General features: G+C 40.6%; 4 protein-coding genes across 5 annotated transcripts; 2 read left to right on the top strand and 2 right to left on the bottom strand.

Annotated features, from left to right (window-relative positions):
• The first annotated feature begins 16,226 nt into the window (after positions 1-16,226).
• TBC1D5 (TBC1 domain family member 5) lies at positions 16,227-290,383 on the top strand. Its single transcript, XM_073333539.1, has 22 exons — positions 16,227-16,317; positions 16,577-16,705; positions 59,631-59,697; positions 77,895-78,003; positions 79,665-79,754; positions 79,868-79,939; positions 84,042-84,109; positions 93,387-93,489; positions 99,694-99,782; positions 101,285-101,335; positions 101,429-101,498; positions 111,458-111,630; positions 157,754-157,896; positions 172,710-172,816; positions 189,978-190,063; positions 199,398-199,651; positions 213,271-213,336; positions 223,655-223,818; positions 250,312-250,411; positions 277,639-277,718; positions 278,072-278,248; positions 286,260-290,383. The coding sequence occupies exons 1-22, from the start codon at positions 16,293-16,295 to the stop codon at positions 286,554-286,556; spliced, it is 2,520 nt and encodes an 839-aa protein (XP_073189640.1). The 5' UTR covers positions 16,227-16,292; the 3' UTR covers positions 286,557-290,383.
• Positions 223,825-227,381, top strand: LOC140907474 (uncharacterized). The gene is made up of 2 exons (XM_073333538.1): positions 223,825-225,953; positions 226,675-227,381. Exons 1-2 carry the CDS (start codon positions 225,551-225,553, stop codon positions 227,358-227,360), a joined length of 1,089 nt encoding a protein of 362 aa, XP_073189639.1. The 5' UTR covers positions 223,825-225,550; the 3' UTR covers positions 227,361-227,381.
• A 62,418-nt stretch (positions 290,384-352,801) lies between the features above and the next one.
• Positions 352,802-542,145, bottom strand: PLCL2 (phospholipase C like 2). 2 transcript variants are annotated; one of them, XM_073333540.1, is made up of 7 exons: positions 541,909-542,145; positions 540,630-541,164; positions 439,308-441,791; positions 434,792-434,995; positions 395,862-395,937; positions 370,721-370,830; positions 352,802-353,772 (listed from the first exon to the last, which is right to left on the bottom strand). In XM_073333540.1, exons 2-7 carry the CDS (start codon positions 540,930-540,932, stop codon positions 353,593-353,595), a joined length of 3,357 nt encoding a protein of 1,118 aa, XP_073189641.1. In that variant the 5' UTR covers positions 540,933-541,164; positions 541,909-542,145; the 3' UTR covers positions 352,802-353,592. The 2 variants fall into 2 exon arrangements, with proteins under 2 accessions (XP_073189641.1, XP_073189642.1); XM_073333541.1 differs by lacking the exons at positions 352,802-353,772; positions 395,862-395,937 and having other exon boundaries at positions 370,726-370,830.
• LOC140906031 (uncharacterized) lies at positions 520,938-523,270 on the bottom strand. The gene is made up of 2 exons (XM_073329525.1): positions 522,480-523,270; positions 520,938-522,087 (listed from the first exon to the last, which is right to left on the bottom strand). Exons 1-2 carry the CDS (start codon positions 523,096-523,098, stop codon positions 522,002-522,004), a joined length of 705 nt encoding a protein of 234 aa, XP_073185626.1. The 5' UTR covers positions 523,099-523,270; the 3' UTR covers positions 520,938-522,001.
• Positions 542,146-576,716: the final 34,571 nt, after the last annotated feature.

The raw sequence follows: 576,716 nt of genomic DNA on the forward strand, positions 1-576,716 counted from the left end.
ACCCAACACTCTCACAAATCTTGGGAGACAGGCCAGTCCTTGCCTACAGACAGCCCCCCAACCTGAAGCAAATACTCACCAACAACCACATACCACACAACAGAACCACTAACCCAGGAACTTATCCTTGCAACAAAGCCCGTTGCCAACTGTGCCCACATATCTATTCAGGGGACACCATCACAGGGCCTAATAACATCAGCCACACTATCAGAGGCTCGTTCACCTGCACATCCACCAATGTGATATATGCCATCATGTGCCAGCAATGCCCCTCTGCCATGTACATTGGTCAAACTGGACAGTCTCTATGTAAAAGAATAAATGGACACAAATCAGATGTCAAGAATTATAACATTCATAAACCAGTCGGAGAACACTTCAATCTCTCTGGTCACGCAATCACAGACATGAAGGTCGCTATCTTACAACGAAAAAACTTCAAATCCAGACTCCAGCGAGAAACTGCTGAATTGGAATTCATTTGCAAATTGGATACTATTAATTTAGGCTTAAATAGAGACTGGGAGTGGCTAAGTCATTATGCAAGGTAGCCTATTTCCCCTTGTTTTTTTCTACCCCCCCCCCCCCGACGTTCTGGTTAAACTTGGATTTATGCTGGAAATGGCTCACCTTGATTATCATGCACATTGTAAGGAGAGTGGTCAGTTTGGATGAGCTACTACCAGCAGGAGAGTGAGTTTGTGTGTGTATGGGGGTGGGGGGGTGAGAAAACCTGGATTTGTGCTGGAAATGGCCCACCTTGATTATCATACACATTTTAAAGAGAGTGGTCACTTTGGATGGGCTATTACCAGCAGGAGAGTGAGTTTGGGGGGGGGGGGTGAGAAAACCTGGATTTGTGCTGGAAATGGCCCAACTTGATGATCACTTTAGATAAGCTATTACCAGCAGGAGAGTGGGATGGGAGGAGGTATTGTTTCATGGTCTCTGTGTATATAATGTCTTCTGCAGTTTCCACAGTATGCATCCGATGAAGTGAGCTGTAGCTCACGAAAGCTCATGGTCAAATAAATTGGTTAGTCTCTAAGGTGCCACAAGTATTCCTTTTTTTTTTTTGTGAATACAGACTAACACAGCTGTTACTCTGAAACCTGTCATGATCCAGTAACATTGAAGTAATGGGGTGAGAACAGACACTGCATGGTGGTTGAAATAAATGCTGTACCCAGCACAGAGTAAATTAGGAGACAGTGAACAGTTGGCTATGAGGGATAACGTTCATGGGAAACTTCAGAATATTTTGTCAGTGAGTGGCCCCCTTGGCTGCCCTGACTTTTCTCTAAATACAGCTTTTCAGTATACACAAGTAAGCTGTTACTCCGGTTGGCATTATAAGTAACTGAAAAGCCTAACAGTGATTGCTAAACACATCATATGTATTCACTGGATTCCACTTAGGCAAAAGTTCAGATTGCACCTTGTCTCCTTCACCCTTCCTCAATGGTACTTTTAACAACCTATGAAATTGAGTCCTTTTTTCACGGTGAATGAGGACCTATACTAGTGTTCTTTGTACCTCAGTATGAGAATATGCCCCTTAGCATGTGTGTATTGAATGCCCAGGAAAACTGGAACAGAAATATTTTATGTAAATGCCTCTGTGAGTGCATGAACACTCAGGGTGTTTCTATAAAAATATTGTCAAACCAGTAAAAGAATAAAGGCTGAATCTTAAATTAATTGCTTACTACTTTAAAACTGTGATATCCTGGAAACTTATTTCATTTTAATACACTTTTAGTGTCTAAGCTAGTTACTATCATTTTGGATAAAGCTGCAGGCTAAGCTGCCATTTTTTCCAGTTCACTGTTTAAATGATTTCTTTCAGTCTTGACATTCTTTGGCCCTTTGAGTTACATATATATATTACTAAAACATAAAGTGCATAGCATTACATGGTGCTTGTGTTCTTGAAAGGAAAACTCTTGAATACTTCAGAAGAGAATAGTTTCCATGCAGTAAACACTACTTTAATTACACTACTTTAATCTCTTAACTATATTTGGATACACCATATTTAATTTCCATTTTATTTAACAGTTTTGAAAACAGGTCGCTAGAATATATCTTAAAGTTTATTCAAAATATGGATGATCTTTAATGGTTGGACCTCAGTTTGTTACCGATCTTTAAGTGGTTCCCCAACTTGTATACATTGTTGGTTTTTTAAGTCATGGGGGGAGGGAAAACTTTATAGTATTTCTGAAATACTGGAAGAGAGAAATCAAGACGTGGATTTATATTTTCAGAGAAAAAGTTCTAAGGCCAATTCTGCATTTCATACTTTTTTGAAACACTTTGTAACTATTGACTTCTGCATCCAGAATATTTTAGACTTCGATTTTAGAATATTTTAGGCTGGTTTGTCCCTCTCCTCCAGGGAGGAATAGAGAGGACCAGGAAACTCCATCAGATTGATCCAGTGCAGTTTCCCAGATATAGCTCCATTTGGTGGAAAGGACTTTGGGAGGAGGATGCCAAGTGGGCTGGAGCCCACATCTTCCAAACATTGGAGCTCCATGCAGAAGACCTAGATCTGCAGATCCATGGCATCCATATGGATGCTACTATTACATCTAGGAGAGACAGACATGGAGAGTAGCAAATTGTCTGCTCTGCTTGATTCCACTTCCACAACTGAGGATTCTAAAATACTTCTGAGCACCCATCACAGCTATGCAAGCCCCTCGCCGGGAGCACTGTCTCAGGGAGGGGAGACTATGGAGGGAGTAATAGATCTCTAAGCCTAATGGTAACCGGGGCAGGAGAACAGTCCAATACTTTAATGTCCCCTAGCTTTTTATTAAAAAGACAAGTCAATAAATACATTTCCAAATAAAGAATACTTATATTACCAAATAGGAGTTCTCTATAGATATCTTAATAATTAGAGTTAGAGTTGAAAATACAAATTATAAAGAAATATAAAGCGTTGATTTCACACCTGCTGGTGGGCAGCTTGGTGCTCAGTGGAGTTCTGTTGTTGGCTTACTTTTTGTTGTGCTAGGCTCTGAGTTGCCCTAGCTGTGGAAGAGTTTGCATATGTGGGGACTTGAGTAGTTATTAATTGAGCTCATAGGTCTGTGTGACTTGTCAGTGATCAAGCATCTTCCTTTATTGCCCATTTGCTTGTTCTGAAATCTAGGTTAAGATTTTTCCGCAAAAGATATGCCCTCTCCCAATCTTATATTTGAATGTGGAAAAATGAAGATTTTTCATCAAAGTGAACCAGAGAAATCTGCACAGTCTATCCCAGCTTCACATGAACTTTTTGTTTTAGAAAGCCCTAATTACGTTATTGAAACTCTTAATATACTAGAACCTATTGCCTGCTGTTCCCCTACGTGCATTCTTATCCTCTGTTGGAAAATGGTTGTCCTGCTGGCACAGAGTACAAAGCATGTTGAACCCCACTTTCTTACAGTGGAAGTTCAACATGGTTGACACTATCTATATCTATCAGTGGGACTGTCTTTTTTCACACAGGCAGAAGAGAAGCCCTGTGTCAAATACAAACCTTTCTTAATGTGAGCAAGGCTATAGATAATATGGTTAGCAGGGACTCCATGGTTCATAATTATTTGGTCCAGTGGTCTATATGAGTTAAGAAATCCCTTCTCCCGGGGTCCTTATCCCATACACTGCTTAATAGTTTCCTCTATGAAACGACTGGAAGTATTTTGAAGAAGCATGGTAACCAAGAGTAAACTATCAGCCAAATAAACTTGTTCTGTGCTTTGACAGACTTCTGTTTTAGAATTTCATGTCCTCAAAATGAACAGGTGGTGTAAGCAAGGGCTGGGTTTTTTTAAATGCAGTGCTCTTTTCTCATTGTAAGTGAAAAGTTTTAATCCCTCATGTGAACTGCCAAAAACATATTTTGTCATGATTCCCGCTATTTCTATTGTATTTTGTCCCTGACATTTTAATTCACCTTTGAGTTTATATCTATATGTTTAAGTGCTAGTAAGACATGAAAGTTGTAGGGTTAAGTCTGCAGACAGTGCTTTAAAGCTCTTATGATAATTGTTCTTAGGTATGTAGCCCTTCACTGTGGCTCTAGAGACAACTATTTAATAGACAACATTTGAATAATATAAATGTGCGGTTGGTAAAAATGGATTAGGGTTTCAGGGTGGTAACAATGGATGATATTTAATATTGAATGACATGTATTAAGACAAATGCTTTTATATATAATTTATTTGGCATTGTAAATGCATTTATCTTGTGAGATTCAGACCCCCTGTTGCCATATGAAGTATTCTGGAAAGGTTTGCAGTAAATAAATAATAAAACCACTTTGATATACAATCTAACAATATTAAATATTAAGGCTTTCACATGACTGATTTTAATACTTAATTAACTTATTTAGAGTCCAATGTAACTCTGTTTTTATTAAAGATTAGATAGACAGAAGTTAAAATACAGGAATTTTTATTAAATGGGACAAAATTAATTGCATTTCACAATATCGGACTCACTGACTGTTAACATATTCTTCATCAGTGATATGATCTAATTTGTTGCATTCTGGACCTCAGGTGATGGTAATGTTAACTAACGTACTTCACAATGTCAGCTCATTTTCATGTTTGCATCATTCCATTTTAATGATATATAATCTGATGCATTTTATAAAACAAAAATGTCTTGTTTTGTGCTATCTAAAATTTGTCAAATTGTGCACTTTTCTTCATAGTGCACTTATTTACTATCTAAAGCAGATGCTTGTTCAAATGATGGCAATTGTACTGATCTGTAGAAGTAGTTCAGTAGGGGTCCTGCTGGTTTGTATCCTAGCTAGTTTAAAGCCTCTGTTTGTTATACCATGATAGTTCAGGCATTTTGCTATCAGCTCCTCCAGAGGTGGTGCTGAATGGTGGTTTCTGGCAGGGGACAAGAGGAAAGGTTTGCATTGTGGTGTAAATAGGCCCAAGTGGACCTTTTACTTCTACCATATAACAGCTGTTTGACTACTTTCTCCATATGTCTTGGACAAAAAGGCCAAAATGTTCTAAAATGCTTAATACTGACTACCTTAAAAGAGCTTGATTTTCAGAGGGTGGGTGCGGATCACTTTCACCTAATCCTTTCAAAGTGTCTCAAGTTAGGCATGCAAAAAATCTCTACTCTCTCTTGAGAATCTTGGCCTAAGTTACTCCATGCGGGGTCCTCATAGGTGCCGGGATCTGCCCAGGAGGATCATTTGGCAAGATTGGGGCCTAACTCAATCCAGATATATGGGGCACTACCTCATTTTATCTTGAATTACTCATTCCTCTTCAAGATGCTGATGGAGTTCCGCCTTAATGAGCCTATTAGTCTGCCAATGTTCTTTGCATGCCAATGTTAAAGGGTCAGCTCATTCCAGCTTTGTTGCAGTTCTGTTATAATTGGTTGAACTAAAGCCTTTAGAAAGTCCACCTTTAGAAAGTCCACCCAAGAGGACTGACATCTAATTGCATTTTACATTGCTATGACTTAACTGGACATAGCAGTTAGCTATATAACATGGAGAAAGTGCTATAGAGACTCGTTCAGTTAAAACCAAGACTACCACTGCTTTCAGTCGTAGAGATCTGCAAAGTAGCTATGTGGTCCTTTCCCTATTGACTAAGCAATATTGCTTAGATTCAGCAACCAGCAGTGAACCTGTTTAGAGCTATCCATGCTTCAGAACTCATTTCCAAGATTGCCATTGAGATAGTGAAGCTTAAAGTATTTTAAATATTGTGCTTGCACTTTGTTTTTTTTATTAGTGTGTTTTTCAGTTGAAAATAAGTAATGTTGATATTATGTGGTGATTTTTCACTATTGAGGTGGGAGCAAGATGACAGCCTTCACGTGGTGCTTCTGTTAAGTGTTGGTGTTTTGCGTGCTCTGTATTTTGTGCAAATTCACCAACACACCAGTGTTGTCAGTTAGCCACTGGACGTTGTATTGTTGACATCCAAGTGAATGTAGCCACAATTATACTTCCTCAAACTGCCCTTTTCAGGACCAAAAAAGAACAGTTGGGCCAGTTCTCCAGGTATACCAACTTATGTATAATGTAGAACAGATGTCCAGGGAAAAAGCAGATTACCTCTTGAGGACCCTCAAAGACTATCACATTCACAATTGTGACCCTCCAAGAAACACATGAGAGAAGATAAAGCTGCCAGATATAAAGTCTATGGCTATGCCAAAATCGTTGCTGTTAACATCCCAAAAATGGGCTAGCAGTGTACATGCAAAATGGATTAGAGGATGTGAAAGTTTTGTAAGAATCATCGACCGGTGGAAGAGGGATCAACTTAGTTAGAATCAGGGACATCATTATAGTAAACATATTCAGGCCACTTAACATCATGTGGCTTGATCCCATCTTCTCTTCCCTTCCTCATCCGGCCATTTACATAGGTGACTTTAACAGCCATCACAAAGACTGGAGATACTATTCAAATGACACGGCTGAGGAATAGATCACAGAATGGGCCTCTCTCGAAGACCTCCACCTGCTCTATGATCCGAAGCCATCCGGATCTGCAAGGTAGACAATGGATCACAACTCTGACCTGTGTTTTGTGACCCATAATAGCACAGGTATCCCACTGGCTACAACAAGAACCATCCTGAGTCACTTCCCCCATAGCCAACATTGCCCAATTATCCTCCAGATTGGCCTGGAATTGCCTCTTCTGCAATATTCTGAATTGCATATTCTAATTTCAGCAAGGCTGACTGGCCCCCCTACACTTCAGAAACCGAAGATCAGATCCCACGGCTTGAACTGATACCTAGAAACTTTGGCTGTTTTACAAACATCCTAAAATCAACCACTAAGAAGTGCATCCCAAGTGGTCACCACAAGGCTTTCACCCCCTGCTGGACAAAAGAATCCAAGTCCCTCCTGAGGGAATATGAAAAGTGGTGACCCAGATAAAGATGCTTGAGGCCTTGAACTTGGCATGCCTGGAAAGGTGGAAAGAGACTGTTCAAAGGCTTGATTTCACCCATTCGAGCTGTAAGGGATGGGCTCTTCTGCAGCACGTTCCAGCCTGTAACGTGACGCCCGGCAAAGGGGACCACAAATGCTGTCACCTCTCTTCTTCTTTTTAACAGCAAGGTGCCGACAGACAAGAATACACACCAGGAGGTCCAGCGGGAACTCCGCAGAAACCTCCAACAATGCCTGGAGAAATCCCCACTCTCCTCTCCATATTCAGTTAGAGATGAATGTTGTGTTGTTGGAAACCAAAAGTCGGAAAGCTGCAGGGGTTGATGGCATTCTTCAAATTTCTCAAGAACCTGGGGAGCCTGGGGCGGGAATGTCTGGTGGTGCTTTTTACTGCCATGCATAAAATCGGAGACGTGCCAACAAGCTGGCGACAGTGGTTGCCCTACTGAAGCCTGGGAAACCACAAGAGGATACAGCCAGCTACTGCCTCATCTTTCTCCTCTTAGTCACCAGCAAGCTTATGGAACAGGTGCTGCTCCACCATCTGTCTGATATTTTTGAAGACATCCTCCCAGCGGAGCAGGCAGGATTTTGCCCAAAGTGGAACTGCTGTGACCAAGTAGCTTCACTTCCCGGACACATTGAGCAGGACTCCAATTTAAATTGAAGACCAGGATCACCCTTGTTGATCTGTCCTTGGCATACGACACTGTCTGGAGATAGGGCCTCTTGCTTAAGATCTCCTGTGTCATTCACTGCCAATGAACAATCCGCCTCTTGACTGAAATGACTGGGAACCACCGCTTTAAGGTACACCTTAATGGCCGGATCAGTAGACCAAGAACTCTTAACTTGGGCATCCCTCCTGGCTGTCCTGGCCCCGATACTTTTTAAACTATACACCACGGATATACCAGCGATGGAGTCAAGGAAATTAATCTATGTGGATGACATTGCCCTCCCTGTTCAGCATACAAGCTTTCATACTATCAGTTGCACCCAAACCTGAGATCTTAGCACAATAGCTGATTATTTCAAATGCTGGAAACTTAGGCCTAATTCAAAAAACCCCATGGTAACCCCTTTCCATCTGAACAATAAAATGGCTAATACCAAACTTGATGTGCAGTTCTGTGGCGAGGGCATCAGCCATGAGGCTAACCCAAATTATCTTGGCATTGCACCGGACTGGAGTTTGACCTTTTGACAACACCTCGAGAACACTCGTGATATCGTCAGGTCTCGTGTGACACTTATCAGAAAATTGGCTGAAACATTATGGGGCTCCAGACCATGGACCTTATGAACCACAATAACTGCCGTGGTATATTCTGCAGCTGAATATTCTGCGCCCATGTGGTCTCTCAGCAGTCACGCTAAACTCCTTGACACTCAACTTAATAATGCCATGCGCACATTGTCAGGGATGCTCAAATCGACTGGCTCCGGTCCTACCGCACATCCAGCCTTCACAGATTAGAAGAGCTGCTTAGACATCTCACTTTCGTAACCATGTCAATGCAAACACCAGGATCCTGCTGCATGATGACCTGCAGAACCCGCCAAAGACCAGATTAAAATCCTGCAACCCTTTATGGAACCACATCAACACTCTTACACCCAACTTCAATGCTGAGGCTCAATGGAGAGCCACATGGAGCATTTTGACCACTCAAAACAAACAGCTCATTGTTGGCCCTGCTGAGGAACCACCAGGTTTTGATGTATGTCTGAAAGACTGGTGCAGATCGAATTGCATCAGGACATCTAATGGGAGATATGGACAAACCCTCTTTAAACAGAAAATGAGGCAAACACCTGTATGCGATTGTGGTCGCCAGGCACAAATGATGGAGCACATCATATCTGAGTGTCCCCTTCATTCTTTTGCCGGGGACCTGAAGGATATTCAGCAGCTCACTGCTGTGGCAATGTACTGGCTATCAAACTTAGATATGAATTTGTAGTCATTGTGACCTACCAAAGGCATATGAAAGAAGAAGACTATTGTGGACAATGGTATCATGTATATATTACCACCTCTAACAGTATTTTGTTGTGTGTTAATGGAAGTTTACTTTCAGATTGAGTTCTAAAGCAACAGAATATCTAGGCCTGCCTGGGAGAAGATGAATCAGAACTGTGCCATTGCTAATATTACCGTACCTGGGTGTCTCTAGAATAACACATTTCTGTAGGCTGTCTGAATGATAGTTAAGAAATATTCATCTACAAAGAACTGTATTTTTAATAAATTAGATGTCACTAAGTCCTGTATCAGAGCTAGAGCTAAGAAACCACCTGTGGCCAGAACCAGTTCATATAAAAGAAGCCTGAGGTTTGAACCATCAGAATTTTGAACCTTTTTGGAAGTATAAACAAGTTCTGACTATTTAGTCTAAATGTTTTTTAAAATCTTCTTGCTTCTGCATTTCTTGTGTTTGATCTGGATAAAATATGGGAATACTGCAAGAAATTTTCTCATCTCTGTACTTTCAATCTGATCAAAATTAGGGAACACTGGAAAATTTGAGGGAACCTGCCAACCCAATTTATAGATCAGACATGTTCATATGAACTTTGGTTCCTGCTCTCAGATGCTTCTCTGAATGTGGGCTCTGAACTTTTGAGGTTCACCCATCATTATATGGCAATATAAGCAATGAAAATACTAAATTTGTCATTCACTAAAAGTTGGAATGTGATATTAATAAGGGTTTTGCCTTTCTAAGGTGCAATAGTTTTGTTTTCCTCATTATACTGTATCTGTGGGAACTTTTTAACTATTTCAGACCATTTTTAACTTACTGTGTGTCCTTGTAAGATTGTTACCTGACTTCTCATCCCTCTCCTAGTAGTAAAACTTATTGCTAGGTAAAAGCCATGGGAGTAATTATTCTGTCAGATATTGTACAGCAGTGTATGTTCAGGTTATATTTTAACGGTGGTGTGGAGCCAAAATACTGCACAATTTCAATCATGTTCAGAAAGTGTCTTTTGTTTTGTTCCTGAATAGTCCTGTTTGTTTATTAACTTTTCATGAACACTCATAACTGTAGTATCTGAGCATTTGACATACATTAAAGAATTTATCCTCACAACATCACTGTGAGGTAGGATACATCACAGATAAGGAACTGATTTACAGAGAATGAGGGCCTGATCCCACATCACTTGTTTTAGTGACCTTTGCTATTAATTTCAGTGGAATCAGGATTGGAAACTAATTGACTTGGCCAAAGTCACAAGTCTGTGGAATAGCTGGAAACTGATTTCCAATCTCATAAACCTCACTCTCATGTCTTAACTGCAACGATCCTTCCCCACCTTTCTAATAGTTCATTTTAGAACAGATATAAATCTGCCTTGTACTTCATGGAGACTCTCTCCTTTCTGCACTAATTTCTTTGATTACGTTGTACAACTGTAAGTAACGGAAGCTGTGAGCCCTCAAAAACATGATGCTGTGTTACTTAAAACTTAAGACCATTACCACTTATGGCATTTGCTTTCATCCAGGACATTTTAATCAATCTGACTTCATGGGGTAGCAAGTAATTTACCATTTAGCTAACCATGAGTTTCCTCTACTCATCTTTGGCTTTGATAATTAAAAGGGGAAGGATGCATAGTATATTTGCTATCTGGTATATATATGAAGGACCAAGAACTTTTGGCGAAGGTGGATGAAGTACTCAAATATTAGTGCAAAGAGCTTTCAATACATATAGTTTACACACACTTAAGTGACCTGAAGAGATAAAGTACCAAATTTCAGTAACTATACCAGTACTAGTATGTGCTGAATGTCATTCCTAGCCTTGCCAAGAAGTAGCAATAACATCTTTTTTCTTGAAAATATGCTTTATTTTTCTTTCAGTAATTATGAGGATAATGTAATTTGCCTGTGTTTTGTGGGCCTTCAACACGTAGTGAAAGTTCACAGAACTTGATTAATTTTGTAGGTTATCTTTTAGATTGGTGTGGGTTGCCCTTTCCACCCAACCAAACAAACTTGCCCCAAGGATATGTCTGTGTGGTGGCACAGACCTTGGTGTGGGCTGTACAAGCCCACTTGGAAGTCTGTGTACATGCTCACATTACTAGCCTGTGCTGGGGTCTGTGCCACTGTATCTTTTAGCCATGCTAGGTAGATTAAAGCTAGCGTGGGTATGCCTATGTGAGTTTCAATCACATCTCCAGTTGCAGGGTAGATGTACCCGGAGTCATGCCAAGATGTACTGAAAATCATTTTATGTGCTATCTGATTGTCCTGTTCTGATCTGGTGTTGTCTTTGCTCTTTTCCTCCTTTTCTCTATCCTGTCCTTGTGCCCTCCCTCATGCCTGCAATTTGTCTGCTTCCCTCCCACCAACCCTCTTTTTTTAGGAAAACTCCATTTCCAACTTAACGGGCATTGTATAAGATAGATACACTGGGCTATACCTAATTCTGTTTTATATACCATGTACCTTACACTTCCTAGTATTCCTATCTCATTAAATATATTTCAGACTTACAAAAATAATTTGATTAAATTTTACTATTTTAAACATTCCTATTTGTGGTTTGAATAATAACTCACATGTTCAGATACTCATATTGCCTAAGAAGAGAAAATACTCCTGTCTTCGCTTTTTATCTCACATCTTGGTAAGAATAGATTGCTCCAATTTTTACTGCTGAAATTTTAAATTTTGGGGAATTGTTTTAAATCAAAAGGCAGTTAATAAGTGATTAATATGTATATATTATCCACAAACAGCTCCTTTTAATGTGTCGTCTTATCTATATAGTAAAATATGATTATTTATGCACATGGTGGAGTAAAGTGAATTAATGTCAATAATTTGGTATAAAACCATGCAATATTTTTTTATGCAATGCTGATTTTTAATTTGCAGAAGTTTTAAAAGTTAAGATATATTTGAGAATTGCTCTAGTTATGGTGGTGAATAGCCTCTCTCCTGATATAATTTTAATTTATTGTTTTTGATTGGCTGGTTGCTGTCAAGATTAACTCTGCCCCTTTATGTACATTTATGTTTTAGATTAAATGCAACATACTTTTAAAAAACGTTTACTCTTGTCATTTTTTGCCCAACCGTGGTCCTAACCCTGATTCACATGGCTTTTCAATGGGACTGTAACCAGTGCCAACAGTATTCCTCACTTTGGCCTCTGGTCTTTCAATAAATATCCGGAAAGATAATCCTGGGTGTAGTTAGTTATTGACTTACTAATAGTAAAAGCGAAGGTGCAGTTTTTCTTTTAAATAGTTGTACCTTTTTTGGGTCCAGAACTAATCTGTGTTTATTCAGTCAAGATAATATTCACCCATATGTGGCAGTCCCAAGCAAGATCTTCCATAGCTTTTAAGTCCTGCACTGCTGCGGATGCACGGGTGGAAAGGGCACGTGTAGAGTATCAGGCGTTGTTTACGCTATGGAGGGAGATCTGTCTAAGTTGCACAACTTCAGCTACGTGAATAACTCATCTTTGGCTTCGACGTACTTGGATCTACTTTCCGCAGGGTCCACACTACACTATGTTGACGGAAGACACTCTCCCGTCGACTCCCCTTGCGCTTCTCATTCAGGTGTCGACGGGAGAGTGATCTGTGGTTGATTTAGCGGGTCTTCACCCGCTAAATCAACCACCAATGCATCGATCGCTGCGCGTCGATTCCCCCGGTAAGTGTAGACAATCCCACAGTGTGAGGGATCTTGTGCATCTCCTACTTGTAGAGGGCCTTCTGCTGCTCCAAACCTAAAAAAGAGTAGTGGCCTCACAGGAGGCCTGTGTTCATGCCTTTTCCTTGGGTTGATGGGTGGACTTTGATATACCAAGCGCTGTGCACTTCAGCTGCATAAATGCCTATTAATCTGACTATGCGAGTGAATTAAATCTTCCATTGAGGTATACTGAAAATATAATGTGCCTTCTAAATTTCCATTTTAAGTTGAAGAATAAGAGGATACTAGCCCTGTAGAAACGCCGCTGAATCTGAAAGCCGTGTTCCTTTTAAGTTTTACAAATAACTTGAGGCAAGGAAATCCCAGACCCACTTTTAGTCCAAGCAGTGACAGTAGAATTAACTGGATAGAAAACCCTGAGACACGTGGTCCAGTAGCCTGTAAATTCTTTCCAATGATTTTTCTAAACCTTTTAATGTTTCACAATGAAAATGCTGTTAAATTACATCTTATTTAATTTGAACAATATGTTATGGGCCATTACAAATCAAAAACAAATCTGTAAAGAATTAATCTTTCTCAAAGCAAGATCCCATGGGTAATCTTAATGGTTTAATAGTTTTCTTTGCTTATTGTTGGAAGAAATGGAAAGAATTAAAGTATAAAACTATAAAGAAAATTGCTTGGAATATAAAGAATGGACAGACTAATCATAATATTTAGTGATTTTTTTTACAGCACTAATGCCACGTATCAGTAACAAAACACAAATAAAGAGTGCGATCAATTGTAAGTATAAGAGTCAAAAGTATGTCTCTTGAGCTATTTAAAAGTGCCCAAGTAGGCTGTGTGTAGTAAATTATGCCACCAAACATAGGTTACAGGTGCAAAGGCATGATTGTTGTGAAGTGCCTAAAGGAAGGGATAAGGGATATTGAGGGGAGGGGGGATTGGAATATAAAAAACAACAAATGCATTGGAGCAAAAGCCCTGTTTTGTAGGTAAAACTCCAGGCATGTTGCGTGTGCTAAACAAATAGCAAGTCTAGAAATCTGAAACAAATCCTATGAAATAGCTATGTGAATACTGTTAAAATTGTAAAGACCAGCAAAATGATTTTTGAATCTGATTCTCAATTTGAAAGGCATTCAGTATAATTGCACAAATTATGAAGCAATGTCAGAGGGGCCATAACAGCAAGAAGTTAAGTTCTGGCAATAAAATTCTAAATAAGCTTATAAATTTAGTAAAGAAGAAATCAGAAGGTCAATAGCATATCAGACTAAACCAAGGCAGAAGGTAAAATTCCAGCAAGTAGAAACAGTCATTAAAAAAAAAATCTCTATATGGATAGTTTCATAGTTTTAGTTCTTTCCAGCTTTTTATCCATTTATCTCTGTTTCCTCTCCCCCCGCCCCCCCTCCAGATCGCCCACCCTTTTCCAGCTCCTCCCAAACCACCTGGTCATAAATAACTCTCCATCTTTGTTTTGTTGTGATGCTATAAGTGTGCAGGTAAAGCTTGAATCATTTTTACTGTGGTTAAAAATTCTACAAATAGTTTACTGTTGATTAGCATAAAGTTATGTAGCAAAATTGCATTGGAAAAGCCTAAAGTGGCCTCTCATTCATGTATCAGTCTAATGTGCTTGTTTTAAGTTAGTACGTAAAAGTATAAATATATTGAGTGTCTCATGGTCTTCTGTTCATGGTTTTATCTATATCTCTCTATCCAGAGAGTCCCTTTGTTTCATACAACATAGGGAGAAGCAAGACAGAATATATAAAACTGGGGAAATCTCAAAAATCCAACGCCCATTTTGAATCAGGAGTTCTCACCCATTGCCAGCAAACTGTAGGTGTACACCATGTGATTAGCACTTTACTTCATATGAGCAGAAGGAAAAATGATTGTGAGGTGATTGAATTTTGTGCATATCTATGCTTTGGTATTGATAGTTCTCTATATACTTACTTTTTATTTATTGTAAAATATTCTTTCTGCTCCTCTCCTGGTATTTTAGATAGAAATTTTCCTGCTGGAGTTAAAAAGTCAATAAGCTTGGCAAAAATGGCAAAGAATGATGACCTTAGGTAATAGTAGTGAGCATTCTATAATCTCTGAATGGATATGGCACCCTTAGTTAACTAATTACTTTGCTTGGGAAAATCACACATTTCTGTTCTGTGATAAGCTACCTACATATCTTTCAAGATGTTAAGGTCGAAATGTTTAACAAAGACTCAAAATGTCATCTTGCTCTTCTCATTTCTCTTGAGAATGCTGCTGCGAAGATCATTTTCCCAGCCTGTTGCTGTGACCATGTAAACCCTCTCTTTGTACTCCTCCATTGGCTTCCCATTCTCTAGTACAGGGGTTCTCTCAACATATTTTTTGATAGCCTCAGAGTGCAGCCACCAACTCTTGCTGGTGGCCGTGCTGACAATTCTTCCTAAAATACTTAATTAACTTTAGGAAAAACAAATAATTATGCACATATACATGTCCGGATCATTGTCATTTTATTTATGTGGGGTTTTTTTGCAGACTCAAAAATAAAAATAATGGGCAGTTGTGTCTATTCGTTACTGGACCTAAACAGAATAGAAACAAAAATAAGCTACTTTGCATGTTTTGATTTTTTTTTTTTTTAGATTTTTAGTTAGAAAATCTGCTACTGTGAAAAGTGATAGATGTATATTTGTTAATAACACTTTTCACAGCAGACTTACTCAGCCCTGGCATGCTGGGGGACAAATTAAGCTCTGGATGAGGAAGGAGGTGGGAAGGAGGCGGGGGGCCAGGGGCAATGGGGATCTGGAGGATGCAGCGGCGGTGAATCCAGGGATGGAGCCCAAAACCCTGGCACTGCGGGACAGAGCTTTCCAGTGTATGGTCAGAGCCTGCCACCCATCGCCGCAGGGCAGAAGCCTGAAGCCCGAGCCATGCTGCCCCTGGGAAGGTGGGGAATTCTCACTGGTTGCCTGCTCCTACAGTGTTTCTGGCTCCAGAAGAGGGTAGGGACCAACTCCTGCAGGCAGCCCTGGTGGAGAAGCCACTGCTCTGCCACGCCCCCCGACCCCAATCATAGCCCAGGAGGCTATGGCTGCAAGAAACGCTTCTGGTGACTGCATTTGAAAAATGCTGCTCTAGTACCAGACATAAACTATTTGTCTTTGCTTTTATGGCTCTTTGTGGTGTATTCCCATCCTACCTGTCATCTCTCATTCACTAACAGTTTGTCAGCTCTCTCCTCCAGCCAGCCCATAATGCCTCCGTCACACACTTGTTAAATCTTCTAACAACCACCTTTGTGTTTTCTCCCATGCTACTCTTCACACTTGGGAGCAGTTCCCTGTTAACATTCGTAGACTACCTCATTAATGCTCCTTAAAGCTCTTTCCTTTTCTGTGATGCCAATGAGAAACTTGGCAATGATAAGGCTGCCGGTGTGCTGAGACTACTGCCTATTTTGCTGACCAATTCTGTGTCCTTGTTTCCTTGTACTCCCCCATTTGTCAGGTCCACCTGTTGCTGTTGTCTTATTCTTAGATGGTAATCTCTTTGGGGCAAAGACCAACTTACTGTTCTGATTGTACAGCACCTCGCACTTCGGGATCCTGGCCCATGACTAGGGCTTCTAGGTGCTACGGTAATACAAATAATAATAATTAATACAAATTAAGTACGTCTCAGAAACACTTGAGCAGAAGTTAAGTGATTTGGAATTAATTTTCTTTAACATAATTTTCTTTAATATGTTTACCAGATATGTAATGGTAACATTATGCTAGAAATCAGGAAAGCATTCTAAGCATTTACAGCATTAGGTTTTCTGCTGCCTTTTTGTTGTTGTAAAGCAATGAAAGAAACGCTTACATATTAGTTGTCTCTCTGTTTTCCCTTCCCAGATAATCGCTCTTTAGTGGAAATTGCCAATATGTATCATTCCATATCTGAAACTAGACACCCCTTGCAAACAGAAGAGCAAGAAATAGGCATTGATCCCTTGCAGGGTTACTTGAACAAGCCTGAAGAAGGTGAGTTTAATATTTCTACACTTTTTACTTTCTACTTAGAAACGTTACGTAAGAGTCTGATGATCACTATGCCTGGCATAATTTGTGTAATTCTCTCAATGAAGTTGAGCAGGGCAACGTTAAGAATATTTCAGTGTGTGTGTGTAGAGCACTCTGACACTAATGAAAACCATGAAAAGTCAACTTTCAATTACAGACAGAAACATTAGCCAAATGTTTAATGCGCTGTCATCCTTTTTAAATCATAAACCAAACAGTGACTTCACCATAAGAATATTGAAATGCAACATGGCCTTTGTTACAACTTTTTTCAAAGATGGGCTCTTTTGGTTGCTTTACACTGTTGATTTTTTCCTTTAATAAAATTTAGCATTTTATTTTGGGTGAGGTTATGCTGATGAAAAAAGACTGTTTTCCTCTTTTCTTCCTTTGAATCATAACACTTAGCTCTCCTGCTTTCCTTAAATAAAACCTTAAATAGAACAGGTGGAATTAAAGTGGAAATTACTGTGTAACTCAAGGTAAATTAACAGAAGGCAGTATTCAGACTACTCCAATGAACAGTGAGAAGAAACTGCTTGCATAATGCAAGTGCTTGTCTGTGTTACTTGTCCTTTCTACTTATTTGCTAGTAGTGACAATATGGTTGGTTAGAAGGAAATGAAAAGCTTAACAAGATGCTTGAATCCTCATCCTTGTCATGAAAACATTCCTCAAGTACTCAGTTATACACAATGACACCTTAACTACCTGTAATTTTCCAGTCATTGAACGCATGTACCAGAAGTGCAAGATAAAAAATTCATTTTAAATTAGAATTGAAACCGCTTAGTCACGTGTTTTCTGTGTACCTCTGTGTGTAAAACTACCATATAATAAAATGTATTAAAAAAAGCAACATTTCAATTTTTAATTCAGATTTCAATTATTTTGTAAAAAGCTAAAATCAGAGTTCATTTTTTTTTTACCGCTTTGTAAAGCTTTTTTTCAATGTGAGGAAAAGTAGAATGGACATCTTGGTGGAGCCATTCTAAAAAGGTAATAGTTTTTTAAGGTGAATGTCACTACGCTTTTACACTTCACACCTAAAAGGTTAATAGCCATATTAGTTTGATAAAGCAAATGCATTCTTAGTACACATTTTCAGAAGCCTAGGAATAAACATTTATAATATTATGAAGTATTACATGTTTTCCAAATGAAATATTTGTGATTTATTTAGATTAGTTTGTAGCCAACACTGATCAAAAATTGCAAGTTTCTTGTTTAGTTTAAAAAAAAAAAAAGTACACGTCTCTCTCAGCTCAGTTTCAAGACAAGTCAAGATTTTAACCCTGTTACAAAAACATTTTAAATTAATTTTACCCTTTATTGTGGCCAAGAGTGATTAGTTACCTTGAATGAGCAGGCTTTTAGTTTTTATCCCGACCTTAACATTTCTATGACATACAAAGTTATTAGTATTGAATTGATGTTTAAAAGTGCCATTAATTCATTTACCCCAAATGTTCATTAACAATGTAAATGTATGCTGATGTTCTATGAGACAAGGAAGTGACTAATGACTCTTCCCACTAACAACACTTAAAAATGAATAGAAACTTTAGATAGCTCATCTTGAAGTAATCAAGGCCCTCATTCAGCTTGGCATCTCTGTATGCTCTAAAACAGCTGTCAACTGTTAAAAATATATACACAACACACACATACACGCATGGGAAGATAAGGATATGTAAATACATGGTTCCCCCAAAGTCATAAAGGTTACCAACCGTAGTATAGTTTTTTCACATTCTGTATATGTAAATATTTTATATAATGCATCCATTTCATTTTCATCGCTTCTTTTTTTTAACTGTGAAACACATACTGCATTTTAATTTGGTTCCATATGTAACCAAGATCAATCTTCTGTGTTTTATCATTTAATTTTAAATAAAGTATATTTTTGGATTGCTGTGGAAGAGGGCTTGTATATCAAAGCATGTAATTTTCCCTGCCCATCCAGTCCGCTTCAGAAGTTCAGTGTAAAGAGGCAATCACTGATTCCTAAATGAGTACTGTAACCATTGGGATGAATCCATCTGTTGATCAGAGACTTCCCATGAACTGTTACTCTTCATTCCAGGTTGTCCTTTTTCTATTGTAATCTTGATGTACATAGTCTCAACTACAAATATAGGTTTACGGTAATACAAATGGGCAGCATACCTCTGTGAAATGTGAATATATTCTGGGTATTTCTGTTTCAGTGAAGGAAACTTGCAGGTTTCTCTTTAAAATACTAGAAAACACAACTGGTGCAACCTTTCCTATGTGGGGAGAACATATCTCATAATAAAAGGCTTTTTAATGTAGCAGCGAAAGACATAACAAGATCCAATGTCTGGAAGCTGAAGCTAGACAAATTCAGACTAAAATTAAAGCACAGATATTTTAAGGAGGTTAATTAAATACTGGAACAACTAATTTAGGAATGTGGTGGATTCTAAATTGCTTGAAGTTATTAAATCAAGACTGTATGTCTTCTAAAATATATGTTCTAATTCCATACAGAAGTTGCGGCCTTGATATAGGATTCACTTAGTGAAATTATATGGTAGGTGTAGGGCCCTACCAACTTCACGGTCCATTTTGGTCAATTTCACAGTCGTAGGATTTTAAAAATACTAAATTTCATGATTTCAGCTATTTAAATCTGAAACTTCATGGTGTTGTAATTTTAGGGTTCCTGACCCAAAAAGGAGGTGTGTGTATGTGAGTTAAAGGAAATAAGGCAGATCATTAGTAAGTATAAGCATTGTGAAAATAGATCTCGGTAATGACAGAAACTAGTCTGATTTGGTAAGCTACAGGAAATACTAAATTTGGGGAGCATGTATGTTTATTATAGATATAAAATATAGAGTTGTAGGGTTGCCACATTTGTCTTCGATTTTGCTGAATTTTTTTAAAGGCTTTGACTAAAATTAAAGGGGTGATTAGTTTGAGAAAAAAGTTACCCATTCAATTTTTGTGTGGTTTAGGATATTGGGATTTTGAATCAGAGTGAAATCTCATGAGAATATGCTTGTTTGCAATTATCCAAATCAAGATGGCCATATTCAGGCTACTAATTGACCAATAACAGGAAAGTCGTTTTGGTTTTAAAATGAGTTGTGAAATCTTTAATTATATTACTGATACTTAGGATCTGTAGAAATCTTCCAAGTAAAAATGCTGTTTATATATAGCTTTATATTTTAAAGGCACTACACAAACAATTCTTAAAACAGCGTTGAGATAAGTATCCCCATTTTACTGATAGGGAAATTGAAACAAAGTTAAATTTTCCTAAAGGCCTCTGCAAATGAGTTGCAGAATTGGAATCAGCTCCTTCTTATGGGTAACCTAGACACAGCCATAAGGCAAATAATTTCTTCTCAAAGAAGAAACATAGAATGCATCATTTCAAGAATCCAAGAACATTAATGCTTAAATCTGTCCTTCAAGAGGAAATCACACTTTCTACTTTAGCAGTTTTCAGTGACAAATAATAATTTCCTGTTAGCATGAAACTCTGCATACAATGTATATTTTAACTAAAAATGGAAACAAAATAAAATATATTTTATTTTTATTTTTCCCTTGTGCATTTAAATATAGATTCTTCCTCCATATATAGGATCATAGACCTATCCTGACAGTTGGATTTTGCTAATCTTTGAACTTCTCACTCTTATCCAGTGTCGGACCTCCATTGACCCCTATATTTCCTCTTCCCAAACATGCACAGCTGCCTTCTTTGCATCCTGCTTCTGGGATGCATTCTTGTTCCCATACCGTATTTTTTGGAATTGGATTATTTGTGAACCTGAGACGACTCATGGTTGTCAGTACTGAATTTTCTGGACAGAAGAACTTAAATGGGGAGCCACAATATGGATTCTGGACCTGCTCATTTATTAGTGTGGTTCCCCCTTTCAGCAGAATTTAAATGAATTGCCTATTTCAAGTCTTCAAACCCAAGGATCAGGTATCTAAATTACTTCCAAAGTCTGATCCTCTGTATGGAAGAAAAAATGAACTTTTTATCACAATGACTTCTCATTCATACTTTTTACATCAAATACCATTTCAACAACTTATTGTTTCATGTATGGGATATTTGAAATGTGGTTGCGCTTTGCTAGGGAAAATTCAGGTTTATGAACCTCTACCCTTTTTCAGAAAAGTCTTGAACCCTGGAGATGAGGAGAGACGGTTGGAGGCAGCATTTCAGAATCTGACTTTCTCCGTTTTCACTATGTACTATACCTAGCAAATTATTTTGTTCTTTTCCAAGTTCTTGATGATTAAATTGCAGTGAAGTAATAAAACTTGGAGTAGCTTTAACTGTTTCAGAGTTGCAGTAATTATCTGTAACACAGTTTATAGCATTATTTAATTTTTTAATGCACATTTTGAAGAATGCAGTAGGTGCTATTCCCCTTTCATGGGGAAATTTATCCTCTAAGGAGAGACTGGAACAAAGTATTTAATTCTTTTCAATTTAATTTGCTCAATATCACAATTAATACAATTAAGGTCACTTGAAATGAAACGATTAATGAATTGAGTAATTTACTTTAACAGTGTCTGTGTGTTCTCACAATTTCATTTGCTTTAATTAGTGTACAAGCTATTATTTAATAGCATACTTCACATAGGAAAAATGTAATATGTTCTTGGCTCCTATTAAAGGAAAGGAAAAACTTGTAATGAGTTACGAGTGATTTTTTTTTTAAAGTGGCTGTTAGATGGTGAGAGAGGAAAAGGGTGACATGGTTGGAAAGATAAAAATAGATATCATAGGATATGACTGAAATGAACACAATCAAAGATTGTTAAACTGCCCATCTCAGGGGCCAGGTCAATATTGTCTGTAGTATTTTTACAGTACTTTGACTACAGACATGCTATAGTCTATATTTATTTTTAAATATACTATGCTTTTATTTAAAAACAAATGTGGTGAAGTTTCTCTTGAATTCGTCTTTACCATCCTCTTCGGGGTGGTGAGCCTATGCTTGATCCACTGTGATATTATGGAAGTGCTCCTGCTTTGTTCCTATAGTTTGAGTAGATGGAAATGGGCAATGACAAGAGTTTCTAATCAAGTGAGCACAAGCATCTCAGCTAGGAATAACTACAAGAAGAACATAGTGCTTTTGCAACTTTCCCTCAGACAGATTGCTGCTGCTACTGGTGACCAGGCCTGTTAAAGCTGAAGGTTCAGAAATCTGGAGAATTTATGTAAATGACTGAATCCCCTAAAATGCATATTTGATGAATATGCATTGCCTTTCTTAAATGACAGAGAATATCCCGATTACCAATACTTAGGACTAACAAGGCTGCAGCCTGATATGAACATTTGGAGCGTACAAATTGCTATGTTCCTGGATGGCTCTGGTATCTTCTTGAGTTGATGTCCAGGTAACTCTGGAAAATTCCCAGGCTGCTGCTCCTTGTCCTGGGGATCTGGTTGAGTTGCTAGCTTTGCTATATACCGCTTTCCCTGGATGGATGAATGTTCTGGCTGTTTCTGGCAACCAGCTGGGGGAATGCCTTGGATGGGCTGCAGCCCTTGCCTTGGTGTCCAGCTCTGGCTGCTCATGCCTCCTGCTTCCTGGATAGGTTTGCTGTAAACTCACTATGGCTGCCATTCCCTGACTATTGCTTGCGGGCCCCTGTAGCCAGAGAGAGAGGGAGATGGCTAAAACCCTGCCCCGTGTTGTCCTAGTGCTAGTTCCAAGTCTGTGGTCCTGGGTGCTTTGGGAATCAATGGTGCAGGCTACATCTCTATAGTTAGAGTCTCTGTGGATAGTCCTGAAGGAGTCTATCTAGAGAGATGCAGCCTACAGTGTCCCCTCAGCTCCACAAATCAGGAGGTGTAAGCAGTTCAGAAAGCAGCTAAAACTAGGAGCCTGCTGGTCAGATCAGAAGATGGTCTAGATAATACTTACTCCTACCTCAGGGCAAAGGACTGGACCAGATGGCCTTTTGAGATCCCTTCTAGTCCCACCTTTCTCTGATGCTATTTAACAAATATGAGTGACACTGCAGCCACTTGCTGTATGACCAGTATGACCAGCCTTGAGAAATTAAAATCATAAAGGTTTAAAAAAAATGTGGTTTGTTGGTCTGTCTTTTGATTATTGAAATCCCTCTGCCCATCTTCAGTTTGTGTATGACAATTAGTGCTGCCCACTCCCCAAACTTGTTGAGTAAGGTCATTTTGGCCCGCTATTGAAGGAACTCTCACCTCCTTATCGTCCCATTCCTGCCTTGCATTTAATTCTGCCCCCACCCCCTTCAATTCAGCCCTCAACTTCCCAGTTCAACGCATCATCAGTTCAGCTTGCCCCCCCTGCTAGTTCAGGCCTTCCCTTAAATCTACCCCCACCCCATCACTTGAGTCCATCCAGCTCACAACCCCATCAATTCATCCCTTTACCCCCAAATCAGCTCATTCCCAGCCTCACCTCCACTCCTCCTGGGTTCTTCATCCCTTTTCCCAGACTTGCAGTGTTGCCAACACTTGCAAGTTTTTGGGGAGTGACATGATTTTGGCTGGAGTTGGAGCCAGTCTCGGGATGAAACGAGAACCTCTAGCCCAGGGGTCATCAGTAGGCAGACCACTGGCCAAATCTGGGCTGCCAGATGCATTTGAACAGACCCCAGTATTTTTAATTTACTTATTATTAACATTATTTTTTATTATTTTCTCTGGACTCTGGACCTTCAGTATACCTTCGCCAAGAAATTTGGACCTTGACAAAAAACTAATTAATGACTACCCTGGCTATAGCTGATCTGAGCCCTCTGATTGGCTGCCTGGCCCACTTGCCCACCTTGTGGGGCAGAACAGCTGATACAGGCAGAGCTCGCTTCCTCTCCACCCTCTGCAGCAGCCTGGAGCCATCCTCACAGGATGGGATGAGAGAAATAAAGAGCTCTGCTGCCTCCTCTCCTGTTACTTTCTGAGAGCAACAGGGATGGGACAGTGCCTCTGCCCTGCGACCCCCCCCCCCTCCCTGCAGTACCTAGCCTGGGTAGGGGCAGAGGGAGGTGAAGAGCCCCTGGAGCGTGCCCACAGCCTGGAAGTGGGAGAGGATGCCCCTCTGCATCCCCCCAGCACTGATGCCAAACAGCTTGGTGACAACAACTCCCCATTGCTCTTACTGAGACACATTATCTCCTGGTGTCTAACTTCTATGCCAAATCCAGAAAGCCCACTTTTAAAATAAATACATTACTCCTCAGCTATTACACATACAGCTCACAATCATTATGAATCTTAGCAAGTTACAAGCTTTCTGTGGATACCTTACATCCTGCTCTTTATGATAGTCTGTAAGATATAAGTTTAATATAGTGAGTTTGTCAGGTTTGAAGTGAGAGATGTCTACAAAAAACAGGGACCCTTTGCCAAGGGGTCTCTGCGTCACACACATCTTCTTTAACCTAAATATATTTTGCTTTGTTTTTTCAATATATCCTACCAACACCATCATGTTTAATCAAAAGCCATTCCTTGTTCATCACAGTTTTCTCTCTGTAAGACAGATTGAGAATTTCCTACATATCGTAGCACACACATTGAGCCCCTCTGCACTTTACTACTCCTCCACCATCTACAAGAGTCAGGCAGTACTGGCTACTTTCCGAGACAGGTCGCTGCACTAGAAGGAGCACGGGTCTGATTCAGTATGGCAATTCGACTGACACAATTCAAGGCACAATTGTTTAGCCTTTTGCAATACTGAGACTTTGATTGGAAAGCCATCAGATGCAATGACAAACAATCAAGACCTCTTAAAGTTAGAAACGAAACTTTACAACAAGATAGGGGTTTGGCCAAAAACAACAAGGTTTTCAGAATAACACAGAGGAGGGAGGAGCACTTTGTATCCATTCATTGAAGAACCCCTGGTGAACCCCTTTCATGAACATTTGGATCCTTGTTCTTGTGACATTGGCCAGCTTGGCAACAGTCTGAACTTTGGAGGGGGGTGTGTGTGTGTGTGTGGGGAGGGGGAGTGTTAACCTATTTTATTATATTGGAGAGGTAACTTGATAAATGTAGGCCCTAGTACACATTTTATGATTGTTTTGTATTGTAACCATTTCTTTCCACCACACTCTCTTGTTTCGAGTTAAATCTTTATTCTTTCTTAAATAAGCCTACTTTTGTTTTATTATAAGTGCTCACAAGTGCTGTGTGGTTTACAGGAGCAGTGGTTTAAGGTAAAAGCAGTAAACTGGCATACACTGTACTTTTGAATGCAGAGGGTCTGGAATTTCTGTGAGTACCTAGTGTTGGGTTGGATATCAGAGGAATGCTTCAAAGGGACTCGAGGATCGGGTTGCGCACCTATTGTTAACCTGCCAGGTGAAGTTAAGACTGACATAGCCCAGAGAAGTGGCTGAAAGGCTGGTGATGGTAGGGAGCTGACACTCAGCTATCACAAGAAAGACTCCCTCATGCTCTATTCCGGAGTTAACAAAAAGTGACTTGGGTACCCCAAGAACTGGCACAAAATGGAAAACTGGTTTTGAAATCTGTGAAGCTAGAGAGGATGTTTTTCATATAATAGTAAACTCCAGCCTGGAGCAGGATGCTGATGGTGACGCAGGGCTCAGAGGTCTTCTATACTGTACTAGAATCATAGAATCATAGTCTTTAAGGTCAGAAGGGACCATTATGATCATCTAGTCTGACCTCCTGCACAACGCAGGCCATGGAACCTGACCCACCAACTCGTGTAACAAACCCCTAAAGTATGTCTGAGCTATTGAAGTCCTCAAATTGTGGTTTAAAGACTTCAAGCTGCAGAGAATCCTCCAGCAAGTGACCCGAGCCCCATGCTGAAGAGGAAGGCAAAAAACCCCTAGGGCCTCTGCCAATCTAACCTGGGGGAAGATTCCTTCCTAACCCCAAATATGGCGATCAGCTAAATCCTGAGCATGTAGGCAAGACTCACCAGCCAAACACCCAGAAAAGAATTCTCTGTAGTAACTCAGATCCCACCCCATCTAACATCTCATCACAGGCCATTGGGCATATCTGCCACTAGTAGTTGAAGATCAATTAATTGCCAAAATTAGGCTATCCCATCATATCATCTCCTCCATAAACTTATCAAGCTTTGTCTTGAAGCCAGATATGTCTTTTGTCCCCATTGCTTCCCTTGGAAGGCTATTCCAGAATTTCACTCCTCTGATGGTTAGAAACTTTGTCTAATTTCAAGTATAAACTTCCTGATGGCCAGTTTATATCCATTTGTTCTTGTGTCCACATTGGTATTGAGCTTAAATAATTCTACTCCCTCCATGGTATTTATCCCTCTGATATATTTATAGATAGTAATCATATCTCCTCTCAGCCTTCTTTTAGTTAAGCTAAAAAAGCCAAGCTCATTGAGTCTCCTTTCATAAGACAGGTTTTCCATTCCTTGGATCATCCTAGTAGCCCTTCTCGGTACCTCTTCCAGTTTGAATTCATTCTTCTTAAACATGGGAGACCAGGCCTGCGCACAGTATTCCAGATGAGGTCTCACCAGTGCCTTGTATAACGGTACTAACACCTCTTTATCTCTACTGGAAATACCTCGCCTGATGCATCCCAAGACATTAGTTTTTTTCATGGCCATATCACATTGGTGGCTAATAGTCATCCTGTGATCAACCAATACTCCGAAGTCCTTCTCCTCCTCTGTTACTTCCAAGTAATGTGTCTCCAGTTTATAACAGAAATTCTTGTTGTTAATCCCTAAATGCATGACCTTGCACTTTTCACTATTAAATTTTTTCCTATTACCATTACTCCAGTTTACAAGGTCATCCAGATTTTCCTGTATGATATCCCGGTCCTTCTCTGTATTGGCAATACCTCCCAGCTTTGTGTCATCCACAAACTTTATTAGCACATTTCCGCTTTTTGTGCCAAGGTCAGTAATAAAAAGATTAAATAAGATTGGTCCCATAACCGATCCCTGAGGAACTCCACTAGTAACCTCCTTCCAGTCTGACAGTTCACTTTTCAGTGTGACCCCCTTTAACCAGTTCCTTATCAAACCTTTCAATTTTCATATTAACCCCCATCTTTTCCAATTTAGCTAATAATTCTCCATGTGGAACCATATCAGATACCGTACTGAAATTGAGGTAAATTAGATCCACAGCATTCCCTTTGTCTTAAAAATCTGTTACCTTCTCAAAGAAGCCGATCAGGTTGGTTTGACACAATCTACCTTTTGTAAAGCCATGTTGTATTTTGTCCCAATTACCATTGACCTCAATGTCCTTAACTACTTTCTCCTTCAAAATTTTTTCCAAGACCTTGCATACTACAGATGTCAAACTAACAGGCCTGTAGTTACCTGGGTCACTTTTTTTACTTTTCTTAAAAATAGGAATTATGTTAGCAATTCTCCAGTCATACGGTACAACCCCTGAGTTTACAGATTGGTTAAAAATTCTTGTTAAAAGGCTTGCAATTTCAGGTGCCAGTTCCTTTAATATTCTTGGATGAAGATTATCTGGGCCCCGCAATTTAGTCCCATTAAGCATTTTGAGTTTCGCTTCTACTTCAGATATGGTAATATCTGCTTCCATATCCTCATTCCCATTTGTCGTCCTACCGTTATCCCAAAGCTCCTCATTAGCCTCATTAAAGACTGAGGCAAAGTATTTGTTTAGATATTGGGCCATGCCTAGATTATCCTTAACCTCCACTCCATCCTCAGTGTTAAGTGGTCCCACTTCTTCTTTCTTTGTTTTCTTCTTATTTATATGGCTATAGAACCTTTTACTATTGCTTTTCATTCCCTTTGCAAGGTCCAACTCTACATGGCTTTTGGCCTTTCTCACTTTATCTCTACATGTTCTGACCTCAGTAAGGTCGCTTTCCTTGCTAATCCCTCCCATCATCCACTCCTTGTAGGCTTTCTGCTTTTTCTTAATCACCTCTCTGAGATGCTTGCTCATCCAGCTTGGTCTACAACTTCTGCCTACGAATTTTTTCCCCTTTCTTGGGATGCAGGCTTCTGATAGTTTCTGCAACTTTGACTTGAAGTAATTCCAGGCCTCCTCCTCCTTTAGATCCACACGTTTTTCAGCCCAATCCACTTCCCTAACTAATTTCCTTAATTTTTTAAAGTTAACCTTTTTGAAATCAAATCCCTAGTCACACATCTATTTTTGTTTATCCTTCCATTTAGTTTGAACTGAATTAGCTCATGATCACTCAAACCAAGGTTGTCCCCTACAATAATTTTTTCTATGAAGTCCTCACTGCTCACCAAAACCAAATCTAAAATGGCATCCTCTCTTGTCGGTTCAGCAACTACTTGGTGAAGGAATCCATCAGCTATTGTATCCAGGAAAATCTGAGCCCTATTATTATTATTACTAGCACTTGTCCTCCAGTCTATATCTGGGAAGTCAGTCTCCCATGATCACACAATTCCCATTAGTATTTACTTCTTTAAAAACATTAAAGAGGTCTCTATCCATATCCACATCGGATCCCGGCGGTCTATAGCACACCCCAAGCACTGTCCCAGGGCAGGCTCCAGTAGCTTTCTTCCCCAATGTGATTTTTGCCCAGACAGACTGTCTTATCCATTCCATCACTTCTTATTTCTTTACAGTCTACCTCATCATTGATTATACAATGCTATTCCACCACCTTTGCCTTTATTTCTGTCTTTCCTAAACAGCACATACCCTTCAATACCCATACTCCAGTCATGACGACTATTCCACCATGTTTCTGTTATCCCTAGAATATCTGGTTTCACTTCTGGCACCAATAGCTCAAGTTCCTCCATTTTGTTACCTAGGCTCCTCGCATTAGTGTACAAACATCTTAATTTTTGCCGTTTGGCTTCACTCACATTCTTTACCCGATTGGGCACAGACATTCTACTGCTAATATTACCTATTAGATTGGTATGTACACTGCCCCTCCACCTTATATCCAGTCTCCTACCCATGGCTGTATCCTTTCTTACTTTGTTTTCTTCCCTCTGAGAGAATAACTGGCCTGGAGATTACTTGGATATCTCCCAACCATCTCCCCGAAATTCCTAGTTTAAAGCTCTCTTGATCAGTTTTGCCAGCCTCCATCCTAGAAGTCTATTTCCCTCCTTACTCAGGTGAAGTCCATCCCGAGAGAACAGTCCTCTGTCCATGAATGCTTCCCAGTGGCCATACATCCCAAAGTCCTCCTTATAGCACCACTATAAGATGCCTGAGCCATTTGTTGATCATCATAATCTTGTCACACATTTCTTGTGCTTCTCCAGGAACAGGCAGAATCCCCCTGAAGATCACCTGAGCCTTGATTTCCTATAGCATCTTCCCCAGCCTGGCATAGTCTTCCTTGTTATGTTCCAGTGAGAATCTAGCCATATCATTTGTTCCCACATGAAGGATTATCAGTGGATTCTTTCCTGCTCCCATTAGGATATTCTTCAGCTTCAGGTCCACATCCCGTATCTTAGCACCCGGCAGACAGCACACCCTTCTGTTCTCTGGATCAGCTCTTGTTACAGGCCTGTCTATCCTTCTCAGCAAGGAGTCCCCAATCATGTAGACCTGCTTTTTCCTGGCGATGGTGCAATTCTCCAGTCTATCCCCTGTTCCATCTGGCCGCAAGTCCTCTCGATTCCTATTGTCCCTTGCAATCCTTTGCAACCCATCCCTTTTCCTCCTGGGGCTCATATTTGGTGGTGGTATCTCCATTGACTCTTGCCCTCTTCCAATAGGACTAACTGCTCTTCTCTTTTTCCTTGCCCTCTCACCTTCAGTGACCACCTTCTTCATTTTCCAACTCCACAAACCTGTTCCTGAGCTCTATTTCTCCTTCACTGCCCTGTCTTTTCCTCTGCCTGGTTCTCTTAGTCACATGCTTCCACTGTCCACTTTTCTCATCCAGCAGTATCCCCTCAGAGTTCTTTGGTCCTGCTTCCATCTGCAAGTCTGAGCTTTTCCCTTCAGCCTCTTCATGTCTTTGCTCCATCATCCACTCGAACCCCCTTCTAAACTCAACCAGAGTCTCCACCTGCATCTCCAATCCTAGGATCTTCTCTTCCATCAGCTCTATCAGGCGGCATTTCATGCAGATGAAATTCTTTTCAGGTACCCCCTCCAGGATAATGTACATGCCACAGCTTCTGCATCCAGTCCTCTTCATTGTGTCTTCCACTACTTGGGTCACTACTACTGCTGCCTCTGTGTCTATCATAGCCTTCTCATCTAAGTCCTGTTAGTCTGGGAAACACAAACCAAACCAAAACACTGTTCTGTACTATATAAATTCTTATATAATCCTTCTCACTGTAGTATCTGAACGTCTTAGTCGTGTATTAAGCAGTGTGACTAACATATGGCATGTGAGGTATGTTCTTTCTTTCAGTTTCTCCCCAGAGGAAAATTGTGTGTGCCATGTAGTTTTTTGTTTTAAAGGATTTTTTTAAAAATGCAAATGCTGCTGTGCATATATAAAGGTAGAAGAAGGGTGCCTTGCACTTGGAGAAGATAGTGATGAGGTTTGTGATGGCCCTTAATTCCTTTGGGAGTTCATTTCACAGTCCCATACTAGTGTCCAAGAAAGTGCTATCTTCTGCACCGACGAGCTTTCCCTTTATGGTAGAAAGTCTCATCCTGTCTGAGGAGCAGAGTTGCTGATCATGATCCTGGTCCCACAGCTTTAGGCGATCTTTTAGAAATGCTGGACCCAGGCTACTTGGCGCCTCGAAGATAAGGACAGAGCTGCAGGGATAGAATTTCACTACTGCATAGAAGAATGAGCTCTATTAAGTCTGCTTCACGTTGTGGTGGCTGAGCAGAAGCAAGGATATTTTCTGCATCTTCCAACACCAGATGCTAACATAACACTGTTTTTAATATTCATTTATTAATAATAGCTACTGTTTAGTCTGCTTTTAACGGTAACAGAATTGTGGTGACTACCAGGCCATGGGAACACTTCCTTTTCATTTACATCTTGCATTAACTGTACCTGTCACTTTCTCTCTCAATTGTACTTTCATTTCCTTTTCTAATTTCATTCTTGGAAAAACTTTCTGAACTGGATATCTGCAGGAGAAAAAAATGGTAATGCTTTAAAAATATTATATTAAATTATAAAGGCAGCTGGTAATGGAGAATACCCAACATTTTTATTTAAAAATAAATTATATTTATAGTATTTTTGGATTTCACTGTACTGTATAATTGGTGTTAATTAGTTGTAGACTATAGGCATGCCCAAATCACCTCATGCGCAACTTCAGAATAAAGGGGTGGGCTTCACACTGTGTCCCAAAGGTCATCAAGCTTGTGCTCTGTGAAACTGAGGAAGGAAAGGAGTTGCAGAGCTTGGACCCTCCTAAATGACCTGCCTTAATGTTCAAATCTATGAACAGTTAGAGCACAGACTTGTGAGTCTAATTTTTTGATCATTTCCTTTTATTTTTAAAGATCTGAAATTTCCTGTTTTAAAACTTAGGGAATTAAGCCTTGTGTTTCATTTAATTGTCAAAAGCTTACACTAGCAAAGGTCAGATTTTAGGCTTCCGATCAATAGGCCTAAAAGTGCCTTAATCTTTTGCCAGCTTGTATATCTTTGCAGTGTCGTCTTTATAGGTGTATAGTTTAAGTAAAGGTGCTCAGCGTGAGGGAAAATCAAAGTACCATCATACTTACTAGGTAATTTCTTACCACTCACAATAAGATGTGTATTATTTATCAACAATCTTGCCTCTTAACAAAGAAAAATAAGCCTACTTTTAGGTGCCACTACTACAAACAAAGCAGCTGATGCTTTAATGAATACCATACTGAGGGCCATGCAGGACATAAGGCGAATTAAGCAGGTTACAAACTGCACATCTTCTATTTAGATATAGGAGATTTCCCCAGCACTGACAATTAGTTGTACTGATCAGGCAAGCAGACAGACAGAAACAGAAGGAGACCATTTGTATCAATTTGAGTAGCACAACTAGTAATGAAGTAAAATAGCCACACAATGTAGTTTCACCTCCACTTTGGAATACACTGTTCCCAGCTCCACAAAATAAATAGATAAGTGCGGTGTTTAACAAAAGCTTATTTTCTGTTGACAAATTGAGCACAAAGGAATAACACCCTTCTAACCCAGAATATTTTTTTAAGAAGAAAACATTTTCTGGACATACAAACAAGTTTGAATCTCGGTAACCTGACAGCTTTGTTTAAAAGTTGAATGAGTTTCCTTTCATGAAAATCTTTTCGAAGTACAGCAATTCAGCTGTGAAAACCTGAATACATTAATGACGACAAAGAACCTCAAGAATAAGCCAACATTTACTTTTGTTCTTTTACAACATTTCCTGATGAATTGCATATACAAAAGTGTTACAGGTTATTTTAATTTTCCTATTTTACTCTGATAACAAATGTCTCTACTGTTTATCTTTTCAGTTACAGTATCTTATTATTACTAATCAACTTTAATTATTTTTAACAAAATGATTGAGACTTTTCCCCCTCTATTTCTATATAATGGACTGTCCTAATATCATTAAAATTAATGGCAAAGTTCCCATGCATTGCAGTGGTAGCAGGGTTGAAGGCAATATGTTTTAAATGAGGCAGTAATGTAGGCCAAGCTACTTAAAAGTCATTGGTCATTTTGGGTGCCATAAATTTGTGGGTGTCCATCCTCAGATGCGATAAAAGGACCTCATTTTCAGACGTTAGATGCTCAGCATTTCTGAAGATCAGGCCCCTGTTAAGGTATCTCAAATTGAGTATCCAAATCATGTTTTTTAAAAATCATGGCCTAAAGGTTTCACTTATAAGAAATACAAAAAATAAATTGCAGTAACATTCATGTTCTTGCCTAACATTAGACCTAAAAGTGCTCAAAGTTCAGTGAACCAGCAAAAGCAAGGGCACAGCCAGGTGGGATTAGAAACACCATCCTAACACGTACACATACTTGCATCTAGATCTAGTTTGGTACAAATTCCATGTAGTAGCTCCTTATTGATAAGCAAGGCCATTTTTGCTTTTGTTTAAATTTTCCCAGGAATTTATCTGTTTATTGCACAAAACAAATGGGTGAAAATTGGTGCAAAAATTAACGTCACGGTTGTCTGGGTAAATACTCAGGTTAATATTGGGGGACAGGAAGACAGAACAAATGCAACAAATAAAGAGAAAAATAAGAGTACTTACGATCCATCTTCCCGTTCTGGAAGGAGAGAGTGCAGGTCAGTTACCTGGGCCACACAGGTTACTGAACCACACACTCTTTTCAGAGTGGATCTGGGAAGTACCAGCACTGCTTTTTTTTAGGACTCATGCACTGACGTACACATGTACTTGCACGTGTGTATCTTTCACTGCATTGCCTTACTTTAACACGCAGCCTCACATTTTACTCCTGGGGGAATTCTGCGCCGCTGCATAATGTAGAATTTTTCAGAAATTAACGTGCATGTGGAATTTCCTTTCCCCCACAAAAATGGGCTGCAGTGCTGCTAGCTGTCACTAGGGGCTGCTGGACCGGGTAGAGCCCAGCTCTCATGTAGAAGACACTGCTGGAGGGAAGAGGAGGGAGCTAGAGGGTTCCTGGCATCTGCAATTCCTAGCATGCTCTGAGGGAAGGAGAAGGTGGTCCACAGGAAACACCATGTAAGCCTGGGACTGAGCATCAGGCTGTTTCTCCTCTGAATCTCTGGGCTCTGGGAGGCGAGAGTGGGAGGGGAGTGTCTGGACAAGGGAGGGCATGGCTGGGTTCCAGGGAGAGGTGGGGGTGTGGGTATCTGGGCCGGGGGGGGGACCAGTTTTACTGAGGTGATGTATATCAAGAAGTGGTACAGCTAGATAACTAAAATGGGCTAACAATAGATTTGGTTTGTGCCAATTGATGGGTAAACTTTTCAGGGTCAATATTGGGAGGAATCACAATAAAAAGTTTCCTCATAAATCCTAGCAAGTTCAACTAAAAACACTAGTGAAGTGTCATAAAGCAGTCATTTCTAGCAATTATTTGCAGGTGGGAAAGAGTTGGAAAGTATTTTCTTTAAGGATGTCTCTTCTAGTCCATGCACCACTACAGGCTGGGGACCAACTAGCTAAGCAGCAGTTCTGCAGAAAAGGACGTGGGAATTACAGTGGATGAGAAGTTGGATATGAGTCAGCAGTGTGCCCTTGTTGCCAAGAAGGCCAATGGCATATTGGGCTGTATTAGAAGGAGCATTGCCAGCAGATTGAGGGAAGTGATTATTCTCCTCTACTCAGCACTGGTGAGGCCACACCTGGAGTATTGTGTCAAGTTTTGGTCCCCTCCACTACAGAAGGGATGTGGACAATTTGGAGAGAGTCCAGTGGAGGGCAACGAAAATGATTAGGGAGCTCAGGCACATGACTTACGAGGAGAGGCTGAGGGAACTGGGGTTATTTAGTCTACAGAAGAGAAGAGTAAGGGGATATTTGATAGCAGCCTTCAACTACCTGCAGGGGGGTTCCAAAGAGGATGGAGCTCGGCTGTTCTCAGTGGTGGCAGATGACCGAACAAGGAGCAATGGTCTCAAGTTGCAGTGGGGGAGGTCTAGGTTGGATATTAGGAAACGCTATTTCACTAGGAGGGTGGTGAAGCACTGGAATGGGCTACCTAGGGAGGTGGTGGAATCTCCATCCTCAGAGGTTTTTAAGGCCCAGCTTGACAAAGCCCTGGCTGGGATGATTTAGTGGGTGTTGGTCCTGCTTTAAGCATGGGATTGGACTAGATGACGTCCTGAGGTCTCTTCCAACCCTAATATTCTATGATTCTATTATTCTACTATCATATTCAATACTGATATGCTACAATTTGAGATTTAGCAGCTTTGCATTTTGGACAGTTAAATGATTGAGTCACCTTTTGCTTTTTTGACAAATAATACATTTGAAATTTTTACTCAGTGTAGTATCTGTATATATTAGCTGTAGTCAAATTCTGAAGCAATAAAAAACAAGTGTAGTGTTTTGCAGTAGGCAAAGTATAAATAGGCTTGAAATAATGTTAACATCTTACAAGATGTTAGAGGTTCCTACATACAGCTATGCCAGATCCAACCTTCCTTTGAGTAAAGACAATTGTCATCTAATATGTGTATATAGGAACATTTAAACCATATCTAGGGTGTCTCTTCTTACAACAAATTTAAGAACAGGTTTTTAAAACTACTTTGCCTATATGCCTCCACATATAGTGAACAAATACAGCAATATGTATTTGTCACTGTCTATAACATAAAAGGCAAACAGCTGTCCTGTTTCATTGATTCTGATCAACCTGAAATATATCTGTGTTGGGCAAACTTATATACTGTTTTTCTTTCTGTTGGGTGTTCCACCAGTCTAACAAAAACTGAAATTCATAGGTATAGTGTTCTGGGTTACTGTACTGAGGGAGATATATTAGAGATCACGGAACTGGATCGTTGTCCCTTCTGGCAATGCCATAGTTAATAAAACAAAACCCAGAATTAAAAAGAACTAAAAAACCTTGGCTTTCCTTTAAAATGGTAAATATTTGGAAGACGGTATGATGTCCGAGTGGGTGCATGTGACATTACTAAGGCTTTTATGACTGATTTTTTTCCCACAATTCAGAAGGAGCTATTTATATACTATATATGTAATTTAAAAAAAAAAAAGCATAGTTAACTTTTTCTGACATTTAATTATTGTGTGCCTCAGTACTTCCAGGTTCCCACCTGAAGGATCAGAGGTCCGAAAATATTGCCGAATAGGATGTTCTTTCAAGGATTCTAAACCATTTCTATGCACCTAAAAGACTTAAGCAGTTCTTTGAATTACTAGGTGCTTAGTCTGTCACTACAACTGTAGGTGCTATTCAGGGCGGATATTCACTGAAACTCAATGCAATTCACAAATTATTTGGTATAATGATATGTTCATATTAAGTCTGTGGATAATTCAGATACGATTTGATGCAAATGGAGGACCTATATTTTTAATGTTATATGTCATGTAGGTAAAAAGATTAAAAATAGATGCTGCATAGGAGCATATATAAAATATAATAGCCATTTAAAAAAATAAATAAATCTTTTTTTCTTTTTAAATAGCTAATGCCCTTCCCAGTTTCTAAATAAGTCAGTTGTGGTCTGGCGTTTAAATCCATCCCATGTATCCTTCTCATCTGTCTGCATGTTCTAATCAAATTGGATTCAGAGGGAATCCAATCAAATCAAATAGAATCAGCAATTTACTGTTTAAAAATGTATAGTAAGCCATATACATTACATGAGGAAAGTATGGAAAAGTATGCTTTCTTTTAAGGCGAAAATGTCAGATTTTGGTTAGGGTTAGGCTACCTCGTCTATCTGCTTGCCACTTAATTATTTTTTAAGATACTGTAGTTGCTTTTGTTTACTTTTTAATTCAAAAATGTAAGCGCTTTGCTGAAGGAGGAAAAAAAACCATAAATCTGTCCATTAGTACGCCTTTTTACCTTGCACTCAAATGAATTCTCATCAAATTTGATTTGCTGACTGGTGGCCAGAACAGATGTTATCTTAATGGAATAGAGAAGAAAATTAAGCATGTTGAACCACAGAGCCACCTCCAAATTTCTGCGACCTGGTGTTATTTTTTTCTTATACAAGTATGGTTTAAAATGTTTTAAAACTTGTTCTTTGCAAATGCTTTACAAAGCTCAGCTCTGAATTCTCATTAGTCAGCTGACTGCAATATTTAATTTTTAAGATTGATTTTATTTTACTTCATGAAATAACATCTCATTAATGTAGCATGTTTAAAAATAATACACATACAAATCTGAGTCTCCTGTCCCAACCTGAAAGATACAAGAAATATGACAGATACTTATGAAAATTCCAGATTTTTTGTAAGTGTAAACTGTCTGTATTAATTGTGAGTTATTCTAACCATTTACTGTTGGTTAGTACTCAGTAAATGCCAGCTTTTTGCTTTAAATGATCTAGTGTTAACATAAAGACTTTTGTAAATTTGGGCCCCAAATAAAATTACATTAAGTTAATTAATAGTTTTGTATGATTAAATGGTGAGAATTCTTCCTAATCTGATAGCATGCAAGATGCCAGTGTGACAGCTTTAAATGTGTGGTCTGCGTGAGGTGAAATTGCATGCTAGTTATGGCATTAATTCAATGGTGGTTAGTTCAGTTGTTCAAACAAAGATTTTTAATGCTTCTGTGTTGTTGTATAGCTGCATCACAAGTAAGCTTCTCACTTGAAAGATGCCATGGAAAACCCACACTGATTGGGGTTGGGTTCTTCCTCATATTTATGCACTTTTGCATGCAAAAACTATTTTGTTTGCATAAACAGACTTAAATTAAAACAACAAATTATTTGTGGTTGTGAAAAATATGATATATTTTTTCACACATCTAAGCTGATAATATCTTGCTAAGATTCTATTGTAGAATGTGTTAGATGTGTTTGTACTTAACAGTTTGATTTTAAGATTCTTGTGGAAAATTTCCTTGAATGGTAGGATTGTGACATCAGGGTGAGTCAGCTAGTCAGAACAAAATTTTCATCTTTTGACTATTTCTTTCCTATTGGTTAAAGTTGTAGTTCACAATAGTGACACTGAGGCTTTTAAATGGACATTAGTATATATTTCTCAGAATAGTTGAAGTTAGTATTTTACTCTATTTGTAATATTATGTGAGAACTTTGAAAACAACTTATTACTATGTACTCCTTTTCCATTTGTCTTTTTTTTTTATTTCTGTGGAATTTAAGTCAACATGACAATAGATACTTGATTTGGGGTTGGTTTTGTTTCTAAAAAACACCGTTGATTGTCATCAGATTGGAGGTTAATAACATCAGAAACTTGTTCAGTACAGTTGATGTCCAAAATGCTAGTTCCAAACCAGTGTATGTTAATGAATGATGATCATTCTGTATGCAGGGATGCTGGAACGATATGTATTGTGGGGGTGCTGAGAGCCATTGAACCAAACTGTAAACCCTGGATATGATGGAAACCACTGCAAACCAGGGGGTGGGGCAGTATCACCAGCACCCCTCGTTCCAGCACCTGTATGTGACTCAACGTGGGGGTTGACAAAACCTACTCTGAAGAGCCTCCTGTGGCATGTGCGATGTCAGCACATTTTGGGTCTAGGATTTGTGAATTTGGGATCCATTCTGGTTATTTGCTATAAAAGAATAAATGTGTAGACTTCATATTTTTAATGGCACCAAAACGGGCATTAGAAATATAGGGAAGATAGTGGGGGAATTTAATTCACCAGATTGTTTAATGTAGGTCACATGTTGGGCCTAAATTATTTGAGTACCCCTTTGAATGTTAGCTTGAAGTTTTGTCATGACAATGAATTGATTTGTTGAAAAGTAATGGAATTTTGTATGAATTTATGTACACCATCTGTGATTAATAATTTAGTTTTATTTGTTTGAGTGCTTTAATATATTTATCAACAAGTAGTTTCCACTTATAAGTTTGCCACTGTTTTAAAGACGTTATTATAAAGCATTACAATTTGGGTTTCTTAATCACAGATCACTTCTTCTGGAGTTATACTGTGGCTGATTAAAATAAAATTACTTTTAAAAGTCATCACTTTGACAAAGAAGTGTTAATTTAAGGATGAGATTCTTCACTTTCTGATGTTTACAAATTATGATATTTAATCTTTGCCTAGAGGTGGGGCGGAGTGTCTGAAAGATAAGATGGTTAACTAAAATGACTAGAGAGGCAAGTAATCTTCCATTTTAGTGTATTTCTTCTTCTGAATAAGTTATGTTCTAATAAAAATTAAAGAGCAAGTTACATTTGGAAGATCAGGTCATCGTAATTCATTGACATTAGGCCACATAACTGAATAATGTCTTTCTTCAGTGAAATACATCAAATGAGATCAACAATTATGACTCATAAACATGCCTCACAGGCATAAAACAGCAGGGAATTAGCATGTGAGGCTGATAAATATGCATGTAAATAAGCTCCCAAAGGAATAACATGGGTTTGATTGATAGGTTTAGAATTGGAACATATGTAAACCCCTTTATTCCTCATTCTGGTGTAGCTAAGTAAAGATGCATTTTACTTGTTAAAAAGTTTCAATAACTTTGTAAATCTTAGTGCCACATCTGTGTGTGTGTGTGTGTCCTGTGAGATTAATTGAATTGTCTACAGGGTAAATAGCCCTCATACACAGTGTATATGGAATATCGTGGGGTGGATGTGGGGGTGGAGTAAGGTAAGGATCTTTGTTAAAGGTCTGATTCTACATTTAGAAATTATCAGCATTGGTAAAGGTGCCAGTGTATTTATTTCTGTAATTATATTTTGCCCTTAAAATTATTAATCTATTTACATTATACTGAGTGTCACAAGTGCTGCCACATTTGAGGCTGGCAGTGATTCCCAGAAGCCCCCATTTTGGGGGAGTTTTATACTTGATTGCTTGTAGGTAACTTCAAAATGTCTGTCAGAGGTATTGCTCACATTAAGAAAAGAGGAAGGTTCATTTAAGCCAACCAACACATAGAATTATGCTGTGCAGAAACTAGATTTGCCTCCTCATTGATTGGAGTAATATATACTCTGTGTGTGTGTGAATATTTATAAACACTTCGGCTTGCCAAATGCAGACCAATTGGTAAGGCATGGTCATGTGACCTAATATACTTTTGCTCCATTGCCATTCCTACCTAGTAGTTAGTGTTTAATGCCAAAACTTTTTTCTGGCTTTTGGCTGAGAGAGGGTTACATGACTCTGTAGCACATAATAGGGAAGCTAAAGTAGCCTTAGCAGAGCCACTGTAGCTATGTTCTTGCAGCACACTTAAGCAGCAGAGACGTTTTTAGATGGTACTAAAACATGTCCTGACTCAAGTTTTATAGATGTAGAAACTCCAGTGGGCGATAATGCCCTCAGTTCTCAGGTATTATAGGTATTCCATGATCAGCCACTTTCCTAACCCCAGGTGGGTAATAGATATTCATAATATCAGATCCAATCTGCTTATATTTATAGAGAATATAGCCCACCAGAAAATGACAAGTGCTGGAGTCACAAACCTACGATTAGTATTATAAATTGGAGGGGCAAATATTTTAACCAAGAAAAAGTTAAAACAGTTAACTATTTTTAAAACCTGTATTTAGTTTCCTGATACTGATGAATATATTTACTGTTTTTTCAATAAAAACTGTGTAGGAACAATTTGTTATGTTTCTACTGGATGATGCACACTGTAAATCAGATGTTTGAATTCATTCAAGGTGCCAAGGAACTGAGTTGCATCTTATAACACATCTTGTATTATTGCCTGCAGAGGTGTGTGTGTGCACATAGAATTAGAACAGATACCTGCCAGTGTCTGCTATAGTTAAGATCGCTAAACCATTCCCATGTTTTCTCACATACACTTTCTGATATATTTACCTTTTTAAGTACAGTTTCAATGCCTGGTTTCAGCTTTGAGAGAACTTCTTTGTGTGTGGGGGGGGGGGGCAGGATGGGAGAAACCTAAGCAAAACCACTTCTGTCATGTTGGATTTTTGAGAAGTGGAAAAATTAGTTTTCCTATTGGGTTAGATTTTGTAAACCTAGAGAGACACTCTTCAGCCCCAGACTCCCCAGCTCCTTTTGCTGCTGTTCTTGATTTGAATTATAGTAACCTCAGCCAGATGGGGATCCTATAAGCAATGTATACACGTACTATACAATCTCCCTAAACATAATAAAATGCCCCTGTTCCCAAAAGCATATGCTCTAGTTTAAGCCAAGACTAAGAGAGGGGTGACACCAACAAATGATGGGTATGAAGGTGGCTTGTTCCTTTCATAGAGTGTATGTACAGTTTGGTTTGGAGGTTTCTTGGAGGGACTTTTATTAATGGAGACATATAAGCAGATCAGTTTCAATAGTCTCAGTTCATTGCCTGCCTGTGCTGTATTACTCCTTTTCACAGAAAAGATACCTACATCTAGGATAACCTCTTGGGCCTCCAAAAATGAGCAGAGCCCAGAATCAGAAATGCAGCACTTGTTTTCCAAGAGTTTATCTATTTACAGCAATAGTTGTGGAAACATTTACAGCCTATTACCACTGACTGACCCCTGCCCTTTCTTAATGGCAAAAGAAAGTAGAAGACCCCTGGGATCCCTGCTAAGAGATTATCAACATATCCTTTGAAGGGAATCTACAACCCACTCTAAAACCTGCAATAATCCAACCATTACTAAAGAAATTATCACTTGTCACTGGAGACCTCACAAAGTATGGCCCAGAGTTTAATTTCCCTTTTCTAAGCAAACCAATTCAAAAACTAACAAAAAATTTCCAACATCTGCTTGTTAGCTGCTAGTATTCTGGATCCTTTCTGGTCAAGCTTCATGCCAGGGCATGTAGATGACCATCTTCTGTTCATAGGCAATGGAAGTGCATGCTTATCTTTCTGGAATTCTCTTGAGCATCTGATACAGTCGATCATCAAATAGTCTTTACCTAGCTCAAGAGACTGTATGGCTAATGGAAATGCCTGAAATGGCCCAGGTTCTCTGAGACAGAAAACCCGAAGGGTCATTATGGACTGTTCCTCCATCGCTAGAGTCCTCTCCACATACTATCCAATATGTCTGAAGCCATTGGAGAGCTGGTGAAATATAGTCTGAATTGACAGGAGTGTGCAGACAACATCTAGCTCTGCATCTTATGTCAAATATAAACAGTACCATCACCTAGCCAAAATCAGTCCTTGCATGAAGAGCAGCTAGCTAAAGCTGAACCTATGCGAGGCTCAGGTGATATTGGTTGGACAAGGGAAGCACTTTAAAAAAAATGTACTTCTGTTATATCCCTTACTACTTAGAGCATTGGTCTTCGGCAGTTGATGTCTTTTTGGATTCCTCGGTGCTATTGGATATCCAAAAAATATGGTTGCAAAAAACATCATCTTGCATCTGAGAGTGGCTATAAGATTGAGCCCCAATGTATTAGATTCAGACGTGACCACAATTATTTTCACTTTTGTTACCTTCAGGTTGGATTATTGGAATTTATTACATATAGGAATGAAGCCATATACTTAGGAAAAGTTCTAGGTGGTACAAAACGCAGCAACTTATCTGGCTCCCCATTTATCAGAGTCCAAATCAAAATTATCTTAATGTACAAAGCCATCCATGGTATTGGCCCTAGTTTCCCAGAAAGAGCATCTTTTCCTTCAGTTCACTGTACCAAAGATATTTATTTTACATTGAGGGTCAGTGGGAGCCTTAGTTTTACACCTCACAAAATTGTGAATGCTCTTGAAGGACAAAATGCACATCATCTTGCATCTGGATAACAAGTTTGTTGGAGAAATGCTGAATGCGAAACCCGTCAGTTGTCCACAAGCAATTGCCAAGTCAAGGACTGAACAGAAGTGCTATGAAATTTTCTAGGCATCCTCAACACGGCCTCTCAGTCTTTACATACATAATGTGTTTCCAGTTGAATGCCTTATAGCTGATTGTCTGCTGTGAGAATTTTAGATTTTTTTTTTTTGGGCTTAGTATCAGGAATTTAAATTCGTGTATGATTAACAAATAGATACCAAATTTTTGAGTATGGCATTTGCAATTTGTTCTTGTCTGTAACCAAACCACTTTTCTCGTGACCTCTTCCAAACAAAGTGGATGGATAGTAAAGAATTGTAAAAAGGACCATTGTCTGCATCAAACATAAAGACTACTTTTGATGTGTACAATAATCAGTCTTCAAATTCAGCAAAAATATTAGCCATGTGCAGGCAGCTCAATATTTGTAAATAACATTTGTTGATGTGTGTTCAGTTCACCTGTCCCATTTCACCAATATCAGTGTGTGGTACTGACACACCTGAACTAGGAATACATGAGCTAATGTGCATTTAACTCTGCCTAGTGAAGTCTTTGGTAGAGCGCTTCTAAGTTAAGCTGAAACCATCAACAACTGACCAGAGTATTCAGTTCCTCAGTATCATAGCTCATCTCTGTAGTGTGGGTGTGACTATTGGCTGTACAGGTCTCTGAGCATGCCCCATGCAAATTAGGTGTTTCTAGGCGGCTGACCAGTCAGACTGAAGTGAGTGCTCACATTGTGAAGTGCAGTGACTTTCTCCAAACAAACCTGATTTGAGTGCTTACTAAAACTTGCCGTCTTATTTCCTGATAAAAGCTTCAAAACAAAGGATGAAAATGATGTGCCCCAGAAGTGGGGTAAACCTAGGCACAGGAGGAAGTGTTTAAAAAGGTGGTGGTCAGCCTTAACTTTGAATTTCTTTCCTGTTAATGAGCTCATATTGTCACTTGGTTGCTTTATTTTGTTTGTGTAATAGATAACTGGATTCATAAGAATCTTGCATTTTTGTAAAATAGCCTTCATTCACCTTTTAGTGCTTGCTTGTTGCCTTACTTTATGCAACTCAAATCATATGTAATTTATCCCTCAAACAATTCCCACTTGGATTCCTCGTGCACTGAAAAGTCAGAATGCCTGACATTACTGTGTAAAGTTAAGTGCTTGGGGTTAATGAATGGCATTAAATTTTATGAGGTCATGTCCAGTAGATGTTAAAAGAAGCTTAAGGGAACTTTATCACTGATCGAAATTAACAGTTGGCATGAAAGAATGCCTCAGGGAGTTCAGTTCTAAGTAAAAATAAAATTAGTGGTATAAAAACTAAAATATAGAGTCATTATGATTAATGTAAACATTTTTCTTAGGTAATTGGTTACGTGTTGCTATAAAAGGAAAAGGACTTCACTCAGATATTGAAGTAAGCTACAGTTTGAAATGGAAGGATATTGTATTTTGAAAGCAATTAATGTTTCTACTCAAACAGAATATCTACATTTGGTGCAGCATTTACATTCTTTCAGTAAACCTATAACCTTCAGGGCTGTATTTATGAAGTAATCAGTCTCCACTTATTTACAGTAGGTTTTTTTGTGGGCCCAATGTATGTTCCCAAGTGGAGTACTTGATTTTTTTTCATTAAGCCTTTTTTTCTATCCCTGTGAACAACCTATCTTATGGACCAGCTAACAAATTCTGTGTTCTCCAGATAACTAAGGTTTGCATTTTAGGGGTAGCTATTGTATGAAAATTTTGTTGAAAAGGAAATGGCCAAATTTACTTACGGATAAATCTGTTTAGCTAATTATACGGGAAATTGTTTGTTTGTTACCTTACTATTCACGTGCTGTAAATTTCATGTTCTTCATTTATTGTCATTCCATTAAGAGCAGAAAGAGAACTTGTGCAAACACACAGGCTCTATATTACTCACTTTGTCCTATGACTTACAGTAGCTAATAGTATACACATTAGGATACATACCCATTCTTTGTCTGCTCCGTCACTTCCCAGATTACATTATGCTCTCATGTTTAAGTAGAAAAGTAGAGTACTGTTCTCATTATTCCTGTGTCATACATAATTCAAAGAGATTTATGGCTTACTGAGGATTTTGGAAAGGGGTCATATCAGCTACCCCATCAGATGTTCAATGGTATTTTCTTTCTGCCCCTTGGATGATTTCATTTTGGCAAAAGGGGTGTTACATATTCTCCTTACAGAGTTAGACAGACCAACCAGAAAAAACTGACTACTACTAAAAGTTTTTTGCTGTCTCCTATTGTGTAAAATAATCATGCTGCTTTTCAGATAACTTGAAATATAATTGTTTGCAAGAAAAATCTAGTCATACTTTTATAATTTACATTTTAAAACAGTCATATTTCTTACATCTCAAAATACTCTGTATGGGCATCATTATTTCCATTATAAAATATTAGTAAGGATTCACACAAGTCATTGTCCTCCAGTAGGTAGCAGTGGAGAACCGACGTCTACCACTTGGTGGGGTTTATACATCTATGTGTACTCTGTCTCCTTTCCCAAGTTGTGAGTAAATAAGGATACATTCCTTGTTGGTGCCCATGATTCCCCACATTCTGACTTCTTTGGTAAATGACTATTCACTGTTCTGCTAAATGCACACGTTGACAGATTCCATCTATGTTCCTATAGGCTTTCAACATATGTAATTCTAAATACTAATACATGTACACCTATTCTTCTCATTTGCCTAGATCATGTCCATTCAGAGAATGTATTTGCATTTGAGCTGGCAAAATGGATGATTTGATTTAGGGTTGCCAACTTTCTAATAGCACAAAAACGAACAAACAAGCCCCTCCCCTCCCCTGAGGCCATGCCCCCTGCCCCGACCCTTCCCTGAGGTCCTACCGCCCTGCTCACTACATTCCCCCACCCTCACTCACTGGCCATGCCCCCTGCCCCGACCCTTCCCTGAGGTCCTACTGCCCTGCTCACTACATTCCCCCACCCTCACTCACTTTCACTGGGCTGGAGCAGGAGGTTGAGGTGTGGGAGGAGGTGAGGTGCGGGAGGAGGTGAGGGCTCTAAAAGGAGCATAAACACTGCCAAATTAAATGTAAAAATGTAATTAAAAAAGCCAAAAAGGAGTCTGAAGAACAGCTATCCAAAAACTCAAAGTAATAAAATTTTTTTTAAGTACATCAGAAGCAGGAAGCCTGCTTAACAACCAGTGGAGCCCCTGGACGATCAAGATACAAAAGGAGCACTTAAAGACAATAAAGTCATCGCGGAGAAACTAAATGAATTCTTTGCTTCAGTCTTCATGGCTGAGGATGTTAGGGAGATTCCCAAACCTGAGCCGTCTTTTGTAGGTGACAAATCTGAGGAATTATAACAGATTGAAGTGTGACTAGTAGAGGTTTTGGAATTAACCGAGAAACTTAACAGTAACAAGTCACCGGGACCAGAAGGCATTCACCCAAGAGTTCTGAAAGAACTCAAATGTGAAATTGTGGAACTATTAACTATGGTTTGTAACCTGTCCTTTAAATCAGCTTCTGTACCCAATGACTGGAAGATAGCTAATCTAACACCAATATTTAAAAAGGTCTCTAGAGGTGATCCTGGCAATTACAGACTAAGAAGTCTAACGTCAGTACTGGGCAAATTAGTTGAAACAATAGTAAAGAATAAAATTGTCAGACACATAGAAGAACATAAATTGTTGGGCAAAAGTCAACACGGTTTCTGTAAAGGAAAATCATGTTTTACTAATCTATTAGAGTTCTTTGAAGGGGTCAACAAACATGTGGACAAGGGGGATCCAGTGGACTTAAATTAAGTATACTTAAATTTCCAGAAAGCCTTTGACAAGGTCCCTCACCAAAGGCTTTTATGTCAATTAAGTTGTCATGGGATAAGAGGGAAAATCCTTTCATGGATTGAGAATTGGTTAAAAGACAGGAAACAAAAGGTAGGAATAAATGGTAAATTTTCAGAATGGAGAGGGGTGTTCTCCAAGGGTCAGTCCTCGGACTAATTCTATTCAGCTTATTCATAAATGATCTGGAGAAGGGAGTAAACAGTGAGGTGGCAAAGTTTGCAGATGATACTAAACTGCTCAAGATAGTTAAGACCAAAGCAGACTGTAAAGAACTTCAAAAAGATCTCACAAAACTAAGTGACTGGGCAACAAAATGGCAAATGAAATTTAATGTGGATAAATGTAAGGTAATGCACATTGAAAAAGATAACCCCAACTATACATACAATATGAAGGGGGCTAATTTAGCTACAACTAATGAGGAGAAAGATCTTGAAGTCATCGTGGATAGTTCTCTGAAGACATCCACGCAGTGTGCAGCGGCAGTCAAAAAAGCAAACAGGATGTTAGGAATCATTATAAAAGGGATAGAGAATAAGACTGAGAATATTTTATTACCCTTATATAAATCCGTGGTACACCTACATCTTGAATACTGCGTACAGATGTGGTTCCCTCATCTCAAGAAAGATATACTGGCATTAGAAAAGGTTCAGAAAAGGGCAACTAAAATGATTAGGGGTTTGGAACAGATCCCATATGAGGAGAGATCAAAGAGGCTAGGACTTTTCAGCTTGGAAAAGAGGAGACTAAGGGGAGATATGATAGAGGTATATAAAATCATGAGTGGTGTGGAGAAAGTGAATAAGGAAAAGTTATTTACTTGTTCCCATTATATAAGAACTAGGGGCCACCAAATGAAATTAATGGGTAGCAGGTTTAAAACAAATAAAAGGAAATGCTTCTTCACACAGCGCACAGTCAACCTGTGGAACTCCTTGCCTGAGGAGGTTGTGAAGGCTAGGACTATAATAGGGTTTAAAAGAGAACTGGATAAATTCATGGAGGTTAAGTCCATTAATGGCTATTAACCAGGATGGGTAAGGAATGGTGTCCCTAGCCTCTGTTTGTCAGAGGGTGGAGATGGATGGCAGGAGAGAGATCACTTGATCATTACCTGTTAGGTTCTCTCCCTCTGGGGCACCTGGCAATGGCCACTGTCAGTAGACAGGATACTGGGCTGGATGGACCTTTGGTCTGACCTAACATGGCTGTTCTTATGTGACTGGGGGTGCGGGCTCCAGGCTGGGGGATGGGGCAGGGGGTTGGGGTGCAGGAGGGGGTGCAGGCTCTGGAGTGGGGCCAGGGATGAGGGGTTGGAGTGCAGGAGGGGGTTCTAGGCTGGGGAATGGGGCAGAGGGGTTCAGGGTGTGGGAGGGGGCTCTGGGCTGGGGCAGGGGGTTGGGGTTAGGGTGGGGCTGGGGATGAGGGGTTGGGGTGCAGAAGGGTGCTCCGAGTTTGGGGTTGGCTCAGGGCTGGGGCAGGGGATTGGGGCACGGGCTTACCTCCGGCAGGTGCCGGTCAGCTGAGCAGTGGGGGGAACTAAGGCAGGCTAGTCCCTCCCAGTCCTGGCTCCACGCTGCACCCTAAAAGCAGCAAGCAGGTTCGGCTCCTAGGCAGAGGCGCGGCAGGTGGTTCTGCACACTGCTCTCGCCTGCAGGCACCATCCCTGCAGCTCCCATTGCCTGCGGTTCCTGGCCAATGGGAGTACGGAGCCAGTGCTCGGGGCGGGGGCAGCGTGTGGAGCCCCGTGGCCCCTGCCACCTAGGAGCCGGACCTGCTGGCCACTTACAGGGCGCAGCATGGAGCCAGGATTGGTAGGGACTATCCTGCCTTAGCTCTGCAGCACCGCTGGCTGGACTTTTAACAGCCCGGTCAGCGGTGCTGACGGGAGCCACCAGGGTCCCTTTTCGACCAGGTGTTCTGGTCGAAAACCGGACACCTGATTATCCATCCTAGAAGCTTTATAAAAAATAAGTTCTACTCAAAAGAATGTTTTCCTTTTGGTTTATGGGAGATTTTTTTCCAGTGCAATGTTGGATACCTAATCCAACAGTTGCTTTTAATGTTCAGTTGACATTTTTTGCTCCACTTATATGGAAAGAGGTTAATTGTGTTCCAATACTGTTTTGTAATTTTACATTTAAAATGTAGTCTCCTGTACCATCTCTTGGTACTGGTCTAGCGATTGCATCGGGTGGTCACTCAGAGTCAGGTCTTCTGATGCTGAGTGCATCTGAAGAGGCCAGAATTTTCTTGCACCAGCTTGTAAGGGCATATGGGAGTTGGACAGGCAAGTGGTGTGGATCGCTGTATGCTTTTTCCAGAGTGGGCTTCCTCAGTATAGGCCAATTCAGTTGAGGCAAGGGGTACTGTAAAGGGCCTGGAAATCTCAGGTATATGAGACAGGTTGGGATTGGTGGCTCTATTCTTGGCCATTAATTTTAATGCATGGGGCTGGCTGCCAGATACTGGTATTAAATTAACATGATTTTGTTGTCTTAATAAAAGTTTCCATCAGTTTCCTTTTTAACCATGCACTTCGTTTATGCCTTACCCTCTTGAGTGTGGCAGTGACAATGCGTTCTTTAAATTCTGCCCAGATGCAATCAACCAGGTTGCTTTTAAAATCAATCACATAATAGATTTGTAATAGAATGCCAACATGGTTTTTTTTGTTTTATGCATGCTGCTCTTGATTTCACAAATATTTATCTTCTACCTCTTGTGCATTTGTATTTAATAGTGTTAAAATATACCAAATAGTCACCCTTGACCCCATTTGCCTCTCCAACCACCACCTTCTCCATCTCCCTTCTACCTTTCATCTCTAAGTTCATTGAAAGTGCTTTTTACAATTGCTGTCTGGATTTCCTCTCGTCCATATCTATCGTAGACCCTCACTAATTTCCCCCTTGCATTCAACTGAAACCACTCTCGCCACAGTCTGTAATGGCTGCTTCTTAGCAAAATCTAAGAACCAGTACTCTGTTTGTTCTCCGTGACCTGTTGGCTCCCTTTGACACAGTTGACCATGCAGTTCGTCTTGAAATCTTGGCCCCTTTGGCTTCTGTGACTCTGTCTTCTCGTGGTTCTTCTCCTACCTGTTTAACTGCTCCTTCAGATGTGTCCTTTGGATGATACCCAGACAATTTGGAAAGCAGAGTCTGTTGGTCTGCACATGTGCCCTGGCTCACCTCATTCTTCTGACTGAGGAAATATAGGGCAGGGCAGATTGACCACCTCTCCAGTTCCTACTCATAGCTGCATCGTGCAGGTCGGAACCTCCAGCTTCTAAAGCTTCACCTTTCTTCTTTATCGGTGAAAATATATTTAGATATCTGTAAATAGTTTTTATATTGTAGAGTTTTCAAGTTTGTATCTGTTACTTTTAGGGTTTTATAGTTAGTCTACCTGACCTAGTGAGCACACGCCATCCCACTCCCAGTACCCTGCTTGGGTACTAAACTATGCCCAGGACTCTGGGCTTCAAAATTTGTTCTTCCTGCCTGCAGTCCTTCCTGGTCAGCAACGACCACGAATGCTGGTTGTGCTGCCTTCGAGAAGCCCACATCATGGCAAGATGCAGTATCTGCTGTTCATTCCTAAGCCGTACCTGGAAAGAACGGGAACTTCACCTTAGAAAGCACCTAATGGAAAAGACTATGAGACCACAATCAGCCCCAGGCTGGGAAGTCCCTCTCCGTACATCAGTCTGACTCAGCAAGGAGTGCACCTCCTACCACTATGTCCAAATCAGGAGCTAAGCAGTCTACCACCAGAGATCCCTCAGTGGGGACTTGTCTGGAGAGAAGGGAGCATTCTCATAAATACAAGACTAAGTTTTCCTCCAAAACCACTTTGAAGAGGTCAAATCTAGCCCTGCCTAAACCAAGCACTAACTCTGCCCAAGAGAACTTAGGATGTACTAAGTCTCAGAGGCATGATAAAAAAGCACACAAGTCTAGGGCTCCATAGGCACCAGATTGTGATGCGATGGTACCATGCTTCTGGTGCCTCCCAAGCACAAATCCTGAGATCCACCAGTACTGATGAAGATTAACATCTGAGAGTATAAGTCACCTGCAGTTCTGTCTTTCTTCAACGGCTGTGGCACAGACTATCTCTTCTGTGGTTCCAATGGTTCAGGCAGACAGGACCCCTCTGAAGCTGGGAAGAGCTGAGATCTACACTCCGCCTGAGGACATCTTCACGTTTCCAAACCTCGAGGCTCCCACTTTTTCAGCTGCCTCTCTTTTGAGAGAGGTTGTGACTCCACCAGGGGTGCAGCCCTTTGGAAGGAGTTTGTGTCTGATTCCATCTTTGGGCTATAATATCCCTCCAAGGTCACCATCAGTATCACGGTTGGAAATGAATCAGTTTTCTCCCCATCAGAAATTCTGAACTGCCAGATGAACCATTATGCCCTCCTTCTCCTCCAAGACACACTGTCCTGGACAGAAGATCTGGGCCAGCTTGGGTCCATCCCCTACCTCATCATCTGCCTCAGAACTGTCGGTACCTCACACCTTAGGGACCACCACAACCCTCATTTGACTCATCTTGTTAGCCATACTGGGGACCATGGGACCAATAAAATCCTGCAGAATTGGTCTGTTCTGCTAAGGAGTCATGCCTTCCCTCCCCTTTGAGGGGACAACTTGAGTACTTCCAAATCCTTCTGAGGAGGAAGAATATGCACGAGATCTGACAAGATTGCAGTCTTCACATCCAGATTTGGTGGTGATTCGAATGTCTCCATCTGCTCCTGATGACTATAAACAATTGCAGGGGAGTTGCAGATTCCACTTGAGGGTCAGGGTCCTCAACACAAGCTCCTGGACATCCTGCAGTCCTCTAGCTCCAGTAGAATAACGTTCATAATTAACAAAGCCATACTGGAGCCAGCAACAGTGGTCTGGCAAACCACAGCTTACTGGCATACCTACCGCTAAGAGGGCAGAGAAGTGGTACTATGTCCCAACCAATGGAACAGAATTTCAGTTCTCCCACCCTGTTCCTACTTCTTAATGGTCCAAGTCACATCAGAGAGATATAGGCAGCCAATCCCTGACTGATAAACTATTCTGACTGATAAAGAGGGGAAGCTTCTTAACTTATTGGAAAAGGGAGGGTCTTCTTTTCTTCTAGCTTCTAGTTCAGGATAGTCAGTTACCAAGCACTACTGGATAAGCATGGGTTCCTGAACTATTGGAAATTCTCTGACTTTATTGACAGTCTCCCAGAGGACATATCACGTTTCCAGACTCCCATAGAGGTAGCTAAAATGTTGCCAGGATCACTATCCAATCAGCAGTAGATGTATCTGATACATCTTCGAGTGCAGTGGCTGCTGTCATCGTTATGGTCATGGTTCCATGGTTGGTTTTCCCAGAGAGATCCAGAACACCATTGAGAAGCTTGCTTCAGTGAGACTCTTCTGTTTAATCAGAAGACAGATGAGCCCTTACACACTTTAAAGGACTCCAGGGCTACCCTCCAGTCCCTAGAAATATATACACCAGCTCTGAAGAGAAAAAGCCTTGACTGATGGCTCAACAGTTCTTCTACCAGAGACTTTGAGCCACCTTGTAAGAAGCAGATAGCTCAAAAGATCCGCTTCTCCACACCTTCTGCAGCAGATTCCTCCTTCCAATTTCAGCCCTTGTCTAAGCATCATTTTTCACAGGAGCTTAAGAGCTGTAAACCATGAGTCCAACATTTGGGAGTTTTCTAGCACTTTTTCAACACCTGGAGTGCAACACAAACAGGCAAGTGAACGCTCAGCATCATCCATTCTGGTTATACAAGAGTTTGCATCCCTACCCCTTCCAAATCCCCTTTCCCCACCGCTCTTTTGGGGGCCACTCTCAAGAACATTCACAAACAAGAAGTGGAATCTCTCTTAGAGCGGGTTCCTCTTCAGTACTGAGGGAGGGGTTTTACTCAACATATTTCCTAGCACCTCAAAAGAAAGGCGGTTGGTGACCCATTCTCAACCCCTGCCATCTCAATGGCTTTATTTACAAACTTAGGTTTCACATGGTAATGTTGGCATCTAGAAAAATACGTGGTTTACAGCTTTTGTCATGAAGTATGCCTTCTTTCACAGCAGTCCTTCGTTTGGCTGTGCCATCTGTGACCTCTCACCTTTTGAGCATTGCTGTCACTCAGGAGTAATTCATAAAGTAAAAATGGCTGAGAACTTAAAAATTGGACAGTATAGATCACAAATCCCAGGGATGACTAAACCTGATGATATTCTAAACAAAAAGAGCACTCAACCATGCTTACAGCTGTTTCCTTGCTTCACACTGACAAAACATACATTCTAGGCTTCAGAATGACACATCGACAGATTGACAATTCTGGAATCTTATTATATAGGTAATCGGTGTATTGTGAGAACCATAGTTTTGGTATAGGCGTAGCATTCTATTTCTAATTAAATTTAGTGGGCCAGATTCTCCTTCAGCTGACTTTGGTGTAAATTCAAAGTAGCTCAGTTGTTACTCCAGATTTACAGAGATATACAACTTGATTCAAAATCTGGCCCATTAACTCCAAGCCAGTTTTAGTTGCCAGTGTGCTAGGTTTAGTTTCCTGTAGAAAGTGTTCAGTTATTTTAGCCAATTAGAGTTTTGTTCTTAGTATTTAATAGCAATTTCTAAGTCTGTCAAAGTATCAAGAAGGCAGAAAACTGCTTGTCCTATCCAATCACCAACCTTTTGGCTCCAACTTTATTCGAATCGTGGGGCATGAAGCAATTACTCCTGTTGGTCCATTTGACAATGAAAACTACATTTAACTATGATTTATTTTTCCAAAATAGAATGATTGCATATACTTGTATTTTACAGTTTGAAGTCTCAAATTGAGTGCAATTGAAGAAACATAGAGTACATTAAAGAACCACAGTAACCCTGAGATTTAAAAAGAAAGTGGTGGTATGTTTTTGCTATTATCAAAGTAAAAGGTCTCCAGAGACCACCTTTATACCCTGATTGTGCATGTCTAAAACTAAGCAAAGCTGTATGACCAGTGTTGTCTCAGGGGGATGCTGAGTCATTAACTCCTATTTATTACATCTCAGCTGGATTATTGCAGTTTACTGTTCACAGGCCTTTCAGGCTGTTTATATTTTAAATTAAAATTAGCTGCAACATTCTGGATGCAAGCACTAAGTCACTCAAGATTTTGTACATCATGTTATAGCAATTTATAGCAATAGTTCCAGACTGATTCTAAGATTTTTCTTTCTGTAAAAGTATGATTATTCATGGCATTGTCCATGGCTGTAATGGACTACTACAACCTCTTTATTTCACTAAACATTCATTTTATGATCTCTAAGGACTCTCTTGAGGTTTAGAGGTGGCCATTATTTATTGGTTGCAGACAGTCCACTTGATGCTGGTCTGAATGCAGCATGGAGTAAATGGAGCTAAATCTTACTGAAGTGTTTGTGTCAAATTAATTGGTGATCTAAACACTAGTTTAAGTTACATGTTGTAAATGATTGACAACAGCAAGTGTAACTGGCACCAATGTGATGTTCAATGCATGAAACAGAAGAGGAGCAGGAAAATCAGTGTGGCCAGAAGGAGTGAGATAAAGCATATTCACTATAATCTAATTTCATCTTCTGCTAACAGCAATCGCAGGACTCCTGGTACCACATTGAACCATGGCATAACCAGACTAAACTTTTACTGACTTCACTGGAAGAGGTACGCTTGTCTGCTGGCCAGTGCTGTGTGGCTCCCACAGAATGCTGAATTGGTGCACATTACATTACTTTCTGTTTACAGCCATACGTTGACCAGTTACACCACTGTTAACATCACCATTGAATTTGGCCCATATTTCCTGTAGTAAAAGGCTTACACTAAGCCACAACTGCGTGTGCATTAATATAGTATTGGTGCACACCTACCACCCGAGAATCCTTCCCAGGCACATGGAGGGCTTGTTTTCCATTAGAATATGCAAAAGAAAAGGAGGACTTGTGGCACCTTAGAGACTAACAAATTTGTTTGAGCATAAGCTTTCGTGAGCTACAGCTCTCTTCATCGGATGCTGTAGCTCACGAAAGCTTATGCTCAGATAAATTTGTTAGTCTCTAAGGTGCCACAAGTACTCCTTTTCTTTTGCGAATACAGACTAACACGGCTGCTACCCTGAAACCTGTCATTATGCAAGGCATTAGAATATGGTTCATTATTTTACATATTTTTTAAAAAACTTAAAATTCAGTTTTGGGAGCAGAGGATTATTCTTAGTAGATAAGTAAAAGGCAAGAGTAGCTAAAAGATTATAAATCTCACTCTTCTCTGAAGATATTTTTTCTTAAATTTAATTTAAATTTTAAACTTTTAAGTGGTCTATTTGAACACCATCTCCGTCCCACATAAATCTGACTGTGGTTGCCCCAGGAGTTTGTGGATGTGTAGCTGTTACTTTAAATCCTTTTTCTATTTACAAAAATAAAAGTCCAAACTTCTTTAAAATTGAAAGTGAGTTTAAAGTGGCCAGAGAGCCACAGTGTTGTGGAAACTACAAGAGAGGGGATAATTGAAAACTGCTTCTCCCCCCCCCCCTCCCTTGTTGGTTGATCTGTTATCTGCTACTCCTTCCTTCTGACTGTTTCTCCTTTCCTTGTCCTCTTCACCTCCTACCACAGCACAGTTTGATTGCAAAGCACCCTGAAAGTGGGGGCTGTTTCAAATAGAAGATGTAGTGTGGAAGATGTTACAAAGTCAAAAATAGGATAAAACTTTTTTATAATGTGGTGCGACTGAAATTCTTTGAGTAGAATGACAGGTTTCAGAGTAACAGCCGTGTTAGTCTGTATTCGCAAAAAGAAAAGGAGTACTTGTGGCACCTTAGAGACTAACCTGTAGCTCACAAAAGCCTATGCTCAAATAAATTGGTTAGTCTCTAAGGTGCCACAAGTACTCCTTTTCTTTTTGAGTAGAATGATTATGAACTTGGAGACATAAAGGATCAAATTTTCAAAAGATTCCACTTAAATTTTATCCCAATTTCATGCACCCCTATTTTATTTTGTGTACATTTCCTAGCCATGTTTTTGCCTTCACAAATGCATTTTGGGCATACAAATCTTTGTATTTTGCATATGAAAAGTTGTGCATGTAATTCTTGGTTAAACTATTTAAAACAGATTTATTTATTTTTTTGCTTAAAGAGAACATAGTAATCTATTATGCACCTACATTTGCCATGATTTTGAATGTATACATCATTGCAAAATGCCAGTTTAGTCTAGCAAAGTAGTAATCCAAAAGAGAGATCAGGATTATATTTACTTGGGATTTTTGCAATCCCAGTTATTCTTGCCCATACAAAATGTTTTCTTTTATAGCTGCAAAACAGTGGAGGCTTCTCAGGATAGAATTTCCTACCATATTGTTCACCAGATATGCTATCTTTCCCTACTGCTATAAACAGGCTCTCATTCTGCACCTTTATGTGTCAGTTTTGCCTACCCACTTTCAGATGTCACCATCCTCCACTGATGCAAAACTAGTCTATGCGTGGGTACTGTAGAATATCTTGCTCCAGTGTCCTCTTTGCTGAAAACTCAAATATATATAAGGAAAATCTCTCTCTCTAGGAATGTACAAAAGCTAGATCCATGTTCAGGGTAATTTCATTTTTGTTAATTTGCAAGATTAACAAATTACACATTTCATCTAGTGCAAGAGTTACCTTTAGTGAGCATGGTGTACAATTTTTAACTGTTCACATGCATCTCGTTACCAGAATATTATCTTTTTTCATTTGTGGCAAAATATAAAGATTGTTTTGGCACAATATTAATATTTAAAATGCTACCAAAATATCTTTACAAAGGAATGCATGCTTGCAAAGTATGCATCCGTCAATGATCCTAAATTACTTCAGAAGCAAGGGGGGAAAAGGTTTGAATTTAAAAGATTGCTCTGATATGCTCGTCAGAAAGTTGCATCATTTTTATGTCAGACAACTTCAGCTTTCTCAGAGTGAAATGTTCTTCAACTTTCTGGCCTAATAATTATTTTATAAATATCAGAAGTGCAGTGCACTTAATTCTTTAGCTGAAGGCATTATTTTCAGTTTCTGTACACTGCTTCAAGCTTGCTCTATTTAATCATTTTAAAAGCTTATTTGGTGTAAATTGAATTTAACACTGTAGTTGCAAGGGTGTTATGTAAAAAGTCCAAGAGAGCGTTCAGAGCCTAAGATCTTATACTAACAATTGAGTTTCAGAAGTGGAGCAGCTACTGAATCATCTTAAACTCTCTAGCATCCTCTGTTGACACAAATAGGTAATGTCAAGTGTACTCTGTTCTTACTCCTTTATTAAATGCATAAGATGGAAATCAATATACCTACTACATTTTACTTTGTATAGACTTAGGTTATGTAGTGCAGACTTAATTTGGTGTTCCTCAGGTCTGGTTTTACTTTTATTTTTTCACCTTCAGTCAAGTTAGACCAGTTGAAGATTTTTCTGATTTGTGTCTGTCTTAGCTAGTCTTTTTGTATTTTGTGGTGTTTTTCTTTGCCGCAGGGATCCTCAGGACATTGCAAACTATATATATCGTACTGTAGATAATCAGATTGCCTGTTCTTTTGTAAACCTTTCAATTTTTAGACTCTTCTTTCAAAATAATAGAGAAGCCTAGAATCGCCCATGCTAAAATTAAGAATTTATAACTGCATGGAACAGATGTTTTCATAAACATTTGCTATAATTAATTTCAACTAGGGGATTGAAGGAACAAAGCAGTTTTTCCCTCTTCAAAACTTTATTGCTTTTTCCCTATGCAGCGAACTCAGAAATCTTAGCTTTAATATTGTTAATGAAACAAATTTACTCTTCTGTTTAGTTTTCATTGTGAGAAAGAAAAGATTAATTTGTACAAGATAATGGCCTTTGGAAAAATGGAGGAATAAGTTGAATTTGAAGCATCATGTGGAAGGGATGAAAATACTGAGGATGAGTCAATGGGTTAATATTTTATGAGGCCAAAACCTCTATGCTGTCAGGTGTCAGGGTCCCTTAATTATTAGAATAATTTTATGTGACTCAATTTGATATTGAATATATACCTATGGAGTAAAATAATCTGATGGGGTTTGATGTTTGAAGAGTTGTGAACCTTAGTGTTACAAAGAAGCAAACGAGTCTTTTGTGGCATTATATATAGTTTTAATGCATAGTATAATGCTTATTGTATGCTGATTACCCCTTTATACTCAAGATCTGCAATCTGTTAAGTAATTTTTTTGTTTGCATTATACAGCAAACACATTTTGACTAAAATCAGTCTTCCATATTTGTGTTGTCGCTGGGTGTTCATTTTGTTAAACAAAACAGTCTTCTAATAAAATAGCTGATACTGCCTTGCAGATGTGTTCTGTTTTTTTCAGGGATATGGCTTGAAAAGAAAGTACATTGTAGAACCAGAATTTGCTGACATTAAACAGAAGAAAAATATCTGTTTATCACTATTTTCTCTCTCATCTCTGGGAACGGAATTTTTTTTTGTTTCTCTATATAGCAAAATAATCTGTAAGATACGTTTAAAAAAAAGTTTCAAAATAAGCACAGCTTAATTGTTCTATACCTGAAAGCTCAAGTACAGCTGCCAGGAATTTTGAGTAAACTAGTATTCTTGACTTATCTGTCATCTATAAAATGTACAACGAAAAATAGGTAGCTGTCACTAAAATTACATTTCAGCTTTCAATAACCATTTAATGAGTAGCGTAATTATATAAGTATGGTACCTCAAGTACTTCACTCAATAATTAAAAATAATCTCCTCTTTAAAGTGAAAGCTCTATAATTATTATTTGACTTAACCAGGACCACTGTTATGATCTCCAGTGGCACCTCAGATTGTTCAGAGTGGTTTGAAAGTACAAATTAAAATTGTATAAATCATTAAATTATTAAGCTTTAAATATGCTAAAACTGAATATAACGTGGTATTTGAAAGTCATGCTATAGGAATTTACAGACTTATAATGTAAGCGGATACTTGTCTGTTACATTCTCCTTGTCTCTAAGCATAAAACACTGCATTGTTAATAGTAATAAACAAGTGTTTTATATAAACTAAACTTAGAATTGTTTTACAGCTCAAAATAAAGATGTTTATTAACAAAAATTCATCTTCAATTAAAAATAAAATTTTAAGCAGAGTGCAAACTTGTCAGCAGGAAGATGTGTCTTCATTCTGGCATGGGTAAGCAGCTTTTGCAACTGGGGAATGCACGATCTGATTTCCTAAGTGAAATCACTTTTATCTCTGATTCTGAAACTGACAGCCTCAAAACCCTTCCCTACTTATTGCAAGGTTTAAGAAAATGGTTATGACTTTACAATATATATGTAGAGCAGTTTCTTTTGTATTAAATATACTTTCCAAAGACATGAGCACTAAAGAGTTCACAGGTCTTTCTTCGGTAGGTAGGAAAGTATCAAAGGGGCAGCAACTCTTTATTCCAGAATTCTGTACTGGAGTAGTAGTAGCTGTTTAGGATCAGATCCCATTTCTTTTCAACAACTAGCCTTGTACAGTACCACATTTTGACTCTTAAATAAAATGCCAGCATGTCGAGTGATGAGGGACTGGGTTGTTCAGAAAGACCATCTTTGATGCCTTGGTTATCGATTTTATTTTATCCTAGGGCAGGAGTTACTGAAAAATAGTTTTCATGTGAGTTGTCATTGGCTTATATGAAATGAGTTAGTAATAATAGTGCCTAGCTCTTGGATAGTGCTTTTCATTCCGAGCTCTCAGAGCGCTTTACAAAGCCAGCTGGTATCATTATGCCTCTGTTACAGATGAAAAAACTGAGGCAAAGGGAAGTGAAGTAACTTTCCTAAGGTCACACAGCAGCTAGGTGGCAGAGCAGGAATAGAATCCAAGTCCTCATGTGGAATTCTATTCACTGAGCCATATGGCCTTACCTCTTGGACATGTGTTTTATTTGAAGAAGCATCATAACTCAATCTTGATGGGAAAAGGCCAAGGATTCAGGGGTATTGATGGTGGACCACCCTCTCCCCTTTGTAAGTAGTCTGTCTTGCTTAGAGGCATGTTACTGAGCCAATGTGAGGGAAACTTGAACTGCCCTGGCTGCCTTCTGTGGAAAGAAGACTTCATTTTACTATTCATTTAGTTAAAACATTTCACAATATATAAATTGACTTCAGATAGGAAAACATATTTCTTTTTCATCCATTTTTATTAGACGTTATCTTTTAAAAACATCTTATTCACTTAGGCTTGTCTCTAGTTGTTAAACGAACTCAAAACCCCAGATACAAACACCTTTGAGGTTTGGGAAAATTCATATCCAGAACTGAAGCTTGAGACTTGAGGTCTTCTCTAGTTAATCAATAACATTCTTCAAGATGGAAGGATGAGACCTATCCAGGTAAGGCTGTCTATTTCTTAGCCATGAAACACATTGCCACATAGATTAAGATCACTTACATATGCCCTTGTGCCCTACATTGCTACGTTCAATATCAGTGTATCCTTGTCTTATGACTAAGGTCTGCTTCTTTCATTTTTGTTTTTTAGGAGGATCCCATGAGAATGGAAGACCACATTATACATTAGTCTCTGATGGAACATTTATTTCTTACAGGTAGGTATTTGTTTGCTATTTTAAAAATATTTTTGTTTGACTAGAATGGGAATCATCACCTACTTAAAGCCAAAGAGCAGTCTGAGATTATTTAAGAATATTATACAACTTAAACTGAAGTATGCTTTTTCAATAGATTGATTTGATATCTCTTTTCTGATGAATTAGTGTATGTTGTGAAAAACTAGGTTGATTTGTGAAGCATATCTTGTTGGAGGGAGCCAAGCTAGTTAAACATTTCAACAACAAAAGGCTCACATGTCCATGAAGTATGTTTTTCAAGTGGTGGTACCAAAGTCTTTCACCTCTAAGTGTGTCACTTAAGCTCAATTATGTGCTAATACAATATTTAATTCACCAGGATCATCTTTGTGATCTTCTGCGAAGTCACTGAACATACTGATCACATGGGAGCCTAATACAACTTAAATTGTAATTCACAAGAGAATTACAATTTGTTTGGTAATATCTAATTTTGATTTATCATCTGCAATCATGACACTATTACATCTCAATTAGTAATAAACACTAGAAATACCATTTAAGGTAAATGGAATACTAAGTTAACTTTTTTGTTAGCATTGTCATCAGAACTTTGAATCTTGTTTGAATAAATGTTTGAGGATGTTTGTACTTGAAATCAGAAAAAGCTAATAGGAAGAAAAATTCAAGTGCTGCTTCCTGTGTTAGTTGATAACTTAGATAATAGATAAAAGTGGTAGAAGTGTCATTTCAGACTTTATGTAAACAAAGAGCCAATTCCACTATTAAATTAACATTTGAGAACCATCCGTGATTGGGAAAAGCCATAGTTTTGGTACAAATACAGTTTAAATTATATGTCTGCATAACGAAATCTGATTCTTGAGCAGTAGGTTAAAGCCATGCTAATCATCAGAGTCTTTCAGATTTATTTATACAATGTGCTAATGAGATTCTCTGAACAAATACAAAATATCAAAATTAGTAACAAAAATAACTATTAACAAACTTAGCCAATGTTAACTAAAGCATTCAAAATCTCCACCCAAAAAAGATCTTTAAACCTCTCAGGCAAAATAAAAACAAAAACCTATGTAAATGGATAGACCTTGCAGCAATCCCTGTAGTTAATTCTCCTTAAATTTAGATAAGTGGGTGTTTTCTCCTAGCTCATTAAGCAGTGGAAACGGGAAGCATGTGTGACTGGGACATTTCTAAATATTCTGGGAAGTTATGGATATGTCCTGGTTAGGTAGCAGAGAATTTGTAAGTTGATCTTCAGCTTCTGATTCAGATTATTCTGTGTGTTGCTTGAAAAGAAGCTTTAGTAGAGTAAGATGTGTTTAAGTAGTCTATATTTTTAAGATATCATTGAAAGTTTGAAGTTCACCAATGGTAAAATTTAAACCATGTGGATTGTTTGTGGGTTTTTTAGTATTTGAGTGCTTTTATCATTAATAAAACCTGAATTTGATTAGTTTGGAAGAACTTGTTATTTCCATGAAATGTGTGTTTGATCTTCACACTGCTGTAGAGTTATACCATCACAATGGAAGTCTTTGCTAGGTGTGCAAATTGTTCACTTGGCCAATAAATCAAGCTGGACTCTAACCTCACTATCTGTAATACTGTGCCACTGGAAAGTAGAAATATTGTCTTTCTCTACTTCCCAAGGGCAGCTGACCCCCTCCTCGCCAAAGAGGTGAACCCCTTGCCAGCGCATGTGACTACAGACTATTACATTAATCTGTTTAGCCGCAGTACCAGCTGCTTGCATATTTTTAATTATCTTATAGATGGTATAACAGTGACCTATGAAATAAAATGAAGGTGAGTATTTTTTAACTTTTTATTTTACAGGCTATTTTTCTAAATTTATTTTAATGATCTAATTGTTACTTTTAGGGAGAGCTATAGATGCACATACTCATTTTGGCTGTATAGATTCTAACATCTCAAGGACACTTATTTTCTTCAAAGGTGTTTTCGTACATTAGTACTGCTAATAATAAAGCTGTGGACTGAAAAAACTCACTTTTCATACTTTTTCTGTTGATTAACTAATTTTATGATTCTGAGACTTACGACCAATATGCGTAAATAATTTCTGAATCGTACATGACTGTAATTTCTAGATTCCCAATATATCCCAACAAACCTTTTCTTCTAGTGGGGACTAATTTCCATGGCAACATTTGATCATTCAAAGTTCTGGGATGTGCAGACACTGTGTGCTCTTCTTTCTGCTATATGCAGTGTTTTTGTATCTGTGTCAGTCCCAGGATATTAGAGAGACAAGGTTGGTGAGGTAATATCTTTTATTGGAAGTTGGTTCAACGATATTACGTCCCCCACCATGTCTCTCTAATATCTTGGGACTGACACAGCTAAAACATCTAAAGCTTGTCTCTCTAACTAATAAAAGATATTACCTCACCCATCTTGTCCCTCTTTCTGATATTATTCAGGCAGAGAGATGATCTGGGTATGAAAAGATGTTGGCCCACATTCTTCCTCTTTTTGACAGGCTCTGCTTCTCAGTTGTTTCCTTTCTCCCTGCAGGTTGGTCCTGCTGGCTGAGTGTTTTTCCTGTGCTCCAGCCAGCTACTAGAATTCCTATGGAGTACACACCAAAGAAAGGAAGCAAGAGAGATAAGCTGTGTTTCCATTTCTCCAGCTGTCTGTCATAAGTCTAGTTTGCACAGTGCTTCCATCTTGTGTACCTCTTGTCTTTCCCTGCTAAGAAGCAGCTTTCTCCCATCCTCACAATCATCCTTGGTTGTCTTCACTGATTTTTTTAAAACCACCCGTAGGCAAGAATGTGGCTCCTTTTTCTCATGTGGCCAAAGATCTCCCAGAGAAGAGGAAAATGGAGGAAGATCTGGAGCCCTATGCCCCTACAGTTGCCCCTTTTCTCCTCCTGCCTTCTATGTCCTCCATAAAAAACACCAAGAGATTGTTCCTATGTTTTTTCACATAGCTCAGACACTAAAAATTAGAGCAGAAGGCCTACTGAACTCCTGTCTTTCTACAAGGAAGTTCCTTTCAGAGCTTGGCTTCCTTGTCTACCTTTCTGTTTCCAAGATCGAAGAGTCAGCCTATCCAACCCCACAAAGCTTTCACCTTACCAAGAAACCTGAAATAGATGACTTCTCAGTTTGGTTCCCTGCTGTCCACAAGGCCTCCCAATTAAGATTTGATTTTGTCTGTACAACTTCAATCTCTCCTTGCAGTCCTCTGTTCTGACCCTTTTGAACCATTACATTTGATAGTCTTTAACCTTCTCTTAGTGGAAGTGGCCTGTTTGGTTTCTGTCACTTCATCTCCATGTGTGGGCACTCCAGTTTTGATTTTCTGTGAGGGGAAGGTAATCCTCTGGACCCGTACTGATTCTCTCCTTATGGGATTTTTCTCTGAATACCAGGAGTCCCTAAAAGGGCCTCTGACATTTCCTGTCAATGCAGAGAGCTTTGAAGATTTGCATTCTTCTCTAAATCATTTCAGAAATTCCTTTCCTTTCTCGTTATGTTGAGTGCAGCTCTCTCCCATCCTCACAATCCTCCTTGGTTGTCTTCACTGATTTCTTTTAAACCATCTGAAGGCAAGAATATAGCTTCTTTTTCTCATGTGGATATGTCTTGTCACTTTTTAAAATCCAGATTCTTTATTCCACAGCTGATCTCCTCTGTACAAATCTCTTCCAGGCGACTCCACTAGAGCAATTTCCACCTTTTTGAACCAAGAAGGAAGAAGCCTCAACTGAGGCATCTTGTCTCAACACTACTGTGTGGTTCTAACTACTTTAGCATGCACTCGTGTCAGGTACTTTCTGTTCTTCCTAAGTAGTGGAGCTGGTCTTTATTTTCTGGGAAGCAGAGAAGGTAGTGCAGGCCTCCACTCTCGTTGCCCTTTTGTGTACAAGACATGGGTAAGTGGTTAGAAATAGGAGAGTGAGTGCAAACTAACATGCTTGAGAAGTTCTCAACTGGAGATCAGAGCCTATGAAAGAGTTGGGTGCCAAAATCATCTTTATCCACAAGGGCTTCTTGAGAGTTTGTTGGTAAAAGGAGAAAAACCAAGAACTGGCATTGCCTTCCTCACATCCCCAGAAAGCATTTTTAGCATTTTTATTTTTTCTTACAGGAAAAGTACAGGGTGTACAGGTGTCATAGTATTGTGAGACTGTGTTCTTCATAAATTATTCAGTTGTTCACTGTATGCGCCCAGTAAATGAGCCCCTAGTATCTGATCATATTGAATCAGGGTCTATCTTTGATTTTAGTTTTCTGGTCCAAAAAAGAGCTGATCAAAACATGGAAACTGTTGATTCCATAAGAAGAATGTAATGGTTGGCGTGTAAACATTGGGCAAAGGGAATTCCTTACCCTATCTTTCATTTCCCCATATTAATTAAATTATTACACTATTTTTTCCATTAAGGGTCGGTTTCCTCTCTCACTCTGATTTCAGACACTTCAGTGAAACAGATCTGTTCATGAAACACCAGTTCAGCACTTTTCAGGGACATTGGTTGAAACTATTTGTACACATAAGAAAGCCATCAATAAGGCATCCTTGGTGAAAAGTGTCTGGGTGAGATCTCTATTGCTATGTCTACAGTACAATTAAAAACCCACAGATGGCCTGTGCCAGCTGACTCAGATTTGTGGGGCTCGAGCTAAGGGGCTGTTTAATTGTGGTCTAGACGTTCAGGTTCAGGCTAGAGACTAGGCTCTAGGACTCTGCAAGGTGAGAGGGTCCCAGAGCTTGGGCTGCAGCCAACCCCCAAACATCTACACCTCAGACAGCCCCTTAGCCCCAGTTAGCTGGGCTGGGCCAGCTGCGGGTGTCTCATTGCAATGTAGACATACCCTAAGTGCTCATATAACATCGGTAAATAAGAAAGGTGCTCAGCTGTGGAAGTCTGACACAAGAATTCAAATGAATTCAGGTCTTCCTTTGTTTAGCAAGCACTTCAATTCCCATCTCTTTGCACCAGCCTCACCTTAGTAAGAGATGGTGATAAATACACAAACAACATCCAAGGCTGGAACAGATAACTTTGTCCTTACAAGGATCAAGCTGAAGCTAAATACTATGATGAATGTCTCAATATAGAAATAAAATGCAGTAGATATCAATACACCTTTTGCCTAAAATTGTAGCAGACAGTCCACTGAAAAGGGTGACCAAGGAAATAGCACCCAGTTTGACACACGCATACAGTGTAATGAATCTGGTATAAGATTGGTTGGAAACAATATAACTTACTAATGATTTTTAGATATAAATGGTACCGCTAGATATACAGGTATGATTTAGGTAAACCGTAGAACATACTGCAAAGAGGTCTTTTGGTAATCACAGATACAAATGACTTTTTCTTAATTAGCAAAATATATTCCAGTTGTTGATCTACTGTATGCACACAGTAACCACAGTGGTTAAATGTACTTTGTGAGTGAAAAACATTGCACTGGTTGGTAAAATGTTCCTAAACCCCAGCAAAATTGAAAACCACAATAATAGAATTACTGTTTGTTCTGAAATCTGAAGGAGGAGACACCTGTGGTAAGAGGAGGGAACAGAAAATGCATTTAACTGATAAACATCTTCCAAAACACAGTTTAATGAAAGGGTTTTGATGAAGAACAAAAACTGTAAATAAGCTGCATAGCATTTGGGGTTCAGTCTGGTCCTATTTGCAGGATTTTAAAAAAAATTATGTTCTAATTTATATTAAGCACCACCAGTCCTTTTAATAATCTTTAAATAAATAAATAAACAAACCCTGTGCATTAATGTCATTGTCTTGGGTGTTAAAAACTTTTTATAAATCCCCCATATCCTACCCAGTCTGACAACTGCTCATTACTAAAAAGAGCATGAATTAAAATATTTATTAAAAGTTCTTAAGCACAGGAGGTCTAAGTAGTGCAGTATCGGGATTCCTTTAAAACTCAAAGCTCAAATCATCTTTGTGCCAATGTGACTAAAATTGACAGATAAATGGCACTACATTCTTCTTGGTGTTGAGTTGCACATTTTCTTATCTTAATCATACTGGCTTTTGCTCCTTGGAGAGGAAAACTAGTCCATAAGGTTCTTAGTGACCTAAAAGCAAGAGCATCTGTTGCAGAACCATGAGTGAGTTGTTGGCTGACTTTAGCAGTAAGGGAGCCTGCAGATGATCAATTCCTTTCTCAGCACTAGATGTCATTGCAGCCAGTAGGATTTTAAATGGAGGAGTACTGTGTTACAAGTTGCAACAGAACTACTGTAGCTTACCCAAGATAACTTAGTTTTCATATAGACTCTTCTGAAAGTAAATATGATTAGTAATTTCATTTTGCTAAAGAAATGACAATGCTGAAGTTATATGTAAGGTATATAAAAGAGCTGAGGACTGATTAGTTTTAGTCCAAAAAGTTTGAACAGAAATTTTTCCAAAAATATTGTAAACCTGAAATAATTCTGAAGAGCAATGAGCATCATCTCTGCATCATAAGAGTGCCTCTAATTTAACCTGCTGAATAAAACCAATCTGAACTAATAGGGAAAAAATAGCAATTTCATGAAACAAATATTCTAAGTCATGTGGACATGATAATGATGTCAAAATGAATAGATTTGCAGAGAGAGAGGACATTTTTGATATGTCTTTCTAACCAATAAGACTGCAATATGCTCATGAACTAAAACAAGTTGTGATTGACTGAGTTACCCTGCATGTCATCATACAGTCATTTGCATAAATGTTTTGAAATTGTAAATGTGGGTAAACACTGCTTTAAAAACTCTTGTTATGAGATCTCTCTGATATCAGATAACTTTTTCCTGATGATTCTTCTGTGCCCTAGTTATACCAATGCAGACTATCTCTAGTGAGGTAGGTATCAACAAAGAGAAATACAGAAATGTTGGTACCCTCTATCAGGGCAGTTGCACCTCCACCCTTCCTGTGTGACTCTCTTTCTAGCTTGATGATTGTCAGAGCTGTAACTTTTAACTTTCATTATTAGCATCTACAAAACGCAACAATTTTAGACTGTCTTGAAAAGCAGGTGTTTGTATTGGTATAACAAGGGGACATAAGGGAATTACTCAGGGCCTGGCTAATAGTTTGTTAGTAGATGTAAATACAAGAAGTGGGAAACGACAAATGTAATGTTAGACCTATTTAACAGAATTATTCATTTTATCTAGTCCCTTTGTTGCCTGAATATTAACTTAGGAGAATTAGTACATGGTACCTGGAGGACTCACCAATTTAAAAAAAAAGTGACTCTGCAATACTAATAAAAAGTGTGCAAGGTCCTCCAGGTGGTGGCCTCACACAGGTTATTAAAATAACTTCTGTTCCAGAGAACTGGAGGGTAGCAAAGATGGTACCTTTATTTACAAAGGGCTCTAAGGGTGATCTGGGGAATTAGACAGGTAAGCCTTATATCTGTAAATTGCAAGTTGGTTGAAAAAAAAAATGTAATCCCCCGGAACAGCATACTATGATAATGTCTAGTCAGCACGTTTTATGTCAATCAAAATAGTCTCTCTCTAATCACTTGAAATTCTTTGTGTGTGTCAATAAATTAGTGGATAAAGGAGACCCAGTTGATATAACTTTTCCTTTCAAATGCATTTGACAGAATCCAATAACAGAGACTTCTTTAGTTAAGTAGTCATGAGGTTAGAGGCAAAGTATTGTCATGGATCAAAAACTGGCTGGAAGGCAGAAAACAGATTAGGAGTAAATTTTCTTCTTGACAAAACGTTTCTCAAGGTCCCTACTAGTTTCAATGCTGTCAGTTATATTAATGATCTGGAAAGGGGAGTGAGCAGTGAGACAGCAAAATTTACAGATATGACAAAGTTATTTAGGTTAATGAGGACCAGTAAGGACTGAGTAACTTTAGTGAGGACCAGTAAGGACTGAGTAACTTCAGAGGAACCTAACCAACCCAGGTTAATGGGCAACACAGTGAAGTTCAATGCTTATAAATACGAAGAGGAAAAAAATCAATCTACTTGTATACCTTACAAGGTTCTAAATAACTTTCCTGAGTGGATACTGCTATTTGAGCATCATTGTAGACAGTTCAATGAACACCTCTACTCAATGTGCAACTGCAGTAAAAAAAAAGAAAAGAAAAAACAATAAAAAAAAAAACCAAGATGTTAGGATGTACAAGGAATGGGATGAAGAGCAAAACAGAAAATATTATAATGCATTATAGAAATCAGTGGCATGGCCTCATCTGGAATATCAGCATAGTACTGTCACCCCAGTCTCAAAAAGGATATTGCCGGGAGTTCAGAGAAGGGCAACGTGATTTGATTGATATGGGGCAAGGAAAAACCCCTCATAACAGATCGGAAAAAGTTCTGATTATTTGCCTTAGAAAGGAGATGAATAAGAGGGGTCATGATAAAAGCATATTAAATAATGAATGATATAGAGAAAGTAGATCAGGAGCTTCTGTTCTCTTTGTCTAATAACACAAGAAGAAGGGGGCATTCAATTAAATCAAAAGGTGGCAAATTAAAAATTTATTTTTACACATTGTGTAATTAGGCTGTGCAACTCACTGCCACATCCCTATCTCATTGCCACATGTCACTGAGGCCAAGACCTTCAGAAGATTTAAAAGGAGATTGGACATATATATAGCTAACAAGACTTCCAAAGTTCTTATAGTTAATGCTAACACATTTTGGAAGGGATATTAAACCTCATGCTTCAGAGCTAAAGCCAACCTTTAACTATTAGAGATCAGAATGAGACCTGTTTGGGATGAGGGTAGCAAATTACCCACATCTGTCTGCTGCAGGTTCCTCTGAAGCATCTGGTGTTGGCCACTGTCATAGGATACTAGATAAACTACAGGTCTGATCCATTATGGCAGGTTGCTGGGCTTATCAGTTGATTTGTTTCCCTGTCCTGACTAGGTGATTGAAAAGGCTTTAGTAGAAGTGAGCTTATATCTTGACAGGAGAAGAGACAGCATCCTCCCTGGAGCTTATTTGGTCATTATTGCTTCTGTCTTCTTTTGTCATGTTATCTAAGATTTGCGGAACAGTTAAATATAGCTTGAAACATAGTACCACCCACAGACTTCCTGCCTGACCTTGGACAGATTGCTCTGTTTCCCTTTGCCACAGTTTTCCCATCTGTAAAAATGAGGACATTTCTGTACCATAAGCTTAATATACTGATGTTTATGAAGAGTTCTGGTACCACAATGATTTTTGTAGAAAAGCGTATACACAAAATAAAGCACTCAGCTGTATTCTGGCAGTTGACTTGTGGTTGTTACTTAAATGAGAACTGTCAATGCAATGTCATGATGGTGAAAAGTACAACTTTCTTACTAGTAATTGGAATTCTCAGAGTTATTGCCTCCAAGGTCCTCACTTGCTTTCTCTCCTACCCCAGTTATAAAGAGTATCTGTCTCTCTTCCAGGCAGGAACTAGGGCCCTATGTGCCATTCCCCTCTCTTCTCTCATGGTCTCTGCAGCTCTTTCTCAGAGCAATGGGATTTTCTGAGAGCTTAGCACTTTAAGTGCCTAAATGGGGATCATATAAGTACCTTAGGTAAATAAATGAGATCTGAATTCTTTGGAAAATCTGGCTTTGAATCTTGGATCTTGCAGCAATATTGCCATTATATGAGCAATAATGAGAGTTCATAGTGGACCCAAGATTTTCTCCGCATGCTATATCTGTATGGAAGTTCTGGACAGAGCAGGAAAGTAATTGTATTTTCCAAACAAAAACAGTCACTAGTCCAGATGGGGAAGGTGGTGCTTGGGGGTGAATAGACCCTCTTTGTTTCAGGTTTGTTTTGCTCTACATACTTGTTGAGTGGTCCTCAAAAATACCATTCTTTTTATTTTCCCATTTTTGTGCAGTAAACGCCTGTACTTTCATAACTTTGCTTTCTGCTACTTCCCCTTTTTAAAATGCCATTTTATGCTGTCATAAATAAAACAAATTCTGTGTGTTTCTTGGATGCATGCAGAAGCTGTATGTTTGACAAGAGCTGTTGCTTTCATTTAAATGTAAATATTACATTTAGATATTCAGATTTTCTCATCAATAATGACCTCAAATTGCAGAGCATAAGGCACAATAATTAGGGAAATCATTTAGTCTGACAGCATATAGCATCAATAACTTGTTGCTTCATTGGGTGCTTGTGGAGGTTGAGCTGGGGTCTCAACACATTTAAATAAAAACATTTTAAATAAGTAAACTGAATAAAAATGACAAATCAGGTTTACTGGGCCCTGGTACATTGTGCTACTTCACATATTTTTTCTGACAGTAACAGCATTGCTTAAATGTACTTTTAACCCATTTGTTTGGGGTCATTCTGCTGGGGATCCTTTTTTTTCTCTCCACTGGCCCAGAGCAGGGAACCAGCCTGGGATATAGACCATGATCTGGAATCTAAGTGTAAATACTTGAGCCCCAACAGCAGTGTTATAATATCCTCTCCTGGGCTACAATACTGTGTGTAGCGTTTGTTATCTGAATATTGTTTTAAGGATTAAACTGTTTTGCTTCATTATGAAAAGAAATCTTTAAATAAAAATAAGTTTAAAATATTTCCAGATACAGGAAGCAAAAGAGCCGTGTACAGTTCCTAATTGCCTTTTAGATAGTATGAGTTCCTTCATTACCTGTGATTTAAGCTAAAAATGAAGTAATTATAGATAACAGTGTTTATCTGGTTGATCTTGGCACCTGCAGTCCTAATGCTCAAGCTTTTCCCATATTGCTGATGTTACTAATTTCCATCTCCTATATTTCCACTGATTTTAATGCCTGTTGTCCAATATGAATTCCTACCTTGTTTGAATATTATACTGTATAAGGGCTTCTTGTAGCTAGTAGACTTCGTAGGACATGTATTCATGTAAATCAACGGGATCATAGAATGGTCCTATTCTTGGGTACAATGTTATGTTCCGTATCCTACGATAGGTATCTGATGTGAATTAGTAAGATTTCGACTCTCCCTTCCTCTTTCTCCTTTTGATCTATCTGAATAGAACTGTTATTTATTTCATAGTGTGTTTGGGTAGGCTCAACCACATTCTTTAGCATATTGATGTCCATATATTTTACTTCAGGTATTCCATTATGTTGTGGATTTGGAGTCAGCAGCAGACCTGGGAGCTGCTGGCATAGCAGCTAAGCTCTATTCGTTGAAGAGTCTCCCTTTCAGCTCCCCTTCCAGAACTACAACAGCCAGATCGCGTCCTCTTCAGAATAGTACTAAATTCTTATTCAATAAACGCCAGAATTACTTACCAGAACAAAATATTCTTACTCTTCTCTGTTTTGGCTCCTAATTACATCACTTGGACTGGATTTCAGGGAAATAATCCTCTCTGAGACGTTGCAGTTTCCTGCTATTCTGCAATCCCAGTGGTGCAGAAAAGGCAAAGAGGGTAACATTTTTTTCCCCAAAGCACCTAAGTGACACAGAAACACAGTCCCATTGACTTTTAATAAGTTTTGAGCTCCCAGATGCCAAGGCCACTTATGAAAATGGGGCTTAGGAGCCTAAGTCGCTTAGGCCAGCATGTTTGAAAATTTTAGCCAGAGTGCCTAGGTCAAAACTATAAACTCATAGACTTTAAGATCAGAAGGGACCATTGTGATCATTGTAGGCCACAGAACCTCACTCACTCCTGAAATAGAAGTAAAATTCTGCCCATTATTTTCCCTCCTTTCCTACAAGGTATAGTACTTTCTTTCCTTTAAGTGTTACAGAGCCACTCCAATTCACCCCAGCCGAGGAAAGGATCACACTGGATCCCTCCTCCAGTCCCGTATCTCAGCTAAGTGGCAGGGTATGGCAGGTTGTCCCTGTAGTCCAGCAGCCATGGATAAAAGGGAGCTGCTCCTACTATCTGAGTGGACTCCACCTTCTTGTGGTGTGAATTCCATCTCTTGGAGCAGCTTCATGAGAAAAGTAGTTTCAGCTGCTGGGACCTTTAGTTTCATCTTAGCAGCCACTGCTGCTGACCATAGTACTTACAATGCTTCTGCTCCCCTTCCAGCTGCACATAGGCAGTGGGAAGATGGTGCTGCTGCTGCTCAGGCTTCAGCAGAGCAAGCCAATGTCATAAGGATTTCTGATCCTTAAAAGGGTAAGGCAGCTGTTTATTCTTTATGGGGCCTAGTCATTGTTCCTTCAAGCTCAGCAACCAAGCAGTGGGACCACACAGAAAACAACATGCAACAATGGTTTTCACAGTGGACAGCAGCTTCTCCTGTGGGTCACAGCAGTCTTTAACAAAAGTCTTTCCTTTTGGGTCCAGGCACTTACACTCAGATTTCAGGTCATCTTGTGGATCCCATGTTAGTTCTCCTCCAAGGGGTAAGATCATCTTCAGCAGGTTAATAAATAGGTCTCAGAGAGATGGGCAGAGGAAACCCTTGAGCAGTGATATGAGAGCAGTCCCCCTGATGAATCCATTTTCGGTTCTTTCAGGCAGCCCAACATTTCACAGTCCCTGTCTGGCTCAGACCATCAGCAAATAAAAAGCACTTGGGAAGAGTTTGAAGGACGAAGCTCCCATTGCTTTCCAATTATTGGGTACTAAGGGAAAAATACAGGAATACACTTAACAATATTTAAAGGATCTGAACAGGAGTCAGGAAAAAGGAACACAATGAGGCAACAGAAGATTTTTTTTCTTCTGGACCCTTTTTTTGAGAATCTCCAGCTAAACCACAGTAATCACAAGCAAGGCACACCACCTTTTTTCCTGCAAAGATGCTAGGATCACTCTCTCAGTTACAGTGATTCCCACAGATGCGTGGGTGGAATTCCAAAAGAAACCACAATTTAAAAAAAGCAATGAGATTACATAGGTCCATGCAAGGTACACCTGTGGATTCATTGATTCTGGGATACCCCTCTAGAAGATAACCTGTTGCCATATCAAATTCCTCCCAGACAATAGTCACATGTGTTCATGATCATGGAAAGCTTATCCCCAGAAGAAAATGTCTTGTACCCTGAGCATTTTGCTTGATCAGTGGATAAGATCATTCAGGTCCTCCAGAAGAAGGGCATTTACCTTTCTTCATCCAAATAGAGTAGCTGAGAAAAATAGTGAAATAGAATATATGGGACAGGTGTAGAGGATGCAGGATCAGAGGAGTCCACTTAAGCATGGTACCTACTCCTTTCCACACATACCTTTTCCAAGTGGAGAAGCATGGGACAGACACTTCAGTTTTGTGAACAAGGCACCTCTCCTCACTTCACGGGATAGGTATTAGAAATAATTGCTAATTGATTCTTGCTACAACCCAGTATATCGGGTATCTAATTGTTTGATGCACTGACATCTGATATCTTCTGAAAAAAGCCTGGTTTAAAGAAGGCATTTGTCTCCTCTTGCAGATTCATAGAATTAGAGTCATGAAATGTAGGCCTAGAAGGGACTTCTAGAGATCATCATATCCAGAGCCCTGTGTTGTGGCAGAACCAAGTCAACCGAGATCATCCCTGGCAGATGTTTGTCCAACTTGTTCTTAAGCACCCCCAGTGATGGGGATTCCACAACCTCACTGAAAAGCCTATTCCAAAGCCTAACTGTCTTTATAGTTAGAAAGTTTCTCCTAGTATCTAACCTAAATCTCCCTTGCTGTAGACTAAGCACATTACTTCTTGTCCTACCCTTAGTGGGCATGGAGAACAATTGATCACTGTCGTCTTTATAACAGCCCTTCACATATTTAAAGACTGTTATTAGGTTTTCCCTCAGTCATCTTTTCTTAAGACTGAACATGCCCAGTTTTTTTTAACCTTTCCTCATAGGTCAGGTTTTCTAAACCTATCATTTTTGTTGCTCTTCCCTGAACTCTCTCCAATTTGTCCACATCTTTCTTGAAGTATGGTGCTCAGAATTGGACACAGAACTCCAGCTGAGGCCTCACCAGAACTGAGTAGGGTGGGATAATTCTTCTTGTGTCTTACATAGGACACTCCTGTTAATACATCCCAGAATATTAGCCTTTTTCACAGCTGCATCACATTGCTGGGGCATATTTACTTTGTGATCCACTTGTAATCCCCCCAGAACCTTTTCAGCTGTTATTCAGTCTAGCCAGTTATTCCCAAAATGGGAACTCAGTGTGTGGTTGTGTTTGGTTTTTCCTTCCTATGTGAAGTACTTTGCACTTGTCTTTATTGAATTTCATCGTGTTGATTTCAGGCTGATTCTCTAATTTGTCAAAGTTGCTTGGAGGACTGGATTCGAATTCAAAAGTGCTTGCAACCCCTCCCAGTCTAATGTCATCTTCGGATTTTAAAAGCATACTCTCCACTCCATTAGCTAAGTCATTAATGAAAATATTGAATAGTATTGGACCCAGGACTGACCCCTGCATGGCCCCTCTTATATGCACCCTCTGTTTGACAGCAAACCACTGATAACTATTATTTTAGTACAACCTTTCAACTAGCTGTGCGACCCACCTTACAGTAATTTAACCTAGATCACGTTTTTCTAGTGTGGTTATGAGAATGTTACATGGGACTATGTGAATAGCGTTATTAAAATGAAGATATACCACATCTACAGCTTCCCTTTATCCACTAGATCAGTAACCCCAGTCAAAGAAGATTTCAAAGAGCTCATTGTTGTTTGTGTAACTTAGAGAGTATGCATGAATGGCGCAAGCTGGAATCTAAAATTCCTTAGCATACATGTGAAAACACTTTATATTCAAGAGGGTAATACAGGTGTGAAAGAATAGAGAAGAGAATTGAGGTTCTAAGGAGGAAAAGCTGACTCCTTCAGCTACCTGCAGACTCAGCCTTCATTCCACAGATCTGCCTCTCTTCCCATTCATGAGCATAGGGTACTTTTTCACATGTAAGTAATGCAGCCATCCCAAATTCACTCCAATAAAACTTTTATGCCGCACCTTTGGCATTAAAGATGCAGTCAAAAGCAAGGTAAAAAATTCAGAAGTTGAGGTTCTATAAGTAACATTATTTCAGCTCCATGTTTTATAATGTAAACTTTAAAATATGACCACTAATATATTCGGCTACATTTAACCAGTTACACAGGAATATAAAATACAAAATACATACAAGACAGCCCAAATATTAGAATTTGCATTTTCCTTTATTTTATTTATGCAATCCAAATGTAGTATCAACTCATGCTTTTGCATTTAATTTTCTAGTTTGATATAAAACAGTTGCTTCTGCTTTATTAATGGTTTAAATGGTTCCAATTGGTTCTTGAAGTTCACACCTCAGTGAAGCAAATGGGGTGTGGTAGACCTGAGTTCCAATCTTCATTGCTCATTTCATTTTGACTTGCAAATTTTCTGCGAACCTGGGTTAACGGAGCACCTATGTGTGAGTTTACTTTGTGGAGGACACATCAGCTTGGAAGGCAATCTTTTAAAAAATCATTTTAAAAAATGAAAGCTAAATATTTGTTGAATGTTGTAGAATGCCACCAATATGGTAAATAGCCTCTAAAATTGTGGGATTTATTATTTTTTTTAAACACCTTATCTTCTTCTGTCTCTGATTTAAAGCTAGTTTTCCTGGCTTATTTTGTGTTAAATACCAAAAAAATGTTAAATTTCCATCATGTAATATGTCTGAGCAGCGACCCCTGTGCATGCCTGACTGGTCAAAGAGCAGTGTTGAGTGATGTCCGGCGGGGACAGAACTTCGTTAAACTCTGCTATTGAGTGCGCTCAGAGTAATATTTTCAGTTGCTTAGAACATTTTTTTTGTTTTGTTTGTTTTTCCACAAGTTCAAACAGGGTGTGGATTATGTACTTGCCAGATTTCAGCTTCAGCTGTTTTACTGTAGGCCTGTTGAAAACATGTCTTCAGATTTAGTTACATTTTTCTCAGTATATCATTTGCACTCTACTAACTCAAACTTTGACGTCATTTTGCTCAAATTTTGCAAAATAATTTAGGCAGAGAGCAAGCGTAGACCTCTTCAGCACAAAAGCAGAGGACTGTTTTGGAAGTTTTACTGGTATGTGAAACCCTAAGTTAGAGGGAGACCTTTTGTTAAAAAAGATGAGCTGCTGTAAAACCGTCACCACTGGCAGCTTCTGTAATAAACATATTGGGACAGATTCTGTTCTCAATTATACCCGCATTACATCTGCACTAACTCGGCTGTCATGGCCGTGTCAGTGCAGAGTAATTCAGTGACTATAATTCCCTTTTAAAACTGTAAATGACACCAGAATCTGACCCAGTGTGTATATAACAAGACCTGCTTGGCAGCTGTTATAATGGCATCGGTGATGCTACAAAACTGGACAGGAAATGAAGAATACTATATCCAGTAGAATACTGTATCCGGTAGAAACCATAGGGGAATTTAGGTAGGCAGAATACTGTAGTTATCCATGTTTAAATTTAAACGGGCCAGATTCTCCTTTAGACTGTGTCCGCTTTACACTACACATCCAGCACAAAGCAGCCATAAAGCCAGAATAGCCAGCATAGAAGCAAGATTCTCTGGTATAGAGCCAGTGCAGTGACTTCTATCATGTCATACCCCCTTCTGGCTGACATTGTAAGGGTCAGAGCTGGCACTCCCATCACAGAATCATAGAATATCAGGGTTGGAAGGGGCCTCAGGAGGTCATCTAGTCCAACCCCCTGCTCAAAGCAGGACCAATCCCCAACTAAATCATCCGTGCACCCTGGCAATCTGCTGCCATACGAGCCCCTTGCGGCTGTTGGCAGGTGGCACAAGTTAAAGCAACCTTTAGCCGAGACAGACCAAAATTGGCGGAGCCCAAAGATTTCTGAAAGCAGCCTTCACATACCACCCCAAATTTCACTCAGCTCTTCAGCTGCAGCCAAGGAACTGGGCTTAGAAGTAAATCCTTAATGTAGGAAACAATGCTATGAGAAATTCACCTCCTCTTAACTGAAAGATGACATCTCCACCCCAACAGTCTAGTCTGTTAGTGCCCCAACAGTCATTGAGGGTATTTGTTCAGAATGATCTCCGAGGAACTGGGTGGGAGGGGAGAAGTTCTTACAGCACCTGCCTGACCTATCTTAACCCTATTTAGGCAATGGGATCTGATATGATCACACCTTGAGATTAAAAGAGTGATTTCTCCATTTCAGGTTTAGTTTCTTCCTAGGAAACCAAGGAATTTCCTAAGAGAAGGACATAACTTTAACAACAATAACAACACGCTGCCAAGGCACATATGCCCCTGAATGTGTCCTTGATGATTTACAGTAAAATTACTATTTGAATTTGTGATAGACTTCAGGAAGACTTTCTGCAAAGGTCTGGGTTACTTTGGTTAGATCATCAAGTGGCTAGATCATTATTCTTGAGATTCAGTTCAGAGGAAGATGTAGGAAATATAGGTCTAATTCTTTTATTCAAACTCAGTAAATGGTTTGGGACAATTAATTTCCAATTGTTTCCCAGTAGAGCAGATTTACTTGTATATTAATGAGGCACAGGTGTTAGGCCCCTGGTGTCTGCATGCCTGGGAGGCATATTTAGGTTGTTTATCTAGTCAGCCATAGGTACTGCAAGGTACTCAAGCTTGCCTTTAACAGTGAGGCTTTTTAATTTTTTTGATGTTTTTAAAAATTTGCTAGCACCTGTTAAAATTTTAAAACTGATCATGTAGAAAGAAGTTGAAGTGATTTCAATAGTAAATAGCACTAAATGTTCCAGAAAGTCCTCTTCTGTTAACTGCCTAACTGCCCAGCTTGACTTTAAGAAGAAAAGAAGGTTCATTTATGCAAATATGTCATGCGAGGAACTAATACAGTCAACAGTATACTTTTCTGTTGCATATTTTTGGAACAGGTACCTCTTTGTCCATGGCTGAAACATGAATATGCTTATATTAATATTCATTTTTCTTGTCTATTCACTGAACTGCAGTACCAACATTTTAGAGAAAATGGAATAGCCTCCATAGACATTATGAATTTCAGTTGCTGGCATAATTATAGCGATCTACATATTCATTAAATCCAGAGAAGAAATGTGTCCAAAAAGACAGCCATGCATTTAGAAACAGTACACAACTAAATATATACATTAAAAAAGTTCCCTTCCTTCTGCTTATCCAAAATTACTTAGTGTGAGATAGCCCTTATGTCAGCTGAGGGTTTTTAATAATGTTCATTCCTTCTTTTCTTTCATGTAGTAAAGAATGGGAAGAACTATTTGTAAATAACAATTACTTGGCAACAATACGGCTGAAGGGGATTAATGGGCAGCTGAGAAGCAGCAGGTTCCGTAGTGTTTGTTGGAAGGTAAGAAGAAATATTTATTGTGGTTGCAATATATCAACACATTACCTGATGCGTTGGAAAATTACTGATGCAAAGAATTACTGAATTTTCCAAGAGACTTCATTCCAATGTTTTCCTTTCCATTTTATAATTCATAGGACATTTGCTAATCATATTGTGTTGCCTTAAAGCTGAATTACTGGTGATAGTGAAGGATTTATATGAAAAAACATCTTTGTGTTGTGTAGCATTTTATTTTTAGTGTACAATTTCGTGTGACACATCCATGTTTCCTGATACTGTTTTTACATTGGAAAACATGCATATTGAGTGAAAAGGGGGACTTCGGCCTATAATTTCATATTTTATGGACTAACTTTGATTTGTTTACAACCTACATTCTGCCTCTCCATAAGCAGCAACTGGAGAATCTTTCCCAATAAGAAAGAGAAAATTAAGAGATTCATGGCCTTTTTGTACTTTTTGGATAAAAGTAGGAACTTCCAGTCATGCAAAACAAGAAGAGCCATCAGAAACCTTATTTCCTCCTTGAGCAAAATAAATAATATTGAGATACACAGAATGGAGATATAAAGTAATGTGTAACAAAATGGTCAGGGCTTTCTCCCTCTGATAGAGGAGAACATCTTCCCCAATACACTTGCTGTATGTGATGGAAGTTTTTCAGCTTGATATCAACACAAGACTTACAAAAAGAAACTTAAAATATACTGAGTAAGTGACAGTAACCAAAGAAAGAGAAGTAAGAAATTGAATGTGTACAATATTAAACAGTTTTGCAATTTATAAAAAATATTTTTCTTCAGGAAGGGCAGGAAAATGTCTGCCCCAGAATTTTTACACACACATTGTTTTGCACAGCCTATTCCTTCTTGTGTCCTAGAATTAGTTGCCTAAATCTGTATTTAGCCACCTAAATGAAAATGGCCTGATTTCAGAGGTGCTGAGCACCCACAACTTCCATTTAAATTAAATGAAGAGGGGCTTATCACCTTTGAAAATCAGGCCATTTTAATTTGGAAAACTGTGTGTGTGTTGAAGTGCCTAATTTTAGGATATGTATTTGAAAATGTTGGCCAAAGTTTTCGTTAAGTTCTTAATATTGAATATTCTAAAAAGAATTGTTTGGAGGCATTTATGTTCTTGACTGTATTTCCTAAGTATTTTAAGAATAGTTTAGAATGTTTCAAAAAGAAAACTCTTACCTCTTTTAAAAATGACCAAAGAATGCTAATGTTTGTCCATATCTTACATCTAGTTCAAATAATCTTCCCCAGTTCAAAGGGGGAAATTTACATCTCTGTGTGTCTGATCCTCCAACACACACAAAAAGAACATTTATCCTATAAAATTTAGAGCTTAGATTACATATTTTCTGAACCCCATCTTGCAAAGTCAGGCCTGTAAACTACCTCGAAGTGTGGAGGATGTTCTTTTTTTGTCCACAGTTGTCCTTCCAGTTTATCTCAGATAGAATATATTTTTTGAATACCTAACTTCTTTTCTGTAATCTCATTGGTTGTAAATATGTTACATCATCTCCATTCATGCTATGCTTGCAGCTCCAATCTTGTATTTTTCTACTTTGATCTCTTCCTATATTTATCTGCTGATGAAAATTCTTCTCCTTCTAACAAATACATCTTTTCCTTTGTTGATAGCTGTTTCTAAATGTTCTACCACAAGACAGAAGTCAGTGGATAAATAAAACTTCAAAATTAAGAACATGGTATAACAAGATTAAAGAAATAGTAAGTAGAATATAAAAAGCATCTTCCACTCATATGCCTGGATATTGGAACAGTACTTCTGATATGAGAGAAGTCCGAAAGTAGAAACCATGTTCTATTTCACCCCCCCCCAGCATATTACAAACCCTCGGAAAGCTGGACAGCAGGATCTGGTCATCAACAATCCACTTTCACAGGATGAGGGGGTAAGCTGAGCCTCACTTGTATCATATATTGTGCATGCAACAAAATAAAAAATATATAACTACTACTCCTGGTGCTCATCATCAGATTGGCAATAAGAGAACTCCTGGCCGATGAAGACTTAATGGGAGTACTATCGTGCCACTCCTAAAATGAGCTGCTGTTGAGCAGTTGGTACTCCCTCTCTAGGAGCTAAGTATACTGCCTATTCAACTCTCCCAACTGCTGATGTGTTGCTGAGCAAGAGATCAATTTTGGGATTTGATTCTACTTTCACTGAATCTGGCCAACTGGTCAGCCATGTAATATGACTTGTATCATCCGCTCTTACTGAAATGTCTGCACTTTTAAAACCAAATGAATTATTGCTAAGTGAATATGCAATGGAACTAATAATGATTTGCTGCATATTTTGAAATATTGCCTGTTAAAATAATTATTATTCTTTAGTTTTTCAAAATAAATGTAAAATGCTGTACATGAATATCAGTTGAGTTGGTTGGATAGCGTGTCCAGAAAAATATTTGTAGGTTGATTGGTGATTTATCATGCATGAAGATTCTCAGTCAAATTGTGGGTTGAATTGCTTTCAGTACTGTATTATCAAAACATGTTTACTATTATGTTCTCTCTCTGCCACTTAATAGTTAAAAAAAATTGGTATAATGAGATAGAGCTGGGATGAAAAAGATAATCAACCCCCACTCTTTTGAGGTCATTTAAAGACTTGATTTTACACACAGGGTTGCATGAATTTATCTTTCTAGGGCGGGGGGGGGGTCGGTCTCAGCCTCAGTGCTGTGACTCCCAACAGGTGTCAAAGGCTAGCCACCACCCTGTGCCACTGGATGGAAGAGGTGTCTGGTAAAGAATAGATTGAGAACCACTGTTCTAGAGTCTTGAGTACTCTATGCTGGTAGGGGATTATTTTCTATAGGTCATAGCAAGCAAGGAGAAATTAAGTTATTGTCATTGAGGAACTCCTGCAAAATGAAAGACCTAGAATTTAAAGTAATACCGAAAACATGAAAAACACATTTGGCCTGATTTTCAAAAATACTGAGTAGCCAGCAACTCTTATTGAAGTTTGCAGGAAGTGTGGGAGTGCAGCACTTTTGAAATCAAGCCACTTAGGTGTGTACGTTTAGATTTAGGAGCCTAACTTTTTGCCACCCATTTTTGAAGATCTTAGCTGTTCTTCATAGAATATCAGGGTTGGAAGGGACCCCAGAAGGTCATCTAGTCCAACCCCCTGCTCGAAGCAGGACCAATTCCCAGTGAAATCATCCCAGCCAGGGCTTTGTCAAGCCTGACCTTAAAAACCTCTAAGGAAGGAGATTCTACCACCTCCCTAGGTAACGCATTCCAGTGTTTCACCACCCTCTTAGTGAAAAAGTTTTTCCTAATATCCAATCTAAACCTCCCCCACTGCAACTTGAGACCATTACTCCTCGTTCTGTCATCTGCTACCATTGAGAACAGTCTAGAGCCATCCTCTTTGAAACCCCCTTTCAGGTAGTTGAAAGCAGCTATCAAATCCCCCCTCATTCTTCTCTTCTGCAGGATAAACAATCCCAGCTCCCTCAGCCTCTCCTCATAACTCATGTGTTCCAGTCCCCTAATCATTTTTGTTGCCCTTCGCTGGACTCTCTCCAATTTATCCACATCCTTCTTGTAGTGTGGGGCCCAAAACTGGACACAGTACTCCAGATGAGGCCTCACCAATGTCGAATAGAGGGGAACGATCACGTCCCTCGATCTGCTCGCTATGCCCCTACTTATACATCCCAAAATGCCATTGGCCTTCTTGGCAACAAGGGCACACTGCTGACTCATATCCAGCTTCTCGTCCACTGTCACCCCTAGGTCCTTTTCCGCAGAACTGCTGCCTAGCCATTCGGTCCCTAGTCTGTAGCTGTGCATTGGGTTCTTTCGTCCTAAGTGCAGGACCCTGCACTTATCCTTATTGAACCTCATCAGATTTCTTTTGGCCCAATCCTCCAATTTGTCTAGGTCCTTCTGTATCCTATCCCTCCCCTCCTTCTTCTTAGTAGTGCTGTGTCTGTTGCACAGTAGTATATCATTAAGCTATTTTATTAATCTCAATTTTTCCAGCTTGTTACAGTTTTAGAAAATTTTGGTTTTAACATGTTCTAAATAAGAGAAATACAGTTATTTGGCTGGATTTATGGAATGTGCATCTGTTTTACAGATATTTGTGCTGGAACAGTGTTCTGTGCATTTCTGTTTTATTCTCAAATTAATAACCAATAACTGATGTGTTTTAATTTATTACTGTGTTCCTCTGTGTTTTATAGAGAGACATTTGAAAGGACAATTCAGTTATGAGACAGAACATCAAAAGCCAGATAATGAAAATAGGAAAATCTATAGCCTGAAAACGGGGAGGGACTTTACATGCCATAGACCCAAATGTAGGTCCAGTTATAAAGAAGCCTTGAAGTTGTTGCATTTCTGTTGTATTGGTGGTCTGTACAAAGGCACTCCAAACCTACTTTCTGCACTGTGGGTAAAAAAATGGCTAATGAAAGGTCAAAGTTATTATGGCAGGACAAATAGCAAGTGAGTTCATACGCACCACAAATTCACAGTACCAAATCAAAAGTAGGAATAAAGCAGCAGTCCACCTTTATGCATCTCTTTATACAGAGCCGCTAGAACAATTTGTATAGTGGGGGTGCTGAGAGCCATTGAACCAAACAGTAAACCGTGTATATAATGGAAACCACTTCAAGCCAGGGGGGTGCAACAGCATCCCTAGTTCCAGCACCTGTGCCCTTATTTCCAATGGGGTAGTCAGATGCACCACACCTTTGTACTGTCCTTTTTAGCCGTGGGGATTCTGTTTCCCTACACCCTCACAGTGTCTTATCAGCAAAGACTCTTTTCTAGAGCCTTACTCAAATTGTAATCGGAGTCTCATATAGGCAGGTATAACTAAGATTAAATTCGGTGAAGAAAGGGTATTAGTCTGGATGGGACAGTGTCAGATAAACATTTAAGTATTTGAATGCCTGTTTTGTTTTTCACTGTTTGTAGAAGCTAAAGAAAAAGTTATAGAAGCTAAATTAAAAAATCTTTCCATACTAGTTTTATCTTCCTGCAGTTAGCAAACATTGACTTACTTTCCCCTTTGTTTCTTGTGGGATATAAGCCACCATGGTAATGAATTGTTTACAGAAAATAAAATGTTTAAAGGCTGTAGATGTCCCTATTTTCATTTCCTTGCTTCTGATATTTTGTTTTACATGGTCTAACGTCTTTTCAAATCTCTCTCTATACAACACAGTAATACAGTAAAATAAATCAATTGCTTATCTGCTGTGAATTTTGCCCCTCTTATGCTCTGATCAGTACTGTCAAGCCACCATACTGCTACAGTGGGAGCTGCTTCTGCTTTACACTCCTTTTTCTTCAGCAGTACAATAACCTGATGGCATTGATTGGCGCATTGGAAGGGTAAAATGACAGGTTAGCTTTTGGGACGGGTTGGTGAACAGGGCCTGGATGGCAGAGGAAAAAGAGGAGCACACGTACAGGTACAGAAGTCACTTAAGTTAATTTAAACTATATTTCAATTTAGGATTTTTTACATTAATAATTAGTTATCTCCTTCTACTCCACATATGAGACTCTCCTTTGCATAGTGTGTTTGAGGGACTAGAGAGATGTCCTCTGTATGACAGGTATTTTATTGTCATGCATTCCCTACTTGATTTATTTCTGCCAGGGCTCAATAGCTCACTTGCAAATAATTGGCCAATGTGCAAGTTAAGCCAATTTGTAATTACTTCTGAATACTTGAAAATTATGTGGTCCAGTGCATTGCGCATGGAGCTAGGAAGGCCAGAAATTTATGAGATTTAATCCCTGCTCAACACTGACTTACTGTGAGGCCTTGGGCAAGTCACTAACCTAGCTGTCTGTTTCTTCATCTGTAAAATAGTGATAATACCTACCTCCCAGCGATGTTGAGGATTAATTGGTTACATTTTTACAGCACTTTGCAGATAGAACTTTCTATATAAGATTAAGATATTGTAGTATTTTTTTGTTTCATGCTATTATTTTGCCTTTTTTCAGTCCCTTTGGAACAAATTTTTCCAGGATAAAGAGCTTCGAGCAATGATTGAACAAGATGTGACAAGAACGTATGTAGACCTATGAGGAACTTTTTAAATAAAATTCTAACTTTCTTTTTTTATGCTGTGTACACTGCTTTGTGTTTCTTGACCTAAAATTTTATTACAATACAAGGATTGGTGTGTGCATGTATGGAGAAGTTTTCTTTGAGAGAAAAAGGAGAAAAAAGTATTGAGTTAAACTCTAGAGATTTGTTGATGGTATTGAAATGAAGCTCTCCTAAATTAAGATATTAGGAAATGTTATATTAAATATAAAATACATTTTTCTGTATGAAACAAAAATTGAGTAAGAGTAACTGACAGGTCTTTTGACTAAATTATGTTCATAATAAAAGATTGAACAGATGATTTTCTGTAATTCTTAACACTTATTCAATCAATAATAAAAGCAGTATATAATTAGTGAGAAATGTCATTCATCGAGAGAAGTTTAGCATTTCTATTTTTAAGTATCATTTTTCTAGTGTTGTTTGTCACAGATGCCTTTTAAAATTTGCCCTAACATCTCTGTGACTATTCTTTCATCTTTTTGGCCCTTAGGTCTTTCCTGTTTAGAAACTTTTCTGAGTTAGAATATTCAGTTCCTGAAAATATTTCATCAGGGTTTGATTACTGACTGCAATGTGTAAATCTAATTAAATTCAATTATAGTTTTTTAAATATGTGATATGTTACTACACTAGATGGCATACATTTTACTTATAACTTGAAATAAAATAATATTGGTCAGTCTTTTAAAAACCCTTGTCTTTAACCCATTTCATTTACTATATAAATGTATAAAAACAAAGCAATGAGGAAGAATCATTAATAATGGTTTCTGGAATATTTTGTATGTCCATCCCTAGGCCTGTTTGAATGCATTTTTGTCTGTAGTATAATTAAAGTATATTCAGATTTTAATGTAAGTTCTCACAGATGGTAATTTTTGTTTGTAAATGGAAATGGTTCAGGATGTTCTAAGATTAAAATATATACATATCTAAACTATAACTGGGGAATGTATATTAGTATAGTGATAGATATGGTAGTTAGAGGACCATTGTAAAAAAAAGAATATAAAGTCCAGACTGCTCTGGCATTAGCAATGGAGTACAATGAATGGATATCTTTGTTGTCCATTTATCTAAATAAATGTGAATAATGAACATTCTGCGTAGCCATTTATCCAAAATGTTGTCTACGTCCAAAAATAACAGTGCTTCATCACAAGTCATCAGTATCAAAAAAGTCATGAAGTGTGAAAGTTAAAATTCTCATAGTAACATTAATTTACCTACATTGCACATACGGTACATACTTATTTAATTGCCTAGCTAATCATAAAGCATGTTATATGTAAAGTGGGTGAGTTAATTTTTCTATGAAAATATTAGAGTTTACATTTCCTGGCTTTTGTGTTTAAAACAGTTTTTAATGTTGTATTCATAATTTTTCATTTAAATTCTTATTAAAAATGGGTGGGTGGAAGGTAGGTTAAATTGCCAGAGCTAGCATTTAATGCGACTCCATCAATTTTAAATATCATAAATAAATATAAAATTAAAAATGGTTTGGGGTGCCATTTTTATGACTTCCCATGTTTTAAAAAAGTTTTAATTTACCTTGTTATTGCATGAAATACCCTCACAATCCAACAGAGTAAATGGATTAGCTTGTTGTACATGTGAATCTGAGAAAGTAGCTGCATACACAAGCACAGAGTAACCACATTAGAAAAACTGCAAAAAATCATTTTCTTTAATCTTTCAATTACAGTAATTTTAAGTGTAACAATACTAAGCATTAATAAACTTGCACAGAAATGTGATACTTTTTTTTTTTTAGGTTGGAGTTTCTGTAATAGGCTCTAAATTTTAAATTTCAAAATTAATTTAGATAAATGGGACTTTGAGAGAGGTGAATTCATACATTTTCCACTGCTGAAAACATTTTTCTACAAGGCTGGGTTAACATGGCAGCTGCATACCTGAAAGAGCAACAGAAAGATACATCTGTAATTTGCATTTTTTGAGAATTATGGTGTGTTTTTCAATCAGACATTTACAATCCCCCACGAAGCCACGTTGGAACACTGCACTGGGAATGTCAGATTGTGGGCATGGCTTATTAGGCCCTGCTACAATTTTAGCATGTTGTTCAGCATATTCAGAACTGACTTTTAAAGCATTTAATGTTTGAATATTTTTCATCTTAAATCTGGGAAAAGGGCCTATTCCTTCGTAACTATTTACAAGCAAAGTATTAAAGGTTTTTGTTAAGCCATTTTTAAGTTATTAGTGATGAAAATCTCAATGATGAAGTTTCTTGTTTTGCTGTCCAAGAGCTGAGAGGTATCAGAATTGATTTTTCTTCAGCTCTACAGAAATATTTGTATCTGAGCTTTAACCAAGCATAGTTAGTTTCATCCTCAAATGTGAAGCTTTTCAGAAAGCTGTGAAAATAGGCGGTTATAACGAAAGTACTAACCTAACCTTAATTATGTATAGCAGCCACTACCAGGCTGCCACTATAATACTATATTATATTATTCCACTAAAAAAGAAATTCCTATCTGAGCATACACAATAGTTACTCGCAGTAGATGTAAGAAAGTCATGAATAATTACCATCATTCAGCAAATGCACTAAAGAACAATGCTGGTGTATTTTCTATTAATAAAATATGTAGAAGCTAAAGCATAGCTTTTAAAAGTTCTTCCCAGCTCTCTGTCTCAGAAACCAACTGTTTCACCTCAGATGCAAAAATTTATTTTAATGCTATATAATGTGTATACGTTATTTTGTTTTGTGAGGATACATCTGTGTACTCAAACTAAGATACCAGTCCACTCACTTTCATCACCTTCTTTTCTTTTAAGTTAGGATTCTGAATACCCAGTCTTGAACCTGTCTCTCAAACATTCCAAGTTAAAATAATTTGTAGGGATCCCCACTGGACCATCTCCTGTGTTTTCCATTTCACAATAGAACCTCTGCCTGCTGCTAAAATGAATTTGTACATCAAGATCTATATGTCTGAAGAGAAGTAGTGGTAGCTGCTATTGTTTCAAAGAAAAGCAACTTAGGTTGAGAGAGGTGAAGTAGAGCAGCTTTGTCCTTCTTTCCAAGCTTATGAGAGAGCTGGAAGGAAAGGAACATCTATGCAGTTGATGGGCCTATCTACCACACATTCATTGAATTCTCTTTTTGAACCCACTTACACTTTTGGCCTTCAACATCCCCTTACAATGAGTTCTACAGGTTGACGGTGTGTGGTGTGAAGAAGTACTTCCTTTTGTTTGTTTTGAACCTGCTGCCTGCTAATTTCATTGGGTGCCCCTTGGTTCTTGTGTTGTGTGAAGGTGTAAATAACATGTCCTTATTCACTTTCTCCACACCATTCATGATTTTATAGACCTCTATCACATCTTCCCTTACCTCTTTTCCAAGTTGAACAGTCCCAGTCTTTTTAACCTCATACAGAAGCTGTTCCATACCCTTAATCATTTTTGTTGACCTTCTCTGTACCTTAGTGAGGCATGATTTCCCTTTACAAAAGCAATTTTGACTCTTCCTCAACAAATTGTGTTAATCTGTATGTCTGATAATTCTGTTCTTTACTGTAGTTTCAACCTCGTATTTTGGGGAGAGGTATTTTTCTCTTCTCCCACTGTGCCTGCTGCTGTCTTTCCCCTATTTGGCCTATTTCTTTGGGTATGCCTAGAAACGCATTTCTTCACAGGCCTCCTGTTGTCTTTGGGTGGTCCGATATTCCTGGGGAAAGGGACAGTTTCTTTTCTTTCCTCCTCCAACCCCAAAGTGTTGAAATAGTAGCAATAGCTTCTGCTCTTCTGGCAGCTTATGCAGTCCTTGGTGGGGTTTCCCCACCCATGCTGATAAAGTTGAGCAGAGGGTAGGGGATCTGTCTGAGAAAAGAAAGAAAAATGTCCCCCTGGAGCCCCTAAATACCTTAAATTAACTTTTAGAAAAACAATTCACTCACCCTGACTTTCACTTGTATGAAGTGAGGGTATTTTTTTAAAGCAGACTTCAGTGCTAATTCATTTGCTCCCACTAGCTGCAATAAAACATGATGATAAAATGCCTGTTTTTAATGTAATCCTCACTCTGAGCTGTAATTAGACATAGTACCCTACTTTTTTTCTAAAATGTTTCCTACTTCTTTTGATCTGAAGGTACTGTACTTGTAAAACAGACTCTAATTGTACACTAACATTCTCTGTAAAATTCTTCCTGAGCTGATAGTTCTCTCTTAAGCATCATGGTCTCTTGTGTTCGCATTTACCATAATTAACACTTAGCCAGCTTATTCATGAATTCATTTTTATCCTTCCTTCCAGAATCTCTGATATTGTAGATACTCAGAGATATCTTTGCGTATTTTTGAGTTTTCTTTGTTTCTTTCTTTCCTAAACTCCTTAGGGCAGGACTGAATAACAGTCCTTCATAAATAATCTCTTCAAAATCCTAAATTACGTTGATTGCCATCTGCTGTACTGTACCTTTGAAGCCTCAGATGTGTCCTTCCTTTACAGTAATGTGATTATTACAAATGCAGACAAGTTTCCAACTGTTGGTCTAACGTTATTCCCATCAAATGCCAGGAAAATGTTATATTCTTCAGCCCAATACCAGGGCCGTAATCAGGACAGGGTGAACGTGGTAGCCATGTAGGGCACAAAGCTGATGGGGGAGGAGGCAAAAAAATGGGGTGGAGAAAAAAAATGGTAGGGGGTAGAGCCCTGCAGTGGCACTGGGATCCGCGAGTCCAGTTACCATCCCATGCCACCCTTCCTTCTGCGGTGCTGCTGCTGGCAGTGCTGCCTTCAGAGCTGGGCAGCCAGAGAGTGGCGGCTGCTGGCTGGGACGTTTCATGTTGTTTGCAGCGTGGGAGGACTGTTTTTCTTTAATCCCGCTCCCATCCCACCCTCCAGTACCTGCTCCCAGTGTTCCCACATTGCTTGTTGACTTCTTATCCCACTTCCGCTATTATGGCAGCGGGACCTGCGGGATCCCAGTCCCGCTGCCCTCCGGGATTGGGATCCTGCAGGACCTGCTGCCTTAATAGTGGGAGTGGGATAAAAATTCAACAAATAATGCAGGAGTGGATGGGAGTAGGTATTGTGGGGCAGGATGGGAGCAGGATTAAAAAAAATAGCCCTAGGCAGGACTCTAGTTGGGGGCACAAATATGCTTGCTCGCCTTGGGCACTAACATCCGTAGTAATGGCACTACATACTACCTTGCTTGTTCTCTTTAATGCCACCATTTTCAAGTCACTTAACTGTGCCTCAGTGCTTGGCATTTGTATAGTGGCTCACATCTGAGGATTCCAAAGCATTTTTAAGCATTAAATAATTAAGACTTTATTATTTTTGTGAGTACCCACAGTGTTGCTAACTATCACAGTTTTCTCTCAAGTCGCATTACAATTGGTGTTTTCCTTAATCTCAGCTACTGGAATCAAATGAATATATGAGAATCTGAGTTTTCATTTAAAAAAATGTTTCTAGCCCTCATGGTTGTGGCGAAAAGCATGAAAGTGTGATCCCACTGAATTCGAATGGCTCAAAACCCAGCAGCTAAATGAAAGAACTCCCAATTTGTCTTTAAAATGATTTCTGAATAATTCTCATTATTTTTTAACATTTGGGGTTGGCAGTATTGTATCCACTATGCAGCTGGCTAACCTAAGCCACGGAGTTAAGTAACTTACACAGCAAGGCACAACAAGACAGCGCAAAAGCCAGACATAGAAGGCAGAGGTACCTAACTGGAGTACCTTATGTCCTGTTCATATTCTACTTTACATGAAGCTTTTTTTTTTGGATAATTTGTAGTTTGGTAGCACCTAGAGGCCCCGTTATGCTTGGCACTGTATAGTTTTATCCACAATCACTCACTTGTCTTTCTCCAAGCAGATATTTCCTGTTACACTTCCTTTTGGGCTATAGTTTCTGACATAGGAACTGATGCTAAAGACCTAAGATAATTAAACTGTTCCAACTGTTGAGCACCATCTGAGCCTCTATCTAATCTATCTTTTCCATTGTATATTTGCAAATTCCTTTTGAATGGTTAATACAATAATAATAAATTATTCTCTTTACAAAATAAGTGTGAATAATGAACCCTATGCTGCAGTATTTCACTTTTTTTGTCTCCTCCCTCAACTGTTCTGCTATAGCATTCTCTCACTGTTATCATTATGATAGAGGAAAAGGTTAGAAGAGGCTGTCCCAATACACATTTAAAACATTGTTCAGTCTTATGATAAAAATGAATGTTTGCCCAAATTTTTGGATATTTTAAAGGAATAACTTCAACCCCTCACACCTCTCCCTCAGTATCACATTTTTAATCTAACTGAAGCAAAAACATTTCTATGAGTAATTGAATAGAATTGATTTTGGCATGTTAATCTTGATAATCTGCCCAGTGTTATAATGTTAAAGAAGAAAAACCTGCCATATTTGGGTGATCACACCAAAATAGCAGCTTGTGTTTACATTTTCACACTCTTAGAGGTGGACAGTAGAGACATATGAATGACTGTTCTACGTTCATTGTTCCTGTGTAATATACACAAAATACTTGCTCGTGCACACACAACCAGGTTTCACATATGCACCTATTCACAGCCTGGAATGTGAAAACTTAAACACAAGGCATTCTTTGGGAGTTGTGAGCCACTGCTGCGTGTTTATTTTAATTACTAGAAAAATTAAGCAGACTTTTGGGAATAAGTGTCAACAATCAGTCTGCTGCCCAATAGAAACTACAGTTCTGAGTTATCTTTTGAAGTGTTCTTCTATTCTTTTGTCTAGTTCTCTGCACCATACCTTCCTCTTTTGTTTGTTACTGTTTCAAACAGTCACTATTTCTCACAAGTGTGGAGCCTTCTCAAATACAGACAGCTTTTGTGTGAGCTTATTTTTTGAGGCACATCCTGTATAATTTTAACCCTTCAGTTTGCCTCTCCTTTGAATGTCCAAGGAGCAGATTGTACAGGAATACATTGCTTGCCAGTAGTTACACATTAATATTTGCATTGCCCCGGATTGTTGGGCAATAGGATTTTCCCCAGGCTTCTGACATCTTCTATTTCCTTCCTCTTAAGTTTTTTAACACTTGTTCATAGCTCATTCTCTCCTGTCATAAATTTTATTTCTGCAAAAGTATCAAGTGATTTCTTGAAATTAAGGTGATACGCGAGACTGCTGCTTCTGAAAATCTGATATAGGATGATTAGGCATTTATATAAAGTTTCAACAGGACTAGATAAATGGCAGTTTGCTAGACCTCAAGAGCTTCAGGAATCCTATTATTTCTTCAGTTGTGAATGCAACTCCCATTATCTATTGATCAGGTCCCAGAGTTTTATGAGCAATTTCCTAGACATCTTCATGACATAGTAAAACATTTATTACAGCATCCCTTTTTATAAAAATACCTTAAGAGTCCACAGAACTAAGCACAAATTATTGAACTTTGATATATATTTATCTCCACACTTGTACTCCCTGTATACCATTTTGACGATTTACAAATCAGCGAATGTATCAGTTGTATTATTTTTAATGGCTTCCTTTGTCCATTTTTTAATCTTGCAATTGGAGATAAGGACTGAGTACTGATCTTGAAATAGCAAGATAGTCCTGATATTTCAGTTGCAATTTCCAACCTCAATCACATTCAAAGCATTCAAGCAAGTATATTTTAATTATTTGAGGCCTTGTGTTTCTTCAGTGTTTCATTTTCTTGAAATCAAATGTTTTAATGACTAGTAGTCTCTTTTGCCATATCATGAGTACATCCTGAGCTATTTTTGAATCCTTTAGTGCAGAACTGATCAACAGGTGGGCACAAACTGGAAGTAGAAGCAATTGGAGATGTTGTGGTAGGTCACACACCACCTTCTGAGAGCAGCATAGTCCCCGGTTTGCTAGATCTTATAGCAGGAGTCTGGGTACAGGAGGGAAGAAGCCTTCCCCCCTTGCTTTGGCAGCTGCTTCCCCACTCCCCTGCCCACTCATTCCATCTTTTTACTCTCTACTTGAGCAAGGCATGGTTCTAAGGCAGAGCAAGGGTCTCTTCAAGGAAAAGCCATGGGACCTCCAAACTTTGGAACTCTGACAGCGGGCATCATGTTCTTATATGGCACACTGTCTTGTGGATTAGATTTTCCAGGTCAGTCACATTGTCCGGCTATCCCGAAAGAAGGATAGGAGACACTTGATATGGATTTAATCTGACTGAAACTTTATTATTAGATGACTGGGACTACCGGGCAGATAGAAGTGTACAGTGCAGGCAACTCCAGGTTCATTCAAATAACTACCCAGCCATCAGCCCCACTTAATTTTCCATCTAGGTCCTCCAGCCAACTCATGGCTTGGACCTTACCATCTCCTACCCCCAACCCCCGGTAGGAGGAGTAAGGTGGGCTATAAGAAAGGGGGGTTGGCTCCCTTCCATACCAATCATAGGAGCCCTGAACCACTCCTCGTTTCGTTCCTTTAACCAGCACCTCCTTTTCAAGTCCTTTACCAGGCCATTTATCTGGTTACTGGATGCTTTCCTATGGAGTACCTGCACTGGACATCTGCCACACACTTACAAAATAAGTTGTGACGTATAGCCTGAACCCCCTTTCCTCCTCACCATAATAGGTCCTTCCTGATACCCAATGTGGGGAAGGCAAAAAACCCGATTCCATCTATGCCAATATGGTGGTGAGGGAAAAATTCCTTCCCATCGCTCCTAAAAAGGAGTGACAATGCCCGTAGCAGGTCCTAGCTCAACCTGATATTTGCATCTTGTGGGGTGGGAGAGTGAGTGCTGCCTTGCTTGCTGCCTCTAAAGCACTGCTGCCTTTCTGCAGCAAGCCTGGACAACGTGTCCCTCACACCCTGGCTTCAGGAGCGGTTACTTACAAAACATTTGGTAATTAGAACAATCTGCCTGTCATTTAATTTTGTTCTTGTGTAACTCTAGTCTTTAATCATAGGGTATTATGCATTAAATGTGATATATACTTAGGCTTGACATATGCTAAATTATATGGTTCACAAAGTTTTGTTTGCAAAATAAATACCACAACTTTTTCCTTTAATTGTTATTCCAGCAGAACCACAATACGCAGAGAAAATGGGAAAACAGATATTATAGCATACCTAGGACTGTTTATAGATGCCCAGGTTTATATCTAAATCAAGTGTCTGAGGTAGTTTTTGTGAGCTATGTGGTTTACATTAATAGAATGTTTTTCTTTTTTCAGATTTCCTGAAATGCAGTATTTCCAGCAAGAATGTGTGAGAAAAATTCTTACAGATGTTCTGTTCTGTTATGCTAGAGAAAATGAGCAGTTGCTTTATAAACAGGTAATGAAAATATCATACAGGTGGCATCCATTGACTCAACATTTTCTATAGAGCTTGACAAATGATTGAACAATAATGTAGGTTTTATTGTATCCAAAGTTGTATCGTAATGCTTAAGTAATCAAAGAGCTACTTGTCAGCTTCATGGTAAGAAAAGTAAGCTCATTCAAGCACATATGCTTCCTCCTCATAAGACATTCCCTCAAATTGTCTTCTGTAAGCTGCTAAATCTTATCTTCCAACTTTTCTGAATATGTTTATTAACAACCTCTTTTAAACCAAAAGCTTTTCTGGGCTTAGATGGATAAATACTGGAATACATGCACCACCGTTAAAATGTATGATACTGAATAACAATATAAAGAAGTTGAAGGGTTGATGGGGATAATCAAGCAGTTTTACAACATACATAACATTTGAAATTCTTCTCTGGTTTCTACAACATGAAGCAGATATACTGTACGTTCGCTGTTTGGCCCTTGACCATATACTACAGCACCAAAATATGATGCAGTATAGTGGGTGCAGTTGAAAAGTTTTAAATCTTTTTATCAATATATATGTTAATGAGTTTCATTATATTACTAGATAGAATATCTACTCAAGCCAGTAGTCTCTTACTGTTAAAAGGTAAAAGATAGCATTTCAAATGCACCAATTGTGCATTCCTTTTAAGATGAAAGTTAAATTCAGCATTTGCTCTTAAGGTTTTAAAATGAGCATAATGTTTAAATGCTTTAACAAGCCTCATGTACAGTACTGAAAGAAACCTAGAAATCAGAATATTTTATGTTTACTTTAGGAGTAATTTAACATATTGTGCTGAGACTAAGAACTGAGTAACTATGAACAAGGACTAAACTGTCGAGAAACTTTTACGTAGACAGAAAATGATTTATGACAAAAATGCAGAGTTGCTGTAAGGTTACAGATCTTTATAACATAGTGTATCCTTTCACACATTCTGCAACCACTCCATCCCCAAGCTAGGAAATTATTTGTGTCTCATGAAAAGATCCGCATATTTGAGTTGAAGCAGCAACTTATCAAGAGCTGTCTTGTAGATGGTTTCGAAAATCAAATATACAGTTAACAAAAGCAGCAAATCTCTATCAGCTGGCAATTTTTTATTTTTGATGGACTGTAAGTAGAGAGCTACCTTGTGTCATGGAGAGAAAAAATTAGATCAGCAAGCTGTATTTTTCAGGGCACTGTTGAGGAAAACACTCCAACAGTACCCAGCCTTCCTCATTTCTAGTGAATATAACTCAAAGTATATGTGATGAGGAGGTGATGGGGGAGATGGAAGATCACATTCTAGCTAATTCAGAGTATCATTTATTAAACAAGAAATATAATTTCACTCTTTGATATGACTTAAAAGGACTTAATTACCCCCTGCTTGTGTTTAAAATCCTGTAGATTCCTTACAGAGAAATAATACCTTGCTACGTAAGGCTTGAATATTTAGCTAGATCAAATTAAAAAAAAAAACACACTGAGTTTCATCACAAGCTGTTAAAGCTATTATTTTGTACTAGGTGACACCCCGTTTAACATAGACCATATTGTTAATAGTTATGGGATTTTATTGAATTAATGAGACTGTTATCATGTAGTAGAGTGTCTTGCTGAGTTAATTGAAACTGCAGAGATTATATAAATGGTATTAATGAACTTTGACTGCCTGATGCCTCGGCTTTAATAAAGACTGCTTGGTGGGCTAAATGAACATAGGCAGATAAAAGAACAGGTTCAATTTTGCGAGCCTACAGGCTGTTGAGAAAGAAAACTTCTTTTTACCTCTGTTTTTGACTGGTGTCACTTCAACAGTGCAGTCATTTCAGAAGAAGGTTGCCATGAGAGTAAAGGGAGGGGTAAAGGGCAGAAAATAAAATTAATTGGAATGATGAAAAATTTCTAATATCTATGACAAGTGTTCAGTGCAGTAGCCAAGAATTGTGGTGCTGTGCCAAAGTCACAAAACAGCCAACTAATCTTTCTCTTCTTTGTCCCTTCTTTTTCCACTCCCATCACCACTACTTGTTTCCAGGATCTGCATTCTTGAATCAAGAATGCCTCCACAAAACTATCATCAATAATAACCATCTTTTCTTTGTATTCTTGGCCCTCTTGCCTGTAGATGACTTTCTCTTTGAAAGCCCCTGTCAATACTGTGTCAAGGACTAGCTGACAAGAAGTGATGCGTGTGTGGTGAGGTCAGCATATAGTTTTTGGTGTCTCTTAACCCTGTCAAATACCTGTCCATGATAATCCACTCATTCAGCCTTGCTTATTTCATTTTGTTTCTAGGAATGAAGCCACAAATCCTAAAATAGGTTCAGCTGATACAAAACATAGCGCTGGTCTGCTTAGCAGTTAGAGTTGCGCTAACACATCACTCAAGTGTTCCATGCTGGCTCCCAAGGGAACCACAAAGTCCAGTAGAATGTGTTTGCCCTGATAGTCAAAGCCCTTCATGGGACTGGCCCTAGCTACCTTTGAGATCCCCTCTGCCTTTGTGATTATGATCTCCCATGACAGCTACATTCCTTGGTACATTGCAACAGTTAACTGGTAGGAGAAGATTCATACATGCAGTAGATAACATTTTTACAGGAACTGGACCTAAATTATGGAAGTCAGTCCTTTAAGAAATTGGTGTAATATCAAGTTTGAGAACTAATTACAAGTGACGTACCTTTCTCTCAGTTTTTACACAACAAACACCTATTCATACACAAATGTAAACAAGCAAACAAAAACCTTTTATGTTAATGAAGCTATTTCTCCAAAAGGCTTGTGTGGAAGAACAAGAGATCTTGTTATTATTAGTTTTGGGTTTAAATGTTTGGGAGGCACCCTGGGTCTACAGTGACTTGGGTCCATATAAACCTAGCTAGATTGTAGATTTCCAAGATCTGGAACAGTGTTATACCTCATCAGTTATACAAGTGGTAAAGTTCAGAGCTTTTAATTGAAACTGTTACTGTACTTAAACATTTAATTCACAATATCAGCAAAGTTTTACAATGCTTTCTTACAAGGAACAATTTGTATGTTTGTTCAATATATGTGTGTGTATATATATAGAGAGAGAGAGAGAGAGAGAGAGAGAGAGAGTGTTTGTAGTAGGTTTCATTGTCTTTTTTTGACCAATATAAAGTAAGATTTTATTTGACTAGCAAAATATGCTACTCTCCCCAGTCATATAGAATAGAATGAATAGAATTTTGCAAAACAGTAATAGAGACTTTTAAGATTTAAACATCAGTGGATCTTTGATTTTCTAAAAAGCATTGGTATGTGTAGAAGTGTAAAGCGAGTATATTTATTTTTCATAAAAATATGTTAAAATGATCATTAACATTGTCTTCAAAAGGCCGTACAAATTTGGGTGCCAAAATTCTGGCTCTAGTTAATTAAAGAGAAATAAAATAATTAAGCTAAGCCATTAGGTCAACCATTGTTCACTCATAATTTTATTGTCTTTTTCAATATAATGTTGAAATGTATCAATTTGTATTTCATTTCTAGAAATGCTGTATTTCTGGTTTTCTTTTAAAACCAGGGACTGTATTATGAAATCAGCATTTTGCTGTTGTTGGCAAGTGTCATAAAATTATCTGAATTCTGTCAACCCTTTTATTAACACTAAAAAGTTCTAGTAAACTGTTGATGTACTGTAGAAAAATATGTGTATATAATACACTAGTGGCTTCTACTACCAAGCCAAAAATCTCTAAATGTTTAAAGTACTCCTTTAACTGAAGAACAGAGGTGTCTTTTTGAAATCCTGATATTTTATCATCCATTTGCTCTTTTACTGTTTCATGTGGATAGTCACTTAATGATTCTGCTTTATTCACAAGTTATTATGCTATAATATTGGGAAATTGTGTGCTATGCTGGGCTCTTATCTTCTATAACTAATCCTATCTTATGTCCTTTTATGTTCTTACTCTGTAGTTTGTATGTTTAATTTTTTGGTAGTCAGTTTGTGTTAGACAACCATTCTTGGCAGCCTCATTTCTCTTACACAATTTTCATATGTATGGGGTGATAGAAGATTTAGTCAATAGTAGATTTTATATTTATGCTTAACTTTTAGGGGGTGGGAAGTCAATAAAATTACAGCCTACGTAGCCTGCAATTTATCTCAGTATTTTTGGCAGTTTTGTCGATCTTCTTCTCTCTGGTCCTCCCAAACTCTCTTTTCTCTTCCTCACTCCCATGCTGCAGATCTATACCTCTCTCCCAAACCTGGTGGTGCTAACTAGTGATCTTATCACAAGTCTTGCCATATTTGATAATTTTCTGAAGGCACCCGTTCATGGAATAATCAAATGCTTTAATTAAAAAAAACCACCCAAACATAAATTTCTAATCCTCATTGTTACAGAGAAAAGCTTGAAAACATTACCCAAATGTTCCCTAAAAGCTCAGAAATCGGAAGCCAAAGAGAAAACCCTCCAAATTTATTGTTTAAAAATCCTATGATTGGGGAGGGAGGGCTGCTGACTCATGATTTTTGAATGTATGGGATTGGTAATACTATAACCTCTCTCATAAAACCTGTCCTCCAAATATCTCTGTCCTCTTCAAGGGCCACCCCTCTCCCTACAATATCCTGCTCCCTTGTGTTCTAGGAATAGGTATTGAAGAGGGAATTTCTTTTCAGCATACTACTGCTGTTCTATTCTGGCACCCCTACACTCTACAGATGAGCTTCTCCTCCCTCTGTGAGGCTGAAGGGACCTATCTGGTGGTTCTGGGCTCCATGTGGTTTAACTGGCTGTGGCACACCCATCCACATGAATTGCATCAACTTGAGGCAGGAGACTGGAAAGGCAGTTTAGTGAAGCGGTCAAGAAGGTGATTTGTGGTCCTATCTGTGTCAGATACTCTCCTGACAGGCATGCAAGAAATCTAAGTACACTCTAGGAATTTTAGGGAACTTAACACTGAATATCCAATTCTTAATATCCAATTGTCCCTGAAAAAGAATGGTGGATTAATTGTCTAAGTGAGCTGCAAGAGAAATACAGTAATAAACATATTTATGAAATTACACCTTTTAATATGTGTGCTAATGTGTCTGACTGAACCAGTACTGCATGGTATTTTCTCTCACGCTGCATCTGTTTCTGCAGAGGGTTGCTTTTTTATTCTTCTTTTTCTTCATTTTAAAAATTAAGGCTGGAATCATCAAAGGGGCCTAAGGGAGTTTAGGCTTCTTTGAAGAACCAGCTTGACACCCTAAGTGTCTCTGATTGTGGTCGGGGAGAAGGGGAAACCTTTCAGATGTAACCTCAATAGGTACAAATAGAGGCAGAAGCAATAATTTGGGAGAGGTTTGCTTTGTCTTTTTAATCTCTTTAATGGGGTGTAATCTTTTTCAGCTAAGTGATGACAATTTAAAATATCAACATAATGAGGTATTTCACTGCTGATCATTCTATCCAAAATATTCATCTGATCTGAGATTGTGGGAGGAGTTTGAATAGGGCACCATCACTGGCTTGACCCCTACACATTCTTGACTCAGGGTTTTTTGGTTTTGCAGTGTAGATACCAAACATCTGAAATAGAACAGCACTAAAGTTTTGCCATGTATTGGCTGGCAGAGGTTTTATACATCTTTCCGTACAAATCCTTCAATATAAACATAATGAAGATACTTTAAAAAAACCTTTTGTTTTGGTCTCCATAGGCATGGATATCTCATTTTCTAGTTCCCCAAATAGCTGCCTTTGTTTTTTCCAAAGGCTACTGAGATCCCCGTTTTGGAACATTATCAAATAAAAGTCAGTTTAGATTTCATAATTTATCCTTATTGCAGATCTTGATACTGTAGCTCATGATTGTAATTATCATAAATAAAATTCATATTTATGAACATAGATCTTGGAGTAACTGCCAGGTGCGGGTTTGTCTACCGTTGCCAAATTGTTGTCTGTTATGTTATGAAAAGGGAGAATAACTTGCTACCCATATTTTACAGGCGAATAAACACTTAGATTTAATCAGAATTTAAAACAAAACCCATTGATTATGAATCAATTCTAAGAATGTAAATTTTCTTGCTTTTCATTATGCTGCTGCTTCTGATACTATTGGCTGCTGGATGCTGAGGTGGAGCATTACTGCGCTGGTGCATGAATGAAACATCTTACTGTACTTCTGTTTCCTTTTAATGTTTAGGGTATGCACGAACTTTTAGCACCTATAATCTTTATCTTGCATTGTGACCACCAAGCTTTTTTACATGCGAGTGAAGCTGCACAGCCAAGGCAAGTGTTGTATATTTATCCATGTAATATAGAAATTGTCACATTTTTCCATATTATTATAGAGTTAAGAATGAACTGTATCTTCTGTAGAATTAACATATTGGCTTTAAGGTCTATCCAAATAAAACCGATAGTTAAGTTTTCTTTTATTAGTTTTTTGTTTTATCATGATTAACAGGTTAATCTTTGAGATGTATTAATTGCCCCGTACCTCCATGAAAATCAAAAGTAACTCATAAAGGGGCTTTCTGGAGAAGAAGTAATTCTTACATTTTAGTCAGTGAAAAAAGAAAGAGGGGACCAACCAGAGGAAAAGTATCAACTTAAAACCGGTACATATACTATTTTCACTGCATTGTACAAGACCCAGATGTGCTTTAATCTCTGTCATTGTGGAGAGGAGGCAAATCAAAGAAGTCCAGTCCAGGAATGGATAAGTTGTGTATCAACATTTTCTTGTCATACCTTTAAATAATCACTATAGAAAAAAATTGCAGTGATCAATAACTCTTTCATCCCATACAAGATTTTTAATAGCTATATTATGTGACTGTCATTTAACTTCAAAGTAATATTAAGTTTAGGCATTGTTTCTCCATTTCATTAAAATAGTGTACACATAAATGTTGCAACACACATTATTGTCCCTCAACTAAATTCAAATGCCTTTTATTCTCTTGCTCCATGAATAAGGTTTTACTTGTTTTTTAACAAGTTGCCTGCTTGAATCACTTAGTGTTGTGCAGCCATATTTTGCAGTTGTCTTGCTTTTGGAACCCAGCTGCATTAATATAATTTAATTACCCCTGTTATAACATAACCTCTCTTAGCAATACTTAACAAGATTGTTTAAGATCAGTGTTAGCATAGGGATGGAGTGTGCTTACATGTATTTGTTTTCATTCAGTGTCTATCTTTAGAAATCCTGAAGTTGCATTACAAGATGCTCTTCAGTGGAAAGTAAGCTTGCAGGATGCTCAGAATAACCACATAATATGCATAGCATCCCATTCCATCCCCACTGAAAAGGGAGCTAGGCAGCAAAGTAGATGGATAAGAATACTGTCACTGATTAATTGCTGTTAAAATACAATAAAAATAGAAGCTATTAAAACAAAATAAATTAATGTTTTGATATTGCATATTTGACCGGTAACCATATTTTTTTTGTTTTGGACAAACAGTGATAGATTGTGCAGTAATCAATTAGTCTAGATCAAGCATATTCAAATAATACATTGTGACATTCAGTAATTTGTTATTTGGAATAATTAGATGGTTACTTCATTGTAGCTCAGACAAGGCAGCTAATTTGTTTTTGATCTTTATAGAAAGGAAAGACTTCATTTGTTCAATGGAGTTACTCTTTTTAATTAAAAAAAAGGCTAGTTTTTCTCATTTGCACTTTATATAAAGTTGGCTTATAAGTACATAATAGTACATGGGGAACATTGACCAAAAATAAATATTCAAATTTTGATTGTTCCTCTTGGCTGTTTCAGTGAGGAAATGCAAGCGCTTTTGAACCCTGAATATCTGGAACATGACGCCTAGTAAGTTTTAACAACTTCCTGTTGTGTTTACATTTCCTTTACTTCTGCAGGCAATGTATTATTTAACATCAAATTTCCATTTTTTCCCCTCAGTGCAATGTTCACACATCTTATGAAAACTGCAGAACATTGGTTTTCGACATTTGAACATGACAGTCAGAAGGTAAATATTGTTTTAAAAATATATATTTATAGTACTTGCAAGTGAACATGCTTTAACACAGCAAAATGAAATAAGTTGAAAGTAACAGTCATCTTCTTAATTAAATAAAAAATAAATTCCTTGTAGGCTTCCTGAGTATCCTTGTAGGTAGTAATTGCTTGTAGGTTGCCTCACTTGTAGAAAGTTGTCTAGTTGACTGCTTGTGTTGTATATTGTAATTCAGTTTACAGTTTGATCTGCAATAATGGTGATCATTATGTAGAGTAAGCAGATGTTTGTCTTGAGTTTGTTCTGGGCAGAGTCTTCTGTCTTGCATACCGTTGTTGCCCTGACCTCCCTCTAGAATCATAGAATCATAGAATATCAGGGTTGGAAGGGACCTCAGGAGGTCATCTAGTCCAACCCCCTGCTCAAAGCAGGACCAATCCCCAATTAAATCATCCCAGCCAGGGCTTTGTCAAGCCTGACCTTAAAAACTTCTAAGGAAGGAGATTCTACCACCTCCCTAGGTAATGCATTCCAATGTTTCACCACGCTCCTAGTGAAGAAGTTTTTCCTAATATCCAACCTAAACCTCCCCCACTGCAACTTGAGACCATTACTCCTTGTCCTGTCCTCTTCTACCACTGAGAATAGTCTAGAACCATCCTCTCTGGAACCACCTCTCAGGTAGTTGAAAGCAGCTATCAAATCCCCTCTCATTCTTCTCTTCTGCAGACTAAACAATCCCAGTTCCTTCCGCCTCTCCTCATAAGTCATGTGTTCCAGACCCCTAATCATTTTTGTTGCCCTTCGCTGGACTCTCTCCAATTTATTCACATCCTTCTTGTAGTGCGGGGTCCAAAACTGGACACAGTACTCCAGATGAGGCCTCACCAATGTCGAATAGAGGGGAACGATCACGTCCCTTGATCTGCTCGCTATGCCCCTACTTATACATCCCAAAATGCCATTGGCCTTCTTGGCAACAAGGGCACACTGCTGACTCATATCCAGCTTCTCGTCCTCTGTCACCCCAGGTCCTTCTCCGCAGAACTGCTGCCTAGCCATTCGGTCCCTAGTCTGTAGCTGTGCATTGGGTTCTTCCGTCCTAAGTGCAGGACACTGCACTTATCCTTATTGAACCTCATCAGATTTCTTTTGGTCCAATCCTAGGTCCCTCTGTATCCTATCCCTCCCCTCCAGCATATCAAGCACTCCTCCCAGTTTAGTATCATCCGCTCTAATGATGATGGTGTGCTCACCTATTTAAGAAGGATAGAATGTGCAAAACGGGATGGGGAGTGGCACTCTGTGTGAGAAATGGCATTACCTGTTTTGAGTCACTGATAACTCAGAAGAAATTTGAATGCTTATTGATCAATGTCCTAACAGACCACTGAAAACATTGGGAACAGGATGATAGTTTTGTAAGGAGGCAATCTACAATGTGTCGGGGAAAAAAGCTGTGTGATCATAGGAGACTTCAGTTTGAGTGACATATGCTGGATGTCTCCTGCTGCCAATACTAAAATATTCTTGGAATTTGTAAACATTATATGTGACAGTTTCATAACTCAAAAAGTGTTGCAGCCAACATGAGGGAATTCTTTATTGTCCAGCTATAGTGAAAGAAGGACAGGATACACTAGATATGATTTTAATCAGGCAGCAACTTTATTATTAGATATCTAGTACATGGGGAACATTGACCAAACACGAGGGAGTTCTTTATTGTCCGGCTATAGTGAAAGGAGGACAGGATACACTCGATATGATTTTAATCAGGCAGCAACTTTATTATTAGATATCTAGGACTGCCTGACAGGTAAAAGTGCACAGTGCCAGTAATCCCAAGTTCATTCAATAACTACCTGGGGAGCTTCCACCAGCCCCCCCTGTCTTTTTCCAGGTCCCCTAGCCAACCCGTTGCTGGGACCTTCCTATCCTCCCTACCACATAGGAGGTTAAGTGGGCTATAAGAAAGGGGGGTGGGCTCCCTGCCATACCATTCATAGGAATCCCGCACACCATTACCCTGCCCTGTTCTGTTCCTTTAACCAACACCTTTTTAAGTCCTTTATCAAGCCATTTATCCAGTGACTGTGTGTACCTTCCTTGTGAAATACCTGCACTGGACATCCGCCCCACACTTACATAGTGAATTGCAACATATTAGCCTAACTCCCTTCATGCCTCACATCAACAAAGCCCTCCCTGAACACAATGTGGGAAAGACGAAAAAGCCTCTACTCCACCTAGGCCTATCTGGCGATGAGGGGAAAATTCCTTCCCAGCTCCCCTAAAAAGAGGTGGCTAGTGCAATCTCCGCAGCAGGTCCTGACTAAATTGGTATTTTGCCACCTAAAAGGCAGGGAGGGTGGATGCTGCCTTGCCTGCTTTGTGGAACAGGACACCTGGGCTTGCCCCCTTTTAATTCCTTTTGCCCTTCCGGTCTTAGAGGATGAATCAGTGTCACAACCCTGATCCATTCCTCGCTTTTGCATCAGCTTCCGATCTCTCCCCTCCCCACCCATTCACCCATAGCACACTGTTCCTCTTCCCTTAGCCAGCCGGATAATATTCCCCCTCCCCCACTTAAAGGTGCAGTGCGGTCATTAGACCTTGTCCTAACAGATAAAGAGGAATTGATCACAGAACTAAAAATTAATTGTAGTTTAAGTACAAGTGATCATGACTTGATCACATTTATAACGTGCAAGCAAAATAAAATCAAGACTAGTAACATATATACTGGTGCTTTAATAGCTCCAATTTCACAAAGCTGAAAACTATTAGGAGCCAAGTCAGTTGTGAGGAAGAATTTAATCAGAAAAATGTGAATGATCATTGGAAGTCATTTAAAAACACCTTACTAGATTCCCAAAAAGCCACAATTGAGGAAGAAGGTCATACTGATTAATAATTTTGTTTTGGTTTAGAAGGGAAGTGAAGGCAGCTGTAAAAATTAAAAAATAATATACAGGTATAACAAAAAGGGGAAGTTTACAGTAATGAATTTTAATCAGAAATTAGGAATTGTAAAAAATTGATAAGGGAAGTCAAGGGATACAAGGAGAAATATATGGGAGCAGAGTTAAGAACAATAAGAGAGGTTTTTAATATATTATGAACTAAAGAATCTTGATAATGATATTGGTCCATTACTAGATGAAAATGGTAGAATTATCAATAATAATGTAGAAAAGACAGAAATTTTCCATTAATATATCTGTTCTGTATTTGGGGGGAAACAGATGATAGTCTCATCAACTAATGATAACTCTTTCCATTCCACTAGTACCACTGGAGGGTGTTAAACAGCAGCTACTGTTAGAAATTAAAGGTTAAACATTTTAAAATCCACAGGTCCAGATAACTTGCATACAGGAATTTTAAAAGAGCTGGTTAAGGACCTCACTGAAACATTAATATAGAGTTTCAGTAAGTCTTAAAGCACTGGGGAAGCTCCAAAAGACTGGAAGAAAGTTAATGTTATGGCAGGTTTTAAAAAGGATAAACAGAATGACCCAGATAATTATTGGCCTGTCAGTCTGACATCAATCCCAGGCAAGATAGTGAAGTGACTGATACAGGACTCAATTACTAAAGAACTGAAGTAAGGTAATATAATTAATGCAAACCAACGTGGATTTATGGGAAATAGATTCTTCAGATTAACTTGATATCTTTTTTGATGGGATTACAAATTTGGTTGATCAAGGTAGTCGTGTTGATGTAATAAGACTTCTGTAAGACGCTTGGTTTGGTACCACACAATATTTTAATTAAAAAACTAAAACAATATAAAATTAACATGGCACACATTAAATGGGTTAAAAGCTGGCTAACTGATAGGTCTCAAAATGTAATTGTAAATGGAGAATCATCATTGAGCCAGTGTGTTTCCCGGGGCGTCCCACATGGATTGGTTCTTGGCTCTGTGCTATTTAACATTTTTAACAGTGACCTGGAAGAAAACATAAAGTCCTCACTGATTAATTTTTCAGGTCACACAAAAATTGGGAGAGTGGTAAATGATGAAGAGAACAGGTCACTGATTCAGAACATTCTGGATCACTTGGTAAACTGGGCACAAGCAAATAATATATGTTTTAATATGGCTAAATATATACAAGAATGTAGGCCATACTGACAGGATGGGGAACTATATACTGGGTAGCAGTGATTCTGAAAAAGGTTTGGAGATTGTGGTGAATAATCAGCTGCACATGAGCTCCCAATGTGATTATATGGCCAAAAAAGCTAATGCGATCCTGGGATGCATAAACATCTCGAGTAGAAGTGGAGAGGTTATTTTACCTCTGCATGTGTCACTGGATGACCACTGCTGGAATACTGTGTCCAGTTCTGGTGTCCACAGTTCAAGAAGATGTAGATAAATTGGAGAGGGTTCTGAGAAGAGCCACAAGAATGTTTGGAGGATTAGAAAACATTCCTTATATAATGATAGACTCCAGGAGCTCAATCTATTTGGCTTAACAAAGAGAAGGTTAAAGGGTAACTTGATTATAATCTGTAAGTACCTATGTAGGGAATAAATATTTAATAATGGCCTCTTCAGGCTAGCAGACAAGATATAATATGATTCAATGGCTGGAAATTGAAGCTAGCAAAATTCAGACTGGAAGTAAGGTGTAAATTTTGAATGGTGAAAATAATTAACCGTTAGAACAATTTTTAGCAAGAGTCATGGTAGATTCTTCATCAGTGATGACAAGACTGGATGTTTTCTGAAAGATTTGCTCTAGGAATTATTTTGGGGAAGCTGTGTGACCTGTGTCATACAGGACATCAGACTAGGTGAGCACAATGGTCTCTTCTGGCCTTGGAATCTATGAAAAACTTTGACCTCAGTGCATAGTCAGAAGTGTGAGACCTCCATAGCTAACCAGGTGTCTCTTGTTGTTTGCTGTTTCATTCCTGTCTAAATATTGTCTCCAGCGATGTTTCCTTTTGGGCAAAAGTTCCTCCTGTATTGATTTCTGTAGCATTAAGTTCTTGGCTCTTTGTTCTTTTCTGTTTTTCATCATCATCTTGCCACATGATATTAAATGATTCACAGTTTACAGCACCTTTAATAACTCCTACCTGTCCACCTTGACCAAGTGTCCTCATGGCTTCATGAAAATACCCTTTTGATAAATGTTTACGAAGTTGAAATATTACACTTGAACAAGAAGATCATGCTCAAGCAAAACTGTATCCTCTCCTTTTCCTGCCTCAACTCAGATTTCCAATTTGCCTTCACTCTTGGTAACTTGATAACACAGTACTCTCCTTCTCTTCTTCCCTCAACTCCCTCATCCACAATTACTTATCTCCACCTCCATGACACTGGAGTGTACCTTTGCTTAACTCCTGGTCTGTGCCTTCACCTCCTCTCTTCTTAACTACTGAATGTTTTGTTACCCCTCTTCTTCTCTGGTTTCTGCTCTTCAGACTTGGACTTTAGTTTTCTGCATATTTTTATCACATGTGTAAAGCTGGGCTATATATTACTTCATTAGTCAACTCCATTTAGTTGCTTATTCATTTCAAAATCTAATTAAAACAATGCCAGGCCCTTGATAGATTCTCTACAGTCTACCTGTTGTACCTTGTCTTTCTGTACTTTTACCCGAGCATCCTTTGCTCATGCAACACAGGCCTCCTTTCTCATCCTCATTCTGCAACAAAATTCCTGTATCTTCCTACCCCATGGACTCTCTTTTCAAATCTAAGGGGTTTTTTTCCCCCTTTGTATTTGACTCTTAATTTCTTTCTTACCTGATTATGTGTTTAACTCCCTGCAGTGTTTTGGGACAGTTTGTATGAAAGACACTATGTGAAATGTAGTCATGTTCTGTATGGGACCCAAACCCATTAATAAATCATTTTCTGAGAGACCTTCAGTTTTGGGTTCACTCACTGCACTTCAGTTTTCTCCAGACCTCAAAAAGAATATCAGAAGTTCTTGACCTGCTGCTCACAAACAGGGAAGAATTAGTAGGGGAAGCAAAAGTGGATGGGAACCTGGGAGACGGTGACCATGAGATGGTCGAGTTCAGGATCCTGACACAAGGAAGAAAGGAGAGCAGCAGAATACAAACTCTGGACTTCAGAAAAGGAGACTTTGACTCCCTCAGGGAGTGATGGGCAGGATCCCCTGGGAGAATGACATGAAGGGGAAAGGAGTCCAGGACAGCTGGCTGTTTTTTGAAGAATCCTGATTGGCAGCCTTGGGGGAGGGGAAAGGAACTGCTGAAGGAGTATAGAATGGAAGGAGGGGAGTGAGCTTTTTATGCTTTCATTATGAACCAGCTTGTTCTGTGGTTGGTGCAAAAAGGTGAGCTTCGGTTTGTGTGTCCAGGCACTCCTGCCTTCTGAAATGAGCTCTGATATTAAAAAAAATATGTATCAAATAAAACTGGATTATTGTTCATACAAGCAGAACTTGGTGAATTATTTGTAGCAAACAGTTCATATGATGTGTATATCCTTTCTTTCCTCTTTATCAGCTGACAGAGAACCAGTCATGATTTTTACAAATTGGTTCAAGTGCAAGTGCCTGGACACACAAACCATCCCGATGTGTAGAAAGAATAGTAAATATGGCAGACGACCAGTTTGGCTTAGCAGTGAAATCCTTGCTGATCTTAAACACAAATTTGTTTTTGTAGTTATTGGAATAATTTGTCTGAACTAATCAGTCTGTGGATTAATCTTTGTATTAGATTAGTCACCAAAATCATGGCCATTTCACAATCATGTTTCTCTCTATTTGTGGAATGTTGGATGTCTCCAAACAAGAGACTTTTTTAATTAAAGAGCAAATTCTAAGGAGTCTCAAGCTTGCAGCTAGTAGTGAACTTTCCAGTTTTCTTGTAATCCACGGATTATCTTCCCTTACCCTACTCCTGTACGTAATTTTTCGAGTGTATTATGCTGTTCTTAATTCAGATCCACCCAAACACATCCCTCTACTTAGCATTCTGTTCATTGCCTTCCTCATTCTGAAGGCTATTCATCAATAATACCTGAACAAGGGGACCGCTGCTAAGAGAATCTTCTGTGTGGGAGCTCTCCATCCTACAATCACCTATCCGCACTGGAAACAAACATCATAGTGCCATTCTGACCCTACACACCATTCTGGTATCTTTAAAGGGCAGCCACATACACTTATGTACTGTGAGGGCTAAACTTCCTACCAATCAAGCCTATTGGCCTACTTCAAGCCCTGATTCTCTGATTGACTAGTCATAACACTCCTTTCTGTAGTGCTGTATGGCCATCAGTCATAGGATCTCAATGTTTTAAAATAGTAATCAATTTGGCTTCAAAATACCCTATGACAAAGATGCATTTTATGGATGGGCAAATTTTGAGGCACATTTTTTAGAACCCTTACATCTTCCAGAATGGAGAAGTTGCCCATTAGATTAAAAAACAATACTGACTGTAGTCTGCCTAGAAGTTTTTCTGACAGAAAAGCGTGACTTCTGTGTCCTATGCTTCAAGGAGCACATTGATACACAAGATAGGCCCTTGCACTTTGACATCTTCAAAATTCCCAGACAGACCTAATGCATTAGTATCATCTGATTACACTAAACCTTTTGATTCCATTGGTGTTTCAAGATGCCAGCCTAGTGATACTGAACACTGGCAGCTCAAGCCATGTATTGCCTCCACTGAAGCCCCAAGCTCCACCTCTGGTGAGAAGAGACTACTCTACCTCTGACCTGCAACAGTCTGTGTCGCTATTTAGGCACAAAGGAGACCGAAAACTCTCCTGAGGCTACATACGTCTCCACTGGGGATGAAGAGAAGGGCAACGAATGTTAGAGATCTGGCATTCCCATTACTTAGCGAGAATGTGACTAAAGTAATCAATCTCTTATATACGGAAGACCATCCATGATAGGCAGTCCAAGTCGATGGTGGCTCCCTCTGTAGGTAGTTTGGCATTGTCACCCACCATTTCCTATACAGGTTGGTAGATGGGATATATCTCCTAAAATCTGAGAGCAGCCAGCTGGAGACTCCAGCCTGTAAGACCAGAAGGAGGCAAAGTGGAAGTCAAAACTGTAGAATGTTCTGACATTTTCTTCCCTGGGCTGATAGGTCATTTGCTCCAGATCTCCCCTTCTTGTCTCACAGACTCTTCACCTCAGATTCACACCACACCTGCCTCTCCTCCCCGCCCCTTCTTCCTCCTAACTAAAACCACACACACACCTTCAAAAAAAATCAGTGAACTAATGTGCTGTTTGCTGACATCACCTAGTTCACTCTGCTTGTGTGTTATGCCCCTTTTGTCTCTTGGTTTCCTTGTATTCCCCCAGCTGTCTGAATCTATCCATTGCCTCTTGTCTTATATTGGGGCTGCAAGTGCTTTGGGTCAGGGACTGTCTTTTTGTTCTGTGTCTGTACATCACCTAGTGCAATGGAGACCTGGTATATGACTGGAGCTCCTGGGTGCTGTGATGAAAGTAAATAATAATAAAGCGGGTGTCTGTTAAAAAAAAAAAAAAAAGTACCATATCAAAGATTCTACCATTTCTTGTAGAATTCCTCTAGAAATGGGTAGAACCTTTGAAACCAGCTGTAGTTAAGAGCATACTCTGCAGCTAGTTCCTGGCTATGAGATGAATAAGGGACTGCTACATTGTTATGGGGTAATACAGTGCTCCTAATCTGATGAATGGTTCCCTTTTAGTAACTCGATTCCTGGGAGTTCATATTTCACACAGTGAAAGCCATTTGCCTCACTTTGCAGAGTGACTGAGCGGCAAGCCTCTGTGACACACACCTTACCTTTCTCAGGAATAAGCTGATGGTGTCAATTACAGTTTAATCATCCTGCTATGGAAATCCCTTTGTAGGCTTGATGTCAAGAAAGGTTCCTATGCTTTTATCTGGGTCAGACTAAAGCTTTTACAATGTCTACTCAGGTTTTTGTTTCATTTTATGCTAACTTAATAGATTCCACAGTCTCCAAGAGCATCATGTCTTACTGCTCTCATTATAACAGTCTGGTGGGCCAGCAATTCAAAGAACATGTCAAAGCCCATTCTGGGCAAAACAAAGCCTGGATCCTGCAAATACTTAAGGGTATAAAAGACTTGCATTTGAGAGACTACTCACAATACTTAAAGTTAAGCATGTGTATGAGAGTTTTCAGGACCGGGGCCTCAGTTTTCTATGGCAGCGAGCTCTGGATTTATTTCCATTAAAGATATTTTAAAAGCAATTACGTGTTATTTTTCCTGCAAACTTTCATTAAAATCTAGGACTTTGATTTGTCCTGTGCTTTGCCAGAATCAAGATTTGGTATCAAGCTGTAACCCTTTTGGAGTCTTGTGATCATTTTCCCAATCCCTTATATTGTTTTTACAATATCTCTTATTTTTGTATTTTCCCACTTATTTTTTTTGGTGGTATTTTATTCACCGTATCTGCTAATTTTAAAAGTTTAACAGTTTCAGTAGGCAAGTTACTTCTCCTGACTTTTCTTTTTAAAAAAACATACCTTTAAATAAGACTGGTCCAAGCACATTTACTTCGTTTCTTTTAAAAAAAAACAAACATTTGTTAAGATCTGTTGCTTTATTACATTTTTTCATTTATTTGTTACTGGACTTTTTAGTGTCTGACACTAGGAAACCTGCACAGACTTGCGGTTCTGTCATTCTGATTACATTTTTACTCTTTATCAACATGGGAGCATATTGACCAATAGAATGAAGTTAACTTGAAGTGGGGGGCAGGTGCCTACAACAGGTTCCCCTGCAGTGGACTGTGAGGCACTCCTGCCAGAACCAGAACTCTGAGCTGGGTAAAGTGATTTGTTGAGATGTTTACTTCAGAAGTCCACGATTACAGGAAAATAATTCTCTCTCATGTACATCTATACTGATGTTTCATGCAAAGTGTTCTAATAATTCATTTTCTGTTTGTTTTTCTGTCTTTAGGAGAAAGATGCAATGATGACGCCTATACCATTTGCGAGGCCACAGGATTTAGGTCCATCTATTGCTATTGTAACTAAAGTAAACCAGATACAGGATCACCTGCTGAAGAAACATGATATTGAGCTGTACATGCATCTGAACAGGCTAGAAATTGCTCCACAGATTTATGGACTGTAAGTGTTTATAGTGCCTTGTTTATTTTAATTGCTTGCAATTTGTTTCTCTTAAATTAGGGAATATTTGCCCTACTTGTTTTAAAACATTAATGTCTTCAGGAATAAAGGAAAATGTAGTTAAGAAAAAGCACTACTTACCTTTGTGTTCATGTGCTTATTCTGCTAACCACACATCATATGAAAATGCTTTATTGTATGCCTGGAAGTATTTTTGTACTACAGTTTTCTGAAGAATTTACTTGAAATATTTTTGAGTGGGAATTTCTGGAAAAAGACTCTTCTAACGTCACCCAGCTTCAGTTTTCTAAAATGTAGAAGCTCAGTTCAGTTTGATTATTCTGTATACGTGGGACAGTTGGGAACCCATGTATATAGTTGCCATAAGCGAATATGTTGCTGTTTTACTTCAGGGTCAAAGTTTTTGTAAGCAATGCTGACTAACAATTTTACCTTAAGTTGGGCTCTGTCATGTTGTTTCCTTGGATATGAATATTGCAGATTTATCTAGGTTACTAGAATATGTCAAGGTTGTATTGTGATCTTTAAAGATGAAGTCTTAACTTGAATCTGTAGTAAAATAGAAGAAATCTTAAGAGACATAATCATTTAAGATCTAGAGGATAATGGAACTGAGAACAATAAGTAGCCTAGGTTTATAAAGAACAAATTTTATCACACCTGATTGCTTTTTATATAAAATTACCTTCATTTACTAATTTTATAACATGATATACATAGATTTAGACTTTTGTAAAGTCTTTGATACAATCTCTCGCGTAATCTTGCAAAGTTAAGCTAAGTGGGCTGTGATATGAACCCTGTCAGATAAACTGAAAATTGGCTGAAGGGGCTGCAAACAAGGAAAGATCAATGACAAGGTGTTAAAATTGGGGACAAGGCAGATTATCTAGTTGGGATACTGTATGGGTCTCATTTTATTTAATAATTTTACTTATGATCTGGAAGAAGAGGTAGACAGTTCTTTACTGAACTTCACAAATCATATTAAATTGGAAAGTGTATAAGTACCAATGAGGACAGAAAAATAATGCTCACATACCTTGAGAGTTTAGAAATATGGATAGAGAGAAAATAAGAAACAACTTGGAAGAATACAAACTGATATGTTGAGACAAAACTGATCTATAACACAGATATGCACTGGGAAGGCAAAACCTGAAACTCCATATTGGTGAGGAGTAATCATAGAAGGCAAAGTAGATGTGAGTTTGCGGTGCAATATGGCAACAATGAAAGGACAGTGTGTTCTCAGGTGACACACACACGGGTAGAAAGAGTGGAGACTTTATGCTTGTGGGATGAAATTTAAAAAAAGGAACTCTTCAGAGAGACTATCAAGAAAACTTTCTTGACAGGGAGGTATTAAGCTGTAAAATTATCGATAGCAGCAGTGAAAGCCCCATAAATTAGGACACTTTTAACCAAGGCTGGGCAAAGCTCTAAAAAATGTATCATAGAGAACAAACCAGCATTGTCAAGGGAGTGGACTAGATTTTCTAGCAGGTCATTTCCATTACAAATTTCTGATTCAGTGTGAAGTACTTGAAAAAAGTGAGGAAAAATAATGTGAGCATATTGTAATTATTCTTGCCTCTAGTGCTGTCAGATAGGCACTTTTCTGAATAATGGTTTACAGTTGTGCGCAAGTTGACTGCCTCAAATGCCAAATTTTGTGTAGTGGTTAATGTTTTTTGAGCTAGAGGAGACATTTCTAGTCATTTTAACTATTAGTTGTAGTTACGTTACATTTCCAGCTTAAGTAAGGTAACTACATCAAGAGCTCATGAGAGCACATTGATTAAATTAGTTGCAAAAAGTGTTTGCGAACAAAGGGGTTTGGGTTTGGTTTAGTATTTAACCATAATTTAAATCACTGTCTCACAATGCACAATCCTGGGAATATTCTACTAAAATGGTGCAGGAGCAAGAGGAAGGAGATAAGACGGATAGGCAGAGTGAAAGGTTTGTAATAAGTAATGGATTTGGGATAGCCAGTTGGACTGAGTTCGGCAGCTTCTAGGTCTCTTTACAAATACAACATGTCTTGAACTTTTCACAGTTTCAGTGATAGGTGAAGGACAAATATTTGTTTATAATTTATGTAACTTCATATATTTGTTTTTAACATTTTAAATTTAGCAGCAGTCATTCTTCTATTTGTAATGACAGAGAAACTTGTTGAAGTCACCGGGTCAGGATTTGTGTATGCTTTAATACTAATTTTCAGAAGCTTCTTCCTTGTGCGGCTAATATTCAGAAATTTGACTTGGTTACCTCCTTTTAAAAAAAACTGTTTACTTGAGCACTAGGTCAGTACAGTACTTGTGGTATGACTAACAATTTTGCTAGTTCAGATCAAGCATCTGAATGTTCTGCTTGATGATTTCTTTATTTAGTGCTTGTTTTATTTGAGACAGCCATCAACAATATCTATTTTTCCCCATACCATATGGCTTGCTGGAATGAGGGACCAGGGATATTTGACCTTGTGTTACAAGCTCCATGGTATCTTTAGGACAAATTACGTCACAGTGATGAAAATAATTTAAGGGAGGAAAGGTTTGTTAGTGGGTTGTGTGTGCTTGTGGTCTCATTCAAATTGAAGGGGTAAAAGTAGAAGGATGGAAACATTTACAACTCACTGTGTTCATCTTGTAGCCAGAATAGTGATATTTCTTTGGATTATATTAAATATACAGAGAATTTGGCCATTAGAGAAAAGTGACCCAGGAGACAGAGAGAGAGAGATTATTTATTTATTTTTTTATCCACGGCATTGGGACCTGTGTTCCTGTACCCTGCCATTGTGAGTCAATGCTGACCAAAAAGGGAATACCATTAGGTGTGATAAGCTAGTTTGCTTTTCATGTCCATGTAGTCTTTTGTCTCTCGGATGCCCAAAACATGTACCAAATGTGGTTGTTTTAATATGGACACCTGTCTACTATGTGAAATGTGACCACCAATCATACTAGGCCACTGCGCGCCTTCAGATAATTTTTCAGCAACTATCAACATGGGCTGGGTTTGAATGAGCAAAATAAAAGTGAAAGGCGGTTTAACTCCTTACGAACCCCATGAGTTATTTCCGGTGTCTTTGGGGTTTTGCAGTCCATGCATCTGAAGAAGTGAGGTTTTTACCCACGAAAGCTTATGCTCAAATAAATCTGTTAGTCTTTAAGGTGTCACCAGACTCCTTGTTGTTTTTGTGGGTACAGACTAACACAGCTACCCTCTGATATTTGGGGTTTTTAACGCTTTAAATAGTATGTGTCAGAATAAAGCCAATTAATGTTTATGGCGATTCTACGCATTGAGTATACAATACGAAATAAATGAATCTGTCTCAGTTACGTCTCATTTGACTATTTTGTTGTTGGAAAGTAAAATGTACAAAAATATATTTAAATGAAACTGTAAATTGATTATAGTGGTAGTTCAATGACAGGTTTTCAGACAATAAACGTCCCCTAAATTCAGAAAAAAAAATAGTTAAATCTGAATAAAAGGATTAGATACTTAGAGAGGTTGACAGATTGAATATTCAGTTTAATTGTAGAATTAGATGGGTTAACGATGATTAATGTCCTAGATTAAATGGTATTTAAATGTTAATTTCTCTGACCCTTACATCTAATTCATGTTAAAGTGCAAAATAATTATTGCAAAACCATTCTGTTGCTTCTTATACAGTGTTTTCTGTGTCAACTTAAAGCCAGGCTGTATTCTCAACTTGAGAAAGGAAATTTTTAAAAAGACATGTTTTTTAGGGCATTTTCTTCCATTTAAAGTTATTTGTAATGGATGATTATTTTACATTTAATTTAAAAGATGATGAATAAATTTAAAAAGATACTACCACATAATATTTTTACAACTAATTTGTTTTATGTAATAAGGGTTTAGAGTGAATTACATATATTAATATTGAACTGAGTGAAATTCTCAAGAAGCTGCATGCAGTAACCGCCACCAGATTATATCAATGTTTATCATATGGATATATAAAAAATAACACACACAAACACAGTGCCACATGTCCAGAGTGTAAAAGCTTTCTTTAAGAAAAAATTGAAACCATTAGTGCTTATATTTGGAAGCTTCTTCATCATAACCCTGAAGGCAGGTTATATACCAGTATTAGGTGGGTTAAACAAATTCTGTATAAGCACATCCATATAAAATAAAAAAGCTTGTGTACAGTTGGGTATAAATATTTCATGACAGTTTTGTCTAAGCCCAGAAAAAGCTCTCTTCAGAACAGTATTTGCCAATGTTCCCCCCCCCCCCCCCATGGTTCCACTTTATGAAGATCAGTCAGTTAGCTAGGATAGCTGCTTGTTTGTACTGAAGTGTGAGGTTCAGATTCAGGCACTGTAGGTTGATATTAGAATTATAGTCCAGTAAAAAAGCTATTTTGTGTATAGCCGCATGGTAGCAAAAAATATTTTTGATGGAGCGTAGTAGTAGCAAGTTGATAGGGTAACTTTTGACCGCAGTCATTAGAATAGATCAGTAGGTAGCATTAGAAAGGTTGTGTTTCAGAAAAGACAACAGCAGCTGTGCAGCCCCACTACTATTTTTATTAGCTGCTTTGCTATGAGCTCTGCTGTAGGGCATCCACCTGTTTCTCTCTCATGCCACCTCAATACAAGCCAGAATTCTTTCTCCTAACTGGGGAAGGAGAAATGAAATTAAAGAATTTCATTAATATAGTAAAGGAATATATGTATTACTTACTGCATCCAAGGAAAAAAAATTAGCAATGTGCAACATTGGAGGGGTTAGTCATCACATTAGGAGATAACTTTGGTGGTGTCCTGAAAAAGTAATCACAGGCATCAGTCCTCTTTAAGGAAAAGCCAGAACATCTCAATTTTTACCTATGCCCTTCATACTTCCCCTCCAAAAAGAAGAGAAATAGTCTATGGAATGGTCCAAACCAATTATGGTTGCTTTATAGTTTTAATTTACAGTGATCAATTAGCTGGACAGCAATTACAATAAAAACAAGTTTGATCCATTGTGCAGTTAATAGAGAAGCCACCTAATCTGCCTGTTGCTACTGAAACAAATTAACATATCAAAATCAATAATGGTATACTAAAAACTAAGCAAATGCAAACTTTTGTCCAGCAAAGGAAAAAGCACATCTCTAAGTATTTGAGACTAAACTCTGTCCTAGGCTAAGTGAGCACAACTTTCATTGACTTCCTGGGTTGAATTTGTCCTGTAATATTTTACTATTTGAATTAGGCAGAACATTGCATGTAAAAGGGAAGCTTTTAGAAAGCATATTCAGTGCTTTATAATCCCTAGTCTGTCCTACCTGTAGAATGAGTTTATGCTAAGTATGCCCACATGTCTTTCTAGGAAAATTTATAATCCTCTGCAAGTCCCACAAATTAAACCATGTGTAAGTGTAGTTCACAGGGATCTAAGATGGGTTTTTCAGGGCTGAATCATATATTAACTTTAATACCTAAGAGTTTATGGACTTGTTCTGTCAATCATCTTTTTAATAGCAAAACAGTAGTTGTAGTAAGAAGGTTACAAATGCAGAAGTAAATGGTAAGGTGAGAAGTACCTGTGAAGGTCATTTGGAAAGCTATGTTTTGTTTTGATGTGGGAGGGACTTTATCTTTACACTACTTGAAAAAGAGGTTGTTTATCTATTCTTAAAGTTGTGTTATATGGTTCCTCACAATCAGTGGATGTAACTAATATTTGTTTTGTGCAAATAAATGTGGGTAATTCCTGAAACATCACAGTTAAATACCTTATTGGGGCAACAAATAAATACCAGTTAGTTCTGTAAGATTCATTTCTTTGTTTTTAAACCAAAACTACCTGCCTTTAGTTTTCTTAAATGATTGATATCCTCACTGCTTCTTGGGCTTCTCCAAAAGTTTGCAATTCTTTTGATTGAAAGAGCACCTTCTGTTCTTTTACATTTTCTTGTGCTGTTATGTACTAGACTGGAAATGATAGTCTGATACATTTTACCTTATATCCTCTTTTCCCCACCTTCTGTATACATTTAGACTTAAGATTTCCTACTGTAGTGTCTGCAATGTTAGAAGCCTACATTATAAAGAGAATGAAAGATTGGGTGAGGAGTGGAAAGTGTTCATCTGTCTTTTATTCTCTTGCTACATAATTATGTGCTGAGATGATAATGAGTAGTACTGGGTGGCTGTGAGGATGGAATGCAGATTTGTCATTATATTGTTCCTTGATGCAGGTGGCGTGCTTCCCGTTTGAAGTACAGGGAAAAGTCTGTATTTGAGGAAGAAGAATAGAAGAAAGCTTCCATTTTGGCTTCTGTCATAATGTCTTTAAAAACGAACTTGGCAATATGAAACATATCTAAGCATTGTAATCCAGTAGATTTAAGGGGAATTAATAGCTTCTGACGCATGGGTTTGTAGGATGAATTTAATATTCAGAGAGATATGGAAGACTGCCATGGGTTTGATTTACTGTAATATGAAGATTTAAGCTAACCAACAGTTATAAAGGCGGAACAGTAAAGGGAGAGAATCCGTTACAGTGAATTCACAAAGCGTTGCTTACAATGTTTATCAGGGTGTCACGAGTCAGATATACATTTGTCCACCTTACTGTATATTTGTGCATTTCAACTGCTTATATCAACATTGCTGCTTGTTCTGACTCCTGTCACTTTCTTTCTTTCAAGAGGAGAGAGAATTATAATCTAGAAAATTTAGGATAAAAATGAGTAGTAAAAAAACCACTGGAAGGTGGCTTGAATGACTGTTGGGAAAATAATTCTCAGTGTGTATAGGGCTCCAAGTTAATGTCAGCACCGTGTATTCTACAGAGGAATGGACAATCACTTTTGTAGCCTGCTATCAATCATTAGATAAAGACCAATACCTAATACTTTTGAAGACTAAAAGATGCATCTCTGAGAATCCTTTATTCTTTCTAATAAAACATGGGTTTACATAAAAATAGGTAATGTAGATTTAGGGCTAGAACTGCACAAGGGAGAACCGGTATGGCAATATACTGCCAACACAATTTAGAGACTGAAGAATTTAAAATTATGTATTGTCATCATACAACTCTGCGCCCATGGAGCATGGACAAACAGCTTGGCTCAGATAAGATTGATTTTTATCTACAAGATTATTAGAAAAGTATGTGAAATACATAAATCTGTAACATAGTGGAGACATCCAGTTAACCAGGTTATTCACCACACTGAGCAGCTCCAATGACCAGGACTTTATGGATGTTACGATGGAAGCAAAGAAAATATTCTTTACTTCACGCATTTCCACAAGACAACATAGTGTTTAATGTTACAATAGGTGTGATTCAAATGAGACATCTGCCCCTGGCATGCTAAATTTTCCTTCGCAGTTCACTGCTGTCTATAAAGCTTGGAATTTAGAGAACCAACTGGAAACAGAATTTGACTGCCCACTTGTTATGCAGTGCTTCTTGCAGGGAGCATATTACTCCCTTGCCCTGAGGCAGAGGGCCTTAAGAGACAATTGTATTGATGATCAAGAACAGCAAAACATTATATCTTTCAAAGACTATTGACAGAATGTTCTATTAGATTAACAGTACTCATCATCAGAGCCATTTAAAATCAAGCTGTTCCCAAGAGGGTGGGCCAATGAAATTCACTCTCTTTTGTCCCAAATGAAGTTGGACCTCCTGACTTCATTATGTTCATGATGAGGTTCTCAATACCATACTCAGAAATACAGATCCAGAAGATAGCCTGCAGTGTGCAAAGCCAGAAGTCCCCTTAGGACGTTCCTGTATATGTCCCGGTGGCCATGAAATCAGGAAGTAGCCCAGAAGTGTTGTCGGTGTGGGAATTTAAATCACCCAGAATAATCAGTCTTAGTCATTGTTATGGAAACAAGTATCAAAAAGGAAAGGAGCAAGGTTAACTCAGATTGAGAAGCATCATGAAGGCCTATGCCCCAAGACCATCCCTGTCATAATTCTTTCCTGGGACACTCACACAAAGTGAGGCTCAAAGGAATCTTTTTCTACATGTGATACCTCGTTTAACTCCCGGGAATGATGGTCTCCATCAGATATTTCCATCAGCTATTAAGAATGATAATATCATGTATGGAAGTCCTCCAGTTGGATCTGACCAGAGGAACAAGAAATAGTCTTTCTATCCCCATTGGTCCTTTGCTCTCTGGAATAATGGAGTTCAGAAAGCCCCATAATGCAGTGAATCCCACTAACACGCCATTTGGAGAAATTATAACAGACAAGTGTCTGGAACTAACATGAGGGCACACTCAGCTCAAAGAATGTGGTCCAAACAGATATCAAAACATTGTATAACAACACCTAGACTAACTTTCATATGATGTTAATGTTGTTTAGCTTAGATACCGAAAACACTCTGTTGTTATGGTGGCTTTGGGGAAGCAATCGGAAGATATAGCCCTCTTGATTTCAGGTACATGTCCATCATTTATTATCACAGTATGAAGGTCTGCTTAGATACTCCACTGTTTTTAAATGATCAGATAACAGGTCTCATAGTCTCTGATTTTCCATTTGAGTCAGTCTGTCTCAAAGATAGCAATCTTTTATTTTTTGCTGGGGGGATTTGTGCCTGTCTTTAGTCCTAGGGCAGACTGACTGCAGTGCACAATATGTGGGCTGAGCTGTAAGTCCATTCAGAAGCTTAAGCTAATGCAGAATGTAATGGCCCATGTTAGTGATGTTTCTTGCTGTGAGGACATGACACCAGTGTTCTATGATCTTACTGTTAGCTTCCAGGGGAAGTTTAAGGTATTGGTTCTGACTTGTGTAATGGCCTTAGGGCCCGCTTATCAGAGAGATGGTTTTCTCCCTAGTGACTGCTACAGTTCTTCCTTGAGCAGAAATTATGTGGTTCCTTGTACTACAGTACAATACTTTAGAAAGGACATGTATGAATATTTTTTTGGTTATTAAACTTCCTATCAGTGAAGTAAGCTTTCCTAATAGACATTACTTCCTCAAGTATCTTTATATGAACTCTAGATGTCAGTGGGTAGCAAATCCGATGTGAGTTTGCTCTATGCGATGTTGTTGTAGCCGTGTTGGTACCAGGATATTAGAGAAACAAGGTAAGTGAGATAATAATTCCTCACCCACCTTGCGTCTCTAATGAATTTTCTCTGTAATAAGAACAAAAAAGGTCTAACCAGTTTCAGGCTGCATGCTTAGAATATCACAGCTTCAGAATCACATTTCTGGTGCAAACAGACCTGAAGTATTTCTTTCAGTTGCGAGCATTACATTACCAGAAAGGTTTCAGAGTAGCAGCCGTGTTAGTCTGTATCCGTAAAAAGAAAAGGAGTACTTGTGGCACCTTAGAGAGTAACAAATTTATTCGAGCATAAGCTTTCGTGAGCTACAGTTCACTTCATCGGATGCATACAGTGGAAAATATAGTGGGGAGATTTTATATACAGAGAGAACATGAAACAATGGGTGTTACCATATAGACTGTAACAACAGTGATCAGGAAAGGTGAGCTATTACCAGCGGGGGGGAGGGCATTTCTAGCAGTTGACAAGAATGTGTGAGGAACAGTTGGGGGGGGGGGAATAACATGGGGAAATGGCCCACCTTGATTACCATTACAAAAGGTCCTGTTCTCCCCCCCCGCCCCCGCCCCCCTGCTGGTAATAGCTCACCTTTCCTGATCACTCTTGTTACAGTCTGTATGGTAACACCCATTGTTTCATGTTCTCTGTGTATATAAAATCTCCCCACTATATTTTCCACTGTATGCATCTGATGAAGTGAGCTGTAGCTCACAAAAGCTTATGCTCTAATAAATTTGTTAGTCTCTAAAGTGCCACGAGTACTCCTTTTCTTATTACCAGAAAGTACATGCAGGAGAATGAAATTGCAGGAGAATGGATTTTACGTGGCAGACTCAACTTTAGTAACGTAACACTGGGGAGCGGAGGCGTATGCCCACTCATCTCAAATATCAGGCATTTAACTAGGTCCAGTGCCAGGTTACAGACCTTCATCCATGTAACCAATAACCCTGGATAGGCCCTTTGGCCTATCCTCCAGGCCTTAGCTCACTTTTGAGTCCTCATATTTTCCCATCCCTGTGAGGTTCGTAAGGAATATTAAGGGGGACTTTAGTCTATGAAGACTTCAGGTCTCTCCTTCTCCTTACAGTCACAGAGTCCTCCAGTGAAAAGGCTGAGTCTCATTTACCTGTTTAACTTGTATCCTCACTGGACACCAGCCATCAGCTGTGACAAACTACAGATTCCTGTATTAGCTCTTAGTATTAGACTTCCAAATCCTAGTCTCCTTTACCCCAATCATGTCTTCACAATACTGCAAGGAAGGTGAAAAACCCTCCATACCTCAGCCAATTTGGCCCATATGAAAAAATTCCTTCCTGATCTCCAAAACAGGAAATTGTTCACATCTACAGCATCCTGGAAATGCAATTCACTGGCTAGACTTACTGGAAGACAGGACAAGGCAGCTGAAGAAGAAAAGGGCTCCTGCCGTCTGAGGAAAAATTTAAATTGTTGGGACGGGGAGCATGGGGGGCCAGTCAGCGCCAACATTTTTGGGCATGCATTCTCCTTTCCCCGAGAAAAGTTCATCCCCTTGTCCAGTCCAAGGGTCCAGTCCAGTCATTGAGCTGTGAGGGGTTTCAGGCATGGGCTTCCCCCCAGTGCACATCTCCCTTTCATGGATAGTGCATTCTCTCTGTGCTTGAACCAAATGTGTGTATCTCCCCTTCTGAGATGGTGGGGAAGAACGGAAAAGTAGAGGGAGTTCTGCAAAGAAAATAAAAATGATTAGAAGCTCATGGAATTGACTTGACTGGAAAGAATAGTATGTGAATGCTAAGCAGTGACATAGCACAAATGTTTGAAAGGTGTAAACATCCAGGAAGGAGAGAAAGTCTTCAGGATGAGCCCAAAGCTGCATGGGTGCTGAGTGCCCTCAACCCTCCATTAACTAACTAGGAGTTGAAGATGCTCCGCACCTCAGAGGGGATTCACTCACTGCAGCATCAGGCACATAATCAGGAGTAATTGTATTAAATTAGAAAGTGAGGGAAAAGTTAGGTTCAACATTAGAAAAAACTTCCTCACTATAAGATCTTTTAGACTGTGGAATAGTCTCCGAAGGGAATTGATGAAAGTTCATCATATGAAATATTTAACAATAGACTGGAAAAAATACAGATAAAGGCAGAAGGAAACCTGCTGCCCTGGTTGATGAGTGCACTAGATCACTTAATAGGTCTGTTTCATTTCTAACTTGTATGACTCTAGGAAAATTCAAAAGTTGAAAAATAATAAAGAGCAGAGCTCTTGTAAATAATACTTTAGCCTTATTAAAAGAGTAAGCCAATAAATAGGATAAGTGAGTACTGTAATCTTAATATCCTAATAAACTGGCAAATTATTATTCCATAATATAGGGCCAAATAGGAAGAATGTTGTATGATTGCAGTCAGTCAATATTTTTTGCATTGCATATTGTTGAGTGGAATAATCACACAGCATTGTGAACACTGAGAGAGCAAGATGAAGAACCGTACTCTGAAAGCAGTATCATAAATTTGGTCTAACATTTAGAATGGGTGTGTTACATTAACTTTCACTGAACTTGTGAAAGATCCCTTTCTCAACATCTGCTAGAGCTGTACAAACTTCAGTGAAAAAGCTTTTGTTCTTTCAAAGCCGAGGCTCGAGCTTTCACCTTGAGTATCTTTTCTGTTGCTGATGTACTGATTTGTATGTATGACTATTCTTGCTGGATCAAGAATTTTCAAAAGCATCTTAGGAAATGTTAAAGTAGGGGAGCCATATTTGAAGAGCAAAAGCCATAAACATAGTTCAAAGAAACAGGTTAGTCTAGAGTAGGACAGGTAAGTGAAGTGGGCCAATATATAAATCTGGGAAGAAATTGTTGAATAGATTTTTCTAAAACATAATGGAAATTTGCTGAATAAATTATGCCAATATGACTTGGTTGGCTCTATTATGCAGCAAGGTACAACAAGTAACTAGCAAGTTATTACAATTCAGTACTAGCGCCTGATGTTTGGCAAGAAGGTAATATTTTCACACAACTCTGCAGAACAGAATTGTTTAGTCAAAATGAACAAAAGAGAGTATCAGATTAAACTGTTAATATGAGAACTAGAAATTACTCAAAGTGACTGGGCAGAGTAGTAGCTAGTTCCAAATACAACTGTATTTAGAGACCAACGGGAGAGTCATTTTGGTATCCTTACTGAAGTTCAAGAGTGTTGCTACATTGTTTTCTTTCCTGTACGAAAGTACCCTAAAAAGTGTGTGTCTTTGTAGCTAAATACTAATTGGCTGGTATTGGTGACAGAAATTCCAAAGATACGGTATCTGGGGAATAACTTAAAAACATCGCAACACCCTGGCTGTTTACAGTTCCTGTATAGTTAAATGGTCTGTTTTATAAATATCTGGAGGGACCTTAGATCCAGATATTTTCCTGACCTTTGAGGACTCATTCATTGTAACATTCACAATGACCCAATCAGACAGCAGAAAAGGTGGATGGTTACAACAGAAATTTTGCAGGCTTACAACACTCTTAATTTCTAGAAATGTCAACGACAATGTCACATCTAAGTAGGTGTGCAGTATACACTGAACACTCGAAAGGATAATAGGACCTTTGAAGACTTTTTCAATTTTAGATGTTATTCAGCATATTTAATCCATGGAGTCACTTCTTTAAAAATAAATTGTTTTAAAAGTAGTTTTAATTCTCCATTTTATTATTTCAGTTACATGAGTGAGGACAACTTTCATTTTGATGCAATGTCACATCCAGCATATGAAAGCATTTAGTTGTGCATCATGCTTCACTATTCATCTGAGGGGTGCTGCTGTCCCACTGAAACACATGCCCTAATGTCTTCTGTGTTTAAAATACACTGTTACATGATAGCTCTGTGCTGCAGTTTTCAGCATGCACTGTGATGTCACAAAGCAGCTGTGTTACATTACACTTAAACGGTATTAAACCTTTACATTTTAAATTAATATATTTCTTTTCCGTGATATAAATAGAATACATAATAAGCATCTGTGGGATATGCAATTAATGTCACTTGTGAGGAAAGACCTTCATGATGCACTTGGGCTTTGGCACTCTTAAATTACGAGCTCTTTACTACACTCATGGGATAAATTCCATATCCCCCAGATGCTTATTATGTATCTTCTATGTCCCTTAATTCCTATTAGCTGGATTAGCAGTTGTTGTGATGTTGAGGTTTATGGTAATTTAACTGGGGTTGTTCTCTGTGATCAATACATAAACTTTAAAAGTTTAGTGATTTTATTCTGTCAATTCCAATAAGTGCAATGTGTCACTAATTGTTACCTGTATGTACAGGAAACCTTTGGTCATATGTGAATATTTTTTCACTATGCTATGTTAAAAATAATAATAAGCAGCTCAACAATATGCAAATCTAAAAATATAATGTAAAAATGACTAGAGTGACAATAAATATACTGTCATTCTGATGAGAATTCTTTGAGAGGAAAAATTCATATGATAAAATAGTTAACATTTCTGTAAGTCCTATTGTTGACTCACATTGCCATAGTATGTTAATGCCTGTCCATTACATAATAGTTGTATATTTATTTTTTAAGAAAAAAGCGAAGTATTTAAATAGGAAAGAATGAGTTGGATTGCACAAATTTTACTTCTGAAAGCAAAGGGAGAAAGGGTATATTTATTGTGACAGGGTCGGGCCAGATGGCTATAGGAGAGTAATAGAAGGCAGATATATTAGTCCCAGGCTAAGTAGGTCCCTTTTCCCTGTGTAAGGTAACAGGGAAGGTTCCAGAACAATCAGGAATCTTCTGGAGACGATTAAGACAGGCTGATTAGAACACCTGCAGCCAATCAAGAAGCTGCTAGAATCAATTAAGGCAGGCTAATCAGGGCACCTGGGTTTTAAAAAGGAGCTCACTTCAGTTTGTGGTGTGCGTGTGAGGAGCTGGGAGCAAGAGGCACTAGGAGCTGAGAGTGAGAACGCAGACTGTTGGAGGACTGAGGTGTACAAGCATTATCAGACACCAGAAGGAAGGTCCTATGGTGAGGATAAAGAAGGTGTTGGGAGGAGGTCATGGCGAAGTAGCCCAGGGAGTTGTAGCTGTCACACAGCTGTTCCAGGAGGCACTCTAGACAGCTGCATTCCACAGGGCCCTGGGCTGGCACCCAGAGTTCCCCCCAAATCCTCCCAACTCCTGGTCAGACACAAGAGGAGTCCACCTGGACTGTGAATTCAGAAAAACGGCCAAACTGAGGGCTGCCATGAAGCTCCAAGGCAAGCAAATCTGCCAATAAATGCAAGACCCACCAAGGTAGAGCAGGAACTTTGTCACAGTATGATGATCGTAAGTCATCCGGAGAAGAATCATGGGTCTTTGTTCTTGAAGTTTATTACGCTTCTAGCCACAACCATTGTCAAAAGGGTTTGTCAAATTTGTACAAAATGGTATATATTAGTTACCAGCTCAAGAGCAAATAAGATTGTAACAGGACTCAATAAAGCCCTGTGATTAATTGTTATATATTCTAATTCATGCCTATTATATTTTATCTAATTTAATAAAAAGTCTAAAATGATAATTAATCCTTTCACAGGAGCAGTTGCTGGTTCATACATTACATGTCCAAACTGAATTCTACTCCCCAGGAGTTAACTACTATTTTGAACTTAGTGTGAAAAATATTATCAATTTTATTAACCTGATCATCAAATTTAGAAAAGTCAACTAATAAAATCCATTACCACCACATCACGCATCGAAAATTAAAAGCTGGTCCTTAGTGGCCAGGAATAGTCAGAATTAAATCCCTGCAACATATGTTTAAAATGCTCATGTGACGTTATTGTATCTGTAATTATCAGAACGTTATGTTTATTAACCCAGGGGAATTAAGATTCTTGTTTTGTGAAAAATGTAGCATGCATATTAAATTGATCATTAATTCAGAGTCTATCAATATATATGTGGCTGTTATACATAGATATTTGATTAGCATACTGATTGTGAGAAATTTTTTGCACTTAGGGTTGCATCTCTTTACTTGTCCTCCTTGGATAACATTGGAGAAATAAATGTCTATATATCAATGCCTCCGCTTGGCAGCCTTTGTATAAAGGAGACTCCAATGTGATCTAGACTTAAACATTGCAATCCTTCTGGAGGGAAGCTTGCATAGTGGATGCTTCCATTGTATCAATGCTATAACTAATAAAACTTCAGCTTCTTCGAGACATGTTTCCAGATATGTACTTTATTCCTCACTACTTGTTGGCCAATCCATAGTCAACAGCTTTACTGCTCTACAGTCTGAGTAGAGGAATGGTTGCAAAAGTGCACAACTGTTAAGAATTTTAAACTTGATTATCCTTTATCAAATTTTGGTTGTTCAAGTGTAGGGAAAGCAGTGACTGTTCAGTAAACTGACTAATGATTACCCCAGATAAAGAGTCGTCAAATTCAGAAGAAGCAAGACCTACACAGCAGTGAATATGGAAAAATATCTTAAAAGGACTTTGTCAATGTCAACTGAGGCCCAAAATTTTGGTTTTGTAAAAAATAAACTTCTGCAAAGTCCATTTCATCAACAGAAATTAGTTTATTTTCATTTAAATGGAAACAGTTCATTGTATTAAACCCATACTTTACAAAAAACTACTACAGTATGAGAACCAGAAAATGAAACTGACTATAAACAAAAGTGAAACTGGCAGGTCTAGTTTTAGTGTCAAGATGAATGAAATGCAAAAGTAAACTAACACCATAAGAGGGTTAAAATAAATGTTCAATAAATCTCTGTAGGTAGTATGTTATGGAAAATACAATAATTTAAAAACTTAACAATGTCTCTTTTATGCAAATACTTATTTGTTGATTTTAAACATTTGCAATACTAGGATGTATTTTCTGTGGCTTCTTCAATAACCTCTCACTACAATGTATAAATATAGTGTATTAATTTTACAGGTATTTTGGGTCTGTACAGTCTTGCCAGACTAGTGATTTTAAGTTGATAGTTGCTGATCCTTTTATCATAGATGTCTAGAAAGGGTTTTTGTTTATATTGTACTGTAGACTTTTACAAAGCATATTTGAACTTAGGCCATAGTGCCCCTGTAGCCATCCCCTGAAACTTTGCCCACAATTCTATCACTTTGAAAACTCATCCAATTAAATTGCTTCCAAGCAGTTTCCTAGGTAACCAACACACTGTCACAGTAAGAGGACTACCACACATTAGAAAAAACAAAAACAAATGGCACAATTTTTAGTTTTTCAATACATTTGAATTCTAAATTGTTACCAAAAGATAAATATTTTAAATTTAGTATATTTAATATACTATAAAAACAAATAGAAAATAGGTAATTGTGACATAATGCTTTTATCCTTACACGTTCAGTAGGAAGGAATTATATTATGGATTATTGCAAAATATAATCCCTTGCTTGACTCCAAAAATAGTGGTTAAAAGTAGCTTCCCATTCTGTGCCCTACAGTACTCTGTTAGGTTTACATCTGTAGAATCTCTATATAAACTTTTGGTATGAAGATATTGTCTCCTTATGACTTTTCCTTGCCAGTCAAAGTGTTGACTAGTGCCCATTGTCCTAACATGAACAATTCACAAAGGGGAACAAACTAATATGAAAATTCTAAGGTTTTTACAAACCACCCACTCATCATTATTTATTGTATATTGCCCAAAAATGTACTAAAGGTCTTGAAGCAAACATAAAAACGTGAGGACTTTCCCTGAAAGAGCTTCATCTTGCATGCTTCACTCAGGCCCCACACAGAATGGAAGCATGGCGGGCTTCTGGCAATGCTTCTGCCAGGGACTGGGCTGCCGGCTGTGTTTTGTACCTCCTCCTCCACCATACAGCTCAGAGCACTGGGCAGGAGGTTCTTAACACCCTGATGAGTACTGGGCTTTGTCGTGATTTTCATCCATAGTGCAGGTGTAACAGAATACTCTGCTCCTTCGTGTGGCTTCACCCTGGATCTTCTCCCATTTTCTTGTTTTACCCGCTTCATCCATGTGGCCCCTCTGTGAGCAGATGTTTTGTAGAGGTTGCTGATGCAGGTACGTAGGGTGGGAGGTTAGCCACATTTTTCCTTTCCCCTCCCTTCTGTCCTATCTAGGTTTTGTCCTCTCTGCTTCTTAGGAGCCCTGTATCATTTCTACTGGCAAAAGTGTCACTTACAGAAAAGATGTTTCAGGATAGAAGGTCAGATGACCCACCAAAGGTGAATTATCTGTTTGTAGTTTTTCAATATGAGATGCACTCGTTTGTGTTGAGAGAGATTGTTGATCTTCAGCTATTGGGAAAGCAGGGAATTAGGAGATTACTTAGCTCATAGGTGGACCAAAAATATAAAAAGTTGATGATTTAAAACTGTTTTTTTTTTAAACCCCACATCTTAGTCTACAAAATTCAGACAATTGTGAAATCTTGATCTTTTAACAGACATGTTGAGCACTCACAGTGCCCATTAAAGTTACATGTGCTGCCATTTTGGGTTTGGCTTGGTTCACTACCTGTGACACAATGCCCTTCTACCCTATTCTGAAGTAATTTTGGCATTTCCTGTAGAACAACTTGTAATGGGTTTCTTCAGGACTCAAATGTACCCTTGGGATCCCCTTTCCTAGCTACTGATTTTCTTCACAAGAAATGTCATTTGGACTAAAAAGGTTCCTGTGGTACTGCTTCAGCATCAGGCACACAATCTGCAAAACCATTGGTACATACCATTCACAGAAACAAACCAAATCATTGTCAGAAAAGAAGTTAGCACACTGAAAATGTCGATGGTGAGATGAGGTGAGGCTTGCAAAATGGCAGCACATTGGAAAAACTGAGCAGAATGATAGGAATGTGCCGTATAGGTGTGGGGAGGAAGGACAGTAAGACCCCACCTCTCTGGATTGCTAAACTTAGTCTGCTTGGCTGAAACCAGTTTTTTCCGCCTCATATTTCAGTCAATGAATAATGCAAGAGGGTTTATGTCATATGACCAATCACATCAATTGGAATGTCTGACAATCCAAGGATGAAATAAATATCTACTGCCTGTACCTGAATAGGGGGAGGGGTATGGGCGTGTGGGTGTAAGTATAATAAATACCGTGCACATTTTAAACACAATATAGGTTTCCATAGACTGTGTGTGTGTGTAGCTATGGATAAGTTCTCACATACACAGATTTTATTTTAAAAATAAATATTATACTGTCTAGCTAACTCCTAAGTAACAGAATGGCAAAAAATATCGAGTTAAACTGGTTTCTGTGGGGTTTTATTCTTTTTTCCCTGTTTCCTCCAGTTGTAAAAATTATAGTGATTACACATCATAAAGCCTATCTGTAATAAAACGCATCAGCTGGCCAAGGTTTTCATCGCTCACTCAATAATCCATTAATACAGCAACGCTGCCCAGGCATCTTTATAATACCAACTCGGAGGTAATTTTAATCAGCTAGACCAGCTGGTATTTAACAGCAGCTGCTGGAGACGCCACAAATATACTCAATAGCTGACATCTTTATTTGCAGTTTTTCAAGGGGAGAAGAGATTCTCCTGTGGTTACTTATATTAACCATTAACCAAAAAAAAAGTATTGGGTATTGGAGGATTATACCTGAATGGAGGGGGCAGGAGTGTGGGGGAAGGGTTAATACAAAAAATAAAAATGGTAGATTCTTGGAAACAGGGAGAGGTTTTTGCATGAAGTCTTCTCCCTAAGCAAAAATACATGCTGGCTTTGTTGGAGTTGAGAACCTTTTTCTGGTACATTTACACTAATCTCAGACATCACTTACAGCATAAAATATATTCTGCAGTGCTGCATCTTCCTGTTTTACTGAAGCTTTCCTGTCTTTTTGTAATATAAATGTGAGAGAGTGTTCTTGCTAGAAAAAGTGATGCTTGCTTCCATGTGTTCAGTTTTAGCCGATGCATACCATCTTTTTTGTTTTGCTTTAGTGAGTTGATATTACAGATGTACGTGTGTGTGTGTGTACTTGTACTTAAATGTGCGTGTGTATATAAATATATATAGTTTATGCATTTGTACTTCTCATCTTCTCTGTAAGGGTAGTGATAAATTTAACAATGCGCACTATGCAGTAGTAAATGTGGAATACCATTTCACATTGGGGGCGGATTGTGGGGGGACACAAGCAGAGGCAACATGAAGTTAACAGTCACAAACACATTATAAATAAAAATTTAATTACACTGGGGGGAGCTTGGCTTACAAAGCTCACAAATCCATAATGGAGCTTTCTGGTAATAAAGGCCTGATCTGTCTGTTAAACTCCAATATTCCTATTCCTGTTCCTCTTCTTTTATATAAAGCTTCAACTTCTGAGTACCATTTGCTAAAAGTGCTGATTTCGTTAGTAGTTTCTTCTGCCAGATACAGAACTTCGTATTTCTCTATTAAGAAAACAGTTATGACTCTTAAGTGGGGAAGGAGGGGATACAGTAAAAAAATGTAAGGAGAACTGTTTTCTTTGATTATTTATGTATGATGCAGTATAGATGATGAATTTAATGTTTAATATGAATTTTACTTGTTGGAAATAGTTTCCAGTTTCTATTTTGTGCATGTGTATGTGTGCAATATCTAAATATAACGTCCTCTTCATAATGAAGACCTAGAAGGGTACATGGAATAATTTAAATTGAGTTATGCATCTTGAAATACAGTAGTAGTAAACTTGTTAGAGGTGCCAGTTTAATACCAGGGACCCTTATAATGGGAAGTACTCCATATTTTCCTTGTGCTGATATTTTCCTTCTAAGCTGAATATTTCAGAGCCAAAAGAATTACGGGGAGAGAAGAAAAACTCAAATACATATTTATTAAAAATGAACCAAATTTCTGGTGAAACCAGTCATTTGCAGGTACTTTCATTTATTAGTTCCAGTGAGTCACTTCTTTATAGCCAAATAGGGATCTGTCCTGTTTGAGACTATGAATAAATACTTAAAATTAAAATCCAGTGACAGAATGGATTACTGAGCATATTTTCTCATATTTGCAATGTAAAGAGTTGTTTAAGTTTGTTTAGTGTGTTTGACAACAGACAGTTTGATATATTGCTGGGCACAGCGGTAGGTTGGACTTGAGTGGTATTAGCTCTCAGTGTTTTGATTAATGGTAATTGTTTTGATGAAAAGGCATGTTTTACGTACAACTCATAGTTCTGGAAAACAGAAGTCAACTTGCAACATCTGTAATTACTATTCTGAGCTAGCATATAAAGAGAGCCTGGAGAACATGCAAGTGAAGCACAGCAGGGTTTTTGTGTGTGTTTATTTTGCATTGTGTTGCATTTACACACTGTTCCTCGTGTCAGAAAATAAATCTTGGCGTATTGCTCTTTTGTTGAACATTATGATATGCTTTGTGACACCGTACTGAATCCCAAAGCCTGGTTTAAATCTTGTAGTGGTTAAATTTCACCTATCTGTTCAATCAACAAAAAAAGAACCTAGAGAACCTTCATATTACTCAGGCAAGAAATACGAATGTGTTCATCCTTTCTGAGTCTGGTTTCTTTTGTTAGAAAAACACTGCTTTACCCCATTGTCAGAATGTATATTCTAATTTTCTAAGGATACATTTTGTTTGGAAAATATTTCATATTCTTTGTGCATCATGAAAAATGAAATAGTTGATCATTTTTGTACTTTGGTAAATAAAAGATTGCAATGATAGCTTCAGATTCAAGCCAATATCAGCTTTGTAAGAGAATGTCAAACTATTATTGCTAATATCGTTCATTTATATAGTGCTTTTTATGCAGAAGAATGCTGATTTCTAGAAAATTTAGATTTTAAGCCAAAAATACAATTAAAAATGTATCTCCTTGTCCCTGCATGTTAGCTTCGAAGTGCTCTTCGTCAGCTTCACAGTCAACGCCAAAAAATCTCTCTCCCCTTTTTAGAATGCAAAAAGTATCACAAAATGAATACACTGGGAGTACTGTAAACCATCTTTAGAAGATGAGAACATTAGTTTTACAGGTTCCTTATTTTATTACAGGCTTTCTTCTCATATTTAATATTTTGCAACACATTCTAAAAGAAGAAATGAGCAGATAGTGCTTTTCTCTATCTGAAACATGTAGGGGCATCAAAACCTACCTGAATTGTCCCCTAGACAGTATTAAAAAGAAAGCAGTAATATCGACATTGTAGAGGGAGGCAACTAGATTTCTAAGTGTGGTGCCAATGTTTGTAGTCAACAATGAGACATAAAAAAAAATTTGTAGTCCATGTTGATAACAGCAGAGTTTGAGGTTTGTATTATTAGAGCTAGCCTAAAAATATTAGCATACAACTCATGTAGAGCCTTTATATAAGCTATGCTCTATTATATATTTTGGGGGGAAATAAAATCTGTAAAGCATGAAATTGTGGTGTTACAAAATGATTATTTCTAAAAGTGAATTATCTCGTTCTATAGTAGAACCAGCTTGGATTGTGCTGTTAGAAATCAGGTGGTTTATATCTGAGCAAAATACCAATTAATAAATGAATGCTTTAATACACACCTAAACCCCATTACATGAAAATAATACTATTTTTTTAATTTTCCTTTCAGTTAACAACCATGTGTCATTGTGGCATCTTTTATTGAAAGGAACTTTATTTAAGTAGCATAAACTTGTTGGATGGGCTTCAATTAAATGATGATTTGTTAATGCAAATGTGTAGCGAATGACTGGTAGTACATCTGTCTCTTCATCCATAGGCCATTACTGGGCAGCATTAGCACACGATTGTAAAAAACTGGAAATCATCATATGCAGGTAGTACATAGTCAATCAATTCTGACCTTATGTCTCCGACGAACTAAAAAAAAAATGTAATGTAAATAATATTTAATCTGAACCGACAAAAAAGGAGAATTTTTGAATATCTGTGGTTCAAGCTGTTAGATGATGTGAGGTAACTGCTGTTTGGGATTGATTGTTACTGGTGTCCCCAGTGGGGAACAGCCAGCACATTAATCCTCTGTTACTCCTCCCACATGCTCCTCCAATCCAAATAGGTTTTTCTGTTTGTTTATATTAGAAAATAAATATTCTGTTTATTTTCAAGTTTGGTATATATTTCCATAGGAGAGGTGGGGACGGAGGGGGGGGGGGGGGGAAGGGAGCTTTGCACTGATGACCAACGTTAGCCAGTTAAGCAGGCGGTGACAATTAATACAACAAAAAAATGTACAATTAGCTTCAGCTCCATAAGTGTCTAATGAGCCATTTGTCAGTCTTTTGGTGAAATAAACTACTCTATCTTAATTCTCCACTCCTGCAGCAAATAAATAGAAGTTATGAAACACCCGGGCACCAATAAAATATAATTTACTTCATAGGGCATGACAGAACTCTTTACGTATCTAAAATGAACATGTTATTTACAAACGACTTGTAATACTAATATAAAAAAGGATTCCAATGCTAACTGCTTTCATTATGCGGTAGATATGTTTTTTTCCCTGATTTGCTTAATCATTTAAATGTATAATTACTCCTAAAGGCATGTGAGCTAAAATGACTCCTCCTGATGTGATTAACTCATAAAGCCGAAAAGAACCTGTGAAATGCTAGGGACCCACATTCTTCAGCTGAAGACGTTGAGGATTTTCTGGAAAGGATAAAATAATCATATTTATTTGGGAACACTTCTCTTTCTGTCCTCTTTGGCCTTGTCAATATTAGCCTTCTTTTCTTAAAATTTACCACCACTGCCATTACTATTGCAGCTCCGCTATTAGTGGGAGGGGAACAAGTGTAGATAAGTTGCCAGCATTTTAACCATGGTCTCATCTAGACCTGCTCTGAACAGAGTTTGGTGACCAGCCACCAGAGCTTTAACCATCAGGGTGCCCCATGTAGTTACCAGCAGTGCAGCTGCACTAGTGATAGAAAAAGTGGCAAGTCTTTTTAAAAACATTGTGCCTACACATCATCTTCTGTGAAGAAGCATAGCTTTGCAGTTATCCTCCCTCACCCAACTGGGCCTTGTATAAGACTGACTGACCTCTATTGTTAGACATAAGTAATTGAGTTCTTCCTGTATTGTGTGCTGTGATTTTTAGCTAAAATTTACATACAGCACAATACAACTGAGAAATGCCACAGAGCAGCATTCTGCAGCTGAAGACAGATGATACCAACGTGGGAGGGGTTACAAACCCTTTGGAGGACAGGATTAGAATTCAAAACGCCCTTGACAAATTGAAGAATTGGTCTGAATTCAATTCAGTGAAATCCAATAGACATGTGCAAAGTACTTCATTTAGGAAGGAAAAATTCAAATGCACAGCTATAAACTGGGGGATAACAGGTTAGGTAGTAGTAGTATGGAAAAGGATCTGGTTATAGTGAATCACAAATTGAATATGAGTCAACAATGTGATGCCACTGCAAAAAAGACTAATATCAATCTGGGGTGTAGTAACAGGAGTGTTGTATGTAAGACACAGGAGGTAATTGTCCTGCTCTCCTCAGCACAGGTGAGGGCTCACCTGGAGTACTGTGCCCAGTTCTGGGAGCCATACTTCAAGATGATGTGGACAAATTGGACAGGGCCCAGAGGAAAGCAACAAAAATAATAAACAGGTTAGAAAACCTGACCTATGTGGGAAAGTTAAAAAAAACTGGGCATGTTAAGTCTTGAGAAGAAAAGGAGAGGGCAGATAATTCTTCAAAACTGCTAAGGCTGTTATAAAGAGGATGGTGAACTATTGTCCTTCATGTACATTGAAGGTAGGACAAGAAGTAATGGGCTTAATCGGCAGCAAGGGAAGTGTAGGTTAGGTATTCGAAGAACTTTATAACTGCAAGGGTAGTTAAGGTCTGACATAGGCTTCCAAGGTAGGCTGTGGAATCCCCGTCACTGGAGGTTTTTAAGAACAGGTTCAACATATGCCTGTCGGGGATGGTCTAGGTTTATTTGGTCCTGCCACAGTGCAGGGGGCTGGGTTTGATGGCTGCTTGAAGTCCCTTCCAGACCTACATTTCTATGAGTCTATGATTTTGTGTAATGTCTTGGATCCAAATTATATCCCCAAATATTTAGTTACCGGTAAATAATTTAAATAAAAAACCAACCAGATGTAGAGAGAAAGCAAGAGGTACAAAACAGGAAAAGAAAGGGGAATATATTGTCCAGACACATCAGAAGAAAGAGGATGGATGTGGTTTAATTAAGGCAATGGCAATGGATGTGAATTAATTAACCTGCAACTTTATTCACTTAAAATTTCTGGTGTGCTTGGCAATAAATTGTACAGTTCAAGCTATCCTTATTTTCTTAACCATTTCCACATAATCTCCAGCTTGCTCCCAGCCGTTCCGCTGCTGGGACCTGACCACCATCCCCTTATGTGAGGGTTAAGGGGCCTATAAAAGAAAGAGGGTTGGCTCACCACTGTACCACATGTAAGAGCCCTCTTACTCAGCTCTCTTAAGGGATTCTTTCCTTCAAATTCTTTTCCAATCCATTTTATCTGATACCAATATCCCTTCCATAATGAGTACTGGACATCTGCCACGATTTTACATACTAAGTTGGAACATTTATAACTTCACCCCTACTTCACCCCATTGGTTTCCAGACTTGCTGTGGAGAAGGCAAAAAAAAAAAACCCACTCCACTTTGCCAATCTGGCAGTGAGGGGGAAAAAATTTCTTCCCAGTCCCCAAGGAAAAAAGACGTCTATTATGGAGCTCACAGTAGATCATGAAGGGACCCTGTCCCAGCCCGGTCCATGTAAAAGAGGGCTTCTCTGGGATTGCATAGGATACAAATTCCACCTTCTCAACCTCTTCTGATCAGCTAGAAGGGCAATTCCCCTCTCCTTGACCTGGTCCAGCTACTTCCTGCTCCTACCCACTCCATCCAGGTAAAGTTTGTCCTCCTTCCCCTTCTGCCACCAGTTGCATAGGGAGCGCTTAATATGGCAATAACCTGTTTTCTGCCAACCAGCCAAACAAGGACCCACCCACATGCAGTTGTGGTGAGCACATTTTCAGATTACATTTGAAAAGAGGTGAATCATTAAGGCAAAGAGATACATGCTCCTCTGTATGACAGAAAATGCAGAGAAGAGTCTCAGACCAGTCACAAAAGGAACTGAAGATAGTGCTGGATGATAAGGGAAACTGCCGCAGGAAATAAAAAGAGGCAAGGTCACTGCATTAGTCTGAAGAAGTCCACAGATTTTTTTGGCAGTTTAAAATTAATATTTAAATGAGTAGTTAAGCCAGTTCAGTTGCTTGAAGGTGAAGTTGTGCTACTTGCTTTGGAGAAAATAGGCTGCAATATTCTGGAAAGCGGTGAGTTGGGGAGGCCATATAGTAGAGTGGCGGGAGTGAAGGGTAAATTGTTAAAGGCATGGTTGAGAAAATTGGCTGAAACAGGATGATTTAATAGATATCACACATGAGAGTAATTGGAGAGAGATTTCCAAAGGAAAACTAGAAGTAGCAGATGATGGATGTGATTTAATATTGAACTAATTCAAAATTGTGATTGGTATTGGTATTGGACTAATTCAAGATTGTGATTCTGTAAGTGGAGGAGTCTCGTGGTGCTAGGTACAATGTTACTGGGACGTAGGAGAAAAAACTTGCCAGACCACCACAAAGATTTCATGAGACATCCAGGGCTGAAATTGTGACTTTCCTAGAGATATCTTCTTCTGTGCCTAGGGCAGCAGTGTTTCCTCCCTTTCCTCCTATCAGTAAAGTCAGGTTTTTTAAAGTCCCTGAAGTGAATATCTAATTAACCAGTATCCTCCTCTAAGAACCTCCTTATGGGAGCAAGGCTAAGAGTCTTTTATTTCCAGTGGTCCCTTGTCACCTCAGACAGATGAGTCCTCCACATTCTGAAGTAGAGTTTTGCTCAGACAAGTTCTATCTACCACCTCATCATTTCTCAAGGATACATTGAAATTCACCAGTATCAGGAAAAGACATCACCGGAAGAGAATGGATTTTGTTGGTTCCTGAATTCCTTAGAGAGGTTGGCTAAGGAACACCATGGATCTCCGCAAGAAGGAGAAAAATTGAGTATTTTCTAGAGGTGGGCAAAAGCCTGTCTATTTGCGGACAAAAGGTTGTCTATTTTGCACCTTCCAGATGCTTTCTCGCCATGCACACTTCATACATCACAGCCACTGAATTTATTTGATGTCTGATAAGTGAAATGACACTTGCAGTTCAGCATGTTTCATTTAGACTAGTGTTAGTGCAAAGGGTATTTGCTTGATCACAGTAATGGTGTAATTATGATGTAATTAGCAATTACATAGTGCTTTTTAATGCATAGGTTTCCAAGAGCTTTACAGGGGTTGGAAATAATTATTAAACTCCATTAATAGGGAAACTGAGGCACAAAGAGTGGTAATTTGCCTTTAGACATGTTTCCTGATTCCTAATCTGTTGCCCTATCCACTGGGCTATTCTGCCTTCCCGGGTTGGCAATGCATGTTGTCTCATCTGAAAAATCGGCTAACAAGGACAGCACTTTGGAAAGGATTTACATGAACTTCCATGGCACCATCCTGCTCGTTTCTTTTGGCACTAGTACAATAGTTTCTGCTGTCTCTAAGAGGTTCGTTGCCTAAGGTTAATTCTGAATTAAACAAAATCTCAGTTTGTTCCCTAAGAGAAACAGAATACTTAGAAGCTCCTCCAGATCACAGCTCATTTCAAAGCCTTCCTGAACCAAGACAGGATCTGAGAAGTTGTGGATTTGGTGGAGAATGTTTGCTAGAGAGAACAGATTTCAGCAAGAACCATAATACGGATCTTGGTCCTGATGATTGCAACCATTTTTGTGGTACACATTGCATGCCTCCACTTGGTGCAACCTCAGTGGAGCCTGAGGTTTGGTCACAGATCACCAGATTTGAGTGTATATAGGGAAAAAGCCTGTAAAAATAACAGTCAACCTGCAAATGGGAAAGGATTTCCAGATTCTCCAATCTAAGTCATAGTAACCACTGGTTCAATTAGCTTGGAACCCAGAATCCACAGAAAGTGATTTCAAACCAAGCCCCTTGTCTCTCTAGAAAGTTCCTATCCACACACATTCTGGAGACAAAGTCAGTTCTGTATGCACATAGTACTCTTAAAGACTTGGAATCCTAGTCTCATGTGGGATTGGGCAGACTCACACAAGTTGGCAGGAAAGAAAAATTCAGGTCCAGCAGGAGGAGCTATCCTCCATCTCATCCCACTGCCATTTCCTTGCCTGTGAACTAGTTGTTTTTCCCAGTCATTGAAGATGCCAGATACGTAGGAGGTCACCTATGCTCTTCATACAGATTAAGGGGCATCCTACATTGACAAGGAGAAGCTGGGGGGAGGGACTCAGTAAATCATTCCCCTACCCCTCGTGCACCTGCCATAGTTTTGGAATGTAGTCATTTCAGAAAAATATCTGCTTCATTTTGGTGTTTCTCCCTAGATTTAAGTTCAAATACTTTTTCTTTTTGAATTTTGTTTGATTTCTTTAAAAAAGTGATAGAATTCAAATGAGTGTTATCTTGAAATGTGCATAATTTCAAGTGTGTGAACATGCTACAGTTTTCTTGCCAAAAGTGGCCCCTCAGCCAAAATTTCTGAAGTGTAAACATTTTTTCAATTTGTATTTCCTTTCTGAAGGAACTCTTCTTACTGGCCAGAATTCAGACAAATGAAAATGAGTGCTTTTCTGGTTTCTGAAACTGAGCAACTGTTTAGGCTACACAAAGGGCTTAACTTCCTGTCAAGGCAAAAAGGCTGACACAATCTTAATTATGGTGTTGCTAGTTGTATCTATAAAAAAAAAGTCTTAAAACAGTAAATTAACAGACAAAAGTCCACTCTTTTTATTTGTATTACAGTAGAGTCTGAAAGCCACAACCAAAATTGGGATCCCATTGTTCTCGGCATTGCACATACACATAAAAGAGACAGTCCCTGCCCAAAAGCATTTCCAATTTAAATAAAGCAGATTAAAGTGGGAGGGTAAATTGAGGCACAGAGAGGGGAAGTGACATGCCCAGGGTCACAAAGCAGGTCAGAAATAGAAGCTAGGTTTCTCGGGACTACCAATCTGGCCTCCTAACCATTAGACTACACTGTCTCCCGCTGTGATTCTTGTCCTCCATCTCAGTGCAGACAGCATTGTGTTCTTGAGAGGCCCTGCACAATGGAAAGCATATTGCTGTGACAGTGCCTGAGAGAAGACAGCCTTCAACTCCCTCATCTGCGTGAAAAAGACTGACTCAGAGAGTTCCCTCTCCATAGCTTTCTCCCCTCCTCAACAGGCAGAGTCCTGCAGTCCTCCTAAAATAGAACAGTCAGGTCCACTCTGAAGATGTGGGCTAATGGATGTTTACTGTTGACTGTTCTTCCTCACGGAGCATATGTTGCTCCCCCCCACCTACTGGCCAGAGACTGCACCCGCTGCAGATGAAGAGAAACCGTTTCCACTGTTAGGGACTGGAGCTTAGCCCAGTAGCCAGATTGCCCACGTATCATCATGTGCAGTTCAGCTCATCTGTCTCTTTCAGACCCTTTGCCCCTTAGGGCCTGTGAAAGGGACCAGTGTTCAATATGGAACCCAGTGTGGGTGCATATGTGCCTCGTGTGCAATATCACATGTATTTGAATAGCAGTGTCCCTCAGGGCCATGCTTCACCCTGTGCTGCCTTGTGCAGAGGACAAGATGGAGGGAGACTCCTCCCTGTACATCAGCATTAATGGGCTTCTTACCCACAATTAGTAATGTCAGGCTCTAAACCCACTGGGTTCAAACTCTGTCCTTCCTGCTATGATCTGATGCCATTAATCATTGGACACAGCAAATGCCTAAGGGAAGGACACATCCCAAACATGTGTTCCATCTGCCGCTCCTTCTCGTCCTGCACCCAAAAATTTCAAGACGCGAGGCTCAAACTGCACCTCGTGGAATAATCTATCAAGGTTGCATCCAACTCTGGAGAGGAGACAACGAGATTATCTACAGCCAGAGCCCCAGCTAGTAGGCACCGCACCACCACCACTTCCCTTCATCAAATGCAGACAGACATTATGGCAGGTAGATAGGTGCAGGGTGTTGTCACCCAGAGCTACCCCATCCAGTTCCTTTCCCTTCTCCACTCCACTTCCCCATTCCTCTTCAGGGACCCTTCTCACAACACCTGTTACAAAAAGAAGTGGTCTTCGTGCTTCATATAGAAGCCACAGAAGAGGTTCTGCAGGACTACAGGGGAACAGGCTTCTACTTGTAGTACCTCCCCTATACCAAAGAAGAAAGGAGATCTCCATCCTGTCCAAGATCTCAGAAGACTGAACAAATACATATACCACCTCAGATTCAGGATGGTAATGTTTGACTTTTGATGCATTCCATCACTTCTAGCTAAGGATTGGTTTGTGGCTTTTGGCTTACAGGATGCATGTTTCCACATTGCCAATCACAGAAAATACCTGAGATTTTCAGTGGGGCCCAAACGCTCACTGTCAGTACAAAGTACTGCCTTTCAGAATCTTCATGGCACTGAGTCTCTGTATGAAATGCCTCACTGTGGTCATGGCACACCTAAGGAAAAAGGAGTATCCACGTCTACCTGTATCTAGATGACTGGTTGACCAGAGGGAAATCATATCAGGAAACACTGAGAAGCCTCAGTTGTGTGTGCTTTCTCTCTTTAGCCACCTGGGCCTGTTAGTGAACTATGAGAACTCATCTCCCATCCCATCACAGCCAGTAGAGTTCTTAGGGGCCAGGATATATTCCACGACAGCAAGGGCATACTTACTTCAGGACAGATTCCTTGCACTTCAGTCATTACTGTACATGGTGATATCACACCTGGCTACATTAGTACAAACTTGCCTCACGTTATTATGCCATAGTCCGTGTGTACATACATAATGCCACTTGCCAGACTTAATAATTAAATATTAATCAGAGCAGGGACTGGAACCTGAGTCTTTCCCCACCCCCCCAACCAAGTGCCCTAACCAATCAGGGAGTCTCCCACCTTTCAGATGAGTGCTCTAACCATGGGGCTATAGGGTATAATCTAATGAATGACTACCCTACAGATAATTGTGGTTCTTTGAGATGTTGTAGTCTGTGTGGATCCCATGACCCACTCTCCATTCCCACTTTTTGGAGTCCTCAGCAGTCATGGGCTTTGAATTGCAAGGGAACTGAGTGAAAGTTGCAGCCACTCCACCTTTTATGCCCTCAAAAGGGAGAAGAAGGAGGCATAGGGCACATGCATAGCCCTGAAAGACAGTGCTATTAAAAATAAATTTCTCACACACGAGGCACAAGTGCACAGACACTAGGATCCACGCTGATTACAGCAATCTTGAAGAACCGCAGTGACTGTTCGGTAAGTGTTTCTTGTTTAGGCTTTAAACTAATTTCAGCCAATTTGGACCCAAAATTCATTTTCCACAAAAGTTTGTATGAAAAAAATTTTACTTGCTCAAATATGTTTGAAAAGTTAAGACTAAAGGGGTGTGAATGTGGTGAGTCAGAATTCAGTTTCTTATTCATCCACTATAATTTTTCCAACTCTTCACCCATCTCTACTTCAGATGTTATAGAACCTATTTCTGAGCTGACTGCCAAAATTCCTCATCTCCCCCCCCCACACTGCAGTAATTTTATTTTGCTGATATTTCTGAGTTACTAGTGAGTTATGCAAAGCACCATTCTCTTTGGATACTGCATATCATGCTAGTTTTCTTACTGAAAAAACTGCAGTTAGGATTACAGTATATATATATAAAGTGCTGTCAAATGCACAATGTAAATGAGCTGGGAAAATAGAGAAGTATTTTTTCCTTGATCTCAGTGAGTTACTGTAATCTTTGTAGGTACATTTCCATAATGTTCTACTGTCCCTTTAAAACACTTCATTGTGATCACCTAGAACTTCTTTTTACAACTCCCTTTCAAGGTCACCTTCCCCATCCCATGTCCCCAAACTGCATCAACTCCACTTCATCACTTGGCTATGCAGAATCTCTGCATAGCAAGATGTTCGTGTTCCCAACTCCTTTTAAAGGAACTAAATCAGTAACATACTGGATCCCAAATGTAGATGACCAGGCAAGTCAAGTTCAGGGTTCTCTTTGATTAGTTGCAAAAAATCTGTTTTGGTTTTGATTGACATACAACTGTAAGTACATTTGTGTCTTAACCCCAGTTACAAGAAGGGTTACAAAGGGTTATACGTTTTATAGCTTTTGCTGTATTTTTAAACAGTTGTAAAAAACTTCCAATGATTAACTGTGGAACTTGGTTAAAAAAGTTCTTTATTATGACAATTATATTGCATCTTTGGGATGATTTTTGTATGGATTTATTTTGACCAAAAAGGAAAAAAAGTCCAGTTTTTTTTTAAATTGTGTTGTGTTTAAAAGGGTGACTCTCACAAAAAGGTCAGTTTAGGTACCCATCATTTCTGCTAGCCAAAGCCAAAGCAACAGTGCTGCTGTCCCAGGGTCCCTGTGCTTGTAGATATACATTTCAAGTGCATTGTGATGCATACCTCAGAGGTGTATAAAATCATAATAGAACATTTTATCATAGCTACGTAAGGGGATGGTATATTCAGTCTGAATGGCTAACCATTGAAAACATTCTGTACAAGGCATTTGACACTAATTTTACTGGTCAAATCCTTCTTTGAAAAAAGTCGGCCTTGACAAGCAATTTACTAGATCCCTTCGCAGAGAGAGCCTGCCTTGATGGGTTGTCGCATAAGCTATTTGACATTTGTCCCCAGTCAGACCGGATGCCACATGAAAAATTTACTCCAGCAAGGAGCTCCCAGGAATAAACCGTTCTCTAGTGTTGCTCACAGGGGACTCAGCAAGGTGAGCGGAACTTCAACTTGTCACGGATGCTCTGTTCTGACAAACATAAGTAGATGCTAATGGCTAAATCGTGACAGAATAAAGTCCCACAACCATATGGCTAATTGCCACAACAATATCTTCAGTGTTATTAATCAAGTTTTCATAGTGTGCCATGATAATTGGAATAATTAGAAACAGCATAAGCATTGCTTGCCTCTGCTACATATACTACAGAAAGGGACCTGGAACAACCGCAGTTGCACTTTCAATATTGTGTTTTTTAAATGCTTTTCTTTCCAGCAAATACTGTGGTTAATTAATGAATTTGCTGTTTGCCACCAGTCTTTTGTTGTTAGCAGGGCTTCTGCGGGGGCGCCTAGGTAGCTAAATGACACCAGTAAGCCCCTTGTGTCCCTCTTTAAAGATGCAGTATTCCCATAAGGCAGGAACCACACAGCACAGAACTTGGCGACTCTGAGATACTGTAGATTATAAAACTTAAAAGTTCTTACTTTTTTACATTAATTTGTATAGCATATGTCTAAGTATGTACGAACAAACAAACCAGCCTCAGTGTATAATAATTCCTTTGGTGTATAACAAGTTTAACAAAAGCAACCCACTCCCCAGTGTGTAGTGACTAAATTAAAGTAGAGAGCAACAATATCTGAATAAATGTGATTAGATGTACAAAAAGAACACTTATTTTTGCTCACATTTTCCTGTTACAGAAACTAAAAAAAAATTTTAAGTTGTAACTATTTTGTGAGCTACCAGTACTGATCAATGTAAACAATAATTACCAAATATAACTTACCAAAACCTGTTCTTCCTTATGCTGTATGGTAGTGGAATAGATCTGAATTATAATACTCTACCTCTGGAACTAAGGATATAAATAAAACAGTGTTTGTAGCATTTTTATTTACACTAAATAGCTGAATTATCATCATGTCTTTCGTACTGGAATAGTTATTCACTGGACACCGATGTCTGGAACTGCAATATCAATGAGGAAACACCGGTGTTTCTTAGGTGTACATATAAACATTTAGTTGACTGGTCAGTAAAATTGGCAGATTGATGATAATGACTCTTCACTGGATGTATGAAGGCATTTAACCAAACTAATGGATTGAAATGGACTGCTGTGTGTATGGCCTCTAAACAGCTTCTTAATTCAGTTTTACGGTTTACAATAGATATAATATTGAATTCCGATACGATATAAATCTTCCCTCTCCCTGTTTAAAAAAAATACTTTCCTGATTTGAGAACTACCACACAAGGAGATTTTGAAATGTTATATATTTAATTACACGTAGGCCTGCAACAATCAAAACCTGATTTTGATCAAAGGTAGTAGGCATTCTGTTTGCTTTGGGCCCAATCTCTTTTTAATGATGACTCTTAAGGAGAAAACATTTGTATTGTAACAAGGTTGTTACACTAGGATGGAAACACATTTCTGCAATCAGGATTCTCTACTGTTCTGAGGGCTGTCCAGGATGATACTCTGCTGCAAAATAATGGCCTTATTTAACAACAGCTCTGAGCATAGAACTCCCATAAAAGTGCCTTGAATTGAATTGGTGCAGAACTGGGTGCTCCAAGTGCTTACAATAATTAGGAATCTTGGCTGCTGGATAGATGAAAAAGGGCCAGTGAATACAAAACTAATCTATTTCCAAAGATCTTGCATCAGATTCAGCCTCTTACCATCCCCCTAATTCTTTCTCCCTTCTCCCTGGCAAGTATGGGGTACCTGCAGCATGATGCCTGAAGTTAGCTTTGCATACATAACTACTTAAATTGAATTAGCAGGGTTTATCTGTCCAAATAATTAAATAATTGTGGTTCTAGAAAGGGTAGCCATCCATACAGATAGATTTCTGTTGGGTTAACAAGGCCTGAATCCCTCCCACTAGTGCTAGTAATATATTTTTGTATTCTGGACATGATTCCTACTGAGGTATTACTTAATGTATTGATAGGTTAACTTTATTTTGCAGCTGGGAAGCCTCACAAGTTTCAGCATTCTCTGTGCTTTAAATCTAACGATAAGCTTTTTCGATTAAATATATTGAAGATGTACTCTCACCACTTCTGTGTAGCTAAGCATTCAGTTTTACCATTTTCTTGTTAACGTGTAGTTTGTGTCACTGGTCATGCTGCCATAGTTAATTTTGCTGTGGAAAACTGTTGAATTTCCTTTTTGCTGAAATCTAAAATTGGCTCCACTATTAACTTGATTCTTGATAACATAGAAAAGGAATACATTACATAAACTGTAAGAAGTAAAGGCAAAATGATGATATTTTCAGGGTGTATTGTTTCAAATGATGACTGGACTTTATTTGTGTTTGAAGTAAGTTGCTTCTCTGGGGTTGAGAGGCATCTTGCTACCACCTGCTTTTAGCGTGAAGAAGCCTTGTACGGCACCTGCCATGGGTCACTTCCCCAACGCTACCGGCACCGGCAACACAAGCACTCCCCATAGGACTCACAGACCCTGCTGTCCAGTTAGCTATAGGCACACTGTAGCCCTCTGAGCATCTTCCTGGAGTGTGCCTCAGCCACTGGTCCCCTGGACATCCACAATATTCATTGAACCACTGCTTCCAAAGTAACAGCACATCCCAGGTTACTGGTTCCATCTCAGATCACCGCTCTGCTTAACTTGCAGCACTTAGATATGTTAATAGTGAAATCAAATAAGTTTCAGAGTAAAAGCCGTGTTAGTCTGTATTCGCAAAAAGAAAAGGAGTACTTGTGGCACCTTAGAGACTAACCAATTTATTTGAGCATAAGCTTTCGTGAGCTACAGCTCACTTTATCGGATGCACACTTTCCACAGCATCCATCCGATGAAGTGAGCTGTAGTTCACGAAAGCTTATGCTCAAATAAATTGGTTAGTCTCTAAGGTGCCTCAAATAAGTTTAACAAAGCATAGAGATTCAAGTAGTAGCAAGTAGAAATATTGGAAACAAATGTTTACCTACAAAATAAAAACATAACACACATTCTAGAACCTCAACTTAATTAACAATATACTCTCATGTCTAATAGAATATTGCTTGCCCAAAAATCTTGTAGCACTTTACAGCCAGGCTGACTGTGTGCCTTTGTTCGAGTCATGCGCACTGGCAGTTTGCCACCTAGGTGAAGGAATCAGTGTGTCTCTTTGCATTCCAAGATACACCAGACCAATCGCTTGTCTTTATTCATAAACAGGACAATCCACTGGTGTATATTTTCATCCTGTAAATTCTTCCTCTCATAAATTTTTCAATTTCTCACTTTGCTCCTGATTCAGTGTGCGAATAGGCATACAGTGTGAAGCATACAATACACAAACGGCCAGACATGGAGATAGATGACAGTTACCTCCTGCCTGAAAGGAACACCTCCGAGGTATGTTACCTCCTGGTGACCTGCCTGAACTCTAAGATCCATAATTTTTACTATGGATACATAACTCATTAAGTATTATCCATATGTACATTTTGCAATGATCATCATAACCAGCTGGCTCTCAATAGAGACCTCACATACCACCCTTTGGAGAACTATTATGCATATGCCCAACCCAGGGATACTTGTAAAACCTTATGCACCCTCTGTGCCTTCTGCCAGTGGGCACCTGGGTCACAGTTGATTCCTCTAGTTCAGTTATTCTGTTCATATATTGCATATTTATTTTACACTGGCTGTATAAAATGATTGCCCGGTTGTCTTGCAGAATGTCATCAGATTTTGACAGTTCTTATTCAGTCCTTTGGGACTACGTATAATCCATTTTAAGGGAAATATTAAGCGTCTAACCCACGAGGGACTCAAAGTTATCTGCTAGTCCTAATGTGTGGATGCCCTTCTGATGTGAAGATGCTATATAGCTGTTAGACCAGTCATTTTCAACCCGTGGTCCACGGACCCTGGGGATCCACAGACTATGTCTAAGACTATGTCTAAGATTTCTATTTGAAATTCCATTCGAAATTTTTAGGGGACTGCAAATGGAAAAAAAAGGTTGAAAACCACTGTGTTAGACCAATTCAATTCTCCTGTTAATAAGTGGCAACTTTTTGTAAAATACAGAATATTTTATATAAGCCTCACTCACAAAGTGCCCTCTTTTCAAGAATATCTATTTAGACTGAATGTTCTATAAAATATTTGGTAGATGAGGGTTTATTCACTGAGGGTTTGTTAACGGATATGCAGTCTTTTTGGAAGAGTTTGGGTAACTCAGTTGCCTTTTTGCCAAACTCTCCTTTTCTCACGAGCCTCAGTTTAATCTTAAATATGTACAAATACTTTGCACTTGTATAGCATTTTCATTCATTCATTTCAGTGTTTTACAAAGCTCTCCAGGAGTCTTTATCTACATTTTTTGCAGATGGAGAATCTTTGGCCAGAAAGATGACTTAACTGACTTACCCTGAGTCGCAAAGGAACTCCATGGTGGAGCTAGCATAGACCTCCTGACACCCAATCTTACACTCTGTCTCTTTGAGCATGCTGCCTCACTAGTGTGTTAAGATTAAGACAAGTTTTCCAATAACTCTTCCATTGCTTTATGCACACCTTTTTTCGGCCTTCAGTAGCTCAATCGTCTGAGCTCTTTACTGAAAAACGTCCTTCAGTGTAATGAAAGAAGTTTATGTAGTACACTGTAATGTGACAGTGTAAGAATAAAGTGGTGGTGTTCTGGCTGACATGTTTTAAAATGATGGATTACAAATTTACACCAGTAGTAAAGTCTGCTGCTTTAATGCTTATGATGGGAAAGTCTCCTACATGGAATATGAATGGTAAAAGCTTGATGAAACATTTCAGTACATATTTGGACATTTAAAAAACTGTCAATAAAATTATTTATTCCTTTTTATGGTAAAAAGATAATAAATGGCCTTTCAGATAAGGCTGACTGTCTTCACTGGCCTTGATTATTCTACATGGAAATGTAATAACTCTAGTAGAACTTAATGCCCAGGGTGACTAAAACTGTAGTGGGATTCCTACTTCAGAGATATATTGTACAAAAGAAGAATGCAGCATCACTGAACCCTACTGTATGCGCCAAAGCCTTAGGTGTAAAGACATTAGCTAATCTATTCTAATGCCTTTAAAATAGCCTTTATAAAACACTGACAAATAATTATTTTCTAATATAGTTTTCTACTTTAAAATTTATATAGGCTGTAACTGCCAAAGCAAACTTTAATCAATGCGTTCTCATTTTTGGAGAATAAAAAGCGGGAGGAAGGAGTTCATAATTGCTAATAGCTGAAAACACTAGAAATATCACTAATTTAGTAGTGGCTTTTTTGTTTCTGTAGTTTTATTACTATATACAGTATTTAAAATCATGTGGTCATATTATTTTTGTTAAAACAGAAAATGTTCCCATTACTGTGCAGTGTTTTTCAAAAAGCAAATGTATGGGGATCATCACTAGTTAAGACTGTAATTTTGGAATGAGTGTAAATAATGAACAGTTGAAATTCAATAGCCATACCCTGACATTCTTGCATTTTTCTCTCTTCTGAACATGGATTTTTGTCATTGAAATACATTATTTTATAGCTACAAGAGGTGAAATCCAGAACCCACTGAATTCAATGGGAGTTTTGACACTGGTGGGCCAGGATTTCACCAAAGGAATATAACAAAACTTTGTATATTTCTATTTTGTTTCCCACGCCATTCTGTGCTACACAGTTTACTTCTGTGCATCATTAAATGGACACCGTTGTCCCTGCTTTTTAAAGTTGGCTATTGTCCAAGCTCCTCCATCTCAATTATTTTGCAGAAATATAGCAGCCTTTCTCAGCCTCTACCCTTGGGAAAAAATACATTACAAGCCAGACTGCTTCTCAATGAATCATACTTCTAGCCAAGACAGCTAGAAACTTGACCACTTTTCCATATTTTTTGTTCCTCTGTACCATGTCTGGAACTGGGGCCGCAATTTACAAAAATGGGTGCCTTGAGTTAGACTCAGAAGTCCAGAGATAGAATTATCACCATCACAATATAAAAGTCCGTATGAGTCTCCAGTTTCCTCATTCCTTCCCGCTAAGGCAGCTGGGAGATTTTTTTCAGTGGCCCCTCCCACTTTTAAACTTCATGTTCTTTGTTGTTTTTTGTTGTGAACGTGGGAATTGAAAGCTGAAGAAGTAAGTTTTAGACTTCTCTTTGAAAGTGGTGAGATTGTGGTCCCTCCCACCTCTGCCAGAATTGAGTTCCATTGTATTGAGCCAGCTGATGAGAAAGCTTTGTCTTATACTTTCATGAGCTTTGTCGTCCAGGCTGACAATTTTATAATTTTTGAGAAACATAGTAACATCCGAAGATTATTGGCATGGGGAAGAGAGACAGAGAGGTCTTACAGATATCTTGTTCCAACACAGCAAACTAAAACTGCTTGAGGTCAGATGATGATGGTCCCTTCTGGCCTTCAATCTATGAATCTGTAACACTGCCAAGGAAAACTTTAGAGTTAAGTCTTCCCAAAATGAAATGTTCCTAATTTGATGTGGAAATGAGTGCCAAACCTAGAGAATAAAGCAACAAAAAACTGTAGTCACCTGTGTTTTAAACACGATGTGGAAGTATAGAAAAATTTAAGTCAGAGAAAAGAAATATAAAGAAAGTCAATCCATTAGAAAAAGAAAAGCTAGTCCAGAGGTAACATGCATGTTAAAAGTTTGTTTCTGTCATGTTTTGGGGTTTTACGTTACAGAAGGCCAATGAAATGATTGCAAAATCGGAATGGTATTTTGAAGATTTTTAAGGCCAGAAGGGACCATCTGGTCTGACTTCCTGCATAACACAGGCTGTAGAATCTTACCAAGTAATTTCTGCCTCAGACCCATACCTTCTGTCGGAACCATAAACATATATTTCAGAAAAACATCCACTCTTGATTTAAAGACTTCAAGTGATGGTGAATCCATGACATTCCAAAGTAAATTATTCCAATGGTTAATTACTAATTCATTATTAAAATTGTACACTTTATTTCTAGTCTGAGTTTGTCTAGCTTCAATGTTTTGTGCTCCTTCCCAGTCTATACAAGTAAACGTCCCCCTTCCTCTATCTCTGAAATTAGTTGGGGGTGGGGGAGCTCAAAGGGACGACAACCCTTTTTCTTCTAGCCAGGCTGGACAAGGACCCACAGCATACAGTTGCAATTAGCACAGTATCTTAGCATCTGCACAAGAAAATAATCTTGCTATGGAAGTTAAGGTACACCATACCTTTATATATCTAGATAAGAGTTCTTATAGCAATAAGTCATCATGGCCCAAAAGAAATATGATTGGATCCAGAAAATCCAGAAACAGTTTCAGTTCTTGATTTTCCTTTACAGCGTAAAGTTCTTTTGAAGTTTTATATGCACAATAGTTGTTAGTCACTCTTGTTTCACATCTTATTTCCAAGTAAGCATATCATACCTGAAAGGCTGTCTGCTGTTCATTCTAGCCTGTTTGACCACGCGTTTACACATTCAATTGTTCTAGCTGGAGGTGTAAACCTGAATGTAATTCACTGTTTGTACTAGATCTGAATTCAAAGAGAGGGCTTTCCACTTGAGTATAATTTTCTCAGTATCAATTCACCTGCAACATTAATTCTGGTGTTTCCTAATTTTTGAAAAAAGAAAAGGAGTACATGAAACAATGGGTGTTACCATACACACTGTAACAAGAGTGATCAGGTAAGGTGAGCTATTACCAGCAGGAGGACGGCGGGGGGAACCTTTGGTAGTGATGATCAGGGTGGGCCATTTCCAGCAGTTGACAAGAACATGTGAGGAACAGTGGGGTGGGGGGGGGAATAAACATTGGGAAATAGTTTTACTTTGTGTAATGACCCATCCACTCCCAGTCTTTATTCAAGCCTAAGTTAATTGTATCCAGTTTGCAAATTAATTCCAATTCAGCAGTTTCTCGTTGGAGTCTGTTTTTGAAGTTTTTTTTTTTGTTGAAGAATTGCCACTTTTAGGTCTGTAATCGAGTGACCAAAGAGATTGAAGTGTTCTCCAACTGTTTTTTGAATGTTATAATTCTTGACATCTGATTTGTGTCCATTTATTCTTTTACATAGAGACTGTCCAGTTTGACCAATGTACATGGCAGAGGGGCATTGCTGGCACATGATGGCATATATCACATTGGTAGATGTGCAGGTGAACGAGCCTCTGATAGTGTGGCTGATATGATGAGGCCCTATGATGGTGTCCCCTGAATAGATATGTGGACACAGTTGGCAACGGGCTTTGTTGCAAGGATAGGTTCCTGGGTTAGTGTTTTTGTTGTGTGGTGTTTGGTTGCTGATGAGTATTTGCTTCAGGTTGGGGGGCTGTCTGTAAGCAAGGACTGGCCTGTCTCCCAAGATCTGTGAGAGCGATGGGTCGTCCTTCAGGATAGGCTGTAGATCCTTGATGATGCGTTGGAGAGGTTTTAATTGGGGGCTGAAGGTGATGGCTGGTGGCGTTCTGTTATTTTCTTTTTTGGGCCTGTCCTGTACTAGGTGACTTCTGGGTATTCTTCTGGCTCTGTCAATCTGTTTCTTCACTTCAGCAGGTGGGTATTGTAGTTGTAAGAACGCTTGATAGAGATCTTGTAGGTGTTTGTCTCTGTCTGAGGGGTTGGAGCAAATGCGGTTGTATCGTAGAGCTCTACGTCAAGAATTATAACATTCAAAAATCAGTTGGAGAACACTTCAGTCTCTTTGGTCACTCGATTACAGACCTAAAAGTGGCAATTCTTCAACAACAAAAAAAACTTCAAAAACAGACTCCAATGAGAAACTGCTGAATTGGAATTAATTTGCAAGCTGGATACAATTAACTTAGACTTGAATAAAGACTGGGAGTGAATCTGTCATTACACAAAGTAAAACTATTTCCCCATGTTTATTTCCCCCCACACACACACCCATTGTTTCATGTTCTCTGTGTATATAAAATCTCTCCACTGTATTTTCCACTGCATGCATCCGATGAAGTGAGCTGTAGTTCACGAAAGCTTATGCTCAAATAAATTTGTTAGTCTCTGAGATGCCACAAGTACTCATTTTCTTTTTGCAGATACAGACTAACACAGCTACTACTCTGAAACCTAATTTTTGAGTGTTTGATTTTGCAACCTTAACATTCTTTTATGGTAGGTGTTCGGAGTGTAATTTCCAAAGTTTTTTTTTAGAAAGCTAAATTGAAAATACAAATTGCATCATGTGGAACCATAGTGACACCCTCCCTCCCTCAATCAGTCTCAGTGGATTTGGGATCTTCAGATCCACAGCACTGTCTTCTACCCCTTGAGCTAACAGAGTGATTGCAACAGCAGGCTTTTTATCTTCTCTGTGGACCTACCACTACAGAGAAATGACATGCACACTTTGCCAGTGGGTTTTACTGCTCTTTGTTAGTCAGCAATAGAATGTTCAGACTCAGGAAATCCTGAGTTCTGTTGCAAATTATTGGGAATTACAGACCCTTGTGCTGCTGTCCTCCCACCCATCCTTCTCCTTGGTTCTTGCCCTTTTCCCCACCTTACCACTGCTCTTAATCTCCCCCCATCTATGACTCATCTATTGCTTTTTTCTCCTCTTCCTTACTGGTTCCAGCTCATTACTACTCCTTCCCCAGATGCCCCATACCTGTTCCTCTCCGCCTCTGCATTTGAGTCAGAAAGCTTGCTCCTCCTGATCACTGCCTGGACACCAGCAAGGGGAGCATTGAGAGCACAGGTGTCTAAGTTCCTATGTCTGACACCATAACAGCCCTGGACAATTGTGAGGAGCAGTTGCTCTGTGGAGTCCAGCTGGCATGTAGGAATTATGAGAGGTTGGACCATGTTCATTCCAGATGGAATCTTCAGAGAAATTTAGCTGGCAAATTAACAAGTCTCTACTGAGCATGTGCAAACTAAGATTTTTTCAGAGCCTTTTAAATTACCAGATTTGAGCACATATCCATGGAGATGGTGAACAGAAAATCCCTGACACCAGTGTGACCCATTGCCAAATTTCATGTTTCTTCTCTGACGTATGGAAGACTACAGCTTGTAAAACAAAACAAAAAAATGTTAACATGGGCAAAACATTTTTTCCTAAGTTTGTTCTTGCAAACAGCTAAACCACTTTATCAAAAACATAGAAAAAAAGAAAAATCAGCCTGAGGCAGACACCCAATATGGAAAATTGCAGTCTGAGAATAAATTTGGAGAAGTTATAACTGGAAAACATGGTCTTATACTGAAAAGTATTGGGCAACGTTAGCCATAGGTGTTGCTCTTTGCACAGCATGTGATATATTGAAAGATTGATTAATCTTTAATATAAACACAAACCTTTACTAGCTCTGTTGCTCGTGTAAAGCAATATTAAGTCTCGTCAGTTCCCCCACTGAGATTATTTAGCAGCATGATCACTGCTTCAAACCTCCCTTCCAAAGAAGTCATAATTGTCTGAAATACATCCTGTCTTACTAGTGCAAGCCAGTGTAAGGGATCTCTTTCATATTTCTGTCTCATTCAGAAGGAGTCAGTCATCTTGTACATAGCCTGTACAGATGGGGCCAACATTTCACTCAGAAATCAGTGGCTTGGTTTAAGAAAATCACCTTTAGCTCTTAGTTTGGGGATTCAGTGTTCTCAAAACTTTCAGTGACTATCTGTGGACTCCTGATTTAGCCCCATCTAACTAATTTCAAGATGCCTGAAAAGTAGTCTGTGTTTGTGGTCAATCTTTGAAGTTAGGCTACACCCTTTCTGCAGACATGGCTTCCTATCTATCCGTGTTCATCCGTCTTGCTCCAGTGTCTTCCTTCGTGCTGCACTAGCTTTCCATCACAACTACTCCCATTCTGTCACTGTTACCTCTACTTTCCTATCCCAACTCCTAAGGCTTATGTAGTTCAGGTCAGCCATTTTTAAAGATTTCATTGCTCTTAATGAAGAAGGAAGATGTATATACAGATAAAACCTAAATGCCAAATCAATAGCTAAAATAAATTATATGGCTTCTAAATGATACTGCTTACAGAATTATCCAGTTAATCTTAATCAAAATGGTGGCAATCTTTATTTAAACCTGGTAAAGACTGGGTCATTCCCATAGTTAATAGATATACCAGAGGATTGATTTCTTTTTGTTTCTCTATTCTGTAAGGCCATTAATGAATCATTATCTCTTGCTAGTAATTACTGATCTCTTGAGAGTTGTGGTTTAATTATATAGGAATCATAAGTAGAAGCTAGAATTATGTATTCCAGAGGTATATAGTAGTACTCTTGGATGGTTTATTGGTGCTTTAAAAATTCTGGACTTTTTGTTTTTGTAGAACTTAATTGCTAAGTAGGTCTGGTAAAATATGAATTATTGTATTATTGCAGGTGATAAAAGGTATGCTGTTTTGACAGTTGCAGTCTGCAGGTGTAACAGATATAAAGCAAGATTAACAAGACAGACTAATAATTAAACCACAGCCAACCACCGAAAAGGAAAAGGGGTTATCTTGTCCAATGCTATCATTAAGTGCAACTTAAATGCTCTGTAAATATTTGTCAGATCCATAGAAGCCTGTTAATTTCGAAGAAAACACTCCAATGTAAAACTTGATTCATTAAACTAAGTGTGAATATATGCATGTAAAGGCTCATGGAAGTCATGCCATATGGATGATAGGATCCTTGGCTTATGGATGCTATGAGATAAATGTTACAGAAGAGGAGACAACAGTTAGAATGTCTGCATTTACAGTGGTGTGAATTGTTTGCTCCCATTGGGACAAAGAGGTTCACATAATTAATGGTAGTATCATGGTTGCTAAAGAAGTCCAGTTGTTCTTCTGCACTCTATAACTGTGAAACATGATATCTCTGGAGACTGAGATTTAACTTTCCCAGGAGAAAATGTAAAAGTGGAATAAAAGGAATGATTTCTGCTTGAGCAGAATAAACCTGCATCCACAAACAATTAACACTGCATAATGAAGTAGTAAAGAAGCAAAAGAGATTTCTAATAAAAGCCTAATAACAAATCCCATTAAACCATGGTGTATATTTTCCCTTGAAGTGTATTAGAGTTTTATCAAACCTCCCGAATTAGATTTCAGTAGGTTGTGAGCAAAGTCAGCTCAAATGATTCAAGCGTAGCTGAGCTTTCACTCCTAACAGCTTGTGCAACATGAAAGTTGTGGGTTTAAGGGTGGGAGGGTTTGTTACTGCAAGTAATAGGCTTCATGCAGAGTTTGGGTAATGTTTGTGTCACCGTAGGATAATAGTTTCCTGTAGAGTAGGCACTGTAGGGTAATGTGCCACTATATGGTAAAACACCTTATACAGAACATTAAATGTGCTAGATTAGCCTTGCTTTGAGTTGATACTGTTTTGTTGCAACACCCAGCCCTAAAGATAGGATTTACAGAAAGTGGTAGAAATAGGGGAGGCAGCGCGCATTTGATTTTAGTGGAGACAAGAACATTGAACATTATAAAGTAGAAAGTCATACTAATTTTTATATTAACAAATAACAGATTGACGGAAGAGCACAGATGTACGATAATTTTATATGCAAAGTTTAAATATTTTTGTTTTAAAACTAATGTTCCTTATGGAAAAAAAAATCTGCTTAGAGTTCTGCAAATTCTATGTCTGCAGCAAAGGTTCATTACTGTACAGTGGGTTAGCACTCATACATTCAGTTCCCCTAAAGGAAAACATTTGGAATGAAAGTTTTGAGAAGTGAATGAAATCTGATTCATAACATGAGCCTTTTATGAGCTTCTTTTACTAGGCACAGATTCATGCAGCTATTAAGTTGTTTTCCTAAATTTGTAATTGGTTAATGTTTGTTGGCTCACATTTGTGCAGAAATGAACTTCTGGTACAAGGGCCCCTCAAAAATTTGTTACTTTACAACTCCAATGAGATAAGGTACAAAGGTTGTCAAATGTCAACTCTTGGAAATCAGTTTAGTCTAGTTGTGAATTCTAGCTGCCTTTTAAATTCTATTTTTGTTACATAAGCTGCCAGCTTTAAAAAAGTGGCTTAATTTGCTTAGAGGAAAATTATAATAAATCTCCCTTTTCACTTCCCATCGACTAAAAGATTTTATGGTAAATAAAGTGTATATACCAGTTAAGAATGTAATTATTTCCTTATAAGCCCATTATGTAACCACTTTAAATGTAATACTGCTATTACATACCATTTGTGTAGCATTTTATATTTTTCAAACAGCTGTAAAATGATAATCCTTGCTACAGACCTGTGAGATAGGTCGCTAGAATTATTATTCCTATTTTATGATGTGAAAACTGAGACATACAGAGGCTGACTTGCCTGAAACCACTGAGTGATGAGTTCTTAGCTAACAGTACTATGCTCACTCTGCACTGTCAGTGTTGACCAAAGACGACAGGTAATCTAGATAGATCTCCACATTTTGGTAAATAGGAAAACACATATATAGACAGCATGGAAGGTGATTCTACTTGTAGAATTGTCTCTACGTTTGATTAAAATTGAAGTGTACATACATAATCAAAATGGTGTATATAACATTTTTTACATACTGCAAACAATGTAGTTACATAAAGGGAAGAGGTCCCTTTCTGGTAACTGCAATCCAATCCATAGTGATTCCTGCTTCATTTGCCTGGACTTTTTGGAGATTTAAATAAATCACTGGCTTTATCCTGCTGCTTAGCTCTTCCAGACCTACATGAATGATATTTTCTCACCCTCTTTTAAAATCAGTATTAATTTAAATGTACAAGATGATGATATGCAGAGTGGTATAAGATTTCTCCACTGTGTCCCGCATGCACAATAACATTTTAATCAGTTGAAACTTTTGAAGTCCTTAATGTATTTCCTCCTATAACTGTGTTAGGATATACAACAGCACTTCTCAAAATAAAAATTTTAATAAAAAGATTGTCAAATAAATTAATGCTTTTTAAAATTCCATAAATTGTTTCAGATCATGCCTGATCTTATGGTACATATGTTGACTTAGTAATATTTGTAATTATTTCTACTGAATATATATGGTGTGTTTTTTTTCTAGACGATGGGTAAGGCTCCTATTTGGACGAGAATTCCCACTTCAGGACCTTCTTGTTGTCTGGGATGCTTTATTTGCTGACAGCATCACCCTGGATTTAGTTGACTACATTTTTGTAGCCATGTTATTGTATATTAGAGATGCCTGTAAGTATCAGTTACCTTCTTATCTTTTTTTTTTAAGGTGCAATCCCAGTTTTTTAAAAGAAAAAGGGTGGAGAGTATCGAAATTTCTGAATTTCATTTTTGAAAGCGTTCTGTGTAATTGAAAATTATTTAAAATGCTAACTACAGTAGGAGTTTCTTGTTACCAAATGTGGTCTGATATATTTATGAAAGACATTGAATGTTGGAGTTAAAACCAAGGTTTGTTTTCTGAATAGTATTATCTTTTTTATACAGCGTTGTGAATTGCATATATAAAGTAGAGTTATACAGATATGTGCAGAGCTCCACCTTCTGACAAAGCTGACGTATTGAAAAGTCTCCCTTTGTGGAAATATCTTTATGCTGTTCTCATTCATATGAGGAATAGAGAATGTTAAAGGCAATGATAATTTAAGACAACTACTCATAATTTTCTAACATATATATTTAAGGAAATTTACATATGGAGATAAGTCACATATATGTTGTTTATTCTATGGGAGTATATTATTTAAATAATAAATGACTTAAAATTATTTTAACACACTTCTGAGATTTGCCCAATAGTGAAATCTTTATTGTGCTAATGATGTGCAGTAGATACATATGAATGTTAGGCTGGGACAAGTAAGAACATCAAAAATTAAAGTTAATACTCCATCCTTAACTTGTATCTTTGTGAATGGGGGGAAAAGACACTAAATGATTAGTTAAGGAGCTCTTATTTATAAACCAGAACGTATTTCTAGTCATTACAAATGTAAGATTCTGGTTTTTTTAAATGGACCACACAAATCATACCTCTCCATGATGAGAAGTATTTGTCATAAAATATGTATCACTTTTTATTATAGAGACAAGGTGGGTGAGGTAATATCTTCTATTGGACCAACTTCTGCTGGTAAGAGAGAAAGATACTTTCAAACTCTGTGTGGCTCAACAGCATGTCTCCCTCACCAACAGAAGTTAGTTCAGTAAAAGATATTACCTCACCCACCTTGTCTCTCTCAGATTCAAGGACTGACACAGCTACAACAACACTATATACATTTTTATAGCACACTCGTCAAAATTTTACACATACCCATTACCATTAGTTTATAACAGTGCTTTAGGTCCAACAAGATCTAGGACACATAGTTCCAAACACATCTGTGCCTGCTATTTTATGGTCCAGTCCTGCAGATTCTTAAGCATGTGCTTTACACATGCACTAGGTCTACTGACAATTGTGGGACTACTTGTGTACATAAAGTTAATCATGTATAAGCACTAGCAGAATAGGGACCTTAGATTCCTCGTGATGATGCTGCCACTGAACTCATTGTTGAGGTTTTAAAATGCCTGTTTCTGTTTGAGAATGACCTGATTCAGAACGACTGTGGTCTATAAAATAAATCTGATGGTTGTGAAGGCACATTAAGTGGAAGTAGTCTTGAAAATTTTGTTGGAAAAATTTAGGGTGAATGTATAGTAACAAAAAGAAAAGGAGTACTTATGGCACCTTAGAGACTAACAAATTTATTTGAGCATAAGCTTTCGTGAGCTACAGCTCACTTCATCAGATGTATCGGATGCATATAGGAACAGATTTTTTTTTAAAATCAATTTTTTTTATTATTATTGTTCCCCTCTAAAAAAGGATATTGTGGGAAAGTGGTCTGTGCACACACGAGCACTCCCTAAACTTTTGGTTTCTTGCAAACTTAGGCACAAGCACTGGTATGAAGTAGCTATGAACTGAAATAGTGTTCTGAGAATCCATGACTAGTACAGCCACTGTAAGTAGCTTTTACAAATGGAGCTAGTTTGCCAAAGCCAGATATACTGTATTTGTAATTGATGGCAGGGCACCTTTGCTGTTTAAGTAAACATAAATATAAAGATAAATAACTTACACTCGTGTGGACATTTTTAATTATTTTTAAGCTTACAAGGGTGGTACAGCAATGTAGCCAGACATAAGTACAGAATACACTGTCAAACCCAGACTCAAAATAAGTATGGAGGCTTTTCACATTTCTTGACTTTAGGGAGAAAGAGTGTCTGTGGATCAAAATCAGTATGCTTTTACAGTTTTCAGCAATTTTTTTTATCATTGCTAGTAGCTGAGCTTTGAGGAGAAAACAAAACATTTTAGGAGTCTTGTGATACCAAGTTCTGTTCTGAAATTTTTTAAAGCAAATATTTGTGGGGAAACTTCCATTTGTAGTATTCATTTGTTAGGTTTTGTTTTGTTTTAATTAAAAATACCCAATAATAATTACCCATCCTTTAAACTAATGGACTTGGAAAGTTTGAAATTTAAAACTCTGTACATTTTAAACAAAGAGAGTTAATATTAGAAGTTCTAAAACAAAATGAATTATTGCAAAGCCAACCACAACCTATGATAAAGCTGTAATAATGACAACATTTTCATGTATAAAATTTAGGTTAGCTCTTAAATACTGTGCATGTTAGATTTTTTTAAACTATTCCTTGTTTGTTTTTTGTTCTTGCTGCCATACATACAGTATTTTGTTATCTTGCTCTCAAGAGCATGGCTTCAAGAAAGTGTATTTCTGCTATAATTTTACCCTTTATTTTAAAAATAGACTAGATATGGAATAAAAAAAATTAGACTGTTACATATTGTACCTATGAAAAATGTGGTTGTAATGACAGGATCATTCAGAAGATTACAAATATTTAAGCATGTTCATGAATTCTGAAACCTGCTGTGCACAGATGCACCTCTGTACACATGCAAAACCCCATCAGTCAATGAGAGTCTGCACAGGCAGACAGAGCCCCCAGTTAACGTCCAATTTCAGGATCAAGGCCTAATGCATTTTTGTGGTTGTAAGAATTATCTGCCATTTTGTGGAAAAATTCATGCACAATATCAAAGTTATTTTCCTATCTGTTAAATCTTGGATCTGAAGTATGCACATACTCTTTTCTTATGTTAGAGCATGGAAATATATCTCCATTAGCAGAAGCTGATGAGTTCAGAAAGGAGGTTTGAGGACATTTATTTCATGGGGGGTTTTTTCACTGCACAAATATGCAACTGGAGTACAACTGAATATTTTTGTATTTCAGAAAAAAAATCAGAAAATACAGCAGTGAAATATCTTTTCTTTCAAGTCGAAAAACAAATAGAGAGGCTGCTAATGTTTTGCATATTTGTCTGATGTGAGGCCATTGTAAGTACATCAGCATTTGATGGTAGCTGAATAGACAAAATGACTGCTTTTCCATTTGTACGATTAGTTTCTGCTTTAAAACCAGATATGTCCATTATCATCATCATTATTATTGCATACCCAAAAGTGTGCTGGATACTTTGTGGAAGTAAATGAGCCACAGTCCCAGCTCTGAATAGTTTACTTAGTACTTTTGTGACATCTGTTATACAACAAGGTGTTCAGGAAGTTATATTTACTTCAACTAAATGGCTACTCTATAAGAAAAAATTGTTATGTAAAATAGAAGGGAGAATTAGTATCACCATTCCTGTATTGGGACTCCATGTGGATGCAGGAGGTCAGACTAGATGATCATGATGGTCCCTTCTGGCCTTAAAAGTCTGAGGACTGGGCAATGTCAAACAATACACTCCTAGGCATCTCTTGGCTGGCAAGAAATGAAAACTTGGTCACAGACAGGCACAGTTATCCACAGACCCCTGCCTCTGCTCATGAATGGTTACTGGGTCAGTGGTAAACTGGATCTTTCTTTAATGGAGGAGCACCCCGGAAAAATCTATTTCATATTTCTGTGAGCACAGAATGACAGTTCTCAAGACTGCAATAGATGCCTTGTCCATTCTCTCTTGGGGGAAGTTTATCTGCATCGCATCCCCATCATCAGCAATGGGAAAGATCCTGACCAAGTTTTAGAAAAACAAAGGTTTCATTTTCTTAATTAGCCATCTGCTGTCCCCGGCAAATATAGTGTCCATTCCATTTGCGGTTGGCGGTGATTATCATGAAAACCTTGTAACATCAGATGATTCTGAACCTGGACGTCCTTTATCCTGACATTGCCTAGTCCACAAGGCTTCACTAATATTGCATAACATTAACAGCCAGGGTATACCCAGCTATTCTTCCTTCTCTTTATATTATTTTATCTTCAAATTTTGTTACATTTTGTTCTTATTTTGGGGTGTGTTATTCGCCACATCTCATATTTTTACAAGTTTTGTAGTTCATCAATCCCTAATAGAGAAGAGTCACTCTTCTGTCAAATGCTTATTTATTTCTGACTATTCAGAACCTGATCTTTTAGATGTTACAAACACTGAACTGTTGGAAAATTAGTCCTTTTTGAGTGCACCCACATCAGTTTTTCCGCTCAGCGTTTATAACGATCTTCAGTATGTAATCATGTTACAGACTTATATGAGTACTTGTGGCACCTTAGAGACTAATCAATTTATTTGAGCATAAGCTTTCGTGAGCTACAGCTCACTTTTATGCATCCGATGAAGTGAGCTGTAGCTCACGAAAGCTTATGCTCAAATAAATTGGTTAGTCTCTAAGGTGCCACAAGTCCTCCTTTTCTTTTTGCAAACACAGACTAACACAGCTGTTACTCTGATACTTATGAGTTGAACATTCCATACAATTTAAATAACTAGATACAAAGGAAAACTCTTTAACTGACTTCTTGATATAATCAGTTGGATTGAGCTGGTTCATTAATTTAATCAAACAGGTGCTTTTTCTGAGACTGCCATTTTGTTCTCTAGTATGTTAAGATCTAGCCCTTTTGGTTGCTAAGAAAACCTTCGGAATGTTAGCTGAGTATAAATTGCCTGAGATTGGCTACAGATTGGGACAATGGCACTGAAAGATGTGAACTGCCCCTAATTCTATAACTTAACTATAGTTAAGATTGAGACTAGTTTACTGTTTAGCAGCTGATTTCATAGAATCATAGAATCATAGAATATCAGGGTTGGAAGGGACCCCAGAAGGTCATCTAGTCCAACCCCCTGCTCAAAGCAGGACCAATTCCCAGTTAAATCATCCCAGCCAGGGCTTTGTCAAGCCTGACCTTAAAAACCACTAAGGAAGGAGATTCTACCACCTCCCTAGGTAACGCATTCCAGTGTTTCACCACCCTCTTAGTGAAAAAGTTTTTCCGAATATCCAATCTAAACCTCCCCCACTGCAACTTGAGACCATTACTCCTCGTTCTGTCATCTGCTACCATTGAGAACAGTCTAGAGCCATCCTCTTTGAAACCCCCTTTCAGGTAGTTGAAAGCAGCTATCAAATCCCCCCTCATTCTTCTCTTCTGCAGGCTAAACAATCCCAGCTCCCTCAGCCTCTCCTCATAACTCATGTGTTCCAGTCCCCTAATCATTTTTGTTGCCCTTCGCTGGACTCTCTCCAATTTATCCACATCCTTCTTGAAGTGTGGGGCCCAAAACTGGACACAGTACTCCAGATGAGGCCTCACCAATGTCGAATAGAGGGGAACGATCACGTCCCTCGATCTGCTCGCTATGCCCCTACTTATACATCCCAAAATGCCATTGGCCTTCTTGGCAACAAGGGCACACTGCTGACTCATATCCAGCTTCTCGTCCACTGTCACCCCTAGGTCCTTTTCCGCAGAACTGCTGCCTAGCCATTCAGTCCCTAGTCTGTAGTTGTGCATTGGGTTCTTCCGTCCTAAGTGCAGGACCCTGCACTTATCCTTATTGAACCTCATCAGATTTCTTTTGGCCCAATCCTCCAATTTGTCTAGGTCCTTCTGTATCCTATCCCTCCCCTCCAGCGTATCTACCACTCCTCCCAGTTTAGTATCATCTGCAAATTTGCTGAGAGTGCAATCCACACCATCCTCCAGATCATTTATGAAGATATTGAACAAAACCGGCCCCAGGACTGACCCTTGGGGCACTCCACTTGATACCGGCTGCCAACTAGACATGGAGCCATTGATCACTACCCGTTGAGCCCGACAATCTAGCCAGCTTTCTATCCACCTTATAGTGCATTCATCCAGCCCATACTTCCTTAACTTGCTGACAAGAATACTGTGGGAGACCGTGTCAAAAGCTTTGCTAAAGTCAAGAAACAATACATCCACTGCTTTCCCTTCATCCACAGAACCAGTAATCTCATCATAAAAGGCGATTAGATTAGTCAGGCATGACCTTCCCTTGGTGAATCCATGCTGGCTGTTCCTGATCACTTTCCTCTCATTTGTCTAAGTGCTCTAAAATCAACATATTTACTTGGATTGTCTTGAAATTTGCTGTGCCTCATGGGAATCCAGGATAGTTGTCCAAATTTGAAATTGTGTAATCCAGCGGTTCGTTAGTTACAGCCCCCTCTTTTTTTTTAAAAAAAAAAATCATGTGTAATCAAAATTTTACAGTTCTTTTAACTTCTATTTGCACTCATCTGGGGACCAAACTATAGCTTGATTTTTACCCAGCAACTCAGGTTCCTTTTGAAGAAGCATTATTTTAAATGTTATTCAGGGTAAAATTTGGATCTACAATGTGGCTAGGGTCAAGACGCTTGCACATATCATAGAATATCAGGGTTGGAAGGGACCTCAGGAGGTCATCTAGTCCAACCCCCTGCTCAAAGCAGGACCAATCCCCAACTAAACCATCCCAGCCAGGGCTTTGTCAAGCCAGGCCTTAAAAAACTCTAAGGAAGGAGATTCCACCACCTCCCTAGGTAACCCATTCCAGTGCTTCACCACCCTCCTCGTGAAAAAGTTTTTCTTAATATCCAACCTAAACCTCCCCCACTGCAACTTGAGACCATTACTCCTCGTTCTGTCATCTGCTACGACTGAGAACAGTCTAGATCCATGCACTTTGGAACCCCCTTTCAGGTAGTTGAAAGCAGCTATCAAATCCCCCCTCATTCTTCTCTTCCGCAGACTAAACAATCCCAGTTCCCTCAGCCTCTCCTCATAAGACATGTTCCAGTCCCCTAATCATTTTTGTTGCCCTCCGCTGGACTTCTTCCAATTTTTCCACATCCTATGTAGCAGGACTGAGGCTCTGTTGAAAGCTTGAGTGTTTGCAGGTAGCTGACATGCTCAGTAAGATGACCATTGAACCTGAGTAGCACCATGTGCGACCTACCTTTGGCTGCTTTCTGAGAATGTGTTTTGTGCACATTAGTTGCTCTCTGGTTACCTTCTGCAGAACTTGCTTCTGGAAGTTTTGCCCTGAGAACAAAGTTTCTGGTTTAAGAGTCAATACATCAAAGTTCTCTAAAATCCAGATGCATACTCCGATTTTATTTTAGCAGTATCACCAAGGAAAACAGCATTAATTAAATAGAAGGAAGAGGAAAGACATTAGTCTACAGCAGCATTAAGGTAATATGCCACATGCTCCTTGCCCATTTTCTGAACCAATGGGATTGAATGTGACCAAACCAAAGCATGAAGCTGTACCTCTAATCCCGTTCAGCACGGTCAAAGTGGTTGCTGAGCATCAGAAAAGTATCCATAATGGAAAATTCTGTTCTAAGGACAGGTATTAGGTTGACATTGACTGTGATGCCAGGATACTGTGATCAATCCAAACAGTAATTTGTTTATCTTGAAAAATAAACACAGAAAACAAATTTCAGCATTCTAAAATAACAAACCCCAGATTGTATTTTCCCCACAAACTGCTATAAAATAATCAAGTAGTGCAGAAACTATGAGAACATTGAAAAACAGAGCTCTAACCCAAAAGACAGAATTTTTTACACCTTTTGTCACCTCTATTAAAATGGAAATGCTGGTGTCTCCTTAACTGTGCAGCTGCTACTGCCCTGCAACTTTAATCCTACCTTTTTGGAGTGATCTCCCAGCTTGCCCTGTCAGATGGTATGGCACTCTATCCTTCCAGATAGAGCATTGTGGGGATGCAGCATAAGGATATAGCAGGAGAAACAGTCAGACCTAGTCCTCACTAAGGCAAAAGTCACATTTAGGGAAGACTGAACAAGCTTCATCTAGCCTATTCTTGACTGCCCCAGAGTTCCCAGATGTCACTACCTATTGACCTTTGTCCTAAGGATTCTCTCTGGAACATTATTTCTCTCTGACCTGTAGAGCACTGATATCATGTATACTACCAGATTGCTCTGAATCCACACAGCAAGAATAGACTATTGTGTTTCTCTATTTATGCAACACACATAAATGACTACAGAAACGAGTGGTTCATGATGCCTTTGAGAGCAGATGCACTCTCCTTGTATCACAGTGACACTGTGGCAAACTGCTAGAAAGTAATCCCTGCACCATTCAATACAGCTGACCTTAGCATAGTGAAGGGCAGTTGGGGTGTATAAAAAAAATGAGAGAATACAGTTCTGTGGGACACAACATTCCCACATAAAATGGCACATATACTTAATCATGCCTCATGTTTGCTTATTATAGGACAAGCTGGGCTAAAACATACTTCTATATATCCCCAGTGGCCCTTGCCATATCCCTGGGGCAGAGTTAAGGTTACAGGGCAGGGCTGGTATGCAGTTTAACTCTGTATTATCTGGTTTTCAGAAGTTTAAGTATAGGTGCACTTGATGTTCTGGAAGGGTACAAGAAATGGACAGTCAACTGTAACTATTAAAGAAGTTTTGGAGCAGTGAATTTATTTCAATATTGTGGTATCTAGCAGGCCTAATGATGATTTAAATGTTAACATTAACTATTTCGCTACTGATCAAAGCATGTAAGAAAAGATAGATATGACTATACTATGAAGGTCTGCACAATCTAGTGTTTGACATTTCATTTTGAAACCAAGAGTGGGTGGTGTTTAGGAGATACCACCACTTACAGTTTTTCCCAAGCTGACCCATGGAGCCAGTAAGTCAGGGGGAAGAGGGAGATAAACCCAGGGTGATATCCTGCGAATAGGGAGCTTTCCCACATAGCCAGGCTAGTGTCTAAGCACCACCAAGGACCACAGCAGAACCTGACAGGGTATCTGAGCCCCACTGAGACTGATCTAAGGTCAGGAAAGCAGCAAGGGTGTCCGAGCCCCACTAAGAAGGCATCAAGCCCGTGTTGCTCAGCAGACAACCTGAGTCTTAAAATATGTTTAAAAGCTATTACATCTATCCTAACTTCAACAAGAACATTGACCATTTTTCACTAGGTAATGTTATCATCCTGTCTCAGACAATTGCAGTTTCTGTATTAGGGACAGTGGTATCCAGAGGTTCTGCAGCATCCAGTGTCACTCCTGTTGCTCTAATAGGAATATTGATGAAAAGCCCTGACGCACAACCAAAGGAAATTCACACACAAACATGCTTGTGAGTCAGATTTAACAGTCCTGGTGACCTCTTTCCTTCTGAGAAAAAGTTACATGCATCTGGCGTTACCTCTTTGTTAGGAAGGCTTGTGTGCTTCGAAACACAACTAACAGCGTGTCCAGACAACACAGAATTTGTTAATCTGTATTCATTCTGATGCAACTATTTACAGAAGATCTGCCAAGTTGAATTCATCAAGGCTCTCCTTCTTGAAGATGAGGTCTAATATGTCTTTCAGAAGGTTCCAGCTGGTTCTGTAAAAAGGCTGCTAAAGAGATACAGGACGTCACAGAAACCATCAAAATGTATAGAGGAGGGTGTGTCTACTTTCTTTTGGAGCCATTGAGACAGATCACTATGACTCAAATAAGCAGTTTTCATAAAGACAAGATGCTGCATTCCGTAGTGAACAGAATTTCCAGAAGCCATAAACCACACAACAAAAACCATCTCTGACAGTTTAATATTATCTATACTTTCTCATGCTGGACAAGGCTTAACATTTGGCAGTTTTTCTCTTTCTGCTTTTTTCAGGTACTGATCATCGGGAAACTTTCTTTCTCTCCTTGCTTAATATTTAGGATACCCGTCGCAATTCTTTCTACAGCTTATTTAATTGTTATCTAATTTTGCATTTTGCAGCTCCTATTCAGCATGCTTGGGAAGGCTGTACAATATGTAAACACAAGTAAATTTGCCCTTTCAGGAAAATTCAAACATATTTTGCAAGCAGTCATAAAAATGTAAAAATATTTCCAGTTTGTAGACTAGAGAATACTTGTCCTACTCTGAATAATGATGTTCTGCAGGAACTTTTGCTCTTTGTCCCAGAACCCTGCGTTCAAGTGAATGCTGTCCTTTAAGCTAAACTGAATAGGAAAACAGATTAAATTAAAACTTGCAGACCTTTTATTAAAGTCTTTTACTAGTCAAACCAATGCTGCTAGTTCAGACAAAATCCAGATAAGAAAAAGGTTTATAGCAAGAGTTTAACACTATTAATTTCAATGCACCGAGTTCTTATCTGCCTCCCGAAATCTTTTCAACAATGTTCAACTCTTCTCCAAAGGTGGTTTGTCCTTGCCTTTTTTATGCAAACTTCCCAGGTGATTATCTTTAAGTCAAGGGGAGTTCGACTGGACTGTAAAGTAGGAATCTTTTAAAAAATCTATTCCCAAGAAGTTCATTTGAATTGGACTGGAAATGGTAAAAGTAATAGCCACTTTTTATAACTTTAAGATTATGTACAGTTGCAGCTTTGTTTGACAAATTGTATCATATGATGAAAATCTGTTATTAAAACAATTCATTACAAGGACCAGCCATTATAGAAAGGCTAACAAATTGCCTGTGCTTGTTCCAAATACTAATACTGGATTTCCTAATGTCCAAAGATTGTGTGATGGGTTATTTTATGCATCAGAGGCATATTTACCATAAGGAAAAATCTTTCCTTTTTTTCCTATAGATGCCCTCTTAACTAGAGGGTTAGCTCCCTCCTAGGCAGAACAGCCAAAAAAGAGCCTGTGGCAAACATCTGCCGGATCATCTTTCTGGATGTCTTTCATCATATTTCAAAAGAATGTACAAGTGCCATAGTATGCTACTGTGCTTCGCTATCCCTAAGACTGTCCTTTCCGCCGCTTATCACAGACATTTCTAGATTTTCCCCTCATCTGGGATATGCCATCCTCTGATTTGTAGTAACATAGAGAATTAGAGGAACCCAGAAGCAAGATTATCTCTGAATTAGCTGTTTCTCCTTTCTGGAACAAAGCTTCTATATTATAATATACTATATACATTCCTCCATATTGGGGAGACCTCTTTTTGGTACTTATTTTTTTCCTTCTGAAAAGTTCGCTTTTCCACAACACACTAGGTTTATTTCTGTTACTTGCTGGTGGGCCTCAGAGGCATTCCAAAACTTTGCAAGTCTCTCTAGAAACTATTTCAACTTATTTTTCACAAAATAAAATAGGAAAAAAGTAAAAACAAGAATTGATCCTATCTACTGATTTTGAAATTTTTTTCCTGAAGAAAGTTTGCAGTCATCGTCAGGACAAAAGTATAGTGCATTTCTACTATTGTGTTTAGTTTTCAACCTGTTCCATATTTGGCAGTGTTTCACTTTGTACTTTTTTTCTTTGTATGTTTTTTACCTTTCTCACTTTTGCCTTTGAAATGTTATGTTACTTGACTACTACTTCACTTTCCCAAGAATCTCTTCATAGGAGGTACTGTTGTTTAGTGGGTAAATAAGAGGATTGTGAGCCAGAACTCATAAGTTTTATTCCCGGCTATCCCACTGGCTTGCTGTGTGGTCTAAGGGAAGTCATGTAATCCTTCTCTGTTTTCCCTTCTTTTAAACAGTTATTAAAATACTTTTTTACTGTGGCTCATTGGCATAACTTAGTTGATGTTACAGATGGTCTGAAGTCTGTTGATGATGTATATTTCATGGCAAAGGCAAATTGATAAGAGGGTTTTGAAAAAAAAGTAAATCCATGCTACCACAATGACCAGCTGAGATGGAAATTGGATAGTTCTTGTAATGGGGACGTGGACTTTGGCGTTTCCTCCAGATGTTACTCCTGATCAAACTCTCTTTTATGGAAATGTTACTTTCACCTACCCTGTTACGATAATGAACTCTAACAGCTTGGTCTGGATAAGCAGAGCAGGTGAGAAATATGGTGAGACTTCTCTGGACAGTAGGGAGAGGCTGTCAGGTTGACCAGGGAATTATCACAGAGGGACTAGATTTGTAGGTATGTAAGGGGTTCTTTTCTTCTGCTTGTAAATTAAGGGGAATATACCTCATTGGAATTTACCAAGTTTTCAGATGAGGTTTGCTAGGCAAACCATTTCTTTTGTTTCAATATCATTTTCTCTCTACTTTTAATAAATCTTTTTGAAGAAGACCACAGTTGTATAGGATAACTCACATACTTGGCCCCAAAGAGACATGAACCCGTCAGTCTCTTTAAGGAGAGGAGCTGAAGGGAATTTCAGCAGCCTAACTCTTTACTCAGTCTTGGTCAGACGGGCCCTGGGCAGAGATGTTCTCTCCCATTAAGATGTCTCGCAAAAGACTGGAGGCAGGTGAGTACAAGGGGAGAAGCCTAACGACCAAGGAGGAGATGAGAGTGATTGGGGGGTGGGGGTGAATGACAAAGGCACTTCCAGATCCATGTATGACAGGCCCTATACTATATAAATGAAAAGTATTTATACTGCTGAAGAGCCTATCCTTCTATTATTCTACATCAGTTTTTATATTGCTCTCATCATAGCAATGTCTAAGCACCTTCCAATAGTGCACATCTGTCATGTGTTGTTTGTTCTCTCATCCTTTTCCCAGAGGAAGAAACGTGTGCAGTGAAGTGTCTTTTGGTAGGGTTTTTGTGTTGAAGACCCAAACGTACCTATTGCTATGCACTTACATTGGAGAAGACAAGGTCAAAGAAGTGTGCCTTACGCTTGGCGTAGAAATAGGTGAAGTCTGTGATGGTCCTTAGTTCCTGGGCGATTTCATTCCACAGTCTCAGGTTGCCTTTGGAGAAAGTTTTGTCTCAGAGAGTGAGCTTTATTCTTCCCTTGAGATAAGGTTTGATTTTGGAATTTAGCTTTTTTTTGCCTTTTTTTGCCTTTTTTTGTAATGCTTCCAATGAAATTTAAAGCTTTACTGTAATTCTCTTATAGTTGAAATACTAGTTTTATCAATGTTTGAATCTTCATCATTGAAATAAATTTGTTCTTACTTATATTTACTCATTTTCTCCAGTATCTAAAAAAAAAAAAAAGGGCGGGGGGGGGGGGAGAAGAGGAGCAAAAAAATCACCCTCCAAGTCCCCAAGAGAAAGAAAGACAGAAGAAGCTATTTAATACCTTTTAAATTGCAAAATAGAAGACAGGCTGGCGTGTTCAAATGGAAATACTTTAGTTTAAATGTCTATACTTTATAGAAGCATTTAGAATTTACTATCCATTTTCAGCATTTTTATTTGCTCTAATAAAATAAAAAGGATCCTAATCATAACTACTGTACAGTGTGTTTAAATCTGGTTTAAAGATGAGAATTTGATTGGTTGTATAATATGTGGTAGTTGCATTATACTCAGCTGAAAGAACTCTGACTGAGACTATTGTACTTGTGTTCATTATGCTAGCTTTGTGACTTCAAGAAGAAAAAACAGGTATCTGAATATGAACAAGAAAAACAAAAGGACAGAAAAAGAACAGGCAGAACAGATAAAGAATGAGTAGGATAAGTGAGTGCTTTACAAATGAAAGCAGATGTATGAAATTACAAGCTGTCGGATCAGCAACGGAAATGAAGATGATAAAGTGGTTCCCTACGCAGATTATAATTATTCATTTTGCCCAGTCCTGCGTCTTTTCCCCATAATTCTCTTGGGGGAGGAGGGGTACAGGAGGAGATGAGGTTTACTCACATGAAAGAAAAAAAAATCAGACTGGTAAGTCTGTATGGTCACAAAACAATAATTTATTTTGGCTTTTTTATTGTATCAAAATAACTTTGTGCGTTCTGCAAGGATATTTTCTCACTTAAGATTCTGATTGGTAAATTTCTCAAAACAGTAAAGTTTCTTTACAATTTATTTACAATTAATGTTGTTGAAGGGAGTCTGTATAGTGCACAGTATAAGCATCATTATTAGGCACTGCTTTGACAGCTGGAGCAGATGGATTGCCTGAATTTAGATAGTGCAAAAGAAATGAAGTAGTTTACATAGACCTGCCTGAAAAGATGTGTTTAATAATTGCACTCATAATTAGATTGATTTGCCAAAAAAGAGAGAGAGCGAGCAAAGAACTATACTGTGTACTTAAGTTAGGATGGAAATGTACACATCTGTTTACAATGGGAGATGAACTTAAGGCAGAGAAAAGTCTCCTGTGCAAGTCACAAAATTCTAAGAGATATTTTTAAAGTATTTAAAAGTAAAAGCAAGAATTCAGAATCCTTAGTTGTTGCTCAGTATTTTCAGGTAATTCACTGGGATTCTCCAACAGATAAATGTAGGAACATGAATAGCAGAGACCCAAGTATTTCACAGACTAATGTTAAATGAGGTCTTATCAAAAATAGATTTTTAATGAATCTAAAGAGAACAAAAAGTGATAGATGTCTGTTTAATAATATATATTTGAAGAGGGTATTTTAGTAAAGAATGGTTGTGGGGGAAAGTGTTTCTTCATGAAAGAGAACATAACTAATTGCATAGTGAATCTCAGAGTGCCCCATTGAAATAAATGGGAACGTTCGCATTGACTTCCATGGGCACAGGATCAAGCCCACACAACATATAAGGCTTGATTCTGTAACCTCTTCCTTGTGTTGAGCAAAACTTGACTTCAGAGGGTCTGTTTGTACTTATCATGAGGAAGGGTTGCTAAATCTGCCCAAGAGGGTGTGTAGAAAAAAAATGTTTCCTTTAGAAATATACACGTGTGTATTCCCCCCTTTTTATTTTATTTTTTATTTTTTAGTGATCTCAAGTAATTATCAGACCTGTTTGGGACTTCTGATGCACTATCCACCTATAGGAGATGTACACTCACTCATCCTAAGAGCACTGTTTCTCAGAGATCCAAAGGTAAGATAACCATTGCTAAATATTACCAGTACAGGAGGTAAACCTCTCTAATAAAACATTCAAAGTGCTACAAAATGTTAATGAGACACAGTATCCTACATTTGGGGTGGGGTGAGGGGCTTTTTCAAGGAGCTACTTTTGGAAACTGTCTACTCATGGGGAGAATTGTCTGGTGAAATTAGATTATGGTTCCCCCAGGTTTTAAGTGGTAATCTTCTACCATCGTGCTAAGCAAACAGCTCCAGTAAGTCAAATAACTACTGTACCTAGTAAAGGTTTTCCCCACTTGTCAGTAGTTCATACTTAATATTCTTCACAGAGGACCACATGCCAGAAGACTTACAGGGCTACGGTAATATATATTTAAAGTCTATGGTAACGTAAACTGTCTAGAAGTCATAGCACAATTTCCTAGTAGACTTTTATACATGTGATTTATTAATTCTGCAAGCTAACCATAGCTGCACCTAGAGGGTCCGTAGCATCCTACTACGTTTTTAATTAAAAATGAGATCCACTCTTAGTCTTCAAAGTTTCACACAGATTTTATTTACTCTTGTTAAAGTGAGTTCTTGTTTTACTAATGTAATGTTTCTGACATAAGTAAATTTACTGAACACTCAGCAGCTTTAGAGCTACCCTTATATTTAAAATAAAGTATTTGAGATAATGCTGTGGATGACAGTATTCTCGGTATCTGGATCCTTCGCAGTTCTCCGAGGTTGTGCTGCCAGTGTTAGGATTGTCTGAGCATGTCACGTCACTAGGCTGCCAATGGACAGTCTAAGCTTCCTTCAAGTCACCTCTGAGTAGGAGAATTTCTGCACTTTTATCAGTTGGTGACTGTCTTCTGCAAAATGTCACTGGCTTCCGACATGTATTCTTTTATAGATTAAGAAAAATTGTCTCCTTGTTTCTGTGTCAGTTTTCTGCAGAAATCTGTGTCCTCACAGCTGCTTGCCTCATTCTTCTTGTGCATAGATTTCTTTCAAGATGAGAGGTAAAATCCGTCATCTCCCTGATGCTTAAGAAAGTTTATAGTATTAAGTTTGTTTTTTTAAGATTTAGGCAGCAGACTCTGAAATCAGACTATTCAGCATTTACATTCTTGCCTTCTCTTTTCAAAACAAAGCAGAAATATTTTTAAAGGGAAGATGTTGAGGAGAGGGGGATGAAACTATGCTAAGCCATCAAACTGACTCTAGCACATGTCGTTTAATTCAGGAAGAGAATATGTTGGTACATGAGACTAATTTAATAATGATTAAAAATTCTCAAGCTGCCCTCTGTGCCATCTCAGGCAATGTGTGTATAGATCTTCCTACTAGCAGATGGGGCCAACCTCCCACCTCCTGACTCCCTGACTTCCTGCTCAATTGTTTTCCTGTCTCCAACAGATGGAAGCTGACAAGCTAAAGACAAGTTCCACCCATTCTCAGCCTCATGAGACTTCAGTTTCATGCTAAACATCCTCATGTGTGCTTTTGAGGTGGCGGTGTGTAGGGTGCACGTAGCTATGTGTTGGAGTGAAAAGCAGTCTGTGTCCATCCTGCAGTGTTTAGCTCCACGTCACGGTGAAAGGATCTGGCAAGGGGAAGCAGCAGGGAAAGGCTCCAACAGTGAGGAGACGCCAGAGCCTTTCTCCTCTGCTGGAATCTTTCCTTGCTGTGTAGGAAGGCTCCAACAGTGGGGAAGCAACGTGACCCTAAACGGCTAAAACTAGTAGTGTAGACGTGGGAGGCACTATTTGAGTATGTAGAGAGCTGCGTAAGGTGTAGACCTTAAGATTCTGGCATTGTCTTTACTCACTGTCTAAACTAGCTAACTAACAGTGCCTAACTGCCTACACTGCTCTTTATACCCATGCTCGGGGCGGGGGGGGGGGCATGCAGTGTATGTACTCTCCATGCCACTGTAAGTGTAGACATACCCTAAGAGAGGTCTGAACATATTTCTTACCTTACCTTTCAAGTAGTCCTCTGTTCAGTGAGAATAGTCTACATGAAATTGAGCCTTTCTGATTCAGACCATTCCCCATTTTCTAAGTAAAATGATTCCCACCTGTCATGAAGTGATCCTCCTTTTCCTGTCTGTCCTCACAAACACAAATTAAAAGTGCCTTCGCACCCACTGTATGGCTGTGCTTGTCTACCTGAACAGAACTCTGGATGTTAGAAAGCCAGATCTTCCCAGAGAATTTTTTTTTAAATATATATACAATTCGATGAAGCCAAGCCACAGCGTTCTTATCAACAATGTTCAAGCCCCTAAGTCCTCCAGAAAGTTGAGTCATTTTGCAGTCCTCAACAATGTGTGAAAATGAAGAGCCCCAAGAAAGTCTAGTAGCTTCTCACATGACATTGGCTTGTTGATTTCAAGGCTGCATTAAAAAAAGCTATGCTTCCTGGGATAAAGAGGCCAAGCTTGTTCTCAATGACCTTTCCTTAAGAACAGTTACCTCTTGAGCTGAGAGGGGGATATATACTCCCTTTCCCTGTTCCTTATTTTCCCTAGACAAACTTTAAGGCTCATCTCTGTGTCCTTAAGCACATGTGAGTTAAACCCAGTTTCTAAATGAGTTGGGATTTGTTAGTAGTGGTTTGAATTCAGTGTTGTGGAAGACTTACATATTAAATGTTGTATAAGTCCATCATAATTGCCATGGAGTGAAAGAAAAGAACTAAAGGAAAGGAGTTCTGTGGTTGTTACGCAAGGATATATGCATCTATATCTGCAGCCTTTTGGGTCACAGAAACTCCAGAAGTCTGTGCGGGGCTGTGCACTAGTACACATGGGAGAATTAAAATGTCCTCTCTGCTGCAGGTGTAACAATAGTTCAATTCTTCCTTTCTCCCTGAGGGAAAAGGCAAAGAGAGGCTAGAAGGCTCTGCACAGTAGTGTAACCTGGAAGCTATGACTAGCTAATTCAGTACTTGCTGACTTCTCTACCCCTTAAGGCTTTCCTGTGCACTTCCCATTAGGAACAGTAGATGCAGAAGGCATATAAGGTTCAATGCAATTTGCCTCCCCTGAGCTAGGGCAGGTTCCCTAAAAAGTTTCTTCCGAGGCTTTCTATGGTTTTAATTGTGCCATCCCATGGAGCCTCTACTGCACTCTATGGGCAATTGTTCATTGTCCAGTATGATTTGTTTCACATAGCAAGTGCACTCACTGTCTTGTAAACGTGTAAGGGAGACCTGGTCTCTATCCGTCGGAGCTTGAAATCTCAACTGGACAAACAGCAAAGTTCAGAAGTTTAGTGGGAAGAGCAGGGGTTCAGCTTGAAAGCAGTGTAGGTACTTTACTAATATGTGTTTCTTTGGGAGGTTATCCTTGAAAGATAGCTAAATGCCAAATAATCTCACTCTTGGGGAGTTTTTCTTGCAATTTAGGCAAAACTGTCGAAAATATTCTGTGGGGAACAATCCTGCCATAGCCTCTGGGGAATGGAGTAGATGGACCTAACTAATGTGGCTTTTCTAGCTCTGGATCTATGATTCTGTAGTCAATCTGAACTGGCCTTTTCTTCATCGCATCCCATTCCTCCTCTTTGTACCCCGTGATATCGATAACACATCATGTCCCTGTTTTCTTCTTGAGGATTGATGTGGGGGGAAGGTTTTGGCCTGACGGCCCTCTCGCTTTTTATTGACTGAAATTTATAGCTGTCCTTAGTAGAAGAGCCCTTCTATGTCAACAGAAGTTATATATCAGTGTCCTGGAAATAGAGCACACAGCTCTGTAATAGCCAACAACAAGTTACTGCAACTGCTTCTGAGGGGAAGCACAGAAGACTTTACAGAGCCACACTTGGGCCTACATAGTGCCCAAAGTGCATTTGATTATCCTCAGTAGTTAAGAAAATCTGGAATTCAAACTTGAAATTTGAAATCTATGTTGTTGCCCCTACTCAGGGCTACATTGTGAGCTCACTTAGCAAGACGCTTATTCCAAATTTGCAATTCTTCAGTAAGCAGTAATTCTTCTCAATTATATCAGTCAATGGGATTTCTATCTATTTAGGCTTTTTTAGAATAGAAGGTTATGTGAAAACTGACTTGATGTGAAAGAAGGGGGAAGTAAAAGTGTGTGTGTTGAGTGAGAAACTGGAGCAATAGTAGGAATTGTTCTTGTAATATACCCAAAGGAATTGGTAGTAGGTGTGTCTCTGAATATAATACCCCAAAAGTACCTAATTTTTTCCATATATTTTTTTCACATCACCACTGTTGGGTAGTGCTGTGAATTTTCAAAGCAAATACTGTAGATGAAGAAGTAGAGATGTTGAGGGAGGGCAGTCAGAAGAATATAAAGTGATTAAAAAACATAGTTCTAACTAGAGTTGTTCAAATAAAAAAAAATTAAAAAACCCAATTAGAAATAAAAGTCATCGAAAATGTGAACATATTGTGTTCCTTAAATAACCAGATGTTCTCTCCCTCCTGAAGGCAGACAGGGCTCGGAATAAAAGGTTTAAAACTATTGTTTTAAGTTAACTGTGAATTTTGCAAATCTGTTTTTACCCTTTAGCAAATAAAATTCTAATACAGCAACATAAGCGAAGTAATTTTCATCTTTGGGTGTTCTTATTTGTATGTTGTTGTGTGTTGAAGTGTTAACCTTATCACAGTGACTTATTACAAAACTAAAGCACTACATAGAACATTACCATTTTAGATAACATACTATAAGAACCTGACAACCGTCCTTTGTTCGAGAGCTTACAGTATTTATCCAAAAGATTTCTGCAAAATAAAAGTTTGTCTGCAAACCTTTTAGCAGGAATGGTTGTACTACCTTGCGAGAAAGCTAGTTAGAAATAAGACAAGTTTTATTCAACTCTGAAGTGGTACTACTCAATACCAGTCTATTAAAATATCATTTAGAATGTTATATTTGGCTGTTTATTTTAAACTTTTTTCCCATCACACTGAAAATTCTGGTTTGTCTGATTTTTTTTCAGCATAGGATTTTAAGAAATTTAGTAACATTTTAAAATAATGGTTTAATATATTAATGGTAAATTACAACTGAATCCCTGCAGAAGTACACCTGGCATCTCAAAGATGCTCTATTCGTTAATCATAACTGATATTACTACGACTACCTTAGAAAGTAAGCAATAATATATGATTTTAAGGTCATGATCATACATATAACGACCAGCTAGAGGAATTCTCATTTCAGCCTTCAACACTCATCATGATCTGAGCAGTAAATGGCAGGAGAAAAAAAATTACATTACTGAGATTGTGAACTGAGCTGTTTGTACATTATTTTCAGTTGAATTTTCTTCTTAAGTAGCTGCTGCCACATCTCAGAGTTTTCTCTGAGCTGGTTTCATGTGCCTGAAAGGCTGTTTAGCTTCACTTTCTTCTCCTTCAGATAAATTCTTTTCTATACACTCATTAGCTGAGGTGCTTCTGAAAAGCTGGAACTATTCTTTGAAAGCTGCCTGTTATTTCAGAATTGTTTGTTTCAGTGTTTGTGAAAGGAGAGGAGCAGGTTTTAGTTTGTTTTGTTGGTTAGCACTGTGTGCAATCTGTCATTAATTACCACTCTTAATGACCAGATTGCAGCCAATCAGGAGTTAGTCTCCTTCAGCATTTGGACATTAGCAACTCATTAATTAATATTTACTCAAGAGGTGGAATTTTGATACCTAGTATATAATGGTTAGTTTATCACTTTAGAGTAATAGCAGCTACAGTTGTCTCCCTCCTCCCCATACAATTCTTTATAATGCTTCAAATTTATTTTTAAATAATGTATGCTGTTCAGCCATGAGTCAGTTGACTCATTTCCAGGAGGCTGACAACTGGGCATTGTCTAATTTTTTTAAGTGCTCTGTGCTGATGGGGAGGCAAGAAAGAAGGATTTTTAAGCACTTGACAAGCGGATTACCAGTTTTCAGTGGCTCCAGTCCCAGCCCAACGCAGCTTGCTTCTCTAGTCCTCCTGATAAGAGTTACCGCACTAGTAGCTAAGGCCAGAAATCAATATTGGGGAGGCGGAAGACCAGAAATGAGGTAGGCACCATGGGAAACTTGTAGGAAAGGCAATCAGATGGGACGTGTGAGGTCACCGTGCACTCGAAAGAGGGCAAGATGTTCTTGCCACTGAGTGATGGGTTTGAGGTAGGGTAAGAAGGCCTGTATGATTGTGACAGAAAGGGAGGAAGATAGTAGAAAGGTGAGGAAGAGGAAGTTAGGAGACACTAAAGACAAATGAATTGATCTTCATCTTTTCAATGGTAGAACAGGAAGAACCCTGATATTTGCCCTTAGTATATTTAACACAATATACATACATTTTAAGGACGAAAAGTATGAATGGTACTTCAGCCTCTATCTTTATACACACAGTAAATTCCTGGCACATTAAAACATTTAGATGGTTAACCACCTGATTTACATATGTAATAAGATAGCTGTAATCTAAATACTGTTGTTTGCCTTCCCCCCGTTATATGTGCTTGCAATTGACTGCCAGCCCCAAATAGGAGGACAGTTTTCAAAATTTGATCCTAAAATTATAAATATACGTTCATTTTAAAGCACAATGTTTTAAAATTAGTTTTCCTTAACTTATCTTCCAAACCCTGAGCCCCTAAGCGTTTGTTTTTCTATAATAATTTACACAACAAATATTTGATTTTAGTAATTATTGTCCTGAGTTTTCAGGTTCAGCTCTTGTGTTGTCTTTCACTATTAGAATAAAGGTGTTACAGGCAGCTACCAATTTAATGAAACAGTGTTTGGAATAGCCATATTGTCATAGGCCCGTATAAAAGTAATACATGCACAGTGAGTCAATAGTTACTATTCATTTACATATATTTAATTTAAAACCAACATATCCAAAGCACTTTTTCAATTATTTTGATGTATTACAAAACTAAAGGGTCAGTATTCATAATAAAAAGACTTACCCATCCTTGCCAAAACTGATCCCCATCTTCCCAAATATGCCTGTCATTTAATCAACCTATCATAACTTAGCCTTCCCTGCCATAGCATCTTATAGATCTCAACTAGTATTTTCAGGAAAAGCCTTGGAAAATAGAGTGCTCAGAAGCCAACTAATCAATACCATGGATCCTTCATAGCCGCCCTCCCTTTTAAGCCAGGGGCCTGTTACCTAGAGCACCTGCATCAATCATCATAACCCTGGTGGTACCACAGGAAGGGGAGGGGCAGTTTCTTAGCTAGCTGAATATATTTGTGATGGTATCATTTATATTGTCAGTTTCTTCATAACACTCGGTAGATGGGCATCTTAAGTAACTAACAGTATGCAAATATTATGACAATCCATCTTAATCAGCAAGTGTATTTAAATGGAAATGAAGATTTGGGGAAATTCAGAGTATCACAGAATAATTCCTGAAATTAGTTGAGAAATTGGGGTGGGTTCAGCAAAGAACCATAAGAATGATTTAAAAGGATTAAAAAACATTCTTTATTGTGGTAGACTCAGAACTCAATCTGTTTAGCTTAACAAAGCAAAGGTTAAGGGATGACTTGATTACAGTCTGTAAGTATCTTCATGGGGAACAAATATATAATCATGGAATCCTCAATCTAGCTAAGAAAGGTATAACGTGATCCAATGGCTGGGAGTTGAAGCTAGCCAAATTCAGACTCTAAATAAGATGAAAATTTTTAATAGTGAGAATAATTCACTACTTGAACAGTTTACCAGTGGTCATGGTGGATTCTCCATCCCTGACCATTTATAAATCAAATTGGATGTTTTTCTGAAAGACATGCTCTAGGAATTAGTTGGGGGAAGTTCTATGGCCTGTGTGGTACAGCAGGTCAGACTACATCAGGGGTCGGCAACCTTTCAGAAGTGGTGTGCAGAGTCTTCGTTTATTCACTCTAATTTAAAGTTTTGCGTGCCAGTAATACATTTTAATGTTTTTAGAAGGTCTCTTTCTATAAGTCTATAATAAAAACTAAACTATTGTTGTATGTAAAGTAAATAAGGTTTTTAAAATGTTTAAGAAGCTTCATTTAAAATTAAATTAAAATGCAGGGCCCCTCGGACCGGTGGCCAGGACCCGGGCAGTGTGAGTGCCACTGAAAATCAGCTGGCGTGCCGCCTTTGGCACGCGTGCCATAGGTTGCCTACCCCTGGACTAGATGATCACAATCATCCCTTCTGGCTTTGGAATCTATTATTTGAATGCTGCTGTACAAACCATGGTGTGCTTATAGTCAAGTGATATCAAAGCAAGAGTATGGTGGTGTTCCAATAGTAAGAAATTAAGCAACACAATTACTGTGCCCTAATTAATTTACTTGTCCTTTATATTTCTGTAAAGCAATATAATACAATTTCCACAAAAAAATCTTGGTGAGCTAATGGCTAGTCAAAAGAAACATTATACATGCTGATAACTTCGTGATCCCAAACATTTTTTAAAATGTCCTTGATTTTTCTGACTGCTGGGTACCCAGGCAACCTTAATTCTGCCCATATAGAGATATCCTGGCCAAAAAAAGCAGTAATGAGGGGGTATTAAATGTAGACGTGTTTGGGGACATGGGATTATTGGGAAAGAATTGGAGAGGACATAAATAGGTAGGGCAGAAGTTCTTTTACTGTACTCCTCTGGCATTGGTTAGGGATTCATTACCACAGTGAAGCCCCATCCTCTAATAAGTGAGGTTTCCCTATGGTGAAATAGAAGGACAGGGAAGAAAAAGACTGGACACGAAATTATTTTTGTGTATTTTAATGCCAAACAACAAACTGATTTTTAAAGACTGAATCTTTTTCTTCTTTGAGCAGAAGAAAATAACAGTGGTACAGGCAAGCGCAAACCTGATAATGTTTGATATATATATATTTTTTTTAAATAAGAGGAAGAGGAAAATGAAGCACCTTGTAGCTCTTAATTACCTGGTACCAGTAAAACCTACTGCACATGAATTTGTTTGGGCTGTTTCTTTCAAATGACTAGTTTACTTATATTTCAAAAGTCATCTAAAACTACTGACCCTGTCCTAAAGAATAACAATATTAGCTATACAATGATATAATAAACCATATTTAACAATGTTAGAATGACGTGATTATGGTTCTCCTTGTGTGCAATCTGACAATTCAGTTAATCACTTCTATTTTGTGAAGTAGTTTATCAAAAAGCACCACTTAGAACAGTTTCTCTCTAATGAAAACTTCTCCACATCGTAATTAATGTATTTGACTAAAATGTGCAAAACAGAAACTGAGAGTTGTATAAAATGGATTGTGAACATTTTAATATAAGCAAGAATGACTACTTCTATATCATGTCTAGTGTAGTGTGATAAAATTATTGTGTAGGCTATTTTGATATGAATTCAGATATACTATTGGTATGCTGACATTATTAAATTCAGCATAGTAAATATTAATGTATTAACCATGACAATCTGTACAACTCTTAACTTGACTATATTATAGAATATTTCTGTCATCCCATTTTTAACTGGCAGGAAACTTTAGGTGTCAAAAGAAATTTCAAGATACCTGTTAATCTTTTCAGTCAGTATTTTATGGATAGTTAGGTTTGGAGATTTGAGGTGGAGTTTTGTTCTTTTAATCTTTTTAAGGAGCAACATTTACCAAAATGTCTCTGCAGTTTCCTTTATTTTCAGGATCCCAGAATGAATGGATCTTCCTATCCCCTGACTCCAAAAACTTAACTTGTCTCCATTCTCCATATATGCATAAATATCATATTACTTTTATTGTAATGAGCAGATATGTAGATCTCAGAAAGTGCCTATTCGAGTCCTTAGGAACCTTTTTCAAATTTTTTACATACCACATTGTATACAGAACACAATAAAATCATCATCTTTGCTCTCCAGATAGCAAAAATAAGCCAACTAGCACCTTAAAAATATTTCACCTTCCCCATATATATGCAGGGGTGAAAATAACTTAAGGGACTTACTGGTACACAGGGCCAGAGTCCTGAGCGGGAGGGTTAGGGGAATCAACCGGAAGGGGCAGGGCCTCAACCAGAAGGGTGGGGCCTTTAAGTCCCCGTGCCCTTTAAATCATGATTTAAAGGGCCCAGGGCTGTGGTAGCAGCGGCAGGGAGCCCCAGGCCTTTTAAATCACCGCTGGAACCCTGGCTGCCACTGCTACCCCAGGTGTCCGGCAGCAGGGCAATTTAAAGGGTGTGGGCCTCCCAGCCGCCACTACCGCAGAGGAGTCCCTGGCCCTTTAAATCGCCGCCAGAGGCCCAGGGCTTGTGACCACTACCCCAGGGCTCCGGAGCCCAGGGCCCTTTTAAATTGCCTACCCAGAGAAGCTGCCCCGTGCTGGTACGGTCGGCTGTGTCCCAGCTCATGCTGGTACGCCATACCGGACCAGACCAGCTTACTTTCACCTTTGTATGTATGGCATATGTGTATGTATGCACATACACACAGAAAGAACAAATAATGTTGTTGTGTGGAATATGGTTTTATTGGTGTCAGCTTAGAATAGCTGCATTACTCAAAAAGCCATGAGTGAGCTATGCAGGTTGTCCAAATGAGTGCCAATAAAACCAAAATGTGGTGGCTTTTCTGTATATAAAAATGTTATATTTTAAATCTGATAACTTGGGACATTGACAGGGTTAGAAGCAAGTCTAGCTGTGTGTTCCATTTGTAAGCTTGGATCTCCCCTTTCTACTGCTGTAAAACTTCTATTTCCTAGCTGTGTAAGGTTTTGAGATACCAGGTAATAAATCTGTCATGGGTAAAGGGCTGAAGATTGCCTTATTTACATCTCACTGTTTAGTTACTTTACTTTTGAAAACAAGTGTTCAGGGGGAAAAAAATAGGTGACTAAATTGAAACGCAGATTGAAATTATGTGGTTAAGCAGTGTTGTTTATGAAAGATGTGGCATTTACACAGGTTACAAATTTGAACATTAGCAGGGTATTTTTTCTGTCTGGAATATTGATAAAGGTTTGGTATGCTTTGATCTACCTGTTAATAATATGATATATTGTAAAAACGTTAGTGAAAAAGAGTGTCAGCTAGTTAGGACAAGGAGCTAAAATATGTGTGACCAAAATTTTCTTTAATTCAAGTCAAAGATATTATTTATAAATCTGAATTAACATTTTTACCATTTCTTTCTTCTTCTCCAGAGAGAGAGAGCATAATGTACAATAGTATGTAATGTAGACCACAATGTAAAATACTTTTCTAGCATTTGAAACTCCCATTCGCCATAGGGATTCAGGGTTGACATGTAAGGAAATTGGAGTTGGTCATTATTTCTAGTTGGTATGAGTTTAGGGAGTTCTCCTTGTCTTTACCCAGTGAATTGAATTCTTAAATTTTTGGGGGGCATTTTATTTGCTTCAGGAAAAATATTTCCTTGATTTTTCCATTCAATCAATTGACATACAATAGTAATTCATTGTACTTCTATAGCATTGTCTGTAGGCGATTCTCAAAGGTATTTTTATTTTTGACAAGCATTAATTAATAGAAGCCCACAGCATCCCTCTGAGAATGGTAAGTAGGTAGTTTACAGATAAGAAAGCTATAACACAGAGAGGGTTACAGCATATCACTACAAAACACATTGATAGAGTTTGTCTCTCGACCCCCAGTGTCATGCTGTGGTCAGTACAATGTTGTACCTCTTCTTTTGATGCAATGTTATATCTTAATATAGATACACTAACAAAGTATATATTGGCTTATATTTTAATCCATTGGCACTGAACTCATTTACAGTGAGCAGTGGGGTATGGTGTCTGATAATACTGTGAAATAATAATGCCCCACTGTTTTATAAATATTTGTTAAAATCTGTTGCAGGCTGATGCAGTGCAGTTTGTGCCACAGTGGACAGTCATCACTGTACAACAGATACCTGCATTTCTTGTGATCAAATCTTTGAGATGTCTATGAAAAATTATTGAAAATGTTGAGCTGTTGTTTATACCTTATTTGTCAAACACATAGCAAATATATAGCTTCTTGAGTACATAACAAAGAAAAAGAGTGGCGAGGTTACATTTTCTGGGCACCTAAACTATTAGGTAGTCATTAATATGCACAGTCAAATTAATTATTGGTGCATAAAGGAAAGTGACAGCTGTGAACAGCTGTGTTCCTTATCTACATTTTAGTTGTACTTCACTTCTGTTCCCAATCCACATTTTAGCTATGTATGTATCAGTTTTTATTGAAGAGTTTCTTGTATTGCATTGGAGAAAGAAAAGGTAAAACCTTCACAGTGAATGTGGGATCAGATTCCCCAACTTTACTTATAGGCAAATGAAAAGGAAAAAATTAGCATTTTAATATAGAAATATCTTAGGCTTTAGGAGAATTATGATAAATCTAATGTTGCCTAGTGAACTAAATAAGGATATTACAACAAACTGTCTCCTTAGAAATATTTGTTTAAATAGAGGCTACAATACTTCATCTTTATCTTTTTTGGATAATTATTGCTATTTCAGGCTGTTTCTTGTTCCAGGTTTAAAATACCATTAGTTTTTCAAAAAATTATAATTGGCAGCATTTGTTTGCTATAAAACTACTGGATGGAAACAAAATTCCGGTTTGCTTGTGAGATAATTATTTTAGTGAGAGTTTTGTTCTATGTGAGATAATTACTTTGGTGAGAGTTTTGTTATGCGTATACAGTTCACTATCGCTGTTTCTTTCTCACTTGGTTGCATTTAGGTTATCTAGTTTCAGTTGCAATCTATTAAGCTAAGTCTTTTTCAGTGGTTGAGGTTTTCCCACCTGTCTAACCTAAAACACCTGCAACATATGTTTGCATAACCCTGCAATGCTTTGCGTTTTGGGCCTTGAGAAATTCCCCCAGAGCTTTTTGCTTACAAACAGCTGAGCAATTCATTTCTCTAATGACGAGTGTTTTTCCCCTGGCATTGAGGCAATAATATGTTCACTAAAATAAGTCTCATTTTTCATCAGAGAGGCACATTAGACATCTTTTTACAGTGCTGTTTCATCTTCTGAACCTTCATTATCTGGAATATTTAAAAACAAAAACAAAAGGAAGGAGAGGAAAAACTAAATCTTAAATTGTGTTCTATAGATTTCATCACCAGCACCTGCACACACATACTGGAAACCGCCACATGCTCACACAGTTAAAGCATTACATTATGGGAGTAAATTAGCTTCCTTGATGTATGACACAACCATCTTTCTATGACTTATATCACTCAAGCCTGCCCCACTATAAGATAGTTAGCTACATAAATAATTTTATATAATTTTCTTGTTTGACTTTTTTTTTATTACATGATTTGGATTTAGCAAAACATCTTTACTTTTTTCCCTACAAGTACCTCAGTAAAGTCCAACTCAGGGAACCAGCCAGGCATGTTAGAATTTCTGTGACCACTGATGGTCACTCTAAGCAATCAAATGTTTCACTCAGTTTTACTCGAAATGCTATCCAAAGTTATAACAAAGAGTTTAAAGACATGGCACAGACCCTCCACTGGTGTAATTCACACCATCTGAGCATCTGCCTGATTGGGTGAGATTCTCACTTCTGCTCCCTCTCCTTAACCAGCTAAAATGGTCAAAGGAAAGTAAAGGGTCTCTCATAGCTCTGGATCTGATCTGGAACTGAGAAAGACAGCACAGATTGTTCTTGAGGACTCCCTTGCAAGCCCTGATGTTAATATATGCATGGAGTGGACCTGGGGGCAGAAGAGGTGTGACTAGGGGGGGCAGGACCCAGCCCATGATGCTGTGGAGTTTTTGGACAGCACTGCTTTCCCATAGGCAGGTTGCTATAATTTAGACAGCCCCTCAGGACTGTCTAATTACGCAGAGGGCTGTTGCAGCCCTCAGAGTGGCTTAGAATCAAGATGGCCCAAGGGTGACTCAAAGCCACAATAGTCACCCACTCCCTCTGGGCTGTGAGCTCTATGCTGTGCTTCTAAGAGATGCAGCACAGAATCCTCCACATGTACAGCCCTACTTCACATGCTGGTTACTATAGCTCTGCATAATATTTGCCCCTTTTAAAATCTGTTAATTCAAAATTAAAGCTTTTGGTTGTCTAACATAGGCTATCCAGTTATAAAGGAGAGAATTGAAAAGTAATTGAAAAACCCACAGAAGATTGTTAAAAGAATGGTATTTACCATTCCCCTACAGGCAGACTATGGATTCCTAGACTCTTCTGGCTAATGTGACATCCCTAGAAGAAAAATCCATGGTAGTTCTGCATTTCACAGACCTATGTAGGAAGGAAGGGGAGGAATTAATTTGCTAATCCACTTAATGCCCTTTTTATACTCTTTATCAAGGGCAATCAGCACATAATACGAAGGTTGGGATATGGCAGATGTAAATTATTGATCAAAGTACTTACATTAGTTGAGAAATAAAGGTATGAAAACTTTACTAACAAGTAATTAAACATGTAAATATAACTATACTTACTTGGAATCTACTTGGGGAAAAAGGAAAAAAATGAATGCTCTGGTCAATAAATCAGATTAACTTATTCTGTGTGTCCTGAATGCACAATACATCTAGTACAGAGGATACACAAAGTTGGGTATGCCTACGAGAGAAATTAGTTTGAAATTGATAAAGAAAAAATTGCATTTTTCTAGGAGTATTTCTCATTATGAAACTTATGCAAGGGGTTTTTTTTAATATGAAAAATAGAGAAGGTACTATCAATAACATGCTATAAGTATCATAATCTTAATTTCTGTTACTGTCTGTTTGAAATGCAACTTTCAGAAATATTGACTATGTTTAGGATAGTAGTTTTCAGATATCTGCGTGTTAACATGTATGTCAGGTTTTTAAAAATAATGGGATTTTCTTAAAGGATATCTTACAATGCTAAAAACCATTTCCAACCATAATCCTCTTGGTTTTTATTGCCTTACATTTTAAATGCTGTTTTTTCAACATCATTTTTTCTGAGCTTTGGTTCCCCCTGCCCCCGCCCTTCCATGTAATAGTACTTTAAACTGCCTCTGCCTTTCATACCAGTAAGCCTCACAGGAATTTAAACAGGCCCCACTGAAAGCAATACTTGAGCCTCATTCATGTGTTCAAGTTAGATCATTATTCCTATTAATGGCTTTAAGTGCTTAGATAGTAGATCAGCATTTCATGTCTTGAATTGCTTGTCATTTCTGCATAAATATGTATTTTAAGAAATTGCTCCACATGATCTCGTCCCCCACTTTCTTCCAGAAAAGAAAGTAGCATAATCCTTTCTTGATTTCATGGAAGTTGGAAAAGAAAGCTTTTTTTTTTAGCAAAAATAAAGTGTATATCCAATTTCTGGAAACAAGTTGTAAAAACGTGTGATAGCCTTGTGAAAGTGAATTTTTCAATTGAATCTGGATCAACTGGAAATATGCCAGTAATTTTGTCATCCTCCTCTTCTTGTACATTTCTTCAAATGGTCATCAACTCTCATAAAGAAAAATAGAAGTCTATTAAATTTGTAAGAGAAAAGTTACACTATTTGATTACTAGCATAGTAGTTATAGAACCATCAGTTATCCTCCTCATGTCAGTTCAGATTTCATTATCGTAGAAATGCATTGAATTACCAAACCAGAGCAATAGTAACTAAAGCTGATTCATTGTTATTGCTATCAGTTGACGAGGACGGACTTACAAGCCATATAATGGGATAGAGTTATGCAAATGTTGTTATAACAAGAAAAGAAAAATGTACGGTGACCATTACCGTGCAGGTGACAGAATAAATGGGAATTTTTTTTAATGCTGTCTGTTAGCCTCAAGTTTTTTATAACACTGCAAACCAGTATATATTTAAACAATGTTTAATGTATTCCTATAAGAGGCAAAAAGTAATTTAATACAAAGGTAAGCCTGACAGCATGAAAAAGTTAGGAAATTCTCACTGAAGGTTTCCATCACCAACTTTAACTTTGACCCCAGCAATCCTTCTGACCCTTTGATACCTATTGACTCTTCAACTTTAACTCTTCTTCCTTTGTCATATGCATTGTACAATATTCTGTTACTTGAAATGTAAACCCCACCTACTCCTAAAAACATGAGAAGGCTGGTCAAAAAGGAAGTGTTTTCAGAAATTCACTGGAGAGTGGTGGAGCATGGGTTCCCCAGCCCATTACAACAGTGGGCAAGGAAAATGAATTTCCACATGTTGTATTTTTTCCTAATGCATTTTAACTTCCAATGAAATGGAAATGTATTACTTTAATTTATCCCTTTGATGAGTATTTATATAAAAGGGCTATGCTGTACTTCTGTTTAGTTGGATGCCTATTCAATTTATTTTTTTAATATGTATTTACATAGCACTTTATACCATCCCTTTGAGCTAAATTAGTGTAAGTGGACTCCTTGGTACATAATTCTGTGGTATAGGTTCTTCAGAATTCCATAGAATATTAAGTCCAAAAATAGGTAATTTCAGTGCTATTTAAGACAAAATATGTCAATAAATTAGTTTATCTGAGGTGAAAATAGGGACTAACAGACAAACTCTGTTTTCAGCATTAATTGTGTAGAGGATAGTACTACAGGATTCCAGGCCTAGATTCTGAATACTGTGAGGTTTCGGTGGGGGAAACGGTTCTGTGTGCCATCTAGTGGATATATTTGATTTGATCAGCAAAACATAATTCTAACATGAAACCAATCTTTTTTTTAACTAAAATGTTCTAACAAGTGGGTACTTTAATTTTAAATTAGAAATTATAGCTAGTCCTTACTATTAATGTTTTATTTAATATGATCCCTTTATAGGCAGATGTTTTAGTGATACACTTTATAGTCAGAACTTGAGAAGGGACAAAACTAGCTTGGAACAGAACTTCCCCAGAAAGTTCAGATCCAGACTCGAACATTGTAGCTCAGTCCCCTTTCTATATGGATGAATATATGCTTAGTTATGGTATTTGTGGAACAGTCTTAAAGTCATCAGATGATAACAATGGAATCTAAAATATTTCAAAGCTGGCTTTCCTTTTTTATATATTGTTCCTACCTTTATGAATTATGGTCCTAGGAAAAAAGAAATGAGTTTTTAATCTATAATCCTTATTGATTAACTTTTATATTAAGATACTGATGCCTAATTTTTATTAAATATTTTCTAATTTAAACATTGTAACACTCTTTTCTGTAGAAAAATCCAAGACCAGTGACTTACCAATTCCAGCAAAGTTTAGATTATTACAAAGCACGTGGAGCAGACTTGATGAATAAAACCCGGTAAGACACTTTCATATATGTTGCATTTTAATTAACACCTTACCCAAAAATAGTGAATATTTTATAGGTTGCTTTGATTCAAAACAGGAATTATACAAACAGTATATGGAACACAAATGACTATTATCATAGTATTTTAGAAATGTAGGGCTGGAAGTGACCTCGAGTTATCAACTGTTCCAGCACCCTGTGCTGAGGCAGGATGATGTATATCTAGATTATCCCTGATGGATATGTCGAACCTGTTCTAAAAAGTTTTCAATGACAGGGATTCCACAGCCCCCCAGGAAGCCTGTTCCAGTTTTAATATCTTTATAGTTATATATAGTTTTTCCTAATATCTAACCTAAATCTCCCTTACTGCAGATTAAGCACATTACTTCTTGTCGTACCAGCAATAGACATGGAGAACAATTGATCACTGTCTTCTTTATAACAGCCCTTAACATATTTGAAGACTGATATCAGGTCCCCCCATAGTCTTCTCTTCTCAAGACTCAAAGTCCCCAATTTTTTTAACTTCTCCTCCTAGGTCAGGTTTTCTAAACCTTTTATCATTTTTGTTGCTCTTCTCTACACTCTCTCCAATTTGTCCACATCTTTCTTAAAGTGCAGCTTCTGGAACTGCACACAGTACCTCATCTGAGGCCACAGCAGTGCCAAGTAGAGTAGAACAATGATCTCTCATGTCTTGCATACAACACTCCTGTTAATACACCCCAGAATGATGTTAGCCTTCCTTGCAACTGCTTCATGTTATTGACTCGTGCAATTTGTGATTCCGTATAACCCCTGGACTCTTTTCAGCAGTACTGCCTCCCCAGTTACTCCCCATTTTGTAGTTGTGCATTTGGGTTTTTTTTCTTTGTAAGTATAGTACTTTGCACTTGTCTTCATTAATTATGTGAAATTAATTTTTTCATCTTTGCACAATCAATAATATTACAAAGAGTGCTATATTCTAGCTTGCATGCTCTCTCTCTCAGGCTAGGGTCTTGTCTACACTTGCAATAGCTTAAAACTGATTTACTTGAACTGGTGCAAACCACTGTGTGGACAATCTTCGATCAGTCTACCACAGCTTCTATCAATTGATCTTATTCCTTTTAAACTGATTGAAGAATGCCCACACAGCAGTTTGCAACAGTTCAACTAAACCAGTTTTAAAACATATCCTTGGTGAAACCAGAGATCTAAATTCCATTACACTAGGCACTGTACAAGCACATAACATAAAGATGGTTTCTGCCTCAAAGCACTTAAAATCTAAGTATAGTGACCGAGTTTCAAAACAACCACGAGTCAAAGGATAGAGGGCCAAATCTGCTTACATTACTTATGCTTTTATCTCATTGAAGTCAATGGGTCTACTTTCCTGGTAAGGAAAAGCACAATTTGGTCCTTAAAATACAAAGATGCATTTGTAATATCCATGTTTTTAGTGCTATGTGACCAAAAAGCTCTGTTTTATTAGAATAATCACTGTATGAGAAAACTACTACAAGTATAAAAATTCCAGGATGGGTTTAATATTTGTATTTTTTATCAGGCTTAAAATGAATTGATGCTATCCCATAGGTTGCAAACTTTGGATATTGAAATGGTGGTTATGGAATGTGCTGCCATGCCAGTGCTAATCTTATCATTGTAAAATAAATAAAAGGGACACCCATCCCTTTTTTCACACACCTCTCCTATCTAATACAGTGCCAGCTTGCAATGTGCAAAGAATTTTAAATTTTGAGGGACGGGGAAAAAATGAAAAGTTTCTTTTTTTCTAGCTTCTCTCTGTGCCTTATGATGATATCAAGTGACAATGAGTGAAAAAGACAATGACATTACATCATAATGTGATTAGCAGCATTACGTTACTATGGCATAATGTTCTAGCTATTTGTCCTGTTAAGAAACTTAGAAAGATGGCTATCCAGAGGAGGATGTCCTGCCCCAGGAATCATGGTTTTCTTTTTGTATTGGCCCAGCCTCATTCCTTGATCTGTGGGGTCAATATTCTTGCTGCTCCTGCATCTTTGACTTGTAGCATGGGAACTTTGATTCTTTCTGGTGGACAGGGAAACTCCAAAATATAGTCTCCACCTGAGCTGTCCTATAGAAGATTCTACAACCTCTCTTCTGCTACCCTCCAAGTCTGCATTTTTCGTACAACTGTTTTAGGAGGCCCAACTGCAGCTTATTATATTCTCTCTCTCTCATTGTACTGCTCTCTCGTGGAACACCCAGGCACTCTTTTAACTCCTACTGCAAGACTTCTTGACCCAGTTTGCTTCTCAAGAGCTCCTTGGTCTCTTTTTCAAAATACAGGATCTGTAGGATTTCTGTGTCCCACACACAACTGTGGTGCGCTGCAACTGCTTTTTGTTGGGTCTCAGATGGGCCATGCTGCAGAAACATATTAAAGTATAATTGTGGAACTTATGAGCTAGTGTCTCTCCCTGCAGTTATCATGGAACTAGCAGTATTGCAGCTGCTGGCAAAGCTTTCTTCCCTACTTGAGGCTTCCTGGAAGGAGAGGATTCTAACTAGGGCTGTCAAGCGATTTAAAAAATTAATCATGATTAATCGCGCTGTTAAACAACAATAGAATACCATTTATTTTAAATATTTTTGGATGTTTACTACATTTTGAAATATATTAATTTCAATTTGCAATGCAGAATACAAAGTGTACAGTGCTCACTTTATATTTATTACAAATATTTGCACTGTAAAAAACAAAAAAAAATTTCAGTTCACCTTATACAAGTATTGTAGTGCAATCTCTTTATCATAAAAGTTGAACTTACAAATGTAGAATTATGTAAAAAAACCTGCTTTCAAAAATAAAACAATGTAAATCTTTAGAACCAACGAGTCCACTCAGTCCTACTTCTTGGTCAGCCAATGACTCAGACAAGGTTGGTTACAATTTGCAAGAGAAAATGCTGCCTGCTTCTTGTTTACAGTGTCACTTGAAAGTGAGAACAGACATTCACATGGCACTGCTATAGCTGGCGTTGCAAGATATTTACATGCCAGATGCGCTAAAGATTCATATGTCCCTTCATGCTTCAATCACCATTCCAGAGGACACGCTTCCATGCTGATAATGGATTCTGCTTGATAACATTCCAAAGCAGTGCGGACTGATGCATGTTCATTTTCATCATCTGAGTCAGATGCTACCAGCAGAAGGTTGATTTTCTTTTTGGTGGTTTGGATTCTGTAGTTTCCACATCAGTGTGTTGCTCTTTTAAGACTTCTAAAAGGATGTTCCACACCTCGTCCCTTCTTTGGAAGGCACGTCAGATTCTTAAACCTTGGGTCAAGTGCTGTAGTTATTTTTAGATATCTCACATTGATACATTTTGTCAAATCTGCTGTGAAAGTGTTCTTAAAACAAACACGTGCTGGGTCATTATCCGAGACTGCTATAACATGAAATATATGCAGAATGCAGGTAAAACAGAGCAGGAGACATACAATTCTCCCCCCAAGGAGTACAGTCACTAATTTAATTGATTCATTTTTTTTTAATGAGCATCATGAGTATGGAAGCATGTCCTCTGGAATGGTGGCCGAAGCATTAAGGAGCATATGAATGTTTAGCATATATGGCATGTAAATACTTTGCAACGCCGACTACAAAAGTGCCATGCAAACGCCTGTTTTCCATTTCAGGGGACATTGTAAATTAGAAGCAGGCAGCAGTATCTCCCGTCAATGTAAATAAACTTGTTTGTCTTAGCAATTGGCAGAATAAGAAGTAGGACTGAGTCGACTTGTAGGCTGTAAAGTTTTATACTGTTTTGTTTTTGCGTGCAGTTATGTATCAAAAAAAATCTACATTTGTAAGTGACACTTTCATGATAAAGAGATTGCACTTCAGTACTTGTATCAGGTGAACTGAAAAATACTATTTTTTTGTTTATCATTTTTACAGTGCATATCTTTGTAATCAAAAATAGTAATATAAAGTGAGCAGTGTACACTTTGTATTCTGTGTTGTAATTGAAATCAATATTGAAAATGTAGGAAAACATCCAAAAATATTTAATACATTTCAGTTGGTATACTATTGTTATAAGTACAATTAATTCATGATTAATTTTTTTAATCACAATTAATTTTTTTGAGTTAATCATGTGAGTTAACTGCGATTAATTGACAGCCCTAATCCTAACTATTACATGTGGCACTGGAGGATAGAGCGCTTTGATTCTGACACAGCGGCAAAATGAGGACAGACATATGGATGGATTTTAAATGGCAGGCCACAACATTTAATAAGTTTAAACATAGGGGAGAGTCAAAACCTGTCCATCACCTAGGGGTTACAGAGCTCCTACTATATAACCCGAAACTCTGAGTGGCTGTCCTCAGCCTAACCCCTAGGACTCTGCTCACCCCACAAGGGGGACAGAAGTTGCAGAAGGGTGGGGACCTTGGCTGGTGAGGGCCACAAGATCTCACCCTCTTCCATGACCCCAAAGCCCATCACCAAAATACCATGTCTTTTATCGTTTTAATGGCACTGGAAACTGGCCACAAGTTGCAACAAGTTAACTCAACCAGGTAGCTGAGTTGGGTACTAAGCACATTCTTCCTTAACCTACTGTGGCATGAAGGTGCTGCAAGGTCTGTGAAAAGCTCCCCAGACCTCTGCCAATTGTCCCTATTGGAGAAAAAATTCCTTCCTGACCCCCATACAGGAAATGGGCTAGACCTGCAGCATCTGCCAAACTGTTCTCCCATTTTAAGTTCAGGGGTTACTGGGTGGGACTGCTGGAATAGAGCTGAGAAAGAGCATGGCCCACGCTCCAGGTGAAATCCTGGCACCTGGGGAAAGCTGACCAATGAGCAGCACTCCCTGCCCCACATCTGGCCTGTGGGTTCCAGTGACTCGCCTAGGGGACAAGCTACCTGGTTTCCATCATTGAGTCACCCTCCCTCGCTGCTGGGGCTATCCCCCTTTGCTGCTGCCACAGTCAAGTTCCTCCATCTGTTGAGGTGGGTGGATGGCATATGGAACTGGTATGAGCTCTTCATTAGGCTCAGCTTCTGCTACATGTAGTTTAAATACTTTTTAATTATTTAGGAAATAGATGAAGGGTCCATCCAGTCCTCCCTACCTTTCTTGCCTGTAGGCAAAGTGATCAAAGGATACCTTGCTAATGGCAAATATTATAATTTATTTCATACAGTGAGGTACTCTCTTATAACTATATAGAAATGGTGGAATACTCCTAGAATACTGCATCAGACCCTAGTGCCTCAGTATATCACAAAGATGTCAATACAATGGAGAGAGTTCATTGATAAGAGCAAAAATAAATAAATACCAATGTGGTAGAGGAATTGTGAAGCATAGCTCAAGGAGGGAATAACTAGGAGGACTGGATTTCAACAAAGAAATATTTAGGCCGTATCATTTCAGTAGTATTGTACTTTGATATACTCTCCCAAAGGAAGTGGTGGCCTCATTAAAAAATATACTGAACAAAGCACTGGAAAATATATCATTAGGGATTGGCTCTGCAGTGAGCGAAGAATGGATTCGATAACTAAACGGGGTTTTTTTATCTTTAATTTCTGAGATTCTATGATACCTTTAAAAAATCTTTACAAATCTACACTATATTGCTTAATTTTTTGTTCTTTTAAAACTTTTAAATGTGTCATATTCATGTAGATTTTTCTCTTTTAATAGCTACATACTGATGAGATAAGGATTTCATAAAACAAAACATTTTTGTCTGAGCAGAAAATTGAAGAGATTGAATCATCTTGTTTAAAAATATACCATTCATAGTCAAGGTCAATGATGCTTATTGTGATGAAACAAAATTGTTTGCTTCATAGATTGGATTTACGTCTCCTTGACATTCATGTTTTTAAACCAATGTCTTACTTTTAAATGCATCTGCTGATAACTCTATAATATAATCAATCCTCATTTTTCTTGTAATTGTCGTGCGTGTTCGGTACATTTTGACGGCTCAAGTGCAGACATTGATCCATGTTTAGTGGCTTCAATCATCCTTTGCACTGGTATATAAGCTTAATATACTATTTTAGGTGGTAGGAAACAGATATAGTGCCCCTATTCTTCTGAACTTCAATCTGGTGTCAAAGCATCTCGTCCTGCATACCTAATGCCCTGTCATTGCTTGCATTTCCTGAAACTGCAACTTGAGGAAAACACCACATAACTCCACTTAGGGATCTAAGGAAAAAAAATAGCAACAGCTTTTCATGGCAAGCCACTAAAGTGTCAAAATTATTGTTTGGCTTGTTGTGTTCGTGTCCTGAGGTGATCATTGCCAATGCAAGATCAGTTCATAAGAGACCTGAATCCTGGCAAACGTTTAAAGCTGAATAACCAATCCTCATCGAATTCTCAGATGATATGTAACAGTCTTCTACAATTTTGATAAATTTGCTCTCATTCTGCCTACTCCAGCTAAGCACTACTTCAATTAAAGAATGTGGTATTAACGGCTTTGAGCTGCCCATAAAAGAATACTGTAGTAATGAAGCGGCGAGCTCTGTTTCCTCTCTTTCTGTGAGAGAAGGAATGTTGTCCCACAGTCCTTGTAAATGTGAACAAAGAGAGCTACAATATTGCCAGCCAGTTTTTCACACAGTTTTGAGAATTGCTGTTTTACCTATTTGAGGAAAACTTCACCCTAAGTATGAGTGGGAAATTGAAATGCTCCATTCAATGAAATCATTAGATTTTGGCAAATGCTGTGCAATTTGAACTTATTCAAAGTAGCTACAATTCATGGAAATTAAGGTATAGTATGTTATCCTTCGAAATCATATTGACAAATGACATTCATTTTTTTTCCTCCCACCCCAGATTAAACTCAATCACACAACTCGGTTACTTGAGGTGTATATTAGGCTAAGTATTTGCCAGAGTGGATCCTGTCTGAATAATGATTTCAGGATTGGATCTATATACCATAACGTAATCCTTATTACTGTTCCCTTTTGTTTTTAACTACAGTGGCTATTTTTAATGCACTTAAGTTGTTTGCATCATTAAGAACAAGAAAATTTGCTGAACAATTTCATCTCTTCAAAATAAAGGAGAAGAAAAACAGCTTCTAATTCCCAGTGAAAGTGTTAAGATAACCCAGAGATCAGCAAAGCCATTTCTATTTGATCAGACAATTGATATTCAAGCAATATATGATAAATGATTGGGATGGCCTTTGCAGGAATTTCACCATCACAAAAATCATCAAGATTTTGCTTTTAATGACCTTTTTTTCTTAACTATGATCTAAATGGCTGTGCTAAAGAATCAGAAAAAATATGTTAAAAGAAGATTATCCTTAATCATTGTACTGGGACAAAAGAAAGTTTTGCAATGTTTTGGTGAATTTTAAACAAACATGCAGGAAGAATGAATTAGTATGGATAGAGTAGGAACTTGAATGTGCATCAGAATTTCATCCAAAATTCCCAATATTTTTTTAGTTTGTTTTTTTAAAACCTTCTCCCTATTTACCTCCAGAATGAGTTTCTACAGAGACTTTCTACAGAGAAAGTCTAGGTGTAGAGTCAAACTGCTTAAAAAGTTGTTTGACTTCAAGTCAGAGTCAATAAGATTAAAATCCGAGAGAGCATGAGCACTAGAGAGAGAGCATCAATCCTACTTATGGGCCTTCATCCACATCTTGGTTTGGAGTTTGCCAAAGTCTGTAAGATGAGCCAATCATGCTCAGCGGGCATCAAGCCTTGTTTATGGCCAGCCTTGCCTCTGGCTATAGCTACGTCCATCACCAGACTCTTGTGCAGCCTGGAAGTAAGCTTAAGGAATGCTTGGGCAACACATACCCCTTGGTGACTTCCTGGATGGTATGTGGATATTGTCAAATGTCCTTCATCAGATAGCTCAGGACTAGATACGTGGGTACTGACATCCTATCTACAAGGAGACCCTTCTTCAGCAAAATATCTCCTCTGAAGTCCCAAATGATTTCCAGAGTAAATGGAACAGCCTTAGTCACTCTCTCACCGAATAAGGGGAAACGGTGGATGTGCCTCTGGCATTCTTATTATGGTAGCACACACTTAGTAGCCCTAGTCACAAATCAGGACCCCCACCATGCTAGGTGCTTTCTGAACACAGAACAAAAAGAAGATCCCTGTCCTGCGAAGCTTACAGTCTAACTAGACGTCCCATATACTTGGCATTGGAAGAGCCATTCACCCTATTCCCTCCTGCTCACTGTCCTTATCATCCCATACAGACAACTCAGATTGCTGTTTGGAAGATGAAGAGGGGACTATCAAATGCCGCCTGAGCAGATGCCAACCAGTCTTGTGCTGAACTCACCATCGTCAGCGGGTTCAGGGCACACACTGGTAGCTAAGGGCATTGAGGCTGGGGCATGAGTCTTGACTCTGATATGCTTGATACACTTTCTGACTTCAGTGCTCTGAGTGCATTTAGCACTGAGGTCAGGCTTTAGACTATACATCCTCATCAACTTGGAGCAATTACTTGTATTATCATCGTACCTAGGAGCCCTAGTCATGAACCAGGACCCCACAGTTTTACTGGCTACACAATGTCTTGGAGGGAGAATGACACGTTACAGTCCATCCTGGAATCATGGATATGACTTATCTGTGCTGACTACCAGGCCTGGAATGTCTGGAGATCTTGACTGATCATGTACAGTAATTGAATTGGCACAGACAATAAGTGCTAGCAGGGAAGTGAAGCCTTGACCTCTGGTAGGCTGTGAAAGCAGCAAGGCATCGATGTTTTGACACACTGCATAACACAAATGGAGGAGCTTTGGCACGCTGCATAACACAAATGGAGGAGCAGAAGAACAACACAATAATCAGAATAGTAATACACATGCCATACAGTAGTCTAACATTTTCAAAGCGCCATTCCAAAAAAACATTGTTTATATGTGGCCTGGTTTTACTAAGAGTCAGGGGATGCCATAAAAATGCACAAACTATCCTCGCTCCATAATGTAGCAGTAGTGCTTTTGTTAACATATTACAGCATTCAATATGGGTGGGAATACGACAGAGTATAAATACTCTTTTCAGTATAAAGCTTTCCATTATATTAAACTCCGTCATGATCGCCCACTTCACAACGTTCTCAGTATTTGCCCTCTTTTGACACTGTATTTGTATTTATGCACAAATTCACGTGTACATGTAAAATTCAATATGTGTAATGTCCTTGTTCCTTAGAAGATTTTTTCCACTCTTTGTAAAATGCTGCATATATTTGTAATGCTCTATAAATTACTAATGATCACGATATTTTCATTTCCATTTTATTTTTCAGTGCCAGTGCAAAGGTTGCTCCACTGAACATTAATAAAGTCTCCAATAGTTTGCTTAATTTTGGTCGAAAGCTGATTGCCCCAGCTATGGCTTCAGGTAGTCCTGCAGGCCCAGCTATTAGTGCTAGCAGCTTTCCTTCTGCTGTAATGCCCATCAGGAGCACTGTGGAGCCCCTCCAGCACCAACACCTGCAGGCACAGCAGCAACAGCAGAGAATGATGAAATCGGAAAGCATGCCAGTTCAGCTGAGCAAAGGTAAAAATGAGACATAAGAAAAGACTCCAGGTGTGGCATGGAATTCCACGAATCTCAAACGGAATCTTGCCGTCAAAAATTTGCCCGAGAGGGAGCAACTTGTTATATTGATTTGATCTGGTGTTTCTGTAGATTAACATTTCTGTAACTGAAATAGTCAACTTGCGGCTAAGCTTAGACTGTTTTGTGTACTGTGCTGTGTTTGCACCTCAGTATGATTCAGTTTAGAAATTGTGGCTGTAGAGAATAGACAAATAAGATTTTTCCATCCTTTTAAAAGAATTTTTTTTAAAAAAATGTTTATGGAGGAAATAGTGGATAAAACAACCTAACACTAAACCTTAGCTGTCCCTCTAGATGTTATTTTCTTCTCTCTCCTAAATGGCTAATATTACATTTTGGGCTGTATAACTTTCCTCATAGTTGACTCTGGGCTATCAGGCATAAAGCTCTTGTGTAACAGGACTAGCTGAGTACTAATGAAGGAACATAATAGTCACTGTAAAATGTTCTCTGATTGATCCATATCTCATTCCTTTCAGAATACTGGTGTCTCATTTTGATTACAATTAATAGCATAAAACATATTTGCTTTTGACAATTGGCATTACACCCAGAGGGAGCCCATACTCCTTTTAAGAAATACTGACTTTTTTCTTGAGGCTTAAAATGTTTCTATTTCCTTACACTTCTCAATTAAATTTTTTTTTACAGTCAACAAAATAAATAGTGGGTGATCTTAAACCTCAGCCACAGTGCAGTACACTGTACAGGAGACAGACTTCTGTTTCTTGGTCTAATGGCTGCCAAGAAGATAATGTTGTTTGTTATAAGGGAGGAGTATGTAGACTCTGTGTATTCATTTCTGTCTACCTCCAAGCATTTTCTAGTGGATAAGGAGCTTGAAGGCAGATGTTGTTTCTCCTGAGCCCCACAGTAAGCACACAGTAGGAAATCACTTTTTGAAATAAGCTGAAAATATATGGGGAGAAAAATAATAATAATATAAAAATAATACTTTGCACATCTATGACCCAAATGTCCTCCTCCTCCTTACTTGCCATATCAAGGGTCCTGGTGGGCCAATTCTAGCTTCTTATCAGGCATCATGTGGCCAGTGGCTATTGGTTGAGCAGAACTCAAAAGGACAGTCACAGTCGCCTTGCTTTTCCTGTATAGAGTAATTTGAAGCACTTTTCTAGGTGCCTGGCTGAAGTCCAGCTAAGTAATTCCTTAGCAATCCCAACTCAGACTTGGGGTACTGCAGAAACTGCCCCAGCAAGGCTCTACAATCTGTAAAAGTGAAAGTCCTTGCCTAGTGGCAGTTGTATGTGGGCTGAAGGAGAAACTGAAAACCAATGAATTCCTTAATGTCTCTCAGTTGAAGCAGGGCCCCACCTGACTCACATGTCAGATGTCCCAATCGTGCTCCTATTGAATTTTTGATAAAACTCCTATTCACTTCAGTGGAAGCAGATTGGGGCCTGGACGGAAACAATTCCAATGATTTTTCATCTTTTTAAAAATAATGTTCCCCTTTCAGCAATTTCACAGCCCCGTTTTCTTTGTCCCATTTTTTTGTGGGGAAGGGTGGTAATAAAGTGAGGTCCTTGTAAATTTTGGAGGTTGTCTGCTTCAGATAAAATGAGTGAACGAGCTGAGACAGCTTGAAAACACTGGGTATGTCTACACTAGGAAAAAGGTGAGTATCTATATCATGACAAGAAGAAAAGGAGGACTTGTGGCACCTTAGAGACTAACAAATTTATTTGAGCATAAGCTTTCGTGAGCTACAGCTCACTTCATCCACAAGTCCTCCTTTTCTTTTTGCGGATACAGACTAACAGGGCTACTACTCTGAAACCTACATCATGACAGCTGACACATTGTGAAATCCTAGCCTAGACAGAGCAAGTTGTAGTTCTATCTAGATTTAGGTGAACCCAAGGGTTGCCCTGTCTACATTAGGATTTTACAACATGCTACCTGTCACATGTTAGCCATCATGTTGTAAAAACACCCTCTAAATACAGTAATCAGTCAGAACAGAGATTTGCAGGGGTCAGTCAGAGCAGAGAGATTTGTAATCATGCTACAGTTATTATAAAAGTTACCATACAATGATTATTTACAACTTCCTGCACAAGTAGCAGAACAGGGATTTACATGCTGTACTGTTACTGACAAATAATAGTAGTGATGCAAGTTAGAGATCCAGAACCAGTCTGGGCACAAGGAACTTCATAGTTGGAAAAATCCTACAGTTATGCTTCAGTAATGTACAGCATCCATATATTCTGTTAAAGACTATTCCATTTCAGTAAAATGAAGGGTAATAAGCATCTTTGTGTATCTGTAATTGCTATTTTTCTTTAGTCCAGTATTCTGTCACTGGTTTACACTGATTTGAGACTTCTCATTATTGTTTAATATAGAACCATTAGATGTGATTTAAAGACCAAAAAGACTTGAAATCATTAACTATGTATAAACTTTTTGTATATGTAGTGAGAATGGTAATGATTGCTGTTTTCTATATTAGTTGACTGTACTGTTTGTTTTTCTAAATAGATATTATTTCAATTTTCCTTTGGTAAGCTACAGTTGATTGGTAATTCTAAATTATGGCAAATAAATTAGTCTAAAAGTGCTGTGATTTAGTTTTTTGAGAAACCAAGCCCAAATGGCTACAGAAATGTAAAGTCATGTCTCTAAGGTGGTGTCAAACGTTACTACCATGGTCAAAGAGAAAGTTAATTCATATATATATGGATCAGCTGATGAACGCAGATTCCTTATCTGCCTTGAGACATTGCTCTACCCAGACACATCACTGTCTTTTTGTGATGACCATTTTGCAGATATTAGCATCATGCATGAAAGGGGTGGTGGGGAACATTTGCCTTGGGTACCTTCCACCTTTTCACCTTAGATCTTTCTCCTCACATGTAAACAAAGCAAAGACTTTGAGATGTTGCTAATGTTTACAAAAATGTATAGTTTGAGACCATACTTATTTTTAAAAATAAAAATAGCTTATTTACAGTTTATCGTGGTATAAACTCAGGATACCATGGGGATTTTATATGGGATTACTGGAGGTCAGGGAGGTGTGCATAGATGGGTCTGGCAGCTAAGGTGTGGATGTGTCTTCTTCCCCTTGCTTCAACCATCTGCCTTTTTCCTCCTCAGTTCTCACCACTGTATCTGTCCTCAGTTTCCTTCTGCCACACACATTCTTTCTCTCTGTTGCATCTGCTCTTAGGCTCTCATTCAACAAACACTTGTGCACATGTTTAAGTACATGAGTGGGCCCCCTGAAGTCAGGTGGACTATTCAAGTGCATAAAGTTAAACCATGCATAAGCATTTGCAGGATTGGAGGTTGTCTCTGTTTTCACCCTCACCCACCTACACCTTTCTTCCTTTTATTCCCTAATGCTCTCAATACAATTCCACGATCTGGTGCTCTCTCATGATCCAGTTGAGATGACTAGAAACATGAATATCAGCTCAAAGTCCAATAGAAACCTGCACTTCCAACTAGTGCCTACAGTCTCATGCTGTACATGGTTCTGACTCTGTGTGTGAGGAGAGCTGGCTATAGATGGCTGCTAAGGGGGAGGCTTTAGGCAGACCATAATAACATATCCAGGAGTGGTCGTTCTGGCATATATGCACTCACCTATTCTGGTTTCACCAGCTCAGCTGGCTGACAGCTCCTTGAGGTGACAGTATGCTATTCTTTACAAAAACAAAGCAATGTATTCTGTAAACCTGATCAGTGCAGATCCTGTAAAAGAGGCATTCCTGGTTTTCAGAGTTCACAGTTATCCTAGTTTTTTTGAAAATCTGTAGTTTTGTTGTTCATTTACATTAACGTATAGTGGGTTGTAACCATGGTGGGCAAGACAGATTGCTTATTGTTTTCTTGGGCCAGGGGTGAGGGAGTGGTCGGTTGCAAAATGTATTGGACACCAGATAAAATAAAGCCAACGTCTGTCCTGGCGTAGCTCTTCTAGATTAGCACGCCTTGCTGAACAGTCACCAACTAGCTGTGGCAGCAGTTACAAAAGTGATGTTGTGTCTGTTGCTTCTTTTTCGAGTAGTGTCCCGATAAGGTTCCACTGTAGGCATTGTCTCTGTCCCTGTGCTGCTGATCGGAGAACTTCGGTAGCAGTGTCCGTTGGGACCACACATGCTCTGTCTCGCCTTGTGCTGCACCATGAGGCTAGGCAGCGCGTGTGGGCTAACCGTTCTTGCTTCCTTCTCAACTGCCCCTGGCTAGAGACAGAGCCTTTAGCTGTCCATTAGCAGATCGTTAACTCTCCTTTTCCGTTTCAGAGTAACAGCCCTGTTAGTCTGTATTCGCAAAAAGAAAAGGAGTACTTGTGGCACCTTAGAGACTAACCAATTTATTTGAGCATAAGCTTTCGTGAGCTACAGCTCACTTCATCGGATGCATACGGTGGAAACTGCAGAAGACATTATATACACAGAGACCATGAAACAATACCTCCTCCCACCCCACTCTCCTGCTGGTAATAGCTTATCTAAAGTGATCACTCTCCTTACAATGTGTATGAAAATCAAGGTGGGCCATTTCCAGCACAAATCCAGGTTTTCTCACACACCCTTCTCCCCCCCACAAAACACACACACACAAACTCACTCTCCTGCTGGTAATAGCTTATCCAAAGTGACCACTCTCCCTACAATGTGCATGATAATCAAGGTGGGCCATTTCCAGCACAAATCCAGGTTTTCTCTCACACACACACACACACACCCCACACACACACACAAACTCACTCTCCTGCTGGCAATAGCTCATCCAAACTGACCACTCTCCTTACAATGTGTATGATAATCAAGGTGGGTCATTTCCAGCATAAATCCAAGTTTAACCAGAATGTCTGGGGGTGGGGGGTAGGAAAAAACAAGGGGAAATAGGCTACCTTGCATAATGACTTAGCCACTCCCAGTATCTATTTAAGCCTAAATTAATAGTATCCAATTTGCAAATGAATTCCAATTCAGCAGTTTCTCGCTGGAGTCTGGATTTGAAGTTTTTTTGTTGTAAGATAGCGACCTTCATGTCTGTAATTGCGTGACCAGAGAGATTGAAGTGTTCTCCGACTGGTTTATGAATGTTATAATTCTTGACATCTGATTTGTGTCCATTTATTCTTTTGCGTAGAGACTGTCCAGTTTGACCAATGTACATGGCAGAGGGGCATTGCTGGCACATGATGGCATATATCACATTGGTGGATGTGCAGGTGAACGAGCCTCTTTTAGTGTGGCTGATGTTATTAGGCCCTGTGATGGTGTCCCCTGAATAGATATGTGGGCACAGTTGGCAACGGGCTTTGTTGCAAGGATAGGTTCCTGGGTTAGTGGTTCTGTTGTGTGGTATGTGGTTGTTGGTGAGTATTTGCTTCAGGTTGGGGGGCTGTCTGTAGGCAAGGACTGGCCTGTCTCCCAAGATTTGTGAGAGTGTTGGATCATCCTTCAGGATAGGTTGTAGATCCTTAATAATGCATTGGAGGGGTTTTAGTTGGGGGCTGAAGGTGACGGCTAGTGGCGTTCTGTTATTTTCTTTGTTAGGCCTGTCCTGTAGTAGGTGACTTCTGGGAACTCTTCTGGCTCTATCAATCTGTTTCTTCACTTCCGCAGGTGGGTATTGTAGTTGTAAGAATGCTTGATAGAGATCTTGTAGGTGTTTGTCTCTGTCTGAGGGGTTGGAGCAAATGTGGTTGTATCGCAGAGCTTGGCTGTAGACGATGGATCGTGTGGTGTGGTCGGGGTTAAAGCTGGAGGCATGTAGGTAGGAATAGCGATCAGTAGGTTTCCGGTATAGGGTGGTGTTTATGTGACCATTGTTTATTAGCACTGTAGTGTCCAGGAAGTGGATCTCTTGTGTGGACTGGACCAGGCTGAGGTTGATGGTGGGATGGAAGTTGTTGAAATCATGGTGGAATTTCTCAAGGAATGTTCCATGGGTCCAGATGATGAAGATGTCATCAATATAGCGCAAGCAGAGTAGGGGCGTTAGGGGGCGAGAGTTGAGGAAGCGTTGTTCTAAATCACCCATAAAAATGTTGGCATACTGTGGGGCCATGCAGGTACCCATAGCAGTGCCGCTGATCTGAAGGTATACATTGTCCCCAAATGTAAAATAGTTATGGGTAAGGACAAAGTCACAAAGTTCAGCCACCAGGTTAGCCGTGACATTATCGGGGATAGTGTTCTTGACGGCTTGTAGTCCATCGTTGTGTGGAATGTTGGTGTAGAGGGCTTCTACATCCATAGTGGCCAGGATGGTGTTATCAGGAAGATCACCGATGGATTGTAGTTTCCTCAGGAAGTCAGTGGTGTCTCGAAGGTAGCTGGGAGTGCTGGTAGCGTAGGGCCTGAGGAGGGAGTCTACATAGCCAGACAATCCTGCTGTCCTTTTCCGTTGTTAATCTTTAGCTTTTAAAAACCCTTTAGCCTTCTTTGACTTCTGTTTGTCCATGCCCTAAAGAAAAAACCAACCCAATAACAACAACAAGAAAAAAGAAAAGGCTTCATTCTTGTGTCAACCCTGGGTGTGGGGGGCACCCCTGGACAAGGATATGCTCAGCTCTTCAGGCTTCAAGAAGCGTCGCACTGCAGTGATGCAATGCTGGTCACCGGTAAGCACACTCAGTGCATTCACTGCCACAGTGAGCACCCCATTCCACAAAAGAGTTCCCTGTGCCAGCAGCTCTGACTGAGATTTTGCAAGGACAGAGAGCTCCACCAGAAAATCATCTTTATGGAGATGGTTCTCTGACCCCAGCCCTTCAGAAGGGCTTGAGTCTTCCCCTCAACCTTCAACTTCAAGTAGTGGGTCAAAGAAACAGTTTGGGGACTCCTCTCCCAAGTCAAAAAAGAAAGCAGGAAGTCCCCTCAGCGAGCCCAGGGATAGCCAAAAGCAATCATCCTCTCACTTGGTATCCTCTGAACTGTTGGCACAAGAATCATCTGACACCCACGGCTCACAGCAACCATCAGTGTCCAGTGCTGTTGATAGGCCCACAGACCCTTTGGGCACCAAATCTTCGGGACAGAGAGACAATGGCAAACTCCCTAATACGCTCCTGGTACACGAGCTGTTGTCTAGTTACCGATGGCAGCATCGGCCCATCCAGCACCAGAGAGATCAGTATGGGTGAGGTCCCCATCTCCCCTCGCACCACCACCAACACCCGGATGCTCAGTAAAGGTAGAATTCCATCAGGCCAGTGACCTGGCTATGTTGGAAGCTCCTGGCTCTTCGCCCATCGGTACCGAGATCATGGCACCAACCCATGGCCAACCATAGGATATTTCCCAATATGTCATGCCCCTCTGATATTGAGTTAGGGATCAGTCAGTAAGTCGGACGGGGTTTCTCTGTACTCCTCATAAGCTCCATATAGGGCCCAGTATCAACAGGGTTTGAGAATGTAACACCAGACAGCTCCATCACCATCTTGGTATGGTCACCCATGGGCACCTCCACCAGGCTCTGTGCCACTGTAGTGGCCACACTGGGACCCCTGGGTGGCGCACCAACAACCTGCCTCTTGGGCACCAAGTATCACTTGAGAGCTTCCGAGGCATGCCCTCTCAGCTACAGCATCACAGACCTCAGAACCCCAAGAAGTGGCGGAGGAAGAGGTAGACAGAGGAGGAGATCACACTGAAGGCCATCCTCTTCTTCACCGGACAAAGCAGTCATGCTGTCGCCACCTTCCATGGCAGATGACTTCAGCTTGTTCTGAGATCTGTTGAAGAGAGTGGCGGACATCCTCTGCATAATATTGGAGGAGGTTAAAAATACATACCTCCAGCTTATTGATATCCTCCAGGCCTCATCTGCCTCCAAAATTGTCCTCCCAATCAATGAGGCCATCCTAGACCGAGCTAAGATGGTGTGGCAAACCCCAGCCTCGGTGGCCCCAACATGCAAAAGGGCAGACAAAAAATATTATGTCCCTACAAAGGAATCAGAGTTCCTGTTCACCCACCAACCACCCAATTCCATTATGGTGGACTCTGTGAAATCTCATGGCCGACAGCACAACTCTAGGATGACACCCTGTGACAGAGACTGGAAGCACCTTGATCTCTTTGGTAGGAAGGTGTATTCCTCACCTACCTTACAGTTTCGAATTGCCAACTACCAGGCACTCTTGGCAAAGCATAAGTACATGAATTACAATAAATTACATTACTTTATTGATAAGCTGCCGGAGAGTTCCCAGGATTCCTTCAATGCCATCATCCAGGAAGGACAACTGGTGGAAAAAACAACTTTGCAATTGTCCCTTGACTCCGCCCACATTGCTACCAAGATCATCTCCACAGATACGATGATGAGATGAGCCCTGTGGCTCCACCTCTCGGGATTCCCGAAGGAGGTGCAGATCACAGTGGATGACCTCTCTTTTGAGGGGATGAAGCTCTTCGCCGAGAAGACAGACGCCTCTCTCCGCTCCTTGAAGGTTTCCAGGACCACTCTCCAGGACACTGGGAATCTACACACTGAGGCAAAAAAGATGTTTTAGCCCTCAGTGCCATCGGAGGCCTTACTCCCGTCACAATGCCACTAAACCCCAGAAGAAAAAGGGAAAGTTCTCAAAACGAAAGCCTTCAGGTGCCCAGTCCTCAATCCAACCATGTGCCCGTAAGCATCACTTTTGACAGGCAGGTCGAGGCACTGCAAGACCACTCCATGCTACTACCTGGGACCATGTACCCATTTGGTCACCTTTGGCAACGTTCCACGGTGGGTGGGAGCTCATAAAGTTGGACAGATGGGTCATAGAGATCATCAGATTTGGTTATTCCATCCAGTTCACTTCCCTGCCCCCTCTACAATACTCTTCCCCATTCCTTTTCAGGGACCCTTCTCACAGAACTCTACTACAGCAGGCAATAGATCAGTTCCTGCAGTTACGAGCCATAGAACCAGTACCTCAACATGTACGAGGCAAGGGGTTTACTCTCGGTACTTTCTGGTACCCAGAAGGAAGGGAGGTTGGAGGCCCATCTTGGACCTCAGAGTTCTCAACAAGTTTGTCAAAATTCAGAAGTTCAAGATGGTCACATTATCAATTATCATTCCACCACCAGAACAGGGAGACTGGTTTTCAGCCCTTGACCTACAAGATGGCAATTTTCACATCTCAGTACTGCTGGCTCATAGACGTTTCCTCAGGTTCACTCTGGGAAACAACCGTTAACAATACAGGGTCCTTCCCTTTGGACTTTCATCAGCCCTGAGAATATTTTTCAAAGTTCTCTCAGAGGTGCCCACATATTTAAGATCTTAAGGGATAATGATCTATCCTTACCTAGACAACTCTCTTCAGTGCCCAGTCGCTTCAGGACCGTCAAGACACTGAGGGCATGACGCACTCATTCACGGAACTGGGCCTACAGATGAATGCCCAGAATTTGACCCTCACACCAGTGTAATGTCTAGAATTCATAGGGTCCAACCTAGATGCACCACAGGACAAACCCTTCCTACTTCAGGACAGATTTCTGTCGCTAGCATTACTTATAGACATGACTCAGTGCAGCCCCCAAGTACCAGACACAATCTGCCTCTCGCTCCTGGGGCATATGGCAGTCGTCACAGCAGTGAATCCACATGCCAGATTTCACATGCAATGCCTTCAGCTGTGATTCAGCTCGGTTTACAGGTCGAATAGGGACACCTTGGATAGACCCGTCACTGCCCACCATGATCAAGAATTCCCTGGACAGGTGGAAGAACCCAGCCAATGCATGCAAAGGGATCCCCTTCTTTCAGGTGCCACCTTTGTCACTCTTTACCACAGACACATCATTGGATAGGGCATGCTTTTAAACTGTCTCACAGCACAAGACAAATACCATACATCCCAACTTGAGGATCCTCCACCTCAAAGCATGGCTCCTATGTGGTTCCAGCACCTATAGAGCTCATGGTCAAAGGAAGTGCAAGAGGTTCTACTACCCCAGGGGTCGGCAACCTGCGGCACGGCTGCCAATTTTTACTGGCACACTGCTGCCAGCCGGGGTCCCAGCTGCCGACCCCACTCAGCCCGCTGCCTGCCTGAGTGAACGGAACCCCAGGCCAGCAGCGGGCTGAGAGGGGCCAGCAGCCGAGACCCCAGCTGGCAGGAGCCAGCGGACGGAACCCCAGACCAGCAGCAGGTGAGCCACTGCCGGTCTGGGGTTCTGTCCACCACTCCGCTCAGCCCGCTGACGGTCTGGGGTTCCGTCCACCACTCCACTCAGCCCGCTGACGGTCTGGGGTTCCAGCCGCCAGCCCCTTGCCAGCCGGAGTACCGGACATCAGCCCTGCTCAGACTGCTGCAGGCCTGGGATACCAGCCACCAGCCCCACTTATCTTGCTGCTGGTCTGGAGTTCCAGCCGCCCAGCCCCCTACCAGCCGGGCTCCTGGCCGCCAGCCCCACTCAGCTCGCTGCCAGTCTGAGGTTTTTTCAGGGGCCCCTGTAAATGTAAAATTTATTACTGGCATGCAAAACCTGAAGACTTGGCACACCACTTCTCAAAGGTTGCTGACCCCTGTACTACCCATTAGAAAGTCCTCCACGCAACGCACTTGCCTGCAGAAATGGTCCAGGTTCAAGATTTCCTGCACTTCCCAGCCAATCTCTCCAGTGTCAGCAGCTCTTCCACATATTCTGGAATATGCTCTGACCCTTAAAAATCGGGGCTATCCCTGAGTGCTCTCAGGGTTCACCTAGCAGCTTTTACAGGATTTTACAGTACCGTAGATGGGTATTCAGTACTTTCGCACTGGCTACTAAACAGTTCCTTAAGGGAATAACAAATCTCTTCCCTTGACTTCCCACCCCTTGTGGGACCTAAGCCTACTGTTGAAAGGGCTGTCTAGGCCCTCCCTTCTCTAGCATACCCATCAATGAAAACAGTCTTTCTAGTTGCAATTATCTCAGCAAGGGGAAATAGCAGCTCTGATAGTGCATCCCACACAATATTCTTCTCTGACAAGGTTACACACAGGCTGCATCCAAGGTTCATCCCTGAGGTGACCGCCTCGTTTCACATAAATCAGTCTATTCATGTTCCTGCCTTCTACCCCAAGCCTCACCGAGACAATAGGGAGGCCATATTGCATACCCTAGACGTTAGGAGAGCCCTTGCATTCTACCTTGACAGGACAAAGGCTTTCAGAATGTCCCTTGACTATTTCTTTCTATGATGGAAAGATCTAAGGCCTCAGAGATATCAGCTCAAAGACCGTCCAAGTGGGTCTTGAATTGCATCAAGCAGTGCTACCAAATTCATAACATGGCCCCTCCAGATTCGATCCATACACTTTCCACGAGATCAATCTCCTCATCTGTCACCTTCCTCAAGGATGTTCCCATTTCAGATATCTGCGGAGCGGCAACCTGGGTGTCATTCCACACCTTCGCAGAACAGTATGCGATCACCGGGGACTTTGTCTCTGATGCCATCTTTGGCTCCACAGTACTATCATCTGACTAACTCTGTTCCAAAGTCCCAGCCCTGCAAGGGGGTACTTCTCAGGAGTCACCTACAGTGGGGCACCGTTAGGGACACTACTCGAAGAAGAAGAAGAAGAAGAAGAAGAAGTTGCTCACCTTGTGCAGTAACGATGGTGCTTCGAGATGTGTGACCCTATGGGTGCTCCACAACCAGCCCTCCTCCCCTCTACTTCGGAGTTCTTGCTATTACTCTGTGGTCGAGAAGGAACTGAGGACGGTTAGCCGGCACGTGCTGGGTAGCCTTGTGGCGCAGCACCAGGAGAGACAGCACACGTGTGGGCCCAATGGACATGGCTACCGAAGTTCTTTGATCAGCAGCACAGGGACGCAGACACACCTACAGCGGAGCACTCACAGGGACACTACTCAAAGAAACATCGTTATTGCACAAGGTGAGTAACTTCTTCCACCTTCAAAGTCACTCACACTACATTTATAATGAGGGGGGCTCATTTTTTATCAGGAGCTGATTTTTTAAAGATCAATAATTTATGTCCTTTCTTCATTTTAAAGTTTTTGTAATGTGCTGAATTCTTGTGAGGTTAATGCCTATGTACTAAAATAAGGTAAATGGAGAACTGTAGACTGATCTAAAAGAATACAATTATAGATCTGCAAATTCCAGATTCATCTGTAATGTTAGAAATAATAGTTGAACTAAGTACCCAAGCACTGAGGGTGCCACCTAATAGAAAAATCAAATTCTGCTAATATTAAATTAACCATACTCAGTCTACCCTACAGTATAGGAAAAGATCGGGCACCAATACTGCTTTCTTGTGTAAGATAGCATGCTAACAGCATAAGAATTAAAATATTGTCCTATTCCTACTGAAGGAGCACTTCATTGACCCTGAGGTTAAATTTAAAGCTTGAGTTCAGTGTACTGTGTGTAGAGCTTGTTATCCTAAAAGGAAAATAAATATGAAGGGGAAAACGTCTCTGGAAAAAAACCTGGCTAAGTTGTTGCCCTCTGTGTGTCACAGGATTTCTTGTTTCTTCAGAAGCCACTTACTCTTTAGTTACCAGCTGGTGATGTGTTCTTTAAAGAAAAGAGTTTCTCCTTCAGTTCGTCTTTGTGATATTGACTGTACCTAATTTTTTGTATCATTTAAATTACAGTACAAGATATAGATTTCCTTTGGGGTCCTTGACTCAAAAAGGCTTTTGATTTGAATGCCACTTTATCACAAGTGCATATTAAATGACCAATATGAAAATGAAATGCCACCAAAATTATGTTCAGCTATTGGAGTGTCCAGACTACTATTTATTTTGCATGTTTACATTTCTGAAGTAGTTGTAGTAAAACAAGATCTTCATAATCAATATAACATTATGACATGCCACTCAATACAGTCTATTTGAATTCACTATATATTTTAACTCCCTGCTGATGATGTCAGGAAAACAAGTGTGTTGTTTCTGGGGCAAAAGGGAGCAGCTGTGCTTACTCAAAGCAGAGCTACATAGTAATGAATAGAATAAACTGCAGACTAACAAATCTGTTACTTTTTTGTTGATTTTAGTACTGCATTACTGACAACACTATTTCATACGTGATTAAGAAAATGCATATTAAAATCAGCAACAGCAACATAAAGGTGTGAGTTTAGCAGCACCTTAGAACAAATTGCAACAACTAAACATATTTTGCTTCTAGCACTTCACAATAATAGCACAACTCTCTGATACTGTTTTGTGCATTAGTATCAGAGTTGTACTACCATTGTGAAGAGCCAGAAGCAAATTATGTTTAGTTGTACAATTTTGTTCACATCTTTATGTAAAAAAAAATCTCTTTACACTTTGGGGGTTTTTTTCTGCATACCTGCTTTATATAAAAAAAACACAAGTTTCTTTGCCAAACCATCCCATTAATTTTTGCCAACTCTCTTTCGTACATATTTTTCAGCTACTATTTTTGCTTGGTTCATGTTGTTTCTTGTGTGGAGTTAGTGTCACCATTGTTCAGTGAACCACAAGTTAAAAGACTTTATTTCAATAAATTGTATTTGTTCTTGTAAAAATCCTAAGATGTTTTTATTTATTTACTAGGAGATGTAGTTACAGGCAGCGAAGCACAGATGACTGATCCTGCTCAGAATCGAACAGCCCTCCAAGGTACAGTTGCTATGGCAACTCATAGTATCTCTTTGCCTGCAGCATTATCATTGGTCTGTCAAGGAACACCTTCCCCCACCCCCACCCCCCCCGCCGGATTTCATCTGCGATTTTTCCATTTCCAGTGCTTATTAACTCACTGTCCTCATCCATCCACTGGGTGGCACTGTTGTTCAGAAGAAAAAAGGTCTCCCTTCAATTCATTAACAGGATGATGCTGAGTGTGGCTGTGATACTGATTTACATTCACTATGTGCCAGCTTCTGTCTTCGCTAAAAATCTGATTGATCTTGTATTTTGTAGTTAATTTCACACTTTACTTTGTTAATATTCAGATTCCCTTTTTTGGTGCACATATTCACGATGATAGTCTTTGATTGAGGCATTTGGGACTGGAAGCCTGCTGTAATTAATCGGAGATGCATTTTTACTTAAAGAGAAGGCTTAGCTGCCTGAATGTGAAATATTAAGATATCGATATCTGTAGATTGAATTGTTTTAAATAAATTGGAAAACTGAGTGGAAAAATTTTATACCAGTTAAAGTATTGGTAAAGACAGGGGAATTGTACAGTAGTTTGCATGAACTTTCGAAATAGATTAGCAAAGAAAGTCAAATTAGTAAGAAACAACACCTGTAGAAATCATTCTTTTTCAAATATCAGTACTGTACATCCTAGTTACTGGAACTGCCATATTATAGATTAGCGGATCTAAGTACTCTTCACTTCTCCTTGAGATCCTGTCCTACTTTGGCTTTCCTGGCTTAGTCCTCACTTAGGTTATCATCCTCTTCCCCTTTTCCTTGATCCCTATCTTGCTCCATTCTTTATCCCTGGACAGCCTTGTCAACCTAAATGGATTCAACTATTACCTTTATGCTTACTACTGACAAATCAACTTCTCTACAGCTGATCTGTTTTCCTCCTGCCCAGTCCCTGATTTCAGCATGGATCTCCAGTGTTTGTTTCTGTATGGCTCATCTACAACTCACTCTTAGTTAAAGGTAAAACCAAACTGTTTTTCTTTCTTTCTAAATCCTCTCCACTTTCCCCCTCCTCCACTGAAGTTACTGCCACCATCCTCCAGGCTCACAGCCTGGAAAGTAACTTTAGCCACTTACTCTTATTCTCCCCACATATCCAGGCGGTATTTAAATCTTGCCGCTACTTCCTCCAGAATGTATAGAAAATCAGAAACTTCCTCTCGGTCCTGAAAGTAAAATGTTCATAACCCTTCTTATCCCATTTTGATTATTGCAGCCTCCTTCTCTTTAGCCTGTCGTATACCTGAGTCATAATCTCCAGTACCTTCAAAATGCAGTCACTAATAATCTTTCCCCTGCTCACCAGTTTGTCATCCCCTCTCTGAGTCCCTCTCCTGGCTTCCCATTGTACACCGCATTCAGTTTAATCTCTCATTTTTGCCTTCAAGCCGCTGCACGACTCCACCCCAGCTCTTTCGCCAGCAGTGCCAACCCTTATACAGAATTCAGTTTCTTCTCCTAACCCAGCATCTGTGCCTTTTTCCAGGGGTACAGAAACTGAGCCTTTGTAACCACAGGACCAGGCAGAACATCAGGTTCCTTTAGCAGCATGCAAATAGTCCGTGTTGTGGGAGCACTGCTTCTTCTGGCATGGGGAGGGTGTACCAGCTGGAGTACTCTCTCTGCATTTTGACATGGCATCCTCAATCTCTGTGAGCAAATAGGTGACCATTTCTGCATCCATGCACATGTACACATAATAAACGTACTGTATGGTAGTGTGCCCAGACTAGTCTTGCGTTTAGTACTGCACAACTTTTTCTTCTGTACATTCCTCTGATGTTTTTACCTTGAGCTTTCTGAAGTCTCCTGTCTAAATTGAAGGGCCCCTCTGTGCATGTTTTCATTCTAGAAGGTTGGGCTATTAATATGTTATTTTGAGCTCTTTTTAATGAGAATGGAGTGTATTGATCTTAGATTGAGTAGCAGAGGGGAGAGGGTTGTTGTGAATCAGTGACGTTCCAAGGTTGCTAGTTGAAGTACTAGAGAAGAATGGGCTGTATTTAGCTAGTGGTGTAGTCTCATTACTATATATAGTTCTGTTTGTCGCCTTCTTACACATTTTGGCGGCACATTCGAGGTAGGGGTTCTGTTCCTTATTTATTTGTTTTGATTCTACTTGATTTTCCAAAATTATATGCTTCCTTAGATGTCCTTAGATGTGGTTAGCCATTCTGTAGGGTGACTGTACTATGCCATTAGTTGGTAAGTGTGGTGAATCAGTGGGACACGCTACAAAGTCCCATCTGTTATTTTGTATTTACTCTGCTGAGGTCCTGAAACCTGTGTAGCGCAGGCAATGCTCAAATGTGGTGTTCCAACATAAAATGAAGATTCTTAAGTTTTCAAAAATGGACACAGGTGGAATAAATCTGAAATAGTTGACACAAGCATTATGGTAAGACTTTGTGATTTCCACAATGCAAGGTCTCAAGGGAGCTGCAACTCTGCCAAATTTTAGACTTACATCATTGGAGTTTGCTATTTGAATGGGTCCTGTTTTGTTAATCAAAGCATATAGGGCTGGTTTGACTGGTCTTAGATTTTTTTCTCTAATTTTAGATATCACAGCCTTTCTGGTCATTGGTGATAGCCTGTTTTAATTAATAGTGATTTGCCACTCCTTTTTGATTCTTAATATGTAGTTCTTGATCTTCCCAGTTATTGTCGGTATCACGGTAGTGCCCACAGAAATGGAGTAGACACAAAGTTTAATGTTGAATATTTCCCTTAGGTTTGCTCAAATTTATGTGCAAGTTCTTTTTTTATAGTCTAGTGTCCATTTTAGTTATCACTTATGTCTGAAAACTATAAATATATATTTATGCTCATCATTTCTTCTGTTAGAGCTTTATATTTTAGCTTTCATAGCATTCCATATAACTTTTTCTAGTGGTCATTTGGTTATCCATTTGTATTCAGGAAGTGTTCGATTGTTCAAATCTCTTGATCTCATTTAAGTAATTCCGCTGCAGAACAGTGGTGTTGTGCAGTCTACTGAGCTCCTTGTTATAGATAGTTTTTCTATTACCAGTGTATTGATTTATTTTAATCTTTTCTGTAAACTGTGATCCTTTTTTTGCAGTCTGTCTGATGGCATGGTATTTACCAAAAGGACAATTTGCTGCCCTTTTCCATTTCCTGTGTGATTTATATTTTTTGGGGGGTTAGTTCTGTGAGAACATTCAAAAATACTTTCACTTTTACAACTCACCTTTTCCATTATGTGGGTTTGATTGAAACTGTGGTATTGTTATTTGCATGCGTGATGCTGTGATGTGTTCCAAGTACTGTGTATCTATTTCTGCGAATATTGATGGTATCTGTGAACCTATTGCTACGTCATCTACTGGCACACAGTATTCACTAATGTAGTTAAAACAGGTTGAGCACAAAAACATGTAATGGCATCATATGTAATATAAAGTCTGTCATTTTTTCACATTGTTCTTTGTTTCAATTATCCTGAACAAATATGGAAGTTATCTAGTCGTCATTTATTCAGGGGGAAAATAGCTTATTTAGCTTACCCTTTATATGTTACCTATTTTTTAAATTTCTTTCTTCTCATTCTATCTTTGATTTCACACTCCACACCCAATAAGTTATTCTTATTTTTAGCATTTATATTTCCCAGCCATGGCTTGAGATCCATGAAATATACCCTTCAGATTACATCATAACTATAAAATTTTTGTAAGAAATTCTGAAAAGTTGCTGTCAACCATTGTGATGGGATAGAAAAAGAGGTGGTATATAAAGGAGGTAGGACCTAAACTCTCTCTGATTTTTTTTCTCAATCAACACCAACAACTTGGGTTGTATGCATAAATGACCTGAAGTGTCTTATGCTTCCACCACTGCACCCTGACAGGTATGGATGGAACAATGCAAGTTGCTCCATTTTTTCTTTATCTGAGAGGGTCCAAGTCTTAGTTTGGGGTAATTCTGCCTCAGGGCTTTCTCATATGAGATACACTGGGGTCCTGTACTATCCACCTTCCTTTCAGTGTGTACATGATGCTGCTGTGGTAAAATTGTTCGGATAAGGGGTAGCTGCTGAAACTGAATCCTGACAAGATGGGAGGTTACGCTGGTTGTCTGGGGCAAATACCAAGAAGATACAGTAGGTAGATACCTACCTTCTCAGACAAAATTTACCTTTTGTTAACAAGTTCAGTCTCGGGGCCCACTAGATCGTAGCTACTTTGGACATTCAAAGAGCAATAGTATCTGATATTGTTTTTATTCATCTTCATTATTAAAGGAGGTTGGGACTTTTCCTCTGGACACTGACCCCTTCCTAATTTTGTCACTTCCAGATTAGTTTACTGTTTACAGCACTCAACAGGAAACTTCCATTAACATAAGTAGAAAGTGGCTTCCAACTTGCTTAGTGGTGGTTTACATATGGAGCATATTACAGCTGTGCTCCATCTGCACTGGATTCCAGAGTATTTACAAGTCTAATTCAAGATGCTAATTGGATGTATACTGCTCTACGTCATTTACTATAAATCCTGACTACCTTGGAGATTGCCTCTTTCCTCATGTCCTTTCCCTAGAGCTGAAATTAGCAGAGGTGATTGATTATTGTTGCTGCTGCTATTATCTAAAGCTTCAAGATTTAAACCATTAAGAGATGGAGTCAGAGCACTTTCACTGCGCAGCCCTGGTCTCAGGAATTCATTTCTCCCAACAAAGCCAAAGTTAGCTGACTGCAAAGCCTATTTGGTTTTTTTCAGTTCTTTCTTGAGAGACGTGGCTTAGGAGCTTGAAGATTATTCTGAGTGAAAGCTGTTGACTCCTTTTAGTTGTCACTGTATTCGATTTTTTTGTATCAATGTGGGTTTTTTTAATTTGTATATTACCCAAGAGAGCATGATAGGCCACTTTATAAACTAAATTGCTAGGGAGAACATTCATAAAGTAAAAAAAATGAGGAAAATTAGACTAATTATTTTTTGTAGAAGATCTTCAGCCACCATCTCGTACATTCATAATGATACCAACTAGAATACCAAATATGGGATTAAAAAAATAGCTGAAATTTCAGGAAGTTTGAATTCAAACTAAATTTCAAATCCAAGCATAGTGAGTCAGGCTCATCTCTATTTGTTATTTAAGTCATAAAATACAATGTACATAATGGAGCATTTATAAAATAATTCAGATGATGTTTCAGAGCAAGAGGCCAAACATGGTGATTGTGAATAGAAAAGTGCAGGAGTCATCTTCAATTGTGTTGTGCCTTAGCAGTGTTTTCCATGGTGATGGTTTCATGTTTTATCCTGAACCTTGTCTTTTAGCCCTGCTTTGGTTTAGACCATTGTCACCATTTCAGAACCACACTGAACATTGTTTTCTACTGTAGAAGATCAAAATCAGGCGTTCAGTATATTCATTCATTTATTTAGACAGTTACATTTTAATGTGCAACTTTCAGCTTGCTACCTGAAGCCTCTCTTGTTTCAGTAAAGCTGCTAGAAAAATAGCAGCTTTGTTGAATCATTCAATTTTATCATGAGGTATCTGACCCTTTTTAAAGGTTCTTGTGATTTTATGATTTCTGCTTTCACTCTGGTGAAGTTTTGCTGATTTCAGAAATGGCCACCATCTCCCATTACAATTTATGGGACTGAAGCCTGGGGTTTCCCTCCCAATGATGTCTGCCATTCCTTACAGCCTTTTCAGGTGAAGTGAGACTGCCTGCAGCAAAGATGGCCACCATCTCCCACACTTTCCAGTGGGGCTGAAGCCAGGCTGCCTTCAGAAAAGATGGTGGCTGCTTAGTGACCATGTGAAGGTTGGCAGGCTTGAGGGGGAATGAGGGAGAGGAAGGCAAAAGGGAGATTAAAGGGAGTTTGGGGAAAAGTAAGGAAAGGTTTATTCATCACCTTTTCTACCGCGCCAGGAAGCTTGTTGAACATTCAAATCAATCCTCCCTGTATTCTGTTCAATTACCCATCATCTGATTCTGCAGTATGTGGTGTCTTATTAACTGTTGTGTCCTGGCCCAATTCTTCAGACAAGATTTCAGTGTATCCAGTTGTTTGTTTTTAAATAGTGTTTCATTTGAAGTCGTTTTCCCAAGATCACGTTTGTTTGGGTTTATACTTTTCCTTTAAGAAAAACTATAATTTTTATCAAAAAATTATACCATCAGTATTATGTGCCGCACATATTGTAAGGATCAGAATGCTATTGAGAACTCTACAATGGGACCCCGTCAACCAGTCTCTTGGATGTCTAAGAGACTTTGCATGGGTGGACCTCATTTTAGGATCGAGGCCTTAGAAGACACTGGACAGTGCTAATGTATTTTCTAAATATATATAAAAACAAAAAGTAGACTTGTGTTCCCTAGTCTTTTAATTTTGTTTAATCTATGGTGTTAATATTCCATGTGGCTTTTTGGTGTCTTAATCTCTCTCTTGCTTTCTACAGCCTTTTCTAACTTTGTTTTCTATTGTAGTTTTCTATTGTTTTATCTCTATGTTGTGTGGTGTGGATTTATTATGGAAACACATTTCAAGGAGTAAAGCTGCAGTCCATATTGGAGGGGAGAATGTGATTTACCACAGAAAGGGAGTTGTAAAATTTTCAAAATAGTTTAAGCAACAACCATTACAAAATACAGACCATGCTAGCAGCTGTATGCAATTATATATAGCATATGCAAGAGTGAAACTGGCATGAAAGGCCGAAGCAGCAATGCTTTTGAGTAAAACCAAGGGCAGATTGTAAGGAGATTTATCAGAAAACCAGTGAGTAACTTTATACCTATGCGTGCGGGTCACTTCCTTTGTGTGAATGATTTCTGGTGTCATAGAGGTTAGTAAAACAAAAGGGATCAGTCAAAATAGCTGACCATACAATGTGATGACTGTAAAGTGTGTAGTGAATTCACAGGCGAAAGCATTCATGAAATCATATATAAGGCCCTATGTAATTGCCGATATTGCAGATCCCGCAATATTAGGATTCCTCTGCCATTTTGTCAGCCAGGTGCCTGACAGCGGGAGCCCACCATGAGCAGGACTGAGAGCGGGACGCTGGCTGCCGCCACCAGGGGCTAACAGCAAGACCCCAGCCACCTGGGACTGATAGAAGGAGCCCTGCACATTAATGACTGTAAAATAGATGCAGCAAAATGTCTGGTTATCAAAAAAAGTAGCAGGCATAACATCGTACTGGAATGCTTATATTGTTCCAGTAAATTTTTTTTAAATAGGTTTTCTCTGGCTTTTCCAAATTATTGCAATTAATAAAGGTCTATTATTACTTTTCCACCGTTTTCAATGTCTTGTCCACAACCCATCCACAATTATTTGACAATCATCCCATGATTCAAGTAGGGTCTTAGTTATATATCAATTCACAAAAGCAGCAAAATCAGAAAAGAGAACTGAGAGAGAAAATAATACAGAAGACTAAAAAAAATCCTGGTCCATAATTTCTCATGGCATTTTATAACTTTTTTCACTGCAGTAGTATTTAACTTTCCTTTCAAATTAGGATTTTGTGCCCCTCATACTAGATCCGCTTTCCCATATACACTTTAAAAAGGCTTTTTTAAAAATCGTAGCTCCACTTTTATCATCCATCCCAGTTCATCTTTGCAGCCCTAATGACAGTACATCACTTCATGAAAACTGGGATATTAGTTGTTTTTGTTATGGGGCTATTAAATTAATATTTTAAATAAACAATATTAAAAGCAACCCTGTTGACCTAAATAAAAGTTTTTGTTTCTTGCCAAGGCTAACTCTGTTGCTAATATAGGAAATGTCATTTTGCATCAGATCAGTGGGCCATCTAATCCAGCATCTTCTCGCTGCTAGTGGCCAGCACCAGATGCTTCAGAGAAAGGTGCAAGAAACCTCACAGTAAACTGCCCTCTATGAAGGCCTTATCCTAATCTCTGATAGCTGTAGAGTGGTTTAAGCCCTGAAGCATGAGATTTTTATATTCCTTCCCAAAATGTGTTTAGCATTAACTGTAATAACTCTAGATTTCCTTCCTGGGTAAGTTCTTGGCCTAAACATCATCATGTGGCAATTATGCATTGTGTGAATAGTTTTTCCTTGCCTTTCCTTTTCCTTTCAGTTTTGAATTTGCTACCTGTCAATGTTATTGAATGTCTCCTTGTTCTTGAGTGATATGAGACAGGGAGAAGAGAAGCTCTTGATCTACATCCTCTATATTATTATTTGTAGGTGGTGGTGTTCTCTTAAAACCACTGTCATATATCATCTTTATCAACCACAGCAGTGGAGGTGAAAGCTATCTTAGCTCCCTGAATACCTTACCTGTTGTGAACTCAGGGACCTTGAAATTTTTTTCCCCACTGCACTAGACAGAAAATCCATAGGACTTGGAGAAGTGTAGCTCCATGTGCCATAGTGCCATGCAAACATCAGGCAAGTGAAAAACTATCTTTTACATGATGTTCAGTGGAAACAAATATTTCATTTTAGAACTCTCATCTCCTTATCTTCATAATGCTTCAGCTCAGCTGTTGAGAACGTCGATTGGATCAGCTGTTGATTGGATCAGCTGTTAAGAGGCAGAGTATACTCTGGGTGTACTCTGAGCTTTCTTTCAATATTCTGATGTTGATATTTCTAAACTGTGCTTTAGAGAAAATGGGTAAAGTAAGACATAGGGTATGTTTACACTGTAATTAAAAACCTGTGCTGGCCCATACCAGCTGATTTGGGTGTGTGGGGCTTGGGCTGTGAGGCTATTTAATTGCAGTGTAGATTTCCGGGCTTAGGCTACAGCCCAAGCTCTGGGACTCTCCAACCTCTCAGGGTCCTAGAGCCCAGGCTCCAGCCCAAGCCTGAAAGTCTACACTTCAATTAAACAGCCCTGCAATCCAAACCTCATGAGCCTGAATCAGCTGGCACGGGCTAGCTGCCGGTGTCTAATTGCAGTGTAGACATATCCATAGGCCTTAAGCGCCTAATGAATGATAGCTTGTAACAGGTGACGAGCCCTATATTTATATTTCAAATTTTATTGTGAGTTGAAGAACCAGGAGCTTATATGCTCAACCTTTCCATAATAAAATTGTGAATTCAATTTATTTTATTTTATTTTAATTATGTATTACAGCACTGCCTGGTGTGCTTGATGCTGCACTGGTATAAAGGAATATACAGTCAGCATATAAAAAAATGTATGTGTTAGCTCTGCATCCCTATGATAGAAAATACAGTTTTGGGCCTAGGGGATCAGAAGGGAGAATTGACTTTCTTTTTGTACTTATTTAGCAACCCTAATAAGATTAATGCAAGTTAGTATGGATTTCTCCAGACATATTGAAACAAATGGTTTGATAATAACATTTATAAAGGAAAGTCTTTGAGAGTTGGAGCTGATTCCTATGAATTTGGTGTAACTTCTCAAAGTGAAATCAGCCATATTCTTTGTTTGTTTGTTTCTCATTGATGCAAGAAGATTAAACTGAATTGCATCTATTAAAATATTTAAATCTTAGTTCCATTCTTAGGGGCTCTTAATTCTCAGTCCTAGTACTTGAGCTATAGTTATGCAGAACAACTCCTAATGATGGAAGAAATGTAGAAACTAGAACATCATAAAAGTCTTTCTTCACAACCTTATATAGGAATTCATTAAACAAAAAATTATTTTCCATTTCCATCCCTTTTCCCCAACCACATATTGTGTGTAAGACTGAAGGCTTCACATCAGTCTTCTTATATTAATTGTGTGTGTCATACAAATTACTAAGGTACCATTAGGTATCATATGTGCTTATTAAGATTGGGTATTGTTTTTCTGTGCCCTCTCATTAGAAATATACAGAGGCCTGTATGTCAGAGTAGTTCTCCATTTGTCACAATGCATACAGACACACTTTAATTTTGCAGAATCTCATTCTGTGTTGATCTGCTTATGAATCTCAGTGAGCAACACCTGGCAGGTCTCCACTACAGCAGGGATCGACGCTCTGAGATCGATCCACCGGCGTTCGATTTAGCAGATCGCGCTCCAGTCGATCCCTGTACTGTACCCCGATGAGAAGAGTAAGGTAAGTCGACGGGAGATTTTCTCCAGTCGACCCCCCGCGGTAACTCGACCTAAGGTACGTTGACTCCAGCTACATTATTCGCGTAGCTGGAATTGCATAGCGTAGGTCGACTTACCACAGTAGTGTAGACATAGCCTGAAACACAAAGGTACTTGATAGAGAGAGCAGTTTTCCACTAATTTAATGATTTGTTGCTCTGTGCTTGTTTTACAGGCCAAAGTTCAAAAAATGTCAGTTCATCTCCAAGCATAGAGAGCTTGTCTGCAGGACGTGAATACACAGGATCGCCTCCTTTGTCTGCATCCAAGAAAGATTTCTTTTTCAGCACCATCTCCCGCTCTCGTTCCCACAGCAAAACTATGGGCAGAAAAGAGTCTGTAAGTTCCTGAACATTGTGAGCTGGTTGTGTTTTAGGGTTTTTCTCCATGACACATTGTTTCATTTATTGTAATTGATTATTTTTCTTATTAATTAAGCATTTGCATTTGAAAATATTCCCCAAGCAGAAATTAATGACAAAACAAAAATCACTGAAGATATTTGTATATATTTTTTGCTAAATAGCATCTGCTCTTTACCCTCAATCTCACAACCCAAATTTATCTTTTGAAGCCCCTGAAAGTCTCTCGTGGGCCAGATGAGAAGAGAGACTCCTACAAGTTCATTTATTTCATTAGACCTCAGGGGTGGGCCCGAAACTAATAAACAGTTCAGAGACAGACTTTATAATCATCAGATCCAAATGTATCCATCTGGTGCCCCGCAAATTCCCTAATATGTTCAAGGTTTCCCACATCTGTATCCTACAATGACAGTTATATCTCCAGGCAGCCACTTTCTTAAGACACGAGAAATTCCTATTTAAAAAACTTGTTGCTTTCATCTAAGGAAATCTGCTGATGTGGTAGGTGCTGTGTAAGAACTTACAACCTTACTAAAGAGCTGAGAAGAGATCTAGGTTGATTAATCTTATATGTTATGGGAGCAGGCTCCTTCACTGAAATAAAAATTAATTACTTTAAACTTAAAAAAACATTTTCTTCAGCCATCGGCCTCACATAGTCTTTCTGATTGTTAGAGCAATATTTATGTATTGAAAAACTTAGAGTTTTTTGCTCAAAAATGGAGGCAAAATGTAAATTTTCTGTGTTTTTACAAATTTATGTTGATAGAATTTCCTGTTAATTTCACCAAATAGTAACTGTAAAAGGAAAATTTCTGTACTATACCAAAACTTGCAATATTCGGAGATCCCAGAAATACAAATGCACAATGGTAAGTTAAAGACAGAATGGAAACGTTAACTGTGAATGTCATAACTTTAAAGTTTTAACCCTAAGATTACAAATAATATAGATTTTTCTATTTGGTATTTAAAATTTGCTGCCTTGCTGGAAAAGTTGTTAAAAATATTATATTTTTAAATTTAAGACCTTACCTACTTGTTTTTCAAATGGAAAAAAAACACATCCATTCAGCTTTTTACTCTGCTCTGTTCAAACAATATACTGGGAATAATGAAGACACTGAAGTGCAGGTTATTTGCTTTTTCCTTTTATTGGGGTGCCTAAAGACACAAGTATATAAGGCCTTGTCTACACTGGCAAGTTTCTGGGCAGTAAAGCAGCTTTCTGCGGTGTAACTCCCGAGGTGCACACACTGCCAAGCCACTTAGTGCGCAGAAACTAAGAGGCGAGAGGCGTACAGCTTTCTGTGCCAGGGCTACAGCACCTCAGTGCCAGTGTACACACCCTGGTTGATTACAGTGCTGCGATTGGCCTCCGGGAGGTGTCCCACAATGCCTCATCTCGCCTCTTTGGTCATCAGTTTGAACTCTACTGACCAGCTCTCAGGTGACCAACCATGAGCCCCACCCCTTAAATTCCTAGGGAATTTTGAAAGTCCCATTCCTGTTTGCTTGGTGATGCATGCAGTGGTCTCAGCACATCTTTCCAGGTGGCCATCCCTGCTCCATGCACCAGGCAATCCCCCGCTTGGAGCAATGCCGAGCTGCTGGACCTCATTGGCATTTGGGAAGAGGAGGCTGTGCAGTCCCAGCTGCACTCCAGCCATAGGAATTATGATATGTATGGACAGATTTCATGATGCATGACAGAAAGGGGTGATGACTGGGACACACTGCAGTGCAGGGTCAAAGTGAAGGCACTACGGAATGCCTACTACAAGGCACAGGAGGCAAACCGCCGCTCCAGTGCTGCGCCCACGAGCTGCTGGTTCTACAAAGAGCTGGATGTGATACTCGGTGGTGACCTCACCTCCACTGCGAAAGCCACTGTGGATACTTCGGTGGCTCGCATGCCAGTCGAGAGTGGACCGAGCCAAGAGGAGGAAATCTTGGACGAGGATGTCGAGGGGGAGGGAGACCCAGAAGCAGAGGACGACTCGGAGGTCAGAGATGCATGCAGCCAGGAGCTCTCCTCTGTCCCAGAGGAGGCTAGCCAGTCACAGCTGTCGGAGGTTGGCAAAGCACAAACAGGAGAGGAGGCCCCTGGTAAGTGGCTTTGATTTTGGGAATCGCTGAAGTGAGTTGTTGGGGGCAGGAGGGTTGCAGAAAGCAGGCTTGTGTCTGTATGATGCGCATACCACCACATGCCTAGTCTGAGCAGCGGAACAGGGTGTTGATTGACTCCCTCACTTCACGAGAATCTGCCTCAGAGATCTCCACAAAACTCTCATGGAGATACTGGACAATCCGCTGCCGCAGGTTCCTTGGCAGAGCTGCTTTGTTTCTTGCCCCAGTAAGGGTAACATTCCCATGCCACTCTGCCATCACGGGGATGGTGGGGGGACCATTGCTGCACACAGGCGAGCCACATAGGGGCCAGGGCAGAAGCTGCAGTCTTAGAGAAGACCCTCCCTTGATTCCCTGCTCACCCTCAGTAGCGAGATATCTTCCATAATGAACAGAGCCTGTGGAAAATGTGGGTACAGTAATTATTATAAGCCCTCTTCCTCCCCCTCCCCCCCGACAAAGTGCTGGCACTCCCCAAGAGCCATGTGCCCAGTGTACAGTACGGTCCTGGAACACTGATTTCCCCAGCCCCTGTGGTTATTCACCATTTTGGGGGTCTTGTGGCTCACATGTGCTTGCCTGGGATCAGCCAGTTAGTGACAGGTATGTGAATAGTGTCTGTGTTTTAAATCACTGAATCAGTGGTCCGTGTGTTGCAAACAATACTGCTTTTATCAAATGTTGCATTTTGGCTTCACAGGTATGACCATGGGAGCCCAGTCTCCCTCGTGGTTATTGCCGGCTGAACGGCTGCGCAGAATTAGAAAGCAGCCACGAAGAGCTAAGGAGGACTTTTTGCATGATGTCATGATGCACTCCGTGGCTGAGAAGCAGAAATTGAAGGAGTGGCAGGACAGCGAGAAGAGGGATCGAAAGGAGAACGTGGCACACCAGAAAGAAGCCACTGAGCGGCTCTTAAACCTTATGGAGCACCAAGTGGACACGCTCCGGCCACTACTAGCACTGCGAACCAAGCAGCTCCGCACCCGCCCTCCCCTGCAGCCGCTGTCACAAAACTCCTTCCTATGTGCCCCCCAGACCCCGCCAACACACTCTTATCAACCTCCTGGCTCCAGTCTGTACCCACTGCATTCCACTCCTGCCCCATCACAGTCCAGCACTGCGGACTCCCCGTACTCACTTCACTCAACATCCATCCCTCTGCAGTTTAGCCTTGCTGAAGTACTCCAGAGGAGAAGGTTGGATATGATACCTGGACATAAACAAATATTTAACCATCCTGGGACCCTCCCTCCTCTTGGGACCCTTCCTTCCCCCATCTCCCTCAGTGTTGATGTGGTTTTTTGTTTCTCTCTCCCATCTGGTGGTTGTTTTTTAATAAAAGAATTGTTTTGGTTTGAAAGCAAGCTTTATTCCATTAACTGAAAGCAAAAAGGGCCCTGCAAAGCAACAGGCAATTTTCTTACACTTTCATATGCATCATCTGCACCAATCACAATCACCTCCTAGCATTACAAGCACTGCACTCCCGAGCATAGCAACAAATATTAGTGCCTTTCAGCTTCAAATTGCTTCCTCAAGGCATCCCTGATCCTTATGGCCCCACGCTGTGCCTTTCTAATGGCCTTGGTCTCTGGCTGTTCAAATTCAGCCTCCAGGCACTGAGCCTCAGCAGTCCAACCCTGAGTGAAGCTTTCACCCTTCCCTTCACAAATATTCTGGAGCGTACAGCACGCGGCTATAAGCATAGGAATATTGTCATCGGACAGGTCCAGCCTCCCATATAGGCAGCGCCTGGGGGCCTTTAAATGGCCAAAAGCACACTCCACAGCCGTTCTGCACTTGCTCAGCTGTTGAACCGCTCCTTGCTGCTGTCAAGGTGCCCCGTGTATGGCTTCATAAGCCACGGCAGTAAGGGGGAGGCGAGGTCTCCCAGGATCACAATGAGCATTTCAACTTCCCCTACGGTGATCTTCTGGTCCGGGAAGAAAGTCCCTGCTTGCAGCTTCCTGAACAGGGCAGTGTTCTGAAAGATGCGTGTGTCATCTACCTTTCTGGATTAGCCTGCGGTTAGTGTCTGTGACCCACAAGCGCCTGGAAAACCATTGAGAAATACCCCTTCCGATTAATGTACTTGGTGGCTAGATGGTCTGGTGCCAGAATTGGAATATCTATCGCCCCTTAACAGTAAGGGAAGCCCATTTGTGCAAAGCCATCCACAATGTCCTGCACGTTGCCCAGAGTCACAGTCTTTCAGAGCAGGATGCGATTAATGGCCCTTTACAGTTCTAGCAACACAAGTCCAACGATCGACTTTCCCATTCCGAACTGGTTAGAGACCGATTGGTAGCAGTCTGGAGTAGCCAGCTTCCACAGTGCAATCGCCACACGCTTCTCCAACAACAGGGAAGCTCTCATTCTCATGTACCTGCGCCGCAGGGCTGGGGTGAGCTCGTAATACAGTCCCATGAATGTGGCTTTCCTCATCCAAAAGTTCTGTAGGCACTGCTTGTCATCCCAGATGTGCAAGATGATGTGATCCCACCACTCAGTGCTTGTTCCCCGAGCCCAAAAGCGGTGTTCCACTGTGATGAGCACGTCCGTGAATGCCACAAGCAATCTCATGTCATAGCCACTACATGTGGCAAGATCAATGTTGAACTCCTTTTGCCTTTGTAGTTGAAGGAATAACTCCACTGCCACTTATGACATGTTAGTGAGAGTGAGCAGCATATTGATGAACAGTGCGGGATCCATTCCCGCAGAACGAAGAGGCAGGGCACTCAGTACACAGACGGTTGAAAGATGGCACCAAATGCAGACGGAAGCACAGGGATTGCTGGGATGCGAAGCAATGCATGACGGGGCATTGGGACAGGACCCAGGATGCCCCGTGACTCCCTCCACCTTCCCACAACTCTTAGCGGCAGAAGAGGGGTGTCCAGGGCTGGCTTAGACTTTCTGGGGCCCGGGTCCAAGCCCAAGGGCTTCACCCCTGGGCAGCAGGGCTCAGGTTACAGGCCCCCTGCCTGGGGCTGAAGCCCTTAGGCTTCAGCTTTGGGCCCCCAGCCTGGGGAGGTGCGGCTTTGGCTTTGCCCCCACCCCAGGGTGTGGGGCTTGGTAGGACTCAGGCTTGGGTCCCCCTTCCTGGGGCCCTGTAGTAATTTTTGTTGTCAGAAGGAGGTCATGGTGCAATGAAGTTTGAGAGCCCCTGGAATAGAGCTCTGGGATCATTTCCTCTCATAACCTATCTCCCCCTCCCTATGAGCAAACTGTGGAGGAAAATTGGACAGATTTGCAGCCCTTCATTTCTTATTATGATCACCTTCCTTCAACTACAAGAATTAAGAACAGTCGGTTCCTGTTCTTGGCAAATAGCAGGGCTGGGGCTGACTAGCTCTTAGTTTTGGCAAACATTGGAGCTGTCTGACACCTGTCTCTGGCAGGAGATATTGGGCTTGGCTTTTGGCCACAAAGAAGTGTTAAGATGGAAACTGTTGTATCCAAGATTATTGTTGGCCTTATCAGCTGTTTCCTTACATCTCAGGTTTGACTTAAGTGACACCATCAGACATACAATTTTCCTCCTATATATACTATCGTCTCTTTGTCAGAGGGTTAATGTTTGTGATTTATATAACCCATCGAACTGGTTAGAAGTTGGTTGCAAGTACCTGTACAAATCTTAGAAAAACGGATGTCTGAGGCTTGGTCTACACTACAAACTTGTGTTGGTATAATTACATCACTTGGGTGGGTGGAAAATCAACATATTATACTGATCTAGCCCCCGGTGCAGAAAGCACTTTATCAACAGGAGAAGCCCTCCCACTAACACAGCTTCTACCTCTGAGGGAAGTGGAGTATCTCTACCCACAGGAGAAGCTCCCCATAGGCATAGGTAGTATCTTCACTAATGACTACAGAGGCACAGCTGCACCAGTGTAGACAAGCCCTGGGATCTGCATTTTGCATAACACATCCGAAAATCAAACCACTGATTTAGCTGCCTCATTTCAGTCACCCACGTTTGACAATTTTGGCCATAGACTACAAAGCATAAAAAGCCAAGAGGATAACAAAATAAATAGGGGTGGCAATAACATCATATACACACACACATATTGTCCTTGAGTAGAAGTATTTCCTTTTGTGCATTTTATACAATCCTGTAAGCTTAAAGACTTTTTTTTACTTCCATAAACCTTTTATGTGGGCTAAATTATTTTTTAAACTCCTAAATATAGTGTTTTAACAAAATGTTTGTGAATTTGTATTTAACATGTACCTCGCATTTATTCAGAAATACAAATGTCCCAGTGCAATGCCCTTTTCTTAATGACAATGAAAACATTCCTAGAAATGAATGTGATATAATTTAAACTATTATTATAACCGCTTAATGAGTTTATAAATGCTTTCTTGTAAAATCTGGGGTTTGCTGGGTCTAATATAAAAAACCCACCTCTGCTGACATTTGAGTGTAGTGTATTAAGTTTAATGAATCAATCTGAAACTGTAATTTATATTTCAGGAGATTTTCCAGCTTTGCCATTCTGATGTGATTATCTTGATTTTGATTTGAGGCCAAATTCAATTCAGACACTTGAAACTTGGCGTTTGTTTAGTTTTTCAATGCCATTCTAACCTTGGAAATAGAAAGCACTTTAATCTGACAGGCTGCCAGGTCATCTGACCACAGTTTGTAGGGTACTTTTTAGATCTGTTGGAACTGTTGCACTGTTTTCAGTTTCCTTCCTTATGTAGCCACAGCATTGCTGTTACTCAGATCAAAGAGCTGTGTGAGCATCAGGAAAAGAAATGTCTTATAAAATAAGCTTTCTCTCTCACATATTTATGTATTGACATGTTTATCTAATTTTTGTAAAAAGGTTTTTGATGACACCATCATAGTCAGCTATTACACATCTTCATGCTTCAAGTAATTCCATTTAAATAAAAACAACTGTGGTGGTGTAAAAGCAGGAAGTGAATTTCTAGGAAGCTTAACAAGAAGTTATACAAATGAAAACTATGGTTCAGCGGTTCTCAAACTATGTGTTGAGACCCCAAAGTGGGTCACGACCCCATGTTAATGGGGTTTCCAGGGCTAGCTTAGACTTGCTGGGGCCAGCGGCCAAAGCCGTAGCCTGAGCCCCACTGTTTGGTGCAAAAGCCTTAGGGCTTCAGACTTTGGCACTCCCACCCGAGGTGGCAGGGATTGGGCGGGCTAAGGCTTCAGTCCCCCCTCTGGGGGTCGTGAAGTAATTTTTGTAGTCAGAAGCGGGTTGTGGTGCAATGATGTTTGAGAACCCCCTGCTCTAGTTACATAAGGTGAATGAGATTACAACAAAACCATATTGTTTTTCAGCCATATCTGAGGTCAATATGATGATATACAGATCAGATTTGTAAAGCCATTTGGAAGACTTTCGAAATGTGTAGAACAGCCAATAATCTGTACTGGCTAAAAGAGGGTTAAATATTTAAGTCCTGCTGAAATCATGTGTTCCAGTAATAATGCCTATTTCCACATCCTGACCCATCTCTACATAGTAACAGTGTAAAATTACATAATTTGGCAGAAGGCAATAAGGGGTTTTAAAATTATTGGACAATAAAATTGGTGGCTGCTAGGGAAGATGCAATAAAATTTCAAAATCTTGACTGTTTGGAGGCTCTGGGTAAAATCTGCAAAAGTGCCTAAATGACTTAGGAGCTGAGGTCCCATTTTCAAAAGTGACATAGGCGTTTAGAAGCCCAAATCACATTTACATCCAACGTGAATGGGATCTAGGTTCCTTAGGCACTTTTGAAAATTTTACCCTCTGCCTTTTTTCTCTCTTTAAATTATCTAATAGTTTACCTGAGTTTCCATTTTTGCAAATGTTCAGAAACTGACTGGACTCTTATAAAAAAAAAATATGTACAGTGCCATTCCAAATCTAAATGATTTGTTTATTTTCTCCTTGAAAGAAATTGTAGTTTTATATTTCAATTTAGGATGTGTTGAAATTTTTTCATGTTCAGTTAAATCAAGCTTCTCCCCACAAAAACACAGATCTTGTACTTTTATTGTAGCAAGTTAGTGTAAATGTTTACATTCGTAAATGTTTTGAGTCCTTGCATAATTACTATACTTAAGCATTACCCTTCTTAAATTCTGAACATTATAATCAGAGCTCCTAAAAGATCTAAATAATGAGGTCCAATTCCAAAACTGCATACTGAATCATGAATCACATCACAGAACAAATGTATCATTTGGAATAGAGAATATTTCACTTGAACTGTTATGTAGCTGATGCTTAAGAACCATTTTTAAGTGAATAAAATATAAATAGTGGTTGAATAAATCTAGTATATTTAACAAGCATATGGAAAGACTGAAATGTTGCTCATGGTGTATTGTGTTTCATAATTCATAAATATTCACAAAAATGTCTTTTTTACATTATGAATCAAATCAACATTTTGCAGTGGCAAAAGAAATCACTTGTGAAAACTAAATGAGAATTTATTATTTGGGGTCATTAATCTATAACAAAAGATATGCTTTGGGAATTATTAATAAAAGACTAGATGGAGGCAATATTGTAACTAGAGCAGCAAAAATAAGAAAAATATTGCAAAAATATATCACACCTAGTAGGCAATTCAGTAACATTTTAGAAACACAATGTAGGAGCACAATACATGCACTGTATTCACTCCAAAAATATATGGATTCAAGAATACTTAGTATCTTATTTCAAAGATCTTTAACATCCAAAAACTTGTTTCTTGGGATTTTTTTAAAATTATGGACAGAATACTATGACTGTTTCAGTCTCACATTTGTCCTACAGTCACTATATGTATATCTAGAATTAAAAGCAAAAAGCCAGCCAAACATAATAGTAAAATAATCATAATGGGAAAAAACAAATCAGAAATCTCCCTAGTTCGTTTATATATTTATTGTCATTTCTTTGGTACTCATCACCATATAATCTGAGCACCTACTTATGGATATAAAAGCAATATTACAGTAAGATTTTTAAAAAAAAAAGTATTATAAGCAATGTGTGCAACGATGCTTATACCTGAGTAGTGGCTTTTTCAGGGTTTTATAGGTTCATTTGCACCCACAGCAACCATTAATCCCCACTAAAGTGACAAACCTGTGTGACGCTGCGACACCATATCCCTGGTCACAGTGCCCAGAGTGGAGAGGTGGGCCCAGCCTCACGCCACTGCCGGGTGAGAGTGGGGCATGCTCACTCTCCAAACGCTGCCCTCCACACTGAGCCTGGATTAGGGTTGTCATGCCATGGCAGAGGCTGCTGCTGAGCCTGACCAGTGCCCCAGTTGACTGCAACAAGAAACGCTTAGTAGAGTGCACCCATGGAATCATGAGGCTCCATCTGCCCCTATTATAGATAAATTTTACCAGAATTTCTGTTCTAGGGGGCCTTTTCCAATTCTTTATTCCCTTTTCAGTTTTTATATCTAGCTAAATTTGCCAGATTTGTTGTCAGTCTGGGCATAATTTGTATTCTACATCATGGGCACCTTGTGATCCATGACCCATTACAACTGGGGGTTTTCCTCCTTTTCAAAGCATGGAGCCCTCTCTCTCCTTGTTTGTTGGGGTGGTTTTTTTTAACCAAAGAAGCCCTCTCTCGCTTCAGGATGTACTGCCAGCAGGTAGAGCTGTTCAGAGAACAAATTGACTCTCTTAGCTCCCCAGTGTCTTACCTCCACTGGAAGAGGCAGGAAGTTCCCTTCAATTCTCCTTTCTCTGTCTCCAGGCAGGAGCTTTTCCCAAGATATGTATATTTTTATTTTTTACCCTCTCCTTGGTGCTCCCTTGGTAGGGAGAAGATACTTTTAAAACAGGACTCTGCCGGACAGTGGTATTGCAAGAAAAAACCCAGCAGCGTAGCAAGCTCAGCTCGGATCAAAGAGGCTTCTGCTAGTGGATCAATTGTGCAGTATTACACCACTCTGCAGTAATGTGACACACAAGCCTTACGCCGTCTGGGGGCACAGATTCAGCAGTGCAGCAGTGGGAGCCAGCTTTTCAGAACCTCCAAGCCAGGGACCCCTGACCACTTGGTGCTCCAGGCCAAAGTAAAACATGGCAACAAGGGCTGACTACAGCAATAGCAGTGTGGCAGGCAAGCCTTCACTTGTTTGAGGCTGAAATTCAGCAGCAGGTCCTGGCATTTTGGAAACAACAAGCCCAAGGTCCTTGGCTGTTTTGTCTCCTCCCCCCGCTTTCTTCTTCTGACAGAAGTGAATTATAGCGTCCAGGAGCATCTTCAAGAAGCTGCTAACTCAGAGGATTAGGAAAAACCCACAGCACAGGACGCCCTGCTCCTTTTAGACTGCTGCAGTAACTAGGTATTTTTGACCCAATTATTCCAACAAGGGTCTTACACAGTCCTTGTTATAGTCGGTATCTTGAACCCATGCCCTGTCAGTGGTTCTGTCAGTCCCGCTCTCCTCGGGGGGGGGGGGGGGGGAGGGCAGGCGTGACTCCCAGAGGTTCTGAAACCAAAACAACAGGTTTAAAAAACCACTCAAATGGCTGAGGTTCTCCATATTTGGTACCAGTTTCCATTATATCAAGGCAGTCCGAGGGTTCTGTGCACTGGTCATGGTGCACCTCTGAACGCTACAAATTTTTGTGATTATCGGAACCACGAATCAGATTCTCTGGGCGGTCCTGTTCTTTTCTGCAGCACTGTGGAAGCTGAGATAGTCCCACTCAATTCCAAGCAAGAGGTTGTCCTAGGACACTCATCAGAACACCTTTTTAAAATTATAGCAGCTAGAAAGGTGATTCTCTTCCTTAAGTTTCCATCCAGAATTGGTTGCCACTCATGAAATGTAACACCAGGCTACTGTTGCATGCTAGAGCAAAAGCTAAAAATCTGGAATAAAGCAGGAGGAATTCTTTTTCCTGGAGCTGAAAGTTTTGCTGACTATGTATTACATTGATTGTTTGTTTATAGTACTGCCAACTATTTGCTGGGTGTTTCCCAAGCCCTCATAAAGGACAGTGTCTGCTCCGAGGAGCTCACAACATAAGGCATCTAAGGATTAAAACCACATACATTTGAGCAAAAGAGCAGAATGTAAGTTACTTATTTAAGCAGGTGCCACTGGGATGCTATTGAATGAGAACTAAATCATTTGAAGTTAACAGAAAAGTAGTGGCCTAGGAACCCATGGTCTCAGACTCGTTCAGATGTCAGTTCAGCATCCTTGAAACTCCTGATTAGTGGGAAATTCTATTCCATGATCCCCTCAAACTTTCACACCTACAGCACATTGAACCGAAGAGGTTTTATCTTCTAGAGCATGAATATTCAGGAAAGCTCATGAACTTCCTCCTCAAGTCTATAAACGGTCTTCAAATCTGGGCATTTCAAGAGTTCTGAGAACTTGAACCTGGTGGTGCTCTTGAAAGGACAAAGTTCCCCTGTATCTCACAACCAGGGACATATTGCAGTTCTTTCTAGATGGGCTCTTGGTTGGGTTTGAGTCCTACCTTCCTGAAGGACCAAGGCTCAGTGTTAGGAGACATATTCCTTGTAGCACATTCCTTCTATGTCTATCCCTTCTTTAGCAGCACACTCACGTTTCCCAGGACCTTCAAGCTGTGTCTCTTCAATATCTGTCTGGAATCCTTATGTGCCCCTTTTCCCTGGTGAGGTGACTCTCAGGCCTGCACCAGGATTCTCTGGTTTTCACTTGAACCAGTCTCTTTTAATTTACTTTCCTTGTGTTCTAAGCCCTTCCACTACCAGGATAATTAGTTTCACTCTTGAACTGTGATTGAGACATTCAAATTCTGTTTATGCAAATCTAAAGCTTGAAGAAAATGTTAGGATTAGTTGGCTGCCTAAGGAAGGGTGCAAATCGTTCACTATTTCCAGCTGGATAAATTCAGGAATTTGTCAGGCCTCCTACAGATTTTTCACAAATTACACTCTGCTTCCCCTTCTCACTTATTCAGGAACTCATTTATTCAGGAACCTCGTCATTTCCTGGCAGGACAACACAGTACTTCATTCAAGCAATTTTACTGTTTGGCTGCCCAGTCTCAGTGTATTCTTTTCCTTTATTTGTTACTTTAAAATAGAAGTGTTGTCTTGTCTGATATTATTTTTGGACAAATGGTTCTGCAGTTTCATTATTGGTTTTCTTCATTAAATCCTTTCATATGATGGAGGAAGGAGAAAGAATAAAAGCAAAAAATCCAGACAAACGAAAAACAATCTTTGGATAAGAGTTTTTCCCTCTCAATTTAATTTTCTTCATTTTTTTTTAGTTTCCTTCCTGTTTGTGGGGATTTGTTTTGCTGTTGACTATAACCCACTTATAAAATATCACAGAGTAGCAGTGAAAGGTATAATTCACTTAGCTAGCTGTAATTTTTCATTCTCTGAATTGGGTGCATGTTGCTTCGTGACCCTCCACCCATGGCGACACTTACTTTTGCATCAAATGCCAGTTGGAAGGGAAATGTTGCAATCTGTCCTTTTTCTCTTGCAGAGCATTCCTGCAGAGAGAGAGAGAAATGGGATTTCCTCATATTGGGATCTAAGTCTTCATTTCCATTTTTTTGTATAATAAATTAATAAGATGCAAAAGATGAAGTATCCTGCCTGGAAACAGAAAATCTTTCATAATGATTATAAATCAGAATTTATAGCTTGTCTTCTCAGCATAGGCAGTTGGCTGGGGAGTTGGAGAGGCGATCAGTTCCCTGACAGCTCCACCTCCTGGCACTACATTGTGAAGCTAGGGCAGGGGAGTTAAAAGAAAAAAAGAGGCTCTTCCCTGTTTGAAAGATGAGCAGGAATAAGATGAGTAATGGATCACAGATCATCATGTACCAACTTGAGAAAATATATGGGTACGTAAGTAAATTTTTACTATTTTTCTTTTTTTTAATATTATCAACTGAAATGGTTTAGCCGTTTTCAAAATCAAAGAGTAGGAACAAAAATACTTTTCCTGTGCTTTCCTGTGAACAGCACTCATGCATTAGTGGTAGACATTAGAAATGTGGATTTTGACAGGAGGTAGTTCCTTGGTCAGAGATGTGCTTTTTGTTGGTCTCTTGATAATTGGCTGTGACTTATCAAAGTCATACTGTTTTTTAAGTACTTTGTGCATATACACTGGATTTTGTAATGCAGTCTTTCAATTGTTTGCCAGTGTTCCATTGGTTCTGCACATACGCACATAGCTTTGGAAAGTTCATAGGCAGTGCTGTGTCTTTCTCTATGATTAATGGTGTACAGAGGAGGAGTCACGAGGATGAGCATACTAGTGCTCGAAAATAGTGTGTTCTCAGGATGCTAAGCTTGGAAATTTGATGGGAGTTGACCATCTAGCTCACTTGAAAATACCATCCAAAAGTCCTGGGTGGATGAGAGACCTGGCTCTCCTAGCAGCTCTTCGTTATCTCAGGGTATGCCTACACTATGAAATTAGGTCAAATTTATAGAAGTTGTTTTTTTAGAAATCGTTTTTATATAGTCGATTCTGTGTGTCCCCACACAAAATGCTCTAAGTGCATTAAGTGCATTAACTCGGCGGAGTGCTTCCACAGTACCGAGGCTAGCGTCGACTTCCGGAGAGTTGCACTGTGAGTAGCTATCCCACAGTTCCCGCAGTCTCCGCCACCCATTGGAATTCTGGGTTGAGATCCCAATGCCTAATGGGGCAAAAAGCGTTGTCGCGGGTGGTTCTGGGTACATGTTGTCAGGCCCGCCCTCGCTCCCTCCCTCCGTGAAGGCAACGGCAGACAATCGTTTCACGCCTTATTTCCTGAGTTACCTGTGCAGACGCCATACCACGGCAAGCATGGAGCCCACTCGGCTCACTGTCATGGTACGTCTCCTGAGTGCTGGCAGATGTGGTACTGCATTGCTACACAGCAGCAGCTCATTGCCTTGTGGCAGCAGATGGTGCAATAGGCCTGATAACCATCGTCGTCATGTCCTAGGTGCTTTTGGCCACCTCAGTAAGGTCGGTCAGGAGCACCTGGGCAGATATGGGCGCAGGGACTAAAATAGGAATGACTCAACCAGGTCATTCTCTTTAGTCCTGCCGGCAGTCCTATTGTACCGTCTTCTGGCGAGCAGCCAGGAGATGAGAATGGCTAGTAGTCCTATTGCACCATCTTCTGCCGAGCAGCCAGGATGGCTAGCAGTCCTATTGCAGCATCTTCTGCCGAGCAGCCAGGAGATGAGCATGGCTAGCAGTCCTACTGCACCGTCTGCTGCCAGCCAAAGATGTAAAAGATAGATGGAGTAGATCAAAACAAGAAATAGACCAGATTTGTTTTGTTTGTATTCATTTGCTCCCCCCTCCCTCCCTCCATGAAATCAACGGCTGACAATCGTTTCGGTGAGGTCTGTCAGGGGCACCTTGAAAAGTTTAATGGAGATTCAGTCCTGCCTGGAATACTGGGGGGAGGGATAGCTCAGTGGGTTGAGCATTGACCTGCTAAACCCAGGGTTTTGAGTTCAATCCTTGAGAGGGCCTTCTGTGTGACATTTGTTTTTGTTTCTCCTTGATGTAAAGCCACCCGCTTTGTTGATTTTAATTCCCTGTAAGCCATATCGTCAGTCGTCCCTCCCTCCGTCAGAGCAACGGCAGACAATCGTTCCGCGCCTTTTTTCCATGCAGATGCCATACCACGGCAAGCATGGAGCCCGCACAGATCATTTTGGCAATTAGGAGCACATTAAACACCACGCACATTATCCAGCAGTATATGCAGCACCAGAACCTGCCAAAGCGAAACCGGGCGAGTAGGCGACGTCAGCGCAGTGACGAGAGTGATGAGGACATGGACACAGACTTCTCTCAAAGCACGGGCCCTGGCAATGTGGGCATCATGGTGCTAATGGGGCAGGTTCATGCCGTGGAAAGCTGATTCTGGGCCCGGGAAGCAAGCACAGACTGGTGGGACCGCATAGTGTTGCAGGTCTGGGACAATTCAGAGTGGCTGTGAAACTTTCGCATGCGTAAGGACACTTTCATGGAACTTTGTGACTTGCTTTCCCCTGCCCTGAAGCGCATGAATACCAAGATGAGAGCAGCCCTCACATTTGAGAAGCGAGTGGCGATAGCCCTGTGGAAGCTTGCAACACCAGACAGCTACTGGTCAGTCGGGAATCAATTTGGAGTGGGCAAATCTACTGTGGGGGCTGCTGTGATGCAAGTAGCCAACGCAATCAAAGATCTGCTGATATCAAGGGTAGTGACCCTGGGAAATGTGCAGGTCATAGTGGATGACTTTGCTGCAATGGGATTCCCTAACTGTGGTGGGGCCATAGGCGGAACCCATATCCCTATCTTGGCACCGGAGCACCAAGCTGGTGAATACATAAACCGCAAGGGGTACTTTTCAATAGTGCTGCAAGCACTGGTGGATCACAAGGGACATTTCACCAATATCAACGTGGGATGGCCGGGAAAGGTACATGACACTCGCATCTTCAGGAACTCTGGTCTATTTCAAAAGCTGCAGGAAGGGACTTTCTTCCCAGATCAGAAAATAACCTTTGCAGATGTTGAAATGCCTATAGTTATCCTTGGGGACCCAGCATACCCCTTAATGCCATGACTCATTAAGCCATACACAGGCAGCCTGGACCTTAGTCAGGAGCTGTTCAGCTACAGGCTGAGCAAGTGCAGAATGGTGGTAGAATGTGCATTTGGACATTTAAAAGCACACTGGCACAGTTTACTGCCTCGATTAGACCTCAGCGAAACCAATATTCCCGTTCTTATTACTGCTTGCTGTGCGCTCCACAATATCTGTGAGAGTAAGGGGGAGACGTTTACGGCGGGGTGGGAGGTTGAGGCAAATCATCTTCTGCTGGTTACGCACAGCCAGACACCAGGGCGGTTAGAAGAGCACAGGAGGATTCAGTGCACATCAGAGAAGCTTTGAAAACCAGTTTCATGACTGGCCAGGCTACGGTGTGAAAGTTCTGTTTGTTTCTCCTTAATGAACCCCCCCTCTCCCCTTGGTTCACTCTACTTCCCTGTAAGCTAACCACCCTCCCCTCCTCCCTTCGATCACCACTTGCAGAGACAATAAAGTCATTGTTGCTTCACATTCATGCATTCTTTGTTAATTCATCACACAAACAGGGAGATAACTACTAAGGTAGCCCAGGAGGGGTGGTGGAGGAGGGAAGCACCAGGTGGGATGGTGGAGGAGGGAAGGACAAGGCCACACAGCACTTTAAAACTTATTGAATGCCAACTTTCTGTTGCTTGGGCAATCCTCTGGGGTGGAGTGCTGGGTGGCCGGAGGCCCCCTCACCGCATTGTTGGGCGTCTGGGTGAGGAAGCTATGGAACTTGGGGAGGAGGGTGGTTGGTTACACAGGGGCTGTAGCGGCAGTCTGTGCCTTTCCTGCAGGTTAACCATACGCTGGAGCATATTAGTTTGATCCTCCAGCAGCCTCAGCTTGAATCCTGCCTCCTCTCATCACACTGTCGCCACCTATCAGCTTCAGCCCTCTCTTCAGCCCGTCACTTAACTCTCTTCAGCCCGCCACCTCTCCTCCCGGTCATTTTGTGCTTTCCTGCACTCTGACATTGTCTGCCTCCACGCATTCGTCTGTGCTCTGTCAGTGTGGGAGGACAGCATGAGGTCAGAGAACATTTCATCGTGAGTGCATTTTTTTTGCCTTCTAATCTTCACTAGCCTCTGGGAAGGAGAAGCTCCTGTGATCCTTGAAACCCATGCAGCTGGTGGGGGAAAAAAAGGGACGGTGGTATTTAAAACGACATATTTTATAGAACAATGGGTACACTCTTTCACGGTAAACCTTGCTGTTAACATTACATACATAGCACATGTGTTTTCGTTAAAAGGTCGCATTTTGCCTCTCCCTACCCTGTGGCTAACCCATTCCCCCACCACGTGGTTAACAGCAGGGAACATTTCTGTTCAGCCACAGGCAAACAGCCCAGCAGGAACAGGCACTTCTGAATGTCCCCTTAAGAAAAGGAACCTATTTCAACCAGATGACCATGAATGATATCACTCTCCTGAGGATAACACAGAGAGATAAAGAAAGGATGTTGTTTGAATGCCAGCAAACATACACTGCAATGCTTTGTTCTGCAATGATTCCTGACTATGTGCTACTGGCCTGACGTGGTAAAGTGTCCTACCATAGTGGATGGAATAAGGCTGCCCTCCCCAGAAACCTTTTGCAAAGGCTTTGGGAGTACATCCAGGAGAGCTTTATGGAGATGTCCCTGGAGGATTTCCGCTCCATCCCCAGACACGTTAACAGACTTTTCCAGTAGCTGTACTGGCCGTGAATGCCAGGGCAAATTAATCATTAAACACACTTGCTTTTAAACCATGTTTACTATTTTAAAAGGTACACTCACCAGAGGTCCCTTCTCTGCCTGCCGGATCCAGGAGGCAGCCGTGAGTGGGTTCGGGGGGTACTGGTTCCAGGTCCAGGGTAAGAAACAGTTCCTGGCTGTCAGGAAAACCGGTTTCTCCGCTTGCTTGCTGTGAGCTATCTACAACTCATCATCTTCCTCATCCTCAAAACCTGCTTCTGTGTTGCCTCCCTCTCCATTGATGGAGTCAAAGCACACGGTTGGGGAATGGTGGCTGAGCCCCCTAAAATGGCATGCAGCTCATCATAGAAGCGGCATGTTTGGGACTCTGACCCAGAGTGGCCATTTGCCTCTCTGGTTTTCTGGTAGGCTTGCCTCAGCTCCTTAAGTTTCACGCGGCACTGCTTCAGGTCCCTGTTATGGCCTCTGTCCTTCATGCCCTGGGAGATTTTGACACATGTTTTGGCATTTCGAAAACTATAACAGAGTTCTGATAGCACGGATTCCTCTCCCCATACAGCGATCAGATCCCGTACCTCCCGTTCGGTCCATACTGGAGCTCTTTTGCGATTCTGGGACTCCATCATGGTCACCTCTGCTGATGAGCTCTGCACTCACCTGCAGCTTGCCAAGCTGGCCAAACAGGAAATGAGATTCAAAAGTTCGCGGGCCTTTTCCTGTCTAACTGGCCAGTGCATCTGAGTTGAGAGTGCTGTCCAGAGCGGTCACAATGGAGCACTTTGGGATAGCTCCCGGAAGACAATACCATCGAATTGCGTCCACACTATCCCAAATTTGACCCAGCAAGGCTGATTTCAGCACTAATCCCCTTGTCGGGGGGTGGAGTAAAGAAATCGATGTTAAGAGCCCTTTAAGTAAAAAAAAAAGGGGCTTTGTCGTGTGGACGGGTGCAGGGTTAAATCAATTTAACGCTGCTAAATTCGACCTCAACTCCTAGTGTAGACCAGGGCTCAGAAATTTTTTAGGTGCTGCCATTTTTAAAAGCCTGTATTACTGTACTGCTGAATCTGACATTTTTTGTGTTTTGTTCAAGACTGTAACTTTTTTAAAAGGCATGAGAAATCTACTAATGTTTTTGTACCTATCCTTCCTTTAGTGAGTTCTTGGTGACTTTCATTAATCACAATTTTCGAGGTATTCTCTGATTCTGTGTTTTGTTGTTTTTTCAACGTTTTCCTGAGTTGAAGTCAAGCTTCTAGCTTTTTAATAACCCTGGATCTTTCCTTTAGCACTTCCTGAAGCGTACAATATTAAGTTCCTCTTTTCCAGTGTGCTGTATCTCAGCTGTTTTCAATATTTTTAAATATAGCCCTTCGAGATACATTGACAATGCGAGTCAGTATATGAAGCCAGATTATATTCTGTTTAATAGTTTGCACATTGGTTTCTCATTTCCTTCAGAATTTGAGAGGAATCCTAGCTGGGTCTGCCACTTGTTAACTTCTGATATCTTAATTTGTCTATCACCAGGTTTGGCATCACCTCAGTCCATTTGAACTCTTTCTCCTCCTTTCAAAAATGTGTACCTGTTTCTGGCATTTGTTCCCAATCTTCTTATTGGCACCACACTGAAGCAAATAATTTAATATTATTTTGTAGAGTCAGCAAGTTATCTGTTTTATGTTAGCTTTTGTGAGTTGTATTGGCTCTTCCACTGGTCTTCCTTGCATATTTGCATTTTTTTTATTCTCCACAGCTCCCCACCCTCCCACCAAAGGTGAGTTTGGGACCCTTATTTTCAGGATTTTTTTCCCCATTTGCCTAATTCAGATGGGTTAATTTCTGGAACTCTTGAGTGGTTTTGAAAGGTATAATGCTACCATAGAGCAGGAGTTCTGTCCGGCAAGTTAGTGGGTCAAGATGGTGGGCAAGGCAGAGGAAACAAAATAAACTCCAAAACATGCTTCTGCAGCTCTTGCAATGCCCAACTTCCTTCAGATATTAAGGACCCCTACTGCACTTGTTTCCTATTTTTGGCTGACCGTAAGCCACCATGCACTTAAAGGCCCTGATCCAGATACTGAAGCATCTCTCAGCAAATGAGTGGCCCCATTGACTTCAAGTTACTAAGGTAGTAATTGGTGGTATAATCACTCAGAAAACTAATGTGGTTGGCTGACTAGTTTCACTTGGGCTCATTTAGCATTCTGTGGTATTGCAAAACTAAATATAACTCTACGCAAGTCCCACATGGTGGAAGGGATTTGTATTGTTGTTCCTTGTCCTGAGTGGTTAACCAGTGTTTGTGCCCTTGCCAGGTTGTTTGCTTTAGGAGGAGAAATCTGTTATCTGGGTCAGGTATTTCTTTGGTGCAGTCCTGTTTATTTACAAAGAATGTACACAAATTCTCATTTCCCTGAACACAGTAGGAACAAACAGTGGCAATTTCCTTATTCAGAAATCCAAAATTGCTTTCTCAGAGAGTACTCTATCCAAAAGGAGCTCTTTCTTGGCTTTGTCCCAAAGCTACACTCACACTGCTTCCTTTCTACTGGCTTTCCCTGGCTTTCTAGTTGCTTTCTGCCACATACAGCTCCAGCCAATCAATGCCCCACCCCCTGCATTTGCAGTCGGTTCCTCTGAAGCATCTGGCAGCCACTGTCAAAAGACAGGATACTAGGCTAGATGGACCATTGGTCTGACCCAATGAGGCCATTCTTATGTTCCCAGTGAACACCTCAGCCCATACGGCTCACCCGCTGCTCAGTCCATACTATACTGGCCAGTGGTTTGGGCAGTGGCTTTCACGACACGCCCATCATCATGCAAAGGGGCATTTAATTGCTCCCCCATTTAGCCTTGATAAAGGGTACTCATTGCACCCATTGACTGGTCTGTGATTGATGGGAGCCATTAACACCTTCCAGCATCACAGAATCAAAACAAGGAAGTGTGGGTGTCAAGAGGACACTCCCATTAAGCCTATTTCATATCTACCTTCTGATGGTGCAAGTAGATGAAAAGCAACGAAGAATGGTGTGAAATAAAGCATCATCACCATGACTTTTATTTATACCCACCATACACACTGTCCATAGGAAATATCTATTTTTAAAAATGTATCAAAATACTGTGTGAATAATCATAGAATATCAGGGTTGGAAGGGACCTCAGGAGGTCATCTAGTCCAACCCCCTGCTCAAAGCAGGACCGATCCCCAATTAATAATATGTGGGTAGCTTTGAAAATATATTTCAAATATAAAATTGGCACCTATTGAGATGTAAAAATACAAAATTGATTGAGGTCCATAAGTTTTGGAATATGTTGGTTCCACAGTTAGCAGGGAGCACAGAAAGTCTGGTAGCTTGTGTGAATGGCCTAGACCTCTGTGGAATTTGAAGACTAAACCTCCTCCTTCTGCATGAGGGTCCCCATGTATGAGAGTAAGCTCTGAGTTTTCCATGTGCTTTTGTGGGAAGTATTGTAGCACTAATATATGAAATAAAACTTAATTCCATAGTTTTAAAAATGAAAAAGTCCAAGGAATTTATTTTTCTGCACTTATCAGTATTGCAATGAAAAATATAAAAGTAGAAAGTACTTCAAGTTAAGTGTTACAGTTGTATGAATATTTCCCTACCAACAAGTGATAAAGAACTAGATCAAACACAAACTACTTGTCTTCACTTTCATGGTTCTTTATTGTCCATCTTCCACCTACCTTTCCTGTCTCATTGACCACCAAAATGTCATCTTTTGCCTCCTGGGCCAGCTCTTGTTAAATTTTCAGACAAGCATTTTCATGCTTTCTCTCATGCTGCCCCCACACACTTGGGAGAAGCTGTCTGGGAGCATCCACAAAACTAACTTGTTATCCTCCTTAAAAATCTCCTTTTCCATGATGCCTACAAAAACTTGGCCACGATTAGGCTGCTGGTGTGCTAATACCACTACCTAGCAGTCTGACTAATCCTTGTACTGTCTGTTTGTCTGTCTGTTGAGCCCTCTGTTGTCTCTTGTGTTATGGTTGCATTGAAAGCTCTCTGGGGCAGGGACCATCTTTTTGTTCTACGTTTGCACAGCACCTAGCACAGTGCAGCCCTGGTCTATGACTGTGGCTCTGAAGTGGTTCAGGAGTATAAATAATAATAATTCCATGTTTATTTTTAAATTCCGTTTTATATTACTCACCAATGGGAAGTAATGATTTTAAATGTCAGCACGTGTTGTGGGCAAGCATGCTGCTGGCATGGAACATAAAGATTCCTGGGGTGTCAAACAGCACAAAATTGTCATGGGTTCATCTGTTATATATTGGCTTGTTAGAGTCAGAAACAGAATTGAAATAGATTATTGCAACAGAATGGAAACATTAGGTTCTATTTTCTATCCAAGCTATGTTTGTGTAAAGAAAATAAGTGGAAGAATTAACACGGTGTGTTCATTTGTCTGCAATGCATCTGAAAATTATGATTGGCAGATGTAAAATGACACTGATAACCTGAACACGTACTCTGTGTTTATGTTGTGAATAAGCATTTAGGCATGAGAAAAGACCCTCTAGTGAATATGTAGTTGTGTAAGTTCCCTGTTTCCAACTTTATTTTTCCCCTTTGATATTCTTTTAATATTCCAGTATTGACAGGTTTCAATTCTACTATATTTTGTCTTCCCATTTTGACAGCATCTAAGGAGGGATTTGCTTAAATTAATGTAATTATCTACTTGGCTTTATTGTTCAAGGAGTTTGGCATAAATAACTTTATATGAGCCAGATTAAGTAGCTCCTTTGAAGATCATTTCTTCATTGCTGCATAGGACACTTTCTATTGCTGTTAAGTATCTGCAGATTCAGAATCATTCAGCTGTCATGCAGATGGACTTTTCCCATGCTAAATATTCTAAGCGATGAGTAAACTTCTGCAAAACACAAAGAATATGAGATCCAATAAACTATATCAACCTTTTACAAATTCATTCAACTTTATTTATTAAAATAATGCTGTTCATGTCTTTGTTAATCTGTCTTGATAATTGAGCAGAGCATTTAATTTTCTTTAGCTCTTGAAAAATATTTTGTTTTCCTTTCAGTTTACACATGTACATAACACAGAAAACACTAAATATAGTTGTGCTCTTCATTCCTTGGACAGCAAAAGTGATGGTTATATGATAACATAAAGGGGAGGGGGACTAACAGCCCTATTTGTTTTGTATTTTGATGCATTTATTTGAAGCCTTGAGAGTTTGGTATTTGGATATTTATTATGCAGCAGCAGAATACATGTATTTTGAAAAGACTGATTTATTTTCAATTGCAAAAAAAAAAAACATTTTGGTGAGAGTGGCACCTGCTAAAATAATTTTTCTTGAGATCTTGAATTTTATATACGTCATAGCTTCAGAGGCCTTGAACATAGCTTCTGTCAGCTTAATGCAGCTTGCAAAGCAATGAGCTGTGAAAAAATTAGGATCACAATGTCATGATCATAAAACCTTCTGTAATATGTGCATAAGGGTATTTGACTGATTTCAGTTAGAGTCACAACTCTGAGCTTTCCCGAATCCCACGAAGCTCATTGAGATACAGCCTAGACTGCAGGCAGCACTGTTTTTATTATGAGTCTTTCAAATCAGGAGGAAAAATCCAAAATAGACTTTCCAGTGTCATCCTTCTATTGGTGGGAAAACCAGAAAGAAGGGAGGAAAGGATGTGGGGGAATAGAGAGTTGCAGGAGCAAAAAAAATGTACAAGTAGAGGAAATGAAGCAAAATTAAAGCAAAGAAATGATAGGGATCATAAACACAAAATGAAATAATGTGCATGGTCCAGGAAGTTGTCAAATGTAAGAGAAAGTCTGAATACAGACACAAGGAAAGAAGTATATGAGAAACACGCAAATAAGTGAATCACCTTTGCAGGATTTAGCCTGACTAGAAGATAGAACAGTCTGGGTATAATATGTAGAAATATTACAAAAAATGCTCAGCTTGGACTAATGAGAAATTTAAGTCCATTTTATGTTATCAAAGGAATGTGAACCAATGTTACCTATCAGTTATAAACCCACCTGCTTCATTTTCACTTTCAGATTTAGTTCAAGGTGTTGCTGATTATCTTTAAAGTTCTCAATGGCCTGGATCCATGAGGGTGTGGGTCTGAGTTTCTGGGATTGAATTTTCCAGAATTTGTTGTAGGGCTTGCGGAGTTGGGGTGGCAGAGGGGCCATTTCTCATCATTAAGATTCATTTATCTTTGTCTTCCAAGCCAGGCACAATGGCTCATTTCTTTGATTTAGCTGTTGTTTGATTTGTTTCTCCTGCTCACTACATGATCCACAGTGCCTGATTGAAGCAGTAGTGGTTTTGAATAATGCGTAAACAATGTGGGTAATTTCATTTAGTATTATAAAATGTTGAAAATAAATGCCTAAATGCAGTTGTTGTTCTATAAACCTTTAAAAACTAGTTAAATTTAATTTTCTCATACTGACAGCAGATTTTTTTCTGTGGTCAAGTGGCCAAGTTCACAGAGTTACGGTTGAATTATTTTGAACCCCTTTTCATCTATCCCTACTTCCTCCCTCCCCTCCCCCCCCCATCAGTCTGGCTGGCTGGCAATTCAGTTCCCAAAAGAATTACAGAGGATAATATCTCGGTTTTCATTTACATTTATGTAAGTATTTCCTAGCTTTACACTGTGTAGTCTGGGTATTGCACAAATAAATTTCTTTGCGGCATCATGCACAGTCATTGTGTATGATTCCGGGAGAGCGCACTTGAGAGAGCAAAACAACACATTTTAGCACCTATAATACAAGTTACAATTCCTGATGAAACTCCTTCTCTCACATTTTTAATTTTTTAGTAGCCTACCACATAGTGGTATCTGGCTGCTCTTTAATCCATAAAAAATAATCTTTGTATGCAGCCTCATTTTTCCTTCTGATTGCCATGCCTTTTCTTTCTTACTACGTGTTTTGTTGTTATAACTCAATTCCTTGTGATCTGCTTTTGGGTCAGGAAAATTCTTCTGTTGCCTGCCTACTATTTTACATAACTGTTATAGTACTTACTCATTCTCAGTCCTGTGATAGTGCGTAACGCAGAGATCAGATTCAGTGATGTTCAGCAATGGAAATGATATCCAAGAACTGTCAGGCATGTTCTCAGCAAAGTGTACATGCAAAAGTTCGTATTTATAGGAACATAGAGCAACAGTATGACAGAAAAATTCATGTAATATGGTGTGAACTACAATGAGAGAGTTGTTGCAGCTTTGTCTCATACTATTAGTGTAAGGATTTATTATAAATATTGGAAAAGAAGGAAAATATGTTTAGTTGCAATTTCCATTTTTAAGTTTGCAAGGCATTAAACACGTTCATGTTTCCCAGGTTAATACAAGAATGTTACACTGACATTCTAGGTCTTTGGTTACTCTTCAATCTTACTATCAATCTCAGCTAGGAAATTAACTGATACTTAGTACTACTGGAGAGTTTCATTTTACTGTCTGTCTAAGTATCCACAGCTGCACCAGGAATGTTTTGAAAAACGTGTTTTGAAAAACAATTTATTCTGATTTTGATTCATGAATATAAAGAAAGATAGAAGGGTGGGAAATACAGAAATATTTATTACCAGAAGTTCAATTTCCATGTTCAGTACCAGAGGAGTGACATTGGTATGTGCAAAAAGAAAAGGAGTACTTGTGGCACCTCAGAGACTAACCAATTTATTTGAGCATGAGCTTTCGTGAGCTACAGCTCACTTCATCATTGAAGTGAGCTGTAGCTCACAAAAGCTCATGCTCAAATAAATTGGTTAGTCTCTAAGGTGCCACAAGTACTCCTTTTCTTTTTGCGAATACAGACTAACACGGCTGTTACTCTGAAACCTGTCAATTGGTATGTGCATCTGTGTTTAAATTATTAGTTAATGCTGCTGTTGCAAGTTGATTGTATATGAGTTTATAGTAAAATGATCAAATCTAGTCTCCTTAGCCAGTAGCTAAGTATCAAAAGCAGTAACAGGAAATAGAGTAGATTATCTTCTGTGGTCATTGCAAGATGCAGGTGCTAGAGAGAGGTCTTTAAGTACTACATTTTTTTGATAGAATTATAACAGTGTGCAGTATAGTTAACACTGTCAGCATTTTGAATTTTCGAACCTGACTTACTTTTCAACAATTTGTTTGTGACTTGGCATTATTAAAAAAAATGACAAATAAGGTATATAAGCTTGAGAAAGTTATATTCATTTACAGGTCTTTCTTGCAGAATGCTAACTTAAACAAATGCTTTCTTTTAAATAGTTGGCGGCAGATACAGGTCATCTGAGTGTGAAGTTTCCTTCACTTTGCTTGGCCGTGGCTCTCAGTTTTCTGATAATTATTAATTTAGGATTAATTATGCAGCCAAATCAAGGTTGTTTTATCCTTCTACATTGCTGTTTTCCTGTTAATACTTAATTCACAGTCTGAGGGCCAACAACCTCTGCCAAGAAAGACTGTAATACATCTGTAAGCCTCCCAATGTGGACGAAGAGGAGGAGCTCAAAAGTGACCTCCTTTTGCATACTGCTATACTATGAATAAAAAAAACTTGTTTGAACAGGAAGGAGTAATTTTTCTAGGGGCGATAGATTCTCCATCACTTGTCATCTTTAAATCAAGACATATTTATCCAGAAATATATCCTGTTATCTCCATCAATAAAATGTAATTGTTAACCTTTCATGAAACACTGCATGGGAACTGATGTTTTGTGGTTTGGGTTTTTTTCAACTTGTACGAATAAAAAATGGTACATTAAAAGACAAAGACATCATTATAGAATGATAAAAGAAAGAGAAGTCAAAATGATTCCATTTCACATACAAAAATGAAACCTAACTCTATTGTTTCCAAGACTTATTCATAGGCAAAAATGAGATCAAAACCAATGGAATGTTCCAAACATTTTAAGAGCATTGCTTATCAATTTTATTAGGTTTCTTAAAGCTTATCCTTTCACTTGTAGGAGGAAGAATTGGAGACTCAAATTTCATTTCTCCAAGGACAACTAAATGACCTAGAGGCCATGTGCAAATACTGTGCAAAAATGATGAACACACATCTTGGTAAGTGAAGTACCCTAGATAATTAATGCTTGCTTGTACATCTTTGTGGAGGTTTTTTCCATGTTTGCATACCTGGAATTAAGTAATAGTTCTGTAGTATAGTGCATATAACTTTGTAAGTCATGTTATAAACTGAATTAATGTACCAAATTGTTGTAACAGATGTTTCTAACCACCATATCTCTTTATTTTTTCTTAACCTTCTTGCTTTTAAATGTGGGAGCTTTTTAGCCTATTGATTAACGTAAGGGTAAAGAGCAGACATGTTGGGACAGATGGCCTTTTCTTGTTCTTAGATTTCTTATATTCTAAAGGACCACACAACTCAGCTCATTTTACAAGTCCATGTGCAGTTCAGCTGTTACACAGTGATCCGTGATACATTGAAGTATGTTTGTAGAAAATCTGTATATTTTTGTCAGATGTAATGGTGTGGTAATTACTTTCATTACATAAAAATGTTTTGTTGCTCCAGTTACTCCAGGCTGGTTCCTAATCTCTTCTGCCACTTCTTGCTCTGACATTAGCAGCAGAAGACACAAGTTAACAAATAATCGGTGTATTGGGAAACGGTATCAACAATGGAAGTTATTGGGTTTATATACTACCAAGGCAAATTGCAAAAACAAACAAACAAACCAACCTGCGGAGGAGCCCAAGATATGTGTATGTATATACAATAAGCAGTGCTCTTATAAAATTATATTGAGCCAAATTCCAAGAATTGCCCTATTCAACCACATAGTATATAAACTGCCAGTACTGCAGCCCTCACTAGAATCTGCCAGCTATGTCCTTTTTGACAAAGCAACCTTCACTTGGACCCTCCAATTGTTCTCTCTGGCTCTGCTTCGCCTGCAGTTTCCAGTTCTGGGTACCTGGTAACATTCCAGGTAACCTGTAGTCAAAGCTGTTTGTTTTTCTGATTGCCCATCTTTTCAGTGCTCCAGACTTTATAGTCATGGAGAACGAGGCTGCTTCTTGACACCCTCTGTCCTTGTACAGTACTTAGTTCCAGTCCAGTGAGTCTAAGTCGAGTGAGCCATATTTTTGACCATGCAAGATTCTGAATTTGTACTGGTACCTTTTTGATGAATTTTGCATTAAGGGTTTGCCTCAGTAGTCTAAACATCTCATTTTCTCCAAGCCAGTTTTGGAGCAGTTAGCTTGCCCTTTGGAAGCTCTTGAAAGCTTTGGAGCTTAGTTCCATGTAATGTGGCTTTGACTTTGATGATGTTCTGGGTCTTTCTCTTGTTTTTCCCCCCCAGTTTCTCTTTTAGAATGTAGTCCTTTTCCTGAAGAACCACAGGGTAGGAAGGAAGAAAGCCCAGCTGCCTCTGGAAGTTTGGATGTAGCAGGAATTTATGCTGCAGGAATTGAACATGATATTTTAGGTCTATCTGGAACTGTCACCTGGACCCAGTGAGCTTTGAGGGGGAACACTTGAAAAGCCAGCTGCTAAAGCCATCCCAGGGGACTCCAGTAAGCCTGGTCAGAAGCCAGTCTAGAACGATTTGTCCTTGAAGCAAAAGCCTGAGTTTCATCACTCGGTATCGGTGCCACTCAATCAACACAGTGCCAGTTTTCTTCTCTGCTTAGCAGATCTGCTTCACTAGTTCTCTTGAAGCAATCTGCATTCTCCTCTTTGAAGCCAAATGTTCCAATGCATACTAAGGCCTGGCATATCCTAGTGGTGGTACTGAGCTCCAACTCATAGGAAAAGGTGTCATGTCCACAAAACTGTTGAGCATAGGAGACCATGAATGAGAGCCAGCCACCCTCAAGACACCACTACCAAAGCCTGCAACTCAGGCACTTCCAAGCTCCCGTTGGGAAAACTTGGAGACTTCAGGTTAGTAGAGTTGCATGTTAACAAAACTACTGTATTCCTTCAGGAGCCCTGCTCAGGTAACTTGGAAAGTGCGAGTGCCATATTTGGTTCATGATTCAACAAACGCAGCACCAAGGTTGGTAGGAGACCTTGGCACTGAGGAAGCACTGACTGTCACAGTTATGGGAGCTAGCTGCACAAGTTGTTAGGTCTCTTACCCTTACCTATATTGGGATGGAATCTCATGATTCTTCCACTCTTAGACCAGGACCCAGGTACACAAAATCTGCAGGGCAAGAATTGGGCTCCCAGGCCACTTAAAAACTCACCAGTGAACCCCCTTAGCAGACATCATCCTCACATCAAACGATAACTGAAGAAGAAGAGAAGAAGATACTCCAAACACTTGTCACCCTGCAGATCCAACTGGGGTTTAGGCACCTTTTTAACCTCCCTTCTTGAACTTTTGATACTGACCAACAGCCTTCTTAAAACAGAGTATTTTTATTTAGTATTTGGAAGAACCTGTATGCATGTCTATCTTGTTTAAAGCCCTACCATCCCATAATGTCAACCTGGGCAGGATTATCTTCTTTAGACACCCCCATGGGTGTCTGTGCCTGAGTGTCTCTGTCTGGTTCTCCCTCTAAGTGTGTCCTTTTAAAACCCTCCCAGCCTTCATTGTTCTTCAAGAAGCCCCCTGGTCAGACAGGTTCCTAGGCTGCCTTGAGGGGGGCGTGGTTATTGGAACAGTGTCATCAGATTTAATATTTCTGGCTTTGTCCCTTAACAACCCTCAAATGGAAGCTGTTAGACAACTGTCCTGAGACATCTCAGCTCTCCCTGTGTTGTCACTGATAGTACCCTATTGGAAATAAGTTCATCAAAATATTCATGCAGAAAGCACAATGCCAGTGGCAGGTCAAAGGACACTATTAGCAGTTATTAAAGAGCACCCTAATATTCATCATACTGAGAGTACAATTCTTGATTCGGCTACTCACATTAAGAGCTTCCGCAGAGTCATGATTGGGCAGCATTGATTTGTCCTCTCTCTAGTAAACATAGTATGCTGAATTATATGTCTGTGAGCTGGGAGATATTTGTGAAGACAAGGAATGCTGTTTGAATGGACTTTTATTTACAATAGTCCAAATTTTACCACAGAATTATGTATTTTTCTCTAGATACTCTACTACTTTTGCCAGTCATTTTTAACAAAGATATTATGACTGTTCATCACAAAATTATCTGTAGAATAAATGAGTGTACTGAGTATCAAAAATAGTTAGCAGTTGCAGAATATTTTTTCCTTGAAGTTATCTGAAAATGATTTGTGACCTTCTGAGTAAATTTATTAGTCTCCTTCTGCTATGGAAATATGTTTCTTACCGCCAGTGACTATAATAGTTCATTTTATAGATTACGTATTTTTCATAGTCCAAAACTGCTCAAAACCGTTCTTAAATCCTAGATTTTACTTGAAATCTTTGAACCTCTTGTAATTATCTGTTTAAGCAAATCCACAATTGTACTGAGTATACTTTTTCTTTTACATAATAGCCCTTTGTATGAAAATAATTTTGTTTAAAAAAAACCTTTTGCACAATTTTCCACACCACCACAAAACGACATAATTTTTTACCTAAAACATGCCAATTTGTAACCATGGAATTGGAGAAGAGAATGCCAACATTATTAATTCACTCCATGGAATCCGAAGAAGGAACAGATGGTTAGAATGGCAATTTTTGTTCGTGTATATATACAAAAGCTTTCTCATTAAGTGCTCATCTACTTCTCTTGCTGCACCACACAGTGACAACATAATTGTAATTTTCAGAGTAGCAGCCATGTTAGTCTGTATCCGTAAAAAGAAAAGGAGTACTTGTGGCACCTTAGAGACTAACAAATTTATTAGAGCATAAGCTTTATATGCTTTAATGCTTTAAAATTATAAGCTTATGCTCTAATAAATTTGTTAGTCTCTAAGGTGCCATAATTATTTGTTTATGACATGGCAGTTTGGAAATGAATGATGTTCCATGAATATTAGAACTTAGTATTACGTGGAGGAGTTAAAAGTTTTTTGTGTGTGATGAAATTGAGTTGAAATAGGTTGATGATCCCTGAGATGGTTCAATAAGATAGACATGCAAAGCTTTAACCTTTTGGGATTTCCTTTCTCCGGTGTAATATGGCACATCTGCATACTAGATCCATGCTTTAGAATGACCATTTACTTCCCAGTAAAGGATGGCATGTGCCATGGCTGCTGAGAAGGTCTAGTGACTCTTAACGCATCCAACTGCCAATCGTTAGATTTGCATTAGTGGATAGGAATGCCAGGTTGGAAGGTAGATCTTGATTCTCTTCTCAGCTCTGCTACAAACATGCTTTGTGACCTTGAAAAAAATCACCTAACTTTCTGCGTGTCTGTCCATTTGTCAAATGGAGATGCTCACAAGGGTTTTGTGAAGTTTAATTCATAATATAAACGAAGACTGTTAATGCAGCTGCTAGAATTTACTCACCATTATTGTTACTGCTCCAGCATCATCACAGCTACGTTTCCCTTAATGTTTCTCTTCACATTTATTGGTGTTCTTCAGGAAATAATAATCTGATCCTAGTAGCCTTAATACCTTGATAATATTGTTCCTATATTTTAAAATGCTTTTCAACATTTTTCTTATGAAAGGTATACTTAGGGCAGCATGGGCACCTCAGGATGCAGTGCTTCACAGAGCTTTAATTTACTTGTTAAATATTACATAGAATTTAACATTTAGTATGTTATGTCCTTATTCATTATTCCTTCTCTTCTCTTTTACTATAATGTAAAAGCTTCATCCTAGCCGGTTAAAAAAATGCCCCCAGTGTGGTCATAGAATGTTCCTTAAGGACAAATGTGACCTCTCTCTGGTGCCTCAGAGCAGATCGCGACTAACCTGGTCTGTGGGATCTGTGCCAGACATCACCATGGTTTCTCAGATGCCACAGTGACTGCCTGAAGGCTCCCCGGCCCCCACTGAGTTTGTCATGAAAGTGAGTTTGATGTGTTGGTTTAATATCAAGTCAGTCTGGAAGGTCCTCAAAGAGCAAAGCTGCATGTGTTCCAGAGCCAAGTATCACAGCTGGACATTAAGTGCTAGCTGATTTGGCACAGATCCAGTGACACAGGTTCTAATACTGGCATTTGACGCCCGCTAAAAATTCAGCCCTCCAGCATCATCAGCATTTGGAGTTTGTCAACGTGCTTCATCAGAGGGGCTCATCTCTTCCTTCAGGGACAAAGTCCAGTTTCTCCTGCAGCACAGAGCTAAATCTGGAGACAGTCTGAAACTGTGGGGCAGGGACTGTAATTTATTATATGTTCGTACAGCACCTACCACAATCAGGCATTGCAGGGTTATAGCCTCTAGGCACTACTGTTTTATAAATGTTAAATAATAAAGTAGAGGTGGACTCTGAAATCTATCGTTCACCATCTGCCTCTGGAATACAGGAGGGGACTGCAGTGCTCTGGCTTTAGCGGAAGGTATGGCAGAAGTTTTCACAGCTGCTCAGTGATGATGTAAACTTGTTTGGGGGAAAAGATAAGAGGCTAACACTTGGGGTCTGTCATTGTAATGCAGAAGTTCTCAAACTTCATTGTACTGCGACCCCCAAAAAATTACTACATGACCCCAGGAGGGGGGATCGAAGCCCTAGCCTGCTCAAGTCCCGCCATCCTGGGCAGGGGAGCCAAAGTTGAAGCCCTCGGGCTTCGGTCACAGGCAGCAAGGCTCAGACTTCGGCCCCAGACCCCAGCAAGTCTAACGCCAGCCCTGGCATCGCTATTAAAATGGAGTCCCGACCCACAGTTTGAGAACCACTGTTGTAATGGACTGCTAAATTGTATTTTACTGTTCAGCCACTAGGTGGTGCTAGGTGTAAAATACACCGGACCCTCGCTAGAACATGGGGTTCGGGATCCATGCGTGGGACCGCATTAACGCGAGGGCCACATTACCATGGATCCCAATTTAAATATTTAAATTTGGGATCCATCGTCGCAACCGCGCAATATGCAAATCCGCGCTATAGCGAGGGTCCGCTGTACCTCATACCTGGCAGAGCTTTAAAGGATCTTATGATGAACACTTCTGGTGTGTATAAGCAAGCTCTGTAGCCAGTCCCATATCTGGTACAGGAGCATGACAGTCATCCATCTCTCCACTTGGCCTTAGTATAGAAAAAAGAGAAAAGCATTTGTCAAGAAACCAGTCTGCAAAAGGTAGTTGAGCATTTTCAGAATGAAGGAGTAAGGACTTGCCTCCAGCAGAGGCGTTTGGGTCTTATGTTTCTGATCTCTAAATACTGAAAACCTGAACGTCTCCAGAATGATTAGCAAGTCACCTGCTATTTGCCTTGGAGGCCCTTCTTGTGAGATTAAGAGACAGTTATGGCCATATCACTTTGAATCATAGAATATTAGGGTTGGAAGAAACCTCAGGAGGTCATCTAGTCCAACCTCCTGCTCAAAGCAGGACCAATCCCCAACTTAATCGTCCCAGCCAGGGCTTTGTCAAGCCGGTGCTTAAAAACCTCTAAGAATGGAGATTCCACCACCTCCTTAGGTAACCCATTCCAGTGCTTTACCACCCTCCTAATGAAATAGTGTTTCCTAATATCCAACGCACTGCAATTTGAGACATTGCTTCTTGTTCTGTAAACTGCCACCACTGAGAACAGCCAAGCTCCATCCTCTTTGGAACCGCCCTTCAGGTAGTTGAAGGCTGCTATCAAATTCCCCCTCACTCTTCTCTTCCGCAGACTAAACAAGCCCAGTTCCCTCAGCCTCTCCTCGTAAGTCATGTGCCCCAACCCTTAATCATTTTCGTTGCCCTCCGCTGGACTCTCTCCAGTATGTCCACATCCTTTCTGTAGTGGGGGGACCAAAACTGGACGCAGTACTCCAGGTGTGGCCTCACCAGTGCCGAATAGAGGGGAATAATCACTTCCTTCGGTCTGCTGGCTTGTCAGAGAACTGATTCTCTACATGCTCAGATCTATTTAGAGACAGCTATTTCTGTTCTGTAATCCAAAATCTGTCAGTGGAAAAAATGAAATATCTAGCTAATGATAGCAAATTATAACTTATGGGGTTAGTCCAACTGGGAAAGACTTGCACATGAATGATATATGCAGTGTATTAATGTTCCTTGTGTATTTAAGTGGAGCTTTAAAGTGCGATTCCATTCTGAAAAGTGACTCTGGAAATGGCATTGTGACATTCCATGCTTATGCCTTCTCAATAATGTGTTTTGTTTATAATTTAAAAGATGTTTTTGCTGACTGCCAACCTTACAGTCTAAGTCTGGATTCTGTAACATGCCTTATTATTACCTCCATCTCTGGGCTGGGAGAAGAGGACTGCCCTGCTGAATTCTCTCCCTCCTTCTGTATGCTTCTGTCAACATCTCCTTTCAAGCAGCAGCTAAAGTCCCAGTCAACCCCTTTCTAGCTTAGGAAAGCAGCTATAAGGTTTTAGTATCTCCTTTGATCCTACTTTCAGGGCTGGGAAGAATAAACCGTACTAGCCTGGATGAAGCCTGGGGGCCATTCCCCAACTAATAGCTTTCCCATTGTTCCTCAAGGACCCTTGGCATTCTCTTTGATAGTACCTTATCTTTGTCATTGTTTAGTTTCCTGTTGGTTTCCCCATACAGCCCTGTGTAGCCAGGCAAGATAATATCACACAAGTAAAATGAAGTGCACATAATATTTATAAAAAATAATGTGAGTATTTCCCTCATCTTCTATGCCTCAGTTAGGCCTGTATTAGCCCTTGTTTTTTAAATAGATGTCAGCAAGGGCATCATGTAACCTCCCTTGTATTCAATACCACCATGTAACCAATTGGAAATGTACGACTTGTCTGCACACAAGTTGTACCAGTTTAACTTAAATCAATTTTTAAAGCCCCACATGGACATTCCTATTGTGGATTAATAATGGTTTATTTTAGTTTATCTAATCCCTGTTCTCAGTCGACTTAAGATAAACCAAAATAAGGCACCCTGGGTTAAACTAAAAGTAATATCCACACAGCCTTTGTCACCAATTTAACTAAACCCTTTAAAATTGAACCTTAAGTTAAACAAGTGTAACTTTCTCATGTAGAACAAGCCTTACTAAATAATTTTGCTGATGATGCACAAAATGGACTAACATACTCCATTTGCTCCCTCTTTGCTACCAAGAGTAAAATGCAGTAAAACATATTGTTTGCAACAAAGTGAGCCAGTCTGACTTTGAATATATAAATGGAACAGATCTATAGAATAAGAGAGTTCTTTTTGGAATATTCAGTTTTGAAAGTAAATCTACATTTGAGGATTAAAGTCTCCGATTGAATGGCATGCCTTCAGAATTTAGCTATGCACTCTGTGGATTAATATATTCCTTCAGTATAACGGACTAACAGATGAAGGGGACTAACAGTTTGTGCAGCAGATCTAGTTACACCATAAACGTGCCCAATACAGTTCCTTGTGCCAGAAGTCAGCACATGCATTAAAATCACAAAGTAAATTAGCATGAATTAGATTTCATAGAATCATAGAATATCAGGGTTGGAAGGGACCTCAGGAGGTCATCTAGTCCAACCCCCTGCTCAAAGCAGGACCAATCCCCAATTAAATCATCCCAGTCAGGGTTTTGTCAAGCCTGACCTTAAAAAATTCTAAGGAAGGAGATTCTACCACCTCCCTAGGTAACACATTCCAGTGTTTCACCACCCTCCTAGTGAAAAAAAAAGGAGTACTTGTGGCACCTTAGAGACTAACCAATTTATTTGAGCATGAGCTTTCGTGAGCTACAGCTCACTTCATCGGATGCATACTGTGGAAACTGCAGCAGACTTTAAAAGTATGAGTATGAGACTTGACTTTTAAAGTCTGCTGCAGTTTCCACGGTATGCATCCGATGAAGTGAGCTGTAGCTCACGAAAGCTCATGCTCAAATAAATTGGTTAGAAGACTTTAAAGTCTGCTGCAGTTTCCACGGTATGCATCCGATGAAGTGAGCTGTAGCTCACGAAAGCTCATGCTCAAATAAATTGGTTCGTCTCTAAGGTGCCACAAGTACTCCTTTTTGCGAATACAGACCAACACGGCTGTTACTCTGAAACCTCCTAGTGAAAAAGTTTTTCCTAATATCCAACCTAAACCTTCCCCACTGCAACTTGAGACCATTACTCCTTGTCCTGTCCTCTTCTACCACTGAGAATAGTCTAGAACCATCCTCTCTGGAACCACCTCTCAGGTAGTTGAAAGCAGCTATCAAATCCCCCCTCATTCTTCTCTTCTGCAGACTAAACAATCCCAGTTCCCTCAGCCTCTCCTCATAAGTCATGTGTTCCAGTCCCCTAATAATTTTTGTTGCCCTTCGCTGGACTCTCTCCAATTTATCCACATCCTTCTTGTAGTGTGGGGCCCAAAACTGAACACAGTACTCCAGATGAGGCCTCACCAATGTCGAATAGAGGGGGACGATCACGTCCCTCGATCTGCTGGCAATGCCCCTACTTATACATCCCAAAATGCCATTGGCCTTCTTGGCAACAAGGGCACACTGCTGACTCATACCCAGCTTCTCGTCCACTGTCACCCCTAGGTCCTTTTCCGCAGAACTGCTGCCTAGCCATTCGGTCCCTAGTCTGTAGCGGTGCATTGGGTTCTTCCGTCCTAAGTGCAGGACCCTGCACTTATCCTTATTGAACCTCATCAGATTCCTTTTGGCCCAATCCTCCAATTTGTCTAGGTCCCTCTGTATCCTATCCCTGCCCTCCAGCGTATCTACCACTCCTCCTAGTTTATTATCATCTGCAAATTTGCTGAGAGTGCAATCCACACTATCCTCCAGATCATTTATGAAGATATTGAACAAAACCGGCCCCAGGACCAACCCCTGGGGCACTCCACTTGACACGGGCTGCCAACTAGACATGGAGCCATTGATCTCTACCCGTTGAGCCTGACAATCTAGCCAACTTTCTACCACCTTATAGTGCATTCATCCAGCCCATACTTCTTTAACTTGCTGACAAGAATACTGTGGGAGACCGTGTCAAAAGCTTTGCTAAAGTCAAGAAACAATACATCCACTGCTTTCCCTTCATCCACAGAGCCAGTAATCTCATCATAGAAGGCAATTAGATTAGTCAGGCATGACCTTCCCTTGGTGAATCCATGCTGACTGTTCCTGATCACTTTCCTCTCATGTAAGTGCTTCAGGATTGATTCTTTGAGGACCTGCTCCATGATTTTTCCAGGGACTGAGGTGAGGCTGACTGGCCTGTAGTTCCCAGGATCCTGCTTCTTCCCTTTTTTAAAGATTGGCACTACATTAGCCTTTTTCCAGTCATCTGGGACTTCCCCCGTTCGCCACGAGTTTTCAAAGATAATGGCCAATGGCTCTGCAATCACAGCCGCCAATTCCTTTAGCACTTTCGGATGCAACTCGTCTGGCCCCATGGACTTGTGCACGTCCAGCTTTTCTAAATAGTCCCTAACCACCTCTTTCTCCACAGAGGGCTGGCCATCTATTCCCCATGCTGTGATGCCCAGCGCAGCAGTCTGGGAGCTGACCTTGTTAGTGAAGACAGAGGCAAAAAAAGCATTGAGTACATTAGTTTTTTCCACATCCTCTGTCACTAGGTTGCCTCTCTCATTTAGTAAGGGACCCACACTTTCCCTGGCTTTCTTCTTGTTGCCAACATACCTGAAGAAACCCTTCTTGTTACTCTTGACATCTCTTACTAGCTGCAGCTCCAGGTGCGATTTGGCCCTCCTGATTTCATTCCTACATGCCCGAGCAATATTTTTATACTCTTCCCTGGTCATATGTCCAACCTTCCACTTCTTGTAAGCTTCTTTTTTATGTTTAAGATCCGCTAGGATTTCACTGTTAAGCCAAGCTGGTCGCCTGCCATATTTACTATTCTTTCGACACATCAGGATGGTTTGTCCCTGTAACCTCAACAGGGATTCCTTGAAATACAGCCAGCACTCCTGGACTCCTTTCCCCTTCATGTTAGTCCTTTAGAGGATCCTACCTATCCGTTCCCTGAGGGAGTCGAAGTCTGCTTTCCTGAAGTCCAGGGTCCGTATCCTGCTGCTTATCTTTCTTCCCTGTGTCAGGATCCTGAACTCAACCAACTCATGGTCACTGCCTCCCAAATTCCCATCCACTTTTGCTTCCCCCACTAATTCTTCCCGGTTTGTGAGCAGCAGGTCAAGAAAAGCTTCCCCTCTAGTTGGCTCCTCTACCACTTGCACCAGGAAATTTTCCCCTACGTTTTCCAAAAACTTCCTGGATTGTCTATGCACCGCTGTATTGCTCTCCCAGCAGATATCCGGAAAATTAAAGTCACCCATGAGAACCAGGGCGTGCGATCTAGTAGCTTCTGCAAGTTGCTGGAAGAAAGCCTCATCCACCTCATCCCCCTGGTCCGGTGGTCTATAGCAGACTCCCACCACTACATCACTCTTGTTGCTCACACTTCTAAACTTAATCCAGAGACACTCAGGTTTTTCTGCAGTTTTGTACCGGAGCTCTGAGCAGTCATACTGCTCCCTTACATACAGTGCTACTCCCCCACCTTTTCTGCCCTGCCTGTCCTTCCTGAACAGTTTATAACCATCCATGACAGTACTCCAGTCATGTGAGTTATCCCACCAAGTCTCTGTTATTCCAATCACGTCATAATTCCTTGACATCACCAGGACCTCCAGTTCTCCCTGCTCGTTTCCAAGGCTTTGTGCATTTGTATATAAGCACTTGAGATAACCTGCTGATCGCCCCTCATTCTCAGTATGAGACAGGAGCCCTCCCTTCACAGACGTTCCTGCCTATGCTTCCTCCCGGTATCCCGCTTTCCCACTTACCTCAGAGCTTTGGTCTCCTTCCCCCGGTGAACCTAGTTTAAAGCCCTCCTCACTAGGTTAGCCAGCCTGCTCACAAAGATGCTCTTCCCTCTCTTCGTAAGGTGGAGCCCATCTCTGCCCAGCACTCCTCCTTCATGGAACACCATCCCATGGTCAAAGAATTGAAAGCCTTCTCTCCAACACCACCTGCGTAGCCATTCGTTGACTTCCACGATTCGACGGTCCCTACCCAGGCCTTTTCCTTCCACGGGGAGGATGGACGAGAACACCACTTGCGCCTCAAACTCCTTTATCCTTCTTCCCAGAGCCACGTAGTCCGTAGTGATCCGCTCAAGGTCATTCTTGGCAGTATCATTGGTGCCCACGTGGAGAAGCAGGAAGGGGTAGCGATCTGAGGGCTTGATGAGTCTCGGCAGTCTCTCCGTCACATCGCGACTCTTAGCCCCTGGCAAGCAGCAGACTTCTCGGTTTTCCTGGTCAGGGCAGCAGATAGATGACTCAGTCCCCCGGAGGAGAGAGTCCCCGACCACCACCACCCGCCTCCTTCTCTTGGGAGTGGTGGTCGTGGAACCCCCAACCTCAGGACAGTGCATCTCATGCCTTCCAACCAGCGGAGTCTCCTTCTGCTTTCTTCCCCCAGACATATCATCTGGTCCACTCTCCGCAATGGTACCTGTGGAGAGAACATGAAAGCGGTTAGTTACCTGTGTCCGCGTTGCTGGAACCTGGACATTCCCCCTTCTTCTTCTGGAGGTCACATGTTGCCAAGCTTCTAATTTCCTAATCTAGGTTTAGACTCACTAATTAGTGGAAAGGGATAAAGCTGCTTGAATGAAGTTAAAGACAACTTTGTTTTCACTGAAGAGGTGTACTGTAGGTGGATGGAACAGCAGATTACACTGAAAGGACTATTAGAACACCATCATAGTCTTGGGACTATATTCAGGAAATTTATATGGTGTCAGTAAATTTATCAAACCTAAACCGTATATTGAGAAGCCCAGGGAAAAAAATGGAGGCAACCAAAGGAAAAGAACATTCTTCTAGTACAGTTTATAATTAATGGGAAGAAAATTATACTTTACAACTTGAATCAATTTAATTTTAAGTTAGAGTCCTGGCACAAGTTCAGCACTAACTGTCAATAATGCTTCTTAAGGATTTCCAGATAAATGGTGCAGATGTGTTGGAGTGTGTGCAATATTATTTTGGCAGTGTACATCAGTGTTTAACGTAAATTACAGTCTTTTTCATCAGGCACATCATTTTGTATCCAGAAACTGAGACAGTAGATACAGAGCCCAGCCATTCATTTCTAGACCTCAGTTAAAACTTTTCAGCAGAGATAAGACAGAAATTACTCTCCTCTCACTAATCCCCGAACGGACTCCACAAATGCCTAGATAATGCCTCATGATGTGATGTCAATCTTATTGTACTGTACCAGCTTCAGATAACAGGTGTGATGCTACTGCTTTGCAGTTTTGGGGAGAACCCATCAGTGCTAAAATAAACAAAAAGAGACTGAGTCTTATGATGAATGAAGAAAACCAAACTTTGTTTTGCCCTCTGTAGGTACGTGATAGTGAAGATATGGGAAAACTGTGGGGAAATAGATATCTAATCATAAACAGCAAAATACAAACTAAATGTAATGGAGAAAAAGGATAAATCAAAACAATTAGGACAGTGCATAGTAGGATTATTAAATCACCCCCAGCCTTTCCACCTGCCTCCTCAAGTTGGGTTTTCATCTGAAGCTGTTGCTACTACAAACTCCTACCTTAAAGAGAGAAGACAGAGAAAAAAACCTGCATTTTAAGTAAGGCTCCAAATTTTTGAATACACTGTACTTAAAATTGGACACTCTTGTTTTATCTCACTATGACTCTCCAAATATTAGCATTTTAAGATGTCCTAGCATTTTTCAGAGTTACTGTTACTGCAGGAAGAATACATTACTCAATAGGGCAGCATGCCCCTGAGGCATCCAAAGGCAACTGAGCCATATGTACTGGGGATTTATTTTCTGTCTCCGATTCTAATATTAAAGTGGTTTTGGTTCAGTTCACCTCAGAAGAATCACAAACTGTCCAACATTAAAATCATGTGTATTCTTTGGATTTTAATCTTCTAATTAATTGCAAGGTTGTTTTTGTGACTGGCAAAACAACTTCAGCAGCAGAGGAGAGTTTTCCTTTTAGTTCGTAAATGTAAAGTAGTACTTTGCTTCATATGATATTTAAGCTGTTGAGGATCCAATCATGTCATGGAAGTAAAAATTAAGTATATTAATTATTGCACTTCAGTTTTTTTTAGTTTTGACTTGTTTGACCTAAGCTGTAGAAGTTGTGTGTGTAGTAGAAAGAGAGAGCCTGAGACATGAGGCCTGTTATAAGGAGCCTGATGTAAGGCCTAAAGCCCAAACGGAAGTCAGGCCCTACTGATATAAAGCAAAGTTAGCAAGAGTCAGGCCCTGTTACAAAACATGCCTACTTGCAAGTTCACTGAACTTGGCAACTAGAGGGTTGGTGTTGCAAAAAAACACAAACAGTCCTCCCACTTTCCTGCTGGTAAGTGGGGTGGGAGGAGGTATTTTTTCATGCTTTATGTGTATAAAAAGATCTTCTACACTTTCCACAGTATGCCTCCGATGAAGTGAGCTGTAGCTCACGAAAGCTTATGCTCAAATAAATTGGTTAGTCTCTAAGGTGCCACAAGTACTCCTTTTCTTTTTGCTAATACAGACTAACACGGCTGTTACTCTGAACCCTTAATTTTTGCATAACCCTTCAATTTGAGCAATTAGGTTGACAGCAAAGTAGTAACTAATAACTGGAACAACACTTAACAGATATAATTTGTGAATACATAGATATAGCTGAGAGAGACTAGGGGTGGTATAAACTTTTATTGGCCTGTGTTTGTGATGATGACATACTCACTGATGTCAAAGGTCATCCCATATTCCTGCTATTAAAACACATATAGCATGCTATGCCATTATCTATTCCACATATGCCACATATTCATAGAAAAACTCCTTTAACAATGTTTTAGAGAGATTTTAAAATGTTTATTGGTATTAGGTCTATCTATCTAGGTTTTATTTATTTATTTTACTGTGTCACAATAGTATCTGAGATCCAATATATCCTTCTGCTTGTTTTTACTGAGTTCAGCTACACAGACCTCTGAAGCAGACAATAAAATATATTTTAGAAACCTCTATAATGGCCTAAAATAACTTTTCCATATATGTACTTTTACGGCCCAGCATCTGCAGTTTGCTGGGTCAGGAAGTGAGTGCTTTATATCAATAGAAAGTAGAGAGATGCAGCTCTCCATTGGAATAGGTTGCAATTTCTAGTTATAGTTGATGGATAGTAAGTCTATCACTGGTGCAGGAATGAATATTATTTATTTTCCACTTCAGGCCAGTTTATTTATTTGTTTTATTTCTGGTGTATGAGTGTGTTGGCAGAAGGGGAAAAATTCCACAAATAGAGAGAAAGAAGGAAAACTTTTTCTGACAGGTTTTTTAAAAAAATAAATACTGTTTGAAACAGCGCATAAGTTTGCAGTTTTAGAAGCAGCCTGAGTAGAGATGGTTTGATGGGCAGACTACAAGGGATGCAGTTGATGGTGTGCCATAAATACAATTTATCACATGGATAAAAGCTCCACATATTTGGCTCTATTGTGACTAGCCTTGTACAAGTACACAAGATGGGGTCCATCCCCTGGTGCCACTCTGCAACAGCCAAGAACAAGGGCTAGTTTAAGTCTAGTACCACTAGTCTAAGGACTAGTCTAAGTCTCGGACCACTGCCATTGCTATGTTTTTCATAGGGCTTGCCTTGCAAAGGGGGAGAACACACTGCAAGCTGTCAAAAGGTGGCACAGTGCCCACATTCTCCTTACACTCCTTCCAGAGGCACGGTGCTTCTTTTGGGCTAGTGCACCTCTGCACTGACCACAACATGTGTATATTTATATGTACAGCAGTTGCTATTAAAAAAATCGACAGTTTCCACTTTCTTTTTTACTTATGGGAGAAAAACTGGTGTTCAACACAACAGCACATTAACTGTTGGTAAATAGTTGACTTTTTAAAGGTGACTACTGTGTATTAATTATAAGTATATTGTGTACAAGTACATACATGAAATATATTACAAGAGAAACACAGGAAAAACCAGCTGGAGGAAGTCTGAAATATTGGTTTCTTTTAACCAATATAAAGTTTTCTGTTACCTCAGTTTCAGGACTTCACACTTGCAATGTCTTTAATTTAGAGTAATAATGTAGTCTGCACTACAATGTTAAGTTTACACTAAGTGAACGCAGGTCAGTCTGTGGCCACGCTGAATAATGTACATCGTAAAGAGGTCGCTTCATTTGCCCCACTGTATTTATCATTGCTGTTTCTCAATATCAAAATATCTGTCAGGTGAAGCAATCAATTTTTATTCAATACCAGTTCATTACACTGCAGATAAAAAAAATTAAATTTCATGAATTTACATTTCAAAGACCCACATCCCTTTATCATTTAAACCCTTTTAGGCACTACTTTTCAAAACAGTGCAATGGAGATATATTGAAAGATGGCACCCACAAAAGAGAGAGGTGGATGAGACTTTGATTCCTTGATAGTGTTGTCTTCATATGCAAAACAATTAACCTTTCATAAACCCATTAGCTTGAAAATGAAAATAATTCACTCATTGTCATCTGGGGATGTTCATTATGAAAAGCAAAGGAAACCAATGGAAACTTGTTGGGTTTGTTAATAAGCATCAACATCTATATACTATACTGCATTGTCTGTCTGTATAGGTCATGCAGAGATATTAATTTTCAGATCTGACGGCCAACTTTAAATGAGGTATATGGATTCCAGTTTCATATTCAATCCAATTATAATGAAAATGCAGACTCTCCTATAAAATAAAAGGGAAATGGGGAACTTTAAGATTAAACGAGACTGCGATACCAGTTCATGTTTTCTACTTCATTGTAGGGCTACTGAAATAGAAGTTGTGTCATTACGGATATACTAGGAAACTTGGAAGTTTAGCACCTATTTAATCTTTCCTATAAACCTTTTTTCTTCAATAAGTGTCACACTGCAGGACTGGTATGTGAAGCATGAAATACAGGATCTTATTGAATCCCTGACACCAGTGTGAACTCAATTGTTCTTGTCCTGTTTTGGAAAGATTTAGAACTGAAATGAAGAATCTTTCATCTTGGTGTCCCCAGGTTAAGTATCCCTTACCCGGGGCTTAAACTGATAATGTGAGTGTTGCAAGTTGCTAGCCCTCCTTCATTCTGACTTTGAAGAGTGTTCTTGGTAATCTCAGCCAGGGCTGTAAAGAGGAAAACTAAATTTACGGTGTTCCTGGCAGTGTTAGTGTGCACAGATCATTGATCAGGAGCCAACGCTGGCAAGGCAGCAAGCATAAAAAAAAGCCTGCAGCTGTTTCAAGATAGTTCCTCTCAGAAGGTGTTATCTGCCTGTAAATGCCACAAGAGACCTAGGATAAGAGTGGAGATTAGTAGGGGAGACATTTGCCATAAAGAATTGGTGTGGAAATAGAGGAGGAAATGAAGAAGTGAAGTGGACAAGTACACTGAAGAGATCTCTCATGTTTTGTGGTTTCCCCTCCTCTCTGCCACCTCTGATTGTCAACAGCAAATTTCAGTCCCTTACTGTCTCTTCCTACTTCCGGGTTCTAAGATATGAAATAAACGGAACCCCACCTTTTACCGGTTAGGATGCCATAGGGTGCCAACTAGTTGGTGTCTCCATTAGCATATGTTTCCATTCACCTTCTGTCTTCCGTTATCACAACAGTTCTTAACTGACTCAAGCAGCTAATCCTTTGTTGTACACTCAGTGGCCTTGTAGTCCAGTCATTTTTTCTGGAAAGTGATAATTTCCTAAAATCCAGGAAATTATGCTCACAGTTTTCCTCTACTGACACTTTTTTTTTGTTACTGCTGAAAACAAAATCTTCCACATAACAGATGGCCTCTAGTAGATCCATGCTCAGTATCCAGGGATTAAATCCATACATTCCAAGCAGTTCTTTTTTGGTGGGAGAGGTGGTGCTTGAGTGGTACTCGCAGTATCTTCCTTGGGTCTGGAGACCAATTTACAGATCTGCTGTTTCCTGGTTCTCCTCTAAATTCCATTTGAGGAGTTATTTTGTCCTCATCATTATGCTCTCCTTTTTACAAAGATGTAGAGTAGAGTCAAGAAAGATATTTGAGAAATGTTTCTTGTAGAGTCTGTATTCTTCTTTCATATGGCATTTGAAAAGCAAGGGGCTAGGATTATAATTGAATTATAAGATTTGATAGCCATTCTAATGCTTCTGGGATAGCTAGGTGGATCCCCTTTGTGCCACCACTGTAAACGAGAACACAGCTGTTGTCTGTTTATGTATTGCATGGTTTGTGCCTGACTGTGGTCACAATTTGATTCTTTGATTTTCCATTTGTGGAAAAGAGATCCAAACCTTCCATGCATTGTCCAAACTTGGTCGAGTGCAGTCTGCTGCCTGTGGGGAAGGCAGAATCCCAGGACTACTTTTGTTGGATTTTCAAACAGGGCTTTGTCTGGGATATCACAAGTGGCCCATGATTCGAGCCAGCAAGGGCTGATGTCCTTTCCATTGACCTGCAGTGCTGACGTGGAGATCCAGAAAGGCTTCCTGGATTTGAGTCGGGAGAGTGGCAGTGAATTGAGGTATTTGGTGTATAGTCAGGTCCAGAACAGCCAGGATGCTGTTGTACTCTGGACCACAGCAGTGTCTTACCTGTTGGCTGGCATGATGACCGCCAAAACTGGGATCCACAGTATTGGGATTGATTTGAGGAAACCACTAACAATCTTGAGAACAGCATTGATTTTGGTGTCAACAAGACTGGTGTGGGAGCAGTTGCACCAAGCTAACACACAGTACTCCAGTGTTGGCAAGAGCAGGGCTTCTGCTGAGGTTTGAAGCACGCATGCATCACATCCCCAGGATATGCTAGCGAGCTTCTTGATGATGTTAACCCTTGTCTTTATCATCTTTTGGTGGTGTTGATAGCTCAGCATCTGATCAAGGTGTCTCAAGGGTACCGTGGATTGTGGTTACGCAAAAGAGGCAGATCACAAAAGTCCACTTTCAGTGGAACTTTGGCTTCATGGTTATTCAAGTGGAAGGCAGAGATGAGTGTTTCCAAGTGTTGGGTTTCAGTCGTAAAGCTTTGAAATATATCTCTAGGGTCCAGAGGTGGTGGTTTATGACCATTTCTGTGGCCTTCAAAGAGGACACTTGTGTTGCTAGCGCAATGTTATCTGCATAGATGAATTTAAAGGATGACGTGACCAAAATATCGCTGGTACAGAGATTGAAAAGTGCAGGCACTAAAATGGATCCTTCTGGGAGGCATAGTTCAGTCTCTGTAATTTGCTGGTAGGTTCACCAAGGTGCACAGTGAATATTCTGTTACTCAGCATCTCTGTGATGAGTCTGATGGTTGATTGGCTGGGAAAGCTAATGATAACTTCAGCAGGAGACCTTTGCACCATACAGTATCATATGCAGAAGAAAGATCAATGAATGCAGCTGCTGTTTTTAATTTTTGCTGGTGGCCGGATTCTGTGTGGCTGGCTAAGGCTAGCACCTGGTCACAGCAGTTGCGACTGGTTCTAAATCTGGTCTGCTCTTTGAGGACCAGTTGCTCCAGTATCAGCTGTAACCTTTGAAGTAGGAACCACTCCAACAGTTATAGCAACTGCAAAGGAGGGAGATGGCCAGTAGCTGTACTGAATGTTTGATAGTCTTTCAATGTGTATTAGAACTTATTTAATAGGAAACTAAAACTAGTTAGGCACAGTGTATATCATTTTTACATATTCATACAGATAATTTGTATTGCAAATCTAATAGGTTTCAACCAGCCTCTTTCCCTGTCTAGGGAATTCAGTGACTACATACTAACTTTACACATCATCTTGCAATATATATGAGCTCAGTCATCAAAGAGCACAAGTCTTCTCTAAATAGTGCAGCTAGGACCTACTGTGGATTATTTTACTCTTCCATCTTTATACAGAAAATGATAAAATGTCTAATTTAAACTTTAGAAATTAGTTTTCTCACTGAGGGAAAAAATTGAAATCTTGAATTTTTTCAATACCTGATTCAAGACTGAATTTTCATGGAGTGTTGTTTACAAGTTTGGGTAAGTGTGAGAGCAGGATATGAATGTTTATTATTCATTGTAATTCTACAACTGTTTCAACTAACCTGTTTCCAATCAAAATTTTTATCGATTTGCCGTGTTTGGGCAGCAAATTACATTATCTTCCTTGGGAATAGTTATTGAATGTTTGGTGAGATTCCTACAGTATTTAAATGAAGCATTTGCTTGACAACCAGTGTCTGACATTTATTCCTAACCAGTTATGAAAAACACTTTCAGGAGGTATCACTCCTAAATATGCCATTGTTGAAAACAAAGCAGCCTTTGTTTGATATGGTAGCTGAATTCTGAAGAGTGCGTGTGGCTCCATTATTATTTATGTTGAGCTATATGTGATGCATGTCCTGCTCTGCCCCTTGGGTTCTGATAGCTTTTGAACTACAGCAGCCATTTAACAATGTTTTAAGAGAAATATGTCTAGCACAGAAATAGATTTACTTGACTTTGCAAATAATTTATAAGCCATATAATTCAGTTGTTCTTCAATGCATATCATCAGTGTTTATTCTGCAGATAGGAAGATGCTCTCAGATTTTCTTTGATTTGGGATTGATACTAATGCACACTTTTATAAAGATTTTATTATATTATGAAAAAATCATAAGTCAGGAATTAGAGTTCCATGATAGGATAAATATTTTAAAGCAAAAAACTTCATCATGTGGCCATTCAGCTGTATGAATAGAAAAAAAAATCAAATAATATATAAGATCTCAAACTTGGGGAGAACAATAAAATTAGGTGTGTGTGTGTGTGCTTTAATATAGAATGGTGGTGCCCAAACGTTTCTTGCTGCACCCCGCTTACCAGTAATGGAATCTGTCCTCGTGCCCTCTTCCCCCCATTAGTGCCCAGCCAAAGCTTCCAGCAGAGGAGCTTGAGCTGAAGGCAGAGCTGGGGGCAGAACTGGGGATGGGTGTTTTCCTTCTTATTCATGCATTACCATATTAAGGTTTGAATTGTTGAATTAAGAAACCGTAGCTTTGAAAAACCAGAAACAACAATGGATTATTTCTACATCGTGTGGAGACCCTTGCATCTTTTATTTTGTGACTTATTTTCATAGCATTTTAAAGGTAAATGTCCCACATCTGAGGTATGTTCTGAATTATTTATTTTCTCCTCCCTACCCCCACACACTTAGTCTTTGTGCATACTTGTTTTATAACACGTTTCCATGCATGTGTGCGTGAGGGGGGAGGAATAGTGTTATAGACACACAAAAACCCTACAAAATATGAAAGCCAACTAAAGCCTAATGATTCAGGTTCCCCGTTGATCAGTTATTTTCCCCAGATATTAACGTGTGCTGGATAGTTTACAAAACTTGGGTGCTGGATAGAATCATAGAATATCAGGATTGGAAGGGACCTCAGGAGGTCATCTAGTCCAACCTCCTGCTCAAAGCAGGACCAATCCCCAACTAAATCATCCCAGCCAGGGCTTTGTCAAGCCTGACCTTAAAAACTTCTAAGGAAGGGGATTCCACCACCTCCCTAGGTAATCCATCCCAGTGCTTCACCACCCTCCTAGTGAAAAATATCCAACCTAAACCTCCCCCACTGCAACTTGAGACCATTACTCCTCGTTCTGTCATCTGCTACCACTGAGAACAGTCTAGATCCATCCTCTTTGGAACCCCCTTTCAGGTAGGTGAAAGCAGCTATCAAATCCCCCCTCATTCTTCTCTTCTGCAGACTAGACAATCCCAGTTCCCTCAGCTTCTCCTCATAAGTCATGTGTTCTAGTCCCCTAATCATTTTTGTTGCCCTCCACTGGACTCTTTCCAATTTTTCCACATCCTTGTTGTAGTGTGGGGCCCAAAACTGGACACAGTACTCCAGATGAGACCTCAACAATGTCGAATAGAGGGGAACGATCACATCCCTCCATCTGCTGGCAATCCCCTTCTTATACATTCCAAAATGTCATTGGCCTTCTTGGCAACAAGGGCACACTGTTGACTCATGTACCTTCTCATCCACTGTAACCCCAGGTCCTTTTCCGCAGAACTGCTACCTAACCATTCGGTCCCTAGTCTGTAGCGGTGCACGGGATTCTTCCGTCCTAAGTGCAGGACTCTGCATTTGTCCTTGTTGAACCTCATCAGATTTCTTTTGGCCCAATCCTCTAATTTGTCTAGGTCCCTCTGTATCCTATCCCTACCCTCCAGCGTATCTACCACTCCTCCCAGTTTAGTGTCATCTGCAAACTTGCTGAGGGTGCAATCCACACCATCCTCCAGGTCATTAATGAAGATATTGAACAAAATCGGCCCCAGGACTGACCCTTGGGGCACTCCGCTTGATACTGGCTGCCAACTAGACATGGAGCCATTGATCACTACCTGTTGAGCCCGACAATCTAGCCAGCTTTCAATCCACCTTGTAGTCCATTCATCCAGCCTATACTTCTTTAACTTGCTGGCAAGAATACTGTGGGAGACTCTGTCAAAAGCTTTGCTCAAGTCAAGGAACAACACGTCCACTGCTTTCCCCTCATCCACAGAGCCAGTTATCTTGTCATAGAAGGCAATTAGATTAGTCAGGCATGACTTCCCCTTGGTGAATCCATGCTGACTGTTCCTGATCACTTTCCTCTCCTCTGAGTGCTTCAGAATTGATTCCTTGAGGACCTGCTCCATGATTTTTCCAGGGACTGAGGTGAGGCTGACTGGCCTGTACTTCCCAGGATCCTCCTCCTTCCCTTTTTTAAAGATGGGCCTTTTTCCAGTTGTCCGGGACCTCCACCGTTAGGGGCAAAAAAAGCATTGAGTACATTACCTTTATCCACATCCTCTGTCACTAGGTTGCCTCCCTCATTCAGTAAGGTGCCCACACTTTCCTTGACTTTCTTCTTGTTGCTAACATACCAGAAGAAACCCTTCTTGTTACTCTTAACATCTCTTGCTAGTTGCAACTCCAGGTGTGATTTGGCCTTCCTGATTTTACTCCTGCTTGCCCGAGCAATATTTTTATACTCTTCCCTGGTCATTTGTCCAGTCTTCCACTTCTTGTAAGCTTCTTTTTTGTGTTTAAGATCAGTAAGGATTTCATTGTTAAGCCAAGCTGGTTGCCCACCATATTTACTATTCTTTCGACACATCGGGGTGGTTTGTCCCTGTAACCTCAATCAGGATTCTTCAAAAAACAGCCAGGAGTCTCCTGGACTCCTTTCCCCCTCATGTTATTCTCCCAGGGGATCCTGCCCATCAGTTCCCTGAGGACTCCTGGGGGTCCACAGACTATGCCTAGGGGGTCCGCAAAAGGTTGTTATTACCATAGAACAGTGGTTTTCAACCTGTGGTCTGCAGGCTCCTGGGGGTACTTAGACTATGTCTAAGCTTTCCAAAGAGGTCTGTATCTCCATTTGAAATTGTTTAGGGGCCTGCAAATGAAAAAAGATTGAAAACCACTGATTTAATATAGTGACAGACTGCAGCAGTGCAGGAGGAAAATATTTAATACAGAGCAAAATAATGAATAACAGGAAACATATTTGCAAAGAGATCTAGCTTCATATTAATTCCATCCTCCATAGTTCAGCTTCTTTGTAATGGACCTTGGAATCATAGGATTAACATTTGTCACTATCCAGTTTTCATTCTTACGTTTTAGTCCATTGCTCTAGTTCACAGCTACAGTTGACTTCTTAATAACTGCACTGTACAGATGCTAAATAATGTTCATGTAATCTAGTAACTCAAGTCCACCTCACCCCATTTCCCCCAGCTGCTTTTTACATCTTATTCCCTGAAATCCTTTCCTCCCTTGGCTTTCATGGCTCTCCTGTTCCTTCTAACTCTCCGATCATTCCATCAGCATCTCATTTTGTGTGTGGATCGCCACCCATTTCCCCATTTTATGGAGTTTCTTGCTGGAACACTTTTCTGGAGATACCCAGAACTGTGAGACAGTGTTTCCACTCTGTCTCAACAAGAGCAAGTTTTACTAGTGAGTAGACTCTGTGTCCGCTCCATGACACAGCAGCAGCAAACCACCTTCCTCACCAGCAAACACCTAGCCCAGACCTTGCCTTGCACGTAACAATCAGCAAAGTCCAGCTCCCAAGCTCCTCAGAGATGTTTCTCTGCAATGCACAGCCCCTCCCACTGTGCAGTCACAGAAGATATGAAGTTCACTGTTCTGTCAGACATAGCTTATTAATTTAATGGGGGTAAATAGATCCATCTTTTCAAACACAGCACTGAATTGGTTTATAGTAAAAGTAAAACAAGTTTATTAACAAAAGAGCATGGATAAAGCGATACCAACTAAAAGAGGTAAAAGTAGAAATGGTTACAAGCAAATAAAAGTAAAAACACGAATCTAAACATCTAAAACTTAATCTAGCAAGATGCAGTTTTTGTTCAAGATGGCTTTTCCTCTCACCCACAGTCTTCTTTCCAGCTTTTTACTGGCTGACCTGGCTGGGACCTATCTCAGAGATTAGATCACTTGATTTCTTTGTCTCCTTAAAATGAAGGATTGAGGTGGAGTGTCTCTCTGTTCCTTGTATTCCCAAAGGAATTTCTTTGTCTTGCAAGTCTGGAAGGCCTCCTGGGGGTTCAATCTCGTGTCTCTCGCTGAGTTTCAGGAGCCATGTTAGTTCTGTCTCTTGCATTCCGACTCAAGATAACCCCACTAATTTAGCTAATATGTAATTGAGGTAAACCAACGTTTCTTTGTCTAGGACAGACCTATTTATCAATTTTATCTAGGCTGGAATATTTTTGTCTTAAACATGCTCTAGTAACATCATACAGAGGGAATTCTTAACTTCACATGTAAGGTTAAAACGTACATTTTTACAAAGATCTTAACAACCAGCATGTTGCTAGCTTTCATATGATACTTCACAAGACATATTTTGTACAGATATTATTAGAGTAGTGTGCAGGATATGAATACAAGTGTGCCTAGGGTCACACTTGTCCCTTTTTCTTCTGTCTTTACATCTATCTCTGGTTGATCTGATCTGTTCTCAATTACCATCAATGATGTGAACTACCATCTTTACACCAGTCTCTTTAGATCTGCCTTTCTAACCTGTCTTCTTCTGACCCAGTTGTATATCTCATCTCCACTCTCTCTCATCTTGTTCTACATGTATTAATCTTAAATTTAACGTGGCCAAACTGTACTCCTGTTCTCTCCTATGAAACCTTCTGCAGTCCCATAGTCTGTCACTTTTGACAACACCACCATCTTTATCCCTGTCAGTGTCGTCTGTAACAAAAGCTTGACTTTTCATTCTTTCTTGTCCTGAACATTCAGGGTTTGTTTTTTAAAAAAAAAATGCTGATGATGACAGGGCACGGTGTTAGTGATATAACATTTTTATTAGCAAGAGTGTAGGATGATAACATTGTTCACAAGTAGCAAAGCATTGTTCCCTGATGAATGCCAGCAAAGGGGTAGGTTAGCATGAAGCTTAGTACGCTGGGGTGGGGAAGGGCACCGAGAAGCTTTTCCCTTCCCTCGTTGCATTCCAGTGCAGCAGGTATCAAACATAAGTTTGTTGTTCCGTGTTGTGCCTCTGAGGCATGGCACAGAACTCAAAGCCCAAGGAGAGAGGAGGGTTAAGGTGGATGGAGAGGTTCCTGGCATAGTTTAGTCAGCTCTGGGGCCTGCCTCAGTTATGGTAGCCTCTCTGGGCTGCCCTGTGGGCTACAGCATGGCCCAAAATCTCCATGTCACTGTGTACTGTAGCCCTTCCTCTGATATACCCATTCTGGACTCAGTAAATCCCCTGTGCCAGGGCTTGCAAGGGGGATCCTTGAAGTACAGACTTTCAGCTGTCTTCCTTCTCCAGCCAGATATAAGACTATTAAGGTCCCTTTACTCTGCTCCGGCTCTTTTACCCAGAATAAAGGGGAGGGAGCAGAGGTGAGGATTTCACTCTTGGTACACAAGGACCAGGGAACTCTAGCATCAGTGCTGGCATTAGGAATTAGCAGAACTAGAATTGCAGAGTGCACACAAATTTAAGGGGTCCACAGATACTATTGCTATGTAAGTAGGGATAGGATACAGAGGGACCTAGACAAATTAGAGGATTGGGCCAAAAGAAATCTGATGAGGTTCAACAAGGACAAGTGCAGAGTCCTGCACTTAGGGCGGAAGAATCCTATGCACCGCTACAGACTAGGGACCGAATGGCTAGGCAGCAGTTCTGCAGAAAAGGACCTGGGGGGTTACAGTGGACGAGAAACTGGATATGAGTCAACAGTGTGCCCTTGTTGCCAAGAAGGCTAACGGCATTTTGGGCTGTATAAGTAAGGGCATTGCCAGCAGATGGAGGGACGTGATCGTTCCCCTCTATTCGACATTGGTGAGGCCTCATCTGGAGTACTGTGTCCAGTTTTGGGCCCCACTCTACAAGAAGGATGTGAAAAAACTGGAAAGCGTCCAGTGGAGAGCAACAAAAATGATTAGGGGACTGGAACACATGACTTATGAGGAGAGGCTGAGGGAACTGGGATTGTTTAGTCTGCAGAAGAGAAGAATGAGGGGGGATTTGATAGCTGCTTTCACCTACCTGAAAGGGGGTTCCAAAGAGGATGGATCTAGACTGTTCTCAGTGGTAGCAGATGACAGAACATGGAGTAATGGTCTCAAGTTGCAGTGGGGGAGGTTTAGGTTGGATATTTTTCACTAGGAGGGTGGTGAAGCACTGGGATGGATTACCTAGAGAGGTGGTGGAATCTCCTTTGTGGTTTTTAAGGTCAGGCTTGACAAAGCCCTGGCTGGGATGATTTAGTTGGGGATTGGTCCTGCTTTGAGCAGGGGGTTGGACTAGATGACCTCCTGAGGTCCCTTCCAACCCTGATACTCTATTATTCCAACTTAATATCTGTGGAGATCATGAAGGTTATAGCCATCAGCTTTCTTCTAGGGATCAGGAATAGTATGTGTGTTTTGTGTCCTGATTGATTCAGTTGGCAGTCAAATCTTTTAATAGCACAGCGTCATTGTGGGAGTTCTGACTGGTGTGTAGATTTGGCTAGCCAAGTTTCTAATCCCCTTCTACAATGAGTAAAAGTGCCAAGCTGTAGGTCTATATGTGTGTGACTGTTTGCATGACAGCATGAGACATGGTGCGAATATCTGAGCATGCTCATGCTGACTTTAGGTTGGTGGCAGATAAGTACTACATGATCATTTAGGAAAATATTGTTCTTTGTGTTGCAGGAAATATTCAAGAGGTCATATTACAGGAACACTTGGAGAAAGAAGATGAAATTCTGGTATCGCTGGCAGGCTTGAAGCAGGTACAGATATTGACCAAATTCAGCTTTACAAATATTAAATATATTAAGTTTTACAAATCCTCTTTTTCTGGAGGTGAAATTGAACCATAGAGAGGTCAAGCTCTTGTTCTTTTTAAATATCTTAGGTGCTTTGTGGTTTCCAGTTTCTGGTAGAACCCTGTTTCACTGGTGCTTGATCCTTTAAATAGTGCAAGTATTACCATTAATGTTGTTTTCTTCTTCAAAAAATATAGTAAATCATTTACAAAATATATAGTTCATGAAAGGCAGACTTGGGTTCATTAGCCCAAGCTTCAGATATTTTAGATTTTTCCTAATGTTCTGAATTATTTTTCCTCCTGTTTGGCAAATAGATCAAGGATATTCTAAAGGGTTCCCTGCGTTTCAACCAGAGCCAACTGGAGGCTGAAGAGAATGAGCAAATCACAATAGAAGATGATCATTACTGTTCCAGCAGTCAGAACAAGGAGATGGGTGATGCCCTGAAAGGATCTGTTATGGCAAAGCAACACTTCCTCTCAACGCTTCAGGTAAATACATCCATTTCAGCCAAGTTGCTGATAACCTGATGGAAAAAATGTGCATTCAATAAACATCTTTAGAACATTTTTCAAAAGTTCCTAAAGTTTCACAAATTGTCTTGTGACAATTTAGAAAACTTATTTTTGTGATTCAGACATTTATCTAAGAATGCAATTAAAAAAAATTTGTTCTAATTAAATAACTTTGTTTATAAGTTGATACAATAGCAAATAAGACCTAGAGATCCCTTAGTTGAATCAGTCTTTCCAGGGTTTGAATTTCTCTGTGATGTTTTTTATCCCCGTTTGATCCCTTTTCTTGGTTCCCTGCTTTTCCTCTTCGCCTTTGCTATTTGACTCTCCCTTCGGTGCTGATAGATCCCAACTCACTCTGCTAAGTAGTGTCCTGCTCCTTCTTCCCAGAAGCCTTGTCTCCTTTCTGATAGTGGAACGTTGTTCACTGCTAGATAAGGCTCTGAGCACAATCCTACTCCCATTGAAGTCAGTTGCAAAACTCCCATTGACTACATTGGTGCAGGATTGGGCCCTTCAAGAATAGGTAAATCAAGTACAGTTGTTTTTTGTTTTTTCTAAATAGTTATCTCAGCTGCTTCTCAGTAAATGAGTTTCATATTTTAAAAGATTGAAAATATATTTTTAAAGAGAGCTATAAAGGTATTATTGGTGCTGGGGATTTAAAAACTGAGGGCAAACTTTTTCCTGTGGGTAGACTATTTTCATTGCCTCTGTCCTGTAGAATTCCATTATGCAACAGCTGATTACTGCATTGCACCAATGTATCCATCCTCAAGTGCCAAAAAAAGATACAGCTAGGAGATCACTTTAACCTCCCATTTCCTTTCAGTCGTTTGAGGTTTCTGTATTGGCTTTCTCCTTGAATCAATATGATGCTTTCATCCCGCATGAAAAACATGTTTACAGGGCAATAGATTTATTTCCATCCATGGCAGCACAAGGTTGCATCGCACATGTTTTTTTCATTTAGTTGAGCTATGATCTTATATGAACAAATAACTATGTATGCAGATTAATGTATAATTCCCAAGAAGAGCACATCAGCAGAGTTCTGAAATTAAATATCCCATACACCAGCACCAGTATCAAAACCAACAACATCGGGAAATCAATAGCCGCATTATCGTTGCCATGGTCCAGTCTAGTCTGTTCTCAGTTTTCTACTGCAGCTTGTTGAATCAACTCAGCAGTGCTGAAGGAGTGAATGAAAGGAAATAGAAAGAAGAATTACTTACCTAAACCTAGTGAAATAGGATGGTGTGATTTATAATAAAAAATCCATTGCTTTTAACAGCTGTTCAAAATAGTATTTCAATATTAAAAATAAAATATATCTTATTTTACTTAATTACGTTAGATGCAAAGATAAAAGGCTTTTACATTTCTGTTTAAAAGTTCATTTATAATGGATGTTGTCACAGATCCTATTGAGCACCCCTTCACGGCCACCTGCTAGGACTGCTGTGAGGGGAATCCAAGCCTCTTTGCTCTAGCTCCTCAGGGGGTGTGTTAAGCTCGTGGAATCTGAACAGAGTCCAGCCACTACCCCAATCTCGGAGTCCCTAGACATACCCTCAGGGTGAGACCTAGTAACTGCACCCCCTTTCTGAGTGTTTGAACCCTCTGTCCAGCTGCCTAGCCCCACTTCAAGACTCCCTAGTAATGAAACACACCCCTGTCCCAGAACTCCACCCCCAAAATGTGTGAAGCTAGTGGTTCACAATTTAAATCCCTCAGATACACCACAGTAGTTGTGAAGCAGCCCACACACACACGCACACACTTTGCTCAATCTATCAACCTGTACTTATGATTGCAGTCAACAGATAAAGCACAGGAGAGTACAGATCATATAAAATATCCTAAATGCAGCATCCCTCACTGGCTCATCCTTCTCTTGAGATCCTTGGGCTACCATCTATATTCCAGCAGGCAGGCAGGGCCCTCCACCTCCTTTCCTACGCTGCCACTACAGCAGCCTCCCTCGTCTTAATCCGGTGCAAAATGACTCTCTCCCCTAGTTCCTCCCTGTGAGTCCTTTAATAGATTCCGGCTGGGGTCACAGACTTCTTTTCTTCAGCCTTTTGGTAACTTTCCACTGCTACCCTCCTCCCTCCCTTCAGACAAGAGGAGAAAGTGTCTTCTCCCAAGTAGAGCAAACCTATAGTCCCAAGTTGTTTTACTTTGAATAAACTATCGCTGAGTGCTGATTAATCACCATTGTCTCTGGCCTGGCACAGGCATGGCACAACCCTGCCTAACTCATTGGGGATCCACATACATATAGGCATTCCATGACACAGTAATTTCATGATACAATTTCATAAAATCATCCAAAGTTCAGAAGTGGTACAGAAAGAACTCCCAGTTCATCACAGATGTCATTAGTGCTTTTAACCATGGTTATTAAAACCAGGCTTTTCTGCCATATTGAAGGCAGTGGTTAAACTCCATTGGCAGCCCACTGGAGTACATATGGGCTAACACGGGTTTAACCAATGCCTTCAATATGACAAAAAAGTCTGGTTTTAACAAAAGCGGTTAAAGCAGTAATGACATCTGTGACTTCCGTAAGCTCAAAAGATTGTCTCTCTCTCCAACAGAAGTTGGTCCAATAAAAGATACTATCTCACCCACCTTGTCTTTCTAGTATCCTGGGACCAACACAGCCACAACAGGATTGCATACGGGATTGCATGTCTAATGACATCCCCTATTTTGGTACTATGGCTTCTCACTCTTTACATAAGAAATATTTGTGCCTTAGTATTGAAATGGCAGATGCCTTATTTTTAATAATCCTTAACGTTGATTCACAGTATAAAATGAAAGATACAGTATAACACAACACACTGTGTTAGATTGTGCGAACATTACTCAGGCTGGTAAGGATTTATTCTCACATTGGTATCAATGGGGCTACTCATGAGTAACTGCTGGCAAATGTGGTAAGGGTTGTGCAATCTAACCCTGATAAAACATTTAATAAGGTTTTGAGCTTTAAATGGTTAATATCTGCAGATTATGGTATATTTTCAGTTTAGGGTACAGTGAATTTTTTCTTATTAGCTTTCTCTCATCTTACCTTCTGGGAGCTCCAATTATAGTAATGAGCATCAGTTTATTATAACAAAAACAAGAAATTAGTTTTAGAACTGCTTATTGTTGGGAAGAAATATTAATACCCCAGCATTCTTTGCTGTTTTTGACTACATTGTGTTTATCTTTTGTGAGTAAAATCAAGTAAAAAGAGAGGATGTTTTGAGCCAGTGTAATGAAAATTAAAAGATAAAAACCGCTAAGTTTAGTAGCCTGTGAAAAGAGAGCATTCATTAATTTTTTTCCAAACAGGACCACAAGTCAGCTTTTTAGTCTTAATGAGGGTAATGTGCTACGATGATGTTTCCAGGTCAAGCTGGAAGCATTTTCTGAATACAGCAGAAAGTTTAAAAAGTTCTAAACGTTAATTATTTAGAACATGTTGTATTGCTTTAGTTTCATTCCTATTTAATGTATTTCCAGCAAAATAAATTTTGCTGTATTTGTGGGTTTTTTCCTAGTGCAATAATGTTTGTAATTCTATTTAGTATGGCCTTTTATGGCTGCTGAGTCTGTTATGTAGAAATTACATTTATATTCCAGAACCTCTGGAAAATGTTTTGGGCCCAAATCTCCTTTCATGTACACTAGTCTCACACCAGTGTTATTCAGCTGACTTCAATGGTGTTACAGCAGATTTATATTAGTGTAAATGAGATTGAAATCTGGCCCATTGGCTTTCAGTGTTTTTTAGATACTGGTCATTTGTCACTTCATTAATCAAAAAAGAAACTTACATCCCAGACCGTACCTCAGTTTCCCCATCTGTAAAATGGGAGTAGTGATACTGACCTCCTTTGTAAAGAAAGCACTTTGCAATACAAAGATGAAAAACACTATATAAAAGCTTAGTAGTAGTATTTATACCACTCTGCTGTATTTATATATTTTTATACTCTGCTACACTATATTTTATGTATTTTTATACTATATTTATATATATATTATATATATATACTCTGCTATATGTGTGGGCCTAGTGGCACATTGCTCTAGCACTTGACATTTTATAAAGAGTTACACATATAGGGAGGACTTTTTTTTTTCTAATGTTCCATTTTTAACGCTGTGCTGCAGTGGAATAAGCCTCAAATAAGATGTACAGCATTAATTTCGGTAACAATACAGTTGATAAATAGGAATCTTGCATTGCTAAATATTGAATAATTAACACATTATCTTTCCTTTAACTAGCCCAAGAAGGAGACAAAATGAGCTGCTGCTCTTTTTCTCGGCTTACTTAAAATGTATTCTTATTGTTAGCTTTAGCTAGTTGGCAGTATGCAGGCAATTGAAATAAGCCTGACACTAGTAGCTGATATTCATCAGGAAGAAATGTTGGGAGAAGCCATATGGCACCAGGCAAAAGGTTGTACACTTTCAAAAGCGGCTGGAAGTATAATTCTGTCATTTTTCATTTATTCAGTAGTGGCAGCAGATGGAAGAAAACATGGTTCACGTCAGTGCGAGTTTCCTGAAAGAGAAACAGACAGAGCAAGGAGTAGGGAGACATATTTTACCTCTGGAAATACCAGCATTAAAATAATAGTGTGTTCTAAACACGGACCTATATTTATAGCAAGCCCTTATATCATGTTGGAGGCAATGGGTACATACTTCTATTAAACCCAGGTTTAGGAGCCAAAAATGTGGGTAGCCTAAAAATTGAAGAACATAACCATAAGGAAAAGAAGTTACGATATGATGCTTCTTTCTTTTACCTTTATTAAAAGGCGGGGAGGGATGTCCAACCAGGCAACAGCACATTTCAGAATTTAGGAAACTGCAGTAGCAGGCCCCCAGTAGAACTAGCTAAGGCCGTGCCTGTTCACTGCCTTAAGGAAGTCAGCCTGTTTGCCTTACAGATATCTTTAAGATCACTCGCACTGGTAATCTATTTGTAAGTGTTTTGCTAGGTAATGCCTTTGGTTCCCTAGGGTAGCAGCCAGCTTGGACAAGAGAGTTGGGAAGACTGAAATAGTGGCTAATATGATGCCATTGGGCTGGAATTACAAAGTACACTCAGTGCTCAAAATTAAATTTGTATCTGTGTGTCAGGGGCTTCCAAAAGGAACAAGGAACAGTGGGTTACGTCAACTCGGGGTGTTTAAAATAGCTTTCATTACCGTTGTAAAAAGGAAAAGGAGACCGTGAAATTTGGAATGGAACCTACAGCCCCAGAAGACCTTAATCTGGCTCTGTGTAATCCTATGTGATGAATGTCCATGGAATCAAGCAGGAGACTGTTGATTAATTTCTGGAGCTGAGCCATTCTTTTACACTGTCTGTGTTCTCAGAGCCCTAGACATGATAGCTGATTAACTGACAGATGACGAAGATTGTAATTCAAATAGATCAGATGAAACAAAAACAGTAATTAAAGAAGAATTATATGTTTCATCATACAAAAGGTGTTTAAATAGTGTGGTGTGTCTGTCTGTAAATTAGATCTGTTTGTTTGTAACTTCTTGGAGTAGTGAAAACATTTTTTAAAATTCACAAAAGGAGTAGGAAATTTACTACCAGTCAGTTTTAACTACATTATGAACTTACTAAATAGTTTTTGGAACACTTAAAAATAATTTGTTCAATTTGGGTTATATTAATTTTATAATGGTCATCTAAAGGAAAATGAATTATTTAAGTTATTTTAGAAGGGATGTGTGCATGTAAAGATTAGCAACAGTATTCAGCTAAAGTCAAGTTTTTAGATCCATTAATTATATAATTGTTAATTGTTATTGCTTGTGATTTATGTCATATTTTTGTTGCTACGCTGAATGTGAGATGTTTCAATTTGTATTGGAGAGACATCATTAAAATGGGTAATTTATTTATAGAAGAAAATATAAATAAAAATGAGAATGTTTAATATTAAAGTTATATAAACAAGATTTTTTTAAAAATATTCCATATTGCTAGAAATGTCTCTGGAACCCCTTTAATACAAACTTTTCTTTGTTCTTGAGGTACTGAGTCACAATTCTTTGTTCTCACCTTTTTCACTCTCAGCTGATATTTTGCCTTGTTAATGTTAATAATTTGTAGCAACTACTTACATAATAGCTAGTAGCATAAGTTTCTTATATATCCTCCCAATCCATTGATGGATTGAGGACTTTCAAGAAAGTACTCTTGTGTAATGAACAAGAGAGACAATGGGAAATGGCTATCAGCAGTAACTACAGCAAAATAAATTCAGCAAGAGTCCATGGGGTACCTAAAGGCAAGTTATGGATCTCCAGTACCTTAATGACAGGTTTCAGAGTAGCAGCCCTGTTAGTCTATATCCGCAAATAGAAAAGGAGGACTTGTGGCACCTTAGCGACTAATCAATTTATTTGAGCATAAGCTTTCATGAGCTACATGCATCCGATGAAGTGAGCTGTAGCTCACGAAAGCTTATGCTGAAATAAATTTGTTAGTCTCTAAGGTGCCACAAGTCCTCCTTTTCTTTTTGCAGCACATAATTTTAGGTACTGTGTTACTAATCTGTCTCTATCTCATTCACGCTATTCCCTATCTTTTATTTTATTCTTTTTCCCCTCTACCAAAGCCACCCATCTCTTACCCTAAAGTTACATTATGCTGGGAAATATAACTTTGCCTGAAAAATCATTGTTGATGGAGTTGCCCCTGCTTAGCACACCATTGCCTATATGAGCCTTACATAACTGACACACATGTTCCTCCAGCTGCTCCTTACGCATCTTTTCCCTTTTCTCACTCTTGTGTTCCTGTGTATCTAACAAGTTAGAATCAAGTTCATCTCACCTCAGACTAAGGAGGATTCAGTGCTTATCCTGTGTCAAACTGTTTGCCAGATTGTATTCTTATTCAGGGGCAGCTGTATGAAATTGACTAGGCACCCAGTCATGATCCCTGGTAAGTGAACAAACTGCTTCCTGTACGGGATCATGATATTAATGTTTCTTATGGAAGAAAGGGGAAATAGTCTGCCATCCACTCAAGGTAACAGATTACAAATTTGCTAATAAAAGTATTTCTGCTCTGATGGATATGCCATTGATCCTTATGATTCAAATCATGGATCTCTTGAGAGACTGCAGTTCTTCCAGGTGGTGTAAAAGTTTGGTGAACAAGCCACCCCATGGGCTAAGTGGGGATTCAGATCACTCTCCAAAATGTCATTTTACATTAACTTCTACAAGCCAAAGGTTCTCTAATACTATCTCATTAACCAACAGAAAAAATATCACTGTAATTCTGATTTCCAACAATCTTCAGTACTATAATGTAGCTATAAGATCCCAAATTGAGATCACCTAGTTACGTGGAACTGTAGGGAACTGCAGTAATGTGAGAGAGAAGTACTTTAGCACGAGTACAAGCTCCAGTACCCGGTGATGTGTTTTTATTCAATCTCAACTTTATATTTCATCAAAGTAAACAAGTACTTTTAGCAATTGCTGTTTTGTTAGCTAAAAAACTTAATTTTTCCCTCATCTGCCCTTCTGCAACGCTTGCAGTGAGCCAGATTCCTCTTGCTGTTTCTCCCCAGGGTTGAGGTTTGAGAGATGAGCGTTGGGTCATTCTTCATAGTGAGGCTTTTGAGCCTAGAATTAACCCTCCATGTATCTAACCAGGGTCCTATTTAGTGATCATTAGGACACAGTGCAAGATACATTTGTATACTCTGAATATAACTGTTTGCACACCTGAAGTACCTAGGGTATTTGTCAGGTCAGTGGGTGGAGATCATACAAGTCAGAGTAGACTTGAGTTATGTCAGTTGTTGGCAACTATTGTTTATTTTTCCTATGTCCAGTATCACACTGATGGGTAGAATAGAGATTTTAAAATAAAGATGTGGTTTTTAGTTTTGCCACTTACTCTAAATCATTTCCATGCTATTGTCTCACAGGCAACAGCTGAAACAAGCAGAAATGCAGAGAGCAGAAGCACTGATGACTATATCCTGGTTTCCGAAGAAGAGGAGGGAAATAAAGGTGCTGTCTCTGAGCACAAGCAGTCGCTTCAGGCACACAAGGAGGTGGCAACAAAGAATGAAGCTCCATCTCGTTCTTCTTTGGTCTTTTCTGATCCACTCATGGGCTCCATTTCTGCCTCCTCTAGTAACCTGAGTTCCAGCCCTGATGATGATGACAGCAATAATAGCAAGGATTCTGACTTCACTATTGTCAGCCCCTTGGACATCTAATTAAACAGCTTGGTGAGCTTGTGAGGTCAGTTACTAAACCTCAGCTGAAATAACTTTGATTCCACAGGACTGGATGACTGACTCAGAAGGACAGAAGGTATATAAAGATAACCCATTCCAGCTGCTAAAAGCCTAGCTAATAGATCAGAGCACAAATTTGGTCCAGGCAGTATCTTGCAACCCTCCAAAGAGTATAAAAATTTTGTAATGGTTACCTTAACCGCTGCAGTAGTATCCAGACCCAATATAGAACTACTGCTAGTTGTAGGGTTATCTTAGTGGCTTCTAGAGCTATAGTACTATTTAGTTAGTTTCTCACCACACAGAGTAACCTGGGGCATATATTCTAATGGGTACCCAGAGGAGAGGAGACAAAACTACAATTAATACATTTACTTTTTCCAGCATGCCAGGTTAGGCTTATGCTGGGTGGGAAGGGAACTATTCCGCTAGAGATTATGGGTAGAAAATGAGGGGAAGCAAATCGAAGAGATGCAAAGCATCCTTTAGCAACTGGTTCAGCAGCTGGCATCAAGATTACTGGAGTCACAGCAAAACCTCTGACTAGTACTCAGAGAGAGAAACTATAAAAGATAAGACCGGCACTTCAGGTATAGAACACCAAATCAAATCTAAAATAGCCTCTTTAAAGCCCTGGGTAGCTTGAATCTATACTAGTTAAAAGACTTCTAATATTTCTGAGAGAGGTGGTGCGGGGTTTGTGTGTTGGAGTAGTGTTCCTTTGGAATCTGTTTCTGTAAATGTTTTAAGAACTGTACAGCCTCTTTTGTGTATAAGAATCAAGTTCATTCATGATGGATGGTACTGAGGTTTTCCTTCATGGCAATTCTGTTACAGTTTAAGAAATAATTCATTGAGAAATGTGAGTTGGAGTTATCCCCATTTATTTGATTAGAAGCACTGTCTGTTGTCCCACAGGAGTCCTGAATTCCAAGGGACTATGAGATACCTTTTCCTCTAGTTAGACGAATCTGAATGGTGACTTTTGCTGAAGTAGAAAAAATAGTTCTCAGTCAACACATCTGTTCTGAGGTATAGAAATATGTTGGAGGCATGGCTGTGAAAAGGCGTGGGATGTGGTATGAAAATGATGTGGAGACTGATTCCAAATTACGGAGTTGTTGAAAATCATCCACCTTGCTGGAGTAATTTGTTTGTTACTGTGGCAAGGAGAGAAGGCAAAGGAGAATTCTATTTAGATTTCTAGGGATGTCTGCAACAAAAGAGAATGATAAAATGAAAGAACTTCTACGACTGTATCTAAAAGCAATTCACGATTTAATGGAGAGATGAACATTTAAATGCTGCTAATGGAGAGATGAAAACTTCCCTTTGCAGCTAGCTTGATTGGGTTTGATCTTTCCTTCTGAAGCGAAATGAAGTTGCCCTTGCTCTGATTTAGGGATGCCACCAGGTTTGTTCTCAGTAGAAGAGTCCTGAGTTCTTAATCTTTAATCCCACAATAGCTGGCGCAGGTTAAAGACACAAGTTTGTGTCCCATTTTTAACACTTCCTCACTCCTGTGTTAAAGTAGAACCAGCTGGCAAATTTTGGAAAGGATGGGGACCTGAACAACAGAGTCCTGCGTCTTTTTGCCTAATATTTTTTTCTCTTCAGAGGTAGCACAACACCTCTTACACCTAATTATATTAACTAATTTCACTGTCCCTGGGAAGAATTACAGCTGACTGAGATTAACATGTCTAAGTCAGTGGTTTGCTAGGGAAATTTAACCATCTGATGGTGTTAGAACTGAGCAGACTGAATTAAAACAGCTTCCAGCTATCGGGTGAACATAACTTACCAGGGAAGGAGGAAAAGAGCCCTGAGGCACTCATAATTAAAAGCACTTTATATTGTGTTGCTACTAGCCATGTATTCTCTGTATACAAATACAGTGACATGATCTTCCCCATTGCCAGTCAAGAAAAAGGCAGTGGTTCAATGAGGACAAGATTCTAATTAACTCTCTAGCTTGTTTTTCTATTCGGAAAAGGAAATCTCTTTCCCGTGAAATGTCGGATGCATCTGATAATGCACGTGGGGTTGTTTTTTGCATTCCATAATCATTCTTAAACTCTTTGGAAGTAACAAAAATAAATTATTAATAAATGGAAGCCTACTTTTTCAGCAGCTCTGAGGAAATACACTTATAGAAAGAATGCCACTAAATTACTATATACGCAACAACAACAAAATCCCTCCATGTTTATAGGATTTTATTTTACAGGATTCATACCGTGTAACCATGCAATAACTTTGTAATTGCATGACAAATGTTATGTTATTAATAACTGGTGCATACAATTATCAATTCATCTGCAAGTAACTGGAGTTAAATACAGTTTTTCAAAGTTAGATGATGTGATATACTGTAGTTGGCTCTTACAAGGTCTAGTGTTGAAGACTGAAATGAAAAGGTAATTATCACATAATTACAGAGAAGCTGCCATACACATACACATTTGAAAGCCACCACATAATTCTTCCAAAATTATTTGTGCCTTGTAAAATGAAGAAATACTGGAATGTTATAAGCAGGTTTAGCATCATGTGTGTGACAAGTTGGTGTGCTGAACAGTCATGATGGCTTTTTGTTTTGCTGAAAGATCTTAAACGCATAACATTTTGGAGGGGTTTGTATATTTGTTTAATTCTAATCCTCTCATTTCTACATCTTCACAAAAAACATTTCAGGATTTAACCTGCATGCCTGTGTGCAGGTTTATTTTGTATCCCTGAGTTTGTGTGAATGCCAGAAGATTAAATAGCTGTTACTTTAGAGCCTTCAGGCTTTTCTAGCATTCCCCCTTCCAGCTAGAGTTGGTGCTGATGTGGCACAAAGGTGAATCTGATCAGGAAGTGCATATGTAAAGATGGGGGAAGTGTTATGCAGATCCAGAGACTCAAAAAGTACTGTGTTTCATAAAACCAAAATCTTCAGTGACCGCAACAGTCTGGCAGCGGTAAAACACATTATTTTTTAATCTTATTTTAAGCATTCTTTTGTTTTCTGTCCATTTACTCCAGGGATCACATTGTCATTCTCTTGAACAGTCTCAGTGCTATAAAAGAATGTGATTTGTACAGTTCTCTTATTCTTTAAAATTAGTGGTTATGTCATTAATAGCACATTTTTAAGCAAAGCTGAAAGTATAAAACTTTTTTTAAAACTCACAAGTTTTGCTGAATGTCTATTGTGCCATGGGATTTGAACAAATCCTCGGCAGTAGAGAGACATTAATAGAAATGAAATTTGAGTGAATCCCATTGGATGGATCCACTTTGGTTATACCATGTCCCTCTACATTCCAAATACTACTCGTGGCTGCTGTTTGATCATACTGGAAATGTCATTAGACTCTTTTATATACATTAAGCCAAATGGCTATAGTTTGGACAAAATGACAGATAATCACCCTATCTTGCCTTATGTTACAAATATACCAAGGAAGAAATTGCCATTTTAAAACACAGGATTATTCTTTCTTCCAAAAATGACCTGCTCATAATGTTCATGGATAACAGTAATCTGATAGAAAATATATGCATTGTAAATTACGGATAAGTACTAATGTGGGACTTTAAAAAATATACCTGAGCCAATTTGAGGCTTATTGTACGGTATCTCAAGTCTGTACCATATGACTGTTTCAAGTCCTGTGCATGTAATGTCAGTCATACCTTACTGCAGAAAGGCAGTCACCATATTTTGACTGGGTATTCATTTAGCTGTGGAAATTTGTATCTTCACTCTGGAAGAATGTCTAACCTGCTTTATTAAAGAAAGAACTAACAAATGCAAATTCTTTGGGTGTCTGCTTTTACTCTCATCAACAACAAAAAAGATGGGAGGAATCTGGTGAATAGGGGTTAAAATATTACAACTATGCTTTCCCAAAATAGGGATGCGCAGCTGCTTGAAAATAATATCTAACTCTTATATAGCACTTTTCATCAGTTTATCTCAGAGCACTTCCATTGCTTACATAGAACTGAAATCACCACCATTCATTACCGTTATTTTATTGTAATTGTATACACGAGCTAGAAAACCCAAGTGATTACTATGTATTTCATTAAAACACATGTTAGAATTTGTTTGCTATTTCATGAAACTGATAGTGTGCTATATTTACTGTACTGAAAGTAAAGGGCCAGATTTTAAGATCATGAAAAACAGTTGTTCCATTAAATTCAGCAAAAAGAAAAGGAGGACTTGTGGCACCTTAGACACTAACAGATTTATTTGAGCATAAGCTTTCGTGAGCTACAGCTCACTTCATCGGATGCATGTAGCTCACGAAAGCTTATGCTCAAACAAATTTGTTAATCTCTAAGGTGCCACTAGTCCTCCTTTTCTTTTTGTGGATACAGACTAACACGGCTGCTACTCTGAAACCATTAAATTCAGTGTTACTAGTTTAATAGATTCCGTGGCCAAAAGGGACCATTGTGACCATTTAATGCACGGGTGGGCAAACTACGGCCCGTCAAGACTTTGGATACGGGCTGCAGGATTGCCACCCTCGTGGTGCCGCAGGCCCTGCACCGCTCCTGGAAGCAGCTGGAGCCCCTGGGAATGGGGAACCGCGGCCAATGGGAGCTTCAGGGGAGGTACCCGCAGACAAGGGCAGCACGCACAGCCCTCTGCCCCCCCTCCACCAGGGGCCTCAGGGGCATGGTGCCGGCCACTTCTGGGAGCGGCGCGGGGCCAGGGCAGGCAGGCAGGGAGCCTGCCCTGGCCCCAGTGCATGCCGCTGCCACCCGACTCCAAGTAAGTGGTGCTGGGCCAGAGCCCACACCCCAAACCCTTCCTGCACCCTGCCTCCCAACCCCTTGCTCTGAGCCCCCTGCTGCGCCCTTCCTGCACCCCAACCCCTTGCCCTGAGCCCCCTCCTGCACCACAACCCCCGGCCCTGAGCCCCATCATACAACCTACACCTCTCCTCCGCCCCAACCCCTTGCTCTGAGCCCCTTCCTGCACTCCGGAGTCCCTCGCACACCCCAACCCCCTGCCCCACCCCTACATTCATGGCCTTCCATGCAATTTTCACACCCAGATGTGGCCCTCGGGCCAAAAAGATCGCCCACCCCGTTCTGATGTGATCTCCGGTATAACATAGGCCATCGAACTTCCCCCAGAGCAGTGTTTTTCAATCCCAGTACTGGGTCGCGGCATTGCTCTGGTCAGCACCCCGACTGGGACATTAAAAGTCCCGTCGGCAGTGCTGCCCAACTAAGGCAGGCTAGTGCCTACCTTTTCTGACACTGCACTGTGCCCCGGAAGTGGCCAGCAGCCGGTCCTGCTCTAGTTAGGGGGGCCATGGGGCTCCGTGCATTGTTTCCGCCCTGAGCACTGGCTCTGCACTCCCATTGCCCAGAAACCAGCCAATGGGAACTGGGGGGGAGGCGGTGCCTGTGGGTGAGAGTCGTCCAGAGCCGCTTGTGTGCCTCCGCCAAGAGCCAGACCTGCTGCTGGCTGCTTCTGGGGCACAGCGCGGTCCGTGGTGCACCCCGGCTGAGCCGCTGGAGGTAAGTCCATGCCTGCACCCCAATCCCCTGCCCCAGCCCGGAGCCCCCTCCCACACCCTGAACCCTTCATTCCTGGCCCCAGCCGCACCCTAGCCCTCTGACCCAGCCCGGAGCCCTTCCCCAAACCCGTCATCCCCAGCTCCATTGGATCATGGGCATCAACAATTTTTTTCAACTGTGTCCCCAGAAAAAAAGTTTGAAAACCACTGCCCTAGAGCAGATCTTTTAGAAAAACATCCAGTCTTGATTTAAAAATTGCCAGTGATGGCGTGGTAAATTATTCCAATGGTTAATTATCGTCACTGTTAAAAATCTATGCCTTATTTCCTGTCTGAATTTGTCTAGCTTCAACTTCCAACTATTGGGTAGGGTTATACCCTTCTCTGCAGATTGAAGAGCCTATTATTAAATGACATTTTTACGGACTAATCAAGCTACCCCTTAACCGTCTCTTTGCTAAGCTAAACAGATTGAGCTCCTACAGTCTGTCACTATAAGGCATGTTTTCTAATCCTTCAGTCATTCTCATGGCTCTTCTCCGAACCCTTTCCAATTTATCAACATCCTTCTTGAATTGGACACATTATTCCACCAATGCCAAATAGAGAGGTAAAATAACCTCTCCAACTCAAGAGTCCGCTATTCATGCATCCAAGGATCGCATTCCCTCTTCGGCCGTAGCATCATATTGGGAGCTCATGTTCAGTTAATTATCGACCATGACTCCTAGATATTTTTCAGGGTCCCTGCTTCTCAGATAGGGTCCCCCATCCTGTAAGTATGGCCTACATGCTTTGTAGATGTATACATTTACATATAGCCATATTAAAATGCATAATGTTTGCCTGAGCCCGGTTTACCAAACAATCCAGATCACTCTGTATCAGGGACCAGTACTCTTCAGTATTTTCCACTCCCCAGATTTTTGTGTCATCTGCAAACTTTATAAGTAATGATTTTATGTTGTCTTCCAGGTCATTAATAAAATGTTAAATAATGAGTGGCAAGAACCATCCCCTGTGGACCCCACTAGAAACACACCCACTAGCTGATGATTCCAGCTTCATAGCAAATATCATCAGCTTATTCCAGCCAAGGTCCCAATATTTTTACATTTTTCTCAGCCCATTTCAGTAATGTCTATTTCATATTTGTAAATGTTATCCATTACCCCTGCTATTCTCATATTTAGATAATACTAAAGCAGGCAAAATTATTAAATTCAGTTTACTTATTTAGGGCCTGATCCTGCATGGTGCTGTTTTACTTGTACCTCACGTTTATGACACCCAAGCTGTGTAACATCACTTAGAACTCATCTGCTCTAAGGCACAGTGGGACTGTTTAAATACAGGCATAGAAGCCTTAACTTGGTCAGTTTCTTCGCTTTTGTATGTCAGACCTTTAATGCTACTTCAGCTTTTGTATGTTATGAGGCTGCCTTAAGTGAAAACCTATGATAGTAATTAGACATGAAAAGGTACAATTTGATAAATGCGGCTGGATCTAGCTGCACTATAGTCATCAGGCTAGCTCAATCTATGCTGTTCTTTCAAGAAAGATCAGGACAGTTGCTGCTTGTTGTTTCCTGTGGCACGGAATCTGCAACGCTGCCATTGTAGTAGCTATCTAAATTTAGAGTTGAAAGAATGTGGAAGGTCACCAAAGAAATAGCTAGCAATTTGAAATGTGCTCCTAAGCCGCCTGCTGCCCCTTGCTTACAATATTATTTTTTTAACCACTAACAAGGGGCATTAGACATGAATTACCCCCAGGGAAGAATTTGGCCCATTACCACCAAGGTAGAAAGTTTAATTCAAGAGACTTGGCAGTGCGGTAAAGGCCTAATACAGAACAGAGCAATAATGGCCCAGGAAATTATAAATTGTACCTGCCTATACCCATGCATAAAAGATTCTAAGTGTTTTCTCTAGGACCCATCATTATAGCATTTATATGCTTTGCATGTAGCAGCCAAGGTACATTTGTGCAAATCTATCTTCATTTGTAAATTGCCAAGTGCTAGCTGATGCTGAGATGCAGGGTGGATGGAAAAAATGCCAACGGCAGAGAGAAGCCACAGGAGTTTCAGTTCACGTTCACTGCAAGAACTTCAAATAAGTCTCCCATTATTTCAGCACATTCGTTGGCTTTCATGGAGTGCATGAACAACCACACAAGCACTGAAGGGCTGAGGAGACTGCAGCTGAACAAACACTATCAGTCATAGAGCTAGTCTGGGGAAAACTCGAACGTTTTCACAGGTTCTGCTTTTCACTCTGACCATTTCTCTACATGCAGTCTCCTCTCAGCTATGAACCTTAACAGTGTCACAAGGCTCCTTCCGATGTGTTTTCTCAAGCTTCTAATTGCTAGGAAGCATTCAGAATCCCTAGAAATAGAAAAGGAGTACTTGTGGCACCTTAGAGACTAACAAATTTATTTGAGCATAAGCTTTCGTGAGCTACAGCTCACTTCATCAGATGCATTCAGTGGAAAATACAGTGGGGAGATTTATATACATAGAGAACATGGAACAATGGCTGTTATCATACACACTGTAATGACAGTGATCGCTTAAGGTGAGCTATTACCAGCAGGAGAGCCCGGGGGTGGGGGGGAACCTTTTGTAGTGAATAAAGACTGGGAGTGGATGGGTCATTACACAAAGTAAAACTATTTCCCCACCCCTACCCCCCCCTGTTCCTCAGATGTTCTTGTCAGCTGCTGGAAATGGCCCACATTGATTATCACTAAAAAAGGTTCCCTCCCCCACCCCCCGCTGGTAATAGCTCACCTTAAGTGATCACTCTCATGGATAAAATTGTGACCAGTGAGTTGCATGTTTACTGAACAGTGAAGAAGTTAGGGTGTGGGGGTAACTCCCCACTAAGCTCATTTTCTCAGTTCTTTTTCTCCTTAGAGCATGCAGTGCCTATGGTGTCAAAAGTCTGGCAGGGGTTTTTTTTTTATTCTGAATGTAGCCCACAATAGCGTGAGCTATTTCCTGAACAAATTAATTCTTAGTCACTGTGATCAAAGCTAATTTCCTCAACATGACAGAACTGAAGCACTTTGTGCCTGGAGCACAGTCACGGACCTAGCCAATACGCTTCTTATTTTGCTACATTTTGAAATCTTACTTAGGTCCAATGGAAGGTTTTTGCAAGAGGTGTTATCCATACTCGGACCACTTACCCAGCTTCTGATAAGCATATCAATGAGCTTTATTACCCAGTTTTTTTCCATCCACACATGCCTGGTCCTTTTTATTCCATGTTATAAATGGTTACTATGGGGAGGGGGGTGATAACATGCTGAAGTCACTGGACAGTGATCTCTGTCACATGACAGCAACATACCCTTTTGAAATGCCAATTTGTGCTATATTACTGGGGCCAAGAGAACTTGGTACAGGGAGCAGGAGGGAATGCAGGCTCTCAGTCACTCTGAGGGAAACAGATAGGATCCCAAGACTCTACTCCAGAGAAGATTGAGTGCCAGCCTCTCCCACTAGGCCTCCCCCCACCAGATACAAGGGGTTGCCCAAGACCACCAGAGGCTCATTCTACCTGGAAAAGAGACCTGTCAGTTCCCGACACAAGAACCTCCCATTGGTGCACCAACCCCACTAACCAGCGACAGCCTGTGGGGAGACTCTGGGCTGACCCTTTTTATTTCTTGACTCAGCATGCAGGATTTGGATTATTTTAGGGGAGGGAGTGTTTATTACTCTTTGATGGGTTAATTATTCAGTTCTTTGTTAACCTTGATTTTCTAGGGCTGGACAAAATGAAAAATTGACACTTCTTTTCGAATGGTAAATGGGGGGGGAGGGTTGGCTAAAAACTGTTAAGTTTTCAGCTCCAAACCGCTGACATGTTTTTCTAAGAGTTTTGACAAAAACAAATGTTCTTTTTGTTTTCATCAAAAATGCTCTGGGGAGAAAGAAAACATTTTTCCGAACAGCTCCAGTCAGTTCCAGATTTTCTCCCTGGTTCCTGCCCTTGCCCTTTCTTTTCTTTGAATCCCATCTCTTTCTAGAATAAACTGTTCATTTCTCCTTACAATCTGCTGGTCCTTGATTCCATGTAAATATAGGTCTTAATGTCCTTGTGGGCTATATATGAATTTATTCACCCAGCCACTACGTAGCAGCTCAGGCACACTAAGAATCGGCAACTAGCAAACTCCAAGTGCTGCGCCTGTCATCAGCCCAAGGAGTACAAGGAACACCCGTTGATCCTAAAGTGGGACACAGAGCCAGCCGCCTTCGGAGGCCAGAATAAGTGAATTCTAACACTTGGGCCAAAGGTACTCTGGGTCAGCTAGATTATGGTACAGCTGCATTCAGAGGAACCAACCATGACTGGGACTGCATTGTGCTTGTTACTATACTAACACTCAAGGAGAAACACTCCCTGCTTACAATCAAAAAAGGCAAGGATCACACCAAGGGGGAAAAGTGGGCTACCTCATACAAGCAGAGTGCTCAGGATAACAAGCACGTGTCTTTTGAGGGAGGCAACAAGACAAGCAGCGTACAAAGGGCAAGAGAGAGGCAAACAACCACAACATGGCATTTTTATGATCACTAGTTATATAAAGTCAGGTTCTATCCATTAGCTACTTTCCTGAAGGTAATTTGCTTGTTCAAAGACAAAATGCAAACAAGATGCAGATGTAACATCCAGACTCCCCCTCGCCAAGGTACTGGAATTCAGCAGTGTTGCTGAGGCAAAAGGGCCATCTTTTCTCATTTTCAAGCTCCTGTCCCCCATTTGCTCATATCAGCATACTAACTGATGGTGGTCCTGGAAGGTGACAGCCACATTGTCTGTTGAGAACAGCGTGTTTGATATACAGAAAATACAAGATGGTTCCTGCACTAAAGAGCTTTTGGGGATAGATGGGGTAGGGACTGGGCCAGGGAATCTCCTTTTGGGCCGATCCTCTCGTTTGCCCCCCTCCCCTTCCTGCAGTATATTCTAGCCAGCAGACTGAAGTAGCTTCTGTGGAAGGTTCCACAGCTGCTCCATGACCTGGTATTGTCGTGTTCGGTACGTATAAGGTGTGCGTATGGATTGTAGATACACTCTAAAAATACTAGTCGAAGAGGAGTTTGGGAGCCTGTAAAGCTAGAAACCCAGCACAGAGGGAAGCACGAGTCTTTCAGTGCTGTAGCTCTGCTGGAAATTTTTCCTCATGGCTGCATCATATTGATTTTACCAGTTGTCTTAATGGATCAGATTGTGGCCCCCTTGACGCACATGCAGAGGGGTCCTGCCCACAGTGATCACTCCTTTGCACATGGAAGTGGAGAATCAGCTGCCTCTGTGGCACCATCCTCTCTGTGAGGTTGCTGTGCTGAGGAAGGGAACAAAGATGTGCGGACCAGGAAAGGGGAGGAGGTGTGCTCGGGTAGGGCTCTGGAGAAACTTGTCCCCTGTCAACCCCAAGGCTATAAAAAGTAGCACTGGCTCAGGTTCTGTGGAGCCTTCTTTACCATGTAGCCTCCCTCCACAAGGGCTGCTACTGGTGAGGGAGAGGGGAGAGTCTCTGGCTGCGTGACTCCATTAGAGCTGCCCTCCCGGGGAGCCACAAGGAACTGGAATTATTGTGGGGGTACTGGGCTTTCATGCTGAGATGGTCCTGGTCTCCTGTGGAATCTGTCAGGTTAGGGTAGGCTCCAAAACCACCTTCCACAGATCACAAGCAAGTCATTCAAAAGACTCTCTGTACCCCTCGGGTGGTCTAGAGTTCACTTCATTGCCCTTCTCCTGTGCCTAAGAAAACCCAACTCCCATAGAAAAGTAGCTGGAGACCCAGAATTCAGTCTCCAAGGATTTTCAGCAAGGATTGCACAGGGCCAACCTCCCCACATTCAAGTCCCAAAAGGACTGAAAGAAATGAATTTAATGAAATAACTTTATAAAATCTTATGATAAATGTAAATCATTTTTACAACTTAACCTGGCTATTTTATGATCCACAGACATTCTCTTCACAGTTCTGCATAAACATAAAGAAAGAAAACAAATCAAATCTGAACAGTTCAGTCCCCACAGAACAACAGTGAGAAGAAACTCAGAGTCCCCAAAAGTTTAGGTTGAGTTCACCTGATTCCATCTTTGATCACCAAATCTATACAATCTTCTGAGTCAAAAACAACATCGTCCCTCCACTTGCTTGTATTAATCTTCAGCTGGAATCCATGCAGACTCTTCCTGTTCCTCCGATGAGATCACTCCTAGCCAGCCAGCTGATTAATCAACCGCTCAGTAAACTGTATAGATTTTATGAAATTCCTGTTACAAGAAAATACAAAACTGAGACTAGCAGAACAGAAATGACTCTTTCCCCATTATCACCATTTTAAAGTTGGTGAATCTCCCTAGTTGACACAATTTAACTAAAACAGTTTGGCTAAAAGTATGCAATTGAAACAGAAGACATTATTTTTCCCTCCCAATTTCCCCTGTCTCTAGTGAACATTGCCCATGCTTCCCTGTTGGAGGGTTAATATCCCTAACCTGCTGCAAGATGCATCAGAGTTAGGGACACCAGCCAGCTTTTTGCTCCTGGCTCAGCTTCTCCCAGCTCACACAGGGCACATGGCCCTCTGCAAAGCAGCTGCCCGGACTGCTTGCCCTCCTGGAGCCTGACCCCAGCAACAGGGCACCTATTGGAGCAGACCCAAAACGACCACACCCAATTCCAGAAGCTTCTGGAGTGTTAAATCTGCCTAGTAACAATGACCCAGACACAATGAACTCCTATCCCTCCCCCATGGGTCTCTTAAAGAGAGATCTCCCGATTAGGCACCTGGGTTACATCTCCCTGCAGAAATGCCTCACAGACTTTCTCCCCCGAGCTCCCTTTTCATCCAGGAGCAGACAATTTGGGCAGAGACTAGGAGTCTAACACTTCCTGTCATTTAGAACCGTTTGTTTTCCTGCCACCACGTCGGGAAGCGGAGGCCCTGCTTATTGGCTGACGAACAGGGAGTTCATTCCCACACGCCACTCGCACGGCTGCACAGGGTGCAGCAATGAGGCAGGGGCTGAGGGCTCAAGGCCCAGGCAGGCCCCCGGCAGGTGTACAGGACGCTACCATGACAGCTAGCTGAGTGCTGGGGGAGAGAACGCAGCGCTAGTTGTTACCAGGCTGGACGCCGCCTCAAGGTGAGGTTCTTGAGTTTGGTTGGGTTTCTCTTGTAACCACTATTCTCTACAACCCTCCAGTGGAAACCCTGAGGAAGGAGCCTGCTGGACGGACCCTTTTCACTCTTGAACCAGTTAGTCCTCCTCAGTCACCCCAGCTTAGTGCCCTGTTTGACAGAGCTGTTGCTGAACACACAGGGAGGTACTGGATTACTTTCTAACAATGGTGTCCTTCAAGAGGTCCCTTCCAACCCTACGATTCTATGATTCTATGAATCAGGGGAAGAGTAACCCTACTGGCCACCTCTAGTACAGCCCTTGGTATCAGAGCAGTTTGCTCTTGGATTCGAGGGGTAGTTTCTGCTTCTTTGTCAGGAGTGAAAAGCTTTCACGAGCAAATTCCATCCTTACATCAGGTTTCATATTTGAAAGCAGACCCATTTGCACTGTGCACAAAAGGGTTGTGATTTGTGAAAGTGCTGCAGTGCCAAGGAATTGCTAGAAAGGGAGAAGGGAAGATGTAAATTAGCCTTGTTTGTCACATTCTGCACATCTTAAGAGCTTTAACACTAAATAAAAATGAAAAGCAATTGCACTTGAAGTGTACCATATGGTGTGTCATTAACTGTACTAGTATTAGTCACTTTAATATGCCTGCCCTGAAGTTTGCTTTTTCTGAAATGCAAATTTTGCATTGACTCCAGTAAGAACCCATTCCTTTGCCTTTGGCTTCTCCTTTTGGCTTTTAATTGAAAAACATTACTCTTTATTACTTGTTGCACCTCGATGTTCCTTTCCAGATTGGGGTGTCCATCCCCTCCATGTTGTAGGCACTGTACAAACACCTAGCAAATGACAATATCTGCCCCAAAGGGCTTAAAATCTAAGTGTAGTAATTATATGGCTGGAACAGTCAATTCTGTAATTAATAACAGCATTGTCAAAGAAAGACAGAAAGCCTTGCTGGCACAGGAATATAGTGTTTGCCAGTTATAATATATAATTGGCCATACTGTCACCCATGCAGAAAATCTATCATGAATATGGTACATGTTTAAAGAAAACGAGAGAATATTTTTAGCATAAAACAATGTCTCTATCTTAAATCTTTGGTACTTCTTCATTATCTTCTCTTGATGTATTCTAAAGTTCAGCAGAAGTTTTCTTCTCCTTAACCCTTCCCCTCTTGCAATTTTATGACTTGATTTGATTTCTGCTCCCACCATGTAAACTGTGATTTACAAGAGTATCAGTAATGGACCTTTTTTGGTGAACAGCAACAAGAGATGTGAAGACATGAATAGCAGCAGCCTGACACAAATCAGTGAGTTGAAACCCTGCATTGAAACATTCATTTGTTATCCTGACTTCAGTAAACCACAAACATAATCAGGATCACTGGTTACTATGGAGGTTAGTTTTTTTGTTAAAGTAAACAAACACAAGTAGTAATCAGCACAGTGGCACCATGCCCTATTGTTACAGGGTATTTATACACGCTAAAAAATGTGTAATTCCAGCTATTATCAAGGATGTTGGTAAAATGTTAAGTGAAGAACTCTTGAGTGCAAACAAGTATGGTACAAACCTCTCAGTCTGACCCAGTGCTGGTAAGAAATGGTTGTGGAAGATGGAGGAGCATATGGGTTCAAATATACACACCAGGTCTCTCTCCCGGCTTCAAAATTCCTACATCCAGAACTACCACTGCAGCAGCCTGTAGGGTTTGGTTGCAAGCAGAGATAGTTTTAGAGCATTACAATTCTGACTGAACTGCAAGCTTGCTATCACAGGCTATCCATATCGCTTTGTGTTATGAAGTGTTACAACACAGTAGTCATGGCAAGCTGTAACTGATCAGCCCTTCAGAGGCAGCGTGCGTTGCTTAGGTAAAGATGTGTTAAAGCCAGGTGTTGGCACGTGTCTGTTGTTGAATCTGTGAGCCTGAACTCTCATAGTCACTCCATTAACACCTACCTTCCTTTCCCTGCTTCCATGGATCTTGTAAACAGTTATCATTATACAACATTTTGTATTTAAAAAATTAGAAATCATGGTCATAGAAGGTGGAAACAGGCTATGTTGCGTATACTGCAAATAGGCGCAGCCAAGTTTAGTGTTGATGAACACTAGTGGTTTTTAAGATTATTATAATATTCCGCTATCACCCAAAAGCCTTAGCTGGGACTCGGGTTTCATTGTACCGGCTTCTGTATAAACACACAAAAGACAGTCTCTGCCTTGGAAGGTTTACAGTCTAAAAAGACACAACAGCAGCAAGGCTGGGGACAGGTTTATGATGCAAAGGCAAATAAATATGGTGATGAGTGTTTGTTAGTGGTTACTGGGTGGTTTTTTGTTTGTTTTTAAACAAACAAAACCAATTCTGTGGTTTTCAGAATATGGCAGATGAGAGACTGTTTCATCCCAATTTCTCCATTGTATTTCTCAGTCCTATAGTCTCCCCTCCACCTCCTCAAAGCAGTATCAGCCCTCACACTTGATTAGGGATCTCCACCCAGAGAACTTGCAGAGCAGAATGTTTTCTGTTAACAGGACACTTTAGCACAATACAATTCCAGATTTCTTGGGACAGATCCTTGGCTTGTGTAAGTCAGCATAATTTTATTGACCTCAGTGGACAGACAGCAATTTATACTAGCCAAGGATTTGGTTCCTTATATCTCACCAGGAAACAGCTATTTTGTCTCCTCGCCTGGCTGATGGAGGTGATTATTGCTAGCCTCGACGTGGCAGCACAGCCCATCAAATCAATACAACACAATAGCTGTCCAGAAGCTATTCCCAAAAAACAGCCATGGATGGGATCTCAGAACTTTCCTTTTAAAACAAGAGTGTTTCTTTAAGGAGTTGTTAAGATGTGCTTATTTTCGAAAGATTGCTAACTAATAGATGAAGCTAACATAGCATTTTGCACAGCAGTGGTGCTGCTGCAGCTGCAATTCAGGTAACCGTGAATTGGCCAGTCGGGATATTCACTTCCTGTCCCATGAGGCTGGAAAAAGAAGCCTAAAGATAGGAAACTAATTCAATCTGCTTACTCCACTTCTTCCCATTGTACCACAGACCAGCAATGAGATTTACTAATGTGTCACACTGAAAAACACTACAGTCATAACAATAGCCCTGGAGTTGGTGGACACTGACCTCTCTCTCATGTGACAAGGGTGTAACCTCTGCAACTCTAACCATGAAGTTAGGAACTAGGATCTGGCGCTTTCCAAGCCTGCAGTCCTTAGTATGATATCTGTATTGGATATACAACCTCTAACTCTCCCTTTGTTCTAAAAGGTACAGGACGCTGGCAAGGGTTTTGCCTTGTGGAGACGGAAGGCTGTACTGAAAGTACGTCAGAGGGTGTCTGTGTGAAAAACTACTTACGCTTCTGCTATGTGCTAGTTTCCACAGATTCGGGCAGTTAGGTTAAGCCGTAGTTGCTAACTACCCTAAATCACTCAGAAAAACCCAAGTGTGACTGACTGAGACATTGTCCGTTTCTTAGAACTCAGCACCTAGTTTCAAGGAAAGTCTAAAAGAGTAGCAAACCACAACAAACAGCACAGCCTCAGTCATCAACTGAAGAGATAGTGTGACAGTGTCGGATGATAAGTTAGTGACCTTGGATCCACTTCTACTGTGAATGTTCAATTGGCTGACCAAAGAGGTAAAGTAACATTCCTATCCTGAGCCAGATGTGCAGCTGGAGTAAATCTGCATAGATCCTTTGAGTTCACTGGAGGAATGCTGATTTACACCAGCTGAGGAGCTGGCTCCCATCTCAATCCCTCTCCTCTACTTTCTGTTTCCAGTGTGGGTTAGGCTTATTGTTAAGAATATTGATACTGATTAAAGGTCGGCTCCTGCTGCTATTGAAGGTAATTTGAGTTTTACAACTGACTGGCTTCTGGATGTTGTTGTTCAGTACCACGTGTGACCAGAGGTCCATATCCCAGGCAGGAGGCAATAAAGAGTTCAAAAATTCTTTGAGTGATGAGCTCTATTTTCCACTCTCTTCTGCTGAAGCCAGCTTTCCCTTTTACAGGCCTCATCTGCAGCAGTGAAAGGAGCATGAGTACCCACAATAGAGCCTTTGGAAAGCTAAGTGTACCAAATCCCATTAATAAATATCCTGTCCTGAAAGGGCACTCAACCCCCACCAGCTCTGCCCTGCAGTATGAAACTGACTAAAAACAGAATACAGCTGTACTCACCAAAGTAGTGTGATCTGCATCAACATTAAGAAAGGATTTGTGGCTCAAAAAGGGAGGCTTAGAGCAAGGTTTTTTAAAAAATGGGTTTTGATCAATAAACAAGGGCTTAATCAGGAAACTGAACCTCTACTTAAAATGTTGGTATGCAGCCATGGTTATAGCACTATAGTTGATACTGTGTTCAGGGTTCTATTGGAGGCCTTATTTTAGATACCTCCACACTCTCACACTCTACCTTTGGGTCTGAACCAGTGAATTCTCTGTGTGTAATATAGGTTAGAAGTGATTTTTTTCCCCAGAAAGTTTAGTAACTCTAGGACACCATTTTCACATTTAAAAAAAAAAAGTATTATTTAAAACTTTGATGCATTGTCTTGTGATTTTATGGCCTCTCAGCTAAAAATTAAGGTAAATCCATCCAAAGTATTAAAGGTGTGAGAAAAGAGAAATTGATCCCTGCACACTACAAAAAACAGAGTATCAAGTAATATTTTAAAGGACTTACTCGAATCTAGCCACATTAAAATAGACTTACAAACTTCTCATATAGTGAATTTAAATGCACATGGCTGAGAATTGCATTAATTATGTCAGGGATTAATGAGGAGGCTGTTTATGAAGTAACAGATTTATTACCTGTTTGTTAGGAGTAATTCATTCTTCCAATGAGCCTGAAAATAAGAAAAATATTAGTCTGCCTCCAGATGCTTATTTCTCTCCATTCAATAAATTTTTAGGACAGGAAATAAGGGAAGGAGCAAACATTAACTCATGATTACCAAAGTAGCTGTAAAACTGTCATAAATTTTCTGGCAATACTTAGATCCAAGCAGAAAATTCAGCAGGGACCTGTGTCTGGTGAAGTTAACAGCAAAGCTGTTAAATGTTTCCTTAGCTGAGATACTAGTGTTTGTAAATGTCAACATTTTTTTCTTATGGCAATTCACTGTAGTTTTATCATGCAAAAATTGAACAAATACAGTATTGCAAGTTACTATATTTAAGGGTTTAAATTCTCATATGTTGACAAGTTTTAAATTCCCTCCCTGTTCCTTCCTCCCTGCCACCCTCCCTAACCTTTGTCATCTTTCTCCTCCATGTCACTTCTCTTCCTGACCCACAAACTACTGTTAGCTAACTGGCAATAGTGGATTTCAGAAGAGAAGCTGCTGCTCCCACCTCACTCAGAGTGTTGGGTTGCAGGGATTCAAACAACAAACAGCAAGAGTAGGAGCTCACTGTCCTTTGATGGATACTGCTACCAGACAGGTTTGCAAACTGAGGAAGGTCAAGTGGTTAGGATGCCGGCCTGGGACGTGGGAAGCACAGATTCAATTCATTGGTCTGCCACAGACTTCCTGTGTGACCTTGGCCAAGTCATTTTAGGGCCAAATTTTTAAAGGTATTTTGTTACCTAAAGATGCAGAGGGACACTTAGTGGGATTTTTAAATTTGCCTAAGTAGGATCAATGGGAGTTAGTTGCCTAATTTGCTTAGGTGCTTTTGAAAACCCCACAAGGCACCTATCCGCATTTTTAGGTGACTACTTCTGTATCTCAGCTCCCCATCTATAAAATGAGGATTATAGCACTTCTGTACTACACCAGGGTGTTGTGAGGATAAATACATTAAAAATGACAAGGTGCTCAGGTACTATGGCAATGGAAGCCATACAGATTGCTTATTAAGGGTATGTCTATACTACCCACCGGATCGGTAGGCAGTGATCAATCAAGCAGGGGTCAATTTATCGCGTCTAGTCTAGACGTGATAAATCGACCCCCTGCCCCTGAGTGCTCTCCCGTCGACTCCGGTACTCCACCAGGGCGAGAGGCACAGGCAGAGTTGACGGGAGAGCGTCAGCAGTCGACTCACCGCAGTGAAGACATCGCAGTGAGTAGATCTAAGTACATTATTCACGTAACTGAAGTTGCGTAACTTAGATTGATCTCCCCATCCCCCTTTTTTCATTATTTTTTTAAAGAAAAAATAATGCATTTCTAATGTTTATCTAGTCTTAAAAGGAATGTTGGCAGATACGAGTTAAGATGACTGGGAAACTGAAGGAATATTCCATAGGTTATAAGGAACTAGTTTTCAAAAGTTCACTACTCCCACTCTGTCAATTTAATACAATCTGTTTTATAGGGCACACCAAAACTACATTCTGGCAGATACATAGCAATCCTGAGCTTGCATTATATCTATCTATCTATCTATCTTTGGAGTGTCTTATACTTTGGCCCGTCACTGTCCTATCTGAGTGTCTTCCACGTAAAAAGGATTAGCAATAGCAAAGTCCCTAGTGAAATTCATGGAGTCTCTGGCATTGGAAAAGTCAGATGGCTTTTTTTGTTTGTTTGATAGCGTCAGATCTCTTACAATGCGTTGCAAGAAAAAAATTTTTTTGCGGCGGAAGGGGGTTGTCCAGGTTCCTTCCCCACTCTGAGCTCTAGGGTACAGATGTGGGGACCTGCATGAAAAACCCCTAAGCTTATTTTTACCAGCTTAGGTTAAAACTTCCCCAAGGTACAAACTATTTTACCTTTTGTCCCTGGACTTTTTTGCTGCCACCACCAAGTTTCTAACAAATATAACAGGGAAAGAGCCCACTTGGAAGCGTCTTTCCCCCCAAAATATACCCCCAAGCACTACACCCCCTTTCCTGGGGAAGGCTTGATAAAAATCCTCACTAATTTGCATAGTCCCAAACCGTTGGATCTTAAGAACAATGAAAAAGCAATCAGGTTCTTAAAAGAAGAATTTTAATTAAAGAAAAAGTAAAAGAATCAACTCTGTAAAATCAGGATGATAAATACCTTACAGGGTAATCAGATTCAAAACATAGAGAATCCCTCTAGGCTAAACCTTAAGTTACAAAAAGACACACAAACAGGAATATACATTCCATTCAGCACAACTTATTTTATCAGCCATTTAAACAAAACAGAATCTAACGCATATCTAACTAGATTGCTTACTGACTTTTTACAGGAGTTCTGACCTGCATTCCTGCTTTGGTCCTGGCAAAAGCAACACCACAGACAGAGAGAACCCTTTGTTTTGCCCCCCTCCAGCTTTGAAAGTATCTTGTCTCCTCATTGGTCATTTTGGTCAGGTGCCAGCGAGGTTATCCTAGCTTCTTAACCCTTTACAGGTGAAAGGGTTTTTCCTCTGACCAGGAGGGATTTAAAGGTGTTTACCCTTCCCTTTATATTTATGACAGGGGTGTTAAGAAGGTGGTGTCAAGGTTTTGTCATTGCTGTCCTGGCAAAAACCACATTCTGAAGAGGAGTTCTTTGTGACATTAGATTGTAAAGTCTTTGGGACATGGACTGTCTTTTTGCTCTGTATATGCAACCCTTAGCATAACGATGTCCTGGTTAAAAACTGGAGCTCCTAGGCATGACAGTAGCACAAATGATTTCCTAAAGAAGGATATGTCTGCTCTCTGGAAGTTCGTTCCATAGCCAAATGAAGGAAACATGGAAGGTCACCCACGGGTACTCTGAGTATTCCTTACAATATTTATTGAGGATTTTTTGTTACAATATACCGGACTTCAGGAACTACTCTATAAATTCCTGGCCTTTAAGATACTTTTGCAATTTAAAAAAAAGTAGGGAATTTTTTTATTTTATTTTTCTAAATCCTCATCAGGTAAGAATGTCATGGATGCTATTATATCTTTATGACATCTGGGAACAAATCTGGACTCAGTGGGAAATGTCTGTCAAGCAAATCCAGATTTTTTAACCTCTCCTGGTGCTATGGGTATGTCAAAGGTATGCAGTACTGTTAGTGAAAATATTTTACACATTACTTTGAGGATTAGGGCATGTCTACACTTACCTCCGGAGCGACTGATCCAGCGGGGGTCGATTTATCCTGTGAAGATGCGATAAATCGACCGCCGAACACTCTCCTGTCGACTCTGGAACTCCACCGGAGCACGAAGCGTAGGCAGAGTCGACGGTGGAGTGGCAGCAGTCTACCTACCACAGTGAAGACACTACGGTAAATAGCTCTAAGTACATCGACTTCAGCTACGCTATTTTCGTAGCTGAAGTTGCATAACTTAGACCAACTTAGCTTGTCCCCTGCCCCAGTGTAGACCAGGCCTAAGTATACTCGTAAGTATGTTGGATAATTTACCAAATGGAACTGTGTTGCTAACACATTGACCATGATTCCCAAATAAAAGTACTGAAAAGTACAAAAAAATTTAATCCATGCTTAAAAAGCATATTCATAAAAACACATACATGTCTTGGAAGGAAATCCCTCTCAACCAATCAGACATCAAGAAATTAGATGGGGATGTGAGCCAAAAAATTCACATCCCACTTCTACTTTTCCCAAAGTTGCATTTTTATACCAAATAGGGGACGAAGTGCATGCTAACTGTGTGTATGTCCCAGGCAGGTAACTACAAGTAGCAGAAGCATTTGGGGGGCATGCAGAGTTATAACACAGTCAGCATGCACTTCGTGTTCTGTATGCTGTACATCTCTGATTCAATCACTTTGAATCCAACAGCCTGCCAGCAGTTATCACAGGCACACTTTTGTCTGTGCCAGACTTGGTGAATGTTAGCAGGTGACCCCAACACCACCTGCGGTCCTGAATTTCTGCAGACCCATGTGCTCTGAAATGTCCAGCCCTCTAGTGCAACATTCAAAGGAATAATACAGGTCATTTGTTCCTTTAAAGAGGCAAACCCAACACCTTGCTACATTAACTGGAGTTAAAATTCACTTTAATTCAAACACTGTACTGTTTATTTAGATTAAGAAAGTTAATTAAAACAAGTTTATTAACAAAAGAAGACAGGATTTGAAGTGGATTCAAGTATAAGAGCTACCTGAATAAACTGTCCTTTGTTAGGTATCCTTCAAAAGACTCCACTTTAAAGGTTCACTGGACTGTAAAAGAACTTGGGGTTTTCTGCCCCTTTATCTCTTTCACCTGAAAAGACAAAGGCACTAGCACCTTTGGGCCTCTGGAAGCCATCCTAACCAAGGACCGGTCAGACACCATCTTGCTTGAAGACTGTGGGTGAGAAAAGACACCTTAAACAAAGCCTTGAACCAAAACTTGCTAGATTAAGCTTTAGACTTTTAGATGGATTTTCACTTTTATTTGCTTGTAAGTATTTCTGACTTTATCTCTTATTCTTGAATTCACTTAAAATTCTATCTTCTTTTGTTAATAAACGTGTTTTATTTTTAATCTAAACCAATCAAGTGCTACATTTAAACTGAACTGTTTGGTAACTCCAGTTCACGTAACAAAGTGTTGAATATTGACTCCATACAGGGGCAGTGGACCTTAATATTTGAACTGTCCAGGAGAGGGCTAGACAGTGCAGAACACATGTTTTGGGAAAATTCGGGACTGGGAGTGTGTCGGGTTCACCCTGCAAGTGGTAACCAAGGCTGGAGGAAGCCACAGTGGAGCTATAGACAGGTTGCTGGGATCAAAGCTGCTGAACCAGGGCTGTCTACCACATAAACACACAGGGTGTGACCTCCATGCTGGTAGACTGGTTGTGAGCAGCCCAGGTTGGGAGCTACAACACCAAAGCATTGTGGTGCGCCAAAGATTATGAGGCAGGTGGGGATACAATGCTTCAAGGGGTCTCAGTTGCACCCCAGAATGTGACATCTGGTTTACACATATTTTAGCCATAATTCCAGCATATGTTCATAACTCTTATGGACATGCATCACACAAGAATATTAACGATTTGCGAGTTATTAGTAAGGCTAAGAGTTAGTCATGGGTACTTTTGGTAAAAGTCATGGACAGGTCACGGACAATAAATAAAAATTATGGCCTGTGACTTGGCCATGATTTTTACCAAATATATTCCTAAGTAAAACTCTACTTCTGGGGTCCTGCTGCTCAGGGGGACCCTTGCTGGTTTGGGCCCTGCTCCAGTCCTGGGGGTTGACTGCCCCCAGGCTGCTGCTCCCAGGTACCGCTTTCTGGATGGCCTCTGGGCACCCCAGGACCACCGCTGCTCGGGCAGTCCCTGGAGCTGTGTGCCCTGGGACTGCCACTGCAGGAGCGCCCCGGGACCGCTGCTGCTCGGCCATTCCCCGGAGCCAGGCACCCTGGGACCGATTCTGTTACTGCAGTCCCCGGAGCCAGCTGCCTGGGGCCGCCCGAGCAGCAGCTGTTGCGACTGGCCCCAGGGCAGCCCTGGGGATCGCTGCTCACACGCTCCCCAGGGCCACCCCCAGAACCGCTATTCGGGTGGTCTGTGGGACCAGCCGCACTTGCTGCTGCTCCAGTGGTCCCAGGAGCCAGTTGCCCAGAACTTCCTGAGCACCGGCTGATGCAGCTAGCCCTGGGTCGCTCCAGCAGCGGGCAGTGCAGTTGGCATGGGGCGCCCAAGCAGCTGGCCCTCCGGCAGCCCTGAACTCAGCTGCACCAGCTGCTGCAGAAATCACGGAGGTCGCAGAAAGTCACGGAAACCATGACTTCCACAACCTCCGTGAAAGAATCGCAGCCTTAGTTATTAGTTTTCAAATACCTTACAAGGCATATTTTGTACAAAGATTATTCCAGTAGCGTGTCGATTGTGAGTACAGAGGCACTTAGTATCAGACAAGCAGGCTTATTTGTGCTATATTACTCAATGTCAGCAGCTCTTGTCTGAACTGACAACTCACTACACCCAACTCACTAATGTCATAACCTGTATCTAAAACGTGTCATGTAAGATATCAATCGAAAGCTAATATCATGCTGATCATTAATATTATTGTGTTGTCTGTATGGAGGACAAATTCAATTACTAACATTGGAAAGTATATTATCAAAGTGTGTCTGCCAGACGGGGCTAAAGTTACCCCACTCTAGACAAAAGAAAGTGGTTCTGCCACCTTGAAGGTACATTTTGGCAATTGGAATGCAATTTATATGAAAGTAAACAGGGCCATCAAGCTAACAAGGGGCAGAGGTAACCCTTCAGCATCACAGCACGGGGAGGAAATTGCAGGAAAGAGAATAATCTGCATTTTAGCAAACACAAGTAGGGGAAGAAACCAGCATGGACCTTCTTTCATCACCAGACTCCATGTTGCCTTCCTCACAGCTTGAATGAACTTTGTGGGGGTAGCCTTCAGAAGAATCCATTTCAAAGGTTGACTGGACTATAAGAGAAAGGAGTGAAGAAACTCAAGTTATCTTTCACCTAAGAATACAAAGGAACCAAACACTTTAGACTTTGTGGGAGATCCTGACCAGAAAAGTGGTTGGTCATCTAGCTGGAAAGTAATGTGATGAAAATCTTAATTTGAACCAAAACTGTAGTTTTGTTAAGTCTTAGTCTCTAAAAAGTGTAGTTCACTTTTATTTGCTTGTAACCATTTACTCTATCCTTTATACTTGAACCCACTTAAAATCCTGTTTCCATTTGTTAGTAAACTTGTTTTACTTTCAAGCTGAACCAACCCAGAGCTTTGGTTGATTTAAAGTAAATGTTAACACCAATTAATGTGGCAAGCTGTTAGTTTTTGTCTCTTTCAAGGAGCAAACAAACCTTTATTATTTCTCTGAGTGCTTCAGGAGAGGGCTGGACATGTCAGAGCCCATGATTTTGGGAAAATTCAAGACTGGGTGTGTGTTGGGGTCACTATGCCAGGTGTAACCTGAGAGTGGCAGGGGTGTAACAAGCAGGCTGCTGGAATCAGAATTGCTGAGTCATAACTGCTTAACTCACAGACACTTCGTGCATATGCTGGCTGGGAGCCTGCAGATGAGAACCTCAGCAGCAGAGCCATTTAGAGTTACAGGGCAGACACAATGACTCACTGGTCTGGATTTCACCCCACAATGTGACAGTAGAACGTAACATACATGGAGCACATTATTTATAACATACTGCTTAATGGTCTGCACTGATTTTGTTTGTTTCAAGGTACACTTCAAAGTGCTGGTCTTGATCTATAAAGCTATATTTGGTTTAGGTCCTGGCTGTCTTAGAGAAAACCTTGCTCTTCATGTCCTATCCTGGTGGTCACGATAATCTAAGACGTATGAGATAACAAACCCCAGATTGAAAGGGGTCTAGGATCTGGCAATATGGTAGCCTAGGTAAGGGCACTTTGATTCTGGAATCCTCTTTTCCCAGCTGGTTCAGCAATACCTGAATTGTTGGTTTTATTTTTATTATTTATTTATGGTATGTTGCAAGTCTATGTATTTAGTCTGGCTTTTTTGAGTGGGTTATTTAGGCAAGTTTGGAAAAGGTTGCTTAGTCCTTTAGCTGACAGTATACTTTTTTGTTAATAAATGTATTAACATACAGGCACCAAGAGAGTACTGAAAGATTCCAGAACAATAAATCGCCAGGTGAAGATCAGATCTCTACAGAACTGCTTAAAGTAAGTGGAGAGGACAATATTAAAATCCTGTTATGCCGCTTCAGTTTGGTATAAGATAAAGAATACACCTCAGAATAATGGAAAAGAGGGATCATAATCAAACTCCCCACAAAAAGGAGAGTTGAGTGATTTTCCCTGAGACTACAGCAGTTACAGTCTTCTGTGCAATCATCCTATATAGACTTAGAGATGCATAAATAGCAGATTTGGAAAGCAATCTGGTTTTCATCCAAATCAATCTTGTGTGGATCATTGTTCATTCCCTGTGAAAGCTTAAAGCAAAGCAATGAATGGCACCTGCCAGTAGTTCTGATTTTTGTGGATTTCCAAAAGCATTTGATAGTGTCAGTTGAGAATTGCTGTGGCAGATAACACAAATCTATGGCGTCGTCAGCACAGTCATTCAAATTTTTAAAAATTTGATCAGAGAGCTCAGTATACAATAAAGAGAAACTAAGAGCTAACTTTTAATGTTAACACTGGTGTCAGGCAAAGTTGTATCTTGTCCCCCACATTGTTTGGAATAGCTATTGACAAAGGCCTGGTCTGCAGTACACGCCCCCTGCTCAAAGCAGGACCAATCCCCAATTAAATCATCCCAGCCAGGGCTTTGTCAAGCCTGACCTTAAAAACTTCTAAGGAAGGAGATTCTACCACCTCCCTAGGTAACGCATTCCAGTGTTTCACCACCCTCCTAGTGAAAAAGTTTTTCCTAATATCCAACCTAAACCTCCCCCACTGCAACTTGAGACCATTACTCCTTGTCCTGTCCTCTTCTACCACTGAGAATAGTCTAGAACCATCCTCTCTGGAACCACCTCTCAGGTAGTTGAAAGCAGCTATCAAATCCCGCCTCATTCTTCTCTTCTGCAGACTAAACAATCCCAGTTCCCTCAGCCTCTCCTCATAAGTCATGTGTTCCAGTCCCCTAATCATTTTTGTTGCCCTTCGCTGGACTCTCTCCAATTTATCCACATCCTTCTTGTTGTGTGGGGCCCAAAACTGGACACAGTACTCCAGATGAGACCTCACCAATGTCGAATAGAGGACGACGATCACGTCCCTCGATCTGCTCGCTATGCCCCTACTTATACATCCCAAAATGCCATTGGCCTTCTTGGCAACAAGGGCACACTGCTGACTCATATCCAGCTTCTCGTCCACTGCCACCCCTAGGTCCTTCTCCGCAGAACTGCTGCCTAGCCATTCGGTCCCTAGTCTGTAGCTGTGCATTGGGTTCTTCCGTCCTCAGTGCAGGACCCTGCACTTATCCTTATTGAACCTCATCACATTTCTTTTGGCCCAATCCTCCAATTTGTCTAGGTCCCTCTGTATCCTATCCCTGCCCTCCAGCGTATCTACCACTCCTCCTAGTTTATTATCATCCGCAAATTTGCTGAGAGTGCAATCCACACCATCCTCCAGATCATTTATGAAGATATTGAACAAAACCGGCCGCAGGACTGACCCCTGGGGCACTCCACTTGACACCGGCTGCCAACTAGACATGGAGCCATTGATCACTACCCGTTGAGCCGGACAATCTAGCCAACTTTCTACCCACCTTATAGTGCATTCTTCCAGCCCATACTTCTTTAACTTGCTGACAAGAATACTGTGGGAGACCATGTCAAAAGCTTTGCTAAAGTCAAGAAACAATATATCCACTGCTTTCCCTTCATCCACAGAACCAGTAATCTCATCATAGAAGGCGATTAGATTAGTCAGGCATGACCTTCCTTTGGTGAATCCATGCTGACTGTTCCTGATCACTTTCCTCTCATGTAAGTGCTTCAGAATTGATTCTTTGAGGACCTGCTCCATGATTTTTCCGGGGACTGAGGTGACCATAGTTTGTCTGGCAACAAATGACCCTGTAGCACCATCCAGGAGATCATTACAATTACCACCTTCCAAAATGTATGGTACGTTTAATAGAAATTACTCATATCTTCTGCTACAGAAGAATCTCTTATGATGAGTGGGAGTAATTAGATAAACCATTAGAAAGACAATGTTTGAGATAGAGACTGCACCACAGTACTTGTATGAGGTAAATTGAAAAATACTGTTTCTTTTGTTTATCATTTTTACTGTGCAAATATTTGTAATAAAAATAATATAAAGTAAGCACTGTACACTTTGTATTCTGTGTTGGAATTGAAATCAATATATTTGAAAACATAGAAAAACATCCAAAAATATTTAATACATTTGAATTGATATTCTATTGTTTAACAGTGCGATTAAAACTGCAATTAAACATGATTAATATTTTTGAGTTGATCGCATGAGTTAACTGTGATTAATTGACAGCCCTAATTACAACCTCTTAAAACATTTAAATAAATATGCTGAATCCAGGAGCCTCTATCAAAAGCTTTTTAAGTTAAAGGCTGCTTTTCTGTATAATGAAAGAATTGGGGGCAGGGACATCTAACTTTTGAGATCAGGCTTTATAAATATGGCACAATAGATAGGCAAGTAGGAGCTTAGGCTTCAGTCACTTTCACTTGCAAAATAAGCATATGAATTTTTGAATTTAGTTAAACATTCAAGTTTTTTAAAATCAGTTTTCAGAGTAACAGCCGTGTTAGTCTGTATTCGCAAAAAGAAAAGGAGTACTTGTGGCACCTTAGAGACTAACCAATTTATTTGAGCATGAGCTTTCGTGAGCTACAGCTCACTTCATCGGATGCATACCGTGGAAACTTTCCACGGTATGCATCCGATGAAGTGAGCTGTAGCTCACGAAAGCTCATGCTCAAATAAATTGGTTAGTCTCTAAGGTGCCACAAGTACTCCTTTTCTTTTTAAAATCAGTTGTTTTTAACTAAAATACTTAAATGAATAGAGAACAGGGGCCACTAACAGGGAGTTTCGAGAGGGAGTTCTCCAGGTGAAGGAGGGGCAAATATGGGAACCTTGGGGTAAGTGCCTGTCTGTAGTGTGTGTTTGTGTTTAGGGGTTATGTGCTGTGTGCTGAGCTTGTGTTTGTGTCTGTCTGTTTGCTTGTTTGTTTGAAGGACCGTGTGCTGTGGCCAGCAGTTGGAAGCTGTGAGCTTCTAAACAAGGTTTGAAATCTGGAAGCCTCTGATCACTTGCTGAGCCTTAGTCGCAGGCGGGGCTATCAAGGAAGCCAGGGCTTTATAAAGCAGTGAGCTAGCGACCAGGGGCCGCTAACAGGGAGTTTCGAGAGGGAGTTTGGAAGGGAAGTGGGAAGGGGGCAAGGTACACTTGCCATTCTTAAAACCTTTACACTAAACTATAATCAAAACTTCTTGATTTAAACAAAAACCCTATCATTAACCTAGGTAACTGTAGGAGAAATTGCAGGCAGAAGCCCAGCAGCAGAGTGGGGGCTATCCTGTTTATTGCACTCAGTGCAGCATGTAAGATTACCTGCCCGGTGGGTGGGTGGCGTATGTGTGCATTCGGTGCAAGGAGCTCCTGGCCCTCAGAGACCAAGTACGAGCTTTGGAGGTCAGGGTGGTGGAACTGGAGAAGAGAAGTATGTTGATGAGGCTTTCCAGGACACTGTAGATTTGTCCCATTTCCTGTCAGACAGCCCCTGTGCTGTTAAGGAGGATGAAAGGCCCAGAGAAGGAGAGCAGTCAACGGGAACAGAGGGAAACCTTCCCATAGTTGGGACCCTCCTTCCAGATGATGTTGGGGGTATCCTCTCGCACTGAGGTTACCTCTCCAGGGAGGGAACTCCAGTCATTAGGAAAAGGCAGGTGTTAGTAATGGGAGATTCAATCATTAGAAACATAGATAGCTGGGTTTGTGATGACGGGGAGAACCATATGGTGACTTACCTGCCTGGTGTGAAGGTTGCGGATCTCTCAAGGCATCTAGATAGACTTATGTGTAGTGCTGGGGCGGAGCCAGTGGTCGTGGTACATGTAGGTACCAATGACATAGGGAAGGTTAGGAGAGATGTCCTGGAGGCCAAATTTAGGCTGCTAGGAAAGAGACTGAAATCCAGGACCTCTATGGTGGCATTCTCAGAAATGCTACCAGTTCCACGCGCAGGGCCAGATAGGCAGGCAGAGCTTCAGAGTCTAGATGCGTGGATGAGATGATGTAGAGAGGAGGGGTTTAGATTCATTAGGAACTGGGGAATCTTTGGGGATAGGGGGAGCCTATACAGGAAGGATGAGCTCCACCTAAACCAAAGTGGATCCAGACTGCTGGCACTTAACATTAAAAAGGTTGTAGAGCAGTTTTTAAACTAAGAGATGGAGAAAGCCAATTGCTACAGAGGCGCACGTGGATCGGACAGAGACTTCTCTTAGAGGAGAGTCTATTGATAGAGATTCTCTAGGTTTTAGTCAGGAGGAGAGGATGGAAGAGGATAAAGTATGGGCTAGTTCAGACAAGAAACATTCGCATAAAGAATCTGACACATCAGTAAAGGGCAGACAAATAAACAGTGACAAGTTTTTAAAATGCTTGTACACAAATGCTAGAAGTCTAAATAATAAGATGGGTGAACTAGAGTGCCTCGTGTTAAAGGAGTATATGGATATAATAGGCATCACAGAAACCTGATGGAGTATGGACAATTAGTGGGACACAATCATTCCAGGGTACAAAATATATCGGAAGGACAGAACAGGTTGGGGGGGAGAGTGGGGGTAGCGGGGAGAGTGACACTACATGTGAAAGAAAATGTAGAATAAAATGAAATAAAAATCCTAAATGAATCCACATGTTCCATTGAATCTATATGGATAGTAATTCCATGCTCTAATAAGAATATAACAGTAGGGATCTATTATCAACCACCTGACCAAGACAGTGATAGTGACAATGAAATGCTAAGGGAGATTAAAGACGCAATCAAAATAAAAAACTCAATAATAGTGGGGGATTTCAATTATGTCCATATTGACTGGGTACATGTCACCTCAGGACAAAATTCAGAGACAAAATTTCTCGATACTTTAAATGACTGCTTCTTGGAGCGGCTGGTACAGGAACCCACAAGGGGAGAGGCAACTCTTGATCTAGTCCTGAGTGGAGCACAGGATCTGATCCAAGAGGTAACTATAACAGGACCGCTTGGAAATAGTGACCATAATATAATAACATTTAACATTCCTGTGGTGGGAAGAACACCTCAACACTGTGGCAATTAATTTCAGAAAGGGGAACTATGCAAAAATGAGGAGGTTAGTTAAATAGAAATTAAAAGGTACAGTGACTATAGTGAAATCCCTGCAAGCTGCATGGACACTTTTCAAAGACACCATAATAGAGGCTCAACTTAAAGGTATACCCCAAATTAAAAAACATAGTAAAAGAACTAAAAAAGAGCCACCGTGGCTTAACAACCATGTAAAAGAAGCAGTGAGAGATAAAAAGGCATCTTTTAAAAATTGGAAGTCAAATCCTAGTGAGGTAAATAGAAAGGAGCAAAAACACTGCCAAATTAAATGTAAAAAATATAATAAGAAAAGCAAAAAAGGAGTTTGAAGAACAGCTAGCTAAAAACTCAAAAGGTAATAAAATGTTTTTTAAGTACATCAGAAGCAGGAAGCCTGCTAAACAACCAGTGGGGCCCCTGGACGATCAAGATACAAAAGGAGCACTTAAAGACAATAAAGTCATCACGGAGAAACTAAATGAATTCTTTGCTTCAGTCTTCACAGCTGAGGATGTTAGGGAGATTCCCAAACCTGAGCCGTCTTTTGTAGGTGACAAATCTGAGGAATTGTCACAGATTGAAGTGTCACTAGAGGAGGTTTTGGAATTAATTGAGAAACTTAACAGTAACAAGTCACCAGGATCAAATGGCATTCACCCAAGAGTTCTGAAAGAACTCAAATGTGAAATTGTGGAACTATTAACTATGGTTTGTAACCTGTCCTTTAAATCAGCTTCTGTACCCAATGACTGGAAGATAGCTAATCTAATGCTAATATTTAAGAAGGGCTCTAGAGGTGATCCTGGCAATTACAGACCAATAAGTCTAACGTCAGTACCAGGCAAATTAGTTGAAACAATAGTAAAGAATAAAATTGTCAGAAAAATAGAAGAACATAAATTGTTGTGCAAAAGTCAACATGGTTTCTGTAAAGGGAGATCATGTCTTACTAATCTATTAGAGTTCTTTGAGGGGGTCAACAAACGTGGACAAGGGGGATCCGGTGGACATAGTGTACTTAGATTTCCAGAAAGCCTTTGACAAGGTCCCTCACCAAAGGCTCTTATGTCAATTAAGTTGTCATGGGATAAGAGGGAAAATCCTTTCATGGATTAAGAACTGGTTAAAAGACAGGGAACAAAGGGTAGGAATAAATGGTAAATTTTCAGAATGGAGAGGGGTAACTAGTAGTGTTCCCCAAGGGGCAGTCCTCAGACCAATCCTATTCAACCTATTCATAAATGATCTGGAGAAAGGGATAAACAGCGAGGTGGCAAAGTTTGCAGATGATACTAAACTGCTCAAGATAGTTAAGACCAAAGCAGATTGTGAAGAACTTGAAAAAGATCTCACAAAACTAAGTGATTGGGCAGCAAAAAATGGCAAATAAAATTTAATGTGGCTAAACGTAAAGTAATGCACATTTAAAAAAATAACCCCAACTATACATACAATATGATGGGGGCTAATTTAGCTACAACTAATGAGGAGAAAGATCTTGGAGTCATCGTGGATAGTTGTCTGAAGACATCCACGCAGTGTGCAGCGGCAGTCAAAAAAGCAAACAGGATGTTAGGAATCATTATAAAAGGGATAGAGAATAAGACTGAGAATATTTTATTACCCTTATATAAATCCATGGTACACCCACATCTTGAATACTGCGTACAGATGTGGTCCCCTCATCTCAAGAAAGATATACTGGCATTAGAAAAGGTTCAGATATATGAGAAGAGATTAAAGAGTCTAGGACTTTTCAGCTTGGAAAAGAGGAAACTAAGGGGGGATATGATAGAGGTATATAAAATCATGAGTGGTGTGGAGAAAGTGAATAAGGAAAAGTTATTTACTTGTTCCCATTATATAAGAACTAGGGGCCACCAAATGAAATTAATGGGTAGCAGGTTTAAAACAAATAAAAGGAAGTTCTTCTTCACTCAGCACACAGACAACCTGTGGAACTCCTTGCCTGAGGAGGTTGTGAAGGCTAGAACTATAACAGGGTTTAAAAGAGAACTGGGTAAATTCATGGAGGTTAAGTCCATTAATGGCTATTAACCAGGATGGGTAAGGAACGGTGTCCCTAGCCTCTGTTTGTCAGAGGTTGAAGATGGATGGCAGGAGAGAGATCACTTGATCATTACCTGTTAGGTTCACTCCCTCTGGGGCACCTGGCAATGGCCACTGGCAGTAGGAGGGATACTAGGCTGGATGGACCTTTGGTCTGACCCAGTAATGGCCATTCTTATGTTCTTAAAAAAAAAAAATTAAATGGACTGTGTCAGCCAGGTCAACATGAGAAACTTAAAATATTGGCTTCTGCAGCTAACTCAGTCGTCTTCACCTTCATTTTCCTATTTGTTCATAATCTGGAAAAGAAAAACAAGCTTTCCTGTTTTTCAGGTCCCAAACGATTTCTCAGTTTGGAATGAATCAGTCCAAAGGAAGAAAATATTTTTTCTACACCGGCAGAAGAAGCTATTGCTGTTAAAAGTGGGATTATCACTTCAACAGTATCTGAATCCAAGTGCTTACATGACTTCCACCAGTTCACTGGTGTGACTTTCTTTAAAATATCATCAGCAAACATATATTTCTTGACAGGTTTCAGAGTAGCAGCCGTGTTAGTCTGTATTTGCAAAAAGAAAAGGAGTACTAGTGGCACCTTAGAGACTAACCAATTTATTTGAGCATAAGCTTTCATGAGCTACAGCTCACTTGAATGGTTCTTATTCCCAAATTGGGTCTCTTTTACGGCCTGCTGCAATTCTAGGTTTTCCCTTCTAGTGAGAGAATGGTATTGTAGATCTCAAATCAATGAAGGCTGCACTCAGAAAGAACTGAAGACTTCTGGAATATGCTGCTCAAACTGTTTCACTTTTGTTTCTACTGCCCCCTCCTTTCTCACATTTATCTCCAGACTTCATCTCCTTGTCCAGATCTATTCCACCCCCAACAATCTTCTATTCATTGAACTTTTTGAAACTTTGGACTTTTAGAGAGAGGTAAGGGATTGACTCTGTGTACACAAATTTGCAGAGGGACAAGAGGGTTGAGGTCTGTTATTTCTCACCTCTACATATTAATTAATTTATTTATTTTAAAACATTTTTGCTGTGAACAAGCATGTTATTTCTGGAGTCACAAATCCACCGTTTGAAAACTGCAAAACTAAGCATCTGTGATGGTATCTTCTAGACTGAGCACTGAGTCCCATTGGGTAGATAGAAAGATGAACCTAAATAATCTATACAGAAGCGCCTGGAACCCCATAAGATTGGGTCCCTTATCCATGAACTGTTGGAACTCATTTACAAAACTTTTCTTAAACATTACTTGAATATATTGTATCATACTATAGAATTAGAATTTATAATCCCTATTCCATGATGAGAGATCTTTGAGCTATAATGTATCTTAATTAAAACTATCTTTAGATAGGTTTTTCCCTCAAAAAGCATTTTATCAAAAAAATCTGATTTTTTTAGAAAAATCATTGATTTTTATCCATCCTGCTGCATAGTATAAACGGGCCTTAAAACAAAGAGGCAGGTTTAAAAGTGATTATATAGTTAAAATGTGCTGAATTCAGGTAAAATAATAATTGAATAAAATTTAAGAGATTTTGAAATTTGTGGGCTCTGGACTCCCCTCCTATATGATCCTATAACCACTGTTTTCCTCCCAGGATACTGGAGAGCAGGCAACTCTCACCTGTTGCCTGGGCACCTTATGTCATTACGGGTAATGCAGATCCTGGGGCCCCCAACTGAGACAGGGACTTGGGTGGGAATCCTTTGCCGCAGACTTTTTACTCATAGAAATATTTGTAGTGCCTCCCCCTGGGGGCACTGTATACATTTGTGGGTATACCTCGGTTGCTTCCAGGAACAAAAATATAAATAATGGCTCTTATAATGGAAATGAGCACCCAAAATAGAGCCAACACAATTTTAATTAAGTTATGCTAACAACATACAATGGAAAATGCAACTGATTAATACAGGCTAAGTTATTATAATTGTAACAGATCAGTAGTTGGCGCTGCAATAGTTTAGCTAATGGCTGCAGCTTTCAACAGCAACATAAATCTAACCAACACTCTTAGCATTTGTCACGGGATCCCACTCACTGCTAGTGGCGCCTCCTTCTGGCCATCCTGGGAGATTAGCTCTTCATAGAATCATAGAATATCAGGGTTGGAAGGGACCCCAGAAGGTCATCTAGTCCAACCCCCTGCTCAAAGCAGGACCAATTCCCAGTTAAATCATCCCAGCCAGGGCTTTGTCAAGCCTGACCTTAAAAACCTCTAAGGAAGGAGATTCTACCACCTCCCTAGGTAACGCATTCCAGTGTTTCACCACCCTCTTAGTGAAAAAGTTTTTCCTAATATCCAATCTAAACCTCCCCCACTGCAACTTGAGACCATTACTCCTCGTTCTGTCATCTGCTACCATTGAGAACAGTCTAGAGCCATCCTCTTTGAAACCCCCTTTCAGGTAGTTGAAAGCAGCTATCAAATCCCCCCTCATTCTTCTCTTCTGCAGGCTAAACAATCCCAGCTCCCTCAGCCTCTCCTCATAACTCATGTGTTCCAGTCCCCTAATCATTTTTGTTGCCCTTCGCTGGACTCTCTCCAATTTATCCACATCCTTCTTGAAGTGTGGGGCCCAAAACTGGACACAGTACTCCAGATGAGGCCTCACCAATGTCGAATAGAGCGGAACGATCACGTCCCTCGATCTGCTCGCTATGCCCCTACTTATACATCCCAAAATGCCATTGGCCTTCTTGGCAACAAGGGCACACTGCTGACTCATATCCAGCTTCTCGTCCACTGTCACCCCTAGGTCCTTTTCCGCAGAACTGCTGCCTAGCCATTCGGTCCCTAGTCTGTAGCTGTGCATTGGGTTCTTCCGTCCTAAGTGCAGGACCCTGCACTTATCCTTATTGAACCTCATCAGATTTCTTTTGGCCCAATCCTCCAATTTGTCTAGGTCCTTCTGTATCCTATCCCTCCCCTCCAGCGTATCTACCACTCCTCCCAGTTTAGTTTAGTATCATCTTGCAAGGCATTGCATAGTGGTGTCTCTCCCATCATCAGCTCTCATCCTGCAGGCCCCTCTCGCTCCAGGAACTGCAGCCTCTTCTTTGTAACTTGGCCCTCCGGCCAGCTCACTATATGTGTTCCTCCCTTCCAGGTATTAAACTCCTTCTTGACACGTGGGCTCAGGCAGTCTGCCTGCTCACTGCCCGGCCGGTGCCACTTCATCAGCAGCTGGTAAAGGGACCTGGGCCCACCCTCTACTCCGGGACCCAGATCAGGGCCACTTCTCTTTGGCAGCCCAGGCTTGACCTACCCCATACCTCGCTGCTCCTTCCTCAGAGCCTTTTCTACCTCTCTGGCTCTCCCCCTTCTCTGGGCTTGCCAAGCCACACACCCTCCTCCCAGTGACTGTGGGCTGCTTGCCTCTAGTAGCCCAGACACACCTCTCTCCTCCTAGGGAGTGACTGCAGACTCCCTCCCTATAACCCCCTCTGTGCTAAACTCCTGGGCTTAATACAGGCCCCTCCTGTTCCTGACCAGTTGAGCCTGTTCTGCTTAAATCCCTGTGCCCTGTCTCCTTCTCCAGGTGCAACCCGAGCAGTTAATTGGCCAATTTAGCCATCTTAACCCTTCCAGGCCTTGTGTTGGGTGGACACCACAACACAGCATCATACATAAGGCCCTACCAAATTCACGGCCATTAACAACGCCTCACGGACAATGAAATCTGGACAATGAAATCTCCCGCTGTGAACTCTGGTCTTTTGTGTGCTTTTACTCTATACTATACAGATTTCACAGGGAGAGACCAGGGCTTCTCAAATTGAGGGTCCTGACCTAAAAGGGATTTGCAGGGGGGTCGCAACGTTATTTTAAGGGGGTCACAGTATTGCCACCCTTCCTTCTGTGCTGCCTTCAGAGCTGGGCTCCCAGCCCGCAGCTGCTGCTCTCCAGCTGCCCAGCTCTGAAGGCAGCATCACCACCAGCAGCGCAGAAGTAAGGGTAGCAGTACCACAAACCCCCCTCAATAACCTTGCGACCCCCACCCTTCCCCCGCACCTCCTTTTTGGGTCAGGACCCCTACAATTACAGCACCATGAAATCTCAGATTTAAATAGCTGAAATCATGAAATTAACAATTTTTTAAAATCCTATGACTGTGAAATTGACCAAAATGGACCATGATTTTGGTAGGGCCCTAATCATACACAGATCCACTCCGACCCTGACTGCATACTCTCTCTTTAATTTATAGTTGTGGGCCGTCTCTTTTATGTTGGTGCGCTAGGCGAACAGGAGTTCAGGCCAGCACTCTGTAAGTCTGGCAAAGGCAGTCCAGCTGAAACAAAAAGGAGTGAGGCAATTTTGTATTGTGACCAGTTGAGATTGCACAGTATGAGCTGGCAACAGCAGCTGTTATATCAGAGAGAAAAAGCCCCCGATTCTGACCATACAATGAATTCCCCCTCTTTTATTCCCCTTAGACTTAATGTAGCCACGCTGAATCTTAACACTGGACCTTCCACCCAGAGAGCACAGCTCCAGGGGTAACTCACTCTTTCCTCAACTGACTGAGAGCCAAATTCAAATCTGCAGCACGACTGCCAGTCTCCGGCTCCTGCTCTTAGTGCCAAACCAGGGAGAAGGAGTCTGTGAGCTAGGACTCAGCACTCACAAGTATTCAGCTGTCATGTACTGTCATCTTAACCCTGGTTGCATTTCTTCAAGCCCGGCAACTCAACAACAGGGCTTTTCCTTGGCCCAGATCCTAAAGGGAGCAGAAGCTCTCAGTTATAGCTCCCAGTGCAAAATCGGAGCCCATCACCAACCCTTTGCAGTCTCTCAACACAGAAGCTCAGTCCAGTTGGATGGGGCACCCACCACTGCATCGTGGGATTTGTAGTCCAGTCAAAACCAGCATACAGTAAATAGAGCTCTGTCTAACCATGATTACGTCTCATAGAGTTCAGAGGCTCCTCAATTAGGGGCGTACAATCCTTGCTAACATTTCCATTTAGGACACAATCCTGCACTTTTCAGAGACTGCCAAAGGTATTTCCATGCAGAGGAAATACCCTACACATAGCCTTGATTTAACTCCTGTCCTGAGGCCAAATTCTGCAAACGAGCCACATGCAGAATTCCTGTGACATCAGTAGGGATTTTTGCACAGACAGTTCACAAGACTGTGCTCCTGGATTTTAAAAATGCAAAAAAAAAAAGCCCTGTGAGAGGGCTTCACAACTAAGAGCAGTTGCACACTCAAGGATTTTGCAGTAGTTAAGAAATAACACATGCATCTAAGATTTGGCCAGATTTGCCGGTTTTTTAATTTTAACCATTAATGTGGGATTATTTTCCTTGCATTTTGTAAAGCATTGTTAGTGAATGCTAGCAAGTCAGCCTGCAACTTCTAACAGCAACATTGGAACAAGTAGTAAATACAGTGCGCTGCAGGGTCAGTTGGGAAGGAGTGACATGTACACAGCTGAAATGGCATATCACTGTACACTGTATTCCCAGACTCCTATGGTTGATCTGCAGTCACTATGTAAGGGCAGGTTTCAGAGTAGCAGCCGTGTTAGTCTGTATCTGCAAAAAGAAAAGGAGGACTTGTGGCACCTTAGAGACTAACACATTTATTTGAGCATAAGCTTTCGTGAGCTACAGCTCACTTCATCGGACGCATTGTATTTTCCACTGAATGCATCCGATGAAGTGAGCTGTAGCTCACGAAAGCTTATGCTCAAATAAATTGGTTAGTCTCTAAGGTGCCACAAGTACTCCTTTTTTTTATGTAAGGGCAGTAGCTCCTGTTTTGGGGGTGAATTGTCTCTGAATATGCAAAAAGTCTTCATTTGAGTCTTCTTCCTGTATAGTAGGTAGGTTACTCTGAGTACATCACACTCCCTCCATCCCAGCACAACCTCTTCCCCTACTCTGAAAGTCGGAGGGGCGTGACGGATAATTGAGCTCTAAGTAGCTCACTGCAGAATGCAGAGTAGCCATTACACACTGACGTGTAAAGTCTTGCATATCCCTAATTAGGATCAGGCCCCTTAATGAAGAGCAGTGGATGAGTACCATATGTTTGCAGAATTCTACCTTTTTCTTGTTCTTTTGATTCTCTTCTTTTTTTCCTTCTTGTTTCTTTCCTTCATCACCCCCTCCCCCTTTTTCTTTTTTAACTTTTACCATTCAAAATTGATGTAAGCAGTGTCAGGATGAGCTCCACCCTGACATCTGGTGGTGAGGTGTGGCAAGTTGTGGAAAAGAATTTCAGGGGCCGATCTCATTTGCATAGGCACACCCACCACGCCTAGAATGAGACCATAGCTGCCCAAATGGTCACTTTGGCTGCTGTGGGATCCCCAGTGTCTCTGTTATTGGGGCAGGAAGAATAAATTGTTATTACCCTGATTATGGGAACTGTGCTTGGAACTGTACGTGGCCTTTTGTTACGATGGAGGGATTCACCATCATCTAAGTAGCACTCGCTAGGCAAGGGTCATGGGTTCCAAAACTGTGTGAATGGAGAGAGGCTGGGGACAAGTATTAATACTTGGTGGCATGGGCCCCTTGGTGAGGGCCTTACATGCTAATTGCACTTCCTCCTCTCTCCACTGTGGAATATCAGAGCTAATTTTGATTTCATTAGAAGTCTAGTTACAGGCTGCTGAGCTCACTTTGGGCTGACAGTGCACCAGCACTGGGGCTCCCCTATTATAAGCTGAATTCACCTAAGCGCTGAAATCACTGAGTGTTGTGTTAAGTAGTGGGGGAGCCTGAAGATATATTGTGGAGCAGTTTGCGGGACGGCTGGTGAAGCAGTTCAACACGGAGCAGTGTGTGGATGGCAGGAGCTGCTTGTGGGCCGTGGAGCTGAGCGAAGGAGTTCGTGGGGCGGCTGGCGGAGCGGAGTGCAGCTGCGCGAAGGAGTTTTGTGGGGCGGCTGGCGGAGCGGAGCGGAGCGCCGCTATGGAGCTATGGGGCGGTCAGCTTCAGATCACGTAAGGTGCCTCTTACCCCCGTCCCATTTCCACCCAGGTTGGGAGGTAAAGCTCCGCCGATAAACTTTCGAACTCTGGGGCTGCCCTGACCAGGGACAGAGACTTTTGGGGCATTGGACTTTTGGGGTTGCTGGACTCAAGAACCAAAGGGAAAAGGGCATGCCCCAATTTGCCTGGGGTGGGTTGTTTTTGCTCATGGGTTGTGTTATGAATCCGGTTGGTGGTGTTTCCCCAACATAATGCCACATTGTTTCTCTCTGTTATTAAAAGACTTTTGCTACACTCAGACTATGTGCTTGCGAGAGGGGAAGTATTGCCTCTTGGAGGCGCCCAGCGGGGGTGGTATATATTTGTCCCAGGTCACTGGGTGGGGGCTCGAGCCAGTTTGCATTGTGTTATTGGAATGGAACCCCTAGATATTGAACCCGGCCCTTGTTGCTGCCAACTCTGACGGGCAGAAGGGTTACATTGCATTTGCTTTGTTTTCTGTCTCTCTTTGGATCAGGCTTTTCTTTTGCAAAAAGTTTCTTTGGTGTCTTGAAATGCCTAGTGCAAATCTGTCTGTTTCTGCAATAATATGCTAAACCATAGTTGCTAACTTTGCTTTGTCATTATTACATAGGAGTGGGCAGAAGAAAGAAAGGATCAAAGAAATTCAAACAGGCAGAGTTTAAGGACCCAACTGGGGACGAATAGTTAACTTACATTTAGGCACTACTGATCAAAATCCTCTGAATGACCTCCACCGAGCCCTACTGCTGAGACATTCATTTTATTCTTCTGTAAGATTAAAGTTAACCTCCGTTGTTTTAAATCTCCTCTTTCTAAATGCCATATGCATTGTCATTCTTGATACCTGTAAAAGGGAGCTGAGCAAAGAGGCAACTTGAAGACATGACGCTTACTGAGTCACCCAATTTCTGGGATACATAATCTTATTCCTGGTTTGTGGGCCTCGCTTCTGAAGGGGCATGTGAAATGATTAAGAGGAAACTCACACTGGCTCTTTATTTCCCACAAAACCAACCATTCCCTGTAGCAAGAAGACAAAAGAAGAACAGCTGGAGGCTGCTGTTGAGTGTATTTTCCAAAGATATTTCGCAAGAATCATCTAAAGTGCTGAATCACTGACTTGTGTAAGCATTAGATTAAAAGAGAAGTGAAACACAGGCTCTTCCTAAAGTGCTGTATTTTTACCAGTGCAAGTTATGTATGATGTCAAGAAAATATTACCTATAATCTGTATTATGGAGAGCAGTGCCCTATTGTGTAAGGTGCTGTATATATATATATAGTGAGCTTAATCCTGCAAGGTGCTGAGCACTGTGGTCTTAATCCACAATGCATTTAAACATAGGCTTAATTTTAAGAGCATAGGTAGTTCCACTGAAGTCAACAGGATTATTTATCTGCTTAAAATTAAGCCTGGGCTTAAGTGCTCTGCACAGTTGTCAATTTTCAAGCACCCCAACTTTCACAATAAGCCAAAAATCAAGCTAAGCCCATTTCAAAACAAGGCCAAAACAAGCCAATCCCTAAGAACCCCAACACTCTATGGGACTAGATCCGCCTGCCCTGGTGGATAGCCCCGGTGTATAGTCTATAGTGTGGTGGGCCCGCTGTGCACCCCTGACTCTCTCCCCACCCTTGCCCCTGCTAGCCAGGAGCTGATAAATAAAAAAAAGAAGCAATAAGCTACAAGCCCAACAAGCTACAAGCCAAACACTAGCCAACAAGCAACTCACAAGCCAAAAACAAGCCCAATTACTGCATTTTTTTCACAGGTTTGGCATACCTGGTGCTCAGCATCTTCCAGGTTCAAATCAAGTAAGAGACTCTCTTTCTAAAGGAATTTAGTGCAGTCACATGCTAGAGTGCTGGGTAGCAGTCCCAGTAGAATGTCCAGTTGTCAGTAGATCATTTTCACTTGTACTTTAAGTAAATATTTAATTTCCTGTGTCCTGGGATGAAACTCTAGGACGCCTTTAGAATTAAGTTTGTTAGTCCCTCCATTATTTGTATTGGATCCAATTCTTTGTTCCTTATTCAATTTTTATTTGGGGATTTTGTCTGCTAGGGGACTGAATAAATATCCTTAGTATTTGGCCCATGGTGCTTAGGTAGTCTAAGAATGCTTTAATACGGGGTGATCTGACACATAATGGACTACCTTCTAACCTTGGTGTTACACCCATGCAGTCATTAATTTCACTGAAGTAATGCATGTAACCAATGGGAGAATTTGTGATGGATACCTACATGAAGAGTGATTTAGGGAGAGTTCCTTACAGCTAATTTTTTTGATGATGGCAGAGAGGGGGTGAAGGGAAGCCTTCATGCCACTAGCTTTTTGTGTTTTAAAACACACATTTTTTGCAAAGAGTATATATAAAGGGGTAGGGGGCAGGGAGGAAATAACAACAGTCATCAATGTCCTCTCAGATATATTTCAGAGTAGCAGCCGTGTTAGTCTGTATTTGCAAAAAGAAAAGGAGTACTTGTGGCACCATAGCTCACGAAAGCTCATGCTCAAATAAATTTGTTAGTCTTTAAGGTGCCACAAGTCCTCCTTTTCTCTCAGATATACAGATTTTTGGACACCAGACAATGCAAAGCAAACTAGCTGTTATGGGTTGTGATAAGTCATACATTTTGTATTTGGACAGAGCATTTTTGAGCTCGGTTGAACAAATTCCCTTGGTGCCATTGCAAAATCACTGCACTATTTGCAGCCTTTGCTCAAGAGAGGCCCTGGTGAGATATAAGCGAGAGATGAGGTGCAAAGCAGTGTAAGACTGCTGCATGCCATGTATGCCTCTTTGGTTACTGGCTTGCATAATCAGTAATTCACTCACAAGTGTTTTTTGAAGGGGACTTAACTCTTAATGTTCGCTTCTGTCAGCTTGTTTCAACATTACTAACATTTTAACCCATTTGTAATGGCTTGTGCTTTTCCTGTTGATTGTCTCTATTTTATTTGTAAAGTACTGCAAGATGTCTGCATAAGTACAAAAAAACCCTCCAACCCTAAGCTTTACTTGAGACAGGTTGATTGACTGAACTGCAGTCATTAGAGAAAGTAAACAGTGCTAAGCATGATATATTATGTAAAATCAGCTACAGTTGTTTGTCCATTTAAAGTTCACAATGTACAATAGCTAAATGGACTCTAATTTAATTTTGACTGAAATCGGTACCCAATTGTGTCAAGTGCTTTATTCTATAAAAAATTATGTACTATGTTAAGGCAATTTTGAAACCCAGCTTCTCTGTCTACCCAGTCCTAAAGATTCATATATGCACTTAGCTGAGGTGTGTTTTCTTGTTTATATAACAGCACAGTAATAGAATAACCCAGCCTACTCCACCTAAGGGCAAAATTATCTGTATGCCTAGTATCTTTTTTAATACATTATAAAATAACAGTGAAAGCCTGTTTAGCTAATGAACATAATGATAAGATTACTGTTCAAAGTGCTGTATTCATTTAGGACCACATTATTAATTATTCTCAAATGTCAATGGTCAAACCAAAATCAAAATGGAAAACTTCATTAAAGATCATCTGTTCATTCCTTTTCTTTAACACATTTTACTTTTGCTGCTTTTCACGTGGAGTTCTCAATGCACATTGGAAAGATTAGTATGTGTTTTTGTCGACATTTTACAGATGGAGAAACTGAGGAACAGACGTGGCCAAGGTCATACAGCAGGTCAGTCGACAGGGTCAGGAATAGACCTCAGGTCTCCTAAGTGCCAGTTTTGTGCTCAGTCACTAGATCACAGCCACCCCTTAACCTTGGCCTATATATCATAGAACAGTAAGTAAATTAGCCACTGCAACAATACCTTTTAGGCTCTGACTTATAACTTTTTGGGTTTCTTCAAAGGAAAGTAATGTAGAGTGGTTTGATCTAAAAGTCCAACAGGAGAAATTTTATCCCCTTAGACCAACACACAAAAGCAGCCCTACAGCCTGGCATATTTCTTAACCCGTTAGACTTCAGACTGAGGACTAATTCTTCTGATTTATGGTATCAAGCCAGCTAAATTTAGGGTCTATTGCTTTCCAATCACTTCTAAGCCCCCTCCTCAGATTCTGTGCTTCTAGAACTGCATCATGCATACATTAATAGAAAAATACTGTTGGGAAAACTGGGGCATGGCCACTAGGTAACTGGAGGGGATGGAAGACCACGAGTGTCGATGAAGCCCCCGCGCACTAGGCCCCGGTGTCCTTGCCCCCCCCACCCCCCCTCCTGCCTGGAGGCACTCGCAGCAGCTCTGCGTGCTAGGCCCAAGTGTCCTTGGCCCCCCCGCCTGGAGGCACACACAGCAGTTATGCTGAGAATCTGCAACAGTATGTTGCAGAGTCAGACTGCCTGAAACTAAGCAAGGCCAAACAGGGGAGATATGGAAGAACAATGCTGAATAAAGCAGCTTTATGTATAGTTTAACAAATGATACAGAGAATCAGGGAACTAGCTGGGAACTGGATTGGCTGGCTATATGGATACTTGGAGCAGCTTGCTATTGGATAAGTATGCTGGGAAAAAGGATGTATAAAAGCCTGTGTAACTTCCTGCTCTGTTGTACAGGATTTGAGATTCAAATCTCCCTGTACCTTTTTGAAGCTTCAAATAAACTTTTCTGCTTCTCCACCCCATTGTGATTATTGGGTGCAGCACACCGGGTAACGAACCAACTCAAGCTGTTGTTCAGCCTCTCGGCACTGGGTGCCGGCAACAATACTTTCTTTTCTGATCTAGTCTGAGCATGTCTCATTTTACCTACACATAAAAAACCCCTCTTGGTTATGGCCATGGCATAGAAATAGCATTATACAACTGCTGCCTTTCGTGGCATAATCAGATTTACTGTGGCATATCGTGTCCTGCTGCCTGCATCAGTATCGTAAGAACTTTGAGTACTCCATGGATGATGAAAGTAAAGACTTGAGGAAATCCACTCAAAAATCCAGACACTGGTTTTCAACATTAAGAAAACATGCAACTCTCTCCTGCATCACATGCCTTAAACTAAGCTTCAAGAGCCAGTGGAAAGTAATTCAACAAAGACAAATCTGGTTATGACTTTGTAATAGCATGAGTGTGAATGTAGAAAGCCTTTGTGTCATAATAAATTCCCATTTGAGAAATGAACAATATCTTTTTCTTGCTTTCTTAATCTAAGATATCTATCTATTAGCAGCTAGTATAATGGACCAGCACTGGAGGCCTCAAATACAAAATCTCTGCTGCTTCTTGAGCTGTGCGTTTCTGTATAATTTTTCCAAGTATTTCTTCCCTTCAGGGCCAGCAGGTTTTTTTAGCCATCTGTTCAATGATTAGGTTGGCTGCTGCCCTCCACCCCAGAGGTAGCAGCCTGACAATAGTGCTGGCTATATGTAATTGTTGAAGCAGTTTGCGATCCTTTGCGATGAAAAGCACTATATTTTACATTGTTGTTTTTAATGAACAATGCTAATTAAAGATGGACAAACTACTTCAGATAAATTAAGAAGCATCCCTACCTTTCTGTGAAAATTTGCACATACTCAAACGGAACATTCCCTGAATTCCCTTTGTCAATCCTGCTTGGCATTCCAGGTTCTGGACCGGAAGCAGGAATGATATAACAATGACAAAGAACGTACCTGGGGTATTTCTGGCTCAAGGAGAAGCAGGAATCTGCAAGAGCCTGGCCTCATGAGCTGCAAAAGATTCTGATTGACTTGAACAAGAAACTATGTTTTGGATGATTTTTTTCAATTCAAACCTCCACAGATTTTGAGGTTCGCCCTTTGCTACTGCAATATCTCTTTAGCCAGCAAGTAGAAGATGCTCCCACATACACGCTTTGGTTTCCATCCTCTGTCCCAAAGACTGACTGACCCACTTTATAAGGAAGTCAGCAATTCTGCGTTAAAACTGCTTTTTTGCCATTTGATAGTTACATTTTCTTTTTCTGCATGCAGGGTGAGATTTGAACTGGGTGCTTTGAGCCCACAAGTCACATACATTACAAAAACCAAGGTCCTGCTTGTGACTGAAATTTCACTGTTCCATTAAGAAGCCAAAGGAATAGAGCAACACTAAGGACTAGAGGGGAGACTTTCAAAGCCTTAAAATGCAGCTAGGCACTCAGCTCCCAGGAAAGCAAATGGGAGGCTAACTCCCAGTTGTGCCTGTGAAAATCCCCCCACAACTGCTGTAGCAACCTGCACTAGGAGCCTGTCCAAAGCCCAGACAAGTCACCAGAAAGACTCTCATGGCCTTCAGTGGGTTTAGGACCAGCCCCTAGGTGCTTATATACCTGCAAAAAAAAAAAAAAAGCAGATTCTAATGCCCATTGTTAATAACAAAAATGAGACACAAACCCCTGCACCAAGGCTTTGCTATTTAGGACATGTCTACAGCTCAGACTTTCAATGGCAGGCTTTCACAGCCTCTCCCTAACTTACATTTATCTCCCTATTGTCAGCCCTCCAGTGTCCTGAGCCTAAAAATAATGTCTGTAGCAGCATTTTTTAAAAATAAACCTCCCCGACCTCCCCAGGAACTACTCCAAGTACTTGTTGACCTGTTATTTGTCTGATCCAAGTGCTGTTATTGTAGTGATGGCTCAGTGGACCTCACTTGATGCCTTCCGAAAGTCACCTCCCAAACTTTAGTGTATCCATCTAAGAATACTAATCACTGGCGAAATTCCAGCTTATCAAAGCTAGGCACAGCGGGCATTAATAACTAGTCACTGCTTTTTTCCTTCCCGGCAAAGCAATGAGATGCAGGCAGGCTGGAAATCCTCCACAAAGCTGCTGAAGATGTGTTTACATGATTTTTAAAAAGCAAATTTCTTTGTTCACCCTAGAAGCATTATGATTTAATTGGAGAGCTCCCCTGGGGGTTGCACTGGGAAAGGTTACAGCCTGTTAAAACAAAATTATCTCCATCAATTGTCAGCTCTTTAACCTAATGATGACAATCATAAGTAGCTCACTCTACTCTGCAGAATTACATAAAGCACCTAATTAGATTAATTGGCAAAATAATATTATTACAAAGAACTTGGCTCAATATACCACTGCCGGAAAGAAGAGGTGCAAAAAAAGCAACTCAGTCTGAATGAGACCTGGCTAAATGGTCAGTAATAGTTATTTTATATGAGGGGTGTGAGGTGGGACGGTTTGTTTTTTATTATTAAAAGAATGCTTTTATTCCGGTTCAAAAGTAGAAAAGCACAAACCCATTAGACTTTTCAGCAGTGGCTGCCGTAGTTTTTATTTGACTGGTACTTGCAGTGGGCACTATTTAGGACTGCCAGCAACTGATCCTGTGACTGGGAATGAATCAGTAGCTATAGCTCTTTGCTAGTACCCAGTAGAAAGATAGTATAAAGGTAGATAGGTAAGGAAGCATGATTGCAATGGCTTTTCATCAGTGTGGTTCTGGCTTAGGCTGATGCAATGCTTGCTCAGTCCTCCCATAGAAGAACAAATAAAAACAATGCTTGGCTTAACCGTGAAATCCTTGCTGATCTTAAACACAAAAAAGAAGCTTACAAGAAGTGTAAGATTGGACAAATGACCAGGGAAGAGTATAAAAATATTGCTCGGGCATGCAGGAGTGAAATCAGGAAGGCCAAATCACACCTGGAGGTGCAGCTAGCAAGAGATGTTAAGAGTAACAAGAAGGGTTTCTTCAGGTGTTAGCAACAAGAAGAAAGTCAAGGAAAGTGTGGGCCCCTTACTGAATAAGGGAGGCAACCTAGTGACCGAGGATGTGGAAAAAGCGAATGTACTCAATGCTTTTTTTGCCTCTGTCTTCACGAACAAGGTCAGCTCCCAGACTGCTGCACTGGGCAGCACAGCATGGGCAGGAGGTGACCAGCCCTCTGTGGAGAAAGAAGTGGTTCGGGACTATTTAGAAAAGCTGGACGAGCACAAGTCCATGGGGCTGGATGCACTGCATCCGAGAGTGCTAAAGGAGTTGGCAGATGTGATTGCAGAGCCATTGGCCATTATCTTTGAAAATTCATGGCGATCGGGGGAAGTCCCAGACAACTGGAAAAAGGCTAATGTAGTGCCCATCTTTTAAAAAGGGAAGAAGGAGGATCCTGGGAACTACAGGCCAGTCAGCCTCATCTCAGTCCCTGGAAAAATCATGGATCAGGTCCTCAAGGAATCAATTCTGAAGCACTTAGAGGAGAGGAATGTGATCAGGAACAATCAGCATGGATTCACCAAGGGCAAGTCATGCCTGACTAATCTAATTGCCTTCTATGATGAGATAACTGGCTCTGTGGATGAGGGGAAAGCAGTAGATATGTTGTTCCTTGACTTTAGCAAAGCTTTTGGCACAATCTCCCACAGGATTCTTGCCAGCAAGTTAAAGAAGTATGGGCTGGATGAATGGACTATAAGGTGGATAGAAAGTTGGCTAGATTGTCGGGCTCAACGGCTAGTGATGAATGGCTCCATGTCTAGTTGGCAGCCGGTATCAAGTGGAGTGCCCCAAGCATCAGTCCTCGGGCCGGTTGTTCAATATCTTCATAAATGATCTCGAGGATGGTGTGGATTGCACCCTCAGCAAGTTTGCAGATGACACTAAACTGGGAGGAGAGGTAGATACGCTGGAGGGGAGGGATAGGATACAGAGGGACCTAGACAAATTGGAGGATTGGGCCAAAAGAAATCTGATGAGGTTCAACAAGGACAAGTGCAGAGTCCTGCACTTAGGACGGAAGAATCCCATGCACCGCTACAGACTAGGGACCAAATGGCTCGGTAGCAGTTCTATAGAAAAGGACCTAGGGGTTACAGTGGACGAGAAGCTGGATATGAGTCAACAGTGTGCCCTTGTTGCCAAGAAGTCCAATGGCATTTTGGGCTGTATATGTAGGGGCATTGCCAGCAGATGGAGGGACGTGATCATTCCCCTCTATTCGACATTGGTGAGGCCTCATCTGGAGTACTGTGTCCAGTTTTGGGCCCCACACTACAAGAAGGATGTGGAAAAATTGGAAAGAGTCCAGTAGAGGACAACAAAAATGATTAGGAGACTGGAACACATGACCTATGAGGAGAGGCTGAGGGAACTGGGATTGTTTAGTCTGCGGAAGAGAAGAATGAGGGGGGATTTGATAGCTGCTTTCACCTACCTGAAAGGGGGTTCCAAAGAGAATGGAGCTAGACTGTTCTCAGTGGTAGCTGATGGCAGAACAAGGAGTAATGGTCTCAAGTTGCAGTGAGGGAGATTTATGCTGGATATTAGGAAAATCTTTTTCACTAGGAGGGTGGTGAAACACTGGAATGCGTTACCTAGGGAGGTGGTAGAATCTCCTTCCTTAGATATTTTTAAGATCAGGCTTGACAAAGCCCTGGCTGGGATGATTTAATTGGGGATTGGCCCTGTTTTGAGCAGGGGGTTGGACTAGATGACCTCCTGAGGTCCCTTCCATCCCTGATATTCTATGATTCTATGAATGTAAATAAACATAATATTGACCAAAGCTGACTAAGGCTCTGGAGAATGGGAATCATTTAATAGGTTTGATGAAGACATTAGAAGTGAACTAAAGCTAAACTTCACATTTTCTGGCAATAAGTACCATCCTGCATGGGATTTGTTCATTAACACAAGGTGAGTCTTGATCTGTATTTGGTCTTCTTCAGATGATTAACCTGAGATACACACTGAAAACAATGGAATGTCAGTTGTTTTCGCTTCTGTTTAATGTGGTGGTCTTGTTTCAGGCTATATCTACACTACAGTTTTGTCGACAAAATTTATGTCGACAACCAAAAAGCACTATAATTACATCGCTATTGCATGTTCACACTGCGCTCCCTCTGTCAGCAGAGCGCATCCACACTTGGTGCTCTAGCAGCGACAGTAAGAGCAATGCACTGTGAGTATCTATCCCACACTGCTACTCACCACCTTATGCCGCAATGACTTCTGGGTTGGCAGAATAGATTGCAGCACATCATGGGTGCAGGCTCAACATCCCATGATGCATTGGTTTTTGTTCCAGCATTCCATGGTCTTCTGGCTTCGGTTTGCGTCATTTTTCAATGGCCCTTGTTCGCTGCCCACCCACCATCTGTATGTGAAAGAATGGATCCCACACTGCTCTCCAATGCTCTTCTGTCATTAATACATCACAAATGGAAGACTTGCCTGACCTGCTGGGTGACATGGATAGGAGTAACACACAATTACTTTTGGCGTTCACGGATCAGCTGCACATGGTGATCTGTTGCTTTTGGGCTCAGGAAACAAGAACTGAGTGGTGGGATCGCATCATTATGCAGGCCTGGGCTGACAAGCAGTGGCTACAGAATTTTCAGATGAGGAAAGCCACCTTGGAACTGTGTGTGGCTCTCGCCCCAGCACTGCCATGCAAGTACACCAAAATGAGAGCTGCCCTCTTGGTGGAGAAGTGCATGGCGGGTGCAGTGTGGAAGGCAGCGACTTGCTCCTGGTCGGTCACTAATCGCCTTGGAGTGGGGAAGTCAACTGTTAGGGCCTCGTTAATGCAAGTGTGCAGGGCCATTAATCGCATCCTGCTGCGAAGGACCATGACTCTTGGCAATCTGTGGGAAATAGTGTATGGCTTTGTGCAAATGGGTTTCCCTAACTGCAGAGAGGCAATAGATGGCCCATGTTTCCCGATTTTGGCACCAGCCCACCTTGCAATGGAACACATCAATAGAAAGGGGGACTTCTTCATGGTGTTGCACTGACATAAATGTTGGCTGCTCCGGGAAGGTGCATGATGCACATATTTTCAGGAACACCAGCGTGAACAGAAAGCTGAAGATGGGGACTTTCTTTCCAAACTAGAAGATTCCGATGAAGGACATTGATCCCATAGTGATCCTGGGAGACCCAGCGTACTCTCATGGCTTATGAAGCTGTACACGGGAAACCTGGATAGCAGTAAGAAGCGCTTCAGCAATAAGCTCAGTAGATGCAGGATGACCGTGGAATGTGCGTTTGGCGGATTAAAGGTGCAATGACAAATGCCTTTGTGGCAGGTTAGACCTCAATGAGGAGAATATTCCCATGGTCATAGCTGCCTATGTGGCATATATGTATGTATGTGGCATAGTATTTGTGAAGCTAATGGTGAAAGATTTGTTCAGGGGTGGACTGCTGAGGCACAGTGCCTGGCAGCTGATTTTGAGCAGCCTGATAGCAGGGCTATTAGAGGGGCACAATGGGGGGCAATTCGAATCGAGGGAAGCCTTGAGGCAACACTTTGAGAATGAGAACCAGTAATGTGTATTTCTAGTCTGCAAACTGCAATACTTCATTAAATCGAACTTTCCTAGGAAGCATTTGTGATGATTCATGGTCTTGGATTTCAATAAGCAAAAGATTAAACTGCTTGTGTATGTCTTCCTGCTGCCTGCTCTTTCATTTTGTAGGGCATAAATAAAGATCAATTATCTTTCAGATTCTCTTTTTTTTATTAAACAAGCAATCAGCACACACACAAACGCTTGGTGGGACAAGAATGAAGCAGGGGCAGACTGTCAGAGCTGGGCATAGGTCCAGCTATCATTTTGAAAGCTGTCTGAGGGGATGGAGTGAACGGGGAACCAAGAATTTCTGGAAAGTGTCAGGGAATGTATGGCTAGGAGGTAGAGGGGGGCCTTGAAAACAGTTCTGAATTTGTTGCAGGGGAAGGTGGGCATGCATCTGTTCTGACTGCAGCGTTATGAGGAACTTGAGCATCTCTGCTGCGCCATTACTTTTATCATTTCCTCGGTGGCATCCTTAATGAAGTCCTGATTTTCTTTTCTGTCCCACCTTTCAATTTCTCTCCACTCCCTGTGTTCCCTTTTTTCTGCATCAAAGTATTCTTGGACCTCCCAGAACATGTCCTCCTTGCTCTGTCTTGGCCACTTTCTTATCTGGCAGGGGTGTGTGTGTAGGCGGTTCCCCTGAAGGCCATGTCTGCAGAAGCACAGGAAACAACAAATAGAAGTATGATTGTTAGTTCATGTATAGCCTTGAATTGTTACAGTTTAGCACACTTCTTGTAAGATACCAAGCACTTTCCCAGAGTCTCTTGGCAAGCACACATCTCAGCAAACACCCTAGGCATGGTGAGTTTAGCGCAGGGGGCAAAGGGGCTTGTACCTGGGGTAAACAGCAGTGGTGTTTATGAAAGGGTGGCGGTGCAGGCGACTAGGGACAAAGTTGTAAATTCTTGAACCCTTTTCCACAGGTGAGTGTCATTGAAGCAGATATCTCACTCCTGAGGGTAACCAGGGAAGCAAGGTTGCATTTGCTGATTGCAGAAAGGTGCAGGAAAGCTTAATTCAATGCGGGAAGGAACAAAGCAGCTCTGCCAAGGAACCTCTGGCAGAGGATTGCCGAGTACCTCCAGGAATGTTTCCTAGAGACCTCTCTGAAGGATTCCCATGAAATCTCATTGTGCATCAACACACTCTTCCGCTGTACTGCTTCGCTGCACATGGAAATGTCCAACACACAGAAACACAGCCAGCCTTGTCTATTTCTATCCCATCTCCCATCATGTAACCAGGCACCATCGACTCAAAAAAAACCTCCAGCAGCACTTACCGGGATCTCCTCTCCTGCTTCGTGTTTGCCGGAGTGGGAGTGCTGGGACTGGCTAGACCATTCCGGAGTGGAAGACAGTTCTTGACTGGCCTGGCAACCGGGCGGAACCCACAGCAGGCTCCACAACATCCTCTAACTCCACCTCCTCATCCACAATCTCGTCTTCTGGGTTAGGCCCGCCTTCCACCACCTCAAGCCATGCTGAAGTGTGGAGGTGGAGGAGGTGTTGCCGCCAAACATAGTGACCAACTCCTTATAGAACTGGCCGGCTTTCGGCGCAGCATGGGAGCGACAGTTTACCTCCCTTGCTGTCTAGTACACCTGCCTCAGCTCCTTTATCTTCACTTGGCACTGCACTGTGTCTCGATTGTACCTCTTTTCACACAGGCTGCGAGAAATCTGCCCGTATGTATCAAAATTCCGATGGGCGGCGCGCAGCTGGGACTGTACAGCCTCCGCTCCCCATAGACTCAGCAGATCCAACTGCTCCACAGTGGTCCAGGTGGGAGAGCATTTGCTGCATGGAGCTGCCATGGTCAGCTGGGAAGAAGTGATGTGAGCTCTCCGTGGCAAGCAACCAGGAAGTGGAATTTCAAAAATTCATGGGGCTTTAAAGCGGGAGGGGCGGAAAGTTGTTAATCTGGCTACGGGGCAGTGGAGTTCAAACTGCTGATCAGAGCCATCAGGATGGGTATTGTGGGACCTCCTGGAGGCCATTTACAGCAGCAAAACCAAGCACGGTGTATACACTGGTATTTTTCCGCTAAAACTTTGGTGCAAAAAACCCTATGTCTCTGATCGAGGTGGTTTTATTTTGTCGCCAAAACAGGGCAGTTTTATGACCAAAAGTGGCATTGCAGTGTGTACATCTCCACTGTTTTGCTGCCCAAAGCTGCCTTTTGCTGACAAAACTCTGTAGTGTAGACAGGGCCTTAGTGTCACTTCAGCTTAGCACTTTCAGGTAAGATGCTGATGCCCCAAAGAGCATGGACAGTTGGATGCATCTTTCCAGGCAAGAATATTAAAAGAATTGACCACGAAGCTCTCTGAACCATTACTGTTGATTTTTACCATGATCTTGGGACACTGGGGAAGTTCTAGAAGACCGGGAAAAAAGTAATCTGCAAATATTTAAAAGGAACATTGGGATGACCTGCAGCATTACAGACCAGTTAGCCTGAAATTGATCCTGGGCAAAAGCATGGTAAATGCATATGGGATGCAATCAGCCACATGGCCCCACTCCAACACTCCAGCCAGGGAGCAAGATCAGGGCCACTCCACACAGCTCCCAGAAGCAGTGGGATGGTCTCCCTTCGTCTCCTATGCCCACCAATGGCCCCACTCCAATGGCCCCCGCCAGCGCACCAATGGGAGCTTCAGGGGCGGTGCCTGTGGACGGGGCAGCGTGCAAAGCCACCTGGACACTCCTCTGCATAGGAGCCAGAGAGGGACATGCCACTGCTTCCCGGAGCCTGCACCCCTGAGCCTCTTTCCATGCCCAAACCCTCTACCCCAGCCCTGATCCCCCTCCCGCCCCCTCCTGCACCCCAAACTCCTCATCCCCAGCCCCACCCCAGAGCCCACACCTCCAGCTGGAGCCTGCACCCCAATCCCCTGCCCCACCCTGATCACACTCCTTCCCTCCGAACCCCTTGGTCCCAGCACCCTCCTACACCCCAAACTCCTCATCCCCAGCCCCACCTCAGAGCCCGCATCCCCCAGCCGGAGCTTTCACTCCCCCGCCCCAGCCTGGAGCCCCCTCCCACACCCTGAACTGGTCATTTCTGGCCCCACCCTGGAGCCCACACCCCCAACCAGAGCCCTCACCCCCTCTCACACCTCAACCCCAATTTTGTGAGCGTTCATGCCCCGCTATACAATTTCATAGAATCATAGAATCATAGAATATCAGGGTTGGAAGGGACCCCAGAAGGTCATCTAGTCCAACCCCCTGCTCGAAGCAGGACCAATTCCCAGTTAAATCATCCCAGCCAGGGCTTTGTCAAGCCTGACCTTAAAAACCTCTAAGGAAGGAGATTCTACCACCTCCCTAGGTAACGCATTCCAGTGTTTCACCACCCTCTTAGTGAAAAAGTTTTTCCTAATATCCAATCTAAACCTCCCCCACTGCAACTTGAGACCATTACTCCTCGTTCTGTCATCTGCTACCATTGAGAACAGTCTAGAGCCATCCTCTTTGGAACCCCCTTTCAGGTAGTTGAAAGCAGCTATCAAATCCCCCCTCATTCTTCTCTTCTGCAGGCTAAACAATCCCAGCTCCCTCAGCCTCTCCTCATAAGTCATGTGTTCCAGACCCCTAATCATTTTTGTTGCCCTTCGCTGGACTCTCTCCAATTTATCCACATCCTTCTTGAAGTGTGGGGCCCAAAACTGCACACAGTACTCCAGATGAGGCCTCACCAATGTCGAATAGAGGGGAACGATCACGTCCCTCGATCTGCTCGCTATGCCCCTACTTATACATCCCAAAATGCCATTGGCCTTCTTGGCAACAAGGGCACACTGCTGACTCATATCCAGCTTTTCGTCCACTGTAACCCCTAGGTCCTTTTCTGCAGAACTGCTGCCTAGCCATTCGGTCCCTAGTCTGTAGCTGTGCATTGGGTTCTTCCGTCCTAAGTGCAGGACCCTGCACTTATCCTTATTGAACCTCATCAGATTCCTTTTGGCCCAATCTTCCAATTGGTCTAGGTCCTTCTGTATCCTATCCCTCCCCTCCAGCGTATCTACCACTCCTCCCAGTTTAGTATCATCCGCAAATTTGCTGAGAGTGCAATCCACACCATCCTCCAGATCATTTATGAAGATATTGAATAAAACCGGCCCCAGGACCGACCCTTGGGGCACTCCACTTGATACCGGCTGCCAACTAGACATGGAGCCATTGATCACTACCCGTTGAGCCCGACAATTTAGCCAGCTTTCTACCCACCTTATAGTGCATTCATCCAGCCCATACTTCCTTAACTTGCTGACAAGAATACTGTGGGAGACCGTGTCAAAAGCTTTGCTAAAGTCAAGAAACAATACATCCACTGCTTTCCCTTCATCCACAGAACCAGTAATCTCATCATAAAAGGCGATTAGATTAGTCAGGCATGACCTTCCCTTGGTGAATCCATGCTGGCTGTTCCTGATCACTTTCCTCTCATGCAAGTGCTTCAGGATTGATTCTTTGAGGACCTGCTCCATGATTTTTCCAGGGACTGAGGTGAGGCTGACTGGCCTGTAGTTCCCAGGATCTTCCTTCTTCCCTTTTTTAAAGATTGGCGCTACATTAGCCTTTTTCCAGTCATCCGGGACTTCCCCGGTTCGCCACGAGTTTTCAAAGATAATGGCCAGTGGCTCTGCAATCACAGCCGCCAATTCCTTCAGCACTCTCGGATGCAACTCGTCCGGCCCCATGGACTTGTGCACGTCCAGCTTTTCTAAATAGTCCCTAACCGCCTCTATCTCCACAGAGGGCTGGCCATCTCTTCCGCATTTTGTGATGCCCAGCGCAGCAGTCTGGGAGCTGACCTTGTTAGTGAAAACAGAGGCAAAAAAAGCATTGAGTACATTAGCTTTTTCCACATCCTCTGTCACTAGGTTGCCTCCCTCATTCAGTAAGGGGCCCACACATTCCTTGGCTTTCTTCTTGTTGCCAACATACCTGAAGAAACCCTTCTTGTTACTCTTGACATCTCTGGCTAGCTGCAGCTCCAGGTGCGATTTGGCCCTCCTGATAACATTCCTACATGCCCGAGCAATATTTTTATACTCTTCCCTGGTCATATGTCCAACCTTCCACTTCTTGTAAGCTTCTTTTTTATGTTTAAGATCCGCTAGGATTTCACCATTAAGCCAAGTTGGTCGCCTGCCATATTTACTATTCTTTCGACTCATCGGGATGGTTTGTCCCTGTAACCTCAACAGGGATTCCTTGAAATACAGCCAGCTCTCCTGGACTCCTTTCCCCTTCAAGTTAGTCCCCCAGGGGATCCTGGCCATCCGTTCCCTGAGGGAGTCGAAGTCTGCTTTCCTGAAGTCCAGGGTCCGTATCCTGCTGCTTACCTTTGTTCCCTGCGTCAGGATCCTGAACTCAACCAACTCATGGTCACTGCCTCCCAGATTCCCATCCACTTTTGCTTCCCCCACTAATTCTACCCGGTTTGTGAGCAGCAGGTCAAGAAAAGCACCCCCCCTAGTTGGCTCCTCTAGCACTTGCGCCAGGAAATTGTCCCCTACGCTTTCCAAAAACTTCCTGGATTGTCTATGCACCGCTGTATTGCTCTCCCAGCAGATATCAGGAAAATTAAAGTCACCCATGAGAATCAGGGCATGCGATCTAGTAGCTTCCGTGAGCTGCCGGAAGAAAGCCTCATCCACCTCATCCCCCTGGTCCGGTGGTCGATAGCAGACTCCCACCACTACATCACTCTTGTTGCACACACTTCTAAACTTAATCCAGAGACACTCAGGTTTTTCTGCAGTTTCGTACCGGAGCTCTGAGCAGTCATACTGCTCCCTTACATACAGTGCTACTCCCCCACCTTTTCTGCCCTGCCTGTCCTTCCTGAACAGTTTATAACCATCCATGACAGTACTCCAGTCATATGAGTTATCCCACCAAGTCTCTGTTATTCCGATCACGTCATAGTTCCTTGACATCACCAGGACCTCCAGTTCTCCCTGCTTGTTTCCAAGGCTTTGTGCATTTGTATATAAGCACTTGAGATAACCTGTTGATCGCCCCTCATTGCCAGTATGAGGCCGGAGCCCTCCCCTCACAGACATTCCTGCCTGTGCTTCCTCCCGGTATCCCGCTTTCCCACTTACCTCAGGGCTTTGGTCTCCTTCCCCCGGTGAACCTAGTTTAAAGCCCTCCTCACTAGGTTAGCCAGCCTGCTGGCAAAGATGCTCTTCCCTCTCTTCGTAAGATGGAGCCCGTCTCTACCCAGCACTCCTCCTTCATGGAACACCATCCCATGGTCAAAGAAACCAAAGCCTTCTCTCCGACACCATCTGCGTAGCCATTCGTTGACTTCCACGATTCGATGCTCCCTACCTAGGCCTTTTCCTTCCACGGGGAGGATGGACGAGAACACCACTTGCGCCTCCAACTCCTTTATTCTTCTTCCTAGAGCCACATAGTCCGCAGTGATCCGCTCAAGGTCATTCTTGGCAGTATCATTGGTGCCCACGTGGAGAAGCAGGAAGGGGTAGCGATCCGAGGGCTTGATGAGTCTCGGCAGTCTCTCCGTCACATCACGAATCTTAGCCCCTGGCAAGCAGCAGACTTCTCGGTTTTCCCGGTCAGGGCGGCAGATAGATGACTCAGTCCCCCGGAGGAGAGAGTCCCCGACCACCACCACCCGCCTTCTCCTCTTGGGGGTGGTGGTCGTGGAACCCCCAACCTCAGGACAGCGCATCTCATGCCTTCCAACCAGCGGAGTCTCCTTCTGCTTTCTCGCCCCAGACATATCATCTGGTCCACTCTCCGCAACGATACCTGTGGAGAGAACATGAAAGCGGTTAGTTACCTGTGTCTGTGTTACTGGAACCCGGACATTCCGCTTACCTCTTCTGGAGGTCACATGTTGCCAAGCTTCTTCACTGGTCTCTTGGCTCCTCTGTGCAACCTGCTCTATATCTGTAGAGCTTTGTGCCCCTAGAAGCCTATCCTGAGTTTCGTCCAGGAAATCTTCAGTTTCCCGTATGCAACGCAGGGTTGTTATCTGTTGCTCCAGACCTTCAATCTTCTCTTCCAATATGGAGACCAGCTTGCACTTTGTACAGACAAAGTCACTTCTGTCCTGTGGAAGAAAGACAAACATGGCACATTCAGTGCAGGTCACAACAGCTGAACCCCCCCCTTCCATATCACCTTCCTACTGTGAGCTTCCTCAGAGCAGTTTGCAAGACGTAAGCCTCACTGGGCTCCCTCCAGGCGAACTCCCAGGCAAACTCCTGCTGTGTGCTGCTCTGCTGTCCCCGCTGCTCAGCTGGTTCTCCGCCGCTCAGCTGGTTCGCGAAGCTCTGGCTATTTTTTTATTTCTGGCTATAATTTCCATTCCCATATGTGGCCCTAAGCCAAAGAGTTTGCCCACGCCTGGTCTATGACCTGTGTCATGCAGGCGGCCAGATTAGGTTATCATAACTGGTCCCTTCTGGCCTTAAAAACCGTACATGCTGCTCTCTGTCAGGTGTCCAGGGGAAGCAGAAGAGATGCAAGTTGCTAGTAACTTGCAGTAGACTGGATAAAACTTAAATGTTGTTCCTACACAGTGACAATTCCCATGCCAAAGAAAAGGTTTGACTGGAGTTTCCTTTGTTTTTTTCCTTAGCTTCAGACTAAATAGGAGCTACAAGGATTGAAAATTGGGCTGTATGCCCCAAGTTTCACATTGGAAAAGGTAGGAGCAGCTGCAACATAACACACAGGCCCCCACCGTGGTGGTGGTGGTTGGTTCAGAGCCAGGCCTATTGTGGGTCCCCAAGACAGAGCTTTCTGGGACCAGTGGCGAAGTGTTCTTAGCAATAATAAAAACAACGAGGAGTCCTTGTGGCACCTGAGAGACGAACAAGTTTATTTGTGAATTAGTTTATTGAGTTCTAGCCCACGAAAACTTATGCCCAAATAAATGTGTTCGTCTCCAAGGTGCCCCAAGGACTCCTCCTTGTTTTTGCTGATACAGACTAACACGGCTGCTACTCTGAAACCTGTCACCATGCAAGGTAGTAATAATAGTAATCGATGCAATGTTTTGACATTGATGCAGTGTTTCAGAATGAAAAATCAAACATTCAGATGAGGAAACTTTGAGTTAACGTTTCTGCCACAGTTAACCCACTGTAGCCTAGAATTGTGTATTTTATGGTGCAGATGAACTACTTAAGAAGGAAATGATTATAGAAAACACTATGAGCCAGATTGACCCTGGCACCATCCCAAGGGTAACGGGCATATGGAACCTTATTCCCAACTCCAGCACACCATCACTACACCCTCAGCCCGGCACATCACACCTTCCCTTAGCCCAGGCTGACGGTCATGCAGTCAACTGGGCTCTGAAAGCAGGAGGGTAGTAGCTATACTTAATCCTCGTGGTGGCCAGGGGTTGCTGAGATACCTGCTGAACAAGTAGCCAGTTCCAACTCTGAAAGGGAAGAAGGCAGTGGCTGGCGAGTGCGACAGGCAGGGGATGTGGTGGGCTAAGGTGGGGATAGGTGGGAGAAGTACGGAGGGAACAGATGCTTTTGAGAGGACATGAACTGTTGGGGAATCAGGACCTGTTGTGGGGGTCAGGAGCTAATGGGGAGAGCAGTTTCTGATGTTAAGCAGATAGGCAGTGTGCAGGGGTTGGACAGCGTGGAAGTGACTCCAAACTCTCCTTCCCCTTCAATCCCCACCCAACCTAGCTCATGGGAGGAGAATATAACTTCCCCTAATGGCATAGTCCCATCCCAGCTGCTGGGACACTGCCTGACTGCACCCCATTGCTCTTTGTAGGAGTCCTCGAGATATTTTCCAATCAGGAAGTCAAAGTTGATTGTAGGAATTGGGAAATACAATGTCCAGATTAAAGGTGAGCTGCAGAAAACAAAGTGTGTGTCCTTTAATCACAGACTGAAAGTTAGTTAGGTTTTTAAAAAAGATTTTTATTTTAATGTTTTTTGAACAATCACACCCTGAGTTCCTGCTTTTTAATGGAGTACTTTAGGAAGAACTTTGGAGCATCTGGAGGGAGACATCACAGGTTGATTGAAACCTGTTCTGCTCTGCAAGCCTTTTAACTGCGGGGGAGAGGAGCGAGTGGCCTGTTACCAAATAAGCCCTCCAGCATAAAGGAGGAAGTAAGAATCTGATGTTGCAAATATAAACTATAAAGCAGAAACATTTTAAAGAAAAAACACCCCTTTGTCAGCACAGGGAACAAATACAGCTTTTTATTTTGCAATGTGTTTTTTAGAGCTTAGACAAAAATAAACAAAAGAATGATGTTTTACAATAGAAACCCCCTTCAGATGTTAAATGTCTTGGATAACTGACCTTTAAAGTTCACTTTCTTGTGGCTTGAAGCTGATTCTCTGCCTACAGTAGGCTGGATATGGAATGAGCAAGTGCTGCGAAGTAAGTTCTAGAAACTATGGTACGTGTTAAATAGCAAGTGTCAAGACGATATATATTATTACATACACAAATAAAAATAGTTTCCTTGTCTGTATTACTAAAAATACTCTACATTATCAACATGGGAAAAGTTTGAAGCATCAAACATTTTTTTCAGCATTTCTGCTGTTTACTCTGTTTCACCTCGAGTGGGCAGTGAAACGAAGCTGTTTAATTTATGGCCAGTTTCACTTGCTGTTTGTTGTCACTGCCGCTTTCTGATGCTCACCCTCAAGCCCAGTGCTGTTATCTTTGGACTTTCAGCATTGCAGGGAACTAGGTTTTTGTTCATGGTGGTGGTTGTTACAATTTCTTGAAACCACGCCTGTTTGTCCCACGTTTCAGTTTACACAGCCTAGACGTTGTGCCTAAAACCAGTTGTTACTGTTAAGCTTTTGAGAACTGTATCAAAACAGATTGTACAGAATGTGGTAATCTCTCTTTTTGTGGGACACTAGTCTAGTGTTACAGTGTCTCTCTTGAAACTTCCAGTTGAGGTTGAATTAAACCTAGTTTACCACAGCCCCTCCCACCACCTCTTAGTTCCTGATAAGATTCATATCAGTAGAAACCACTGGAAATGTCTCAGCTTTCAGCTAGTGTTTACAGCCTCGCTGTGCAACATCATTTACATCAGAAAGAACTGGCAACGCAGCCAATGGCCTCTAATCATTCTGCCACTTCTCTGTTTCTTCTGCCTCAGTGTTCAAGGGACAGTGCGAGGGAACAAAATCCCACAGCAAGCCATTAAAATCTCACACCACCAGCTAAAATGAGGATTAAAGAGAGAGAGAGAGAGGTGGAGTTGATTGGCAAATGATATGCAGTTAATAGCCCTTTGCATGCGTTGGCTTTGCACAATGTTTCTATGTAGTTTTAAATGGCTTCTAAGTGTATAAATTCCATGCAAATGTAACCTTTATTATGAGAGCATAAGTAATAGGAAAATCTAATTAAAGGGTAAAAGGCTCGCTAGAAATGGAAGCTTCTTTTCATATGGAATCAGTAATGAATGAAATGACATCCGTCAAGGATATTATTGGAGATGACTACTGACAAGTACAAAGAAAAGCCTGCCTATCGCAACATGATTTAATTAATGGCTTTCCCCCTTGCACACACCCATCCCCTCCAGTCCCTATCCTCAGTGGCTCGCAAACTTTTTTTTTACTGGTGACCCTTTTGACATAGCAAGTGTCTGAGTGCGACCCCCTCCCAATATAAATTAAAAGCACTTCTTTATATATTTAACACCATTATAAATGCTGCAGGCAAAGCAGGGTTTGGGGTGGAGGTTGACAGCTCACGACCCAACCATGTAATAACCTCGTGACCCCCCTGAGGGGGTCCGAAACCCCAGTTTGAGAACCCTTGCCCTATGTGGTCCTGGGTGAATTATTATTCCATGTGCCTGCATCAGAATAGATGAAAACAGCATCCGGACTGTCAAAAGCCTCTCCATTTTGCTTAACCCAAATCATTAACATTGGGACACTTGCCACATTGCCACAGTCTATTACACCCAAGACCACGGCTGATGAATTACATCTCTGTCAGTTGACCTGTCTAGCAAATTACCAGCATATGAAGAGGAACCCAATATCATTATCAGCATTACTGACCGCGATGGACAAAGTAATAGCAGGCTATGTTTCACTTGTTCGGTGCTTCCCCACTGAAACCAGACCATGGTGTCCTTCAAGCCATAATGAGAAACACTATTGAGAAGATTGTCAATCCAAATAACAGAAGAAATGAGGCGTGACAGTTCAGAAAATTGGGGATAAGTACAGCAACAGAACCAATTACTGGCAAAGGGGTTCTTTTTCTCCATGTTCAGTCTAAAATGACTAGAATGACCCAGTCAAGGCTGTTATCTAATTTTCACGTGTATCATGATTTTTCCTTTGTCTGCTTCTATATGCCTGCTGAGGCTGGGAGTTCTTTGAACACCTACAGTTTCATTTAGAGCCGCTTTCTTTCCTTAAATATATATGAGTCCAAGCCATAAAAAGGAATGTGTGGACATGACATATTGCCCTGTAAATGGATAGTAAGAATAGTCCTATTCCCTGTCTGTCTCCTATATTATATGCATATAGATGGGTTGTGAGCATTCTTTAAGCTTTTCCACTTACTTGCTCACTTCATTTTTCTTCCATAACAACATTAAAAGTGTGTGCTATTAAATCTTCTGCCAAACTATTTAAGGATATGATCCCTTACAGGCCATTTGACTTACACTGCACTCTACTATGAGAGCACCAGGGAGAATTCATTCTCTAGAAAACAATGTACAAAATAAAGATGTGAAAGTTAAATAAGAGAGCAAGAATTTTAGGGCTATGAGAATCTTGTAAGTGGGAAAAGTCCTTCAGAATTTACCTATGCCGTAGAGCTGGGGAAATAATGAATTTTTCAGTTCTGTGGCAATTTTGAAAAGTTGAAAAAATTATCTTGGATTGGAGCGAAAATGAACATTTTTTTGAAAATTTTGGTGAATTAAAAACTAAAAAGGAAAAAATTTGTTTCAAGTCAACCAAAGGTTTTGATTTCAAGCGTTTTTAGACATTTTGAAATGTTTAAAAATAAAATGAAAAAATGTCAAAATTAAATGTTTCTGATTTTTGAAAAAAAAATAGGGTGTATTTTTAAACAAACAATTTAGTGAAATGAACATGAAGTTGTGAAACAGTCTGGTGTAATTAAATCTGCATTTTTTTTTTGGGCTGAAAAAATAGTTTCTGTTGAAAAATTTCACCAAGCTCTACTATCTAGTGCTTCCGTCAAATCCTGGCTGTAAAAGACCTCCCCCTCCCGCCCACCCCCACTTAAAAGTGATCAAATGGTCCAGAGCACAGGGGCAAGTCCCTTGGGAGCTCTCGTCAGATGCTAAAATATTTCCATACTTTTTAATGTCTCCTTCCCTATTGGAGGCAAGGACTTCCCTACTCTGAAAGTGTGTCCGACCCCATTAGCACTTTGCTAATTAGAGTAAACTTTTTTACAGACGTGTTGAGAGCATTCTACACAGGATATGATAACTGATGGGTGATCCCTGGAGTTTGCTTCAGTCTTGTTCACAACCAGTTTCTCCCATTGTTTGCCCAGTTCTCAGGAAAAGGAAAGGAGTAGCCACAACCTTAACTGTCTACAAATTGAGCACATTGTATCAGTTCCTGCTGGTCTGGAGACGACTTGAAAGAAACCTCTCCAATGGGTTCCATCTCATCCTGGATTTGAAGCATTTAAACAAGAAAGTTGTGTCAGAACAGGGCATTGAGAGTAGGAGGATAAATAAGAGAAATAGAGGGAACTTGTACTCTTGGCATGAAATCCTTGTCCTCTTGGGGACAGGATTTCAGCTGTAGAACTCAATCCTGAACTTCATTTTGGACCCTTTGTGAAACGGGGGTGGCAAGAAAGAACTTAAAATTGAGAGTTTTCCCCCAGGTAAATCTTCCAATTTTTAGGGGATTTCTAGGATGGTGTGAAGTTGAACTAGTTTGCTCAACCCAGCATCTGGAGGAGAGGGCATGGCCAGAGCATACTGTACACCAGGGAAACGTGAGGCTGCTTTAAACTATGCTGGAATGACTGAAATGGCCCGGGGAAGGCTCCAGGATCAGGCGGCCACCCATGTCCTCCTCACCTGCACTCAGTGCTTTCTGAGTGCAACTGAAGTTGGAAGTTCCAGTTTAGATTGGTACCTTTCCTGGGCAGGGACTGTTCCATCCTTTGTCTTGTGTACAGAGCAGAGCACAGGGTCAATAGTTAAATGACAAATAATTCATATGTGAATTTTTTCCTCCGTGCAGCAGCATTTTCTTTCAAATGGCACTCTGCTCTCTGTCAGTATCTTAACATTGACTATTTCTTACCAAAGGCAAAAAAAGGCAATTTGATGAAAAACCATATCCATTTTTGGGGAACATTTATCACAATTCAAACGTGTACAGAATGTATAAGGAAAATCAATGAAAACAAAGGATATAAAGTTAAAACCAGCCGTGGTTGGTTTTGTTTTGAATGGAATACCTAGAAAACAACCAGCAAACGTCTTCATTTATAACCTGAAAATAAACTGTTAAAAATGGAGTAGCAAATAAAATAAGTTGCATTAAGGATACAAGGACTCCTTATTAAGGAAACATAATTGAAGAAACCTCATTGACAACTTTGGTCCTGAATTTACAATGCCTGAATTACCACAAGCATCATTTCAAGTGTAAACACTTAGTTCTTCTAAAGTGCAAGATGCATACGCCTTCTGGATATCCAAGTCCATCTCATTGTTGATGTGTCTTATAAGCTCATTTTAAGACATATTAGATACAGCTCTGGGCCATGCACGAATGGTTTCCATTCAAAGCAACTGAAAGCAATACTAGAATGTAAAATGTTGCTGTTTTGGGTGGTGGGGTTTTTTTAGGTTGAATGAATACATTTTATTTTTAGTTGTGCTTTTCTGCATTACCTAAGCACATGATTTAAGCATGCACGTGATAAAGGCATCACAATGGAATCATTTTTGGAAATACTAGTTTTCTTTGTGTTGGGTAACTGTACATTTAGTAAGGATGGAGTCATGATTAGTTGCAGTCCCATGTACTTTTGGTTTCAAAGTTTAATCCCTAATTTAAAATTACTCATAGGTCATATGTAAGTCGTGCAGTATACTGCCTTTTTTTTTCCTTTCTCTTTTAGTTTGCTTGCCTTTTGAACAATAAAACAAATAATATCTTAGGCAAATCTTAATCCCTGAGCTGCTTCAAGGAGATGTGCCTTAAAGAAACGTGTAAATGGAATGAGTACCTGAGATGGCAGAATTCTGATTATGTGTAGTTAAAGAAACAGTCTCATTTATGGTGTGTTATAATGGGCCATACTGTGGGTGGTGCAAAGTGATGCTGGCCAGGATTCCTATTGGAGCTTTGTTGACTTGTGGTCGTATTTAAGGGTGATACACATTATAGTGATGTTTCCTAAAGCTACTAGCTTTCTGCTTGAATCAAAAGTTGTCAGTAAACACGCACTGCAAGTAGGTTATTGAAGTTTCTGCTAAATATTTGTTTACAGTGAAATTGCCCTTGTACATTTGTAGCCCAGTTCATTCCTCATTCCCACTTAGTTTGTGAAAAATACATCAGGGATGCATTTGGCCCATGCAGACTAATTTGGTATTAACTACAACTAAGAACTGGAATCAGAGATCTCACAGTTGACAGCCTTGGGAAAGATCACTTAAAGAGCAATGAGGACTATGGGCCATATTCTTACATCTTTATATGGCAGTCAATGGAAGTTTTGCCTAAGTAGGAGCACAATATTTTGGGCTTGCAGTATATGATCTGCTCACTGGGAGTTGAGCAGCAATCAGCGTCTAATCTGTACAGAATGTCATTTAGAAAAGCAACTTCAAAGGGTACTACATGGAGTGCATTCAACTTTTTTAATTACTAAAGATTATCGTGTAATCAGATCCAGGCAGGCGAATTGCTATCTGTAGGGAGAGCTCCATTAAAGTCAACAAGATTCTGTGTAAATGCAGAGGTCCACTCACACAGCTTTCATTGCAGAATCAGGGCCTTGGTTTGGTATAAGTGAAACCTCAGTGTGGTGTAAAGTGCCACTCAAGGATTCAATAAAATCCCCCCTGCTGAATAGAAACTGCATTTTAATCTTATTTTTCTTTGAAAATAGTGCACTGTGTGATGATACACTGCACTTTATTGTTAAATCAGAAGCCCAAATAGATGACTCTAGGTTTGTCTAACAATTTTATGAGTACATTAGTTACTGTACCTTTATCTAAAATAAATAACAGAAACAGGTTTCTGACAAACCTCATAACTGAGATATCACCTACTATGTATAGAAGAAAATATTTTTAAACTGAAAAATAAAGTTAAAGTTTAGTTAAAAGCTTTACTTGCATGGGAGTGATATCACAAAACTTGCTTTTAATGTGAACACTTCACTTCACAGAATGAAAAATTATTTACAACACTTTACTTGCAGTTTGGTCACTTCTACATTAGCTATACACATTTGCTGAAGTTCATAGGTATGTATCTTCTTCAGACCTAGGCTATATCAGACTGATTGCACATTTTCCTTTCACACAATGGCTGTCCTATAGTGCACTGAAGAGTCAGTGAGCACTGTCTAGTTACATTCTCCTTTTTATTTATGGCTCAACAAGAAAAAAAAATTCCCCTTCAAACCCAAATACCCTCAAGTGTCTAAAATAAAATCCACATTTTTTAGGGAATGTGTAATTCATTTTATTGACCTGATTTTCATAAGTTAGGTGCACAATTGCATACCTATGTATTACAAACAATTACTGAATTTTGCACAAAAATCAAGGAATTGCACACCTAATTATTTTGAAAATCAAGCACAGTCACAGTCTAACCTAGGAATCCACCTCCCCTTTTCAGCACACGTTACTGAATTATGATATATTTTACAAATATACATTTTGGCCAGCAAGATAATTTCCATGTTAAACAATCTCATTGCCGTCACACGCAGAATTGCAACGTACATTCACAGTTTTAATAGATTGTAATTAGCTTTTCCAGTTGTGCTTTAAAAACTCCAAATATAGTTTTCAATATTAAGTGCAAAGCAAATGTCCTGTGCAGCTACAATTGGTTGCAGAGTTATAAACTCCAGAATTATGAGCAGAAAGTTCCCTCATTCTCCAGTTTCATCACTTGACTTTTCAGGTATGGCCTCCAGGCTTCGACGGGGCTTTGAGACATCTGCATTTTCAGTGCCTGGTTTATTGAGTCCACATGAAAGAGCGGCATAATGGATTTGTTTCAGATTCTCCAATGTCTCATTTTTAGCATATTTTAGAAGATCAGCTTGTCCCTGTAAGAACAAATACAATTAGAACACACAATCAATAATAGGATTCTTTTCAGATTTATTGTACAGTTGCCCTGCTCATGAAGATCAAAACCAGATTACTGTGCGTTAGTAAGAAGCCATGCTGCTTGCTTTCTCTGGAGCCAACTGGATGTACAAACAAAAGAACAGAAACCCTCGCTACCCAACAGCTTTCAGTAACGGAATCTGCTACAGTTTTAACACAGGCTGTTTATTAATGCAGACAGATGTGAAGATTCATTTGTACACCTCACAGGGCAATTACGTGCTTTTGTTTTTTGTTTACCAGCAACTCTCTTCACTCAACATTACCCTGGTGATAAACCTAAATAAGGGCTAGCGTCAGAGAAAGCCCTTGTGAGAGGGGCAGAGAGGACTGAAAACTCAGCGGGGTTACATCTATGATGCTTCCAAGGAATTGTATTTCTCCTGCTGTACTAGGAGGAGCTTAAGGAGCTGCTCAGAGAAAGGGCAGGCCTAGAACTTCGACAGCAGGACCTGTCCTACAGAAATTGCTATGCCTCCCTTCCCTTGGTGGAGTTATGCGATTATTATCTAGGCTCTCCCTACTTGCAGCTGTGCTCAGGAAGAGCCAAAGAGGTGAACCACCATGAGTCAATGCTGCTACAAACAGCAACTCCTTCATATGCTATTTACATGCAGGAATCCATGGGCTGACCATGCTACAGAGAACAGCCTCTTCCCTGAGTCACCACTGCACATAGAAGACTTCACAGTACCCATGTAGAGAGACTCTTGGGGCAAAGGAGACTACATTTGCACTCTCTGGAGGGCCGCCCTTTGCGCGCAGAAGTAAAACAGGATAAGCCAGGTCTGAATAAGCATATGAGATCGGTATAGAACTTGCTAAAGAATGTTACGGTACTGACACCTACAACTGATGAAAAATATTTTCATATGGAATTAGAATGTACCAAATTATTTCTGTTTGAGCCACACAAATGGAAAACATTGCTGTATACAACAAATAAATAAATAAACAAACAAAAATCCTCCTTGGAATTGCAATTGGCAATGCATGTTCCACCTATGGGGAGACAAGTAACAGAAAGTTCAGCTACTGGTTTCAATAACGTTTTGATTCTTTCATCTGTTAAAGGAAACCAGGACTTTTTTTTTCCCCCCTAAACATGACAACCAAGAAAGTTAATTTAAAACATTCCGGTCGAATAAGTGAGTCATAGCGAGAATGCATCTGTCTCTAGCACAAGTTGTTATGTGGATTAGTTAGAATGCACTTTTAGAACTTTACAGAACTTTAACCAGGCTGTTTATTATAGGTTGTGCTGGTAGCTCGGCCTACAATTAAGCTTGCCTGACACTCCCCATTATGAGACTTTGCTGCTTACAACTATGTGAACCTTTAACTGTTTGCGCTGAAATTTTCCAAACTGCGTGTCAGCCTCAAGCTGATTTTTCTTCTGAAAAATTTCAGCCAAACAGTTCAGCCATTTCCAAGAACAAGATTACAGAAAAATGTGGGTTTTTTTGTCCATGTTAAAAAATTCTTGAGACCTTTTCTTTGAATGGCTCTCATGTTCAATATTTTAAAGCAAGGACTTGTAATTTGGCAGGGGGGTGGCCTTTGTATCAGGGATGTGCCTTTTGCTGTGAAAATATGCTCAAGTTTGGCCAAGTTATGAGCCTTTGAAAACTGAAGTTTGCCCATGCTCAGTAGAGATTTCAGCAGCTAAATTTCCAAAGAGTCTGTCATAGAATCATAGAATATCAGGGTTGGAAGGGACCCCAGAAGGTCATCTAGTCCAACCCCCTGCTCAAAGCAGGACCAATTCCCAGTTAGATCATCCCAGCCAGGGCTTTGTCAAGCCTGACCTTAAAAACCTCTAAGGAAGGAGATTCTACCACCTCCCTAGGTAACGCATTCCAGTGTTTCACCACCCTCTTAGTGAAAAAGTTTTTCCGAATATCCAATCTAAACCTCCCCCACTGCAACTTGAGACCATTACTCCTCGTTCTGTCATCTGCTACCATTGAGAACAGTCTAGAGCCATCCTCTTTGGAACCCCCTTTCAGGTAGGTGAAAGCAGCAATCAAATCCCCCCTCATTCTTCTCTTCTGCAGGCTAAACAATCCCAGCTCCCTCAGCCTCTCCTCATAACTCATGTGTTCCAGACCCCTAATCATTTTTGTTGCCCTTCGCTGGACTCTCTCCAATTTATCCACATCCTTCTTGAAGTGTGGGGCCCAAAACTGGACACAGTACTCCAGATGAGGCCTCACCAATATCGAATAGAGGGGAATGATCACGTCCCTCGATCTGCTCGCTATGCCCCTACTTATACATCCCAAAATGCCATTGGCCTTCTTGGCAACAAGGGCACACTGCTGACTCATATCCAGCTTCTCGTCCACTGTCACCCCTAGGTCCTTTTCCGCAGAACTGCTGCCTAGCCATTCGGTCCCTAGTCTGTAGCGGTGCATTGGGTTCTTCCGTCCTAAGTGCAGGACCCTGCACTTATCCTTATTGAACCTCATCAGATTTCTTTTGGCCCAATCCTCCAATTTGTCTAGGTCCTTCTGTATCCTATCCCTCCCCTCCAGCGTATCTACCACTCCTCCCAGTTTAGTATCATCCGCAAATTTGCTGAGAGTGCAATCCACACCATCCTCCAGATCATTTATGAAGATATTGAACAAAACCGGCCCCAGGACCGACCCTTGGGGCACTCCACTTGATACCGGCTGCCAACTAGACATGGAGCCATTGATCACTACCCGTTGAGCCCGACAATCTAGCCAGCTTTCTACCCACCTTATAGTGCATTCATCCAGCCCATACTTCCTTAACTTGCTGACAAGAATACTGTGGGAGACCGTGTCAAAAGCTTTGCTAAAGTCAAGAAACAATACATCCACTGCTTTCCCTTCATCCACAGAACCATCCACCTGTCCTCAGGGAGCATGCGCCTGCATATGGCTGTGCATGTTCTATCCAGCCCAGGGCTACAAGTGTGAAGCATGACTTTCTCTGTAATGGCTGCTCCCAGTTACTCTGGGCAGGGGTGGGGTGGGCCCTAGAACTACGAGCAGGGAGATGGTCTCTCCTGTGCTATTAATTACCATGCTTCTGCCCATGCCTCGTGGAGAAGGAAGCTGTCTGATTCAAATGTAGAGGGGACAAGAGCTGGACCAGGGGGAGAAAAGGAGTGGATTGGGACAAGGAGGCTGGCAGTGGGGGAAAGAGAATCTGGGACTGGGAGCCGGTGTGGTTGGGCAAGGAGACTGGGTGGGACTCTTTGGGAGAGGACACTGGGAGATGATGGAAGAAATGCAGTGGGGCTGGGAGATAGTTGGCTTATGGGGTGAACATTGAAATCAGACAAGGGGCTGGGGAGCAGAGGGACAACTGGGACTGACTGGACATAAAAACCAGGACTAAGACCTACTGGGGAGAGCTGAGAAAGCTGGGGTGCTGGGAGAGAGCAGGGGCTGGCTGGGAAAGAAGACTGGGGGCTGGGGTGGACAGGGTGACTGAGACAGGATGACAAGCCTGCAGAAGACGACTAGAACTGGGAGCGAGTGAGTGGGGCAGATGGGATGAGGACTCAAGAGAAGAGAAGAGACCTGGGAGTGGCTGGGCAAGAAGCCTGGGACTGGAAGTGGTGGGGGAGAAGAGGAGAGACTGGGGTCTCAGACAGCGAGCCTGGCCAGGGAGATTAGCAGTGGTTAGGCAAGGAGACTGGGCCGGTAAGTTAAGAAGAACAGTACTGGGGCAGGGAACCAGGGATGGGGAAGAGACAGGACTGGGACAAGTTGAAGGGAATGGTGCAGAATGGGTCAAGTTATTGGGGGGGGGGGGAGCAGTGGAATAGGCAGAAGAGTCTCTGCCCACTAGAGCACACTCCCATCCAGAGCCTGAAATGGAACCCAAGATTGCTGAGTCTCACTATTCCTTTGCTGTCTGCAAATATCTATGAAACCCATTGGGAAAAGCGTGCCTCTCTCCCTGCACCCCACTGCTAGTCCACACAGAGAATGACACCCTGCTATTGCTATCTGTTACTCCATTAACTCAAGTGGGAAAGGTCAATGCAGTGGATCTAAAGATTCTATCCCTGCTGATGAACCATGTGGTTGTCAATATGATGCCACAGGATGGAATTCCCCCCCCACCCAGTTTGCTTGTTTAAAAACCTAGGAAATTACACACAAACTCTGTTAAAAGTCCACTACTGAGATTAAAAAGTAAAGCACTTAAATGTTAAGAAATGCCAGAATTAGGATTAATTCTGCACCCTTAATTTCCCCACTGGTGCACAGGCAGTGTGACACAGTCTTTAATTACATGATCACTTACTGTTTTTCCACAGGACCAATTTTCAAAGCTTCATAATTCTTTCTAACGAATTCACCCCAGAACAATACAAGGCAATGTTCCTTGGTAAGGGCTATTACAATGACATATTTCCTTTCTTTGAGCCCTTCCATTTTGGCTTTGGGGATATTCAAGAAAAGGAAGCAAGACTTTTAAAAAAAATTCATAGATTAATTGATTCCAAAGCCAGAGAAGACCATTGTGACCATCTAATCTGACTTCTTGTAATAACACAGGGCTCCATTGAACTCCTTCCGTCCCCCCAAAAATGTTTGATAGTTGGCAAGTCCAAATAAGCCAAATAATAGCCTTTTCTGACAAATAAATCTAGCCTCTTCAGCTTCTTTTCCTTTAGCACTGCTCTCTTCTGTCTTGCCTTCTTGTTGGCCACCATGATAACCAGAGTGGTTGTAAAATATTCCATATCTCCAGATGGAACTTGATATTTTCTGTCCACCTTCCTGGATGTGGCAGCAATTGTAGCTGGGGTCTGCTATAGTGATTGGGCTGAATCCATTATTGCTTCATTTATAGGCCAGGATGCCATCCCAGAGCAGTAGATTGCAAAATATTCACTAGTTTGTGGGTGGGCTCCTGCACCTCCTCCAATGGTAGCTGGAGTGCCGTTGTTGTTTTTTCCCAGAGGTCTTGGAACTCCTTAAAGTCATCTAATTGTGGGGCCCTGTGGAGAAACACTGCTTCACCCAGAGATGATAAAGCAACTGGTCTTGAGGAATCTATTGAGGAAGGGCTTGTTTCCTCTTGTTCCTCCTTATGACTACAAGAGACTTGAGTTGGTGGAGGTTCGGGTGCTGCTTGAGTTACTAAAAAAAATGAATGAAGGAGCTGTAAGCACTTATGGTTGCTCTGAGTAGTCTTGCTTCTCGTGAGATGACCAAGGTGCCCAACAGGGCCACAGGGGCATAGAAGTACAGTCCTTGAGGTCCTGGGGTGAGGAACCAGGTTCCTGGGAGTGTTGAGGGCCCCTGGAACTCCTAAGGTAAAGGGTGGTGGTGATGCTCTCACTGAGTACACATGGCTGTTCATGCTTGTGATCATCACCTGAGGTAACTGAGGATGCTGAGGAGAATGAATACTCTAGATCCATCACAGATGCTGTGGATCTGGGTGTTGCTGGCAATCACACTGAAGTACTTGATGCCATATTCAAGAGTCTCAGCACAGTCAGGGTGAGTTAGGTTGAAAGGAGTGAAAGTTCTTGTGGGATTGGAAGGTCTCGATAAATCTGGCTGGTGCTGGTACATGCATCCCAGGGTGGCTGGTCTAATCAGTGCTGGAGTTCAACCCTTGACCATGCCTAGCCTCATGACAGCGCTGACTTTGCTACCAGTGCTTGGGTAAAGTGTATTTTTCCGCACTGGTATTTCATTCATATAGGCCAGGGGCTCTCAAACTTTTTTTGCTGGGCCCCCCTTTGAAAATATTTGTGACAACACCCCCCCCACATACACACAAAAAAGGTGATAGCAAATTACTGTACATAATCATAGGAGCATACGTGTGGTACTGCCACCCTTACTTCTGAGCTACTGCTGGCGTTGGTGCTGCCTTCAGACCTGGGTGGCCGGAGTGCGGTACTGCTCTACCCACCCCTACCTCTCACAACCCCCTGACAATAGCCTTGCAACCTCCTTTTGGATTGAGATCCCCAGTTTGAGAAACACTGATATAGACAGAACTATTCCGAAAACTTTCCGAACAATCTGTAATCAGGAAGTGGCAAAGCTTCAAAAAATGTCTCCCAAAAGGTAGAAGTTTCAAAAAATTCTTAATGACTGGAAGATAGGGGAGTAGTGTGACAGAATGGAAAGAGTCATGCAATCTCACCTACAACACTTACTGAAGTAACAGCAAAACGCAGTAATAAGGACCTTAATAAAATTAAACTAAAAAGCTCCTTTGTATGGATTCAAAGATTTGTCTTCTCAATCTAGAACTCAACAGTTGGCCTAATACAGTAATTCATTTGTTACAGGTTAAATGTCTCAACGACTAGACAAAAGCCCAATCCTATAAGCCCTCTAAGTGAGGAACTACTAGGAAATGCAGGACTGATCCTCCACTCCTTATATGTTGTTACAGAAGACCCCAATTTCTTAACACACTATTTGATCCTGATTCACAAAGTGAAGTACTATTATATACAATTGATTGCCAGCTAGAATATATGTATGCTCTGAAAATCTGTGCTGCAAAACCAAGATGGATGCAAAACCCATGCATTCCAAAATTAATGCAAACCTAACCGATGGCTCAAACAAGAATGAGATGCACACACCATAATCCAGAATGAGTTAAAGGAAAACAACATTCAAGGAAACAAAGCAATCAGCTACGCCAACAGTAACCTGATCTTTAAAGGCAACTCAATCCTGGAGCCTGAAGCAATTCCAAAACTAAACCCAGATGCTGTTTGTTGGCTGTATGGTGATGTCAGTTCTACCAGCCTTTCACCTCTGAAGAGTTGCCTTCAAATCTGGGTTAGGTCAAAACTAAATGAGCTTAATTCTCTGAATCTACTCTCCACTGGAAAACTGTCCACATAACCAAGATTTACTACCACCAAATCTGACATGATTGGGAACCAGTCTGGGGATGGGAACAGTAATGGGTTTGCATGTCACAATTAAGGCGAATTGCGAGGAAGCTGCCGTCCTGGACTGTAACCACTGCTGTCCACTAAAGAAAGGAACAACAGAATAAAGCACAGTATTCTATTTCATATACAGAATACTGCTGCTAATCCAAAACCCTGTTATCTGAACCTCCACATTATCAAAAAGGAGTACTAGTGGCACCTTAGAGACTAACACATTTATTTGAGCATAAGCTTTCGTGAGCTACAGCTCTCCTCATCGGATGCTTACGCTCAAATAAATGTGTTAGTCTCTAAGGTGCCACTAGTACTCCTTTTCTTTTTTGCGAATACAGACTAACACAACTGCTACTCTGAATCCACATTATCAGAATCCCTTAGCATGAGATAGATGAGATATCTGCCTCTACAGCATGTATCTCATGCTGGGGAACAAGGAAGAGATTTGGATAATGCAGAGGTTTGGTTAAAAGAGCAACCTGCCCAACCCAGCTAGGACAGTGAGGAGGAGGAGCCCTTGGCCAGGGGGAGGTCACCCTGATGCTGAATGGGTCCTGTGGCAGTGCAGGGAGTCCTTTTGCAGGCCACACTGTCAAAGGGAGTAAGTGCGTGGGGCTGTGACAGAGGAGCTGCAGAGGGCTCCCTGCACTTCTGCAGGGCTGTGGACACTCAATCCCTGCAGACGCTAGCCGGGGGTCTCTGCTCTGCCTTGTCAGGACCGCAACCTCACCCTCGCACCATGTACCTGCAGGCATTGGCTGTCACCTGCTCTGCGGCAGCACATGGAGCCCTTTGCAGCTCTGCTGTCACAGGAGTGAGTGAGAAGGGACAGCAAAGATCCCCAACCAGGACTGTGAGGAGGACAATGACGAACTCCCGGCTGTTGGTGAAGCCACTCCCAATTATCCGAATAAAATGCATGTTACGAGCATAACTGGGAGTATATTGTACAGTAGACATTCATTCGTAGCAACATATCGGTGCCCTTTCGCTATGTTGCTCCTATGTGGCTGTAGCTGTTACGGGGCATGTCGACAATTCACAGTAGGGACAGTGTTCCTGTGGGAAATGTAAGAGCAACCACGACTTATGAGCAACAAGGTGTTGCTGCAAACGAGCATCTACTGTATTAACATTTGTTCATATGTCACAAAATGAATTTAGTACAGTATTGCTTTGTGGCCCATCATGTAGTACTTGCTTTAAAGGACATCAAACTCCAACAATGATATTCATTTATAAACTGTTAAAAAAAGAGGACATGAGTTAATATGCAATATCAATTACATTTCTTTAACGAATTTAAATTCTCATTTGCCTGTATTCTACCCTAGAAGAGCAACTTCATCAGCATGGAAAAGCTTGTGCTTTGCTTTGATATTTTCAGGTATGAGCTGTAATGTCAGATCTGAATAGAAACTGAAAGGTAATTAAAAAAGAAAAGGGTTTTGCGTTTATCATCTCCCTACATCTGTGAAATGAGATGTTGGCTTTGATCCAATGTGACAACAACAAGTAGAATGTCTCAACAGTTTTACATTTGCTTTACTCTGTATCTTCTCCTGAAGCTTGACTTTTTTTGTCACAGATTCTACAGTACCATATGACTGTCACTATTATTACTGTATATTTTACTTTTAAAATGACTTGTTGGCCAGAAACTAAAAAGGAAGTAGGAATGTAAAGAAATGGAAGGGCAGACACCACAATGTGGAACAGCACTGAGCCACCAGACTGGCTGGCTCAATAGGGGTGCTCCGATGTATGTAGTCTGTCTAAAGGGCAGCAGTATTTGAATAAGAAAAGGGTTGGCACTGGCATCTTGATAAAATGCAGTTCATCTTGACTTGTGTGTGTGTATATGCGTTGGTTACATTGTGCATCTTTTCTCTAGTGCAGGTATTTGTGCTGCTTCTAGTACATGGTTGTGCAGGTTCTTACACGTCCTCCTTTCCAACAGAACAGTAAATTTTAGGCCACTTAGGGGCCATCTCCAAATAATCACCATTGTTGATTGTAGGTTGGGATGATTATGGGGTGTAGGGCATGGAATTGATGGTAAACTCCACAGTTTTTGGCCATCTGAGAGAAAAAGCATCAAATCATCAGTCACCTGTGCTGATGTGACTTAGTCTGAGGACAGCCCCTTCCTCTGAATGAGAAATGGTTGGTGTAGGTGCCACAAGGTAGGTCTTGGAACTGGTGCTACCACGTATTCTGTCTTTGACCATCTGGGGGAGACCAGCTATGTGTCCTTTTTCCAGGTCAAAGAGTTCAGAAGGAGTGGTCATCACGAGCAATTCTTGTGTTTAGGTACGTTTTGTTGCATCATATTTTAAAACGTTGCAGTCTTGGAGCCATTTTGAATAAACAAGGAGTTCATGCTGGCATTTGGGTGGGGTCTCAACAATTGACAAAGGGTAATTTTGTAAGTATATTTATAAATAGTATTTAGGTACAGTACCTGCCTTATTGTTTCATTGATTACAAATGCTTTGCACTGTATGGTCTCACATTCATTAAGTGAAATTTGTACCCATTGTGCTCAAATTAGCAATAATGAAGAGAAGCACTCTTCACCACACACACATACTCCAGGATTGTCTGCACCACAAAAAAACTGCAAGTTTGAACACAGTTTGTCAATACCTGGGAGCTAACCCACGTTCAGTACCAGTTAAACTACTCCTAGTGCTGCTGCTCATTGTCAAGATTTTTTTTTGTAGTGTAGACAAGCTCCATGTGAAGAACATCTGAGATATATTTGACAAACAGAAACTCTAAATTTATGGGTGAAATCATTCTGTGGTTTAGAAAATTGTTGACATTCTGTGATAATGGGTTGTGAACCCAAGTAATGGTGACTGAAACCAGTTTCCATCCTACTTGTACTTTAACAGTAGCTTAACATCAGAAGAACTTTCGTGTTTAATATTTAAAAAGGATGTTTAATATTGACATTACAAAGTTCTTCTGGTTATTAAATTTTCATGTTTAATCCCTTTAAGGCTTTCCTGGACTTTGACTGGGGACTATTTATGAAACCATCTGGGACAACCTTTAAATACATCCAGACTTTCCATTTTGTGCCTCAGTAAAGCCAAAGAACACTTGCCAAGGCCATGCGAGCAGTCTGCAGGAGCTGAGGGCTGTGGAAGCAATGTTCTGAGCTGGACAAGAACGAGTCCACTTCTATCAGTAACTCCTTGGTATACCATGGATGAATTTGGCCATATAATTACAGATTAGGAAGCCTTGGGTATAGTGGTTATAATATGTATTCAATTCAAAGGCTGACTGTTTAATAGAGAAATTATCAATTTATTTTATTATTTTATCCAATTTTCCACTATGTCAGCTGGAGTTCAATTGTACCAATTAAAGAGAATCAATATCTATAACTTGAGGGTGAAATACAGCTTAATTTGTTTAAAAATTACATCAGCTGTGTCCTACGGTCCTGACCTTTCCCTATGAAGGAGCTAAGATTGACGCTTGATTTTCAGCATGAGGATATTTTTGTAGAGTTGTTCAGATTAACTTGACTTTGCTTTATTATAAGAGGTTATGCTTTTTGCTTAAAAGAAGCAGGCTGATTTCGAATAGCCATGGGGAAATACAGAGCAAATAAAATGAACCTGTATTGTTTATTTTTCCTTCCTGATGCATAAAGATAGCCTCAAAAGGTATGTCAATACTTCAGGGGCTGGAGGGACAGTCCACAGCAACGGTTCTTAATATATAAAAAGTGCTTTCCCCATAGGGTAATGATCATACCTGTCATAAATATAAAGGGAAGGGTAAACACCTTTAAAATCCCTCCTGGCCAGAGGAAAAACCCTTTCACCTGTAAAGGGTTAAAAAGCTAGGAAAACCTCGCTGGCACCTGACCAAAATGACCAATGAGGAGACAAGATACTTTCAAAAGCTGGGGGGAGGGAGAAACAAAGGGTCTCGGTCTCTGTCTGTCTGATGCTTTTGCCGGGGACAGAACAGGAATGGAGTCTTAGAATTTAAGTAATCTAGCTAGATATGCGTTAGATTATGATTTCTTTAAATGGCTGAGAAAATAAGCTGTGCTGAAAGGAATGGATATTCCTGTCTTTGTGTGTTTTTGTAACTTAAGGTTTTGCCTAGATGGATTCTCTGTGTTTTGACTCTAATTACCCTGTAAGGTATTTACCATCCTGATTTTACAGAGGTGATTCTTTTTGCTTCTATTAAAATTCTTCTTTTCAGAAACTGAATGCTTTTTCATTGTTCTTAAGATCCAAGGGTTTGGGTCTGTGGTCACCTATGCAAATTGGTGAGGATTTTTACCAAACCTTCCCCAGGAAGTGGGGTACAAGGGTTAGGAGGATTTTTGGGGGGGAAAGACGTTTCCAAACAACTGTTTCCCAGTAACCGGTTAAACGTTTGGTGGTGGCAGCGAAAGTCCAAGGGCAAAGGGTAAAATAGTTTGTACCTTGGGGAAGTTTTAACCTAAGCTGGTAAAAGTAAGCTTAGGAGGTTTTCATGCAGGTCCCCACATCTGTACCCTAGAGTTCAGAGTGGGGAAGGAACCTTGACATACCACACACACATTATGGGGTATGGACACTGCAATTAGTGGGTGTACTGAAAGGAACTCCCTGCATCCTCTCCAGTGTCAGTTGTTCCTATTGGACCCTAAATTTATGATTTAGTACTTTGACCATTACACTCAAAACCTTGAACTACATGTAGTTCCTTCCTAATATAAAGTCACAATATACACCTTCATGACCACAGCTCACACTACATGCACTACAGTCATTATTGAACCTCCATTTAGTATGGAATTAGAGCACTTCTAAGAGTGAATTAAAATCATATTACCTAATTGATCCTGCCCTTAGAGGTGAAGAAAACAATATCAAACTTCAGTGGCATTAAACTAGTTAAAATATCTACATTATAAATATAATATACAAATAGAAAGGTCAATCTTTTTTTTTCCAAAAAAGAGACACCTCACAGAAAGATTGTAAGTGTAAAGTAATAATGGCAAAGAACTTTAATATCCTCTGATAAAAGGTGGTTTATACACATGATTATTATTATTGTATATGAAGTTTCTGAAGTTAGTAAGAATATCTATTGGTTTTAAAGTTCATAAGAATGTCACTTGTTTTTCAAACTTCTCATTAGGATGAATAATTAGAAAATGCCCTTTTTAGTATATGGTAGTGGTGGAAGGGGCAGATTTTGCAATGTTCCTGTGAGTACACAATAAATATAAATGAAACTAGAAACCAACCCATCACTGAAGGAGAAAGAAACCCACACAAATGTTTGCTTGCCAGCAATATGCAAAACAAGACTAGTAGATTTAAAATTAATTATGAGGTCAATGCCGATCTTAGAGTAACTTTAGAATTAACTGCTAGTGTCCAAAACAAAGTATCTGGACTTTTATTATTTGCAGGTCACTTTTACGAACGTGAACTTGTCTTTTCCTTTACCACCATATGAAAACCAAAGACATACTATACAGTGTCTTGCTGCACCCCCACAGTCAGTGAGCACCTGGGTCTCTTCACCTTTAAAGATGTACAGTGGATTTTTCACAAAGATACCCACATGCATTATTTTTAAATTATTTTGAGGAGCTCCACAATATTGTACCCTTCACAACACAAGCTCATTACGCTCATATAACAAAAATATATTTAGAGGAAGAAATAATTACCCACAGTCTATCCCGTTTTCCAGTTTTGGCAAAAGAATTGACATTTGTACCTGACATGTCTAGAGAGTTAGAAAAGAAAACGCTAATATCTGAACTGTGATGGTTCTTAAAAGTTTTTCTTTGGAGCGGGGTGGGAGCAGGTTGAATGCACTCAGAAGTTTAAAATCTCTAACTTCCTTTTTTTTTTTTTTTGCTTTTTAATTTAAACACCAAAACTTTTCAAATAATAAAAATATATAACCACATTTCACAAGACTGCCTCGAGATTTAGAATACTAATTATTTCACTGTTCTTCAATTAAGTATTATAGATAGATCTATATCAAATTCCAAGCAGCTCTGTTCTCACCACAAAACTGTAATTCATGGATCAATGGGAAAAGGAGCTGAATGAATATGTACATGCTGGAGGCCTGGGAATCAGTTGTGCTAGAAGCCAAAAATGCTTCCCTGTGTCATTAACAGAAGTGCAATACAAACTACCTATCAGGATATATTTTACACCAGCATGAATAATCCCTATATATCCCAGTACACCAGATTTATACTGGATAAACTGTGCACAAAATGGGCTAGTATTCTAAAAGAATGAGTTTTTCAAGGAAATGCATGCACATAAATCCAAATCCTGCATCCGATGTGACACCCAAGTAATTAAATGCTGTCCCCAGTAAGTCAATGGAAACTTTGCCATTGACTTTAATTGGGTCAGGATGACACCCAGCACACTTAATGCAAAGGAAACTGGCTGGGCTGAATCCTTGTGTGAGGTTGAATCAACAGATCATAATTGCTGGAACCTTGGAAAAATGACCCCGGTTTCTGGCTGCTCAGACAACCAGTCTGGTTGTGCCTGAACGTGCTGTATCTCAGCCCCACAACTTTTTTAGGCAGAACAAACACACTTTATATCGTTTTTGTTCAGCTATTCAAAATTTGGCATGTGCTGACCAAATCCTAGCTGTAAATGTGCCTAACAATTTAGGTCTAATTTTTCAGAAGTGTCTAGAGATTCTGGGTGTTCATTTTGAAACAATTTAAATTTAACTATGTTCTGAGCACCTCTCTGAAAATTAAACCCCTATCTCTAAAATGTTTCCACCTGGGCACCCAAAAATGGAATCACTAGTCACTTTTGACAGTCTTGGCCCTGGTTCGCACTGTTGTGAGGTGTACAACTTGCAACTAAAATAACCAAGACCTAGAATAACAGTTGTCTACACTGCTATTAGCTTAGAGACCCCTCATCCTTTTGATGGAGACAGGTGAAAAGGACTAATCTATGTACGGAAAACACTGAGGTCACTAAATTAGTCTGTTCCTAAACAGATGAAGTATTTAAATTTGAAAAATCCTAGAACTTTCTTTAATATTATGAAAACACTATAAACAGTTGTAGTCAGTCACATGTTGGCCATATCTGGGTCCCCAGCATACTGAGCCCTACTTATCTGTATCTTTTTACTCTAGTATTTTTCTATTTTGATATTTCTCTTCTGATCACTGTAATATTGAATGATGTGCTGGACTCCTCTGCTATAAGGTAAAGTATTTTCATTTATTTCTGTAACCAACGGTGTTTCTGTGATTTGAGAGCTATTTTTTCGTCTTTTATTTTTTGTTCTCTTCTCTGTAGAAGCCTCCTATTTATGTGTAGAGACACCAACAGATCTTTTGGGTAAGAGAAGTCTGGAATGAGGGCAATATCTTGACTTCCATGAGAATTAACTCAATGACATATTAATATATTTTCTATCTCTAACTACTAGGAACTGATAGCACTTTGCTATTGTTTGAAAAGATGTACTCACTAAAAATGAGCAAATCAGAGTTCCCATATAAATACAGACTATAATCCAAGGTATCACTTAAGCTTTCTTCTGTTATGGCCTATTATTGGATTGGATTTAACATATACGTTTATTTCTTTTTTTCTGAATAAAAATGTGCTGCTGAATAAAAGAAAATGCTGCGTAAATTTAATTTTACTTTGCATGTGTGCTCTCATCTAAGCCTCTCTATTCAGAGAACAACAACAACCTGGGTTGAAACGACCTCTACTATTTAAGACGTTATGTACTTCAGTCAATTGACCTATTGATCATAGTTTTTCCAAGCCATATAAAGTTGGCTTTAATTTTTAAGCCTCTCTCACAGAGCACCCTCTCAAGTGGCATGGTACTGTATCATGACAGTACCACATTTAGGGGCATCAGATTTTTTTTACGCCTTACTCTGAAGTATCTGAGACTGGTTCAAGTGTATGACTGAGACCTGGATTACCAGAGTGCAAGATGAGAAAGACCTATCTGTCTTTCATCTTCCCCATCTGCAAAATGGGGAGGGATAATAATAATTAAAGGGCTGCTGTGATTGTCTAATATTTGTAAAGCACTTTTCAATAATGTTTTACATCTTCAGTGTGGTATATCTCCATCATCATTTGCCACACACAGAGACAAGATATTGACGGGATGGCTCATTGGTCTGTTTTGCCATAGCATTTTCTATGGCACAAGTGGTACCCTTCTGCAGATGGGAGTTCAGTGTGGGAGGAACATTAAAGAGTTTTGTCCCCTGAGAAGGAAGAGCCTGCCACCTCCCAACCTTGTTGGTCCCAAGGGAATGGCATGTGAGGGTGACAGGCCTTCAGTACCGTGAGTGGTCAGGTCTACCATACTGCTCCTCTGCCTCCCACCCCCAACCCTAACATCATGGCTCCTGCGGACATTGGGATGCCATTGACCAGACGCTGCAATTACAGAAAACTCCCTATACTCTGAATAGGATGCAGACATGAAGTCTAAGTTATTGTTGCTTCAGGCAGTATTAAATTAGGTAGGAATTGCTAGCTGATCTCTGATGCTCAGGAAAGAAAAGTGCAGCAAATAACAACTCCTTCCCCTCATGCCCCCCACAATGTTGGACCATGATCCCCCAATGCATCCAGAGTCCTAAGACATAGGGGAATGATGCTTCAGTTCCTCCTTCACCCAAGATCCACCAGATCTAGCAGAAGCTGCAGGACAATCTGGCCTCTTTAGCTTTAAACAGAACTTGGAATCTTACCGACAGAATTTATTAGCTGTGAATGCTCTAATGAATCTAACCTATTTTTGTTTCTCCCTAGAGTTGGGCTCAAAGAGGACTTTTGCCATCTTAAATACTCTGAAAAGCACAGCCCAGCATCTGTCGGCTGAAATGGATAGCAAGTGTGGGAGAACAACCTGTTGGTGATGGTTTTGTATGTAATGTTTTTTCTATAATGGGTATAACAACATGAGTGTGGGGAGAAGAACTAAGCTGAGAAGGGGGTAGAAGGAAAATTTATTTTCAACAATTAAGAGGGTTTAAAAACTATGCATTAGAGGGAGAAAGAAATGAAACAATTTTTGTAATTAAAATAGATTTTACAGTTTAATGTAGGGATGAGGTACTCAGCTGGACAGGGGACTGGGAATCTATTAAATTTAAATAGAAAACTATTTAAATTGAGGCTGGAAGGACTGAATTGGAGAAATTAAGGGAGACAGCTGTGATAACTATCAAACTATTTTACTCTACTGTGCAGAAAGATTGTAGATGACAAATATGAAAACCATTCTGCATTTTAACTATTTGAGGTGTCCATTTGAAAACTGTTTATACTATATCACTTCATGTTCAGTCAAAATTTAAGCAATAGGTGCGTAAGAAAAAGCAGAGGGAATTTCTAAATCAAACATACTCAGTTACTCAAATCAGAAGTATTAATACATTTATGTATACATCATTAAGCACTATTCATTATAGATTATGAAAGATCAACACTTGTATTTACTTCCTTTCTTGATCTGCATTTATCTCGATACTGCTTCTCCTTTTCAAATCATTGAATAGATTTTAAACAACTGCATAGCCTCTTCAGAGCCCTATTTATTCCATAGAAATCAATAATCATTGTCCTATATGGATATTCAGGACCACAGGGGACCCTGTTAACATTAAAAGGTTTTACAAAGAACATATCAAAAACTAAACCAAACAAAAAACCCCAAAGAAATTACAATGGTAAAATTCAGTGTATTTGTCTAAATTCATGTTGACAGCCTGCTACTCTTTCAGGATACTTGAGCTAATTTATAATGATAGTAAAAAATGAAATCACATCACACAGTGACCACTAATTAGCTACACAAGACAATATAGTTATAAGACCAAGTGTGAATGGAATAAATAACATAATTGCCAGCACCAGAGACATTACCTTTAAAATTGTAATATTCCAGGTAAAACTCTCTACTGCTTTTTGTAGTTTCCTTTCTTTTAAGCCTTCCTTTGCTCCTATATTGTGCAGGTTTTCATGGAACTCCATTGCTGTGGAGGGTGAAAAAGATGAATTTAATATCTTTGTATTTACTCTGAATTTTCATGATGGTAGAGTTAGATTTCTAGAAACATTTCATATAAATAGCTTCCTGGAACTGCTGTCAAAAGCTTTGATAAATCTGAACTGGAATAAGGCAAAGATGAGAGACTGAAAAGAAAGTCATAATGAAAAAACAAATTGAAGGACGAGTGAAAAATCTGCACATTTTTATTCTATACTGGCAAATGTTCATGTTTTGAGTCATACAGACGTAACCAACATGTCAATGTACATTTATTCTCTAAGAAAAAGGTAGCATGTTGTAAGTTATTATTAGGTTATATAAAAACATTACCATCTTTACTATACAAAAAGCCACAGTACCTGCAATCAAATTCATTGTACTATATACAAAGGTCTTTTTGTGAGTTGCTGTAATATGGAAACAGTAACGTCATGAAATGTTATCCTCTGACAAATGTACTTTGCACCTTGGTCTTTTTTGTATTAAATCTAGATAATGGATAATTTGACAAAACCATAGCATTGTTTATACCAATGGACAGATGGAACTTTGCTTTAAGAAACGTAACTTACGTCCTACATCGCTGTTGTTTCAAGTCATATATGGTAAATTTAGAATAAAAACACTGATACCTTCTTCATACAAGGACAGAATTGACACCCTCATGTGCCCAGGCAGTGCAGCTAGTATGGTTCTGCTGCACAAAGGAAGGCAGGATGCAGGGTGGCACTCCATCTATGGCTATGTCTACACCATGAGCTAGGGTTTGATTCCTCTGCTTGTGTACACATACTTGCACTAGTTTGATGTCAAGTAATTGTCTCATTGCCACACTGTAGCCCTAGGTTGGGGATTGAGGTCCATACCTCTAAATTCCCTGACTCAGAAGATGTGGTCCATAATGTACAATACTGTAGTAATGTCTTGCAATAACATACAGATATGAACAAGACACACATTTTTCCTTAATCCCATACCCCCTCGTGTCTCTACATGTCAGATTTATGGTTTTTGTGTTTAGATTTCTTTTTCTGTCTTGGGAAAACTAAGCATTTTACCTGTTCATAACAGTCACATGTCAAACCCAGGTACATTAAAAAAGTTGAATCCCAAAGCCAACATCTTTTTTTAAATTTTTTTTAAAAGCTTCACAAATTGATTAAAAATATAATAAATGCAAAAATGACCACTTTGTCATTTGAAACTGACTGCAAGGAAAACTGAAATAGTGAATTCCTTACCTGAATTAAACTAATGTATCATTTTTATTTAAAAACATTAACTTCCTCATAACTCCTACTCAGTCTCTAGAGTGCAGCCTCAATTAAACCATTCATTACACATTTGCCCAGCACAGATTATCAACCAGGTGAAAAATTAAAATTCATTCATCCATAGTATTTATTTCCTGTCCAAATAATCAGTTTAACAATATGACTAGGGATAGATTTGTAGACCCACAGCTACAATGTCCAAGTCCTACTACAGCCATGAAAATATAACTTTTCTTATGTGCAGTTGGAGACCTCTGAATATATTTTCCCAGATCCACAGTTTTTGATACACAGTGCTGCATTCAGCATCTGAGTCAGCAGTGTGCCCTTGTTGCCAAGAAGGCCAATGGCATTTTGGGATGTATAAGTAGGGGCATAGCGAGCAGATCGAGGGACGTGATCGTTCCCCTCTATTCGACATTGGTGAGGCCTCATCTGGAGTACTGTGTCCAGTTTTGGGCCCCACACTTCAAGAAGGATGTGGATAAATTGGAGAGAGTCCAGCGAAGGGCAACAAAAATGATTAGGGGACTGGAACACATGAGTTATGAGGAGAGGCTGAGGGAGCTGGGATTGTTTAGCCTGCAGAAGAGAAGAATGAGGGGGGATTTGATAGCTGCTTTCAACTACCTGAAAGGGGGTTCCAAAGAGGATGGCTCTAGACTGTTCTCAATGGTAGCAGATGACAGAACGAGGAGTAATGGTCTCAAGTTGCAGTGGGGGAGGTTTAGATTGGATATTAGGAAAAACTTTTTCACTAAGAGGGTGGTGAAACACTGGAATGCGTTACCTAGGGAGGTGGTAGAATCTCCTTCCTTAGAGGTTTTTAAGGTCAGGCTTGACAAAGCCCTGGCTGGGATGATTTAACTGGGAATTGGTCCTGCTTTGAGCAGGGGGTTGGACTAGATGACCTTCTGGGGTCCCTTCCAACCCTGATATTCTATGATTCTATGATTCTATGATCTTAGCAGGAACGCAGGCCAATTCTACAGGAGATAGGTATACAGGCCCTGCCCCTTCATTTCATAACCATCTTCCCACCGGTAATAAATTCAAAGACAAGCAGGGAGGAAGGAATGCAAGTGCGGATGCAATACATTCAGGATGATGGGGTTCAGAGCATACACAAGTTTACTCAAGGTTGGATTGATGTTTGGGGATCAGGAAGGTAGCTTTAGGGCCAATTCTGCACTATGACTGAGGTGTGCTTGGATGTTTTGACCAGTGGCTGCTGCAGGGAACTGGTTGCAGGTCTCTAATCCTCAGTTGCCCACCCCACAATGGACTCTGTGGCAGTGGAGAGTCATGCATAGTGAGGCTCTGATTCGTCCTTCTCTCCCCACCATGTGTGCATGCTCACACCCAGAAAATCTTCGACAAGTACCCTCATTCCCCTACTCTTGGGATGGGAGTGGGCTGACCTAGGAGATGGCAGAGCCAGTGGAAAATTTCCCCAGGGAATTCTCCACTAATTATTTTCAGCTATTTTAATTGGCATTTTGTGTCATGTCAGCTTTGCAAAGTGGCTTCAGCAGCACAGAGACTATGGCCTTGAATTTTTACAATAAATTTGATTATTAACAAAGTTTGCTTTCCACTAGCTCAGGAAAAGACATGTTAGCTGCCAAGTAAACCTAGATTAAGACCAGGTGATGTGTCTCACCTTCATGAGCACCACCCTCCCCCCAAAACATTTTCAGAGGCAAAACAAAAATACCCAATCTTAAACCACTAATCTTAATTGAAATAGGATAACAAGTTTTAAAATAATTTAGTAAAATTAAATAATTTAATTTTCAATTAATTACTGGCAACTCTTTCTTTTAACATGTGTAGTCTTTGAGAAGCTCTAACACACTAGGAAAGGAGTATGGTGTAACTAATCTCACACTGTGACAATCAGTCCTCTGTATTGCTTTCATCCTATTACAGGATCAACAAGAACTAACATTAGCATTATTTTTATATCTTCAAACCATGGCTTTATCTGTTACAGCTTCATTTTGGTTCAGGTCTGAATCAGTCCTTGAAACTTTTGCAAAAATGTTTTGCTCTTGGGAAAAATGTATATTTCAAAATGTTAGGAACTTTGCAACAAACAGATATTTCTGACTGAACGTACATAATAGATGCTGGTTTTTCCACAGGATTAATTGTGGCAGAATATTTTAAGGTCATTTACATAAAATCTGCTGTAACTCACACTGGATTATCAGCAGTACTACTCTGTTATATTAGTATTGAAAGTACTGGGCACTGACATTGCTATTGCCTGGAACACACTTTACCATTTGTATGGCCTCAAGCTGTTTGAAGGGAGAAAGATGAGTCCATGAATTGCCTCCATTTCCAGTTCTGTTGTTGTATAGTGAGGGGTGTGAAAGATGGTGTGGTGTTGCCTCTCCCTCCAGTCCCACAGCTGGAGAGAGAACTAAACTCAGTATAGGCATGGTTTTGCAAGGTACTAAGCATTATGGCCCAGATTCAGCAAACCATAGTCTCGTTGAGGTCAGTGTGCCTCTTCAAATGTTTAAAGTTGAGAGTGTGGTCAAGTACTTTTCTGGATCAAGACCAGAGAGTTCAGCACCTGGCCAGACTGAGCTCTATGTGAGTTGCAGAAGCCCCTAGTAAACAGGGCACCAAATGGCTGCTTGTTTTGCTTGTGCTTCTGTCTGGCCATTTCTTACATTACTACTAGCTAACAACTGATAACAAAAAGAGTAACAGATAAATGACTTTAAATTGATGTGGGGAAGACAGAGAAGGGAACTAAGGAGAAAAGAGATGGTTTCTCATCAAGAATTAAATGAAATGGGAAACATATTTGCACAAAATCATGTAAAAATCCCTTAAACTAATATATACTTGTAGTGAAAACTTATCTATAAAATTAAATACAGAATATATTAATTGGAGACACAGAAAACATTGTTTTTGCAGGATATAATTTCTTATTTTTTTACAAGTGCACGTTCAATTTTAGCTCTCATTAAGATGTATGAAATTAATCTAGAACTCAAGCAAGTTTAATTACTTTATTATTCTAAGATCATTAATATTTTGGACTGTCTGATTGATAACAGACACTAGACTACATTAAACCTGAATTATTAGATTTTTTCAGAGCTGTATTCCTGTATATACCATCTGTCTAATCCACAAAGCACAAGTTACCCATCTTTTCTAGCTTTGCTGACAGCTGTCAAAAATGGACAACAAGCTAATGTTTCTGAGAGATTATGAGGATTACATATGATACCCAAGAATGCTAAGGCAACTTTCAGCTGTTAATGATTCACTATGTTTGTGCAAGGAAAACCCCCAGCAAAATCTATAAACACACTGTTACTCTCAGAGAGGAAGAATATCTGGTTTTCTTCTTTGCTAGGACCAAACTTTTAGCTATGAGAAAATGCCACACTTAATTCAAGCTATACTACTTCTAAGAAGGAGGGTTTTTTTTCTTGATTTAGGCTATAACTCATTCCACGCTACAACTCTAATTCAGCACGATCAATGTAATTAGGGTCAAACTGAAACATTTAGACATTGGCCTGAATAGGAATAGGGAATAATGTGGAGCAAAACTGTCACACATGGAGCGATGATGTTTCAGCGTAGTACAATTTCACCCTGAGCAGCCAAGTGCATTTGGAATGATGCAATCTGCTTCGTTCAGTGCAGCTGGCTCATTGTGCGTGCTGGTAGGCCACTGCATCACTGCCTCCCTTGAGTCAATGGGCACCTCTGGAGGCACACATAAATAAGCAGTAAAACCATGACAGGCCTTTGCGTGGGCCATCCAAGGTTGGGTGAGAGGCTCCTTGCATTCCCCCCAATATCTTCAGCTGGGTTTGTGACGATTTATCTCTGAATGACTTTTTATAAACCTATTGTCATAGTATCTGGGCTTAACTGGTAAATTAAACACCACAATCCATTAATTAAAATGACTCACAATACAGTATAACACTTCCCAGAATGAAAGATAGCTATCATTATTAATAATTAAAAACAGCAATATAGCACTTCTGCAGAGCCAATCAGGTGCTGGACCAAGTGATATCTTAATTAAATACTTGACTGAAATGATGCATCTGAAGGTGCAAACTCTGGCTCCGGCAGACCACCAGAGGGAACTAGCACTCCAGGGATCCCAGTCATTACGATAGCACATAAAACGACATACAGGCCATAAAACAGCTAGATCCCAAACCATAGCAAACCTCATAAATTAAAACCAGAGGAGGTGAGAAACCAGGGCAGTTCCTGGAGCAGAGATGTAATATGCTCACATGGACCCACTACATTATTAGTGAACTTACTGCATTCAGTGATAACTGAAAGCTCTTTAGTGGTTCCTTATTATATTAACTATTTTAACAGCACCAAGAATAAACAGACTAATTTGAGCATGTTCAAACTTTTCTCGAAAGAGAATTATTTATCAAAAGAAATTATTATGAAAATGAGATCCTGCAGAACAGAATAGGTAGGGCCCTACCAAATTCATGGTCCATTTTGGTCAATTTTGCAGTCATAGGATTTTAAAAATTGTAAATTTCATTATTTCAGCTATTTAAATCTGAAATGTCAGGTTTTGTAATTGTAGGGGTCCTGACCCTAAGAGGAGTTGTAGGTGGGTAGCAAGGCTATTGTAGGGGGGGCTGTTACCCTTACTTCTGCGCAGCTGTTGGTGGCGCTGCCTTCAGAGCTGGGCAGCTGGAGAGCAGCGGCTGCTGGCCAGGAGCTCAGCTCTGAAGCCAGAGCTGCTGTCAGCAGTTGTGCGGAAGTAAGAATGGCATGGTATAGAATTGCCACCCTTACTTCTGCGCTGCTGCTGGTGGGGCGTAGCCTGCAAAGGTGGGTGGCCACCAGCTTCTGCTCTCCGGCCACCCAGTCCTGAAAGCAGTGCAGAAGTAAGGGTGGCAATACTGCGATCCCCCTAAAATAACCTTGCGCCCCCCCCCCCGCAACTCTCTTTTGGGTCAGGACCCCCAATTTGAGAAATGCTGGTCTCCCCTGTGAAACCTGTATAGTCTAGGGTAAAAGCACACAAAAGACCAGATTTCATGGTGGGAGACCAGATTTCACGGTCCGTGACGCATTTTTCATAGCTGTGAATTTGATAAGGCCCTAAGAATAGGTAATCTGAGGGTTTAAAAATATAACTTCTGATTCTCTTCTGGATTTTTGCTTGAAGAACCATGGCTATGGGTCTTCCGTGGCAGAAAGTCAGTCTGTGGGAGCTGCAGTAGTTTAAGTATCAGATAACCCCCTATTCCATCAAGGAATTAAGGGCTGGCCAACACAGCTCAAAAATGGTGACAGGTTTCAGAGTGGTAGCTGTGTTAGTCTGTATCAGCACAAAGAACAAGGAGTACTTGTGGCACCTTAGAGACTAACAAATGTATTTGGGCATAAGCTTTTGTGGGCTGAAACCCACTTCATCGGATGCATTCAGTAGAAAATACAGTAGGAAAATATATATACACAGAGAACATGAAAAAATGGGTGTTGCCATACCAACTGTAACAAGATCAATCAATTAAGGTGGGTGATCATCAGCAGGAGAAAAAAAACTTTTGTAGTGATAATCAGGATGGCCCATTTCCAACAGTTAACAAGAAGGTATGAGTAACAGTAGGGGAAAAAAATTAGCATGGGGAAATAGTTTTTACTTTGTTTAATGACCCATCCACTCCCAGTCTTATTCAAGCCTAATTTAATGGTGCCCAGTTTGCAAATTAATTCCAATTCCAAAACTGTATTTTTAAATGATAAAACATAAAAGGCAAACTGAATGATACAACTGGCTGGTAGGAATTTTGAGCCATCAGTTGTCAGAATAATTCATGGTTTAGAATTTAGGTTCACTTTCTGAAGTCTAAGCTGTAATAATTACAGTAACGGCTAACAATTCTCATCAGCTAGAAACAACTTATCAGGCAGGCAGATATAGAAGCCTGTAGAGTTATTAATTTGCAAATGAGACACCACACATTATTTATCATTATGCTGTTGCTTAATGTACCTAGAGCAGCAGACAAAATAAATTTCTTGTGCTGTCCAGTATATTAGGTATGTCAGCTGTGAAGTGCCAGTGTTCCATCCTCAGAATAACCAGTTCCATTTTGGGATATTTGTACCAGGCATAATAATTTACACCAGTGATGAGCATCAACCGAGGGTGCGTGTGCTGCCCCAATGGGTATCACTAAGGGAAAAATTTCCAGTGAATACGTGCCAGGCACGTGCACACAAAGAGCAGGCTTCACATGTGCAATCATCCAGAGAAGAAGTTTGGCTAGTATTTGATTTTAGACATGACAAATTTAACACTACAAACATTTAGACTGAGATTTTTCAAAGCTGCCTAAGAGATTTGGATACCCAATTTCCACTGAAAATAATAGGAACTGAGCATCAAAATCCTTTCAGTGGGGGCTTTGAAAGTTTCAGCCTTAAAGTTTAATGCAGCAGTACAGCATTGTTTGCAGTGAATTAAAATAATAATAATTGTATGAAATAAAACTTACAGTTCTCAGTCTTACTTACATGGAAAGCAAAACTCAAAGTTGGCAGTGAATCAAATAAAAAAATTATGTTTGGAATGATGGCTTTCTTTTCCACTTCAGAATCAACAGTATTGATTAATATAGTGATAGAGTTTTCTGCTCCAGTTGGTGATTCATGACCTTTTCTCTCTCCTCAAATCTCTAGAATGAACACAGCAAAACTCTTCCTCTAAACAGATTATTTTGTATGGTCAAAAGAACTTGAAACTGGATTTTCTTTAAGCAACCAACTCCAGCAAAATGCCAAGCACCAGTAATAGAGACGGCTAAGTGAAATTTTTATTCATGTGGCAAACAACTTGGAGGGATTCTACTGGAAAAAGCATCACTTATTTATAGAAGAGGCTTTTCAGATTACATCATTCCCATCACTGTAAACTCACTTCTCATAGTTTAAAAGCTTTTTCCACGGGTATGTGAACTAAATAGGAAGCTATCAAATCACCTATAGTTTTATAAATTAAAAAATTAGTTTGATCATCATTAATTTTAAAAATTGTCTAAATCACATAACTAATAGGATGAAATTTTAAAAGCAAATGAATGTTAACTGGCCCACAAACTGCTTCAGATAAAACTGCACTCTAATGAAATGTACAACATAAAGATTAAAGTCATAAAGGTACAAAAAATTAATTGCCTCAGGGCTTCCTGTTTCTCACAACAGACAGATGGATGCCTAGAGATCAAACACCACAAGACTTTATTAAAATGTCATACTTTATTAATAACAAATATTATTCATTAATGATACAGAGAAGGCAGAAATGCTCAATAAATCTCTCTTCTTTGCATTTGGAAAGAAGCTGGATAATGTAGTCACATCTTACAGTGGCAGTGAAATATTCCTATTCCAACAGTAGCTAAGGAGGATGTTAAACATCAACTAAACATTAAACAAAAAGAAAAGGAGGACTTGTGGCACCTTAGAGACTAACCAATTTATTAGAGCATAAGCTTTCGTGAGCTACAGCTCACTTCCTCAGATGCATATCGTGGAAACTGCAGCAGGCTTTATATATACACAGAGAATATGAAACAATACCTATTCCCACCCCACTGTCCTGCTGGTAATAGCTTATCTAAAGTGATTTCCAGCACAAATCCAGGTTTTCTCACCCTCCACCCCCCCACACAAATTCACTCTCCTGCTGGTGATAGCCCATCCAAAGTGACAACTCTTTACACAATGTGCATGACAATCAAGCTGGGCTATTTCCTGCATAAATCCAGGTTCTCACATCCCCCCCACCCCCATACACACACAAACTCACTCTCCTGCTGGTAATAGCTCATCCAAACTGACCACTCTTCAAGTTAAAATCCAAGTTAAACCAGAACATCTGGGGGGGGGGGTAGGAAAAAACAAGAGGAAACAGGCTACCTTGCATAATGACTTAGCCACTCCAAGTCTCTATTTAAGCCTAAATTAATAGTATCCAATTTGCAAATGAATTCCAATTCAGCAGTTTCTCGCTGGAGTCTGGATTTGAAGTTTTTTTGTTTTAAGATAGCGACCTTCATGTCTGTGATCGCGTGACCAGAGAGATTGAAGTGTTCTCCGACTGGTTTATGAATGTTATAATTCTTGACATCTGATTTGTGTCCATTTATTCTTTTACGTAGAGACTGTCCAGTTTGACCAATGTACATGGCAGAGGGTCCAGTTTGACCAATGTACATGGCAGAGGGGCATTGCTGCCAGATGTTCTGGTTTAACTTGGATTTTAACTTGAAGAGTGGTCAGTTTGGATGAGCTATTACCAGCAGGAGAGTGAGTTTGTGTGTGTATGGGGGTGGGGGGGATGTGAGAACCTGGATTTATGCAGGAAATAGCCCAGCTTGATTGTCATGCACATTGTGTAAAGAGTTGTCACTTTGGATGGGCTATCACCAGCAGGAGAGTGAATTTGTGTGGGGGGGTGGAGGGTGAGAAAACCTGGATTTGTGCTGGAAATCACTTTAGATAAGCTATTACCAGCAGGACAGTGGGGTGGGAATAGGTATTGTTTCATATTCTCTGTGTATATATAAAGCCTGCTGCAGTTTCCACGATATGCATCTGAGGAAGTGAGCTGTAGCTCACGAAAGCTTATGCTCTAATAAATTGGTTAGTCTCTAAGGTGCCACAAGTCCTCCTTTTCTTTTTGCGAATACAGACTAACACGGCTGTTACTCTGAAACCTAAACATTAAACAGGAACTAAAATTAAATATTTTTAATCTGCAGAATCAGATAACCTGCACCCAAGAATTTTTAAAAGAATTGCAAAGGAGCTCTCTAAATCATTGATGTTGCTATTTAACAAATCTTCAGACTCTAAGGAGGTTCCAGAGGATTGGAAGAAAGCTAATGATGTGCCAATATTTTTAAAAGTTAAATGGGACACTCTGGGTAACTGCAGGCTGGATAGGTGACATTGATCCAGACCAAAATAATGGAAAAACTGATACAGGAAGAAATCAATAATGAAGTAACAGACATTGGCATAATTAATGCCAATCAATATAGTTTTATGGAAAACAGGTCTTGTCAAACAAACTTGACACATTTTTTTAATGAGATTACCAGTTTGGTTGATAAAGGTAACTGTGTTGCCATAACATCCTTAGATTTCTGTAACACACTGGATTTAGCACCACAAAACATTCACATTAAAAAATAAGCACTCTATATAAAATCAATGTAGCAGAAATTAAATAGAATAAAAACTGATAGATCTCAAAAAGTAATATTAAATGGGGAATCATCATCCATTAGGGGTTTTTCTAATATGGTACCACAGGTATTTGTTTTTAGCTCAGTGCTATTCAATATCTTTATCAATCATCGAGAAGAAAATATAAAATCACTGTTGGTAAAGTATGCAGGTGACACAAAAGTTGGTGAAGTGGTAAATAACGATATGGACACATGTGTTATACAGATCTTAAGTGATCTTAAGCGGGGATCATTTCAACAACATGTATTTTAATACAGCCAAATATATGATCATACATCTAGAAACTAAGAACACAAGTCATACATAATTGTGGGCTGTGTCCTGGAAAACTGACTCTAAAAAGGACTTAGAGGTCAGGCGGATAACCATTTGAACATGAGCTTCCAGTGTGATGTTAAGGCTAATGGAATGCTTGGATGTATAAGGAAAGGAATATTGAGTAGGTGCAAGGAAGTGGAATTAATTTGGCATACAGCATTAATGACATCATCATTGGAATACTATGCCCAGCTCTAATGTCCATACTTCAAAAAGGGTTTTGAGAAATTGGCAAGGGTTCAGAAAGAGCTACAAGAATGATCCAAGCTCAGGAAAACCTCCCTTATGGTGAGACGCTTATGAAGCTCAATCTGTTAAATTTATCCAAGAACAGGTTAGGTGGTGATGTATCACCGTCTGGAAGTACCTACAAGGCAGGAACGTTTCTGAGAATAGAGGTTCGTTAATTTAGCAGACAAGACCATAAAAAGTTCCAACAGCTGGAAGCTGAGCTTGACAAATTACCACTAGAAATAACAGGAGTACTTGTGGCACCTTAGAGACTAACAAATTTATTTGAGCACAAGCTTTCGTGGGCTAAAACCCACTTTATCCGATGAAGTGGGTTTTAGCCCACGAAAGCTTGTGCTCAAATAAATTTGTGAGGTTTAGCCCATGAAAGTTTATGCTCAAATAAATTTGTTAATCTCTAAGGTGCCACAAGTACTCCTGTTCTTTTTGCGGATACAGATTAATATGGCCGCGACTCTGAAATCTGTCACTAGAACTAAGCAACACATTTTTCAAAATGAGGATAATTAATCACTGGAACAATTTACCTGCATCACTTTAAGTCTTTAAATCAAGATTAAATATCTTTCTAAAATATTTGCTATAGCTCAAACTGAAGTTATGGGTGTCATAAATATAAAGGGAAGGGTAAACCCCTTTGAAATCCCTCCTGGCCAGGGGAAAGCTCCTCTCACCTGTAAAGGGTTAAGAAGCTAAAGGTAACCTCGCTGGCACCTGACCAAAATGACCAATGAGGAGACAAGATACTTTCAAAAGCTGGGAGGAGGGAGAGAAACAAAGGGTCTGTGTCTGTCTGTAGTCGTCTTGGCCGGGGATAGACCAGGAATGGAGTCTTAGAACTTTTAGTAAGTAATCTAGCTAGGTATGTGTTAGATTATGATTTCTTTAAATGGCTGAGAAAAGAATTGTGCTGAATAGAATAACTATTTCTGTCTGTGTATCTTTTTTGTAACTTAAGGTTTTGCCTAGAGGGGTTCTCTATGTTTTTGAATCTAATTACCCTGTAAGATATCTACCATCCTGATTTTACAGGGGGGATTTCTTTATTTCTATTTACTTCTATTTTTTATTAAAAGTCTTCTTGTAAAAAACTGAATGCTTTTTCATTGTTCTCAGATCCAAGGGTTTGGGTCTGTGGTCACCTATGCAAATTGGTGAGGCTTTTTACCAAACCTTGTCCAGGAAGTGGGGTGCAAGGTTTTGGGAAGTATTTTGGGGGGAAGGACGCGTCCAAACAGCTCTTCCCCAGTAATCAGTATTAGTTTGGTGGTGGTAGCGGCCAGTCCAAGGACAACGGGTGTAATATTTTGTACCTTGGGGAAGTTTTGACCTAAGCTGGTAAAGATAAGCTTAGGAGGTTTTTCATGCAGGTCCCCACATCTGTACCCTAGAGTTCAGAGTGGGGGAGGAACCTTGACAATGGGCTTGATGCAGGAATTATTGGAGAGGTTCTATGGCCTATGTTAAGTAGGAGATTAAACTAAATAATCAATAATGGGTCTATTTTGGTATTAAAATCTATGGGTGAGCTCCAGCCTCTGTATGCCAGATGAACAGAGCCGGAGCTGTGTAAATAAGCTCTAAAAGCCTGAGTTCTGGCTGGGAGAAAATTCTGCTGTTTCAGCCTGTCTTTGGAGGACCACTTTCCTACCCCTGAAATAGGGATATCGGGGGTTGGGAGAAGCATGTAGGGGCAGAGCCACAGCACATGGTACTGTGGAGACTGTGGGTGCTACTGCAGTCCATATGGAAGATCCAGGAGGTTACTGTAAATTGGACAAACATCGGGCGGCCTGTCTAAATCACGCTTGGTCCCTATTCAGCCACAACATGGATTGGGAGGGTGCAAAAGTGGCTTAAAGTCACTTTAGCCCATCTTACCCCGTGCTACAATTTTTACAGGTGCAGCACAGAATCTCACCCTATGAAACTACAAAATGTAAGGATCAATCCTGCACTATCAGGGAGATGAATAAAATGAATTAACTAGTTTTTAAACCTTTTTTCACCTCTGCAAGTTGAAACTTAACAACCGAATAACAGAAAATAAATGTAAACCCTTTTGTGGTACAAGACCATCCATGATTCACATTACTTCATACTCCACCTGAAAGGTAGTGTGTGGTACATAAAAATCTTGTTTACCCTATCTCACTGTGAGCAATCCCCTAGTAAATCTGGTGTTGGCACGCAACACCAATCTGTGCTAAAATAAGCAAGGAGGCACATTTTGATACTAGTGTGCTGGGAAAGATCCATGGACTGGGCAAGAGGGTAGCAGAAAACTGAAGAAACTACATGCCCCTTTCCGGCTCTTATAACTGCACCTCCTTATTTAAATTACAGACTTGAGAGCTATGCCTGGTGGGACTGCTGTGGAAACTAGATTTACACTATTCCTCTCTAACAAGCCTGATGGACAATCATCAATTTCACCTTTAAGCATCTTTAAGGTGTTTTTTCAATCTGTCTTCACTATAGATACACGCGCGCGCACATCCACAAATCAATTTGAATCTTCTAAACTTGGGAAGCTGGAGTAAACAAATACCTCAAAATCAAAAGTATTCTCTCAATTAGTCAAAACCTGTATCATTTAATTGAATTCTAAAATCTAAATAAAAAGAGTTATCTAGTTACCCTTTCTCTTCCACAAAGATTATCTCAAAGTTTTTATGTATAAGCGATCTATATAAATGCTGCATATTATATCATTGGAAATGAATATATAAAAACTGATTAGGGGTGAGATCCTCAGTGGCTGTAAGTCAGTATAGCTCTGCCAAAGTAAATGGATCTGTGCTGATTTAAAGTAGCTGACGATCTGTGTCAAGAATTTTAAACTTTCAAAGAATAATAAAAGATAACAGATATGGAATGGGAACCAAAGCAATATTGCCTTACAGTATAACCTCAGGGTTACAAGCATCTTGGGGATGGAGATTGTTTGTAACTCTGAAATGTTCGTAACACTGAATCAAAACAATATGGTGGTTCTTTCAAAAGTTTCCAACTGAACATTGACTTAATACAGTTTTGAAACTTTACTATGCAGAAGAAAAATGCTGCTATTCCTTTTTTTTTTAAAGCAGTTTACATTTAACACAGTGCTGTACTGTAGTTGTCTTTTTTTTTTTTTTGGTGCCTCTGCTGCTGCCTTATTGTGTACTTCTGCTTTCAAATGAGGTGTGTGGTTGACCGGTCAGTTTGTAACTCTGATGTTTGTAACTCTGAGGTTCTACTGTACTATATGTCTTCATTACTTAGCACAGATAAAATTCCTAAAAAAAGAAAAGGAGTACTTGTGGCACCTTAGAGACTAACAAATTTATTTGAGCATAAGCTTTCGTGAGCTACATAAAATTCCTGTAATGATGCAGATATTTTATTCAGAAAAATACAACTATGTTCAGCTGAAAGCAATGTGTTGACTTTTAGAAAACCAACAGAGCCATCTGGATTTTGTTGAAACTTAAAAATAATAAGGAAAACATCCAGCTTACCAAAAAGTTTATACCTTTCAATTTTTGCTTTCATAAAGTATAAGACAGGTACAAAAACACCACTATGGGATAAATTAGACCAAGAGCAAAACTCTAGCTTACTCAATGCATTGTTAACCAAAATGAGTGAAATTATTATACTTACTTCAGAATTAGTTTTGAATTTTAAGAGATACACAAGAATCTTATTACTGACTTAAACCAGGAATTGGTTTAATTAAGAGAACAAGTCCAGTTAAAAGATTTTCCTACTGAGCTTGTTAATGACAATATAAATTTACTGTATGTTCGCAGCTTGTGAGGATGAGGATTTATTCTTATTTTAGCAACTCTCTTTTTGTTCTTCAAGCCATAGAACAAAAGAGCATAGCATGATAATAGTGCAATTTCCTTTTACTTATAAAGACACTAATTATAAAAGTGTATAAGCTTTTACTCAGAGTTAATATGCTATTCCATGAAGCAATTCATTCTCAACAAAAATCCAAAAAGCTGACAGCTCCAGAATCCAGAAAATGGGAAAAAACCCTGATGCAACAAGCATCTGCTGAAACAAGGAAATTAATACAGTTGTAGACAAAATCTTTGGACATCCCCACTATGTAAAGATTTGGATCAGCTCATCTATTTTAAGACGTACGTCAGTGGGACTCTGCAGGGGTGAAGCTGTCCAAGATAGCAGATCCTATTTCCTAATCAGGAATTAAGCCTATTGTGTTGTACTGTAGGATACTTATTTAAATAACACCAAAGTCTCACTTCAATATTTATAGAATCATAGAAATGTAGGGCTGGAAGAGACTTTGAGAGGTCATCAAGTCCAGCCCCTTGCGCTGTAAATCAAGACCATCTTTGACAGGTATTTGTCCAACTTGTTCTTAAAAAGTCCAAAAATGGGGATTCTACAGTCTCCCTTGGATGCCTATTCCAGTTCTTCACTAGCTGTATAGTTAGGAAGTTTTTCTTAATATCTCATCTAAATCTCCCTTGCTGCCGATTAAGCCCATTACTACTTCTCCTACCATCAGTGGACACTGAGAACAACCGATCACCATTCTCTTTATAACAGCCTTTAACATATTTGCAATTGTTATCAGGTCCTCCTCAGACTTCCTTTCTCAAGACTAAATGTGCAGTTTTTTTAATCTTTCCTCATAGGTCTGGTTTTCTAAATATTTTATCATTTTTGTTGCTCTTCTCTGGACGCTCTCCAATTTGTCCACACCTTTCTGGCTATGTCTATGCTACACACCGGCGGCAGTGTATGTGGGTATGTGTAGCTACACGTCACAGTGAAAAGCAGGCTGTGTCCACACTGCCGTGCGTAGCAACGTCGGTGAAAGGCTTGGCAGTGGGGAGGCAGCGAGGAAAGAACTGACAGCCGGGAGCTGCCACAGACTGTCCCCACTGCTTCCCTGCCAGAGTCTTTCACTGTGGTGGGGAAAAGCTCTGGCAGCTCCCAGCTGTCAAGCCTTTCCTCACTGCCAAGCTGGGAGCTGCTGGAGCCTTGCCCCACTGCTGGAGCCTTTCGCTGTGGCGAGGAAAGATCTCAGCAATGGGGAAGCAGTGGGACACTACGCTGCTAAAAAGGCACTGCTTGGGTTAGTAGAGAGCTGTGTACGGTACATACCCCCAGGGCTCAGGCACGTCCTTGCTCTACTCGCCTCTAAGCATTGCCTTACAGTCTCCCCTTCTATTTATACCTATGCTACGGAAGCATGTAATGTACTCTACACATCGACGAAAGCAGTGTACAGTGTAGTCATACTCAAAGTGTTGCACCCAGAACTGGGGATAGTACTCCAGCTGAGGCCTTACCAGTGCCAAGTACAGCAGGACAATTACCGCCTGTGTTTTATTTATGACTCCTGTTAATACACCCCAGAATATTAGTCTTTTTTACAACTGCAGTGCACTGTTGACTCATGTTCGATTTGTGATCCACTATGACCCCCAGATCTCTTTCAACACTACGCCAGTTATTCCCCATTTTGTAGTTGTACATTTGATTTTTCCTTCCTATATGAAGTACTTTGCACTTGTTTTTATTGAATTTCATCTTGTTGCTTTTAGATTTTTCTAATCTGTCAAGGTTGTTTTGAATTCTAATCCTGTCTTCCTAAATGCTTGCAACCTCTCCCTGTTTGGTGTCATCCACAAATTTTATAAGCACACTCTCCACTCCACTATCCAAGTCATTACTGAAAATACTGAATAGTTCTGTACCCAGGATTGCTTCTTTTCAGGATCCACTGTATATGTCCTCAGTTTGACAGCAAACCATTGGTAACCACTCTTTGAGTAGGGTCTTTCAACCAGTTGTGCACCCACCTTATAGTAATTTCATCAAGACTACATTTTACTAGTTTGCTTATGAGAATGCATGTGGGACTGTATCAAGAGTGTTACTAAAAACAAGATATATCATGACTACTGCTTCCCCCATCCACTAGACCAGGGGTTCTCAAACTTCACTGCACTGCGACCCCCTCCTGAAAACACAAATTACTACAGGACCCCAGGAGGGAGACCAAAGCCTAAGCCTGCCCAAGCCCCGCCACCCCGGGTGCAGGGAGGCCAAAGCCAAAGTCCGAGTCCCTCCACCCCAGGCAGGAGGGGGCCAAAGCTGACACCCAATAGCTTCAGCCCCAGTCAAGGGGCCTGTAACCTGAGCCCTGGTGTCCAGGGCGGAAGCCCTTGGGCTGTGGATTCAGTCCTGGGCCCCAACAAGTCTAAGGCAGCACCGGTGACCCCATTAAAATGGGGTTGCGACCCACTTTGGGGTCCTGACCCACAGTTTGAGAACTGCTGCACTAGACCGTTAAGCCTGTCAAAGAAGGAAATTCAGGAGGTTTGGTATGATTTGTTCTTGACAAATCCATGCTAGCTATTCCTTACAACCTTATTATCCTCTAGGTGTTTACAAATGAATCGTCTAATAATTGTTCCAGTATCTTTCCAGGTATCAAAGTTGGGCTGACTGATCTACAATTTCTTGGGTCCTTTTTGTTCCCCCTTTAAAAGTGGGTATGTTTGACCTTCTCCAATCCTCTGGGACCTCAACCATCCTCTATCAGGTCTCAAAGATAATTGCTAATGTTTCCTCGATTGCTTCACCTAGTTCCTTAACACCCTAAAATGAATTTCATTAGGTCCTGATGACTTGAAGACAGCTAACTCATAAAAATAATCTTTAACCTATTCTTTCCTTATTTTGGCTTGTGTTCCTTCCCCCTTGTTATTAATATTAATTGTGTTGAGTATCTGGTCACCCTTAACCAATTTAATGCCTCAGATTACTGCGATTCCTCAGCAACAAGGGAGTCTTGGACCTAATTAAATTTTATGAATAGTTGCCTGTTTTATTGAGGATGGCTAGATACAGATTGATCTGTAGGGCAATTACTCTAACAATGTGGTCAGTAGTGAACTATTTAGTTACATGAACCTTGTTTCAAGCTGCTAAAAGACAGCTAAAATGCATTAAATACTTTCCTAAGAAACTGCTGTAGTTATCACAGACATACTATTGGACCACCAAGGGAATGGGAAGTCATGGGTACATGAGATGATAAATGGGAGGGGAGGTAGTATACAAGGAATTCTCTCTGTTAAGATGTGGTCCATGCTTTGCAATGGTTTGGGAACGCCCACTGTAGGGAAATGAATGGGTTTCTCACATAGAGAAACACAAGAATATGCTTTTGCAATAATTATAGTTTTAAAAAATAAAATACATGATTATTCCCAAATTGAAGACTTCCATCGTGAATTACTTTTCTGCTCATTAAAAAGGCTTTTCCATAGGACAGCACTTTTTCTATAGGAGTGTCACTTTTTTTCCCTGCTAAACTGCCAGGTATAGCTAATAGAAAATCCTGTATCTTCTGAAATGATGTCTCTGTTAAGTGATTACTAAAAGGAAGAAAGAAAATGATCCATCTGTTCTGAAGGCATAGTGAATCCTCTTTGCACACTATTTCTTTGTACCTATTAAATAAAAATATTTAGATTATTTAGTCAGTTAGGTTGCAAAATTTAGTGTATTTACTACCAGCTCAACTTTTTAATAAAGAGTTATTTCACCTTTTTCCATCTAAAGAAAAAGTTGCCCACAGAGGCACATGTTAATTATTGCTTGTAATAAAATACTGCTGCATTTTGGTTTCCCAGTTTTCCCCATCCAGAGGAGAAATGAATCGGAGAGGTGCAAGGTTCCTCTCAAAGTTTCCAGTGCTTGTTCAAAACATCTTGCCCCACACAGAACCAGCAGGAGGTTCAGTTCCTGCAGCCTAATACCCATGGAAACTGAGGGATCCACTGGAGGCCACATCCCACGTAGAGGCTCTGAAGGGGGGTACCTGGCATGAGTAGGCTCTACTGCAAAATTAGTGCCTTAAATCATGTACTTAAAGTACATCTTTGTGCCCAGTAACTCTAGAAAAATATACAGCCTATGTGAAATCATCAGTCTACTGCTCCCAAGTCTGTTCCTCTGACTTTGATATTTTAGGGTAAATAGTGCACATTAATTTTATCAAAAAGTGTTTTTTAAAAATAATAATTAAAAGTGACGGGGCAAACAGCATATTATCTCATGGGGTCATAGGACTACTCCTTCAGACAACATACACCATGTGTTCCAATGTGATAAAGCAGAAAATATTTCTTCTGTACAAAGCATACAAGATCAATGACCACCATTTTTTGAATACTGGGACCCTTGGCGAGTCAAAGATCCTTGTAGTACATTTTGTATTTTTACATCACATAAGTAGTTTGAGTCCTGGTGACTGGTATGCAGGACTTAATTCCCAAGAGTTTACTTTCCGTATCACTGGCTTCTTCAGAGGATGGAGAGAAATAATCACTCCTTTTCAGAACAAAGTGTGGAAACAGAAAAACTGCAGTAAGCCAGTCATCTGCAGAAAAGTTAATACATTATTTAATAAATGTGTATATTGATTGTTTATACAGTATTAGGACAGATTATAGTAAATCTACAGTCAGGGTGAGCAGTAAATTTGTAAGATATGAAAAATGCCTGTTTCACGAAAATTTGAAATTCCAAGATTTTAACTATGTGCACATCTGATACCATAAGAATTTTAGTATTAACTTACTTTATTTTAAAAAAGAGTAAATCACGAGGTTTTCTATAAAACTCTTGGCTCAACTATTATTAAAGTCTGAAAACAGGTCTGGGCATAATTAACATGAATTTAAAAACATACATGGACTGTGCATGGCATCTATTTTTATTTACCAAGAGAGTCCTATACGTTCACAGAAAACAGCAATTCCATTGGGAAAAAACACTACATCCTTATATAAATGCCAAAGATTGACTACTGTAGTTGTATGCTTTTTGAAATGCTCAGCATTAACAATCTTACACTACGGCAGCACAATCACACCTGCAGTTAACAGCCTATCAGTATTCTCTTACTAAACTCAGTGAATGAAGTAACAATGTATTATGACCAAGGCACTGAACCAATGGGTTTGTTATCTCCTCCTGCACTCATTGTGCACAAGTATTAGGGACGCTTTGATTAAAAAGATAAAAGGAAACTTCCCCAATTCTTCTCTTTTTTACAATTAAAAATCCCCCAAACAACCGAACACCAGATTCCTCCTGTAATTTGGAGTCAGGACTATATTTTGTGTGTACAATATAGATTGTCTCATGGAATCTATATTGTATACCTAGTTATACAGACTAATCCCCATTTGTATTTGATAACTTACCTCTAACAACCACAGCAAATAATTACACAGAAGAGTAATATTAAGACAGCATGTATTTTTTAGCAACTTTTAATGGAGTTTAGTAACTGGAAACACGCCGGAGAGCTGCACCTAGTGATCCACCACCTTTCTGTGAACCACCCCTGGTCCACAGACCATAATTTGAGAACCTGTGCAGGAGCTTCAGCAAAAAGTATATAATACTTTTAGTGCCTGTCATCATTGTTTTGGATCATGCAAGGCCATTGTTTTCCCCAAATAAGCGATACTAATGTGGGTAACACTGTTTAAGATTTCCATTTTACTGTTCTTAAAAGTTCTGAAGGAATAAGTAAACCAAAACTGAAAAAAATGTGAATTGTAAAAGATGCTAGCAGAATGGATAATGAAAAATACAGCTTACCCATAGATGCTACAATAGAAGAAACTGCTAAGCTTGTATAATGAATTGATTATACTGAACCTAAAAATAATCTTCCTCTTGCTGAATTCAGAGACTAATATTGTTACATTTGACTTTGGAGGATTATAGCTCTATGGCAAGAAACACTATTATCTTTTGTAAGGAAAAAAATGCTTATGTCCTTTTGGTCATACTTAGAGGGGTTTTATAGTGCTCGATCTTGCCTACAGATGCAGTCAATGGGAAGTATTCAATAATTTGCACTTCCTTGACTAATTTTTCTTATGCTAACTGTAAATATAAAACACAAAAGATAAAGACACTTGACCCTTAGTACTTGGATAAGTTGGAAAGGCTGCATAGGAATGTGAGACTACTTATGGAATGGGAAGACTGTCTTTACAGGCATCTGTAACAGGTGCTTATACTTTGGGTAGTATGAACTCCATTGACTACGCTGTCATTCTAAAGCAAATAAACTATTCTGATACCTATGACAGTTTCTGAAAAAAATCAGTGGGACAGATTCTGTGTTTTACCTCATGGGTGGCTTCAAACCACCTTTATACTGCCCAGATCCTGGGTCAGGTGGCAGCTGGTGTAGTACTAGCATAAATTAGATCAAGCCCTTTGACCCCCTTCTTTGCAGGCCACAATTTCATAGTTTTCATCAGTACAGAGATTCCCCCTCCCAGCCCTGGCCCTACTCTCTATGCCAGGGATTGCAAGGGAATAAGCATAGGGAATTCTCCCCCACCTAGTTGCAGCACCTTCATGGACGCTATATGGCGCCAGAGTAGCATATGAGGGCAGGGGCCAGGATTATTTTAAGTAGGATTAATTAAGCATAAAATGCATAGTAACAGTATCAGTGGAAAAGAACATTATTGGAAGTATGTCTTTTGCTTGTACATAACGCCAAGGTGAAGTTAAGATACATGCAAAGCAGGAGAAATTCCATTTTTTTTTGTTAGTACAGATTGGAGTAAATTATTTCTTCTATTGATGAATTCTGGTGTTGATTGATCATTCTTGAAATAGAGACGATACAGCTTGTGTTCTACAGCCAGAGATCTGCTTATCCACTGAGCTTTGGCACCCGCTGATCCAGGAAGGCCTGAACAGTTCTCATTTTCTTTACTTCATGTTTAGTAAGCAATCCACCAAATCACAGGTGACTGGTAACTGCTGATAGTAGGGGGACACAATGGTAGTCCCCATCCCCGCCACCACAGCAACAGTCAACTTCCTCGTGACTGTCAAGGCACGCTGCAGCAACATCCTCTTGGCCCCCCACCCACAGTGCCCTGGCTGGCTTTAGAAAAAACGGGGCCTTAGGCAAACTTGTATTTTGGCATCCTGTCCTCCCCGCATCCCTTCCCATTGGCCCTGGGCCCCACTGCCTCCCCAGGCTCTCCACCCATCCCCTCAGGCCCCTGCTTCCTCTCCCAGCCCACCACAGATCCCCGCCATTACCTGCTGCCTCTCTGCTGCCCCCCATCCCTTCAGGCCCCTGTTGCCTCCCCTGGCCCCCATATCCCCTGTTGCCTCCCCCACCCATCCCCCCAGGCCCCTACTGCCTCCCCCAAACCCTCACTGCTTTCCCCCACACCCCCATCCATTGCCCCAGGCCCACACTGACTCCTTGGGCTCCCCACCCCACCTGTAGCACCCCCAGTACCCACTGTCCCCCCACCCATTGCCCCGACTCCCCAAGCTCCCTTCTGCATACCCCAGGCAGGCTAGTCCAGATATGTACTCGAGCAGGTAACTGTGGTGGCCGGCAAAGAAGGGATGGGACTCAACAGGCTTCCCCGCGCCCCCTCTGGCAGACAGCTGTGCTGCCAGCCTGGTCTCGCTTCCCTGCTCTGGGTGCCTTTCCCAGGCATGTCCCTTCAGCTGCGCTCAGCCCAACTCCCACCCTGGCAGAAATCTCGGAGGGCATGTAACCCTGCATCACCTATGCATCAACCTTCTCAACAAAGCTTATTTCAAGGCATCATCACCACTGGCAAAGCTGCCTACGTCCCTAACCTTCTTCTCCTTCTTCTCAATTTCCCAGCAATTTACTTTGGAACAAATTGTGGTTGATCCTGTAAACATATGGAATATGGTGGGAGGGAGAAGACGAAACAAGGAGCATTCCCCAGGCCTGTGATTTTGCACAGTGGCCAACTATGCTGTGTCTCAGAGTAAAGCCACTATTCCATATTAGTCCTGTCAGCAGCACTAGCTTCCTCACCAGGTGTGAGGTGAAGGTGGGGCAATGGTCCTGACCCTGCCCTGTCTCCTGCACTCATCAGCAGAGGTAGTTAGGTGCAGAAAAGAGTACACACTGTACCTCTCCAAAGCGTAGTGCTGATGCAGGGCATTATTCTCTTTAATGTTCAGCTTTCCCATTAATGTGTCTGTTTTTCCTCCCTTTTTAACTAACATTTAAGGGACTGACCTTGAAAAGATTTTCTTCAGGATCTCCCTCATTTTATTTTCTCTAGATAGATTTACACTACATACTACTGGCAGTGGTGCAGAGTGTACGAATAGCTACAATCCGTAGCAAAAAGCAGGCTGAGTCCACACTGCTGTGCGTAGTTACAGGTGAAATGCTCTGGCAGAAGTGAGGCAGTGGGGAAAGGCATCAGCAGCTTCCCACTCTAGCTTGCTATGCTTTAACTCACCACATAGACCAGGCCTAAGTTCTCTCCAGCTGTTCTTCATATCAAACAATCGCAGGGCTTATTTACACTGGACACGATCATATCAACTTTTCAGACCAGCCATTTGCTACATTTACATGAACTGTCACACTAATACAGTACAGTACATGATTCAATCATCAAGGATTTTTTCTTTATTTAGTACTTCTACCTCTTCTGTCAATACAGATTCATCACATTAGTGCAACAGCACAACATAATTTCCATAGATATGCCCTACACATGTATACCCAGGTGTATGTACCCCAGACTTCCCAGATGACATGACTGTTAAAAATATTAACATTTCTGGAAGGTAAGTATTATTATTCTCAGTTTGCAGATGTGGAAACTGTCCAAGGTCACTGAGGAAATAACTGTCAGATCTGGGATTGGAATTAAAGCTTCTTACCATGTGGTCCTAAGCGGAACATAGAACCTCCTCCTATTACCAATACAAATGTAATGCTTTCAAACTGTCAAGGACCAGCTATGGCATAATTCCAACAACAGCAAAATACAGAGCACACTGGAGCAATTTGTCTATTTGGAAGTAAAATAAAAGACGGAAACAATGCAATGAGAATATATAATCTGCAGTTTATGTGATTATATATATGTAAAATTTAAAACTCCATTAAACTTTCATTTTCTAGTGGAATCTATTCACTTTAATTCTTTACTCAGTCAACATATTCTAGGTGTTTCTTTTCAGAAGGATGCAGGATGCTAACTGATCAAATGACCAGAAGCCAAGAGAGCCTGGGTTCTTATCCCAGCTAAACTAATTTATGGCATTTTGTGGCAATTCACTTGATGTTCCTGGGCTTCATCTAACCCAAATGAACCATATGATATCTGAGTAACACTGCAAATTGAAAATGATGAGACATGAATCCCTGATACAGGTTTTATTGTAAAAAATATGCCTCCCTAATCTCTCATATATCCTCAACACACAAAAGTCTAGTGATGCATATTTTATATTTTCCACAGTCTAATGAACAATTAAGAAAACACAATGTTTTAACCACTTTGGCATTAAAGTACGTTCTAGAAAGTAGCATCTGTTTAGACCCACAGTGTGCACATTGTGCCCTGCCCCTACATCAGCATGTTGAGCAATACCTCTGGCATAGACTTAAAAAGCATGGCCTTGAATGTGTAATAATACATAGGAATAGCGCAGTATCTCTCATTCATAAATATATCAACGTGTATTTTCTAAACTTTATCTTTGCTTTATTAAAATAGAATATGTCCAATCATAAAATTTAAAAGGATTAAAAAGAATGATTTCCAAAATTCAGTTGGAACGCCACAGACCCCACTGTCCATTATGAAATCAATATTAGGAAGGTCCATTTTTACTGCTTTCGTGCCTGCATGAATTCAAATAATTTTGTTTTGTGCATTCGTAGAATAAATGAACCCAATCCAAGTTTTGTAAAAAAATGAAAATATAGGAGAAATGCCTTACTGTATTTTAATTTTTCAAAAAGAGAGCCTGCACTTACCAGCCTTCTGACACTGTACTATCTTCTCATATACACTATTTGCATTTTCAATCAGAGTCTTGATGGTCTGAATCATCTGCAGAGAAAATATCAGATTAAACTGTTCAAACATATATTTATAAAATTGTCTTAAAATATTAATAATTATTGGTACAGCTGTATCTTTGAAAGATATGTGCTTAAACTCTGGACTATTTAGTTTTGAAGCCACAAATATTATTTCAACATCTATTATTAGTTTTTGCACATCTTTGTTTTCCTTGTTGGTACAAGGCAGAGGGATGCTCCAAATTTAACATGAAGGAAGGAGGAATGTGGTGCTGGTGGTTTGGGATTTGTGAAGAGGTTAACAAAACACATTGTGGTTTACCATTAGCCCACTGTTTGTCAAAGGAAAGGGGAAATATATTCCTATTTACCAGCTAATTCACATTCTATAGTTTGGTCAAGACAACGTGGATGCTGTTTCCTCCTCCTCACCCAGACATTCAGGATGACAATCAATCACCATCCCATATTTTCTGTTCTCTGTGTACTCTCCCTCTGCTTTTCCAGATTGGTTCCTTATAATTACCTTTTTGTGGTTTGATCTGTAGAGAGTAAACATCCTATAGAGGAAGAACAAGAGACTCAAGGCCAAACTAGAAGAGGGAGTTGGAACGTGAAGGAGCAGAAAGAAAGGAAACCACTGACTTCTTCACCAGCTCGTTCCAGACAGAGTTTCTTATGGAAGCCCTGCTCTAAGCAATCAGGGCCAGATTTGTAAAGGTATGTAAGCGCCTAACTCCCACAGAAATCAATGGGAGTTAGGCACCTAAATACTTTAACAAATTTGGTGCTCTGTAATCAGGGGTGCATCCATAGTTGCCTGCACTTCGAATCAATAGTGCCTGGTGAAGGGTATAAGGAATGCTAGGCAGCAGCTTTGCGGCAAAGCTTGTTCACTGCTGTCTCTGCCAGATAGAAATTGTTTTAGTGATTCAGGTTCTACATTTTACCTGCTGCTAATGCATATTTAGATGGAATTTTCTTTTTCCTGAGAGAACGTGTTCCCTGTGCTCAACAGGCATCTGCATGAGCTCTACAGCAAAAAAAAAAAAACCTTAAGGTAACCCACCCGGGAGAGAGTTACTTCAACAGGCACAATTGAGGAGGGGTTCCTTCACCCATTTTTATTTTAAAGTGTTCTCAGTTTGAGAGAAGCTGAGGCCTCCTTTTGCATGTTGCTTTGAGCAAGGGATGAATCAAACTGGAGAAAAAGAGGAGAAAGCCTTAGATTCTGGGTCACAACAGGTGATCTTCTTGCCTTTCACAGTGAGTGAGGAGGAAGAACCTGATGTCCGCATTGACATAGACCATACCACAGAAATTTAACTGTAACTTTTACTTCCAGCGAAACAGAAAGCTGGGCTAGACAAACTAAAGATTATTATTTGAAAGTAATTCTGGCCCTTCTTCTAGGACTACAAGGTTATAAGGTACATATGTTAAAATACAAAGAAATATGCAGCAGCTCAGATCTCATGTTTAAGGCAGAACTAAACAGAACATGAACCACAACCGTAGAGTTCTGTTCTAGAGTCTGGAACCCATTATTTCAGACTGGGTTATTCATTTTATACAACTAATTCTTCCATTCCTCTACTTAATTTTGAAAAATCAAATTGTCTTGATTTCTGATTAGATTCCAGAAGTCCCTATCACAACACTAAATAAGGATGAAAAAATTCACATCTACCTTAACTAAGCTGCATTTGAAATATTAGTGCTGATCTATTCCCCTGTTGGACTATTTATTGCACATAAACTTACATTTGGCACCCATGGAGGCAAAAGTTGCTCGATAAATAAAATTAAACTGATTACTAGATAATTAAGTACTGTATACTGAAGATGCTAACATTTTAAAGAGAGAGTCATACTTTAACTAAGAGAAAGCTGTAACACCCCAAATATTGTATGTCATCCCAAACAGCCTTTCTGAGAATCACTGCAAGCTGTTTATTCCCAATTTGTCCTGAGAAAGCTGTGAGAGTATTTTGTTTCATGGTGTTCATCACTAGTGATATGTTTTCAGCAACAGTTAGAAATTACAATTTATCTGCTCTATAGATGTCCTTGAAAGACAAGGAATTTGCCAGTTGTTTCAACATGCATGTCATGAAGTGTGTGTTTGTTTGCTTCTGTAATGGGCTTGAACACTAGGAACCAAGACAGAGCTGATTTAAATCACAAATAGCCTTGCAATACCAGAACATGTTATTTTACTAACTAGCTGAAACAAGACTGCACCGCTCCCTATGAGGAGAATCCTGTCGATTTGAAAAATGAAAATTACCTTGGAAATGATTCCCTGAGAATGTGTGGATACTGTTTTAATCAGAATGCCAATATACAACAACAAGTGACAATCTAATTTACAGCTGTACAGTCCAATTAAAAGCACATATGGGGTTTTTCCTAAAGAGCATTTTAATGTGAACGGAATAGGGCAAGTGTTCTGTTAGGAGCAGTTTGAGTTAATAAGATGATTACTCATAAAAACCTACCAGTTGCCTTAGATAATGGTTTAAATAACTTACATACATATTTACTGAATTCCAGGTATTCTGTGTAGTATGTAAGAGGAAGTAAAAGGGAATACTGCAGATACGAAAGTAACCATATATACTTATGTAAGGCAAAATTGGTAAGTTTTTAAGTTTAAGTTTTTAAGACAAGAGATGTCATGTAACTAAAAATCCATTCATCTCTTTGAAAATCTACCTCAATGTAAGACAAGCAACATCTTAGTTTTGTACCAACAACAAATCCTACATTCTAAACTTCTCAGCCATCAGTGTTTAGTATCAAATGGTTTTTAACTCCTCATTATGGTCATAAGTTCATTTCCTCCTCATTTCCCATCTTTATCAATGTACGCCACCCAAATGCCCATATGACTCCCGCTCCAGACATTACAAAACTCACCCACTAATGACTATCTTCTTTGCTTAATTTTTTATCCATGTCACCCTGTCTTTGAATCCCGACACTATCTCCCACTGCATCAAGGTCAAGTTTCTTGTCACTGTCTTCTATATAACTCCATAACGCTACCCTTATTTTGTTCCCCTTTCCTCCCTCTATACAACGTTTGTCTGCTTCTCCCACAACTGTCTCTATACTGTCTTCATACCAGATCCAATGCAGAGAACCCCTTCCTGAGCTCATTAGCAACACCACTACCTTGCAATGTTCAAATCCCTCTGAAGAGACACGTCTGCCCTGATGCTTATAGGAAACTTGTTGACTGGCAACAACAAGCTTAAGGAGAAAAACAGCATCATTTTAATGTAGCATTGTATTACCAAGACATGGCCAATCACTATCTCATCACTCTACTTTGATATGGCACCTTTTGTCTATTTTTAGACTGAGTGTCTTTGGAACAAGGATTGAGCCCAATTTTGCTCCCATTTATTTTAGTAGGCGTTATGGCCCCCAATACTGTTCTCACTGATAACAATGGAAAATGCCAAAGCTCGCTGTGGGTAATAACTAGTAAAAAGATTCCTTCTTAACAAATTAAAAAGAAAAATCAATCTACAATTGTATCTGTTGCTGCCTATAATACTGGTACAGCAAAGATAGCTAAAATGTGGACTTGTCTTGCATGGATGGCTTTCAAACTTTTAAGCTCTCTCTCCTGTTATCAACAATTCTTTCACTCTAGAATCCCTTCTGTGACAGAGCTCAAACATGCAACAGACTGTAATTATGTCACAACAGAGAGAAATTGTGTTGCCCATTCAAAATGTTTTGTTCTGGAACAGCTTTGAGAAATATTGGTGTTATAATATATTAGCTTACTGCCATATGTTTATATTTAAGCAACATTACTCTCATAATACCTACATCATTTTAATTCTGGCCCAAACTCAGCTATGTCTTACACTCAGAAAATCTGTCTGTGTTCTGCTTCCCTTCAAGAACAAATTTATATATGCAGATCAGACTCACTAATATTTAGAAACAGCTTAATAATCTCTTTCAAGAGAACTGGGGAACAAGTCTCAGAAGCATGATAAAACTGCTCCTTAGACTTTGAGGCAATGCAATGATGTCAAGGAGTCAAAGAAAGGAGGCAAGTCAAAGATAAATAGAAATTCTTAAATCAATATGCTCTTTTTATTTATATACTGTATCAGCAAAGTAGATGAGGTAAATTAGTTTAATTTCATAGCTGGAAAGGAATTTAACAAAATAGTTGCATAAGTACTCATGTAACACGGAGAGGTAAAAGTTGCAATCAGATTCTACTACAAAGCCCTATTTAAAGTACTTAGTAACTTTGACTTGAAAAATTAGATTGGCCTGAAAACTGCCAGATCTTTCAGTAAATGTATTCACAAAGCGTGAAGAAAACTTGTGAAACTGCTTTTGTAGGTCATTAAAAATTATTCTGATATGAAACTGACTTTAGTCAAAAATATCTCCTTCGAGGGCGATAATGGCTTGTTTCTAGTCTTCAGCCTTCTTTGAAAACACATGCACTGGCTATATTTAAAGAAAACCTAATGTAATTAAGCAAAGTTGTTAATTTTTGCTATGGATAGGTTAAGGGTCAATTCTGCTCCCATTTATTTCAGTGGGAGTTATAGGACCAATCCTGCTCTCACTGACATCAACAGAAGTTTTTAACTGAGCTCAGTGGGGGCAGGTTCAGGCACAAAATTGTGTGCAAATATGTTGCTCCCTTTTATTTGCCTACATTTTAGAAAGAACATAGGTTCAGTTCACTAGGTGAGTTCAGACAACAGCTAATTTAATGAGCTGAGGACCAACAATACCGTCTCTTGCTTGAGCAGACAGAAGTGGAAAAAGTGGGTAGATGTAGAAATGACACATGAGCTCCAGTCTGGCCAACCGTTTCATATTGGAAGGTTGAGTCTGCTATGAGACTCAGACATTCCAAAACAACAATTTTTTTGTAGCTTCTGTTCTGAGTCAAACCTTGGTCATAACATTCTCTAACAATTGTTTGACTGACTGGTTCTGGTTAACATGCTACAGAAGTAGCAAAGGTAATACATGTCTAGGAGAAAACCTGGGTATACCAAAACTAACAATTATTTCCAAACGTTGCTAGGGTACAAGACGGGAAGCAAGCACTGAGGCACAGAGGCAGTCTTCCTTCCCGCCCCAAACAGAGAGCTGAACATTCCAATCATTTTCCACTCCTACCATCTTCTTCCATCAGAGTATATTGCAACAGAAATCTCACATAGACAAAAATTAGATAGAACATTTTTCAGAATGAATAAGCACTGCATCACAGGATCATTATGAAAGGGACATTACTGCAAAGTTCTTGCACACATCAAGTTTCACTCAGTGTTCCCAGAAGATGCTGGATCTTAATGTGATAGGTCCAGTCTGAGAAGCAATTATGGGATGGTTGTGTGGCAGTGCTGACATTCTCAACATGGATTTCAGCTGCTATGAAACAATGGCCACATAGATATGTTAACAGAATAAAAATATAGGGGCCAGTCCTTCAACCTTCAATAGGAGTAGGATCAAGCCCCTAACAAGGATTTTGGGAATAGTACATAACACTTCCAGAATAAGATATCTTAAGAAAGGCTCATGTCATCTTTTTTTTTTTTTTTACTTACTACTCCCCTGCACTCCTCAGAGTATACACACTCATCCCTTCAGTAAAATGCAGTACATGTATATGGTTGCTGAACTGTTCATCTTCCAGACTGATCTGATGTACCAAATTCTTTTGTATCCAAGCCAAAATGATGACTTCATGAAAATATAAGGTCAGGACTGCGCAATATTATTTATCTCAAGTAAGTTTTAACGAAGAATGTCACAGACCTCCCTATGCAAGGTGGATAAAAATAAATGATTTTACAGGGAGAAATGCTGATTTTTTATTTAAATAGATTGTTTTATTTTGTTCTTTAAATTACAAGAAGTTTTTCTTTTTAAAAATAGACCAGTTTAAAATGAAATCCAATTTTAATACAAACTATGTTAAGGGATGGCCCTAAACTTATCACAATCTCTTAAGCAGTTAAATAAAACAAATATGTTGAAGACTGCTTTTCTATATAAAGAAAGTTAAAGGCTGCTTTTCTACATGAAGAAAGAATAAGGAGAAAAACATGTAACTTTTGAGATCAAGCATAATAGGTCACGTACTGTATTAAGGGCTTATCATGTGGGGGAACCAGGGGCTGTGCTACTAGGTGCAAAAGTCATCAAAGGCGTTGAGATTTCGCCTCTGACTCCAGGAGACATTATCATTTATCATTAGGATCATCCACTGAGCCCACCTGGGTGATCTCATACTCCTATTTTATAGGTTCTCCCGACCTGAACTCTGATTAGTTCAGTTCTCAAATTATTAATATTTATGACTCCATCCACAAGGAAAAACTCTCTAGCTCATACAAAAACACTGATAGGCCCAGTAACTATCAGCCCTTGCTTCTGGGTGATTCTGGGCACTTCATGAATGGCCTTGCTCAGTCTCCTTGCATGTTTACACAGACTGAGATACAAACAAACAGAAATCCATTAGTTTCTCCAATACCTCCCTCTCTCTCTCTAAACAAATAAAAGACTGCAGTGCAAAGGTACATGAGTTACAAAAGCAAAAGTCTTGGATTGTTGTTAGTTCTTTTGTTTTTCTGGGGGTAGGGTGGGGATGGGGCAGAGGAGTTATGTAACAAGGGAGAAGGACCTGTGTGTGCAACCAGCAAGGAGCAACACTGATGTCCAAGCAGCACACTCTGGGAAGAAGGGGGAATATTCTTCAGAGTGCAGCCTCTAGTATTCTCAATGACTGGGAACTGGAGGAAATAACTGCCTTAGGTGCAGGTCACAAATACCACCCTATCTGGGAATATTTTCAAGAAAGTCCTGTACTTCTAGGTAAAAAAGAAACGTGCACCAAATGTGAAGAATGGAACAAATGTGAATAATAAAGAGATACAAGGCCTGGCTATCAGAATGAAACAACATTATGAAAAATGCTTATCAGAAAGCAATGACTTTGAAGATGACAACATGGACATTTCTGAATTATCTGGGTCAACCAGTTAGTAAATGTATTATGAACCAATCTTAAGGACTGCTTACCATGTATTGCCATGCTAGTAAATGATAACTTCAATTATTGTCATAAATTTGTGTTTGGGGTGGATTACTCCTACTTATGAATTTCAAAATATTTCTGTTCAAAATATAATTGGTATGTTAGTTTGTTGTGGGAGGCTTTATGAATTAATTTTTTTTCTGTTACTTCTGGATTTCTGAAATGATTTTTTAATTGCTCAATATAATCAAAATATCTTAAGTGAAGATTTCCTGTTTAAAGAAATTTAATTTGGCATTTATGAATTTTAACATAAAAAATCAAACTCTTTACCATGTTGTTAGAGATAAGGATTTAAAAAGATTTAGATAATTCTAATAATAATAATCTTCCCTATAAAACTGGGTTTGAAATAAATTACCAGTATATCATTTTGTAACTCTCCTCACTCAGGCGATGGTCGGGAAGTGTGACTTAGTGGTTAGGGCTATGGCCCATGACTGTCAGGGAGGTGTTGGTAGAGGAGCCTGGGTGCTCCCACTCCACCAGGCTCCAACCCACGGCCCTTTGGGGCTACCAGTGATCTGGAAACCAAGGCTGTCCTCCCTGGCCCACTTCCTATTTTTCTCCCGGCCCTGCGCCAGCTCAGTCCAAGGCTTTCCCGGGCTGGCATAGTCCATACCAAGAAAGTAAAAAGGGATTACCAATGTCCAAGGTCCATATGAGGGGGAGAGGGGAATGCTCCTCTCTCTAATTGTTTCTGGGGTGGGTTCTCCCTTTCTCTCAGGGAGGGCCCTTTGGGGCAGTTATCCTAGAGATTTCGGCCTTCCCTCTGCTCTGTGCTGCTGGAGCCACAGGTTTCAAGTCTGCTCTCTTCCAGATCTGCTACCTAATGAGCTATTTCTGTGTCTTTTAATTCCTCTACCAGAAGGAGCATTTGTTGCAGATGTGGTGGGGCGGTGCTGGCTGGGCCCAAAATAATTCTTTAACCCCTTGTTGCCCCGTATGTACACCCTATCACACACACTCCCCCTCAAAATGGAGCCAGGGGACCTGAGGCCATCAGATTGTTCCGCCCATTCTGGTGGGCTTTGCTCGTCTGATGCTGAATTTGGAATGCACAGGGATGGAGGGACAGATACCAACACATAAGTCAGAGGTTTGTGTTCTTCATGGTATTTAACCATCCTAAAGGTGTATAGTCAGTGATAAGCTTGAATGGGTTTCCCAGGAGATAATATTGGAGTGACTCCATGGCTCATTTTACTGCCAGGTCCTCCTTCTCTATGACAGAGTTGGCCCATTCTCGTGGAAACAGTCCATGGCTCAAATAGAGCTCGGTGTGTTCCTCCCCCTTTATTTCTTGAGATAAGACGGTGCTCAGTCCCACATCCCACATCGACTTTCTGGTCTGCAAAATGAATTATTTGGAGAAGTTCGGACTGAATAGGACCAGTTCTTTACGTAGGAGTTCTTTCAATTCTTGAAAGGTATTTTCACAGGCCTCGTTCCAGTGTATCTTTTGGAACTGTTGTTTATGACCAGATCTGTGAGAGGTGTGCTATTACTGAAAACCTCGAAACAAACTGGCTGTAGTAGTAGTAGTAGTCGTCGTCCCAAAAAATTCCAAATCTGTTTCTTTGTGGCTGTTTGGGAGGCTGCTTTGATGGCCTGGACTTTATCTATAAAAGTCCAGACCTGGCCTTTCCTAAAAGGGTATCCGAGGTAGGTGGCTTCTTTCCCTATCTTACACTTTTCGGGGTTCGCTGTTAGTTGAGCCTGTCGTAGAGACCGAAGCATGGTAGCAATTTGTGCCAGATATTCTTCCCAGGTTCAGCTGTAGAAGATGACATCATCTAAATAGGCTGCTGCATACAAGTTATGTGGCTGCAGAACCTGGTATGTGAGGTGTTGGAATGTCACGGGTGCCCCGTGGAATCCGAAGGGCATAGTTCATAGAATCATAGAATCATAGAATATCAGGGTTGGAAGGGACCCCAGAAGGTCATCTAGTCCAACCCCCTGCTCGAAGCAGGACCAATTCCCAGTTAAATCATCCCAGCCAGGGCTTTGTCAAGCCTGACCTTAAAAACCTCTAAGGAAAGAGATTCTACCACCTCCCTAGGTAACGCATTCCAGTGTTTCACCACCCTCTTAGTGAAAAAGTTTTTCCTAATATCCAATCTAAACCTCCCCCACTGCAACTTGAGACCATTACTCCTCGTTCTGTCATCTGCTACCATTGAGAACAGTCTAGAGCCATCCTCTTTGGAACCCCCTTTCAGGTAGTTGAAAGCAGCTATCAAATCCCCCCTCATTCTTCTCTTCTGCAGGCTAAACAATCCCAGCTCCCTCAGCCTCTCCTCATAACTCATGTGTTCCAGTCCCCTAATCATTTTTGTTGCCCTTCGCTGGACTCTCTCCAATTTATCCACATCCTTCTTGAAGTGTGGGGCCCAAAACTGGACACAGTACTCCAGATGAGGCCTCACCAATGTCGAATAGAGGGCAACGATCACGTCCCTCGATCTGCTCGCTATGCCCCTACTTATACATCCCAAAATGCCATTGGCCTTCTTGGCAACAAGGGCACACTGCTGACTCATATCCAGCTTCTCGTCCACTGTCACCCCTAGGTCCTTTTCCGCAGAACTGCTGCCTAGCCATTCGGTCCCTAGTCTGTAGCTGTGCATTGGGTTCTTCCGTCCTAAGTGCAGGACTCTGCACTTATCCTTATTGAACCTCATCAGATTTCTTTTGGCCCAATCCTCCAATTTGTCTAGGTCCTTCTGTATCCTATCCCTCCCCTCCAGCGTATCTACCACTCCTCCCAGTTTAGTATCATCCGCAAATTTGCTGAGAGTGCAATCCACACCATCCTCCAGATCATTTATGAAGATATTGAACAAAACCGGCCCCAGGACCGACCCTTGGGGCACTCCACTTGATACTGGCTGCCAACTAGACATGGAGCCATTGATCACTACCCGTTGAGCCCGACAATCTAGCCAGCTTTCTACCCACCTTATAGTGCATTCATCCAGCCCATACTTCCTTAACTTGCTGACAAGAATACTGTGGGAGACCGTGTCAAAAGCTTTGCTAAAGTCTAGAAACAATACATCCACTGCTTTACCTACATCCACAGAACCAGTAATCTCATCATAAAAGGCGATTAGATTAGTCAGGCATGACCTTCCCTTGGTGAATCCATGCTGGCTGTTCCTGATCACTTTCCTCTCATGCAAGTGCTTCAGGATTGATTCTTTGAGGACATGCTCCATGATTTTTCCAGGGACTGAGGTGAGGCTGACTGGCCTGTAGTTCCCAGGATCCTCCTTCTTCCCTTTTTTAAAGATTGGCACTACATTAGCCTTTTTCCAGTCATCTGGGATTTCCCCGGTTCGCCACGAGTTTTCAAAGATAATGGCCAATGGCTCTGCAATCACAGCCGCCAATTCCTTCAGCACTCTCGGATGCAACTCGTCCGGCCCCATGGACTTGTGCACGTCCAGCTTTTCCAAATAGTCCCTAACCACCTCTATCTCCACAGAGGGCTGGCCATCTCTTCCCCATTTTGTGATGCCCAGCGCAGTAGTCTGGGAGCTGACCTTTTTAGTGAAAACAGAGGCAAAAAAAGCATTGAGTACATTAGCTTTTTCCACATCCTCTGTCACTAGGTTGCCTCCCTCATTCAGTAAGGGGCCCACACATTCCTTGGCTTTCTTCTTGTTGCCAACATACCATTCAGAATTGAAGGAGGCCAAAGCGAGTGGCAAAGGTGTTTTTTTCTCATGAGTAAGGAGTGAGTGGGATTTGTCAGTACCCCTTCGTTAAGTCTAATGTGGTGATATACTGAGACTCGCATAGTCTACTAGTTTATCCATGTGGGATGTGGGGTAAGTGTCCTATCTGGAGATAGCATTGAAGCATTGAAGTCGATGCAAAACCAGACAGTGCCATCCAGCTTTGGGACTAAAATGATGGGGCTTCGCCACTTGCTTCGGGATTCTTCAATGACCCCAATCTCCAAAATGGTCTGGATTTCTTCACATATATGTTCCTGGGAAGTGGCCGGGGATTCTCCCAGAGGAATAGTCCTGGTTCTGTCTGGATGTGGCGGTACGTGTGATAGGTCCTTCTGGGTTGGGAGTAGAACACTGTCGGGAACGCTTTCATGAGGCTTGTAACACGGTGCACTCATTTCTCGTGAGCACCCCCTTGGCCTAGGGCATGCACCTGCACACTCTCTCTCAGATGTCGCTGCTCTGGCATAAAGCAGGTGCCCCAGGGCTCCCTCCCTGGAGACAATGTCTTCGCCCTCTTGAGACTTCCTGGCTACAGATCTCCAGTTGTGCCACTATAGTTCAGTTCCCCCTTTGGGGTGCTTCAATGTCCAGGCCACTTCCCCCAGGTGGCTAATAGAGGGTGGGGGGAACCTGGGCCCACCTACTACTCCGGGTTCCAGCCCAGGGACCCTGTAGATCGCAGCTGTCTGCTGTGTCCCTTTAACTATGTCACACATCTTCTCTAATTCCCTGGGCCACTTCCCTGTGGCCCCGCTCCATTTTCACCCTTACCTTGGGGCCTTGTCCTAATGGAGTACCAGCAACCAGCTCGGGGCTCCTTCTCACTTTGCTCAGCTTCTGGCAGCACTGCCCTGTCCAGGGTTCTGTAGCTCTGCCAGCCAGCACATACCACCCACACTCCTTCACCTCCAGCAAGGAACTGAAATCCCTCTGGCCCTGCAGCTCTTCTTAATCTAGTCTGCTAGGCCCTGATTGGCTGTGTCCCACAGCCAAGCTAGGCAGCTTGGAGGACCCTCTCCACTGCCCCTTTTTCGTGTGGGGTGTGGCAGTGCCATGAGGTCTCCAGCAGGGGGCAAACAGATGCACAAGAATGAGTTCAGTCACCTCACCTCTACTCCGGTCCCAGTTTCCGGCTTTAGCCACCTCCAACACAGGTCTCAGTTTCTGGGCGAGGACATGGAGTCAGGCTCCCAGAGGGTACCTCTTCCCTTGGAACCTCTGGCAGGTCTCCACCATGATGTCAAAGTAGTCTCAGATGGCTGCTCTCACCTGGGTGTAGTCCTGGGCAGACTCAGCATCCAAGCCCCGATATGTGGCCTGCACCGGCACCATTAGATATGGTGCCAGTAGGTATGGCCCATTGTTGCTGTTCCTGTTGTTGGGCGCCTAAATCTTGAACCAGCTACTGCTGCTGAGTAGCCATTTGTTGCAGAAGCTGTTGCTGCTGCTGGTTCTCCATTACCCATTTCAGCAAACATTCTAAATCCAACATGGCCAACCTACCAATCCATGTTGTTTTAAATAGGGGCAACCAAGGCTGCCCTCCCTGGGTCACTTCTTATCTTCCTCCCGGCCCTGGGGGGAATGACTTTTTTACCATTTTGTTTCAGGGTCCATCATGAGAGGTCCATTATCTGCAATGTCTACAACTTCAGAGTTATCTGCTGATACTGCCAGTAGTGCTGGAACTTAACGTATGTCCGACAGTAAATTACCTGTATCAACCCCCCTCCCCGCCTCAAAAAAACGACTTTCTTCATCATCCAGTAAAACCAAGGATGAGTTCAAAATCAGAACCAGCAAATTCCAGCAACACTCCAGAGATTAAAAGATTCCTCAGTTTATTTAGGCAACAAATTCTCCCTTTCGTCTTGTTCAGAACAAACATCACATTGACATGGTTCAATTGTTACGACCAGGCTACATTGCACCTGGCAGAGCAGACTTTTCTGGAAGTTTGCTGAACATAGTGTCTGAGAAGAAAGCTGAACAGTATACAAAAAACACTGACAGGAAATTTGTTAATCTGAGTCTTGACAGATGGAGTGATGTGCACAATCCAGTAACGCGTGCTGGTGTGACGACAGAAGCTGGGCTTGTTTATTTTACAGAAACTATTAACACATCAGGAAGTGCCCACACAGCAGCATACTTGTAGCAGCAGTAAAAGCTCTAACTGAACAAAATTGAAGTGTCAAGTGCACAGCTCTGACACAGAAATGTTGCAAATGTAGTAAAGATGAGAAGAAATCTAGAAGAAGTTAATTAAAGGAACCTGAAACTTATAACATGTGGATGCAGTTCTGATTTCATGCATCTTTTAGCCAAAGACTTAAGTACAACTCAGGAATAAAGGAAAAATATTGTTGAAATTGCCAGAAACTTCAGCTTCACTGAATCAAGCAGGAGGATCCACACCATTCTCCAAGATGTATGACAGAATTTCTTGGTTGACTCTTTTGAGCTATTTATTAAGAACTAGCCTATTCTGAGGACAATTTATGAAAAAAATTGTGACTGTGACAGAATGCTGGGAATCAAGAGCTGAGCCAGCACTCTGATCACTTAAACACCAATTAAGTCCCCCAATGTGGCCCTGACTGTGCTTAATTAGTGGATTAGAATGGGCTGGGGAGGACTAACAGCTTAGTCCATTAATGCAGAGGGTGGAAAGCAGCACAGGAAGGAAGTTCTGGGGGAGAAAGGCAGGTTAGTAGAGCCAGAACCAAGAAGAATCTCTGGGTGGAGAGATCTCATCCCTTTCCTCTTCATTCCTTTCGTCAGAGGAACTGACTTTGTAAGTGGTGTGGTATATGGATCAATAAAGACTGGTGGAAAGACCAATGCAAATAAACTACATGTTGGTGATTAACAACTGAAGCTCTGCTAATAGGCTGTGTAGACTGAGGAGAAGATAGGAGTGGGACCCCACCCTGCACAGTGACAAAAATCGATGGAACTATCACAGACAAACTAGTCAACATCGGACTAAAGAGAAATGCAGAAGATAAGCTGAATATACTGAAACTTATTTCCATAGCCCTGGACAAATTGCAGAAAGATTGCTGCTGTATTGCTTGATGCTGCTGATATTTGGAAAGAACTTCAAGAGACACTACTGGCACTGATAGAGTACACAATGCAAGAGCAACAGTGGGAGAATTTCAGAAAATCCTTAGTTTAGTAAGGCAATGGAGGTGAGCAGCCAAGAACCATAGGTTTGCAACCAGTGGTATAAGAGCTTTGAGCTCCTCATCATACAGCTGGGAGATGGAACACCCACCTCTGCCAAGTTCAAGTATTGTGCTCTTCTGCCATTTTCCTTAAATAGCAAGGTTTTATAACATCTGCAAGTTAGACACTCCAGTTTTCAGCTGACAAATATATCGGAAATACAATTGCAAAAGAGACTTAGCTAGTGAACCAGTAAACAGCTTTCACCAGGAGTAAAGTTTTCCAAAGACTACTCCTGGATTAGCTATCAGAGAGGAAAAATATCAGTCAGGAGCAAGTCTCCAGTAAAGCACAATTACAGTAGTTTTCTTCCCCTCTCCCCCCCGCTTTTTACTTTTCTTCTTCTATCCCTTTAATTTCATATGAAATTTTTCAATATTCTTTGGCACTGGTTATGCTGACAAAACAATATTTATTCTAATTCTAGACAGCTATTTCAGATAATTAGCTGAGAGACTGCACACCTGACCCAACTGTCTTTGGGTCATTCTTTTGGCATTAATGGGTAATATATATAAATAATTATCAACATATAAATAACTGAGTAATATATATCAATAATTTTATCAAACTCAGCTACATGCATGTAAATAAAAATGTATTTTTACTATGGCTACTGTGGTTGGTGCAATAAACACCTCCAATTAAAAAAAGCTTTTAATGTCAAGCTTTGTGGCAGCACATTGATAAAAGAAACTGCAAACAAGACAGCAATCAATAATAACCTCATAATAGATCAGCTGGGATTTGGCCCAGACAGTCAAAGTCGATTTATAATGAAGTGTAATTGATCTTTCTACTGCTGCAAGTGCTGTCCCAAACTGCCAGTGTAAGAAACAAAGCTTCTGCATGTTCCTTATGTGTACAACAAGTACTTGTCACCAATACTTCTTCTTGGAAAAGACAAAGATCAGACTAAATTTGTCTGATGCCAGTGATTCATTCGGAAAGCTTGTTTTCAGTATCTCACTAAAAAGAGTAAAGAGTAGAAACCATACTTACAAGCCAGGAAAAATTCCTATTCTCCCCAGAAAACAAGTTTACATTAAACATTCTGTGCCCCATAGTGCCTCTGAGGTACCACCCTGCAGTGGGAGTGGTGCAGAGGGTATCTTCAGAAGAAAATTCCTTACTGAACTCAGTAGCATACTATGGAACACATCTGCTGCTACACCACACTGGTGTTTGCAGCATACTCCTTCTGTGTGAGGGAAACAAGGCCATGACCCCTCCTTCTCGATGTCTCTTCTTACCCCTGTTGGGGGGGATGTCTTATTCCAAAGGAGAGTTATGAAAGGAGCATACCCTTCTTTCTGAGGAGTAGGGGGGGACTTCAGTTGTGCCCCCGTGCTGTGAAGGAGCATAAAGGAATTGGCCTCTTTGCACTGATTCACCCTTAAACCCGATGGAGAAATAGGACACGATATGGTCCTATATGTGCAGTGTCGCAAAAATGAAAGAAGAAAAAAGTAAAAACAATCAGTAGTACCAGATAATAATAATCCACAAATTCTCCACTAACAAGTTTGCGCATCTCTCAGTTCATTATGAACAGAACATTTAGGAAAGACTAAGGATGGAAAACGGAGCCAAGCAGATGCTGATTCCACATCTCAAACCAGACATTCTCTACATACAAAGACATTAAACTCCTTTTAAAACTCGATACCCATTTCTCCTTACTTCACAAATTCCTTCACTGACACCAAACACTTGGCTTCTCAGGGAAAGCATGATAAATGAACACCAGCCTATTCTATGATATCATATTGTGAGTTGAAGTTGATGGAAGAAAACTGTGGAGTAAAAGGTAGCGATTAAAGAAGCGGGACATAAACTGGGGGATGGGAAGGAAAATATCCCAGGTCTACACACAGAAGCAGAGAGAATGGCCTTTCTTAGAAAAAATTAATAGGCCCATCACAGTGTCACCTTTCAGGCTGATGATGACAGACAGCAGTGCAAGTAGGCCAGTATGCCGTACCTATTTATGGCTATTTATAGCCATTACGGCATACCGGAGGAGAGGGGTGAGGGGCGAGGCTGGGAGTTCTACTCCTTTCCCTACTGGGAGGGGTGGCAGGGAAAGGAGCAGAACACCAGTGGCTGTACCGCCTGCCCCTAGCCTCACTCCCCTCCCCCCCGCACCAGCCCTGTCTCTGGTGCAACAGGAGGACAGAGCCCCCACCCAGGTAACATGGGATGGATATGGGGAGGGAACAGGGAGAGCATGGGGGCCCTGGCCTGGGTGGTGAGGAGTCACATGGAGGGTCACGTGGGGAAGTCACATGCTCCCCTGAGCTGGTGCCCTTCCCCCCTCCTACCCCACTACCGATAAGACATGGATTTTACTTGCACCACTGATGACAGAGCAGGTTCAAGTTAACCATTTGATTCAACCATCAGCTGTAAATGGGACTAATGGAAGGAAGAGAGGAGAACCCTGTGATGTACATTCAAGGGCATAAAAAAGGGGAGAAACTCTGACTTCACAGAAGTCACCGCAGAGTTCCCATTCAGGACAGAGCAACTTGCACTCTGCATCATTTGACACTGAACATTAAACAACGTGCAAGCCTTTGAACCTGCCCCTGGTAGACAAAGTCCTCCCATGAACCAGGTGCCCCTTGTGACTGCAGGTTTGGCAGAAAAACCTGAACCTGCCTTGGATGACAATTTGACTGAAATGCTACAAATCTAGTGGGGAGTGACACCTGATGAAAATTTAAATCTTCCTCAAGGAGCTGTCCACTGTAGTTTCCATAAATATTCTGATCTTATTTCTCTTGCTATAACAGATTATTTAACTACTTTTTAAAACCAAAATGTGTAGGTATTAAATAAAAATGGTATAAAACGATGCCAGGGCTATTTATAATACTAAATTACAGTTAGTGATCTGAGTTTTCCCTTAAATCTTCACCACTGAAGTGTATCCAGTTATTATCTGAATAAAGATGGTTCTAAGTCCACATAGAATTGATAGTGAAAATGAACATACTGTACACAAAGCCAGAGGAGGGGAAACCCTACAATTCCTATTTTTAATTTAAATACTGCACACTATACATGGAAAATTCTGTACCTTAAAACATGTTATTTTGCCTGATCAGCTTGATATTGTAAATGAAATCTAAAGGAAAAATGGAAGATATAAAATGGCAAAACCCTTGAATTTTCATACAGTTGCATAAAATTTAGTCAAACAGGTCCTACTAAAATCAGTGAGAACTGTGTGGCGAAAAACGGTGTGCAATGCTGTTAAAATTTAAGGAAATGTGTGATTTCTATCAAAGTTTATTTCAGATTTAGATTTTTTATTTTTATTTTTATTATCTACCTCTCAAATATGACCCACTGAAAAATATATTGTGCGTGTATCGAAACTTTTAAAGGAGATTGTTCATATAATATTTTCCAACAAAAGGGAAAATTATCCTTAAAGCTAAAAGGCAAAAATGCCTGTCTATAATTTTTCTTTCGAGCATAGGTGTAGTGCAATTGATACTATCAAAGTCAGCGGACAGAGCTAAAAATAGTCCATGGACACCTGATCCACATCCACTCCTAAGAAAGACTGTCTACCAAAGCCAGTCACAGGCACTGGTTTCCTCCGGGCCCTGGGGGTGCTCAACCACTCCTCTGCCCCAGGCCCCGCCCCCACCTGACCCCTTCCCCTAAACCCCTACCCCCGCCTCTTCCCGCCCTTGCTCTGCCCCAGGCCCTGTCCCCACCCCATCCCTTCTCCCAAGCAGCCACCCCTGCTCCACCCCTGTCCCGTCTCTTTGTGGCCAGTTCCGCACCCTCCCCTGAGCATGCCCCATCCCTGCTCCTCCCCCTTGCCCCCCCAGCACCTCCTGCATGCTGCAGAACAGCTGATTGTGTTAACAATGATTGTCTTAACAATGGTGTTGCCACAGAGTTCCCAGGGTAAAGTAAACTGGTTTTCTCAGTAGGACTCCAGAGAATCTGGGACTTTAACCATCTGGCTGAAGTTGATCAGTTGGTCACATGACAGAGGGGACACAAAACATATTTAAGACCAGGATCTATCCAGGCTCTTCCTCTTTCTCACTGACCAAACACTGACAGACAACAGAAGGGCTCTAGCTGCCTGACATACAGAGTGAACCTAAAGACTCACAAGAAAAGGTGAGCACACACTTCGGAGAGAGCATGTAGATTTTTGGAGTTTTACCTAAAGAGCTTCCATAATGCTTTTATGCTTTGAGAGTAAAAGTTACTGTGGTTTTAGAAACTCCTGTGCAAATCTCATGTTCTTTACATTACCTGCCCTGTGGCTCTGAAGAGTTAAACTATAAACCAGAGCACCCATAACAAAGTAGGACTCTGGAAGAGAGCATGCATAAGCAAAAAACAGTTACCTACCTTTCATATTTGTTGTTCTTTAAGATGTATTGCTTATGTCCATTCCATTCTTGGTGTACACGCATCCACGTGTGCGGCCGTTGGGAGATTTTTGCCTTCGCAGTATCTCTAGGGCCGGCTGTGGCACCCTCAAGAGTGCCGTGCTCATGTCGCGGTACATCAGGTGCCACCAGCCCTACGCCTTCTCTGTTCTTTTTTGCCGACAGCTCCGACAGAGGGGCAGGACGGCAGGTAATGGAATGGACATGTGCAACATATCTCGAAGAACAACAGTTATGAAAGGAAGGTAACCGTTTTTCCTTCTTCAAGTGCTTACTCATGTCGATTTTATTCTAGGTGACTTACAAGCAGAATCAATGGAGGTGGGCTTAGAGTTCACAGTCTTGCAGCTTGCAGCACCGCTCTGCCAAAGCCAGCATCGTCTCAAGCCTGTTGGGTCAGCATGTAGTGTGACGCGAACGTGTGGATGGACAACTAGGTTGCAGCTCGACAGATCTCCTGGATCAGTACCTGCACCAGGAAGGCTGGTGATGACACCTACCCCCTAGTCGAATGAGCCGTCATGATCGCCAGCGGGGTCACCTTTGCCAGCTCATAGCGAAAGCAGATGCAGGCCGTCATCCAAGACGAGATTCTCTGGGCTGACATTGGGCAACCTCTTATCCTGTCAGCGACAGCAACGAAGAAATGGTTTGACTTACGGAACAGCTTTGTTCTATCAATGTAGAAGACCAGCACCCATCTGACGTCCAGGGTATGCAGCCAGTGCTCCTCATCCGTCGCATGAGGCTTTGGACAAAGGAGTGGTAAGTAAATGTCTTGACCAGTATGGAACTGGGAGATGACCTCGGGCAGAAAGGCTGGGTGCAGATGCAGCTGGACCATGTCTTTATAGAAGACCATATAGGGCGGCTTCATGGGGGTCATAGGCCTGCTGCAGTCTGAGCAGGGCTTAAACCCGGGAGACCGGGGCATCAGTCCTAACGGGACCCTACCTACTAACTAACTAACACTTAATAATTACTTAACAACTACTTAACACTATCAAATGCAAACCATGTACAACAGTCCTAAGAGGCGAAGTTCAGAATGGTAGAAACCACTAGCTTGTGCTCAGTAAGAAAGGCACTTTGACTGACCACCACGGGTGGTAAGAAGGAACTGAGAGGGCGTAGAGCTGGCGGCACCTGATAGACAACAGCATGAGCGTGGCACTCCGGAGAGCCCCACAGCCGGCCCTACGGGTACTACTAAGGCAAAAATCTCCAACAGCCGCGCACGTGGGCGCACACACACACCTAGAATGGAATTGACATGAGCAAGCACTCAAAGAAGAACTGGGGAGATCAGGGCATTCCATTCAGGACCCAGGGCAGTTGGACTGCAAAGTCCACATCTACAGGAAGGTGCCAGACAGGGAACATCTACACTGCACACTAAAACTGGGCTCTGACTACGCCCCCCTTCTGTCCACGCACAAATCAGTCAGCAAGCACTGAGGTGCCAGGTTCTAGGACCCTGCTGGGGGGATGGGTCAAAGACCAAGTCCTGCTGTGACTCGGGTCCAAGCCTCACCATTTTGTAGTTTGGACGCTCAAGCTGCAGATCCAACTCAGAAGGTCTGCATAGTTCCATGCGGATGTTCGCCTGACTATGAGACATGGGTCCAGCATCTGTAAACCCAGCTTTACAATGCAGTGTGGACACTCAAGTGTGGGCTTGGAAACAATGAATCCACAGACACAGGTTTACAATGCAATGTACACATACTCACTGAGGCCCAGAATTAGAAAACAGTGACAGGACACTGCCCTGCCCCAGCAGGCTTTGAAGCACATGGAATCCAAAACTGGGTCCAATTACAAACAAATTGGTGACCACCCATAAGGGGTACTTAGACTTGTCCTTAACAATTTTAATCAGAAACTGAAGATTTGATACTAGATATTAACCTGATTTTCAATGTCACGGGTTGCTCTCTAGAATGGAAGTCGCATAAAAGTTTCCTTATGGAACACCTGCACTATGCCCTTTGTAAGTGAGACACTGATAATCACCAACAATGGACCCAGTTCTTCCCTCTCTAGCTTTCATCAGCCAGGAAAGGCATGGGCCCAAAGAATAATTCGTGGGACAAAGAGTTCCCAATAGCTCTAGTAACTCTAATGAACCTTCGTGGCCTAAACTCAAGCAGAGAAGTCTTAACCTTTGTACCCTCAAGACGCCACTCTGTCTGTACAGAAGCAGACAGCTCAGTTTGAATCTGCTCTATTTTAACCACAATGTAATCAGAATCAGAGACTCAAATCAGCCAGCAAGAAAATCAAATCAGTGTATGTCTATACTTCAAGACAGAGGTGAAAATTCCAACTTGAAGAGACATAGCAATGCTAGCCCTGACTGAGCTAGAGTACTAAAAATGGAGTGTAGCTATGGCCCTGCAAGCACCAGGCGAGACTAGCTGCCATTATTCATTAGGGTGGATGGTCATAACAACATAAGAATGGCCATACAACTCTGGGGGTGAATGCCATCTGGTCTTGGTGACTTATTACTGTTTAATTTATCAAAACCTCCTCTATTGACACCTCAGTCTGGGTCCTCAGATTTGTCACCTAAAAAGAATGGCTCAGGTGTGTGAATCTCCCTCAGATCCTTTGCAGTGAAGACTAATGTAAGAATTAATTTAGCTTCTCTGCAATGGTCTTGTTTTCCTTGAATGTAACTAGAACTAATGGTCCATCTGGCCCAGTATGCTATCTTCTGACAGTGACCAATGCCAGAGGGAATGAACAGAACATGGCAACTGAGTAATTCTCTGTCTTCCAACCCAGTGTGACATAGGGCCAGAAAGGGTTAGGCAACTTGCAGGCTAATTGATCTAAATTCAACCTTTAAAGACACATTAGAGAAGTATATAAATTGTAATTAGGGCTATTCCTTATAAATAGCTAATATAGCCATATAAGATAGACTAGAGCTTTGAAATGCAAATTTGTATTGTTAAAGAATTAGAGGTAATGTTAATTGTATGTGTTTACTTGTATCTTGGTAGACGTTAACCATGTAAACAGATAGTTCCTGTCTGTTACTATATCTGTTAATTCAAAGATCAAACGGGAACGTTAACATTTAGATGAAACTTGGGTGTGAACTCACTGTCTATATTTCACTTTGAAGTTCCTAGTAAACGGTCTTTGGACTGCTTAATGAATAAGGCTGCGTATCTATCACAAGGTCATGGATTCAGTGACTTTCCTTGACCTCCATGACTTCTGCAGTGGCCCGTGTGGCTAGCTCCAGGGCTGCCCAAGCAGATCAGGCAGCCCCTGGGCCAGCAGCACCAGCTGGTGCTGGGGCAATTTGGGTGATTACGTCACATGATGAAATCTCCAGGAATTCGTCCAACCAAAGTTGGCAATCCTATCTTTGACTTGGCTGTCTGGGAGGACGCCCATAGGCTGGGTTGTTTTAAGGAAACTGTGTTTTGGCTTCTGTGTAACCAGTAAGGTATTGTAAAAGCTGTTTTGTTGCTGGCTTGGTGAATGTAAGTATTAGAATACCCACCAGTTTTGGGGATCATCTATCCCATTCTTTGTCATTTGTCCTAACTGAGCATCTCACTGTGGCCCCCTGGAGCCCCAGTAACAACCAGTTTCTGGCAGTCAGAGGTTTAGGGACACCCAAGCATGGGGTTGCATCTCTGATCATCTTGGCCAATAGCCACTGATGGACCTATCCTCCATGAACTTATCTAATTCTTTTTTTGAACCCACTTATACTTTTCATCTTCGCAACATCCCATTAACAAATTCCACAGGTTGAATTTGTAATACAGGTGTTAGTCTGTATTCGCAAAAAGAAAAGGAGTACTTGTGGCACCTTAGAGACTAACCAATTTATTTGAGCATGAGCTTTTGTGAGCTACAGCTCACTTCATCGGATGCATACTGTGGAAACTGCAGCAGATATTATATACACACAGAGATCATGAAACAATACCTCCTCCCACCCAACTGTCCTGCTGGTAATAGCTTATCTAAAGTGATCATCAAGTTGGGCCATTTCCAGCACAAATCCAGGTTTTCTCACCCTCCACCCCCCTACACACAAACTCACTCTCCTGCTGGTAATAGCCCATCCAAAGTGACAACTCTCTTCACAATGTGCATGATAATCAAGGTGGGCCATTTCCAGCACAAATCCAGGCTCTCTCACCCGCCCCCTTCCCCCCCCCGGGACACACACACACACACTCTCCTGCTGGCAATAGCTCATCCAAACTGACCACTCTCCAAGTTTAAATCCAAGTTTAACCAGAACGTCTGGGGGGGGTAGGAAAAAACAAGGGGAAATAGGCCTATTTCCCCTTGTTTTTTCCTACCCCCCCCCCCCAGACATTCTGGTTAAACTTGGATTTAAACTTGGAGAGTGGTCAGTTTGGATGAGCTATTGCCAGCAGGAGAGTGTGTGTGTGTGTGTCCGTCCCCCGGGGGGGGGGGGGGAGGGTGAGAAAGTCTGGATTTGTGCTGGACATGGCCCACCTTGATTACCATGCACATTGTAGGGAGAGTGGTCACTTTGGATGAGCTATTACCAGCAGGAGAGTGAGTTTGTGTGTGTATGGGGGTGAGAGAACCTGGATTTGTGCAGGAAATGGCCCACCTTGATTATCATGCACATTGTGAAATGAGTTGTCACTTTGGATGGGCTATTACCAGCAGGAGAGTGAGTTTGTGTGTAGGGGGGTGGAGGGTGAGAAAACCTGGATTTGTGCTGGAAATGGCCCAACTTGATGATCACTTTAGATAAGCTATTACCAGCAGGACAGTGGGGTGGGAGGAGGTATTGTTTCATAATCTCTGTGTGTATATAATATCTGCTGCAGTTTCCACGGTATGCATCCGATGAAGTGAGCTGTAGCTCACGAAAGCTCATGCTCAAATAAATTGGTTAGTCTCTAAGGTGCCACAAGTACTCCTTTTCTTTTTGCACAGGTTGAATGTTCGTTGTGTGAAGAAATACTTCCTTATGATAACTGGTTCTGTGGATGAAGGGAAGGCAGTGGACGTGTTGTTCCTTCACTTTAGCAAAGCTTTTGACACAGTCTCCCACAGGATTCTTGCCAGCAAGTTAAAGAAGTATGGGCTGGATGAATGCACTATAAAGTGGATTGAAAGCGGGCTAGATTGTCGGACTCAACGGGTAGTGATCAATGGCTCTGTGTCTAGTTGGCAGCCGGTATCAAGTAGAGTGCCCCAAGGGTCGGTCCTGGGGCCGGTTTTGTTCAATACCTTCATAAATGATCTGGAGGATGGTGTGGATTGCACCCTCAGCAAGTTTGCAGATGACACTAAACTGGGAGGAGAGGTAGATACGCTGGAGGGTAGGGATAGGATACAGAGGGACCTAGACAAATTGGAGGATTGGGCCAAAAGAAATCTGATGAGGTTCAACAAGGACAAGTGCAGAGTCCTGCACTTAGGACAGAAGAATCCAATGCACCGCTACAGACTAGGGACTGAATGGCTCGGCAGCAGTTCTGCAGAAAAGGACCTAGGGGTTACAGTGGACGAGAAGCTGAATATGAGTCAACAGTGTGCCCTTGTTGCCAAGAAGGCCAATAGCATTTTGGGATGTATAAGAAGGGGCCAGCAGATCCAGGGACGTGATCGTTCCCCTCTACTCAACACTGGTGAGGCCTCATCTGGAGTACTGTGTCCAGTTTTGGGCCCCACACTACAAGAAGGATGTGGAGAAATTGGAAAGAGTCCAGCGGAGGGCAACAAAGATGATGAGGGGACTGGAACACATGACTTATGAGGAGAGGCTGAGGGAACTGGGGATGTTTAGTCTATGGAAGAGAAGAATGAGGGGGGATTTGATAGCTGCTTTCAACTACCTGAAAGGGGGTTCCAAAGACGATGAATCTAGACTGTTCTCAGTGGTAGCAGATGACAGAACAAGGAGTAATGGTCTCAAGTTGCAGGGGGGGAGATTTAAGTTGGATATTAGGAAAAACTTTTTCACTAGGAGGGTGGTGAAACACTGGAATGCGTTACCTAGGGGGGGGGTGGAATCTCCTTCCTTAGAAGTTTTTAACGTCAGGCTTGACAAAGCCCTGGGTAGATGATTTAATTGGGGATCGGTCCTGCTTTGAGCAGGGGGTTGGACTAGATGACCTCCTGAGGTCCCTTCCAACCCTGATATTCTATGATTCTGTGATCCTTTTAAACCTGCTGCCTATTAATTTCTGGTTCTTGTGTTATGTGAAGGGGTAAATAACACTTCTTTATTTACTTTTTCCACACCATTCATGATTTTATCGACCTCTAAATCATATTCTCCATTAGTTGTCTCTTCTCTAAGCTGAACAGTCCCAGTCTTTTGAATCTCTCCTCATATGGAAGCTATTCCATACGCCTAACATTTTTGTTGCCCTTCTTTGTACTTTTTCCATTTCTAATAACGCTTTTTTCAGATGAGGTGACCAGAACTGCCAGCATTCAAGGTGTGGACGTACCATGGATTTATATAGTGTCATTATTATATTTACTGTCTTATTATCTGTCCCTTTACTAATGGTTCCTTAAATTCTGTTAGCTTCTTTGATTGCCATTGAACATTGAGTGGATGTTTTCAGAGAAATATCCATGATGACTTCAAGATCTCTTTCTTGAGAAACAGCTAGTTTAGACTCCATCATTTTGTAGGTATGGCAGGAATTGTTTTCTCCAATGTGCATTACTTCGCATTTATCAACACTGAACTTCATCTGCCATTTTGTTGCCTGGTCAGCTAGTTTTGTGAGATCTGTTTGTAACTCTTTACAATTAGCTTTGGACTTCACTATCTTGAGTAATTTTGTATCACCTGCAAACTTCGCCACCTCACTCTTTACCCTTTCTCAAGATCATTTGTGAATATGTTTAACAGCAGTGCTCCCAGTACAGATCACTATGGGACACTGCTATTTACCATCCTCTACATTCTGAAAACTGACCATTTAGTCCTAACCTTTGTTTCCTGTCTTTTCACCAGTTACTGATCTATGAGAGGACTTTCCCTCTTATCCTTTGACAGGCCAAAAGCTTTCTGAAATTCCAAGTACACTATATCCACTGGATCAACTTTGTCCACATTTACTGACACCATCAAAGAATTCTAATAGACTGGTGAAGCATGATTTCCCTTTAGAAAAGCCATGTCGCCTCTTCCCCAACAATTGTGTTCATCGATGTGTCTGATAATTCTGTTCTTTACTATAGTTTCAATCAATTTGCCTGGTACTGAAGTTAGGCTTACTGACGTGTAATTTCCAGGATTGCCTCTGCAGCGTTTTTTAAAAATTGGCATCATGTTATTCCCCAGTCATCCAGTAGAAAAGCTGATTTAAGTGACAGGTTACATAACACAGCTTGTAGTTCTGAAATTTCATATTTGATTTCCTTCAGAACTCTTGGGATGAATGCCATCTGGTCTTGGTGACTTATTACTGTTTAATTTATCAAAACCTCCTCTATTGATACCTCAGTCTGGGTCCTCAGATTTGTCACCTAAAAAGAATGGCCCAGGTGTGTGAATCTCCCTCACATCCTTTGCAGTGAAGAAGACCAATGAAAGAATTAATTTAGCTTCTCTGCAATGGTCTTGTTTTCCTTGAATTTAACTAGCTCCCTCATTTCTGCCTACCTCCCCTTTTTGAAGTTAAATGCTACTGTGGTGGGCTTCTTTGTTGTTCCCCCCTGAAAAGGTTACTAAACGTAATTACATTATAGTCATTACTACTGACTCAAGGTCAAACACTTGATCAAGTATGTGACCAGCTACATGAACTGAGCTTTGATAACCCCATAGTCACCCTGGTAGCCATAAAGCCCTGAACTGATGCTAAGGATTCATCATCCACATGTTTCAGAGTAACAGCCGTGTTAGTCTGTATTCGCAAAAAGAAAAGGAGTACTTGTGGCACCTTAGAGACTAACCAATTTATTAGAGCATAAGCTTTCGTGAGCTACAGCTCACTTCCTCAGATGCATATCGTGGAAACTGCAGCAGGCTTTATATATACACAGAGAATATGAAACAATACCTATTCCCACCCCACTGTCCTGCTGGTAATAGCTTATCTAAAGTGATCATCAGGTGGGCCATTTCCAGCACAAATCCAGGTTTTCTCACCCTCCACCCCCCCACACAAATTCACTCTCCTGCTGGTGATAGCCCATCCAAAGTGACAACTCTTTACACAATGTGCATGACAATCAAGTTGGGCTATTTCCTGCACAAATCCAGGTTTTCTCACATCCCCCCCACCCCCATACACACACAAACTCACTCTCCTGCTGGTAATAGCTCATCCAAACTGACCACTCTTCAAGTTAAAATCCAAGTTAAACCAGAACATCTGGGGGGGGAAGGGGGGTAGGAAAAAACAAGAGGAAACAGGCTACCTTGCATAATGACTTAGCCACTCCAAGTCTCTATTTAAGCCTAAATTAATAGTATCCAATTTGCAAATGAATTCCAATTCAGCAGTTTCTCGCTGGAGTCTGGATTTGAAGTTTTTTTGTTTTAAGATAGCGACCTTCATGTCTGTGATCGCGTGACCAGAGAGATTGAAGTGTTCTCCGACTGGTTTATGAATGTTATAATTCTTGACATCTGATTTGTGTCCATTTATTCTTTTACGTAGAGACTGTCCAGTTTGACCAATGTACATGGCAGAGGGGCATTGCTGGCACATGATGGCATATATCACATTGGTGGATGTGCAGGTGAACGAGCCTCTGATAGTGTGGCTGATGTTATTAGGCCCTGTGATGGTGTCCCCTGAATAGATATGTGGGCACAATTGGCAACGGGCTTTGTTGCAAGGATAAGTTCCTGGGTTAGTGGTTCTGTTGTGTGGTATGTGGTTGTTGGTGAGTATTTGCTTCAGGTTGCGGGGCTGTCTGTAGGCAAGGACTGGCCTGTCTCCCAAGATTTGTGAGAGTGTTGGGTCATCCTTTAGGATAGGTTGTAGATCCTTAATAATGCGTTGGAGGGGTTTTAGTTGGGGGCTGAAGGTGACGGCTAGTGGCGTTCTGTTATTTTCTTTGTTAGGCCTGTCCTGTAGTAGGTAACTTCTGGGAACTCTTCTGGCTCTATCAATCTGTTTCTTTACTTCTGCAGGTGGGTATTGTAGTTGTAAGAAAGCTTGACAGAGATCTTGTAGGTGTTTGTCTCTGTCTGAGGGGTTGGAGCAAATGCGGTTGTATCGCAGAGCTTGGCTGTAGACGATGGATCGTGTGGTGTGGTCAGGGTGAAAGCTGGAGGCATGCAGGTAGGAATAGTGGTCAGTAGGTTTCCGGTATAGGGTGGTGTTTATGTGACCATTGTTTATTAGCACGTAAAAGAATAAATGGACACAAATCAGATGTCAAGAATTATAACATTCATAAACCAGTCGGAGAACACTTCAATCTCTCTGGTCACGCGATCACAGACATGAAGGTCGCTATCTTAAAACAAAAAAACTTCAAATCCAGACTCCAGCGAGAAACTGCTGAATTGGAATTCATTTGCAAATTGGATACTATTAATTTAGGCTTAAATAGAGACTTGGAGTGGCTAAGTCATTATGCAAGGTAGCCTGTTTCCTCTTGTTTTTTCCTACCCCCCTTCCCCCCCCAGATGTTCTGGTTTAACTTGGATTTTAACTTGAAGAGTGGTCAGTTTGGATGAGCTATTACCAGCAGGAGAGTGAGTTTGTGTGTGTATGGGGGTGGGGGGGATGTGAGAAAACCTGGATTTGTGCAGGAAATAGCCCAACTTGATTGTCATGCACATTGTGTAAAGAGTTGTCACTTTGGATGGGCTATCACCAGCAGGAGAGTGAATTTGTGTGGGGGGGTGGAGGGTGAGAAAACCTGGATTTGTGCTGGAAATGGCCCACCTGATGATCACTTTAGATAAGCTATTACCAGCAGGACAGTGGGGTGGGAATAGGTATTGTTTCATATTCTCTGTGTATATATAAAGCCTGCTGCAGTTTCCACGATATGCATCTGAGGAAGTGAGCTGTAGCTCACGAAAGCTTATGCTCTAATAAATTGGTTAGTCTCTAAGGTGCCACAAGTACTCCTTTTCATCATCCACATGGATGCTGAAGTCACTGAGCACCATCAGTTATAGTGTCTTCAACACCTTTTCTCGAATGTCAACTGACAAAGATTTGGGTTTGGAGAAAGATAATTAATAAACCAAGACTAGCCCAGCTTGACCCTACCCTAGGACTCTCATACAAAATGAATAAACTATGGTTACATCTATACATGAAGCTGGGTGTATGATTCCCAGCTCGAGTAGACATACTTATGTGAGGTTTTATTGAGGTCACATCCTAAAAATAATAGTGTGGCTGCAGTAGCACAGGCAGTGGCAAGCAGTAGCATGGGCTAGCCATCCCAACTACAAAGTTGCCCAGACTCTCTGGATACATATCCAGGGCAGCTAGCCTATCCTGCCGCTCGCAGCAGCACGTGGGCATCAGCCCATGCTACTATGGCTACATTTCTATTTTCTGTGAGCTATCTGGGTGACAGCTAGCATGCATATGTCTACTTGATCTGGAACTCACACCCCCAGCTCCAACTGATCCAGTTTTAGGCTAGGAGACCACCTACATGGTACAGAAACACCACCCCTTCTCCAATCCCCTTAGGCTCATACTGTACCAAAAACTTGACTGATACCAACTGTGTCAAAACAGGTCAAGCATATTATCTAACCAGGTTTCAGTAATACTTGTTAGATTAGGGTCTTCATCCAGACAGACAGGTTCTCTGTAATAGGTGGCTTCCTTTGTATGATGCCCCAGCATGCACTTTGCTGATATCATCGCTCTCATCACATTGCTGCAGACTGGGGACAAAATCAGTATTCTTTTCCTTGCCATTGCACAGTTTTAAATTTTTTTCACTATTCCTATTGTTTATCCTGTAGGGTATATGATATTAAGAAAAAAATGCAATGGTGTGGAAGAACCACTTGCCGTATCTCCAGGCTTCAGTCTGCAACACTGTTCAGTGATGGGTGTGATGACACCAGCCGAGTGCATGATGAAGTATCACACAGAGGAAGCTGCACTTCATGAACCTGAGGGGGAAAAAAACCCCACATTGTTAAATGGTGAAAAAATACTATGAAATGTCCCCTTTACCAGTCCCTAACCAAAATATCCTGATGCTTTTATAAAGTGTACAGATTACATTCAGGAGTCTTTCGCAGTCATCAACCTAGGAAAATAAGCATCTCAGTATTCTGGGAAACAGACTTAGGTTATTCTCATTACTTTTTAAATTAATATTCTGAAAACATGCCCTGACTCACTATAGTGTAGACAAATATGGAACATCCTCCTTTTTAAAATTCCTGGGTAAAATTCTGGTCCCAATGAAGTCAATGGCAAAATCTCCACTGTCTTCTATGGAACCAGTATTTTAGCTCCTGTGTTTATCATTTCTATTTCCTTACTAAATGTCCACTTTACCCACAATACACATTAAGCATCCAATTCAACTACCACTAAAGATAACAGATGTCTTTCCACTGACTTCAAATGCCTAGTAAAACATACCCAAAATTTCAATGACACTGTAGTGAATGCTGACTGACTAGAATAAGCTTTTTTATGCATTGTATCTTTTTGTTAAGAATATGTATAATAACAAGGGTCCTGGGATGTTCTAATTAAGTCATGCTTACTTGACGGTGTTTCTTTAATAACTATACTGTTCCTGTATTGTACTAAAGACTTTTCACCAGTTTTATCCCTGTAGTACTGTACTCTTTAGTAATTACTTTATTGCAGACTAACTCTTTCATTGAAGAAGACTTGAATCCTATCATAGTTTATTGAGCAAATATACAGAGCCCTCTAGTCACTCACTGTGCAAACAAATTCTACTGAATAACTGTTGGTCACTTTGCTAGGGTAAATGTTTACTGTAGTTTTTACAGCCGAGAAAATATTTCTGTCAAAGAACTATTAAATATTAAATTACTGTATCTATCTGAGATAGACTGACCCTGAAACAGTGGGTGCTTTGAAATTTCCATATTAACCACATGCCACTTCCAGAATGAAAAAACAATGTAAACCAAAGATAGCCTATGCACTTACCATGGTAACCAAGGTTTGTTTGAAAAACATTCACAAGGTAATATTTGCTATCATCCTGATTTCACATTGATAGTAAATGACAAATTGGAGCAACTCTGTTAATACATAATTCTGAACAGACTGTGAGGCACATGCTAGCACAAAGTAAAAAAAGTAAGAAATTATTATTATGGAGAGTGATAGTCTCTCTCTAAGTTAAGACTGAATTTGTCTTCGCATTATATACCTAATTTTCACAACTACCTCCTAACTTAACAGTTTTCAGAGTAACAGCCGTGTTAGTCTGTATTCGCAAAAAGAAAAGGAGTACTTGTGGCACCTTAGAGACTAACCAATTTATTGGTTAAATAAATAAATAAATTGGTTAGTCTCTAAGGTGCCACAAGTACTCCTTTTCTTAACTTAACAGTAGCAGGCCAAAAAACAAAAAAAAGAATGTCCTTGGAATTTGTGAACAGAAAGTGTCCTTGCCTGAGGATCTTAATTTCAACTTGCCCCAAAATGTAAGAAAATGTATCTAGTGTCAAAGTCAGTTTCAGACTCTCCTCTGAGGTGTCCACCCCATTAAATAATTATAAAGCACAGGCTGGATCCCCTTCATGTCTCTCCTCCATCTAGTGAAAAGGCTAATGTTTATATAGTCCCCTTTATTTCCCATTACACCCTGCCAGAAACTAGGATACTAATATGGCTGCCAACAAAAATGGTTACCCACCTTTTTATAACTGTTGTTCTTCAAGATGCGTTGTTCATGTCGATTCTATTCTAGGTGTGCACGCGCTCACGTGCGCAGTCATTGGAGATGTTTGACTTAGCGGTATCCCTAGGGCCAGCTGTGTTGCCCCGTTGAGTGTCACGCTCATGCCCTGGTATATCAGGCGCTGCCGGCCCTACGCCCTCTCAGTTCCCTCTTGCTGACAACTCCAACAGAGGGGCAGGAAGGCAGGTAATGAAATGGGCATGAACAACACATCTCGAAGAACAAGAGTTACGAAAAGGTGGGTAACCGTTTTTAATTCTTCAAATGCTTGCTCATGTACCATTGTAGGTGACTCCCAAGCAGAATCCTTGGAGGTGGGCTCAGAGTTCAAGGCATTGCAGATTGTAGCACTGCTCTGCTGAAGCCAGCATCTTCTCGAACTAGCTGGGACATGACCTTGATCAGAAATGCCAGGTGCGGGCACAGCTGACCTTTGTCCTTGAAGACAGTATAGGACAGTTCTAAAGTGAGCCCTGATCTCCGACACCTTATGAGTCAATGTTATAGCGACCAAGAAAGAAACCCTCCAGGAGAGAAGCAGGAGGGACCAGGAAGCCCAGGGTTCGAAGAGATGACCCGTGAGCCTGGACAGCACAAGATTCAGGTCCCAAGGGGGGACCAGTTCCTGGACGTGTGGGTAGAAACGCTCCAGCTCTTTCAAGAATCACGCTGTCATGGGATGGGCAAAGAGAAACCTGTCCTGGACCAGGGGATATAGCAAAGAGATAGCCACCAGGTGGACTTTGATGGAAGAGAGGGACAACTGTTGAAGCTTCGGATGCAGCATTTAATCCAGGATGTCCTGAAGCGAGGCCAGTGAGGCCCAAAGGCGCTGCTCCCAGGCCCAATATTGGAATCTTTTCCATTTTGTCAGGTAAGTTGTCCTGGTTGAAGGATTTCCTACTGTCGAGTAAAACTTACTGAACATGGGCCAAACATGCCCTTTTGTCCATGCTCAGCCAAGCTGTCAGGTGCAGTGCCGCCAGGTTCAGATGCAGCAGGTTGTCGGGGTACTGCAACAGCAGATCTGGTTAAAGAAACAGCTGAAGAGGGGCGGCTGTCGACAGGTACAACAGCATGCTGAACCAGTACTGATGGGGTCACAGGGATGATTCTTGCTCTGTCCTGCTTGACTTTCACCAGGACCCTATGGATCAATGGCACCGGCAGAAAGGCATACATGAGCGCCCCTGACCAAAGGATGAGGTCCGAAAGGGAACCTTTGTCCAGACCCTGGGTGGATCAAAACTGGTGTCTCTTCCTGCTCTGCCTGGACATGAACGGGTTCACCTGGGGAGTTCCCCACCTTTGGAAGATTACATTGACCACCTCCAGATGGAGAGACCACTCCTGGCGAGACGAGAAGGTCTTGTTGAGGCGATCTGCTAGGACATTCTTGGAGCTGGGTAAATGGGCGGTGATTAGACGAATGGCATGCTGCACACAGAAGTCCCAAAGGCTGAGCGCCTCCTGACAAAGGGCCCCCTCCTGCCTGTTGATGTAATACATCGTGGCGGTATTGTCTGTCAGGACCTGCACTGCCTTGCCTTTCAGGTGAGGCAAAAACACCTGGCAGGCCAGGCATTGATAAGGAGGGCTAGATTGTCCCATAGCCAACAGCCCTGAGTGCTGAGCTCACCCAGCTGGGTTCCCCAGCCCGGATTCAAGGCGTTGGAGACCAGGGTAAGCAATGGGGACGGTATCGCAAAGGGAACCCCCTGCAGCACCAACTAGCCACCAATTCAGGGACAAAATGACATGGCTCATCACCATAACCATTTGGTCCAGGGAGTGCCTATTGGGGATATAGACAGAGTCCAGGCACACCTGCAGAGGCCGCAGATGGAGTTGAGCATGGCTGACACGTACGTGCATGTGGCCATGTGCCCCATCAGATGTAGGCAGGTGTGGGCTGTAGTGAGCAGGTGGTTCCTTAAATGGCAGATTAGATCCACCATGACCCAAAAACATTCTTCTGGAAGGAAGGCCCTGGCCCGCGTGGAATCAAGAATGTCCCAGATGACCTCTATGCATTGGACTGGTGTTAATGTGGACTTTTCTGTGTTTATCAACAGGCCCAGGTCACAGCAAGTGGAGTGCACCAGGTCGAGGCTCCTCTGCACCTGATCCAGAGACTTGCCCTTGATTAGCTAGTTGTTGAGGTACGGAAACAGGTGGACCCCCCCGGATGTCTGAGGTGCACTTTGTGAACATCCTCAGAGCCAAAGAGAGTGCCGTGAACTGGAAATGGTGTCCTCCCACCATAAAATGGAGTAAGCACCTGTGGCCTGGGAATATAGAAATACGGAAGTAAGCGTCTTTCAAGTTGAGAGCGATGTACCCGTGTTCCGTATCCAGGGATGGGATGATGGCGGTCAGGGAGACCATGAGAAACTTCAACTTCTTGAGAGACTTGTTGAGGCGATGCAGGTCCATGATGGCTCTGAGGCCCCCTTTTGCTTTCGGGATTAGGAAATAGCAGGAGTAGAACCCCTTTCCTTTCATGCCCATCCATGGCCCCCAAATGAAGCAGGTTCTTGACCTCCTAAATGAGGAGTTGCTTGTGAGAAGGGTCCCTGAAGAGGGACGAGGAAGTGGGGAGGGGGGGGCTAAAAATTGCAGGGTATAGACACGAGCTATTATGACCAGGACCCCATGGCCTGATGTAACCCGCAACCAGGCAGAGTGATGGGGAAAAGGTGGTTGAGGAAATGTAGCAGTGGATCTGGGGAATTAGCTGGAGTGTCACTCTCAAACATGCCATCAAAACAAATGCTTCTGCCCTGCAGAATGGTTGGCCTGGGCAGGCTGCACAGTGGGAGACAGAAGGGCAGTGACAACTAAATGCAGTGTCCCTGTCCCTTCTTCTAGCAAGCCCAGAACAAGGCTGCTATGACCTTGGTGGTGGGGGTGGCCAGAAATGCTTACGTGCTGACTGTGGCGTGTGAATGCCCAGTGAACAGAGGTTGGCTTTGGTGTCCTTCATTCCATGCAGCCTTGCATCCATATGATCACAGAACAGACTGTTCCAATCGAAAGGGAGGTCTTGAATGGAGTTCTGCATCTCCGGGGAGAGTCCAGTGGTTTGAAGCCAGAAGCTCATCGCCATCATGGACACCACCATCCTGGCTGCCAAGACTGCCATATCCACGCCATCTGAAGGGCACACCAGGTTGCCATGGTACCCTCCTGCACCAGAGTGACAAATTCTTGGACCCAGTCTTGTGGGAGGGACTCCTCAAACTTATGGAGAGTGTCCCATAAATTGAAGTTATAATGGCCCAAGAGGTTCGCCACCCGAAACTGTAGACTTAGAGTGGAATAAATTTTTCTTCTAAACAAGTCCAGTCGCCTGGTCTCCTTATTTCTTGAGGTGGAACTAGAGTGCCCCTGTCTCTCCTTTTCATTGGCTGTGGAGATCACCAACAAGCTGGGAGGAAGCTGGGTATAATAATACTCAAAATTTTGGCTGGGACAAAGTACTTTTTCTCAGCATGGTTTGAGGTGGGAGGGATGGAGGAGGGCATCTGCCAAATGGCCCTGGCAATTTTGAAGACCCTTTCATGCCGGTAGTGCGACATGGGTAGGGGTCGAGGCTGACAGGACGTTGAACAGGGTGTCCTCCTGTTCAGCCATCAACTCCACTTCCAGGCCCAAGTTTTCAGACAATCACTGAAATAAGGCCTGGTGGTTTTTAACATCATCAGGCAGGCCGGCTCTGGAGCATCCCACGATCGCCTTGTAGGAGGACTGCAACGGTGGACGGGGAGACTGGTCTTCCTCCTCCGCTGGGGAGGATAGCTTGGGGGTAGGCACAGCCTCCTGAGACTCAGCCACCGGGTGTGCTTCTGGTACTGGGCCTGCTGCCGATGGCTGCTGTTCCGTGGCAGTGGCCAACGAGTGGACCGAAGGGGGCATCACCATGAGCAGAACCCCCCAGGCATTCCAACATGGCCACTGCGCTGGCCACTTGCCTGGCTGCCATTGTCCCGGTATCACCAATGTTGGCTTGGACATCCAATCTTGTCACTGGGTATGAGGCGATGGGCTGAAGCGGCCCTGAGATCCAGAGGAGTCCCCTTCTGGAGACCATGGAGGGACCGTAGAGGCCACTGACACCAGGGACTGGTGCCACGCCTGAGGGGACTGGTACCGACGGTGCGGTGACCGGGGACAGTGCCGAGGAGCTTGGAGGCGGGAAGGAGATGGGATTAGTGATAGGACAACTTCCAGGATGGTGACCGGCACCAGTAATAGGGGGATTGATGCCTCTCTCTCGGCAAGCCGCGTTGAGATGACGGCGACCATGACTGTGGGGACGGTGACTGACGGTGAGTCTGTGCCAATCTCGACAATGGCACTGGTGTCAAGCAGTGCAAAGGTGAAGAGCACGCCATCGTCTCAAGGGATCGGCGGTGCTCCACCACTCCCTGGGGAGCTACATCAGCTGGCTTGCCCTCTTGGGGAGCCTTAGCCAAAGCCTGCAGCACTAGATTCACTGGCAGCACAGGCGGCTTTTGCTCTTTCATTGCCTGAGCTCTCAAAGGCATTGGTGCCAGTGGGGAAGTTGGTCCAGTCTCAACTTGCAGGAATTGGAGGAGGACCTTTTACTGCGCTAACGGTCCCAACTAGAGAGGGCCGACTGCAGGGCTCTGGGGTGGACGGGTGATCTGGGGCAGGTTCTTTGCTTACTGTCAACTGGCCCTTCTCTGACGGCGGTGGGGAGCTGTGCTTCTTTGCCCTCTTCTTTGGTACCAGCGACATAAAGTGGTGCCGGGTGGGCCCCGGTGGCGTACTTCATACCGATGCTGAGCAGACTCCATAAGGAAAGCTCTGAGCCGGATGTCCCACTCCTTCTGCGTGCGAGGCTGAAAGTTTTTACAAATCCAGCACCTCTCTTTAATGTGCACTTCCCTCTAGCACTTGAGACAGCTGCCATGGGGTCGCTAACAGGCATAGACCAGTTACAGGATTTGCAGGGCTTAAAACCCGAAGACCGGGACATGCCCCATCGGAGTCAGAATCCCCACTGGGACCTAACTACTAACAAACTACTACAATAAACAGGTACTTAACACAAATAATAACTATATACAAAGCCTTAAGGCACACAGTTTGAGATAAGAAAAACCGCTAGCCCTTGATGAGCAAGGAAAGGCACTCTGACTGACCACCACGGGCGGTGAAAATGAACTGAGAGGGTGTAGGGCCGGCAGCACCTGATCTATGAGTGCATGAGTGCAGCACTCAAGGGGGTGACACAGCTGGCCCTACGGAGACTGCTAAGGCAAAAACCCCTGACGACTGTGCTCATGGGCGTGCGCACACCGACAACGGAATCAACATGAGCAAGCACTCGAAGAAGGAGGAATCTGCTTATGAACCTTAAAAGGGCCTGTGTATCCCATGACATCCATTAGAATCAAATGTAACCATGTGAAATTTTACCATTAGTTCTCAGCCCACAATAAAAAATTTTCTGAAATGTTTCTGTCAAATTAGACAAGGGATTTCCAAGATAAAGAGGTTCCAAAAAATGAAGTGTATCTCATTTTTTATCATATCTTCAAAATCACTTTGCTCTAGAAATTCCACTTTTTTCCCTGCTGATCCTGGCATGTGTTGTTGCCTTTATCTTTTTTTGGGGAAGGAGATGATTTGTGTGTACAACTTTGCAGATATGATCGCCTTTTATATGTACATAATGAATTCTTTATTTCTGCTGGTTTTCTATAAAGCATGCATCAAGTCAAAGCACGCTTTATATTCCAACAATGCACAGACTAAAAGAGGAAAGGAAAAGCCACATGAAAGACAAAGCCTCATGGTAAGAGGAATATTAGAAAGAAAGAAAGTGGAGGTATGAAACTCTCTGGGAAGGAAAGGTCTATCTTGGTGCAACTTGCAAAGTTTTCTGGGAGTTTTGTCACTGAGAAATCCTTTTTTTTTTTTTTTTTGGAACAGTTGAAATGCCCAGGCAAATAATTTCACCACCCTGGAGTTAAGGTTGAATAGACATAACAATGACCCTTTTTTGAAAATTCTTTAAGAGAATTACCATTTAAAAAAATCCTAATTCTAAAAATCCAGATATTCCAAATTTATGGATAGTATAGAAATGCCCAGAAAGGAGCAACTGTGCTCCCATTGTCACCAACCTCAGAACAACCAGACATTTAGACACATTTTCCATGGACAACAACAGAGGTTCATTTTATCTGTAATCCCAACAATTAAGAACACTTTGTACTATAATATCCTAATCTTACAGTAATTACACAGTATGGTATCGTTTAAACCAAACTGCACCTGTGTTTACATCACTGAGCCGTGCACCGATCCCATAGTTCTACCTGAACTCCTAGTTAACTAATTTTTCTTTCTACAAACAGTAATACCGTGTGAGCTCCTGTAAGTATGAAGGGTCTGGTATGGTTACTATTCCAAAGCTATTTGTGCCAGGAAATTAGCTCTAAAATGTAACTCCATATACATATTTTCAGATCCTAGGTTAATGGTTCGATTTTCTAATTTTTTTAAAAAGGGAAACAGTTGCGCTGTTTTGTTTGAAAACACAACACTAATAGAAAAATCCTGGAAGAGAATATCTACATATCATCATATTCCAATTTTAGAGGAGTTCATTTAAAAAAATCAAAAGCTCTAACCCTATGTGACAGATTGTCTCTTCCCCATGTCATATTTCTGCAACTGAAATCAGGTGGAGGTTTTAAACTGTTGGATTTTCCTCCTTATATATACATAATGTAAACTACATAATTCATCACTCTGCTACAGCATTCATATCCTTTAGTCTTTTTTTACACAGTTCTTTCTTTCCCCATGCAGTATACTTTTGATATTTTTATGTATTTCTGAATATTTCTAGTTTCTAAAGACACCATCTACAGATTTGCTAAAGTTTAGAACAGCTAAAGTGAAAATTAGAGCTGATTATAGAATGTACAACTGCCAAAATAAATGAGACGTACAGGACAGATGCAACATATATATATATATGAAAAAAAATGAGGATTTCAACAGTATCACGCTGCTCATAAAATCACAGTTCCTAAAAACATTAACATTTTCTACTCTTTGAATCAACGGTGAAAAGAACTACAGCTCTATAAATTCAAAAATGTAATGTAACAAATCACTATGCACCCGTGAAAAAGCTATCAATATGCAAAAAGTTACAAGTTAATGCGTAAACAGTTAAATTTCATATTTACATACACTAATACAAAGTCTTGTGAATTTGCATGAGGTGAGAGGTATTAATTTTTACATTCACCGCACATAAAAACAGTGTCAGATGCTGAATGTTCATGGGAATAAATTTTCAAGCACAAGTAATGAAGTATGAAATAGGAAGTCATAGATTAGAATGACCTTTCAAAACAGGCATGGTACAGTATATTATAAAAAGAAAGTCTTTCAAGCAGCATACATAAACCACAAAGGACTACTCACTATGTCATACGCAGTTACAATCTTTTTCAAGACCTCTGGAACAGTCCCTTGTATCTCCATAGTGGGATACTGATCACTGAGATTCAGTAGTACCAGTGGTGTACTCTCAGGTCCAACCAAGCGGGTAGACACTGCCAGAATACACTGCATAAGATTTGCTACAGGAGAAAGGCCACATAATTCTTTGAATGAAACGACTGCATTCTGTTAAAAAGAAAATAAAGAAATTACTTTACAGTTAAACATGCTTTTTAATCTCTCATTCATTCAGTTTAATAGACTTATATTTCATTGTATAATAGTTATAACCCAGCGATGGTGTAGAATTATCAATGGTTTCGTCCTGGAAAAATTGCAGTTTTCCAAAGTACCATAGATATTTGCAATATTTTATTTATCAGAGATATTAAAAATTCAAAGAGACTTAAAATCCTGCTACAGAAAATAAATGTTACTTAGAATAAAGAGGTTGTAATATGCTACTATTAACTTCAATTTGTCAATAAATATAAAAACAATGAACTACTAATCCATGTTGATTGAACAAGCTTTTGAAAAGTTTCAGAAAGTATTTAAAATGTTTTTAAATCCAACTGCTTAAATGTTATGTGCTGAATGTCTCAAATAAACTTAGTAAGGTGGAGGGGGCAAGTCAGTCCATTTGTAACTTTAAACATACCTATTGTATGTCAGCATTCTCCAGACATGCTGAGGATCTGCTGGCTCCCACTTGGTGTGATGCCAGAACGCTGCACTCCACTAGTGATGTCACACTATCACTTAGATGACCTTCTAAGAGTACTTGTTAAACCCAATATTGTACATATTCCAAGAGTTTATAGTATTTTTATTTTGTATTTTGTAGGCTAGAATATAAAATATATATGTTTAAACTTAAGAAACATTGAAATATTGTAAACATCAGCCATTTATCTTAATCCTATAAAATGATTCCAGCCTCCTGTCAACTCCCATGATGGGAGTGCTCTCCACCATAGTGAATTTAGGGTTGTTGCACCAAGTGGGAGGTGGCGATCTGTGGCAAGTCTGGAGTTTGTGGACCTGTAAGAGAAAAATAAGTAAGTTTAAGTATCAAATGTTCCAAGTGCTCCTCTTATCTTGGTCATTTGGGATATTCTGCACATATTTTAAAGCATATGACATATAGCATATAGGTCTTGAGTGACATTTTTACTTTCTGAAAGACCCTTTATACTGCCAGAAGGGTGTAAAGTTTTAGTGTAAATGGGAATCAGGGCTTAAATACGTAGGCCACTTTTAACAGACAATCCACATCAAGTTGACCTCAACCTATTTTTAAAAAGAACCTATTATGTATGAATTTGTATACATAAGTTATTTCCAGTGCAGTGACTGGTACATCACACAACTATTAACATCAATTTTTAATTGTGATAGTAATTAGCCATTGGAACAATTTAACCTAGGGGTTGTGATCGATTATCCAATACTGACAATTTTTAACTCAAGATTGGATATTTTTCTAAGAAAATATGTTCTAGGAATTATTTTGTGGAAGTTCTATGGCCTGTGTTACACAGGAGGTCAAACTAGATGATCACAATGGTTCCTTCTGGCCTTGGAATCTATTAATTTTGCCTTTCAAATAATTTGTTTTCACTGTTTAGTAAACCAAGGCTATTTGTAATAATTAGATTGGAATTTAATAAAACAACAGGACATCTGAAAAGACAGGCCTTATACTGATCTTCATTCATAGATCTCAAACTTTACAAATGTGGATAAACATTACAAACAGCAATTTTACAGAAAAGAAAACTAAGACCCAGAGAAGTTAAGTGGCTTGTCTAAGGGTACATAGCAAGTCAGTGGCAGGACAGTGAGCAGAATTCAGGTCTTCTGGCTCCCAGTTTGATGTCTTACCCACTAGGCCATGCTGACTTTCATGATTTTCTGCACTGCCAAGCAAAGTGGATGTTCTATACCCTATCCAGTATAATCACTGACATCATACACTCAGCTGTGATAGTGATACAAGCTTTTGTATTACTAACACGATGCATATTGCTGACTACAGAAAAAAGGCCTAGTATGGATAAAAGGATTCTAATGATTACTCAAACAAAATCTTGGTGTAGTTCACTATACTCCTATGTGTACTTTATTCCATGAAATACTTTTCTATTTCATATTTAGAATCCCTAGATACCCGAAGTTGTCTGTCTTTCTAGTTGCTATATCATGGCAATTATAGTAGTAAATGAATATGTAATTAAGAAATTAAACTATTTCAAATTCCCTGACATACATTTTGCAATTGTCTGTATTTTAATGGGATTTTTTCATTTATTTTTAGGACAGTTTATACAGGTGTAGTATAAACACCTGTGTAGCAGAGATTATATTTATATTACAATTTAAATTTTTATAGACACATTATGCAAATCTGTCAGTTAAAATAATCAAAATTAGCATTCTATCATTCACCTAAACTATATCCCTCTTGGGGACATTTCCAGGTATGCTACTGATAAATTGGGAAGATGTAAGTACATCTTTCAAAGTAACAGAATGAAATGCATACAAGGAAATTCCTTCCCATGCACTGACCCTAAAAAACCCTACTAAATTACGTTTTTCAAAAACACACCAATCTGAAAAATAAAATAGCATACTAGTTACGAGCACACCTTCTTATTGTACATTCAAGTCTTAGGATCCAGGTTTCTCCTTAAGGCACTTTAAAAAAATCTCCTAGCCTATACACAAAATGGAATTAGAGCCTCTCGTTAATTACAGATTAAATTCATATCTAGTCTGCAATCTGAATCTCATTTACCAGTCATAATCATTCCTCCACATTTTGCTAATAATCTTTGCTTATGGAATGGAATGGGGAAGTTGTAGGAGACTGGACACAATTCATAAGAACAAGTGTGCAACACATCATGCAAATCTGTCAGCTCAAATAATCAAAATTATTCTATCATCCACCTAAACTATATTTGTCTTGTGGACATTTCCAGCTATGCTAGTAATAAGATGGGAAGATGTAAGTGCATCTTTCAAAGTAACAGAATGAAATGCATAAAAGAAAACTCCTTCCCTAGCACTCCTAAAAACCCTAATAAAATTACATTTTTCAAAAACACACCAATTCTGAAAAATAAAATAGCATGCTAGTTACGATCACACCTTCTTTTTGTATATTCAAGTCTTAGATCCAGGCTATCCTTGATTAAGACACCTTAAAAGAAATCTCCTAGACAGTACACAACGGAATAACAGACCTTCCTTAATTACAGATTAGATTCACATCCAGTCTGCAACCTGAATCTCATTTACCAGTCATAATCATGCCTCCAAATTTTGTTTGTGATCTTTGCATATAATAATGTCTTTGGCATAAATCATACTGAATGGAATGGGGAAGCTGCTGGATACAATTCAGAAGAACAAGTATAATCTTTAAAGTTTGCAATACTGTTAAAATCTTTCATTTATTACAACTTTCAACATAACTTTATTCATAAACAAAAGTTATCTGCACTGATATACAGTACAAATACACACCCTTTTAAAATCTGGAATTGAGCCTCAAGCACGTTTCTCTGAACGAGTTTTTCCTTAAAGTCATATAAAATAAGAAGATTTAATAGGTAACTTTTTTGATACGGTTATACTTAATTTTATTTTTTAGTGCTAGGACTTTTACTGTAGTTTTTATATAGTTAAAAGCTTCATCAAACAGAATATTAATCTTTACATTTTTCTCTACTTCTGTCCTAGATCAGTTCTTGTACCAGGAATCTTTATCAACACCCAAAAGATGCAATCCAACAGTGGGATCCATAACCCAGCATCTTAGCCTACACTACTTCCTATCATTCTGTGATACTGAATTTATTTGATATTGCAGTCTTTGAAACACGCCCTTTAGGGGAGAAGGAGTAACTCCATCCCCATTTAAAGTGTTTGTAAAATACTAGTTCTCTTTTGGATCCTGGGAAGGGAAAGATCTCTTTGAAAGATCTGCTAGTGATGTGAGGAAAATTTTCACCTCATAAAGAGATGAGGAAGCCATTATGCTATGTTCCATTTACAGGGTCCTTGAGAATTCTTTCAGATATGAGGGGTCTTTGAATATACAGTAAACTGTTCACAAGTTTTGTTATTGTTAGTAATGTTTTCTCCCTGCACTTCTTTTTTACTTAAGTTCTTGAAGCTGAAAAGTAGCCTCTACCTTTTTCTCCAGTATATCTAGTATATTCCTTCTCAAGAAATAGGGCCAATTAATAGGCCTGAATTGTAGCACAAACCATGTGTTTGTACCAGGAGTTATCTTAATATCATCCAGCTGCTGTTCAAATAGAGTCTGTTTTTAAATTCGTTCAGCATAAAAACGTGATAAATCAATACTATTATAAAATGCAGTTAACATTTACATATCTATGTAACACACACTGCAGACACACCATAATGCAAAAGTACAACTGTGGCAAAAACATTGATAATTTCATCGTAAAAACTGTACCTGCATATTTTCTCTCAAATCCGTAGCATCCCGTATAGGCTGGAGAGCATTCTTGAATACTTCATCTATGGTCTTAATCCATAATGTTCTCATAGAGGCATATTCCCTGGATTTCTTTCCTTTCCTCACTGAGAGGCCCCGTTTATGAGGTTTTCCACCACCCCTTCGATTAGTAATGGCAACATGTACAAACAAGAAAGCATGTGCTAAAATTTCTCCAGTTAAAGATTGCAGTGGAACATGCCTATAGCCTGTCTGTAAACACTCAAAGGGAATAGTGTACTGCCCAATAAATTCATCCCCAATGTAATCATCATCTAGTACTACAAAACGCATGACGGCTAGTTCAGGAAGATTAATTTGAAATTCAAAACTTTCATCAAAAATTGGATTGTCTCCATTCTGATGCACAGTTTTTGTCCTTTTTTCTGCACAGTCTGCTGGGATTCCATGAATTTCTACATATACATAAGGATCTACAACATCACCTTTGGCACCTGACCCTTTGGGTTTAGGAAAGTTTTGCCCACTAATAATTTTAACATGAAGAAGTTGAGGTGAAACTCCAGGCACAGTATCTTTTGTATTTGCACTGAAGAAGGATACTTCCTCTCGCATGATGGCAGGACGAAGGACATAGCCACAATTCCCATTTTGTCGAAACCAACCAATGTTAAGGTCCATCATTAGGCCAGGTGTCTGAAAGTTCATGGCTACTATCTGACAGCCACACTTCCAAAAATCCTGGGGATTCATATTACTAGAGTCAATCCTCATAGGACTAGGAAAAACCCTAGCAAGAAAACGTTTGTTGTAATTTACAAAATCTCCTGGATATTCATTGGCATATTTGCTAGCAAGCACTTCATTAAATGAACAAACTTCCCAGTATTTCTGAAGCTGAAATGAGACTTGAAACTCTTTGAACTGAACTGATTTACATATGCTTACCAATTCGGAAAGCTCTTTGCAAAGCTGAAATCGTTTCACTATCACAGTGTTCTGTTGTTCTGCTCCCTCTTTCCCTACTCTTTGTGACATTTCTGCTCCTTCATCTTCATCTGTAACATCTCCCTCTTGCCCAGAGCAATTAGAGGAAAGCTTCTTTGCTTTAATTAGTATTTTCCCTTTAAGTGAGTCAGGTGAGGGAAGATAAGACTCTTCTATGTTTGGAGACTGTGTGTGTAGCTTGTCCCCCAAAATTTTCATGTGTTGAACCATTACTTTCTGCTGCTTAATAGAACAATGATTTTCTAAACACAGAATAAGAGGGTATTCTGAAGCAAAAAATGCGTACTTGTTAATAATGTCAATTACACTGCGGAAGACTATCTGTGATGTCATTGTATGTCCTGTATAAATTACAGGCTCATTATCTGGACCATCCCATACATCCAATTCAACACTTCGGCAACCCATTTTAAGAGCACGAATATATCCTGTGATATCAGATGGACCTCGGAACTGGTCCTCTATCAAGTATGTATTGTGAGATGAGTTTATGAAATAATGGGATAAAGGTTGTTTCATATCCTGACAAACTTTTTTATGCTCTGGATCAAATATATGACAGTCAGGTGAAGTAAGATAATTAGTAAAACCATCTATAGAGAGCCAGCCCTTTTCCTGGCCCTCATTTGATGGTTCATATTTGTGAATAATTTCAAGGCTTATTTCTTCTGTGACATGTGCCATTCCCTGTTCTGCTTCTAAAAACATCATAAGGTCCTTGGTATCTAGGAATTCTTTATTGCTGGAAAACTGAACCAATAAGAAGTAGATCTCAGGTCGGGTACAAAGCTCATGGAAAACTTCAATAAATTCTTCCTTTGTGATTTCAGTACCAGTTTTGTCCTTGGATCGATGTAACTCTTTGAACTTCAGCTCAATTTTACTTGTTTTTAAACCCGGATTTAATTTTTTTATAAACTGCACAGCTTTATACAGGGCTATATGTCCAAAATTATCTGCATCAGTTTCGCTGAACATTTGTGAAACCCATGAAGTCCGCATATTATCTTGGCTACTTTCTATCATATCTAGTGTATGTTTTCCATAAGAAATTAGGTATCTTAGCCCAGTAACCCAAATGTTTGCAACATCTGCTGAGTTAGCAACGAGATCTAGAGACTCATAATTATCTCCATAAATAATGGAAAATGCACAGTCTTCTGATATCTGGTCATAAATTCCATTGCTGCGGAATATATCTGTATTTTTTCCTGTTCTCACTTCTTTGATTGATTTAATATCAATCTTTGCTTTTTCTGAATCCTTCTTTGAAGGTTCCCAACGCAGGGACTGCATATCTGCATCTAAAAGAAAGTACCGGTGATATACTCTAGAGTTGGACCGAAACTTTTTGAGCTCAGAGCCTTCAACCATTGCATTAATACAGTCACTTGCACTACTGATCTTCTTCTCAGTCGGCATGCTGCTAAATGACACAGTCTTCTTCCGTTCTCTCTTTTGTTTTGTACCATCCTGTGGATAAAAAAAAAAGTCAATATGAGCTTGTTTATATGACATGCAAGATCTTTATGATCAAAGTTCAAAAATTAATTGAGGAAAATCTAAAGAAGGTATGTTGGACAACAAATCTTTTGTTCTGACACCACAAATGCAAAATCTGACATATTAACAACTGCTAATAATTGTGTTTGCATACCTATGTATCTGGCATTTTTAAAAAATGTTTTTTTCTGTATCACAAAGCTTAGGTTTTGTATGCCTACAAAATTTTTGGTTTTAAAAGTAAAAAATGCATAGTATTTTGTTAGTAGCAGCATGATGAAGTAGGTATCTCACATTCTACTAACAAGATGGTGGGAAATAATCTGTTCCCCTGAGCCCTCATGCAGTCCTTGTAATTATTTGTAGATCCCTGACACCTTATTAAATAGAGTGCTTAGATATCATGGTGATAGGATCCTTAGAAATACCAGAGCCAGACTGATACACAATTAAAGAGACAGGTCACGTCCTCACAGAACTTACAGTCTAAGTACTGACAGGCAAAACAACACACACATAGCTCTTCCTCGCTCCTTATCCTGCCCACTGACCATCCCCGATACACATTCTTCCCAACCTGAACTGGAGAAATTCTCCACTAGCCATATCTAGCTGCTTTACGGCAGCTTAATAATTTTAGCAGACAGGATAGTCTGATGGGGAATATTGGGATGTACAGTAGTGATTTGGGGGACAGTCTTTGCTGAGATTATTGGGATGTAGAAGGTGTCACATAAGAGTATCTTAAGGAAGAATTTAAAGAATTTAAAGCCTCAACCTTAGAACAAAAAGAAAAGGAGTACTTGTGGCACCTTAGAGACTAACCAATTTATTTGAGCATACGCTTTCGTGAGCTACAGCTCACTTCATCGGATGCATACTGTGGAAACTGCAGAAGACATTATAGACACAGAGACCATGAAACAATACCTCCTCCCACCTCACTCTCCTGCTGGTAATAGCTTATCTAAAGTGAGCAGGAGAGTGGGGTGGGAGGAGGTATTGTTTCATGGTCTCTGTGTCTATAATGTCTTCTGCAGTTTCCACAGTATGCATCCGATGAAGTGAGCTGTAGCTCACGAAAGCGTATGCTCAAATAAATTGGTTAGTCTCTAAGGAGCCACAAGTACTCCTTTTCTTTTTGCGAATACAGACTAACACGGCTGTTACTCTGAAACCTTAGAACAATGATTTACCCACCATTTCTGTTTTGTTTTGACCCTAAAGTTTCCTTATACATTAACTACTGCAAGAAATGACTTTTTAAAGATAAACAATACCACTTAGCCAGCTCCCCTCAACTTCATATCCAGTTTAAGGTCACCTGAATGACAATAACTAGCGCAATATATAATGAGTTTCAAAAGAGAAACAACTACATATGTTCATTATCTTGCACCATTCAGACAGAAATCAGCCTGAGAAAATTTCTAGGAGTGTTTGAAAAATGGCCATGTCTTGCAAAGGGACTCAACTTCTCACCCAATGAAGTGAGCTGTAGCTCACGAAAGCTTATGCTCAAATAAATTTGCTAGTCTCTAAGGTGCCACAAGTACTCCTTTTCTTTTGGCAAATACAGACTAATACGGCTGCTACTCTGAAACTTCTCATCTGTAAGGTCTAACACAATCGTTCCCATGGAAGAACCTCTTTGATATCAGATCTCAAGAACAGCAATTTTTCTATTTGTATCCTCCTGCAAGGTTCAAATAATTACTTTTCCAGATTTGTATAGAAAAGTTTTGGTGGGGTGTTTTGTTTTCTTTTGTTTCTGAGGGAGAATTTTCTCGCTAGTACTTTACCTCTGGAAATCTGTTTAATTTTCATTCCAGTGCTAGCAAAGATTGCTAATATGGGCAGCGGCAGGGGTACTTTTACTAGATTGTTGTAGGTCCATTCAAATAGAATATTTGATATACAGATACATTTCCACAGAATAAATTTCCTGAAACATTTTCACATGTAATCAAAGGACACTCATAAAAAATATGCATTTCACAACACTACTTATGTGGTACCCTTTATATAGCACCTAATCTAATAGAGAAAAGGCAAAATGCCTCTCCCATTATTGCATTTGGAAAATATTCATTTGGATGTGAAAATGGAGAATTCTGTTTTCATGATTTAATATGTGAAGCCACCTTGCCAAGTGTTTAATATTTGGTACTTGTAGTGCCACATAAAAATATAAATTTATCAGACATGAATATTGCATCTTTAATGACAGCAAAATCAGTTTTAAAAGACTAACCATGAGACCAGCAAAAACTGGTTGCCTTCTACATGTGTTTTTTAACTACAGATCAAACTAAACTGCACTGCAATCATTGGATTGCTTCTTGGAGTTGGTCCTTAATTATAAATTGTTCTTTAAGTATTTTTGATTTCCAGCAACAATTTGATTAGAGTTATTTTCTGAGTTTCAATAAAATTCAGTGACAAATTTGATTATTATTTACATGGAGCGGTCTTTTATTTTTATATTCTTGTAGTACTAGGATACCAATTCTTATTCTCCAACAGACAAGCTCAACAGCACACTTACATTGTCTCTCTCAAAACAAACATGTCTAGTAAGTGGATGACATGGGAAATCTGAATTGTTTTGTGCATTTTTGAAAACTTTTTAAGACAGAACAAATAAAATACTACTTCAGATTAATACTAGGGTGGATAAAAATCAATGATTAAAAAAATAATAAAAAATCAGATTTTTTTAATTTAAATCTTTTTTTTTAATAAAATGCTTTTTGAGGGAAAAACCTATCTCAAGATAGTTTTAATTAAGATACATTATAGCTCAAAGATATCTCATCATGAAATAGGGATTATAAATTCTAATTCTATAGTATGAGAATATATTCAAGTAATGTTTAAGAAAAGTTTTGTAAATGAGTTTTGCAGTTCTCAAACTGTGGATTTGTGTCTCCAGAGATAACATGCTTGTTAACGGAAAAAATGTTTTAAAAGAAATAAATAATATATAGAGGTGAGAAATAACAGACCTCAACCCTATTGTCCCTCTGCAAATTTGTGTACACAGAGTCAATCCCTGACCACTCTCTAAAAGTGCAAAGTTTCAAAAAGTTCAATGAATAGAAGATTGTTGCGGGTGGAATAGATCTGGACAAGTAGAAGACGTCTGGAGATTTATGCGAGAAGGGGGGGACAGGCAGTAGAAACAAAAGTGAAACTGTTTGAGCAGCATATTCCAGACGTTTTGAGGTCTTTCTGAGTGTATCTTCATTGATTTGAGATCTGCCATACCATTCTCTCACTTGAAGGGAAAACCTATAATGGCAGCAGGCCATAAAAGAGACCCAGTGTGGGACTATTTTAATTAAGTTCCCCTACCTGTGGATATGACAGGTATGCATGCAAAATGCAAACAGTGCAACAAAGAAATGCAAGGCCTGGTTGGCCAAATGAAACAACATCATGAGAAGCGTTCCTTCTCAGGAGGAAGCTGCGTTGAAGATGATGAAAGGAACATGTCTGAACACGCAGGATCTTCAGGTTGGTAAACTTTTTTATTTCATACTTCTTTCTTAAGGACTGCCTGTCTTCCTTCTGGACTATTCTTGAATTCTCATATTTGAGCAAAAAATATAGCTGTTACTCTATGGTACTATCACTTTAGATGCAGTTGTGATAAAAAATAAATAGCTGAAATAGACAGATCTTCCTTTTACAATTTCACCTTTAAAGTAGTACTGAGTGTCAGTGAATACAATGAGTAATACTAAATGAGAAGGATAGTAATAATAATTAAATAAAGGCATTGACTTATTTTGTTTAGGAGAATCCATCCTCAACATACTGGATCCTGAAGACTATCCACTTTCAAGGTCACCGTCATTTTCTATAGTTTTAGAGTTATCTGCCAATGATAGTGTTTCAGTCACATCATGTATGTCACATTGCCACAGTATATCATCTGTAGCAAAAAGAAAAAAAAATCTCCATCATCCAGAAACAACCATAGATAACTTTGTGATAAGAACCAGCAGCTTACAAAAAGAGGTAATTGATGAAAAAATTACCTGGTGGGTCAGTCCACCCAGCAGAGCACATGTCGCAGGCTAATTACTGGATAAAGTGTATGAAAGAGAAACTGAGCAGTGTGCGAAAGGTCTAGAGCGTGAAATTGTTAACCTGAGTCTTGATGGGTGGAGCAATGTCCACAGGTATCCTGTTGTATGTGCTTGTGTGACAACAGAAGAAGGGAATGTCTTCCTTACAGAAACAATTGATACATCAGGAAATACACACACAGCAGAATACTTACAAGAAATAGCAGTAAAAGCTATAACAAACTGTGAAAAAAATTCAAATGTCTAGTATGCAGCTTGGTCACAGACAATGCTGCAAATGAATCCAAGATGAGAAGAAATTATTTAGAAGCGAGTGAAGAGAGTCCCAAGCTAATAACATATGGTTGCAGTGCTCATTTGATGCACCTCCTAGCCAAAGACTTCTAATAAAGGCTAATGTTGTTGAAATTGGAAAATACTTCCATAACAACCACTCAGCAGTAGCTGCTCTGAAAAAAAATGGGAGGAACCAAGCTAACTCTCCCACAAGACGTGCGATGAAACTCAGTAGTGAACAGTTTTGAGCACTATACCAAGAACTTGCCTAATCTGATGATAGTTTGTGAACAAAATCGTGAAAAAATAGATGGCACTGTCACAACCAAAGTTCTCAACATTGGGCTTATGAGAAATGTTGAACTCATGCTGAGTACCCTGAAGCCTATTTCTGTAGCCTTGAACAAAATGCAGGGAAATAAATAGCTGTTTTATTGCTGACGCTGCTGAAATTTGGAAGGAACTGAGTGAGATCTTAAAAAGAGAAATATGCAATGACAGAGTTAAATTACAAGCATTAAAAAAAGGAATGGGACAAGCACTATCTCCAGCTCATTTTCTTGCAAATATTCTCAATACTTGGTACCAGGGTCAAACCTTAACTGCTGAAGAAGAGGAGTTGACTATGACATGGACATCCAGCAATCATCCCTCCATAATGGCAAATATAATAAAGTTCAGAGCTAAGGGTGAACCATTCAAGAAATATATGTTTGCTGATGATGGTTTATAGAAAGTCACACAAGTGAACTGGTGGAAGTCACTTAAGCACTTGGATTCAGAGACTGTTGAAGTGATAATCTCACTTTTAAGAGCAGTAGCTTCTTCAGCCGGTGTAGAAAGAATATTTTCTTCCTTTGGACTAATTCATTCCAAATTGAGAAACTGCTTGGAACCTGAAAAAGCAGGAAAGCTTGTTTTTCTTTTTCAGATTATGAACAAAAAGGAAAATGAAGGTGAAAACAACTGAGTTAGCTGCAGAAGCCAATATTTTAAGTTTCTCATGTTGACTTGGCTGACACAGTCAATTTAATTTTTGTTTTTTTAAAAACATATTTCATTTAACTGTTTTAATTAAAAACAATTTTAACAAAAACAAACCTGATTTTAAAAAACTTGAATGTTTAACTAAATTCAAAAATTCATATGCTTGTTTTGTTAAAATATTATATGTTTGCTGTTGAAGAAAGAAATCCAGAATAAATAACATTGCTGTTTTAGTTAAATAAAAAAATGTAAATGTCTGTTTGGTGATGTTCTCCTCCTAATACAGTTGGCAAGAAAATCCTCTACATATTAATTATTAACCTGTTGAATTGGAGATAGTTCACCTCCCAATGACTTCATATATACCTGCCTCAATTACCTTTGGTAAATGAAATAACCAAACAATCATTCATTTTCTATATAGCTGTAATACTAATCTGAAAAGTTTTTAAAATAAATCACTTTAAAAATGTATAGTGTGTACCTTCTAAAAATGAAACCTACATCTATCGCTGAGTTGTGAAGAATATGTATGTGACATTGCACTCCACAGGCTTTATAAAAATATGTTTATAAATGTGAATATGATGTAACTGGAATATGCTTTATGCAAAGGGTCTCTTGTAAGGTATCATTACAAAGCCTATGATCTACAGAGTGTGTTCATCCCATATGTTTGCATGTATTATTTCTATGTCTGGAGTTAGGAGATTCAGATAAAAACTTGTACTACTGATGTAAACATGTTAAGTGGAAGCCATTAGGGGTGCTTCACAATCAATGACCTGTAAATGGCTGTTTACTTGCAAACCTTCCGGGGTACTTGCCGGCCAGCCTTGGAAGAATGTAGGCTAGGGTTCTCACAGGACATGTGACCATGTCACATGATACTGGAATCCATCTTAAACCTGGTGCTTTTCCATTTAGAAGGGGGGGTGGGAACACAGAGAAAGACAAAGGATTCCCGCCTTGTGCCAAAGCTATAAAAAGGGGTGGAACAGAACAAAGGGGCAGCCAGTCATGAGAAATCCCTAAGTTACCACCTGAGCTGGAACTAACAAGGTCTGTACCAGGGGAAAGGATTGGGTCCAGACTAGGAAGGAGTCTAGTCTATGAAAGAAGCTTATTGGAACATCTCAGAGATTGAGATTTACCTGTATTCAGTTTCTTAACGTATTAGGCTTAGACTTGCGTGTTTTGTTTTATTTTGCTTGGTAACTTACTTTGTTCTGTCTGTTATTACTTGAAACCACTTAAATCCTACTTTTTATACATAATAAAATCACTTTTGTTTATTAATCAAGCCAGAGTAAGTGATTAATACCTGAAGGAGCAAACAGCTGTGCATATCTCTCTATCAGTGTTATAGAGAGCGGACAATTTATGAGTTTATCCTGTATACGCTTTATACAGAGTAAAACAGGATTTATTTGGGGTTTGTATCCCATTGGAAACTGGGTGTCTGGGTGCTGGAGACAGGAGTACTTGATGAGCCATTTTCAGTTAAGTCTGCAACTTTGGGGGTGTGGTTCAGACCCAGGGTCTGTATTGCAGCAGGCTAGCATGTCTGGCTCAACAAGACACGGTTCTGGAGTCCGAAGCTGGCAAAGGAAATGGGCTCAGAGGTAGTTTCAGCACATCAGGTGACAGTCCCAAGGGGATCTCTGTGACCGAACCCGTCACAATGTATTGAAGTTATAACAACCAACAAGAATACACTTTTATGTACGTATTGAAATCCATGATTAAATCGAGTCTTCCTGACTAGTGATTTAAATCAAATCCATCCTGCTGCCCTACATCCTCCCCGTCCGTTCTGGGATAGATAATGCTCCTAGCAGTGCTAGCTCTATGCAGTCCTCGGTACTTACACTCATCTGAACATAAGGATTGTGATTGTGATGGAAAGGTGCACAAAGAGGTTAGGCTTTTTGCATCGTCAATCCATTCCTAGTGTCTTTAACGTGTTTCTTTTAGTGCACTACTTAGCAATTTTATCAGCTTCTCAAAAATATATAGGTTCTTCCTCTTCTTTACATGTAATGTTTTGTGTTGTTAACAAGTGACATGCTATAAAAGTAAATATGTACATAGTTGAGATATAAACTCTAAAATACCTTTCAAAACTCTGTAAAAATAACTTACCATTGAAGGTTCTCTCATACAAATACAGAAGTACCATCCTGGGTCATTAACTCTTAGTACCACCTACTACAACAACAACAAAAAGGATAATTTTTGGAGGTTTTGAGCTTCCCCAGCTCCCATTGAAATAAATGGGAACTATGAGTGCTTGGCACCTTTGAATATCAGCCTGCTTATATAGGTGTCTATTGTTAGGCACCCAGGTTTGAAACTGTTGGCTTAAGAGACTTACCCAAGTCAGTAGCAGAGCCAGAAATAGGACCTAAGTCTCCTAGTCCTGTGCCCTATGAATCAAAAGAGACCAGAACATCTTGCCTAAATATTAAAGCAGCCTGAGAGAAGAACTGCACACATCATTAACTTTGAAATGAAATGAAATGAAAGACTATTAGCTACTAAGTTAACGGATATGCTTGCTCCCCTCACACAACAGGAATCACATATCTCCCAAGAGCCTGAGAATACTGTTTTCACATTCTTCTAAAAGTTACAGATGGAAACAACACTGAACTCCAGGACAAACCTCTGTCTAGACTGCATACCTTGCAAAACCTACTTTCACTTAAGGGTCTAGCTCTGAAAAATCTTGCAGCAACAGAGTTTCTAAGAGCAATGACCCAAATGGTCTTTTCTACTTTCACTGATGTTATTCATTTAAAAGAGCAGTCTCAGTTGGCAGTGACGTAGGAAGGGGAAAGCCAAACATGAGTTAATAATAAGCAGCAACATTGGATCTTATTTCTTCCCATACTTTTCCTACCCAGAAGACATTATTCATAGCTTGGCACTATGTCCGTCTGCCATTAGAGCATCTAATGAGCACTTAATAGTCTGACAACTTTCTCCTGTTGATAGATCCATTCTGACTAGCTCCTGATCTGAAACAAACATAATTGTTCATTCTCTGGATGATGCTCTCATTTTAAAAGTCAAGCTAATAAGGCTGAATATAAAGGAGCCGATCATCAGTTAGTATGTTATGACAATTAACACCAGATGAGGATCTGACCCAAATAATCTTAGCCAACAGGACCACCCGGAACCCTGGGAATATCTCAAGTCAGAATGGTGTAAACGATAGGTCCAAAAATGAAGACTCTCATCTCCCCATGGGTAAACTTTAAATCTTACCTGTCACGGACAAAAAAGTGTGGTTTTGCAGGTTTTTACTTCTTTGCAATGTATAATATTTGTGGGTTTTTTGTTCTTTTAGAGGATTTTTTTCCAACTTATTTTTACTTTATGACTATCAGGCTTTGTCCACTTTGTTTGCTGGAGGACTCCTTGGACTATTTGAGAACTCATGGGATTAGGATATCATAAGAGACTGAAAATGACCACTCAGTGTCAGGGATTTTTAATCAGACTATTCAAAATTCTTGGTTTTGTTTGTTTTTGTTAACACACATGCAAGAAAAGTTCTCTGTTAATGATTCCAACACTCTTGTCCCTCCCTTTGCTGATCTCCAGTCTTCCTTAGAACCATTCTACCAAAATATAGTAGTTAAAATCTGATATTCCTAATGTAAAAGGAAGTAAAGAAATAAAACTTCAAAAACAAATAAAATTCAGTTCTGGCTATGAAAGAATAACATATTGAATACAAAATAAATTTGGTTCATCTGATGACCTATACAAACGTTATGTTAATTACTAAGACAATGAGGAGTTCTTTCATGATTTTGGTATAGTTCTGGGTGCTCAAATTGAAACATCCTAAAAGGGCCTGATTTTCAGAGGTTGACAGCTCAGTATTAGTTCAGTTCAATATGTCAGCCATGTTCTAGATGGTTAGCAGATGGTTGTCCACCCTAAGCAATTAAAAACCATGAGTCAGGTTGCAAAAATCATGATATTGTCTTAAAAATCAAGAGTTTTTTAAATAATAAATTTTGCATTATTTTTATTTGCCTTCTGATTTTTGAGTGTTTAGGACATTGGTTTTCAACTTTTTTTTTATTTGGGGATCCTAAAACATTTCAAATGAAATTGTGGACCCCTTTGGAAATCTTAGACATTGTCTGCGGACCCCCAGCGGTCCACAGACCACAGGTTCAAAACCCATGTTTTATGGTATTGACAACATTTCATGGACCCCCACATTAGACATAGTCTGCAACCAGAGGTTGAAAACACTGCTAGAAAATGTGTATAAATATTAATAATATATATTTCAAAAACAAATGAACAAACCCCCCAAAGACCGCATTCTACATGCATCTTTGTGAGGAAGGACTACAGTTTTCAATATGCGTTGAAATAAACTTCTCATTTAGGGGCAAAAATATACTCCTTTCTCCCTAGTAAATACTGAACAGCACACTTCACACGTGCATCTTCTCACAAATTACTGGAATGATTCTGTAGCAACGAAGCATTAACAGTTGCCATAAGTTAATACGGACCAATATATATAAGAGGTCCAGTAAACAACAAAAATAGAGTTTTTCATATCAAGAGCAATATAAAGATTGGCAGGTTGAGATATAATAGACATATGTATCGATCTGAACAATTATAATGCATTGACAAGCAGCTGGGAGTTGCAGCCCAAAGCCTCTATTTACAGCCACTTTCCAGCCCACATGTTCAAAATTTTGGAGACTTCTGCCACGGGATCTCATAGCTGCCCTTCTTGAGACATGCATCATATGTCCTTGTAGACCGAAGTATTGTGGGAAAAATCAAGCACTGAGCTTTAACCTTTCAGAAAAAATATGCAACATCTGTATTTTGAGTTAATATTGCTTTGTGTATTATCAACTCAGCATATAAAAGTATAATTATTTCCCAAGAAAGAAAGCAGTAAAACCACTTAATGCTAGTCTGAAGCCAAATTGCAGTCCATCAGAAAAGCTTTGACGAACTTTAAATCTATTTGATTGCAATCTTTTAAAACATAAAACTGTGAAACCTTATGATTTGAGTAACCAATGCATGCAGTTAGCTTAAAATACTAATAATGCTAATGTACTTTTAAAGCCTCAAAACAAGACCTAAAGGTAAAGTTCTCAACTAAGCAAGCTGACAAAACTCAGCAAAATAAAAGGTGGTGTTCATATTCAAACTGCAAAGCTGGCAATGTTTATGTGGACATTCTCCATGTCTCAAAAATTTATGTAATATACTTGTAACTGGCTACTGTAAATGTTCTCGAACACATACACTGAAAAGATACATACATGTAAAGCTTAAAGGAGATTTACATGAGTTACTTTTTAAATACCTGAACTGGAAAGTGTTGAAATTAAACAACAGAATTTCAATTTCTTTGCTGTTGCAAGGGACGTTAAAATAATTAATTTTTAGGTCTCTTGCTGTTCTCATATTTTTAAAATTAATTTAGAACTGGGGACAATGAAGTGCAACCTGGACACTGTATGCAGCCCTCCACAGTCTGTAAGTCTGCAACTGAAGTTTATACGTGACCCTTTTGCCAGCAGCTAAACCACAGCATAACAGAAAAAGCATGCAATCAGCTACTTCCGTTTGCTCTTATTGTTATCATGAATTAACAAAGATAAAGGCAGGAGATATGCCTACCAGAACAGGAAATAAAGGAATATGGAAAATGGCAGAGGAGCAACACTGGCTAGGCAAGTGGATTCATCAGCAACTGGCTTCAGGGAGCATGATGCGTTGACAAGTGAGAGGAGCTGATTTGGAACAGTTGCAGCCCAGAGCCTCCATCTGTAATCATGATGCAACCCACATGTCAAAACAGTTTAGTAAGCTGTTTTTAAGGGCGTATATTCTATGGTAAAAGGTGCACTTGATCATTTACCCTTCTAAAAAAGGGTACACATTTCACTACACATTTGTAACAACCAAGACTACACTAGTCCACTAAATGTGTTTTTCTAAAATAGAAAATTAACTAGTTTGAAATACATTACAGTATATACTGCTTGCACTACTGATACAAAAGGTGTTGCACCCACTTCCACCATGTCTGAATTCGACCCTTGATATTTCTAAAATTTGAAAACTAACTACAGCAGTGGTCCCCAACCTTTCTTGTGGGAATAGCATATTCCCTTCTTGGCAGCATTTCGGCGGCGGGGTGTCCTGCGGGCGCACAAAAATGTCCTGGTGATCGCCATGGCACCCGCGGGCACCGCGTTGGGAACCCCTGAACTACAGTAACCAGCCTTTCTGTATTCTGTGGTTTGATGTAGAAATCTGAAGTAACGCTAAGAGTCATCTGTGGCAAGAGTTATTGTAACCGATAGAAATGTGGCTATGTTTATTTAGCAATAATGCAGGAGTAGTGAACTTGATAATAGTATCCAATAATAAAAGGATGGTGACAATAATTAAATAGTCAAGCACACTTAAAAACAATCTTTAAAAAAAACCAAGGAGTTAAAGGTGGTCAGCACCTCATGGGATGGGGCCTTTTGTGTCTTCACTGAAAAAATTAAGTAAGTAGTATCTCAGGCAACTGCTTATACTGCCGTAGATTATTGCAAATGCAATGAGTGAGTGAAGTACAGATTAGAAGTCTAAACTCTGAATTTTCTTTAGTTGATTACAATTCATCCTTCAGGAAAGAACTTCTAAAGGATCCTAAGCAAATTAGGTGCCCAGACCCCATCAAAATTCAATAGGAGTTGGGGGCCTAACTCACTTGGGCCCTTTTGAAAATCCCAGATCCAGTAATTAACCTTTTAAAAAATTCATATAGTTATATTGCAATAATGATTTGTGTAAAGCTAGTAAACAGGAAATAGCACAAAACTTTCCATACTAAATTGTGATATTCAGAAAACATGGTGATTAAAAGTAGTCAAAATAAAAACTGCCTGGAGCTGAAAGGTTATCAACCCCATATGGATACCTGAAGGATATGTCAGTCTCCCTAAATTTTTATCTACTGTGAAATGAAAAGATTTATGGCCACAGAAGTGGCACAGATTACTCCTAAAACATACAAGAATCTGACTTTATAGCTTCTTTCTAATGTATATTGATCTTTACTATTTGGCTCAAAACTTAGCTAAAAAAAGGGTCCTTGTCATTTCCATAGGCGATTATAATACTGTGACAGGAGTACAATATGCATATTGAACTTCTAACATTAGTACTCACTATATATTCATTACATTTTTGCACGATGCATTACATGCCAAAAATTTAAAGTAAACACACAAAAAAGATTCACTTACATCAACACAATCAAAGAGAAGTCAACAACAGTTATATAAATCAGAACAGAGACCTGCAATGAGCTGGAATAACTTTCTCCATATAAAATAAAATCTTGGATCGCAGAACAAAAATCTAAATTGATTTATTAGGTAATCATTTCAGAAAATGACATTTTATTTATTTGTTTGAACATTATAAAAATTCTTGCACTCGTACTAGTAAAAATTATATAAGTGTAAGTGAAATTTGGCTTTGGTCAAGTAGTACATATATTAACTTGTTCAATCAAGCAATCACTTCAGTATAATCTAGAATGGCCTGAAATATGTAGAATTACCACTTTTCCAAATCTATGACATTAATAGATCATTACATAGTAGGTCCAAAAAGGGCATACAAACACATAAAATTATTTCTATTACTAAAAAGGGTAAATACAAAATTAAGCGAATTAGTTATTCAGTTAACTGAATGCTATTAAAAATCAATAACTAAACTAGGATTAAACCTTGTTGAGCTGCCTGTTTTCTTTCCCCAAAATAACTTCATCACTAGAGCCCTACTTGAATTGTGGGATGATTGTAAAAAAATGCGGCAGAGTTGCGGACAAGCGATGAAAAATTGCAGAAAAGTAATAATGGACTTTATTATTTGCAATAATAAAGTCCATTATTATTTTTCCACAATTTTCTGCTGTTGGCAACCTGAGATTGAGAGCAGGGGCCCGGGGCTGAGAGCAGGGGCTCCAGCTGTCGGCTGCCTGGCGCTGAGAGCAGAGGCCCAGGGCTGACAGGATAGAGCTCCCACTGTCAGCTCCACAGCTCCCGTTGTCAAAACTATGGTGGAAGCCAAAAATTGCGGAATCCGCAATTTCTGCAATATCGCAAGTTAAGTAGGGCTTATTCCTCACCTAAATGAAGTAGCATTCCGAGAGACAGAGAGAGAGAATTAACTAGGAACACCCTGAGATCTGTTACCATAACTAATTAAGAGATAAAGAAAATGCCAGGTTCTGATACAGGGGACAAAATAGTGAAATCTGGCAACAAGATGAAACAGGGGTAAGGGTCACATGGACAGGTCTATTGAGAGAAAGAGAAGACATTTATCTTCCAAACTCATAATTCAAAGAATAGTCCAAGTAAAATGGGACTACTCAAATGCATAAGTGTATGCAGCACAATAAAAAAATCATACACAGCATACCATGCAACATACAGAATATGCAAAAAGCTGTGCCAGTGTTCCTTATGGAATAGTAATTTTTGCATTTTCTGGCCTTTTAGTTGTAAACTTTATTAGTGCCTTAATACATTTTTTCTTTTTGCATTTCAAATATACAAATTATTTTGCATAATATTGCAATTTTTGTAATATTACTAATATGCAGAATTGAGATTTATTACCAATATTATTTTTCAGCAATAATTAAAATAGGAATAAAAGTTAGGCCAGCTTTTAACTTCAATTAAAGTCAATAAATAAAACTGATACTACGGAGTATGTGTCATTCTATGGCTAACTGGGTGTGTATTTTTATCTTCTCTGGTATCAGTTTTAGAAACAAAGTACTGAGGACAGCACAACTTTCTGTTTTCTCGTCTGTTGACCTTCATAGCATATAGTTACAGTACAAGTGCAATACAAGTTAATAGATCTGCCTTTTGAGTAGCACTCAAATGTATAGGACCAATAAAGAAATTAACAAAAAATATCTCAAAAGAAAATTTTCCATGCAGGCAAGTGATCCCCAACCAATCACAAAGGGTTGAAGTTTACGAAAATGTTTTTTAAGGTGAAATGTCCTAAGGCAACCTGGACCTCAAACAAATGTATGGTAAGAAAATACAAATTGTCTCAATTTTTTTGAGAGCCAATATTGTGGGAATTTAAAAAATAAGCTATTGTTTATTTATTTTACTTTATATTTATGAGTATATCGCACGCAGCATTTGGATATATTTTTATTGCTTAGTTCAATTTAGTCAAGTTATTGTCTTGTCCCTTATTCCATGTCACTTTCCATGACATAATTAACCTTGTATTACTCTTCTTGAAGCACAAATGCATAGGCAACAACTACGTGGGTGCTCCAGGGCTCAAGCACCCACAGAAAAAAAAATAGGAGGTGCTCAGCACTCTCAAAGTGTGACCTCGCCTGCACTCCACCCCAAGGTCCTGCCCCCACTCAGCCTCTTCCCCCATAGCCCGCCCATGCTGCGCCTTCTCCCACCCCCATTCTGCTGCTTCCCCTGAGGCCTCTGCCACTCACTCCTCTCCACCCCCTCCCTGTCACTCACCCTTAAGGCAGGAGGGGGCAAAAAGGAGCGAGCGGCAGGCAGGAGGCACTCAGGGAGGGGGCAGAGAGGAGTGAGCGGTGGGCGGGGGAGGGTTGGGGAGGGAGTAGAGAGGAGCAGACAGCAGGTGCTTGGGGGAGGGGCAGAGAGGAACGAGCGGTGGGAGCCTCAGGAAGGGGACAGAGAGGAGCAAACAGGAGGTGCCTGGGGGAAAGGGTGGAGAGGAGCGAGCGGCGGTTGGGCAGGGAGGCCTCAGGGCAGGAGATGGAGAGTGGGGGGAGGAGAGCCTCAGGGGAGAGGATTGAGCAGCGGGTGGGGGGGCCTTGGAAAGAAGTGAGTAGTGCGCAGGGGAAGGGGTGGAGAGGAGTAAGTGGCGGGCAGAGGGACCTCGGGGGAAGAGGCGGAGCAGGGGCGGGAAGAGGCAGAGCAGGGGCCGGGCTTCAGGGGAAGATGCAAAGTGGGAGCGTGGCCTTGGAGTGGAGCAGTGGCGGAGCACCCACCAGCAAAAACAAAAAAGTCAGCACCTGTAAACAAATGAATGAGTGGAACCAAATGATGAATTTAGCAAACCAGTGGGCTGAACACTTATTCTGTTATTAAGTGTTGATTATAAGGAAACCAAGGTAAAACCATAGGCATGGGAAGTAGGGAGGCAGGGGGTGCTACAGCACCCCCAGGTTTTATGCCGGCTGCGCACCCGGAGTCCCAGGTGCCGGCCCCGCTCTGGGCTGTGGGTGGAGTCCCGGCTGCTGGCCCCGGGGCTGGCTGTGCATGCGGGGGTCCTGGCTGCTGGTCCTGTGTCCGTACTCAACTTGGGGGGAATGGGGGGACATGAGCTAAAAAGTTTGGGGATAGTTTTTGCTGGCTTTCAGCACCCCCACTATAAAAAGCGTTCCAGCAGCACTGGGTAAAAGTAAGTGTTCATTTTCAGCCTCAAATGGAAAATGCTGGTCAATCAATACACCCAGGATTTTTAAATGCAAACTAGCAGCTTCTACAGCTGGCTGCAAGTAATTAAATTTCACTTACTGTGCTGGCCAGCTGGACATCAGGATTTTTCTTACCCTAGCGGGATGGCAAAACTATGTAAGATACATTTTATTCCTTATGGTCAAGTCATTGAGGATTTGGAGAGACTTTTAAGGCTTCAAATGAAAATTTCTGTTTGGCATAACAAGATGTAGAAAACTCTGTGGCTGAAGAAGGTTCTGAGTGTTTGCTTTCATCCTTCAAAATAGAACAAAAGCCTCACTTTTGCACACACAAAACCAAAATTCAAGCATCTCAATATCCATCCCCATCTTCCCCTCAGAATAGTGCAATTACTTCATTATCATCACAGATTGTTTAATTTAACCCTGTTAACCAGTCCCTGTGTCTTTAACATTATTCCAATCCAGAGCAATAATAACAGAGAGGTCTACAATGGTCTCCAGGTCTTAGTCCGAAGAAGAGACAACTGAGAGGGGACATAATAACAGTTTTCAAGTACATAAAAAGGGTGTTACAAGGAGGAGGGAGGAAAATTATTTTCATTATTAATTATTATTATTTCAAATTATTTACATTAGGAAAATCTTCCCAACTGTCAGAGTGGTTAAGCCCTGGAATAAATTGCTTACGGAGGTGGCAGAATCTCCATCATTGGGAATTTTTAAGAGCAGGTTGGACAAACACCTGTCAGGGATGGTCTAGATAATACTTAGTCCTGCCTTGAGTGCAGGGAACTGGACTAGATGACCTCTTGAGGTCCCTTCCAGTTCTATGATTCTATGAATGAGCAAATGGAGAGGAAACGTGCTCCTTGGGAACCTTCAGTTCATGCTGAAACAGTGCTTGTGACATGTTATTTCCATTCACAGTATTTAGCATTTTCATTTCCACTTCAATAGCATCAAAACGGTTTTCAAAAATGAATTAGTATTGCAGTTAAACAAGACACCTTTTCTTCTGAAAACCGTAATCAACACATATCAATGAGACTTATTATTCAGAATGTTGAAATACATAAGCAGAAGTTGCAAAGAGGAAATTTTTAAAATACTTTTTAAAGTATTCATAGATGTAACCTGGATTTCAGTGATAGAGAGCATGGAATTATCTCGTTTCTTGTTTCTTATGTAAACAACAATTTGTCTAAATTGGTGAAATATCTTCCATAATACAGCTGTGTGCCTTCAAAGTTTAAAACAAAAATGTGGAGAGATGACCTACAAAGATAACTAGATAATTATGGTTGAACGTTGCAATATAGAAAGTGTTTTGTGAAGCTTCGAAGAGATTCTGCATTATTTCTAATACATCTTAGATCTTTAACAACTCTAAGTAAATGTACATTATTTACAAATGGAAAATGCTTTCTGTTGAACAAGGACAAATGTTAATATATCAAGACAAAGAGGCAAGATACTATAGCACTACTGATATTGTAACAGCTAGTGCACACAGCCAGAAGTTGGATAACCTAGGTTCTATTCCTGGCTCTAACACTGATTCACAGTGAAGCCAATGGGCAAGACCCTAAACCTGTGTGTGTGTTAGGCCCAGATCCTGCAAGAAGATATGAATGTGCTTAACTTTACTACTGTGAGTAGTCACATTGAATTCAGTAAAGTTAAGTACTTGCATAGATGCCTGAAGGTTTGGAGCCTTAGTATAGAGGACTGGGGCTTTAATTTCCTCATCTGTAAAATGAGATAATATTTCTTTATCTTTGTAAACCATTTTGAAGTCTTCAGGCAAAATGATATTTTTCTTAAAACAAAACAAATTAAGTCTCCTTAATTGTTTGTAGATATATTGTACGCCAGTAAACAAAACAAAACCTTTAAAACTGTTTCGGGAGAACAGGACTGCCAAGTGTCATGCACTGCACCTGACACACACATCTGGCAGCCCTGACTGCATTCCTACAGTCCAGCTGTGGCACAGGCTCAGTGGGCAGCCACTTTGCCTCCTCTCTTACTGCTCCCCGGGCTAGATCCAAGAAGGGAAGGAGCAGCCAGCAATGGTGACAACAGCAGCTGCAGAGACAGAGGATTAGAGAGTGTAGTGCCAGCCCTGTCCCCAACTTCCCCGCTAAACCTCTTCTCAAGCTTCCCCTTCGACCATCCCCAACAGTTCCATGCTTTCCTCAGATACCCTCTGCCAACCCTCCTATCCCAGCACCCACAGACACCTTGACCTTGGGGAATCATCTCAAGAAAGTAGTTCAGTCTTCACACTCATTCTGTCCTTCTCTTACTGCAGAGAGGACAAATACCACAATGCACAGGTGCCTTCAAAACAAAGATAAAAGCATTGATTACTAATATATAGTCTTGCAAAATTTTACTCACCCACAGGGAGCAGTAACTTTTCTGGGACAAGTATAACCAACATCAACAATTTCTGCAGAATCTAAGCTTTTATTGTTTAAAAAAAATTGTGTGTGTGTGTTTCTGTATTATATACACAAATTTGTAATTTAGTAAGTTGAAATACCAGAAATCTTGAGAAACATAAAAAGTTAATCACTTACGATGAGATTTCAGAGGCACAAAGTGGAGTTATTTTTCATTCAGAGTGGCTACCTAACTCCCATTCACAAATTTAAAAATCTTCCCTTTTACTTCTAAAGATGTAGTGAACATTCTTCAGTTTCCACCATACACTAAATTATAGTGAAAACAAATCAAGGGGAAAATACCAGCTGCACAGAACAAATTACTTTATATGATTTCTTTAATACGATCCATTTTCTGGATAGGAAACAGTAAGAATGATTTATTTGTTTACTTTAGGCAGAGGAAAAATCATAGAATCATCTGAGCGATTGGCTGGACAAGAAGTAGGACTGCGAGAACTGGTAGGCTCTAAAGTTTTAAATTATTTCATTTTTGAGTGCAGTTATTTTTTTTTACATAATTCCACATTTATCTCTAAGTTCAACTTTCATGATAAAGAGATTGTACTACAGTACTTGTATTAGGTGAACTGAAAAATATTATTACTTTTGTTTTTAGCGCTAATATTTGTAATAAAAAATAAATATAAAGTAAGCACTGTACACTTTGCATTCTGTGTTGTAACTGAAATCAATATATTTGAAAATGTAGAAAATATCCTAAACTATTTAAATAAATGGTATTCTATTATTGTTTAACAGTGCGATTAATCACAATTAATTATTTTAAATCACTTGACAACCCTACAAAAAACTTACATAACCACAAAGCAGGAAAGGAGCCTTTCCACTTCGATGGCCTGCGTAAACAGAATGGAAATGCCTTCATTCAGGTGAACTGCAGGGCCTTCTACAAAGGGATGAGGAGCAGTCAGTACAGCTGACTCACCAACACACTAGTCAGTGGAGCCGACCGTCCATGCAGAGACCGTCCATGTGTTTTCCTTTTGATCCAAGTGGCTAGTCAAATTTTGGGGCCCTGGAGATGTTCTAGTTGGAAGCAGAAACTGATAGAGTCTGGCATTTTCTTTGATGCAATTTTGTTTATGTACAAAGACTGTACAATTTCCTGTGTCTATGAATGCAGAAGGAACCAAGAACAAAAAGGAGCAATTTCTTAGCTTACAGCCCCAAGCTATTTTATCCAACAGACCCAAAAGCTCACTCTCTAACTTTTTTGCAGGGCCACACTGTCTTCACAGGCTACTACACCTAGGCTTTCTTGTATTTTTCTCCCTTTGTTTCTCTCTCTGTGTTCTTGACTGTGTCCATTTTTGTGTGTTTTCTCTCACACTTACCAAAACAATACTCAGCCCAAAAGCTCCTGGGTAGATTCACGCACACATTTTGTCTTAAGTGATATTTATCTTTACATTTATGTTAACTGCAAGGTGAGTTCACATCCAGCCTCAATAGGTTTTTAACCCAACTCATAACAAGCTTTCTCCTTTAAAGGGCTGTAACATTTCGCGTGTCCCCCTGCAGGAGCCCTCAGCACAAGGCTATTGCTAAATGCTACAATCTAGCCCTTTGAGTATGTCTACACTGAGATAAAAGAGCCATGGAATTTCAGAATCCAGGTCAGCAGACTTGGGCTTGCAGGACTTGGGCTGTGGGGCTAAAAATAGCCATGTAGATGTTCAGGCTCAGGCTGCCGCCTGGGCTCTGAGCTCCTTCTCTCTTATGGTGTCTCAAAGCCTGGGCTCCAGCCCAAGACAGAAGTCTATATTGCACTTTTATAGCCCCACAGCCTGAGCCCTGCAACCCCCAGTCAGTTGACCCTGATCAGTTGTGGCCATGCTGAAGGTCTTTGATGGCAGTGGTTTGGCAAAACTTTCAACTGTGGCTTCACTGCCAGGAGTACTTCATCTGTGACACTAATACATACATGGTAACTTTCCAGAAAGGGCTCAATTATTCATACCGCTACTACTATACTGATTTTGTTGCATTAATAAATTTAGCACCCTGTGTCAGGCCACTTTTAGGTTAAAGTAAGTAAACACAAACACATACACACACACACTAAATAGGCTGAATTAATAACACCTCCTATTAAGGTTACCTAACACTCCCCCCCCACCCCCCACCGTTCCTCAGACGTTCTTGTCAACTGCTGGAATTGGCTCACCTTGATTATCACTACAAAAGGTCCCCGTCCGTTCCACTCCCCCCCCCGTTCTCCTGCTGGTAATAGCTCACCTTTAGTGATCACTCTGGTTACAGTGTGTATGGTTAACACCCATTGTTTCATGTTCTCTATGTATATAAATCTCCCCACTGTATTTTCCACTGAATGCATCCAATGAAGTGAGCTCACGAAAGCTTATGCTCAAATAAATTTGTAAGTCTCTAAGGTGCCACAAGTACTCCTTTTCTTTTTGCGAATACAGACTAACACGGCTGCTACTCTGAAACCTTTATAAGATTCTGTTTTGATTTGATAATAAATTTGTGAGATTTCAACCATTTGGGCCGAACTTTTCCATGTTGGGTATCTGACTCAGGCTGAATTCTCTTTGGAAAATTTCAATCAAAATCATTCAACTGTTTCTGACAACAAGACCCGGGGGTGGGGGGGCGGAGGGGGGAGAGGAGGAGGAGGAGGAGGAGGAGGAGATGTTTTGCACTACTTAAAAAAAATTCTTGAGACCTTTTCTTTGAGTAGCTCTACAGTCCCCAGGCTTTTGAACAGGGATTTGTAATTTGGAAGTGGTGTGGCCTTTGTTTCAGGACAGTTCCTTTTGCTGTCCCTGTGAAAATCTGCCCAAATTTGTCCAGGTTATAAACCTTTGAAAAATCATAAGTTCATACATGCCCAGTAGAGACTTTTTAGAATTTAGCAGCTAAAATTGCTAAATTGTCCTCACTGAACATGCTCAAATCTCTCACAGTTCCTAGTATTGACCAGACTCTGCATACACCATCTCCTCACAGAGTAACAGAGCACGGTCCATCCCTTCGCAGCTCCTAGGTATGACCAATTGTGTATGTGCCAGTCCCAGAGAGCAATTAGGGAAGCATTAATGCAATTTTACAAGCAACTGTAAGACCCTATCTGGAATACTGTGTACAATATTGGCCACCCATGTTCAAGAAAGTTTAATTCAAATTGGAACAGAAATAGAGAAGGGCTACTAGGATGATTATTAAAAGAGATTGGCTACTTTAGCCTACCAAAATGAAGGCTGAAAGGGGATATGATTATTCTCTGTAAATACATCAGAGGATAAACACTAGGGAGTGAGAAGAGCTATTTAAGTGAAAGGACAATTCTAGCACAAGAACAAATGGGTACAAATTGACCATGAATAAAGTTAGATTGAAGGTAAAAAGAAGATTTCTCACCATCAGAGTAGTAAGATTCTAGAAGAGCCTTCCACTAGCAGTATTGGGCACAGGCGCTGACTTTTGTTTTTGCCAGTGGGTGCTTTTGAAGAGGCGTGTGTGTTTAGGGGGAGGGAGTCTGCCAGTTTTGGGGGGAAGGAGACCAAACAGGCAAAGTTAGGAAATTCCAGAATAAAGGTTGCCTGTGCAACTTCAATTTGGCCCTCTTGTGCATATGTATTAGGATATTGTTTTTAATTACATAATCTTGAACTATTATTTTTCCTTTTCTATATTTTGAAAGGAATTTTCTTTTACATAAAAATGAGGTTGAAGATAAGTTTGTCAGCTATTCAGCTTTTGATCAAATAGCTTATGTTTGGATACTGTCCCACTCTTGATAGCATGTAATGCCACCTATACAATACCATTTAAAACACTACTTAGATATATCACTAAACCATCCATACCTCTGGACTGCCCTATGCATCCTGCCTTCTATTATTATTTATATTATAGTAGTGCCTGGATACCCACAGAGACAGCCTTGTGGTAGGCACTGTATAAACCAATGATTAGAGACAGTCTATGCCTCAAAGTGTTTAACACCAGATGCAACAATTGGGTAAAGCAAACAAGTAGGAGAGTGAAGGAGAGGATGGGCAGGGAAACAGTAATATGAATGTGGTTAGCAAAGAGGCTTAAAGAAGTTCTCTCTGACACACTATACAAAACTTAAAACTTTGAAACACATACAACTTCAATGCCATACAGAAAAGAGAAAACTTGTCTCATAACTTCTTGTATAAGAAATAACTCTAGCCTAAGGCCAGGTGTACCCTAAAAAGTTAGGTCAACCCAGTTATGTCACTCAGGGGTGTGAAAAATCCACAGTCCTGAAGGCATTTCTACACTTACCTCCGGAGCGATCAATCCAGCAGGGGTAAATCGACCGCTGAGCACTGAGTGAAGGCACCGCGGTAAGTAGATCTAAGTACGTCGACTTCAGCTACCTGAATAACATAGCTGAAGTTGCGTAACTTAGATCAATTCCCCCCCTCCCCCCGCAGTGTAGACCAGGCCTGAGAGATGTAGTTAAGCCAACCTAACCCCCAGTGTAGACAGCACTCTACTACCTCTTGGGGAGGTGGATTAATTACAGCAACAGGAAAACCCCTCCCATTACTGTAGTGAGTGTCTATACTGAAGTGCTACAGCTGTGCAACCACAGCTTTTCTAGTGAAGACCTAGCGTCACACTACCTAGATCTCTTGATAGTCTATTACTTGTAATATTTACAACTATGACAGAAACAATATAATCTTCTGTTTTTGAAAGGGAGAGGATCTTTATAGATATTTATTTTCCTGATTCATAGGGTCACCATCCAATCAGTCATGTAGATAGAAAATATATTCCCCCTGCCCAAAATGTAATAAACCAGTTTTCAAAGAAAAACAAGTAACAACCTAAGATATCACTATTTTTGACATTCATTCCTTGTTGGTATTTAGAAAATGCATTTAATTTATGCTTAAAACATAATCACAGGGAAAGAAGTTAATTGCTCATTCTGAACACTGTATCAAATGTACTTTTGTTCTTTAATTCTGTTCACTAATTATTTACTGTAGTGAGAAATGGTTAAAAAGGAACTGTGATCTATGAATATTTAATAGAGGAGACCTGTAAAAACAGAGGTTAAAGAGACATGAAAGAAGCTAGAAAATCAGATATCGTAAAGGACTTGCTCACCTTCTGTGAGCCCACAAATACTGTATATCCTACTGGAAAACATATTTTAAAAGTAAATCACAATCTAAACAAGCATATCTTTATATCAAAATATCTTTATCAAGCACAGACACACTAGATAATGCATGTTTTACTAGCCAATTACAAATCAATAGACAAAACAATTACTAATATATTTCCAAACAATATTTTCCCAAGTTCCTTTTACTACTTTTATAAGCTTTCTTTTGCATGCCTTGCCACAGCAATTTTAATTAGCTTTGATGCTTGTCCTGAAAAGATCACTGGCAAACCATCACTTAATACAATCCGAATCCAAGCAGTTAATGGGTATCAGAGTTAAAGTGAAAAGAAAAGGAGTACTTGTGGCACCTTAGAGACTAACTAATTTATTTGAGCATAAGCTTTCGTGAACTACAGCTCACTTCATCGGATGCAAAGCTCACTTCATCGGATGCAACTAAAGTGCATTAAAGTGATTAGCACTACATATGGAGAAAAAGCTCATGTGAAAATACACAACACAACATCAAAGCCAATGATTCTTGACATCATGTCTGCAGAAGTACAGTGTTACCTACTCTTGCAGTTTTATCTCAAATATCGGGATAAATCCATTTCCTTAAATCCATTTTTTTCAGCTGCTGCAGTCAGGTGAATATGTAAGAATCTCAATCTTTATGTAAAAAACTTTGCTAGCCCTCATGGTTCTATAAAAAAGTATAAAGATGTGAACTCTGTAAACCCAAAGCTTAAAAAACCAAAATGCAAGTAAATAGAACCCAAAATGTAATTTTAACATTTCATGATTTTTTTAATGTTTGGGACAGACAATGATGGAATTATACTAATGTAATAGCTGTGTTTTGAAAGAAAAGATAACTAGTGAAAAAATAAGTATTAGATATGATAACTATATACCAATTTTTAATGGATAAGGAGTGTTAGGACTATGCCACCTGTCTTCCATAAAAATATCCACTGGTTTAAGAGCTGAAATATTTTAAATGCATAAACTTGCTTCAAACAATCTGTACTGAAAATTCTGCACCTCTGTCACAAGCAGTAAAAAGTGTCAGATTATGGAGCACAAAATCATTCCACTGATACTTGAATATTGAAACAAACAATCCAAACAAAACAGTTTTTCCAGTGATTGAAACTTTGCCTTATTGTTTTTAGGTTGTTCCAAATTAAATTAATGTGTCTGCCCCAAAGACCCTCACTGACATGCCAAGTACAGGGAAGGAGGTTCTTGACATGTGAAAATAGGTCAGCATGTCTTCCAGTGATGACACAATGGCCAAAACCAGCAGAAGTAAGAGATGAGCAGGTCCAGATGGGAAAAAAGTGGAGGACAGGGGAAAAAAATATCACACAATAGTTACATTCATTTTCCTCACCCCAACCTTAAAACCACAAGATGCCCTCCAAAACTGATTATTTAGTGATGATGTCTAGCAGTTTGGTCTATCAAATGGGCCTAACATACAGAATGTAGGATTCTCTCCATTCCAATAATGACCCTTTTGCTATAAATTACTTGCCGACTGTAAATCAATTGGCTATATTTCTACTCTGATGTAAGTACTGAAGGAATGCTGTCTTGTAATATTTGACAGGGACCTTCTCTAAGCATTTATCTTCACTATTGTCTGTTCACAACACAGATTTAAAATGCTTTCACTATTTTCTTGATCCTACTTCTTCACTGCTGGGAGGTGAAAACTATTAATCAGAATAAATTACAGAATTTACTTGAGATTCAAAAGGGATATTCAGGCACCACTGTACATAAATCACTGTGCTGTGCAAGACATATTTAAGAGTACTCCCCCGGACTTAATTCCCTCAAGTATCACCCTTAAAAAGGAAGCCAGCCTGGAAGTAAAAAACAAGCACTTGAGCTTGATAATAAAAAGTCTCAAGAACTGTACATGTACCCATCAACTCTCCAAATACTTTAATTAACATACAAACTAAAATTTAAAAATTAGAGCCTTCTCATTTCTCACAAACCTGAACAGATTATTAGACAGTAATTCCAATATATGCATTCAAAGAGAACTTCTTTAAGCCTCTTGCCTTCCAGTTTAAAAGTACAGGGTATGTTTAAGAAAATTCTCTTATTACACATTAGATGTGGCCCCTAAGAAAGATATAATGAAAAAATAATCAATTCCTTAAACAATCTCTATGCATTTCTGTATTTTTACACCACAGTATGTCTTGCCTAAGGCTAAAGAAAACTGGAAACATTCTCTTAATAGTCTAAGGACTAGAAAAAAATTAAAAGGTGCTAGTAAACTATGCCGGGGCTGGAGGAGGGACACTGATAAAACAGGGGAGAATGCTGAGATGCCACTGGTTTGGTGCTTTAGAAATACAAGATTTACATATTAGAAACAGTAATCCATATCCGATTAGATAGACGATGCCTATGGGGAAATGGTATGCTGAATTTGATCCCATACTTTTATTAATAACTTTGTTAACTTTTCAATGAAGTGTTTAAATACTTGATCTTAAATAAATGTTTTCCTTTACTCTTTATTTTAATCTTGGAAGAAAAAACATGAACAGTCAAAAACTACCATTGTCAACAGTTTCATGTTTTACATATTTTATTGTCACCCTGACATGGAAAATGCAATTCCAAATCCAAAACCGTATCCCACCTACTCAAAGGTCTTCCCAGCATGGCTGTTCGATTCTTGCTACATAGGCTTTGTCAGTTACAGAAATTAAGTATCAATATTAGAAAAACGTTCTAAATCAAAAAGATCTGGATGCTGAAGAAATATTATATCAAATAGGAATGTCTCTATAAAATCCCAGATATGGTTCAAATTTGGTTAAATTTTTACAAAATATATCAAGTATACTTGGTTTCAATTAGAACCTAGGTATCAACAAATGATCTGCTTTCTCTCCTTTTCAGCATTAACATGGAAGAAGATGAATTATCCCTTTATTATTTGCATTAACTATAGAACTTACTGTAGCAAATATTAGACAACTGCTTGATATTATATTTCACATCCATGACTCAATGAAAAATCTCCCTTCACACTGCTTATATCTTACTTCGTAATGATACAAAAAAATCTCCAAGGATTTTAATTAAAAAATTTCATGCAGTAAGTTAATTTACTATAAATCACCAATCCTTTGCGGTCTGAAATGTAAACACAATTGAGCAAAGAATTCTTGTTAAATTATCAGGTGCCAATTTTTGGTACCTATGTATCTTGGTGTTTATTGCAACATTTACATGGTCTGAAACAAAGTCTGTATACATGATACAACCAGAACTGATAGAGTAACTACAGACAATATGGGAATATTCCCACACTGTTCCAAGTTTAAAACACAATGAACCAATTCCACACAAAGATAAGCAAAGATTTTCAGTGTATTCTGATTAGACACAACCCATTTTTCTTAACTGTCATAATGATCTAAGTTCTAGCAATAGCTCAAATTTACATCTCCCATTTATCCACAAATGGCATTTTTATGGCTTTCCCAAACAAAATTTTAATAAATATTTACAAGTAGGGGGGAGGGATAGCTCAGTGGTTTGAGCATTGGCCTGCTAAACACAGGGTTGTGAGTTCAATCCTTGAGGGGGCCATTTAGGGACCCGGGGCAAAAATTGGGGATTGGCCCTGCTTTGAGCAGGGGGTTGGACTAGATCATAGAATCATAGAATATCAGGGTTGGAAGGGACCTCAGGAGGTCATTTAGTCCAACCCCCTGCTCAAAGCAGGACCAATCCCCAACTAAATCATCCTCCTGCCCCTTCCAACCCTGATATTCTATAATCTTAATTATTAGATTATAAAATAGGTTAACTAGATCCTGGCATTGCTCTCTGTACTAGACTACATATTGGGTTTCTCAAAAAGAAAATAAAAAATGTCAGATTTATTTTTTCTTTACTCAGAAAGCTCCAGATCCGCATGTGTGTTCAAACATTAAAATGGCTTTATAATTAAAGAAAAGGAAAACCAGAAACTCCCGCATTTCCAGACGTTTTAAGCACTTCTGCGTACAGCTTGTAATACACAGCCTTCACTAAATGCTACCAAGTAGGATACATGGAAGTTACTATATATGACTGATGAAAACAGTGCTGCAGATACAAATTATCCCCAGGTAATTTACAGAATGATACTGGGATTGTCCTTTGCCAGCCATTTGGTATCCTGTAAACTAGGCATATCACAAAGTCTCAGCTATTAAAAAGCGTCTTCCTCTGGATGCAACTTTTCTTGCCTTTCGACTGGAAATTTTCAATATTTTTACAGATATATTTTGTAAGTCAATATTGAAGTCAAGAATGTTTATTTTTTTAAAAGAAACCAATTTGTTGGTGCCCATCAAATCTGGAATATAGAAAGCTAGTCTCTTAAACTTCTCAAAAGCCAATAGAATATTGTATGGTGCTTTAATATGAGGTGGTTTTGGAAATACGAAGCCTCTAGTGATATTATATGAGGGCTCTTAATTATGCCGATTGTCTTACTAGCCAGACTGTTATTTATATATAAATACAGTACATAAGAGTTGTCCGAGCAAAAGAACATGGAGGCCCTGGGTCAAATCATCTTACTCTCCTCATTCACTCATTTGTATTGTACCACTATATCTGGCACTAATTCTTGAATTAATTTAAACTTCATATTTCCTGCACTATTACAGAACAATTGGGCAAAATGAAGATAACATGAAAGCCTCAACTCTGAAGTTCCTTGCTTTCTTAAAGTTAATCAGCATTTGGAAATCCTTTTAACAATTTTCATGAGAAAAATATATATAGGGGAGAAAGAACAGATGGGGCAATTTAAAAAGCACAATAAAGACAAACATGCAACTATAAAAACCTCAGATCTCCTGTCATATCTCACACGCTAAACAGTGTCAGTCCAGGCTGTGTTAGATCAGGAAACCTCACTTCTTACTTTTCATAAGACCAGGGGTATCAGCCCTGTTAACCAACAAATTAAAGTAAAGGTATTCTGCTTCCTTAAATATTGAGTGAATTTTCCATTGGTATTCTTAGAATCATAGAATATCAGGGTTGGAAGGGACCTCAGGAGGTCATCTAGTCCAACCCCCTGCTCAAAGCAGGACCAATCCCCAACTAAATCATCCCAGACAGAGCTTTGTCAAGCCTGACCTTACCCATGGGTAATTCTAACATATTCATTGTTGTTTCCTCCCTTTTTGTTTCACAAACCTTGTGAAAAGTTCCTGGTAAGTGTAATTTGTTTTCTTACATATGTGTTAAAAAGTTCTTTCCTTTTAAGCTTAACCACCTTTGAGAAATTTAATATAGAAATTATACACAAAACAGCTCTCATTTATGCTCCTTTTAGCACTATATTGCTACTAACTTTAGAAGTCACAATGCCTGAGCAGTTTCAAGATTTTTCCGAAAAGAGAATGGCAATTACTTTCATTTTCAATTCCTTTCTTATTGTTTTAATCTCAAAATGTGTTCCTTCTTTTTAGCTGTTATGTACTTAAAAGAAATGGAAACAAAACTTTGAACTAATTCTACAATGGCAAAGCAAAGTGCGCAATTTTAAGAATGTGAAAATCAATAACAAATATGTTACACCAACCTGAGCACATTATTTACTTGGGCATTTGAAAAGTGATACTTGTAGTTTACTTTTAAGTGAAAAATGGCTAAAGATTAGTTATTGAGGTGAATAACAAACAGGTTTTCATCTCCTGTGGGACCCATGCAGCAAAATATTATTTCCAGAATTTCAAGTAACATAAGTTTCAAAAGTCTCTATACCAGGGAAAGGTTAGTCTGCCATGAAAGACTATACAAAAATGACTCCTCAGGAGCAAACTGGAGAACAATTGAGGAGATGGTGGCAGGGAACAGGGAGGAGGGAATCATGGAGAGTAACTTTCATGAGAACCCGTGTGGGTGAGGAGCGAGAAAAATGCCTTCTGGGTGACCAATAATCCATATATTCTATTTTTGTAACTCACTCCAGAGAAGAGAGAGGTGCCCTGCTATCTTCCTCCCTGGGGTTAGTATTTTCCTCTTAAAAATCAGGGAAACGTTAACCAACACTTCCCCCTCACTTTTTCCACCTCTCATGGCTAAAAGAAATAGATTCAATCAGTCAGAGACAGTCCTATACATCTGGACTACTCCCTCCTTAAAACGTTTTCCCAGCTGATAAACACATCCGATCATAGAATCATACAATATCAGGGTTGGAAGGGATCTCAGGAGGTCATCTAGTCCAACCCCCTGCTCAAAGCAGGACCAATCCCCAGCTAAATCATCCCAGCCAGGGATTTGTCAAGCCTGACCTTAAAAACCTCTAAGGAAGGAGATTCCACCACCTCCCTAGGTAACACATTCCAGTGCTTCACCACCCTCCTAGTGAAAAAGTTTTTCCTAATATCCAACCTAAACCTCCCCCACTGCAATTTGACACCATTGCTCCTCGTTCTGTCATCTGCTACGACTGAGAACAGTCTAGATCCATCCACTTTGGAACCCCCTTTCAGGTAGTTGAAAGCAGATATCAAATCCCCCCTTCTCTTTACACTGAGGATACTGTAGTTTATGCCTAGGGACAAAAAATCCCCCGGTCAGCCCCAGGATCCACCCCAGCAGGATCAGGGATAGAACAGTGTCATAAAACTGCTTTCTCTCTCCACTCCCAACCTCAATTAGGGAAAGCACTGCTTTGGCTCGCCTGAGATTTGAGCCCTTGGATTTCAGGAGCAAGTTATTCTTTATTAATATGTGAACACAACACAGGATAGTCCTTCCTAATCTATATTTTATTCAGAGATTACCAAATGTTTTCTTAGTATGGACCACATCTTGAGAGAAAGAGTAGGACACTTCCCCTCCAACTAACAATCACACCAACTGTCTGCCTTTTCATTCCCAAACAAATATCATGCCTATACTTAGGAAAACACTGATTGTATTTTAACAGAGTTTAACACATGAACACTGGGAGTGGAGCTGCAACATTTGGCTAGGTAACTCTTTGTAACTTCTCCTGAAACATACTAAAAAACACTTGTTAGGAACATGATGGTTAAGAAGTTAATAACAGGCCAACTTCAGGAACACCTAATTGCTTTCAGTATTTTCAGATCCTATCCACTAAGGTTTCAGCACAGAAATGGTGCTCACACTTCAGAACAAAGGACAGAAATCAATTAGCCACACTAACACTGCTAGATTACTGACTGCCTTCAACACCCTTAACAATGAAGTAATGCCAACCTGCTATATGGAATCACGCTCAACTGGTTCCACTCACTCCTCCTGGATAGGTCCCCAAAGGATGGAAATCAGCACCTGGTCCTCTTCTACCAGGTCCTCACCTAAAGAGACCATCAGGCTCAGTCCTGTCCTCTCTATCCAATTCAACAATCCAGCCACTGAAAGAGACTTAGATACTGTGGACTCCAATATCTTCAATATGCAGAAGATACTCAATCTTTACTTCTCCATAAAAAATGAAGACCTTTCCTTAAGAACTCAAATGCCTGACAGGGAAACTGGATGAATAGCAAAAGGCTCAAACGAGCCCAGATATAAAACAATCCAGATGCAGCTGATCTTTACCACTTTAAACTATACTAATCTTCAGTGCCCAGCCTTTGATTCTTGTTTATATTATGCTTGTCTGCTTTTAAGAGGATTCGTTCCCAACTTTGTCTTCACTTTTTCCTGCTATAAATCAAATATGCTCAGTGAAATGGAAAAAAATGATCTGTGAAGGCAATTATTTCTAACAGACTAATGAGGGACCATAATCCGTAATGCTTCATGTTAGCTCTAATCGAATCTGTAATATTTCCCTTTGTATTAGCCTGTGTGTGTGTGTGCTCCTCTCATACTATTTAGACCAAAAATCTCTATTTCCAATGCCTTAATTGTTGTCACATTTTTTATGAAGCTGACTCAGATTCTCCCCACAATGAACCAATACTTCATAAGTAATAAGGCAACAATTTCTAATACATCCTACTCTCCACATAAAACACAACAAATCTAGTAGCGTGAATGTGAATTTGAATCACAGAAATTAGAGGCAGAAATCTATGAGAACATCAAGTCCATACACTTGCTAGTGGAAAAGGCAATGCTGATTAATAAAATCAGTATTTGAAAAACTATCTACATGGTATTATATATATTGTGGCATATTCATTAAGCTATATTATTAGTGATTCTTTACTTTTTGAAAACAGTGTAATAAAAATCTTTTGTGAATATGTCTACAATATAAACATGAAGTTCAAGAAGTCCATGGATATAGTAATCACACTGGCACAAATTTTCTAACATGTCTAATGATTTGCGGTGCTTCAAAATTTTAGGTGCCTAATTCAAGACAGTTGAAGTGACCTGATTTCTGGAAATTGCTGAGCATCCACCCCCTGAAAATCAAACTCCTTTAAAAAGTGGAGCAAGATGGGCACTCAAAAATTGAGCCACCCAAAATCACTAGTAAATTTTCAAAATGTTCTTGAATTCATGGCTGTCCTTCGGATACTAAATACTTGTCTTCAAAAAGAAAAGGAGTACTTGTGGCACCTTAGAGATGAACAAATTTATTTGAGCATAAGCTTTCATGAGCTACAGCTCACTTCATCGGATGCATGTAGTGGAAAATACAGTGGGGAGATTTTATATACACAGAGAACATGAAACAATGGGTGTTATCATACACATTGTAACAAGAGTGATCAGGTAAGGTGAGCGATTACCAGCAGGAGAGCGGGGGGGGTTCGGGGGGCGGCGGCGGGTGGAACCTTTCCTAGTGATAATCTAGGTGGGCCATTTCCAGCAGTTGACAAGAACGTGTGAGGAACAGTGGGGGGCAGGGGGAATAAACATGGGGAAATAGTTTTACTTTGTGTAATGACACATCCACTCCCAGTCTTTATTCAAGCCTAAGTTAATTGTATCCAGTTTGCAAATTAATTCCAATTCAGCAGTCTCTCGTTGGAGTCTGGTTTTGAATTTTTTTTGTCCTTGAGGAATTCCACCATGATTTCAACAATTTCCACCCCACCATCAACCTCAGCCTGGACCAGTCCACACAAAAGATCCACTGGACACTACAGTGCTAATAAGCGATGGTCACATAAACACCACCCTATACCGGAAAACTACTGACCGCTATGCCTACCTACATGCCTCCAGCTTTCATCCAGACCACACCACACGATCCATTGTCTACCGCCAAGCTCTACGATACAACCGCATTTGCTCCAACCCCTCAGACAGAGACAAACACCTACAAGATCTCTATCAAGCGTTCTTACAACTACAATACCCACCTGCTGAAGTGAAGAAACAGATTGACAGAACCAGAAGAGTACCCAGAAGTTACCTACTACCGGACAGGCCCAACAAAGAAAATAACAGAATGCTACTAGCCATCACCTTCAGCCCCCAACTAAAACCTCTCCAACGCATCATCAAGGATCTATAGCCTATCCTGAAGGATGACCCAACACTCTCGCAGATCTTGGGAGACAGCCCAGTCCTTGCTTACAGACAGCCCCCCAACCTGAAGCAAATACTCACCAGCAACCACACACCACACAACAAAAACACTAACCCAGGAACCCTATCCTTGCAACAAAGCCCGTTGCCAACTGTGTCCACATGTCTATTCAGGGAACACCATCATAGGGCCTAATCACATCAGCCACACTATCAGAGGCTCGTTCACCTGCACATCTACCAATGCGATATATGCCATCGTGTGCCAGCAATGCCCCTCTGCCATATATATTGGCCAAACTGGACAGTCTCTATGTAAAAGAATAAATGGACACAAATCAGATGTCACGAATCATAGCATTCAAAAGCCAGTCGGCGAACACTTCAATCTCTTTGGTCACTCGATTACAGACCTAAAAGTGACAATTCTTCAACAAAAAAACTTCAAAAACAGACTCCAATGAGAGACTGCTGAATTGGAATTAATTTGCAAACTGGATACAATTAACTTAGGCTTGAATAAAGACTGGGAGTGGATGTTTCATTACACAAAGTAAAACTATTTCCCCATGTTTATTGCCCCACCCCCGCACTGTTCCTCACATGTTCTTATCAACCGCTGGAAATTTTCACTGAACTGTGCACAGTGATGTCTGCATCTGTAACTTTCACTCCATGGATCTGAAGAAGTGAGGTTTTTACCCACGAAAGCTTATGCTCAAATAAAGCCATTAGTCTTTAAGGTGCCACCGTACTCCTTGTTGTTTTTGTGGATACAGACTAACATGGCTATGCCCTGGTATTTATCAGGATAGTGGGAGAAGGCACGTGGGCAGGAGTTTAGTAGGCAGTAACAACTGCTAGGTTTCGGAGTTACTATCAGGGTCAGCAATCAGACCCAGGGTCAGACTGAAGGGCAAAGCCGGAGAGAGGCTGGGGATCAGGCCAAGTGTCAATACCAGGTATCAGGGTCTGGGTGGATGTTCCAGGGTTCGAGAAGGAATTCAAGGTCCATCTCAGAGGCAAGGTCAATACCAGGAATTCAGCAACAGAGAAATCATGGTGGTCATGGCAGTTAGCTAATATTCCACACTGTTGCTTAGGCACTTCCTGGAACATCCCTGGGGTTTATGTAGGGCGGGGAGCCAATCAGGCTGCATGAGACTGCTGTCTGTTGAACCCCTTGAAGGGAGACTTCCTGTTATCTGAGACCCAGCAGATCACATGTAGGGAAGCGCAAGCTAGTTATAACTACCATGTAGTAGTAGTATGCAGGTATGCACTACCTGGCAACTCTGCATCCATCTTTACAAGCAAGCTACTGCAGACAGCTAAGAAAAACAGAGAAGAGTCTAGAACAAACAAACCCAAAATAAACCTCCCCAAAACTTCAACATGGATTGGTGAGAGGAAGTTAACTAAGACATTGCCAAGAGATTACATTTAAACTCTCATAATGATTTTATTGGGATAAGGGAATGGTGTTGCAACTTAAAATATTATCAGTTTCTCCTGTTAATCACCAAGTAGTTAAGACCGTGTATTCCTGGAGAGGCGACAGGGACTAAATTCTGGTAAAGAGAGAGAGAGTGGGATTAAATTCATTTAAGATTCTTAATATTGGTTAACTGACCTGTCTCAAGACAGCTGCTTAAATGGCTTCTTCTAAGCAACTGATTTAAAAATTGTCTTCAACTTCATAGGACATAGTTAAGAGTGCTTACTTTGCCCAGTCATAAGAAGGCTGGCTATTTACCAACACACAACAGATCCACCTGCCCTGAAACAAAATTATTTTGCCCATCTATAAACGTTCTTATTTGTTTAAGGATATACTAAAGAATAGATTTAAAATAATTTGAGTAATTTTGATCTGATGTAAAGTAGAGCTGCCATCAGACTCTTCTAATTTATGCTGGAGACTCACCCACTGAGTCAAACTACCCCAGTACAAAGATGGCTTGAAGCCAACTTTGCATTGCACACCCGTACAAACACACCATTGAGCTACAGTAAGCATACCTCAACCACAGCCCTTGTGGATCAACAGGAACCAAAACACGTTTGCAAAACTGCCAGCGAGAAAATAGCAATCACAATTCAGAGCACTGTTGTACAATCAAAACAGGATCTTCTTTGTGGTACTTTGATCTGACTTTTATGAATCCTAAACTGGAATCTCTGGACTTCATACTGATCTCAAAGGGTATGTCTACGCTGGGATAATAGACCAGCGGCACAGCCTCAACTGGCCCTGGTCAGCTGATTCAGGCTCTCAGGGCTTGAGCTCTCAGGCCTAAACATTGCTTGGGGTCCCAGAAGTCAGACTTCAGTACAAGCCCAAATGTCTACACGGCAATTTTATAGGCTTGCAGCCCCAGGCCAGTCATGGGTGTTTAACTGGTGTGCAGACATACCCAAATTAATCACTTGGTCAAGTTCCTCATTTATTCCAGAATGATTTTTCTTTTCAGTATAAGTCTGGAGATATGAGTTCCTACCCACTTTCCAGATCCCAAAAACATTACAGAGAAAAATCTATTATCTTGATTACAAGAGGCCCCTAAGACTTTACTTGAAACACATCCTAGAATCTTGGAAATGTAATGAATTAACTTATTTTGTTTGAGAGTTCCAGAAATGTCCACGAGGACAATTTCCCATTGACTGCATAAAAGCACATGACATGATAAGAGAATCCTACATAGGTGAGGAAAAGTCACCCATGCTCTGAGTGAAAGGAGTAAGCAGAAGAAGGATGTTTCTTACCTGCCAAGTACCTACCAAATAGAAAAGGAGTACTTGTGGCACCTTAGAGACTAACCAATTTGAGCATAAGCTTTCGTGAGCTACAGCTCACTTCATCGGATGCATACTGTGGAAAATACAAAAGATGTTTGTTTTTATACACACACATCATGAAAAAATGAGTGTTTATCACTACAAAAGGTTTTCTCTCCCCCACCCCACTCTCCTGCTGGTAATAGCTATTAGTGATAAACACCCATTTTTTCATGATGTGTGTGTATAAAAACAAACCTCTTCTGTATTTTCCACAGTATGCATCCGATGAAGTGAGCTGTAGCTCACGAAAGCTTATGCTCAAATAAATTGGCTCTAAGGTGCCACAAGTACTCCTTTTCTTTTTGCAAATACAGACTAACACGGCTGTTACTCTGAAATCTACCAAATAAAGTTCTTTAAATACACCTATATCGCTGCACACTGTCCCACAGTTTGTTCATTCCTATGTCACTACAGTTAATGATAGTCTATTAAACTGGAGCATAGCAGCCAGCAGGTCACTAAGAATGGAAGCCCTGGATGTGGGCTGTCACTACCTGCTAGAACACAGGTAGAAAACCCATTATCTAAGCTGCCAAAAAAATACATTAGGAATTATGTAAATTAACAATTAACAAGAAAGCATAGTCATTTTTCTCAGCCTTTAAGAGATTAACTTGCACTAATTTTCCTACTAGAGTCATCCTTTTATTTCAATCAATTGTGTTTATTGGAATTAATGTTAAAATATGCAGAATTTTTTAAAAATTGTTTTTATTTCAGACTCAGAATGTTTTCTTGTTGATGCTTTCTAGCAGTTAAGATGCTACATTTTTATACTGCCTTCATTTATTCCTGTGTCTCTCCATTATTTGCCCATCTAATTGCCTATAAAATTCAAGATTAAGTTTTAAAGTGTATTCTTCGTGTTGAAGCATCTTTGGATTATTGCTTTTAGCTATAGGAAGTGATCCATATTTATGTTCACCCTATCTTAAAGCTATAGTCATTATTTGTTAATGATTTCTTCTTTTGCATTTTCTAGATAATCAGACCTTCACCTACTTGACATCTTTATTGTAAAAGTCTTGACCACAGAGTACTTTGGAAGATTTTGATTGTTATTTTAAAAATAAGATGAAGACTTATTTAATCATGCATTAAATTCTCCTTAGTTATTATTACTTTAATTATACATTAGGCTAATGTTTACCTTTTGAAAAGCACTGTGATAAATTAATAAATAATGACACTATCTGCATTGCAATCAAAGAATTCAGAAACAAATCATTTAGTTTTAATACAAATGTTCATGTTTTGCCTCAGTACAGTTTCAAACATCTGCACTACAGCCTCCAGTATATAACCCTTTTATTTGAGCCACTATAACCCAATTCATATAATATAACTTGGTCCTGCTTTGAGCAGGGGGTTGGACTAGATGACCTTCTGGGGTCCCTTCCAACCCTGATATTCTATGAACTTACATACAACTGACATGCAGGAACATATGTATGATTGAGGCCTTAAATGATATAATGATTTTATTTAACAGAATTATGTTTTTAAAAAAATAAATATATATAAATAGGTAACATCTTCAATAATTTATGCCCAATACTTGACTCATTGCCTATTGCTTTATGTTCAACAAAAGCATCTGACACTGGCAGAGCTCATCTTCCTTTTTGCCTCAAGAATCCAGTGTGACAGGGCTGAAGTCCAAGCCTTCCTAATTCAGAAATCCCATCTGTAGAACTCCCTCCCTAAGGATTCTGGTACAATCTAACTGGGTTGCTCTTAGAGCCTCTGTGATAAATATTCAAGTCAGCACATTCTTGACCATTTTAGCCTCTCCTCTTCAGGAGAGCTTCCTAGAGGTAACGTTTCCTTTTTACCTACTTAGTGTTGATTGTAAGAATGTCATGTATCTCTGGGGATTTTAGACTGAAATTATTTTGTTTGCATATTACAATCAGATATTTTGATAATGGGAATTTAAAAATTGAAATAAAAATAAACCATGCTTAAGATCTGCTTACATGTACAGTAACTCCTCACTTAAAGTGGTCCTGGTTAACGTTGTTTTGTTGTTACGTTGCTGATCAATTAGGAAACATGCTCCTTTAAAGTTGTGCAATGCTCCCTTATAACGTCGTTTGGCAGCCGCCTGCTTCGTCCATTGCTTGCAGAAAGAGCAGCCCATTGCAGCTAGCTGGTGGGGGCTTGGAACCAGGGTGGACTGGCAGCCCTCCCATCAGCTCCCCATTCCCCTAAGTTCCCTGTGCGGCAGCCACCCAGCAGGCTATCAATAGCCAGCAGTTCAGCTGTCTCTCCCCCCACTGCCATGTGCTGCTCCTGCCCTTTGCTTTGGAGCTGCTCTCCAGAGCCTCCTGCTTGCTGTGTGTGTGGGGGGGGACGCCGACAAAGGGGGGGCTAATTTCAAGGTGTCCCCCTCCCTCCTGCACCCCACTTACCCCATCTTCCATAGAGCAGGGGGGGTCACACGACAGGACTCAGGTCGGAGGGAGCTTCCTAGCAGCAGCTGTCTCAGCTTGCTGATTAACTTAAAAAGGCAGTGTATATAAGAGTGGGGTCAGCGTACTAAAGGAGCAATGCGCTTCTTTCTCTCTCTCACACACGCTGTGTGTCTCTGTCTGCCATGCTGTCTCCCCTCCCTCCATTTGTGCTGCCTTGTAGAGTGTGACGCTACCTTAACAACGAGTTAACCCTTGAGGGCTCAGCCAATTGCTAGTTCATCATTTAGCAGTAAGGCATCCTCTGAGAAATATCCCACCCTCTGACTGCACCCACCTCAACCAAGCTTCACACTCAGCATTGCTGTGTAACAGTATTAAATTGTTTGTTTAAAACTTATATTCTGTGTGTGTGTATATACACACACACACACACGCTATATATATATAGTCTTTTGTCCGATGAAAAAAATTTCCCTGGACTCTAACCCCCCCACACCCTATTTACATTAATACTTATGGGGAAATTAGATTCTCTTAACATCATTTCGCTTAAAGTCACATTTTTCAGGAACATAACTACAACGTCAAGTGAGGAGTTACTGTATGTAATTAAACACCAGTGTTCAAGGGCAGTACGGAGCTTTTTCTAATCTATTAGATTATATGACAGTTTTAGTATTCTTTTGCAGCTTTAGACCTTCCAGCTCTCAAATGTCCCATCCACCAAGACACAAGATGGGCGAGGTAATATCTTTTATTGGACCAGCTTCCGTTGGCGGAAAGTACAAGCTTTCAAGCTACCGGAGATCTTCAGCTGTGGGGAAGATAACCAGAGTGTCTAAGATAAATACAAGTTGGGATAGATTGTTAAGCATAAGGTTCACACTTGCTGCAGGAAACCATCTAAAATGAAGTCGGCATTTAAGGGTTAGCAGGCAATAGGATGTGTTGCAAATTGTTCTCATGAGCCATAAAACCAGTGTCTCTGTTGAGTCCCTGGTTCTTAATGTCTAGCAGGGTTATGAATTTAAGTTCCCAGATTCACCTTTTAAAGGTTTTGTGCAGGTTTCCTTTGAGGACAAATACAGAGTCAACACTTCGTGAAAAGTGTTTGCCCATTGGTGATGTGGTGTTTTTGTCCTTTATCATTTTTCTGTGTGAGTTCATTTGTGAGTGTCGTGACTGTCTGGCTTTCACGCACATAGTAGTTGTTGGGGCATTTGATGCACTGGATAAGGTACAACACATGCTTGTAACAGGACCCATGAATTTTGAATGGTGCATTCTGGGGCATATTGATCATCGTGGCAATGGGGATACGTTTGCAAGTTTTGCATCTCTTGTTCTGGCAGGATCTAGTGCCACTTTGAATTGGTGTGTCCTGGCCTGTGGGGAGCTTGCTTCTGATGATGAGCTTGGAGAGGTTGGGGAGGGTTGTTTGAAGGCCAGAAGAGGGGATAAAAAACAACATAACTCATGGACAAACATTTTTCTCAAAGCGATCACTCCATGTTTGACCTCTCAGTCCTCATCCTCAGAGCAAATTGCCAAAACACCTTCAAAAGGCAAGCTTGGGAACTTAAATTCAAAACTCTGCCAAATAGTATGGACTCAACACAGATACTGGTTTTATGACTACTTACAATAATTTGCAACACACCCCATTGCCTTCTCACCTTACTTTAAGTGGTTTCCTATAGCATGTGTGAAGCTCTTATAACTAGGGCCCTACCAAATTCACAGTCCATTTTGGTCAATTTCACAGTTATAGGATTTTTAAAATACTCAATGTCATGGTTTCAGATGTTTACATCTGAAATTTCACGGTGTTGTAGCTGGGGGCGGGGGGTAGGGGGGTCCCAACCTAAAAGGGGGTCATGTGGGGTCATGGGATTGCCACCCTTATTTCTGCATTGCTGCTGGCAGGTGCGCTGCCTTCAGAGCTGGGCAGCAGGAAAGCAGCAGCTGCTGGCTGGGTGCCCATCTCTAAAACCAGTGCCGCCTCCAGCAGCAGCACAGAAGTGAGGGTCTCAGGACATGGAGGAGTACATTTTGGGTTAGGGTTAGGGTTACGGGTGGGCAACCACCCCCCCGACCCAGCCCAATTCCTCTTTAACCCCTAAGCACTGGATCTGGAGCCAGGGAGGGGCAGAGATGGGGGTGCCCCAGCCAGAGGCTCCTACCATGCACCGGGCTCCAGTTGCTAGTGCCAGCAGGGCTGGGGAGGGATGGAACTTCCTCTTCCCCTGCAGGGGCCAATCCCATAGCTGGATCAGTCTCACCTCCAGGAACTTCCCCCAGCTGCAGAAAGCTCTGTAGCTGTGCTGCCTTCAGAGCCCAGTGTGCCACCCTGACTTCTGTGCTGCCTTCAGAGGTGGGCTCCCAGCAAGCAGCTGCAGAGCTTCTTGCAGCCAGGGGAGTTTCCCAGAGGTGAGTCTCACCCTCAGAGCAGCCCCTGCCAGGGAAGAGGAAGTCCTGTCCCTCACCAGCCCATGGTAGGAGCCGCCCTCCCATACAATAGCTGGATTTCACAGTCCATGACATGTTTTTCATACCTGTGAATTTGGTAGGGCCCTGCTTATAACTTAACAATCTATCCCAACTTGTGTTTATCTTAGACAATCTGGTTATCTTTCCCAGACCTGAAGAAAAGCTGTGTAAAGCTTGCACATTCCAACAACAAAAGTTAGTCTAATAAAAGATATTACCTCGCCTCCTTATCTCTCATATACCTTGAGACCAACACAGCTACAACAATACTGCAACCATCTACCAAGAGCCAAGGAGGAAATCATAGCCTGAGAATCTAATATTTACTTCTGGCCCACTGGTATGAACATTCCCTGCCTTTGCTAGCAACAGAGCATGGGGGGAGGTGAGAAACAATCACTTGGAATTTAGCTTACATGCAGTGGTTCAGCACCACCACTTTATCAGGAAATGTTTGGACAGGGGTAATATTGTACTGGTATGGCATGAACTTCACAGCTGTCTTGGAATTAGTGTTCAGTGAAGTATTCAAGACCCATGCCTTTAACTTCATTCTTATTTTAAAAAGTGAGGAAAGGAGTTTTTCCACCCCTTTCCTTGCCAAATAATTTGGTGTACCCATACAGCATTTGAAAGGGTGCAAGTTGCTGGTCTGTTTTTCCAGCCTAGGAAGTACTCACTGCCATGCCCAAGTCTCTTTCAGGTCACAATTTTATTCCTCAACATAAAACTTAAGCAAAAACAAAAACAAATCAAAACTGTGACCTACAACTCTCAGAGGCTTTTCCCTCTTGTCTCTCTCACTGCTGAAAGGAGAGCATGTCCTTCTCTTTAATCTCCTGGCTTCAGGGCCTACTGCAGTAGCCTATCTCCCAGATGAAGCTCCTTCTGAGCAGAGCCACTTGCTAGCTTTTATAATCACTTTCTCCCTTCCCAGCTGGGTCTGATAATCAGAGTTGCCTGGCTCAGGCCTCTGGCCCAGTTACAAATGTATACAAACAAACACACACCAGCCCAGTATACAAACACACACACACCAGCCCAGTGCACAGTACAACAAGACCCAGATCTTCAAAAGCTATTTAGGCACTTAACTCACATTGAGCTCAATGGGAGGTAGGCACCTAAATATCTTTGAGAATCCAGACCTTACTGCATAGGCCAGTGAATATTCTGCAAGACATCTGCCAACACAATCAACATACTGGTCTCTTAATACACATTGTATGTTAGCCCTCCAGGGATTATTTTATGAAATGAGACAATACAGCAGTTAGAGACCCCAGAAATTTTCTTAATGATGAAGGACTCAAGAGAGCATGAGAGCAAAGTATCCCATTGCGTAGGAAAGATAGGAAGCATGGCAAGAGACTACCCAGGCTTAACCAGGAGATCTTCAATCATCTGAAACTCAAAAAGAGTCCTACAAAAAGTGGAAACTAGGTCAAATTACAAAGGATTAATATAAACAAATAAGTATGTAGGGACAAAATTTGAAAACTCAAGACAAAAAATGAGATTAAACTAACTAGCGATGTAAAGACTAACAAGAAAACATTTCACAAATACATTAGAAGCAAGAGGAAGTCCAAGGACAGGGTAGGCCTGTTACTCAATGACTGGGGGGGAGAAGGGGGAAGACAGTAACAGAAAATGTGGAAATGACAGAAGTGTTAAATGACTTTTTGTTTCAGTTTTCATTTAAAAGGTTAGCAGTGATTGAACGTTTAACATAGTTAATGCCAATGAAAATGAGGTAGGATCAGAGGCTAAAACAGGGAAAGAACAAGTTAAAATTACTTAGACAAGTTAGAGGTCTTCAAGTCACCAGGGCCTGATTAAATAAATCCTAGAATACTCAAGGAGCCGATTGAGGAGGTATCTGAGCTATTAACAATTATCTTCGAAAAGTCACAGAAGATGGGAGAGATTCCAGAGTACTAAAAAAGGGCAAATATAGGGGCAATCTATAAAAAGAAAAATAAGAATAACCCAGCGAATTACAGACCAGTCATTTTAACTTCACTACCCAGAAAGATAATGGAGCAAATAGTTAAGCAATCAGTTTGCAAACACCTAGAAGATAACAAGGTGATAAGTTAACAGCATGCATTTGTCAAGAACAAATTGTGTCAAACCAACTTAATAGCTTTCTTTGACAGGGTAGCAAGCCTTGTGGATGGGGGGAAGTGGTAGATATGATATATCTTGACATTAGTAAGGCTTTTGATGCTGTCTCACATGACCTTCTTGTAAACAAACTAGAGAAATATAACCTAGTTATGCACCCACCTTGAATTACTATAAAATGGGCGCATAACTGATTGGAAAACTGTTCCCGGAGAGTAGTTATCAGTGGTTCACAGTCAAACTGGAAGGGTATATTGAATGGTGTCCTGCAGGGATCGGTTCTGTGTCTGGTTCTGTTCAATATCTTCATTCATGATTTAGATAAAAGGCATAGAGAGTACACTTATAAAGTTTGCAAACGATACCAATCTGGGAGGGGTTGCAAGTGTTTTGGAGGATAGGATTAAAATTCAAAATGATCTGGACAAACTGGAGAAATGGTCTGAAGTAAGTAGGATGAAATTTAATAAGGACAAATACAAAGTACTCCACTTAGGAAGGAACAATCAGTTGCATACATACAAAATGGGAAATGACTGCCTAGGAAGGAGTACTGCGGAAAGGGACCTGGGGGTCATAGGAGGTCACAAGCTAAATATACATCAACAGTGTAACACTGTTGCCAAAAAAGCAAACAGCATTCTGGAATGTATTAGCAGAAGTGTTACAGCCAAGACACAAAAAAGTAATTTTTCTGCTCTACTCCACGCTGTTTAGGCCTCAACTGGAGTATTGTATCCAGTTCTGGGAGCCACATTTCAGAAAAGATGTGGACAAATTAGACAAAGTCCAGAGAAGAGCAACAAAAATTATTAAAAATCTAAAAAACATGACCTATGAGGGAAGACTGAAAAAAATTGGGTTTGTTTATTCTGAAGAAGACAAGATTGAGAGGGGACATGATAACAGTTTTCAAGTATATAAAAGATTGCTATACGGAGGAGGGAAATAAATTATTCTCATTAACATCTGAGAACAGGACAAGAATCAATGGACTTGCAATTTTATGTCATGAAACAACATATAGAGTCATTAAACTAACAGACCAATAACATGTTTGTATCATTGTTTATCCTCATTTATATGGTAATAGTACCACTTGACCGGTCCACATCACACTTCATCCTAAAGTAGACATAATAAACTTTCAAATGACGTGTGATGGGCACACATGTAAAGAGGATACATTTAGTCAACAAAATGTGTGGTGTCTTCTGCCCACCTACAAGGGTATATAGCAAAACACTGTATTACTTGTCCAAATTATATCAGAAATGAGAAGACAAGATTATCAGTCTCTTTCCTTGAAGAAATTTCCTACGCCATTTTATTAGTGGCTACAGTACATATTCAGTAGACAGTTTCAAGCACTTCCCACAACATAGTATGGGCACAGATTACTTGCAAAAAGCATTTTCCCCTTTTAAATTTATGCACAAATTATGTGCATTTGGTCTTATTTCAAACCTCTCTCTTCACCAAAAAGCTTTAATTTAAAATATGACACACTAATCGAGAGAAATGATACTAACTCTAGATCATAGCCACATGTAGCCACTAGGGGCTTTTCGTGCAGCCATAGCCTCCTGGGCAGTGATAAGGGGGCAAAGCATAAACAAACATACAAATACCACATTTCAGAGAAACAGACTTACTAGCTAGCAAGTCAAAAAAAAAAGAAAAGCAACCAAAAAAACAACAAAAAAACAATATTTGTTTTATTCAGGCTGTCAAGCGATTAAAAAGATTAATCACGATTAATCGCACTGTTAAACAATAACAGAATACCATTTATTTAAATATTTTTGGATGTTTTCTACATTTTCAAATACATTGATTTCAATTACAAAACAGAAATGTGAAATGTACAGTGCTCACTTTATATTTATTTGCTATTACACAAGTATTTGCACTGTAAAAAAACCGAAAGAAATAGTATTTTTCAATTCACCTAATATAAGTACTGTAGTGCAATCTCTTTATCATGAAAGTTGAACTTACAAATGTAGAATTACGTACAAGAGAACTGCATTCAAAAATAAAACAATGTAAAACTTCAGAGCCTACAAGTCCACTCAGTTCTACTTCTTGTTCAGACAGACAAGTTTGTTTACATTTGCAAGAGATAACGCTGCCCGCTTCTTCTTTACAATGTCACCTGAAAATGAGAATATGCATTCTCATAGCACTGTTGTAGCTGGCGTAGCAAAATATTTACATGCCAGATGTGCTAAAGATTCATATTCCCTTCATGCATCAACCACCATTCCAGCGGACGTGTCCATGCTGATGACAGGTTTTGCTCGATAACAACCAAAGCACTGCGAACCAACCCATGTTCATTTTCATCCTCTGAGTCAGATGCCGCCAGCAGAAGGTGGATTTTCTTTTTTGGTGGTTCAGGTTCTGTAGTTTCTGTATTGGAGTGTTGCTCTTTTAAGACTTCTGAAAGCATGCTTCCCACCCCGTCCCTTTCAGATTTTGGAAGGCATTTCAGATTCTTAAACCTTGGGTCAAGTGCCATAGCTATCTTTAGAAATCTCACATTGGTACCTTCTTTGTGTTTTGTGAAATCTGCAGTGAAAGTATTCTTAAAATGAACAACATGTGCCGGGTCATCATCCGAGACTGCTATAACATGAAATATAGGCAGAATGCAGGTAAAACAGAGCAAGAGACATACAATTCTCCCCCAAGGAGTTCAGTCACAAATTTAATTAACGCATTATTTTTTTATGGACCGTCATCAGCATGGAAGCATGTCTTCTGGAATGGTGGCCAAAGCATGAAGAGGCATACAAATGTTTACCAGTGCTTTGGTTGTTATCGAGCAGAACCTGTCATCAGCATGGACACGTCCGCTGGAATGGTGGTTGATGCATGAAGGGAATATGAATCTTTAGCACATCTGGCATGTAAATACACTGCAATGCCAGCAATAAAAGTGCCATGCAAATGCCTGTTCTCACTTTCTGGTGACATTGTTAATAAGAAGAGGGCAGAATTATCTCCTGTAAATGTAAACAAACTTGTTTGTCTGACTGACTGGCTGAACAAGAAGTAGGACTCAGTGGACTTGTAGGCTCTGAAGTTTTACATTGTCTTGTTTTTGAGTGTAAATACGTAACAAAAAAATCTACATTTGTAAGTTGTACTTTCACAACAAAGAGATTGCACTATAGTACTTGTATGAGGCGAATTGAAAACTACTGTTTCTTTTATCATTTTTACAGTGCAAATATTTGTAATAAAAAATAATATCCACTTTGATTTCAGTTTCAACACAGAATACAATATATATGAAAATGCAGAAAAATATCCAAAATATTAAATAAATTTCAATTGGTATTCTATTGTTTAACAGAGCAATTAAAACTGCGATTAATTTTTTTAACTTTATCGCGTGAGTTAACTGTGATTAATCAACAGCCCTATTTTATTCTGTTTAGGGCCAGTAAATAATAGAGACAACTTTACATTATTTTTATTATTGAGTCTGCAATAAAAACTACATAAATAAATTAAAATGATTTGAACATGTATATGTGCATATTTTTTGTTTTTCCTAAGTTAATTAAGTATTTTAAGAAAAATTATCAAAGTGGCCACCAGCAAGAGTTGGTGGCCGCACTCTGAGGCCACCAAAATTTTTCTTGTGAGACTCCCTGCGTCTAGATAACATTGGGCAGTGTTCTGTTGGCAGCTTCTTCCCTTTCCTATAAGACATGCCTCAACCTGAGTTTGTTTTTAATAAAGTTCCTTTTTGTACCAAAGATAAGCATCTTCTTTGGGCTTCAGAACAGCAGTATCACCTGTTTATTAGTTCTACTCATGTTTGTTGGAAGAGAATACAGGTCAGTCAAAGCTGTACACTGAAGAAAAAGATTATTTGTAGCTAAAGTTCGGTCAGTTTAATAAATCAATCTACTATAGCTCTTTTATTTATAGCAACTTTGATCAAAACCTACAATCGGTAAGTCTTGTTCCATAGGTCTCAGACTTCATATATGCAGACAGAAGAAACCACAATTTTAGAGCCAGTTAAACAAATTTCAACACGGCTGTTTTCATTTCTGGCTCAGCACTATGGTAGAAGAGGAAAAGCTATTGTTATACTCTGCACAACTCTTATGTATAGAATCATAGGACTGGAAGGGACCTCAAGAGGTCATCTTGTCCAGTCTCCTACACTCATGGCAGGACTAAGTATTATCTAGAGCATCCCTGACAGGTATCTGTCTAACTTGCTCTTAAAAATCTCCAAGGATGGAGATTCCACAACATCCCTAGGCAATTTATTACAGTGCTTAACCACCTTGACAGATAGGAAGTTTTTCCTAATGTCCAACCTAAACTGCCCTTGCTGCAATTTAAGCCCATTGCTTCTTGTCCTGTCCTCAGACACTAAGGAGAACAATTTATCTCCCTCCTCCTTGTAACAACCTTTTATGTACTTAAAACTGTTACCATGTCCCCTCTCAGTCTTCTCTTCTCCAGACTATACAAACCCAATCTTTCCTCATAGTCATGTTTTCTACACCTTTAAACATTTTTTTTTCTGTTCTCTCGATTTTCCCCACATCTTTCCTGAAGTGTGGCTGGACAGAATATTCCAGTTGAGATCTAATCAGCACGGAGTAGCAGAAGAATTACTTTGTGTGCCTTTGATACTTATACTTTGAAACTGAGCATTCCTCTCTGTCTTGGTGTTCTTCCACCTATGTAAGAAAAGCAGTCTGTCTTTTTAAAAAGTGAAATAAAGATGGAATATTATGGTTTTCTTAATTGCAATATATGGAATGAATACCTGTTTTCAACATGAGTATTATTCACACCATATATTTTGTTGCCATTTCAAAACATTTCTACATAAAAGAAAGTTCATGCTCCTGATCGGGAAAAGGATCTCTTCTTACACTGTGGGTAAGCAGGAGTCTTCTACAAGGCGAACATCATGTTTTGCACTAGATGATAGAAGAACACAGTGAAGAAGTAAATGGCTCAGTGTGGGGGAGGAGAAAAGCTAGTTGTTTCTTTGTATATGCATGCAAACAGACACAAGCATACTGATTGTGTCCTCATGGGTGAGTGCAAAAGAGGCAGGAAGGAGCTATCTCCCTTCCTCTCACAAAAACATCCATCTTCAGAGAAGCAGGGAATCGCATCCTGGCAGAGATCTCTACCATTATAAGCCTCCCATACTATGTATTTTGCACTAGCTACCATTAATAATATGGCTATGGTCACACCAGAATTTTACTGTAGGTTTGTTTGCAACTATCCCAAGTCTCACGGGACTGTCCCACTATGACTGACAAACCCCCCTATTCTGGTTGCAACACCTCCTGTTCTATGTGCTGGCTGGGCTCGGAGCTATGCTCCAAGCACTGTTACCTGGCCCCTGGCAGAAAGGGTCACAGCATCACTCAGGACTGGTCCAGGCCTTTTCCCCAGCACCGCCTGACAGAGGCGCAGCTTGGCCAAATTTTAGTGAGTGGTGATGTAATCTTGTGTGCCAAGTCACAATGCTACTCACTCAAATTTGGCTTAGTTGCCCCACATCAAGGGGGCCAGGCCAAACCTGAGTGGCATTGGAACTCGACCCCATGAGCCAGAGCCAGGTCACAACACCTGGAGGGGGAGCCACGCCCAGCCAGCCCCACAGTACAGGAGCTGTAGGAGCACCCTGCTGGAGGGTGAATGCACGGCAGTCCCGCTCTGCAACTGCCCCACTGAGCCTCCCATTCCCTGGGGACAGCATCCGACCCATCCCCGCTTGGTAGCAGGATCAGACCTGTTTTAGCCACTTAAAATGGTAGGAGATATACAATCGGTCCTATTTGTTAGCATTTTGCTGCGACGGCAACAGACCCTATTAAAGTTAATAATCAAAATATGCAGCTTTGTGCCTTGAATATAGGCAGAATAGCCTGAACCTGAAGAATATGGAGTTCGTTTTGGTTATAGACTTTGGTGCTGGATTCAGTACAACAACATCTGCATGGAAAACAAAAAATTGTTCCTTGGCTGACAGAGCATCCAAGTCAAAAATTTTCCTTGAAAACCTGATAAAGAACACTATATTTAAGGATATGAGAAACTGGCTCAAAGGATCGCTTTAAATTATTGTAACCTAGTTCAAATTTCACTGCAGAGATTCTGCAGATCTCGTGGCTTCAGTGAAGGACTGGGAGTTGAGATCTGGGCTGAATAACTGGTTCTGCCACAGACTTGCTGCGTGACCTTGGACAACAATCTCTGATGAAATATTATCCCTACAGAGAGGGCATACACCCAAACCTATAGCACATAAGTCTCATTTCAGACATACATTGAAAGATTAGATGGAACATACATGGTGCACACATTTTGTGCATACCCTTTACGTAGGAATAAATTTCAACCTCTGTGCATCAGTCTCCCCATTTGGAAAATGAGGATAAATAGCCTCATTTAAATTTATTTAAAAATTATTTCAGATAAATTTTCTGCAGCAACTATTGAGACAGGTAGATACACGTCTGCTGGAACTACTGTTGTTCTCCCAGAGAAACAAATGGTCAAACTGATTTCACTGTTTGTCTAGGGCAACGGTTCTCAAACTGGGTTGGGACCCCGTTTTAATGGAGTCACCAGGGCTGGCTTAGACTGCGGCTGAAGCAGCTTCTCCAATCAACCACAAAAATAGCAGCTTCTCCAATAGTAAGATTTAACAAGTATAATTTTGATAGCTGATGATTTTTACCCTGCAGTATGTCTGAGGAATTATTGCTTATCCATCAATATTACTAGAGAGTCTAGAGTCAGGTGAGAGTCAAAAGTATGCAAAAATCTGTCTGAGGGACTTGATATACATGGCTAATCCACCCTGAAATAGGAGGAATTAAAACAGGGATTAGCCAGAAGTGTTTTTTTACCAGCTCCAGAATACCTTCATTTATAGGAATAGCATATATCCTGTTTGCCTAGGGTGAAGATAAGAATAAATCAACGTCAGTGGGCTTTCTCTGGACTACAAAAAGATAAATATCTAGAAAGCCCAACAAGATACAGTGATTTAAATAGTTTGGGCTGATTTTTCCAATAACTGATTCCAATCAGGTTTTATAAAACCTCTGCATAATGTAAAAGTCCATGCTATCAGAATCTTAGATTAGAATTTGTAATCAAATAAATATTTTTAAAATTGACTTATTTCAGTGCCACTAATGATAGGTTTCAGAGTAGCAGCCGTGTTAGTCTGTATTCGCAAAAAGAAAAGGAGTACTTGTGGCACCTTAGAGACTAACCAATTTATTTGAGCATATGCTTTTGTGAGCTACAGCTCACTTCATTGGATGCATCAATGATAGGGTCTCTTATCTGAATCTTGCAAAACTACTATAGGCTAAACAAAAATATTGAAAACTAAAGCCCCGACCTGTCTTGCAGTTCAATTAATTCCAGCTTAAACTACTTCTACATATTCAAGTGTCTCAACCAAGATAACAGGAAGTCTATGGCTGAACCAGGTATTGAACCCATCACTCTTGAGTCATAACCACAAGATCATTCTTCCTCTTCTTGTAGGCAGAGAACATTCAATTAACTTAGAATCACAGGGTTTGAAGGGACTGCAAGGGTCATCTAATCTGACCCCCCTGCCAAGATGCAGAATTTAGTGGTGAACAAGAGAAGGCAGATGGCATTGTAGTTGGTCAGGCAGATGGATTCAAGCTTTTTTTAGTTTAGGACGTTTTTACTGTGAGGGGAAGGAACTAGAGAAAAATTATAAATAAAAAGAAAGGTGAAGGTTAGACAGTGTTACAGGAGGAGATGGGGTTCACTGAGACAGGGAAGTGATTAGAGAATGAAAAACCCAGCACAGGCAACCTGGAAGGAGGAGACAGAGTGATGGGGGATTGGGCAGAATGAGGAAGGTCATGATGATCTTATTTTCTGTTTGAAAAAAGTCTGCAAGCTTATGTGAAGGGAGGAAAAATAAAGCAGGTGTAGGGAAAGGGTGTTAGGAGAGAGTCAAAGGTGGCAAATAAGCAGCTGGGATGTAGATATGTGATTCAATGAGGATGGAGAAGTAGTGCTGTTCGATTAGGAAGATGGCAGAACTGAAGGAGAAGTGGACAAATTTATACTGGAGAAAGTCCTCCCCCAGAGGCACTCAGCAACATAAGAGCATAAGCAAAGGAAGTGGAAATTGTGGCAACCAAGGGCTTAGGGTTATTGGGGCATATTTAGTAGTGGGAATGATGAAGCTGAGGGTGGAAGAGAGCATGACTGAGTGGAAAGGAAGGGAGCCAGAGATACATAATGGCCACTGATGGATGGGAGATAACAGGAACTCTGGAGGAAAGGACTTGAGGAAGGAGGCAGATGGATGAAGTTCAAGACAAGGAGCTGGTGAATAGACAGAGTGAACTCTGATAGAAAGGTCAGAGAGGAAACCATAGTTAATGAAGACAAGGTTCAATGAGTAGCTGTTTTTCTGAGTGGAAGAGCTGATCCAGATTGAAGATCAAACAAGGAGGCAAAGGAAAGAAGAACTAAGAGCAGTTTTGTACTTTGGTTTGAAAGAGTCCCTAACATTAACCTCTAGGAAGTTAGACATAGGACCAGGATTTAAGAGAGAGAGAGAGAGTTACATTCAATTCTCAATTCTACCCGACTTCATATGCAACCCTAGACAAGTCATGTTGTGCCTTATCTTTGCCTGTGACAGAAGAGCATTCAGCATAGCTTGAAGGAGGCAAAGGACATTTGTACATCCCTAAGCCTGAGCCATGTAGTGCTGGTGCAATTTAAAGCATATATTCCAGCAGAGACCTGATAAACCATAAGAATAAACTCACTGCCGGGGAGAGGGGACCTGGAATCTTCCAGTAGCTGGCTAAGCCAGCTTTAGAGACACTTTACACTTGTGACGCAGCCCTAACACAACCAAGGAATGAGAACTTGATTTCTGAGTATTACCTCACAGAATTGAGGTGAGAGAAATTTATTAAAATTAAAGAGGTGCTCAGATGCTATGGAAACTATGTAAGCACTTGTATCAAATCTCTCTCTCTCTGAAGTAAATACCCAGTTATTGGTCGTCTTGAACATGTTGAACATTACTTTGAATGCCTGCCATCTTAGAAGAATAGTTTTGTAATTGGAAGATCTTTATTTTTTTTAAAGATCCATTTATCTGATTACAAAGAACTGACAATACCTGGGTACACAGTGAACAGGAGTGGGTCAGCTGCCTCCTTCTATGCTCTGCATAGAAACCTTTAGGTCTGATATTTTTTAAAAAGAGCCTACATAAATCTTAATATGTTCATTCTTCCTGTGTCATTCTGACCTCTTGCTCTTGTGAAGAACTTCAAAGGATTACTTACTTTTTCTACTCAAGCATACAAGTGTTTTTACTGTTAGTCGAATTTTTTTTATCATACTTAATTTGATGGGTAATGTTTATCTAAAATTTTAAGAGAATTTATAATAAAATAAAAAAGGAGGTTGCTCACTATTCTTTCTTGATATCAACTGACTTAAAATTATGCAGAGTGAATAGTTTCAAGAGACTATTTTTGTGTTTGCTCACTGACTTTGTAGTTCATAATGCAGCACAATTTTCTGTGAAAAAAGAGGCCTGATACTTATGTTTACAAGCTTTTTACTTCTTCTGACCTCAGTTTTAGACAAAACCTGGACCAAAAGATTGTCCACAAAAAATAAAAGCTTCTCTTGTAAACAGACAAATAGAAGAAGAAACAATTCAACAGGGATGTACCTACGGAGGTAATGTGAACAAAGTAATGCTGTAGTGCACTAAAGAAATACTTTCATAAATAAAACCTTTGTAAACTATATTTAGAATGTGCAAAAAATATTTTGTTCATGTTACAGTCTTAATTTGACAATTACACATGCAAACTCTCTCTCTTTCTCTCTCTCTCTATATACACACACACACACACAACTGATGCTAATTTTCTGCTCTTATCTGACTGACCCTTGCACTATTGTGTATATAACACAAAGCTACAACAGGTGCTGGTTTTTATTGTATTAGTAAGTGCAAAGTGCAATGCTGATACAACTTTACTGACTTAGCTTTTTTCTTTTAACTGTGAACAAAAAAAACAAAAAACTTGGCTTGTCCTGATGGCTCTTTACCACTTTACAAATCACTCCCTCACAATTAGTTTATAAAATACATTTCTATGCCACATATATTTTCTTATTCTTAATGTTAAAACATATTAATGTAATTTCTATTATTTTACATTTTGAAAGACCAGAACACATAGCAATAGCTACAGACAAAAGATTAAGTCATGCAAAAAACTAGTAGAAATATTACTAAATTTCCTGAAAGTACTTTATTTCTACCCTTTAAAAAGATACATAATAGTTTGAAAACCACATAAATGATCTTGACATATTCTCCTTAAAAGTTTGCTATAATTTCATATATAAAACTTGTCAGTGAAGGAATGTAAGAAGATAAGAAAAATCAAGGGGCAAGGGAAAAAAAAACAGAAATTTTATAATTAAAAATACTGGTTCTTGCAGTAACACACATATCTCCAAAGTTAAAACAGAGCAATAAAACTACACTGAAATATTTAATATTTTTCACTGTGTAGAAGCCTCACTATTCTGTAGTGCTATCCAAGACAATTTTATATTCAGCCCATTACTCCTGTTTGGAGAAGACAGATTTATAAAGCCTTTTACAGCTGTAAATACATAAAGACAAGTATCTGGCTCTTTAGTCAGTGTCTACCAAAACGTTTTTTATTATCAATATTTGCACTGTAATCCCTTCTCTCCAATTGCTGCCTGGTCTGAATGAAAAGTAAAATGTGTTAGTTGCAGTTTTCTCTTCTACAGTACTATAGTTAGAAAGAAATCTGGTATAAAAGACAGTACATAAATTCTATACAACCTTGGCCCTGCCTCTTCCTGCTTGTGGTATTAACTACTTGTTCTAACCTCTTCTCCATAAATGTGTGGGTATATTTGGCAGCTGCTAACTCAGATGCCAAGCTCAGGGATGTATTTTTCCATCAGTAACCATGTCTGTGGCTGCCTTCCCAGCTGGTCATTTCTCAAGCCTCTGACCGGCTTGCTTGTTACGCTGTTCAGATATTGTATGCAAAGCCAGTACATTCAACCTTGCACATTGGTTTAATTTCTTTTGTGGTCAAAAGGCTTTCTTCCTAATGCCTGCATTTGTTTGCTGCAGAAAACCACAACATGGCCCTAGAGAAGCCAAATACACAATCTACTTGCATACTGAGTTTTCTGGCCAATGAGAAATAAAATTGGCACTGCCTTCTACTTTGTCAAATAGAGAAACACTTCTTCCCCAATCCCTTAATCACTGATGGAATGTTGGAGTGTACAGTATATGTTCACAAATTGCCTCAGCTGGCAACATCATGAAGGTTACAATATCATGATGGTAGCATTAAATGTTTGCCAATTTAGCTCTTGTATATCTTCAATTGAATTTAAAACTGTTCAACAATCAAATTGAACCTATTTGTGTCAACATAACTAGTCATAGGAGAACTAGTTCAAGTTGGCCTGAAATTTTCTGCTAACCTATAATATTTTAAATAAAAATACACTTAACACCCGGAGTAGTTGTCCTCTACTTCAAAAATAAGATTTGTTTCTTCACAGCTGACAAACTTCTACTTTATACCTATGAGCTACGTAAGTCAACCTCTCATACTAAAGGCATTTTAAATAAAGAATTAAGGCTTTTCAGGAGCAATCAACTTTGGCTTAGCTCTGTTTCTGCAGAAAGAGTTTTACCATTGACTTCAATGGGAGGAAAAATAGGTCAATACTGAGCACTTTCGAAAATTCCACCTCAAATGTTTATACGAAAGGGAGACAAAATGAAATACAACTGTTAACAAACCTAGGACCCAAATTTGAGGGGCAGGGTGGGAAGAAACTTACGCATGTACTTAAATGACATAAATGAGACTACTCACCGGCTATCTGGAGACCCTAGTCATGCCTCCATAGTTAATGTTACATTGACATTTGCATTTAAAGCAGATTCAAGTACCGTATATACTCGTTCACTAGCCCCTTCGTTTATAAGCCAACCCCACAAGATGGATAGGTAAAAATAGCAAAAATTGTATGACCCTTTCATAAGCCGATCCTATAAAGTCTTTTGTATAAAGTGGTGCCACTTCCTGTAGCTCCCATTGGCTGAGAATGGCAAACCGTGGCCACTGGGATGTGAGGAGCTCTGTGCCTGCAGACGCTCCAAGTAAACAAAACATCCCAACCTGCCAGCGGCTTACCCTGACGGGCCGGGAGCCCAAGTTTTCCAACCCCTGCTATATTTTAACTGTTGGTGTCACAAGAAACACTCAAAAGTTTTGCTAGAATTATTTTAATGTAATCTAACAAAAAACCTGTTGTTGTTATAATTGAACACGTGTATTCACCTTCAAAATTACAGTCAATATTTAAAATCAGTAAATGGATATTTAAAACAAGTACCTTAGAACAATATGAGACTTTAAAATCCTTCCAGGTCTGAATCAGTCTCTGATTCACCAAACAGTTCACTAAACTCAGCTCCAACCACAGCTGCACCTGCATTGTCATTGTAGATGTCAGCAGTCTCGTCTTCAGACTCAGATTCCTTCTCATCATCAGCCTCTGTTGTGTCATCATCAAATATGGCATCATCTTCTGACCCGTAGAGTGCACTGCTGATACAGTATTTCCAGAATGATTTTTCTATCATTTCCAAGGAAATGGACACCCACGGAGTCCTTGAGCCAATGGGCTACCAGATTGATTTCAGGCTTCATAAGATTCCCACCTTTTGTCAACTTTGCCATGCTTGAGCACATCCATTCAGACCACATTTTGCATAGCCTGTCTTTAAAGGGTTTGTTCAAGCAGACATCAAGCAGTTGTAAAGCTTAAAACTGCTTCATTCAATAGTCCCTCTTTCATCCACCCATCCCTTTTTGTGTGCACGTACGATGACACCAGCAGCAAATTTCATGTTTTTAGGCAAGGTTTTTCTTTTAAAAACAACAACAACAGGAGGGAGCTTTGATCCATTTGCCAAACATGATAAAACCACCATAAAATGGATTTAATTAAAACTGTTTTTTCACCAACACCAATTACCATTCTGTTGCTCCGGAGATCAAATGCCATCAGTGTTTTGTCCATATTTCCTATTTGTGACAGTTCAAATGCATATTCCTTTTGATATTTTGTAATAAACCTTTGGAGAGATTCGATTGTTTCTTCCAGATCTCTCGGCAGCTTTGCGCTATCTTTGTTTGCTGACGAAGACAGAGATCATGACGGTTCATGACACGAGTACACCAACCCCCAATGCAACAAATACTGACGGCTTTACTGACTTGTGTCTTCTTTCGACATTTGCAGAGCACGCAGATGAATTCCAGTTCTAGTGACAATGCACCCATTTTGTTGACATTCAACAACCCAATTATTGAGATCTTTCTCCAGCTCAGGAAATTAAGTGCACCTTGTTGGACATTTTTTCTTGCTTCTTGGCATGTCTTTCAGTGTTGTTTTATTTTTTCACCATTCTCTTACTTGCTTCTCATTGATACAGAATTCACCAGCAGCAGCGCAATTATTGTTTGCTTCTGCATATTCAACAACTTTAAGTTTGAATGCTGCGTGATAAGCAAACCGGTTTCTTTTGATTTCACCGTTGTTCATTTTAAATACTACCATGAAAAAGATTATTATTAAACTTATAGATTTTGTAGGACTTTATATAGGAATGTCACCTGCTTTATCACTGTCAAATTATTATCGTTCTTTGTTTATTTCAAAGCAGCTCTGTAGATTGGCATATCTGTGGTGATAACAGGCTATTTAAATTTTATTAGAGATTCCATCAATTCTACACATTATATTTTCATGTCGGCTCAAGACTTAAGAGGTCCACTGGTAGAAATGCATGAAGAGATCAAATTACACAGTAGCAGACTGACACCAGTACTATAGTACTATCATTCATTGTATTTTTCTGATTGGCTTGTAAGGTGTAGCATTTTGTGAAATGCATGGGTCATATGTCATGCAGATCTGCAGCACTGCTCTTTTAGTATTCGTTTCAAGCCAATCTAGTCCACTAAACAAAGCCTTTCCAACTTAAAAGGCTACAGTATTGACATCAATAAATGGGTCGGCAAAAAGGGTAAGCCGCTAGCAGGTCGGGACATTTTGTTTACCTGGAGCGTCTGCAGGCATGGAGCCCCTAGGCTCCCTGTGGCCACAGTTCGCCGTTCCCAGCCAATGGCGGCCACCACTTCTCGCAGCTCCCATTGTCTGGGAACAGTGAACCACGGCCAAAGGGAGCTGAGGGGATCCATGCCTGCGGACACTCCAGGTAAACAAAACGACAATGTATTAGATATTCAATTCAATAATTCCAAAGAGTTTAAAATCATCAAATTTTGGTGTAGACCCGTTTATAAGCCGACCCCCGCTCTGTCATGCTTCACTTTTTTACCAAAAATATTCAGCTTATGAATGAGTATAAACGGTACTTTCTTACGTATGAAGAATTCAGTATATCCTCTCCAAAATTAGAGTGTGTCTTCTTTAAAGCCAAAATGAATTTTTGGACAGTTGGCAAATAGATTTATTAATTTATGAATAAATATACATTTTAAAATGAGTCCTCCAAAAAAAGTAGCACCTCGTAGCAGATTTTTTTTTGTCCTAAATGACAGGCAATATCTGTATAGATAGAAACTGGCAGAGAGCAGAACCTTGAATTCTGGTGCAATGGGTAGATTTGGGGGAGAAAATTAGAATTAATCAATCTTTTTTCACCAATATTTGTCATAAAGTTTATTCTTTAGGAGATGATGAAGAATTTAACCCACCCTCAGAGAAACTCATGAAGAATTACCCTAGTCCAAAATGGCCACCACTGCCCATTGTTCTCAATGGGTCTGAGGACATATGCTGCCCTTAGCAAAGGGGGCCGCTGCTTCCCATTGTTCCCAATGGGAGTGAAGCAGAATGTAGGGGGTGCAGAAGGGAGAGGAAACTGATGTGTGAGCGCATGCAGGGAAATGTGGCGAGCAGGACAGAACAGCTGTAAATCTCCCTTAACTAGCCAATATGCTCTGCCTGCTTTGAAGTGGCATTAAGCAGACAAATCATACCAGTGAATATTGCCCTCAATGTTAAATTAAATGATTTAAGGTTGATGTTAAATATTGTCAAATCTCAAAGCTAAGAATGTTTGTATGTCTGTGTCAGGGCCCTAGGCTGTCTTTGTTAACATTTAACAATTCTATCTTTTGAAAAAGCCTTCTGATAATGATTCCTTAGCTACAATACACTTACTAGCCACATTATCAGCAATCTACAGTCAATTTTTAACATAGTTTTAGAGCACCAAAAGAATCAACTTGAGGCATTTCTACCGAAAAATAAATATGTAAGACTGGAAGATCTAACTAGTTAAAGAAAAAGGAAATTACCATGTGAGCATCTCTCGTCTTTGGTCACAACTGAATGCATTAATCTTGCTAATAGGACTGCATAAGCAATGAAGTCCAAAAAAGGGCTAACATTTGAAAAAAAAATTATGCCCAGAAGACAACACTGAAAAGGTCTTTCTGGAAACCTAAAAAAAGTACTGATTACTTGCCAGTGTCAACTCCAGAAGATAGTGCCTCCATTACCCCAGTATTCCGAACAAATCAGACTTTTCCCCTGTGAGAGGGTTGGGGTGCAGGGTTAGCCACTAAGTAAACATTTTTAAAAATTGCTAGAATTGTGTGTCATAGCCCCTTTGGATAACTTCTGATACCTCACATGTCCAAAGGTATATGTGCCTCAAGAGTCAGAGAAGCATGTTACCAACCTTTTGTGGACTTATCCCAGCATCCTTGCTGTATCCAGAGGACTGACTAGCAAATATGGAGAAATAGCAGCCAAGAAAATACAGTTTATAGCAAAAGCGCCAGTGATAAAATGGATAATGTGTCTGACTAACTAACAGAAGCTTGTAAGTTCAACTCCTGCAGGGACTGTATTTTAATTGCTTTGATAGTAAGATGATGCTTTGATATTTAATTGCTTTGAGATTAAGATGATAACTTAGTAGGCATAAGCCTTAGAGGTAGAGCATCATCTCTATTTTTCAGATGGCCCAGACAGGTGCCTTGCCAAGAGGATCAATACATAACTTATCCACTTTTCATGTTGTTAGCCACAGATGTATTTTGGCTACAGTAGTGGAAGTGCTGTAAAGTGGACAGTCTAGGGGAAATCTTCTGCGAGATGAACAAATTTCAGTGTTTTCTTTGGAAAAAAGGGAATTCAGTAAGGAGGCTGTTCTTGCCAGGACTGCTCTAAACATGTTGACGATAATACAGAGGCTCCAAGCAATGCCAAGGATTATAATTCCTTCCAAGTCAGGATTCAATTCTTCAGTTTCTGGGTTCACTGGGAAAGAGAATCTCTCCTTCTGAGCCATCAGGTTCAGGGGTTGAAAGGTCACCCCTTTTTATTGGCAATGAGCTGGCCCTAAATGAAACTTTTTGTTTTTTTAATGCTTTTTCTATTATCACTGCTTGTCTAACTTGGTCTTCCAAGGCAAAAAGGAGTGGGATGAATGGGAACAGTTTGCATCTTATTTTGTCTTCACCAGTACTAATGCTTCAGAATTGATGGAGCCTAAGTCTTATTCAGAAGAGGTGAGAAAAGTCTTTTTTTCTGCGAGTTTAGCTTTTGGAAGAGTGGTGGATGGAGAAAAGTGTTTTTCATTTGTCTTCTACTTAGGCTGAAGCTCTCTAGTTATGAATCATTCAGATGGGTCTCTACAATACTTTCAAATTCAGACTGATCTCTTTAGTCCCACATTCTTACCTTGTTGCGGAGAGTCACTGAGAACAATCTTTTAGTTTCATTTTAAGATCACTTGTTTTTCTTTTTTTCCAATGCGCACAAAAGCATAGCTTGAGCGGTTTTCCACATATACCCAAAATTCAATCTTGAGTCCCAATAACTGATTTAGCCCAGCAAGAAATTTCTCCCTGGAGTAACAGAGGTCAGCTTGAACTCCTTAATGAAGGATATCAAGTAAGAGGAGAAGAGATAGGGGTCACAGCATACAGCCATTTTAAGAACTCAGAGGGAACCATCCCTTCTAGCTGTGGATGGAGACCCCTGAAAGTGAAGAAAGAGGTGAATGGTGATGCGGGGGAAAAACAGCACTTACATTATTCTAAAGAGGCTCCTTTTGGGCAAAGGCAACTGCAGGGACCAGAAGTTCTTGAACTGAGGAGAGCCAAGATGTTGGAGAAGCAGCAGAATGCTTACATGGCAGCAGAACACAGGAAAACAGCTGAAGAGAGAAGTGCTATTCTGACCAGAAATGGCTTTGATATGTACTACTGCAGTTTCCCACTATTCCAGCAAGAGCAAGGTTTTGAAGTTCTCACATCTGCTCTAGCTGCTATTCACTGCTCCATTGGCATAAAGCAGCTCTTAAGCCAGTTTAAACAGCTCCCCAACAATTCACCTTGTACCATTGCTCTATGATACCCCTCTTCTGGTCCTCAGAATAGGAAACGTGGCCAGAATAGTTATGAAAGGTAACTAACACTGTAAAGTTCCTTTCAGATAAAGTATTAAGCATTATAAGTGTATTGCATTTACAAGTCTATATCAGATATTTTAAATACAAAATAAAATTCTATATTCCGTTCCATGTTACACCAAACACATGTGGTAATTGTGCCAAAGCTATCAATCAGCAGCAGGTGCTATGAAATCCATAGTTTTGGGTTAGAAATAGAGCCATATTAAACAGTTTTATTTTACTTGTAATTTGTCTTCTCACAGAATGTACTTCCACCAATTTAGAAAGTCTATTCAGTTAGTCTTGTCCAATATACTAATGGAAGAAGCATATGCTGCTATTTTCTTGTGCCAAATTTTCCTTCTATAAATAACCTGATGCCAGTAATGATCGGAGAAAGTTCCAAACCTGGAATCATGCAGCAATCTACATTAAGAACATACTGGGGGCAGAAAGGAGAAATACACACTCCAAAAATAAAAAAAGGGGGGAAGAATAAAACCCCATGAATATTTTGGTTATTTTTTTTAAAATCAGAATTTTTCAAAATTTAAATCAGAGTTTTTGATTGTTATTTAAATTATGTTTTTCTTTTTTAAAAATTAACTTGCTTTAAATTCAGATTTCATTTTATACAAAATATATTAAGATCTAAATTTATAATCTCTTAAAACATTTAAATAAAAAATAAATATGCTGAATACATGAGCCTCTATCAAAAACTTTGAGTTAAAAGCTGCTTTTCTATATAAAAGTGTCACCCTCCTGCCCTGGCCAGGCCCAGTAGTTTTTATAGCATGTTGAGGGGGGCCTCAGCAAGAAAAAGGTTGAGAACCTCTGGTCTACACTACTATTTTTAGTGCCATAGCACATGCCCGAGTCTGTAGGCCCAGGCTCTGAGACTCACTGCCACAGAGCTTGTTTTGCAGCATAGATGTACCCACACTCTCCTGCCCATGAAAAGACTATGATCTTCCCAGTAACTACCAGCCCTTACTTCTTGATGGTTCTGGGCACTTCAAGTAAATGGTTCTGCTCTGTCTCTCCGCACGTGTACAGACAGACAGACATACAAACAGAAATCCATTAATTTCTCAACTGCACCTCCTTCTCTAAACAAATAAAATACTGCAATGAAAAGGTATGTGGGTTACGTGAGCAAAAGTCTTGGATTGTTAGGTCTTTTGTTTTTGGGGGGTTATGGTAGCGGGCTGGGCAGGGGAGTTAAGTAACAAGGGAGAAGGAGCAGAGTGTGCAACCAGAAAAGAGAAACACTGATGTCAAAGCAGCACACTCTGGAAAGAAGGGACAACATTCTTCAGAGTGCAGCCTCTAGTGTTGATTTCAACCCCTGGGAACTCTGGGTGGGAGGAGAACCTATCTCAGCTGCAGCTCATTAAAAAAAAGGAAAGACTATTTGGGAATATTTTCAATAAAGTCCTGTACTTCTGGATAAAAAAGAAACACAACACATGTGAATAATACAACAAAAGAGATGCAAGGCCTGGTTGTCAGAATGAAACACTATAAAAAATGTTCTCAGAAGGCAATGACTTTGAAGATGATGGTGCACATGTCTGACCAATCTGGATCAACTGGTTAGTAAATTTATGTTTGTACCATGCTTATGGATTGCCTACCATGTCTTAGTACACTAGTAAATTATACCAGATTATTGGCATAAATTTGTGTTTGCGGTGCATTACTTTTACTTATGAATTTGAAAATGTTTGTGTTCAAAGTATAAATTGGTATTTTAGTTTTTTGAGAGAGTATTTGTCAATTACATTTTTTACTGTTACTGATGGGACATCTGAAAATATTTTTTCAAGATGACTGGTATGTTGCTAGAGATAAGGGTTTAAATAGATTTAGATAATCCTTATAAATTATCAATTCTTTTCTCTATAAACTGGGTTTAGAATAAATTATATAATTTAAACAGTGGTACAAACAGCTGCAGTTGGAGGAATCTTTCATTTACAGTCTTTTTTTTTTTTTTTTTTAAAAAGCAATGCACTGAGCAAGCATGACCTTTTCACTATTTTGTTTCAGGGTCCTTCTTAGATATAAGGAGTTATGAACATCCATCATCTGCAATGTCTACAACTTCAAAGTTATCTATGCAAAGTTATCCACCTGCAGTGGTGCAACTAAACATACATCAGACGTAAATTACCTGTATAAAAAAATAAATAAAAAAAAAATCGCATTCATCACCAGTAAAACCACAGATGACTTCATAATCAGGACCATCAAATTCCGGCAAGACGCCATAGATTAAAAGATTGCTCAATTTATTTATGCAACAAATTCTCCCCTTTGTTTTGTTCAGAAGAAACATTTCATTGACTTACTTAAATCATTACAACTTGGCTACCTTCCGCCCGGCAAAGTAGCCTTTGCTGGAAAATTGCTGAATACAGTGTATTAGAAGGAAATTGAACAATGTTCTAAAAACGTTGTCAGGAATTTTTTTAATCTGAGTCTTGATGGGTGGAGCAATGTACACAATGATTCAATAATATGTGCTACTGTGTCTATTTTACAGAAACAAGTGATACATCAGGAAATGCTCATATGGCAAAATACCTAAAAAGAAGTAGCAGTAAAAGCTATAAAAAAAACCTGAACAAAAATTCAAGTGTAAGCACAATGGTTCTCAAACTTCTGTATTGGTGATCCCTTTCACACAGCAAGCCTCTGAGTGTGGTCCCGCCCCCTTATAAATTAAAAACACTTTTTTACATTTAACACTGTTATAAATGCTGGAAGTGAAATGGGGCTTGGGGGGTGGAGGCTGACAGCTCGTGATCCCTCATCTAATAATCTTGCAACCCTCTGAGGGGTCATGACCCCCAGTTTGAGAACCCCTGGTCAAGCACATTGCTTTGTCACAGACAATGGTGCAAATGTAGCAAAGATTGAAACAAATCTGGAAGTTAATGAAGGGAACCTGAAATTTATAACATATGAGTGCAGTGCTTATTTGACATATCTTTTACCCAAAAAGATTTAAGGACAACTCCAGGAATAAAGAAAAAAGTTGTTTGCAATTTCAACTACGTCAAGAACAACCACTTTGCTTCAGGTTCACTGAAGAGAGCAGGAGGATCCAAACTAATTCTCCCCCAAGACGTGCAATGGTATACTGGCTATTTTGAGCTATTTAGTAAGAATTGGCCTATTCTGATAACAATTTGTGGAGAAAATCATGACAAAATAGATGAACCTATCACAGCCAAAGGAATCTACATTGGGCTACAGAGAAATATAGACGATACGCTGAATATACTAAAACCTATTTCCATAGCCTTGGACAAACTTCAGAAAGATTGCTACTGTATTGTTGGTGCTGCTGAAATTTGGAAAGAACTTCAAGAGATATTGAAGAAAGACAGAAAGAAAGAAATACTCAACAACAAAGTTAAACTTATCTGCATATGTTCTTATGTTCAGTGCAGAAGCAGATGGATCAAGTATTTACTCCAGCTCATTTTCTTGCCAACATTCTCAACTCAAAGTAGCATGATAGTTGCCTAACTGCTGAAGAAAATGATGCTACTATGACACGGGTATCTAATAATCACTCATCAATCATGCCAACCAGAATACATTTCAAGGCTAGAGGTGAACCATTCAAGCAGTATGTTTTCTGATGATGTTTTAAAGAAACTCACACGACTGAACTGGGGGAAGTCACTCTCTAAGCACCCAGAACCAGAGTTTCTTGAACTGCTAAACCTGCTTTTGACAGCAGTAGCCTTGTTTGCAGGCAAAGACTGAATATTTTCTTCAGTTGGACTAATTCATGCAAAATTGAGATATCGACGGGAGTTGAAAAAGCAGGAAAATTTCTCTCTTTCTTCTACCATATGAACAAAAACAAGGTGGGAGGTGATGAGATCTACTAGTTTTCAAAGTCTGAAGGACAAACAAGTAACTTACGAGACTACTGTCTCATTTTCAAGAGACTTAGGCAAGTAAGAACTTAAGCACCAGTCACTTTCACTTAGGCATAGCTGAACATTTTCCCATGCTGACCTGAAAAAATCAATTTAATTCTGTGAAGAGGTGGACTAGGTCCAGGGGCCCCCTGTTAGAGGCCTCACAGCCCTGCCTCACTATGCCCCAGAAAGAACAGAGGAAAAGTCCTCTAGGCAGCATAGAGTGGCTGCAGGGGAGCAGCCAGAGTGGCTGCTGGAGCAACCAATTGGGGCCAGAAGGGCTATATAAAAGGAAGCACCAGATGCAGAGCAGTCAGCTGCTGCCTAGAGCTTGAAGAGGAAGAACCGGGTGCCTTGCTGGCTGGAAGCACAGCAGGACCATGGACAGGTCAGTGGGGCAGGCTAAGCCCAGGGGACTGAGCCCAGAACCTAGCCAGACCAGGAAATGATACAATGATGGTCCCTGCTGGTCAGGCTGAAGACTGAGCCCAGGGAGGGCTGCCCAAAGAACACCAACTGAGGGTACCGAGATGGGCTCCTGTTGGGTTGTTAAAGAAGGCAGTGTCTCTGGGGAGGAACCCTTGGGACTATGGCCCCATACCAGGGTAGTGAGAAAGAACTAGAGACTGTATACCCCAGAAGCAGGGGGTCGGGGGGGTGGGGGAGTGCATGAGTCACTGAAGACTTTCTGAAAGAACATCAGCCATGGGTTCGGGGCACTCGCACGAAATGCCATTCAGTTGTAAAAACTCAAAGATAAGCAGGGTCCCACCCAACCAGAAAGGGGGCACTCACAAGAGACAGGTGCTGACCCTGTTACAAATTCACTGACTACTTAATCCCTCCATTACTTTAATAAATCATGTAGTTGTAAATGTGAAACATGTTTTGAGACATTTAAAGGCTGTTTTGTTTCATGGAAATAAATTTGCTATGTTGTTTTGTGTGTTTAATTACATTCCTTTTACCATCCTAATGCAGACTGACACAAGTCGTGGGTAAAAAGTTAATCTAGTAAATAAGCAACATATCATTCACCATTTTTAACATACTAAAAATGTATATTAATAAGCATTTGAAATTGTTAAGCTACATAATTGCTTAAATATATATAGTTACAGTGTACCCTCCGAGGTAGCAAAACGATATACCAAATCTAGTGTAAAAGCTGTTTAGTTATAAATGAACATTCTAATGGTTTTATCAACCAATGAGAAAGCACCTTTCTTTAGAAAAATAACTGAAGTACAAATGACAGGTTGATTAAAAATCGATGATTTAAATCGTGGCTTTCCACTTGGTGATTTCAGTTGCCTTGATTTAAATCAATCCACCCTGTTATATGCATAGCCACAAATCTAGATCAATAATCGGGACTTAACAAGCAGCAAAGAGAAGAATAAAACCAGTAAAAACACTAAAAAAGTTAAAACTGCCTATAGGATCCAACACTAAAATGTGGGAGAAGACAAAAATGTCCATCTAATTTAGCATGGAGTTAAAAGATGCTCACTTATAGCCTACATATTTCATGAGATGCCCTATTTTTCTATACTCAACAAACTGCTATGGATTCCTGCTGGAGAAATATACTTCCTGAATTGCTCACCTAAGTAAAATGGAAACTGTGACTTTTGACACTTTGGTTCCTCCTTTATGCAATAAGATGTGCATTTGATTTCGTAAGGTAGAACTCAAAAGGCTTACTTGACATTAGGAAGTCCAAAAAGATTTATCTTCACTGAAAAGGTTTGCAACCAGATTTATAAGAAAAGATGAACATAGAGGCGATTTCTGAAGAAAATCTCAAAACAACTATGTCAACAAAGAACTAGTTCCTTGTGGATAGAGGTCTAAGTTCATCAACTTCGTGTTTAGGTGATAGCTATACTAAAAAGGCAAATTTAAAGGTTCAGAAATAAGAAACTTTAGCAGTGGTCTCTACAGAAGTTTTACAATAGGATTTATAACTAAACTGAGGTTCCAGTGGGAGGATTTATAACTAAACTGAGGTTTCAGTGGGAATCCTGTTGTCTCAATTGGTTTGTCAGTGTTAAAAGGAAATGTGTGATGTTGGATAAGATGACCAGTTCTCCAGCCAGCAGTTTTGTTTTCAATATCCCCTACAGCATTGGTAGATTAGCATTTTTCTTAGAATTAGCCTTTCACGTTGTTCATCCTGGGCGTTTCAATAACACCTTGAAGAACAAGACTAGCAATGTAGACTGTTATAGCCACAATGACCAGTTTTGTGGAGATTTCCAAGGGTCTGAAGCGTCTTCCAATAAGACTGAATAGGCCACATTTTTTCCTCCTTATAGGAATTCTATTGACATCATCCTCCCATGTCAGATGATCATGCAGACCAAGCAGCACAAAACGGAAAATTTAGGCAGGAGCTAGTAATTGAAAAGTCAGAGACACAAGTCTCAATAGTAGATAAAACAGAGGTCAAGGACAGTTAGCATGATCAGCACTCCAGCTATCAGAGTACACTTATTTATAGAAAGGCATCTTGGCATCAAGAAAAGAAAATTATATGCTGCTCTTCAGAGGGTAGCTGGACCTCTGAGTGGTCAGGGACTCAGCCTACCGCCAATAGGCTCCACAAGGGGAGAATAAGGCAACTCAGATTCACCTGGGACTAATTAAGTCACTAACTAACTAGGAAGCAGTTAATTAGGCAAGGAAGTACCAAGACATGATAAAAGGAAGCTACTCTCAGTGGGAGCTAGAGAATAGAGGCTTCTAGGGTGAGGAACAGTCCCCAAAATACAGAAAAAGAAAGCTCCCAAGGGGAGGGCTTCTCAGGAGGAACCTGGTGAAGGGGCTCACCAAGAAAGGAAGCTAAGGGAGAATGTTCCTAGGTGACAGATGCTCTGAAATGGAGAAGCTATTAATGCCACGTCTCAGCAGAAACTGGCCCCATGGCAGGATTTTACCAGGTAGCAACAGAAATCAAAGAAATTATAAACCGTTCCAAGAAAGGGTCATCATAGTTTGACCACTGTGGGGACCTTGAGCCAAGAGGAGAGACCTTTCCCCAGCTGAAGACAAGAAGAACTGATCCACAAGGGGGTTCTGGGTCAAGACATCCTCACTGGTAAGGGACCGGGACATAAGGGAAGGTTGATGGACTTCATTAAGGTTAACTCAGCCCCTCCCCTTCAGCTAGAGACTCTTCAGTGGAGGCCTATTTGTATAATGCTCCACCTTGAGTTAAACTATCCCCCTGAAGGGGCACTGTTGAATATACGTAAGCCAACACTGGACTTGTTGAAGCCCACAAGGGGAAACTGAAGCTGAGACATAATGGTGATGCTGCATCAGGCCACCGGGGGCATTCCGAGGCATAGTGGGTATGACTAACAGCAAATGCTCCAGATTGGTGAATGTACATTTGCATGAGAAACCTTTTAATAGTAATTTATTTCTGTTTTATTATCTCAAAACTATAGTATTTAATGAAAAAATTCACACTGTAACAAGCTAAATTATGTTACAACAAATATTTTGTTAAGGAATAAAAGTCCTTGCTTTTCATAGATTATTTTAAAAATTAATTTGCCCAGGTACACAATTAACAAGATAGATATGGGAGGGTTCCATGCTGCAGAATTTCTGCCTCAGGTTATGCCAAATGCATTGAGAATTTAATGTGGCAGGTGACCATCAACAGTATCTACACAACAGAACTTAGGTGCACAAGGAATTACCAACCCACATGAAAGTAAAATACTTTTAAGTAAACGTATTAAAATTCTAAACCCCAACACAAATTTAAAATACAGAAAACAAAAGATACTCCAATCTGTAAAGTGTTGCCTCTTCCTTTCAGACTGTTCAGCAGGTGCAGAACAGCAGTTCCTTCTGTTCTTCCACTGGGAGTTTGGAGAGGAATGTGGCCTTCTCTCTGGGATGTCATCTCTAGCAAACATTGCGGTTCTCAAAAGCAGGATGGAGATAAAAGAGGGTGAAAACAAAATTTTGATCCAAGTATGTCAGACACATCTATTGTAAAATGTTGGATATAAGCAACAGACTTTTGTTAGTCTGGGAACTACCATAAAAGGAACTGTATTTCAGGAGAAAAAAGTGAAAAAATGATACATCAGTATCATTTAAATTATGAACACTTTTTTAAAAAAGGTTCCAATTCAACTATTCTAACATTCCACCACTTTAATTAACTGCTCTGAGATACAGGTAAGTGTCTGTGTTTTACAGCAATTAAAGAGAATCAACACCACTCTGAACTCCTTGACACATCGGAGAACATAACTGGAAATTAAAGAGAGGGAGAAGAGAGACTGTCTGGCAGAATCGCTAATCAAAATGCAATTGTACTTCACAAAATTCTATGCAGTGTCAAATACTGTATTTCCTTGTGATATCCACAGTACTTAGACTAAAATAATCCTGTGCTTCTTTATCAGTTTCAAAGATTGTTAGTTTTGCTTGAGCAGTTAAATAGTAATAATATATAAAAGTGTATGAGAGATGGATAGCACTGATAGAACCACATCACAATAATTCAAAATTTTATCACTATGTGAGGAGTTAAAACATGAGAACCAGAAACCTAACTATAGTAACTGGCATATCATAAATGCTGCAGTAAAAGCTGTGACCTTTTCTCATGACACATTAGTTAGGTACTGAATTACACATTCTGATGTCTCTCAATGATAGCTGCATCTTTATTCCTTCTAGGAAGGGGCCATAAAGTCCTCAAAACACACCACCTGAATATGCCAACAGACCAAAGATACTAAATATGAAGAAAAGATAAAAGACTGTGACCCACCTTTTCATAACTGTTGTTCTTAGAGATGTGGTGTTCACATCCATTCCAATTAGGTGTGCGCGCGCCACATGTATGGACGTCAGAAACTTTTTCCCTTAGCAGCTCCCATCAGGACGGCAGAGGAACCCCCTAGAGTAGTGCCCTCATGGGGGTGTATATATTACCCTGCCAGCCCGACAGAGGGGAAGGGGGGGTGGGTATTGTAGTGGACGTGAACAATGCATCTCGTAGAACAACAGTTACGAAAAGGTACGTAACAGTCTTTTCTTCTTCGAGTGATTGTTCACATCCATTCCAATTAGGTGACTTCCAAGCTTACCATAGGAGGAGGGTAGGAGTCATGGAACGATTGATTGGAGAACAGCTCTGCCGACTGACGTATCATCTCTGGCCTGTTGATTGACAGCATAGTGGGCTGTAAACGTATGCACTGAAGACAAGGTGGCTGCTTTACAGATCTCATGGATAGGGAGCTGAGCCAGAAAGGCTGTCAAAGAGGCCTGCGCTCTGGTTGAATGGGCCATAATTGCTGGGGCTGGAACCTCGGCCAACTCATAGCATGTACGAATGCAGTCTGCGATCCAGGACTATATGCATTGCGCAGAGACAGGAAGACCCTTCATTCTATCAGCTGTGGCGACAAACAATTGGGTCGACTTGTAGAAAGGTTTTGTTCGCTCTATGTAGAACGCCAGGGATCTCTGGACATCCAGGGTGTGTAGGCTGCGGTGTCTTGGGCTCGTGTGGAGTTTTGGAAAGAACACCAGTAAGCAAATGTCCTGACCCATGTGGAATTGGGAGACCATCTTGGGGAGAAATTTAGGGTGTGGTCTAAACTGCACCTTGTCCTTATGAAACACTGTGTAAGGCAGTTCAGAGGTGAGGGCTCTCAGCTCGGACACCCCCCTTGCCAAAGTAATGGCCACCAAGAACGCCACCTTCCGAGAAAGGTAGAGGAGGGAGCAAGTGGCCAGGGGCCCAAATGGTGGGCTCATGAGTTTGGAGAGGACCATGTTTAAGTTCTAGGTTGGGACAGGTGGGCAAGAATACGGGAACACCCTTTCCAGAACTTAGTGTTTTCTAATCCCGTAGTGGGATGATCCTCAGAGTGCCCAGACTCCCCTGGATGGAAAGCTGAAATGGCTGCCAGGTGTACCCTGATGGAGGAAGGGGATAGACCTTGATGCTTAAGGTGCAGGAGGTATTCTAGAATAACTGGGACAGAAGCCTGGAGCAGTTGAAGGCGCTTGGGTTCACACCAACAGGAAAACCTTTTCCATTTCGCCAAGTAGGTAGCCCTAGTGGAAGGTTTCCTACTGCCGAGGAGAATCTGTCTCACCAACTGAGAGCACGGTCTCTCCATGGAATTTAGCCATGGAGTTTCCACGCCATGAGATGCAGAGATTGCAGGTTCAGGTGAAGGAGGCACCCATGGTCCTGCGTGATCAGGTCTCGATGGAGGAGCAGGGCAATTGGGGCGTCCACGGACAGCTCTATAAGGGTTGTATATCAATGTTGTCTGGGCCAAGACGGGGCGATCATGATTACCGTCGTCCTGGCTCTGCGAATTTTGAGGAGGACCCAGTGGACAAGCAGGATAGGAGGGAAGGCATACTTCAGACCCCCACCCCATGGTAGTAAGAACACATCGGCGACCGAGCCCGGTCTGTGGTTTTGAGCAGAACTGAGGGCACTGACTGTTGCTCTTGGTGGCAAAGAGGTCTACTTGGGGATAACCCCACTTCTGGAAGACTAACTGTATGATGTCCAACCTGACTGTCCACTCATGCATGCTGTAAGCCCTGCTGAGGCGATCCGCAAGCACGTTCCGCACTCCTGGGAGGTAGGATGCTTCGAGCTGAATGGATCAGGCTATACAGAAGTCCCAGAGAAGGAGATCCTTGCAGCAGAGAGGTGAGGAGTGGGCTCCGCCTCGTTTGTTTATATAGAACATGGCGGTGGTGTTATCTGTCAGGACTGTCATGCTGTGACCTTGTAATGTAGCGTGAAAGGTTTGGCAGGCCAGACGAACCACCCTGAGCTCCTTCAGGTTGATATGGAGAGGTATCTCGTCCCTCGACCACAAGCCTTGAGTCCTCAGGTCCCCTAATTGTGCCTCCCTTGTCCTTGATGGGTGCCTGTGTGGCTACCTGGAATGGTGTCGCATAGATTGTCCGGACCTAGAGGCTCTAGAGAAGATGCCCTGTTGCTAGTGGTAGGCCCATGGGGTCCAGAAGGGCCACTGACCCGGAGGGCCCCATTGCAGCTGCCAGGGTGGTTGGGATTCTCTGCTTGCTATTGTTCTATGTCTACTATAGCTAGAGAAACTGAAGTCTGCCTCAGATCCCGAGGATGCTGACTGAGCGGACCACAGTGGTGCCAAACGTTGAGAGGTCGCAGGGTGCCGGGGAGCACTGCCTGGCTGACCGGGACCGCGAATGGTACTGGGAGTCTTAGGACCAGGATCGATGTCTCGCACTTGGTGCCGGTGACATCGGTGCCATACTACTCCGGTGCTGGGCAACCAATAGCGTCGGGGACCGGCATGCAGTCGTCGCGGGCACTGCTGGCTGGCTTGCCTACAGTGCCGTAACCTCATGCTGGGTCGTGGGCGCTGGGGAATAATAGGCCGTCGAACTCGACCGGGAGCAGTGCCAAGATAGTGACCTCGAGCGGCGCACCATTGCCGGCTTCCCTTCTAGGTGATGCCGGAGGCTTCTCCCTGCACGGGAGGGGGCTTGATACTGACAACTCAATGAGGTCTTTTGCTGCCTCGAAAAGGTCGGGTATGGAGGGGTGTTCGAGAACCTCCTCCAGCCCTTCACTGGCACTAAATTCACCACGTACCGGACTCAACGGGGCCTGTGACACCAGAGTTGAAGATGCCGGTTCTTGGCTTGGGCCCGCAATGTGTCTTTGTATGCCGGGAGCATCTTTGAGAGGCTGTGTGGAGAGCACCCTCTTTCGCCTTGCTTGTGCCGCTTAGTTGGTGCTGGAGAAGTCGACCAATGCTGAAGTTTGTTGTCTCGTCTCGGTGCCAATGATGTATGGTGCCTGGGCGGTGCCAGGTCACGCACGGATGCCGGGACACTTTGCACCGAGGACACCGGGGCCGGTCAGTTGGAGGCCAGAGGTTGTAACGTGGCATCCATGAGCAACTACTTAAGGTAAAAGTCTCTTTCTTTCTTGGTGAGCAGCTTAAAGGCCTTGCAGATCTTGCAGCGCTCTGCCTGATGAGACTCTCCCAGATACCAGAGACAGGAGTCATGGGGGTCGCTGTTGGACATAGACTTGCAGCATGTGGCACAAGCTTTAAAACCCTGGGCTTGCAGCATGCCCCGCAGCCCAAGGCTGGTGCTGGAAGTAGCTTCCAGACACCTAAGACAATGGATTTCAAACTAACTGATAACTACATATGAAAGGCTAAGGGATCACTCGCGAGAGAGAGAGAGAGAGAGAGAGAGAGAGAGAGAGAGAGAGAGAGAGAACGTTCCAACACCGCTACGGACGGTAAGAAGGAACTGAAGGGGGGTCGGGCCAGCAGGGTAATAAATACACCTCCATGAGGGCGCTACTCTAGGGGGCTCCCCTGCCATTCCGACGGGAGCTACTAAGGAAAAAAGTTTCCGATGTCCGTGCACGCAGCGCGCGCACACCTAATTGGAATGGAAGTCAACAATCACTCGAAGAAGAACTGGGTGTTTGTCTGAGTATTTCAAATACTAGCGTAACACTGACAGACCCCGGTTGTCAGAGGGCGGGATTGAACTTTGGACCTCTGGAGCTTAGTGCATGAGCCTCTACTGCATGAGCTAAAAGCCAACTGCCTGTTAGCTAAGGCTATACAGCAGACTCAATCTCTTTTTCTCTAAGTGGTCTCAGTGCCACTAGATGGGACAGAACACCACACCCCAGAAGTGTGCGGGTTATATATACTTCCCCTAGCTGAGGAAGCACATCCCAAGCTTCAGAGACTTCCCAGTTGAAATCCCGGACGAACCCCCACTTGTAATGCTGAGAAACCCCAGTCATCAGTGGGTGGGATCAAACCTGAGACCACTGGAACCTAGTGCATGGGCCTCTACCGCATGAGCTAAAAGCCAACTAGCTGTTAGCTAAGGCTGTAGAGGGGACTCATTAACATACATAGATATAGATATCTCCCTCTTCCTCTCCCCTGCAGCTGCTAAGTAATCTCCCTTCAGAAAGAGGACTCAAGTAGATTTCCAGTAAGAAAACTGGGTTCCCAGTGTTACCTATCAGCTCTGTGTTCTCGGGGAACCAGGGCGCAGTACCCAGCCTGTCTAACTCATGAAAGACCTTCCCTCCCTTCACCTCGCCCGCCTCTGCTTGAACCAAAACCAACCAGAAGACTTACCAAAAACAATGAAAAGGCAGTGAGAGATACACCTGAACCCCTGGGATAAGGGTGACAGGATTAAGGAAACTCCCCTAGCCTCATTTGCATCAAAGATGGGACAAGGAGGCACCTCCATTAGCATACAGAATGGAGAACAGAGATTCCAAGGCAAGAACCTCATGAAACTCTGGGACCAGAAAAGCAGGGAAGCACTGCATGATGGGGGAATCTCTCCTCCAGATGTTAATGAACCCACGCCTGCACACACCCAGCTCAGCAGTTATCAGACGAATTTAGTAATAAATCCTTTACTGGTATCCAAAATAGTGAAGCTCCCTAATTGCATTGTGAGCTCCCTCCAAGGAACACTGCCCATAGCCAGGGATGACCAGCTCCTATTGTCTAGCCTGAACAAAACAACTTTGGTATAGTCCCTTGAGCCATCAGTTTACACACAAACAAATCTAGTTTTCTCCCTTGAACCACTGTTCTTTCCCTACAAAAACACTTACCCATGCTCAAGTAAGTGTTCTGATGCCTGTCTCCAAAATCTGCAGCAGTTCATCTTCTCCTGACTGATCGTGCTGGGGGCTCTGCTGTCTCCAGCACTCTGGACCCTCAGCTACCACCACCACGTGGGACCCCCGATCAATTCAAGCTTCACTGAGTGGTGAGAACCCAGAATACAGAATTCAGCTCCTCAGTGTAAGATCAGGAGAAGTATTGGCTGTTGGGCTGGGTCTCAACACCTGTAACATTTTGGATACATGCTACAGATTTCCTATCTGACCACATATTGAGAAGAGCAAGTCACCTATTAACCAAAGGACTAAATGCTGCCAGCTAGAAGGAATCATTATTTATTGACAAAACAAAAGCATTTGGATTTTGTGCCGAGGCCTGCGGTTTCCTTTTTCAAGATCCGAAGACATCCAGGTGATACACACACTACACCTTAGGTCACACTATAGACTGAGAAATCACTTTTGAAAGGAAATCAGAGGGCCAAGAATTTGTTTCTGTGGCCTCAAGTGTAAAATTTTATGCAGAAAGCTTTATATTGTAATACAAATGATAAAAACCAAACTTTAATTCCATGCGCATTTATAACAACAGCAACAGTTTGTGAAAGATGGCCTAGCAAGAAACACTAGCAGATTTACTACCTACAGTTTGTTTTAGAAATTAAGAAATATTTCAAATACTCTTATCAAATTGTGTATTAAATATAAATGTTTGTTTACTAAGCAACTGTGTGGTACTCACTCTTTGAAACTTACTGGAAGTTATTACTAACACCTATATTCAGGATTTTGAATACAATGGCCCTGGGATTTGACTCTACATATTCTCTTTCTTCTTCAATTCCCATCTACCAGCTCAGCACCAACAATGGACCCAAATTAAGACTTTCTACCATATTCTGTCCTGTATCAAATTCATGGCCATGTTCATAACTAAACCTTTTTGCTCTATGTAATTCTTCACCAAGTCTAACCAACGCATCTTTGGTCTTCCTCTATTTCTAGTTCCCTTGCACTGTGGTACGTATTGCCAGGTATGACATCCTTTCTGAGTTGTTCTTAACACATATCCAAACCACAGTCATCTTTCTTGAATCTTCTGTAACAGTGTTATTTCCTGCCCTAGCTGTTTTCTTATCACTTCATTTTCTGAAATCTCAACTCACTCCGCATTCCCCTCAGCCAGTTCATTTTAATAGTCAGTATCTCAAGTCTGTTGACTTTCTTCATACTCCAACATTCTGAGATGTACAGTAGTATCAGCACAACAACTGTCTCATACGCTTACTTTCATTTTTATCAGAATATCTTTAGCCTTCTATATCATTCAGAGTTTTCCAAATGCAGTAGCGGCTAGTCCAATACTTCCTTGTGTGTCGTATTCACAATTTTCATTCTTCGATACTATTCCTCCAAGATACACAAATTTTTCCACTTTTTCTGGTTGTCTCCAACTTTGATCTTTACTTCTTCCTCTTCTCTTCCAACTGCCATAGTTTTAGTCTTCTCTGTGCTGATCGTCACTCCAAATTTTCTGCTTTCCCAGTCTATCTTGTCCGCTATTCTCATAAATCCTACTTGGTCAATGCTATTAGGTCAATATAATCTGTCAATTTAAATTTATTCACTGTCCTCCAACATAACATAACTCCTCTTTTCATCTCTCAGTGCTGTACCCATTACTGCTTCCAGTACCAAGCTGAACAAATCTGGCAACAGTGTGCATCCTTCTCTCACTCCTACCGTCATCCTGAACCATTCCATCAACTTCTAGTCCACTCTCACCACACTCAGTGAGCTGCTATAGTTTTTTGGGTTCTTGGTTTTTTTTAAATCAGCTTGATAAATTTCTTCTGGATGCCACACATTCTCAAGACTTGCCATAACCCTTCCTGTTAAATGTTATCAAAAGCCTGTTGAAGTCTATAAAGTTCTTGTAACGTGGTTAAGAGTTGTGTTCTATCTATTTCTCCAATAAGCAGTCTTATCACAAATAGCTGATCTATTGTATTTCAGCCTGATCTAAATCCAGCCTGTTCCTCTGCAAGCACCACTTCCATATACCACTTCATTCCCCTCTGCAATTCTAGTGAATATTTTTCCCAGCACAATCAATAAGCTGATTCCTCTGTAGTTCTTGCACTTACTATTTTCACCCTTTCTATAGATTGGTACTATTATCACTTTCCCCCACTTGCTCAGCACTTGTTCTTGCTTGTAAACCTTGTTGAATAGATTGTGCATTGTCTTTACGATGTGTTTCTTGCCTGCTTGCAACAGCTCTGTGGTTATGTTGTCACTTCCTAGCACCTTTTCCTTTTTCAAAACTTTCTATTGAGATTTTTACTTCCTCTAAGCTTTCCAGCATCTGCTGTGTTCTGTATGTTTTGCAGCTCTAAATATTCTTTCCATCACTTATTCTTTATTTGTTCATCCTCAATTATTTGTCCATTCTTGCCTTTCACCACCACCATCTTCAATTCACATCTCCCAGTTCTTCTATTACAATACAACCCCATGCTGCATTCTTGCTGCATATTCTTCTGCTTCTTTACACTGTTCACTTATCCAGCTGTTTGTCTCTCTTCACTTTGCTTTATCTCTTTAGTCAATGTATTGTACTAAGCCTCTTACATTTGCGTCTTCCCTTTTATTCTCCTTTAGCTACTTACACTTGTCACTCAACTGCAGCACTTCATCAGTTATCCACATTTGTTTCTTTGCTCAACGTTTGTTCAGTGACTCGTGATCCCATTTTTATACTATTCCATCTCTCTTCAACATTCCTTATTTCTTTCACCATGCTCTCAATCTGATTAATGCCTACACTAAATTATCTGAGTCCATATATGATCTGCATAACACACTTGATTTCCACCTGCAATTCACAAATACAAAAAGTCTATCATGTTCTTTGTTTGCCCATCTGGGGATAGTCAGTGGTTCCTCTGAAGCATTCCTTGTTGAATTAGTGTGTTTGTTATCACCAAGTTATTACTTAGGGTACTGAATTTCTGCCCCTCTGCTCTTTCACATTTTCTTCAACAAGTCCAAATCTGCCTACTGCTACAGTCCAGGAATTCCAGTCCAATCCTACTTTTGCATTAAAATTTCCCATAATTAATACATACATATATTTTTGGAAAAGTCCTCAATAGACATAACTCACTCTTTGCTGACATGCAGGTCAAACTGAGATTCAAGGAAATGGGAGCAATACTTGTACAATATTTGTCCCCATCCCCTTCTAAACACATTCCAGGCCACTGAACTGGGAGTCAAGGGAGTGAGATTCTGTTCCATAGTCTGCCAGTGATGTGTTGTGTGACTTTGGCCAAATTATTTCACCTTCTTGTATCTATCTCCCCTACTACCCAGTCTTATCGATTTCCATATAAGTGTTTTTACATGTATTTTGCATTCCCCCTACCCCTTTTTTTGAACGTTCTTATTGAAGTTATTTGTTTTTTCCCCTGCACTTGTAAAGTTTTGCCTTTTTTTGAAATATTAATTTTATTTAAATATTTGAGACTGGGCTCATATAACAGGAATTTCACTAATAACCAAGGGTATGTCTACACTATGAAATTAGGTCAAATTTATAGAAGTCAATTTTTAGGAAGCGATTTTATACAGTCGATTGTGTGTGTCCACACTAAGCGCATTAAGTCCGCGGAGTGCATCACAGTACTGTGGCTAGCGTTGACTTTCAGAGCATTGCACTGTGGATAGCTATCTCACAGTTTCCACAGTCTCCGCCATTCATTAAAATTCTGGGTTAAGCTCCCAATGCCTGTTGGGGCAAAAATATTGTCGCTGGTGGTTTGGGGTACATGCCGTCAGTTGCCCCTCCCTCCATGAAAGCAACGGCAGACAATTGTTTCGTGCCTTTTTTCCATGCAGACGCCATACTGCTATCAGCAGATGGTGCAGTAGGACTGCTAACCGTTGTCGTCATCCACCGCTTCCGCTGCAACTCTGCTCTCCTGCTGCCATGAATCCACCTTGCAGGTCCACTCATTGTTCTCTATAAATATCTATTCTCGTGGCATCCGTCGTCATCCACCACTTCCGCTGCAACTCTGCTCCCCTGCAGACGACGTACCATGGCAAGCATGGAGCCTGCTCAGCTCACCACTGCTGTTGTGAGCATTGTAAACACTTCGCGCATTACCCTGCAGTATGTGCAGAACCTGCAAAAGCAGGCGAGGAGGCGACAACAGCATGATCACAATAGCGATGAGGACAAGGAAACAGACTTCTCTCAAAGCACGGGCCCTGACAATTTGGACATCATGCTGGTAATGGGGCACATTCATGCCGTGGAACGGCAATTCTGGGCCCGGGAAACAATCACAGACTGGAGGGACCGCATAGTGTTGCAGGTCTGGGATGATTCCCAGTGGCTGCGAAACTTTCGCATGCGTACGGGCACTTGCATGGAACTTTGTGACTTGCTTTCCCCTGCCCTGAAGCACAAGAATATCAAGATGAGAGCAGCCCTCACAGCTGAGAAGTGAATGGCGATGGCCCTCTGGAAGCTTGCAACGCCAGACAACTATCAGTCAGTAGGGAATCAATTTGGTGTGGGCAAATCTACTGTGGGGGCTGCTGTGATCCAAGTAGCCAACGCAATCACTGAGCTGCTGCTATCAAGGGTAGTGACTCTGGGAAACGTGCAGGTCATAGTGAATGGCTTTGCTGCAATGGAGTTCCCTAACTGTGGTGGGGAGATAGACGGAACGCATATCCTTGGGACCAGACCACCTTGGCAGCCAGTACGTAAACCGCAAGGGGTACTTTTCCATGGTGCTGCAAGCACTGGTGGATCACAAGGGACATTTCACAGACATCAATGTGGGATGTCCGGGAAAGGTGCATGACGCTCGCATCTTCAGGAACTCTGGTCTGTTTGAACAGCTGCAGGAAGGAACTTACTTCACAGACCAGAAAATTACTGTTGGGGATGTTGAAATGCCTATAGTTATCCTTGGGGACCCAGGCTACTCCTTAATGCCATGGCTCATGAAGCCATACAAGGGCACCCTGGACAGTAGTAAGGAGCAGTTCAACTATAGGCTGAGCAAGTGCAGAACGATAGTCGAATCTGCATTTGGACATTTAAAAGCTCGCTGGCGCAGTTTAGTGACTTGGTTAGACCTCAGCAAAACCAATATTCCCATTGTTATTGCTGATTGCTGTGTGCTCCAAAATATCTGTGAGAGTAAGGGGGAGACGTTTATGGTGGGGTGGGAGGTTGAGGCAAATTGCCTGGCGGCTGATTACGCACAGCCAGACAACAAGGCAATTAGAAGAACACAGCTGGGTGCCCTGCGCATCAGAGAAGCTTTGAAAACCAGTCTCATGACTGGCCAGGCTATAGTGTGACAGTTCTGTTTGTTTCTCCTTGATGAAAACCCACCCCCTTGATTGACTACTTCCCTGTAAGCCATCCGACCTCCCCCCTTCAATCACCGCTTTCAGGGGAAATAAAGTCATTATTGTTTCAAAATCATGCATTCTTTATTAATTCATCACACAAATAGGGGGAAAACTCGCAAGACAGCCCGGGAGGGGTGGGTGAGGAGGGAAGCACCAGGTGGGGTGGTGGATGAGGGGAGGAGGGAAGGACAAGGCCACACTGCACTTCAAAACTTATTGAATGCCAGCTTTCTGTTGCTTGGGCAATCCTCTGGGGTGAAGTGGCTGGGTGCCCATAGCCTCCCCCCAGCGTTCTTGGTCGTCTGGGTGAGGAGGACATGGAACTTGGGGAGGAGGGCAGGCAGTTACACAGGGGCTGCAGCAGCGGTCTGTGCTACTGCTGCCTTTCCTGCAGCTCCACCAGACACCTGAGCATGTCACTTTGCTCCACCATTAGCCTCAGCATTGCATCCTGCCTCCTTTCAGCATGCTCCTCCCTCCTCTCATTGCATTCATTTAATGCTTTCCTGGACTCTGCCATTGTTTGCCTCCACGCATTCTGCTGAGCTCTTTCAGTGCAGAAGAACTGCATGAGCTCTGAGAACATGTCATCGTGAGCGTGTTTTTTTTCGCCTTCTAATCTGCGCTAGCCTTTGGGAAGGAGATGATAGGGGGAGCGTAGAAACATTTGCAGCTGCAGGAAGAAAAAAAGGGAGAGCAGTATTTAAAAAGAAGCATTTTAGAGAACAAAGGGAAGACTATTTCACACCGAATCAAGCGATTCACATTACATGCTTCACCCTGCCCCACCCACCGATGTTAGAATTAGGGAAGATCCCTCTCAGCCAAATGCGAACAGCTCAGCACCAACGGGCCTCCCCCAACCACGTGGCAAATGCTTTTAGAGTACCTCCAGGAGAGCTTCATGGAGATGTCCCTGGAGGATTTCCGCTCCATCCTCAGACACGTTAATAGACTTTTCCAGTAGCTATACTGGCTACAAATGCATCCCAAGTCTCCAGGGCAAATTAATCATTAACACGCTTGCTTTTAAACCCTGTATTATATTTACAAAGGTACACTTACCAGAGATGTCTTTTCCAGCTTCATGGTCCGGGAGCCCGCCTTGGGAGGGTATTGGCTCCAGGGTGATGAACAGTTCCTGGCTTCTGGGGAGAGGGGATTCTCCGCTTGCCTGCTGTGTGCTATCCTCAACCTGCTCCTCATCATCATCTTCCTCATCCCTGTTGCGTGAGACTCCCCCTTTGCAGGTGTCCACGAACAGTGGTGGGGTAGTGGAAGGGGCCCCCCCTAGAATTGCATGCAGCTCATCATAGAAGCGGCATGTATGGGGCTCTGACCCGGAGTGACCGTTTGCATCCTTTGTTTTTTGGTAGGCTTGCCTCAGCTCCTTAACTTTCAAGCAGCACTGCTGTGTGTCCCTGTTGTAGCCTCTGTTCATCATGCCCTTGGAGATTTTGGCAAATATATTGGCATTTCGTCTTTTGGAACGGAGATCTGCCTGCACGGATTCTTCTCCCAATACAGCGATCAGATCCAGTACCTCCCGTTCGATCCATGCTGGAGCTCTTTTGCGATTCTGGGACTCCATGGTCACCTGTGCTGATGAGCTCGCCGCACTGGCCAAACAGGAAATGAAATTCAAATGTTCCCGGGGCTTTTCCTGTCTACCTGACCAGTGCATCTGAGTTGAGAGTGCTGTCCAGAGCGGTCACAATGGAGCACTCTCGGATAGCTCCCGGAGGTCAATACCGTCAAATTGCATCTACACTACCCCAAATTCGGCCAAGTGAGGTCGATTTTAGCGCTAAATCCCTCGCCAGGGAGGAGTACAGAAATCGATTTTAAGTGCCTTTTAAGTCTACATAACAGTCTTCGTCGTGTGGATGGGTGCAGGGTTAAATCGACCTAACGCTGCTAAATTCAACCTAAACTCGTAGTGTAGACCAGGGCTATGAGACCCATTGCATATGACTGAATTTGGTACACTTGAAGTAACTGTAATAGTCAATTAAAAAAAAGGATACTATATCACAAAATAGACTTATTTGGACACCTGACAGTTTGTTTTAGTTTTTAATTATTTGATAGTATTTCAAAATATATGTACTGCAGTATACTTTATAAAAGTAATACATTATTAGTACACTGCAGTGTGCCTGAAATCAAATATTTCTTGAGAAGTGTGGATACTCTATTTTTGGGGTTGTTTTTGCCTTTTTTTTAAAAAAAAAAAAAAAGATTATAAATTGTTCAGATTAGCAAGATTCTAGTTTATGGAAGGACGTGTTATCTGTTGTATGTTTCTCAGACTATAAGACTGTATTCCTATAAACTTTATGCACTATTACCAGCTAAAAAAACACTTGAGCCATAAGCACTTTTGTGGGGGGATGGGAAGTTTTGATTTGTTGTAGGGAAATTTAGGGGGGGGTCCCCTAGGTTAGATTGTATGCAGGCCCCGTTTAGTCTTAATTCACCATTGTAGAGACATTTAATATATACATTGGATGCCATTAAAATCTTTAGTGGTTGTTCTGACAGACAAGAAATGTATTGGCTTAATCTCAGGATTATTGACTTTGTTTTTAAGAGGCAAGAAGTGTATATGCTGTGGTCTAAAACATCCTCACTACACCTTTAAAATGTAAATGATATCCTTTCACTGAGACTAATTATGACCATAAGCATTAGAGAAATTAGTGATACTAGATAAGAAGTTTGAACCACTCTGGGCCAAGCAGAAAGCAATAACTAAATTTTGTAACTCTAGATTTCTAGTCTGCATATACAAACACAGATTTTCATTTCACAGTGTTTTTTACATACAATATCTTTTAATATATTAGTGACCTGTATTGCATTATAACTGAATACACCATAAACTTTGAATTTCCAAATCATATTAAATCATAAGTACTAAAGCATACAGTAACTACTTTAACAGCTTCTGAAATATTATGTATATTCTAAATTGATCCTATTCCAATGCAGATTAGCGAAAAACAGAGGTTATTTAAAAAAACCACAAGTTTATATTATTTCCATGCAAAAGAAAATATGCGTTTAGTCATGGTCAGATCAGGCAGTGGAGTACTGTAAAATGTCTTTATTTAAGTTGATATCTAATTTCTTTAGCACACAAGAGGCAATGAAACTGGAAAGGCTTGAAATAAACTCAGCAACTAATTATTCATTTTACAATATTTCCAACAAATATCGATAGTTTGCAAATTATACAGTAAAAACTGAATGTAAGGATATAATTTTAACCAGAGTTTATATCAATTCAAGACCCTTAGATTTGAGACAACTGATAAACTCTCAGAAAACAAACTTTAGAGGCTTGGGTCCATCAGGAGTATTTTAATTAACTTTTTTTGCATCTCTTTGCAGTTTGCTGCTATCTAGGCAGGTAGTGAGATTATATATGCTAAAATCTCACCCTCCAGAGCTTCCAAAAGCAGGATTGTAGTAAATTTCACATGCCTACCCACGCAAAGAAAAGAACGGCAGGGAAACTGAAAGAATAGATAACACGGGACATTGGGTTAGATGTGGCATATGTGGCAGATGTGTGAGTATGGCACACGTGATGCAGTTGAAGGCACTAAACTTGTATGTTGTATTAATCACAAGTCACTAGTAGTGATAAACAGCAAAAAACATCACTCACCATGATATGTGGGAAGTTTTCCCTACAAGCGTAGGGGCCTAAACTCAGAATTTCTGCAGTTAAAGTTCAAGCTTAAAGCTTTGGAAGGGGGAGGGAGAAGTCTCCAGTCCTTATGAGCAAGCAGATAATCTTCCAAATGTGAATTCAGTGCAAATCCATGTGGTGTTATCTTCTTAAGTCTGCGGACAAACCGTTTCAGTGCCTCTGCTTGAGCGCATAAATTTTACTGCTACTTAGAAAAACAACAAGTCCCTGGTCAATTTCACAGCTACTCTTCTTTGAGTAGCCTGTAGGGCAGCTGTAAAACTGTCAAAAATCACAATGTCATGTTGACAATACTTGGCAGAGCTATTATGACTATGTCTACACTACTACTGGGAGCATGTCTCTCAGCCTAGATAGGCAGACACTAGCTCAGCTCCAGCTAGCATGCTAAAAACAACAGTGTGGACATCGCGGCAAGCGCAGTGGCTTCCCGAACTCTGACCCAGGGTATCAGGCAGGCTTGCACTCTGGTAGGTAGCCCACGTCACCCATCTATTTTTAGCACACTCACAAGCACTTAATCACTAGGGTGAACAACACAAACTATGGAGACTGGGGAGGGACAGAAGAGCAGTTCTCTTTGGCTACTTCCATATAGCAGGGGAGGACTATTAGGCTGAGCAGTAGAGACTGGTCCCTTTCATGGCAGCAGAGTCTGGGGAGAATGTTTCTTATTTTGAAGCTAATGGTTAGAGGCAGATACAACAGGAGAAGCCCCCAAATAATACAGGGACTGCACCCTGGTAGATATCCCATACCCTCCCCTTTTCCAGCAGTTAAGATGCAAGACTGGGCTTCTCTCCAAGACATCAACCTTGAACCTTTTGTTGGAAATTTGTCTAGCTACTTCTCATTTGTATATTTTAGTCTCCCTTATAGAAACTATTTGGTAAATTTTTCAGGCCCCAATTTGGTTCTTCTCACAGGCGAAAATTTTTGATGCTTTCTCTTTGCTGATACAGACTACTATATCAGAGAGTCGTCGGACCTCGAGATCACTTTCTCTAGTATGAATTTCCAGCAGACTAGAAATGCCCTCCTTTCTTCCCTGGACCAGGGGACTAGCAGCTCAGAAAAGCCTAAAAAACTGTAAAGCAGTGGTTAAGATGACCCCGGTTGAAATCCTGTCCCCACTACAGTACATCACAAGACTTCTATTCACTTTAATGAAGCCAGGATTTCACCCACAGTCTCATACAAGTACATACAAAGCTGACCCTATTTTGATTTTCAGATAGAGAAATATAAAAAACTGGTATAATTAGTAGGGAAATATATTTAATACCAAAGGCAGCAAAAGGTACACAAGAACATCTAGCCAATTATCTTATATTCATTTCCCCCATACACCCCCCATCTTTCTTTTAAAAAAAAATATTTAAAAGAGAGATGAGAGCTAGTGATACTGATAAGAACAAGCTTAAAAATCTTGAGGGAAACCAAGAACAAGCAAGAAACAGCCAAAAGACTGAGTAGCTGCAGCTTTTCATAGAAACAACCAAAAGGAATTCCTCAACAGGCAGAGGCAAAAGGAACATACAGATGAGGGCCCCAGTAGGCTGCGCCACTCATTATTTCAAGGTCAGAATGCTCCAACCTCCAGCCTTCTAGAAATGTTTTGCTTTGGGAGTTCCAGACATTCTTGCACAGGAGAATTGAGGATCAGGAATTGGGATCTGAAGGGAGGGAAGATATCTTTAAAGAAAGGAAATTCTCCTGGCATTGAGGCTTGCCATTTTTCAAATACCAAGACACAACATCTGGCGTCACAATGTGTGTACTTTGAGGCCATATCATAAAGAAGCTAACTCCGTGGAGCACCTTGGACTTCCCTTTCATATAGGAAGCCAGTTGACTTTTCTACTTGCAATTCAGTAAGTGTTCCAGCTTTGTATAGGGAGCCCACTTCAATGCCAAGATGTTGAGTGGAGAGCCCAGCTTGCCATTAATAATAAAACGACCTTTCATGAACTCTATTCATCTATTTTTTTAATCAAAAAGGGAGTGACATTTTCCTGTAGAATAATGCTGGGCAACTGCTGAATCAATCAATCTCAAGGGCATTATCAGAATTTCTCTTTTTCAGCTGACATTTTATATAGCTAAGGGATGGAAGAAAATAATGCAAACCATATCACAAATATTACTGAATTTATTCATACTTCATAAGCTTTTTCTTCCTCTATTATCAAAAGGACTCTAGGGCCTTGTCTAGACCAAGTAGAAAGTGTTTAGTTGTTGTTGTTTTTTTTGTTCTGTTTTTTAATAGCTAAAACTTGTTATCTACCTAGTTAAGTGCTCCAACACATTTATTTAATTTTCCAAATCTAGATAAAGCTTAGCAGTAATTCTGGGACTGAAAAAAAAAAAAAAGACCCAAAATATTTATATACGGAAGAGAGATTCCCCAAGACAAGATGGCAGAAGAGGACCAATCTTTTCCTCTGTTTCTGTGAGCTTCATTTCTTCTTTCTCAACCTCTGCAGAGTTTTAACTATGCTTAAGTTGGGTCTTGCTAGATCAGTTTCTCCCATTAAACTACTAGAGAAGTCATTTTTATCTTCAGTTTCTACCCCACATGATCCTGGGAGTGCAGGTGCCCATAATTTTGAATGTATTTGCTGTGGTAGCTGAGGGACGACTATGTGCACTTACATAAGCTAGAGTAATTTAAAAAAACTACTGAAGTCAGGGAGGAAAGAATAGGGTGACTCCCCCAGCACACACACACACAGTCACTTCCCTCAGATCTATAGAAAAAAAAACAAAGAGGTTCCTTCCACAGACATTTGAGGAGTTTCTGGTTTGTTCCTTCTGTAGAAAGAGAATCGCCTTGGACATCAGTGCTCCAAGGCCAAATCTCCAGTTTGCTACTGTTGGAAACAAGACAAGCTGTAGTTTAAGCTGGTCAACCAGCTTAAAACACACGTTAAAACTATAACTTGCCTTGTCTACTCTAGTAACAACCAACATGTTAATTAACGTTTTTTTAGTGGAGACAAAGCCCAAAAAAACAGCCCCAATACTACATGATGTACACAGGCTATCCCTTTGTGGTTCTGAGTTTAAGTGGTAAAGTTAGGGCACTTATATTCGTTTTCTTTGTTTAAGCAGTGCTCAAAAAATTAAGTTTTTCCCAGACATCAGACACTGACCTCTAGCTAGTTAAGATGGCGATTCTCTAATGAGAGCCAAGCAGGCAGTACCTTGCGGAAGACCTAGGATGGTCCTCTCATCATCTGGTAGAAGACTGGTACTCTAAGCTTCCCACTAGGACACAGCTCCTAGACACTGCTACCTTCCCCATCTTTCAGATCAGCTTTGGCTAATAAGAAGCTCAAAGTCCGATAAGCATGAAGCCTTTTTCCCCAAGTGCTGGGACCCAAAGGAAGCTTCACTGCACTCTCCTCCTCCACAAGGAGTGAAAGGGGGAAAAGCGGAAAGGCAATGACAGGGACAATAGCATCACTGTTGGTTCAAAACACCCCCTTTCTCCAAAGAGAGTTTTAGTGGTTCTTTCCCCTATGATCTATTAGAAAACATGCTCGTTTAAAGTTGAGCAATGCTCCCTTATAACGCTGTTTGGCAGGAAGAGCAGCCCGTTGGAGCTAGCTGGTGGGGGCTTGGAACCAGGGTGGGCCAGCAGGCCCCCTATCAGCTCCCCTAAGCTCCCCGTGCGGCAGCTGCCCAGCAGGCTATCAATTGCCAGGCAGTTCAGGTGTTCCTCCCCCTCACTACCCTGTGCTGCTCCTGCCCTCTGCCTTGGAGCTGCTCCCGGGAGCCTCCTGCTTGCTGTGTGTGGGGAAAGAGGGTGCTGATGTCCGGGAGTCCCCCTCCCCCCAGCTCCTGTACCCCATCTCCACAGAGCAGGGGGGAACACAACAGGGTTCAGGATGGAGGGAGCTTGCTGGCAGCAGCTGCTGTCTCAACTTGCTGATCTACTTAAAAAGGTAGTGTACTTAGAGTGTGGTCATCATACCTTAAGGGGCAATGTGCATCTCTCTCTCTCCCTCACTCACTTACACACACTGTGTGTGTGTGTGTGAGAGAGAGAGAGAGAGAGAGAGTCTCTGTCTCACACATACATGCACACACCCCTGGCACTTTGGAAAGTGAAGGAAGTGGTGCGCTCCAGTGGGATAGTGTGGGTTCATCATCACATTCAGTTTTGCAGGGAATGTTTGCAGCCACTGCCATGCATCTGTTGTGTCTCCTCCCTCCATTTGTGCTGTCTTGTAGAGATTGAGGCTACATTAACAACAATCTGTTAACCCTTGAGGGCTCAGCTGAGTGCTAGTTCATCATTTAGCAGCAAGGCATTCCCTGGGAAATATCCCACCCTCTGACTCCACCACCTCAACCAACCTTCACAATTGTCATTGATGTGTACAGTATTAAATTGTTTGTTTATATTTATTTATTTCCCTGGAACCTAACCCCCCTATTTACATTAATTCTTATGGGGAAATTGGATTCACTTTAACATCGTTTCACTTAAAGTAGCATTCTTCAGGAATATAACTACAATGTTAAGCGAGGAGTTACTGTATTTCAATGGTGCCTGTTAGGATATAGATATTCAGGCCTGTCTGCACAGGCCTGTACTCTAAGAATTTAGGTGTATTCTTATCACTTGGCTAGTGATAGAGGTATAAAAAGAATCAAAATCACTGTCTGCTGGTGTAAGGGCCTTCTCTTACTGTGACAGTCTGAGGCCCTGTTCTTAGGCTAAGGCCTTTGGCTAAGCAGCAGAGGCAGCCATAAGCTGGGAAGCGAACGGTCACATCCTCACATTCCAAACTAGTCACATTGAAATAAGGTGCTATTGGGCTGTTAGGCACTATCAGGACAGGATTGTATTCCTATCACCTCCAGAGAAAGGGAAGTGCCTAGAAAATGTAAAAGGAAACTTAGTTTGATAGCATCCTGTCTGGCAAGAACTCACTTATCAATAGCTGGGATGTGAAATCCTCACTTCTGTATTGTTTTGTCATTATAGTTCCCACTTTGCTGTTGTTTGTCTGTATAATCTCTGTCTGGTTCTGTGATTGTTCCTGTCTGCTGTATAATTAATTTTGCTGGGTGTAAACTAATTGAGGTGGTGGGATATAATTGGTTACATAATCATGTTACAATATGTTAGGATTGGTTAGTTAAATTTCAGGAAAATGATTGGTTAAGGTATAGCTAAGCAGAACTCAAGTTTTACTATATAATCTGTAGTCAATGAGGAAGTGACTGGGGTGGGGGTGTGGGTGGGGGTGGGCATGTGGGTGTGTGAGATGGGAACAGGGAATGGGGGTAAGAAAATTGGAATCATGTTTTGCTAAAGGGGGAGATGGGAACAGGGAATGGGGGTAAGAAAATTGGAATCATGTTTTGCTAAAGGGGGAAATGGGAACAGGGAATGGGAGTAAGGAAGTTGGAATCATGTTTGACTAAGGGTAGGAATGGGAACAGGGACACAGGTGTAAGGCTCTGTGGTGTCAGAGCTGGGAAGGAGGATACTAAGGAAGGAAACTGGAATCATGCTTGCTGGAAGTTCACCCCAATAAACATCGAATTGTTTGCACCTTTGGACTTTGGGTATTGTTGCTCTCTGTTCATGCGAGAAGGACTAGGGAAGTAAGTGGGTGAAGGAATAAGCCCCCTAACAGTGCCTAAGGATGACAGTGTAAATACTTAGTATTTATACACATATCTATACAGCTTTTCATATCCAAAGTACTTTTCAAACAAATTAATTCTCATGTCAACCCCATGAGATACGCCGGTCCTTTTTATCATTATTTTATAGGTGGGAAAACAGAGGCAGGAGTTCAGAAGACTTGCCGAAAACTGGGATTTGAACTCAAGACATCCTAATTCCCAGTCAAAAAAAACACCTTTCAATACTGTTAAGTGTTTCACTGCTGATCCCTTCTGGGCAGGGGACAGTAATAATTTTATTTTTCAATCTTAGATCCACGTACATGTAGTCTCCAGCCTCAATTTTTTAGTTCATTCTACTGGAGCCACTGTCTGCTACTTTCATGATATAAATTACAATCTATCAGTCTGAGGTGGGAGACCCGAAAATATAGGAAAAAAAGCACAGAATTTCATTTCTCGCACATACACAATAACTGGCTAGCAAGAGGCACTGTATAAAAAAGGGAGCCCCCATCACCTACAGAGGAGCGTGTCCCTTCCTGAACATGTAGAGCACCCCAGAATTTGCTCCAAAGGACTTGTCTCCTGTACGGTAGCTATTATAAATTACACCACTAGCAAGTCCAAAATCCTCTCAAAATAAAGGATATTTTATTTACACACACATTCTATCTTTCATTTAGAAGCCTATTCTGAGATGCTACACTTTTTTTAACCTTACTCTGCAGCCTTACATAATGTAATTTTTTCTACTCTATTCTGCTGATATGCAAATAAATGTATTCAACCATAGCTAGAAGCTAAATGTATTAAATCAACACGGTTTCATATCACTAGCCTGTAAGAGAAACATATTTATAGTATGTTACAAACCATTTCAAATGAAGCTTCCAGATCCCAGCAAACACAGTAATGCCAAGCAAAAATAAAAATAAAAACCAATCAGAGCACATGTTTCTTCAAGGAGAAGAGTTTAAAAGTATTATTTGAAAGGCATTCACAGCATTCTCTCATAGCCAATATCTTAAATAGCACCTATGATGGTGTCCCTGGCCTCTGTTTGCCAGAAGCTGGGAATGAGTAATGGGGAATGGATCACTTGATGATTACCTCTTCTGTTCATACCCTCTGGGACACTTGGCATTAGCCACTGTTGGAAGATGGACCTTTAGTCTGACCCAGTATGGCCATTCTTATGTTCACCCCAGTGACTTACTGATGGTATAATGCAATCTACCACCCTAAATTCTAAAGCAAACTCTGGCCTTTTGCTGCTGAAGCAACAAGCATGCAATACACATCACTTTAGATTAAGTAAACTCAAAAAGGCGCAAGCAGATTTAGAAACTACCTACCCTCCCCAAGCAATAGCTGTGGAGTGTAATGATGTATCTACGACAATAGGAGGAGGGAAAGGAGAGGTGGGGAAACCACGAGGGAAAAAGTAACAAGATACAATTATAAGAGAATCTCAGAAAGACAAGAGACAAGAAATTACCAGTAATTAATCTAGCAGTCATCTGAGAAACACTCTCAGCTCAGTTCTCAATGTCTGCAGTCTTTGAGGCCACACAGAGCCTTAGAAAGCCATAGATACTGGCTACACAGCAATCCAAGGATATGTTTGATGAGATCTTATAGAAAAAAGGAAATTCAAGCTCTCATGGTATTTTTGTAGGCATTTAGGACAGCCTATATCTATCTCTCTCTTTGGCCAAATACTACCCACTGGCCATTGTTTCAGAGTAGCAGCCGTGTTAGTCTGTATCCGTAAAAAGAAAAGGAGTACTTGTGGCACCTTAGAGACTAACAAATTTACTGGAGCATAATTCCTGCATACTGGTTGTCTGCATGCTCCCTCCACCCCTGAAAAAGGTTGCTTTTCAATGGTGTTGCACATACTGTAAAACGTTTTGAGGATTCTTTGGGAAGTGGCAATATGTGAACACAAGTTATTTAAGGTAATGGTCTGCCTCTTTCCACTACATGGTAGTAATGTTCAATGAATAACCACATTCTCATCTCCTGCATTTCATGAGTTTATACTTAAAATCCTAGGTTTCCACTGGATACATCTCTTAAAACACTCCAGTGTGGGTGCATAACAAAAATGAGTTTAGAAGTTGCTCCTTATGAATGACAAAATAATTTCTCTTGATCCAAGGTATTTCCTGAAGTGAATATTATACAGCATTCTTACTGCCTTATGTTACATAAAATGCTTTGTACTTAGCATGCATAGATACAGAACTAGTTTCAGTGGCTTTAAATGTTATTTCAGCAACACAGAAGTTGAACTCCTGGGACCAACATGGCTAAAACAAACAAACAAACAAGTCAAATACACATTTAAATGTTGTGTTTTGTTTTTTTACAATAACTGGCAAAGCACAGTATGTTGGATCCCACCTCCAACTTTATTTTCCTCCAACAGATTTTTTAAGCTTCCATAATTTTGGAAACAAACAATCTTTTATTTTTTTCTGTTTACTGAGTGTCAGTTAACTCATGTAAACAAGTGCCTTTACTGAAAATAGCAAAAGCAACTAGTAGGCAGAGACAAGTCTAAACAAAGATTCTGGCAGTCAACTGAAAGAATTCCTGTCATTTGTTATAACAATATACTTTTATACAGACTAAACAATGAATGTTAAAACAATGATTAATTTTAAAAAGCTCTCTTCCCATAATTTTGTTTAAGTACTGTTAAAACATTGCTACCTTGAAGACTGGCAAACAAAGCATGCTGGCTACACAGCGGGCCTGCACTTTCCTTATTATGATCCTGTCAGGCACTAGGTAAAAGAATTTTACAAAGTGTCCAGAAATGTTCCACCACTTTTTGAAAAAAAAGTCTCCTCTGCTTTTGAATCAGAGAACTTCCTACTCCTTGCTGCCTGGGCACCAGCGGGAGGGTCACTGAGAGCACAGGAGAGAGAAGCTCCCTGCTCTCAATTCCAGTTCCCAGCTGGGTGCAGCTAGTATAGGTAAAGTCCTGTAATTCTAGGTTGGCTGGAACATGCTCAATCTTTGTTCTGGTGCTCTGCAGGGATGCCACATTCCAGTCATATGTAGAAGCTGTGGAGAAGCCTGGGCATGCTCAGTGAGGACAGGAGATGTTAGCTGTTAAAATTGAAGATGTTTCTACTGAGCATGTGTGAACTTCAAAAGACACATTCCTGAAACAAAAGTCACCCCCTTTGCCAAATTACAAGGTCCTTCTCCGAAGCATGTGGGTGTAAGAGCTGTTTAACAATATCGTCACCTATTTTTTTTAAACTTGGGCAAAGTAACATATTTTCCCCAGCCTTTGTTTTCAGAAATGGCTGAATCAGTTTGGCTAAAATTTTCGAAAAATAATTCAGCCTGAGGCAGACACCTGGCATGGAAAATTTCAGCCCAAAGTGTTAAAACTTGGTAAATTACAAGCAACTGTAAACAGGGTCTTATGATAGGAAGTGTTGGGTAATCTTAAAAATAGGTGGCACTACCAGCCCTGCCTATAATTACATGCAATTTCACACCTATTGATTGACTAAACTCCAATGCAATGCATTAATTTTCAAAAGTTTACAGATCAACTCCTGAGACTAGCTTCCAAATTTCAGAAGTTAAACTTTTGGCATAAATAAGTCAAGATGTGTCTGAAGATTCATTTGATGTCTTGTTTTGAAATTTCAGTTGTCTGGGAAGAACAACAGGTTGAATTTTTTCTTCATTGTCTTAAGAAAAGTATGTGTCAGACAACATAACAATCTATTGTCCTCTATTATAGAGAGGATAGCTCCTAAATGTCCCCTCCTGCTGGTCTCTTGTGTCACACTGATATACTGATTCTCTGTATCAAATGAAACTATTAGAGAGGAGGTCAGAGTACAGGTGGCAGAAATCATATTCCAAACTAGATCGATCATAGCATAAATTTTAAAGTCCTATACTGAAGATGTGATTGAAACAAAGAAGGTTCTCTTTTCCTCCACCACAGCATCTGCATCATCATAGTAAATGAAATTGCTCCAGGTAGCAGACAGTTTAATGAATTTGGCTGCTTCTGTTCAGACACTGTCCAGTATCTATTGCTTGAGGAATTTTCAATTTACCTCAAAGAAAAGAATGATTTAATCTGGACTGGAATGGCTGTGTCCATGGGCTAAATTCTATGTCAGGGAAGAGAAGGAGAAGTGGCCAGTTTCTTTCCTTGAGTTTCAGCCAATTATGCTCATTGAGGCTCCAGAACTACTTGAAGAATTTTGGGCTATCACCTACATTAGTTGTAAAATCTAACAGAGAGACAGAGTCCATTACTGGGGGGGAGGGGGAGTCAACACCTATTACAGGCTGCCAACAATAGCTCATTAAAAAGATGCTAGGCCAGGGGTGGGCAAACTTTTTGCCCTGCGGACCACAACAGCGTTGCAAAACTGTATGGAGGGCTGGGTAGGGAAGGCTGTGCCTCCCCAAACAGATGGCCCCGTCCCCCTATCTGCCCCCTCCCATTTCCTGCCTCCTGACTACCACCCTCTGAACCTCTGACCCATCCAGCCCACCCTGCCCCTTGTCCCCTGACCATCCCCTCCCGAGACCCCACCCCCCAAACCCAGGACCCCACCCCCTATCCAACCGTCCTCTGCTCCCTGTCCCCTGACTGCCCCTGGGATCCCCTGCCCCTTATCCAATCCCCTTCTCACTCCCCGTCCCCTTACCATGCCGCTCAGAGCAGCAGGAGCACACAGCCCCGCCAGAGACAGCCCCGCTGCCCACATTGCCCAACAGGAGCGGCAGGAGTGCTGCCCACGCGGCGGCATAGCTGCAGGAGAGGGAGGACAGCAGGGGAGGAGCCAGGGGCTAGCCACGCTGACTGGGAGCTCAGAGGCCGGGCAGAACAGTCCCACAGGCTAGATGTGGCCCACGGGCCATAGTCTGCCCACCTCTGTGGTAGGCCCTTAGTCAGGAAATTACAATCTTGCCTTATCTCAAGCCTTCATTTCTGGAAAAGGTTATTGTGAACTATCAGAGGCTCATTCACTTCCACATCTACTAATGTGATATATGCCATCATGTACCAGCAATGCCCCTCTGCCATGTACACTGGCCAAACCGGACAGCCTCTACATAAAAGAATAAATGGACACAAATCAGACATCAGGAATGGTAACATACAAAAGCCAGTAGAACACTTTCAAACTCCCTCGACATTCTATAACAGATTTAAAAGTAGCCATACTTCAACAAAAAATCCCTTCAAAAACAGACTTCAAAGAGAAACTGCAGAGCAACAATTCATTTGTAAATTTAATATCATTAATTTGGGCTTGAATAGGGACTGGCAGTGGCTGGCTTACTACAAAAGCAATTTGCTCTCTCTTGATACTGACACCTCCTCATCAAATATTGGGAGTGGACCACACCCACCCTGACTGAATTGGCCCTGTCAACACTGGTTCTCCACTTGTAGTGTAACTCCTTTCTCTTCATGTGTCAGTATATTTATGCCTGCATCTGTAATTTTCACTCCTTGCATCTGAAGAAGTGTTTTTTTCCCACGAAAGCTTATGCCCAAATAAATCTGTTAGTTTTTCAGGTGCCACCGGACTCCTCATTGATATTATGAATTTATACAATACATTAAGTCCTCAAATTTCCTGGGGGGGAATTCTAGTCTCATTTTAGACCTAGCTATGGTACAAAAATAACTGTGTACTTGTTGGACCTTCTCCTCATCCTGGCAGTTGAGAAAAAAGTATCCATGCTGATTCTTTTAAATCCATCAACAGACCGATGCCACTCAGCACACTATTTTGTTAATATGTTTAGAGACCCTGGCAGAGATACACAGAGCTTCTCTTTAACTGCTGTCTTGCTAGCTTTGTGCCAATTAGTAAAGCTGTTTGTTTTTTAAAATATTGCACGTCTCAATGTTCTGATTAAGTACTTCTTATAGATTGAAACAAGTTAAAAATAAATAAATGTTTAACAAATTATGAGAGGAAGTTAAATCATTTTGTAGCATGTATCTCAGGAAAGAAGCAAGGCATGTCTTGTCAATTGAGAGGCACAACACAAATTAACAATGATGTTGAGGTGTCCTGGTCACTTCATTGCTAGCAAGTAGTGACATGCCTTTCACATCACTGACATATGCAACATGTTGAAACTCCTGTGGGCTATAAATACAACTTCATGGAGAGTCTAACAAAAAAGTTATATGCTCGTTGCCACTTTTATAATTTAGTGATAGGAATTATGCCCTATCATTGAACTGAAGGGGAAGAGAAGGCACATGAACAGAAATAATACTCCTGCTGTTCATCCTTTCCCATAGCTTACTGGGTTTACTGGAAATAAGAGTACAGACAGACAGACCCACATAGGGAACCTCAGAAAATTATGAAGCAGCTTCTAGGTCTTCAGGCGAGAGATTTACTTGTATTATCTGACAATCCTGATCGATGAGACACCATATACTGGCTAGGAGAAAGGCAGAAACCTGAAAAAGTCTGGCCCAGGAGCAGCTTGATTGAGGGAGCTACATTCCAACTGCCTAGTTACAAGCCTATTGAGCTATAAAAATTAGCCAGCTGTAGATTAAAGTAATGAAAGGGAAAAGATCATAGAGCGAGGGCAACTTCACCTGCAACAGGAATAGAAATTTTATACTGTACTAAGGAATTCTTATATTAAAGGCAATTATATAGGAAACCTTAGCTAGTAGTAATACCAAGCTGAGTATTCTGGAATATTGCTAACATTTTTCATTCTCCCATCATGCACTAGTAAACCACTGAAGTTCAGGAGTTGGATATCTAAACTACAGGACACTCCTGCAAGACACACAAACAAGGTACAGTGACATTTCCTGGAATAATCTCTAGTATAACATTTCCCACATCCTGGGAGGATGGCACGGTACAGAGGAAAGGAACAGTAGAGGAGAGAATAGCTTCATGAACACCAATCCACTCAAGGCCCATATCTGCTCCAATATATGCAAGTAAAGCAGCACACTTCACTGAACACAATCCATCTTTACTTGTTCCCGCACCATCCTTTAATACACTTGGCCATGGGTACCACTCCCATGCTCAGGGCTGGAAGCTCAAGCAGCAGCCCTCACTTCAAGGTCATCTTCTGTTTTTCTGTAAACGTTAGCTCAGCCACTTGAGCACATCAAGCTTCTATGAATACTTCAGACCCAAGAAGCAAACAGCTATCCCATGAGGGAGAAAGAAGAGCCAACAGTGAAACGGGTACAAAAAGAAAAACCAAGAGCAAAAAATTATTAAATACAGAAAGGTGGAAAAACACAAAACAAACGGGAAAGATGGAAGATAAGAAAATGCAAAAACAGTTCAGAGATATGGGATTAATGGAAGTGGGGTGCACTTGTGTGCCTACCTATTACCAATGAAGGTTCAAAGAAAGGATCGTAAATCACTACCATGCAGTCTTTTGGAGTAAAATATTTTTTGGGATCCTGATTTTCCTATACACGTGCACTTCCAAAGAATATAATATTAACTGAGACTATTGTTTTAATATAAATTTGCTGTTGTCTCTCTCATATTCTGGGACCAACACAGCTACAACAACACTGCAAACAATTTGTTGTTTATAACTCAGGAGCCCAGACAATATTTAGCATGCAAAACAAGGTGTCTTGAAACACTGACCAGGTGTTACATCAGTTTACATCTAATTACTACTACCATTCTTAGGGTATGTCTTCACTACCCGCCAGATCCACTAACATAGTTCCGTGATTCAAACAGATTGTAAAGGGTAAGAAAACTGCACTTCTTGTAGCACACAGGAGTTTCGATGAGATTTCATATTAACACCCATTTTCATTGGAAAGGGTAGAGTTTAGCCCATCATATAAAAATAAACCACTTAAATTCCAAAAAAAAGTTTTATAAACTAGATTCTGACAGTGAAAAGACGTGTATCTTGATTTATGCTATGGAGTACTAGGTGCACAAGTGTCAGATGTGGAATGTTAAGATAAAACTAAATATTGCTACTTAAATTGTCAGACTGGTCCTAAAGGTAAGCATCTACAGGATTTTCAAAGCACCTTTGAATTCTATAGAAGTCAATGGGAGGAAGGACACTCAGCAACTCTGGAAGTCAAGCCATTTTCAGTTAGGTACCTAATTTAAGGTACCCAAGTCTAAAAGAAATATGGCCAAAATGATTTCAAAAATTATTGGTGTTCACTGGAATTTTTCATCCTACTTATCTAAACTACAAAGTAAAATATTAATCAGTACGAAGATAAAATACATCAGTGTTCAAATTTATAAAATTGAGAATTATTAATTAGCAACTTTCAGACATCATTGCTTAAGAAATTTCTAGAGAAATAGAAGACCTTTAGAGTTAAAGATGATGTGTGTGTTTAAGAGACAATACTATACGTGAAAAGATCACTTTAATATTTCCACATTTGTGCTCTTTAGTTTTATTATATTGTACCTTGAAACTTTGTATACTTGTTTAGACCTTACAAACATATAAGCTTGCTGTATAAAAGAGGATACACTGAAAATTAATATCACAACCACGTGTTACATAGAGCACACAGCACTATCTTTTTTTGGACTACCAGAGAGGATGACAACAAGGGTAGAAATTAACACTGATCTTGTATCAAAAGATTTTTGGCAGGTCTAATGAATATTAAAGAGTAATATCTTATGGATATTAAATTATGAAAACACAATGTTCAACTGCCTCTTGTTTATTGTTCCACCACACCCAGCGTCATCACTCTGACAGGAAGGGTGGGTACGCTGCTGTCAGCCGCGTCCCACCACTGGCTGTCCTTGTCCTCTCCTTGGCTCTCAAACCAAGGTCCTGCAGTCTCATATAGCACAACTTGATACACACCACTGGGCTAACTTTTCCTGATATACCTCACTATTGTCCATCTAGCAAAAATACATATTCTCATTTCAGCACACACAATTTTTGGACACATGCAATAATGTAACAGGAAGATAAAAAAGAGTTATTTATTTCGGTCTGTGAAATTCACCTCTAATGTACTTTTAATTTAAAAAACTTGCTTTCTTTTTGTAAGATTTTTTTAAAGCTCTTTAGGCCTATCTGCTGGAGCTATGAAAGATAATTAACCCAAGACAAATTGTCACCTCTTAAGGGCCTGGGGTTTAAGGAAAGGGAATATCTGTACTTACATAAATGGTTATTGTCAGAAATCTTGCATCCCTTCCTCCAATGAGTTACATAATGTAAAACCTGCCCTTGTCTGTTCATGTTAAACATTAGCAGCTGAAATCTACATACAGGTAACAGTAGCCAAAAGGTTGCTGCTAAGTAAAGTACAACATAATCTATTACTAGATGCACTGATCCCTTTAAGGAGGAAGCCTTCATATTTTGCCTTCTCCGACCCCCAGTCCAGTTAACGCCTGATTTTCCCATCACCTATGTGTGTGTCTCCCTCTAACCTCCCCAATGGAGCCACAAAATTTTCTCTGCACAGGTGCACCCATCATCACAGATAATAAGCAGGGATCCTGTCATTCACGGCTTTCAGTGATGTTCATATTTGTTGCCTTGCTAGTAGCCAACCAGGCTCTGCCTTCCCTTCCACCTGCTCTGGGCTAGGAGCCCTCCAAGATCAATAATACCCTGCGCATAAGGCTCCCCCGCCCCAATTGTCCACTATGTACAATGGCAGATCAAGTCACCCCCGCCAAATTCAACACATCCTTTCAGCGGAGACTGGACTATGTGACCCAGACAAACCCCCCCCCCCCCATCTCTTCCCGCCCAAGCAAGAAGAAATCCCTGCGGTGGGGCGGGGCAAGCCCTCTTACCTTGATGATACTGCTCCTCCGGGGGATGCCGGATTTGCTTTCCCTCTGTTGTATAGTGGAACATCCTCTCTTGCCGCCGGGCTGGGCTGATCCCGTCTCCTCTCCGACCAGAGCGCAGTCCCCATTGGAGACCCCGCCGCCTGCACTGTCAACATAGGATCTGCCGCCGCCGCCGCCGTCTCCTCCGCCTTCCCCATCTCCTGCCTTGAAAGCCACCTGCCCCTGGACAGGACCCGGGGACGAGGGAAGCCCCCCGCCCCTGGTGCTACCAGTAGCAGCACCCCTGCTGCCAAACTCCGCCATCAGCCTCGGCCACTATAGCTGCAACAATATTGCCGTTCCCCTCCACCCCCTTCCCCTGCTGCTGGCTCCTCTTCCGCTTTTTGTATATTTAAGATTGGGAGGGGGGGCGGTTGTGCGAAAGTCTCTCTCCTCCACAGATTTGGCAGCTGAAATTGTAACGCTCCTGTAGGGGTGAGGGGGAAATGTCCCCGAGCCTGCTGCTGGGAGCTGCTGCAGCCCTCCTTTTCAGCACCTGGGAAAGGAAAAAAATGAAACGTGACAGTCTCTCGCTTCACATGAGCCTAAAGGGGCGGGGGGGGGGGGGGAGACAGATACAACACACCACACGCACTACAGGGAGAGGGAGGCTGCATGAGATCTGCCTGAAAGACAACACAACACACACAGCAATGGAGGGTGGAAAGGTGCCACACACCACAGGAGGTGCATGGGGACAAAAATCGATGCGAAGTACAGCTGGGGGACCGGGGGCGGGGGGGGGGGAATAAACCCTGCCTCTGCTATTACTCACTACTTAATATTTTTGGAGGAACTACAGCAGTCAGGCTGCTACATTACATGGGGGGGAAATCGGTGCTTCCACAAGGGGGACACACAAACTTACAGGGGGAAACTAAAAGCCAAAACAATATAGACCTGGCCGAGGGGCGGGCTTAGCAGTAAAGCGTGTCCCTCACACGACAAAAAAAGACCCGACACAAAGAGTGAGTCCAGATCAAAGCAGGAGCCAGAGGACCCCCCACACACACACACACACACACTATTAAAGAAGAGCAGACCCGCCTCCTCTGCCCCCCCCCGGCCCCCTGAACGTTTCACACGTTAGTCCGTGGCGCCCCAGCGCAGCCACCCTGGAACCGTTACCCTGCCCACCTCCCCGGGGGAGGGCGCCAACGGCCTCCCCTCTTCGCCCCCTGCTGATCCCAGCCACGCACCCCGCTCGTGTGCCCGGCCCCCAGCAGCCCCACACACACACCTCCACAGCCCGGGCGCAGGCGGCACCTCCCGCCGCTTCCCCTCCCTTCCCGCTCCCTCCGCGCTATGGTCGCCGCCTCTGCCCGAAGCCGGATACAGAGAGATTCGCGTGGCTGCTTCCCTCGCCCGCTGCCTCCCCAGCTCAGCGTGCCGTGCCGCGCCGGCCCCGGGAGCCGGTGACGAGCCGGTAACCCCGAGCGCCCTCACCCGGGGAAAATCTCCGGGGAGGGGGGGGCGGCCGCTCGCCCGGCCAAGCAACACTCGGCTCGGGAACCCCGCCGCCAGCGCCCCCATCCGGCGGATCAAAAGCTCTCCGCTGCGGGGGAGGATTACGTCCGTCAGTCAAATGTTACCCTCCCGGCCTGGGACTGGCGCCCTCCCCCTGCTGCTCCGCGGGACCCTCCCGAGCTGTAGCAACATGATCTGGGGGGAGGGAAAGAAGATGTTTGAGATCAAGAAATACCCCCACCCCTCCTCCGCCGGCACACCCTCCGGCCACCCACACTCTCCAAATTCAAAATGTTCAGCCTCCCTGCTCCAACCCTCCCAACAATTCCCCAGGCCCCAGGCATATGTCTGTCCCCATCTGCTCTCTTATGGTTTCCTGTGGTTTCCATTATCACTTGCTAAGTACATTACAGTGCAGCACTGTTCACCTTGAACCGCAGCTTTGACACAATGTATGTCCCTTCCCACCCTAGTCCCTCAGGACTCTCCCCAATTAATCTATAAGGATGTCTATATTAGATTAGAGCCAGGAAACCAGTTCATTCATGGACAATCAATCCTGTCCATTAACTGCATCCAAAGTGTAAATCAAAGTGGATAATACTGGTACATGCTGTACATGTATGATTAAGGGCTATTTCCAAAAAGAAAGGGAGGGTGGCAAGAGAAAAGAATGGCACATTATGGTACAGGTAGCCATCTGACCCTGTCTGATGCAGTGACTCACTTAGACACCTCCCCTTCTACAGTATTTCCACCTTCCCCCAAAGAAAGCAGGCCATTAAACACACACTGTGATCATCACTAACACAGAGGTCTGAATAGCACCTTACATCACATGTTGCCCTGTTTGTTTCTTTTGGGCTACTTGCAGAGCAAGGTCTTACTCAACACAAATGAGTGTTTCAGAATCTGGCCAGTACAGTTAGAACAGTGTACTAATAAACAAAAAGTAGATAGAGTGATCAAGCAGTGGGTTAATCATAGTTTAATGAACAACATGATTTGCCAGTCACCCTGAGAAATATTGTCAACACAAAATTATACCATGTTGTACACCATGACAAATGTGACACATATTTGTCTATATCCAAAATGTGTATACAACACAAAAGCAAGTTAATGCACAAAGGCAATTATTGTAATACATTATTAATTTCTCCCATCTTCTGACCACAATGTATTTTTGCAACAGGTTATTTAGTCTTTTAGTCCCTGATCCTGCAAACACTCAAAGTTAGGAAGCAAAGTTAGTTGCTTCCTAACTTTAAACAAGTGAGTAGTCCAGGCTAGAGTCAGAGAGATTACTTGCTTGCTTAAAGTTAAACAAAAGCATAAGTGTTTTCAGGACTCGGACCTTACACTGTGAGGGTAAATACTATTAAACCTAAATTCTGGACTTGAAACAACCAAATTGAGTCTTGATGGTATAGGCATACAGTAATCTTTAATATTCTTCCTCAGCTTGGCATTTGGTACTGCCTGACCAATTACGTAAAAAACCCACAATCATTAAAAATTCAAAATGAACTTTGAGTAATATATCTTCAGGTATGCAAACCACTCCTACCTGAGTTTCCTCTCCCAGATTAGCATCGTAACCGTTTCTTCCAGAGGATAGGAGTTACAAGCCACAGGTACAAAATGTTATTAGAATCATTTGTTACACAGCCTTGCCAGTAAGCCAGTGAAAAGGAAGATTAATGTTTTCAGCCATTTTGCTGCTTAGGCTGCACATTAGAGAATCAGTCATCCAACCACTGATTTTCAGGCTTGTAACAAGATTTGAATGGTCCATCCACAGAAAAAAAATAAAGCCTCCCCTTCCCACCTCACCCTATTTGTCCACTCTATATGGAGAGAGGATAACTCTATTGAAAAACATTTGGCCCTTAAGTAAAACCTTGGCAGACCTGTAACTAATGATGCCAGGAGCAGCAAGCAGCCCCAGCCAAACTTTTTCATGTGAGCACTACAGATACATATCTCCAAACAGATTAATGTAGTAAAGAAAAACAAATTGTTCTGTTTTTGAGATTTCTTCTGTAACTCCTTATTCCCTGGTGTTCATTATTTCCTTGTTCTGGCTATTTTAGTAAAGGAACAATTACAGTTTTGTTACAAACCTAATTTTTTAGAGAATTATACCTCAACCATTTTATTCAGATATATACTTTAGTACATAACCCTTAAACTCTACTTCCCCATGCAAAATGAAAAATTGCTGATTCTTACAAGCCAAATGTTCAGAAGTACCCAGTAAAACTGGACCAAGTGAGGAGTCCTTACTCACCCTAGTGAACACTTATTTACTCATCCTATTGAAGTCAATGAGACTAGTGGTTTAAGTGCGCAGAAGCATGTAATGGATCCATAACTGGGGACATTTTAGCCTTGATTTACAGAGCTGAGTTCCTGCACTCCCAAAAATTTCAGTACTGAAAATCAAGTCCAATGTGTCCAAAGCACAACACTCAAAGTCAGCGGTCACTTTTGGAAATGGTGACCTTGGGGTTCAATCTTGTGAAATACCAAGTGCCATAGAAGTCAACAGAGCTTGAGGGTACTCAGCACATTGTACATATAGAACCTCAGAGCCTCATTTGCTCCTACTGAAGTCAATGATAGTTTTGCCTTTGACGTCAATGAGACTAGGATGAGAGCCTTAGGACCAGGTTTTCAAAGGTATTTAGTGCTTGAAAAAGTGCTAAAAGCACCTACATGCCAAACTGTGGGAGTTAGGCACATAGGCATTTTTAAAACTCCTATTAGGTGACTAAATGCATCTTCAGGCATCCAAGTACCTTTGTCTGGCCTAAGGTCTGGCCTTAGTCCTTAGTGCAGGTAGATAACTGACACTGCATGAAAAACAGCTAAATTACACTGATTTCTCTCTATTTTCGGAGAAAGTGTGGTCCAGTGGACAAGGCACTGCCCTATGACTCAGAAGAACTGAGTAATGTTCCCAGCTCTGTCACCAGCCTGTCATTTTACTTCTCTGTTCCTCAGTTTTCCGACTGGTAAAATGAGGATCATATTTATGTTCTTTGTAAAGTGCTTTGACATCTATGGCTGAAAAGACTTTTGCATTATTATTATTTTATAAGATATTCTTAGCAGCCAACCGTTTTAATTGTTATAATGAAATGAGGATTATTATAACGGGAGCCAGAGAAACTTCTATGAGGATATTTAACTGAAAAACAGCTGTTATGCATGCACAGCAATTTTCATAAAATCCTACTAAATATCAAAGTTCCATAGCTAAGCAAAAAGCACCTGTTGGACTATTCCAAGTCAAGTATTAACTTGCAAGCATTAAAAGCCTACAAAAAATGGGGCAATTACCCCCCTGACCCATAATTAAATGACCTGTGAAATGAAAGGCCAGATCATTAATATCCTAACCACTTTTATTCATTAACATTTAAAAAAATGTTATTAGCTATTATTTTGTGCAGATGAGGCTTTTCTGTAATCTCTGCTTAGAATTTTTTTTCTCCATTATAAGATTCTTTACAACTCCAGTAATTATCTTGTATCTGATTTGATTCAATAACTAAGGTTCTGATCTTATAAATGTTTATGCACGTGAATAAAGCTATACATATGAGCAGTCAGTAATTGATCTAAAGGAGAGTTTAGTTATCAATAATGTATAATTACACATTTGTAGATTGTGAGTGTCTATATATGTGCGAGAGAGAGCATATGTTTGTGAGTGTGAGAATGTGACTGTGTCTAAGAGAGAGAGAGTGTGTTGGTGGGTGAACACAGCCAAATTAACAGATTTGTTTCTTGGAAAATATTTGTTATTTTTTTGCACTTGCAATTCATTATGTTTATATTTTTGGAAAGTTCATTGGACCAGCCGTTGCAAGATAATTGCTTCTTTTCTATATTCATTCATCCACACCAAATACTCTTAGCCCACTGACGACAGGGTGAAGAACTCTTTAGCATCTTTCCCACCCATTATGCCAAACAGTTTGAATAGAAATCCACTGAGCTTTGCAAATGAAGATTAACAACAGCTTGACCCTCAGTCTCACTCTTGGTCTGTCTCCCACCAACCTCAGTATTTGAATCTGCGAGGGATTATTGTCCAATCCAGCATCACTCAGAGGTTCTTCATTGGATTGACTGTTACTCACCTACCACATTTTTTTGTCAGTTGGGTGCAACTGATGCAGCATCTTCATATTCTACGTCACATTATTTCTCAGCATTTCTGAAAAACAGGCCATTCCTTTAGGTTTTTAACAAAAGATCTAGGGCCAAGATTTTCAAAAGTGACTAGTGATTTTGGATGCTTCACTTTTTGGGTGCCCAACTTGACATATCATAAAGGGATTTTCAGAGGGTGTGTGTGCATCACTTTCTGATAATCAGGCCCCCCTTAAAATCTCAAATTGGGCATGTAAAAATGGTTCCCAAATTGCTAGTCACTTTTGAACATCTTGGCCTTGGTACCAGTTTTAGGCAGCCACGTTCTGAAATCTTGGGTTATCTGAAATAGAAATAGGATTATATAATATTGTAGCCAGTTATTTATTTGCATTCCTAAAAATGCTGAAGATCTGAACTATTACCAGCAGGAGAGTGAGTTTGTGTGTGTGTGTTTTGGGCGGGGGGGGGGGGGTAAGAAAACCTGGATTTGTGCTGGAAATGGCCCACCTTGATTTTCATACACATTGTAAGGAGAGTGGTCACTTTGGATAAGCTATTACCAGCAGGAGAGTGAGTTTGTGTGTGTGGTTTTTGGAAAAGGGGGGGGGGTGAGAAAACCTGGATTTGTGCTGGAAATGGCCCACCTTGATTATCATACACATTGTAAAGAGAGTGGTCACTTTGGATGGGCTGTTACCAGCAGGAGAGTGAGTTTGTGGGGGGGGGGGGGCGGAGGGTGAGAAAACCTGGATTTGTGCTGGAAATGGCCCAACTTGATTATCATACACATTGTAAGGAGAGTGATCACCTTAGATAAGCTATTACTAGCAGGAGAGTGGGGTGGGAGGAGGTATTGTTTCATGATCTCTGCGCATATACTGTCTTCTGCAGTTTCCACAGTATGCATCCGATGAAGTGAGCTGTAGCTCACGAAAGCTTATGCTCAAATAAATTGGTTAGTCGCTAAGGTGCCACAAGTACTCCTTTTCTTTTTGCGAATACAGACTAACACAGCTGTTACTCTGAAACCTGAACTTTTCTTGATTTACTTTAATGTCATTAATTTCAGAAAAGCTTTAAAATCTCAGGCTACTAGTATTTGAGATTATTTTGGGTAAAAATTCCAGAAATCTTAAATGCTCTCACATATCTCAATCATTTATAGGGCAAAATGTCTATTTCCATCCCACATGAAAGGCAGATACAGTTGATAAGATTTGAGTCATGAGCCTTTAAATTGTAGCACATGTGTTTTACCAGAGCGACTGGAATAACAAATCTGTTCTTGAAGTATTTCTGATACATCTTTAAAGGAGCACACAAATACTGTTTGCAGCCTCCTTGTTAACATACTGAACTCTGACCTCTAAGGAAAGCAGGGAAATGGCAGAGTTATATAAAAGGGCTGAGAGCCAGAATTCTGCAGAAGAATGGATTTCATTTTGTTCTTGTTATATTTGTTAGTAACTATTGGAGATGTTTAGTAGTACTTAACTCATTGAACGTGAATGCATCTCAAGGGTCATGTACTCTGTAAGTACAGGAATCCGACTTTTCTACTACAAGAGCCTGCAAATCAAATAACTAAGTACCTGCAATAATATTTTGTGACTTCATACAACCTAGACTTTGTTCCTGCAAACTGAGTGAAATGTTTCCTTATCTATATCCTTCATTAGATTCTTATGTTGAAATGAAAATGTGTAGGCTTTAGTTGGCAACTTTGAGCTGATATTACCTTGCCAATTCTCTTAATAGTATTATACATTTCACTAGTTCAAGAAAGGGCCCCAGTCTCTCACATTATGGGAGATTAGGCTAAATTAAAGTGTCTCATTTCTGTCATCTGAATCTCATTTAATATATCCTTCATTTTGTCATCTCTGTGGTGGCAACCAATGGGTTTGTAGATGCTTAACAAGCATAGCGGTGGTTTTGTGCCTGTTTTTTGAAAGTTACAATACATAACTTTCTGCAGGTCAAAAGCTCTGTTTGTATTTCTTCCAATTTACTCTGCTAGCCAGAAAGCTGATGATACTCAAAAGAAGTTAGTGATATGAATAAAAGGGGAATTAGACTCCCAAAGTGAATGGCAAACAAAATTCAACATTTTCTACTTTGGCCTAATAACCTCTCAGTAATGCTGTGAGTATCACAGGACTCTAGTAAAAGTCTGCAGCCAAAGGTGGAAGCCAAACAGGAATTGATTAAGCCATGACTAACAAAGAGTTTGGAAAAGAGTCCATGAAAGCACAATCTCATCTTTACCCAGTCATTACAAACCATAACAAATATGATCTGTTGTAATAAGAGCTACTGCAATGAAGTGAGGCTCTTGCAGCATGATCAATATTCTGTTACAAATTAAGGTCAAGTACAGTCTCTTTCTATGGACCAAGCTAACATTTCGGGGAAAAATGACTGAGTGCTTTCCCTAGAAGAATGTATTTTAAAAGCATTCCATTTTATACTAATGTAACTAACTATTTTCTTTGATGTTCCAAAAACCAAATGAGTAAACAGCTATCTGCTTACTACTTGGATGAGGTAAAAGTGATTTTATTTTACAAACAGCCAATGTAGCTCCTCACTGAGTACACGGATGGAAGGAGTCTGTAGGCAACTATATTCCTTGCAAAGGAAAGTTGTAACTTGTGTTGCCAAAATCTGGTACAGATATGCATTTTCAGGGTAAAATATTTGATGGACTTATGCACTGACGTAAAATGCCCCATTCTCCTCTAAGCTATGTCCCTTTGAGGCAATCACACAGTACAAATAATTTGAAAAGGAAAACAGCACTGAAACATGGTAGAATACAGCCCACTTGGGCTATTTGGCATGGAGACTGATGTCAGCTCAGCAAGCAGTGGATATTGCGTCTTTTACTGAAATATACACTGCTGTTCTTCAAACATGTGAGTAGTCTCACTAATTTCAGTGGGATGGCTCACAAGTTTAAAGTGAGCATTATCTCTTCCTTATGAGGGCAGGCAAGATTGAGCACGTTACGGTGTTCTACAGCCTCAAGTGAAGTCAACCTTACTTTTTAGTCTGTTAGTAATTTGTCTTTCGCCTCTTTGAAAACAAATTGATAGTTTAAATTATTGTTTCTTTTAAATAAGGCGCTTTTTGGAAATAAAATGTGATAAAATGTTACAGTATTTATAGCTTAGGATAGATATTCAAAACTTCTTGACTACAACACACATGTAGGCTTTATGGTTGAAACTTCAAGAAAGAAGAATAGGATTATTTTGAACACTTATGTTGCTATTACAACAAACTAATAGCACAGCTATTTACTTTCACTGCAAATATTTGTATTGCAGATGAACAATGTTAGAGTAAGAGTCCTGACTGTGCTTAGGTAGTATATCTTTTTATTGTATTTGTCTCTCTTTTTCTATCATACAGACATTCATTACAAAATCTTAGTGCATCAGAGAGGTGCCAATACTAAAAGGAATACTATTTTACAACAAAATAGACTGAAGTCAATATACTGTGACAGGAGATAAAGTAGGGGGAGCTCAGCTCCTCTTTCTTTACCAAAAAGCAGATAGAGAGTTCTCTAGCTCCATCTTTCTAGCATGAGGGAGTTTGCTCCTCCAGATCACCGCCTCTGCTCTGGCTGGCATGGGGAAGATTCACTAGGAAGGGGAATCTGAAGTAGGAGAAGCCACAGGAACTGGTGCCTGCCTGAGGAGCTTCTGAGACTCCTAGCCTTTATGTCAGTAGGTAGACCAAGCCTTCATCTTGGAGAAGTCTAAATGATGGCTTTTATAGGAAAATGGCAGGGGCGCTTCAGATGTCCCCTTGTACAGTTTCATACACTGCACCATTGCACATATACACACTATTTTGCTTTGCTAATCACTGGTCTGGATTCCTTTCAGATATATTTCTTTTCTGGTCCCCATTCTCTTCCTCTTTCTGTGTCTCATCTTCACAAGGTGATGCAACACAATACCTCCAATTAACATCAAGACCTGTGAGAACACCCACTAAACTTGGCAAGCTCCCTCTTCAATTTTCATCTACTTTAACCAATGTAAATCAGGTGAGCTAATATACTCTGAGCTGATTCAAAGCTTCTGCATGTAGCAGGAGTAGCAATAGCACCAATAATTGTACAGAAATGATCCTGCATATGTGCAATAGGTTGTAATGTGTATGAAAATGGAATTAATTTGATTTTAACTTCACTAGGTACCACTGTTTAATGTGATGCAGTGTAGACAATGAAGGACAGAGACTAATCTATGCAGGCTTTAACCTTCAAAGTCTCAAGGAGGCTCACTAATGATCTGGAAATATTGGTGTGTTTATGCCTGTCTGTTTGGAAAATTTATGCTCCTTTTTGCACAGACTATCTCAAAGGTTTAAGCACTGGTAACATTTTTTGCTAGCTCTGACTTTGGTACCAAAAAAAAAAATTTTGCTTCAACTGAGAAAACAGCTTTCCTTGGCTGGTTCCTTTAGTGTCTTGTTTGCTGAGTTATGAATAATACTGTGTTTCACATTTTAGACCTCTTTAGTTTCTGGATGGTGATTATGCATGCACACACATACACACACACACTTTGTAGCACTACCCTGATTGCTTCCTTCATTTACAAACTCCTTGTTGAGTTTCATACTATATTTTAAAAATTTTCAATAAAATACACATCAGTTCTCTCAAGAAAATAAATAAAGCTACAGAAAGTAGATGTAAAAGATGGTTCTAGCTAAGATATAGAAATGAGAGAAGTATAAGAACTCTACATAGAGTAGTGTCCTGGTAGCAATTATGGGGAATGCCTTGCGCAATATATATTACACTATTTGCAAATGGAAACAAGAATCCCCTCCCCTCAAAAAGAGAGATTTTATTGCCCAAGAGCCTGAAAAGCAGTAAGTTGCAGAGCTATCTACTTTAGTTCCTTTTATGGTTTGGAACATATTTAAGAATTTGAAAAATAAAAGCTTTGTTAATCCACTGGGAGCTCAAAATGAATTGCTAATGAAAGCACAGATTCCTTAAGCAGTTCTAAGAAATTGGGGTTGTTTTGTCTCACAGATCTCTTTCTGAAATATGTCTTCAATTTCCTAGTATGTTTTCCAACTCTAATAGGATCAATGTATGACACACATACAATAGACAGTAGTTCTCTCTTCTTGTTGTATGTGAAGGGTTGACCTTCTAGCTCACTGACAACAGAGTCTCTTAAATATAGCATCTGTCAGGGAAGCAAGCCTTCCTGCTTGGATTTACCCTTTAATCTAATGCTTTGAATATTTTTAGAATATTTTTAAAACATATTAAAAATACCATTTTGCACATATAAATGTGTTTGGTTTTGTTTTTTTTACTAGTAGCTCAGATTCAGATGTACCCTTCCTTATGTAACCCTTCTGCCCATCAGAGTTGGCAGCAACAAGGGCCGGGTTCAATATCTAGGGGTTCCATTCCAATAACACAATGCAAACCAGCTCGAGCCCCCACCCAGTGACCTGGGACAAATATATACCACCTCCGCTGGGTGCCTCCAAGAGGCAATACTTCCCCTCTCGCAAGCACATAGTCTGAGTGTAGCAAAAAGCCTTTTAATAACAGAGAGAAATAATGTGGCATTATGTTGGGGAAACACCACCAACAGGATTCATAACACAACCCATGAGCAAAATTGGAGCATGCCCCTTTCCCTTTGGTTCTTGAGTCCAGCAACCCCAAATCACCCAAAGTCCCAAAAGTCCAATGACCCAAAAGTCTCTGTCCCTAGTCAGGGCAGCCCCAGAGTTCGAAAGTTTATCTGCGGAGCTTTACCTCCCAACCTGGGTGGAGATGGGACGGAGGTAAGAGGCACTTTACATGATCTGAAGCTGACCGCCCCATAGCTCCATAGGCCTTCGCTCCGCTCCGCCAGCCGCCCCATGAACCGCTCCGCAGCCCACCAGCAGCTCCCACCATCCTACAAACTGCTCCACCAGCCTGTCCACAAGGCACTCCAGCCGTCCCCCAAACTGCTCCACAATATATCTTCAGGCTCCCCCACTACTTAACACACGCTCAGCGATTTCAGCTCTTAGTCAGTTCAGCTCTTTGGTGAATTCAGCTTGTAGTAGGGGAGCCTCAGTGCTGGTGCACTATTAGCCCAAAGTGAGCTCAGCAACCTGTAAGTAGACTTCTAATGAAATCAAAATTAGCTCTGATATTCCACAGTGGAGAGAGGAGGAAGTGCAATTAGCATGTAAGGCCCTCACCAAGGGGCCCATGCCACCAAGTATTAATACTTGTCCCCAGCCTCTCTCAATTCACAGAGTTTTGGAACCCATGAGCCTTGCCTAGCGAGTGCTACTTAGTTGATGGTGAGTACCTCCATCATAACAAAAGGCCAAGTACAGTTCCAAGCACAGTTCCCATAATCAGGGTAATAACAATTTATTCTTCCTGCCCCAATAACAGAGACACTGGGGATCCCACAGCAGCCAAAGTGAACATTGGGGCAGCTATGGCCTCATTCTAGGCGGGGTGGGTGTGCCTATGCAAATGAGATCGGTCCCTGAAGTTCTTTTCCACAACTTGCCACACCTCACCCCCAGATGTCAGGGTGGAGCTCATCCTGACACTGCTTACACTTATGCCTTATCTTACTCAAGACACAGTGCTTCATTTCAAGGTGATGTGTGTGCTCCTTAGTCATCAGGCTGGCAGAAACTCCATATAATACAAGAAGGAGGACAGCTATTCCCTTTGGGAGCAAAAAGTGCTGGGTAACAGCTAGACATTAAATACTGTACACCCTGTGAGCTATGGCTGTAGTTAAAGAAGTTGCTTTACTGCGCAGGATTTGTGTTCTCCATATGTTGTGTCATCATCTTTGGTACATTTTGTCATTTTGTCCACTGTAACAAGGCTCAAATGTTGTTCTCCCCCCCCCCCCCCGCCAACCCCATAAAAAAGTAGCAATTTAGCACCTCAAAAGAAAAGGGATAGATCCTCAGCTGGAAGCTATGCTGATTTTCACCAGCTTTGGATCTGAACCCTAGTGCACACAATATATTGAGACTACTCTGGTCCACTTAGTTGTTAGTACCACACTTGGGCTCACAACATCACATTCACTTCAGCCTGTGTATAGAAGGGATCAAACACATCCAAATCTTTCTCTTTTCTATGCAGTAATGAGAAGTTGGATAGTTCCACTGCACATCTCTCCTGTTCAACCTTGCAGAAGATAGCCTCCATGGGGAGAGGAGAGGACAGAGTTAGGGAAGGAATGTCCTCCATCCTACAATCAAACTCTTACTGAAGCTACATTAGCTTTTGCATAATCCCACTCCCTCATACTTTGAAAGCGGTGCCTGGAGCAGCAGAAGGCAGAATTTTCATAAAACCATAAGAATGGCCATATTGGGTCAGACCAATGGTCCATCTAGCCCACTACCCTGCCTTCAAACAGTGGCCAGAGCCAGATGCTTCATAGAGAATAAACAGAACAGGGCAATTTATTGAGTGATCCATCCCCTGTCATCCAGTACCAGCTTTTGGCTGTCAGAGGTTTAGGGACACCCACAGAATGGGGTTGCATCCCTGACCATCTTGGCTAATAGTCATTGATGGACCTATCCCCCATGAACTTATCTAATTATTTTTTGAACCCACTTATACTTTTGGCCTTCACAACATCCCCTGGCAATGAATTCTACAGGTTGACTGTGCATTGTGTGAAGAAGTACTTCCTTTTGTTTGTTTTAAACCTGCTGTTGCCTATTAATTTCATTGGGTGACCCCTGGTTCATCTGTTATGTGAAGGGGTAAATAACATTTCCCTATTCACTTTCTCCACCCCATTCATGATTTTATAGACCTCTGTCATAGCCCCCCTTAGTCATCTCTTTTCTATACTGAAAAGTCAATCTCTTCTCATATGGAAGCTGTTCCATATTCCTAAGCATTTTTGTTGCCCTTCTCTGTACTTCTTCCAATTCTAATATATCTTTTTCGAGATGGGGCAACTAGAACTGCATGCAGTCTTTAAGGTGTGGATAACCCATGGATTTATAGTGGCATTATGATATTTTCTGTCTTATTATCTAGCCCTTTCCTAATGGTTCCTAACATTCTGTTAGCTTTTTTGACTGCCACTTCACATTGAGCAGATGTTTTCAGAGAACTATCCACGATGACTCCAAGATCTCTTTCTTGAGTGGTAACAGCTAATTTAGACGCCATCATTTTGTGTGTATAATTGGGATTATATTTTCCAGTGTGCATTACTTTGCACCTATCAACATTGAATTTCACCCGCCATTTTGTTGTCCAGTCATCCAGTTTTGTGAGATTCCTGTATAACTCTTCCCAGTCAGCTTTGTACTTAACTGTCTTGAGAATTTTGTATTGTCTGAAAACTTTGCCACTTCAGTTTACCCCTTTTTCCAGCTTATTTATGAATATGTTGAACAGCACTGGTCCCAGTACAGATCCTTAGAGCGCTCTGCTAGTTACCTCTCTCTACTGTGAAAATGGACCATTTATTCCTATGCTTTGTTTCCTATCTTTTAACCAGTTACTGATCCATGAGAGGATCTGCTCCCTTATTCCTGACTGCCACTTTGAACCTTGTCACATTTCTGAAAGTCCAAGTACACTGTATTGACTGGCTCATCCTTATCCACACGTTTGTTGACACCCTCTCTCAAAGAAGAGATTTTAACTAACAGATTGGTGAGACAATTTTCCTTTACAAAAGCTGTGTTGACTTTTCCCCTACATATCACATTCATCTATGTGTCTGATAATTCTGTTCTTTACTACAGTTTCAACCAATTTGCCTGGTATTGACGTTACGTGTACTGGCCTGTAATTTCCAGGATTACCTCTAGAACCTTTTTTTTAAAAATTGGCATTACATTCGTGATTTGCCAGTCAGCTGGTACAGAGGCTGATTTAAACAACAGGTTACATATCACAGTTAGTAGTTCTGCAATTTTATATTTGAGTTCCTTCAGAATTCTTGGGTGAATACCATGCGGTCCTGGTTTCTTATTACTGTTTAATTTACCAATTTGTTCCAAAACCTCCTCTCTTGACACCGCAATCTGGGACAGTTCTTCAGATTTGTCACCCAAACTAAATGGCTCAGATGTGGGAATCTCTTTCACATCCTCTGCAGCGAAAACAATGCAAGAATTGATTTAGCTTTTCTGCCATGGTCTTGTCTTCCCTGAGTGCTACTTTAGCACCTCGATTGTCCAGTGCACCACTGATTGTTTGGCAGGCTTTCTGCTTGTGGTGTACTTTAAAAAATGCTGTTCGTTTTTGTGCCTTTTGCTAGTTGCAATTCAAATTCTTTTTTGGCCGGCTTGATTTCATTTTTACATTTAATTTGTCAGAATTTATGCTCCTTTCTATTTTCTCAGTAGGATTTTACTTCCAGTTTTTAAAAGATGTCTTTTTGTCTCTAACTGTCTCTTTTACTCTGTTCTTTAACCTTGGTGGCAGTTTTTTGGTCCTTTTGCTGTTTTTTTTTTTTTTTTCATTTTGCAGTATACCTATAGTTTGAGCCTCTATTATGGTGTTTTTAAAAGTTTCCATGCAGCTTGCAAGCATTTCAGTCTTGTTCCTTTTAATTTTTGTGTAACTAACTTCCTCATTTTTGTGTAGTTCCTCTTTTTCAAGTTAAATACTACTGTGGTGGGCTTCTTTGATATTCCTCCCCCCCCCCCACCGAAAGATATTAAATTTAATTACGCTATTGTTGCTATTATTGAGCTGTTCAGCTAGAATCACCTCTTATACCAGATTCTGTGCTCCACTTAGAACTAAATCTTAACTTGTCTTTCCCCTTATAGGTTCCAGAACTAGCTGCTCCAAGAAGCAGTCATTGATGGTGTCTAGAAATTTTATCTTTCCATCCCATACTAAGATGATATGTACAAAGTCGATATGGGATAGCTGAAATCCTCCATTATTATTGGGTTTTCTGTTTTTGTAGCCTCTCCCTCCCTGGGAATTTCACAGTCACCATCGCTGTCAAATTATTTTAAATATGCAAGTCTAGACTTGATAACTAATGATTGTCCAAATAATAGTCCATCTGTTTGAATGGAGGCCTAGGATTACCTCCAATTAACATCAGATATTTTTAATTCTTTGTTCTCTATCACTAAAGTGCCCTGGGTTGTTCAAAACCTAAAAAGTTCTGAAGGGCTCTTTCTTGTGTCTCAAGGCCTGCTCTATGGTACACGTGTGTGATAACCTGAGAAGAGAACATAGGGAGCCTTTGTAACCCCCATCCCACACAAAAGGGTTAAATCTGTGCCTCCAGAGCAGGGCCGGTTTCTGTGCTGCCCAGCACACCACAGCCTCAGGGAAGCATACTCTGACCCTATGGCATGTGGCCAGACCTCTAACAAACTAGAAACATGGGTTAGTAAGGGAGCATCAAGGTACACCTGGCAACACATTATAGCTAGCCTGCCATGAGTCATCTTACACTATGATGGCAGGATGCGTCTAGTGCTGGATGCATGGCTGACACAGGCCTACCCTCTCCCCTTCATGACCACATGTGAAGTATAGGACTTAGCTCTTACGTTTTGCAGTTACGTTTTAAGAGAAAATCCCTACCTTACTCCACATATATGCGTGGGATGGCTATCTGCCAGCGTTACTGGTACATTTCTGTTGTGTAAGGATCATATGCAGAGGCCCATAACTCTGCACGCTATAGAGTGCTTTCCATCCCAGCAGAGAGAAAGTTTTTTGGGTCCCTCCTTCCCACATGTAGCACAGAAGGTACTTAGGGTTATAGATTCATAGATCCAAGGCCAGAAGGGACCACTGTGGTCATCTAGTCTGATCTCTTGTATAACACAGGCCACAGAACTTCCCCAAAATAATTCCTTGGGGAGATCGTTTATAAAACATCCAGTCTTGATTTAAAAATTGTTGATGATTGAAAATCCATCACCACATTTGGTAAATAGTTCCAATGGTTAGTTACTCTCACTTTAAAGGTGTATGCCTTATTTTTAGTCTAAATTTTGTCTAGCTTCAACTTCTAGCCATTGGACAGCAGCCTTGAGGCCTGACAAGAAGGTTCAATCAACTCTGGCTCCTGTGTCCCACTCCTCCACAGCCTGTGTTTTCTGGCTGCATTGGGTCCAGGAATTGTCTCTAGGAGTTCACTGGGGGCCTTCAAGAGACTTCAACAAGTAACATGATTTTGGAGTCATAACAATGACTCCAGAGGTAATTAACACCTATTCCCCTATGAGCGCTAGTTTTGACCCTTCAAACTTTCTCTAAATAATTTCTCATGCTCTGAAAATTCCCCTGCTTAATGTGAGACTAGAGTTTTAATTTTGAAGATGTAGTTTATAAAAGTTATCCTGTATAACTATCTACATAGGTAAATGAAAAATATTATTCATTAAGATTCTTAACTGGGTATTTCTGTATGTTTGTGTATTTACATCTTTAAGTGTAATGCCATTTCAAAATTATTTTTGGAAGTGGGAATAATTTTGCAATCATAATGAAAGGTAAAGTTTCTCTGAGACTATTACATTAGCTTGACTGAATGATCATCTGCATGCATAGCTTCATATTGTAAATTAACTCTTTGCCGTCACTTGAACTCCAGGGAGCACTGTTACAAAGCAATGATTTTTCCAATACGTAATAATCACTGAAATGATCAGCATCTAAATCTGTGCATTACCCCCTATATACCTTACTGATTAGCCTCAGTTAAAACAGTTAATTGCTTAAACTGACTGTTTATATAGCATCAGTATCATTTTAATTAGTTGATGGGGGTGGAATCTAAATTTAATTCAGTTCAAGTCAGATAAGCCCATAAAAGTTTGGAGACTGATTCAAATTGCATCTGAACTATATGAACCTTACCATTCCTCAAAACTGTGTTGTAAGTCTTGCAATAACAGACTCTCTAGCAAGAGTACGAGGCTTCCTGCTTCTGTCTGAGTCAGAAAGTCCACGCAAAAAGACTTTCTGTTTCTGATCTCTGCCAGAATCAGGAAGTGTAAAGCTGCAAGAGAATAAAAGTTAACCAAACCTTTTCAAACCTCAACAGCAGTTCATTTCAGTTTGATCAAAGGTCACATTGGTTCAACATTTATATAAACCAATTCACCCCTCCACTTAATTTTAATTTGATGTTCTGTTGCACATAAAATGGGAAGTTATGCACATACTGCAATCCTAGTACTATATGTTTCTATATTCCTGATAGTATAATTCTTTCCTTTTGTAAGAGTGTTTGGCTTTTTTGACTCAGCAAATGTCTTGTTCCTTAACTTCTTTATCACAAAGCAAAGTAGTCCTGCTACTCAACAGCTAACAGTTTGCCTAAGAAAACATGAGCTTTGCTGATCTTGAAGAGCTGTTATGTTTCAAGAGTACCAAGCCTAAAGTTTACTTTTCCTGGGAGATCTGTCTGTAGATTATCACTATATTTCTACTTTGTTCTTACTCTAAGATGAACACAGTCCCTCATCACATTTAAGAATGTATACTAAGAAATATTAACTTTTCTATTTCTGAAAAAGGCAAGTTTTTAAACATGATTTGATAGAGTAAGCTCGATTGTAGAATGTAAGCACTTCTCTAAATCAGTCTGGTTTACTGTCCACAAAAAAAAAATTAACAAATTGGGCCAACACTTCTGTACTTAGGGAGCTCAAACCCACCTGAAACACCTGCCAAATTGCCAGTATTTCCGCATAAGTAGTGTGTGCTGCCCAGCTTTCTCTTTCTTTCTTCCTCTGTATCTAAAAGGTTCCTCCCTCCCGCTTGTTGCCAGGCAACAGAATGATACTCTGTGCATGCACATCCAGCAATCACTGACATTGAATTTTAATGTTGCACAGTTTCTTAAAGAAGGAAAATAAAAATATCCCGGAATACACTGTCTGATGAACATCTAACATCCCAAGAAGTTTTCTAGGCTTTACAATGTTGTTCTCTCTCTCTTTCTCATGCACTCACAAACACGCACAGATTGTGAAACCTCTCAGAGCAACTCCCATAAAAGTGTGAACGCTATAACACTAACATATACTATAATATTGCTGAATACAGAAAAACCTCTGCTGATACTCACACCTTCTTGTCAACCTTGATTGCATTGGCCTCGTTAGCACTACAAAAGTAATTTTTCCTCTGTTGCTATTCACCCCTTCTTGTCAACTGTTGAGAATAGGCCACTTCCACCTTAATTGAATTGGCCTTGTTAGCACTGACCCACCACTTGGTAAGGCAACTCCCATCTTTTCATGTGCTGTAATATATATACTGCTTACTGTATTTTTCACTCCATGCACCTGATGAAGTGGGTTTTAGCCCACTAAAGCTTATGCCCAAATAAATTTGTTAGTCTCTAAGATGCCACAAGGACTCCTCGTTGTTTTTGCTGATACAGACTAACATGGCTACATTAGTTTTGTTACTCCACATAGTTAATAATTAAAAATACAAACCTGCAACATCTACATACACTTACATAAATCTATGTCATAATCCGTGCAGGGTTAAGGCAGTGAGAAATGTTCATAACTCTGAACAAAAGGTTACACTTGTTCTTTCAAAAGTTTACAACTGAACATAGACTAAATACAGCTTTGAAACTTTACTATGCAGAAGAAAAATGCTGCTTTTAACCATCTTAATATAAATGAAACAAGCACCAAAACACTTTCCTTACCTTGTCAAATCTTTTTTTTAAACATTCCCTTTATTTTTTTAGTAGTTTAAGTTCAACACAGTACTGTACTGTGTTGCTTATTCCCCCCTCCCCCTTTTTTTTTTGTCTCTGCTGTTGCCTGACTGCATACTTCCGGTTCCAAATGAGGTGTGTGGTTGACCGGTCAGTTCGTAACTCTGGTTTTCATAACTCTGAGGTTCCATTGTGTCTGATAAGGCTGGGTTTTTTCTGTTTTGTTTTTCAGTTTGGTGCAAATCAATTACGAACATTTAGTATTTTGCTTTTACTTTTGATGCTAGCTATTAGAGATGGATCCAAATCCAAATTAACAAAACTCCTTGTCTTATCCCAAAATGGTATTTTTGTCTGAAAGGGTGGCTTGTGGCTTTAGGCCTGGGTTTGGATCTGGATCCAAATTTCGTCTTAGAAAGATATGAGTCCACCTCCTAATAACACTCTGACCTTTCAGGTAGTCTGGATTCAGACCCAAATTTCACACTTCAGGTCAAACTAATTTTTATGTAGCTTCAAAGGAACTCAAAGTTGAAGGCTTTACTACAGTCTATCTATTTCATGTCTCCAAAATCAGGAAAATATTCAACTGTAAACCAGCGTTCTAGAATCTAGATAATCCCACTGGTCTGTACAAGGCCAGTGAAGTGAATTATTAATGATTGTGAAAGTATGTGTCCCCAGCTCCAAAGACATATTGCATGAATCTAAACTAGTAGACCTCACAAGTATATTTAAACCAATTTATTTTAAACAGTTCCAAAAGAGGAGTTGAATCTATAGAATAATAGATGGTGTGATTTCTCATTATGCTGTGGGTGAATTGCCTTTTCAACAGTTTTATAAGCAGTTCATTTAATAATTAAGAAAGGCAGAGTCATTCATCTATGTTGAATTTTATATGCCTAAATTTTTCTAGATATAAAACTCTGTGATTAAAGTTTTCAATGTGGATAAAACCCTGCTATTAGCAGGGTTTGATCCCTGGACCTTCAGATTCCACGAAAATACATCTACCAACTAGAGTAGGTCACCTCTTCACCCTGATAGTCCACACACTTTGCCAGTAGATTACACAGCTATTTGCTAGACAGCAGTAGAAAATTGGGAACCAAGATTTCTAGGTTTTATTTCTGGCTTTTGGAGGAAAGTATGGGGTCGAGTGGTTACAGTAGTAGTTAGAAACAGCATAGCCAAGTACACAGAGTTGGCATATTATTAATTCCAAAAGGCAGTGTGGATGAGACTTGAATCAGCTATATTAGATACCTGGGTTCTATTTCCAGCCCTGACTGGAATGACTTTGTGTAACCTCTCAGTTAACTTATTTGTCAAATGGGAAGGATGATCTGTGATTGCTTTCTAGGGTAGGGATATGAGGCCTTGCTCAATAATAAAGGCTGTAAAGAGCACAAAAATATAAACAGCTGTCATTAGAACACGTGTTGGTGAGATATTTTCTTTTCTCCTCTTATAGTCTGCATCTACCTGTGAGATTACAACACAGGGGCTCATGGCTCTGAGCCTAGGGTCCTTTCTCCCATGCTAAAGAGCATTTTAGAAGGGAGCCTTTCCCCATCTCTTCTCCAAACACAGCATGACCTAGCAGAACAGGAAGCACCATTCAGCTGAAATATGGTATGTCCTGCAAAGTGCAGTGCACCTGCGAGCTCAAGGCAACTGAAGCTGCTCCTTACTGAACAACATATAAACTACTGTAGCTAGATCCCTTAACTGTTCATTTACAGACCTAGTAACATTTGGGGTTTTTTCCCCAGAGGTACAGAATTTTTGTGAAGACCATGTAAATTTTTTTTTCCCCAGGGGTTGCGGGGAAGTGTACAGGGTAGTAGGGTGGGTTTGGTTAAAATTCTAAATAGGGGCCAACAAACCAAGCAAAACAAATTATATTAACCTTTCTTAAGTACCACATTGAGTCTTCATTTTATACACACACACTTGACATTCAGTTGTTTTAAGTGGGGCCATGTGACAAAGTAGATTGTGCAATAGAGTGACTATTGACTGGTTTTTAGGCTAACAGTCAATAGTCTCAAAACTATTGACTGCTCATGTAACAACCCATATTTTCCATTCCGTGTTAAACAGTTGTAGGAAAACATTTGCCAGATGTCCACTCTGCAACAAAACATTCCAACTTCTATGGTTTCCTCCTATAACCCTGCATGACCCGATGCTTCCTCTACACAGCATTCTCTATTTCCCTCAATACCTTCAATGTGCTAGTGTTGCAGTATTCTACTAAAATGTACTTGCCAATGATTTGAATGTTGGGGTGAGAGTAATGAGATGAGATATTCATTTTCATCTCTTATTGGTCCGCACCCAACTGTAAGAATCAGACCAAAATGCTTTTATCAAATAAAGCTGCCCTTTCCCCTACCCCGGTGAGCACATCTTTATTCAATAAAGGTGTGCTTACCGGGGTAGGGGAAAGGGCAGCTGATCTCTCCATACAGACAGTTCACTTCCCATTCCACGTGTCCTGTAACAGGGTTACTTGTCAATATGTAACACAGACACAGCATGCTTCTCTTGTCTGCAATATATTTAGTTATCTGTGTTGAGACTCTGATTCTGGAGGCATACTGATAAAACAGCTCTAAATTGCACCCTCTAATATCCTTTTTAATGCCTTAAAGCAGATCAGTGGTTTTCAACCTGTGCTCTGCAGACCCCTTGGAGTCCACAGACTAAGTCTAAGAGGTCTGCAAACAGTGACTCTGAAAATAAAGTGTCAGATCCCAGAGAAGGCATTCCATTTTTCTGATCTATCAAAAGTATGTGAATACCCCCATCTACAGGTCAAAACCCAGAAGAGTTGTTGTTACCATAGAAGCCCACAGTTTAGCACCAAATGTGTCACATCACCCTGTGTCAAATGCTGTGCCGAGCATGTTCATCATTTATAGCTGAATGCTGTTCAGTCACTTTTCAATCTAAGGCTTCTATAGTAGGGGTCCACAGACCACAGGTTGAATTTCCAAAGGAGTCCGCACCTCCATGTGAAATTTTTTAAAGGTCCACAAATGAGAAAAGGTTGAAAACCACTGAAACTAGAAGGATAAGTGACAGATTCAAAATATCACTCTTCCTATCACTTTAAAAAAAATTGACAATATTTTCCTAGTAGTGGGCAGAGGGAAGAGAACAAAAGAAAACTAGCAAGCCCCTTCCAAAGAAAGCTAGTGTGACATTATTACCATCAAAAACAGAGTTTGCATGCGCAGTTTGTTCAGACCATAGGTGTTTACATGACACAATTGTATGTGGCACAGATGTTCACATGATGTGAGCTCCTACACTTTGTGCTTTCCATCCACTCTCCCTGTGGGAGCACATTAGGTTCCATTTGTCTGACCTAGCAATGGCATGAGATTGCCAACAGTTTTACTCTCTTCAGAGCCTGGGTAATGAAAATCTGGGATTTTAAACTGTCACAGTTGTCAGTTTGGAGGAGTGGATAAATTTGGTGCTGTCAGTGCTTTTTAAAAAATATGTAATTTTTAGAAAGGGTCAGAACTGAGGGGTGTCAGCACTGACAAAGATTCTTTAAAATCCCAGCAATAAGCGAGGAAGAAATTGGAGTGGTGTCATCCTTCAGTTGCCAAATCCTTTACACACCATATGCTGCCCCAGAAGATAGATCCTAGAGGTGTCACTGACAAACTTGTGACAGAGACAGGGACCTAGACTTGCTGCTACCATTTCCCCTTCCGCTACTGAATGTGCTCTTTCTTGCAGCGAAGTGTGATATAGATGCTGCACAAGACAGTGGAGCCAGTTTTGACATGAGAAAAATAGGGACATTTTTCTTCCCATTTTTATATGGTTTATCTTTACATTTTAGTTTATCTTTTAAGCATTACATTCTTTTCTCAGTCATGCTGGGCAGATTTCTAAACTGAATCAAAAAGGCTCTTACTACATTTGCAGAATTCTTTGATGCTAACATGATTCTGCACAGAACAGCTTTGAAAGGTCTGACACTCAGTTCAGATTTAGCTGTGAATATGTCGTTTCTTCAGCCATTCTAAAAGAATTCAATGGAAGCAATATGGGCTAAGGCCCAGGTCTACAAAGGTACTTAGGCATCTAACTCTCAAGTTTAGGTGTTTAAGTCCCAGTTTTGGCTCCACTGCGATCCACACAACTTTTGCCCAACCCAGTAGGTGCCTAAATTCATTCGACGCCTAAGTTTTCAGGGTAAAAGTTCTCTACACACCTATGTTTCTGCCCCTGGGCATGCACACTGCTGTCTTCATCTAGGTATTTGGATGCCTAAGTCCCAGAGCAATTAATGATTGGGGGGAAGATAGGCATTCATCCACCTAAATTGTGAGCGGGGCCAAATCTGGTAGGTATGCTCAGAGGCCACCTGCCTGATCGAGTCCCATTCAAGTCTCCACCTTATAACTTTTCAGCCAGTGGTTAGAGCACTTGCCTGGGATGTGGGAGACCCAGGTTCAGTTGCCCTAACTCTGTCAGAGGGGGAGAAAGGCTTTGAACGGGGTGGGGGTCCCTCCCATCTGTCAGAAGAATGCTGTAACCACTGAGTTATGGATATTTTAATGTGGGGCTTCCTCACTGTCTTCTGTTGAAGCTGATGCTCTGTGGCTAAATAATGAAAGTGACTGGAGCAGGGGGACTGGACCCGCAGTCTCCCACTTTAGTGCTCTAACCCATGGAATAGAGTCCTACTTTTACCTCTGTCTGGTCCAATGACTGTTTTTGTATTTATCTACAATGGAACAAACACTGGGAAAGGAAACACACACACACTGTAATCCAGTGGTTAGGGTATCCAGCTGGGAGGTGTGAGAACATGGGTCCAGTCCCTCTGCCTCTCCCAGCACCATAACAGAATTGGGCAAATTGAACTTAGGTCTCACCCAGCCCTGGCGAGTGTGCTAACCACTGGGCTAAAAATAGTTAGGTGAGTTGCACCTCCTCCTCCTCCAATGTTTGGTGTGGAGTGAGGGAGACGTCCAACTCATTCCCACAAGAAATACCTAAGATGCCTGATTCTAGGAGTCGGGTTCCCATTTGTGGGAAGCACAGATAGGAACCTCCCTGCAGGCCAGACGTAAGCCTTTATCTCTGAGAGGGGTGGGCCATACCCATCACCAGCATCTCCCATTGGCTAGCTCAGGCAGCTCCCCATCTACTCCACTGGCTTTTGCGGATCCCATTCTAAAGAGCCTATTTCTCTCCAAGCATTGTGTAGGGCGTCCCGGTGCCTAACTTGGCTTTGTGGATCACACTGTTGTTCTTGTGATTTTCTAGACTCCTAGAAGTTAGGCGCTGTGACGCTCAGTGTTGCGACACATAAGCCCCTTCATGAATCCCACCCTAAGTTCTGATTGTGCTTGAAACTGGTATTTCCATTGAACAAGACTGACCCACAATCCTCTGTGGGAAATTAGTGACCTTATGTTCCCCTTACTCACACGGGTATAAAAGTTATACAAAACACATATTATTTTACTTTTACTGAAGTCAGTGAAGTTACGCTGGTGTAAATGAAAGCATGGTAAGGCCCTATGGTTTTTCACAAGGTTTCTGTAGTTTATAAAAAGCTTTGGATTAATAACCGAAGTATATTTTTAAAATATGGTCAGTGACTGTATTGTTCAACATAACTGCAAAGATTAAAATTAATGGGCTAAATTCTATCCTCTTTTACAATTTCAATTAAGTGATCTGGGTTACAAATAAATAACTGAGGATAGAAAGCCCAAGGTCACATTTCTCTTCAATATCTGCCAACGTTGTGTGACAAAGAAGATTTTAGTTTGCATAAAATTACACAAATTGGCAGATAAAGTACTGCTTGGTGCTACAAAGTTTCTCCCTAAATAATTAATTAATTCCATGCCCTACAAGTTCCACATAAAATAATTATGCATGCTTAACACTCAAGCTTCAACTAGTTATGCTCCTCTAAGCCCCATATCAACTAATTCTGGTCCTATCAGATTTACAACAGTTATGTTTGTGTGCCTAGCCCACACTAACACTGGGCACACCGAGCCCCAAACCAATTCATTTTGTGCTCCCTCCACATTTGCCCCAGCCCCACATCTTGCCCCACAGGACACCTCTGCTCCTCCTGCAGCTGTGGAAGTTTTTCACTCATCTCTCAGGCCTGGGGAAGCAGATTCTGAGGGTTATTCATCTCACCTCCCAGCCATGAAGGGGGACAGCTCCAGTACTTCATTAGTCCGCCACCAAACCAGGAGTTGCAGGGAGGAGCCATCTTATGGCTTACAGGAGGGAGTGGAGTTTCCCAGAGCTGCTGTTGTGCTCTTTAGCTTCCCCTTTCCCCCTCCCTTCTTATAAATATGGTATCAGCTGTCCCTTTCCCCACCCAAAAAAACCTGACTATCTCATGATCAGTGGAACTGGAGTCAGAAAGCCCACGTTCCCTATAGGGACTGCTATTGACAGGACAACAGTGGAGCAGGGAATGGATGGAGTTAAGTCTGGAAGCACCTTAGCCACATGGACAGAGCAGTCCACACGGTTTAATAAAGCTCCATTTGCTCAACTTTATCTGCATTCAGTTTCACTCTTTGCGAATGAAACATGGTCGCACATTGGAGCAGTGAGTAATATTCAGTACAGCAGCTGGCAGCATGAGCCCTGGAATTTGGTCTGAGCTCTCCCAGAGGCCTGGATCTTGCAGACACAAACCTAAGTCAGAGATGGATGAAATGGAAGGAGGAGTTGGCACTAGATATAGACCTGGCCATGCAACAGCAAGAAAGAAATACTGTTCCTTATTGGGAAATAAGGCAGAGAGAGATGTACCACTCTAAAGCTCACCACTGCCTCAAACCTCACAGCAGTCCCAGGAGCCCTGGGGAACTATTCCTCCCAAACCAGAATGAAACAGTGGAGTGATATAGGTTTTTCATTAGAAACCAATCTAAAGAGGAGGGGATAGTTCCCAGTGTTACATCCTTAAGCATGCTGGCTGCTACCTGCAGTTTTGGGTACTTGACAGATTATGGACAGGATAGTCTGTGGCATTGAGAACACCAGCTGTGGGAGTGGCTGGCGATCTCACATTAGACAGATGCTTAGACACAGGGAGTGTAAAGAAGCCTCAAAAGAAAGGATGAAAGTCCCAAGAGGCACAAACACCCTCAGAAGTACATGTAGTAAGACAATAACAAAGGACAGCAGGTGACCAGAGTTCCATACTCCTTGTGAGATGCATTTACTGTGGGAAATAGCGTGAGAGGGGAAAAGACAAGTGCTCTAGGACAGTATTGCAAGCCCTTGGGGCTACACTTCTCTTGAAGTGTTCCCTCCGCTCACAGATGTAACACTGCCCTGCTCGGGCTACTGGCCTGGCCCTCAGACCTGGCTTCTTGCCCCAGGCTCTCTGGCCCCTGATCACCTCCTGGAAGGTCTTGAGCAAATAATGCTGCTTTTCCACTAACTGCCTCAGGCATTCCTGCAGGTATCTCTGTGCCTCCCACTGTTGTCGCTGGATCCCCAGGATCTGCCTCACCAAGGCCTGAATCCCCCTTGATTGCTCTTCAATCTCCTTCAGTGAGAGCAGCAGCTCTGAATTCTAGCCTGGAAGGTACACCAGGCAAGATACACTTCCGCTAAAAAGGCCTCCTTTCACAGTAGCTCCATAGTCCCTTTACCCCCAAGTGTCCTTTAAATAGTCTTTCCAACTCCCCTTGTATCCGGGACGGCTGTCAAACAGTCTCTGAGTCCCCTCACCTCAGGAGTGACTGAATGCCCACATTCTTCATCACATGTGATGGGGTTCACTCCACGCTGAGGCGCCTTCTGCTGGCTGTCCCAGGGATTAGCTCTGCTAGCCAGTGCACCCCCTTCTAGTGGTGTCTTGCTGTCATCACTTCTGCTCCAGGACCCACAACACTTCCAGGTCTGCAGCATCCTCTTCATGACACAGCCCTCCAGCTGTGTCATGCTCTGTTCTCCCCATTCTGAGGGAACTGCAGTCTGCTGTACAGCCACTTCCCTCAGAGGCAAGTGCAGTCAATTGTCCGGCCATTTCCTCAGTAACAATTGGGGGGACCTGGGCCCACCCACTACTCTGAGTCTCAGCCCAGGGACCCTGTAGATGGCTTCCATTTGCTGTGTCCCCTCCAACTCCTCAGTTCATTTTCCTGTGCCATTTCCCTGCAGCCACAGCACCCTCTTTGCCCTTGCCTCAGGGCCTCAGCCTGCGAAACTCTGCAGTCAAACAAGAGCCAGCTTTAGCTCTCCACCGTCATCCCCAGGTCACTGCTAACAGCACTGCTCTGCATAAGCGCCGACACCGTGGGTGTTCCAGGGCTAGAGCACCCATGGGAAAAAAAATGGTGGATGCTGAGCACACACCGGCAGCCCTCCTACCAAAACCTCCCCTTCTCCCAGCACCTCCTGCCCGCTGGTGGGCCCCGCCGGTCAGCGCCTGCCCCTCCATCCCAGCGCCTACCACCTGCTGCAGATCAGCTGTTTCGCAGCATCAGGAGGCACTGGGGGGTAGGGGGGAAGGACCGAGGAGCAGTGTGCTCAGGGGAGGGGATGGAACTGAGCAGGGAAGAGGTGGGGCAGGAGTGGAGCAGGGGTGGGGCCTTGGGGGAAGAGGTGGAGTGGGTGCGAGGCCTGGGCAGAGCAAGGGAGGAGCAGCCCCCAGCAGATTAGAAACTCAGCACCTATGCCGCTCTGTCTAGAATGCTAGTTCCCTTCTGCCTGGCCAGGAACCTGATCTTCCCTCATCAAGCTTCAGTCAGCTACTGAGCTTGCTCTGTCCTGCAGCTCTTCTTATATGGGCCTGCCTGGCCCTGTTTGGCTGCTCCTCACAGCTCCTTTCCTATTGGCTGCTTTTTGTGCAGCTGCTCTAGGGCTCTATTAACCACTAACAAGCCAGTGTTGGGCAGGCACCCCATCATAGCCCCTAATCCTCAAACCTCTGCCTCCTTCTCCACCCCAGGAGTATCCACCCTAACCCCAACCTCTGCATTCTTTCCTCCAATGCAGCTCCCAAATATCTGCCTCCTTCCCACCCATTTTCCCTTTTCCCTAATACTAGGAACCCATCCCATTCACTGATCTCTGCCTCCTGCCCTTTGTTCCTGGCACCCCAACATTATCACTTCAGTCTCTCTATCTTTCCTTCCAATCGTCCCCAAGAATCACCACCTTCTTTATGTATTTTTGACCCAATATCAAGTAGAGGCCACGGTTGTATCTTAAGCAATGCACTGTAGAGTCTCCTGTATGTTACCGGCATGTATTTATTCAATCTTTATTTGTAGGTTAGGTTTCAGTACAGAATATTGGGTGGGACTTACCAAAGTATCTATAGAAGTTGGGTGCCACCTAACTTTCTTAGGTGCTTTTGAAAATCCCATCCAACAATTTAGCACTGATGGAAAGCTGATATTGTTTGGCTTTTATGATTTTTAAAGTGGCAGCAGAGATTTTCATTAAATATGTGTGGTCAGCTCAAAATGCCAAAAGAAGAAAATATAATTCTCTCTAAACAGTGTCATATTCCCTCCTCCAGCTTTCAGTGCTCATTTCTTCTTCTGAAGATCAGAGAAACTCTAGTGCGGTGATTCCCAAACTGTGAGTCATGGCTCTGTTGGGAAGCCATGAGTGTTTGGGGGAAAAAAATCAGTAATTTTGTTTTTTTTTTAATTAAGTGACAATTAAAAGTCCCCACAGCTGTATCTATGGGTCTGTCTCATGTTGCTACTGCTAGGTCTGTGAGCCTTTCTGGGTAAGTTTATGCTGCAGCTTGGGAACGTGCCCCCGGCTAAGGTGACCAGATAGTAAGTGTGAAAAATTGGGACACTTTTTTTTCGGGGGAAAGAGTGGGGGGCAGAGGAGGTATAGTTGTGTATATAAGACAAAACCCCAAATATCGGGATGTCTGATCATCCTACCCCTGGCCCAGCTGGACAGACTCACATTAGCTCGTCTCAAAAAGCCTTAGAAGCATCTTATGTTATGGCAATGCAATCTGCAAACCAGCACACACCATTGGTGAGACCCTTAGAAGAACTCAGTGCGTGGTGGGCTGACCACATGCACCAGGTCACAATTTCACTCCCTCAGATTTGGCCTGGACACACCCTCCCCTACATGATGGAGGGGCAGCCAGGGCAAACATAATCTGCACTGTGATCCCGTGCACCAGGTGGCAATACCCAGAGCTGGGCCGCAGGAACAGTCAGCATGGATTCACCAAGGGAAGGTCATGCCTGACTAATCTAATCGCCTTCTATGATGAGATTACTGGCTCTGTGGATGAAGGGAAAGCAGTGGATGTATTGTTTCTTGACTTTAGCAAAGCTTTTGACACGGTCTCCCACAGTATACTTGTCAGCAAGTTAAAGAAGTATGGGCTGGAAGAATGCACTATAAGGTGGGTAGAAAGTTGGCTAGATTGTCGGGCTCAACGGGTAGTGATCAATGGCTCCATGTCTAGTTGGCAGCCGGTGTCAAGTGGAGTGCCCCAGGGGTCGGTCCTGGGGCCGGTTTTGTTCAATATCTTCATAAATGATCTGGAGGATGGTGTGGATTGCACTCTCAGCAAATTTGCGGATGATACTAAACTGGGAGGAGTGGTAGATACGCTGGAGGGGAGGGATAGGATACAGAGGGACCTAGACAAATTGGAGGATTGGGCCAAAAGAAATCTGATGAGGTTCAATAAGGATAAGTGCAGGGTCCTGCACTTAGGACGGAAGAACCCAATGCACAGCTACAGACTAGGGACCGAATGGCTAGGCAGCAGTTCTGTGGAAAAGGACCTAGGGGTGACAGTGGACGAGAAGCTGGATATGAGTCAGCAGTGTGCCCTTGTAGCCAAGAAGACCAATGGCATTTTGGGATGTGTAAGTAGGGGCATAGCGAGCAGATCGAGGGACGTGATCGTCCCCCTCTATTCGACATTTGTGAGGCCTCATCTGGAGTACTGTGTCCAGTTTTGGGCCCCACACTACAAGAAGGATGCGGATAAATTGGAAAGAGTCCAGCGAACGGCAACAAAAATGATTAGGGGTCTGGAACATATGACTTATGAGGAGAGGCTGAGGGAACTGGGATTGTTTAGTTTGCAGAAGAGAAGAATGAGGGGGGATTTGATAGCTGCTTTCAACTACCTGAGAGGTGGTTCCAGAGAGGATGGTTCTAGACTATTCTCAGTAGTAGAAGAGGACAGGACAAGGAGTAATGGTCTCAAGTTGCAGTGGGGGAGGTTTAGGTTGGATATTAGGAAAAACTTTTTCACTAAGAGGGTGGTGAAACACTGGAATGCGTTACCTAGGGAGGTGGTAGAATCTCCTTCCTTAGAAGTTTTTAAGGTCAGGCTTGACAAAGCCCTGGCTGGGATGATTTAATTGGGGATTGATCCTGCTTTGAGCAGGGGGTTGGACTAGATGACCTCCTGAGGTCCCTTCCAACCCTGATATTCTATGATTCTATGATTCTGTGATAGCACAGGAGCTGCCACTGCAGGGTAAGTTTTTCATGTAATAGGTTTTTTTTCATTTTAGTGTTGTTTTGCATTTGCAGAAGACATGGGGGCTCTAACTATGGAAACCCAAATACTTTTAATGTTAAATTAAGCCAAGAGCTGAATGCAGCTTGTCCTGGCTTTTAGTTATCTCCTCCAATCTAGTATTCAAAGCAAGGCTCCACAAGGTCAACGCAATGACTTTTTAAAAAATCTCAGTTGTGTCAATCATCTGTCTCTCCACCCATTTAAACTGTGTTCTGACTCATGACTGGCAAACACAACGCAAATAAAAACCCATATGTAAAAAGAATAAATATATCAAAGCACATCCCAGGGCTTATGGATATGGCAAAGCATATCCATCCCATTCAACTGCCAGGAACTGCTCTCCAGTGAATGCAAATTTTACATTTTTTCCTCTACAATTTCTAAAAAAAAGAAAGATTGGAGATTTTACCCAAACTATCTTTATAATCTATGGGAGACATTAGTTCCCATTGCACTAATGTCTCTTTAAAATCATAAATTTGCCCATAACAATAACCAGACACGAATCCTCTCTTATTTTTCATTGCTGGCAAAGCATGGAATAGTTTGGAGTGGGATTTCATGGTTAGAATATTTTGTACTATTAAATCTGTTCCTTGTTTATATCCATGCTAGCCAGAATTTCCTGCTACTTACTGTGTTTAAAAAAACTAGTTCATTTTGGTGGTTCCCTCCCCCACCCCCTTTTGCTGAGAGTTATGCCAAGGCTGTCTTTTGTTCTTTTCTCTTTTGTTGTGTCAAGAGTACTGCTGCTAGATGTGAATGCACTGCGTAGATCTCTCTCTCTCTCTCTGGATACATCCACTGTATTAGTGTTGACCATAATGGACCAAATCCTGAGTTCCTAACTCCGTTTTTATCTTGTCCTTATTCAGGCAAATTCCCATGAAAGTCAATGCTCCCTAAAACACACTTCTCCATAAAAATCCAAGTTGTCCTCTCAGAGAAGTGCCAACCAACCAGACAGTGTAAAATCTCCACTAGTCCAAACACAAGTTGCAGAATCACTTGATGAATACTAAACTTCACCTTTCAAACACTGCCTTTCATTTCATCAAAACCTTTTCAGCCTTTATACATTTTCCCTTCAGATTGTTCTAAATTCATCAGGGCAGGGAATGTAGGCCAGATCCTAAGGTATAGGGATAGTAAAGGGTGCAGGTGAGGGCTGTCTATGCATGAGACTGAAGTCCTGATTTGTACTCCCACATTTCTAATGCTGCCTCTGTGTACAGCCAGTCCCCTTAAACCAAGTGAGAACAACACTCTAATTTATACCAGCTGCAACAGTCCCAAGGACTAGAACAAAAGCCAAGGATCAACATAGTACAGGGCTCTCATCTCCTCCCACCACATAACCGTTTCCTTGATATACCAGCAGCAAGGTAAGGGAAAGGGGTAAGTGTCCCTACATTAGCTCTGTGCCATGAGAGGATCACTCTTAAACTGAAGTGTTCCACCCTTTACCAGTTATTTTGTCACTAAGGTCAATTATTCTGTCACTATTGTGACATAAAGCTGCTGCACTGCCCTAAAAAATCTGGACCCTTGTTTTCAAAGGAACGCAGAACTGGAAGAGCCCTCCTGGGTCATAGAAGGTATGTGTACACAGCAAAGAAAACCCCACGACTAGCCCATGCCAGCTGACTCATGCTCCCCGGGCTCAGGCTATGGGGCTGTTTCACTGCTGTGTAGACTTTCAGGCTTGGGCTGGAGCTTGGGCTCTAGAACCCTGCGGGGTGGGAGGGTCCCAGAGCTCAGGCTGCAGCCCGAGTCCAGAAGTCTCCACAGCAATGAAACAGCCCCATAGCCTGAGCCCCGGGAGCTCAAGCCAGCTGGCATGGGCCAGCTGCGGGTTTTTCTTTGCCGTGTAGACATGTGCAGTGTCTACTCTCCTGCTGTAACAGGTGATCCAGTCACATAGGCTTGTTCATAAATTTATCACTGGTTAAATTGTTTGCCCCCACTACTGCTGTTGGGAAGCTGTTCCGGCACCTCACTCCTCTCATGCTTAGAAACCTTTTTCTAACTTCCTGCATAAATATATTCATGGCCAGTTTATATCCATTCATTCTTGGGCCAACATTGTCCTTTAGTTTAAATAGCTCTTCTCGCTCCCTGGTGTTTACCCCCTGATATATTTATCCACAGTAATTATATCTCCTCTCAGCTTTCATTTTGCTAGGCTAACCAAGCCAATCTCTTTTAGCCTCCTCTCATAAGATGGGCCCTCCATTCCCCCTGCACCTTTTTCAGTCTGAATTCATCTTTCTTGAACATAGGGCTGAAGAATGTATATGATTCTGGTCACCCATCTGTGTATCAACATGTCATTGGTAGTCTATAAGTTATAAATGTTAAATAATGTTTTTGATAGTGTTAGCAATGGCAAGAAGAATTTGCTCATCCTGGAAATAATTGCATCCCTGCCATCCATCTCCTGTCAAGGATTTCAACATTTATTGTTTAAAAATAAATCTAAAGTGCCCTTTTAATTCAAGACCAGTTTTACAGAAGGTACTCTGGTGACAAATTCCTTCTATAATTCTATTTTGAGGAATACAGCAATCTGAAACTCCAAAAGGGAGAACACCACAGATGCCATTAGAGTACTGAGAAGAAGCACTTCCCAGGGTTAAATGAGTCTACTGGTGGTCTTTTCAATAATTATTCTTTTGATATTTTCAGTGTTGTCTACGTGACTGGGGAGAGGATGGATTTGTGGTTATTTGCTGAGTATTTATTTTTCAATAAAACACTGCTTGTTCAAGTATGTTACACTTGGGGTACTGGTAGGGGAGTAAGACTATGGCTATGATTTGAACTTTTAAGATAAGGAGCTTGTGAATGGATTTTGACTTGAAAGGGCCAAATGTGTGTGAAGAAGAGTTATGGGAACTGGCCTGAGGTATTTGCCAGTGGGGAAGACAAAGGAAGACTGGGATGCTACAGTACCTAGGAGAAAAGAACAGAACTGCTTAATTTGTTTTGTCAAAAACCTATGTAAACCTGTTTTTCCCTAATGTGGCCCACTAGCAATCCGTCTGGTTTAAATAAGAAGAGAGTGCTATAGAAGTGAATGAAACTAAATTAAAGATGACAAAGGTAGAATGGCATCTACAAAAAATGTAGAATACGGTTCCAAGAGCAAAGCAAAAGCCTGGAGCTGGGTATTAGGAGTTACAATTCTTGTGGTCAAATTCTCATTTTGATCAGCCACGGGAATTACTCTGGTTTTACACCAATGTAATGACACAAGAATTTGACCCCAGTTCTATTTCTGGACTTGCTATCACTTGCTTATTACCTTTAGGTAAGTTATTTGGGGCTAGATCTTGCTTGGTCCTTGCACGCTGTGTAGAGAGGGAGGCAAAGGAGTTAGGAGTCCCCACCTCCCTCCTGTGGCCCATGTAAGGGCTGAGCAGAACTGGAGTATAGGGCTGCTCCTGAGATGCTCCTGAGGGGTGCACAATGCCCCAGAAGTGGGATGGAGGAGTGGGGAATAGGCAGAACCATAGCTCTTCCGCCAATGGCTAGGGTGGGAGGGGGAGGAGAGAGTGAGATACATCCCTGGAGTGATGGATAAAAAGGATGATGATGAGTAATAAATGGAGGAGCACACTCACAGGAAAGGGGAGAGAAGAGAAAAAGCTGGGAGGAAGCTTACGTGCATAGCAGGGATGTAAATAGTGTTTAAAAAAGTAAACGTTTTAACTATTAAAATTGTACTGGTTAAACGTTTAACTGTTAGACTCCACTGCCGCCCCGTGCACCCAGGATCCCAGCTCCCACCCTGCACGCCCAGGGCTCTGCTGCCTTGTGTGCCCAAAGTCCCAGCTTCCGCCCTGCACGCCCAGGGCTCTGCTGCCTTGTGTGCCCAGAGTCCCAGCTTCCGCCCTGCATGCCCAGGGCTCTGCTACCTTGTGTGCCCAGGATCCCAGCTTCCGCCCTGCACGCCCATGGCTCTGCTGCCACCCTGTGTGCCCAGGATCCCAGCTCCCGCCCTGCACGCCCAGGGCTCTGCTGCCTTGTGTGCCCATGATCCCAGCTTCCGCCCTGCATGCCCAGAGCTCTGCTGCCTTGTGTGCCCATGATCCCAGCTTCCGCCCTGCACGCCCAGGGCTCTGCTGCCTTGTGTGCCCATGATCCCAGCTTCCGCCCTGCACGCCCAGGGCTCTGCTGCCTTGTGTGCCCATGATCCCAGCTTCCGCCCTGCACGCCCAGGGCTCTGCTGCCTTGTGTGCCCAGGATCCCAGCTTCCGCCCTGCACGCCCAGGGCTCTGCTGCCTTCTGTGCCCATGATCCCAGCTTCCACCCTGCACGCCCAGGGCTCTGCTGCCTTGTGTGCTCAGGATCCCAGCTTCTGCCCTGCACGCCCAGGGCTCTGCTGCCTTGTGTGCCCAGGATCCCAGCTTCCGCCCTGCACGCCCAGGACTCTTCTGCCTTGTGTGCCCAGGATCCCAGCTTCTGCCCTGCACGCCCAGGGCTCTGCTACCTTGTGTGCCCAGGATCCCAGCTCCCGCCCTGCACGCCCATGGCTCTGCTGCCACCCCGTGTGCCCAGGATCCCAGCTCCCGCCCTGCACGCCCAGGGCTCTGCTGCCTTGTGTGCCCATGATCCCAGCTTCCGCCCTGCACACCCAGGGCTCTGCTGCCTTGTGTGCCCATGATCCCAGCTTCCGCCCTGCACGCCCAGGGCTCTGCTGCCTCATGTGCCCAGGATCCCAGCTCCCGCCCTGCACACCCAAGGCTCTGCTGCCGCCCCATGCCCAGGATCCGAGCTGCTGGCCCCATGTCAGGGACTCCACTGCCACCCCCGCACCAGGAGACAATGCTAGCTGCTGGCCCCCTGCCCAGAGCTCTGCTGTCACCCATGTGCCTGGAGACTCTGCTCGCTGCCAGCCCTGCCCCTGGGGTCCCAGCGGCTGCCACATGCCCAGGGCTCTGCTGCCGCCCCGCACAGACCCCTCCTTGGTGTGAGGCTGGCAGCCAGATCCCTGGGGGTGGGGCGGCAGCCAGGACCCATTGCACGGGGCAGCAGCCAGGATCCGTGGTGTGGGGCTGGCAGCGGAGTCCCTCAGCGGAGTTTAAACGTTAACCGGAATACCTTACG

Source organism: Lepidochelys kempii, chromosome 2 (assembly GCF_965140265.1).
Source record: "Lepidochelys kempii isolate rLepKem1 chromosome 2, rLepKem1.hap2, whole genome shotgun sequence".
Lineage (NCBI taxonomy): Eukaryota > Metazoa > Chordata > Testudines > Cheloniidae > Lepidochelys > Lepidochelys kempii.

What these genes read in the sequence shown, in the direction of transcription:
- PLCL2 (XM_073333540.1), bottom strand. Translation starts at nt 540,932, where the DNA reads ATGGCGGAGTTTGGCAGCAGGGGTGCTGCTACTGGTAGCACCAGGGGC. An exon ending in GGAGGAGCAGTATCATCAAG is followed by an intron (nt 441,792 to 540,629) that starts GTAAGAGGGCTT and finishes TTTTATCCACAG; the next exon opens with GATGGTACAAAACAAAAGAG. An exon ending in TTGTAACTGCGTATGACATA is followed by an intron (nt 395,938 to 434,791) that starts GTGAGTAGTCCT and finishes TTTTCTCTGCAG; the next exon opens with ATGATTCAGACCATCAAGAC.
- TBC1D5 (XM_073333539.1), top strand. Translation starts at nt 16,293, where the DNA reads ATGACTAGGGCTTCTAGGTGCTACG. An exon ending in GAACAAGATGTGACAAGAAC is followed by an intron (nt 84,110 to 93,386) that starts GTATGTAGACCT and finishes TTCTTTTTTCAG; the next exon opens with ATTTCCTGAAATGCAGTATT. An exon ending in ACTTCCTCTCAACGCTTCAG is followed by an intron (nt 278,249 to 286,259) that starts GTAAATACATCC and finishes ATTGTCTCACAG; the next exon opens with GCAACAGCTGAAACAAGCAG.
- LOC140906031 (XM_073329525.1), bottom strand. Translation starts at nt 523,098, where the DNA reads ATGCACTGGTCAGGTAGACAGGAAAAGCCCCGGGAACATTTGAATTTC. An exon ending in AGCTGGAAAAGACATCTCTG is followed by an intron (nt 522,088 to 522,479) that starts GTAAGTGTACCT and finishes TTCTTCCTGCAG; the next exon opens with CTGCAAATGTTTCTACGCTC.
- LOC140907474 (XM_073333538.1), top strand. Translation starts at nt 225,551, where the DNA reads ATGACAGAAAGGGGTGATGACTGGGACACACTGCAGTGCAGGGTCAAA. An exon ending in AACAGGAGAGGAGGCCCCTG is followed by an intron (nt 225,954 to 226,674) that starts GTAAGTGGCTTT and finishes TTGGCTTCACAG; the next exon opens with GTATGACCATGGGAGCCCAG.